Source organism: Apodemus sylvaticus, chromosome 2 (genome assembly GCF_947179515.1).
Source record: "Apodemus sylvaticus chromosome 2, mApoSyl1.1, whole genome shotgun sequence".
In the NCBI taxonomy this organism is placed as follows: Eukaryota; Metazoa; Chordata; class Mammalia; order Rodentia; family Muridae; genus Apodemus; species Apodemus sylvaticus.
Genome location: NC_067473.1, coordinates 78,276,859 through 78,847,425, shown reverse-complemented (window position 1 = coordinate 78,847,425; position 570,567 = coordinate 78,276,859). Strand labels below are relative to the sequence as shown.

At 43.3% G+C, this 570,567-nt stretch overlaps 1 protein-coding gene, 1 non-coding gene and 2 pseudogenes across 2 annotated transcripts; 1 reads left to right on the top strand and 3 right to left on the bottom strand.

Annotated features, from left to right (window-relative positions):
• Positions 1-31,563: 31,563 nt before the first annotated feature.
• Positions 31,564-32,337, bottom strand: LOC127677926 (60S ribosomal protein L7a-like; annotated as a pseudogene).
• Positions 32,338-46,552: 14,215 nt separating this feature from the next.
• Positions 46,553-46,672, top strand: LOC127679609 (small nucleolar RNA SNORA40). Its single transcript, XR_007976872.1, has one exon. It is a non-coding gene; the product is annotated as a small nucleolar RNA SNORA40 (small nucleolar RNA).
• Positions 46,673-93,805: 47,133 nt separating this feature from the next.
• On the bottom strand, positions 93,806-95,158 carry LOC127677456 (60S ribosomal protein L21-like; annotated as a pseudogene).
• Positions 95,159-116,662: 21,504 nt separating this feature from the next.
• Positions 116,663-429,392, bottom strand: Creb5 (cAMP responsive element binding protein 5). Its single transcript, XM_052173760.1, has 10 exons — positions 429,327-429,392; positions 423,057-423,150; positions 410,568-410,689; positions 357,860-358,032; positions 207,965-208,091; positions 202,458-202,568; positions 130,799-131,122; positions 126,846-127,073; positions 119,415-119,523; positions 116,663-118,502 (listed from the first exon to the last, which is right to left on the bottom strand). Exons 1-10 carry the CDS (start codon positions 429,378-429,380, stop codon positions 118,339-118,341), a joined length of 1,506 nt encoding a protein of 501 aa, XP_052029720.1. The 5' UTR covers positions 429,381-429,392; the 3' UTR covers positions 116,663-118,338.
• Between the last annotated feature and the right edge of the window lie 141,175 nt (positions 429,393-570,567).

Here is a 570,567-nt window from a genome sequence, read left to right as displayed (position 1 = left end):
TCTTATCTTAAGCCAATTGAACCAAATAAGAAATGTCTCAAGCACATTTGGGTTTGGCTGTTGTAAGCAGGCTTCCAATACCTCTGGCATTTTGCAGGCTTATTGGCTCAAGACTTTAGGTTTATTTTTCAGTATCTTATATCATTTGTAACAAAGAACAATTGTTGCTGATTGGATAGAAGAGTGTGTTTTTGAAGAGTTTGTATACATGAAGAACACAGTCTTAATTTAAATTTTGTTATAGTATGTAAAAACCCGATGATGTTATTTTATTCAAATAAATTAATGTGAGACTCATTTTGTAGTCAAATAGCTCTGTATGTGAGGTTTCTTTAAATGCTATAGAAATAGTCTAGTGAAGGAATGTAGAGACTTCTGTATTTTCTAAATCCTGTGCATGAGGCTCTGGAATCAGCTTGGGGGCATCTTGCATTGTGGTCTCCTGAACTCTCACTTGGGTATCTTCGTAAGTGTTGCATTTTCTATTAAATGAACTGTGTCTTACAACGGACAGGGCTCCCCGCCATACGTGGTTAACTTAACAAATGTGCAGCCGAAACCTAATGTTGGTGGGAGAAGAGTAAGTTGAGTGATCCCCAGCAGGATTCTGGTCTTGTGGAACAATTCCCAAATGCAAGAGTTATAAAAACGCTAATACTCCAGAATTATCATTCCACCTCAGAATTTTAGACAAAGAAAAAAAATAGCTCACAGATACAAGAGAAATAAAATCACCCACTGCTGTGCTGTCCACATGAGCATATCAGAAACTGAGGTCAGGGTGAGTGGGGCACAATAATGTTACATATTATTACATACATGTACATATTACATATACATACATATAGTGTGTGTCCAGTCACTCAGTCTTCATAAGGCCCACCTTCTGAAGTACTTCACACGTTACACACAAAGCCTAGTCTTGGAGCAGATAAGGATCTGGACCAAGGTCTCCAGCTGGGAGGGAGGGGAGATGATTCAAAGTCAGGCTGTTCAACTCTGCAGTTGTGGCTGCCAGTCCTGGTACCCTGTGTCTTCAGTCTCGCTCGTCATGATGGATAAGAACTCAGTAGTCTGTCTCACAATTCACCTTGTGGCTCTGTTTTCCCCCAGTCAAACACTGTGAACGTCACGCTTTAGTTCTGTATGGTTGACCTTGGCTTTCTAATTAGTTTTCTCAACTTATAGAATACATAAAGGCAACTTTCTGTCTTATAACATCCTTCCTGTCCATTGTATTCCATGGGCAAGTAGCTGCCTCCCAGCCACAATACGTTAGCCTGTCATGACATGGCTGGGTCATGATTTTACAGTGCAAGGTCAGTTCTTTCCAGTCTGAGCTCCCTAAGGAGAAGACGTCTGCCTTGCTTTTCTTTGTCCTGCCTCTACAGTACAAGGCTAGCCAAGAATTCTGTGTCCGCCGCCCCCCCCCCCCACTTACTGCCCAGAGCTGTGAGGCAGCTCCATCTTTCTCTAATGAGACTCTGATGCCAGGTGCTTTTGTGAGCACTAGACACATTCTTGTGTTGGGGAAAGTCATTTGCTGTTCCATTCAAGTACATAATTATCCAGTCACCATTGAAAACTGAAAGATGCTGTAAGATAGTTCATTTGACTGGAGGAGGTGTAATAGGAATCCAATGTTTCTTCTATCTGTAATATGGAAACAACAGTCCTCAAAAAAAAAAAAAAAAGGAGCATCTGGGGTTGGAGGAGAAGCTTAGTTGAAAGCACTCTTGCCTTGCAGTTGCAAAGCCCTAGTTTGAGTCCCACCACTGCATAACACAAGCTTCTTGCTGCACTCTTGCAATCCCAGCACTTGGGAGGTAGAGGCAGGAGGGTCAGACATTTAAGGTTGTCCTCGGCTAAAGATCCAGAGTTGAAGGCCAGCCAGAGAAACATCCATCAGATGCTGACAAAACAACAACTATACAAACAAAAACGTGTGGAAGTCCGTGGTGATCCATTCTGTTTGTGTCTTATTTGTAGACTTCAGGGGTCGGAGAGAATCTAAGATTGCCTCATGGCTTTCTCTCGCGACCCAGTGTGCTTCGAAGAGTTAGAACCCCGATGAATGCTAGTGCGTGTTGACGCATGCTCACTTTTGCCCTATCAGGAATGAGGTTATTTTAAAAATCTTTGGATCTACTGAAGTCAGAGTTTCTGTTTTCTAGAAGAAGGTATTTCTATACACACACGAATGACTTTAGCTCTGTGTTCTTTTCTCAACCCAATTCTCCCACAAAATCACGACAGAGACATTAGACACCATTCAAGGACTATTGATAATTTATGAATTTCTTTCTGTTGCAGAAAGACAGGTGTTTGGGTGAGATAAGAAGCACTGTAAACATGAATTGAAGGATAGGCAAGGAGCCCTGCCAGGTAAGTGGTTATCTGTGGTTGCCAGAGAGAGCAGCCTCAGTGGCTGAGGGGACCGACCGCTGACCTTAGCCTGGGCCTCATCATCACACGGGGAGGGGGGGGCCGGGGGCGGCAGAGCTAATGTCTCCATCTTGTGAGTGCACAGCAAGGAGGGAGATGCGTTCCAGTGGGGAAGAACGTCTGTGTCAGTGGACTCCTCCACTGAGGGCAGAGAAGGGGATGGGAAAACGGGGAGAAGGGGGGAAGAGAGACAGTCAGACACATAGAGAGAGAAAGGGAGGGATGGAGAGAGAGGAACAGGGATGGAGGGAGGGAGAGGTGGAGGGAGAGAGGGAAAGAGAGAGAGGTTGGTTTCTTGTGCATAGTCTTTTCTCTTCGTTGTATTTTTATGGAAGAGGGAAAATGGCTTTGGGCTCTCATCCTTATCAGAAAACTCAGATTCACAGAAGCTATTCCAGTCCACAAGACTTTCAAGGGCATAGTTTTTCCTTATAAGGGAGCAGAGCAAGGCTGCAGACCATGGACAATCTGAGCTAGCATCTCTGCGGCTGTGATTGCAGTCTGATTAGGGAGGCGGAGGTGAGTGATGTGACCTTGGAGAGATGTGTGCTTTCTTCCCCACCCTGACCTTACTCCAGCATTCACTGATTCCTTCCTCAGAGCAGCTTCATGATGCTCTGAGCTAATAGGACACAGCTGCTGGGGAGCCTCTGCGGAGATCATGCTTAGCCCATGGTTATGCTTGGTTGAGGGCCTGGAGGAAGATGGTCCCAAAAGCTATCGCAGGGCGGGTTCATGCTGAGCCTTGGGATCTCACAGCAGCCTCTCATCTAGTTTCTACTGGTCCGCTCACAGTCTTGTGTTCCTCCGCCTTTGGACTCTCAGTCTGCTCCAATCTCTGAACTGCATATCCTCCCTGTGTTCAAACGTCTCTGTCCTGCTACAACAATGGATTAGGGGACCCACCTACTCTATATGACTTCATGTTGACTAATTGTATCAACAGTAACTCTGCTTCCACCTAAGGAAGGAGGGAGTAGAATTCACATGTGGATTTGGAGGGGAAACAATGTAACTCATACTGCTATTCTATCCTTTGGGGATTGGATTGCTGGCCAGCAGGTGAGGGCAGGGAAGCAGTAGATCAGCAGAGAGGGGCTGGCAGGATGCCTAATGCTTTCAGACAAAGAATCTGGACACTGCGAAAAGAAAAAAGTGGAAGGGGGAAACTGGAGGATCCCAGCTCATTCATTAGAACAGTCATTGCTTTGAAGATGCTGACAGCGTCTGACATGAAATATGGTGTAAGGGTCAAAGACGATTTAGCCTCGAGTGGCATGCAGATTTCATTTTCTCAGACGTTTCTCAAGCCCTTGGTCTGATGCCTTCAGGAATATGCGGTGCTCCTCCGAAAGGCCTGATTCTCTCCATGTTCTGCAATATGGTGGGGATGGAACCAGAGGGACCAGCTCCTGCCACAGTCCCTTCTCACTAATTACTGAGGTTGGAGTGCTTTAAGAATACTTTTGGGGGGAATGGGGTGAGGAGGTAAGAGTACTTGCAGCAAGAGGACCCCAATTCAAATTCTCAGTACCCACAAAATAGCTGCATGTGGCCACGTGTGCCTTTAACCTCAGAATTAAGGATTAGAGGCGGGAGAATCCTGGGAGCTTTCTGTTAAGCTAGCCTAGCTGAAATGAAAAGCTCCCAGTCCATTGACTCTCTCAAAAAAGAAAGTGGAGAGCAGCGAAGGAAAGTAGCTGACGTCAGCCCTCCTCAGCAGATGCTGTGGCAGAGAGGAATTCAGCCAAGCCCCAGGCCTTGTCAGATTCTTGTGTGTGTACCTCAGGTCTCTATGAAGCCTCATGTGACCTCATGGCCCAGGGACAATGAAAGCCAGGCTCTGTGCATAAGAAGTCTGTGAAATGTAAGTGATTTTTATATCTAAGCTAATGATATATCTCCAGGATATCATGTTATTAACTCAAAGATGTTTCAAAATCCGGAAGAAAAATTGAAATCCTAAATACTTCTGGTCCTCGGAATTTTGGGTAAGAGACACAAAACCTAAGAACCCATTTTCCAAGTAAAGTAATAGAGTTTTGGGTATTCATATATTTACTTATTTTTGTTATTAAGATTATAATATAATCACATAATTTCCCCCTTTCTTTTCCTCACTCTAATTTCTCCCAGGTATCATCTTCTCAATCTCTGTATTAGTCGGGGCTCTCTAGGAAGAGAACCAGGCTGAATGAATATGTATCTATCTGTCATATTGATACATATATGAATGTATGAATACACACACACACATACACACCACAAAAACACATATGATTTAATTAGATTCTTACATGGTCCACCTAGTCCAACAATAGCTGTCTCCTGACAGAAAGTCCAAGAGTCTAGTAGTTGTTTAACATGAGGCTGGATGTCTCAGCTGGCCTTCAGTGTGTGTTGGAATCCTGAAGAAGTCGGCTCTAATGCCAGTGAAGGGTAGACGGACTTGCCGGTGGGAGTGAGGGCAAGCAGGCAAGAAGCAAAACCTGTCTTCTTCCCTGTGCTTTTATAGGCTGCCAGCAGAGGGTGTGTCCCTTAGTAAGTGCATAGCTTCCCACTTGAATTGATCCAATCAAGAAAAGTCCTTCATCAGCTTGGATTTTAGTTGATCCACTTATAGTCAAGTTGACAACCAAGATAAGCAATCACAGTCTCAAAATCATGGCCTTTTTTTCCTATTAATTTGTGTGTGTGTGTGTGTGTGTGTGTGTGTGTGTGTGTGTGTATGATCTTTAAATACATCAATACAACCTTCTCAATTTGTATAACATTACTAGGGTGTATGTTTTCAGGGTTGACCAGTTGGCATGTCTTTCCCAGAGGAAGAAGACTGTTCATCCCACTCTCACAATTCCTTAGTTGCCTGCCATTCTTTGACTAGGGTTGAAGGGTCATGTGCCTCAGCCTAGATGTGGGAGGCCTGGGAGGAAGTGCTCTAATGGGGGGGGGGCGGATCAGGCAGACTCCCCAGGCTAGACCCTAGAAAAACACTTGCAGAATCTCAAGCCTCAAGTTTAATGACTTCCCAAGGGCTCCCAGGAGGCAAGCAGTAACTAAATCCTGCACAGTCCATATTTGGGTGGCAGTCTTTGAGAAACATAGACTTGTGCACTTTTAAAAATGTTCCTATTGAGATAAGAATTCATTTGAGACCAGTTTAAAGTGAGACTAGGTTTAGATGGCATTGCTCCTCTCTTGTCACACTAAATGCATTTAAAATTCTGACTTTCATCTCCATTTCCATTTGGAGTGTGAGGAAAATGTAGGCTTCCTTCCTTCCTTCCTTCTTTTCTTCCTCCCTCCCTCCCTCCCTCCCTTCCTTCCTGTCTGTCTGTCTGTCTTTTTTCTGTCTTTCTCTATCTATTTATTTACTAGATGGTACTTTAGTATCTGTGACAGAATGTCCTGGTCCTCTACCAAGTATGTAGACGTGTCCCCCTGAGGCGTGTCTGTCAGGCAGTGACTCACAATGTAGTCATCTGGTGGGAGCCCCCCTTTTGAAACATTCTCTTTTTATTTTCACCAAGTATTTCCAGACTTTGCCAGCTGAGGGAGATGCTCAGCGATGGCCTGACTGCACAGCCTCGTGTGCACCCAGCTGACACACGGAGCCAGTCTCAGTGGTCAGAGGAGTGTGATGTCCTTCTGCTTCAAGACTAACCTCTAACCTGGACACAGATCCTTTGAGCACAACGGGCCTTGGACGGATTCTACTCAGGAAGAGGTGCTTGTTGGTGGATATGGTGATAATGACAGTGAAATTCAATTGCTGAATCCCAGAGGACTGCCTTGAGTGATAATAAATTAGGAATCATGAGCTTTGGAGACTGCATAACAAGTATAATGGGACATTGGAAAACAAGCAAACAAACCCTATGTCTTCATTTAATTATAGATGCTACAGTTTCCCCACTAAAAATTACTTCACCAACTGACCTTTTGTTCTGGTCATAAAAGAATATGCCTGAGATGTAGCCAAGACATTTTATCTTAGTTACATGATATTGTTGGGGCTCCCACAATAGCCCTGGCCTCTGGGCAGTGGTACTTAGGGAGGAAGCAGGCCTGGGCGAGCCTCCCAAGGCCATGGCACTGATCCGCTGGAGCTCACACATGCTCGCTGCCTGTGGCCTTGGGTTGCCATCCCCAGTGGAGGTTTGAATGGGGTCTAACCTCAGAAGGTCTGGCTAGCACTTAATCACTGACACCCGTCACAGCAGCCAAGGCTCACATTGGCTTTCCTACCAGCAGATCTCATCTCATGCCCGACATATCCACCAGGAACTGCGTGCTTAAGACAACACAGCTTCTGCCAGTCCAGTTGTGACTTCCGCCCATGAGGGACATGCTAGAAAGCCAGTCTGGCTGAAGAGCTGCCGACTCTTGTCTAGGTTGCAGACTTTGGTAACATTCCTCCACAGTGAAATTCCAGCATGAACAGCGGGAAAAAGACAGCAAGGCAGCGCAGAGCTAGCTAGCCATAGACCCGGTCCATCCACAAACAGCTTGAAAGTTAGGATGTTTCCAAGCGCTAAGGTCAGAGACACAGGGCTGGCTCCGGGGTCAATCTTGATGAAATGAGCAAAGGCCAAGGCCACTAAGCTGCCACAGGAGAGCTAGGGGCTCACAGAAGGGCAGCCATCACTAATCACCTTCACTGTCTTTTCCTGTTTGTCAGGATCCCAGGATCCAAGTAGATGAATTAAAACTATTGAACAAAAGAACCACAAAAGATGAGTAAGAAACTATTTTCTGAGTTTGCTGGGAGGGGAATTTTCCACCGTGTGGCTATGTGGTCTTTGGGGGGGCCCTACAGGAGCCATTGCTTGCTGAGAGAATTACCTCCTCTCTCAGCACTTCAGGAAGGACTGGGGGCCTAGATTCACCACCAGGAGGCCAACTCCCTTTCTGAGGTGGGCCTAGCAGAATGAAGCTCTTAGGAGAATGAAGCTCTTAGGAGTTGAACAGCAGCAGCTTCTGCTGTGCTGGAGCTCAGTACAAGATGAGCACAGGGAGTTTGGGGCCACTCACTCAGCCACAGCCCAGAGCATTGGAGGTGGCGGCGGGCGAGCAGAGACTGAGACTGAAGCAAGCCAGGTTCTGAGCGGCTCTACACCATGCTTCTGATCTGGACCATTGTGCTTTATTTAGAGCGATTGCCCCATCACCCCAGCAATTCCCCCTTTTTTGTTCAGCAGCTCCTTTTATGATGTGTTCTCTTCCTTACTGTTTACCAGTTGGCATGGGTCCGCCAGAGTCTGGGTCGCCTTGGTAATGCGAGCGGTTGAAGTAAAGCATGAAGGGTTAGAGCTGGCCTAGCAGTGAGTCCCTGTTGAGTGGCTAACTTCTTCCACTGTTTCTCTCTCTTTAGCCTTGACCTAGCTCCTGAGGTCGGTCCTTCCGTAAGCCCCTCGTTCTCCTGTTGCAGTGTAGTGGCCTCAGTCCTTCCCTACTTCCATTGCGATTTGCCCCTGCGCCAGTGCTTTTTCCATGACCTTATTCCCATGGGCTTGGAAATGTCCTAAGTTATTCACATTATTTCATCAGACTCAGGGTGCTGGCAAGCGGTGACTCCCTGCTTCAGCACTAGCCAAGATTAAGGGTGGATGTTCTCATTACAATGAGACGGAACTCTCAGGACCCAGAAAAGAGGATTTCACTGTCCCTCTGCTTCCTGTGAAACATAATTCTGGAAAGTATTCATATTTTGCCTGCACTACTTCCTGCAACTGACAGAAAGGGGATTTCATCTAGCATCCCAGCAGTTCCAGAGCCTGCACAGGGTGGCTGGCCAGAAAGTAGGGCACAGGGAAAGGATTCAAGCCATTCAGGAGCCTGCACTGGGTAGCTAGTTATAAGGGGGGAGGGGTAGACACTCAGAAAGGGTTTACACACACATCCCAGCAGAGCTCGGGCCCTCTCTACAGGCTGTCCCTCTGTGCAGCAGCCTGTGCAAATGCCAGCTCTAACTTTTTTAACACAGGAAGGGCAGGGATGTTGCCAACTGTTTTCAAATGGACAAGGTAGTGTAGTCTCTTAAGAAAAGGGGGACTTGAGACTTTATTTCCTCTACCCTTGGTCTTTATCTTCCAAAGAGAGCACAGGGTGTGGCTGATGTTAAGAACAATAGTCACCATTAACGTTTACAAGAAAGAGTCAGACCTCAAAGCTTTAGGAGCCCTGCACTAGGTTTTTAGTGAGTACATTTTTTTTTTTTTTTTGAGAATCTTGGAGGCTCTATGATTCCACTACTTTGTTACTCATTTTATAAATGCTACACTTCAATGATTAGACAGTTGGTTAGTGACAGAACTGTGTAGATCCAGGTTTGCTAGACCTCTAATTTGTCCCATCAGGGTGAGATGAACTTAGCACTAGGGTCTGTGCAAAGATAATGAATCCAAATCTCCTAACCAGAGACAGACATTCGACTCAGACAGCTGGGAGCAGGGTTAGTTCTTCAACGCTGTCTGCTTGTTCAAATCCCACTAGTTTTTAGGGAAGTCCATGCTAAGAAAATCTCTTTTAGTTTTGGAATCACTTTAGATTTTCATGTAAGCTTCAAAATCATACAGAGAGGTCTCATCTGCTTCTGCTCACCTGATTCCTTCTAATGCTGGCATCTTATAAACTATGTACATTTTTCCAAAATGACAAAAGTGAGTGACAAAGGGCTATGAACTAAACCCCAGACTTTTTCAGATTGCATCAGTGTGTCCTCCCAGGACCATGCACTGTTTCAGACTTCAACCCAAAGTGCCTCCAGTCATGCATTAGAGTCTTTTGGTACCATTCACGCCCTGTACTAAGGCTGTAGCTATACTAAACAATATAATACTATGCGCTGTACTATACTAATATAGCAATGGCACTCTTGTATACATGTATAGCAAATGGTATGTGCAAAAATGTTTATAGTAGTATTTTTCAGTGGAAACAAAAGAATAGGATATGTAAATACATTTTGGTATCTTTTACATTGTAAGACCCCCCAAAAAAACCGAGGGCGCTCCAGCGCCCCACGCCTTGGAAGGTGACACCCATATCACTAGCGAGAAACGGTCTTGATGCAATAAGCAAGAGGATTTTTATTCCAGACCTCTGGGTTTCACAGCCATACACCGCGCAGGGGTAGAGAACTGTGGACCCTGAGTAACTGAAGTCAGGGGTATTTAAAGGGGAAAAATCACAAGGCAAGGGGTGGAAGACAATCGTGCACAGGATGGGAAGTACAGAATGAGCAAGTCAGGCAATAGTTTATGCTTTAAGGAAGGTTAAAGATTATCTGGAGCAAATATCCTTGGGGTATTGTATAGTTAAACATTGGGCCAGCCCTCAGATGAGCTAGTTCCTGGGACAGGGGGCTATCTCTTGAGGCCAAAGGTCTCAAGCTGAGGGCAGAAAGGCAAGTTACTCAGTGACTCAGTGCTAAGCTAATTGCTGGGGTCTAAAAATATTGAGTTTGGAGGTGTCTCTCAACATATTAATATATATGTTTGAATTCTTTCTATCCCTGTTAGCTTCCAAATGAGTGAGGCTCAGGCAATGATTTATTTATTTGACTTTGGCACAATTTCTGTGGGATTTTCCCCTAATCTATTTTCTAGTGCTACACTGTTAATTCTCCAGCTGTGCTCCCCAAGTATTTGTAGTTTGAGTCTTCCCAGGTTGTTACTGTTCCATCAGCATGCCCTCGGGATCCATTTCACTTCCCGTGCATGCTTCTGGGCCATCAAGGATAAATCCTCTCCTTGTGGTCCCTACCTGTGACCCCCCAGCCCAGTAACTGAAACTCCACCTACTTCTATTCTCTCTAGTAATTGACTGTAGCCACTTTTCTTTAACCAATAGCATTTGATTGAGGAGCAAGGTTTATACCACAAAGGCTGGTGTATGTGGGAATTTGCTCATCTGGAGGCAACCAGACCTTGGGAGTCATCAGTATTTAGCATTTAAAGACATAGCAGTGTCAGACCAACCCCCAACATATACATAAATATTAATATACATATATACCCATGCAATGGAATTTTATACAGCAATGAGAAGGAACTAACACTGTGCCGTTCATTCTGTGGGACACTGCCACTGTTCTGGTTAAGAAGAAGAATTATACTCTGGGAAGCCTGCAGAAGATGGGAGAAAGGATTGTAGGAGCCAGGGGGGTCAAGGACAACACAGGAAAACCCACAGAACCAACTAACCCGGGCTCATGTGGACTCCCAGAGACTGAGCTGACAGTCGTGCCTGCGTGGGTCTCACCCAGGCCCTTTGCATGTGGGTTACAGTTCTTTAACTTGGTCTTCTTGTGGGACTCCTGGCAGTAGGAGTGGGAACTGTTTCTCACTCTTTTGCCTGTTTCCGGGACCTTTCCCCTCCCACTGAGTTGCCTCAGTGAGGGAGGTGCCTAGTTTCATTGCAACTTGACAGGCCATGTTGGGTAGATATCCCAGGGAGGCCTCAGCCTTTCTGAGGGGGAACTGAGGAGTGAATGGGGGTGGGGGAGAAACTGGAGGAGAGGAGGGAGAGGAAACTGAGGTGAGATGAAAGGAGGAGGAGGGGGAAGAGGAGGGGGAAGAGTAGAAGAAGGGGAGGAGGAAGGGGAGGGAAAAGGGAAGGAGGAGCAAAAGGGAATAAGATCCGTATGTGCCAATGATACAGAACATAGAATTCAGAGGCCTGAGCTAGCCTGAACCTGGCTGACTCCATGACTGGCTGCAAACAGGCAGTTTGGGAGACTAGGCCCATGCTTCTGTTTCCCAGAAATGAGAACACGGATCCAGGAACTCGAGGTCAGCCGATGACAGCCATGGGCAGCCAATCTGAGGACACCTTGTCATCTGGCCTGAAGTAAGACTAGGTAGAGTGAGTGGGCCACCCCTAGGGAGGTCTCCAGAGCCCAACCAATCATAGAATCAGACAGACCCTAGAGTCAGAGCTGACCAGCCAAGGTAAAAGGCACACACACCCCTCCCTGGAATTCCCTTAACTGAAAGCTGGGCCTGGGAGCCCACTAGGGAGTCTCCATTCCCGAGTGGGGAGGGCCCTGCATGCAGGGAATTCAGCTGAATAACCGCTCTTTGCTTCTGCATCTTATTTGAGTCTGGGGTATCATTCTTCAGTGATTCTTGGACCCCCCAACAGAGCTTAGTGATTCCGTATATGAATAAAAACACTCTCATATTTACCTTTAAACTATAATTGTCTAATAAAAGTGACATTAGGAAGTGCACTAATGATTTAACATCCTAATATTTTTTCACCTATCATAACATCAAATAGTAAAAACAAACACGTTGAGGCAGACCGGAGAAGGTCAAAGGTTTACAGTGTCTAACAGGGATCCCCACATCCTCATTTTGTCCTGAGTCCCACACATAATGCAGCCAGGGCTGCTGAGCCCCAGACAGACCACGGGGTGGAATGTGGCTCAGATGAGGTGTGGACAAGTAGGAGGAGCTGTTGCTTGGGAATGGCTTCTCCGTCCCCCTCCCACCAACCTCTCCGGGTGCCTAGCAGACCCTGCAGTGCTAGATGTGGCCAGGGGTAGGATTTCCGCTCCCCTTCCCAGCGGCCAGATCCACTTTGATGCGGAGTGAGTGGCAGAAGCCACATTAGGAAGCACTTAGCCACCCGACCCGCCTCCACACCTGGCCTTCCATGCTGCCTCGCCTCCGCTTAGTGATTCATCAGCTGTCACATAGGTGCTCCAGGAGGGTGGCTACCATTTGTCAGACTTTACTGTCAAATCCAAGAAAGGTCCTCTGCACCTACAAATCCTGCCAACTCATTAAACACAGAATGTGGTGTTTGGAGACAACCATGGCAAGAAGGTGGGTTTAGGATAATAGCTCTCCTTTGTATCCCAAACCGAACTAGCCTACGGAAGCTGCACAGGTACAAATGGCAACGTGGCCACGGTGGTATACCTCCCCGCTCTGAAATTTCCACAGCTGTGTAGGTCTTTTTAAAGGGACGGTCCTATTAAAAATGATTGACATCTGGTGGTGCAAGGTCCTTCCTTGTAGAGTAGGGGGCCCTGCAGCTGGCATCAGGTGTGAGAAGCAATGTTTAGTGCATGAAGGTGTGGAGGGCTGGGGAGAGACGCCGTATCTGTGGTTACATGAGGTGTGGTAGAGTAGATGGCAGCTCAGACTTTTATCTGGACATTGGAGTGGGCTATTGACCCTTCACCCTCCTCCCCAGAGTGGGCACTGCTCCTTCATCCACTCTTCCTTCACCCTCTCCTCAAGGGCAGGCATCACCTCTTTACCCCTCCCCACCCCACGCCTCTTGTTCTCCTGCCAGCCGTACCAGTCACAGCTCCCCTCAAAGCTTAGTCCTCTATGCCTGGCTCATAAAGCCCAGTGTCCACGCCCAATCAAGCCCTTACAGGGTCTTTTCTGGAATTGTACAGTCGTTCACCCCCATTCTTCTGCTTCCTCCTTTCTGCCTGCTATGTGGAGCTGGGACTTGGGGTCCCATTAAACAGAGCGAGTTGGGGGTTTGACCCTCAGGTGAATATTCATCACCATTGTAGCTGCAAAGATAAACTGTTTTCACAGTTGCTCTGCCTGAAGGTGTCCCTCCAAACTCACCGGCTGCCCGCTCTTAATCAACCTGATAGTGTTTGGGCGTGGGAATTTCCAGGGAGCTTAAATCCTCAGGCACGGCCCTCAGAATGGAATTAATGGCATAACAGTAAACTTTGCAGGTAGTGCCAAAGCCTTTCTGTCATATGAGGACAGCCTGCAAGGTGTCGATCTGTGAGGCAGAGACCCAGACATAGGACTCATTTGACACATAACCTGCCTGATGTCTATTCCTGTTGTTAGATTTCCAGTCTCCCGCATTACTAGGGATAAATTTCCATTTTTTTGTAAATCACTCAGTCATAGGTATTTTGTTATAGAGTCACAAATGGACTAATACAGTACTCAAAGTCTCAAATGCTCTCGCTTTGGGCTATCAGCTCTAGACGCTGCCTGACCCTTCATGTTCCCTGGGCTCCAGTTGCCTTGTATCCATGGAGACCTGGATAACCAGGAGCAGTCGACTGCCCACATTCATTCCTTAATTCTACACATCTGTACTCTTGTGATGCATGCCAACCTCTTCCTCATCCTTGTAGATTCCATTGACACTTAATAGCTCTGCTGCACTTTCAACAGTGAAGCATCGTATGCACTGTGCTTAACCCTAAACCTAGCCCTAGCACTAACCCTATCCCTAACCCTATCCCTATCTCTATCCCTAACTCTAACCCTAACCCTATCCCTAACCCTAACCCTATCTCTAACCCTATCCCTATCCCTAACTCTAACCCTAACCCTATCCCTAACCCTAACCCTATCCCTAACCCTAACCTTATCCCTAACCCTAACCCTAACCCTATCCCTAACCCTAACCCTATCCCTATCCCTAACTCTAACCCTAACCTTATCCCTAACCCTAACCCTATCCCTATCCCTAACCCTAACACTAACCTTATCCCTAACCCTAACCCTAACCCTAACCCTAACCCTAACCCTATCCCTATCCCTATCCCTACCCTAACCCTAACCCTAACCCTAACCCTAACCCTAACCCTAACCCTAACCCTAACCCTAACCCTACCCTAACCCTAACCCTAACCCTAACCCTAACCCTATCCCTAACCCTAACCCTAACCCTAACCCTAACCCTAACCCTAACCCTAATCCTAATCCTAACCCTACCCTAACCCTAACCCTAACCCTAACCCTAACCCTAACCCTAACCCTAACCCTAACCCTACTGGCTCCCTTTGAGTCAACTTCCAGAGACAGGAACAACCTGGGGGCCAGATGGAGCCATGTGGTCTTTCTACCCGAGTGCTTGAGTTATTTGAGGAATGCCAGAAGACATGTAACCAATTAGTGGCTGGGACCAGATTAGTGTCAGGATAATCCTGCCCTGCCTCCCTCCAGGGAGTTGTCTTGTTGTCTGCAGTTGAAAATCCCTTGCAGAGAGCCCCACCGACCTCCAGGAAGCACACAGGGGAGCTTCACTTCCACACACTCCAGCTTCCTGATGCCCAGCCTATCACTTTGAAATACAAACCTCACTTTAATTTGCCTTCCTCTGAATGTCTGACATTAAACACAATGGCATCTGATTTGCTAATTTTTCTTAAGTGGCTGATAGAGGAGAGACATTTTTACTGAGATTTTGAGACCGTTATGAGTTACTCAGGCAAAAGGAATGCATCCTGGGAAAATTACAGGGGTTTGTGTCCTACAGTTCTCCATTACAAAAACTTCAAGTATCTATAATAGTATAGAAATAGTATAGTAGCAAGAACACAGAGACCTCACACATCACTAGAATAGTACAGTAGCAGGAACAGCAGGGCTCTCTCACATGGCCGTCAGATTAACATATGGTAATTTGAAATATTTACTTTTTATTCCTCATCACATTCCTTTAAAGACATATGCTAGACATCAATTTACTTCAAAATGCCTGTGATGGCTAATCTCAGTTGTCAACTTGACCACATGTGGAATCAACTAAAGCCCAAGCAGCTGGGTATCCCAGCGAGAGCTTGAGTGGACCATTCGAGGAAGAAACACCCGAAGTCTGGGCCACACCTTCTGGTGTCAGTCTATATGAAAGGGCACAGAAGGAAGCTTCGCTTTTTGCTTCCTTGTCCCCATTGCATTCTCAGTGGTCAATCCACCCGCCTTGTTGCTCAAGCAATTCTTCAATGGTTTAGAACCTTTCTTGGAAGTCCAGTGTAGACTGAAGACCAGCAGCTCTCTAAGACTCCAGCATCAGAGTGGGACTGCTAAAACATCTAGCTTCCTGGATTGAACAATTACCAGATCCCCGGCCTTCCCCTCAGGAGACAGCCATTGCTGAACGACCCAGACCACAGCAATCTTTCCCCCTCCTGAGCTATTTAGGTTTGGTCAACTGAGGAACTACAAGGCTGTGACCGCTGGAGAAGCCCAGCCACTGTCCATGGCAAGTTTCACCTAGCAACTTCTCCAGCACTTCACTGGGGCATGGTAGGGGATGGAGGGCCCCAGAGTCACACGCTCTTGACTTGAATGGACAGGACTTCAATTCTAGCCCCACTACCTCTGAGCTCTCTCTAACCAGGTCTCTAGTTTCTGTCTGTCCAGGCTGGTCTGATTTAATGAAATGAAGAAAATAAGGATCTCAACCCCAGTGAGACTGTGGGACTGGAAATGGAAAAACTGGCCAAGAAGCACATTTTCTCTTGAAGTGTGCATCCTATCACAGACCTGTCGGGGGCCCAAGGAAGCTGCACTCTATCTCAGATGGGACTGAGCTGTGGGAGAGATGTGCTTCATCAAAGAAAAGGAAGGGGAAGGTGCCGCATAGATGATTGTAAATCACTCCATCCAGCCTCTTAGATGACTCCGATTCTTGCTGCCCTGCTTTTTAGAGCTACTCTAATGTGACTGCCTGAGGCAGAGGCTCCCTCGTGCCCTGGGGAATTGTTCTTTGTGCTGTTTGGAACCCCTGAATGAGCCTTACTCTGTCATAGTCCGGGCTCCCAGAGAGGGAAGAAAGTTTGACGTCACATGACAATTGAAGGTCATTTTGATAATGTCCTGGACTATAATTTAGTTACTATGTTCTTTAAATCCACTTGGTTTACTTAAAGTGTTTAATGCTGCTGTACTTAGCCAAGGCAGGACAGGCTTTGCTACAGTAACAAACCAACCCAGTAACAAATAAATCCAAGTCTCCAAAGGGCAGCCAACACTCAAAGGGTTGTTTGTCATTTTATAAAATGCAGGAGGGTGAGATGACTTTCAGGGTGGCTTTTCTGGAAGATAGGCTGTAGCACTCTGGTTCTTGTTCCCTCTGCCCTGTAATGTCACCATTTCCAAACGGTGGCTCAGGGTGGACTCTCCAAGAAGGTCACTAAAAGGCTTCTGACAGGCTTGTAGGCGCTCACCCAACAGGTGGCTAACAGTGTTTTCTACTCACACCTCACTGGTGCAGCTCTGTGACGAGTCCCTCCTCCTCTGACAAGGGCAGAAAGCCACGTGGAACACAGGGGGGGCTGCTCACCTCAGCTGCCCCTGCGAACATCCTGCAAAATGGAAGACTAATGTCAGTCTGTGATAAAGAGGCAGCCATCAACAAATACAAGACATTGGATTTTAGATGGATGTTTCTGCTGCCAGACATTCAAGGTCTTAGGTTTATTTAGTTAGAAAGCAAAATTGAGACAGAGAGAGAGAGAGAAGGGGGGCGGGGGAAGAACAGGGTGCACAGTAACTTGTGAACTGAGAAGGAGAGCATCAGGGACATGGTAAGATTCCTCAAGCACCGGCAGTGCGCAGGAGCCTTTATCATCCCCAACACCTTTCATTGGCAAGTTAAGGACCAGGAGATAAGTGGTAGAAACACTCTCCTACCCAAGTGCTTTGAGGCATAGTAGTGTCCCTGGTGTTGGGGTTTTGTCTAAGCTCCACCCCACACCTACCTGGCAATAGCCAGGTATGCCCCGCCCCAGAGATCTGGCCCACTATAAGAGGGGCTACTTGCTCCTCCTCTCTCTCTTTGCTCTCCCCTCTCCCATACTCTCTCACCTTTCTGCCCCTGGGGCTCTTCCCCCCCCTCCACATGGTCATGGCCGGCCTCCACTCTCTCTATTCTCTCTCTCTCTCTCTCTCTCTCTCTCTCTCTCTCTCTCCCACTAACTCCCATCCCCTATTCTGAATAAACTCTATTCTATACCATGTCTGTGTGTGTGTGGTCCCTCAGGGGCAGAGGTGCCCAGGCAAGGGCCCGCCTGGACACCTTCCCCCACGCCGCCTAGCCACACTCACCTAACCCCCTATACTCCCCCCTTTAAGCCCCTTCATCCTGCTGCCTCCAATGGTACCCAAAGTCCTTCACCTGGCCTTGGTCCCTGAGTGATCAGGCTGTGAGATTTGGTAGGCAGAATGTGGCCAGATAGGCCTCCCTCCCGACCTAACAGATGAGATGGATGCATCTGTCTGCCCGCCCCCCCTCCCCGCCCCCAGCAAGTCTTCTTGGGAATGAGCTGCAGAATGCACAGGAGCTCAGCTGATTGAAATAGAAAGTGTGCGCTACGGAGGCCCCATAGGGCCAAAGGTCCTCAGTATTTGCTGCCATTTTCCCCTTGGTGTCTTTGATGGAAGATTGGCCTTGCTAGGGACAGACACTGTTCTGCACATGGCAGCTTGCTGAGGAGCATCCTGGTTTCTGTCCCCCAGACGCTAGTGTCTACACCCCTCTCCCCTTGCCTGGCACATCTAAAAGGCTTCTGTATCCGCTGCTCATCCCTAGGGGTTGAGACCCACTTGAGACCCTGCTCGAGACCCACTACTTTTGGTTTTTACTTTGGGCTTCTGAGCAAGGAGAATTTTTAGAAATTCACCGGTTCTGATGTGGATCCGTTCTTGGACTCTGAAGTCTTCAAGCTCCTAAATCGTGAAACCTAAAAGGGAGAGAAGAAAAGGAAGGTTCGCTTCCTTGTCGCCTTATCGCTTGATTAATTTTTGATATGGTGGAGTGTGGCTGTGGAAAAGGGAACTTGGAAAGTATCTCTGAGAAGTAGCAGAGAAGCCCTGATTGCATTTAATCTGCAGCGTGCACTTTGCCAACTCTGTCCCTGCGGGAATCAGCTTCATGTTTTGCACCATGCTGCCCCGCAGCGGTCACTTGGCCTCGGTACAAGGGAGCCGGTGTAGGTACAATAGCTCTTTAAGAATGAAGGAGGCAGCAGAGCAGGTCCCCAAGCTGCGCAGAAAATCCCTGGAGCCTTGCCATTTCCTTCCTGAGCCCCACGCTCCATCTTCTCACCTCCTCTGCAAAGAGAACTCAAAGCTACCCCCTTTTAAACAGGAAGCATCCGGTGGCTAGAATGATCTGTCAATCAAACAGCATTGCTCACGCAGAGACCAGATGCAGTACCTCGGGCCTCAAGAGATGCGCTTGTGGTGCGCTGATAATTCTTTGCTAGATGGCTTCGCTATAAAGCTCTTTGGCCAATGCCTCCTTATGCCCTCTGCCACGCCACCATCTAGTGAACCCCAGTGGGACAGGGAAAACGCTCCAAATGCTTTTGTTTGTCACCCGAAGAACTTGAGCAAGCCCACTTAACGTTTGGAAGAGCCCAGAGCTGCCCCACTGTCTGGACGATGCCTTCGAGGACAGAGGCCAAGAAAATGCGAGTGGTCCTGTTAACTCTTGTTTTCTGAAATAAAATTTAAAACCATAAGCCGAGCAGTGGTGGCACACGCCTTTAATCCCAGCACTTGGGAGGCAGAGGCAGATGGAGTTCTGAGTTCGAGGCCAGCCTGGTCTACAAAGTGAGTTCCAGGACAGCCAGGGCTACACAGAGGAACCCTATCTTGAAAAAACAAAAACAAAAACAAAAACAAAGAAAATTTAAAACCATGCTTCTTAGCTTCAACGTGGGTTTAATTGTGTGTGTGTGTGTGTGTGTGTGAATAAAAGTATCAACCAACCCTTTAAGACAAACAGCGAGTTCTTAGTAGAGACCTTCCCCCTCACCCCCAAGTGTCCCCTACTTCTCAGAAGCAAAATTTCACTTAAGGCATGATGTGAACCTGAATTTATTTTTAGCAACTATTTAAAATAATTAAAAAGTTTAATTTTAGATGAGAGCAATTCAAGTAACCGAGCTATGGAAGCAGGTCTGCTGACCCGCCCTTCCGGGGTGGGTGGATGAAGGGGTGAGGGCTTCAGATGTAGCAGCAGCTGCTCAGAGCTCACTCAAGTCGCTCCTGTAGATATGCACGTGCTTGGACTAGGTTTCTCTAGACCACAGGCTTCAAGGGATAAATAGCTCTTCTGCCTCTGTTTCTTAAAACCAAACAGTCCATTAGTACGGTCCCGAATAAAAAACCTTTCTGTCTCGTGCTCCTTTTCTCTGCCGAGCAGTTTCCAGACCGCCTTTTACAGCCATCAGGTGATTCAGAAACGGGCAGGGCCAAAACTTTCAGCGAGATTCTGGCTCACAGGTCCGAGTGTTGAGATCTATTTATTTGTATTTCTTTTCACTTCTGAGTTTTACTCTGACTCTGAGGCCCAAGGCTAATGTAAGTTTGACTGTACAAATGTAATAGATTCTTTTCCAGTGTAAAGGCAATGTCTATAGACACACATGACAAGCCAGGGTGAATGGCCAGCCCTGCCTTATGGTTCAAGTCTCCCTGGGGGGGGGGGGGGCACTGGCCTGAGGCATCTCGAGGGTCTGCACCATATTAGAAACTCTGGAGGCACAAGCAGACCCAGGGCGCTGCTGCGTGCCTAGGGGAAGGCTGGGAAAGAGCTCCATAACTGATTAGTTTGCTGTCTGGCAGGCTCAGGGTCCACATCTTCAGGGCTGGGATGACCGTGTGTACCACTCTACCCAGCATCTTTATGAGACCTGGGGATCTAACTCAGGCCCCTGGACTTTCAAAGCAAGCATTTCTCTGCCTGAGCTATTGCCCCAACCCCTCTTCTGGCTATTTTAAGGTAATGTGCTTTCCTTACTGTACAGAGTACCCCCCGGGACTTGATACCCACTGACCTTTTTTTTCCTTTCCCCAGAACATCAGCATCCCTTTATTGGAGAAGCAAGAGGAGCCAGAAGTGATGATTGATCATCTGTGGTTCATAAAATCTGGTGATTGTGTTATCAGACTGTGAAACAAACACACACACAGAAACCACACCACAGAAACAATACCTAGACCTCGTCTTCAGCCTCTCAAATTCCATGGCTCTCAACACACACACACACACACACACACACACACACACACTAGAACTGCTGAGCTGTGCCCCAGCTCACAGCTTGCTCTCCTAAGAGAGGGCCTCCTGTGAGTTCCCTGTTTCCCTCCACAGAGTGGCCGAGCCTACGTGCAATCGTGTTATTCTGCCCCCCCCCCGCCCTCCCTTGCTTTCTTTGCTCCCCCTCTTCTCTTCCAGGAAGAGGTGCTCCAGGCACAGTGCCTTCCATGACAGCTCCAAGATTGATGGGGGATCTTTTACAGTCTTCTTAGCTCCGAGGGCAAAACAGTTAACAGGAGGTAAAGACACTGGTTCGGCAGACTCAATTTATGTGACTCTTGTGACTCAAAGAGCCAGTTTACAAATATACATGTACTATTCTTTCATTATAGCATCAATATATGAATATTGATTTAAAATAAAAGTGGATCACAAAAAACTCCTGGGGGCCTTGGAGGTTTGGGTCTTCTCTCTTCTCTCTTCCGGGTTAGGGTTTTACCAAAAATATTTGATTAGGATTCCTTGCTTTAAAAATATATTTTATGTGTATGAGTGTCTTGCCTGGATGCATGTTTATACACCACATGCATGTTGGGGGCCCTGAAGGTCAGATTCCCCTGGAACTAAAGTTACAGATGGCCGTGAGCCATCACGTGGGTGTTGGCAATTGAACCCAGGCGTTCTGCAAGAGCAGCCGGTGATCTTAACCATGCAGCCGTCTCTCTAGCCCCAGGAATCCTCTCAGGTGGAACTCTGGCTGCCTTTCCTGGCCAGGAGTCTGTGGCTCTTTCTCTAGCCCAGAGGCTTGTGCTGAGGGAGAGTCTAGCGGTCATAGCTTCACCTGCTGCTTGGGATTCTGTGTCTTGTCTCAGACTCAGGGTGTCACAAGCTAGGGCCTGACTGTCATCACAGGAACATTCCCTAGACGGTGAGAATGGCATTGTGTGTGTGGCCGTGACTAGATCTGGTTATAACCCAGACCATACAACTGCTGAGTATGAGCTTGAAGCTCAGGATGGACAATTGTATGACCCTGAAGTACTTCATCTCTAGAACACTGTATGCAGGGTATTTTTTTTTCATCCAAACAGCAAGGGTAATTAAAACAGATCAGGTGTATAAATGCCTCACACTAAGCCAGCATACAATGAGCCTTTGCCTCCAAGAGAAATGCTTAAAAGTTTGTAGTGCAAGTTGTGTGCATCTTTACACTTGTCCTGCCCCTTCCACCACTGACTGTAAGAGACAAGGAATATCATTGAAAAACCCATTCCCATGTAAACCCTCCACTTGCTTCATCGGGGTCACACCTAGGTATGAAATATTATTTGGGACTATTGTGAAGGGTGTCATTTCCCTAATTTCTTTCTGATCTTGTTTATCCTTTGCATATAGGAAGGCTGCTGATTTTCTTCAGTTAATTTTATATCCAGCAACTTTGCTGAAGTTGTTTATCAGCTTTAGGAGTTCTCTGGTGGAAGTCTTGGGGTCGCTTAAGTATATATACTATCTTATCATCAGCAAATAGTGATAGTTTGACTTCTTCCTTTCCGATTTGTATACCTTTGACCTCTTTTTGCTGCCTGATTGCTCTGGCTAGGATTTCAAGTACTATATTGAATAGATAGGGAGAGAGTAGGCAGCCTTGTCTGGTCCCTGATTTTAGTGGGATTGCCTCAAGTTTCTCTCCATTTAGTTTGATGTTGGCTACTGGTTTGCAGTATATTGCTTTCACTAGGTATGGGCCTTGGATTCCCGATCTCTCCAAGACTGTTATCATGAAGAGATGCTGAATTTTGTCAAAAGCCTTTTCAGCATCTAATGAAATGACCATGTGGTTTTTTTCTTTAGTTTGTTTATGTAGTGAATAACATTGACGGATTTCCGTATATTTTCGTATATTGAACCATCCCTGCATCCCTGGGATGAAGCCTACCTGATCGTGGTGAATTAGAGTTCTGATGCATTCTTGGATCCAGTTGGCCAGAATTTTGTTCAGTATTTTTGCATCAATGTTCATGAGGGAGATTGGTCTGAAGTTCTCCTTCCTTGTTTGGTCTTTGTTTGATTTAGGTATAAGCATGATTGTGGCTTCATAGAATGAGTTAGGTAGTGTTCCTTGAGTTTCTAGTTCATGGAAAAGTTTGAGGAGTATTAACTCTTCTTTGAAGATCTGATAGAATTCCCTGCTGAACCCATCTGAACTTTAAGCCTCTGAAGAAAGAAATTAAAGAAAGTCTCAGAAGACGGAAAGCTCCCCCGTGTTCATGGATTGGCAGGATAAATATAGGAAAAATAGCCATCTTGCCGAAAGCAATCTACAGATTCAATGCAATCCCTATCAAAATTTCAAATCAATTCTACATCTAGAAAGAGAAATTCTCAAATTCATCTGGAATAAAAAAAAAAAAAAAACCCAGGATAGCAAAAAGTATTCTCCACAACAAAAGATCTTCTGGGGGAATCACCATCCCTGACCTCAAGCTCTACTACCTAGTGATAGTGATAAAAACTGTTTGGTATTGGTATGCAGATAAGCAGGAAGATGAATGGAATAGAATTGAAGACGCAGAAAAGAACCCACACACATACAGTCACTTGATATTTGACAAAGGCGCTAAAAACATCCCGTGGAAAAAAGACAGCATTTTTAACAAATGGTGCTGGATCAACTGGAGGTCAGCCTGCAGAAAAATGCAAATCGACCCATTCTTATCTCCTTGTACAAAGCTCAAGTCCAAGTGAATCAAAGAACTACACATAAAATCAGGCACACTGAAGCTTATAGAGGAGAAAGTGGGGACAAACCTTGAACACATGGGCACAGGGGAAGTTTCTGAACAGAACACCAATGGCTTATGCTCTAAGAACAAGAATTGACAAATGGGACCTCATAAAACTGCAAAGCTTCTGTAAGGCAAAGGACATAGTCAATAGGACAAAATGGCAACCAACAAATTGGGAAAAGATCTTTACTAACCCTACATCCAATAAAGGGCTAATATCCAACATATACAAAGAACTCAAGAAGTTAGTCTCCAGAGAATCAAATAGCCCTACTTAAAAATGGGTACAGAGCTAAATAGGGAATTCTCAACTGAGGATTCAATAGCTCAATTCAATTCTCAAATAGCTCTAAAGCACCTAAAGAAATGTTCAGCATCCTTAGTTATCAGGAAAACACAAATCAAAACAACACTGAGATTCCACCTTACACCAGTCAGAATGGCTAAGATGAAAAACTCAGAGGATAGCAGATGCTGGAGAGGATGGGGGGAAAAGGAACACTTCTCCATTGTTGGTGGGATTGCAAGCTGGTAAAACCACTCTGGAAATCAGTTTGGTGATTCCTCAGAAAATTAGACATAGTACTACCTATGGACCCAGCTATACCACTCCAGGGCATATACCCAGAAGATGCTCCTACATGTAATAAGGATACATGCTCCACTATGTTCATAGCTGCCTTATTTATAATAGCTAGAAGCTGGAAAGAACTCAGATGTCCCTCAGCAGAGGAATGGATACAGAAACTGTGGTATATATACACAATGGAGTACTATTCAGCTATTAAAAACAATGAATTCATGAAATTCTTAGGCAAATAGATGGAACGAGAAAGTGTCATCCTGAGCGAGGTAACCCAGTCACAAAAAATAAACAATTTACAATTCACCCAGCACAGGAAGCTCAAGAAGAAGGAGGACTTAAGTGAGGGTACTGTGGTTCCTCTGAGAAAGGGAACATAATACTCACAGGAGCAATAAGGGAGGCAATGTGTGGAGCAGAGTCCGAAGTAAAGGCCACCCAGCGACTGCCCTACCTGGGGATTCATCCTATAAACAGTCACCAAACCCGACACTGCGACAAGAAGCATGTACCAAAAGAAGCATGCCATGGCTGTCTCCAGAGGGGCCCTGCCAGAGCCTTACAAATACAGAGGCAGAAACTAGCAACCAACTATTAGACTGGGTTTGGGGTCCCCAACCGAGGATCTGGAGAGTGGTCCGGAGGAGCTGAAGGGGTTTATTGTCCCATGGGAAGAACAATGACTTCAGACACCCAGACACCCTAAGACTCCCAGGGACTGAACCATTAACCGAGGGGCACACATGGTTCCAGCCAAAAATGTGGCAGAGGAATGCCTTGTTGGGCATCAGTGGGAGGAGTGGTCTTAGGTCAGGTAAAGGCTCAATAGAGGCTCCAACAAAGGGAAACAGAGGGGCGTGGGAGGGGGGAGGGGGGAGTGTGTCGGGTAGAGGGGCATATACATGGAGGCAGGGGGTGGGAGGAGGGGTAGGGAATCTTTGGGGAGGGGGGCTTTTGGGAGGGGGAAATTGGGAAAGGTTTTGCCATTAGCAATGTAATTGAAGAAGATACTCAATAAAAAAAAAAAAGAAAAAAGAAAAAGAAAAACCCATTCCCTAGTTAATGGTCTCTGGCGTGCCCTTTCTGCTGTCTGTCAGATTCAATCCATCACAATGTAATTATATTATACATTGCCTTTCCTAGGAATAACAAGTGAGTGCACCGGAGTTTGTTTTCTGCAGTTTCTGTAGAGACTAGAAGTGGTAACTTTGAGCTCCGTGGCTGAAGGGTGCGTGTAATACGCTGTCTTCCGGTCCCGTGATGGAAGATGGGTGCCTCGGGGATCACGTGGTAGTGACAGTGGAAACAGACTTCCTTGTGGTCCTCCCCTTAGACATTGTCTGCTCTGGTCAACGGAGGATGAGTGAAAACCTTATCATTCCCCTGTGTGGGAGAGCTCAAGGGCCAGACGTTCAGCATGGCTGGGGAAGGTACCTGCTGTGGTAAGCCTTTCTCACAAGCCTTGGTGCTGTGTGGTACACACGCACGGCTCCATGCAACGGAAGGCTGGCATCAAGGAGTTTCAGGGGGAGGTTTCAGATCCCTTAGCGGAAAATGGTCAAAGGAAACCCGCCTTCACCTGCTTCACTGGGACCTGGGTAGATATACAACAGAAGTAGAGACACTGCATGGTGCCCAGCTTCGTGTCAATGTTAGGGATCCTTTATGTGTGGCTTCTCAAAAGCCTGCCTCTCGGCAGTAGCTTGGGCATTTCCAGGTTTAGAAACTAATCCTAAACATTCAACTCTCTTGGCTTATCACATTCAAACTAGGTAAATACAGGGAAAACCACAGGTTGGGGTCCGCATACATTTAAAGGCAAAGGAAGCCTGAGAAGGGAAACGTTTCTGTAAGTGTGATGCAATGGCGCCACCATGTGGACTTACTGTATATTGCACCTCACTGTTGTCAAGCCTTTGAATTTTCAATTTGCTGGTCAGTGGCCAGAAGCAGGCCCTGGGACGCCAGGGAGCACTCCACATCTGAATGGTACCTTAGCCCTTTGTTTTTTTGAGACAGAGACTCACTATGTTTCCTTGGGCTCAAAATTGTCCTGCCTTTAGAATGCTAGGAATTCAGAGATCTTTTACTACCACACTTCCTTTGTTCTTTGAATTTTTACTTATTTATTCTTTTTGTCTTTATAAAAATATCTATACATATATATGTAGTCTGTGCCTTTGTTGTACATTCAAAACAAGGTATACAAAATACTAAAAAAAATTAATGTTCTGATTTCAGTGTCAAACAAAATTTTATAATCTCATAATAGGAAGCACATATTAGATGTACCAAAACATAGCATAAAACTAAAAAAAAAATCATGTTAAAATGATTTTAGATCAAAATATAAATTAAAATTTTCTTTTTTAAAAATTTTTATTGGATATTTTCTTTATTTAAATTTCAAATGGTATCCCCTTTCCTCATTTCCCTTCCAAAACCCCCATCCCATCCCCTCCCCCTGCTCACTAACCCATTCATTCTTTGAATTTTTAATGGTGAAGGATTCATAAATAATCATCAGAAAGTCAACTCTATGCTTAGATAAAAAGTGTTTTTTATATTCACCTACAAGAATATGTGGAAATGATTCTAGTTGGGTGAAATGCAGTGGACTCCCCTTAACTGGGTTTATGGACACTATTGGAAGTTCCCATTTATACCTAAAATGTGCATACTTGAACTTCTATGATTGGCCAAAAATTTAAACATTGATAGCCTGTCTCTATGTTGGCAGTAGATAAGAAGATCTAATTCTTTAAAGATGTCCTCTCTAATCCCTTAAGTAAAAATACACAGTCTGAATTAATAAATAACTTGTTGGGGAGAACCTATTTTTAATATAATACTTTTTTTTTTATAAAAATGAGATTTTTTTTTTTTTTACAAAGTCAAGTGCCTGGGTGTGGGCCATCTGCTGGGGCATGGGAGCCACCAGTGGTCATATCTTCAGAAGAGAACAGTCCTTCCAGCCCCCCTTCTCCCACAGCTGTCAGTGATGAAAGTGCCTGATGAAGGGGCGAGGCTTGGAGGTCATCTCGCCCATCCATGCAGGCCTGAATGCTTGCTGGCTTGATATGGTGCAGATAACCACAGCGGCTGTAAGTTCATGTCACACCCAGACATGTCACGCCTCTCACAGCACCGGCCCTTCCCAGAGCCCCTGTCTCTTCTGTTCGCTCTTCTGTTCTCTCTGCCTCCCTTCCCACAGCATTACCTGGAGCCTCCACAGTGCGGTTGGTGTGGTGAATGCAGATGTCCTGTTTAGGGTCCATCGGTCAGTCACACATTCTCGGCTCCTTGGCCAGTTCTGCATCACACCACTGACTGTTGTCCACAGTGTAAAGAAGCTTCATTAACCAAGCTTGAGAGAAGCCCTGGCCTATGAATGTGAAGAAACATTTAGAATTAGACAGTTTGACAGCATAGTCATATAGTAAAAATAACATATGACCATGGGTTTTTCACAAGGATCATAGTACCAGGCATGAAATTTCCTCCCACGGACCAGATTTCAAAACTAACCAAAGTGGTTTATTACCCAATAACAGCCGTGCCACTATTGAAGAAGTTGGCAGGTGTTGCCTGGCCGTTCCACACTGTAAGGATGCGAGGCCCAACATGGAGAAGACCATTATCTTTTTCTATTAGGAGCCTGCACAGCTCATCCCAGGCACGCTGTGAAAACTAGCCAGCAAGGAGGAAGTTCTCCAGTTAGTGTGAGATAGATTTCTCTATGTCCTATGGCCAAAGTGTGTGGTGACGTCATTCATAGCACCTTAAAGGGAGCTGGATGGAGTATATATGATCATTGTGTACACGTGAAATTCTCAAAAGTAAGAGGTAAGTTTAAAAACTGGACTTAGGTTGTCCGCCTGTGCTGGAAGCAGTAAATCAATTCTGAGCAGAGGCGCTTTGGTGGAATGCTGCTTTCAGAGGAAGGACCAGGAGACCATCACAGCGAACGGTGAGGCTCTGTCTTTTCATTTTCATCTTAGAAAGAAATAGGCTGTGAATAACCACAAAAGTAACAGCTGGTCATGGGGTCACAAGCCTGTAATCCTGGTTCGTGCTTGAGCGAGATGAGACATTGTGAATTCAAGGCCTTCCTGGACAACATGACAAGGCCCTGACCCTGAATCAGTCACTTGATAAATGTGCCGACTTGTCTTTCTGTCTACCTATCGCTTATCTATCACCTCACTATACTGTGAGATGATGTGTTCTCTTTGTTCGGAGAACCATTTAAAGTGTTTTCCTTCACATCTCTTTGGAAATTTATGTTGTATTTGCTTGCTTGCTTGTTTATTTATTTATTTATTTGTTTGTTTGTTTGTTTATAATACTAGTCAAGGGAGCCTGCACACATTCGTCAGGAGCCACGCAGTTGTCCACAGTGCTGGGGGCCTCTACCGGATCACTCTGAGTGGTTGTCGCCATCTAGTGGCCATTGGGGTGTTTACATATTTAACCCAAATCTAATGTGGTAAGGGAAAAAACAAATAAAAACAACAACGAAAACCAAGCCCTTTCTGTGTCTCTGAGAGTTGACAAGTGAACATAAATAGCCTTGTTGATACCTGAAACCACAAGGAAAGTTACATCATTCTTGGTCTCATTAGTCCACTGCTGTCCGGGAAGGTGTGAATAAATTTCGATCACTCACCTGGTGTGCCAGGACTCGATTTGGACCGTGGAACTCGGGCACACCAAAATAGCAGTACTGAGCAGGGAGCCCAAAGCCACAGGCTGCTTTCTGCTCTTAAGACAATAAGGACAAACACTGAAAATGTGAGCTGGGCGGCTACTGGGGCAAATAACCAGCACATACTCTGTGGTTCATTTAAAGCAGAAAGCTTCGCTTTGTGGTGTGCTTAGTAGACTCTTGTGCATGCATGCAGAAAATTCCAGAAGAGTAGATGCCAGACTGGTAATATCACAGAGATGAAGATGTCAGGAGAATTGACATCTTTTCTTTTGAATTTATCATCCATTCGTTTCTAGCATAAATTCACTTTTCCTCTTTACTTAAGAAAACAAACAGGTGTGAAAGGAAGCCAAGCAAACGCCCATCTGAAAGGACCCGGTGTGAGAAGCAAGTTAGGAGATGATACAATGTATTGTGTGGTTTGGGATTTGAGGAGGGGATAACCAGGCTAGGAGATGCTACATTGTATTCTGTGATTAATACTTGGGGAGTGTGATAAACAGGTCGGAGATGCTACAATGTATCCTGTGACTTATGACTGGGGATTGTGATAAATATTTTTGGAGACTGACCTTGCCTGAGGAGTGTGATAAATAGATTAGGAGATGCTACAATGTATTCTGTGATTTAGGACTTTAAACTACTTTCAACATTACAGCCCTCCTGGGCATCTAAAAAGCACATTTGAAAGTTTTGGTAGAGTTTACAATTCCCTGAATCAGGGAACTGGAGGTGCTTGCTTGAACACAGACCAAGTCTGCTGCCTGCTAGGAGCTGAGCAACTTCAAGAACAAGAACTTGGAAGCCTCAGGCTCCCATCTCCATATTTCTACAGTTGTTGATCTTGTTGATAGAAGTCCTTCGGTGCATGACAACGCTGATACTGGAAGGCAAGCCGTGTTTGATAGGGCACATTTATTACAAGACACTCAGATACCATTTATTAACAACAGTCCTTTGTGTCCAAGCACTTAGAGCTCCACGTAGTACAAGAAATTGCATAAAATGAAAATGGCCGAGAGCAATAAGGCCAGGTGAGAACAGGCTGAAGCACGAACCAAGCATGACAAGTTCATGCAGGGCTCTAATAAAAACTCGACTCGACGAGCGTGAATCAGGGATTTGCTTTGGAGTTCACCAACAACGAAACAGAGGAGAAACTGTGAGTTACAGGAGATGCAGAGTTCCAAAAGCCACAAGTGGATTGGTTGTTAAGGACAATGGCTACTAGGTTACTGAGATGAAGGGAAAAGGGACCGTGGTTGGCTGACATCGGTTAAACATGAGATGCTCCTTTGGCCCTCGAAGAGCAAGACAGGCAGAAAGGAACGGGCGCTGTAAAGGAAGGTCTTAGCAGCTGGCTCCTAACAGCCTTAGCCTCATCAGTGTTGCTATCCTGCTTAGAGAAGCTACCTCTGCCCCAGCCCACCCCAGCCCACCCCAGCCCACCCCAGCCCACCCCAGCCCACCTTCTCCCCTTCTCTTTTATGCTGCGCTCCAATGACTGGGTCTCCCAGCCTCTTTCCTGTCTCAGTGTGTTTAATAACAGAGCTCTGACCCTTCCCCCTATAGATGATAGGAATTCAGATTTTGTTCTCTCCGAGAGACCCCTGGGCAGACAGGCCCCATAATACACATTTGTAACAATGGTATCACTACACATGGCAACACCATATAACCCCCTCGACTGGTCCCTGTATATTCTAATCTGTCTTTGACCAGGTGAGACCCCCAAGTGTGCTCGTAGTTTTTGTCAACTTGGCATAAACTTAGAGTCATTTAGGGGAGGAGCCAAAACTGAGAAAACACCTTCATCACATTGGCCTGAAGGCAAGTTTGTGGGACATTCTCTTAATTGATGATTGATGTGGAAGGACCCAACCTAGTGTGTGTGTGTGTGTGTGTGCGCGTGCGTGCGCATGTGAGTGCATGTGTGTGCATGTGCATGTGCGTGCATGTGTGTTTGTGTGTGTGCGCGCGCGCGTGCGCGCGTGTGCATGCGTGCGTGTGTGCCCGCGTGCGTGCGTGCATGCGTGTGTGTATGTGTGTGTGTGTGTGTGTGTGTGCCATGCACGCGGTGCCACCCCTGGACAGGTGGTCCTGGGATGTATAAGAAAGCAAGAAGAGCAAGCCAGGAGTTGCAAACTGGCGAGCAGTGTTCCTGCGTGGCTTCTGCCTTGGTTCCTGCCTGAACTTCCTCAGTGAAGAACTTTAACCTGGACCCTGTGAGATGAAATAAACCTCCTTTACTGATTTTGGGTATGGACTTCATCACAACGCATTGTCTGCTTTTTCAAGGGCATCGTGGCTCTCCTTCCTTCATCGCAACGTTGTTAGTTCCTCCATCTTTGTTGTTATTTCCGCAGTCTTTGCCCGTTGAGAAGATCCAGGGCACAGTCTGCTGTGACCTTGCCACCTTTTAAGTCGGTCTTCCAACCAGGCAGCTCATTCCCTGTGGCTGTTCGTGTCATCTCCACACCCCCACCCCGCGGGGAGCACTTTCACTTAGCACCCAAGTTCACACATAAAAACACATTGCGTAATGACAGACTTCGATGTCCTAACCCAGGGCAGTAAATGGGCTATTCATCTCACCAGCTCTTGGCCTCAGAAGGAGACTTGAAAGGAAAATAAACAAAGTTGTGAATTTGTGTAGGTGGAACCTTCCAGATTTCCTTTCCCAGACAGCACAAGAAAATTAGGCTAAGAGCCTACACAAACACAGACACTGCTGTTCTCTGAGTCTCCCCAGTTTTTCTACACATGGGAAGGGAGGGGGTGATGGACCCGGGAAGAGTCTAACGCTAGGTGGTGGCGGGTGGGGGCAGTGGGAAGCTGAGGCTCAGAGACCAGAGAATTTCCGTAGGAATACGGCCCCGGCTGGGGATGTTGGGCATGAGCAGAACACCGCAGTCCAGCAAGACTTGTACGTACACACAAATACATGGACCAAGATAAGGGACAGCCTTGTCAGGAGTCAGCACTGCCACAACCCCAGAACCATCTCATCCCTCTTTGACTCACTGAGACACCTATACCTTCAATATGTCTTCTGCTATCCTCAATGTATCATATGCAGTAAGGAGAGATCTCTGAAAAGGGTCCACAAACTCCATCTTCCATTAAAGCCACTGGTGACTCTTACAAGGGGCAGCGCTGCATTAGGCTACGGGACTTCTGGCAAAGGTAGCAGTCATGCAATTTTTCTTTTTCAAGATAATTTTGTAATTCTATTTCTGTACAGAAAACTCAGTGTACATTTAACCTAGGTTAGTGGCGACTTCTTTAGCCTTTGCCTTTTCCATCTTGGCAATGCGAGCCACAGACTTAGGACCCAGGACATTGCCTCCCCAGTGGTGGCGGATCTCATCATATCTGTCATTATAATTGCTAATAGCTTCCGCCAGCTTAGCCAGAGAGCACTCTTGTCTTAACAAGGTTAACACCCTTGTTAACCGGTGTGAAGGCATCAGTGGTGCATGTCTTCCTGTGGAGCAGGCGCCCTGGCCTGGCCTTTCCCTTGATGATGCAGTAGGACACCCCCCTTGTTTCTACACAGGGCAGGCCGGAACACCACCAGCTCAATGGGGACTACATCATGGGCAATCGCCACCAGCTGAGCCTTCTTGTTCCCTACCGAGGTGGTGACTGTGTTGACTCCTGCTCCGAGAACAGGTGGTCTCTTAGTTAGGATGTCCCCTCTGCCAGCAGCTTTCTTCTCAACACAGGCCAGTAGCCTTTGCTTCTTCTCCTGCTTTGTCTCTGGCCTGTATCTGTGGACAAGCTTAAGCAGCTGGGTAGCTGTTTGCCTGTCCAGGGCCTGGGTGAACTGGTTAATGGCAGGAGGGACTTTGAGCCGCTTATAGAGGATGGCTCTGCCGCTGCAGCCTGATGTAGCTGGGCCACTTGAAGAAGTGTGTTAGATCTCCTTTGGGCTGGATGTCCTGCCCAGTGCTGAAGTTCTTGAGCCTTTTCTCAAACAAAGGATTGACCACCCTTTTGGCCTCCTGTTTCTTCACAATGGTGGGGGCCATTCTTGTCCTTTTTTCCTTTGGGCATTTGCTTAGCTGGAGGAGACAGACATTTTTTCTTAAAGAAGTGTTTATCTAAGCTTTCATGGGCTCTGCCTCCACACCAGAGGCCATTGCATCTGTGTCTATAATGGTACATTTATGTGACATGTGTTCAATATCTACCCTACATGGTAAGCATTTTGTCTTTCAAATATTTTATTCAAGGTAATTTGATGATAGCTTTCCGGAGGCATGGGTCAGCTGATGACCTTCATGGTATACTAGCCTTTTATCGATATAAAGAAGCTCTCTTTGATTTTCACAGTACTGCATGCCATGAAATTGTCCTTCCTGATACTGTGGTTGCCACCTTTACTAATTTCATGATACATTTCCTAGCAAGCATTGCTTACACTTAGTTTTTTCCCCTACGTCCCTGAGCTAAGCAGTCTCAGATTTTTGTCACCCAAGCAGTATTGGGTCTGGGTTCTAGCTTCTGGACTGGGCCTCAAGTCAAATCAGACCTTGGTTGGTTACTCCCACAAGCTTTGTACCAGGACTGCCCTAGCACATCTTGCAGGCAGGACACCACTGTAGATCAAAGCTTTTGTGGATGGGTTGGTGCTTCACTTCTCCTTTGGTAGCCTACAGAGTACCTTCCTAACTCAAAAAAACTAGAAGGTAGGGGTGAAGGCTCTGGGTATCACCAGCTCCATGTTCTCCATGTTTAATGAGTTGTGTAGCCATTGTCTTCAGTAAGAGGCTGTCCGTTTGTGGAGAGCAACCTTCTGACTCATCAACAGCCTGGCTTGTTTAGGGATTCCCGCTGAGGCCCCTTGGGATAATTCAATTCGATGTAGCCTAATCTTGGTACTGGAAACTTCATTTTGTCTTCAGAGGTGGTCAGTTGGCTCTCTTATGTGCTCTCATTATTTAGTGATTTCATTTAGATCGCCTTCATAGATGTATATATCTTAGGAAGCTTCTATTGTATTAGTTTCCATAGTGCTCCCCAGATGACCCTTAATTTTAGCTGTCTCTCCCTGTTGTTCCTTCCTTGTCCCCATCTTCTCTCCACCTCCCCACTTGGTCCTCCTATTCTAGCCCCAAACTCATCCCTAACTATCTATTCTATTTCTCTTTTCTAATGGGATCTGTCCTCCCTGGTCTGTACCAAACCTCTGTGGGTGTATGTATTGCAGCTTGGTAATCACTGACTTAAGAGCTAATACCTACATATAAGTGAATACATGCCATATTTGTCTTTCTGGGTCTGGATTACCTCACTTGGGATGATTTCTTCTAGTCCCATACATTTGCCTGCAAATGTCATGATGTCATTGTTTTTAACAGCCGAGTAATACTCCATTTTGCTAATGTACCACATTTTCTTTATCCAGTCTTCTGTTGAGGAATATCTAGGTTATTTTCAGTTTCTGTCTATTATAAATAGAGCAGCAATGAACATGGTTGAGAAAGTGGCTCTGGTAGGATGAAGCATCCTTTGGGTGTGTGCTCAAGAGTGGCATAGCTGGGTCTTAAGATAGATTGATTCCCATCTTCCTGAAAAACTGCCACTGATTTCCAACATGGCTGACAAGTTTGCACTCCCTCATCAGCGTGAGTTGTCACTTGTCTTATTGATCTTGGTCACCTCTGAGTGGCATAAGATGAAATCCCAAAGTACTCTTGATTTGTATTTCCTGATGACTAAGGATATTGAATATTTCTTTAAGTCTTTACTTCAATTTCCTCTTTTGAGAATTCAGTTCAGATCTTTAAGCCTTTTTAAAATTGGGTTATTTGTTTTCTTGATATCTAAGTTTTTGTTTTTTAATTACATATTTTGGATATTAGTCCTTTATCAGCCATGTAGCCGGTAAAAGAATCTTCTTTTCATTCTATAGGCTGAGACTCTGTCAGAATGATGGTGTCCTTTGCCGTTAAGAAGCTTCTCAGTTTCCTAAGCTTCCATTTTTAATTTTTTATCTTAGTGCCCTGCACTAATGGTGTTTTGTTCAAGAAGACTCCTGTGCCAATGCATGCAAGGCTATTCCCCACTCTTCTATCAGGTTCAGTGTGTCTCATGTTCTGCTGAGGTCATTAGTGTACCTGGAGTTGAGTCTTGTGCAGCTGATAGATGTGAATCTATTTGCAATCTTCTACATGTAATCATGCAGTTTGACTAGAACCATTTGTTAAGAATGCTGTCTTTTATTTCTAGTATGTGTTTCTGATCTTTTTTTTTTTTTTATCAAAAGTCAGGAGTCCATAGACGTGTGGATTTATGTGTGGGTCTTCATTTGGTTCCATTGACCAATATGTCTGATTTTATGCCAATACCATACTGGGTTTTTGTTTCATTTTGCTTTGCTTGATTTTGTTTGTTTTCTTTATCTCTGTAGTACATCTTGAAATCTGGAACATCGATGCCTCCAGCAGTCCCTTTAATTGTTCAGGATTGATTTAGATATACTGGGTTTTTGTGGTTCCCTATAAAGCTGAAATTTGTTCTTTTAAGATTTGTGAAATTTTATGTAATTTTGCAGAAATTCCTATTGGGGTTACATTGAATCTGTAAATTATGCTTTGTTGGATAGCCTGCTGAACCATGCCTGCATCTCCAGGATGAATCCTACTCAACCATGGTGAGCGATCTTTTTGCTGTGTTCTTGGATTCAGTTTGTAACTATTTTATTGAGAATTTTCACCTCTATGTTCATAAGGGAAATTTGTCTGTAATTCTCTTTCTTCATCAGATCTTTATGTAGTTTTTGTATTATGGTAACTGTGACCTTGTAAAAGGATTTGGGAAATGCCCCTGTTTATATTTTGTGGAATAATTAGAAGAGTATTGGCATTAATGTTTCTTTGAAGGTCTGGCAGAACCCTGTGCTAAATCCATCTGGCTCTGGACTTTGTTTGCTTGGGAGTTTTAGTTACCACTTCTATTTTATGAAGTGTTATAGGTCTGTTTAAATTGCTCATCTGATCTTGACTTTATTTTGGTAAGTGGTATGTATTGAGATATTTATCCATTTCCTGTAGATTTTTCAGTTTTGTGGAATCCAGTATTTTAAAAGTGTTTCTCTGGATGTCCTGTGTGTCTGTTATGTGTCCCCTTTCACTTCTGACTTTGTTAATTTGGGTTTTCTTTCTCCCCCTTTTAGTTAATCTGAATAGAGTTTTTCAATCTTACTGGTTTTCTCAAAGAACCGAGCATTTGTTTCGTTGATTCTGTGTATTGTTTTTTGTTTCTGTCTTATGATTTCAGGTATGAGTTTTGTTATTTCTTGCGATCGACTCCTTTTGGGTGTGATCTCTCTCTCTTTTCTCTCTCTTCCCATCTCTCTCCCCCTTCCCCTTCCTGCCCCCCACCCCGTGTGTGTGCCATTAAGTTACTAATATGAGATTTCCCCATATATATATATGTGTGTGTGTGTGTATATATATATATATGTATGTATATATATATATTAGCATTGGTACTTAGTGCTATGAACTTGCTCTTAGAACTACATTGTGACCCATCAGCTTGGGTAAGTTGCGTATGCATTCTCATTGAATTAGATAGTTCTACTTTTTTTCTTAATTTCTGTCTTAACCCATTTCTCATTCAATAGTGAGTTGTTTAACTTCCCTACATTTGTAAGCTTTCTGTCATTTCTGTTGTTATTGATATCCACCTTTGATCTGTTGTGGTCTGACAGGATGCAGATGTTATTTCAATTTTCTCTTATCTGTTGAGTCTTGCTTTGTGTTCCTGTATGTGGTCACTTTTGGAGAAAGTTACATGAGATGCTAAGAAGTTATATTCTTTTGTGTTTGGGTAGATATTTGTTAGATCTATTTAGTTTATAATGTCAATTAGCTCGAATATTAGCTTTTGTCTCGTTGACCTGTCTATTGGTGAGAGTGGAGTGTTGAAGTCTCCCGTTATCAGTGTGTGAGGGTCAATATGTGATTTTAGCTTTAGTAGTGCTTACATTATGAACTTGGATGGCCTTATGCTTGGTGCACAGATATTAAAAATTGCAATGTCCTTTTGGTGGAATTTTTCTTTGATGAGTGTGTGGTATTCTTTTCAATCTCTTCTGATTAATTTTAGGTTGACATCTATTTTGTTAGATATTAAAATGGATATACCAGTTTGCTTCTTAGGTTCATATGCTTGAAATATTTTTTTCCATCCTCTTAATCAAGGTGATATCTGTCTTTGATGGCAAGATGTATTTATTGGATGAAGCAGAAGCTTGTATACTGTTTTCTCATTCACTCTGTTGCTCTGTAATTTTATAGGGGAATTGAGACCATTGATGTTGAGGGATATTAATGAGCAGTGTTTGTTGATTCCTGTTATTTCAGTGTGTGTGTGTGTGTGTGTGTGTGTGTGTGTGTGTGTGTGTTTATTCTCTTTTGATTTGTAGATGTGGGATTATTTATCCTTTGTGCTTTCTTGCATGTGGTTAACCTCTAGTTTTACTCCCTACAGGTCTCATCCTGTGGGTCACAACCCCCAAAAGACCATTGGAAAGCACAAATATTTACATTATGATTCATAACAGTAGCAAGATTACAGTTATGAAGTAGCCAAAAAGTAAGTCTATGATTTGGGATCACCACAACATGAACTGCATTAAAGGGTCACAGCATTAAGAAAGTTGAAAGTCGCTATTCCAGTGCCTTCTATAGCACTGGGTTTGTAGATCAAAATAGCTTAATTGATTCTATCATGAAATGTCTTATTTTCTCTATCTATTGTGATTGAAAGTTTTGCTAGGTATAATAGTCTGGACTGGCATCTGTGGTTTCTTAGAGTCTGTAGAGTACCTGTCTCTGTCATTTTGGCTTTTAGAGGCTCCACTGAGAATTCCAGTGTTGCTCTAAGAGTTCTGTCTTTATATGATACCTGGTCTTCCCCCCTTTCAGACTATAGTATTTTTTCTTGTTCTGTAGATTTAGTGTTATGCTTATTGTGTGCTGAAGGGACTTTCCTTTATGGTCTAATCTCTGGTGTTCTGTATCTTTCTTGTACTTTGATAGGCATTTCCTTCTTTAGGATATGAAATTTTTCCTTATGATTTTGTTGAAAATATTTTCAGCATCTTTGACCTGGGTTTCTTCTTTTCCCTCTATTCCTGATATTCATAGGTTTGGTCTTTGCATAGTGGTCCAGATTTTATGAATGTTTTGTATCATAAAATTTTGAGGCAACATTTTCTTTGACCAGGGTATCCATTTCTTCAATCTTATCTACAATGCATGAAATTATCTATTTCATTTCTTATATTCTGGTTAGTGAGGCTTGCCTCTGAGATTCCTGTGTGAGTTCTTAAATTTTTCATTTCCAGATTTCTGTCAGTTTGGAATTTCTTTATGATTCTATTTCCATTTTCAGATCATGAACTTTTTGTTCATTTCTTTATACTGTTTGTACTTTCATAGATTTCTTTAAGAGATTTACTAATTTTCTTTTTAAAGATATCTATCATAGTCACAAAAGTTATTTTAAGGTCTTTTTCTTGTGCTTCAATTGTGTTGCAATACCCAGGGCCCACAGGTGCTAGCATCTAGGCATCTGGGATTGGGAGGATTGTAATTCTAGGTGCTGATACCTGGTCTTGTCTTTGCTGTGTAGGTGTTTTATTCCTTGGTTTCTGTTAAACTCTCAGGTTCCTAAAAGAGTGGGTGACTGAGTGTTGCCAGGTAAGAAAGTCTTTTGACATCCTGATGGGTATGACTACTGAGTGTTTCAAGTAAAATGTGTTTCTATGTTTTGGGAGCTGACACTTAGAAATGGGGGATGAGCTAGAAGGAGATTGATGGGGTCCACAGGAGGGAGAAAAGCAGATTGTTTCACCAGGATCTCCTTAGTTTCCTGGGACTAGGGGCATAGAGTGATGAGAGGCCACAGTGAGTAACCTGCTACAGAGCTGGGGATGAACTGGGGGATTAGGCTTGGAGACATGGAGGGAGAAAGGAAGATCTTTGGTTAGCCCATCTGCTTCCCAGCTAGGGGAGCCTGAAGGTTGCTAGGGAATGCCTGATAGAGTTGGGGACTGAGTGGAGGGGAAGGAAGATAGAAGGGAAAGATTTGTGTTATCCACTGGAGATGGGCTGTAAGAAAGGGAGGTCGCAGCTGGTGGTTTGCTACAGAGCTGGGGATAAGAATGGGTGATTGGTTTTGGAGACTGCTGAGGTAGAGGAAGATCTGCAGTTAGCCTACATGCTTTCCTGGTTGGAGTAGCCTGCAGGTTCCCAGGGAATAATTATTTTAAATTGAAAAGCACTGGCGAGAAGTATAATATACATATAGAAACAAAAGTGAAACTAGGTAGCTAGATCCTGGGTCCAGAAATCGAAAAATCACCAACACTGAAAAGGGTTCCCAAGCTCCTTTCTCATCAAAACTGTGCTCTAAAGAGAAACCAAGTCAACTTCTAACCTCACAGCTCAGTTATTGCATCTAATAAATGAAGTCGCTGGGCTTGCCCTGCTTTGGTTAGACTTTTTTCATAACTTGTGCCTACAATAGCTATGTATGTGCTTCTGTGTAGAAATAGCACACCATCTTCCTTCTGAATGAAAACTCATTTCATCAAATGTACCACTGTATACTGCCATGGCTTGCACAGCTTAGATCCAGAAACCTGACTGGAGCTGTAAAGGAATGGAGAAAGGATAGATGTAGACACAGATATAGACAACGCAGGGGTCAGGTGGGCTGTGCATAATCTGATAGAACCTCACCAGTTGCTGCTGTGACTGAGAACTTCAGCATGTTAGCTAGTCTCAGTAGGCTTCTGTGGGTGAGCAGTCTTAGGTTGAAACATCCGGGAGGAGGGAGCTGCAGTTGCTAGCTTTTGCACATACTGATCAGTCATTACTAAACGCTCATACTTGGACCAAAGAAAGAAAGCTTTGCCAATTCCAAGTCTGACCCATGTGGGGAAAGGCCTTGCCAAATTCCCATGGGCCCAGTTCCTTGGTTCTTGGCATAGTCAGCTCATGTCGAACAATACACAGGCTCTCCAAGTTTCACCTGCTCAAGACTTCACTTGCTCTCTACAGCACATCGATATTTATGATGAATGGACATCTGATTGTTTACAGTTTGAGCCTCATATGAGCACTCTGACCACTCCTTACCGAGTTTTCATATACATATACATATACATATACATATACATATACATATACATATACATATACATATACATATACTACATATACATGCACATACACATACATATACATTTTGGTTGGGTGTAAAACTAAATTCAATTTGCTGGATAGTTAGATGCACAGATGTTCAGACATAGTATTGCCAAATAATTTTCCAATACAGTTACTAAGTTTCTAATAGTTCAGTAAAAACCAAAGTAATTCCAATTAAGCTTATTAGGCTTAAACACTTCAATCAGTGTCTTTCTAGTCACTCTGTTGCTGTGTATTGTGGTGGCTGGACTAAGCATGTGGCATCTCTGCCTAGTGAGAACCATTCCTCGTTCTGCAATGTTCTTCTAAGATCAGCTCAAGATGAATTCTGTTGCTGCTGCTGCTGCTGCTGCTGCTGTTTTTCATATAGTCCCAACATCTTATGTGTAGAAAACTTAATCTCTAAATTCATATGTTGCTGGTATCAGGTGCAGTTGTTGTTAGGTTATTAATGTTAAGTGAAATCAGAAGAGTGGGGCTCCTGTGTTAGTATTCTTAAACGAGGAGCAAAGTAAAACGGCTTCTGTTGGCTTATGGCTTTGGAGGCCAGTTGGCCATGCTGCAACTGAACCTGTGGCAAAGCAGCATATCGCTGGACACCAGCAAAGGTGACTCTCCACGATGACAATCCTATAGTCCGCGAGGCAGGCGACCACAGGAACAAGAAAGCTCACCATTTGATCTGATTTGATGGCAGATTTGTTTTATGGTGCTGGCAAGCCCTCTGGGCTTTCACATCTCTTGTCCTGAGCTCAGCTCCATGATCTTTACAAGTTGATGGAAACCCTTCCCTAAGAACAGTAATGAAGTGACGGTGAGCCTTGGGTTTTGATGCTGTGGATTTTCATGTGTTTTGCAAGGTCCTGAAGAAGGTCTCCTCCTAACCCATCAATAGCCAGAGGTTCCACAATCCTTCCACCACCGGGAGGGAGTACCATATCTTTCTAACCAGTTTCTTTACACCATATTCTTTTTAAATTATAATTTCCTTTATTCTGAGAATTTCATACATGTACAAAATAAAGTATGATCTCTATCCCCTTTCCCACCTCCAATCACCCGGATCCCCTCAGCATGTCAACTTCAGGTCTTTTTTGTTTGTTTGTTTGTTTTAACCTACAAAGTTAAGTTAGTGCTGCCTGTATGTGCATGGGTGTAGGACAACATCCTGGAGCACGGGAATCCTACCAGTGGGGATGCCCTCAGGAAAGGATGACTCTCCCTCCCTTCCCAGGCAGCTGTCAGCTGCCTCAGCTCCTCAGTGAGGGGCGGGGCCTAGAAAGCACCTGCATCCACCTATGCTGGAGCCTTGGCTGGCTTGATCTCGTGCAGGTCTTTTTGGGATCAAAATGCCTTCTAAATATCTTACTTATACTCATAGACATAGACCTGAGCTGCTCTCAACCTTGGTCAGGGCTTTTTTTTCCAGTGCATGGGAACCGATGTAGAGACACATAAATAGAGTGCTGAGAGTTAGAGCTTGAATGCTCAGATTTATATGGAACATTTCATTACCCCCCCAGACATACATGCACACATGCACATACATGATCACACATATACATACATGTTCACACACATATATACATGTGCACACATACACACATACATATACACAAAACACAAACACACACACATATATACCCACATACACACATACATATATACACATACATACACACATATACATATGCATATACACATATATACATAAACACACACACATACACATACACACACATACACGAGTCTGTAGAAGAGGAGGCAGAAAGACTGTAAGAGGAGTGCACTGGGACGCTGCCTTCTGCCCAGGACATGCCAGTGCATTCAATGTACAGCATCTCATTCCAGCCCCAGGAGCTGTCGGTCAGGACAGGGCGCTGAGTTCATTCCTTCACTTCCTTAGTAGCCTCTGTTCCTCTGACCTCGGAAGCCATTTCCCGACTCCTGAGGTAATTCAGTTGAGCTCATCTTTGAGACTCCTTCTACTCGTGTTAAATGCCACATAGAATTTGTTTAATTTTCACCTTAAACCAGAGTGGACACAAAGTTAAGCAGTAGAAAGCAGAGCTTCCAGTGTCAACAGGTCAGCCCAACACACACATACAGACACACACACACACACAGAGACAGACACACACACAGACACACAGACACACACACACACACACAGAGAGACAGACAGACACACACAGAGAGGCAAACACACAGACAGACACACACACAGACACACACGCAGACACACACACAGACTCACCCCAGCGATTTCCTCCTTTTGAGTTGCACCCAGTGACCTCTGGTGTGGTAGTGCAGTGCCTTTATCACCAACAGGAGACACTTGGCTTCTTCTCACCAGTGCCAAGGACGTTTCTTCTGCCACCATTAACCACTGCTCAAGCTCCTGCTCCAGCTGACTAACATATTAACCATACCTTGAAGGACCCTGCAGGGAGACTTAAAGGAAGCTTAAAAAGTGCACTATTTTTATTAAGTATACATGTATACAATTATATTATGATCCTATTCACCCATCCCCCACACTCCTCAGCCCAGCTCTGGCTGGATCCCCCTCAACTCCCCAACCTCTCCCAGCTGGCCTAGTGTCTTTATTTACTGTTTTAATAGCTCACCAGTTTGTGCTGCCCATATACTCATGAATGTGGGGTCACCCACTGCACTGTGGTTGGCCAGCATGGGGGTCACAAACTGTCTTCCCAGAAGCCATCAGTTTTTAATTGCTCTTTGACTGGGGGCGGGGCCTCGTTAGCCCCTCCCCACTCTGGGTGGGAATGCTGACAGACCTGATCTTAAACCGCAGGAGCTCAGGAGCGGTCACATCCAGAAGACATTGCTTTGCTTTGGTGTTTCCAGATTTCTGGCTAGGATAATTTTTCCATCCCTCCACCATGATGGTCCCTAAACCTTAGGAAGAGTGTTTGGTATATATGGCTGTCTGTGACTGAGCACTCCACTGATACTTATTCTCTAAACCTTGACCAGTTGTGAATTTCTGTATTAACCATCTGCTGCATAAAGAAACTTCCCTAATGAGGTCTGGGAGCGGCACTAATCTGTGGTTATTGCCTATGTATGAATTTGAGAGCAGTGTGAAACTATCTCCTTTTAGCAAAATAATACTAGTACACTTGCCCCTGAGGCCTTTGAGCTCATGGCCATATTTATAGAGCTAGGCAGGCATTTCTTCCTATGGAGTAAGCCTTAAATCCAATAGGAAAGTGGTTGGTGACCCACATAGCATCTGTGCCACAACTTCACCCTTGGATTTCACTTATCCTGTTAAGACAGTCATTACTACAGTTTGCCACTCTCGGTGATGCATCCTACCACAGGATCCCACATGGCGCCTTCCAGTTCTAGCTACGAATACGAAAGCTAGCCATTAGGGAGAAAGCTTTCAAGTTAGTTTCAACTTGATTTCTCCATGTCCTGTGACCAAAATGTGTGTGGTCCCTTCAGCAATAATCTCTTACCATTAATTTTTGGTGGGCAACCAGGAGAAATGCCAATATCTTGCACTGCTCAGGGGACAAACTTTGGACACCCCTGACTAACAACTAGAAGGGAGGTATCCCACACCTGGCATTACCTCTTCATCAGGGACCTGTGGCTTCTGGGACAACCATTATTCCTATGTATGAGAGTTCCAGTTAAACTCTGTATGAGCACAATGTATATGGAGATGCAGACATTTAGGATGTTTTAGAATAGTAATTTCCACGTGGGCTTTTCAGACTTCCTTACTGTTATCTCTTGTCCATCCCTCCTCACACCCACCTTTCTCCTCACTAAACCCTTGATCCCCATTATTGCTTCCCCCTTCATATTACCTCACTTAAGATCATCTCCCTCCCCACCAAAGGGCCCTTTATAGTTTTCTGTATTCTGTAGGTACTTTATGTTAAAACATGCAAATCTAAAGAATTGGTACTAATAAATTCTACATATAAATGAGAACATGTGACATTTGTCTTTCTAGGCCTGGGTGAACTATTAAAATCTCTGAAATGCTAAGTAATAAAAAAGAGACATGGATGGAGCTATAAAATCGGGTTTAATGTTCTCCACCTTCCCCCTGCACCGTGTGTGTGTGTGTGTGTGTGTGTGTGTGTGTGTGTGTGTATGTATATATATATACTTAAATATATATACTAATATATACATATATGTACTTAAATATTTATATACTTAAATATTTTTAATATTTAATATATATATACTTAAATATTTTTCCTACATTCTGTTTAAGAATGGATAACCTTCAATGCTGCCTTTCTATTTGTTTATTTAACCCATAATAGTCTCCTTGGCAGTACTGTCTGTCATAAGAACAAGCTTACAGGTCAATGAACCATCACAGAAAGCCAAAAAGTCAGATATTTTACCTGTTCTGCTAAACGAGATTGTCTCCTTCTAGCTAACTATTTGGAACTAATGGTTGGGAGGCTGTCATGGATACAAAAGCAACAGAGTGAGCCGCAGGATAGAAGCATGCTTCTTTGACTGTATGAGTGAATCCTGTATGTACAATAAAACGGTAAAGCAAAAGTTTGTTTTAAATGTTTATTTTAAGTTACGTCCATATTATCAAACTTGGGGAGTCACAGCCCATGTCCCAACTTGAGTCCAGCCTTTCGTCCTTAGTAAAGCAATTAAATGAGCCAAGTTAAAAGTTGAGAGTATCAGTAGAAGATCTGTTTGATGTGGTCACATCACGAAGGGACAAAGCTAACCAGCAACCCTCCCGAGACTTTAGGGTCCTGGAATAAGATCAAAGTTTAAACAGAAGCCAAGGCTATGCACATCTAAGCAGTTGGAAGCATGCAGTGGTCCCACTAACCATTTATCATTATCTGGGTCTTAGTTTCATCTTGTAAGGTGATCTGACAAGCTGTGAAATCTCTTTCTGAGTGAGAGACAGTTCCCTCCCTTTCTTTCTCTGAGCATAAAATTATTTGGAGAATTTCTATTTCTGAGGTCTCAAGGGTGGGAGTCACTATTTCAACAGTCTGATAGATTGAGAGACACAAGTGTGTCTCCAGAATATTGTATCTCTCTCAGACCAATTCCACAGCTATGCATGGCTCTGTGTGTAAGTGCACATGCGTGCAAGTGCCCACAGAGGCCAGGAAAGGGTATCAGATCCCTGGGAGCTGCATTGGCAGGAAGTTGTGAGTCACCCAGCGTAGGTGTTGGAAAACAAGCTCTGCTCTTTTTATAAGAGCAGCAAGTGCTCTGAAGCTCTGGGCCATTTCTCCATCCCCTGCTTTGGAGGTTAAATGTAGTGTGGGTTAAAAACTTGAGAACATCACCTTTTGGAGTTCACAATGCTTAGGATTTTAGCCTCAAAGACATTGTTTACTGTCTAAAATTCCATGCTCTGTCCATAGGGAAGCAAGGTCTGATCCTTCAAAAAGCAAGGCAAGAGCATATGAGCCACAGTGTCTTAGCACAGAGAGGCTCCTGGAAGCGACCTGCAGCTTTATGACCTCCACACAGGAAGCAACAGGAAATGCAGCCGGGTTGGGCCACATGCGCCTTGCCTTGTGATGAAAGCCAGGTGTTCCACAGAAGCCAGGTGAGCCGTGGTCATAAAATGCACATTCGGGTCTGCGGAGACACCTACAGATCAGGCTATGCTTAAAACAAGAATGGATGAAGAGAATTGCTTCAGAACAAGCAACCTCAGTGCTGAGGTGGACTTTCTGTGTTTCATTTTTAAAAGTAAGTCAGAATTTAAGACAGAGTCGTGAATATACCCTCGAGAAGGGAAAGAGGATAAGGAGAAAGGAAAAGGACTAAACCTGCACTTAAGATCTGTCCCTGAGAGCTATTACTTGCTTTCTTTTTCTTTTCTTTTCCATTTGTGTGTGTACGCATTCATGTGTACCAGTGTGTGTGCACATGTAATGTGTGTACTCATGTGTGTGAGTATGTGTACATGTGGAGGACTGCTGCTGTTGATACTGGGATTCATCCTCTACCTTCTATCTTAGTCCCTGAACAGGGCCCCTTAATCAAACCCTGAGCTCAGAGCCTTGCTGCCAGCATTCTCTGGGGATTCCCAGTCTCTGCCCTTTCAGAATGGAATTATTTGAGGCCACCTCTCACACTCACTCACATTCTGGGGACCTCACACAGCAAGGACTGAGCCATCTTTCCAGTCCAAGAGCTGTCACGTTCTTAGCAAAACTTGCCAAGTCCTTTTTGTTAGGTAGAATTTTGGATGTCGTCTCTCCAAACCTCTTTGTTTTGTGTTTATTTTGGTCACACAGAGTTACTGATCCAACTGTGTTCAAGGCAGACTCAAAAGAATTAGGCCATTTTCCCAGTGTCACCTAGGACTCAGTAGGTACCTACACATGCCACAGTGACTCCTGACTGGCACAGCCTAAACGTTCACACACACACTCCATCAGCTTCTATGGGTCAGGAACCTAGGGCAGGTCTTCTCCTCAGGTTGTGGTCAGTATTAACGAGAATCAAGACATCCATAGAGGCTCAAATGGGGAAGGGTACGATTCTAAGCTTATTCATGTACTTGGTGTCAAAATTCACATCCTCGTAGTTAGTTAGATGGAGGCTTTGGGCTCCTTAGTGATACCAACCAGAGACTTCTCTGAAGTTTGCTTTGCATCAGGAAGCCAATAAATATTGGTCTGCTACCAAAATGAGAATCATAATCTTTTAGCTGGTCACAGCATGCCCCTATCACCGCTGCCATCACCCGCTGTCATGTGGTCCATCTCCCGTTCAGTAGACGGGGATTATATTTGGCCCTGAATATTACGAGGTCAAAAGTCACTTGTGGCCAGCTTAGAAGCCTGTTAGAGAGTATGTGGCCGCAGAAAATAGACTTTAGGTAAATAGACAAAAAATGTGTTCCTCTGTCTCAAGCCACGTAGAACAGTGTCAGAAGGCAAGCTTTTCATCATCAGTATTTTTGCTTTATAATACCCCACTTACTGCTATTTTGAGAGGTGATAAGGCTGTTTTAAGTAGCATTTGTATATGTTTGTGATAAGCTTTTGGACAAAGGCATGGAAGACAGGTGCAAAGACAAAACTTCTTTTGCAACTCTGAAAGCGTTTGAGTTTCGATACATGTAAGACAAAGAACAGGACACTCATGAAGATGCTCCCGATAATGAGGTGTTTCCAAGAGTTGCTCATTTAAATGCATGAGCTGAGAAATCTCTGATGTGTTTGATAAGTATTCCTAGCTTCATGTGCTGGATCAGTGGTTCTCAACCTGTGGGTCAGGACCCCTTTGGGGCTGAATGATCTTTTCACAGGGGTCACCTAAGACCATTGGAAATATCAGATGTTTATATTGGAATTCACAACAGTAGCTAAATTACAGTTATGAAACAGTAAGGAAAATAACTAGTTTTTTTTTTTTATGGTTGGGAATCACCACAACAGGAAAACCTAAATTAAAAGATCCCAGCATTAGGAAGGCCAAGAACTGCTGTGTCAGCTGAAGATTGACACCCTTACCCCTACCCTATTATGACTCATCTTGGCTGAGTTCTGGTAATCACTGAAGTGGGTGTTTCACTATAATATGTAGTAGATCACCAATGAAGTTTTCATGACTTTCATTTTCAGAGCCTTATGGCTTTAACTTTCAATTGTAACACTTATTTCCAAAGGAACAGTCTGTTTCAGATGCAAACATTTTATAGAGCTATGTGCTAGTTCTCACTTTACATGGGGTTTGGGCTTCAGAGGACCCCAAACCCAGGTAAAGCTAGAGGCAAGCAGGGCATACAGTAGCATTTGCAGTCATCACATGAACCGAGATAGAAGCATGGGGTAGCTCATAGATGGACGACTTGCATTGAGTTGTACAGTCTTTGAGTCTGGTTAACTTTGCTGTGTGATGTTTTTATTTATTTAAAATTTGAAGGCAAATGAAGTAAGGTTAAAAAGCATTTCAGCATGGCAGTCACTGTCCACATCATAGTGGTCACAGTCCCAGGGGCCCTGATGCCTCGTTCTTCACAGTGGTCTACCTTACATTAGGGCAGCCATGTAAGTCATCATCTGAACAAGGACACTTTTGGGCCGTGAACCTGTCCAGGCTGTGAGCCACTGCCTTATAGTTAGAATAGAGCAGCAGCAGCAGCAGCAACAGCAACAACAACAACAACAAAGAAATTTTCCTTTACCCAGGAGTCTCTCTTTAAGCAGTGAAGAAGGAAAGAGGCATGGAGTTCACACTGATTGCAGTAGGGTGCGGCTGTGGCTGGTCATGTGCTGACCTGTGCCTCTTTGTGAAATCAAGGACTGTTGAAAGTCACAGAGGTTCCCTCTGACAAGTGGTAACACAACTGTGTGTTACATGGCTGCCCTAATGTAAGGTAGACAGCTTTGAAGAGCCACTTGTTGTTCCTCTCTGTGCTTTTTCTTGGCTCTCTAATAGTCCTGCCTATCGGGATGCCTTTTCTTTTATTTTGCTTCTAATATTTCCAAATTCAGTTACATGGGGAAGACAGCTAGGTTTGCCAGTGGTTCATGTTTGCCCGAATGAGAACACTGACATGGCGTTCTCCGTGGAAATCCTTGGTCCAGTGTTTCATCAAAAGCTCGCTTCAGTATGGAAACCTGAAACCTCAAAACCTGAAACCTCAGGATCTGCTAGTCATCATTCTTTCTTTTAGCACAGGCAGGACACTCCCCAGCAGAGCACACAGCAGGCGCTCGCCCCAGAGAGCTGATCAATTAAAGGCTGCAAGCAGCTGAAGCCATGGAAATGCTAACGCCTCTCCAGGGCAAGCGGCTCCGGAACAACGTCTTGCTAAAAATGAATATTTTTCTAGAGAAACAAAAGCTGGTAAAGCATTTAAGTCAAATCGATCTTTAAACAGGATCCTGAACATGGAAACCATTTCTACACACACATGGCATCCATTAGAAAAGAGGGCTAGGAAAATTTCTCCTATGCAAGACTTTCCAGAAGGAAAGATCGAACGTAGACGATACAGCTTGTCCTCCCACGGCTCCTTAGAGAACAGCCCCTCACCCAAGTCCAGATTCTCAGTCACTCAAACACAAGCGCTGTGTGTGACAGTCTTCACGCTCGCCACCTTCTTGCACTTTACTTCAACCCTAATAACAATAACCTTGCTATGACCCAGCCATACGCTAAAATATTTAAAACTTTACAAAGCACAATCAAATACTTCTAATAGCCTGGCTCCCTAGGGGCAATCACTACTTTCCATGTAGTATGTGTGCATCTTTCCATTTCTGTGAAAACATGTATATAAACCATACAGTTGTAAATGCTTTTAATAGATTGCTTTCTCTTATGAAAAACTTTTCTGTTGTGTGCACGAGAGAGCTCAAGTTTATCAGTAGCTCTCAGGAAGGGGAATCAGAACTGTAGTGCCAAAGGATAAACTTGTTTTTATCCTGATAAATGCTGGCAGACTCTCTGTGTGTGTTGTTATTGCTCATGGTGATGGTGGTGGTGGTGGTGGTGGTGGTGGCAGTGGTGGTGGTGGTGGTGGTGGTGGTGGTGGTGGTGGTGGTGGTGGCGGTGGTGGTGGTGGTGGTGGCGGTGGTGTGTGTAGGTCCATCCCACAGTTTATCTGTAGAGAAGAAGTTCTTCTTTATTCTGCTTGTGTGTTCCACATCTTTCTCCTTGTGTTCTAAGTGATAAATTTGACCTTCTTGCAGATTTGACTTTTTTGACTTGTCCTTAGGTGTGTTTTTGCATATTTGTGTTCCTCCTTTGTGGACCACATGCCTGGTTTATTTTTTCCCTCTGAGGGTTGACTCCTCCCTCCTTCAAACTGAGCATTTCCCCTGGCTCTGGGTGGAGCCCACCATTTGCACAGATATCCTCCAAATTCTTTCTCCTTGTGACTTAGGGACAAGTCAACCTCCAAAGCATTTTTATAATTCCTTTGCTGCAATGGCTCTGGCTTTTAAATGCACGGGACGTCTGCCTCTCCCCAGATGCATGTGAGCATTGGATGCTGGTTCTGACAGCCTCTCTCCAGGCTTCCCTCAATGATGCTGGCCCATAGCTCAGTGTCTACAAGCAGCCTTCTTCTAAGGCAGACTTAAGTCACCCTCATTTCTTCTGCCTTTCTCTCGATTCTTGTGAAATCCTGTGGCGATAAAGCCATTTTGTGCTGCACTTTGAAGTACGACCGTCTCTTGCAGAGGCTGGTTTCATCTGGATATTATGGGAAGATTTGGTGCAGCTGGAACTTTGTTTCAATTTAGCCAATGGGGATGCTTTTGCATCTATAGAACAAGAAGGCATTTATTCATTCTCTGGGTTTATATATTTTCTTAAAGGTTGTGATTTGCATTTCGGTTCTCTATCTCCTTTTACATTGTTTTCTGAGAAATGCAAAACCCGTGGGGAAAGTGGGCCTGGCTTTGGGGGGAGATTTTCAAATGCAGCTCTCATTTGTGTCACTGGAGGCAGCCCCCAGTCCTTCGTGCCCAGGCCAACTGCCTGCAGGGTAATGGATTATCTTCCTCTCAGCAGACTCCACGGGAGATGTTCTCAATGGTTTATGCATTCTGGCCGGAAAACACTCCCTGCAGACGCGAGAATTCTTCCTGTGTTCCCCAGCAGAGGTCCCAGGGGACTGAATCTGGCTGGCAGTGTAAACCCCATGTGCTATAAAGAGAAGATCAAGGGCAGATTTGGCACTAAGTGGTTGTTCCAAAGTTTCCAACTGGTCTAAGCTTTCAAAGACAAAGAGTGAGGTCTTGTTGCTTTCACCTTGGGGAATACTTACAGAAGGTGTCTAAACACGCACTTACAATGCCCAGATCTTAGCCGAAGGGAAGAAATCTGTAAACAGAGAAGGTGATTGGTTCTGCTTTGGGATAAGAGACTAGGAAGGCAGGGGGAGAATCACGGAAGGAATAGGTCATTTGCTATCCAGTTGCTCAGAACTGTTTATTTGACCTGAAATTGTGCTGTGCCTGAGCTCAGGCATTGATCACACCTTCTGCAATTGAAGCAAGAGATAAGTTTGTTAAATGTGCAATATACAAGGGAAATCAGCAAGAAAAACATGCCCGTGGGGGAGGTCCAAAGAAACAGAAACAAGTTTAAACAGAGACAAAGGAGGTAGGAAGGGAAGGAGCAAGGGGGGGGGGAGACAATGAAACTGAAGGGGAAAAGAAGGAGAGAGAGAGAGAGAGAGAGAGAGAGAGAGAGAGAGAGAGAGAGAGAGAGAATGAATAAAAAGAAAGAAAATGGATGCTAAGGAAAAGAAAGGAAAGAAGGGAGGGGGGATCCTCTGAGGCAGCCACCTCACAGATGTTTCCCTGGTTGGTACCCAGGGCTTGAAGGACAGAAGGCTAGCAAACCCTCAACAGAACTGGTCACATCAAGTTTTGTTTTGTGATCCCTTGGGAGGCCTATAACTTGGGGGTTGAGGTGACAAAGGGCAGATTGAGGGAATTATTTATTTCACTCTTTGCCGTCTGGGCATCCGCATTGATTGAGCGGATTCATTTGGTGCCGGTTTTTGTTCCCTTCAGAGTTCTGGTCATGAAAATTAAGAATCATGATTCTAATATCTTGCGTGGTCTGTGAGTCATGGCAGGGTGCTTTAGTGCTCTGGCCTTCCCAGTTTGCTACGTTTTGATTTGCTGAGTTCTTTCTTCCTCTTTTGTGCTTACTTATTATGATTATTAATGAGGAAGCAGAAAAATGGCTATTCAGTTGAACTTTAGGGAGCAGGACGTAATAAATGGTCTCTGTCTAGGATCTAACATTTGCCCCTAAATACAGTAATTATTAGGTTGCTTGATGATATGCTGAGTTTTACAAGGCTCTTATTAGGGAAAGAAAAAGAACATAATAAATCCACTAATGTGGGTAATGACTGGTATGGAAATTGAAAATGGTTCAAAATTAACCCACTCCTTTTTTCCATCTTCTAAATACCCCCCCTGGGTCCTAATATTATTCATCACATAAATATACTTGCTTTTCATTTCAGCTAGTTCTGTGCTGCCAAGGCGCTCCAGAATTAATTGCAATTAAGTGCTATCTGGCCTTACCCAGGCACTGCCAACAGGCTCAGCTGAAGGAAAATGTTAAGAAACCCGCAGTGGCAGAGAGTCGTACGAGCGGTTCTGTGAGCGCCACATGGCTAGCTCGGGGCTCGCTCACGGGACCCTGGGCAACACCGGAAATGAAGGTGCTCAATAGACAGAAGCTGTCTGCTCACCCAACTGACCACCCGAGGGCCAAATAGGCCTCTCTGCCTCTCTCTCTCTCTCTCTCTCTCTCTCTCTCTCTCTCTCTCTCTCTCTGTTTCTGTCTCCCTCTGTCTCTCTCTGTCTCTATCTGTCTCCCTCTGACTCTCTCTGTCTCTGTTTGTCTCTCTCTGTCTCTGTCTGTTTCCCTCTGTCTCTCTCTGTCTCTGTCTCTCTCTCTCACACACACAAACACACACACACCCCCACACACTTCTGCATAGTCCAATTTTTTTTGTTTTGTTTTTGATTTTTGTTTTTTTTTTTTTTTTTGTTTTGTTTTTTTGGATTTGGTTTTTTCGAGACAGGGTTTCTCTGTATAGCCCTGGCTGTCCTGGAACTCACTCTGTAGACCAGGCTGGCCTTGAACTCAGAAATCCACCTGCCTCTGCCTACCAGAGTGCTGGGATAACAGGCATGCGCCACCACCGCCCAGCTGAGACAATCCAATTTTAATTCAGACCTTTCTGTGTTTCTTTACGGTGAGTCAAAAGCCAATGTGAGGTGGGGTCTGATGGAGTCTGACGCAGGAGGAGTGTACAGGAGTACTCCCACACATTAAACATGAGTGATTTTCAAGCTGTATAAAACACTGTATTTATAAAATATTTCTTTGGAGTAAATTATATAATGCCCCAACTGAAGTCATTTACTAAAGATAAATCTGAAAAACAATATGTGACTGGGAAGGGACCTTCTTGTCACCCTGATTCCTGTCACCCTGAGGCTTTCTATAAGCATTCTGTTGGGGTTTAAAGGTTTTCAATCTTACTTGAAATGTGAACAGAGTGGTGAAAACCGTTTAAACTCTACTGGAATCAAATCTGGACACCACAAAACAAAATGGAAACAACAAAGACACACAGCGAAGCCTTAGTCCTGAGTGAAGCCCACTAAGGAGGCAGCTCCCGCAGTCAGAGGGAGAGCAAGAGCAGCCCAGATTGAGTGGTGTGGGGAAGCATTGCCATTAAAACAGAGGAAGAATAAGACAGCACCACTACAGGGCAGAGCAGCGCCACTACAGGGCAGAGCAGCGCCACTACAGGGCAGAACAGCACCACTACAGTGCAGAGCAGCACCACTACAGGGCAGAACAGCACCACTATAGTGCAGTGCAGCGCCACTACAGTGCAGAGCAGCACCACTACAGTACAGTGCAGCGCCACTACAGTGCAGAGCAGCGCCACTACAGTGCAGTGCAGCACCACTACAGTGCAGAGCAGCACCACTACAGGGCAGAGCAGCACCACTACAGTGCAGAGCAGCGCCACTACAGTGCAGTGCAGCGCCACTACAGTGCAGAGCAGCACCACTACAGTGCAGAGCTAGCCAGTGCAATAAGACACGAAAAGGAAACTTAGATCTCAAAAGTAAAATGGGATGTTGCACATAAGGTAAAAACATTCAGTACACTGAGAAGAAATGAGTCCATAGAATACTTCAGACAAAGGATTGTGTCAAATTTTCCAGAGCAATCTTCAAATCAGTAAGAGATGATCAAGAAGCCATCAGCAACAAGAACAGGGGAAACAAAGAACAAATTCACATTTGAGCGATGCTTTCAAGGGTTAGTGGGTTTGACCATTCTGAATTTCATTTTAATAATAATCAAATAAAACAATGAAATCTCAAATCTTATTTGTGATTGTAAAAATGTTTTGAAAAGATTTATATGTTGAGGATTGGCAAATAAAGAAAACATAATTATAATGAAGTCTTTTTGAAAAGCAAATCTGCCACAATGCTCACTATGATTTTAACTTATATTCATGTAGTCTGGAAACACACACACACACACATATACACAAGCATACACACATATACACAAACATACACACACAGATACACACAAATGCACACACATGCATGCACAGTCAAGGCTGTTTACCACAGTTGTCTACATAAGTGTAAAAACTGTGCACTGGTTTATCCATAGCAGTTTTCCATAGCAAGGTCCCACAGACAAGGCAATTTAAACAACAGAGCTACACCCTCATACCACTCAATGCTGACATTGAACATTTGTGTGCTAGGTCCATCCTGTGACCTCTGCCCTTGTTTGCAGGAAGCCACCTCTACACTCTGTTTCTCTTGGTGTTTTCTGGAGAGCCTTTGTTTTGATCATCCTTTCTTATAAAGTTCATCAGTCTTATTAGATCAGGACATACCAATTACCTCTTTAAAGACCCTGTCTCCAAGTAGAGCCACATTACAAAGTATTAGAAAGTATCAAAACTTAGGGCTTAACATGAGTTTTGAGAGGATATGATTTAGTCTTTAACAGTCAGAAACAACATACATGCAAGAAAGGAAAGTGGTCATGGTACATCCATATACAGTCACTAATAAAAATGAAATAAATCAATGAAAAAATTAAAATACTAAAGTAAAAATAATCTAAATTTACAGATGGTATAGTAGAATTTAATTAAAGAAGAAAGAGAAAATAACATGGTACTTATCTGTTTTAAATATTTTTATTATAAATTACGTGTATACATCTGTGTTTATTTGGATATGTGCACATAAGTGCAGGTGCCCATGGAGGCCAGAAGAGGGAACCAGATCCATGGAAGCTGGAGTTACAACTGGTTGTAAGGCACCTAATATAAGAGCTTGAAGCCAAACTCCAGTCCTCTGTAAGAACAGTACATTCTTAACCACTGAGCCATCTCCTCAACCCCTCCATATACACTTTTAACAAAGAGAAAGGGATAAAAATGGAAGTAAAAGTTGTTCCTTAGCATTTTTGGTAGACATTGGCTATTAGGTTTGTGTTTGTGGCATATTTGATTATGTAATTTAAAATCACATTTCTATTGTTTAAAAAATGCTAGCAAATTGAAGTAGGCAGAATAAGACACAATGGCAGATTTCAAAACTCTGAATCTGGACAGACATTGCCTTGGATATCAAAATATGAGGGTGTTCAAGTTCCCCGTATAAAATGACATTATGTTTGTATACAATCTATACTGAATACAATGCCTATGCTTATCCATCACGCCATTCTAGTGGGGTTGGTATTGTACTCATCCCATGTCAATGTAAGAATAGGAATTTCCTGAAAAACAATGCATATAAATAATTGTGCAAGAGAGAAAGGCACACACAGAGAGAAGGCACAATCTATGTTTGATTGAATCCATAGATGTGGAAGGTTAACTGTGCAGCAAAATATTGGGCATGATTGGTTTTGAGAAAGTCAAAATGGGGCAGGGCTCAGGCAGAGGGAAGGGTGGCAGAGCTTTGAGGTTTGAGGTTGAACAACCCAAAATTTCTAACACTCTAAGGAATTTTCAAACTCTTGCTATATAAAGGTAAGAGAAGCCTGACTTTGGCTTCTCTTCCTGTTAATAGGTTTCATGGGAAAATCTGACTGATGAATGCCTTGATCCACAGTGTCAATGGGCAGAGTTAAGTGTGACGGGTGGGAGGGGAGGCACTACTTTTTCTATGGCCGGCTCACCTATCAAGGAGCAGGGATCAGTGCCAGCTTGCCCCTAGGGCCAGACATTGTCTTCTGCCTTCCCTGCCCACTACCACCCACCCACCCCTGGCTTGAGATCTCAGGCACTGCAGGTGAGAGGAGATGGTAGCAGCTTTCCTATTTCTAAACTCTCAGAAGCAGCAGGGGATTAGCTCCTACCAGTCAGGACTCACACACCCCAACCCCGATATTTCACAGCTTCAAGCTTTTCTGTTCCAAGCTTTTCTGAAGGTAGGCTGACATTTTCCAAACCTCAGTTTTAAAATCCCAGAATGTCAGTTGTGAGCCTGGCCCATTACCATCCTCAGCATGGTTTAATTGAGAACAGGCATCAGTGATTGGCTGGTTTGGTTGATGATGCTTTGAAGGTCACCATCCTTTCACGTAAGGCAGAGTTACCCATCCAAGGACATTACAACAACGACTGTCCCCAAGACAGCACGTGATTTCCTGCAGGCTCACAGGCCACCTGGGCTGCTCATCCTTGTTATGGTCCCTTCTTCTGGTTGTGACACCAGAGGTTCTTGAGCTGCAGAGGTAGCCATTAGTTTTCCTCTATGGCTTTTTCTCGTACAAACTGCACCACCCCTCCACACCAGCCACACCCTTCTACCACATATCCACCACGAAACCACATCATGGAACCTGGCTTAAACCCTGTGTCTTGTTGGAAAGCCCAATCCTTTTGGCCATTCCTGCTGACCCAGAGAAACCTCCATTCTGTAAGATGGAAGCAAGAATGCCTTTACTCTCCAGCATGCTCTCTGCTCCCTCACCCACTGTCTAAGCAGTTTCTAGGGAAGGGAGAATAGTTCTCCTCTTCTCCATCACTGACTTGTATAATTGGAAGACCCCAAACCCTCCCTTTTCTTTAGAGAAGCTTCAGGTCCTCATCCATTATCTGTTGGAAACTATTTGACAGTAACGGGATGTTGGATGTTATTCTTGTCAAACATTGTTGGGAGATTAAAAGCAGCATCAGAAAACCTAACCAATCTACCCAAGGGAAGTCGTCTCACTCAAGGGCCTGATGAATTGCCTGCTGGGTTCCTAGAAAGGCTCTGTGAAGCAGATTGGGTATTTACTCCCACAACCAACATGTCCCACCCCCAACAAACCAGTGAGGCACTAATATTGCCTTTGTCACGCAATTAAATCCAGAGAAAAGGATAAAGATACAGAAAGTAGAGGGATTTAAAGGGATGGATGGACCCCAACTTTTGGAATTGCAAAAAAAGTGCACATACTTACAAATATATGATCTTACACACTTACAAATATATGGATGATGAATTACATAGGTTCAGCTGAAGACATGCAGAGGAAGAAATTGTCCTGTCTGGTGATTGCTGCGCTTGGGGAAACAGACAAGAAAGGATATGGGAAAATAGAGCAGGGAAAAGGAATCACAACCTACTAACATTGCTTGATTAAGCCCTGAGTACAGGTCTGATGATATTTAGATAAAAGTATTCACCAAGCACCCTGCTCCAATGCGTAGTTGACCTCTTTCTTCGAGGCTTTAACAGCTGAGGAAGAATGCAGGCAGGCAGCAGAAGGCCTTTTAGAAATCCTCCAAGCCCTGGGGTAGAGTCTCTGCCAAACAGGCTTAGCTATGAATTCTCCAGGTCACATTCATAGGCTACAACCCAGGGGAAGGAAAGCTAACATGGTCCTACTGTGACTATATTTCAGCCATTCTACAACTCCCCCTTTCTATATCAAAAGCAAATAAGAATAAAAGGCAAAACCCAAGTGCAGGCACTTCTGGAGGTTGTTGAATACTGCTGGCTACAGGCAATGGGATTTGTTAAAATGACTAAGGCCCTCCATGCTTGCCAGCATCAGGGGTATAACCAGCCTTTGGGCTGGACCAAAACTGAGCAGAAGTCCTTTGAAGCCTTGAAAATGTTCCTGGTCTTAGGAGAAACTTACTGTGTCTATGCCAACCAATCAGTAGTAAGTCGGAAAAACCTTGCCATCATCAGAACAGTGTCAAAGAAAGCACAGAGATAGATCTAATAATGGGTGTCATTCTCTGTTTACTTGGTTCCTGAGGCTGACCCCTTACTGTCAGCATTAGCTGGACCATTGATGCTTATTCTGACCTGGCTGAGACCCTATATTCTCAACTGCATGGCCAGCTAAGTTACTTGTCCTTAGGATGAACTCTCCTCTCCTAGGACAGGACGACTCAGCTATTTGACTCATGCTCACAGAACCAGTGGGAACATGACAGAATAAGACAGTGCAGGGGTTCCTCCATCTTGTATTCTTGCTGTAACTAAAATTTGCTCTCTTGATAGAGAATCCCATGGAAAACTACCCAAATTGATTCTAGGAACCTGAGATCAAGATGCCTCAGTGAATGTATCTTAGCTCCTGTTAAAGTGTCTGTGTGTGCAAACCCTCCCTCCAGCTAACCACTTAGCTCCTGTTAAACTGCCTTATTGTAAAAACCTCCCCCTACAGCTGCAGATGGAGAAACCTGGATGTGTGGATTTTGTCTTTAAAAGCAGCTTGCTGTAAATGCAGCAGGGCTACAATTGGGTCCTAAATACCTCAGTATAATTCCAGCCAGCTGACTGGAATAAAGACTTTCAAATGGCTGTAAACTGAGTGATCATCTTTGATGGGATCCCTGTAACACAGTCATCACTCCTCAAGGATAATGATCTTGATCTTCTACCTGATCTTCTACCAACATGATCACATTTTCCTAGTTCAAAGCTTTCTACAAATCAAATGGTACAATAAATAAAAGTTGTTTTATCTGGTTCTTTCATTTAGCAACATATCTGTAAAGACCTGCAGGCTGGCATTTGAAGCAACAATCCTTTTGATAATTTTATAGTATTCTCTACAATAGCATAGTATTACATTGCATGACTGCAGAAGCCAGTGTTAAAATTTTCTTTCATTTTGGGAACTGAGCCTTTGTCTGTCTTTCTCTTGATCAATATACAGAGCATGCACGGGTAAGCTTCAGCAGAAGTTACCAAAAAGGTTTCCAGAGCGGCAGGACCAGTGTATCTCCCTAGCAACAGCGTATGGAAATTCCACACATTCACCATGAGAAAGGGCTATTGAGTAATCTTAATATGAGTAGCTTAGAAGATGCGCTCTAATATGCATTTCCATGGTACCCAGTGACGCTGGGATCCCTTTTTGTATGGACATAGCTGATCAGAAACCTTTTGTAATAATACTGTTTGTTCAAATTCTTGCATCTATCTTGCTGCTATCCCAATGATTAATAATATACACACTTATTACAATTCCTGTATTTGTGCTACAAACACTTTACTTTGGGACACATATTAACCCCGATGTAGTATCCAGAAAGGTTCAGGGTTTTTATTTTAATGACATTTATCTCCTCAGTTGTTTTTTATGGTTACTTTTTGTTTGTTTTGTTTTCTTTTTTTAAGACACGATCTGTCTGTGTAGCGATGGATGTCCTGAAACTCATGCTGTAGATTAGGCTGGCTTTGAACTCACAGCCTGCCTCTGCCTCCCAAGTGCTGGTATTAAAGGTGTGCCCCACTGCTGCCTGGCATGGTTGCTAACTTTTTGGACTTTTGTTAAGATTTTTCCCTCAACTTTTAAAGTCTTAAGGGTAGAGACTGATACTATCTAGATTCTAGAAGTCCTTTTTCTTTACATTTTTTATGATCAATTTGGAACTGCTATTTGGAGGGCAGCGTGTCTGTCTCTGGTCATGGCTATCTAATGTGTTCAGTGCTATTTGTTGTTGATACCATAATTTCCCATGGTGCTCCACTGATAGCAAAGCTGTAAATCAAGCAGCTGACTTTCTGTTGGACACTGTCCACGTTGCTTCCTTGTGTCATATCATTCATTTTAATTATGGTAATTTTTAAAAAGTGTTGACACATGTAGCTCTCTACTTTTGAAGAATGCATTAGATATTCTGATTTATTTGCATGTCCATATAAATTTTAAAATGAACTTATTACCTTGTATGGTTGGTTAAGACTATTTTCAGCCTGGAGGCTAACTTAGGTGGGAAGATTTTGAATTTAATACCAGTCTTGGCAACACAGTGAAACTCATTAAAAATTTCAACCCAAAGCAAATCAAATCAACCCTCCCACCCAAATTGCATGGATTCTGTGTATCCGTTTGGGAACAAGTATGGACCAAGTATCAGTAAGAAACCAAGTATTAGTGAATAAAATGCCAATATAAATGGTTTTAAAGTCAGCCTTTCTTAGAATCTCTCTCCATTTTAAACCTCATCTCTGTAAACTGTATCTAATAATTTTTAGAACAGCATGTAAAGCAGCCATGGAATGTTAGAATTTTTCTTCAGCTGATATACAACAACCACATAATTTGATTTTTAAAAGTCATTTGGATGACAGTGGATATAGTCTTCTCAGTATTCTGGAATTCTGGATGCATTTATGTGGGAAAAAGATTGTCTCATCAGGGAAATGCAAATGGAAGGATGGTCAGGTGATAATGAGAGAAACATTATTCTAGAGAAGGGATAATGGGCTCCAGAGGAAAGTTTAGATACTCGAGTGTTAGAACATGAAAACTGTCCAAGGGAAGCGATGCTTCCCTTGTATGGTCTCTTAATCCAGGCATTCCCTAGTTAGAAAGTCTAATGAGATTTAGGGCAGCAAGAGACCTAGGTTAGAAATGACAGGGTGAAAAGACAGAGCTAGAAAAAAAGAAAGTTTTAAAAAGAAGAAAGGAAGCAGAGGGGATCCATGTGTGTATATGCATGTGTGTATGCATGTGTGTATGCATGTGTGTATGCATATGTGTATGCATGTGTGTATGCATGTGTGTATGCATATGTGTATGCATGATTGTATATATACAGAAAACAGGCAATAGGCTGCATTGAGAGTTAAATTTGTGTTCCTCCCTTTGAGTTCATAAACGTTTCCTGTGGGACATTCCCCTGCAGATGTATGACACACCCAAAGGAAGTCTTTGAGGGAGCTAGTGACACAAGAATCACACCTCATCCCCAGGCCTTTCCGGCTCTTGGGAGGACTTCCTGTGGACTCTATGCTTATGAAGTCTTTGGTCTCTTAGGCAGGCACCTCCCTTGTACGTGCAGGAAAAGCAGAGGCAACAGAGGAGTGAGTCTTCTCCAATGCCTCACTTTGAGGATTTTATACCTTTAACATGTCACCACTTACGCCTGTAGAAGCAAACCTTTCAAGGATGGAGGACTCTCACAATATACTCCTTAATCCATAAAATAGGGGAGGTAGATCAGGCTATCTATAGGAAGCAAGTATCAGGGGCTGCTCTTGAATGAGAAAGGGGACCAGATGTGACTTATTGTCAGCTCCATGCATTTGCAGATTCTGTATCTATGTTACAGTATATATCTATATTCAATATGTATAATATGTACATAAATGTATGTATATTCAATATGTATCTAGATTCTGTATCTATGTTACAGTTATGTATCTAGATTCAAACAAACATGATCCAAACTATTTCTAAGAACTCATCTGTACAAAACATGTACAGACTTTAGTGGTCATTATTGCTCAAACAACACCTATTTACAGAACATTTATGTTATATTGGGGATGGTAAGTGAACTAGAGATGATGTAAAGAATATGAAAAGATGTGTGTCAATTAATACACAAACACCTGACCATTGTATTTAACAGACTTGATCCCTCCCTCCTGTTTCCCTAAGGGCAACAACACATTCTTCAATTATCTTCATACATACTTTGAGGGCTTCATATATATTCTCATTTCTTATAAGCTCCATCTTTATGTTTATGTCCCCTTCCTAGAAAAGTCATCTCTTTCACTTTTGGTCCAGGCCTACCCCAAGCATGTTTTTTTCCTATAATACTGTTAATTATATATTATGCTAATTTATACTGACTGATCAGAAATGGGAATGTAAACCATGATTGGTTCGATATTTACTGGAAGATTTTCTCTTTTCCCATTCACTCTAATGTGTGAACTCATATTTCACACTAAATGTTTTTCTGTTTTCATTTAGAGATGTTGATATGTTTGCACTTTTTGAGATATTGCTGATAAAACATTAGAGGAATACATTTAAACATTATTTAGCAAACTGACCTTAAGAGTTTCTACAGAAGACCATGAAAGCTGATAAAAAAAACAGAAGTAAGTTATAGTCTATTAGAAAAGAAAATCAGAGCATTTAAAATATCCAATTAACCCAAAAGATTAAAGTAGCATGCACAGAACAGATAATAGGTAGGTTATACAGAAAATAATGGTTATAAGTAAGATAGAGATAAAAATTTATTGACAATTACATTAAGGATAAATGAATTAAAAACTACAAATAAAATGCACATTTTGCTAATAAAATATAACCCAAGTAGACGAGAGTCACTTTAAATATAAGGGTTATAAAAATATTAAAAGTAGAAAGATGGGAAAATGCATGAGTTGTACAATGGTAAGAAAACTAATGTAACTATCTCACTGAAGAAAAGTCGGTTTTGACATAAAGGCATCACTAAACACATTAGATAGAGATAAAGAGAACATTTCCAGTCATAAAAATATATAAAATTCAATCCTTAACTTATGTACAACAAATAAAACAACCTCACATTATATAAAGATAAACTACTTGAAAGAATTAGAAATTGTCATATCTCTCTATTCACAGCTGTAAATTTTCAGCAAATATCTTTCTCCATAGAATAAAAATATAAAAATTTAGCAAATACATACGTGAACTGAAAGCAAGAGTAATAGACTTAATAAAATTGTCATACAGAGTATTCTGTGTTCAACACCTGTAGAATACACACTCCTGTGCAACATATATGGAACACTTACCAAAAGAATCACATTCTTGGCTTTACAGAAATATCCAAAAAATATTAATTGTAGAATTTATTATCTCAGAACAGTAGAACCAGACATAACATCCATAGAAACAAAGAACACTGTAGGAAAAGTCCCAATCGTCAGTAAGTTAAGCAGTGAGCATCTGAGCCACCCAGGGAAACTTGCAGCTATAAGGAAGTCTTAAATAATATGTTGGGCTACAAGATGAGACTCCAATATATCAGACTTGTGAAGCCCGAATTAAATCTGTGCTCAGCAGAATGTGCACAGGTTTAAATCAGAGTTAGGAGATAGGAGTAAAGTGCACAGTCTGAGCGGCCCGCTCCAGCAGCTTGGAGCGCAGTGAGGAGCTTCAGCGAAATCATACGTAGAAAAGCAAACGCAGGTACTGAGAAACACAGACAAGAAAACCATCAAGAGTCAAAAGTCAGTCCTTTGAAAAGATCCATTCTGATCAGTAAATCTCTATGGATATTCAAAAAAGAGTAAGAAGGGTACAGGACATGGAAAAAGTTGGCGCTTGTAGGGGAAACCTCACGAGTTCAAGGAAGAAACAGAATCAAGCTTATTCCAAGTCCTCCAGAGAATAGAGACAGAAGGGCAATCTCCGGCTAATTGTATGAAGTCTGCAAACTGATAACACAGACATGATGAGGTACTGCCAGGAAAGAAAACCATAGGCTAATCTCCTTCATAAACATAGATTTTCAAAATCTCTAGCAAAAATCTTCGAAAATGAATCCAGACATACATAAAAAGTGTTACCCTTCAGGACCGTTTTGGGTCTCTTCCACAAGTTCAAGTTTCTAGTGTTCTACTTTCATTCTGTTGCTGTGATAACACTCTGACTGAAAGCAATGTAGGGGAGAAAAGGATTCATTTGGGTTCCATTTCTGGGTTTCAGTCCATCAGTGAGGGAGGGCAGGGCAGGGACTGAAGCGGGAACTAAAGGGAGGAATGCTGCCTCCTGCGCACTCTGACATGCTCCCGCTTAGCTGGTTTCCTTACTTACACCAGCCTAGGGACGGTGCTGCCCACAGTGGACCGAGCCCTCCTACATTCAAGACAATTTCCACACAGATGTGCTCACGGGCCAATCAGATCTAGATAGTTCTTTATTGGAGCCTTCTTCTCAGATGACTCTAGGCCATGTCAAATTGTTGGTTAAAGCTAACTAGGACATCTGGTTTCATATTTGAGACATCTGTGCAATTCGTAACGCTTTCAGAGCAAAGAACACCCCAAATGATTTACACCAATAGCTGCTGGTAGAAGAGTGGACTAAACTCCTACTGATAAAGAATCTTAGCAAAACTAGGCATTGAAAGACAACTTTTAATTTTGATAAAGGGACTTTCAAAAGAATGAAGGAAAAAGAGAAAAATAAAACCATCTTCAACTTAGTATAGAAAACTTGTTTTCCTCCTTAGTGGCCAATGATATATGTGCTGCTGGTATTCAGAAGTGCACTAGAAGACTGCCCATGACATTCCATTCCAAGATAGGAGAACCCCAAAGGCCCCTTGAAGGCTGGAACCTTATGACAAGAAACACACAAATATCCCTGTGTCCGAAGCTTCAGGTTTTCAGACATGTGTTAGAACTGAGGAAACAAACCTATAATATCTATAATGATATTTAGGGCTCAGAAGGAGAACTGGGGCTATCTGAGTGGCCTGGTAGAGAACAAAAGGAAAATCACATCTTAGAGCTGAGAACACTCCTGCAGGGCCTCTATAGATGTGAGATGCTGCAAAGCATTCTTGGGCTGATGGATGGCTCAGGCAACCACTCATCTTGTAAGCAAAAGGGCTTGAGTTTGGATAACCAAAGCCCAGGACAACCTTGTAATCCAGAAATAGAAATATGGAAGGCAGAAACAGGTGATTCCTTGGACTTCATTGGCCAGCTAGCCTAGCCCACTTGGTGAGATCTCAGGCCAGTGAGATCCCATCACAGACAGAAGGTGGAAGGGCCTTGAAGAGCTACACTCAAGTCTGCTTCTGACCTCCATTCACATGAGCATAGACTTGTATGTATGCACATGTGTGCCTTCCAAATGCACTCCCACACATGCACCCACACATCTGTACACCCCCCACACATGTGAATCCACACCTGTACACTTCCAAACTTATGCACCCACTTACCTATATACCCCCCACACGTGTACCTTCACATCTGTATACTCACACAATGAACACACACACACACACACACACACACACACACACACAGAGAGAGAGAGAGAGAGAGAGAGAGAGAGAGAGATCCTGCTAGGTTTCTAGAGAATTGATAGCATCATAAAGGGCCCCATGTACATTTGCAAGAAAGAAACTGATGGGGTGGAAGAAGGAAGTGCAGGTGTGAAAGAAGACATGATGGGATGCAGAAGACAGAGGCCTGGGATGCAGAAGACAGAGACCTGGGATGCAGAAGACAGAGACCTGGGATGCAGAAGACAGAGACCTGGGATGCAGAAGACAGAGACCTGGGATGCAGAAGACAGAGACCTGGGATGCAGAAGACAGAGGCCTGGGATGCAGAAGACAGAGACCTGGGATGCAGAAGACAGAGACCTGGGATGCAGAAGACAGAGACCTGGGATGCAGAAGACAGAGACCTGGGATGCAGAAGACAGAGGCCTGGGATGCAGAAGACAGAGACCTGGGATGCAGAAGACAGAGACCTGGGATGCAGAAGACAGAGACCTGGGATGCAGAAGACAGAGACCTGGGATGCAGAAGACAGAGACCTGGGATGCAGAAGACAGAGACCTGGGATGCAGAAGACAGAGACCTGGGATGCAGAAGACAGAGACCTGGGATGCAGAAGACAGAGACCTGGGATGCAGAAGACAGAGACCTGGGATGCAGAAGACAGAGGCCTGGGATGCAGAAGACAGAGACCTGGGATGCAGAAGACAGAGACCTGGGATGCAGAAGACAGACAGAGACCTGGGATGCAGAAGACAGAGACCTGGGTACTGGTTTGTTGGTTAGGAGAAACAATCTGCAAAGTATTGTTGCTGGGAGGCAGACATATTCATGCTCCCTACAAAAGATCCTCTCACAGAAATGCCGAAGAGAATGTCTGATATCCAATTAAATGTCTGAATGTTAGAGAAATGGTAAGTATTTTTCTTATTTCTATATTCCTAATATTTCATGGAGCATACTTACTGAAGGAACTATTGTTTAACAGCAATTTTATCAAACTTATAAATTTATTATTATAAACTTATAAATAACATTGAAGATTTTTTTTTTTTGGTTTTTTGGATTTGGTTTTTTGGAGACAGGGTTTCTCTGTATAGCCGTGGCTGTCCTGGAACTCACTTTGTAGACCAGGCTGGCCTCGAACTCAGAAATCCACCTGCCTTTGCCTCCCAGAGTGCTGGAATTACAGGCGTGCGCCACCACCACCCGGCCGACATTGAAGAATTTTGATTCTACCAGCTACCTTAGCTGACATTTATTGCAATACTCATTTGCATTTTAAAAATTAATTTATATTACGTGCCTGAGTATATACATATATGTATATGTACATATTTTTATATATACTTATATGTCTTAGTATACATACACATATATATATACATATATATACATACACACAAGTATATATATATATATATATGTATATATATATGCCCATATACACACACCTAGGCACATAAAATAAATTAATGCTTATGTTTTGTGTATATGTATATATATATATGTGTGTGTGTGTGTGTGTGTGTGTGTATACACATGCATCATGGTATACACAAGTCCCTGCAGGTCAGAGGGGCATCAGAACCCTGGAACTGGAGTTACTGGTAGTTGTGAGCTGTCAGGTGGGTTCTGGGAACTGGACCTGGATCCTCTGCAAGAATAGTAAGTGCCCTTAGCCACTGAGTGCCTCTCCAGTCCCCAGCATTTTGATATGTATGATGCAGTCCAAGGTAGACACGATGGTACGGACTGATAACCCTCACCCGCACATGAAGAATTTGAACTTGGGCAGTTTGAGGTCAAACTAAGCTACAGAGTGAGACCCCTGACTTAAACAACAAACATAAACAAAGCAAAAATATCAAACACACACATAAAAGTTTTAGAAATCATTCTAATATTCTTTTCACTAAAATATCCTTCTAATTTGTTATAAGGAATTGTTGCCTAAAGGCAGATTTTACATGGTCACAAAAATAAAGAGGTTTTCCTGGGTTTCAGGGCAACAAGACAGGTGTGGCCTCAAGAAGGCTTCATGAGTGGGAAAAGACATGAGCTTACAGGAGCTGGTGAAGGGATGTGGGGGGCTGGGGTGCTGGGGAGCTGGGGAGCTGGGGAGCTGGGACACTGGGGAGCTGGGGTACTGGGGAGCTGGGACCCTGGGGAGCTGGGGAGCTGGGGAGCTGGGGAGCTGAGGAGCTGGGCTGCTGGGGAGCTGGGGAGCTGGGGAGCTGGGGAGCTGGGGAACTGGGAGCACCCAGCGCATTCTTCCAAGAATGCAGTTTCATGCTATTCCTAAATTAGGAACATAGTAAGCATCTAAATTTCTTTTTCAGCTGCTCATTGGGAAAAAAATCCATCATTTTAACACCTCTTGACTATTGTTTTCAATTCTGTCTTTTAAAAATGTCTTAAGTTCTCTTGCCTAAAGGTACACATATACACACACAGCCTGTTGACATGTGGCTGCACACATATTACTGTGGGGATCCAACTCAAAGCCTTGTGCCCGTTAAGGAAGCAGCACACCACAGAGCCCCAGCCGCAGCCCTCCAGTGTATTCCTTGTTTGTATTTCATTTTTCTCATTTATTTTCTCTTATTAAACTAGATATTCCTTCTCTGTACCCATTAGCACACTCTGTCTAGTAAATGACTGAAGTATATATTGCCAATTCTTTGTAGCTTTAGTATTTCTTTAAAACCAATTCTCAAAGCTCCTGAAAATGTGGATTTCCACAGCCCTAATGGACCTTCCAGAGTTCTAATGTCTGGGGTCACTTTCAACACTTTTGACCATGTGTAAACCAAATTGTGAATCCCACGTATTCTGCAGTCTCTTTCCTTCTGCACCTTTATAGAAAATATAAAACTCCTTTCATAAGCATGAGTTACAATGTATCCCAGGCACCACATTTAAAAACCTGCTTGCTTTGTAGAAGTCTATCTCCACTGAGGAAGTCCGAATAAACAGCCTCAGGGGCCAGGGTCACCACTGAATAGAATTTATTCAACATTCACTCCGTGGAAAATGCTCAAAAGATCTGCGCTGTTTATACAGAATAAGTTATAAAATATGTGGTCCACGGAGAGAAGACGGAGTTTATAGCAGAGACCCCAAAGCCCTCCCACCATCACAGAAAAGCTCCAGTTTACCCAGTCACCTTGTCTTAACACACAGAAAGCCCCGTGTAAATAACGCCAAGTCCTGCCTGCACTCAAACCCCTTAAGAACGGCTAAGTAGGCGAGAGAAGGCCATGATGAAACCATTTCTTTTATACAATTGATATTTGCCAAATGCGGAAGCAGGCACAAGAATAACACTTTCAAGTGTCTTCATTTGCTATTGGTGTGATTTCGTTGCAGAATATCTCAGAGAATGTCTTAAAGTGAAGACAGAAAAGGCAAATTTTCACTCTTTGCGTCACTGGGAAGATTGCAGCATCTGCCTCTCTACGATTATCTAAAGTTTATCTGTGCTTAGTACCTTCTGTAATTACCTGAAATTACACTTATCTGAAAAGAGAATCGATACAGCAGCCAGAATACTTAAAAGGGATGTCCTATAACTCTATCTTAGACAAATCCCATGGAGCAGAATCTAGAACTTATTATCCATAAATAATGGTTCAGGAACTTCCTGTCATCTCTCTTTTTTTATATATATATTTTATTCGATATTTTTTATTTACATTTCAAACGATTTCCCCTTTTCTGGTCCCCCACTCCCCGAAAGTCACATAAGCCCCCTTCCCTCCCCCTGTTCTCCCACCCACCCTTCCCAATTCCCTGTTCTGATTTTGTTCTATACTGCTACACTGAGTCTTTCCAGAACCAGGGACCACTCCTCTGTTCTTCTTGTACCTCATTTGATGTGTGGATTTTGTTTTGGGTATTCCAGTTTTCTAGGTTAATATCCACTTATTAGTGAGTGCATACCATGATTGATCTTTTGAGACTGGGTTACCTCACTTAGTATGATGTTCTCCAGCTCCATCCATTTGCCTAAGAATTTCATGAATTCATTGTTTCTAATGGCTGAATAGTACTCCATTGCGTATATATACCACATTTTTTGCATCCATTCTTCTGTTGAGGGACACCTGGGTTCTTTCTAGCATCTGGCTATTATAAATAGGGCTGCTATGAACATAGTGGAGCATATATCCTTATTACATGCTGGGGAATTCTCTGGGTATATGCCCAGGAGTGGAATAGCAGGATCTCTCTTATTCTCGTAATTAAGATGTTTGAGGAAGATTCTCTCTTAGAGTTCTAACACAGGTACAAGGGATTCCTGTCTTGTCATCAACACTTGTCATAAAGTCAGAGTAATTTGGGATGGGGTGGTTTGGGTTCTGAGAGATACATCTTAATTGGCCCAGTCCAACAGACGCCTGGCATCCTCTTTCATTTGGCAGTGTGATATCTGGGAAGCCAGGCCTTACTGCAGATTTCTAAAAACAGAGTAGGGCTTCTTTCCATAAGGATCATGGGAGATGGTGTCACGGGTGAGCTTTTATCTTGGAGGAGGTCATTTATGATTATCTAAAGCCTATCTATGCTTATTACCTTCTGTTTCACGGATCAGATATTTCATCACCATCTTTTTTATTATCAAAGAGTCTTACCAAAGGAGCTGAAAAGATGGCTTAGTGGGTCAGAGCACTTGATGTGCAGGCATGGAGATCTGAGTTCGGGTTCCCAGCACCCATGTGAAAAGCCAGGGCTGGCCAGTAGACCTACGATCCCAGAGCTGACAGAGGGAGAGGGATAAATGGAGACGAACCTAGTGGAAAGACGGGAGCCTCATGCTCAAAGATAGGCCCTGCCTCAAGGGAATAAGGCAGTGAGCACATATGTATTTGCAGATGGACTTGTATACATGTAAGTACGACACACACACAAACACAAACACACACACACACACACACAGTTGGGTGGAGAGCTAGTTTTGGAGAAGGGATCGCTTCTTCCGTCTCTGCTTGAGGTCAGAAGGGAGGAGCTGTAGGACCCCACAGAAAGTTGGTAGTCTGAATGATAGGTGACTCAGCATGCCTTTACTCCTCCCTATATCTGTGTCCTTGCACCCATTTCACCTGGGAATATCTTCAGATTCTCACTTCCAGGACACTCTCATTACTCTGTCCACTTTGCTAGTTTCCTGCTGTCTCTCCTTCTCCTTGAACATGCCCTCCTTCTCCATGACACTTTAGTCAGACCAGCCCAGAAGGCTCGGGGCTCTCATGACCTCGCACAGTGGGTATACCAGCTCTCCTAAGAGTCTAACTTCATTTCCTACCATATCCAGGCCCGCTCACCTAGGCTGGGCAGCTGAACAATAAGCAGATGTGGCAGAGAAACCCAGAGGGCACTATGAGAAAGGGGGCAGATGGACAGCTGTGCTGATTCAGAGAGCACACAGAGGGGCCTGTTGGTGTCCTGACCTATTCGTGAACCCCAAGCTAACCTAGAAGCATCCATCTTGCTGAGCCAAGACTTAGGCAGATTCTGAATGAGTAAGAAAACATCTAGAAAAATCAAAAGGACTGAACTAGAAACTGAGATGCCTGTGCTCTGTGCTTTTGGTTTGTTTGTTTGTTTTCTTGCTTGTTTTTGACAGAACAGATTTAACGTTTGTTATCTGCTCTATAATGAGTTTTCCTGGGTCCTGGTAGACAGAATGATTAAGTGATTGGTTCCATGTCTTTACTCCTCCCTATATCCATGGGTTTTACAGTATAATAGTCTTTTACCTTACTGGAAGTAGAGTAGACATCCAGGACCCAGACATGTGACTTGCTTTGAGCAGTGAGGTCAGTGGGTATGATTAGCAGGCAGGTGTGATGCAAACAGAGACCTTCTGCTCTACAGGAGTGGACTATGCCAGTGATCGACTGCTAGTCCCAGAAATGTGAGCCCTTCGCTGCCCCAGCCAAGGCTCTAGCAGCCAGCATGTAGATGCCTTATGTAGGATAGCACTGGAATTTTGGGAGTGAACATAAGGTTATTTTGACATGAACTGATCAGACTAAGAACCACTACAGCCTTTTAAGAGACATCAGCTGCTGTAGGCCCACTTGGCTGTAGTGACAGATTTTACTCTCACATCCCGCCATCATGCCTACCAGCATCGCTGGCAGACTGGCTTCCCGCAGGGCTTCTGAGTCTGGTGCAGGCTCTGCTTCCCAACAGCTCTTTGACTCCGGGCAGGTGATTCTTTCAAGCTTTAGTTTTCTTATCCAGTCACCTGTATCTGCTTCTTAGGGATGCCAGATTCTTGCTAACGTGTCACAGTCACTGAGAAGTCCTGCACAGTGAAGCCTTCAATTTCCTTAATCTGTTCCCCCCCCCCCCCAAATTCTCTGACTTTTAAATTTTTTTGTCTTACATGACCCACCAGAATGTGCTGATAAAGATCACCAATTACTAATTGTTAATTGCTGGTTTTCAGTCAGATATTTCTTTTCTAGAAATGATGTAATAATCCTGGTTTCTCTTCATTTTTTTTCTGCTTAATATAAAAATAACCAGTAGCACCTTAACTTTAGTTCTCCAGATTCAGGCAGGGAGTCGGCGACTAAGTCTCTATCCGGAACTCCATCTGTTTAAGACTGAGGCTCAGAGCAAAGCTATGCTACCCAGAGCTGCCATTTCCTAAATTTTCACCTCTTCATACACACTCTAAAACTCAAAACCTCATCTTTAGCTTTTTCCAGATTATCAGGCTTGTGTTTTTATTCTCCCAGTGAATAATTTACCAGAATCTGAAACTCACAATCCCCAAGTCAAGCCAACCATTGGCGGGATTCCTTCCCATTTCTCCCATGAAGTTAGCAAATCAGTATTCTCATTGGATCAAGGCTTGGGGATCTTGTTCCTTTGTCTTCCTAAGCTTCAGTCTTTGCTGGGTCTTGTAAACTTTCTCCCTGTCAAAGGCGGTCCAGTGAGTGGCCCAACTAGGGATCCATCTCAAGGGGAGGCTCCAAGGCCTGACACTATTACCGATGCTATGGTATGCTTACAGACAGAAGCCTAACATGGCTGTCTTCTGAGAGGCCCAACAAGCAACTGACTGAAAGAGATATGGATACTTAGACCCAACCATTGCACTGAAGTTGGGGTCCCCTGTGACTGAATTAGGGAAAGTCTGGAAGAAGCTGAGGAGGAGGGCAACCCCACGAGAAAACCAACAGTCTCAACTAACCCGGACACCTGAGATCTCTGACTCTGAATCACCAACCAGGCAGCATGCATACACCAGCTGGTCCAAGCCCCCCCCCAACTCCCAAAGCACCCCCCATATATAGCAGAGGACTGCCTGGTCTGGTCTCAGTGGAAGAAGACAAGTCTAATTCTTAACAGACTCGAGGTCCTAGGGAGAGGGGAGGCCTGGGGGTGGGGTACACCCTCTTGAAGACAGGGGAGGAGGAATGGAATGAGAAATTGCGGGGGGGGGTGGACTAGGAGGGGGATAATGACTGGATAATAATAATAATAATAATAATAACACATTTCTCCCTGCCCTGTCCTTTTACCAGTTAGCAGCTTTTGCTTCTTCCATTATGACATTCAAGATCAGGAGGGGCAGGGTTCTCCTGAAGGGCTAGATTGTAGATGCTGTAGTTTTAGAGGCTACAAGCATATGGTTTGTATAGTAACTCCGTCTCTTTGCAGCTGTATTTTAGAGGCAGTCATGGATATATCTGAAGAATAGAGGCATATGTTCTACTAAAACTTTAGTTACAGAAGCAGACTGGAGAAAGTGGAGGAAGCCTCTTTATAGTTTGCTAGCCCTGCTCTGTGCCATTCACTTAGAGAGTTTGAGGTGTGTGTGTGTGTGTGTGTGTGTGTGTGTGTGTGTGTGTGAATTCCATGAAGCATCCAGACATTCAATACTATGGAATGATGTCTTACCACAGGAAGAAGCTGAGGCTTGGAGGGATGAAGTGATCCCCAAACTCCTTAGGCAGTGATAAAGCCTGGTTTCCATCTAGTTTTCTCCAGAAAATCCTCTGCCCATTGAGCTGTGACTGTATGCTCAGTGAGCCCCCGGTATTTGCTTTCACCCTCAACAGTCCTAGCCCTACAAGTCGGTGCCTATGGATGCAAGGAAAGAGAAATTGCAACTGTTGGACAAGGGCACCCTGGACCTAGAACAGTCCTTAAGTGGTATTGAAACTAAAGCTCTATGGCTAGGTTTGACTCAGAAGTCAGTTAGATGTGAGCTTCTCAGGAAGGAACATGGCTTTGGATAAAGTAAGTATCTGAAGATGAGAAAAGTTCCTGAAGGAGCTGGCAAATAAAAGTCACATGCCACTTGGACTCCCAGCAGCCCAGATAAGAGCTTCATTGACAGATGTTTATTCCAATGGCCACTTCATCAGCTACATGTTGAAGTTCTTTATACTCTGTTATCTGAACATTTCTTCCACAATTTACTAAGATCTGCTGTGTTTTAGTCTCATGGTGACTTATATTTCTGTATTTCTACAGTTCTAGAGTGTTTTATTCTTTGAGTGTTCCATAAAGGATGTGGGTTAGTCAGGCTCAGTTATGGAAGGTTAGGCTCCCAACCAAAAATACAAGGCTGTGGGGTAGAAAGAGCTTGCGTGTCAGAGTAAGATTCACCTGGTGTGACTCTCAGTTTTACAAACTCCTGTGAACTCTGTGAGCCTGAGCAGGGCTCTCAGTCTACCTGGGCGAACACCTTAGTATGCCTGGGTGGAGTCCTTAGGTCTGCAGAGATGAGCCCCTCAACCTGCAGATACCCTTGTGTACCCTTGAGCTCTACTTCCTGTTACATTGTAATACTTTCGCATATTGTCATGGGATCGCAGGAAATGACAAATACAAAATGCTTGTCTTGTACAAGTGCTCCGGAAATATTGGTTTCTTCCTTTTCAGAAAGAAACTTACTTTTGTGTCCCCTAAAGCAACATTATAGTGCCATAAACACTTAAGAGAATCAATGTGTCTTTTCTGAATTCAATCTCTGCACATGTTAAAAGATCCATTTCCATTGCAGATATGAATTCCTTGTGTATAGACGGCCCGTCTCTTTTGTTTCTAACCTAGAGGCTTTGAAAGAAGAAACAAATAATAGGGTGAGTGGTGGGGGAGCTAAGGGAAGGGAAAGGACCTTTTAAGGTCTTTCTGTTTGCATGGCCTTGAGTGTCTGTATATTCAGGAGGCTATTGGGACCACCGGGTAAACACTTCTTGAGTGTCTTGCTGGAAATCCACTGCTTGAAACCATCTGTCTTGAGAGTCATGGGACAGAAAGAGAATCACAAAGTGGAATCAAAGCCTTTGTTCTCCTTGTTGGCAGTGGCAATGACAGCTCTGGCCCTCTTCTTGGGTTGTAATCTCTTTTGCAGCGAACAGCAGTAAATGTCAACTCTGAAAGCCACCCAGTTTGACAGCAAATGATTTAAGCACCAAGGGTGACAAGAAGACTGTATTTTATCAAGTCACTGGGCTGGCTTTGAAGACTTACTTGCTGGCCTTTTATATCTGATGGGCAAACGTGTCTACAGTAGCAGATGGGAAACTTCAGCCCGGAGATAGAGATACATATAATTTTACATTGTAATAAAGGATAGACATTGTAGTTGACTTGCTATATTTCTTTAAAAAAACACCTTTGAGGTATTCTCATATTTCAGCAAAATGTGGCTGGTTCTTCTAGAGAATGATGTTGCCCTTGTCCCAAATAGAAGTTAACCTTCCACTCTGAATACTCTCACTGCAACTTTCAAAGAAACACTTGAGTTTCAGAGAGATTTTTTTGATTTATCTAAAAATTTGAAATTTTAATTTGTTATTTTTACCTAAATTTTTTCCAAGCTATGAACTGTCCCGTCCCATGATGCCTCCTCTTCCTTTGGTGATGTTGCTTCAACACAAAGCCACAAGACAGAGAACTGTGCAGCATGCGATCTGCAGATGAAGGGGGCTGAAATCTAGCCTAAGTTCAGAAATTAGGCTCTGTCTGCACCTGCCAAAATGGAAAAGACCTTGTTCAAAAACATCAGATACTTCTACAGAAAGCGAAGGATTTTTGTAAGTCTATTTCTTTTAATTATTCATCAAAATTAAATAAAGCTTTGAGAAAAAGAAAAAGCTGCCTGAGAGGAAAGAAGACAGAGGTGAGTGTGTTACAGAAGATCGACTCAGGGAGTCTGTGGTGTTGCACGTATTCTCTGTCTTAATTGGGATGGAACAATGGGTACGTGATAACATACAACCACATTGTTCTCAGCCTACTCATGAATGGTACAAGCAAGACCCAAAAGGAACTTGGGTCCGTACTTATCAACATCCGTACTTATCAACATCCATAATGCACTTGATACATTGCCCTCAAGATTTTTGAAAAGATTAAAATTTCAAATTATGGGTGTATGTGTGTGTTTCTGGGTGGTTCTGTGCACATGCAAAAAGTCAGAAGAGGGCATGTGCTCATGTGGAGATGGAGTTACATACATACAGTCAGTTGTAAATGGCATAAGGATTTGAGACAAACTCTGGTCCTTTGGAAGGGTGGCAAATGCCCAGAAACACTGAGCCATCGCTCCAGCCTCTGTCCTAGTTTTCGCACAACTGTGCCATTGGGAACAACTAAGTCCAGGACCACAGATCTCTATTGTTCCCTTGCTGCTGCACGTGGATCAATAATTATCTGAAAAATTTAAAAGTGCCATAAAAACAGTTACCTCACAACAAGCAATACCTTTTTGTTTATTTGTTTGTGACAGGGTCTCTCTACATAGCCTTGCGTGTCCTGAAACTCCCTATGTAGACCAGGCTGGCCTTGAACTTGCAGAGGTCTACCTACGTCCCAGTAATACCTTTTACAGGGTGGTCTTTTTCCAATTTCTGGCAAAGCCTCAGATTTCACAGCTACTGGGAAAGATGAATGGATAACCCTATTTCATGAATAATAGCATGTTTTGGCAAGTTGTAAAGGGACACAATTCTTGATCACTGACTGTGTTCATTACAAAGACCTTATCATGAAGATATTTTTCCATTGACATTTAAGAGAGAATATAAATATGGGTGTGTGTGTTTTAAATAAGTCCCAGGAGGCAGGAGCCTGAGCTTAAAAATCTTCAGAAGTGTTTTAATAGTCTGTCAAATTCAGTTGACAATGTTTTATCCATTATGGAAGCTATTTCCATAATGATAAAATTAATGGTTTAGAAGGAGAAGGAGAGATTCTTCGACATCTAAGAACAAAAGTCATCCCGGGGGTTTTGTAGATAAATCAGTGCCAGCATTCTCTCTGCTAATGAGGAAAACCCATTGCAAGAACATGCATCCAATGCAGAGGCATCATGTGTGTTTGTGTGTGTGTGTGTGTGTGTGTGTGTGTGTGTGTGTGTGTGTTTGGTGGGGGAGAAATAGCAAAATCGTGGGGCAGTGTTCCAGGGTGTCAGATAAAAGGCAGTGCTGGTCAAGAACATTAAAATTAACTTCCCAGGAATCTCAGGCTCTACTAATTCTGGCTTTCAAACTCTATCTTCAGTTTTGGTGAAGGACTTCAGTAGGAGAGGGAGAGGGAGAGGGAGAGGGAGAGGGACAGGGACAGGGACAGGGACAGGGACAGGGATAGGGTGACGGAGCGGGAGCCGGACAGACAGACAGACAGACAGACACACACACAAACTCCAGATGAAGACAGTGTGTATTCTTCTGTTTCCCTTCTCTCCACTCATTCACAGTCGTACACTCAGCTCACCTTGCTTTGTTCTTGGTGAAACAAAATGTCAGATACCCACCCGTGAGTGCCATGGAGGGGCTGTGGGTCCTCCTGGGCTTCACAACCCTTTCCTTTGTCTACTGCCTCCTTCTGCCTCCTTCCCACCTTGCTTCCTCTCTCCCTCTCAGGTTTATTCAGCTGTGTTCCACCGGTGCTAGCAGAAACCTTGGATGGGTTTAAATGAGCATTAAATGGCTAAGATACTAAAATAATATTTAAAAAGAATTTTCTAACCAATTCATGGAGTGATGCCATCCCCTACATGGGAGGTGCCAAGTGCTCTTGTGTTTCTATCAGAAAAACGGTGATTTCATTTATTATGGCCAAGGCTTGGCCAGTACATCGACTAAACCACCAAACCCAGAGCTTGGTTTGTTAACACACATGTGCACATCACATATGTATGCCCGCCTGCTTCATCTGAAGCTTGGGCCGTCTGCTACCTACCTTTTTCTGGAAACTTCTTATTCTGACCTTTATGATTGACTGCCAGTCGTGCCCCCACCTCTCTTGGTTGTGATAGGGCACGGCTGGCAGTCAATCATACAGCCATGTCTCTGCCAGCCATGATGAACTGAGCCGGATTCAGGCTCCTTGTGTTCTGGATACCTATCTTGTGATCCACCTTGTACTTATTGGGATCCTGGGATGGACTTGGGCTAGGCAGTCTTTGGTGTCATCTGGTAGAAGATCTGACCCTTCAGGAACTATGGTATCTAAAACACCAAGTAGGTTTTAAGTTCCCAAACTGGAACCCATGCTTTAAATGGGTGCGGGAGAAAAGGATGTCTCCCTCCTCTTAAAGTATATTTAAGTCCCATCCTAGATAGGACATTTACACTGTTAGAGCCCTGAACCTGACTCTGTCACCAGCAATCCCAAGTCTCCTAGAGAGGCCATTCACAACCCTTGATAGCTCCTAGGGTCTTCTCTGAATGACACTTCAGTAGGAGAGAGTGTGAGAGGGCTTCCCTCCTCCTACGTCCATAGTAATCCTCACTGAGTCTTGGAATCTCCCTGGCAGTTTTTTCTCTCTCTGGAATGCAATGAATGTTTGCATTTGTCTTAAAAAGACACAGTTAATCTCAAGACACATAAAATAACAGGCGATTCCATGGTCGTTGGGTGTTTAACAAATGCAACTAATCATTTCTAAGGGGTTGGGGGTAGAAAAGATGGTAGCCATGGGGGGGGGGGAAGGGGAAAGTGATAGGCCACGGGTCTTTACTATTGTCTGATGGGCAGTTTGAATGAATTTAAATACTGCAACAAAGAGAAATGTTTGTGTCTTCTTTTAACCTTGGGAAGGACAGAGAGAAATCTTTTAAAACTCTAATAGTTGGTATAAGATCCAGTTCCTAAGCACTGGTTACTAACTTCCAGATGGGAATTCAGGATCCAGACATACCTAGAATGCAAGGGCCCAGCGAGGACCACAATACCTTCTTGTTCTGCCACGAAGGATGTTGTATGTGTGTGTCCAATGATATGTGTGTGTATATTTTTAAGTTGCTAGCAGAAAGTGTCTCTTTTAACACTGTCTTGTACAACCTAGTTGTTGATAATTTGAACCATAGTTTCAGTTATGAGACTTACCAACAGTATTAACCTCAGTTATGTCTCTATCCTGGCATTTATTCCTTTATTCCTGTATTGAATTCAATTTATTGAAAAATATAGTATTGGGGGACTAAGCCCTTTAGTGGGATTATTGTTTGCTGTTTAACTCAAGGCAGTGATGGATGGGAGTCACCAACTGTGCTGATCCTGATAATCATAGATACCAAGATATTGTTGTAACTCAAACAAAAATAATTCTGCCCTTTTACATTTAGGTTCAGACTACTTGTGCCAGTCAGTGTTCCTTTGCTGTGACAAGGCACCTAAGACAATCAATAAAAAGAGAGTGAAAGTTCGAAAGACTGACAGTTTCACTGGTCACCGTTTGGGTCTGTGGCGGCACAGTATGTCACAGTAGTGGCAGTGTGTGGCAGAGAAGGTATACTCATCTGAACACAAGAGAGAAGCAGCCTCGGGTCTCAACATCCCTGTCAAGGCCAGATCCTTGTCATTTAATTTCTTTCCCATGAGTCCCACCTCCTTAGGTCCCACCTAAAGCCCGGAAGCCTGGCCTTTAGGTACAGGAGCCCTTTGGGGACATTTGGGTTCTAAGACAGAGGGTTATTTTACTATCAAACGTTAGGAGTACAAGCACACAAGTCATAATCTGGATGGTCTGGGCTGACTGTCCTTGGCTGTCTGCACCCTACTTTCTTCTGGTGGGACCTCAGGGGAGTCACCCAAAGATCTATAGCACAGCAATCACTTTGCCTCAAATTCTCCAGGAAGTCTTTCTATCTTTTAAATTTAAAGACTTTTAATTTGTGATATAAAAAATATCATATCTGCTCAGATACAGATAATTTAGCAAACTACTGTCACTGACTATGTCTGATGGTTATATAAGGGGCTTTTTATATAGCAATATATTAGACCACAAAAGAAAATTTTGAGTACTATGTGTATATGATTATGACTATTAAAAATTATTGGCCTGGAGAGATGGTTCAGTGGTTAAGAGCACCAGATGCTCTTCCAGAGGTCCTCGGTTTAGTGCCCCACATCCACATGGCAGCTCACCATTGTCTGTAACTGTAGCTCCATTGGATCTAATATTGTCACACAGAATACCAAATGCTCATAAAATATACACAAATGAATTCTTTTTCAAAAAGCTTTTAAAAATTTGGGTTTTAAAGATGACTTCAAATTTAAACAAAAACCCTAACTGATGAGTATTTATATAGACAAAATAAAATAATTAAGTAGTCAGTGATCAGAACTTCAAATATACGTGTAGGCTGGGTGAGGCACAACTCCAATCCCAGCCCTGAGAAGGCTGGAGTTAGAAGACCACAGAGCTACAAGGCTACCTGGGAGACAAAATGAGACCAAGTCAAAAATGAAAGAAGGAGAGAAAGAAAGAAAGACAGACAAAGACAGAGAGAAAGACAAAGACAGAAAGAATGACAGACAGACAAAGACAAAGAAAGAAAGAAAGAAAAGAAAGAAAGAAAGAAAAAAGAAAGACAAAGACAGAAAGAAAGAAAGGATGACAGGCAGACAGACAAACAGACAGAAGGAAAAAGACAGAGAGAAAGAAAGAAAGAAGGAAAGAAAGACAAAGGCAGAAAGAAAGGAAGAAAGAAAGAAAATAGAAACAAATTTCAGATATACTTAATAGCTATCAATGTAAAGAAAGACTAAGCAATTCTGAACACTATTTCAGGTTAATCAGGAAGTAAAGGATCTTTTTATATAGGCAACTTCTTCATCTCTGCAATGGAGTTGTCTTCAGTTTCTTCCCTATCAGTAGCAGAAAGAAAAAGAGCGTGTATTAATATCAACAAACTTGGCAGACATAAAGGAGTTAATGTTCAATCTTTGTCTCCGAGATCCGGCAAGAAAAATGCTATTTATTGTTACTGACTGCCTACTTGGCCATGAAGAGAGGAACTCGACAATCAGCTGTGCTTTCCAAATCCCTGTGTCGTCTGAACTGAGTTACTTCCCTTTTGAAAACTGGGTGTCATGAATAAGCACTTAGCATAAAGCCAAATGCTCCACATGTTCAAAAGACAATTTCCCACTGGTTTCCCTCCACTATCAAACCCTTAAAACCCCATGTGCTGGCGAACTGACTAGCAGACTGTCTTTGGGTACCATATGCACTTCCATCTTGGGACCTAGTGTGTTGGCACAGGGTAGATCCAGCTGTGGTCGGGAACTGAGAAATGGTATTTTGGAGATCTGTCATCTGGCGTAGCCATGTCCCATGTTGATGGGCAGAAGAACACCCAAAGAGAGGTGGTGCCAGTCCGGGAGAGCAGACTGATGCTTTTATCTGTACTTTACCTGGATTCTTACACCGAAGCCGCTGAGTCCGCCATGGTACTGTCTGTGCTCAGCATTGCACCTTGTTACCATGTGTACTTAATCCTGTAGGCAGTGCTGTCCAATGGAATGCCGAAACATGATGGAAGATATCCAAATGAGCAGTTCTCACGCAACTGGTGACTGGCACCAGGCACTTTAAATGCAGCACATGTGACCGAGAAACAGATTTTTCTTTCACTTTATGCTGCTGTGCAAATTCAGAGTTCCCACCCTTCCTTTGTCTGACTCCCTCTCATGGGAACTTTTTGAAGACCATTACATTTGTCCAAATGAATCAAGGGAGCAATTAACCTTGACATGATACGGTGAGCTTACCTGCAGGCTTTATTTGGATCCCATCAGCTTCCGCCATGCCATTTTTCACATCACCTTTAGTCATGGAGTCTCTTTGGTCTTAGAACCCTGATGTTCAGTTGGGTTTACGCTTGAGTGGCTCGTGTTGAGTGACTCCTAAAGAACATAGCTGTGCAGGGCATTCCCACCTGTGCCCTAGTTAGTTTTGACGGTATCCCCAATGATGGCATTGTAACTTCCAAGTTACAGAGGAGAAAATGGGATCCAGCCTGACTGTGACTTAAGGCTCCTTACAGCACCAGTGAGTGGCAGACAGAGTGTCTGAAAGCTTCCAGGGTCCCCTGACCCCCAGCAACATGCACTTCCCATTGCCTGAAGGTCCTTGTCCACGGTGATGTGTGACTTAAGACTCACGGGACACGCGTGGGAAATCTTTATGTCCTTGGATAACATTTTAAACACAGGCAGCCTTTTGGAGTGGGAAAGGTCTCATATTCTGGAAGAATGGCTCATCCTCTTGATGACCTCCAGATCGATGTTGGATCCAAAGTCCTGGGACCTTGTCTGTATTTACACCGTCTCCCCGAGTGAGCTCATTCAGGGCCGTGGCTTTAAATAGCATCTGCAAACGGGTGAGACTCAGATTTACAACTCTGGATATAACCTTGCCCCCTTGCCCTGCAACTCCACCTGTCTCTCCTCTGCAGTCTCTCTTCGGATTTCTGCTTCTACTTTTGAGTTGTGAGTTAAAAAATAGTAAGTGCACACATACACACACACACACACACACACACACACACACACACACACACACACACGCACGCACACACACGGTAAAGTGCAATGATCGAAGATACATGTATGCTTAACGTATACCATGATTAGGTTAGGACAGTTAGATTCCTTTATGTTGATACCTTTGAAAGCTTTTAAATATTTTAAGTTTTGAGCCTTGGAACCCTCCTATTTTCATTGTTTTAATATATATGTAAATTGTCAAACTTAGATTCTGGTTTGTTTTAGTGTGCTTCCTGTTGCTGTGATAAACACCACAACCAAAAGCAAGTTGGGAAAGAAAGGGTGTATTTAGCTTACATATCCAGGGCCACAGTTCTTCAATGATGGAAAGTCAGGGCTGGGACTCAAAGCAGGAACCTGGAGGCAGGAACTGGTGGAGCGGCCACATGACAGTGCTGCTCAGAGGCTGGACCACCTTCCCTTTACCACCAAGGATCGCCTACCTGGGGGTGGTACTCCTCACCCGGTGCTGAGCCCTCCCACATCGACTATCAATCAAGAAGACATTCCACAGACACACCCATGGGTTGATTTGATGGAGACAGTTCCTTAATGGAGATTCCCTCTTCCCAGGTATGTCTAAGTTTGTGTCAAGTTGATAAAAATCCAACCAGGAATTGATATCGCCACCTTAGCAAAGCGCACAGCAGCTGCTCAGTCATTCTGACTGTAAGTTGGCCTGATTCCCCTCCCTGGTCCTCCCTTCTAACATCAGAGTGTGTGCCTGTCACTCCCTCCTTTCTCACCCAGGCTGCTGGTTACCATCATTTCCAGTTCATTCATCGTCAATCAAACCTTATGCCTTGTCTCACTGAGAACTTGGAATGGCCACCTCTGTTCTTGTAATCCAATCCACTCATCTGTGGCTTCTAGGCTCTGAAAGATTTACCTGGGGCTCTGTTTCCCTTCCCTGTGGATAGTCTGCATTCTCTCCAGCAGAAAAAGCAAACTTTCCATCTAAGAACTCAGCTGCTTCCTTGCTTTCAGCCGCTGTTCCTCCTGCCTGGCTCTGTCCCAGGTCTTGCCAAGGCTGGTTCCTGTTATTAGGGCTTGTGTATCTCTCCCTGCTGGAGACCTTCCTGATTGCCTACTCTCCCTCACATGTTGCCCTGGGGATTTTCTTAGCAGCACTTAACCACTCTCTGAACTTATCTTATTTGTTCACATGGCTCTGTGGTTATTCCAGTAGAGCATCATCTCCATATGACCAATGAGCCCTATATCTCTAGTGCCAGCAAGTCTGTGTTTTCTTTGTGCTCAAAGCTCAATAAATATTGTGAGTGAGTGAATACAAGCAGGCTGGCCAACAAAAGGCAATCCTGTTGGCTGTTTAGACAACCCCTCCGTTTCTTCTGTTTGTTTTCTGGAGACACAGTCATTATTGTACAATGTAACTCAGTCCAACTTTGAACTGCTAATCCTCATGTGGTACTGCCCAAGGAGATTCTAGGCCTGAGCCATCACTCCTGGATCCAGTGACACTCCAGGGCTGGCCCCTGAGTGGATCTATGTCTCTAGTGAAGTGAAGAGAGCGACGAGCCACAGCTTAATGAGACTCCTGGTCGGGTTGATAACTGAACGACACACTAGAAATTAAAGTGATTATGCTGGATAAGCTGGATCACAGCAACCAATACTATCAAGACCTCAGTGACTTAATGAAACAATTTTTACACATAGTCCCTCAGGTATTTCTTCTTCATGTGACACCTCACCATCTACACTGCTTTCACACTATCCAACATCTGGTTTCTACTTTCACAGCAGGGAAGAAGAGAACTGATAATTCACCCACTCCATGTCCACTTTTAAGTGCTGTGGTCTAGAAGTGGTGAATACCATTTCTGATCACACTCATCGTTTAGAGGTCATCAATAGGGCCCTGGTTGTAAATGTGGCTTTTTAATATGACAGAAGAAGTACGTATTTGAGGAATGGGCAAAGTCTTTGCCAAAGTCTACCCTTGAACATTGACAATACAATCAACATCTAACCAAGGGTTTAATGCCAAGTTCTGAAGAGGCCAGGCATGGTGGGACACGGCTATAATCACAGCAGTTGGAAGACCGTGGCAGGAGAAACTTGGGTTGAAGCTAGTTTGAGTTACATAGCAACTTCAGGCCAGCCCGAAGCTGTGGCAAGCTCTGTAGCAAGACCTTATCTGAAAACACAAACATACTATTCTAGCTTCCTGTCAGTTCCTGTGATAAAACACCCCGAGTAAGAGCAACTTATGAGAAAAGGGTTTATTTGTTTGATCATTCCAAGTCCCACTTCCATGGAAAATCATGGAAGAAGCTCAAAGCAGAAGCCATGCAGAAGGTGATTGGCTGGCTGGCTTGCCAAACCATGGATCTAGCTTTCTTATCTAGTTCATGACCCTCTGCCCAGGACACGGTGCTACCCATTGTTGGTGCAAAATACCACAGCCCTCACCTTAAAGGAAGTAAGAGGTGCTTTATTGTAGAGCCATTTTGAGCGACCATGACCTGGGAACACACATTTAGATTACCCCCAACTCCATGCTCCTGTATGATTGGTTTCATGGAGTTGTGTTTTCCTGAACAAAGAAAGGCATAAATCAAGATAAATTTATAATAAATTGGCATGTACGTCAGAAAGGATGGGATAAGCTTTTCTGTAGGCCCACCTGATGCCACCTGATGATAGTCTTAGCTTCTGGGTCAATGGAAGCTAGGAGTCTGCTACGTTAATAGATTCCAAAAGATTTCTTTTTTAATCTATTTTTCACAAGATGTTAGTTCCAACACAGGGGCGGGCAAGGGATGGCTGTTCTGGAAGCTAGAACTAGCCCAAGAGAAGGATCTGGATCTGTAACATTCCAACCTCTCCACACTGCTGCAGTTCCTATCTGTTGGTTGGGCTCTAAGGCACAGCTTCTCTCCAGAGTCAGGAGCACTGCTTTACACCTGCAGGGGTTGGGTCCTTCTCACAGTAAAATCCTTCACAGGAGTGTGATCTAGGAACTTCCCTCCTGGACTAAGAAGCTGACAATCCAATCACAGGTGACTCTAGGCTGTGTTGTGTTAGTTAGCAAAGACAGCTTGGACACAGGAGGCATACGTATAATGAAGTAGGTGACTTACACTCAGTCACTTCTTCCCTCCGAAAGCCCAGTGTCTGGGATCCTTGTGCTGGACTCATCATCTCCATCAAAATAGAACGAGGTCTGTTATGGTCCATACATTGTCTTCTAGCATGCATGCATTAGTGGCACAGATAGAGGACAGCCCCACATGCCTTTTAGAGAAGAGTCAGAGGGGTTATTTACAACTTGGTTCAGGTTTCCCCAGGATCTTTGGCTCAAAACTCTCCAAGTTTCTTTCTCTTCTGTATTCCTTGGTGAACACGGACTATGAAGTGACTGTTGTGTATCATGCCTTTCTGAGAGGTGCATGGCTGTCTTTGCCCGCCATCCACTGGCATTGCTGCTCAGGGTCATTGTATTCCCAGTAGGTTAAAACCAGTCACAGCTTTCTGGTTTGGCTGCTTTAGACAGGTCTATAGATGCCACAGTTCTTTCAGGGAAGAGAGGTCATCTTTTCTTTCCTGCTTTCTTACTCCATGACTGTTGGTGACCCAGCTTCACAGTGCTGCTTTCTGTGTGAGTTAACTGCTTCTTTCAGGGGTTTTGCCATCACTGAGAAGACTCAGCCATAGAAGTTTCTTAAGAATCAAGATATAGTCAATTGGCCACCTTGATCAGGCTTCCTGTTTCTCAGTGTAATTTTTTTCTGATGAGAAATTTTAAGTGTTTCTCTCTCTCTCTCTCTCTCTCTCTCTCTCTCTCTCTCTCTCTCTCTCTCTCTCTGTGTGTGTGTGTGTGTGTGTGTGTGTGGAGAGAGAGAGAGAGAGAGAGAGAGAGAGAGAGAGAGAGAGAGAAAGAGAGAGAGAGAGAAAGAGAGAGAAAGAACATTTTGCTAAGGAGATGGTCAATATAAGGGTTGCCGGAGAGAACCCAATATGCATACACACAGCATTGCCTTCAACGAGAGCTGGACCACCAAGGCAGGCAGTTCTTCTAGCTAGTTACCCTTCGTAAGACACACTGAAATCAATGCATCAAAGATATCCTCCATTTGGGTGGTATGTGCATTTCTTCTATTGCTTTTCTGTTTGAAATATATTATATATTTTGTTCATTTTATTGGATATTTTCTTTATTTACATTTCAAATGTTATCCCCTTTCCCATCCCCCTCCCTCTCGCAACCTCCCATCCCATTCTCCCTTGCCTGCTTCTATGAGAGTGTTCCTCCACCCACTCAGTCCCACCTCCCTGCTCTCAATTCTCTTACACTGGTGCATCTATCAAGCCTTCATAGGACCAAGGCCTTCTCCTCCCATTGATGCCTGACAAGGCCATTCTCTGCTATATATGGAGCTGGAGCCATGTGTACTCCTTGGTTGGTGGCATAGTCCTAGGGAGCTCTGGGGGTTCTGGTTGGTTGATATTGTTGTTCTTCCTATGAGGTTGCAAACCCCTTCAGCTCCTTCTGTCCTTTCTCTAACTAATCCATTGGGGACCCTGTGCTCAGTCCAGTGGTTGGCTGTGAGCATCTGCCTCTGTATTTGTAAAGCTCTGGCAGAGCCTCTCAGGAGACAACCTATCAGGCTCCTTTCACCAAGCATTTCTTGGCATCTACAACAGTGTTGGGGTTTGGTAACTGTATGTGGGATGAATCCCCAGGTAGGACAATCTCTGGATGGCCTTTCCTTCAGTCTCTGCTCTACACTTTATCTCCATATTGAAATATCTTATTAATAAAGAATGTGCTACAGTGCGGTATTGTGGTGGGGATAATTTGTGTCAGCAAACCCACAGAAGGCATGGGAAGACAGGCTGGCAATGGGTCAAGGAAAGTTCTCCAGAAGTCACTGACACATAAAAATGTTTTAACTTATCTTTAATTGACAAATTACAATTATATATACTTATGAGGTATAAAGCCATGTGCTCATACGTCTACACATCCTGGAAACATTCAATTAGGTTAATCAACATACCTATAATCTCACATAGCTATTCTCTCTGTGTGCTGAGAACATTCAAAAGCCTACCATTCAATACATTTGAACTTGTCCATATTGTTATTAACTATTATTAACTATTAACTAAGGAAGGTGCTGTGCCCTCTCTAATCCCTAGCACCTGGAGCAACCACTCAACTCCCAATTTCCATAAGTTCAACATTTTTGATGGCATGCAGTTTTTGTCTCTCGTGTCCTCTGAACATTTTGCTTCGTATGCCTTCCTGGTTCATCTGCACTGTTGGAAATGACACTGGAATACCAGCCTGACTGCCAAAGAAGGAAATTCTGCCACTGATACTTTTAAGGCAGAAGAGGAGTCCAGGAGGAGGAGTGGCCGAGTGGCGATACTCTACAGCCAACCCTTAAACCTCGGAGGCCAGCCACATTCAGAGGTGGGCAGGGCCAGCCCGAAGCCTCTGCTATTCTTGGCACAGGTTCTGTGGAGAATGGTTCCTGGAAATGGTCCCAGGGAAGACCAGTATCTGGTACCATAAGTTCAGCAATAGCATTCTGGGTAGGCAACGGGTGGCAGCGAGGGAAAGAGGATGCTGAGTTCTTTTTGGTGATTTTTCATGTTGGCACTGTTTCCTGTCTGCACAAATGTCTACTCGAGAAAATGGCTGGTTCAGGAAAGAGGTCCTCACAAGCCATGAGGGAACAGGGGTTATCAGAGACTGCTCATCTCTCAAGGAGCATTACATCTTGGGACAGGAGGATGGCCAACTGAGAAGCCGCCTTCAAAATCATGGACACTGCAATAGAGAAAGTCATTTCCAATGGTCTGAGGAGAAACCAGGAAGAGTTGTGACTGAGCCCAAAGGAAGATGCAGAGGTCAAGTAAGATATCCATGGAGAGCTCAACTGGATTCCCGTGGAAGTGAGCATTAGGAACAACAATTCGTCTGCTATCCATGGTGACAGCAAAACAGATTCAGGGACTGGCTACAGAGAGGACTTGTGGCAAGGCAGGGACTGTGCCTCGTGTGTGTCAGATTGAAATGTTCTTTTATTGCTGTCCTTGCTCTTGGTGCAGTAAGTCACGGACATGAGGAGGCTATGCTAGAGATGGGATGAGGTCTTACACTTGACTGACTCCCAGGTTGGCCTAGAACCAGTGGTCTTGCTGCTCACAAGGGAGGCTCCTTTCCCCCCATTCTGGCTTGCTTTGCTGTTGCCAACATCCTACAGCTCTGATCTATTATCCGCAAGTGTCAGCCCTTTTTCCATATATAGGAACAGTAAGTGTAAAGAAAATGCACTGTGGGGGCAGCTGACTCAGGAAGTCTGACCGTAGGATAAACAAACAGCTACCTCCAGTGATAGACAGAAGGCCCTCAGGGCAGATTGCTGTCTGCTGCCTCTCACTGGTACCTCCTCTTACTGAATCCTTGCATCGCTCCAAGGGTGCCACTAGTAAACACAGCAAACCATCAATTAAAGTGGCTTCTGGCCCAGGTTCGAAACCTACCCTGTTGCCCTCAAGAGTTCTGTGTGTTCACACGGGCGAATCTGTTCCAGCCGTCATCTGCTCAGTGCCCAATTCCTTGTCTCTACTCAGCTGGGATTACTGAAGTCCAGATAAGTGACTAATCCAGTCTTTCAGCCCTTGGTCACATCCCCAGAATACACAGTGCCTTGTACCCACCATCAACAATCAAAAAGTCCTTATTAACTCTTGGAGGAAATAAGTCAAGTCTGCTGGTACTCTGGATTCCTTTAATGCTTTTCCTCACTTCTGAGGAGTGAGTTTTGTCAGGTAACATTCAGCCATAGCTATAGGAAGAGGCATGCTAGGGGAAATGGACTTGCCCTGGGCCTAAACTGGATGAGCAGGTCGGAACTTCACTGTGAGTATCAGGAAGGAGGGGAGTGTGTAAGGGGCGTTGGAGCTAGTGCCCACACATGTGGCGATCTTGTCTCTGTCCACTCTGGAAGTCTCAAACCGGCTTTGAAAGGCTTCAGATTGATTAAGACCCACTCACACGATCCAATATAATCCCTCTTACTTAAAACCAGATGATAGTGACTTCAAAAGCATCCGCAAATGGCTCCACAAGCAACCTCTTTAGTGGGCCAAGGAGACTAGCTTGTTCCATCAATACAGCAAAAGATATGCCAGGGGTTGATACAAATAAAAGAATAGGTAGAACGTGTGGTGGGCTGTGTGTGTGTGTGTGTGTGTGTGTGTGTGTGTGTTGGAGGTGTGTGTGTGTGTGTGTTGGAGGTGTGTGTGTGGGGGGCAATGCTGGAAGACAGGAAACTGCTAGGTTCGGTTTGGAGTTGGAGGTGCAGTATCATCTGTCTAAGGAGACTGTTGGGGTAGATTGTGGCCTGAGGCTTTGCAATATTGAAACTCAGATAAGAACAGAGCCCAGTTAGTGCTTCCTTCAGGGTCAAAGCCGCGGTGCAGCGCCCCCTCTGCTCCTGCTTTCACCTTACAAGGGGTGAAGTTTCCCATGGAGTCGCCAGAGGGCGCCCGAGTTGAGGAAACGACTTTAGGAGGTGCCCAGCAGGTGACCCACTTAGGGACCCCTCAGGCAGGGAACCTGGCACGGTGATTTCCTTAACCTTGGACCCTTACACCGGCTGTCATTTTAACCTAACCGCTTCGGTGACTACGGTCAGCAAATGGCTGGTTCACACACTTTCCTCTGCCCTGGAGAGGCTGGTGGCTGAGAGATGAAGGCCCCAAGGCAGGTTGCCCGAGAGAATATCTGGACACTCCCTGAGACACTCACCAACCTTCTCAGAGCTTGGGTCACTTCTTCCACTGCCCCTGGGTTTGGAAAATTATATTGAAACCGGAATGGAAGGCAGAATTAGCTTCAACAGTCACCTGGGAAACAGTCCTGTTGGTCCAGGCTTCCCTTTCCAAATTCTGAAAAGATCTGCCGGTCTCCCCCACAAAACATAGCAGCATCTTCCATCTATAAAATTAGGACCCCAAGACAAGAAATAAATCTTTTTTATTTGTTCCCTCTGAATGTTGGGATTTAAAGGGATTCATAATATCACCTGCCTCTCACTTCTTTTTAAACATGCGATGTGTGAGGGAACACCTTTAAAGGCAGTAAAGTAAAGGACTTCTCTCAAGATTATCACATAGTGACATTATTGTAAAGCAAAGACAGGAAAAGGCTGGCAGGGCTTTTTACATCCCCCAATGTGGGCAGTGAACACGAGGAGATACAAGAGGCAGAAGTAATGAGCCTTTCTGCGTTTATTATATGCACGCTGAGAAGTCTTAATTGTGCCCAATAGGGACATTTAGACACTTAGAGAGACCGAGCAATTTGCACTTAAACACAGCAGAGGTTAGGGAAGGAAGCCCCGTCTTTCTCCTCTTCTTAGATGTGGATCCAGCTCATGTGTGGGTTTGGAAAACCATGACAGGAACGGGTGTCTGGGAGACGTCTCGCTGTCAAGAGGTCTCTTAAGTTTCCTTAAGACACCCAGCCTGGATTCATTACGCCTTGTCACAGAATAAAGAGAATTAAATATTTTTCTAAGGCTACAACTAATCCTCAAACTTAAACATGGAGCGGGGATCCCACGTATGAAAAGTTTGTGAAATTTTTATTGGAAATGTGCAGAGATGTTATGTTTAAATTCTCAGATGAAGAAAATGACATTTTTAAAGAAAAAAAGAAAATCCCAAATGATTTTCATTCGTCTATTCCCAGACCTCTCCTAGCAGACTCAATTAAATAGAACATAATATCTTTTTTGAGTCATTTAGAAAAATATTTATAAACCAGTGAAAGCAGGGAGAAGCTTTTAAAGATCTTGCTAACTGTATGGTAGGATATGGACAAATCTTGTATTTATGGTGTTTTTTTTCCACACTAAGGGTTTTCCTCCCTTTACGGCTTGGGCACAGGCTGTCATTTATTTGCAATCAGTGTGTTCCACAGTCCACAAAGAAACTTTTTTTTTTTAGAGAAAAACTTGCCCTAATGAAATTCAGTAATTCTTTATAAAAAGAAAAAAGGATCTTTTATATGCATTTTATATGCACAGAATGTATAAGTGTGGTGTGTACCTGGTAAGGCTGATTTCTGCTGACTCTGTAATACAGGTAAATCAACACAGTCCAAGGCACGTTATGGGCCACAATTTATTGGGTTTTATCTTCAGGTAAAGACTTCTATTAAGAATATACAAGTGTCTGCATACCTAGCCTGCCTTGTTTTCCACAGGGGTGTATACATAATCTCTTTTTGAATTTGCTTAATCAAAGCTTGCTATATTAAATACATTTAATTGGAATCCAGTGGTTAAAATATAAAAATTTACTGCTGTAGAAAAGTTTTGATTAGTACTTTCCATTAGTGAGTGTTGTTGATAAACCCTTTAACTGTGCATTTGCATTCAGACAACTGACTGTGCAAAGGAGTAATGCCTTCAACTCCACAAATACATTATTTCCCATAAATATTCTTAATGAAAGAGCCAGTCTGTTTCAGAGGAAGCAAAGGCAGTGAAGAATTTTACATAATTGGGGCGGGGGAGGTCCCAACCTTGATAAACACATGCATGGGGCCTGGAAGGGTGAGTTATTAGGTGTGGAAAAGTAGAGTCTAGGAAAGCTCTCCCACACGGAGGACCCAGAATGCTCCAGAGAGCATGGAGGACCCAGCATGCTTCACGAGAGCATGGAGGACCCAGCATGTTCTACGAGAGCACGGAGGACCCAGCATGCTCCACGAGAGCACGGAGGACCCAGCATGTTCTACGAGAGCACGGAGGACCCAGCATGCTCCACGAGAGCACGGAGGACCCAGCATGCACCACGAGAGCCTGACAGAAGCAAGCTTCTTCTCTTCCTTATCCTTTCTCCTGACTCAAACCAAGAATCTGATAGAAAAAAAGTTAATAGGTTTATTTGCTCTAATGAAATATTTTGGGAAGACTACAAGTAATACTATATTTTATCAAAATATAATAAATAAAAAGTGGAAGGAAACATAAGGAAGGCGAAATGGACGATTTTCCAATTCTCAGAAAATTTCACATTAATCGTCCTCCGACATTTTGCTACCAGTCTGGAAGGCATTAGTTAACAGCAAACGTGAGAGTAAGATGCAGCCTTCAGGGAATCGGTCTCTCCTTTACACCTTTATGAACTAGATACTCAGAAGGGCACCGAGGCTCAATGGTGCCATTCCATCTGGAGTGATGGTGGTAGCTGCCTCAGTGTCTACCACAAGTGACCCACAGGGCTCTGTGCCTCACTGCTGATGGAGTTCTCATTTCATAGGCCCCAGGGAGAAGCCTCATGCTTGGACACTGAGGTCCGAGTTTGGATTTTTCTAATACACGATTTTAATCTATCCCTAAGACTGATTTATGTTTGAGTGCAATCCTCTTGTTGCTTTGCTTCAGTTCAGTCCTATCGACTACTGCTTCCTGTGGATCTGTGTGCCCGGGGACAGGAATCCAAACAGCAGCAAGTGGGAGGAGGTCACAAAGTCTACTCTATACATGCACGAAAGTGTCACCATGCCGCCATTGCTCTGTGTATGTGCCTGATGCCATATTAGAAAATTGATGACACATTTGCTCTGGAATGTTGTATGCTCTCCTCTACCACCGTATTCACAGAGATCTCCAAGATGAAGATTATGTATGGGAATAGCCTCCTCATTCTGACTGATGGCAGCTGTAAGAGACTGTTTAGTTGCTTCCCTGATCTTTAGATATGGTTTGTGAAGGGCGTCAAGTGTGTAACACATGACTTACTCTTCGATACCCCTTCACCTATGGAAAACTGAAAAAGTTCAAAGAGAAACGTGTAGCCACACGTTTCTCAGTTGTTGAAACTCACCACCATTGGCTGACGAGGAACCTGTGAAGGGCATCTGACCCTCTGGAGCTCCCCAAGCCTCACTCTTTGCAACACTAACACCTCTGAAAATGGAAAGTAACTCAGTGTTGGCAAAAAATAATGCTTGCTAAGATTTTGCTCCGAGAAGAATGTTAGACTAGAGACGTCGTGCATGGGTGGATACCATTTCATGCTGGAATGACTGGAATTGATTGCCTCGAAAAGAAACCATCAATGAGTCCAGATCATAGACTCAAAAAGCGAAGCATGTAAGGAACCCCAGTCTTGCTGGGAGAGACGTCTTTGATCACAATTCACCTAACATTTCCCATGTCTGTTTAGACTTTGCTAATTAAGCTGACATTTTAGAACATGCTACTCCTGCAGACTAATCAGGGGAAAGAGAGAAAAAAAAAATGTCGCTCAAAGCCTGAGAAGAATTCAGTTACATTAGTTTTAAGAAAGAAAAGAACACTTTTTGTGTGGTGACTTCCAAGGCCAAACTATCTGGTCAGTCGATAATAATTATCAAAGAACGTGTTGACTAAGCAAGTGGGGCATGCCTGGCTGTGCATGGAGTGGGTCTCCACAAAGTAAGAACAGGGCCATGTGTCCCTGGGAGGCTCAGCCATTTGGCTCTCAGGAAATAAAACACTCACCCTGACATTCAGCTTACTTGATGCTTAATAAATCTATCATAATTACCAACACCCAGACAATCTTCACTCATCTCAGAGACTTTATAAATTCTGAATTTGTAGGGTTTTAGTTAATAAAGTATTCCTATAATATTTCCCAAATCTATTTACTCTGAAAAATTTTAGAACAACGATGCAGCCCATTGATGCTTCATGCACATCATGATCTGCATGTCAACAGGTCTTTGTCATTTACAAGGGATATTTATATGCTTCCTCTATAAAAGTCAAGGGCCAAGATCTTTTTGACTATAGCAGGGTCTTTATTGTTGGAGGAAATAATGAGTCAATACAATTCAGAAACATGCATGAAATCAGTTTCAGAGAAAATATATTCAATAAAAACATAATTCTTTACTTTTTAAGGTTTACTTATTTATTTTTTGTATGTGTACAGCTGTCTTGTCTATGTTTATATCTGCACACCAGAACAAGGCATCAGATCTCATGGGACTATAGCTATAGATGGTTGTGAGCTGCCATGTGGGTGCTGGGAATTGAACTCAGGACCTCTGTAACAGAAGCCAGTGCTGTTAACTGCTGAGTCATCTCTCTAACCCATATTTTTTTCCTTTAAAAAACATGTTTATTATTTTCATTGATGTGTGTGTTTATATGCACCAAAGGTGTGTGCCTTGGCCTGTAGAGGCTAGATGTTGTCAGACTTCTAGCATTGGAGTTACAGACAGTTGTGAGTTGCCTTGTGTGCATGCTGGGAATGAACCTGATCCTCTTCAAGAGCAGTACATGCGCTGAAGCTTGGCGCCATGTCTCCAGTCCCAACATATTTCTTTTTAATGTAAAGTAATGGGTGTTCCAAATTAAAATTCAAGTCATACCACATAGAAAATTGTAGAGTATATTAAATAACCCTGATAATTCTGCCCAGTATGCAAAAATAGCCAGTTACCTTTTTTACATATATTAGTCCAAACAGATTTTTGTAATATATATGCATATGTATATATTGTACATTCAATTACATATGTTATATATATTATTTTATAATACACATACATACATACACACACACACACACACACACATATATATATATATACCTAAGTATGTATTTATACCACAGATTCTTAAAGTATGGGGGTGTAGCCTCATGGACCATGTAAAACAATATAGGTGTTGTAAAAATTTTGGCAACACTAAGAGGTTTCTAAAGGAAAAAAAGAAGAAAATTAATACGAAATCAAACAAATAATGAGTCTAGGGTGTTTCTGGCAGTGTGTATAGGTTGCATCCCATGATTTCACTGGAGACCAGGCTGTCAACATATAAATGCACACTAATCCTGTTGTCACACAGTACGAAGCTAGGCAACGTTGATTAAAACACCATGGCTCAGAAGTAAGGCTATTTCCCATTATGACTTGCAGGGTTTTTACTGTATATATAAAGTGTTGTGCTCATATAAACGTAATAGTTTAGTTATGGAAAAGAAACTGTTAGTATTTTCTATTACCAATATTCGGGATAGAAGAACAGTAAGATGTCTATAGATTGATTGTAGTAGTTTAGAACGTTTGTTTGTTTTTTCAATCTGGGTCCTTTATTTCTGTTTTGTTCATTACGCCATGAATGTGTATGTAGTGGGCTCCAGCACCTCAGGCTCCTTCCCGTCAGTTCTCACAAGTGGGCTTCTCTGGGTGGCGCAGGCTGGCGCTTCAGCTGAACCCAAGTGCCCTTCTCTTTGACTTCCTTTTCCTTCCCCCGCTTCAGGAAGCTGTCTCTGCGCTTCCGGTGCTTGCTGTGCTCAGTCTGCACACGGATCCTCTTGGTCAGACTCTGTCCTTAACTTGCTTGTTCACAGTGATGCCCGCGGCATGTTGGGTGATTTCTGGCAGTGTGTATAGGTTGCATCCCATGATTTCAGACTGTAGACTCTTCCGGTTTTGCCGTGGTAACACTTATGGGGCATTCCTTTTTGATTGCCTATTCCCTTGATGTCTACAATATCTCCCTTTTTGTAGATTCGCGTGTATGTGGCCAAAGGAACAACCCCATGTTCCCTAAAAGGCCCCGAGAACATATACTGGGCACCTCTCCTCTTTCCCTTTGTATTCATCATTTTGGCGAGTTACTGGAAGATGGCTCAGAACGTTTGATTTTAAAAATTGCTGTTTGAGATATTGATTTGAGCTTCACTGAAACAAATTCTTTAAATAAATTCTCATTTGGTGTTAGGACAGAGCTTCTGGCAAATTCTGAAATGACCCTAAACCTGCTCCTGCCACTTTATACTACATATTTAACTGAAGAGGCATTTTTAGCATTGCTCTTTATAAAATCAAAATATTGATAAATTCTGAAGAACATTAAAGATATAGTATCAAATCTTAAGCCAAGACATAATATTTTTATTTAAAAGTACACCACATCCCTCTTATTAGAATGCAAATTTGCAACATGTTTAATAAATGGTAACATTGAATGCATATCAAATAATTTTTATAAAATTAATTTGAGACTCATTAATAAATTAGTAATTTATAATTACTTATAATTAATAAATTAGTAAATTTGTATATTTACATTACATATACATATAATTGGAGTTGTCTAAAAAAAATTTAGGGCCAAATGAGGTTTTAGTAGAAAAGTTGAAGTCCTGATTATATGATGTAGTTGGAACTATTTTTTCATTGGAACATATTTTAGTATTAATAAATCTATATCATTATAATTTTCTAGCTATTGGGAGACTTGTACAGTATATGTTTATAAAGATGATCACTTATAAAACCAACCATTGTGTTTCTGGGACACTGTGCTTTGTTTTGAACAGGTAAGAAACCACAACTTAAACCCAGTTAAAGGGGCTGGAGACTTGCAGCTCAGGGCAGAGTGCTTGCTGACCATGTACTAAGCTGCAGGGGGGGGACTTTTATGTACCACCTATACCCAGCAAGAACCAGTCAGAAAATGTCACCGCAACCACCCAGAGCCTCCTTGGCATCTCTTCTTTACACTGCTTGGCTAGCTTGTTTCTAAAGGGTCTGCACAAATTGTTCTAAAGTAAACTTGGTTTCTTTAGCTAATATTTTAAGGGTGAGGGAAAGAACTTAAACAAATATGTGGATTTTTGTGACATTCCTCATGAGTTAGGGAAGTAGAACATAGCAGCCACACATGGGATGCCAGGCAATCTGGACCACAGTTAGGGCATCTATTGGAGGCTGTTACTGTTGCAAGAAAATCCTGTTCCTAGACCAAGTTTGGGCAGCGCCACTGAAGTTTGTGAAGGGTATTCCCCCAACCATTCCTTTCTGAAATAACGGACTTTAAAGTGATTGTTGTTCTGTAGAATCAAACCACTATTGCTCAAAATCAAGAGAGCCACGGGAGGATAACAAAACCACTGGTTTGCGTTTCATCCTTTCTGATTAGGTTCTGTCCCAGGAGCCGTCGGTTTGAAGTTATAATCTCCACTGCAGTTTATTTACCGCTCTGGGAAAGAAGGACCGACTTTGTTTATAAGTTTCTAAGAAGTTAAAAGCACTAGGATCCACTCCTAGTGATGCACAGTACTAGCAGTATACAAAATGAGATGAACCCTCTGAACGAAATCTCTCAGCAAGTTCTAGAAAAAAAATAGTTCTCTGGTCCCCACGTGCAGACTGATGGACGTGGTTCTAGTGCTGCCGTGGAATTTTCTTCTTTCTTTGAAATTTCCAGTTATAGGCTGGGTTACAACCCTCTGTCCTACATGAAAATGCAGCTTCATTGTGGGGGAGGAAGAGGCCAATCGCTCTTAGCGGCTCTATCTCCGTTCACAATCCACAGGGTAAGAAGGCCACGTCGTGAGAGAGAGGACCACAGAGCTGGCTGCCCAAATAGTTCTTCCCCTGTCATGTTTTGATGGTTCCCGCCTGTTTTCCTAAGGCAGAGGAAGATGGGTGAGCCTCTTAGGGGAGGTTACTGTTTCTTTCCTGAGATGTTCAGTAAAGATGATGAACATGGGCCAGGGTGGGAAGCAGGGAGGACCCGGCTGAAATTTTGGCAAGGGCCGCAGAGCGGGCCCCACCTAAACACTGACAGAACACACGGTCCTGGTCCAAGCTGTTCCACAGATGTGAGCTGGGTGCCTCCCAGCTCCAGCTGATGTGGCTTAGTGGATGAAGTGGCATTTTCCCCTTAGGAGTCTCCAAAGCTGAAATCCTCTCAGGGGATTGGCTGCTTATGATAACGCGTGCTTGAAGATAGCCTTCCACGCCCGTCTTTGGGTGACCTCATAGACAGGAGGCAGTGGCCTCTGAAGGAAACTTGCAGAGTGGAGACTCCCGGGTGGGCGAGGTTCCCTTCCTGGTTTGGTAATCCTTATGACCCCACAGAGGATGAAGAGTGGTGTGTGGGTCTGCTCTCACAGCTGTCGGGTGGGAAAGAGGGAACTGAGGCAGGAGGCGAGACTGCTGGCGCAGATATTTATTAGTTCATTGAACGACTGCTGAGTGACAGGGGCTCCATGCTCCCAGCAGGCGGTCATTCATGGAACATATTTTTAACGTGAATCGCAAAAGAAATAACAAAAATATGAAATGGCTAATTAGACTGCCATTTCACAAAGGCCCTGCCTGATGACAAGTTTCTTGGTCAGTCTCACCGTTTGGTAGTTTCCAAGTTGAATGAAGTCAGAGGCCATGAATCCTGGTCTCAGGCGGGGCTGCGGGTGGGGGTTGCAGAGAAGGGGATAAGGGTGGATATTCAGCAGGCCTTAATGTATTCCTAATGTGCTGGTGAGGTAAGTGTCTTCTAGAAACCTCTGGGGTGGGAGTGGGGGCGCACCTCAGTTTGAGGTGGGAACCATGGTCTAGACACACAGAGTAATTCTAGAGAAGCTATTCTTTGTATGACAGTGGCAGAGTGACCCGAAGGCTTTCTGGGAGATTTAAAACTCAGGAGCGGGTAATCCAGTTCTTGAAATGAGAAGAATGATAGAGACTTGACTCCATTGGTTTTGTGGGGCTCTATCACTGAAGGGTATATAAAACATAAGTCAAACAAAGTTTTCTTCGTTGTTTGATGGCTTACACTGTAGTCTCCCCTCATCTAGAAGCAGAGCCCATGAAAGGCAGCATTGCTGGTCATACTGAAGATCCTGTAAACCAAATTTGGGAACGATTTACAGTATTTGTCTATAGCCCACCCCACCAAAAAAAGGAAAGAAGGAAGGAAGGAAGAAAAAGAGAAAAGACAAGACGAAGAAAAAAATCTGACCTGGAAATAAAGAACCAACACAGTAGAAGAGAACAGAAAGGCCCTTTCTTTCATAGTTATACAAACCACCAACCTAAGCCCAAGCAGGACTGGATTTCCCCAGCATCAGCACCGTGCATCTATTTCAGTATCTGGTAACTGTTTCTCCATACAAACTACCCAAAGTTTAGGGGCTACAATTGTATTTACTTATTCACTTGTTTAATTGTCCAGTGGCAGTAACAGGGCAGAATGGAACTGTTAACCCTTTCTGGGCACGTGCTCTCCCACTGAACTCTGCCCCAGCCTCCAAGCCCTACTGCTTTTGAGTTCTCTCCTTCCTCTCTCCTTCCTCTCTCCTTCCTTCTTTCCTTTTGTGGGATTAGAGATCAAGCCCAGGGCCTTGTAGATAAGAAACACGTGTGCTGCCAGTTACACCTCTTTCCCTTCTCCTTAAGTCTCAGTTGCATGATGCCCGTGGGCCGACTCAGTGACCACATGCCACTCAGCAGAGCTTGCGGCTGAAGCTCAGTCCTGTCAGTTCAGCCACGGGAGTAAGAACTAGAGACACAGCATTGCCGCTCAACAGATCTGCCGTTGTGCAGATCTTATTCTGTACAAGTCAATTTACAGAACTTGTATTTTCAAAGACAAAGAGATGGGGCTAAAGGAGCTATAAAACCATGGAAGCCAACGTTGTCCTTCTTTGCCACCATTTCTGTTGCTGCGGCTATGCTTTCAATGAGCAATAATCACGCCTCGGATAAACCTCATTGGCTACGATACTGCCACCATGCAGCTCCTCTACGAATGTGACTGTAGGTCTATGTGGACCTGAATGGACTTCTATTGTTCAGGCCCCTGATATGCAGACACTTATAAGGATCGATCAGTAGGTCAGCCAATCAGTCAACCAACCAACCAACCAACCAACCAACCAACCATCCAACCATCCAAACCAACCAGTCAATCAATCTTTCTATAAACAAAGATAGAGAGTGAGGAAGACACCCCCCCCACCCCAAGTGTGGCTTTATTAGAACTGTTTTCACTGGCAAGCAGCAATGGTTCTGCTGTAGAGAATGAAAGAATGATTTACTGTCCCACTTCTCAAATCCTACCGATCTGTCAGATGTGAAACACATGCAGCTTTTTCTAAATATATTTTACCAGTGAAAGAAAATCTGAAAGCTAAAGCAAGGAAGGTGTTTTCTGTGTTTCCTTCAGCATGAGTCCACAGGAAAAAAAATCAAAGCACTGTGAATAGTGTTGACTGCTTATTTGAAATAAAGGGCATAGATCACCAGTCTCTTGAACAGCTCTTGCCAATAAAAAGTTAGGACTTCTGGCTTCCACAACCTGTGTCTCATGAAGGAATCATCTGAGATAACACAGAATTTTGTTTCCTGTTTAACCACTTAAAATTCCCATTATCTACTTTCCCCCTTAAATCTCAAAGTTGGTTTTGATGAGACTTATAAAATTTTAGGGCTTTAATTGCATTTCTGAAGCTTGTCTCCTTTGAGCTTTATAAACTTTCTGGATCAAGAAATGTCTTTGCTATAACGAGGAAAATATAGACAGATGTTTGTTCTTATCTAGCCTGACAACAGACTGGAGGGTACAGACTAAATGTGAAGGTTGCCTTGTGCTTCGAGCAGAGGCATGTAACTAGGAACTATGGACTATCAACAGAGTCTAATGGAATGGTCAACGTAGAAAGCTCCTTTCAACTTCTGTAGCACGTAACATGATTGCCCAGTAAAATATTAGCCCCAAGGCCACTACTGGATGGGAAAGGTCGGAAAAACTGGCTAATTTGGGACCCACTGGATTAAATGGGTCACAGCATCATTGAGATTAATATGAGTCAGGGAGCCTTGTTTGACTGTCTCAGGGATGTGTGCATGTATCTTAGGGTGGAGAGCTCTTAGAGACTACTAGACCAATTATTTCCTTCCAGGACAAGGTCAGTGTACCCAAAGGAAAATGGCTAGGAGCTTTTCCTGAGGTTTTGTAAGTTATATGTTCATCACAGTTGGACTTTCTACTGGAGTTCTTTGGGGAAAGTTGGGGCCTTATTTGCATCGTTGGATGAACTATCTGGGCAATCGGTTTCCAATGCTCTTAAATAAGACTGTTATATTTTGTTTTGTGTTGGGGTCCTGTGTGTGTGTGTGTGTGTGTGCTTAAGGAGAGAGAGATAGAGATAGATAGATAGATAGAGAGAGAGAGAGAGAGAGAGAGAGAGAGAGAGATTAGCATTATTATAGAAGTTAATAGAATATACTCAAACACATTTGCAAACCCTGTCTCAATGCCAAGCTCTGAGTACCAGAAGGGACAACAGTAAAGAGTAAGTTACAGCACAGTTCCACAGATGTGCTAGTCTACCAGGTGAGTGAGACAGAGATGCAAATATTGACATGAAGCAGGCTGTGATACACTACGATAAAAGGATTACTAAAACCGTATGAAAGTAGATAAAAACACACATTGCAATCCTTAGGAAGGGACAGTGGGCCTGGATGTGGAAAATGTGAGGGTTTGACAGGCATTGGTGTGGTGAAGGGGCCAGTGGAGGGATTCCTGACAGGAATGTCTATAACAAACCCCTTCACAGATGAGGGGCAGGTCCACATGGCAGTAATCGTCCCTGGGACTGTGGAATGAGACAGGAAGGTGGGAAAAGATGTGGAGGATTGGAGATGTGATTGTAAGAATTTATAGAATTTTATTGTCAATATATTAAAGTCCCTGAATCTGGGATTTACTTGGAGGGTATTGAAGAGCCACAGAAGGCACTTGAGTTGAGAAATAGGTGTGTGTGTTTGTACTTGAGTGGTCTGTGTCTTTACACATATATGTGTTGTGTAAATATTTACAGTCATGTCAGGGGAAAATAAGGCATCAAAAGGGAAGCAGGGAGTGTTGTGGGCCGGGACTGTCTCGGACTTTCCCTGGTGTATGAGAAGGAACTAAGATTTGTGTGTAAAACCAGAAACATGTTTGGCAATGGCAGTAGTGGCCGGGGGTGGCCTTCAGGGTGCTGGGTTCTGGATCCTAGGAACTTGACTTTACACTCTCTTGAAGGGCTGTAGTTATCAGTTCCAAGACTGCTGGACACTGGTCTGTGGCATACTTGAGGCATCCTGTTCCCTTTGGATGCCATTACTTGATGACTTTCCTGATGACTTTGTCCCATTGGAGGACCGCTTTCTGCTGGCCATGTCCCCTGCAGACCGTAAGATGCTGTACTTAGTAAACTTGTTTAGCCTAAGTTGTAGCTTAATGCAAGATCTCCTAACCCCAAATTTCCTATCTTCTTTGTTATTTCTGATTCCCCCTGCCCCTCAGGAACCTATGACTAAAGAATGACCTGTTAGTCTTTGTCAAGAGAAGACAGAGATGTTTGTGTTTTCAGAAGGAATGAGCAGATGGTACAGCAGGTTGAGAAAGGAATGGCTGTGTGGCAGCCCGTTCTATGCTACAGTCTTCTAGCTCAGAGGTAAGAAGGTGGCGTGGAAAGGGGAGGGTAGGCAAATGGGCAGGTTCGGGTGTTATGAAGAAAACCAAACTGCCTGGTTCGCCATCAAGTAGAACTGAAAATCAGAGGGAAGGGAGATGAGGCCCCTGCCACACCCACCCTGTACACGGAAGCTAAGTTTAGTTTAAGGTAGGGAGCTGGGACAAGGAACTAATTTGCATACTCATTATTTAACCATGTGAAGGAGGGCCGGGCTATAGCTAAGGCAGAGGCATCGAATGGGGGTTATGAGAGGAACCAGGTTCTAAGTCACAGCGAGGGAGTTGTTCTTCCAGAACTGACTGGTCTAAGGGACAGAATGACTCACCAAGGAAGACGCCCATTCACAAGATGAAAAGTTTGTGAGCATCTGTGATTTTTCTATCCTCAATATTTCACTCAATAGAAGTGAAAACAGTAATTCGGGGCTCGCCCACTGAAAAGCAATAGAAAGGATACACATAGGACGCCCCCGTGTGTGTGTGTGTGTGTGTGTGTGTGTGTGTGTGTGTGTTCTTATGGCTCCTGGAGTATACTTGACCTGAGAATCACCCATCCACTGTCTTTCTTCACAATTGTGGCAAACCTTACTAAGTGACCCTAGAGGCAAATCTACTCTACGTCTAGATTTGGATAGAATCGGGGCTATTTCCCTAGTCCTTAGAGACTGGCCTCCTCGGGTTCATTTTGTGATCACTTTTTGCTACTTCTTTACTTGTCACTGTCAGGACACATCATCAATATTGTGTAAGCCTTAAAAGGTAACTTTTATCATATGACACCAAGGAACCCATGGAATAGACCAGGGAGGAGAGGGTAGGGCAGTGATCTGTGTCAAGTGACATTATTTTGATTTTGGTTCTGACAATGAAAGTTCTATTCAAGAGATACAGAGGCTTCAGGGAGGTGTCACAATGCTGGTTTTCTTTGTGCAGCAAAGCAGCTGTTAAAGAACACTGCACTTTTCTTAAGTGAGTCTCCCAAGGCTGGTTTAATGGACGCCTGAACATAAAGATTGCACAGTCCTGACCTGTGTCTGTTCGGGCCCCTTGTTCTGGAGAAGCGGGCAAGACCTAATTGCACGATTTGGCTGCTTGAATACAAAAAGGGAACGCAAATGCATCTTATAAGTGAACACTGGGAAGGGGAGTAGAAATCCATCCATTAGTTGGAAGGGCTGAACGTACTACAGGATGAATAAGAGACGCTGTGCTCATTAAGTGCTTTGTAAACTGAAACTGCAAGCTAACAAGAAAGAAGCGAAATGACCCAATGGCAGAGCTCGTTTTTAAACCTTAAAATTAAAGAAGCATCACCATGTGTGCCTCTGCAGAGGAATTGCCAGGGTCTTTGTAGATGTGTTGCGTCTGCACTGTGTGAAACCACATGTCAATAAACATCTCAGTATTTCCCACTGCTTAGATTCACCGCGGGAAACACATTTCATCTCTCTTGTCTTCTTGGATGAGTGTATTCATGCATGTGAGAGATTTTATGTCGATGTACACGCTAGTTGTGGGGAGACACATGCACGTGACAGAGTCAAATGTATCTTTATCATCTTCCATCTTAGAGACAGGCTTTCTTATCTAAACTTGAGCTCATAGTTTGCCACTACTTGCCGGCCATCAAGTCCGCGGGAGCCCCCTTGCCTCTGCCTCTTAAGCAAATACTAAAGGATTATAGGCGCATTCTACCACACTGGCTTTTCACAGGGTGCTAGGGATACCTTGGGTCCTCAGAATTGTGTGGAGGACCTTTACCAAGCCATCCTTCTAGTCCCTCTACTGGGGTCTTTATGTATTATTGCAATTAAACCCTGTCAAGATGTGTTCTACCACTGGTGTATCTCTACCTGGTGCTCTCCATCACAACCTTGTCTTTTCCTTGGATAGTTAAACAAAAAGACTTCTCATTTTTGCCTCTGACTATGAGTATGAGAACCATGATGCCAGTCAGGAACGCTTGTAGTATGTGCTAGCCTCTCTAGGGAAGTTCCTCAGCTCCATGCCCTGACCTGCCTTCCTGATGGGTCAGCCTGGCCCTTCATGGCATTGGTGCTTCTCAGATCCAGAACATGGCTCACGGGATCTCCCTCCTGGTGTGGAGCCTATGAGCCTGCATTTCTACAGCTTCCCAGGCAGGGATGGTGCTGAGGGTCCCCAGACTCCACTTCAAGAACCAATGAGCTTCTTGCTTCTTTTTGTTCACGGAACCATTCACTTTCTTGCTCAATAATACACATGAGTCTGAACGCGCTGTGTAGTCTTCTGTGAACACTATCGTGACTTAACTTTCTTATGAGACATCTCTGCTTTGCTTTCCCTTCCTTCCTTCCTTCCTCCCTTTTTCCTTCTTTCCTTCCTTCCTTTTTTCCTTCTTTCCTTCCTTCCTTTTTTCCTTCTTTCCTTCCTTCCTTTTTTCCTTCTTTCCTTCCTTCCTTTTTTCCTTCTTTCCTTCCTTCCTTTTTTCCTTCTTTCCTTCCTTCCCTTTTCCTTCTTTCCTTCCTTCCTATCTTCCTTCCTTCCTTCCTTCCTCCCTCCCTTCCTATTATTTGCTCTGGTTATAACTTATTCTTTTGTGACTATTCTGTATGATGAATTTAGTGATTTCTGAGGTGAGTTAGATACTTCAAATAATCCAATGAATATCACTGAGGGCTTTTCTTTCTTTAATGTGAAAAAGAAAAGAAAAATGAAATTTGCTTAAATATCCTGTGAATCACAAATTAATGTGTTCTTGACTAGAAAGCAGAATCTCCCAGGATCCCCAGATGTATTTGCATCAAGCAAACGACAGAACAATACAGCCTTAAATACTGAATTCTCCTTCCAAGAAAGGGGCTATTCAAAAGTGTGAGAAGTTGCAATTTTATAAAAAAGAAAAAGAAAAGCAAACAACAACAAATAACAAAAAAAACAAAAAATCCAACAAACAAAACCTTTGAAAATACATGGGCAGGAGCACTGTGTTCCTTGATGGGGACTGGAGGCTGATTTTAGGGGAGCAGCATGGCTAGATGAAAGGAAGGTCGGAGGCAAACACTAGTGAGGCAGTGGGAAGGGAGCTGAACTGGAAATCAGCAATGGATACAGTTTTGCTGAAGGGGTAAAACCTGGTTCTGCCTCAGTGAGTGTCTGTGGCCTCCTTCCACACCCTGTTTCATTTCTATTATTCCATTCACATGACTAAGGCTCTGAATCATAACCATGTGCTGGAGAAGCTTTAGCTGGGGGTGGGCATGGGCAGTGTGTGTGTGTGTGTGTGTGTGTGTGTGTGTGTGTGTGTATGTGTTTGATGACCTGGGAGTTTATTTGGTGTCATTAAGTTTAAAATTGGACTCAAGATTCAACAGTTCTAATCAGCTCCCCAGTGACACCTGTGTGGCTCATTCACAATCACTGATCACCAGGCCAAGCCCCACAGGTATGCACCCATATCGTGGCCACTCAAGGAGAGACATGCTTAGTGAAACCAACCGTGCAGGACAGCTTCCACGGGCATGCCCAGTACAGTCACCCATGCAGGACAGGAGAGGGTCCTCAAGAGTCCTACTGCCACTTTCTGGTCCTTACTGCCTTTTATCTTCCAGCATCCCATCAGTGTTTGGTTGGCCATTCACTGACTACGAAGCTGGGGGCTGTTTTCCTGCTTTTGATATAAGTAGGCCTGAAGCTGGTGTAGAGGTTACTTAGCTGATCTCTGTTAAGCTGTTTTCAGATCCCTGTTAGGCCTTTCTCTTGAGCTCAATGTGCATCTATCTTCGGTTTTCAGATGAATTTCATAACTTGGTGTGTGTGTGTGTGTGTGTGTGTGTGTGTGTGTGTGTGTTAAAGTCAAGTCAATTATTGTCTGGCTCCTCATCTTGAAGTTGGGTAGGAAGATGAACTATGGTCAGAGATCACCATAGCTGCCTTTACATTATCACTGCTGTGGTTGCTATGGTTGCTAGGTAGTCTTTCTGCCTAAGGGGTAGAAGATTCTTCCCTTGCATAATCTCAGTCCTTCTCAGTGCCTGATATGATTTCTAACTCAGTGACAGATGGCCAGAGTGGCTCAATAAATTTTTATTGAACACCTTGTATGTTCAAAGCCCTCAGGAGAACAGTAGTCTGGATTTTAAAGTTGACTATAACCCTGGAGAAAATAAAACTTGTAGAAAAGGGGAATCCATTTATATGAAACTGAAATAATGTCCCACTACCATTGACCCATAAATGATAATGTGCACTTACCCATTAGTGATGGCTCCATAGCAGGCAGGGTTGGCAGGCACTGTTTCTTTTGGTTCTTTGAGAACTTCCAAACTCAGCACTGATGTTAGACAAACACAGATCTGGCTACCACAGAATCTGCAGTTTTTCTGAGTTTCCCCTTTAGCTCGATGGACAGTCCTACTCAGTGTCGATGTTTACTGGTTGGCATGGAGGAAATTTAAATCACTTAGTTTGCATGTGTGTATTACTTTTCTCATAGCTGTGACAAAATGCCTCTCAGAGGTCACTTAGGAAAGATTTATTTGGGGCTCATGGCTTCAGGGCTACTATCAGTCACCTGGAGAAGGCACTGTCAAGTGGTGTTGTACAGCAGAAGCCTGTGTTTAGAACCATGAGGAAGCAGATATCCGATGGGCTATGATGTTCAAAGACCTTTCTTCAGTGACCCAGCCAGGTACCACAGCCTCCCCAGACAGCAACCAGCTTCTGACCATGGGTTAAAATCTAAGAGCCTATGGGAGACATTTTACATTTAAACTTTATCCACATGCTTTCCCCGCTCTGTAACTCTGACTTCGTGAGTAAGCACTGTGCAGGTGTGCATGCCACGTCATCTTGGGTGAAGAGTGTAGTTGTCCCGATTTTGCTTGTATAGTAACTGACACCTTTAGAGGATGATTGTGGGTGTGACAGTGGCAGAGCAACCATTCAGAGCCAGGAAGGCTGATTTTGTCCATCCTACTTTCTGGAAACTCCTGGGATTTGTACATTTAAAGAATGCCTGTTAAAGCATTAGCCATTTGCATTTTTTAAATTTTGTATTGTCCCTGATGAATTTGTGCAATACTTTACTCTTCAGAAGAACTCTAAAATAGCTTTAAAAAATATGCACAACTAAGTGGCTTTGGGAGCTTGGTTGTGGAAATCCTTTAATGCAATTCTAAATATTTCAATCTCTTATTAGTTAATGCCATTTTGATTTAATCAAAGGCATCCTAGGCACAATAGAGTAAGAACCATCGTTCCATCATTAATGTTTAATGCCCAAGGTTTGCACTGGGAGACTTGTAGGAATCTGATCTCCCAGAATACATTCCCCTAGACTTCTGAGAAAGCTGTTCACACAGAGGCACAAAGGAGCCCTGTGACCAGACAACAGGAACAGTTTTCTCTGAATGCACTGAAAACATCCTTGTGTGAATAGTTTAGCTTATCTTTGAGGTTTGAGAAAATGTCCTTTTTCTCTTGGTCTTATTTTGTTTTACAAGAGATTTTTTTTCTTTTTAAAAAGACTCAGTTTCGATGGTCATAGTATATTCATAGTTGGGCCAAAAGAGAATCCCAATAGAATATTTGGCTTAGTTATCTGGAGTCGGACATCCAGCTTCAGCTGGGGGCTTTGGGGGAGCCATTTAACCACCCCAGGCCTCTGATTCCTTGCTGCAGAAGGGGAAAGTGGAGCTTGCAGCTCTCTGCAGGTTGTTGCTGCTTCTGGGTTCTGCCCTCGCATGATCTCTTACTCCTGTTTGACAGAAGTATGTAAAGCAAGTCCCTTTCTTCCCTGTTCCTTCTCAATCCAGATCCATTACTGTTTTCACGAAACAAAACAAAAACAAGCAAATAAAAACAAATGAAGGGCTTCATGACATGGGAGTGACCTTGCTCCTGCAAACTCCAGTGTCTGATCAGTGGCAGCTCTCTAACAAGCAGTGACTCAGGGATCCGTGCCCTATCACCCCCTTTCCCTCTCCCTGGGCTAGAGATGGAATCCAGAACCTCAGCTATGTTAGGCAAGTGCTCAGCCACTGAGCCAGCCCCTAGCCTTTCTCAACTAGCTTTTTCTTCTTTCTTTCTTCAGAAGTAGTTGAGAGTTCTTGTCAGTGATGAGATCAGGGAGCATCTGTTGTGTGTGTCATCCTGACCAATGACTTTACACACTGTCCTTACCCCTCTGACTCTAGGTAGCCGAGCCTCCTCTAGTCATCATAAACACATGTGACAGTTTTCAAATGATAGCTTCTTCAGATTCTTGGTAGCCAACACAATTATGCTCACACAGATTGGTGACTAATATAATTAAAGTAGTTATTAAACTATCACTATTTAAAAGTCGTGATTGAAAGGAACTCTTAATCTAGCATTTCTTATGACAAATGTAATACAAACTCAGTGTGATAATGTGACCGTGTTTCAAGTCCAATCAGAATGTTCACATCTGTGTGTCTAAGTCATAGGAAAGCTTTGATTTCCAAAGTGCAGTGAGCTGGGGCAGTTCGGAAGTGACACTCACAGATGTCACAGCCATGAAAGACTTTGGTCCTGTATCCCTGACCTTCCTCACCTCACACCTCAGTCTTTGCAGTCTCCCTCTCGGACACCTGCTATGAGGATCCCTCCATCGGGGCCATCAGCCTCTTGTTCCTGTACATGGCTGTGAGCTCGTATCTAAGTCTCACATGCCCCAAGCTGCCAGAGAACAGCAGGTGTTTCTCCCATGCTCACTTCCTAAACAGGCCATAGAGCCTACTGAACACATCACTGGACACCATTCTATTTAGACAGCTCCTGATGAACTCAGATAAAGCATGTTTATAGCTATAAAATGCCTGTCAGAAGGAAGGTTCCAGACTCATGAGAAAGGCAGGACAAGTTCTACAGGACGCAGCTATACCCTGTAGACCATACCAACAGCCCATCAGTTGGGAAACTAACCCTGGTCTAAGTCAGCATTCTGAGCTTGTCCCTCATATTGCCATCCTCTGGTTAAGGTGAGATTTTTCAAATGACCCTCCTCTGGTCACTGAAGCCTAGATAAGCTTCTCAAGGACAAGAGTTGTTCTTTGTTTGCCTGATAGAAAAGGACCAAAAAGGGCATCCTTGACCCCGAGTCTCCCTCTTGCTGTCTGGACTGTGTGCATGCCCTAGAATCCCAGGAGTTCTTTGTGAAGAGCCTGGGAGGTCTCAAGCATCTGAGAGTGGCCGGGAGCATCACAGAGCTGTTGGTGCTGATGTGAACTTTCAGAGTCAATGGCCAGGACTCCAGGCTTTTATTATGAAAGAAAACCAAACCTATCTGTTTAAAGTAGTGGTGTTGGCAGAATTTGTTATGATGTTGTGTGTGTGTATACATTATGCTTTCACTGTATTTCTCCTTCACACACCAACTGATCCTCCTCCTCTCTCCTAGTCCCCTGCTCTTTTCATGTGTTCTTTCTATACTGACCCTGAGGGTCATTAAAGTTGCTCACAGGAAGGTCGGTGAATGGATGTTAACAGAAAAGACATGATACATGGCAGGTATGTGGGCACCTATTGTTAGGGTTCCACCCTACAGTTACCTTGCAACAGCCAGGTATGTCCCTCCCCACAGTTGCCTGGCAACAGCTAGGAAGGCCTGGCCAATAAAAAGGGTGTTAGGCCCCTCCTCTCTTATCTCTTATTCCTCTTGCTTCTCTTCAGCTCTCTTCTCTCTGCCCTCTTAGGCTCTCCTTCCCTCCCCCCTCTCTCCACATAGTCATGACTGGCCTCTACTTCTCTATCCTCTCCCTCTCTCTGCCTTTCTCTGCCTCCACTGCCCCATTAACTCCCATCCTCTGCCCTGAAAAAACTCTACTCTATACCATGCCTGTGTGCATCTGTCCCTTGGAGGAAGGCAGTGCCTACTTCCCCACACTGCTGTATACCATTCTTTCTAAACCTCTTTCTCTTTTTATGAACATAACAATGGTGCATTGGCCAGGAAATAACATTGGTGAGCCATCCAGGAGTCAAAACTGGGAAATAACACCTACCAGTGACTATACCAAGAACACTTGTTTGTAGATTCCTTAGCAACCATTTAATTGTATGTATATAATCCCCGGGAAATAAAGGGGCCCCATGAGCTCCTCTGAGATGCTAACTGCAATGAATATCTGCTGTGAAAGGGAACAACCCTTTCCTCCAAATGAATGTTATAGGGCTACCAACCATTCTGAGTGACAGGTTCCAAGCTCAGTAGTAGTTGGCCAACAAACTAGACTCTGGTTTTGTTTTGCTTGTCTTAATCTCTCTCTCTCTCTCTCTCTCTCTCTCTCTCTCTCTCTCTCTCTCTGTCTGTCTCTTCTCTTTTCTCTCTTCCTTTCCCCTTTCTTTCCTCTTCTTCTTCCTCCTCTTTCTCCCCCTCTTCCTCCTTCTCCTTCTTTATTTTAGTTTGTTTTGATTTTCATCTTTCATTGCTTTGTTTTGTGAGAGGGAGGAAGAATGCGGGGAAGATCTAGGAAGAGTTGGGGGAAAGGAATAGAAGGAATGTCAAAATATCTTGTATAAAAATTAATGTTTTGTTTTTAAAAGAGATTGTGTTCTGTTCTCACCTTTAATGATATTATTCCAGCATCCTCAGGAATACTTATGAGAGGGTAAGAAAAACCTTTCTTGGAAAGTATATGTGTAAAATTATTTCAAAGCAAGAGAATGGAAAATCATTATAGCACTTGAGGAAAAAAAATATGTGTAATGATAGCTAATTCTTAGGCTTTGAATATCAAGGTCCATAAGTTGAGCCATGACATAGACAAATATGTACCTGCATAAAATTATTTTAATCTTATTAAAAGATTTATTTTATGTAATGAGTGCTTCTGCTTGGCTGCATGTATATAAGCCTCTTCCTTCCCTCGTGCCCCCTGAGCTGGAGTCACAGACAGATACAAGCCACCATGCACATGCAAGGAACTGAACCCAGGTCCTCAGTGCTCTTAACTGCTGAGCCAACTCTCCAGCCTTGCCTTTAATCTTCACTAAATGCTCTGTTTTGGCCCCAAGCTTTTAATAAAACAAGAACCCATCCTTCATTCACTCATGCATGCATTCATTTGATAAACAGTTGCTAACATCTGCCTAGCACATGATGGTGTTCTAGTCTTCTCCCTGAACTTTAACCTTATCGTGCGCTTTACAGCTAGTTGTGAGACTTCATTTCTACAAGGTACTTTTGGAAATATCAGTGGCTTTCACTAAGTCACCATTTTTTTTCTCTACATTCCCTTTTGGAAAATCCTTCTTCATCTCCAGAAGTCAGAGGTTCAAGCCCCCATCACCCAGCTTCCCAAAACAGGCCTGATAAGGAGAAACACCTGTCCAGCATGTGCAACCAGGTTCTCTCTTCTGGGGAACAGGGATATTAAAAGATGGACACATCATGAGCTGCTTGGGTGGGAGGGGTGTTGCATTGAAAGACTGTGAGTGTGCTGTTGTGTGAGGCCATCAGAAATGCCAGAATCATAGAACTAACTGGCTGAGCAGACAGAGCAGTGCACATAGAAAGAGGTCCAGACACAATGCATAATGAGAACACGCGTCCACAGACACACACAGAGTCAGATAGTCCTGCCTTCCCAGAGATCTCCTGACGGGAACTAGGGAACTGATATGTAACTCGGTTGGATGCTGTGTGACACTTTTCACAGCTGTCCAATAACTCTTTTATCACTTGAGCCTTCCTGGCAGAGCTCCACCTCTTTAAGTAAACCTACTCAGTCTAAGAGGAAGATGAAGATCAAAGCTGACAATCCAGGTTTACACAACAATGCTCCACTTAAGATAATGCAATGAGGTCCTAATGGGTTATGGAAATGCAACATGAACTTTCTGGCTTTCTAGCCAGGAGACAACTGAGTGAAACTTGTAAGTGAACAAAGTTCTTCCTTCTGACTCACATGAAGAACAAGTCAGCAGTTCCTGTCCTGAGAACATGCAAGTAGGAGTGACCCATGCCAAACTCTCAGAGCCCAGAGGGTCTGCACTGTAGGAATATTGGTTTCAAAGGGTTCATGGAAGAATCCTGGCAGCCTCTTCAGTTCAGTCTCCCATACGTCTAAGGAATATAGTATAGTATGGGGAGACCAGGTAAGAGGAAAAAGAATTATTTAAAAAGTTACTAAAAGAGTAAAAGCCATGGGTAAGAAGGAAAGAAGGAAGGAGTCATCTAGAATACTTCAAGGGGCTGTTGCCACACCCAGGGAGAGGCCAAGTAAAGAACTTCCCTGTGGCCAACAGTGGCTTCTTGGTTCTTCAAGATAACCGGAGCATGAACTGTGGATGTCTGGTGTTAACATCTGCAAGCTCCACCCTTTTTTGTGAAGTACAACTGCGGTCCTACCAGTAAGAATCTGTTACATAGTGTTCTCAGGTGAGGAGAGGGATGAGAAGGGAGGCATGCAGAGACACTCTGGAAAGGAGACATCCTCACCCAGACTGTCCCTACTCAACTGTGACCTTTGGGGCGTGAGCCTTGGTTTACCAGGAAGTGCTGAGACTCAGAAGAATGAATGCCATTATATACAAGCCCAAATTTCATCAGACAAAAGTTACACACATTCTTTGCATTTGAGTGCTTTATTATATTGGAAGTGCAGTGATATTATTAACATTTGTACAAATGCACAAAATCTTGTCTCTTCTTGCTAGAAAGAGAAGTAAAAATCTGACCTAGTCGAACAGTCTTAATGAACTCATTGTCCACTGGTAACAATAAATTGTGTTCACAATGCAACAAAAAGCTAAACAGAAAATTAAACACATTAAAATGCTGCAGCAAATATTTACACATATCACATATGTACCCCCCCTCCAGGATTTTTTTCTCCCTCCAATTGGAAGGTGGTTGCTTTACAGACAGACACACAAATACAAAGGCTTTGCTGTTTACAACGACAAACAACCCCAAGTCCAGAACTTAAAGTGACACATCTTTTTTTTTTGGGGGGGGGGGAACTTTTTCAATCAACACTTAATTTACACAGTGCTAAACTTTTTATCTATTATATTTTTGGACAATGTTTCTATTCCAATTGTCCCACAACATTGTCTTTGAATAGAGTCATTGTTTAGGGGCCTTTTCAGAAGATCTCAAGTGTTGTGTACTCTCTATGGAGGACATTCCAAGCTTATTTTATTTTTCACTTAGAGACAATCCTCAAAGGCAGTTTCCTTGTGAGGCAAATGAGATTAGCAGAGATCTTGGAAGGGAAGGGGTGGGTAGGTTTTCTTGCCTTAAACTGCTTGGGAGGGGGTCCTTTCTCTTAACTCCCTGCCCTGGGGCACCACTAAGTTCTCTTGCAATTTTGATACTCTAAAGGCAATGTGGGCACTATAAAGGAGCAAACAAGAATCTAATGCACTGACTGTGTGGAAAATTTTAATGATGTATTTAAAGCTAATTTATTCAGGTCCCACATTCTCCAACGTGAGGTGAAATGATTTTTTATGTTTTAAAAAAATCTCTGTTAAGTTCTAGGATATAAACTCCAAGATAGAGCCTTAAATGGCTTAGGAAGAACTTCCTAGGTCCTGTGTTCGGATGAGCTAGATTCTTTAACTTGGTTTAAATATAGCAGTTGATTATTGATTCCTTTCTGATGATAAGCTTGGAAAGCCATCAGAGGGCCACTTAATCGTATCAATGTTTGAACAAATGCTGGCAATTTGGCTTTACCCTATCTTTAGTTTGCAGTTAAATAGGTTTTTCTTTTTCAAAAAATAGATGATTTATAAGGAAAAAAATATATAAACACTCTTTAAGCAATTTGGCTACAAGCATTACACCACTGAAAAATTCCACAAGGAATAGCAAGAGACTTTGAGCACACGGACATATTTCTATTGTCACAACATGATGAACTAGGCTGATTTCAAAAGTTCTATGTGTGTTTTGGTATCAGATGTTTACTTATAAATTTATTGCTCCTGTGTTCTCTGATCCTTCCTTAGACTGTAACTATAAAACAGAGGTGCTGTCTTTAATCATGCTACAAGGCAACATTGTATATTTGAGAACTGGGAATGGGAGGACAGGGCCACTGTTACATCAGCAGCCTTACAAAGACTACAGCTAGGACAACAGTGAAGTGTGCACCACGGCACATGAGAAGGTAAGTCTCCTGGTTTAGTCAGGACACTTTGGTTTGGAGGATGAGATAGAAAACTCGTAAGCGTAGCTTAGCTGCTGCCTCACACTCATTGCATGGTATAACCATTTTTTCAAAATAATTCTAGGAAGGAAGAGATCAAGAGGACAAACCATTTGTGTATTGGCTCTTCTTGGCATTCTTTAGCAAGCTTCACCAGGCTGTGAGGACTAGCCATGAGTGTGCACACATAACCTTGGCGTACATGTTCTGGAAGGCATCTGAAACGGTGCAGCAGAGACCTTCACACAACAGTGGTAAAGGGTGGAGCTGAGGCAAGCTGAGGGTCAAGACAGAGTTAGACAGAGGCAGAGAAACAGGCAGGGGTCAAAGAGGTAAAGTGCAACTTTAAAATATAAATTATTTTAAAAAGCAGAAAAGAGGTTCTAAATCACTGCTGTCGCATAGGCACGGTTTTTGCTGGGAAGGCGCTTCCCTTTCCTTTCTGATACAATGGGGGTGGGGTGGGGGTGGAGCTTAAAAGCTTAAAACTGCTGCACATAGTTCATCCATTGTTCGGGAGGAGTCAGGCAGCTCCAGCGAGCTGAGTGCTGCGAGTGCTGCAGGGTGATTTTGGAGATGGGCTGTGGGGAAGAGAAGCTGGGAGGAAGGCATTGTATGTGGAAAAGGAAAACCAAAGCTGCTCTGGTTCCCGTCACTGAAACCCTTTAGTTAAATTTGCTTCCTAAATGAAACAGCTTATGTGAGAAAAAAAAAAAAGAAGAAAAGAAATACGTGTTTGTTTGTTTAAAAAAACTTGCTCAGATTATAGATTAACTAAAACCTCACAGTAAACAAGCCTCAAAAGCTACACAAAGAACTAAGCACGGGCTTCCAGCAAATGATAGAGCCATCCAAGACCCTGAAAAATGGCGCCCTAGCGAGGGCAGGTTATTACGGACTAACTTTTCAAGACACATAGAGCCTACAGAAGAATACTGTTCAAATGGAATGTTTAAAATAACATTTATTAATAAATATCTTATACATTCTAAATTAATAGATTCCTGTTCAAATTTTGCTTTGGTCCTTGAATCCCACTGTACATACATACATATATATTTTCTTAGATGGTTTTGCTCAAAAGGAAGGACATTCTATTCTAACTGAAAGGCTAGTTTTATAGCAGTTACTGGTGCTTAAAAATAAGCCTGGCTAAGGGCTGATTTCTTTCTTTTTTTTTTTATTGAAGCTGGTTTATGATTTTAATGGCAAAATCTAAGCCACTCTAACTTGCATTACTAGCAGGTCACAGTCACCTGAACACTCCCCACTGACACATGTCTTGGACTACCCACTGCATTTTATTAATTGATTAGATAAGTTCCAAGGAGCATTGGCTGAGTAAGTCACCCCAATTCTTATGACACACACTTCAACAGCACACACACTATCGGTCACCTACAGGCTATTTTAATATGGCAACTTGCACACGATGATATGTGGGTGAAGAGCTGACTAGGGTCACTAACACCAGCAGACCAGAGCTAACTCGATATCTAGCTTTGAGATTAGTGTACTCACCCAGGGCTGGGACTGAGACCAGGAAGACTGTCTTCCTATCCTAGTATCACAGATTGAGACAGGTGTCTCTAAGAAGCATTAGTGTGCCGTGCCTTTCTCTTAGTGAGTGAGGATGTGTCCTAAGTTCCCAGCTCTCAGCATGTTAGGCAGGGAGGTACTGGAGAAGTGCCCAGGAGGCTGGCGGGGGACTTCAGAAGCAGATCCTGTGATAGTGGAGCCACACAGGAGTAAGAGAGGCAGTGTTACTAGAACTCTCCTTCCCTCCTTGGATGGGGGACTCTGAAGGCTTTTACCATGGAACTCCTGAAAGTCTCTATGGCTGACATTGGTAACTGGATGGGAGAATATAAATAAAATGAATTAAAGAGATGCTCTCTTAAATGGCTGGTGTATGGCAGACAGTGCAAGGGCCATTTCAGGTAGGCTCAGAGCTGGTGAAGGATAGACCTTTCTGTGGAATCTTGACTAGGGATAAACCAGGAAGTAGATTTCCCCAGAAGTTTTTCTCGGCTGACAGCAAGCTGGCCCTCTTATCGAGTCTATCCATGCTGCAAACAAACACACCTAAAGGCCTGCCCGTAACAAGAAGGCGGTTTATTCTAATTATATGTTGAGAAAGGTTTGCTGTGTGCGGTGGCTTGCCTACTTAGCATAAAAAACAGACATAATTGAGCTATAAATAATGCACATCAGTCAAGCTGTCGAGTCGCTGAATTAAGAAAACCCAGGCAAGTTCTTAACTGCAAAGGCTGTCCCTTGGACAGCTAAGTATTTCAGTTGAGAGGTGGGAGTGTCATAAACTAAAAATCATCATTTTAGTGGCTGGTCACTCTCTGGACATTGTGGTGTGGCTAGTGGATTAAAAAAAAATCATTTCTTCAAGTGCTATATATGCAGGCAGGAGGGAAGGGTCCTATTTACTCAACACAAGCTCTGTCCCACCAACTGGCCTCCTCCTCTTGACAGGAGCAGAGCACCGGCCTGATCTAAGGAAGGAATTTTGCAGAAAATGACCTTTGATTTCAAACCAGAGCTATGAATGTTAACTTCTTGCAAATCTAAGACGTACACATTTCTTAGCAAGTCAGTTAGGTTAAGCCATTTTGTTACTGCTGGAATTAAAAAAAAAACAAAACAATATTAACTCAATATTTAAAATACTTGAAAATGATGTGTTTCCCTAAAACACAATAGAAATTTCTGTTTGCTCCATCTTCTTTCTTCCCATTTCATTTTCCTTTTTTCTCTTATTATTTTTTTTCATTTGTTTTTGATTCTTAGGCCAGATACCCTTACACTTTACTGAAGTGCCAAACTTGTCTCGCAAAAGCACAGCATATATGAAAAAAATTGTTGATAAATATTGATTTTTAAAAGTAAGTTATTAGACAAAACTGAGAATAGTTATAAAAATCATGTATCAGAGCCCTCATATTTTCTTTTTTCCTCTAAAATAGATTTTTTTAAACTATAGTAAGCGAAAAAGTACATCCTTCCTTTACTGAACTCTTATAAAAGTGACGGCTTTTGTAAAATACTGTTCTTTTAAGACCTATACTGTTCATAGACACACACACACACACTCTCAGGCACACACCCCCATGTGCACACACACACATAGGTTAGGAGGTGAATTATTTGGGCAGAGATGAAACACCAGCATATGCCCAGACTGCTGGTGAGAAACATTAGCCCCTATTATTTGTGAAACACGATATTAGAACACCAGCGAAGTCGAATGGCTTGTTTCAAGGAGGCACAACTGTGGTTTGGGCTTGATCTGCTTTCCATAATGGGCAAGTCCAGGGACATTGCTGAAAATATAAATCAGAACTACTCAGATGAGCGCACCAGCCTGGCCACCTCCACGGGACCCGGTCAGCAGCCAAAGAGTCTGACTGTTCTGGCAGGCTGCGAGGACCCTGAGAAACGCTGGCCTCGCCGTCTCTCTGTTTCTCCAAGAGTGAGTTTGCTTTTGCCCACCAGAACAGCAAAGCTGGTTCCATAGGCTTAAGAAAAATAATAATAATAAATCTTAGGTTATTAGCAGCTGATGATTGAACAATGTAATCTGTGTAGTGAACAGAGCCCTTCTGAACTATTATATAGTGCATGGATTTTTCGACATTATAGACAGGCCATAGAAGTGAGCTGTAATTCGAGGGTGTGATGTTAGAGTCCACATCCTTATTTGAGTTTTCACAGTTGGGGCTTACAAAGTCCCTTTCCCTAGTGTCTCCACAGCTGGTATTCAACAGGGCTTCACCTATAACCAAACCACCTTTTATTTGCTCTGGTTATTAAAAACATTAAATCAGGCACATTAAACATCTCCTGGTTGCTATTTTGTGAAAGGCAAGAATTGAATGAACTCCAGCTGTGGGTAAAACTGTGGCTAGGTCCACAGTTTCAAGATTTGTTCTTTCTCTTCTTTAAACAGTATTTTTTTCTTAACATGCAAAGCTAAAGGGGAGAAAAGGGAACAGAAGAAAAAATAAAACCAAGAGTGAACGAGGCATCTGGAGAAAGGGAAATGGAGATGCATATTGGACGTCTAAGCAAGTGGACAATAGAGGAAGGAGAGGGCCTGAGATGCTTGGTGGCTTTCTTGGGATATCGATGGACCATAATTTCTTTTTTTTCTAGCAAGAGAAAAAAAATATTCAGGAAGGTCCATGTGTTTATCTGAGATTCTGGTGACATCACAGCACAAACTCAACATGAGTTATGACATCATGAGCTTCCCCACCCAGTTACTGTGTGGATCCATCTCGCTTGACATCTAAGTATACCTCATTTTGGCTAAAAGCTGTAGTTTAACAAGATTCATTGTTCCAGGCAAAGGGTTGGGCTGGTAAGAATGAAACCATGGCTATATACAGGAAAGGTTCTGTTTATAAACAAGAAACTGGTACCAGAAAATTGCAGAGAAGCACCAACGTGCTTCCCAAGCTGATAGATATTCATTGCATATCTCCCTTTTTTTCTTATATAACTAAGTATAAAAGACAACATTTCCATAATAACTATAAAAATGAAAGCCAGTCTTTGAAGGGCTGAGGCGTCTTCCAGGTCTGAGATAATTCTAAAAATGCCCTTTTGAGAAAGGTTGTACATCCTGCTATGGCTGTTCTCAAAGGCCAGGGTTGACCGATGCCTTTTAAAGGATAGGATTCAGGTCTGTTCTGTGAGTCGTGAGCTGACTGAGGGTGGAGCTCCCCACGACCTCGCTGACCGATGAGGATGTCGTGATGGTGTTATGCTGGATGACTTGCTGCTGAGAGCATGCTGGCACGGGGCTCGCGGGAGGGCTGCTCTCTGGACCTAGGAGAGAATACAGACACATGCACAAATATAGCTCTTTCTTGGGGGAGCTCCTCAGGAACAAATAGAAATGCTATTAGACATTAACTTAGGGTAGAGGAACTTCATACATTTTCTTCTGGAAGGTAACGCCAAAGTTGCATTTTTAAACCGAGGTCACCAAGCTAAGCCTCCCAGGTTCATAGCTATGGGAAAAGCCAGACTTTTCCATTAGTGAGATGACCCCGTAAAATGCATTTAATCAAGCCTTGGAGTGTGAATTCCCCAGTCTTGGAATTCCAGATAGCGGTTTGCATATTAAATGTGGAAAAAATACTCACATGTGGTGGGAGAATCTGTGTTGCTCAATCTAAAAAATTATTTGAAAACAAATTGACCTTCAGCCACGATTCACTGTTCCTCCTGCCTTCCCTTATTCATCTAGCGTTTAGTCTACTACCATTGCAAATGCAGAAAGTGGAGCCAGGGAGGAGGGGCCCCACATTGCTTTCTGAAAAGAACAGGGGGAGCCCAGGAGCTTTGCAGCCTGGTGGGCAATACACAGCATCTCCTGAGACACTAGAGGCAAGTGATACAGCCAGTGCTGCCTCCCAGCGTGCAGATTCCTCCGGAGGATGAGCAGGCCTCTAGTATCCGGACCCCCCACAGACTCGTTTCTTCCTGGCCACAAAGCTGGAATCTGGTAATGTAAAGCCAGGGAAAGTAAGGCCAGACAATATCAGGGACCACTGGGCATGGTTTTGGAAAGAGGTCAGGAAAGATGGCTTCCCCTGGTAGAAGCATCTGGAATCTCTCAGTAATTCTCGAGTATCTCCCTGGGTGTGCAACCTATGCTGTTTTTTTTCCCTTACAATAAAATTCAGTGCAAAATGAGAGGCAAGTTTTCTTCTAAAGAACGAAAAAGAGACTTACTTAAATACCCTTGAGATTCTTTCTGCATGGCTGTTATTGGACAGTCTTTATGTGTTAACAACAGCTGCTTCAGCTGGGCCACCTCATTCTTCAACATGGACACTTCATTCTGGGAAGACATAATAAAATTTTGTTGAGAAGACCAAAGAATTAGCAAACACAAAGTCCATCCATCTGCTTTCAATAGCAGAATTATCAAGCTTTAATGATTGTGTTCAAAAGACATTAAGAAAGTTATTTAGAGGGACTGATCTGAATTGTGTAGTTTTCATTCCATTTGACCCTCCTATTTGGTAGGGGTCTTTTGAAGAGACCAAAGTTTAACTCAAGAACTGAACCTCCACTTAAAGAATAGACCATATCCTTTAAGTGATGGGCTCTGGGACCAGGTAATATAGCTGAGGTCCCATGCTTCACTGATCATGTGACCTGAGATAGATGTGACCATGTATTATCTAACACAATTTGGTTAACCTCCACCAACCTCATTTATAGCATTTAGAAGATGGAGTCAGAAACAGTACAATGTACAATGAACTTGGTGACACCTATCATAAAAACGTATCCAAGTAGAAATCACCTAGAGAGGAAAGTTCCTAGAAGTCTAGATGTTACTTTGATGAATATCTCCCACTTGCAAATGCATTTGGAACATTGGATAAACTCACACCAAATAGCATTGCTAATAAAGTAACAAATGTCTCATCTGCAAAAGCTTTCCCCATTATCCTTCAAACCACAAAATAGTGATAATAGTGAGACATTCTCCTAAACATGAATAAATCACTTAATGGTACAGGAAAATTGCTCTTAAATCTGAGAGCATTCATGTAAGCAAATAGTACTTTCCACTTTCCAGCAAGTAGGATTGATAAGCAGCCAGCCAAGGTCCAAAGTGACTTTTCACAATTCAGGACAACTTTATTTTACAGGGAAATTCACATCAGCCTTCAACCAACTCCTCTTTGAACTTTAACTGAATTATGTTGCTTATATAACATTCTTTGTTTCCCCACACCAAGTTCTCCTATTTTTAAAATAGTATATATGAGAACTTTGCCTTTAAACCATTATATATCTTTAAATATCTGCTTAAAAATAAAATAAAACCACTCAAGCTGGAACAGAGAATTGTGGCGTGTGTATGTTTGGGCATGCAGACAGCAAGATGAAATGTCCTGACACTTGCATCCTGCAGCACTGATGCTTTTCTGAACAGGCCATTCCAGACACCCTAGCAAACCTGGCAGCTGCAGATAATGTAGACGAAACATAGAGGCCATCACAGAGAACCCACACTGTGTCTACTGTGACCCAGGAAACAACTAGCAATGTAGAAAAACCAAACTTGGGGGTTGGTGAGATGACTCAAAGGGTAAAGGTGCGTGCCACTGATGACTGGAGGTCAATCCTCCCTAGACTCTACATGGTAGAAAGAGAGAATCAGCTTCTATAAGTTATCTTCTGATTTCAACATGTAACATGACACATGCATACCCCACCACAACCAAGCAACCAAGCAACCAACCAAGCAACCAACCAACCAAGTAATGTAATTTTAAAATCAACAAACAAAACCAAACTGGGTTATTTTGCTTTCTTAACAATTCTTGAATTAAAAACCAATCATTTTAGAGGTCTGGTGGCCATTTTGGAGGTGGTGACTTTAGGTTCCATTTCTTCCTCCACTGTGTCCTGGCAGAGGCTGTGTCTAGGCAGCACTTGAAACTCTTGGCAGGATGTGCTCATTGGTTATCTTTTGAAACACTAGTACTGCTACTCACTAGCTCTCCAACATTACTGGGAGCACATCCCAAACTCTTCCACAATACACTTTTTACTTCCACAAAACAATTTTACTATAAAACAGCATAAACATTCATGCCTATCAATAAAGCACTATCAAACATGTGAGAGCATCATTTTTTCTACAAATAGCAAAATACTTTGTTAATAAACCAATAAGCTGCAAGTAGGGAAACTAAGGTCTTGAGTGGTGTGAAGTTCTGTAAGGACGTAAGAATCAGGACTAAAGAGATGGCTTGGGGGTTGAGAGCACTTGCTGTTCTTGCAGAGGACCTGATTTGGGTTTCTAGCACCCACACAGCTCACAACCATCTATAGCTCTAGTTCCAGAGGATTTAACAATGTCCTCCACAGTCTTTGCAGGAACTAAGCATGTACATAGTGCATATACACACATGTAGGGAAAACATTCATATATATATATATATATATATACATATAATCTAAAAATATGCAACACTTTAAAAACAGACCAGTGTTTAAGGATATACTTGAATATGCACATATTACTGGCATCAGTAATTAATTGTGTTATTAGGTCATGTCATGGTTGAGAAGTGAATACCAGTTAGTAACACTAACAGAGAGGAGCAAGCAGCCCCTGAATTGAATACACAGTGCTCAGATGCAGTGGGGAAGAAGCAACGGCCCAATAGCCTTGAAATTCATGCACAGGAAGTTCACAGGAAAAAGGAAAAGCAGCTTGCTCCTAGGGTTGAGAATAACCATGGGGGCTGAAGGCGTGGCCCAATGGTATAGTGCTTGCCTAGTATGGACAAAGGCCTGGGCTACATCCCCAGAATTGCAAATCAAACTCAATGACACCATTACTAATGACAGTGGTTGGGGCTGACTTTCCAGATCATTCCACTGAAGTTGAAAACAAGATGGCTAGACTAGTTCTTCCCAGGAAGACAGCTTTGCATTCTATAGAGGTTTTGTGCTGCCTTTTATAGCGCTCCAATCACCTAGCTATCTAATGAAGGAAGTGATCCTGAACTATTTTTGTACGTGAACTGCCCTGGGCATTCCCACAGATGCTGATACTCCAGGCCTTGTGTCTCCTGAGGAAGCCAACTCCAGCATCTTACCAGTGCAAATCACAGTGCACTAACCACAGTCTCATTTCAGTGAGAACAAAACCTGTACTCCACATACGCACTTGTATTGAGAAAGAGTTTCAGAAACCTTCACTGGATGTCACAAGGACCCTTAACTTGACAAAAGTCAAGAAGCAAAGTCCTAGAAAAAGGAGATAAGATGGATGCTCTACACAGACATGACATCTACGGATTCCACATTCAAAGAAGACAGAAGCAGGAAACACACAAACACTAGACTGGCTTCTAGTCAAATCTTTTTAAGGTAAGAAGATTAGAATCACCTTGAATTTGTTTTTGTAAGAGAAAAACCAGATAGCGAATATTTAAAAAAAAAAAAAAATACACGAGAGGAGTCAGATTTGGCCTGGACGTTCAGCAGGGAAATAAAAGTCCTGACCGTGGGTGGCATTTCCTCACTTTAGCAACTGAGGAAAAACCACCTTTGAGGTTATAACCTCCTTTGTTGGTTGTAACACCACTTCTAGGTGCTCAGATATAGTTAAAAATAGAAGTATAACTAATAAACACACACTCTCTGACTGAAGTCAATCCTTTCCTTTTTCAGTTGTGGAGTGACTTTGGGGTTGCTGTTCTAAAAGCAGTTAGCTATTTAGATAATGATGTTAAGAGGGGGGTCCTGTCACAGTGATGTGTTTTTAAATCCATAAATCTGCCTGGGGGATCACATGGAGGTGTTCCACACTGCAAGAGCATCCTTCAAACAGCACGTTCAGAATTCCCTGACAGGCACATTTACAGCTTGGGGCTTTGGTGATGTCGTTTTGTTATATGACAAACTCACAATACTTTTTTTTTTTTGGTATAAGCTGGAGTTTGTGCCAAAAACATAATTATCACAAAGTGCCCAGAATCCCACTGCTTTTTCAGATTAACTGAGGGCAGGTTTGGTCCCTCAGAAACAAAGGACTTTCAATTTGTCAAGCAACAGTTTCCATCTGGCCTACTCCCTTGCCAAGTCCCAGACCTGGGTTCGTGTGTCTAAAATTTCAGCATCAACTTAGACCATGTGTCTCTGCACTAAAAAGGAAAAGCAATTACTTTAGTGGGTGACCAGATGATTTCCATATCCCCGCTGAATGCAAGCAACCTAGGAGCACCACATCAACAGAGATCTGTCACTGCAGCAGGAGGAGACAGACTCCTTTGGTTCACTGGTGTCATAGAATGAAAGATGTCGAAGCAGTGGCTTAGGGCACGGGCGATTTGCCCCCGTCCCTGGTCTGATACTTACTAGTTGTACGCCATTTGGGCTGACTTCTTATCTCTCCAAACCTCAGTTTCTCCATATTGCAAAAATGTCAGATTGGGCATTTTTTGAAATTTCTCTAAATACTATACCTGTGATGACCTCTTAGGCAGAAATTTTCTGTGAAGCAAAGACTGGGGTCTGCCTTTTATTTTCTTGGGTCTTGTTTTTCCAATTAGAAACTCTGTGGAAGCCTAGCTGTAAGGTTCTGTTCTGGAAAACAACTCAGAAGTGGCGTCTGGCCACTCAGACCTTGGAGATTCCATTTGGCTGGAGTTAGTTTGCCTAGCACCTTCTATTTATGTTTACTTAAAACTTGGCTCATGGAACCAGTCTCAAGAAAGACACCTTTTCTTTTGACATTGAGAGGAAAGGGTCACTCAAAGGTAGCCGAGACTGCGACATCCTCTCCTTCATCACAGGGAATGGTCCACAGTACACAATATAACAGAGACCATGGCACTACTGTACCCCTCTGGTCCCTTTGTAGCAAGCAGTGGCTAAAAACATCAGTAAGTGGCATTTCAGAGATCCCCCCCCTCCTGCTGCCCCTGTAGATCTTTTGTAGCCAAAAGATACCAGTGTCTACTGCATAGACTTGCTAAGGCTGGTATTTTTTTATCCTAGTTTTTAAGACTTAGTACCTCTTTTTCTTGGCTGTCTTAGCTCTAAAATATTAAATGCATTAAATGCTCTCTCTCTCTCTCTCTCTCCTCTCTCTCTCTCTCTCCTCTCTCTCTCCCCCTCTCTCTCCCTTTCTCTCTCCCTCTCTCTTCCCCCCCCCCCCACCTCTCTCTCACACACACACAGAGTGAATTAGTGTCTAGTAAAGGGTAAATGTACTTTGTACGTTTCTTGAAAGCAGTCATAAATAAGTGTATGCCAAGCCACAGACACATCTGACCTTAAACTCAAGGGCATCTTTCTGCGTGGCTCTGTGCTGTGACTCTTCTCCGCAAAGATCCTGGAGTAAATCTGTAAGGACTCATTTTAATTCAGCCTGATTTAAAGTTTTGTGTCTGACCTGTGTCTGCTGGCTATCCACGGCTCCATTTTAAAGAACTTGCACTCAACCAAAGCTGATGTTTCGCACTGCCACAAGCTCTGCTCCAGTCAGGGGGCCAGTGGTAATGTCTGGAGACACTGTGGTTGTCACAACTGAGGGAAGGGTTTTAGCCTGATTCTGATATAGAAAAGCCAAAGATGCTGTGAAACAGCCTTGATTACACAGCGTGCAACAAAGATTTCCAGAGTCAGTAGAGACTAAATTGGAAACTCCAATGGGTTTCCACTATCCTCCTGTGGGTCTCAGAATTGTCAGAATTTTCTACTTCAATGTTGCTCAGCCAATGTCCTAATGTGTGCTGGGTCAGCCCAGCCCAGAGCTTTCACTTTTTTTTTTAACAAGTTTGCATAACATACGTTGTTTTGTTTTTTTTTTTAATGTATTTATATGTGTGTATGTCTGGGTAAATACAAGGTACCCATGGAGGCTAGAAGAGAGTGTCAGAGGCCCTGGAACTGCAGGCATAGGTAGACATGAACCCCTCTGTATGGATGCTGGGAACCAAAAGGTCCTCTGTAAGAGCAGCAAGTACTCTTAACTGCTAAGTCATTTCTCCATCCCCCAATAACATTTTAAACACGTGTCAAAGTGAAACTGTATCCATGAACGCTAAAATGCTTATGCGCATTCCTGTTGAAGGTTTCTCACGGACTCCTCTGCCCTGTCTGAGCACAGCAATGGCTTTCAAAGCGTTTAGCTCCAGACACTGCTTTGTGGTTTGCCTCTGCAATCAAAGCCTTACCAAGTTGGTCAGACATCCAGTCTGTAGACACTCTAGACATAGAGAATTCATTCAATGATTCAAAAGAGTGCAGGTCCTAGGCTAGAACAGGGAATAGCCAACAGGATGGGGAAGTGGTGAGACACTGTCCCAATCTATGTGCATGAACCATTATATGACCTTATTTTTATGTAAGCTGCACACTTTCTAACTTCATCTTGTCTATCACAAAAAGAGTGATAAATTTAGATGTGGGGGGAGATGATTTCCTGTAAGTTATGAAATTCAGTCCATAGATACACTAATCTTCCTTTTTATGCTTTTGATTTGTACACTGGATGCCACGAATCCTGTCCATTTGATGTAACTCACAATGCAAAGACATCCCACGTGCTCCTTTGAAAGGGTGCACAGATGGCTGGGAATGGAGCTCAGGTGGCAAAGTGGCTGCCTAGCATTAGGGAAGCCATGATCCCCAGCACCACATAAAACTGAGCAGTGATGTCACATGCCTACAATGCCTACATTCTCCAACTAGAGGCATGGGCATCAGAGGTTCAAAGTCACCCTTAGATACATAGCAAGTTCAAAACCAGTGGTGGCCATACCCTGTCTAAAATAAAGTAAAATAAAATAAAATCTGCTGTAAATATTCTGAGACCAGACTGGTGATACTATCAATTTCTAAGGTGTACAGTCTATTTCGGTCAACTTACCCCCTTCCTTATGCCCACAGCTCAACTCTGAGAGGAGCTGGTTTGATTTACCTGGCATTTTCTTGGGAGAACCTTCCTGATGTTAGGACAAATACCTTGAATGGCATCACTGGTGAGCTGAGTTCCCCCCAGAAACCCAGAAAATTAGTTTCTCTCCTCTTCGCCCAGGACAATCCCAGAAACAGCTTCTTTAAAGATGTTCCTAGCTAAGCCACCCCTGGAAAGCAAAAACCACACAAGATTCCAACCTTGCTGAGGTTGGACTTGAGATAGAAGTGGGTATTTGCTTTTAGAACAAACAAACCTAACACAATGCCAAGACATAAAATATTTTTTCCATTAAAAATAAAAATATAGACAGTTGGGTGTATGCCTGGTGCCCACACTAGATGGTTTCCAGATGCCTTCTGTGCCAGGGACCATGCTAACTGCACTGTGGACATCGGTTCACATTTTACCTCCAACTCTGTAAAGTTGTTCCCTAATTATAGATGAGGAAGCAGACAGCCAGACCGCTTACACACAGCCAGAAGCCACCAAAACAAGAAATAAAGCCCTGCTTCTGTGCTTTTGCCCATGTGTCCCTCATCTCTTGTCCGAGGACTGATGGTACCAAACTACTTAATGATGCTGGATGAGAGGGCCTGGGGTTCCTCTGAGGCCAGGTGTGTGGTAGGAAGCTTGGGTCAACAAGCCTCAGGACAGGAAATGCCAGCTGTGAGGAGGCCTGGGGAAGGGATGGGAGCCCGCACCTGAAGCTGCATGTTTGTCTGGGTGAGCTCTTCAGCTTTCTTTTCCAGTGACATCACCCAGACCTTCCTCTTCTGTCTGCAGCGGGTGGCGGCGGCCCGGTTCCTTTCCAGAAATTTCCTCCGCCTCTCATCCGGGTCCTCATCCACCACCCTTCGCCGGCGTCCCCCCGTGGGCTGGGGCGGTTGTATTGTCTGGGTTGGCTGCATCTGTTGTGTGGCTGGTGAAACCTGAGGGGAAGGAGAGGGAGGAAGTGAGTGATGGAGGACTAGGAAGGACACCTTGGGTCAGGAAGACTCCCAAGCCAGCGGTAAGAGAGCAAAGCTCAGGAAGCCAGCTGCTTTTTCATAAGCCCGTTCTCAGGGAATGAGCTTAGCAATGAAATCACACTTGTGAGAGCAAGAGACCTTGAGCTGCGGTCCGTGTGTTTGGGCGGATGATACAAGCCGGCGAATTTTCCCCTGCAGGACATTTGTAGAATCATGGAGGTGGTGCTGGGTGTTGAAGGGGGGGGGGTAGCATTTCTTTCTCCTTCAGGGATTAAAAATGTTTTATTTAAGATGCTTTAAAGAGCATTACGTTGGTAGTGGACAGCTATGGGGTTGAAACAGGTAAGGTCAAGGCTATTGCCATAATAGTTTTGATTTGTTTTGTTTTTGTTTTTCACAGAAAAACTGTATGGTTGATTGTGGGCTCTGATAACTTCCAAATGGTGGGACACTGCCACGCTGAACTCTTCTAGAAGAGGAGCTGGGGTGCTCTTTCCTGTTCCCTCTACAGACTACAGATGGTGTGGTCTGCTCCGTCCTCAGGGCACTGATTAAGGAGGAGGGAGTCTTCAGAGAGTTTTGTAGTGACTGTGAGCCAGGCCTTGGACAGCTAGCAAGTGTTGTCAGCAATCCTCTCTGTTACACACGTTATCAGTGAGACAGTGAGGACAGGTTGCCTAGCACATACCTACATTATAAGGAAATCCTAGGAGTGGTCACATACTTTATTAAAAAGTTTTACTAAGCTTGTAGACTCCTTGTAAGGCTTATGTGGGACTCCACAACACAGAAAGGTTAGAGACCCCCACACAGACAGCTTTATTTCCCTCTAAGAGGCAGACACACAGTCCCTTGTGAAATTTCTATGGCTCCCTCTTTATATGTCTGGACACCTAATGCTCTAGCTAATGCCCTTCACTCCTGCCCCCCTCTCCTGTCTCTCAGTCACCCAGGTTTACAGTTGTAATACCTATAAAGTTGCTTTACAAGAGACATTTAACCTACAGAAATAACAGGGAAAAAGTTTTCAAAAGCTAAGCTCAAACCCCTTTTCTAGCACATTCAAACACCGTGATTAAAATCAATCAGAATGACCGTAATTGCACCAATAGTGGCTTCGGGTTGACGTCAGTTGAATGATGATGATATATTTCAGTCCTAAACTCTTGTCAAACCTTCTATGACTAACTGTAAAAGAATTGGGCTCAGGAGGTCGGTCGGACTGCATCTCAGTAATTTTATCTAAAGAAAAGACATTTTCTGAAGCTCTTTATTGACAATTCCTTTCCACCCAATCACAGTGGGATAGCAAAATAAATTAATTTTCTAAGGTCTTACTCACTGGGGTGGCTGGTGATGACATAATCTTTGCCATTGGCCAAGTTGTAGCAAAGTTTCATTTCAGATGCTAACCTCTGAGCCAACTCCTGCAGAACCAGACAGTAGGGCAAGCACATTGGCTTTTGCCACGAGCTGTTTTCACTGTCTTTTTAAAATTTTTATTTTATTTTTTTTTTGTGAGATCTCTTCCTACCAGTCCTATACAAGATGAATTTAAGCCAAATTGGATTTTATTCCTTACAGGACTTCTGAATGCCATGTCTTGCTCCCCTAACTTTAATCCGCCTTACACTCAGATGACTATCCTGTACCTTCGTCCTGTGTGCTGAGTTCAGGCCCAGTGTAGGTCCAGGGCTTGGGCTGGGGCAATAGCAGCTAAGAAATATTGTTTGTGAGCTTCAAGCATCACCAGGATTCTGAACTCACACCTAAATTGTGTAGGAAAATTGCAAAAAGCTGGCAGAATTTGAAGCTACAACCTAGAACTAGAACCTGTATCCCTGGTAATTGCCATGACTTTTATGCACAAGGTGAAGCCTCTTGGCAGGATTTGTTTTGCAAATTTTGACCAAAAAATAATGAATGGCAATCTGAAGAAAACAGAATTTGTCCCAAATTAACTTAGACTCTCAGATTTAGAAGGACCTCCTGAGATCTCTGTATCTCTTGTACAGACTATCATACAATTAAAGAAACTTAACAGGATCTTGTCAGTAATCAGTCATGTGCATATAACCTAAGCATGGTAATTTAGAATACTGACTAAATGATCCACAGATATGGAGTCTTTCTTTCCTAGAATAAGGTTTAAAAGAGAAAATCTAGGTGTAGCTAATTATAATAGCAATTAGCTAATTGCATATACAATTGGGCACTTACTGACTTGAAACAGGGCAATTGGTTAATTGGCACTTAGCTAATGAATGGTTTTCATATTTATAAAACTGTTAACTCGTCTCTGAAAGAACTTGTCCAGAAAGGTGCCCAAACCTTGACACGTCAGGAATGAACTCAGGGTGGACAGACTGCCTCTGAGGTGGCTTTTCTTTCTCCTTTTTGATGCATGTCCCAGTCCAACAGATGGCTAAAATGTGCTCAGGGGAATGTTTTATTTCTCAACTACCTGCTAAACTTCTTTCAAATTGTTTGAGTTTAGAATGGATCCTGGCTGGCATGTTTTAGAAACCTTTACAGACCCTCGGTGACTTCACATTCATGAAGGCCTATTAATTAATCGGTATCACTGCTTTGCTGACTGGGAAGCTGTGGGTTAATCTCTCTCTCTGACCACAGTCACCAAAGATAGTCGAGGACAGAACTGTTTCACTGCACAGCTCAACTCTTCTTGCTTTCTAGCACCGCTAAGGATCTTTGCAAACATAAATTAACCTAAGGGACAGGCTTTGCCACCTGCGGCTGTCCCCACCTCTACTACCTTTCCTGGCTTGGGTTTCATTTTTTTTTTAGGGCAGGGAGTTCCAGAGCTCAAAGCAATGCCTGGTCTCAGAGCTTGGCTCCAGAGGCAGAAAGCAAAGGAGAGAGCTAATAAACATTCCTTGGCAGGCCTTAGTGAGCGCCCGATGCCATTCCCACTGGGCAGTGTGAAGTGGCTGGAGGGGACTGGTGAAAGTCATCCTACTCGAAGCCCCAAAGTGACCAGGGCTCACCACACTCTTGGACATGTCCTTTGAGTCCTGTACAAGGGCCTTGCTTGTCTTCTTAGCCGGTGTGACATAACGTCTGCCTGGTCCCCCAACTCTCTTTAAGTGCACTCTGCTTGTCCTCTTCCTGACTGGCCGTGGTGACTCTCTACCCCTGGGATTTGACCTTTCTCTTGGGCTGGTCATCTGCAGAGCTTGGCTGCCTCTCTGCTTCCTCCAAGATGCTGCGCACTCGAGGATGAGTCAGCTCTCAGCATCTCGCAGGCACCTTGGACCCTCCCCTTGCATTGCTTGGTTTCTTTGATCTGCAGGGACTGATACTCTTCAGCTTTTTAGTTGTCAGTTCAATTGTTTACATCTTTCGTCATGAGCTCAAGTTTCTTTCAATCCTCCTATCAGTATCATCTATTTCTTAGCACAAACTTTACACCATGCTTGCAAAAATATAAGTTTTGGAGAGCTTACAGTTTTCATTTGCTCCTAGAGCTGACATTTTCTTCTATTGTTTATAGAAACTATGACCCAATCCTGTCTTATTGTTCACAATCATGTCCTCGGAATTGCACAGAGCTCCCCAGAATGTCCCTAGGCTTATCAAACAAGGTAGCAACAGAGGACTGCAGGGTTAGTGCTTTAGCTGTTAACAAGGCCAGGAAGAAGGCAGAGACGCTGGTGGAAGTCTACCTGTGCTTGGTTGCCGGTGTGCAGGGGTGGGTGTGGCGAGGTCTGGTGGTGCGCCGGGTGCGCGTGAAGGTGGGAATGGGAGTGGTGGTGCGGGTGGTTCTGCTGGTGGTGAGGCTGTGGGTGGGGGTGGTGTGCGGGGTGCTGGTGCTGGTGTGGATAGGGGTGGTGGGGTGGCAGTGTCTGGTGCTGATGCGGGTGTGAGTGCATGTGGTGGTGCGGCGTCTGGTCTTGCCGGGAGCCCATCATCTCCATCATGTGTCCGATGGTGCTCATGTTCCCGTTTGACATGGCAGCAGGATGGTGAGTCAGCGCAGCCTTCAGTCTCTGAAACAGATTAAAAGGAGGGGGAGCTGAGGTCACTCATGCACACAGTGGGGATGGATATTGTAGCAAACTGACTCACACTTTCAGTTCTATAATATTTTGGGCACTGTTGTTACAGCAGCTATTGTTGAGTACAAAGTGTAGAACTTCACCTTTTTTTTTTAACTGTATTGAGATGGGTTGGGAGGGTCACTGTCAGTTCTGTTAACTGTTACAGCAAATTCACAGGATATCCTATCAAGATTTACTAAAAGGTATTTCCTGTGGTACCATTGTTCATCATGGCCTATTGATAGCAAAATGTAAATACAAACTAAATGAAAACATCTAATATACTAATGCCGTGATTTGGAGGTCTCCGGCCCTCACCTGTGTGCAGGGACCACAGTATAAATCATTTTGTCTGTCACAAAACTTCTTAGATGCAAGGAAGAGCTCACATTAAATCTTAGCATGCAGGAAAATAACATATTATTTTTGGAGTTCAAGTCAGCCTTGGCAAGGTAATATGAAATTCATTTGCATTACCACGACACTCCCCATGACCCTACTGATAATCATCTTTTTTTTTTCTCACACGGTCTCTTTTAATTTCATGTATGAAGTGAGGAAAGCAGAATGAGCTGTGGTATTCACCCTCTGTGATGGCCGAATCAACAGGCCAGGACTTGTCCACCAAGAACAGACTTCATTACAAAACAGGCACGCGTAGCACTGGCTTCCACCTGAACCCAGAGCAGAGGCGAGCCCGTGTTATCAGACAGAACCTTCACCATGTGAACTTCAGTGTCTCAGGTCAGCTGCCCAGTTCCCAAGCAGCTGTAGAGGATGTGTAAGTGAGCCACTCTTCTCCCGCGAAGCTTTAGCTATAGGCAGGAAATTGGCATTTCATATGATACTTACAACATAAAATATTAGTTTGCCCTTCCTTTCTTCCTTCCTTTCTTCCCTCCCTCCCTCTCTTTCCCTTGTTCTTGTTCTTCTTCTTTTTGTTCTTGTTCTTGTTCTTGTTCTTCTTCTTGTTCTTGTTCTTCTTCTTGTTCTTGTTCTTCTTGTTCTTGTTCTTCTTGTTCTTGTTCTTGTTCTTCTTCCTCTTCCTCTTCTTCTCTCTCTCTCTCTCTCTCTCTCTCTCTCTCTCTCTCTCTCTCTCTCTCTCTCTCTCTCTCTCTCTCTCTCTCTCTCCAATCACTTAAAATATCAAAGCTATTCTTAGCTTATGATATACAAAGTTAGGCCACAATGTTAGACTTGGCCTGTCAGTTAGCTACAGTATTAGCCAGTTCCTTCCACCTTGTGTTCTGTGTGGGAAATCATTCTAATTCTGAGAGTCCCTGGTGTGCTGAGAGTCCACTGTGTGGTTGCTCCTTGGAAATGCACCCTGGGAGGACATGAGAGTGTCCTTGGCAAGCTCTCACACTCATCGGCTCTGTGATGAGTAGTGGACTCAAGTTCTCTGCAGATGTGCGGCCTTATCAGATGGCAGTGATGAACATTGCTGAGATAAAGAAGAGCAACCTTCAGATGGGCACAGAGACCCTGGCACTCTAGCCAACGACAGATCAGTCTGTCTCAAGCAGCTTGTCTGTCGGACCAAATTATGTCTTAAACATAAAAAGCCTCCAAAAGCAGATAGGGTGGAACTCTGTGGATATAGATCACCCACAGCTATTTTCTGTATCTGGATCCTGTCTACTGTTCTCACAGATGAGCAGTGGCCACTGCTGGGACAGGAAGGGCTTGCTGAGGACAGTCTGGAAAAAGGTAAGCTTCCTGCATGCTGGGAAAGACTAGGGTTAGGGCACCATGTTTACTACGAAGCAGAAGCATGAATTGATATTCTTCATCTCTGTGTTTGAGAGATGATGTCATTGGTTGATTTTTCGCAAACACTCATTATAAAAAATTTAAGCCTTGCTTAAGAGTACAGTGAAGTCACCCATTTGGAGCCAGATGTGTTGTTTGTCCCGGTGGGCAAGCAGCGTTCCAGAAGCCCACATTTGCATATGCAGAATGGGAGAAACAGGTGGCATGATTGTACATGCAAACATCTTAACGAATGATTGACTTGGGATGGGTTGGTTCAGATACTGCCTCTTTCCCTTAACTGGAAAACCTCTGAATGCTGTTTTCCAATTTAAAAGAAAAAGAAAGTGTAAAGGGGATTATGTTGAAGTTGTATTTTAATTTAAGTTGACTTAAGTGGAATGTGCCAACAGGCTTTCTAAGCTATTTTTAAAAGTTTCATTATAAAAACATATAGCATGCATATAGTGCTTGCACTGAAGAAGATGAAGCAGGGTTACTTGTAGATGCACGCACATGTGCATGCTTTGGCACACACACACACACACACACACACACACACACACACTCACTCATATTTGCATGCAAATTCATAGTTAAAAAAACCCACTGGTACACAAGTACCATGTGAAAAAGTAAAAGCCACTTGCCTAGCGTTGCCCCTTTAGGCTCTGCCCCCTTCCTCCTGGCACCTTCAGGCCATGATGCAGGGTGCTTGTGCCCACCCTTTCTACTGTGGTTTTTGATATGTTGTCTTGCGTTACTTTTTACCACTTTTGTATCCATAGAAGTAGCTACTATGAACAACCAAGCACTAATTGAGCACAGGCCTGTCCTCACCCTGTGCTTTATAAGTATTAAGTCCCTAGGTTTCAGAACAATATTATAGGCATACTGCAAGGGGGAGGACACAATCTCAGGCGTGGCTGCTGATGGGGAGGGGCAGGGGCCTTTCTCAGAATGGGAAAGTGAGTGTGGGAAACCACACCATGCACCCACTCCCCAGGGCAGGGATCCATTGTGCTGTGGCACTTCCCCAGCATGAAAAGGAAAGGCAGAGAGAAAAGAAAGGGTTGCAGGACTGACTTGACAGGATAGAGGCCATGCTGCAGGCTGCAAAAGCAGATGTGTGTGTCGGGCACTCAGAAGGCAGCTAGAGATGGAAGGCAGTCTGTGTCTAGGAGGAAGGAAGGTGTTGGTGAGAATTTCCCTGTTTCCTGCAGCACAGGGCCATCCAGGGCTGGGTATCTGGATCATCCAGGGCTGGGTATCTCCTCTCTCTTTGTATTTGTTGAGGGATTCATTCGTAAATCTCCACATACCAAACAGGTGTGGTGAACCTTGGCGGGGCCTACACTAAGGCTTGCTTTATCACCAGCCCCAGCCTCTCCTCATAGAGCCATACTGGTTGACTTCTATATAATTTTCCCGGTGATCATTTCACTAATATTCAATCATAAAAATAGAACCAGTTTTGCGTTTTGTTAAGTATTAACTTCCCAACTTCAGTACAGACTAATACGTAATTACATATGAAATGAATGAATGAATGAATAAATGAACAAATGGTCATTCACTTCCCCCGAGATTTATGGAGGAAACAGAATTTTTGTCTTGGAACACCACACATGGCTTTTGTTGGGAGGATGATATATTTGTTAGCATCTGTCACAGAGGCAGCTGACCCCTAGAAGAGATGTCAAAGGATCTCCTCTCCTGTACAAAGCCTGCCCTCTAGGAAACAGCAGAGAAAAGGAAGCAGAAGGCTGAGAGGCACAGCACATGCTAAGTCCATCTTCATGTGTCCCTCAAAGCAAGGCATGGAAAATTCAAAAGCTCCGCTGCAGAAGTGGGTCGTCCTGTTGTCTCTTTAGTGCTGGAACTGACTTTCCCACCTTTAATTAGGAGCAAATGGAGCCTGACAGATATATAGTGTGTACCAGATCTTCATCTCTCAAATAATTAGCTTGTCCTGGTGAAGGGAAATTACTTGATTGCCTCAAGTCTGTTCTTGTACGTTCCAAGCCAAGGCAATAACACCAGCAACGCTAATAACATTCCATTTAACTATTTATTCACCCAGCAAATATTTATTAGGTTTTGACTCCGTGCCAGCACTGCACTGGGCACTTTGTTATTTGCCCTCTGAAGTAAATGGAAGATACATCAAACCAGGGCTTTTAAAAACCAGTGGAGAGAAAAAAATATACTATGGTATGGCAGGGAAGACTGCCGCTCCGCTTAGAAAACCTTGGGCTTAAGTTCAGCCTCCAGCCGTTGGCCTCCACCACAGTGGAAGGCAGTGGGCTCTGCAGCTGCTTCACACATGTCCTCCCCCCACCCCTGTGCCACTTTAGACCAGTTTGGGACAGTTCTTAAAGTCATGGAACCGCTGCTCCCCGGTTTCAGTGCCAAAGGGAGCACATGCATGGTGAGCCATTAAGATATCCCCAATACAGATAAACGCACCCCACTGTCTGAGATATGATGAACAACCAGCAAAGGAGTCCAGGCTGTATTTTGCAGAATGAGTTTTCTTTTTGAAGCGGAGAGGTGTGTTGTTTTAAATCACACTCTGTCAAATGCCAGGAAAAGACAAGAGCAAGAGATGGACATTAATGAAAAAATAAACAAGAGATTTTTTTTTCTCAGCTCTAAAATCTGAGAGCTGGGGATAAGCTAGGACTGAAAGAGAGAAGGGACTTCAGTTGACTTCCTATCGTTTTTCTACCATGACTTTTCTATCGCTTATTCGAGAGAGAATGGAAGATCGAACACAGACATAGATCGCCTCTGTTCCATCTGCATGTTCCAGCTGCTTGTTTGATGTTCCTGGTGGGAGTGTAGGCCTGCTGCCCTGGCATTCAGTCTCAGAAGGAAACTAGCTGTCTACCCCGTCCATCTCAATGTGGTCTCTGCTGGGCACCTGGGCGCCAGTCGCTTTCACACTTAGCTCAGTTTCGTCACAGCATCAGTCACAGCTCAGTCACAGCATCAGTCTTGCAAGCATGTGGGAATGTGTGCTTGTATGAATACACACCCACCCACATATACAACATAAGCATGGCACATACACACCCACACACCCCCTAGGCAGGCCTTCTCCCATTAGCAACTTGTCCGTGCCAATTAGAAACATTTGTGTAATTCAAAAGCTCCCTGGGTAAGGCAGATTGCCTATGCTCCATAGCCTTGGAAAACCAAGACAGATCGTTAAACTTTACTTGAAATTCAATTGGGTGGGAGGTGGGCAAGGTGGGAACATTCTTTCTAGAAAGCTTTTAATTACAAACTGCCATTTGATATGTCATCATGCCAAAATATGGTTCTAGGCAGAAGCATAAATCTAGCTAGATACGAATGTGGCCAAGTCTGTATTTCTTTTTTCTTTTTTGGTTTTTCAAGACAGGGTTTCTCTGTGTAGACCTGGCTGTCCTGAAACTCACTCTGTAGACCAGGCTGGCCTCGAACTCAGAAATCCGCCTGCCTCTGCCTCCCAAGTGCTGGGATTACAGGTGTGCACCACCATGCCCGGCTCAAGTCTGTATTTCTATTTCACATTTAACCCAGTTATCCCTACTGTTGGCTTCCTCAAAACTTTCTTCTAGGTGCTTCTTTCTTTAGCATCCTCCTCCATGTAGTTGTACCGAGGAGGAGGAGGGATTAGTACAAGGTTCACATGGCTTTCAGTGGTGTGAGACCAAAGACTTTGGTGGATGTGAGCCTTTAGTACCAGTGACTGCTAACCTGCTCTCCTTGCAAGGACTTCAGAAATTAACATAATTAATGAGTTAATGTAAATGAATAAAATTAAGTTAGTTAGTTATTCATTGATTTTAATAGCCGCAGTGAATTAGTTTAGATTCTAAGTGCATCTTAACCTAAGAATGTAAGAGGTAGAGTGGATGACATGGGGGAAGAACACGAGCTGTGAGTGTCTTCAGTATGACAGATGTGAATACCCAGGATCACATGTGGGCTTCAGAGTGTGTACTAAGAATTACTGTAGAAGCCCGATTCTTAGAACCCATATGTCTCAGAACTTTTATGAAGTTAATCAACTAGAATCATATTTGTTTTTCATCATGGACTACTACTCGTCTGACGGGATGGTAGACTGCTAGGACATCCTTTGCGACCTAGCTAATGAGAGATAGGACTGAAAGTGATGCTTATTGAATGCATGGCACATGCCATTGGAAAGGTGTGGGGTGTGAATGTTAATAAGGAGGAAGGGATAACCATTGCTTCAGAGAACTTAAAAAAAAGAAGAAAATGAAAACATATAACTTGAAGAGAAAAAGTCTGGGCGTTTGTTGCTACTGTTTTGAGATAGGCTCTCGCTATGTAGTTTAGGCCTTGAACTCACTGAGACCTGCCTTGCTCTGCCTCCCAGGTGCTGGGATGAAAGGCATGTGCCAACATTTCTGGGGACATCTTGGTTTCCAGCCTTGCTCTACTGGTCCAGGAATCAGTCCTGAGCTTCAAGTTCCTCTTCTTTGAAATGCTGATACATGATAAGATAAGAAGAAAGGTTATCCAGGAGATTGTGGGGGCAGAGTGGGGTGCTTTGTGAGTGGGCATTTGGATGGGGTGAATCTGAGCTTTTTATGAACCAGAAGAAAGCACGCCCAGTGAGACGGTTCAGAGAGTAAAAGCGCGTGCCTCGCAAGCTGGGGGATCTGAGCTCAGTCCCTGAATCCCAGGGAGGAAGGAACACCTGAAAACTGTCCTGTACCTTCTACATGCGCACCATAACACAGGCACACCTGAATTCTCAGACATACCACACACACACACACACACACACACACACAAATAAGAAATACAATTCTACAAAGAAAACAAGAAATCAAACCTCCTTTCCTCAGTATTAAAATACTTTGGTTTCACTTCAAAATTTTTACAAAATTCAATGAAAATCAACAATGAAGTGTCAATAACACCATAACACACAGTGTCACAAGCATTCCAGTGTGTTTTAAAAAGCCAGACACAGAAGGTCACATTCATATGAAGTATCTAAAGCACACAAAGCCAGAGAAAAGACTAGAAGTGGCCAGGAACTAGGGAGGGGGTACAAGGTTTCTTTCTGAGTGACAAGAACACTTTGGAAGCTGGAAAACATCACTCCTTCATGCTTTCTGCTTCACTTCCTGCCTCCACGCTCTCGCCTAGAGCTCCCTCCCTGATTTTCCCCCAGATGATGGATATCAAGCTGTAAGATGAAATACATTCTTTCCTCTCTGGGCTGCCATTGGTGAGGGTGTTTATCACAGCAATAGAGACCCAAGACAACAACCTGAGATCGACAAAAATAAAAAGCTAAAGGAGAATTGGGCTCCCTCCGACAGAGTACTGGCAGAAACTTCATTTGACAACCACTGGGATGCCATTGGAAGCACAACATCATCTATGAAAGGACACAAAAATGCCTGACTTTAGCATGACAACAGTCAACAGGAAATTTCTAACATTTGTCTCTAGGACTAAATCCCTTCGGCAAGAAATTGGACCACTCCTTTTCTCGCAACACAGTCCCCTGTCAGCTGGCTTAAAAGCAAAAGAAACTGCAGAAGACATGGTCCCGACTTCACAACAGAAAGTTAATATTAGGTTAGATATGCTGGCTTCCAGAACTCCAAGACTTCCCTCCCCCACCAAGAGAAATACAAAAGAATGAGGCAACACCTGTCTAAGGATGACGGGGCTTGACACAGGCACATGCCTAACAGGATTTGGGGATTGTGTAAAGCATGCTTAGGCAATGCAGCCATTGAATCTGAGGGCGTGGTTTTCTGGTTAAATCTGCAGGACTGAACCAGAGAAGTCTTCATGCAAGAGAGCAAGAGTCTGAGTCTTCCCTGCACTGGGTATACAATGAGTCCATCTCTCCTTCCCTGTCTTCCTCGAATGCCCACATCAGACCTTACCAGTAGAGAAGTTTTCTCCAAGGAAACTTCTAACTTTCATTTAGGCATCATGTGGATTTCAATTTTTAACCCCTGAAGGGTTGAGATGGGTATCCATTACTCACATGTTCTGGCATGATTGCCTGTTTCCAGCATTCATTGTCTTTTTTAATTGATAAGTTGATCCATCCAGTCATGTTCAATTGCTAGGCAGAGAAGGTGGTAAGGGGTAAGCGTGTGTGTGTGTGTGTGTGTGTGTGTGTGTGTGAGTGTGGGTGGGTAGGGATGAGGAAGATATCTCACAACTTTTCCTTTTTTAGAAAGCCTGTTCTTGGGCTGCCCTTTCGTGTTCTAGCTGAAGGTCGGATGTCATGCTTGGACCACGTGCTCTATGCCTCTTTGTTCCTTTAAGCACTGAGCCTAAACATTAGGGGATGATCCAGGTCGTAATTTGTCTCTAGAAGATAGTATCCGCCAGTCCCTCTGTGGATTTTAAAGGTAGTAAGGGCACAGTGGGGGTGCTGAGCACACAGTGGGCTGCCAGCTGGTCTTCCTGAGGAGGATGTTCCTGTGTCATGTCTTCTGGCTTGTAGCTTTCTCAGTAGAAAGAACCTTTTGGGTGGCAACTATAGAGAGAATAATTCCTTTGTCTTGTTGCACACACTACTCAGTCCTAAAACCCCAACACCTGCAAACCTAGATGCCTTTAGGAGAGGGCTATTTCAGAGTTTTATAGAAGAAACTTCTATTGGAAAAACCAAATCCCTTGTTATGTTATTTCAGATGAGGACTTAATCAGGATCACAGGCAATAACATATGTTAGAAAAACACAGAACTCTGCATTTGTGCTTCACCATGGAAACTCCATGTGAACACAGTACTGAGTTGAGGGTTTTAACAGTACAGAAGTCAGGAAATTTAGAGTTAAGTTCCCCAAAGACTTCATTTTATATGAGCATCACAAGACCTTCCCTGAGTTGTGATCTAATAATTTGGCAAAGGAGGCGTAATGAATAAAGAAGAGAAGGGTTTCTTCCTTATTCTAAAGTTCCCAGAATACCTAGCAAGATGGCCAGAGAACAACTTTCCATAACTTGTACCCTTTAGGTGCACTGCTTTGTCTAGGTTGGTGACAATAATACCATTGTCCTGTCTGATGCTGGGAGTGCAGGTCTTGGCAGGGGGCTACATTGCTGGAACAGCCAATTAATTACCACTACCTCTCCCAGTCCTCAGTGGATCACTTCCATACTCTTGTTAGGAGAGCTGCATTCAGTAGGTGTCTTTAGCTTTCTCCATAGATGACCAACCACTCTGGTACCCAAACTTCTAAATCTGAAGTCTGTCTCCAACTCCATGGGAACTGGAAAAGGACTTCCTGTGTCCTGGTTAGCCTCTGAGTTGTCCTGATAAGATGTTCTGAAGTATCATCTTTTGGCTTCATTCCAGTTGTATGACATCAAGCCCCTGCTAGAGTCCCTTAGTGTCAAGGGCCCTGGAATTGCTTGTAATAAGAAACTTCCAGGTGTTTCTTTTCTTTCTGGGGTAGGTGATGGTGTCCTGAAGCTATTTTCTATGACTGTGTCACTGGTCTTTATGGATATGGGAGGAGGGTGGAGAGGATGAGCAAGGATGATTGACACTAAGATACCATGTAACTTACTCTTTGACTGTAGGGGTGTTAGTGGTCCAAGGACCAGCTGTAACACTGACTTTCAGTGGCTCTATCTTCATGTTAAAGAATAAGTCCAGGTCCATTCTTTTGGTCTAGGTTATGACTCTTGACTCAGCAGACACAAGAAAGATGAAAGGGATGTTGGGCATTAGCCCCATGATTCTACACGCTTGTGAGCCTCCTAGTCTGCCTTGGCAGGGAGAGAATGCAGAAAGCTGAGGTAGGCAAGCATTGTCTAGAGGTGCTATCACAGCCAATCTTCATGTGTGTCACTGAAAATCATACCATCGAGAAGAGGATGCACGAGGAAAGAATATACAAACACATGTGCACACACACACACACACACACACACACACACACATACACACATACTCATACACAGAGAGAAAGAAACAAAAATAGACAGAGACAGAGACAGATCTTTTTACCATCCTGGATGTGTACATTTAAAACATTTCAATTGTGGGAAGGGCAGAGACCCATAATTTATGAAGAAGCCAGCAGCTTGTATGTGTATATAAGCAAGAACTGTTTATGAGAAAGCTTAAAAACTATGGCCAAGCAGACACATTCAGATCCTGTGGTTCCCTTATACAGTTTTCATTTTCCTTGATAACAGTATTAGAGAAACCGAATATTTTAGGTGTTCTCCCGCTTTTGTTGTTTCTTTTCAGGCCGAACTATGAGAGTACATTTACATGTTAGTAACAGCACAGCAGGGGCTCTTACTAAATTTCCTTCTTATTATTTCTGTGGTCTCCATGGGCTACTTCAATAAGCCAGAGATCTAAATCTATGGCTTTACTCCCTGAAACACTAGCAGTAGAGGTGATGGGGCAGGGAGTGGGAGGCATCTCCTTAAATCATCGTCCCAACTGAGTACCATTCTAAAAATGCCAACTAGAAAGCTTTCTGGTTGATTTATGAGTTGAAAACGACCCCTCGAAGAAGTTGCCTCTTAGCAAGCTGAAGACAGCGTTTTCTCTACCCTGTAGTCATCTCTATCCCAAGTCATTATGTTTCTGGCTCCACCTTGTATTTAAGCAACTGCACACTGGGTACTGGGGTGGGACAGACATTTGGGGTAGCCACTAGCTTCCTGAAGAGAGTCAAGACTCCTTAAAGGTTCCCAGCCCATGAAGCAGGTGGCACAGGTCAATCCACATGTTTGGAGATACAGAAAATTCTCATGAAGAAATAGTAAACCATCTGCTTGAAGGCCAACAAAAGGGATTTGACACTTGGTGATTTTCTCCAGGGTGCAGCCTGCTTGGCTGGGCAATTGTGTAGTTAGGGGAAAGACAGTGGATAAAAAGAACATGGTGCCCAAGGCAGGGAAGGCAAGAAGACTGGAGGTGAGGAAGCTTTTCCCAGAGGTTGGAAATACCTTCTGCTTAAGGGTCTACTATTCATTGGCAGAACTGAGATAGAGTATCATGAATACACGTGAATACAAGATTGAGTCAAAATATTCCACAGCCAAAAATAAGTTCAATGCCCCTCTTTGAGAATTGTCTACTCCACCCTACTTTCAAGAGAAATTAATCACCACAGGGTATTACCAAGGAATTTCCTCATTTCTTCTTATCTAGAAAGGGAGTCTATTTCTGATATGACAGATAAGGAAGAAATTGAATCTTACAAGGATTTTTTTAAAAATATGAATAACATATGAATAATTTTATTACAAATTTTCCTCCTTCTGTAAGGTTTCAAGGCATGTATGGTTAACCAGAAGCTAACAAAATGGTTAACCAAACAGGTCACCCACTAATCCTGTGGAAATAGCAATGGCCGTTCTAGCAATGAAAAGCTGTTCTTCCATTTCTGAGATACATTCCAGCCAGCCCAGCTGAATTCAGAATTACATGGTATTGAAGGGACTCACTCTGGCCTGCAGTGTCAACAAATATAAGAGCACTGCTGCAGCCAGGCAGTGTTTCTTGCTCTGAGTAGACAAGAGTATATCCTCCATGTGCGTATTCACTGGGCTTGCCATCTATTCTGGTCTGACTAATGTCACTGAGTAGAAACATTTTTTTTTTCAGTTTCCCATTAGTGCCTATGTACATGGCATGTACACCAGCATGCACCCCCACACACACACACACATGTGGAGTCACAGCACACATGTGGTAGTCAGGGAGTAACTTTCAGGAGTCCATTTCTCTCCTTCCGCAGTGCGCTTTCCAGGGACTCAACTGTAGTCACCAAGTTTGGTGGCAAGTGCCTTTACACACTCCTCCCTGCTGTTGGTCTTAGGAATCTTTTTCCAAAGAGAAAAATCTATTAATATTTTTTCTTGATACTATTTCATAGACTAGCATTTATTTATTTTTTTCTCTTTTCTCACTCAAAACTATCCTTGACTTCTTTCCAAAGCTTATAACTAAAGGAAGTCCACCAATCCTCAGCCTCCTTGGTGGGTAGCACACATTATATACCTTGCTAAAAAGGAAAACCTTTGGGATTCAAATACATGACTTCTTACAGTCAGCATCATTGGCTATGAGTTGAGCCGTGTTTTAAATGATACCAGTCGGTGTCTATTATTTAGTAGCTCAAAATCCTTTCTGGAAGTAGGAGGAATGGCTATGAAAATTCAATTTACAAACAAAGAAAAATTATGAAAATAACTCCATTTCCTCTAAGACACTAATAGAATTAAAATCAGATTCTGATATGAGAAAATACACCTAAGTGCTTTTGTTGGTTTAATTCAATAAGCCAGGGTACCCACCATTTCTTTCCTTGGAAGCAATTGTCATTCCTGAGTGGAGTATTAGAGAATTGTACACAGAAAAAAATGTGGTAAAAATAGAGGCATATAAGTTGCTTCTACTACCCCAGGGTTTGAATTTAACTACCAGTATACACGGCAGGAAGACCTTGGCAGACTAGAGTTTGTGCCTTATCTATGCTGACAACACAGACATGGGTTGGCTATTTAAAACAGCAGTTACACTTCTCATTTAAGCCTGGATCCGTGGGAGGAGATAAGCTCTCCAAATGTATTGCTCTTTGTTTTATTCTATTTTTGTTAGTTTGTTTTTCCGCATTGTATGGGAGATAGAACCCAGTACCCTGCACAGAGTAAGAAAACCCTCAACCTCTGAATTATAATTCCCAACCCTTTTTTTTTTTTTTTTTTTTTTTTTTTTGTGCAACAGGGTCTTCTTAAGTAGCCCAGGCTAGACTCAAATTCATGCTTTTCCTGCCTCTGCTGCTGGGACTGTAGGCATGCATCGTGATGCCTGGCTGTGCTTCTCTTTGATTTTGGTCAGAATTCTGACTCCTTTAACAGCATCTATCAGTTTAGCAGAGACGCTTTTCTGTGGATGATGGGATGACGTCCAGATACATCATAAGCTGAAGATATAATTTGAAAATGTAGTCCACAGTCTTAACCCACCAAATACCTTAGCATAACAACACAGCACACTACAAACCCAGACTTTTTAACCTCACGACTGGATGGTGGCTCACTGCTACTGTCTACCATCAAAAGATAATACGGTACTGTGAATTTCTAGTCCAGGAAAAAAATCCAAATTCAAAGCCTGAAGGTTTGCACTCAGTGCATATGGTCTTTTTACCAGACAAAAAACAATTGCAGCATCTCATGTCTGGATATTATCAAAAGCATGCTACGTAAGAAAACCTTTACTCGGGAGGTTTGTTTCCAAAGCAACGGACAGTCAAACAGCCTAGTCTAAAACTAGTGAGCTCTGGAGAAGAAGCAGAGAAGAGATTGGAACATACTGTGCATCCTTAGCTGGGCTGATTTCACTTTAAATGACTTTATGTCATTTAGTTTATGCTAGTAACTATCTAGGTAGGAGATTAATAACCTCTTGTTGACCATGGTCATCTTAAGACCTAAGGGATAGAAAATAAAGTTAGAAGAATTCCAATGCCTCGACCTAGAGACTTACAAATTAGATGGAGATTGTTCTGAATCCAAGCATGATTTAAAAAATAACACATAAAATATCAAGCACGAAGGTGAACTCAATGCAGTACTAGAGACTGTAGACAGATATAGGTGGAATCTGTTTATTCTGAGAAGAGACTGTTGTCATGGCAACAGAGAAAAACATTTAAAATGCAATTTAAAGTCACATGGGTTGCACACCTAAGATTTCCATAACCCACGGCCTCCAAAATACGTGCCAGTTTAGGAATATAGTCAGGAACTAAAGTAGCTTTACCTCCCATAGTCGCATGCTCAGTGGAGAACAGATGTACAACTTGGACCTTAAGGTACTGAGGCTCCCCATTAAATGTTCCATGATTCTCTTTGAAAACCATAAGACAGTTCATCTGGCCTCACTTCAGCTAGGCTAATGGCAGCCTACCTCCCAAAGATTCCTTTGCCTTTTCCAACTGGCAAACCCTGGCTTCATTTCCTCTGCTGCTGTAGGAATCACGGAGAATGACTGGCTTGGCATGGAAGCTTTCTTTCAGCAGTGCCCTGGCACTTGGGGAGACAGTGCTCCTTCTTTGGACACACATCCTCTGAGAACTTTCTCTGTGCACAGTAAGAAATAGCTGGATGAGACAACGTTTCCCATTCCCATCCAAGGAGCTTGTCCTTTAGTCTGTAACTCTGCTGCCTGGGGATGCAGTGGTATCATAGGGACTTCTATTGAGAAACAAGTTTAGGTTGCTGAGTACAGTGGACACACCAGAAATCTCAGAGCTAACACGCATCTTTAGAGCATGACATATCAAATATACATGGTTATTGGATTATATGCTGCTATTTTCCAAATAATTCAAGTAATGTAGAGGTCTCTGAAGTGACTCCCATCAAGCCTCAAACCTGACATTGTCTTCTTAGTGATAAGTTTGTCCATGGCCTTTGGTGGACAGGGCATGTGGCAAGGTCTAGACAGCCTGTATGTGTCTGTTGAAAGGCGGCCATTACCACCCTGAGTTAGACAGAGCACCAGTCGCTGCCTTGACTTTCAAATAATTGAACCAAGACTTGAGATTCTAGCAACACCCTCACATGGCCTTTTAGTTCAGGTTCAAAATGTAACAGTAAGGTGGCCAGCTCCCCCCATGCCTATCATTCCTTGATAAAGAATTTCCAGAGTGAGCATGGGAGTATACAAATTATACTATATAAATTCTATATAGCATCTATATAAATTCTCCTAATATCTTTTCTCAGATCTTCTATAAAATATACATTATATAAAAATAAACTTTAAGGTATAATGTTTCTTTTTCCTTTTTTTTTTTTTTGGAGATACTAAGGGCCTCTCTCATGATGGGCAGGTGTTCTATTGCTGGATTCCCAACTCTCTATTTTTGAAACTTGATTTTAATAAACTGGCCAAGCTGGCCTTGAACTCACTCTGTGTCCCAGGCAGGTCTTAAAATTGTAATCTGTCATAGTCTCTCTGGTTGTTTGGGATTGTAGGCCTGTGCTCCATGGCCTGCCCAAAGTTTTAACTTTATATTTAATGTACTCATTTCCATGAAAATGGATATGAAAGACAGATAAGATGGGCAGCCACAATGTTAACTACGAGCTGTCTGTCTTCTCGCTCGGCCTGCTGACATTACCCTTAATAGTCTATTTGATACTGTCTGCCTCCTGTCTCCTAGATGCCACTGGAACTACCTTATGGCAAAGGGATGGAATGACACCTATGCCTCCTCTGTGGTGTGTGTGTATGTGTGTGATAGAAACAATGCAGTTGGCTCTGGGATTTTCCTATAGCTTTTTAAACAGGCCTTTGTCACAATTTTTGGCTTGGGCCCCACAGACCTCAAGTGCATTCTTCAGGGCAGACAGGCCTCTGAGGTGTGAATGTCCTCAAATTCATGAGCACAATGCTTCCCTTTGTTCTTCAGAGTAACCTGGATTCCTTGCTAAGTGCCACACCTCGTGCCCATTAAGAAGCTGTTGGGTCATAGACAGACCATGGCACAGCCAAGACTGAAAATGTCACAAAGACACCCTCTCCACAACCCTCAAAACAACAACAACAACAGCAACAACAACAACAACAACAGTCTATCATAAACACTTGAGTGCAAGAATAAAGCTAGACATTAATAAGAAATGCAGTCCTTTCTTGCTTGGCAACAGCCAAGGGCTCACCCTAGAAACTTCATGGTTTGGATGTGACCCTAGCTTCCCCCCAGTGTGCAGATGTGTGAACATTTTGTCCCAGATGGTGGTGCTATTAGGGCAGGCTGTGGAATATTTAAGATTGTGGTGGAACTTGTAGAGGTGGGTCTCTAGGGGTGGGCCTAGAAAGTGCTTTTTGCCTGATACATGACCTCATGTTCCTGTTACCATGCCTTCCCAGGCATAATGAGCCAATATCCTCTGAACCAGGAGCCACAATTCATCCTTCCCTGAAGTTGTTCTGTTGGATATTTGGTTCAAGAAATGAGGAGGGCTTGTGCTCGGAAGGCCGTGAATGAAACAGATGGAAAACCAGTGGCTGATGCCAGGCCTGTGCTCTGAGTAATTCACGTATTGTCCCATAGACAAAGCCTTAAGATGCACTAAGAGACTGAGTGGTGTTGGTTGGAGGAGTCAGGGTGGGGTGGCAAGGTTGGGCATACATACAATCCAGATGCTCCCTGCAGCATTGGTTCCTGCAAGGCCTCTGAATCACAGAATGGTATCGGAGGCTTCACGTGGTATCCACACATGGACTTAACCCTGATGAGGAATGTTTATTTTTCTAATGATACTGGAGACCATCAGAAAAAAAAATGAATATTGAAAAGTCACTTTCAATTGTACAGAGCTGTTCACAGGTCTCAAGATTCTGATGATCCATCCTGAAAAACTGCTTGTAAAGGCCAATGCCTTTAGCAGCAATGACTTATGATGAAATACTGGGATACAGAGAAAGAGGTTTAAACAAAAAAACTGAAGGAAGATGCTAAGGTGAATCACAGGGTAGAAAGTGGATGGCTGAATTCTGAAGTCTTGGGACCTTTTGCAAAAGGCCTAGAACTGTCTGGCATTAGTGGTTAAATGTGAGGGAACAGACACCATAAGTCTTCACTGTGAACCACATTGCACCCCATTTCTTCACAAGAGTCTTGTGGGCTTAAACCACAGGCTCACAGCCCAGCTCTTCTTGCCAGGGCATCAGACGAGTCTTGCTTTCCCACAGCCTGGCAGGGAATGTCAGCATCCCACCACAGTGCCTCGGCTTAAAGATCCATCATCGGAGAGGCCAAATACATTTCTCTCCACACAGTAACATTGTCCTGGCCCTCGGCCAGAGTGGGAAGATGTGTGTGTGTGTGTGTGTGTGTGTGTGTGTGTGTGTGTGTGTGAATCCTATAACTAAGCAAACCAAAGAGGAGGGTGGGTTGTGGGGAGAAAGGGTTGAAGTGGCTAATTTCTCCACCTTCCCTCCTGCTGTGGTTAGAGCTGGGGCAGATAATTTATCACACATTTTGACGGCACGCCAGCTGGTGGTGAAAAAAAAGAGTTGTTTATTAATTCAATTAGTTGGCTTATTTATCAGGGCTGGGTTAGCAGGGGCAGTGTGGAGACCAGGGGATGCCCGTGTCCTCCTGTCTCTCACAAGCCCTGTAAAGAAGTAGAGGCACATATGCTTAGCCCCAAGATGTGAAGTGTCACACAAGCTGTGTTTGTCACGCCTGGAGAGTGACAAAGAGTCCCATCAATTGTAATGAAATACTAGGGCAGGAAGATGTTCAAAACAGGACAAAGTTGTCCAAGTGATGACAGCCATTGGTGTTTATCACCCTTTGGGGGTGACTCTCATATACAAGGCTATGTCCTTTAGGCATTTGGTACTCAGCTTGGTTGTCTCCTCATCATTGGTGGATAGACACGGGCTGTGGATTAGACATAGCAGCCTGAGTGAGATGAGACAGATTGGTTATTCAGTACATGATTTATTAAGGGAACGCCACAGGGTTTGCAAATGGTTACTTTATGTTAAGCTGTGCTTGCAATGGCTTTATCTTGGGTTCTGCTTGAAGTCCCTGGGCAGTGGATGAGATTTGCAGCTGTCTTGCCAGTGAGCTTCCTAAGGTGCAAGGTCTCATCAGTTTGCCCCAGGTCTTCCCTAAGGCCTGACGTCACTCATTGCCTGTCCATCTTCTGCTCTAGGCTCACCCAAGCGCTTGGTAGCCCTAGGCCACACATCTGCTTCTAACCCTGAGAGGATAAGTAGAAAAAGGTCAAAAGAGAGAGGACTGAGATTTTATTCTTATTGATTTTATTCTTATTCTTTTTACATTTTATTTCAATGTAACTTGATTACAAATGGACTGTAACTGTAAATTTGATTTTTGTTTTGAGTCGGATTATAACTATTTCCTTCACGGAACCTACAAATAAGAAGTTTTAAAGGCTTGAAGGAAAGTGGGTTCTGGGCACATGTTTCAGGGTACTAATTTCACACATGATTTACAGAAAGTGATATGATTAAAATGGTAATAGGGAACTATTAATGTAGGAATATGATAAGATTTTGGATAATTATCTTAACTGGATAATTAAGGGGCATTTGTTGCCTAAGGTATGGCACTAATGAGGCCCCATCACTGGCTTCAGTGGGAAGCACTGTGATTTTTCTCATTCTTTCCTGATTTTGTCCTCTGACAAGTATGGAATATGTGCTGATTACTCCCCGACCCATCCTCCATTATTCAACACTTAGTACCCCTATAGCTTCCTCCAACCCCTGTCAGTCCCTGACTCAGGTCCATGACTCTTCAGGCAAGGCCATCTGTGTGAGCATCAGGTTAGAACTGTCTCTTGGAGGCAGGTGGGGTCACCAATGGGTACCCAGCTGAAAACATGTCTCCCTCTCTCTGAATCCATCAGGATTATACTATCAGTGATCTTAGCTTTATTATGCTGATTTAATATACACTGAGAAACACACTCTCTTTGTTGTTCCCTATCAGTCATTAGTAATAGGTGTGTGTGTGTGTTCAGGTGTTCACACATGTGTGTGTACATGTATGTAACGGGCAAAGGCTGACTGGTGTTTTCTTCAATGATTCTCCATTTTATCCAGGGTCTCTCATTGACTCAGCCTGAAGCTCACTGATTTAGCTAGACTAGCTAGTCACCAAGGCCAAGGGACCATCTTCTCTCTGTCCTGCCCCACCTCCAGTATTGGCTGCTACATTTGCTTCTTACATGACTGCTGGGGACAGGGCTCTAAGCTCAAGTCTTTATGCTTTTTCATGAAGCACTTTACTGAAGGAGCCATTTCCACAGCCCTGAGAATGTCCTAAATCATCTCAATCACCCACTTTTCCTCTCCCCCTTCCCTCTTTTATTCCCCCTCCTTCCCCAGCTGCCTTTGTTTCTGTTTCACTGGTTCCACCCTCCACAGTTTGCTAATCTCTAAGGGTCCTGGTAAACACATCTTTAGTGTGTCTCCTTCCAACTGTACTACCAACACTTGGCTTCAGACACCTTATACTGTGTCTGCCATTCTGGGTAAAACCAATTAATGTCTTTTGCCTTTTCAGTTTCCACTGCCTGGAAGCTTCTGGATCAAGAAGGGGAAAAGAGTGCTCAGTGGTGATGGATCGATGATTGTTTCGTTCCTGTTTCTCATTTTCAGATCAACTGAACCAAAAACAATTGATTTTAAAGATGACATATTTTAGCCCAATTCTTAAGAAACAGGACCACAATCAGATAATTGAGTCCATGTAGAGACCCAGAGCCCATGTCAACATCTCCTAAGCTCTTACTTTTCCACTACAGCCAACTGACCAACCTGACTGAGAGCTTCCCCACCACTCCGGCCCAGTGGGGACTTACAGGATTCCACTGGATATTTTCCTTAGAGAGTAGGAATATCATCTGCATTTCTGAACAAGATCCTTAAAGGATACTGACCCCTTCAGATGCCTCAGAAGGTCAACTCACATCTGACCCCAGCTCCTAGACCTCTGATAGCAGGGCAGTCTGAACGACACCTCCTTTCTGATGGAGAGTGCTCGGGAAGGTCCCAGTGAGAATATTTCCACGGCCAAAATTCAGTGTTATATATCAGTTCTGTTTCTCATGTTCAGCATCCAGCATCCAGCAAGATTTTGGCAAAGATAGCTTGGATTTATTCTACTTTGGTACACTCAAGGACACAAAGGAATACAGAAAAAAGGAAAAAGACCAACACAGCTACTGAATGCAGAAATGAGAGTGTTTTTTTGCCCACCATGGATCCATGTGCCAGGACATTTCCTTCTTTTCTTTTCTTTTCTTTTCTTTTCTTTTCTCTTCTCTTCTCTTCTCTTCTCTTCTCTTCTCTTCTCTTCTTTTCTTTCTTTCTTTCTTTCTTTTCTTTTCTTTTTTTTTTTTTTTTTTTGCACCAGGACATTTCAAGGATGGTGGTTGGAAGAACCACCTTCATTGAAGTGTGGGTCAGATAAACAGCCCTAGCCAGCAGCCACTTTAATAGAGCATTGATTGTGCTTTGAACTGTATGCTTCCTCCTCTGTCCCAAGTCACCAAGGGAAAAGGCTACTTCCCTTAGGAAAGGAAGACTGTTTTTGTGATACATTATTACACCAGCTTGGATAGAAATTATAGTCTGAATAGTCCGTTAGCTTCCAGCTCCTCCTCTCCCTGTGTGTATATGAGTGTTGACGTGAGACCTTTGCCTAAGATGCTGAATCAGATGGGGCTACTTCTATATGGGAAACAGCAATGGGCAGAGGGAGGCAGGGGTGGTTCCTGCCCTGAACAGATTGACTCTCTGGTCAGAGTAATAAAACTATGCACTATAGATAAACAATGAAAGTGACAGATATGGCAGATGAATGTAAAGGACAAAGTGGCTGAAAAAGGAGACACAGTCTACAAGTGTGCAGGTGTCCAGTGAGGCTACTGCCCCTGGGTGCTTTCAGCTGGGTCTTAGAAAAGAGGGGGGCAGATTTCAAGTTTCTAGCATGGCTAGGAGACTTTGTACAGATATGGCAGTAATTTCTAGAAGAGCCTGTCTTCCTTTCCCTGGCTCATTGCCAGCACTTGGGATTTGCTTGAGGGACCCTGGGAGCTCATTGTCTATATAGTCCACCCTTCTAAAGAAAAGCATCTCGAACATTCAACAATGTCATCTGTAAAATGAAAGTCAAGTTCATCACCTCCATCCATAGGGTAGGCCGACTTGGCCCAGGGAGGCAGCATATTTCAGAACTATATTTTATTTATGCTTTTGGAATTTATATCCATTTCCTCCTTTCTCCTTGATCTAAGAGGGGGCCATGCAGAAGCAAATGCTCTAGTTAGTAAACTATGCCAAGATAACAAATCCTAGGAGCCATTTTCTTTTAATTTTCAAACCGTCCTCTGTGTGGATGGCCTTCTCCTAGGCCAGGCTGACTGACGAGGGCAGGATCTGTTCCAGAATAGTACCCTTTACTCCTCTTCCAGGAAAGAACTCCTCAAATGAGGTCCAAGTGCTCGCTCAGTGTCAGAGCGCGTACAGACACCTCCACACGGCCAGGGCGTGCCAACTCCTGACATGGGAATTTTCAGAAGCACACCAAAGTCTCTGTTGGATTTTAATTTATTTTTAATCACATAAAATCCAATTTGGAAAATTGGTGCATGGGATTTTCTGAGTCACTAGAAATGCTTTATAAATACATCAAGAAGGAAGAGGCCTAGCTCAGCAAGGCCGGCGTGCCTCAGCCATGGGGAGCGCCATCACAGTTCAAAGTGAATGAGGTGAATATGTGAATTATGAATGCATATTGGGAATATATTCATACATATATATTCATATGTATATATTACACACACACATAGCTTTCCATGCTGTGGGATTTCAACATAAACTCAAAATACATTTGCTATCTCTCGTTCATGAGGAAGAATTGAGGAGAAGCAGCCATCATTTGAAACAGCTCATTTTATTAACTTTGCTTTTCAGTCTTTTAAAACTATTTACCAAATATTGACTATTCTGGATCATAGCAATTAATTATAATGGTGATCTTTGTCTTCCTTTCCTGGTAATTGGTTGTTGTTGTTGTTCTTGGCAACATATACTAGAACATTTTCTAATTCCTGCAGGAGTTTCCAAGAAGGATAATAAAAATTATTTGAGTTCATTTCATGTGCTATTCCCTATTACTTGTATGTCCACAGAAATAGTCCTCTTGCCTATAAATGGAGTTCTTGAAGAAAAGCATAGATGTTTTGATGAAGCATAACTGGAGTTGTGTCTTCAGTATGAATGGTAATCACAGATGTCTAATCACATCCTCTGATGGTCACACTCCAAATCGCTATTGCTATGCCTGAAGCCTTTAAGGTGTGGTTTGCGCTCTCTGTGTACAAGCAGTTGTTTGCTTTACAGGGAAAAGTTACTGCTTTGTATCTGCTGTGTATAAATATCAAACATGCTTTATCAGTTCCATGTTAAGTGATAAAGTATAGCTAGAAAACTGCAAACATGAAAATGCTCTGCGAGTCTTAACAAGTTCTTGTGTAATCTCATGAATCTGTACTGTGGTCTCTACCTTCTGTGGGAAATCGGGTATCCTCTTTCCCTCGTGTGAAAACAAGTCATGTGCTTAGGATGCTGCCTGGAAATATCCACAAAGAAAAGGTCAATAAACAGTTTTCTGCCAGGGGGGATGGCCCCATTAATCACTGTGTGCCTCTGTGACACTGTATCATTCAGTCAGAGGAACTATGAGTGCAGACACCTCTGATGGATAGACAAAACACCAAATACTTGGTTGACAGTCGTCCCCGCTGAATAACTAGGTTTGCAGTCAACTGGTTCTATCTATTTATTTTTTTCTATCTCTTTTTCCATATCTTCCAAAATTTGTTTTTACAATAAATATATGATTGTTTTAAAAAGTTACAAAATTTGAGATTCACCAAGCATCAAAAGGTTTAAAAACACTGTGAAGATTTATATTTTGCAATAAAAAAAATGCCTCAAAATTGTGACAATTCACAAGTCCAGAAACTTCCCATGGCAGACATATGGTCAGCAGATTAACCTATTTTTGTGCTGATTGATTTCTGTGGTATCCGGTGGACTGATTTTTCTTTTATTCAGGTTAGAGATTACCTGCCTTCTTAAGGCAATGTAGTTACAGAAAAGTTCTCTGTATAAAAATACCAGGTGGTATTTTTCTAGTAATAATTTTAACCAGAGTCATTTAACTTCAGTAGAGAAAACAAACTTCAGATGGAAACTGTTGTAAGGATTTCCCCTACAATGAATCTATAAATCTGAAGTTTGTGTACAGACATAATGTAGTGCCAGGCTTCATCGCTCATAAAATGCAGGCGCAGTATTCAAATCGTTAGGGGAAGGGGTATGGCTCAAGGTTGGAAATAAGATCGAGGCTCAGAAATGGCTTTGAAATCCAGAACATTGAATTAGGGATCATGATAGGAACAGTTAAGAATGCTTTGGACTGCTGTGTCTGTCACAGTAATGCACATGGTAAGAATAGGGTAGTACCTTTAGACAACAGTTCAATAGGGCTTCAGACTCAGAAAATTAACACAGTTGCCACATGGCCCACCATTCTGCACTCAGGAATAGCCCCACAAGACTGGAAATCCTTGTTCACAATAACTTATACATTACAGCATTATTCAAAACAGACTGAAAAATGGAAACAAGCCAGATGGCCAATTGATGAACTAAAAAATACAAGAATCAAATGTAGACCCGCCATGATGGGATACTGTGTGACAACAAACAGGGAAGGAGCACTAACAGGTGCTCCCCAGTGGGCAAGCCTGGAGCACACTATATAACTAAGTGAGGCAGCCCCTTCATCCCTCTGATACAGTTCTGTTTATGTAACATTGTCCAAGCAGCCATAAACACAACATGCTAAGCAGCAGATGCCAGGAGCCGGAGAGCTGGCTGGGCAAGGTGGGTGGCTACTGATGAATGAGAGAATTCTCTGGGGGACATGAGTATATTTTGGAGTTAGATAAAGTTGAGAGTTGCATAGCTCTGTGACTATTTTTAAGAGAACTGTGCCCTTTGAAAGGGCAAATTTTATACCTTTGTATCTTGACTTGAAAGAATCAAGCTTTGTGAAGGGCTTTCTCCTAACAGCTGTCAGGGGTGAGAAGCAGAGGTACTAAGATTTTTAAATCACCACAAACAAGTCTCAAGTTCCAGATGAAAAAGATTCAGTTTTCTAACTACACTTAGATGGAAACATTTTAAAACAATAATCACTCTGGTCTAGTAAGTGGCATTAATTTTTGACAGAATTTCTTAACAATCTAGCTAAGAGATGCACAATATCTGATGTCTAGTGCTGTTTCAGCGATTGGTTGGCTGTGCTCAGTTTCCCTGTTTGGCAATAATACTTGTTGGCTATCTTGCAAGGAAGTAATGTTAAACATGAGATAATGTAAGGATACCTACTGGGATCCTGGGATGGCAGCAGACAGAAGAAAAAGAATTATGCACACAACTCCTTCACTCTACAGCATAACTAGTAAATGTGGTGGGGATCCATTATGAATTGTATAGTAGCAAATCTAAGAAATCACATTCTATGTTATACAACTGATATGAAGAAAGCCACCCTTTTGTATGATAGCTCTAAAAAAGTTTTAAATGTTAAAATTTAATTTTTTAAAGTTAAAAAATGAAAATAAAAAATATAGCATATATGAAAACATTTTACATACATGCAGAAGGAACGATGGATAAACTTCAATGATGGAATTCCATCCAATAGTGGCAATGAATGAAGTCCACCCATCATCAGGATGAATCCGGTTAATGTTGTGCATTGACAAGATCATCAAAAACTTTAGAAAAATATGGATATTTTAAAGCTATTTATAAAAAGTCATATATAACTAAGGATCGTACATGCATAACAGAGAAGGTAAAGATAATCGGGAGAATGGTAAATAGCTAACTTCTTGCACTGCAGAAGACATCAGAAGAGGATTACAGTGTCATTTCTTGTGCAGTCTTGCATGTCTTAAATGTTGCGTGATTACTAAGGAAAAAGAGAGGATTATAGAAAAAAAGAGGATTTTTTTTGTTGGGACTGGGCTACAGGTTGAAGGAGACTTCTAGGAGGAGATATCTGAGCCGAGCCTAAGAGACTCGAGGTGCTAGCATGCAGGGAGGCAGGGAAAGGGTTACTGGTAAAAAGGAGAGTGCAGGTAAAATGAAACAAAGCAAAACAAAAACCAGCAAGGGCTTTTTGGCTCGAGGGAATACACAGCTTCTTTAAGTCACACAGAGCGTTTTAGGTTTCAGCTTCGTGGCAGATTTTCTCCAGGCATACGCAGAAAACAAGGAGATTTTCATGAACTGCGGTGTAGAAAGCTTGATACATTGAAAACAAAACATGACCAGAATCTCCAAGTGCCATTGGAGGGGTTGCAAGCTTTTTAATAGTGAGAACAAATTGGGATCCCTAGAATATCCCACTTGAGATGCTGGGAGAACCATTTTATCCACAAAGTATTAAGCTGTTGCTGGGGACAGCTGAGCAAACAGATCGCTGGAGTCCGTCTGAGGCCTGCCAGCCAGCCACACCCATAATTTCATCTCTATTAACGAAAACAGCTCATACTGTCACACTGCCCTGCTCCCACTACCCCGTGGTTTGCAGCTTGAGTTATGGAGTGTCACTTGTGAAACTTTCTGTAGCAGTGGGGGCTGTGTTTTGATGTCCTCTCGTTACCCCACCCCCGCTCCGCTGATTTATGGCATAGCGCACAGAGACTTAAATCAAAACGAGAAAATACGTGTGAAATAATGCAAAACAGAGCCAAGGGGCTGGCAATTCCGTAATTACACCTAAAGGGAAAATAATTATGCAATACCATATGGTAAGGGCAAGCCTCTGAATAACAAACGTCCATACTGTGAGTGGAGAGCTCTCGGAAGAGCGGCCAGGGCCTTTGAGGAGAGGCTGTGGAGGAGCTTGCCTTTAAAGGGACCTAGAGACAGCTTTGTGAATGATGCGTGCCCTTTGATAATTCTGTTTATAGCCCCGGAAATGAAGGTTTGAGTGAGTGAGTGAAATGGTCCTGACAAATAGATGTGGAAGAGCGGGGCTGGGGCTTGTTATTTAGTGTTCGGTGCAGGCTGCTACCTACAGTGACCATGGGGTCTACCCACAATTCAGAAACGTGAAAATGACTTACTGATAGAAACCAGAAAACTCTCCAATCTTGACAGCAACTGTGAATTAGGAACTAAATCAACACAAGAAACAACTCACGATCGTGACCTTTCCGTTTATAAAAGGGGCGGAAGATGAAAGAACTTCTCCGTTGTCAAGAATATGAAAGTTCCCTCTGTAAGTCTATCAGTTAATGAATAACCCCTAAGTGTGAGAAATGCCCTGGGCAGGAGTCCAGCTTAAATCTTCACCACACTGTAAAGCCCCAGCATATGGAAACTGACGAGGGAAAGATGCTAGGGAAAGATCAGGGGACTGGGGCTCTGGCTGACCAACTTTCCTTATGAAAGTCCTGAATTCAGCGCCTTCTGAAGTCCCTCACATCACTCACCCAAGTGGAGTTTACTGGGGCCGAGGCTGACCCTGTGGGGGCTAGCCTTGAAGCTGAACCCAAAGAGGGAAATCAAGGAAAGAGATAGAGTTAAGGGAGAACTTGTCAAACTATGTCTCTCGTGTCAAATCTGGCCAGCTGTCTGCCTTTATAAATAGAACGTTATTGCAGTGTAGCCATACTGCTGGGAGACCTCGTAGTTGCTACAAAGAGTGATGTCCATAAAGCCTGGAGTATTGACTACATGGGCATATGACTGTATTTTTAGAAACATTCTCCCATCTCTGCTTGAATAAGTCATTTATAAAGGATAGCTTCTGCCGTCGAGAATATATGATCCCAGGATGAGCGTGGTGGGGAAAACTTCTAATGATCCCTGGCTGACATTGGGCAGAGGGGGAATCATTCAGCTTCACACCAAACTCTTTCCAGACTCCCTAACCACTTGCACTCCATTCTTCTCTGGAGTTTGGTGGGATGATGGGGAGTTCCCTCTGTGAAGTCAAGTCTGCCATAGCTGGGTACCCTGGCCGTGGCCTTAGAGCAGGGCCCCTGAGGTGGCTTCCCGCCTCTGCTGCTGCTGACCTGGGCTTCCCATTCTGCAGCTGTCCTAGGTCCCCCACTGACTGCCCCCAGTTTTACCACAGCCATTGCCCCTCATCCTGTCCCTGCCTGTCCCTCTGCTGTGACTGGTCTTCCATCACTGCCTTTTGACTATGAGTTGGAGCTTGATTTAAGCAAAAGCCACCAGGTCCCAAGTCAGTGTCTGGAGTGGAGTCTCGAGACAGTCTGCCAAATTCAGGAGACTCCACCAGTCTGCCTTCAGAGGAGGTGGTTTTTAGAAGTGAAACCACCCTGTGTCCCTTCACAGCTGGATCTGGCTGCCAAGCCAGACGGCTGCCTCGAAGTGTGGGCGAGCTTCAGGGGACAGCCAGCTGCACCCTGCTGTCCAGTTTTGACCAGGCTGAGGAGAAAAGGGTGACTTTCCCTCATGAGAAATTTATGGAGAGGAAGAAAGAAAATACTGACACATCACCCAGGTAGTGCAGGACCAGGACTCTCTTTCACTCAAAGAACACACTTACAGAATCCTTTCTTAAGGGACCAAAGAAACAAGTGACAAAATTTTTTTTAAAAAGTCTTCTCTTCTGAGATTAGCCTCAACCTTTCATCCACACACCCACACACCGGAGGGAGCTATAAATTAGATATTACAGGCACAGAAAATTGGCAGTTGAAGCTTTAAACATTATGAAGTTCCAGGTCTGGGCCTTCACACAGATACTTTTTGTTGTTGAATTAGGCAGTTACCATGTAAAAATACACAGAGAAGTTTCTGGAAGGGCTATACATAAAATGCCCACACCAATCCAGCAGGGTATGAGGAAGGGCTTCCTGGCTTCTCACATGTAACTCATCAGGCAGGTGTCATTATCTTCCAAGCTAAGCTAAGAGAGGTCCTCACAGGAGAAACTTTATTCCGAGTCACCCGTGAGCACACACTCCATCAGGAGGGGTTCAGAAGACATGCCCAAATACTCCCATGAGCCTCGGTTTCCAATCTGGTTTCCTTTGACAAGGAAACTGGCCATGAATTTTTCCCCTGGGAAGTTTGGGAGATAGTGATCATGAGCCCCAAGTTTGCATTTCTCCCCAGAAGGAAGAGCCCCCTGCTTCTCTCTGAGCCAGCAGGACCTTGGGGACCAGCTCAGTCAACCTTATCACAGGACAGAAAATAAAACTAGATGTATGTGATTGATCTGAAGGTGGACTCTCAGTGGAAGAGCTTTTCTTTTTAGTCCTGTGACTATCTATGCTCAAAAAAAATACACAGTGCTTTCCTGCATTACTGGAGTAAGAGTGGCAAACATAACTGCATGATTTGCAGTTGTACTATGTGATACTTTGACATGCACTTAGTTTATGGGGAAATTACACAATCAATTAACTTTTTATCTAGTTGCCCTGCTTTGATTTGTGGGGAACACGGACACACATTTCAAGTACACAGTTAATTCAGAGTCACATGGCACGATCCTCTGAAAGTACTCACACTGTAATTAAAAGTTTGTGCTACTCACACCACATACTCCCTTTTTCCCATCTCTTGTTTAACTGCTACATAGTTTTCTCTCCCTCTCTCCTTTTCTCCTTTTCTCATCCCCGCCTCCTTTCCCTCCTTCTCTCCCTCCTTTCTTTTCTCCCTGCCATGAACCACAACTTACCTATCACAGAAAGAAAATTTTAAAAAGTGTTGTTCATAGCGTGGCTTTGATTTCACTGTAACAGAGCAGCAGTGGACGATCAGTTTCCAGCATCGCTGTGGACGGTTGCAACCACCTTTGCTATAACTGGATTCTCTCTTCTTTCACTTGGTTATTTTTTGTGCCATGAGAACCCAAACAGTGAACAGACTGAGGGATGAAATGTGGACCATTGTGAAGGATGCACAGTTGACCCTCTCATTAGGAAAGGAAGGGTTCCTCCCCTCTCCTTCACTGTAATCGGGAAGCCTGCCCAAGGAAGAAGCTTTGGGACAGAACTCGAGGAGTCCTTACAAATCCTTTGCTCTGAGGTGTGACATGTTGCTTTCCCAGTGGTGGCTTTTGTAGTGGGGGTAAGCTTTCTAGTTCCTGGAGGCAGATGCTCCAGGGTGATGGGCTTCCACAGATGACCAGGAGAGCTTACTCCTCCAAACAGCCAGCGGCCACAGCTTTGTTCTGAAGATAGAATGGACTGACTGGAAACCAGGGCCGCAGTGTGTTAACTGGACGCTTCTCTTCTGTCCACTCAAATGTCACTGTCCCGTGTCATGGCCTTGGCCTCTTTCTGGAGCTTTGGATCAGGGATAAGAATGGAGCTTTCAGGAGATCAAGAACTTGCTGCAGGTCCCCAGCAGCCCCTGGGTGGTGACAGTTCTCCCTGGGCACACTGTTGCCTGCTGCCCTTTCAACATGGCCAACAGGCCCCTTGTGTGCAGTGGAAATTTATGGCTTTTATGCTGTAGGGGAGAGCCGATCACCCTACTTATCCTTTAAGTTCAACCCAGTTTCCATCTTCCTGAATTGTCCTATTCAGCCACATAATGGGCCTCTTTATTTTGACCAGGGTTATTCTTCAGTTGTCCCCATGGAGACGAGAAAATTGCATGTCAGTCAGGTCCCCCAGGACTCTTCCTTGGTGCTTCTTAATAAGGAATTAACTCTGGAGACTGGTTCCACCCTTGTAAATGTAGTTAGCTAAACTATTTCACTACTTCCACCCAGCATGGACTTTGCAACTCGTGAACATGGGTTCTTTGTTCATTTGGTTGTTTTTGTTTTTTATATGTGTGCAAGGCTTACAAACCAAACAAAAATGAGGGTACAGCTTCAGGCTGATTTATCCAACTTTGCTTTCAATAAAAGCAAAGAAAAAAGCAAGAAGATGAATATCATATTTTAAATCATTATCATTCAAATCAGAGACAGACATGCTTCCTGAAGTGAAGCAGAGCACTGACTTTGCATGGCGGAGGTCAATACTCTCTAGGCTCGTCTGATAGAATCTTTCGAATATTCTGGAAAAAGAAAGAGGCTTCTGGGGAGATGGGTGATACTGCAGACCATCCTCAGCGAAGGATGCCATGTTCAGATCTTACCAGCAGGTGGAAACCACTTCCTTCTGAGAAGATAGCATATGTCTAACATCTCATGAGGAGAGGGGTCTCTCCATGTAGCACTGTAAATGCTGGGTCTTGATTGGACTTACAAGCAAATTTCAGGGTTTGTAGGACTCCATGAGTACTTGTTAGGAAGTGAATGCTCCAGACTTAGAATTGTGGGACCTAGAAGAGAGCTCAGGCAGGCATCCGGACGATATCCACACAGTCCCTACAAGGTCTCCCATTTGTCCTCTGACCAGGAAGAGGTCCCTGACTAGAAAGCAACTCATTCTACCCCAAGGAAAACTTTGTGTTCCTGTAACTCAATTTCCTTTCCTGATCCAAAGTTTCCAAGACAGTAATTGTTATAACTCAGTTCAGAGATGAGGCCTCTTCTAGGAATCTTTCACCTTCTCTACAGAGTTTGTGGAGGGGAAAATTTTTTTTCAACAGTGTTATCTTAGGTGGGCAAGATGGCTAAGCGGGTTAAAGTGCTCACTGAATGAAAAGTGAAGAACATGGTGCAAAGTAAGAACCAGCTCCCCAAAGTTGTCTTCTACCTCCACACATAAGCATGCCAAGCATGTGCCTACTCTCTCTCTCTCTCTCTCTCTCTCTCTCTCTCTCTCTCTCTCTCTCTCTCTCACACACACACACACACACACACACACACACACACACACACACACAGGAGAGATCAAATAACTTTTAATAGGCTTTTAAAAAAGGAGTATCTTTTCAGGTCTTCCATTTCTCAGGCACTTCATGTTTCCTGTTTCTTGGTATGCACCTATAGAATCTTCTTCACCAACCCACCTCTCCCATGATATATCCAGCTTGGAGACTAGTCTGCATCTTAACATGTGGGCCTGGGGTAGTTTGAATGAGAATGGCTCCCCAAAGACTCATGTATTGGAAAGCTTGGTGTCCAGTTGGTGGCACAGTTTGGGGTGATTTAGGAGATGTGGCTTCTTGGAGGAAATGTGTCACTGGAGGCAGACCTTGAGAGTTTAAAGACCCATGCCATTTCAGTGTCTGCCTCTACTGTATATTTGGGATTGATCAAGATGATCTGAACTCTCAGCTTTCTGCTTTTGCTAGTCTTCCTGATACCTACTGCCAGGACTGTGGCTTTTCCACCTCGAGGACTCTTAACTCTTTGAAACCCAAATAAATTCTTTTATACATTGTCTTGGTCATGGTGTTTCACCACAGCAACAGAAAGTAACCAGTACTGGACTTCTAATGGGTTAAATTCCAAAACTATAAGCTTTATTCATAGTGTACCCAGGAGTGCACTAATCCATCAATTTTCAAACATAAGGATTTCTGAAACATTTTTCTCAAAGACTTTTCTTCCAATTTTACTATGTTCACTGGAATTTAATTGTCTTCTATTTTCAAGCTACCCAAGTGAATGCAAGATCTCCTCACCAGGGATTTAACTATTGAGGGGCCATGGGAAACTTTTGTTCTCTTAGAAACAACTCTTGGTAGAACAAGCTTTCAGCGAGTGGGCTGTGTCTGACCCAGAGCTGCTCACGTTGGCATAGAAACTGGAGAGACCCACAGGTTTCAAGACTTAATACTTTTGAAAGTAACTTTTGTTAATATGGAGGGGAACTAAATTGAGGGCAGCAGAATTGTTGTGTACCAGTTTTCAGGGAGCAAACTCAGAGAATGTGCTCTGGAGTCTGCAAACGTCCTCCTTGCTCATGGCAAATGATAGGTGAGCTTCATGGTGGAGTCTTCAGGAAGATTCAAGTGAGATGGTCCTTCTGTAATATCTCCAAACAGAAGTTCTGCCAAGTTAAAACTATACCCAACTTTGTTAAGATTTGGCCAATAGAAAAATTCTTGAAAGGACAAGATGAGACTCAGTAAAGGAAATCATGTCAGGACTTTATTGAAGGGACTGCCTCATGCACCTCAGATTTTCCAGCCTCTCTCCCCTAGGTACACTATGAAACCTGTCTGTGGTATAGTTCTTGGCAGCTAGTCTGGTATACATAATCACAGCGCAAATGAAAGAGGGCAGCAAGATTGGGAAAAGGGGTTAGCTTACATGAGCACACAGCTCAGGGATGAAGCCATTTGACTCTGTAAAAGTTGTCACAAGAGGCAGACAAAACAGAGTCCTGGATGACTTTCCTTAGACGGTTTTCCCATGCATGTGATTGGACCTGACCTTGTCTTATTAAAGATGAGACTCTCAATCTACAGATGAGAGATGGAAAAGTAGACTCCAGGCCTGAAAACATGCCCCGTGTCCATTTCTGAATCCGACGCTCTGTACTAGCTTCATACTCTACCAATGCTCCAAGAGCGGGAGGTAGTCTGTCTCCAAAGACTGCCATGAGTTCCATCCTTCCATTTTTACTGGGTCCCAGTGGGTAAGAGTCTGGCTAACATGGAGCGTGGGGAATGCTTCCTTAAGACTTCTTTAAGCTTAGGTAGACACAGAAGTCATTCCATCTTGGCTGCTGGAGTAGCCATCATCTGAGGTGAAGTTTAATCTTATCGAGGGCTCAAATGTTCATTACACACTACTAGACTTAACATCTCTTTTGCTTTCTGCATATAGTGGCAGCTTGATAGGGCTATGTGGACCTTTCACTAAGAACCAAGGGGGAATTTAACATAAATCTTGGGATATGGAAAAAAATCAATATTTTCTTTCTGTCAGACTGTTTGTTTATTCAGACCTTGATTTCTCAAATAACTTTAAGGTGCTGATGCATAAAATGCAGTCAACAGCACACTGGCTAAACAAACACCTGCAATTCTTACAGTGCAGCGGGAATGGACTAGTGCATAAATATTTATATTTATTTATATACTAAAGCATAACTATGCATCCCCCTTTTAATATACATTAAGATTTCCATTTTATACCCTGGAAAAGCTGTGACCCCATGAGGCCTAAGTAACTTTTATTGAACTTTCCTCAGTGTGATTCCTACCCAAGGAAATGCTCAGTGGTGAGGGCCACTGCACTGTGAGCCTAGCACCTCGCTCCCTGCACAGTCCAGTAGTGGCCAGCCCCGACACTGTGTTGAGAGGTGGGTTCACATAAGGTGGTGGTCCCTTCCCTTAGCTCTCCACTTTCATCCATCTGACCCCCTTCTAAGTGCCAGGGCTAATTGTCCACGATCATCAACTCATTGTCCTTTGCCTTTTCTTGTCTACCTATGTCAGGGATCCATAAGAGTGAAAAATACAAAGGACACAGACACAAAGTTATGAGTCCAGGAAATGTGATTTGATGACATTTGCTTTCATTGGAAAAGGGGCAACCAAACAAAGAATAAAGCAAGACATTGAAATCTTTACATATCCAGCCACGGTTCCCTCCACTCATTTGATCTACAGGTTCTCAGAGATGGCATATCCCAAGTCTAGCTGGTGATAAAACCTGATTTGGAGTCTTTGGCAATGTTTTATAATTCCAAATCAGACCAATGTCACTCACATGAATAAAAGTTAGGTAAGCAACTCTTTGTCATTATTTTGATGACAATATTCATGGCTGTGTAAAAATGAGATTTGACTATAGACTCCATGATATTTACACTTCTGAGGGACTGTGTGAAGGTACACTGGACAGCTAGACATGGCTGAAGTTGATTTATGAGATATCAACAACATGTCTTTTTAAAAATCTCATCATCTCTAGAAATGAGTACTTAACCACTACAGAAACTAAAATTATCACCACTGGAATTTACAATTAGACTCTAGGAACAAAGGACTAAGTTGTCAGTTACCTTTTAAAACATATAACTGGCCCACTTTTTTAAAATTTATTTTTTAATTTTTTTTTTAGGCAAAAATCCACAGTCAATCCCAGGCAGATAAATAGTATCTCTACAAAGAAATAACTTTTACAAAGTTTTTAAAATTTGAAAAGCATAATATAAAATTGAGAAAACAAATAAATTATAGCTCAGACTTTCTTCTAATGCACCAGAATCAAACAGCGGGAGGCCATCCAACAGGAATATTTCCACAAAGTAAATATTTGTGCATATAAACTCCCTCCTTTTAGTTTGATCTTTCTCTTAAATGTTATGAATTTTATAGCTTGGCAAAGTGTTGAGTTTGCTATCCAAAACCCAAAAGGCTACTTTCAAAGATTAAACGTACAAATGTTAGTGTGGGAGTGGGATGTGTGAATCAAAACAAGTAGAGCCTTCTCTGTGGGCCTTGAGAGAGGAGAGTCCAGCAGCCTCTCCCCTCCTCTCCCACTATGCATTCTAGCATGGCTTAAGTATAACAGTGTTCATTTTATTACAATGTCAACCGCACATATTTTATATCAAATTACAGATTTTTAAAATAATCAATGATAAGCAAGGATGTTATTAAACTTCAGGGGAGAATTTGAGAATAAAAAAAATGACGTCTATCCATTGGGCAGTCAGGAAAGGAGACTTTTCTAGCTTCACATATGAAATTACTATACAATCATAATAATTAATCTCTATACCCTGACTATATCACATTTTCAAATCCCATCAGAAAGAGGAAAAAAATTGAGACATTTCCAATGAACAAATACCTGCCAAAAACCAGCCAAATGTCCAACTAGAAACAAGATAATTTACAAGAATCGCTAAGAGTTGCTGACTATATTTGAAGACCCTTCTTGTGTCCAGCTTTATGATGTAAGTAACAAGGCAGACAGAAAAAGAGGTGCATAGCAAAGAGAAGCCTTGCCAAGGTGAGGTGTGAGAGGAATCTGGCAATGGTGGCACGTGCATATAATCTCAGGGTTGGGATGACTGAGGAGGGAGGATCTGGTGTTTGAAGCCAACCTGGGCTACACATTGAAAACTTCTCTGAAAAGACGCAAAGGGGATAAAGGTCAGTTGAAGATAACAGGAGAATGCATTTAACTTCCTGGGAAACTTGACTGATGCTGGATGCTAGTGGAGCAATAATCCAGAGGGCTTTACAGTCTCAAAGACAGTTTTCTCCCTACTTCAAACCCCTAAGGAAGACCTGTCTGCAAAAGCAAACTATAGAAACTACTCCTGTTGAAATAGCATACAGCAACCATACAAGGAAATACTGTGTTTGTGTAATGTGCACATCTCAGGGTCTGCATCCCTGCTGCTAGCTATGAAGACAGAGAGCCAAGGGTGAGGGACTGTCAAGATTCTGGAAGACATGGAAATACAAACAATTAACACAGCCACTAAAAGCAAACCACAGCATTATCTCGCTTTAGAGTTCACAGAACTAGTTGCATCACAATAGGATATTTGTCTTCAGTTCTGTTAGTCAATGTCATGTCCTTGTCACTATGAGCCCTAACAACAACAAAACTAGTAATGTTACATAATAACACTGGCCTGAAATCCAACCCTCCAAATAGAACAAATTGAAAATTCTTTTAAAAGTATTGCATGCAACGTGTGCAACCTGTGAATAAAGAATCTGACTCTTGAAATGTCTACATTAATATAATATTTGTCTTTGTAAAGGAATTCATTGTTTTCTCTTGATATTTGCTTTGAAATAAGAGGAGTTTATATTAACTGACCCACAGTGACAACCAAAATAATAACTTATTTCAAGGAAACTACTGACCTTGTCTTTCTTTGTTTCCTTTTGTTTCTCAGTGTGGTTGTGTCATGGCAAATGCTGCCTGGATAGCTGGGGACTCTATGCAGCTTAACCGTAAATGCCTTGGTAAGTTAATCTTCCCTACAATATTCTCAGTTGGGTATGCTTAAGTCTGAATCCGTTGTTTTATGTTATTTTATCTTCATAGTACAAATTCATTTCTAAAAATATTATCCTACTTCTAAAAACAACAACAAACAAAAAAACAACAGCAGAATCACACTATTTTCACATGATCCAAATATAGAAGGAAGCAAAAGCATGCTTTGTAGTCTTGGCTTATATTTCCATGAAATTCACACACACAGACACATACAGAGACACATACATACACACACAGACACACACACACAGACACACACATACAGACATACACAGACACACATGCAGACACACACACAGACACACACATACAGACATACACAGACACACACAGACACATACAGACATATACACAGAGACACAGATACACACAGACATACACACTGACACACACAAGACACACACACCACACACGGACACACATAAACAGACGTACACACAGACACACACACACACCCAGACACATACAAAGATACACAGACACAAATACACACACACAGACACACATACACATAGACACAGACTCACACACATACAGACACACACACACAGACATATACACAGACACACACAGAGACACATACATACATACACACATACACACAGAGAGAGAGACACACAGACACATAAACAGAAATACACACAGAGACATACACAGACACATACAGACACACATAGAGAGACATAGAGAGACATACACACACACAGAGACACACAAACACAGACATACACAGACACACATAGGGAGAGACACACAGACATACATACAGAAACACAGACACACACATGCACGCACACACATGCCTCACACCATTTAATGTGGCGGTACACAGGGAAGAATTTGGACTGACTCCAGTCATTAAAAAATGCCAGCTACATGAATCTCTCCAACTAAAAAGCCCCTACTCTGCTTGCATTTGTGATATTGGTACAGCGCCGGGAGAAAGGAATCTTTAATTAAGGTTGGAGTTTCAAACTAATTGGATGAATGTACTGTGTGCAGATAGATGCCATATCCCTCCTCAGCAGCTGAAACGTTAACTCACTCAGCAAACAATACTCAGAGACCCTTCCCAGAGAAGAACCCGGGCCTGTAGACTCATTAGTTGCCTGTATAGAAACCTGAATTTCAGAGCAAACAAGCCCCCCGGTACCTGCTATACCAATACCCACAATCCATTAGTGAGAGATCTGGGCTTCAGAACTGTTAGGGTCTCATCCAAAGGCTCAACATTTGCTTACACGAAGCTCTTCTGTGTTGCAACGACTATACCCACATTTCAATCAGCCTGTCTGTATTAAAATTTGCTTCTTTCAATCTCTATTTGCTCTTTATTTCTAGTTTGTGATCTTTGAGCCTCTGTTTATTTAGGATGATTTTTTTCCGTATTAAGGCTCCTTTCCTTGGTCCTTCTTCTAAGCCTGCCAATGTTGTACTGCCCTAAGTTATGCCATAGTGCCCCATTGTCATCATTCAGCTTGGTCTAAATGTGTGGCCAACAGCAGAAGTGGGCATAAACAAAAAGACAGAGAGCGTTCTTGGGAGGCCAGCACCCTGTGTGTGCACGCCTCTGGATACAGCAGGAAGATGCATCTCCTTCCCACTTGAATATATAATGGAAGATTAATTAGTTTGCATTTGCAAAGTGCCTCAAAAATCAAAAGTGCTATGATTACACCTAATTAAATTTCTCTCTTATATGTTCAGCAACAATTTCATTTGTATGTGCTTCTGTGCCAAGAAAATAGCTGTGTGGCTCACGGAAGCGTTCCTGGGAAAGCCTGTCACAAGCTTATCTCACCGCTGCCTTTTTGTCTCCTCTCCTTAATTACGACTTCTGCTCTCTAGATACACACTGGCCGGAATGGACAGGATCCTTGAGTTTGCGCTACATTTCGGAGAGAAGCACTTTTTAAGAAATGGGCTTTTCCGCATCACAGAATAGTCTCCCAAGAAGGCAAATGCTGATTCATGGAGACACAGCCACACATGTTCATCTCTTCCCTGTGTGCACTTGGGGGAGTGTGCCCATCAGATGAACAGGAGCAGGCAGAGGCAGCGTGGCCTGAGGCAAATCCCTGGCAGGTCTGAGTCATGCCCTCAGCTTCTCAGGGTGGTATCATCACCGGGTCCTTGTAAACACTTTTCCCCACCAGTCAGGCTACTGTCCTGACCTGCCGAGATGCCTTCAAACTACAGAATAATTTGGTTGGTCTGGTTTTGCTGCTGCATGTAGACACAGAATGAAGCCTTCTGGGAGAGGAGCAAGGTGTGTGTGGAAACCCAATCTGATTTAGAAATCATCTCTCCTGTAGGTAATGTTGTGCTCTAATAAAGACCTGGAAATACAGACGCAGAGGTCTAATTAACTGAGTTGGGAAATCAAGAAGCCAGAAAACTGTTGATAGAAAAGTATTTCTATTGTTCAAAACATATTTGGTGCATTAGGAAAACAAAAACCGAATTCTTTCTCCTGGCATCTACCCCCAGGGGGTGCATCAGCTAATGAACAGGAGTCGGGCATCGGGACTGACATCACAGCAGAAACAGCAGCCGGAGACCTATTTGTATGTGGTTAGAAGCTAGGTTCTAGTCTACTGCTGATGTCATGAGTCAAGCTAGAATTAGTGAAGTGGATTGGCAAGTTTTCCCTTTCTTCCACATAATAAACAGCCACAGCACACCGTAGACAAACTGACACCTGAGCATGTCAGATGCTGAGAGAAGTTGTGTGGTGGCAATCGCTCTGCGGCTCTCGATGTGGAGTGGTGACAAACCAGAGTGGTGACACAAGACACTGCTGCTTTGCATTCACCACACAAAGGGAAGGGACCGTCCATCCTCACCAGGGCACAAATGAATGGAAACTGTTCCCTAGAGCAACCTACTCAGCTAGAAACGCTGGCAGCCAGGGTCCTGCTTGGAAACGCAGCAGGAGCTAAAGCAAACGCAGTCCCTCATTGAAGGAACATGGTTTGACCGGCATGAATGTGTGCATTGTCGGGATCTAATTGTGCATCCACAGTTTCTGGTAGACTGCTCCGGTCTCCTGGAAAGCACGCCAAGTGGGTGTGCACCTGCTCCAGCTATTGAATCTGGAAGATGGCGTGCTTCGAATACATGTCCCTCATGAGTGGTAACAATCAAGCTTAGACAAAGGAGACTGCCAAAACTGAGTAAACGTATAGCTTATTGATTATTCCCTTTCCTTTGGAGCCATTTTCTCTTTGGCAGCCATGGCGGGTATCCCAAAGTCAGCTGAGCTCCGGTACAATCTCTGTGGCACGCACGGTAACCTGGCTGCTCATTGCTGAAGTAATCACCCAAGGCTTCCCACTGAAGTGTTTTCTAACAGAAATGATAATCACCCCAGTACAAATTAGGGGTGCTTGGGGACTGAACCGCTGGCTCTTCTACTGGCCTCCCGACAGTGTGTGCTTTTCATTAGCGTGGGTCCCTCAGTGGAATGCCTGACAGCTCACTTTAAATACACTTTTCTGCAAGTCAACTAACGAAACTAATTAGGAACTGTGAAAGGCCATATTGATAGACTGAACTATATAAGCTAGCTCTGACAATTCTCTTGGAAGACTCCATACATCATTGGCCTCTGTGCTGGGTGTGGGGCTCTCTTTTTTTTTGGCTACAGAATAAATAAACTGAAGTTAAATCTCACATTTTAAAATGACTTTAAAGAACCACATGCTTCCTGAAAGCACCATTTTCAAATTATATATAAACATGTTTAATCAGTCTCTACTGCTCTGAACCGCTGAGGGATTTCTCAGGGCCACGACTGGGTGACCTGCTGACTGGTGTCACAGACCCTAGCACAGGCAACATGAGGCTGTGGTTTGAGCTATCTTGCTGGGTCAACAAGTTGGCTTACTCACAGCCAATCTCCCTGGCTCTCCCTGGCAGACTGTCTTCTATTCCCAGACTAGTCTCCCACTTTTCAGTCTAACTCCCCCAAACTGATGGTTTAAACTGGACAGAATCAAATTTAGTGACAAGGACAGCTACAAGCCAATCTGCATGACTATTGACACTTGTTCAAATGGTAGCCAAAGCACCTGGGCATGGCCCTGTGGATGGCTTCTGTGTGTGCCTCATCTGCACAGTCATAGAGGCAGCAAGGGTGACAATGACACAGTGATGGCAGCTGTGGCTATTTCACTACTCTTAGGAAACACCAAGAAATACACCATTACCATCACCACGTCTGCTCTACAGGCACCACTGCTGGCCCCATAGCACAAGGCACTACCTAAGAATTCCTGTGCTAGTATTATAGAGTATTCAGGACCGATAGTCTCAGATTGATAATCTATAACACTGTGCTGCAAAGATCGGCCAGGCTGACTGACAGCTGCAATAATACAACATGAAGGGCAGTGCCTGTGTTCGACTTGGTACCAGCCAATAGTTGCAGAATGTCAGAACTCATTTTTTAATGGTCTATCATACATTCGCAGAAAGGTGAGTGCCTGAATTGATTATCCAGGAGTATTGGGCTACTCTACTTGGCAACTTATGCGCCAAGGGCAGCTGATTGATCTTGGTCTCTGTCTCTCTGTCTGAAAATTGTTGTCAACTCCCAACAGATATCTCTGAACACCATTTGTAACTTTGGCTGGGTTTAAAGTGTTGGTTGTGACAGATGGATGACCTGGGTGGTGCTGGAGAACAAGGCATTTGGAGAATGTCAGAGTGGTTATGGAAGATTTGGGTCCTGGATTAAAACTGAGAGAAAGGATTCCTGTGTACACACCAAGTAATTGGGTCTGTACCTCACAGACCCCCGGGAGCCAGTCCATCCAACTTACTTTTACCAAGTGTTATGTTTGGATAGAAAATGCCTCCAAAGGCTTGTTCCTCATTTGGTGGTACTATTGAGGAGAGACCACATTAGGAGAGAGTTAACTTCATTGATGAAGTAAATGATAACTTAACAGTTATGGGTTATTAGGAGGTGGGGTCTAGTTGAAGGAAGAGGATTACTTGAATGGTGTGCCTTGTCCTCTCTCTCTCTCTCTCTCTCTCTCTCTCTCTCTCTCTCTCTCTCTCTCTCTCTCTCTCTTTCTCTCTCTTCCTCTCTCTCCTCCATCCTTTCCTCCCTTTTCTCTCTCTCTATCCCTCATTTTCCTATCTCTTTCTTTTTCCTCTCTCTTCTCCTCTCTCCTTCTTTTGTCGAACAGCTTTTCTATACAACACAAGATACATTTTCCACCCTGATGTTAGGGCACTGTGGCCAGAAACCTATAAAACCATCTGCCAAGATACATCTGTTTTCTTTAAGTTGCTCTTACCAAATGTTTCTGTCACAGCAATGAAGCCGAGGAACCACTGGACGACACAGGCTGATGGTGGACCTTCCTCTGACCTGGCTTGCTCCCTACACACAGTCACTACCTACACCAAGACCAGGAAGTGAGCGGCACTCCTGAGTGAGGGTTCGAGGGTTCACATTCCTTGGGACTGTCTGTGCCAGCCATTCTGTGCATCTCCACATCCCCTTGTTCTATCGAAATCAACAGCAAATAGAGATACATTCCTGTTGAGAAGAGTTTATTTAATTTTTTTCCTTCTCCTTACACTCAGGGCCTATCATGGATGCCTGGTGGATAGTAGATCCACACAAATGTTTGATAAAAGAACTAATAAATGAATGAAGGGCAGAAGTACACTAGAGTGTCCGATGCATGTAGGTTTTAGGGGACATATGAATTATGCTAGGTCTTTAGCTGACAGCTTTCACTCTGTTTACAGTGGGAAGCCATCAAGGCGAGTGTACAGTAGACATGAGCAGGGGTCACAATCTAGTTCATGTCCCCAAAGCACAGTTTGTGGTATTTCCAGCTTAGTGAAACTTTTTCTTCATCATTCCAAGCTGATGTGTGTTTCTACACAACACTTCTAGATTCACAGTCCAGAAAAACTAATGTCATCTTGTCCCTCCCTGCTCCAAATCCTCCAATTATTCCTATTGCCCCCAAAATAATGACCATTTACCATGTCTGGTGTTCCAGAGACTTCTGGCTGTTAGAACTGAATGTGTCTCTCTACTAAGGCCTCTGGTCTTTCTCACAACAATCCATGTTCCAATGTAGCAAGTCTGCTGCTGGCAGAGTCTTGAGGAGCTGTTTGTGTGAAGCCAAACAGCCCTCCTGCACAGTCTGTTAAGGCAAACTGAGACGCAGGCCCATTACACCTCCAATAACCTGCTCAGTTTCTGCCTGCTCTCCCAAGACTTCTGTCCAAGTTCAGAGGAGTATTTTCCTGACAGAACCGTCTAGAGCCCCTTCTCTCCATTCTACGCCTATGGCACATGGATCATAAAGCATTTAGTGTTAACATCCTGATCCCCCCAATTGGCTGGGGCATGTGTTTGTCATATAAGATCATCATATGTTGCTGTCTAAGCTACACAGTCACAGTGCTTTGCTTAGCCCCAGTAGGGATGGTCAAGCTGTAATAGAGTCTAAGAAATCTGCCTTCCCATCCTCACAGGTAAGGTGGAGAGAAGGCACAGTTTTAGGATGCTTGGTCCTTGGGGAAAGAAGTTTCCTAAGAGATTATTAAAAGTTGATGTCCCTGTTGCTGTGGCACCTGCAGGAGCAGACACAAGAAAAAGCAGGGCATGGTGTCTCAACACTGTCTCTTTATCTAAGTTGAATGCCATTTGATATTGAGTGGAGAGCGAAGGACCTCACAAGCGCTGTAACGTAGGGGGTCAAATCTTAGAGATCCTGTTGAAGGGGAAAGGAGAGTAAACTTTTTTTATGTTCTTGCAGCACTAACACTGTTAGCCAGGGGCTGCTTGCCAACATGCTCTTGGCAACTGACTCATTCCTCTGTCTGGTTAGTAGGAAGTGTAGGTAAAATATGAGCCATCATTCATCCTTAATGAATCTGCGGGTGACAGCCTGTCACGGCATGGGAGGCAAGCGCATCAAGGTGCAGTCCTAACTACAGCAGCCATCCCTCACGGATCCTGTCACAGAGCCGGAGGAAGTGAAAGGCGCAGTCTTTCATCACAGAGCAGGTGGCCACCAGGGATGTTTAAAGGAGCAGAAACCATAGAATGCTGCAGGGCTGGCCAGCCGCGTGCTCCTCCTCGCAGCTCTGGCCCTCACGGAACACTTGAGTTATTCACAGCACAGGGTGACATCGCTGTACGCAGGCAAAGAGGGGCCACAGCCCGGCACAAACAAACTGAGGGCCTTTGGTGGGGAGCTGGTGCAGGGTGCAGCAGAGGGGCCTGTGGTCTCAGCTGTGATCTTACCTCACTGTCCCCTGCAGTGACCTCACCCAGCCACAATGCCACTATTCATGGAGAGGGGCTGGAGCATTGCATACAAAAGCTTCATTTAGCCACATAAACATGAATATTTAGCTTGTTTGAATAAAAATGAAACCTAGATATCTGGCTTTTGTGATTTGATGTGCTTGTGGGAGGTTTTGTTGTTGTTTAATGAGTTTAAGTTCAATAAGTAATGTTGGAAAAAATAACAAAAAAAATGTATTTTCTAACTTTTATTAAAACGAGACTGTGTTTCCTGACAGGCTAGCTTTCTCTTCTCTTTTCTCTTCTCTTCTCTTCTTCTCTTCTCTCCTCTCCTCTCCTCTCCTCTCCTCTCCTCTCCTCTCCTCTCCTCTCCTCTCCTCTCCTCCCCTCCTCTCCCTTCCCCTCCCCTTCCTCCCTCCCCTCCCCTCCCCTCCTCTCTCCTCCCCTCCTCTCTTTTCTTCTCTTCTACCAAATCCTTAGTTCTCACAGACACATTTACTTTTAAAGTCAACCCTAGGCAATTTAGCTATCATTTTTTTCTTCAAAAACAGGTAAATATTTTTAAGAGAAAATTTATGGAAGCCTTCTATTTTGATGGAGATGGGACATTAGGGTAGCATACTTTGTTGCGCTAAAACATACTTTTAATAATTTTGAAATTTAGAAAGATGATGATGACATGCAGATAGAAATCTGCCATGGGAGTTTTTTATACAAAGAAAAGAGGTGGATTCCACTTGCAAATTTCTGTCCATAAAAATGTCCCTGGGACTGAAGGAGCTGAAGGGATTTGCAACCCCATGGGAACAACAATATAAACCACCCAGAGCTCCCAGGGACTAAACCACCAACCAAGGAGTACACATGGCTCTGGCTGCATATGTAGCAGAGGATGGCCTTGTCAGGCATTAATGGGAGGAGAGGTCCTTGGTCCTATGAAGATTTGATAGATGCCCCAGAGTAGGGGAATTGAGGGTGGGGAGGTGGGAGTGTATGGGTGGGAGGAACACCCTCATAGAAGCAGGGGAAGGGGGACAGGAGAAGGGATTTCTGGGATAAAGAGAAACCGGGTAAGAGGATAACACTTGAAATGTAAATAAATTAAAGTTAAAAAAAATGTTCCTAGGATAAATATTGTAGCCATTTAATTGCCGGACTTAAATAACTATTCAGTTCATCGCACTGTGAAACTGGATGCCCACAAGTGTACAGAAGTACTCAGAATCTTTTCTTCTCTTTCTTTTTTCTTTTCTTTTCCTTTTCTTTTCTTTTCTTTCTTTCTTCCTTTCTTCCTTTCTTTTTTTTTATTTTTAAAGTTTCAATGGCTGCTATGACAGAGGAATTGGATAGAGGGTTCAACAAGCTTCCTAAAGGGCACCTGCGGGGTGGCTGCAAGTTTCATTTTCTATAATACCTGCTCCCAGTCCCCAAAAAGAGCCAGGAAAACAACAAAGAAAAGAAAATACCCACCAGGCATAATTCTCACTGTTAATGATGCTTCCTCACGTGTGTGTGTGTGTGTGTGTGTGTGTGTGTATAAAAATACTTTCAAACAGTATAGAAAATATTTTTATTTTTCCACATAATAGATTACTGTGCTGTTATCATTTATTGGTTTCGAAGGTATGACTTGAACTGCCGCATCACATTCCACCCTTCCCTTACTAAGAGGCACTTAATGATTTCCACAGCACTCAATGGCAGCGCTGCGGTGAATGACTTGATTATAACCTCCTGCCTGCGTCTGGGACTCTCCTTTTCTGGGCAGATTCTTTGGGGTAGAACTGGAGGTTACAGATAATCCTCAAGGCGAATGCCCTCAAAGTGCTTGGCACCTGTTCCCAAACTGTCTCCCAGGAAGCAGGACCAGAGTATAGAGTTTGAATGACATCTGCAGTGTCTACACTGACACTGAGCATGATATAGATCTAGTAGTAAAAAGATTCCTTTTTTTAAGGAAGGGCAATGAGCAAAGACAAGGTCAGTTTTTTCTTCTATCAGCATTCTGCCAGGTATGAGAATCCCACTTAGTTTTCTAATCACCTCAGAGGATGCCCATGTATTGTTTGAGAAGGTAGACAGTTTATCTTGGAAGAGGGCATTGTTAGAGACCCTGTCTCAAAAAGCTATATAGCTGACAACACTTGTTAAAGGAGCCACACTTTAAATGTACTACAATTAAGGTTGTTGTTTAATTGAAATCTAAATTAAATCTATTGGAAAATAAAAAATGTTGTTAATGCAGATGAGACCAGTATTCACCTGATCAGTTCAGATTTGTGTGTGGCTATTCTCCTTAGAACTGAGTGTTCTTTTGACACAAAGCTGTAGCTGACAAGATGGCTCGGTAGGTAGGCTCAGTAGGTAACGCTGAGACAAGTGCACTATACAAGTGTAAGGACCTGAGTCCAAACGCCCAGGGCATAGATCTAGTAGCGTCTGTTATCCCAATGTTCCTGTGTGAAGGAGGGTGGAGCCGGGAGACTCCCCAGGAGGAGCTCTGGGGCCAGCTGGTGCACTGCGTGCTGTAGGAAACAGCAGTCTCACTATTAGAGGCTGTCTTCTGACTTTCTACATACACTCTACGGCATGCACATGCTTGCACTCACACACATGAACTCACCCTCTCTCTCTCTCTCTCTCTCTCTCTCTCTCTCTCTCTCTCTCTCTCTCTCTCTCTCTCTCTCTCTCTCTCTGCAACGTCACTTCTGGATGGTCATCCTTTCTGCAATCTTCTAGCACTTACATACACTTGCGTAACCTTAGTCTAATCCCGAGGAAACACAGACTTAAGAACACTCTACAAAAGAACTGACCAATGTGATTTCAAAGGTCAAGATCATAAAGGAGAGAGTGAAACCTAGTCATGGGTTGAATGAGGCCGACCACTAAATGCAGCGTGGCCCTGGATGCTGGAGGAGGAGAACAGAGCTGTGGGAAGGCACAGTGAGCAAACGCGCTGGTCTGCGTTCCAGCCTAAAGCAGAGTCGGTGTGTTTTCCTGGCTTTGATAATTACATTAAGTTTATAAAAAGATTCTATTCTAGAAGCCTTGGTGAATCTGTGAGTTTTCTGTGCTACTCTGGCAACATTTACATGTCTAAAATTATTTCAAAATGAGAGTTAAAAAACAATTGCAACATTCGTAATAAGAACTGAAGGTGTAGCTATAATACAAAACTTTTTATACAATTGGGTAACTTAGTCTTATTAGGAAGTGGAAAACGCACCTTCTAGATTTTTGTGAACCACATAAATCACCCACACAAATAATAGAGCAGAAAACTAATTCTGAAATGGCTACATAAGCCCCTAGCTGCTAAAATCTAAGAGCACTGGATAGCCAAAGTCCTAATGGTCTCCATGTTCTGGGCAAGCAAATCCCAGATCTGTTAGCTCCCTTCTTTGAATGACATGACTGCAGTGGCTACCCCTTCAAGCAAAGTCATAACTGTCTTTAAAGCAGGGAGAGCACGGCAGCTGAAATAAGCGCTGGACACGCCTCTGTGCCGCCCTGTCCACAGTGCCACGCCCAGGTGGCTTGCTCTGCCTGGTCTTCCCAGCGCACGGCCAAGAAATGGTTTCTTTTCTTGAGCAGAAAGGAAAAGGCAAATTTTATTTTTGTTTGGAAGAAGCCTAGAAACCTACATAGACTACATCCTGGCATGTGTCATTTAATTTTGATGAGGTGATCAAACATATCCTTCTCAGTCCTAAACATTTTTTTTATAATCTGTATTCAGCCAGTTGAGAAATTAAGCTTCTGTGGAACTAAGAAAGCCTATGTTTAGCCCAGTCTGAAGCTGATGGAAACCTGAAATTTCATTACCTGATACATTCACCCCATTAACGTTAGATTTCGCATCTTACCTCATGACATGCAATTACACACTTAAATGGAAAAATTTAAAGTATATTTAATTTCATAATTATTATGTGATAATTAGGTTTAAAATGTATCATATAAACTATACTTTCTCCGGATTTGGTTACCGCACTGTAAAAACATAAAAGAAGATATGATGCTTATGTTGTTGTTATCTTTTTCCAATTAAAGTGGATATAGAAACTACAAAGATTTTTAATTTAAAGAAGGGTCATGTAATTTACATTGATCCTCTGTTTCTTACAAATGAAGTATCTATGATAAAGATTAGACACAATTAACACATTACTAAGATCTGATAAAAAAATGACCTCACAGCCTCATGTGTCTAACACTTGGTCCCCAACTGGTGACCTAGTGGGAGGTTGTAGAACCTTTAGGATCTGAGACTTACCTGAGGGAAGCTTCTGAGTGGTGGCTTATGACATGGCACCCTGGGCCTGCTTCCTGTCCTAGATCTCTCTCTCATGGATGTGGAAGGGCAGCTGCCTCCCCTTCTGCTCCTCAGAAGCTAACCCACCAGGCTCTGCACCTTGGAGCAGAAGCTAACCCACCAGGCTCTGCACCTTGGAGCACAGTATCCCCCCCCCCCCCCGACTGTGAGCCTAAACAAACCTCCCCTCCTTTAACTCGCTTCTAATCAGGCACAGTGACAAAAAGTAAGGAAAGTGCATGACTATTCTCCTTTTGAAAAATGGGATCCACAAGTTTCCTTTCTAGAAATAATCCGATACAGAATGAAAAAGCAACTCCAGGCTATAACCATACTGTCCACTAGGAAGCTCAAAACTAAAACTTTAGCAAGATGTCATTAAAATACGCATAGTGCAGTTCTGGCCATGGTGCTTCTCCATAGCAACACACATTTGTGATAAACACATGTTTTAACCATGGAGAGAACAGACTTCAGGACATGGGTGATCTTCATTCTGGAGCGATGTCAAAGCATCCCCCTGGTTGGCAATGACAGCTGACAGTCTTGTTCTAGGGATGCGGTTATTGGGTATGTAGCATACAAATATGCTATGTATGCTTGCATATCGAAAATGCAAAAGGCATGAGGAAAACCTGTTTAACTGCCACTGTGATTGACAGTTTTTAGGAGATGCAGCTCTGCCTTATTCAGAGTTCTCTACTCTCAAGTGAGGCTGTGTTACACACAGCCAATCCTGACCTAATATTAAATTGGAAAGTCCAGACACACGTAACTCTTAAGTCCCCATTGCTCCTCTAAGTGACATGATGGCTTCTTACAGTCTACTCAGGATGTGACTCACTCCTTTATCCAGTGTCTGCTATCTCTATACTGCTCACGTGCTAGTCACTCTATAACCCCATCTTAGGTGTAAGAGCAGTTACCTGGGCATATTGTCACCGTTAAGGTAACCTTTATTTTATTTACTAGTACAGGAGGAGTGGTGCTAGTGATTCAAATATTTCTAAGAAAAAATCTAGAAAGTCCTTCATTTAAATTTAAATGAAAAAAGCCAGGTATAGGGGCACATGCCTTTAATCTCAGCACCTGAGATGCAGAGGCAGGCAGATCTCTAAGTACTGAGCCCAGCCTGGTCTACGGAATAGTTCCAGGACAGCCAGGCCTGCGAAGAGAACTGTTGTCTTGAAACAAACAAACAAACAAAAAGTGAAAAAATTAAATGAAAGATAAAACTTAAAAATAAAGAAAAAATGTATGTTGTTATTGCTATGATCCATAGCAATAAAAAAATCTTTTGTCTTTGAGACTGTGAAAAGAGAAAAGGATTCTATGATATTATGGCCATAGTACCTGATAAAAAGTTAATATAATAGATACATTAAGTTATCTGTTCAATACCATCTGTGGTTAGACATCTTCTGTAGGTCTTGGGCTGTAATCCTCGACGAATAAAGAATAACTATTATATATTATGCCATTTACATAAACTGATTCATTATTAACAGTTATATTATCAGTCTAATGTTATATCTAGAAAGGATATAGTGTACTTTTTATATTGGGCATGTTATATTAGTTGCCAAGAATGATGTCAAGTTTCAGCTTTGAGCCAACTTCTTGGCCAATTAGATTCTATTTCTGAGACATAAAAATTATTTGCCTTGTGTAAAAATCTGTCATTAAATACTTCCCCTCACACCGATGTACTAGGTGCCCTGGCAACCTAATAAACACAACATAGCCCTCAAGATCATCTGAAAAATCCTCAAGATGGCCTTGAAAAATCTGATGACTCCATCATTATGGACACTGATGCACTAAGGCCTGTGTAAGTGAATATGATGACATTTGGTCGCACTCAGAGCAGTAAAGACTGATTTAATACCAGCATCTATAGTCTTCTGTTTCAATATAGGTATGTGGAAGTTGGTCACAATTGGACAGCATGCCTCTGCCAAACTACACACAGTGCCCAATATTTCTTATTCATGAATAATTTCACCCAGGTTAGTTGTACTCAGCCCACTTGCTTCTTCTAACTGTTGCTACAGCAGGTGGGCGGATGGGTGCTCCAACAGCTGGGAGCCACTCAATGGACCTTGCAGCAGAGGAGGCGCGAGTGACTCAAGATGAGAGGAGTACCTTGTAAATCAGCCACTGAGACACCCGTCAGGGCAGTGTGCCCTTTCTCCACTGCTGTAGTCATGAAGTCATGGGCCTGCCATGGGGCTAACATATTATTAAAATAAATCACTGGCCTGAAGACTTGCATTTAAATACCAATTAACTCATAAGTAAGTGGGAAGGAGCTGACTCGTCTCACCCAGAATGCTGTTTGGAGAAGTCGCTGAAATCACTACTCCCTGTTGAGATCTGTGCTTTCATAGGTGCTGAGATACCCACAGAACAAGAGCCAGCCATGTAAGTAGAGGCCTTGTAAGATAGAAGGCCAGGATTCTATTTACAAAGCCCACCCCCTTCTTCCACAAAACAAAAGTGAAGTGGGCACAAGGTTATTTCAGTGGGATCATGAAAATTCCATGGTTTGAGGTGGTCATTCAATTGTTAAATGAAATTATCAAATTCATAAATTTCATTCACCTACTCTTTATTACTTTCTCTGCTATACTGGCAACTTATTGTAATGGAAAATGCAGTGAGACTCCCTCCCCTTTGTCACTAAGTCCCTTCCCAGGTAGAAACTCATGGAGCACAGAATTCACCGTCTGAAGGCCAACGTCTACAAACAGCTCTACATTCTTGGTCATATGCTATGGCCTGTGCCCATACGCATGTGACAGTACCTTTTGGGACTAGTTGGGTAGAAGCATTTTGACTCCACGTTATATATCAAAGGTCAAGTTCTAGACGCATTTATCTCATGGATGCTGAATTCTCACTGCTGAAGGATGAAGGTGCCTCGGCAAAGCCTGCCTGGAGATTTTGACTGCCCCCCTTCAGCACTGGCATGTTCTTCTTGGCCCACTTTCTTGCCAGAGACACATTCTCTATACTTTCACAGAGCATTCACAATCAAAATATAACCATCATGGTAAGGAAGAAGGCTTTCTACAGAGAGACATTTGTGCCCTCCCTTGGCCATCAAACTATTGAAACAGCCATTCCCCCAAGAGACCAAAGATTCTCCAGGAATCTTACATGAGAAAAAGGAAAGGGCTAAATTCTGGTACTAGTCCGAGAAGACATTCATCTCCCAGTAGGAGATGTCATACACTTTTGCAAACTTGTTGAAGGGACTAGAACCCAGACGATGATGGCTCAGCGGTGGGCACGACCACACCTTGACTTGGTGCTTAGTAATCCAAATCTATTATTGTCTCTTCTTAAATCTAAACTTCATGTCAGAACCCCCAACATGGACTTGAGGGGTCACCAGTGTTTTGCTTGTTTGTTTTGTTTTTGTTCTCCTTCCCTGTATTACTACACTGAACAAATCTTTCTCTGGTTTTCACTATTATTTAACTTGTTTAATTAGACTACTGGGGACAGGTGGCTGTAATTAGTTAGGGCTGCTAGAGCCCAGGGCTTTGGCCCGAAAAACTCCAATGAGAAGAATGTATTCTATCCCTAAGATGAATGGCTCTGCCTTTGGGCTTAAGGCCTTTTACATCATTCTTTCTTGTGACAGAAAAGTTATGATGGATTTCAAAGGTTTCCTGCACGTTTGTTTGTATTACGCACTATAAGACTTGATCTGTCCACCTTGTGTGTCAAATGACTTACTTTTCTGTAGATTTAGATTTTTGCAGCCTACCACAAAGGTAACACTGATCTTGCTAGTGAAAAAAGGAAAGGAAACACTACCCGTCTGCCTTGTCCCTAATCCTAGTGGCCTACAGGTATGTTATTAAAACTCACATCCTATTATGTCATTACTTTTCTTATCCTGCTTATCCAAAGCTATCAGGTAATGAACCATAATCTGAAGTCAGATGCATGGCTACAGGCCCATGAAGAGTCTCTTCCTTGACATGGTATATTGTTCTGGCTCTCTTGGGGAACGAAGGCACCAGCAGGCATTGTGGCTCCAGAGAGGACTCGTGGAACATCTTCCAGATAACTTCAGCTCTGTTCCGTATCTGCCTGAGCAAGCTGTTCTCACGAGGAAGGGGTGCTATTAACAGACCAAGGGTCTGGGGTTGCTGAGAAACAAAGGTTGCTCTTCAACATCTAATATTTGCTGAAAGCTTTGCTCTTTCTGTTTTGTTCAAGTATCACAGGATAGCCAGAACTGGCCATAGGTATCCAGTTAGCGTGGCAAGATTAAACTACCCTAGGGTCTTACCTGGCATGTCCCTTCCCCCCCAGAAGAGCTCAGGGACCCCCATTGAGATTGGTATTTCTTGCCTGAGTGAGACTTCAGATGGTATTCAAGAACATATGAATCTTTGCATTCAGTTCCAGAAGAAAGCTGAGTTCCTTCCCTCTTAGAGGTCATGGTACTAGAAAACCCCAGGATGCTGCTTCCTCAGTCCCTTAAAGAGAGATAGACTCCATTCTCTTCAGAGAGTGGATACAAGTAGCTGTTTTGTTTCTCAGCCATTTCTCATGTCTAAAGTGCTTCCTTACTATACATTCCTTTTGGCTTTAGCCTTAATGAGGAGCGATTGATGCATTTATTAGCTATTAAGAGAAGTGACTAATACTGCTGAGCTATTATAACATGCAGAGTACGTTGTGTCACATAGCAAGTGGCGGGCGTGTGCATGTGTCTTTGTATCTGTGCATCTGTGTGTGTCTGGACGTGAGGATTTGTGCCTCTTTTTCCTTTTGAACCACCTTCCTGTTCACATCTGATTACAGATTGGAAGCCCTCATGTGCTTTGCTTACTACAAAGCCAGGGGTTACAAAGCTTCAGACAAAAAAAAAAAAAAAGTCTTACTTTCAATATGAAAAAATGGGATTGAAGGCCAGAGTTTAAAAAGCAAGACATAGGGTCATATTTGAACTTTTAGAGAAAACAAAGAACATGATTTGTTTTGATCTGAGAACTGTTTTTTCCACCAGAACCCAAAGCTTCCTGCTCAGCCTTCCTGCCCTGGTATCCTAAGAAATGTCTATGAAGCAATAAAGTTTTCTCAGGGGGGTTTCATTACTGAAAGGACTCATTAGGAAAGACATTAAAATACAAATTACCTCATAAACTATTTAGCTCTGCCCCGGTGGGAGCTTGCTTATTAGGGCCTGAGCTTTGTACAAATAGACCTAATCAATTAGGCTTCATTAGAAACCTAAGGTTTCTCAAACAGAATGTGTAGGTCAGGGACCAGCTGCTGAAGGTCTTGATTAGAAGGAGCCTCTTTCAAGTTCCCATTTTTCTACAGAGTATCACCTTCTCCAAAGCTGAAAACATGTGAGCATGCTTCTGAGAACACCTTGGTGTTTGGCAAAATCCGGCCAGGAGGTGTGACTGTGATATAGGACACCTTTTTTCTTCTTCTACAGAAGTTCCAGGAGGAGGCAGAAAGGTACTCAGAGCATAAACCTGACAGAGGCACTCAATCTCAGAGTCTTCCCAATGCACCCATGTGTGTCTGAGAGACAGTACTCTAAAAGCTCGTACACGGGATCTCTCTTCTGCATTCCAAACCCAGAAATGGAGGATACTACAAACTCTGTAGAGACCAAGGAAGAACTGCCCATCAGGAAGACCAGCACGGCAAAGCTGGCCTTTACAGATTCTCACAAAACTTTCTCTGGAATTCAAGACTTAACTTTACAAAGAGAAATGAGGTCTCAGAGGTTGTTGGATAGCAGTGTGTGCGTGTGTGCATCTCTCTCTCTCTCTCTCTCTGTGTGTGTGTGTGTGTGTATTGTGTCTATGTGATTATATTTATGTGTCTACATTACATGCATGTGCACACAGAGCCATATATGCTTATACACAAGCCTGAGTTATCTTCCTCTATTATACTCCATCTTACTTTTTGAAACAGGCTCTTCCATAGGGCAGATTCTTATGTCAGTGATAATGATACAGACTCAGTTGTTCCTGCTTGCATAGCAAGCACTTTTTTTTTAACCAATCTATTGAGTACCCTCCCAACCCCTAGATGTTTTAGATTTAAAGATCTTCTTTTGAAACTGTCTGTGATTTTGTGTTCCTGTTTGTTTCTTGCTCAAATATATGTGCTAAACTCCTAATTCCCAATACTCCAGAGTGAGAGTTTGTCTATAGATAGTTCCTTTAAGGCCAACATGATGTCACCAAAAGAAAAATTAAAGGAATAAGGAAGAGGAGGAGGCAGAGGAAGAAGAGGAGGAGGAGGAGGAGGAAAACAACAGGGCTAGGAAAGGGAAGACTTTGTAAAGACACAGGGGGAAGATGGTCTTCTACAAAACAAGGCCTACAATAGATCCTGTTCACCTTAGTGCTTCCAAGGAACAATCCTATAGATTCCTTGGCCTTGAACTTTCAGCCCCTAGAACCAATGATGTCTACCATTTAAAAAGCCATGCAGCTGGGGTGCTTTTCTCACAAGCCAATGAGGGGCAGCAGCTTCCTCTGTTTCCTGTAGTCCATCTCCCTAGCTTCGACTGTGGCCCTAGACCTGATCGGTCCCTCTCATTGGACATTGCCCTCCACTCCACTCCCATATGGAACAAACACCCGCAGAAAAGGTAACAGTATGTGATAGTGGCTGGAAAATTCCCAAGCATATCACGACATGGATATGGGAGTTGATGGGAAATGACTTATGTTCTCAGGGATTATAAATATGTCCTCCGGGTGTACAAAAATGTTAACTAGACCACACTGGCATTGCCAGAGTTGAGGGGAAGGTGAAGGATTACTCTTATTTGAACAAGACATAAGCACGGTGAGCTGTTTGGATGAGCTCAGTCCTCTCAGCAGGTAGACTTAATCGTTCTGCAGACTGTGGCCATCAGTCATCTCCCTGCTTTCTACACCGCAAAGAACCAATCAATTGTTCTGACATTAGAAAGTGACAGTATGTCAATTGAATGTGAGAACAGCTCACTGTGGCTATTTTTAAGGTCTATGAAAATGTCAGTTTCCTAAAGCAGTAGGAGATATGTGCTCCTGTTAGGACTGAATCCCAGGGACATTGATTTCTACTGTTTTATGATCATTAGCGCTCTAGTTTGTAAATCAAGGAATGGTGCAGAGTTGCCATAATGGGGCTCACAATGATAAAAGAAGAAATAATTCAAGTTATGCCCATTTTCAGAAGAATAGACGTACCTTAATGTTTTGGACTGAGGTGCAGCTCAGGAAAGAAGCTTGACTTGCAAGCTTGAGGTCCAGGCCCAATTCTCAGCACCCCCAAACAAAAAATGAGGAAATAATACATCTTATCTGATAAATAGAAAATAGAGCTTATCCCGGTGTGTGTCTAGGGTGGCTGTAGACAGCAGACAGTTTTTGAAAGAAAAACCCTTTCCTTTCTCCTCCCTGAAGTCCAGGTGGCAGCCACCACAGCAAATAACAAGTGTGGTCCTTGGGGATGTAGAAAGGGGACTGTGGCCCCACACCCCTCCACTATTCTATCAACATGTAGGGATCTGTCTGATGCACTGTGGAATAAAAGGGCTTTTGTGGGCAGCCCTGGGAAAGTCTCTGTCTCTGACATGTCTTGCGAGGAAAAGTGTTTTTTGAGTTCTGAATGACTGACTTTTAAACACACAGTGGGAACACCACCCACATTTATAAGAATTGGGAACTGCTTTAACTGGAACTGATTGTAGAAGAGCCACCAGGAAGATCCAAGGGCAGCTCTGAAAATTCATGTGAAAGGTGTTCCGTTCCTTAGCATTCTGAGCAAGGCAAGACCTTCTTCTAATCAAATGGGAGCCAGTGCAGTTGCCAAGCATGTTACAATCCTCACACAGCCAGGTAAGATGTTCAGATGAACTCATGATGCCGAGAAGCCGAACACAGGAGCCAGAGGGTTTATACAGAGCCATATACCACCGAGTTTCTTTTACATGAGTAAATTTACATTTAACTAAAATTTAGAGATGTGGGAAATGCATTTCAAATAACAAAAGGACATTAAAATACAATTTCCTTTTCTCTCAACATTTAAACCATCTCCCTTAGTGGCTTTTTGTTTTCCAAAGGCTCCCTATATTGAAGAATTTTCTACTGAAAGAGATTAGGAAGCAAATGCTAGTAATTCCTTTTAAAGGCGATTATCAATAACCTGCTGTACACTGGACTCCCTGTAATACCATATAGGTTGTTTATCAAAGTCTCTCTCATTCTTTTGAGTTCATCTTTCCTGGGATGACTTGGAGCATTTTTTCAGAAGGCTGTCTGAGATTGGTGGTGTTCAAACAAGGACCATCATAATCCATGGAAGGCCTTGCAGCTGCCAGGGTACCCAAGATCTCAATGGTAGACATTCCCAGCTGAACTAAAATGCCAGGGAGAAGGGAAGTGACCATTGTCAGAGTCTGCTAGTTAAAAACCTGCCTGTAACATTCCAGGGGTGAATTTTAAGAGAGCTGACTTTTGTAACCCAGAGGATAAACATCATGGGTTCATGGTTGCTTACTAACATTTTCGCTGCATCTAAGTTTTCTACCCTGTAATTCCAGAAATGTGAGCTAGATCACTGACCAGTTGGTAAGTGGATAAGGAAACCCTGCCTTTTTAGTCCCTAAAAGCTTCTAGCCTACATATCAGCTGGTGATTTGCATAATCCGCAGCACTCCCCCTACCAAAATCCTTTCTTCAGCCATCCAATGCAAACAAGATCTGGCTCTGGTTCCCTGAACTAATCCACACTAACACCATTTAGAAGGGAGGCTGTTCCTTGTAAGTTAGCAGAGCCAAATATGCTCCCTGCAGCACAAAGAGAGGTTTAGTAGAAAGCCCTTCATGAATATGCCAGTAGGAGAGGCTCAGCTTCTAGGGTGGTTGCTGAATTCCAGTGCTACACCAATTTAGTAAAACTTCAAGGTTTTTAAAAGCAAGGTAAAGAATTTAATTCTGCTTCTCCTTCTGAATTCTATTTGATCTTCAAGGCCCTGATCACGGACAACAGTTTCACCAAGTCTCACCTGGCCTCAAGTCTAAATTCTCCTTCCATACACACACACACACACACACACACACACACACACACACACACACACACACAAAACACACTTGAAGTAACAAGCTCAAGTAAAGGGAGCGCCTTCTGAGAGTAGTGCGTGGAAGCTATTTAGAGGTGGGGGTTGTAATGTCTTATGCATTGGTGAAAGTGGCAGCCTAACATACAAAAACAACAACAAATACTTCTAGAGAGAGGGGGGGTGGTGGTGGTGGGAATGGTGCAGTTGCATATATACTGTTTATTTTCCTGGGATGGAATTTAGGGTCTCCCACATGCCAGGTGGGACTGAACTACATCCCCAAGCATGTTTTTGTTTGTTTGTTTGTTTTATTTTGGTTTTGTTGTTTGCGTGTTTGTTTGTTTCAAATTTATTTTGAGACAGTCTCTAGATTTCTCAGGCTGGCCTTTGAATTCATCCTGTAGTCCAGATAGCTTTGAACTTAAGATCCTTTTGCTTCAACCTCCCAGGTAGCTAAGATTGCAAAACCTGGACTAAATTAAATTAAAAATATTTTTACCGAAGTGGTGTGTGTGTGTGTGCATTTCTATGTGCATGTTTTAAGGGACGTAAATGAAAAGTTTCTTACACATTAGGCAAGCACAGCACTCTACTACTGAGCTATACTTTCCCTGTCTGGAGACTCACTACCCCTGTGCTATAAAAACCTGGTATTTCTCACATCTAAGGACCCTGAGCTCTCAAATCCTGCCTTAGGGGGAGGCAGCCTGTGTACATGAATAAAAGAACTTGCTTTAATTAATTGCTTGCTTTAATTAATTTGGCCATGATGATTTGGGTCAGTGGTCTTTCTCCTCCCATCTTTGGGATTAACAACTGTATATTCTCCCTGGGAAATCAGCCTTTCCCACCCTTCACATTTAGTTATATTAACAAGTGCTGATGCATAGACATTTCTATGGTGATGGAATGTTTTTATCTGTGATGTACTCTATGGGAGCCACTGGCCACAGGTAGTTATCTATGCTTAAGATTTAGGAAGTAAATTTTAGCACTGTATTTTAGATTATAATTTATTTTAATGAATTTAGAATTTAAATATCCAGATGCTGCTGGTAGCTACTGTACTATAGAGCACAGGGACTGGACATAGCTGTGAATCTTCTGTAAGAGTTACTGGGCAGTCTTTCCTCCCACTCCCTGCTAAGGGAGACCCCTCAGTTCTGCATCTGACTGTATCATCACACTTCGCATCATACTTAAGTCATCCATTTGTGTACCTCATTCCCCTATGACAGTGTGAATTCCTAAAGGAACACAATGTCTTTATTGTATGTTTCTATGGACCAAGTATAAAGTGGAACTTTAAAAATGCTTAATAAAGATTTTTTGGGGTACAGAATGAATGAGTGAACTGATTGCTCTGTAGAAAGCTAGAGACATTTTCCTCACAACAAATGTGTGAAGCTGGATCTGTTGCAACAAAATGGATGGCAACATTCGTGGTGACTGTGTGACAATCCATCTTTGCCTGAGGAGGTAACACAGCCCTTTATCTTATCTTTCCCTACAAACTCAGACTGTTTTATGCTGAACTGGAATTTAGAACAACTTGGTTTTAGACAACTCTAGTCATTAAGCCACGGCTCTGTCCAGACTTGTTCCTCAAGAAAATTCCCAGGAGATAGAGTTTGCTACAGTGACTGGGTGAGGTGAGCATGCTTTCCTACATTCTTAAATAGCTCACACTGGTCTATAGGACAGCTAGACTCAGTCATCAGACTTGAAAATAGCCAAGTCTTTATACCCGATTATCATGTTTGTTCCAAAGGCTCCCTAGCCAAAGTCCTTTCTTGATAGCATCCTTGAGATGCAGTTACCAGAATTCAAGGGACTGGGGAGCAATGTCTTTGCTGCTAGCAATTTATCTAAGCCTATTTTCAGAGTCTAAGAACCAAAGAATAATCCTAATTGTTTTAGGATGAAAACACCCCAGTTGGAATGGGGGGTACTCATGTCATCTTGAGTATACCGTTGCATCTCAAAGATGGGCATATTTCCAGTATCTGTAAAACTTACAACAATTTCTGCAGCCACAGTAAATGTCTGTTTTTAAGCCATGGAATTGAACCTTTAGCAAATTCTGTGTGATTTTATTCTTTGTATTCATTTTAACATTAAGATACTTAATGACAAAGATATTTTTACACTCCAAAGATTAGGAATTATCCCTAATTTCTAGTCAAGAATATAAAAATTGCATGTTTGAAATTTGCAAATACTCTGCCTTAAGGAGTTTTCCAAAGCAAGTCTTGGACAACTTGAAAAGAATTAAGAATTGACTTTATTTTACATATTTTAACTCATCTGCAAATTCAAAGTAACAGCTGCATAAATCCATGGGTTCCTATATCCATCTCCATGAAGACCATAGTGACTAAGCACATTTAGGACCTGAATTTTTTTAATTGTTTTTTATTGGATATTTTCTTTATTTACATTTCAAATGTTATCCCCTTTCCTGGTTACCCCCTTCTGAAAACCCCCATCCCATCCTCCCTCCCCCTTTTCTATGAGGGTGTCTAGCCACCCACTCCACTCCCACCTCCCCACCCTTAATTCCCCTGTATTCTCCTACTTCATAGGACCAAGGACCTCTCCTCCCATTGCTGCCTGACTGCTATATATGCAGTCGGAGCCATGTGTACTCCTTGGTTGATGCTTAGTCCCTGAGAGCTCAGGGGTCCTGGTTGGTTGATATTGTTGTTCTTATGACCTGAATTCTATGGCCAGTGTCATAACCTCTACTGAAAGGTTAAAAGTAAGTCACATCTCTTATAGCCCGTACTTCTGCTCTCTCTCAGATTATAGAGTTTACACAAGTTTAAACACAAATTAAAATAGCAACAGAAAAGTATCCTTTGAGATGGGGAGGGGGGAAGAAAAAAACCATGTAGAAACAAAGTACTAAGAGCTAAGCATATTATCCCATTTACCCTCCAAAATGACCCCGTAAAAGGACGTCTTTCTCTTAGTTATCCCTATGTTTTAGATGCAGAAATGGGAAAAAATATTGAAAGGTGAAATCTCTAAGTCAGGGATCACTTATTTAGTGCTGCCTCTTAATTTTCAGAGGAAAAAAAATAGCCTCATCTTACTCTTAATTACAATGTAACCATTGCTTCCCATCCCAGTCTAGCATAAAGACTAGTGTGAAAATGTCTCAGAGATCTTAAACTACAAACTTGGTTACTATTAAAGACAGGAAATCTGGTGTTTTCTGATTTGGTATTCAAGATTTCAAACTTAGGCAAGTACAAGACCCTGAGTGCAGTCCTCAGCTCAGAAAGAGAGAATTTCAAATCTTAAAACTAACTAGCTAATTAACTAACTAACTAGCTAACTAACTAACTCAACCTTCTATGACCTGCAGTGATTTGAACTTCCTGGTGCAGCCGAGAGATGAACCTCCTATGCAGCCCAATGTGGGAATAGCCCAGCAGAGTCATGGTTGTGATGTGGTTCCCATCCCCACTTGCTGGCCTGGGTACAGGGAAATGATGTATATACATGGGTTAGGAGAGTTACCGCAGACCAGGACTGTCACTGTCATGTGGCCTGACTGGCTGTCACTGCATGGCTGATACGACACTGACACTACGTGTTGGCTGGATCACTGTCACTAGCACTGTGGCCGCTGCAATCCAATCCTCATGCTGTGCTTAGGTCACCAGAGCAGACATTCAGCATTAAAGGGTCACCTCTTGAGACTCACTTCTGAAGCCCAAATCAATGGACTATCACTACTTGGCTGCCTGGGCATGGTTCTCAGTGTATTAATTAATTCATATGCCTGTGCAAATGAGATGGCTGTCAGCGGATTAAATAGCACAATGCATGGAAATGTGTGGTTCCAGTGTTCCTCATGCAGTCTTTCACTGAACCCTTACCACACAAAAGACATACAGCAACAGGCCCAACCATCAGCATTCAGTGCATATTTGATATGGTTCTGTATTAGTAACCCATATGCATTCCTTACACAAATAGATATTTGGTGCCAGGTATATGCCAGGTGTTCAGATCTTTCCCTTCTGGGAGCCAGACAGGTAAGGAGGTTAGAGTCAGGTTAACAGAGGACTCTCTCAACTTTAAAATAATTGACCTCACCCATGAGGCTTAAGTTACTCATGCTTCCTGTTTAATGTTTACGATTCAGAGTGGATTCAGCAACACTTAACCCTCCAGGAATGATGGTGAAGTTTGGCCAATATAAACTCATACGAGGTCACATGGCAACACATGAAATGAACATGGCTAGAGATTGGCTTGGGGTTGGAGCAGAAGCTGTTTAATCCTACCCAGGTCATTTTGAATGGTGTGAACACTGAAGCTACTTAGGTAAATGTTTGAATGAAGAAAGGCTTGGAGAGATGAGCACAGGAGATGTGGTGGGGCCACGCTGAGGAAGCCACGAGCTTTGCAATAAATAATCAGAATAACTATAAAAATCAGAAAGCTTAAGGAGATTAGAAGACGAAAAAGAAGAAGAAAACCCAAACCACAACACATTGCTTCCAAGAAAAAGAGTGACATAAAACAAACAAAAAGTCAAGAGAAAAAAAGAGAAAACCCTACTAAAAGCACATTTTAGGTGCATGCTTGATCTTACAGAACAGAAACGTATTTAGTGAAGTAAGGCAGGGGTGAGGATCAATAAATCAGAATCTGAAAAATGCAATGACAAGACTGATTACACTGTCATCATTCCCCAGAATGCCAATGCCAAATCCAGTAAGAAACATCACTTTTTCTACTAGGGAGGCTGAGGGAGAGAATGACTTTAGTCCAAGAGTTCAAGACCAGCCTAGGTAATAGAGTAAGACCCTGTAACAGAGAGGAGAGGAGAAGGGAAGAGGGCCTCAGAGGAAAGAGAAAAGGAAGAAGAGGAGGGGAGGGGAGAAGGAAAATGTATCTTAAAGCTGGATATAGGATCTTGGGGGTACATCTCAGTGTAGAGTGCTTGCCCAGCACATCAAGATCCTGAGTTTAATCCCCAGCACACACACACACACACACAGAGAGAGGGGGGGGGGGAGGGAGAGAGAGAGAGAGAGAGAGAGAGAGAGAGAGAGAGAGAGAGAGAGAGAGAAAGAAAGAAAGAAAGAAAGAAAGAAAGAAAGAAAGAAAGAAAGAAAGAAAGAAAGAGAATGCAAAGCCCACAGTTTTAGAGAAGAAAGTTAAATGGATAAATGTAGAAAATGACGTCCAATCTTAACCAAGATATAGGAAATACAAACAAAAACTAATAAACATTTTGTTTCAAAAGTAATAATGCTTAATATTCCTTGAAGGCTCTAAGATAGGATTGTGGCATGCTCTCTTGTATTTCAGGAAGGAATAAAACTTGGTACAAATTGCAAGAACTATGACAAGCACATATAGTATTTGAACTTTCTATTTCTTTTGATCTATTAACTGCAATCCTGGGACTCTCTGCTAAGGAAATAATCAAAGGGGTAATTAAGTAGTTTCAGGGTAGCTGTTTGTTTTACTTTTGTGATCAAAGAACTATTTCTAGTGAAAAATCCAAATATTCTGAGATGAAAATAACAGAATAGTTCATTTTTATATGATTTGCATGGTATAAATCATAGAGGTATTAAAATGTTTATGAAAGACACTTCATGATAGAAGAAAACCCTCATAATATTAAAACCTTAAAGCATAGGTTACTACCTATGGAGGGAGATGCCAAGTTCACATAAAAAGGGAAAAAGAAAAAGTTAATGTTAACATGTTTCCAAAATTTTACTATCATATATTAAATATAACTCAAGCTATCCGGGAATCTACGAATCTACATGTTTTCCTTGAATTCTGTCTTAATAAGATTTCAATACTAAAGTGTCAAGGCTCTTGACTTCAGGCCATCTCACCTTCAGATGGTGTCTCAATGGACCTCTCTGGCAAGTGTTGTCCTTGGCAGGGGTTGGTAGACCCCAGCAACTCACATAGATAATTGGTGAGTTGTGGGAAAGACATGCCAAACATCACCCTGTCACAGGCTTGTCTGGGTCTTGAAAATTTACCATTTGTGGGCTGAATAGTTACATTAAAAGCTTGCCTCCTGCCTAAAACTTAAAAAATAAAATAAATGAGCAAATGAAGAGCCACCATCTTGGATGACATATTAGGTCACAGGAATACCTTGAACTTATTTGCACTTTCCCCTCCATTTTCTTAAACAATATTTACTAGGAAGGCAAAGTGTGTAACAATATAGCAAACTAGGGATATGGGACAAAGTCAAATTGTCCTATGTTCTAAGGCATGTACAGAGTGACACGGGCAGGAAAGCTGACAATGGTCAGTGAGGGCTTCTTGGCGAGAACAGGAGAAACATGCCAAGCTGAGTCCATCCTCAGAGAAACTATGACTTCTGGCCCCTGGTGAAGCTGAAAAGACTTACGGGAGATGGTACACTTGAGCAGAGTCTGATAAGAAGGAGTTTACACAACTCTAGGGGACTGTAAGCAGAAAGGACAGAAGTAAATAGGCAGCCAGATGCTGGGCAGGGCACTGGGAAAGTGGGTGAAGAAGGTGCTGGGATGACCAAGAGCCAAAGCCTTGCCTAACACAATGCAACCTGTTTCCCTGTAAGGCCACCAGGAGATGGTCTGCAAAGCAGTTCAAGAGAAACCCTTACAGGCTCTGAAATGCTGTGTGTCCCGCACTGCTCAGGCCCCGGGTGATGATACAAGCTTGTTCCCTACTTGCCTGTCTGAGGGCACGAAGTCACAGTTGTGCAATCATTTAAACACATCCTCCATTCTAGTGACTACATAGAGAATTTGGAAATGAACTCAGTTGACGTATGCCTGTGTTGGTGGAACTCAATGTTAAGAACCTTGTGATACTTTGAGTTCATGTTAAGACGAATGTCACATAGTACTTTGAGCTTGCTTTTCAAATGAATGGGATACAAAGAGAATTTTAAAAGGATGCCAGTGGAGGAAAATGTACTCCTTTACTTTAGACGTGATGATTAAATCCCTTTTGCTTCATTAAGAAAACCTTGCTTAAAATCAACACTGTAGCTCCGCTTACTCCTAAGTCTGAGTTTTCTCACACAACTCTTCTGTCTTAAGCATGCTAAAAAAAATAAAATAAAGTAAAGAATCCTAAAGTACAAAGCAAACTTTTGTTATTAGCTGTGCTGGCCAAACTTTTGGAAAGTGTAAATTATACCTACTCCCGAGAAAATAAACTGAACTCTATCTCTGCGGAGCAGAATTTGCCTATAAGCTGATCTGCTTGGCTTTCTTCTTTTCTCCTTGGTTTCTGTGACACAAGCAGAGTTTGTTTGCACAGTGTTCCAAAGCAGACAAGGAAACACGTGTGTGCACACGTACACAGATACACAGGGAAGACACGCCCGAGAGTTTTGACAGGGAATGTTCCCAACCAGACTGTGTGTTCCTTGTCCAGATGTGGCTGACTTCAGGCTCAGGAACATTAAACTAATACAAAAACAAGACTCAGCAATGCACGTGCTGGGCTCCGTGACAAGAGGCCATGAGCAATGGAGATTGTATTTCACCTATTGTCATGGTGACCAAACCAGGGTGGATTCTGGCAGAAAGAGAAAGAAATAAAACCCAGAAGACAGTGAGTTCTAGGAGTATGGGTGCAGGGAGAGCCAGACCAGAGATGGAGCTGACTGGAAGACTCTTTCTTTTTTCTTATTTTGAGTATGAGTGTTTTGCTTGCACGTGCGTCTATGTATCATGTACATGCTGGATGCCTGTGAAAACCAGAAGACAGCATCAGATTCTCTAGAATTAGTGTTACAGACCGTTGTAAGCCACCATGGATACTGGGGATTGAACTTGCATCCTCTGAAAGAGCAGCCAGTGCTCTTAACCACTGAACCATCATCTCTCCAGGCCTGAGAATTTTTTTTCTAGAGACAGGACCTCCATAGTCTGGTCTGGCCTCAAGCTTGCGGGGAGACTCCTGCCTTGGTCTCCTTAGTGCTGGAACAGTAAGTGTGTGCTACCACCCCCCAGTTGAGCTTCTTTCTTTTCAACATCCCTGCATGCTTTAGCAGCCTCAGTCCTTAGCCAACATGGTTCAGAACTTCAAAGAGCCAAGCCAGATCCACAGGAGCTCCACGAAGAAAATGATGAGACAGGGGACATAGGTTATTACGGGCAAAGATCTAGACAATTTTTACTAGATGTCGAGAGATAAAACTCTGGTATGGATTCCTAGGCTGGCTTGTAAACTGGGATGATGTGATACTCCCAGGTCTTCACAACAAAGTCTCATCAGCGGCCAGAATATGGGGCCCACACCTTTGGGCCACAAGATGCTTTATTTTATTTCCTAGTGACATGAAAGGGAAGCACAGCCTCTCCTCTCTCCGTGTGCTTTACAGCATTGCTGTCCGCAGTAAGAACTCCAAGAGCGGGGGGACATCTTGGAAAGCACCCTACCTCTAGCCAGCAACTAGCTTGCCCTAACAGCTACAGACTAGCACACAGAGAGGGAGCTTCATTCAACTTGGAAATCAGGAATCCTGGCCAAGTCTTTCTCCTGTGACAGTTTGTGACCTTAGACAAGTTATTGACTTGAACCTCAGACCATTGTTTATTAAATTTCCCTAAAATATTCCCAAGTCTCATTGTGCTTTGTAATTTGTTGATAAACTCTAATTCTTGATTTCAAGAGAAGTGCCCTCTTGGGGTTGGAGTCTGACCCACAGGGAACAAAATGCTGTCAGAACTCATTCTGTCCCTTTGGAATTATCAGTGGCCTCAGAATCTAAGCATTTACATTTTATTTGACAACTGACATGACACACACACACCCAATACACAGTAAATGGGTCCATTGAAGGAGCAGATGACAGGTCCTGCTCTCAACCAATAGATAGGAGCTCTCTACTTTCAGTCCGATGCTGTTTAGCTCGTTAACAACAGTAGACAATAAGCGCTAACCTGTCTTAGCTACACAGAACTGTGGAGAAGCCTTTTCTCTGGGATTTGGAGAGGCCTAGAGAACTGAACAGATACAATAAGCCAAGCAGTTCTGGGTTTATACGACAAAGCTTTGTTATGCAGCTTGCCTGGGGAAACAGGAGGTGGCCCGCCACAGCCATAGAGTCATAGCAGGGAGAGGGAAACATCAAAGGAGACCTGAACCCAGACCTGTGACCGTAGGTCCTGTAGTGTGCAGTTGGAAGGGTCTCTTAAGCTCTGGGTCTGTAAAACGAGGATGTTCAGGGCTCCGGAGAAGTTCTCGTGGCATCATGCATTTGAAAACACCTTGAAGTTTGTAAAGGGCTCTCCACAGACAAGACTGGAAGGGGTGGGGTAGGGGTGGGGTGGGGTGTTCACGGGTCAGCACTGTGTCCTTTCAGCTGCCTGTGCTTTCAAAACACGGCTCTCACCAGATTGTCAAAGGGTTAAACGAGAAGACATTACAGCATGCTTCCCATCTTTCCTGCCACATACAAAACAAGTGCTTAATTAACGCTGACAATTACTATTTTCTACCACGGGACTCTAAGGGGGCAAATTGCCTATAAAATGAGACACGCTGAATGTATTAGCGAAAACATTCTCATGGAATCTTACATAACTCCTATTAGTCTGCTTCTTGGGCAGTGGTTTTCAGAAGAGCAGAGCAAGAGGATTCGGGAAAAAAAATGTATGGTCACTTAGTCCAGTCCATCATCGTGTTTTGATTACTAGCTGCAGGGACACATGGCCGCTAGCATGACTCAAAAGTTAATGAGAGCTTCCTTAGAGTCAACAGCACTTCCTGCCCCGCCGGGAAGCTTTGGTGCAGCAGACAGGGAGTCAGTCACGCCCATTCACTCCTGCACTTTTAGGAAATGGAGCTGGGGAATGACTGAAGCCAACAGGCCTCCTGTTCTGAGGGGTACCAGGGAGATGCTACCAGGGGGTTGCTTTTTCATGGGTACAAACTCTCCGGGCAACTCCACAGGGAGCTGGGTTTGTCTGTGATTTATCTGTTGGACAGTGGGTGGCCAAGGGGCACCACAGGGCAAACAGTCACCCCACTTGATAATTAGGGAGGGAAAGGCAAACACAAACACACCCAGGTTGACATTCAAAACAAAGTGAGTGTTTAAGCAAGGCCTGCTCACTATACCACCCTAATTCTCCATGAGTGCGAGGCCGGGGAGGAGGAGGCCACTGGGAAATGATAGCACTGCTACTGCTGCTTTCCCAGTGGTGCCAGGCAGCAAAAGCACAAGCCAGGCCGAAAACTACAGGCCAGAAAAATGGAGCCCAGCCGTGTGCTTCATCAAAGACTTGCCTCAGTGCCCCCATCCCCTAACCGTCTTGCCTCTCCAGTCTTTTATTTCCGTGTTCATTCTCACACGCACATATTTAAGTAGTTATTCAATTAATAACCATCACGTTTATAGATGAACTATTAACTATCAATGAGTGAATTCCAGCATGACCAGTCAGTCCATCATGATGGGAGAAACATCACTGGCTATAGCTTGCTTCCAATCCCTAGGAGAGGAATGGCATCATTCCAACCTCTGTTTCTAAAGAACATACATATTACTGCTTTCCTCTCAAGAGGAAAGCAAGATGGGCATTGTTGAGATAGCTTTCCAAAAATATTAAATTTGGCTGGCTATTCCTTACAAGCGCATCACTTAGTTTAGAATGTCTGTGGTTTTTTTCTCTCCTCGGCCCTATCCTTATTCTCTGTCAGCTCCATCTCACTGTCTCCTTGGTAATGTTGGCTCCTTGCATAGTTTAAACTGCACTTTAGACAGTCTAGTTACATTCTGTTTTCATTCACGAGCCTTTTATGATTCAAGGGGCTTTCATAGTTCAGGGAGTCTTTCTGAGGAGCTTCTGGTTAATCAAGTGAGGGAGATGTGTATATAAATTATAAAAAATGGCAACAAAGTGGGTTGGGTGAGGAGCAACAGGATTGCATCAGTGAGGGAGACCACCAGGCTTTGATACATGGAGGGGACACTGAATCTATCATTGATACATGGAGGGGACACTGAATCTATCATTGATACATGGAGGGGACACTGAATCTATCATGTTGATTCAGAGGTGCAAACTAACCTTGCCTGCACCATCTATGTATAAATGAACACTAAAGGAATTTAATTTAATCTGATAGCTACTGACATCTGGTAGCTCTGTCATATTTGTATCCTAAAGTTCAGTGTTGTATCGAAAGTTTTGTCGTTGGGCTATGGCATTTGGACAGTACCCATGAAGCCTTGGGTTCAGTTCCAAGCATGGCATTAAGTCAGGCAGGAGGGTGCACATCTCTAATCCCAGCATTCAAATAGATGGAGCCAGGCAGTTTCAAAGTAAAAAGTGATCTACCTAGGCTACCTAGGAAGTCTGAGGCCAGCTAGGCTATATGAGACTCTGTGTCAAAACAAAACAAAACAAAACAAAACATATCTTTGCCTTTAGAATTCTCATGAGCAAGAACCATTTTTTTTTCTAAATAATGTGTCATTAAGCCAGTTTTTAAACCTCTTTTCCCATGCTATCAAGTAGGGGCAATATGTTCTGTCATGTTTTCTGGGGACAGAGGCAGACATAGTCATACACAACTCTATTCCTGGAAGCACTATCCTCCACCTTCATTAACCCTGTTCACACTGAAGGTAAAATGGACAGAGCAGCCAGAGCCTCTGAGAGCAGCTGGCCCTAGGCTATCCTTCCTTTTACCTAGCTTCTACACCGTGGGAGTCACCTAATCTATGGTAAGATGCAAGACAGGGACACAGACAAGTTCCCACACTGCATTCGGCCTCCAGACTTACTGCAGATTCCTTTACAACATAATCCCACCCAAAGCTAGATATAATTTGTCTAATTCCCACAAAAAGAAATCTAAACCTCACACACTTGGGAAGTTGAGTCAAGAGAATCAAAAGTTTGAAGCCAGCCTGGGCTACTTGATGAGTTGAAGACCTGGAGATGTAGTCCCCAGGACCACTCTAAAAAAGGAAAAGAAAAAGAAGCAAAAGCCTGCAGAGAAGGAGAGGAGCCATTTGTTCTGACTGAGAACATCTCTCTCACGTACTCCTACTCAGTTCTGTGCTGTAGACTGGAACTATTGCCTGTCCCATGATGCCTTGTATTTGCCTTACCTTCTCTGTCTCCTTTTCCATCTTTCCCCTTTTCTCTCTCCTCATGCTCAGTCCAATCCTCCCCACTTCTTTCCATTCCTCTTTAATGTTTCTTAAAATTAGATATTTTCTTAATTTACATTTCAAATGTTATCCCCTTTCCTGGTTTCCCCTCCAAAAACAATCTATGCCCTCCCTCGCTCCCCCTACAAGTACCTAATGACTTGCATTTTCACAGACCCCACTTCCAACTAAGACACCCAGAACCCAAGAATCCATGGAAAGATCTCATAATTTAGAATAATTAGAAAGTTGGGAGGGTTCCAGTGACTTCAGCTCAATCATGATCACCAAAAGAAAGCCTATATGTATGTATGCACGTGTAAAACTGTGACCCCCGCTCGCCACCAGCTTCAGAACCTGTACTTTTAACCAGTGTTATGATGAAGGTAGGTACAATACATCAAAGATTAGCACACGTGCCTTTTAGTCAAGCTGCCCCAAATTAGTACAGTTCTGAGTTTGGCAAGAACCTCAGTTTTGTTTTTTGTTACCAGAGAACAGGTGATGTCCAGCAAGGGAAGCAGATCCACTCTAATGGGCAGTTCCTGGTCAGTGGGCCTCTAGCAAAGCTATACATTGAAATAAGCCGTCTCGTGATTTTGTCCACCTCCGGGTTCAGGATGATGGCTTTTGTCAGGAACCAATGGGGATTCTGAAGTGCTGCCTGCGACACCACATCCTCAGGAGAGTCAGGCTGCAGTGGTGAGGTGAGGCTGGCTCCTCCTCAGTAGCTGTTTGCTAGTGTGTTCTGAGAGCACACCCTGCCGAGGACATTCATCACAAAAGCCCCTGTGTGACCTTAGGAAAAGTCCTTGAAAACAGTGAAACAAGAGTCTCCATTGAAATCTGGAATCCATTCCAGTCTCACACAGGAAGAAAATTAGGCATAGAACAACAAAGCCTGTAGTTCAGAGAAACCTGGGGAGGCTCTGGCTGACATTAAAATCATGGAAGACTTTTTTTTCCCCCTTGAATGCTTGGTATTTCATCAAATCTTTTCATCTGCGCAGCCCAAAAGCTGCTAGAGAACTCTGTACGCTTAAAGATGGCTATAAAGACGGCTATAACGGAGCAAGTAGTTGGCAAAACACAGTAAGAGTAGAAATGATGCCCGCCGTGATCAAGTCCACCTGACACTTTTCCAAGCTGCTACGGGAAAGCTATTCTTCCAAATGTTAGCAGCCAACACTGCTGTTTTCCCTCTGGGAACAGTGTCTTGGTCACTGCAGGGGCAGCAGAGGTAACAACTGGGGGCAAAGAGAAAAGCCTGCTTCTCAGGCACAGATTCCGAGATCAAGTTCATGAGTCCAGACATCACCAGCCTGGAAATATTTATTCACTTAGAACATGAATCAGCAGAGGGGTGCTTACTCCATGCATTTAACTCAGCAAACATTTGTGGGGTAACACTATTTTTATAAGGACACGGCAGTTCCCTTTTGCTCCCAGCTGACATTACTCAGAGCTAATTTGCCATATCATGTGATTCAGTTCATGCATGTAAATAATTATAAGCCTGTACCACCTGTGGAAGTATTTTCCTTCTGTGGCAGCAAGAAGAGAGGTGGCATCTTCTTTTCCTGTTATTTATTTATTTATTTATTTATTTGTTAAATTGTGCTTTTAAGACCCAGTAATAATCAATTGTCAGGGATACATGGTTTGAAATCATATTTTTACATTCCACCTCCAGTTTGTCTGCAAGGACACAGATTTCATGGCAAGGACGAAGACTGAGGGATCCTTTAGCTGAGAACAGAAGGTGTCAGACCCAGCCCCGACACATTTACTCCTACACATACAAATGGTTTCATTTTGTTTCTTCTTAAGCACCTTTATAGCTCATTTTTACTTTCCTTCAAAAAGGGGGGGGGGGGGAGTAAATGGCTTTACTCCGGTCTCCAAAACAGATGCCAACTTGAACTTTATTTTGCCAGCAAGTATTTGGTTTGGCTCTGTGGCAGTTGAGTTGAAAAATATTTGCCAATTCCAAAAAGACTTAGCAAGCTTTGCTGTGGACACTGTGCCATCTGGCACATCAGAGGGCCTGGGGCAGAGCAGAGAGAGCTCTCTCCACCATAGCTTTCATTTGCTCAGGGTTGCTGGAACTGGGGATTCAGTTGATTCCTAAGGTCAAGAAATTACAGGTCAGACAGGCGAGGTTCCCCAAAGCAGTGACAAAGCAGCATGTGTGTGTGTGTGTGTGTGTGTGTGTTATATTAGGACAGATTCCAAGCCCATGTAGCATGGGATGGCTTTCAGAATGGTCCACAGCATCCTCGCAACAATTGTCATACACAGTCCACGCTACCCACCAGCATTCCAGATGCATGCCCGCTGCTAGAAATCACTACCCTTATCTGATACAATCAAGAAAGAAAAGGAAAAGAAATGCTGTACTGAATTTCCAGTCATCTGTGTAAATTTAACTATATTAGAAATGAATGTGCTACTTCCTGTAACTCTGCTAAATATTCTCAGAAAGTCCACTTTATATTGGCAAGGCAGATGAGAACTTGCTTTATGAACACCTAGTAGAGTACAGACAACGTAGATCCATCTTGAAGTATTGGAAGACTGGTCTCACTGTCCCTAACCATCAAGGGTTAAAGGTCACTGAAGATTGGCAAGTGTTGTCATGCCTTTCAAGTACAGATGGCCAGAAACAAGACTCCCAACCTTTCAAAGAGTGTTACACCTAAAAACTATGACAAATAAAAACAACAGCAGCAGCAGCAAGAACAACAATAATAATACACTGTTCCTAAAACTGTGGACACTTGGGAATTAAATGTGTCTTAATTGGGTAGGAAGAGTAACATCAGAAGCTGTAACTAGGATATAGAGTTCCATATTTTGTTTCTTCACACAATGAGCACATAAACACGCAGTTGGGCACTTCTCCAAATTTCTCAACACCCTCATCCTTAACATCACTTGCCAATCACATACTTGGGACCTGATTAGCTGACGCAGAAAACCTGTAACAAATACCTGGAAGACAAAGCCAGTCTCTCACCCATCTTTCCAGAGAAATACCTGTTCACCAGAACCAAGGTGAGTGCTCTCCTAACTGAGGTTTGGAGTCAGAACAGAGCTCAGTGTTCCTACCACGCATGATGTAATGAAAGGATGACTGACATTCTTACCATTTTGGCTTCTGAATGCATTGGCTGGACTTGGGGAGAAGCACAGGGGTTACTGAGGTTTGGACCTTGCATGCCCATGATGCTGGAGTTCACTGACATCTGTCTCTCCATCTAAGAAAAAGGAAAGTAACACAATTAGAAGAAGGAGAAGGTCAGTGGAGGCTGCAAAGTTGTACCTTGCTTTGCTTTGCTTACGGTCTCAGGAGGTCATGAAGAATTTCATTGAACAGCCAAGAAACCGCAGGCTTAGTGCAGGGAATAATACACTTATGAATATTGAACATGAGCACATTAAAGAATGTCCCAGTTCTGTGTGCTCTGTAGAAGATTCATGATGCCAAAAAAGGATCACCTGGCCTGGCAGACACTGCCAAAGAAAACTACCAAATGTTTCTACCTCACTACACACTTTAAACCACCACTAATCATATTTATTTTTTGTTGCTATAAAGAATAATATATGCATAGATGTTAAAAGATTATATCATATACCAAATAGTTACCTTAGGATGCCTTTGGCATTAGTTTACCTGAAATTTTATATAGTAAACATGAATGATTTGGCAATAAAAAATAAATTTAATTTTAAAGCAGTTCTGTCCCCTGTAGTGCTTCTCTCTACTGGTACAGTGCATTAACACAATCAAAACAGCTCAGAGCATGTGGCTCAGCCCAGTAATCTCTGCACTTGGTAGGCAAAGGCGGGAGAATCGTAACTTGGAGGTCACTCTAGGCTACATAGGGAATTCTAGGCCAGTCCGAACTACACAGTAATATCACATCTTAAAACCAAAACCAAAGCCAGAGCCTTAACCAGCACGACTACCCCTGCTCAATAGACATGGTGTAGCTGCCCCTAGCCTATCTCCTGCTCTTAAGCTGGCCAAGATTCCACACAGCTGTAGTGTCAGGGCTCTACAACAGGCTTAGGCTTTCTGGAAAACAGAAAGAAGCTGGGGCGTGGGATTACACATCACAGGAGAACAGCCTCACTTACATGCCCTCTTGCTACCCTACCCCATTGTTTAGAATTAACAGCAGGGTCAGACCTCTGGCATCCTCAGGGTTTTGAGGTCACTATCTGAGATACTATGAAATAAATCTCTTTATCAGTTTTAGAACTTCTGGGACATTGGAACATTAACACGTGCATGAGATATCGAGGGAATGGAATCTGTCTAAACATAAAACCCATTAATATTTCTGCTACCTCTTATATATAAAACCTGTAGTTAATGTATTAAATTGTAGTGCTCCTGACCTCAAAAAGTTTCAGATTTTGAATTTATAGATTAATCAACTTGCATAGCAAAATTTCTGTGTCAGCACAGAAGGAATACATATGATGTTTTCTGTTAAGGAGAAAATTAATACTTTTCAAAGAAAATAACCAAACTTTCTGTTGGGGACCAATTGATGCTTTGATGTATTTCTACCAAAGGGTAGAAATGTGCTTAGAAATCTAGAGGTACTCCAAATCCAATGTGGTTTTGGAAAGTGGAGTTTCTTATGGATGAAAGTTCAAAATGGGAGTGTGGGAACTTCCCCAAGGGGCAAGCTTGAGAATGATCTCAGTTAAATGGCTGTGGAAAGGTCACTTAGGTCGCTAAGGTTCAGCAACTGTGATTTCCTTCCTATTGACCCCTGGCATGGGCATCTGGTTAGTAGGCTGTTCTGTGCAGTTGGGTGGTGCCAGCTAAAAGCTTTCTTCTGAGGTGGGAACCCAGCCTTTTCTCTGCCTGGATCAGCTGACCTGTTATCCAGCAGGGGTGTGGGAAAGGTGTCAAGAGAAGGTAATGAAGGCCAATTTCCTGAGGCCTTGATAATTCAGCAAAATAAAACGTCCGCTCAGTGTGTTGGCTACCTCTCCAGGAGGCAAATGGGCTCTGTTTTTAAATCATTTGAGTTGTGATAAAACACACTTAACATAAAATTTACCATTTAACCCGCTTTAAGTGCTCTTAAGTTGAGTATCATTAAGAACATTTGCAGGTTGTAATGAAGTTGTGAAGAATTCAAGAAATGTGCCTTACTTAGAACTTTCACCCTGAGACTGAGTGATAAGAGGAGTGGAACAGCATTAGGCCTTCTATTCCAATGAGGACTCTTATAGAGAGGGGAATTAAATCCCAGGTGAGCTTGCCTTCCATTGTCTAGAAGGATGGACTCTTCTAGCTACACCGGGGTGAGGGCAACCCGCTTGTGGCTGCCTACTGAGGAGTCAGCAGTCCAGTTCACTTCCCCAAGTAGTTAGGCTTGTGTCTACTCCATTACACAAAATACTGGTTCTGAACGGGCTGCTTCCTGTATCTGTTAAAAAGAAAACCGTGGATTTTCTGTCAGGTAGACAGACTATGAGCAAGCATCACTTCCAAACAAGCCTCCTGGGCTTTGCTGTGCCAGCGTCCTGTCTGCACTGTAACCCTAACTTTAAAGAGCTGACAGGAAGCTGAATGGCCTTGCTGAATGCCCGGCAGCGGTTTCCCACCAGGAGTAAATGACTCAGGCCAGGGTTAGGCTGTAGCTCAGTGGTAGAGCCTCACTAAACCTAAGGAGGCCCTGGCTCAAATCTCCAACTGAACAAAACACCCATATGGAGGGTTCCCCTCTCTTCTCACACTCGAGAGCAAGAGCTAGAGTGGTTCCAGGTTACTAATCTTTTCTAATGAGAAATAGGTGTGCAGTTTCCCAAATTATGAAGGCATTTGACTGTCAAGATAATAGGACATCATTCCTCAGGAAGTCATTGAAGGCCGCACTTGCCTTCCCTCCAGGGAAGTGTCTAGTAGTTTGTGGCACATGGACAGTGCTCAACAAGGTGCATAAATGACTGGGTAGATGCATGGATGGATGAATGGATAGATACATTATGTACTTTGGATCTAGGCAACATACATCAGGAAACAGTTAAGAATATCACCTTCACCTAAAGATAATGGAAACTTTGATGCTCAGGGCCTCAAGGTTTCCCAGGGTCCCAGTCTAAGGGAAGAAGCAGCCCTTGATTGACAACCTTTGACTGACTATCTAGAAGACCATGTCCCAGAAGCACAGGAGGTGGTAACATGACTGAGGAAGGTGAAACTAGATCTAGGGCCTGGGGATCCTAAGAATAATTTCTCTGAGATTTTACTTCAGTTTTTATGAATAGCTTTACATCCTTGAAGCTCAGTATTATTGTTAAGTCAAATAGTTCTAGGTTGAGTGGCCTGTATATTCTGAGATGTGTAACAGCATCCATAGCCCCTACCCATTAAACACCATACTTCCTATCTCATTTGTCCTATGACAACCAACAGATACTACCTAATATTCGCTGAGGGGAAAAATCACCCTCCCGCCCTCACTGAGAATCAGTGTTCTGGGATGACACAGCTGTCATGGCAGGCAAGCCGTGCTGTGGACGGATGGCTTGGGAACTTCTGCAGGGGCACATTCCTTACTTTTTGTCTATGCAGGTTCTTGCCCATTCACTTGATTCTTTTGCTTTCAGGATAGAAATCTTTTAGATAGAAATGTTCTCAGTGGGTCAAGCTGTGTGATGGGATTAAATAGAAAGTATAGTAGGTTTTCAGGGCATCTGGCTCCCACCTCATCCCTAGAAATGACAGCTTAACTATATAGGAATTTAAAAAAATCCCTGTAGTGACATTTTTCTAGTTACTGTTTAGAAATTCTGAAAAGAAAATTATTTTGGGCAAGTAGGACATAGAAGATGAGTGAAATCAGCTTGTGGCTGAAATCTCCATGCAAATAGTTGAGCTGAACAAAACCAGGGATTTATGTCTAAATAGTTCTATTCTCCTCTGTCAACCAGTCTAGGGAGAACAAGCAGCTCCTCTATCTATCCTCTAGCACAAGTTTGCAAGATGCCTCCAGCCTGGATCAGAGAGCATTTGTAGTAGGCAGGTCCATTTGTCTAAACTGAGCCCATATGCTCTTCATTCCTCAGCCTACTTCACAGAAAACTGGGCCACTAGCTCAATAGGAATAATCTGAGCTCTTTGATGTGAAGTGAAGTGTGGGCTCCACTTACAACTTTCAACCATGCTCAGTGTGTTGTTGTGCTAACTGGGTTGTCCTACTGCTTCTAGGGCTTCCAGAAGTCCCCATAATCCTGTCCTTCAAAACAGACTGCCAGCAACGATTAGGAAAGGGAGAATGCTTTATAGAAGGGGAGCAAGACTTCTGCTCCACTATAGCTCCCCATGTTGTCAAAGGAGAAGCAGCATGTACAATATGCTCATCAAGAGTGGAGACTCTTAAGGTCAGGTGTAATGGTGTATGCCTCCTAGCACTAGGAGACAGAGATAAGTTCAAAGCTATCCTGATCTATATAGTAAGAGTCTATTTTAAATAAAAATCAATAAGTTAGGAGCCTGGCTACTTAGATTTAGACCTTGACTCTCTTGTCTATCAGATATACATCCTTAGCCAGGAAAGGAGTTCTTTGAGCCCCCATTTTTCTCATCTGTGACATCAGTATACAAGTCTGTACCTCAGCGATTTGCTGTGAATGAAAACAGAATGTGCCTGTCGTTTTGTAGTTGAAAGAGCAGACTGTGGAGCCAGGATTACTGAGTTCAAAATCCAGCTGCTCTGTTTCTCAGATGAGCAGGTCACTGGCATAACTTCCTTCTCTCAAAAGATGGGGGCCATCCTAGACCTCCCTGGAGTACTGTTTCATGTGCTGAGATGTGCTTGCAAAGTGATCAGCATATAGCAACCAGGCAGTAAGTGCTACCATTTATAGAACATGACAAACAGAAAAAAAAATCACAAATCCAGATTCCCAGCTATTATATGTAATCATTGTAATTAATGCCCTGGGTTGTGTCTAGAATCATCACTGCCCATTTGATGACCTGTGTACAATTCAAGATGCGGACATGGGACTGTAGTCATCCATTAATTCCCCCCCCTCCCCGGAATTAGCACTAGAACACCAGTTTCTACTTTGAGGCTAAAATCTGTAACTGCTCAAGTCCTTTGTAGTAGATGGCACAGTATTTGCATATACTCTGCATATCCCTCCCATTTATTCTGTATCATCATATCCTAATACAATAATAATGCTCTGTAAGGAGCTGTTAAACTGCAATGCTCTAGAATAGTAACAAGGAAAAAAGTCTGCACATGTTAAGAAAATATGTGGTTTATTTTTTTGTAAACAATATTTTCAGTTTCTGGTTGGCGGAATTATAGGTGTGGAATCCCAGAGAAAGGGATGACTATAGCTATAAAACAATATCTTCCTGAACAAATTCCATTCCTTCATTGTGGCAGGCTCATTTGCCACTAACAGGTAGAATAGACCCTGCCCCACAGCAAGGCCCCAAAGGACAGGGAAACGCTTAAGGATGGGCCCCTGGATACCCTATGCAACCTGTCTCCAGCTCAAACGCACTCAGAGGCAGCTGCCCTCTTCCCAGGCAGCTCAGCTCTCAGCGCCTAATTTCCTCTCTAGGACTTCAGTACTAGCCCTCCCCTCCCCACAAAATGCTTACAGGCATCAAGACGGCAGAAGATCCTGGCATGGTGGGGTTGGGCAGGGTTCCAGGCATGGAGGCCGGCATGGGCTGCCTCTGTCTGTTGTGGAGATGGAGTAGAGATGATAGAGAGCCTGGGACAGGCCTGGGGACAAACAGAAAAAAAAATCACATTATTCCTGATGGCCTGGGTCTGTTACGCAGCTTCCAAAACCAATGGGGACACCAACATCACCGGCAAACAGATCGGATCCTCTGATGGGAGAGCCACATAATTGAGGATATTAGGGAAATAATAACAAATAAAATACATGCCTGGTTTCCTTTGCTACTTCCTAGTTAATATATCAAACTCTGCTTCATTTCCTGACCCGTTATCTAACTGATACTCCCTGGAAACATGCTGCTGTGTCTCCAATAGCCTCTGCTTCCAAGGAAGAAACTCTGCAGCACAGTGCCCTGTTTACACCAGTCTCAGCCTCCAGAGGGTCTTAGCATTGAGGATCTGAGTACACTGGTGTGTTAGCCCACACCTTTGCCCTGAAGCCTGCCTGGCTTTGCTCTGGGTCCATGGTCATTCTACAGTTACAGCGTAAACTCCATTCACATATTCCTGGCAGAAATACATTTTGACTTTTTTTTTTTTCGTAGTTCTACTATGAGTGGAAAAACACAAAGTCAGGACACAAACAAATGCAGCTGGGCCGTGGGGCTTGGCCTGAGCTCAGCATTTCTCAGGGTAAGTCCAGAGTTCAGCCCCTATTAGCAATCTCCCGTTTCACAATAATGTGAGGTGTTAGGCTGTTTGACAGAAATTGATTTGGGCCTGATCTGCAGGATTTGAGTGAGCATTTCTCAAGGGAATGCATAGTTTGAAATTTTACTTCAACTTGCCAAGAAAAAAAAAATTAAAGGCCTGAAATTGATTTAATGAGCCAAGGAATGTGGAGTTGAGGGAAAGGGGAAATTATTTGTGTTTATTAAAAATGGCAAACAAGTAACTTTGTGGCTGAATTCTCAACCTCTTTGTGCTTCTCCTCTATGGAGTTGGATAAACATTAAACCATGAAATTAATGTAAATGACAGACAAACAAACAACAAAATCCCTGGGTCTTCTATATTCAACAGTCTAATCCTGCATGTTCCACTTCCCGAATTAGTGAAATTTCTAAAGATAATAAAACATGTTACTTCTTGTGCCAAAAACTAGGTAAGACTACAGTTATCCAGGTTCTGTTTAGGCCACCGCCTTCCTTCAACACAGAATATCCTGACCTGTCCACAGCCTTGCGACAGCACAAGACTCTGGCTAGAGTTTAGTCAGAGCATCACAGCCTAGTTAGCATGTTAGCCTAGCAGCACAGCCCAGTCCAGAGCCCCATGGGCCTGTCCCGAGTCCTAGTAGAGCACTACAGTGTAGTCTAGAGCACTGCAGTGCCTCATGGTACATTAGAGCCCTAACAGAGTGCCCAGTCCAGAATCCCATTGCGGCACCAAGATACTGTTGGAGCTGTCAGAGCCAGAACAGGCCAGTTCAGAGTCGTAGCTGAGCAGTGGAGGAGCTATTCTGTCATAAAGTTCTGGTGACTCAAAGAGAATTGGGGGATGAAATGGGCCAAGAATGACAAAATACTCTTCCTTTCACAATACCGTTAAAATTCCAAAGAAGACTAAGTTTTCCCTAGTTTTTGCCCAAGAGCTTTCTTTGAAAACAGTACTTATCACAACTACAGACATCCTAGAAGGATTAGTTATCAATTAGTCAAGATTGATGTGCCCAGGAAGGTACATGTATGAAAACAGACAAGAATACAAAACATGTTGCAGAGACTGGGTGCACATAAAGGCCTGCACTCATAGTGGGTGTGTGAATAGAAAGAAGTAGGCTAGCCTAGGAAGTTTACAACAATAGGGTGACTCATTTCAAATGAGCCACTAAGATGATTTCTTGACATGCGCTCTTCTCTGTAAAGAGGACTGACCACTGGAACTGGATTAGGTGTGAAGGAACTTGAGCTTCCACAGTTTCATCAGATTTTGGGGTCCAGCTGTCCCAACACTATTGGACAGTGGTTCTCAACCTGTGGATCATAACCCTTTTTGGGGGGGGGTGTTAAACAACTCTTTCATAGAGGTCACTTAAGAACATATTTACATTGCAATTCATAATAGTAGCAAATTAGAGTTGTGAAGTAGAAGCAAAAATAATGTTATGGTTGGGGGTCACCACAACATGACGAGGTGTATTAAAGGGTCACACCCTTAGGAAGGTTGAGAACGATTGCTATAGTTTATGACTTTACTATGTCTCATGGTCTCTTTAGAGGTGGTTTACACAATCTGAGAAACATAGAACGGGATTCAGTTAACAAACACTTGTTTAGAGAGCCCATGTTGACGTGTACTTGGGAACTTTGCTGAAAAGAGTTGTCTGTAGGACAGTTATTGAGGCCTGGAGAGGTTGCTCAGTGGCTGAGAGCACTCAGTGTTCTTGGAGGGGAGCTTGACTTAATTCCCAGCATTTACATGGCAGCTCACAACCATCTGAATTCCAGGTCCAGGGCATCTGATAACTTTTATTGGCTTCCTTGGGCAGCAGATAACAAATGTGGTGCCCTTATATACATGCAGGCAAAACACTCTGACACATAAAATTAAAATGAATACACCCATGAAAGATAATTCATTAATATCTCCCTCAGGTTAAAGTTTATCATTGGAATTATAGTTCCATAAGAGGCAACATTCACTAAGAACAGCTCTCCTCAGAACTACTCAGCCAGCTCTCCCCATCCATGGAAACACGTCTGTACATGTGTGACATCATCTTTCACCAAGTATTGGTCACCAGGGGGAAACTTTAAGTGCAGTTCAGAGAGAACAAAAATTTTTGAGACAACTGAAATCCTTTCTATGTTCTACATTGGTCTGCAAGATCGTGCTCATGACTGAAGGGCAGAGTATCTATTACCATCATTTACCTTACTGTTTCTAACTTGATATTCTCAAAAATATGGCCATGGTGAGCAGATTTTATTGATGTGTTATTTTTTTTAGGAGAAGGAGCCCAATTAAACAATCCAATGGATATTGAATGGAAATGTCAAAATAATTCAATTTAAAATGAGTTTTTACTCTTTTCCAAAGACTGGGAACTCCCAAGTGTATTGAATCACTAGGGAACAAATTACTTCATTTAATCCAATAATTAGGTTAGTTATTTCCACACCCTGCATAGATCTACTAGATTTTAAAATATCAAATATTTCCTCTTCACTTAAGAAATCCTTTCAGGGGACCTGGCTCCCTTGGGATTAGAAGAGTTTCTAAGTGATGCCAACCGGGCCGATTAGCCACATACACTTGGAAGGAAATACGACTACTCCAGATCCTTGTATGCTCAAATTCTAAATTTCCCTGTTAATTGTTTTGCATAGATTCTGTAAATTAGTTCCCCAAATCTTTCTACCAAACCAAGAGAGGTTTCTGAGTTCCTTGCTTGGGCTTTTAAAACTGCAAGCAGTAAAAAGCAAGATCGGTATGTTCTCATCATGACTTACAGAAAGGACCATGGCTGGGAGAGTGGATCAGTGGACACGGTGTGCCTAGGATGTGTGAGAACCTAAGTTGTGTCTTGCACAGCAAACAGACTAGCAAACACTAAATAATCATACGAAGAATTTTCCCCATCAGTAGGTCCAAAGAAACCGTGTACATACCCAGGAGAGTCAAACCATTGAAGCCAGAGTGGCAAAGTAACAACACCGCATGCATTGTCTTATTCCTTTTGTGTGTATTGAAATTTTTCAGATTTAATCTATAGTATTCTTGAATAAAGCTTTGTTATGTTTCACTTGGTGCTGTCAAGTAATCTTTAAAATGTTTTCATATCCCGGTTTCATGTGACTTGAAGCAATGCAGTATGGTAAGTAGGTTCATAGTATTCCCACTTGTACTTGGCAGTAAATTACATTTATATTTTTCCTTTGCCCACAGTTTCACACATTACAGAAGGGATCAGAGCTTCTCTCATCTCACACCTCCATGGCTCCCATAACTAAGTTTGTATCGATTTTTATGATAAAATAAATTCGTGATCTGTTTCTCTTGATGTTCATTCCACTCCCTGAATGTAGCACTAAGTCATGAGATTCCAGAATACTGCTAATACGAGAAATCATTCATCATGTGAAATTCTGTTTTCTCCTTTAAAAAAGAATAAAAGTAAATAAACGAAAAACCTTTCCAACAACACATCAATTAGATTCTGAAAATCAGATGGCAAAATAGCAGGAACATTGTGAAAACACATCCCAACAGCCTTCCCTCTAGTGCAGGCTTGCTGCCATGAGCTAGTAATTCCAGACTTTGAGCGAGCTGAGCCTCCTTTTTAATAACCATATGCCTCTAGGTAAAGTATTTCTACTAAAAATTATTGAGGCATGGAACAAGGTAAATGTGTGAGCTCATGTTGGATTGTTCAATTACTGAACTGAGGCCGCATTAAGAGTTTTCCAACTTGACAGATTACCCTTCTCTATACACTTGTATAAACACACCGCTTACGGCTGAAATCTATGTAAGCTTTTCTTTCAATTAAAATGTCAAGTATGACAGACTGTGTTTTTACTGTCCTTAGCAGAATGATAGGTGACACAGCAAGAGGTTTCATGTCCTCATTCCCTCCCCAAAGGATGTTTTCCAGTCTTAGGGTGTCTGAACAGCCCAGCCTGTGACTGCTAGTCTTCCTTGCCCCATGTTGTCTTGTTTTATCTATCTAGCTGTGGGCCAGGACGTGTGTCTGGGAGAGCTAAAGAAGAACTGTAGACTAAATTCCTTTGCAGGTCTTCCAGTAATCCATGGCACCCTGAAATTGCTTATAGACTATCAGGACAGATAGATCTGCTATGGAGCCAAAGGAAAGAGGGCAAGTCTTTGAAACAGACAAAGAGACAGACACAAAATTAACTGAGATAATCAGAAGATCAATTCTAGCACAGAAAGCAGACCACAGAGATGGACACTGTCGGAGGAATATGAAAAATAATCATGCAAGCACTTGGTAGGAGGCAGGAAATTTTTTAAGCTTCAGAGGAAGAAAATGGGGAAAAAAAAGTGTTGGGCAGGAAACAGGTTCAGGCACCAAGCTGGAAAAAAAGTTCCTGAGCTTCTGACAGTTCCATTCCATCTGCCGTATGTGTGAAGATACAGCTTAGGCTATGTCCAAAACCCTCGGACGCTAAGACCCAGAGTGTGGGACATGACAAGCGCGAGGCTTCACTGTTATGAGAGTGCTGTTCCCGATCACTGTGTTGTGTACAGTGCTTCATTGTGTACCTGGTATAAAGTAGATGGCTAATGTCTATGTTCAAAGACACTGAGACATCCAGAATTTGGTTCTTACTACCAATATTAAACGAGAACCATGACAAACATCCTTTCTAGCCTCAGAAGATGTTCCTACAAAAGTCTTTTTTAGAGCCATACTTCTTTCTCACTTCCATTTAACACTATCACACACACACACAGGCACACACACATAAACATACACATGCATACACACACATATACACACATACACACACATACACACATAAACACACAAGCCATGGTTGCCCAGTGGGCTTGTTATTTGCTTCTGATGTTAAAGGTTACATCTGAAATGAAGTATTGTGAACTAAATTGGCAAACTTTTTTATATGAAGAAGGGAGAGTAAAATTCTGAAGACAATGTAGATCTTCAGACTTATAAATCAGAAGAAGGGCTTTCTAATGTGAAGTATTTATCTGCCCATTCTCCAGGGAAATAGAAAATTTAAATTTCCAGTGTTGCAAAGAAGGCTAATTGTCCAGATCTCATGCAGAAGATAATATGAATTCCTTCCATGGGTAGTAATTTCACTGTATAGAGAGTGGTAAGGAATATAGGCTCAGGAGCTAGTCTGGCCAGACAGAAAACCTGTCTCTGGTGGGTATTAGTTGTGTGATCCAGAGAAAATGACTTTGTCCCTCAGTGGCAAAATGATATTCTAATTTATTTTTCTGTTACTGTGATAAAATGTCATGATTAAAACTTGAAAAGAAAAGGGTTTGTTTCTGCTTGTAACTCCCAGGCCAAAATCCATTATGGAGGAAAGTCAGGGCAGGAATATAAGCAGAAGCAGAGGCAAGTATGTAGGAGAGCTATTTATTGTCTTGCTCATAGTTCCTTCTCATCTAGCTTTCTTTACAGACTGGGGCCCCTGTCTAGGGAAGGTATTTCCCATAGGGAGCTGGGGTTCTCACATCAATTAGAAATCAAGAAAATGCCTCATAGACATGCCCACTGGTCAGTCTAATCAAGACAATCTGAAGTTGAAACTCTCCCAGATAATTTTGAACTGCAGTTGACAGTCCTGTTCTAGTTCGTTCTGGAACAGAAATTGGCACTACTAGGAGTGAGGTGTAAATGTGATGGAGCTAATCTTTGTGGTTTGGGGAATATTTACGAAAGCATTTAGAACTCAGAACTTGAGAAGATACTGGATACTCAGAGCTTGAAGAGCTCTTCTTTAAAACTTAGAAGCCAAGAATGTTGAGAGAAATGGGGCCGGTGGAGATCCAGCTTGTAAAGTTTCAGATGAAGGGCAGACTCTATGGGGCTATTTGTGGGGTAGTGAATTAAGAATCTGTGGTTGCTGGTCAGCTGAAGCAGAAGAATTGGCTGTAATTAATAAAGGACCAGTATTACTGAAATGAAATGTTTGCTTTCCAGGGACAATGGAGACTGATTAGCTGGGGCTAAAAATCTAACTGTGACTGAGGTGAAATCTTTTGGGAAGTATTTCCTCAGGGTCAGCAAGAGGATAAATTAATTCATCAGTGAAAAGTAAGGCCAAGCCAATAAAAGACAAATCATTTTCCTTCTGCTCTGCCTTTTAAAATCTATGCTGTGACTAGAAGTTTCATCCTATATGTGGGTTGGTTCCCCCAACATTAATTTAACAATCTTTAATTCTCTAGTTCTGGTTGCCTGATAAGGTAATAATAATTTAAAACAAGTTGACATTAAAATCAACCATCACACGTGGGTTGATAATAAAATTTACTCATGGTATTAAATGATTTCCCACATATATTAAATATACTGAAAAATAAAAATAGCTGATATTATTTCTTATTATTCTGAAACACTGATCAAACAACAGATTAAATTTAACTGTCTTAATTCAGGTTTCTGTTGCTGTGTTAAAATATCATGACCAAAGCAACTAGGTGAGGAGAAGGTTTATTTTTGCTAATCGGTTACAATTGATTATCAAGAGCCAAGGCAGGAAACTGGTGGCAGGAACTGAAGTAGAACCATAGAGGAATGTTGCTTACTGGGTTGTTCCTCGTGGCTTTCTCAGTCTGCTTCCCTATATAACCCTGGTCTACCTGCACAGGGGCTGCCACTCTCCCCAGTGGGCTGGACCTCCCATGTTAATCAGGCTTACCTACTTTAATCTATTGATTTATTGATTTAATGTATGTGAGTACATTGTTGCTGTCTTCAGACACACAAGGAAAGGGCACCATATTCCATTTCAAATGGTTGTGAGCCACCATGTGATTACTGGGAGTTGAACTCTGGAACTCTGGAAGAGCAGTGAGTGCTCTTAACCACTGAGCCATCTTTCCAGCCTCCATAGGCCAATCTTATAGAGACATTTTCTTGACTGAAGTTCCCTTTTTTTCACATGACTTTAACTTGTGTCAGTCTTTGACAAGACTACCCAGGACAATCATTATTTCTGTCAATAAATCATGATTTGAAGTTGAGAACTTAAAGACTATCAGTCTTTAGCTTTAATTAATGAACTATAGCAACATACAATGTTCAACACTTCCTGCATATTTATTTCTTTAGTGATCCACCAGCTTCAGGTTTTCCAAGCCCTTCTACAGAAGAGAATGGACCCTCCTCACTCATAACTTTGGAGAATTGCAGAGTGACATCATATTATTTCTTAGAAAAGACTCTTGCAAATATTTCCTCAAATGGAACCAAACTAGTTCCCCAGAGATCAATTCTTGGTGTCTTGCTTTTTCTGATAAAAGCCAACAGAAGCAATCATTGGGAAAACAAGAAAGCTGTCTAACCTGTATTTTAAAAATATACATGTAGTGTTCCAATTAAAAAGGATGAGAGAGGATGAATTAACTTGTTGCCTATAGCTTTTTTTGAGTGAGCTCACACTTATGTCTCACCACTAAGATACTAAAGGAAGATGTGGAATACAACAATATTTCCCCTCTTTTAAAAATGGGACAAAGAAGTCCATATTTAAAAGCAGCTTCAAGGAAAGCATGTGGCCTCCTTTTCCAAGATGGCTTAGTTTCAAGCAAGAGTCTCTACTAAAGAACTGCCCCTGCCGGTGACTTTCAGGTGTTTAACTAGGGAATTCTGCCTTTGGATATATATCACATTTTCTACCTCAACCAAAACCTCCATCTTTTCATTTAAAAAAAAAGAAGAAGAAAAGAAAAAAGAGTCAAATAGCAATGTCAACAGCACATCCATGTAGCTTACTAGGGGTTCCTATGACAAAATACAACCACTTTCTAAGGCTTTCACCTCCCCTGACCCCATTGGCTTTGACCTCTGTTACCTGTAATCCTGAGCCTCTGCTCCATTCCAGGTAGCAGGTAGCACATCTATATATTCCTTTTCATCACAGACCTCTAACCTGAGCCATTCTCATTGCCTTTCCTGGTCAATGCCATCAGGTTGGGTATGTTTTCAATATACCTTATATTTTTCACGATAGTATTTATTGAAACTTAATCAAAAAATTAATTAATAATCAATCTATCAATTACCCATCAATGATGAATCAAGAAATGAATGTATTTCAAGATAGTGTATGTTCCCATTTAGTATATTACCATATACAAATGGTTTGGCTTCTTAGGTCATTGATATAAAAATCTTTTACTAGTTTCTTTTTGGGAACTATTGCATGTTCTGTCATCTCTTAGGGTTTACTATCTTAGCTTCCCCACCACAATTCAACAATGATTAAAAAAGTGATTTTAGAAAGCAAAGCTGAGTCTGTTGCTCAGGTTTATAACATTTTCCTAAAAAGGTGAGGCCCTCACAAGGTTCTACTGAAGTAGAGGTAAAGAAAGAAGAAGGATCTTTCTTTGTCATTATACATAAATATAAATAACAATAAGCTTCTTCATTCAGATATTTTGTTTATCTTAGCTATTAAAGCAGATGCTTCTGAACTTTAAGGTGGTGCAGGACACACAGTAAGTAGGTCTTTCACAAATACTTCTGGAATCAATGAAAGCATAGAGACACACGATCTTATCTACTGGCAATGGATATTGAAGCACAGTATTCAAACAATTACCTTTTCTGAATTTGGAGGAGAATGTAACTGAATCTAAGTCATAAGCCAAACTCCAGCTTTCATCAACAGACTCACAACCCATCTCTGCTCCTTTGTTTTGGTACTAGGGATTGAGCACAGAATCTTGTGCAGGCTGGGCCACTTCAAGTCTTGAAAAAGCCTGAGGTTGTATTACCCATGCCCCTTATGTTAACCTCAAGCTGTCAGATGAGTCCTAGATCCATAGCCAGTTCCCCTTTCAAGTGCTACTTCAGGCACTTTATAACAGAAGGCCAAGAATGGTCCCACATTCATGCCCCCAGTTTATGTAATGTCCTCTAATTGGATGCATGACTAACCTTAGGGTTATCCAACATAGTGACCCAAGCTCTGTTCTCCAGACTATCAGTCACTCCACACTGCGATCAACATGCATCAGCACTGCCAGGAGTGTCTGACACTCAGTTCTCCACACAGGCTCAATCTGGGTCTCTGTATTTATCAATCAGATACTACTGATGCCTTTATTTTATAGACGTAGTATCTGATGTCTTGGAAACTATAACTTCTTTCTCTTTAAGTGAAGGCCCGGCTGTGAGAAGCCAATGGTAGTTAAAAAAAAAATACAACCAGCAATCTGCATCCTGCTGGGGCCTTGGAGGCTTTTACAGCAGATGCCCTGCTTCTCTGCAGAGGAGGGTTTACTATAGCTTTCATGCACTTTAAGCAGAAGGAGGAGTAATAGGAGGAGAAACCCAAGTTTATGGCCATTCTGTTAAGACTATTAAATCATTTTTTTCCCTCCTGGCTTCTTTAATGACTGATTTCTGCACCATTAATCTGAATCAGTCCTGCCGTCAGGCAGATCCATTTGAGTTAACCCCAAACACGGCTGGATTCATTTCTGATGCACTATTTGGAGGGGCGTGGGGAGAAATCCATTTCCAAATGCGATTTTTTTCCTTGTAAAGAGCTAACAGTTCTTTGTAACAGTTCTTCGTTTTTATAAAAGATCCTAAATTCCTATGCACTTTAGCTTTATCCACAGGTCAGCTGCTCACACAGGAACATAAGGGCTCCTCAATAGTTTCACACTGCATCCATCATTCACAAAGTCACACTTAAAAAAGGCAAGCAAATGCAGAACAACAGACTCAAGGAACAGAGCACAAAGAAGGATGAACGTCTCACTGGTGGGGAGAAAACCTCTCTTTCTAGAGGCATGTCTCTAAGTACAACTTCTTCCTGTTAATAAGCCTCCTGGATTACTAAGAGCGAATAAGCAAGCCTGAGATGAGGAGTCCTGCCACTGATGTGAGATCGCTGCTTTTCACATCCTCCAGAAATGAATAATTCATGGCGGCAGTCACCACCACTCCTGCCTGCAGATTCCATGGAGGCCCAGAGAGCTCCCAGGGTTCCTAGACAGCAGGCAGGGCCCCACCCCCACCCAAGCCCTCTGCCTGCCAGCAGCTCTGCTTAGGTTTCTCCTGGCTTTGCAGCTTCTCAGTCAGTGTCTTTTAATTGAGTCATTTCTGGTGGAATCTGCAGTTGGCACAAGACCCTGCACCTAGATTCCAAATTTACAACTGAAGTTTGCCCCCAACTGGCATCAGCCCCAAGAAGCTCCAGTGGAAAAAAAGGGCAGAAAAGGCCTAAGGAGTCTCTGGCTGGCCTTCCTGGGCCTATGGGATTCATGGGATCTCTTACTGTGAGGCTCTCTCTAATGCCTTTACTTAATTTCTTCTGGAATCTTGAGGCAGAGCCCCTCCTGTACACCTTCAGGATTGAGATTCTCTCCACCCCTGCTCCATTGGGAGTAGGTGTTGGAATTCATGGGTCTGTGAGTACCCCTGCCGGAGAGGGAGATGTTCCTGCTCCAGAGGGAGTAGCTTTGACATTTGGGAGGCCATACATGGCCAGGCAACCAGCTGCTGAAAGCTTGATTCTCCCAAGAGCAAGTATTCCATGCAATTCTTCCATTCCATTCCATTCCATTCCATTCCATTCCATTCCATTCCATTCCATTCCATTCCATTCCATTCCATTCCATTCCATTCCATTCTATTCTATTCTATTCTATTCTATTCTATTGTTTTATTTTATATTCCATTCTACTTGATGTTACTGAGGAGGGAATCTATGATCTTAGACATGACAACCAAATGATCAGGCACTGGACAATAACTCCCAAGTCTACCTACTTTTTTTTTTGGAGACAAGGTCTCACACACAGTGTAGTCCTGACTATTCTCGAACTCGATGTAAACCAAGTCTGGACTAGGACTCAAAGAGATCCTCCTGCCTCTGCTTTCCGAGTGAGTACTAGGATTTAAGTGCCACCACACCTAGTCTAACTTCTATTCTTAATGATGAAATAACAACTCTAGAAGAAGCCCTTGTTCTCCAAGGGAAAAGGTCTTGCCCTTCTACCCAGCCACAGCTTACTAAACACCCTGTGAGTTTATACCCTGACAGAGGGTACAAAGAGGGTACAGGTTCCCCGATCCCATTGGAGGAGTCCAGGTGTTGAGGAAACCCTGGCTACATCAAGGCTGAGCACAGTGCAGGGATGCAGGAAGGGTGAGGAGAAGAGATGGATAACTCAGAGAAGGCTCCAGCAACATATAGAAAAATGCACATGACCTAAAGGGGGAAGCACAGGATTACAACTGTTTCAGTCAACAAAAGATGCATTAGGGAAGTGTGGAACAAGACAGAACCGTCTTCAATTTCCATATGACTCAGTGGTCAGAGTGACTCTCAAGGACAATCAAAGCAGAACAGCAACAGCTTAACCAGAAATGAAGGTCACAGGAAGTAAAAAAAAGCAGATGTCCCAAGAGCACACAGAGAAAGACAGAAGTATTAGCTTTGCCTCTTGTTGGGCTCTTAAAATCATAGCTGTCCTTCCTGGGCTCAGGGAAGGAGGAGCAGGAAAGATGGCAAACCTCTTGATTCTAAATGAGATCTATCTTCAGTTATTTTAGCCAGGGTGTTCCACAGCAAATGCAGAGTTGTGCAGGCTGCCATATCTGGTCTCTAACATGAGTACAGTGCCTGGATTGGCTGACAAGCCCAGCTGTCTCTTGGTTTTGCAACAGTCTAAGAACATTGGCAACCTACAATCCGCTCAATCTTGCTTCTTTTCCTTCATCAGGACCATGCAGCTATGATGTCAAAGTCCCAGGGATAGCTAGAAGGACATTTGAGAGAGTGTTCCGACTATCTTTGGTCCTTGGGGGATGCAAACCTATATTTTCTGCTTAAGATGATATGCCTGATTTAGAAAATAAGACCATTACTAGTATCATTTCATAAAACAGGTCAATATGATATTTTTTATAGGATTGGAGGTAAGGGATATGGAAGAAAGATCCAGAAACAAACCAAAGGAGGTGTGATACTTGCGTTATTGTGATGCCTGGAGTACCTGTCATCTTCTGGGAGATCTTGCCAGGACAGATTGCCCTGTTTTGGCTCTTACATCGTGTCAGTCATTTAGACTGAATTTGGAATTCAGTAGGAGCTATAGTTGTTGAATAACTTAATGAGATTGCGGTAGTCTATCCTGTCTCTCAGTTCCTCACAGCTGTACCCCTAGGACTTATACATGACAAGGATACTTTTATTTTAAAATTCTTTCTCTAGGTCCTCACACATGCTAGGCAGTTGTTCTAGCACTGAGCTATGCCTGCAACTACTCGTCATGATTTGGCTTTTGGTTTTTCTTTCTTTCTTTTTTTTTAAAGATGGTAATGGGAAGTAGCGTTCTAATTTCTAGGGAAGGTATAATCAGGTCGGATTAGCCTTTGTCTTAAGCAAGGGACATTGGAACAGGGCAGAGATTCTAGGAAATCATGACCATTCTTTTGCACAACCTCCCAGCGCTACCTTCCAAGTTCACTGGATTTGCAGGAGCTGAACTGATACTAATCTGAAGCGCTCAGTCAAATCTTAGCAATAAAGTTGGTAATTACAATACTTGGCATTTACTTTGCACTGTGGAAGGGTCTCAGAGACCTTCTCAGCCTGGGATGGACTGGATACACAGGCAACTGGCCATGGCTGCCACTTCCCTGGGGACAAGGCTGCTTCTGTTATGAAATAGCAAGATAGAGACAGTGGCCATGTTCTGTGTGTGAACACACCACATATATACACAGCAGGCTGATACACACTAAAAGGCAAAAACCCAAAGACAAACAAAGCAAACAAACAAACAAAAACCAACCTCCAAAACAACAATAACGAAACCTACAAAGTCTTGTATTCTGATAAATTGGGTGTGCTAGCTGGGTCAAACATTGGAAGCTAGGCTTCACTCTATTCTTATTTATCATTAGCGAGCTTGTATGTCTGTTCATGTATGGATGAGTGTGACTGTTGGAATCCATCTTTCCTTCCACGATGGGGTCTGGAGAGCAAACATGGTTTGTGGCGCTTGTGTGGCCATTTTGCTCATCCACTGAGCAGTCTTATCAGCCCCAGGGTTGAATGTTTTTAGACATGTTTTTCTTTGCTGTTTCTCCCAAGCCTCTCCTCAACATATTTGTGACTACATTTGAAGGGGAGCTGCACGTGAAACATGTCTGCCACCCCAGCACCTGGGAGGCCGAGACAAGAGGGTCACAGTTGAGGTCAGCCTGGGTTCCACAGTGAGATTCTGCCCCCAAAAACAGTAAGGTCAACAAACTACAGAATAAATGTGGATAGATAAAATTTAAACATTTCAATGTCTACATCTGTTAAGGAATCAAGTCTTAAAAAGCTTGTTTTCCCTTTAAGTTCATTCAGAAAAGCAGACAAACAAACAAACAAAAATCTTTGAGGTGAAAATGCTTTGGAAAAAGTCATGTAGAGGCACCTTTCTCTCCCCTGGTGGCCTTGTGTTGTGCCAAAGAGGGGCGACTTGTTCTGTACCCAAATTACTCTCCAGACAGTGTTACTCCTGCCCTTAAATGAATGTGGCATTTGGGGTTTCACGTTTAAAATGTAATTTGGATTCATTTTAGATGTCTTCCTACAGCTTAATAAACATCTTCCCCAGACAGACTCAGGGTCTGATTTTAATTTGTGGTAGGGTTACAGGCAGCGTAAATGTCAGTTTCGGCTACAGAGAGTAAATCTGTGCTAGAAATGGAAACTGAAAGTGACTGGCAGTACACTTGAGCACATACCACATGATGTTTGCCCACGGGATGCAATGGCTCCCTAAGAAGCCCCTCCACTGGCCTGTGATGAGAGCTAAGTCTCTCCTCAGAACCCTAAACTGTGACCCCGAACAGAAGACTCAATGCTGCCTTCTCTGGATGTGTCAATTTGAAGTAAAGCGTTAAAATGAACTAAGTTGTTCGTGGCATGGTTTTGAGTATGAACAACCCGCAAGGCCACTACTGCCTCAGCCAGCCACTCACTCACCCAGAGGCCTTGGGCTAAGTCCTAAACACAGCAGAATGCTACACACTAAAAGGCAGAAACACAAAGACAAATAAACAAACAAACAAAAACCAACCTCCAAAACAATAATGAAAGGTTCAGTCTCTGAGAGCCCCAAGCGTCCATATTTTATACATATATCTGTGTATAAAATAAAAACAGCTGACCAATCATCTCAAAGAGCTTTATGACACTAAACTTAGCATCAGTTACTATGGCTCCCATAGCCAGGTAAGCCGATCTAGAAAGATCTACAAGTGTGTGTTTCAGAGAAATAATTCATTAGGTAATATGCCTGTCTAAAAGTCAAGAGAAATAGGTGAATAATTTCTCACTGGATGCTCTAGAACATCACCTTCCTTGAACGACAGATAATGAAATGGCTCCCTTGTTCCTGATTGTCCCTAACAATAAGCCTAACAGGGAAGGGAAGCAATGTCCTGAAGAGCAGGAGAGCTGACAACATCTTCTCACATACAAACAGAGCAGGAGAGGGGACAACTTCTTCTCACATACAAACAGAGCAGGAGAGGGGACAACTTCTTCTCACATACAAACAGTAACAAGTACATAATAAAGGTTTAACTTCATGTTACTTATTTGTATCTACCATTTATTATTAGGCAGAATGACATTTTGAGGAATCTTGGAAGACAGGCTTCCAGATGGATAGTTCAAACTTTTCAATACAATGTCCATTGGGACTGGTTGGAAATCTGGCATTTTGAGAACAATTAAAATCCTTCAAACCTGAGAAAGGAAGCACTGTAGCTATCATGTAGTAGATGATACTTTAACCTGCCTGCTAAACAGCCAGGATGACATTCCTTAAGGGACTATGCTGAGCTATGGATGGTCACCTGGTGCCTGTGAAAGTTTTGAGCATTAATGTAGTGTGCTATAGACTGCCTAGAGATCTGGTTAAACACTATTCCTGCGTGTGTCTGTGAGGGTGCAGCTGCAAGAGTCTCATCTGAGTAAGGCAATGTGCCTTCTCCATTTGAGTTCCATCAAGCAAAAAACTGAGGGTCTGAAGGGAAACAAAATTCTCAAGCAAAGGAAGGGGGTGCTGTCTCTGTATGATTACTTGTCTTCTCTTGATCTTTGTAGGGACAAAATTCCATGGATGCTTCTCATTCTGAAGCGTTCAGATTTCTACCAGAATTTAGACTGCCTGTTCTTCTGGGTCTCCAGCTGGTGGACAGCAGATTCTGGAGCCTCTTGACTTTCATAATCGAAGTCATTAGGTAATTCCTTAAGTTGGGCAGGTAGATAGGAGGTGGATAGATAGTTGGACAGTCTTCTACTTATGATGGGGTTCTATCTGGATAAACTTATGGTAACTTTGCAAATGTACTTTGTAAGTCATAGCTATATTTCATATACTATTGGAAGTCATACCTTAGCTGGGTTTACATTAAAAATTATTAAAACACTTATATTAGCCAATTTACCTATGATTGAACAAAACTATTTATTCCAGTTGTTATGTTATGCTAAAGTATCTCATTTGATTTACTGAGTCCTGAGTTGAAACTGAAGCCAGAAGACTACAAAGGTATACATTCCCATCACCACAAACCACTGTAAGACAGAGATCACCAGCATCTCTCCATTCACATATCCATCTATCCATCCACCCACCCATCCACCCACCCACCCATCCATCCATCCATCCATCCATCCATCCATCCATTCATCTTCTTTTTATTAGTGTTTCTCTGTCAAACTTTAATATAGTGCTCAATGCTTAGAGTCTGTTCAAAAGAGAGTGTCCCATATTATTTTACATATATTCAGTATTGTGAATTAACAGAGTCTAAGTAGTAGCATGATATTTTAACATAGATATAATAAGACAGATATAAATAACAATGTATTTCTAATCATTTACCAAGTTCCTTCACCTCCACTTCTGAAGTTGACCTGGACTCCATCCATTTTGGCTCCATCCTCACTGCCAACACTATCTCCTCTTACTTGGTCTTTTGAAACAGTTTATGCCTCTCAATTGTTTCTCTGTAGTCTAACTGCATTGTTGCCAGATGATCTTTGTGAACTAAAGATTAGTCATGACATTTCCCAGTACTTCAACGTTCTTCTATGGCTTTCCTTTGCATTTAGGACTTTTTTCCTCTAAGAGAAAGCATCCTTTAAATGCTACAAGGCTACATCTCTTGGAGGCAATATTACTTTTCAACTGGTTTGATATATCCAGCCCTTCCATTAATTTCCATGAATATACCAAGTTCTCTCCTATTCCAGGGCCTTGATTCATCCTGTGGCCTATGCCTAGACTGCCTATCCGTCTTCACTTTAGTTATTTTGTTATTCATCTTTTAGATCTTTGCTTAAACATTACTTTCTTAAAATTTTCTCTGAGTCCCAAATTAGAGGTATACCTAGTCTGTGGAGTGATATGCCCTGTGCTTTACTGTTCGATATCATGATGTACCTGTAGACACATGTAATTGCTCAATAGCTGTCTTGTAGCTTTTATCCCATGATAACTGGGGACGTATATGTCAGAGATAATTATTCTGAATGATTTGACCATTGGGAAAACTCATGGCTGCTGTCAGTTCATACTGTTCTTCATGCTGAAGAAGGATACAAAAGAATACCTACAGAGCTGCAAGGCTTAGAGACCTATAGGGCCTCCGCCAGAGCAACACCGGGATGCTTGTCTGCTGTTGAGAATGGATCTTCCTGAAGTCTGGGACTCTTTCTCTTAGAGCACAAAAGGGAAAATACCAAATGGTTTGTTCCAGGACTTCTGACTTTCCCTTTAGGTGAATGCCAAACCACTCAACTGTTCTTATGAGAATTAAGTGCTTTCCACTTTTTTTTGCCAGTGGTTTCAGTTGCTGAAACGCTCCAGAAAGGCCAAAAAATTAACTTTTATTTTCAGTTCCCAAGCATCAAACCCATAAGCCGAGTAATCTTTTTATAAATAAGGCATTCATTGCTCATAACTGGTTCTCCGAGCCACTGCCTGCTTCATAAGGAAGATAACATAACTTCTGCCATGGGCGGTGGTGGTGGTGGTGGTGTGTGTGTGTGTGTTTGTGTGTGTGTGTGTGTTTGTGTAAAATAAAATAAATAAGAGCAATTATCTTAAAGTCCAGTATGGATGAGAGAATTTGTTTTCCTAACATGGAGTCAGCTTAGGAGTGACAGAGAGCTGCTGACATTCTAGAATGGCTGCCTGGTGCAAACTTCTGGCAACTCCCTCTGGTTCACTGGTCCAAAGCCAGTGAATTCCATATCTTTATTAAGTGAAGTAATTTGTTGTTCACTATTTGAAACATACTTTAAATACTTTGTTTCATGATGCTCTAATACAATTCCCTGAAGATCAAGGAAGATGGAAAAAGTCAATCATATACAATTTTTTTTCAAATTTAGAGTGATTATAAAAAGAATTTTACTTCAATTTATTCATTATGATAAATATCACTTGACAGCATCTTGAATAACTCAGGTGGTCATGATTAAAGTGTCCTTCTGATAGACACCTTTCCATAGGAAATCCTAACATGTTTATTAAATAAACCCCTCCTTTTTGTCCATGTGTAGGAGACCATGGAGTAAGAATGATGTATTTCGGCGGCGGCGGCGGCGGCGGCAGCAGCGGCAGCAGTGGCTGCTCCAGCTGAAGGGCCATCAGCAGTGGAACCAAGGCGTCACAGGGTCCAGTTAGGCCCTGCGCCCACGACCACTGACCTTCGCTGACCAGCCGGACAGCAAGCAGCTGCAGTTGTGCGGCGCCTTTCCTGCACGGAGGCCACTTCAGAACTCGGCCTCCCACCAGTCAGGAGAGGAGGATCCATCTTGGTTCCGTACTCCAGGAATCGGACAGACTGAGGTACACAAACATAATCCGAGGCCAACACCGCGGTGGTCTGAGCCCGACGGGCGTTGGCCTGCACCCAGGCCCTGGGCGGGTCGGGGGGCCATCGGGGTGCCAACCCAACCAGGAGGTTTTTTGCCCAGGCCTGCGAGCGCGCCGCCGCCATTTTGCCTGCAGGACGACAGGGAGCTCAGGCGGGCAGACCTGTAACAGGCATAGCCTAAGGCTAACAAAGCGGGGGTCCAGGCCCCAAAAGGCACAGGACTGACCCCAAGAACTGGGCGGCTTGGTGGGCCATCTGTGAGTCAACCCGCCCAGGTGATTGTTAGCAAAGCAGACTCTCCCGGCGCTTTCAGGGAGCGCGGGCGCACACGCCCGCCATCCTAGTCACCTGGCAAACCCAATTAACAGTCAAAGCCTTAGGGGAACTTTGCTCGGACCTTGGCCTCCCAGGCTTTTGCCTGGACTCAGGGACTGGGCGGCCAGGCTAACCTTGTGTGCGATAGCCCGGTTGGCAGATCGGCTGCCCAGCGGAGTGAGCGGAACTCAGGGGAGGTCACAGTAGCATACACCGTCGGCACTCCCTGGGAGTGCACACGGGCTCCATCTGCTCCACAGACACAATCTGGGGCAAGGCCTCAGACAGAAGGCCTTAGCTCTACTCTCTCCTCTTCCGGATCCAGATCAGTCTGGGCGGCAGCATTACATCTCCAAGTCCTGCAAGTGGCTAGCTGGGCTTCCGGGCGGCCAGCTGGGAGAAGTCAGTGTGCTCCAGTGAATCCAGCGGGCCCCAGCGGGAGCCTTCGGGTGCCTGCTTTGGGATCTGAACAGCCTGGGCAGCAGCACACTGTCTACAAGCAGTGCAGGAGGTAAGCTGTGCACCAGAGGCCAACTGGGAAGGGGCAGCTTGCACTGGTGAGTCCAGCACTGACAAGATAAGCTAACACCAGTGAGATCTAGATGGCAAAAGGCAAACGCAGGAACGTCACTAACAGAAATCAAGGCAATATGGCAACATCTGAACCCAATTCTCCTCTACCAACATGTCCTGGATACCCCATCACACCAGTAAAACAAGATCTGGATTTAAAATCACTGGTCATGATGCTGGTACAGGAACACATGAAGGTCATACGTAAAGAAATTCAGGAGACAATGGATCAAAAGGTAGAAGCCCTTGCAAGGGAAACACAAAAATCATTGAAAGAAATCCAGGAGAATACAAAAGCCAACAAGGAGGAAATGCAAAAAACACTTAAAGAAATACAGGAGAACTTTGCTCAACAGGCTGAGGTCATGAAAGACGAAACACAAAAATCTCTTAAAGAAATACAGGAGAACTTTGGTCAACAGGCTGAGCTCATGAATGAGAAAACACAAAAATCTCTTAAAGAATTACAGGAAAACACAAACATGCAAGTGAAGGAGCTAAGCAAAACCATCCAGGATCTAAAATCAGAAGTAGAAACAACTAAGAAAACTCAAAGGGAGACAACTTTGGAGATAGAAAGCCTTGGGAAGAAATCAGGGGACAGAGATACAAATATCAACAACAGAATACAAGAGATAGAAGAAAGAATCTCAGATGCTGAAGATTCCATAGAAACCATGGACTCAACAGTTAAAGAAAATGCAAAATGCAAAAAGCTTGTAACCCAAAATATCCAGGAAATCCAGGACACAATGAGAAGACCAAACCTAAGGATTATAGGCATAGAGGAGAGTGAAGATTTACAACTTAAAGGGCCAGCAAATATCTTCAATAAAATTATGGAAGAAAACTTCCCTAACCTAAAGAGAGAGATGCCCATGAATATACAAGAAGCCTACAGAACTCCAAACAGACTGGACCAGAACAGAAATACTTCCCGTCACATAATAATCAAAACACCAAATGTTCTAAACAAAGAAAGAATACTAAAGGCAGTAAGAGAAAAAGGCCAAGTAACATATAAAGGAAGACCTATCAGAATCACAGCAGACTTTTCACCTGAGACTATGAAGGCTAGAAGGTCCTGGGCAGATCTCATGCAGACTCTAAGAGAACACAAATGCCAACCAAAACTACTATATCCAGCAAAACTCTCAATCACCATAGATGGAGAAACTAAGATATTTCATGACAAAACCAAGTTTACCCAATATCTATCCACAAACCCGGCCCTAAAAAGGATAATAGGAGGACAACACCAATACAAGGAGGGAAACTTCACCCTGGAAAAAGCAAGATAGTAACCTTTCATCAAACCCAAAAGAAGTTAAGCATTCAAATTTAAAAAATAACGTCAAAAATGATAGGAAGTAGCAATCACTATTCCTTAATATCTCTTAACATCAATGGACTTAATGCCCCAATAAAAAGACACAGACTAACTGAATGGATACGTAAACAGGACCCTACATTTTGCTGCTTACAGGAAACACACCTCAGGGTCAAAGACAAACACTACCTTAGAGTAAAAGGCTGGAAGACAATTTTACAAGCAAATGGTCTCAGGAAACAAGCTGGAGTAGCCATTTTAATATCAGATAAAATTGACTTTCAACCCAAAGTCATCAAAAGAGACCCTGAGGGACACTTCTTGCTGGTCAAAGGAAAAATACAAAAAGAAGAACTGACAATCCTGAACATCTATGCCCCAAATGTAAGGGCACCCTCTTTTGTAAAAGAAACTTTATTAAAACTAAAAGCACACATTGCACCTAACACAATAATTGTGGGTGACTTCAACACTGCACTTTCCTCAATGGACCGATCAGGAAAACAGAAACTAAACAGGGACACAATGAAACTAATTGAAGCTTTGGACCAATTAGATTTAACAGATATATATAGAACATTCTATCCTAAAACAAAAGAATATACCTTTTTCTCAGCACCTCATGGTACCTTCTCCAAAATCGACCATATAATTGGCCACAAGACAGACCTCAACAAATATAAGAAGATCGAACTAATCCCATGCCTCCTATCCGATCACTATGGAGTAAAAGTGGTCTTCAATAGCAACAGAAACAACAGAAAGCCCACATACACGTGGAAACTGAACAATACTCTACTCAATGATACCTTGGTCAAGGAAGAAATAAAGAAAGAAATTAAAGACTTTTTAGAACACAATGAAAATGAAAACACAACATACCCAAATCTATGGGACACAATGAAAGCAGTGCTAAGAGGAAAACTCATAGCCCTGAGTGCCTCCAAAAAGAAAATGGAGAGAGCATACATTACCAGCTTAATGACACACCTGAAAGCCCTGGAACAAAAAGAAGCTATTTCGCCCAGGAGGAGTAGAAGGCAGGAAATCATCAAACTCAGGGCCGAAATCAATCAAGTAGAAACAAAGAGAACCATACAAAAAATCAACAATACCAGGAGCTGGTTCTTTGAGAAAATCAACAAGATAGATAAACCCTTAGCCAGAATGACCAAAGGGCACAGAGAAAGTATCCAAATTAACAAACTTAGAAATGAAAAGGGAGATATAACAACGGAAACTGAGGAAATCCAAAAAATCATCAGATCCTACTACAAGAGCCTATACTCAACACAACTGGAGAATCTGGAGGAAATGGACAATTTCCTTGACAGATACCAAATACCAAAATTAAATCAGGACCAACTAGACCATCTAAACAGTCCCATAATGCCTAAAGAAATAGAAGGAGTCATAGAAAGTCTTCCAACCAAAAAAAGCACAGGACCAGATGGCTTCAGTGCAGAATTCTATCAGACCTTCAAAGAAGAGTTAACACCAATACTCTTCAAACTATTCCACAAAATAGAAACAGAAGGAACACTACCCAATTCCTTCTACGAAGCCACAATTACGCTGATACCAAAGCCACACAAAGATCCAACAAAGAAAGAGAACTTCAGACCAATTTCCCTTATGAACATCGATGCAAAAATACTCAATAAAATTCTTGCCAACCGAATCCAAGAACACATCAAAACGATCATCCACCATGATCAAGTAGGCTTTATCCCAGGAATGCAGGGTTGGTTCAATATACGGAAATCCATCAATACAATCCACTACATAAACAAACTCAAAGAACAAAACCACATGGTCATTTCATTGGATGCTGAAAAAGCATTTGACAAAATTCAGCATCCCTTCATGCTTAAAGTCTTGGAGAGAACAGGAATTCAAGGCCCATACCTAAACATAGTAAAAGCAATATACAGCAAACCGGTAGCCAGCATCAAACTAAATGGAGAGAAACTTGAAGCAATCCCACTGAAATCAGGGACCAGACAAGGCTGCCCCCTTTCTCCTTATCTTTTCAATATTGTACTTGAGGTACTAGCTCGGGCAATTCGACAACATAAGGAGGTCAAAGGGATACAAATTGGAAAGGAAGAAGTCAAACTATCATTATTTGCAGACGACATGATCGTCTACCTAAGTGACCCAAAGAACTCCACTAGAGAGCTCCTACAGCTGATAAACAACTTCAGCAAAGTGGCAGGTTATAAAGTCAACTCAAGCAAATCAGTGGCCTTCCTATACTCAAAGGATAAGCAGGCTGAGAAAGAAATTAGGGAAATGACCCCCTTCACAATAGCCACAAACAGTATAAAGTATCTTGGGGTGACTCTTACCAAACATGTGAAAGATCTGTATGACAAGAACTTCAAGACTCTGAAGAAGGAAATGGAAGAAGACCTCAAAAAATGGGAAAACCTCCCATGCTCATGGATCGGCAGAATCAATATAGTTAAAATGGCCATTTTGCCTAAAGCACTATACAGATTCAATGCAATACCCATCAAAATCCCAACTCAATTCTTCACAGAGCTAGAAAGAGCAATTATCAAATTCATCTGGAACAACAAAAAACCCAGGATAGCTAAAACTATTCTCAGCAACAAAAGGAAATCTGGGGGAATCAGTATCCCTGACCTCAAGCAATACTACAGAGCAATAGTGTTAAAAACTGCATGGTATTGGTACAGTGACAGACAGGAGGATCAATGGAACAGGATTGAAGATCCAGAAATGAACCCACACACCTATGGCCACTTGATCCTCGACAAAGAGGCTGAAAACATCCAATGGAAAAAAGATAGCCTTTTCAACAAATGGTGCTGGTTCAACTGGAGGTCAGCATGCAGAAGAATGCGAATTGATCCATCCTTGTCTCCTTGTACTAAGCTCAAATCCAAATGGATCAAGGACCTCCACATAAAGCCAGACACTCTGAAGCTAATAGAAAAAAAACTGGGGAAGACCCTTGAGGACATCGGTACAGGGAGAAAGTTTCTGAACAGAACACCAATAGCGTATGCTCTAAGAGCAAGAATTGACAAATGGGACCTCATAAAATTACAAAGTTTCTGTAAGGCAAAGGACACCATCAAGAGGACAAATCGGCAACCAACAAATTGGGAAAAGATCTTCACCAATCCTACATCAGATAGAGGGCTAATATCCAATATATATAAAGAACTCAAGAAGCTAGACTCCAGAAAACCAAACAACCCTATTAAAAAATGGGGTACAGAGTTAAACAAAGAATTCTCACCTGAAGAACTTCGGATGGCGGAGAAGCATCTTAAAAAATGCTCAACTTCATTAGTCATTAGGGAAATGCAAATCAAAACAACCCTAAGATTTCATCTTACACCAGTCAGAATGGCTAAGATTAAAAATTCAGGAGACAGCAGGTGTTGGAGAGGGTGTGGAGAAAGAGGAACACTCCTCCACTGCTGGTGGGGTTGCAAATTGGTACAACCACTCTGGAAATCAGTCTGGCGGTTCCTCCGAAAACTGGGCACCTTACTTCCAGAAGATCCTGCTATACCACTCCTGGGCATATACCCAGAAGACTCCCCACCATGTAATAAGGATACATGTTCTACTATGTTCATAGCAGCCCTATTTGTAATTGCCAGATGCTGGAAAGAACCCAGGTATCCCTCAACAGAAGAGTGGATGCAAAAAATGTGGTATATCTACACAATGGAGTACTATTCAGCCATTAGAAACAATGAATTCATGAAATTCTTAGGCAAATGGATGGAGCTAGAGAATATCATACTAAGTGAGGTAACCCAGACTCAAAAGGTGAATCATGGTATGCACTCACTAATAAGTGGATATTAACCTAGAAAACTGGAATACCCAAAACATAATCCACACATCAAATGAGGTAGAAGAAGAAAGGAGGAGTGGCCCCTGGTTCTGGAAAGACTCAGTGAAACAGTATTCAGCAAAACCAGAACGGGGAAGTGGGAAGGGGTGGGTGGGAGGACAGGGGAAGAGAAGGGGGCTTGCGGGACTTTCGGGGAGTGGGGGGGCTAGAAAAGGGGAAATCATTTGAAATGTAAATAAATTATATCGAATAATAAAAAAAAAAAAAAAAAAAAAAAAAAAAGAATGATGTATTTCATACTAACATCAAACTTCTCCTAACCACAATGAATACCTGGACAGCCCCAGACACTCCACGTGGGATGCCTGTTTCTAGCTGGTTTGTAATCCAGAGAATGGATCTCACCATCCCGAGTCATATTTGACATAGATAAAACTTCATAGTTGGCCCTTCGACAGATGAGCTCATTGGCTTTACCCAAAATGGGCAGAATTCTGGGGAAGGGGAATTTAACATTAGAACTGTTGGGCCAGAGGCAGAGAAGGGCCTGGCAAAGGTGCTGGGCCGTAGCAGAAACTAGACTTGGCTTCCCCTGTTCTCAAACCCTTCTAATGAGTTTCAGTGTTTTCTTTCCAGTGCTTATCATCATCAAGGAACTATGAATTTGCATCCCTAATGCACCCTTCTCAAAGGTGTGTTGGCATCCCTGTAGGCTTAGAGTGGCTCTTAATGCTGCTCCCCTCTGGGCAGGTGCCCACACACTCCTTATTTGGGCCTCAACCTATAGCGTGTCTGCTTTACTCACGGACTTATTTTTATTTAAAAAAAAAAAATCCCTGGGAACCTATCTTAATTACACTCATTTTAAACAGTGAAAGATCAGAAGAAGTCAGATGAGTCAGAAAATTGAACATTTAACTGAATCCCCTCATATTGGGCCACAGAGTCAAATGCACCATCTCTCTGTGTGTGGTAAATCTGCTTTTTAGAGCTATTTTTCTCAAAAGGAAATAGATATAAATAAGACCATTTGGATAAACACAGGTTAGAGGAGTAAGCTAAGGCCTAGTGGGAACTCATTCCCACTAGCTGTCCCGTACCACACTTCTTTCTCGCATTTTTCTACAAACACTAAGCATACAGGCTGCCTGCAGCATCCCACACACCATTTGGTGGTAGTTCCAACAGATACAAAACAAAATATTTTATAACTGTGGCTCAAACATTTATTTAGCTTCAGCTGTGTTTTAAGAATGATGCCCAGTCTAACATGAATAAAAGATTATTCTACCCTAAAGAAATTCATCCTGTATTAAGGGAAAGAGAGGAGGCAGGGAAGCCAGTCTGTAATGGGAGCTATCCCCCCAGAGTGTTACCCAACACCCTGGGGGATTCCAGGGCCCAGGAGAGCAGACACAGGAAATGCTCATGGGAGGAAAGATTAACCTCACACACACCACGGGCACATGCGGGGGCTGTGTGCAAACCTAGATGTATGTGTGTGTGTGGGGGGGGAGGTTGGTAACAGAGGCCTTATGCTTAGTTAACTGTCCTTGCTAGGTGGGTTGTTACAGTATGTTGGTGAAGATCCAGGAGATTTTAAATAGCTCCCACCACCCATAGCTTGATGCAGGAAGAAAACATTCTCTTTGGATGACAACACCCCACCTGCTAATAGAAACCATCTAACCGGCATGCCCAAGTTAGATTCAGGTCCGATGCCCCTCCCCTCTCCCGATGAGGCATGATTGGTAACAATGGGCATTTCGAATTTTTTTTCAACTCCTTTACCAGTTTTTCAGGGAGGTAGCTGAGTCACAAATGAAGAGCAACATTTGATAGTGAGATGAAGCAGCCATGGCCTGAGGCAGGGAGGGGTGCTAGGAGTAAGAGGGAAGGAACTCTTGGACAGGAGACGGGAAGCTTCCAGAGTCAAAATACACCCCACCCCCACTGTTCTATATCGAGCTGCTTATGGAAAGGTAAAACTGAGCTAGGACTCAGCCCTAGTGTTTGCTGAATCTGGAGCCTTTTCCAAGACAGAAAATTGGTATATATATTTTCCCTCCAGTATTTTTAGTCCTCACCTATTTTTATTTTAAGTTCAAAACACATAGATAGGCATAAGATATGCAGGAAGTGGATTTTAACAATCAGTGTTGGGTAAGATTTTCACTGGGAACACATGGACGTTTTCTCCTTGTAGGGGACTTCTGCAGCACATTAATTTTGATTCCTGGAGGGAAGTGCGAGGTGCTACATGAGATTCTCTTAACAAAATAATAGTTTTCTCATGGCTTGAAGAATAAAGTCAAAAACAGAAATACTCATAGTGGGGGAGGGGGGTCTGCATGTGCTTGAAAACTTTAGATAAAACTCACTGTTGTACTGGGGTTTCTAAGCCAATATTGGCAGTCACTGAATACACTCTTTCAAAGGAAAGGAATGAAAGAGAGAAGGAAGGAAGGAAGCAAGCAAACCTTGGTCGTCCTGGCTCACACGCGACCATGAAACAAGATGGCTTCACAGAGCAAATGGCCCGGCCCTTGTCACCCAACTGCTCTCTGCTTACTCACTTGGCTCTGTACACCCACTCCTGTGTCTTTGCATATGAAAAAAAAAAACAAAAAAACGAGGCAGTAAAAGTGTCAGCCTGCTTTTGTCAGGATTAGCCAGTAAAAAATAATTGGAGGGGACTTAATACAGCCCAGGCACAACAGTCGTGAGATAATTGATCCTTAATACGTTGCTCCCGAGTCTCCACATGCCAGGAAGAATTCTGACGTGCGGAGAAGTTACGATATGGCTTCTTCAATAGAGACGCTAAGCAGAACTCAAGCCTCTTCTTCCCAGCAACCTGCAGACGGCATCCCACACTGTCTCCAGAACACGTGGCATCCTGTACAGCAGCTGCCATTGCGAGCCAGTGGGGTTTTCTTTTCAGTCTTCTTTCATACGATTTCCCTTCCTTCCTCCAAGGAGCTGGCACCGTCATGCCAGACATGCAACGAGAACTCGCTCTAGACACCGGCGAAGAAAGTTTACTCAATTCCACCGCTCCCTAGAGTTTGTTATCCCAGTTAGAAAGGGCTCTGATTGACAGGGGGCAGCGGGTATTTTTAAGTTCGAGGGTTATTTTCTAGTAATTGCCAGCCTTAAAATTGTAGTTTGTCAATCAGACAGTTCTCTTAAACCCACGACTGCATTCTTGTCCAGAGGTAGGGCAATTAAGGAGAAGTCTGTAAGCGGCAATGCTCACAGGCCTTTTTTCTTGTCATATAATTGTTGTTAAAAGATTCACTGCCGTGTCTGGGGAGGAGGCGATGCCGTGGCATTCAGTAAAAATGTCTGAAACCATTTTTTTTTCAAACATTTTGAGGTTTGGCACAGCCCTGAAGTCCATCTTGCCAAGCGCTTTCCCCCTTAATTTTTAAACCCATGTGTCTTTCAAGGGGAATTTAATCCGTATGTTTCTAATTCATTTACACTTAACTCATCAGAATGGTGCTTTGTAAGAACTATTTGATGTACAGGGAGTCCTATGGTTCTCTCTCTCTCTCTCTCTCTCTCTCTCTCTCTCAAGTCTGATCTGAAAGGCCTTTCTTTCTGAGAACCAGAAGATGGTATTAGCCAAATGACTGGGGTGGTACTCAGGATCAACACTGAACTTAGAGGCACGGAGCTAGCCGGCACGATAACATGTATAAGCCCCGTACACCTGCTTGCCCCACCATCTAAGAAGGCCTCCCAGACTCCTTCTTCCCTGAGCAGGCCTCATTCACAAGAACAAAACATGACTCTAAAGCGTAGTTCAGTGGCAAGATCCTTTCTGATTCTAGGGATATTTGGGGCAATTGTGATTCCCACCTCCAAATTGGTAGAAGTCAGGCCTGCTACATCTTGTTCAATGAAAGCCTTGCTGGGGAAGGAAATTAACAACCAAACGGCAGAACGAGGAAGGACTGAACAGAAGTTCTGGGCAGGCATTGTTTGTGCCGATTGCATTCCTCGGAACTGAATGGTAGTAGTAGGATAAGCTGCAAGGCCTGTGGACCAAATGGGGCACCGCTTCCCAGGCTGCACTCTCTCATAGGTGGACTTAAAGATCTTCAAGGCTAAACTTAGTGTGAAGACAAACACCATCATTTTCTTTAAGGCTACAGATCCAGGCAAGGAATCTTGGTCCTGGGGCACAGGTAGGGATTCAGTCTAGGACTCCTGAGCGCATCACCAGTGATAGTTCTACTGCATCAGTGCTTTCCAAAGCCCGAGTGCAATGACACAATGAGCAAATGGTGAGAAATTGATAAAACCAGTACAACCTGGTGTCAGCCTTTTGGGGGTAGAAGTAGATAGCCATGAAACCTTGTGTCCAGTCAGGAGTACTATTCCATAAAGAGCAGACAGAGCATATATATGCATGTATGCACGTGTGCATGTATGTATGTATGTAGTACCTATGTATTCATGCATGAATGCATTTCTGTATGTGTGAGCACAGACATGTCATCTGCAGTCACAGAATTGGTCTCAGGAGACACTGCTCAAGCTCCTTAATGAAACACTGGTAGTTACATGCAACCATTCACATGGGCCCAGTTTGCTCTAAATCATCTCTAGCTGACTCACGCTGCCTAATTTGGTCTAAATGTTATGTAAATAGTCATAGTGTTGCATTGTTTAGGGAATAGTGGCAAGAAGAAAATGTCTGTACATGTTCAGTACACACTAATTTTCCCCAAATGTATTCAGCCTGAAGCCATGGCTATAATAGCCATTAGTACAGAGTGCCAATTGTATGCATGTGCACCAACACACACACACACACACACACACACACACACACACACACACACACACACAGTATACTGGGTTGGGTAGAGAGTAATTTCTCATTGCTGTTGCTATAGTGTTTTTTAAAAAGGTTCAAAACCACTAACCATACTTTTCTTGGTAACAGCTTTACCAATGGCACTATCAATTGGCTTCACAATTCCTTAAACTTAAGCATATGATCCTATGGCACGTTAGTCTGGTATACCATAGGAGGCGTCATCCAGGGTTTGGGAGGAATAGGCAGGGTATAAATGGGTTGGAGGCACTGGGACACTGCTAGTTAAGAAAAAAAATAGTCTGATTAGGATTTACAAACACAAGCAAGTGTGTCTTGCCATGTGCTTTTTCCAAGCACTTAACAATCATTAATTAGTTAGAAACACCCTTCTGAGGTCAGGAGGTTCAGTAGTTCATCTCCCACCAAGGAGCCGAAAGGATTCTTGGAAAGATGAATCCTAGCTGCTGGGGTAATGGCTATGGGAAGGCGAATTGGGTTAACTGGCTGTGCTACATCTTACCATAAAGCATCATGACAAAGGCACTGTCAGACATCGCAGACAGCCAGTGTATCCTGAACCTAACAAATTAAAAGTTGCCTCTATAGTCAAGGATGGGAAGTCATTAAAACAACTGAGCATTACCTTCCTGTCTGTTGCTGTTGCTGTTTTCAGAACTGGTCCTGAAGTGACGTGCTCTCTGTGGTCAAGAGACACAAGAGTCCCTATGGGATTGCAGCGCAAAGCTCAGCTGTTTGGGGATTGTGGTCTAAGCCCTTCCCTACGTGGTGAGGCAGAGGGAGGAAGCAGTGTGACTGGCAGGCCCGAGGTCATATCCTGCAGGTGGGTGGGTGATAGTGCTGCGGAGGCTTCCAACTCTAAACCATTGGACATCTGCTCTATGTGGGTCAGGCTCACACAGTGGGAGGCAGGCAGGAGTGGAGACCGGTGGGCGGAAGTCTGTCAGCTTATATCTTACGTATGGCCTGTGAGACTTATGTATGGACTTCTGGACTGAAGGACACCATACTCCACCCATTAACTAGACTCCACAGACCCGATGGTTAAGGGCAAAATAAGCAAGATATTTTGTCTAGCTCCCCTAGGCTCTTTCCACATTTAGGTAGTGGGGTCTTTAATAGCTTGGACACCTGAATGGGGCTCAGCTTCTAGAAGCACAGCTTGCTGATGCCTTGCACATGTTTCTCCCCGACCCCTCCCTCCATCCTCAGAAGCCAGGGGGCATGAAAAGGACTGAGAAGCATTAGCAAAGAGAGGAGAGCAAGGCAGATGGCGCGCCCGCCGTTCTGCCTTAGATCCGGGTCCCAGCTCTGCTTCACTTTACGACCTCTGACCATTCTCGTCACATTTGAAAAAAGATTCACTTATTTTTATTCATCATTTTTACTCGTGTGTATGTGTGTGTCTGACAAGGGTGTGCAGCTTTCCCTAAGGGCCAGAAGAAAGTGTCAGATCTCCAGTGGAAAGTACATAGTAATGTGAGCCACCCACTCCATCTCGTCACAATCTGGAGAACTCTCAGTTTCCGACTCCGTGAAATGGGCTGGTTGGACTGAAAGACTTCTACAAGTGCTTTAGAATAATAGGATTTTTTTTTCTACTGCTAAGGGATTCCAGATGGTGAGGATAAAATCTAAATCAAATGTTGCTGCTTTTGACCTGTCCCCTGGAGCTGCCCTTTTCCAGAGGTAGGAAATGGCAAATAGCAGCACTGTATAAATAACAAATCTGAAACTCAGGATTCAGAAAAGCTATGGATGTGCAGGGAGGCCTTGGCGCATCTGTAAGGTGGATAAGCAGCCCGAGAGCAGAAACGTAAGGCGAAAGCAATTTAAGTCCACATTCATACTAGAGGAGTTTGGTTTAATTGCTGCTATTATGATTAATTCCATAGGAATTAAATGGGATCAGCTTTTTCTTACGAAGCGTTTGTTGAGCTGACCGGAGCGTTATGATAAATAAGAAGGCCAAGCAGACATAGGGTGCAACAGAAAACTTGGTCCTGAAGAAAAGAATATGAAAGACTTCTACTTCTTGACTAAGAAGGGCAAGGGATACAAAAAGCTCTGGTTCTTTCTAGAGATGAAACAAACTACTTTAAAGTCCAATCTTAAATCTCATCTTTGGATCTATAAAGAAATGGTCACCTAGCCTACAGCTCATGATATGGGGAAGGTATCACTTCACCTCCTACCTGCTCATATTATATTCTGGAACTAAATTTACCTTCTTGAAAAGGAACACTGAATGACAATATTTCTCTCTGCCTGATGATAATGATGGTGATGATGATGATGGTGGTGGTGATGATGATGGTGGTGGTGGTGTGTGATACATAGCTGTGTATGTGCATATTACATGCGATTATGAGCACAGAGCACATTTGGTGGTCAGACAACATCTGGTGTCAGGTCTTCCACCTTATCGAGACAAGGTCTCTTTGTTGTCACTACCTGTCCTAGAACTTATAGACATTCTCCTGCCTCCACGTCTCCTCTTGTCACCAAAGCACTAGAATTGCAGACTTGTGCTATTATACGTGGCTTTATATGGCTTCTGGGGATTCAAGTCCAGGTCCTCATGCTTGCATGGAAAGTGTTCTGCACGCCGAACCATCTTCCCACACGTCTACCTTATTGATGCCCCAAATATGTTACCATATAAACTTTCAACAGAGACAAATAATTTCCTTATTGAATAACTTGACATTTAGCAGTCACTTTCTAGGCTGACTGCCTTTATGCTCATTTCAGAGAATCCATCATAAAGTGAAGCAGCCGAAGCTAGCAGAGCATCAGTGGCTTGTCAAAAATTATAGTGCCAGCCAATGGCAGAGCCAGATTCAAGCCCCGATTTGCCCACCAGCGCTCCCTGGGCAGAATTATACTGGGCCATATTAATGAGCAACGAAGCCCTGCCTTTGCCAATAAGCTTGCTCCTTACCCCTCCTCTAACAGTGATGCAGGCCCTGTGGCAGGCACAGCTCACAGTCAAGTGGGTGCACTAGCGCACAGGCAACAAAAGGGCCAGCTGGCCATCTCAGTCCATGGGTCCAGCCCAATATGCATTCAGTTCTTTAGAGATTTACAGACTCCTAGTAACTCACATGAGTATACAAGATATCACAGCGCAGCCTCTTGGGAGTGTTTTTCCATTCCTATGAATACATAACTAACAGATTGCTTGACAGTTTTTATAGACTGTGCTTTTGGGGACAGGGGAACACATTCAGCCATTCAGATAGAAAAGTAAAGAATGATAAGGGGTTTGAGGTACCTTACAGAGAGAGAGAGAGAGAGAGAGAGAGAGAGAGAGAGAGAGAGAGAGAGAGAGAGAGAGAGAGAGAAAGAAGTGTCCAGATGGGTCTTGGCTAGTATCTAACTACCACTGGTTGCTGGGATGATGGCAGACTATTGATTACTTTTTCTCGGGTGCTGTGTTGCTGCATTGATCATTAAAAAGCTCTCCTGCCAGTGTAGGTTCAGGAATGTTATGTTGTGTCTGTGTACTATGCGGTGGACTCTAAGCCAAGTCAATTTCAGTTTTCCAGAGTGTAATTCAAGGAATAGACTCCGATGTTACCAACCCCCATAAAAACACAGCCCTCTGAAACACCAACATCACAGCAGGCACTTCAAATAGGGCAATGGTATGTGTTAAAAAAAAATAATCACAAACTGAAATTTGGGCCAGGATTTGTATTTCCAGTGCTACCTGACTTCACCCTCCTGGTGACTGTACCCCTGCTCTGTGTCTCCCCAGCCAGGAAACTAAATGGGCAGCTTTTGTAAGCCAATGCAGGTCCCCTTTGGAGACTCTTAGGATCCTGAGACCCAACAAGGAGGGAGCAGAAGAAAACCCACTTTCATCTCCAGCTGCTGTAGATGTTAAGTACAGGTTCAGATTTTGCCCACTTTGGTTACTTACTTCTAAGCACATGACAAGATTCCCTGTCAACACTAATTTCTGCTTCTTAGCCCTAACCTGACTTCTATGTAAAGTCTATTTATATTGATTGTTTGATTGGTGATTTATTGATTACAGTGCTGAGGATCAAATCCAGTGCCTCATGCATGCTAAGCATGCAATGCATAGCTGAGTGGCGCCTGCACTGGCAGGTAGAAAAGGCAGCCTCAGCCAGCTGCAAGTGTGTGCCACTTGCTGGTGCGATTGGACATGTGAACTTTCAGTCCCACTGGGAACTGACTCTGAACATTCTCATGGCTGAACTCGCTTCAGTTTCTTATTCACACACCGTCAGTTTTCCGTGGGTGAGAAGGCCTGGGTCCCTTTTCCACACCACATGGCTCATGGCTCTGCCTCCCTCCTTCTACCCAGGCCGGGAAAAGCCAGCAGGTTTTATGGGTCGAGTCCTAGCTTCCTTTTCACCATGTCGTGTCTCTAGTGTTCTCTTTCTGGTGCCTGGCACTGGCTCTGCGTGATGGCTTTGTGCCTCTGTAAGTTTGTGGTCTCAGCTTCACCATGAACTAAGAAGAACCATGGCTGCCCACATGAGGGAGAACTGGGGGGATGTCCCCGAACTTAGCTGTTTGGTTACTGGAATATAAAGAAGGAAGGTGTCACAAAAGGAAGCCTGGGGGGGTGGGTCTGAGAGCTATTGGATCAAGACTCATTCTGAGACTAGCAGTCAAAGCAGTGACCAACGCCCTCAGGAGAAGTGTCTACTGTTGGGGGCCCTCATCACAGGTCCACAAAGGGGTCTGGTTCTCTACATTTGCAGAGATGAGAGGCCAGATGGCACAGAGAGGGTCAGCAGCTTCCTGCTGTCACACAGACAGGAAGTAGAAAAGTGATCTGAGCCCAGGCCTTTAGAATCCCAAAGGCCACACTCTGTGCGAGAGATTCCATAGTCACAGGCTGTGCCACCCCTAACATCATCCCCCTCCTCGTTCTCATAGAGGAGAGCAACAGTGCTTAGCTATCGACTTCCGGTTGCTCTTTTCTCACACATCCCCAGGACCTTGTCTTCACCTTTTGTTCCAGCATAAAAACATGGTGTAGGGTCCCTTGTGGAAGCCAGAGTGTCCACTGTTCGGAGCTCCGAAAGGATGCTAGAGAAGGACAACTCCATCGGCATCCCTCCAATGGCCACCCAACAGTGTGCAGAAACAGGCACAGCCCTGGGACCTCTTCTCTCACTAAGTTACTCTTCATGACAGCGATGGTGGTAGACGTTTGTCACGTCTGGTGTCTGAGCCCTGGACAAGCAAATCTGACCCTCTATTTTTACAATGAAAACCATGAACACAAACCAATGCAAGCCAGACTGGGAAGAGCTGCTTTGCATACCTGGACTATACTGGGGGCCATGGCCTGGCTGGGGCACTAGACCATCATCTCCCAAAATGTTGCTGTTTGGAGAATTGAGGCAACGCTATAATGGTATCATGCATTCATCATGAAATCACAAGAACTCTTCAACTCATGTGAATCAGCAGTTATCTAAGCAAACTTAAAAAAAAAGACAGCAATCAAATAAGCCCCTCCCCCACCCCAAAGAAAACTAAAACAGCCATCGAATGATGTCAGAAGTGTCACCTAGTATCCCAGAAGGCACGGCAGGCTAGGGCCTCTTCTCTAGTTCTTTGTGGGTCACAAACAGGGCATTTCTGATTACTGGTAAGGAGCCCACAGATAGGTCAACATGAACTCTAACTCTTAAAAAAAAAATCAAGTGTGCCCTCTCTGTTCCCGGCACGGCCCTGATGTCCACTGAGTCATGTATGTGAACCTTCAGCCTAGGTTAATTCCTCACACATGGGCAGTTATGGTTGTTCCCAGTGTACAGCAATGCTGACTTCAGAAATTCACAGCCCTTGCTTTACCATCAGCCTCAACCTTGGATACCAAAATAAAAGAAATAACAACAACAACAATAATAATAATAATAATTTAAAAAATAAAAATAAAAGAAGACAGCTATGTTCTGTGAAAAGCCTGTTACTTGGAACTTAACTGGAGAATAGAAATCTTGTCTTGGAAACCTATGGAACTAGTACATGCAGTTTGAAGTTTTTCATGACCTTTAAATGTGTCAGCTTTAAATCTCATTTAAAAACTTGATGTCTAGTGCTCAGCCACCAAACCTTTGCCAAGCACCCACACAACCTTAGCACTGAAACAAACAACAGATCCAACACAGAGTATCTCTTGAACTTGTGTGAACTTGAACTTGTATGAAAAACGACGTCATGCTTTTAGCCGAGATGCAGACTTCGGGAGAATCTGCTTCTTATGAGCACCATTCTTGCCCATGCAAGCGACGGTGGCACCATAGCTCCAGTTTATGTATATCAAGGATGTGTGTGGCCTATTTGGGACATCTGTGGGGCAAGGAACTTCTTCCTCGTCTCTTGTGCCACTTTTTGGACAGAGAAACCTAATCAATTACGTCACACAGAAGACTCTTCCTAGGTAGAGCTAGAAAACTACACATAGTGCCACACAAGGAAACTTCATTCCAAAAGCAAAGCAGAAAATAAAGCAGCTCTCTAAGCACGAAGAGCCAAGCCCTCTCCCCCTTCCCTGTTCATTTCTTCAGGAACTCTAATGGAAGCTGAGTTAAATGTGTTTTTCTCTGTAGAGCTATGGCCACCTTTCAGGCATATGTGTGTGTGTGTGTGTGTGTGTGTGTGTATGTGTGTCTGTGTATATGTATATGTGTGTGTATGTGTGTGTATGTGTGTGTGTGTATATGTGTGTGTGTGTGTGTGTGTGTGTGTGCATACACCTTCTCTATTGCTGGAAAACCCCGAGAGGAGGGACTTCAATGATGGAAAAGGTAGGCTTGACATGTGCAAAAGTCATTTAGCTCCTTCACTCCCATTTTAAAATGCAGGCTTGCTGCACCAACAAGGCAAACACAGCAAATCTAAACAAGGTTTAGATTCTGACTTGCCCCCCCCCCCCCCCCACTTCTCTAGAAATCAATTCCCCAGTCTCTGCTCCCCTTTCACCTCTGGCCAGAAAGGCGGGAAAGGGAAAGACCTATAGCATGTCATGATTAACTTCACAGCAAACTTGCAAACACCTCATAGTGATGGGTTCCTGCCTAGCTTCGTACTGAGCTGTCTGGCGAGCCAGGTTAAATAAGCCAGGAGAGGAGCAGGCGTCCCCACAGGGTGAGCCTGGCCTGCCCTCTCCTCTGCTGCATATACAATACTAAACTCATGTACTATACAGAAATGTAGTGATAATTTTCAACACAAAAGTCTCGGTCTGTCTCTCCAGGAAGCATTAGGAATCATTCATTACTCCTCACCAGGTATTAATGTCAATCCATTACTCTAACATTAACTTGTTTCTAAAACAAATCAATCAATTTTTTTTAATCACCGCTCCCACTACTCCAGGTATATAAAACTAACGGATTATGTCCAGTGCGATGTGGAAAACCCTGAAGTTAAGATTCTAAAGCAAATGCACATTTGCTGCTAACTGTGCTTGGGATAGCAGTGGGAGACAGCCTTCAAGCATCCTCAGATGTTACTCCGAAAACATCTCCCGTAAGTGCCTAAGGAACAGCCATGAACTCGCCCGCTTCAGCACCACACAGAATAGCATCCGGATCATTTACAATTCACCAGCTACCCTCAGAAAGCCCTCCCAAGAACCATCACCCCACCACTGAGACCTTTATGAAAAGACAACTGTTTTAAAGGGGGTGGCGGGTAGAAGGAAGGAGGGTGGGAGAGAAAGAGAGAGAATATGAATTCTGGTGGAGGAAAATAATATACAGCTGTAATAATACCGTGTTTTTAAAGTACCACACTATAGTTTTACTTTTAATAATAAAAGATAAAACAGGGCTGTCTGTGAATAATTAGAGGCTGCAGTCTGAAGCCAGTTAAAGTCACTGCAATTGATAATAAACTGAAAACCCCTTGAGAGCAGGTAAATGCTTTGCAACACTGACCCCCCTCTCACATTACTTAACTACCCTGTGGTTCTTGCATTACATCACCATTCCAGCGATTGGTCCCTCGTTTTAACTCTCTCCCTGTCTCCTCCGATTAGGAGCGACACCGCAGCAAAGAAACTTCTCCGGAGTTTGCTCCTTCTCCGTTTGCGCTCTCATTTGTGGCTTTTTTTTCTCCTGCAGCTACGGCTGGCGCAGCTGATTTCCCCCCTGCTAGCCTGGCTTCTAAACTCATTCAGATCTCTGTGCTAGGATTTAAAAAAAAACTCTGATCAAAGTGAAAAGAAATGCCTCTTAGAGGTAAGAAGAGGAGCGGTGGGGCTGGGGAAACTGGAGGAGAAGGGAACAAAGGCGCAGAAAGGCGAGAAAGGGGAGAGGAAGGAAGAAGACTCCAGATCAGACCGCAGTAGGGGCCCAAAGATCCCTAAAATCAAGAAACAGAAAATAAAATTACAAACCAACCTCATGGACATCACTGAGGCTGAATTCCCTCCTGAGGTGCAGAACATGAGAGCTGTGGAATGAGTGTGTGTAGAATTTGAGCCAAAGCCTTAACTAGCTTGAGTGAGTCATATCCTTCCCATTTGATTCCAGGCCAAGGATGATGTAATGCGCTGGCCCTTCTTTAGCGCCCTGCTCTGGCTCTCTCCCTCTGGCTCTGCTGCTCCCTCTCTTTCTCCTGGGCTCGCCCTCCTCCCCCTTCTCCTTTTTAGCTCAGTGCTGGTGAAGTCACTATTTAAATCTGGCAGAACTGAAGCAAAAACTTCAATGTAACCAAAACAGCCCCAGGCCCAGTTCCAGGCTCAGGGCCTTCGCGGTGCAATCGCCCTTAGAAACCAGTAAACAGACTAGGAAACAGTGTAGCCTAGGGATGGCCTACAGCTGCCATCGGAGCTCAGAGTGGGAGTGGGACCGGGACCCCGGGAGACTGTGACCAGGGATGGTGTTGAGCTAGAAATAAATAAATAAATAAATAAGTAAATGATAGATAGATAGATAGATAGATAGATAGATTTAGAAAGAGCCCTGCATTTGGAGCTAGGGCAATAACAAGACAAGAAGAAGACACCAGGGAGGGAACAGACTGGAGGACCAGGAACCAAAAGCCAACTCCGGTTACCAAGAGAAGGGTTTCAGCTGGGAAGCAGGTGACAGGGTTTCCACTGCCCAAGGACATTTTTTCCTGGAGCTGCATGGGATTTTCTGCTGCAGAATGCCAACTACCTTTCCTCCAGAGAGTTCTCATATCTGACCTCCCTGTCAGCAAGGGCAAAACCACTTCTGGTCCAAACACGCTCTCGTGTCTGGGTCCATCAAGAACTGCGAAATTGAAGTCATCGTTGCCTCCGCAGGCCGCTTTGGTGGCTCTTTAATGTGCTAAGAAAAAGGACCTCTCCAGCCAAGTACAACCTTGTCCTTCTGAGGTTAGCTCTCCCTCTCAGGGAACTAGTCAAAGAGAGGATAGGAAAATAATGTGTCTGCATCAGAACAAAAAAGAAAAGCTTCCAGTTCGTCACCTTGCTGCGGGATTGAATGAGCAGTGTCTGTCGTGTGTGTGTGTGTGTGTGTGTGTGTGTGTGTGTGTGTGTGTCCTTTTCTTAATTACAGAGGGAAGAAAACAGCCTGGGAGTGGTGGAGAAACCAAACGTCATCTCCACAAATGATAACAAACCTCTTTTAATTGCTGAATTCTGTTCCCAGCTCAATTACCCCGCACAGGATACCTAGAACAGTCCTGGCTGGGCAGCAGTTAGCCTGGCTTTCTTATTCCATCTTTTCTAGTTCCCATCACAACTTTGTGCCTCTTCAAAAAATGGGAAGTTCACTAGGATTTTTTTTTTTAAACCACAAAAGCAGAAGAAAGGCTTGAGGCTGCATTTTACCCTCAGACATGATCACAACTTTGGCTATATTCTAGTGTCCTTGTCACTGTGCAGCCGTGAATCCAGTAAGTTATAAAAACATTTCTCTTCCCTGGAGGGAGGCGGTGTCACTTGCATTTGAGAGGCAGAGGCAGGCACATCTCTGTGAGTTCAAGATTTGCCTGGTCTATAGAGAGTGTTCCACGACAGCCAGGGCTACACAGATAAACCCTTTCTCAAAACACATACACAGAGACACACACAGACACACAGACACACACACACACACACACACCTACTACTAGCATCACTACCATGACAACAAAAAACCGTGTGTCTTTACACGGCACAAAGCAGAGAGGAGTTAGACTTCCAACTTTATTCCTGGGGAAATCACTTAGCTTATTAAAGATACCTTCTGTTGAGGGTCCAGACCTGTTCCTCTGGATCCCCTGGAATTTAGCTCAGTTCCAGGCCCTATCGCTACACTGACGAGCAAAATAGTCAAGATTTGCCTCCCGCTCCTGTGAGCCCAGGGCTGGGGCCTGAAGGAGCTTTCCCTAACAGGCCGCTCTCAGTCATGACATCCTTGATGTGGAGGCCACAGTGGCTCTCAGTGACACCTTTATCAAAGCAGGCAGCTCTGAATTAGAGGTGATCAGCCATAATTACAGCTGGCGCCACTGAAGCCCATGGCTTGACAGCGGCAAATGTGGTTGTTCGAGTTTGCTCCTCTATGTCAGTGGCCTGCATAACTCACTTATGTCCCAGTGGCCAAGAAGCCATTGATTTTTCTTCTATTGCAGGGAATAAATAAAACAAAAATTTCAACAGCTCTTACAAGCTATAATTCCAAGTCAGCTCAGCAAAATTTTGTATAAATGATTTTCACCTTTTTAGAAGACTTGCATTTTCTCCATTTTACCCTCTAGCCCCCAATATTCTTCCTTGTCTTAGTTTCCAGACTTCAATTTTTTTGGTGTTACCATTTTAAGCTTATCAAAATGGCTATGGAGTGGGGGTTTCCAAATTGACTTCTTCCTGTAAACTCAATATGCTTTGTCTAGGATTCTTTTGTCCCACATCATAAGGACTAGATTAAACTTCTGGGCAACAGGCCTTTCCTGTGCTTGAATAAAGTAGGCAAAGGGATCCTGGGCTGTGCACCCAGGTTTCACACAGATCGTCTCATGGAGATTTCTCTGGAGACTTTCAAAGATGGATTTGGCCAAAGTCTGACCAAGGCCTCTGCTGAGGCTTGCAGGCATCACTGCTCTTGCCAGGAGGAGAAGGCTGTCCCCAGGGGGTCCAGAATGGGAAAGTGAACCTCAGATCACAGAGCCACCTAGACAGGGGTCTCAGTATTTCCAGAACTCATAATAATCCAAGGACCCAGAAGTGTCAACTGTACCTGAACAAGGATAACGTGTCAGGACTCCGCTCTGCTGGGACCTGAATGTCCCAGTAAAGCTTCTTCAAGGAAATGAAACAAACAAATAAAAGAACAAGGCTTCTTGGAGTGCTGGATGGTGTTGAGACCAAGTGAAAAGTTCTAAGAGGTCTGACCGTTCATTCTTATTTGTAAGTGATGGTTGAAGCATTGTCTCCCCGTTGGCTGCTTTTAAACCAAGCAATGACTGCTCTGTGTTTCCCCCTGGAAAAGAAACACTCCTGTATTAAGCTATCAGGAGAAACTATCCTAAGCTCCCCAGTGAATTCCCCTTCAGACCTCCTTTTCCACCCACATTGCCCCCTGCCCTGCCCTAGTTCCTCCGTATTCAGGCTGCTCCTGTGGAGAAAATGCTTTTAAGTGGGAACTGGTACTGCACTGTATTCCTGGTGGAAGCCTTCACTGAAGTAGCCCTGGCCAGGCTAGGCCCGCACATCGGCCAGCTCACCCACGGCTACTGTCAACATCTTCCTCTGCAGAGCTGTCATCCTTGGGGAAAGGGTGATGGGTACCACGCAGCTGTTCCCTGTAACTCACTCAGAGTCCCAGCTCCCGATGATATGTTCAGCTCCAAAGGAGTGGAAACCTCTGAGATTTGAGCCCCTTTGGATTCTTTCCAAAACACCCTGCTTTTAAAAAAGGCACAACAGCAAAGAAGAGGAGACTTCTTTGGTGAATTTCTGAGCTCCATCACATTATGAAAGACATAGACAATGTAAGAAATAGGGCTCCTTCCTAGAAAGAGCTGGGTTTTTTTTTTCCTCTTAAGCTTCATCTATTCTCCTCAAGGAAAAGCATATCATCTTCTCCCAGACATTGTTTTTAAAATTTAACCCATGATTCCTCCGGTCTCTGGGGAGTTTGAGAGGCCAGATAATTTCAGAGTTAAATAAGCTGTAATGACTATCACATGTAATCAGCCATAAACCTAGTATTAAAAATTATTCCCCCAAATGTGGCATCTCTTCCTTTTTTCATTTACAATAGCCATCCAGGTGGTTTTCCAAGGACCCCTTTGCAAATTGCTTCCAGCGAACCTTCCGGTCACAGACCGCTGCACGCCCACATGGTGTCCCTCAGGATTCCTTTCAACTTGGGTGTCCTGTGTTTTCACAGTGGACAGAGGCTTAGGGGTGTCTGCGGCACGTATCCTAAACCACGTGCAAGCAGGACCAGCAGGCTTAGATCATTGGGCCTGTTAGTGCCAGGCCTCAGGCTCACCCAGGGAAAGCAAGGCTTTGAATGATTTGTTCTTGATTATTCCTATCTGGTACCCATTGCAGCTTCTATTGCTTGGCACCAAGTACCCTCGAGCAACTCACTGGCTGGACATTCTTGTGTCAAACACTATGTATAATGTCCTGAAGAAGCAGTGTTGAATGAAGGGTCATGGACGTCCAATGACAGGGAACTTTACAGGTAGGTAGATCCTGGGGAGTTATGAGAGCCCTTTGATTAGTCACGGAATTGCACCCTGAATTTGACAACATATTTCCCTAAATTTTTACTTCAGTCTTCAGATATAGACACTACCATATCACTTGAAACTGATACAGTCTGAAAGGCATATGGCCATCTTTTCCTTCTTAAAAGCCATTTGCCTCTTCTGCTTTCTCACACTTCTCTCTCTTTGCAACCCAGACCGGAACAGGAATCTGGTCCATGAGGAGTAAGTCCTGGAGAAACCTGACTGAATCCCAGCTAGTCACTGTGCAGGCCGGCCAGCTGTCCTGGGGCCTTCTCCTCCCTGGAAAGTCCTGATCCCCCTTGCTCTCTCATGACACCTTTTCTGTAAATTCTTCAGGAACTGGAAGGCCTGGGATGGAGCTTAGAGACTGGCCTTCCTCCTTCTTGCTTTGTTCTTTCTCCTCAGAGACCTTCAGCTTCCTCTTGGTCTCTTTCCCGAATCAACAGGTAGATATGGCAAGATAAGCAACAGGTAAAAACCTGAAACTAGACGGTATCTGCCACTTGGTTGCCACATAACACCTTCAGGGAACTGAAAGATGGAGGTGAGAAGAGGAGGAGGGGCTTCTGATGTTCCTCCTATGGCTTCTGAGGCATCAGGACCCATTCATGCCAAAATTAATGGTAGCATCACTTCTAACCAAAGTCTCTACTACCCAGGGGAGGGGTACTCAGGGGAGGAGCCGGGAACATGGCCCAGTAGTGGACCAGAGTTGACTCAGAGCAATTAATTCCAGGGCAGGTGATAAAATGAGAAAAAGAAGCCTTTGGGGCTTGGTTGGCTATGTCAATGATAAGGTCTACCAGCTGTCCACTTCCCCCTCAGATCCAGTGCAATGACTGGTAAGGCCAAAACATATGAGCTAATTATTACAGTAGGTAAGCCCACCTGAGAGGAGCAGGATAAATCCCAAGCCATAGGTTCCTGCTAGTTCCTATGAATCCAGGCCGTTGCTGATGAAGGCAACTGTCCAGGTGTACCTGATCACTGATATTCTCAACAAAGTGAACAGGTCATGATGATGCTCAGCTGAGGGGAGGGAGCAATGGCTGCCACAGACTGTGTGGTTTTCCTCAGGCAAGTTATTTTCTATCAGCAGCTCCCCTTTTGCAATACCACATTTTTAGACTCCCATTCATTTTCCCCACTGCATTATTTGTGTGGGACATAATCATGGTCTTCTCTATTCTCTCTGTAAAAAATTGTAGAAACAGTAAAATTTCTTTGTTTTGTGCCATTAGACACATCTAAAATATAATCGTTAATCACCATGAGCTGAAATCTGAATGGAGGGACACGGCCACAACCCTTTTCCCCTACCATTTTATACCCAGGCTCTAGTCCCCTTAAAAACACAGGCATAATTCATAACATGGATTTCTGAGTGCAGAAGCAGCCACTGCTCTTGACCTGACAAGGATGGCAGAGAGTGTATGAAGATAGGAATCTTCCAAATGTCCTGGTTGGGATCAGAGAACTTTTCAGAGAGATGGGGCTTAGCATAGAGGGAGAGAGGAAGAGGATTTGGTTATTAAAATGAGAAAGATGGTTTCCCTGGTCTTGAGAAGCTCACACTACTCACATGGGCTTGGCTGCCTCGCTCTCACCTCTCTGGGTCTCATCAGAGCCACACTGATCCAGCACTGCAGACTCCATACCTCAGCTCTCCTGCTCCCACTCCACTGTCTCCAAGGCAAACATGTGGCTGCCAGAACTTTACCATCTTTTGTGGAGGACTTTTGTGAGGCAAATCAGCCAGTTAGGGACTTCCAAAAATCAGTTAAAAAATTAGTATTCCTTTGCACGTTGTGAATTCTAAAGACTCAGTTATCTTCTTAGGGATTGTCTTGTCCCACTGCCTCCAAATTCCTTGCCACTGCACATTATTGTCATCCATTGATACCAGTAGGGAATTGGCTCCGGGATGCCTGTGAATGCCTGAACCCAAATACGTTCAAATCCTGTGTACAAACTAGCACAGCACTGGAATGCAACCTATGTACATCTACCCATATGCAGTAATGACATGTCTGAACAAAAACCCTGCCTGTTTTTATTGTTAAAACTGTACACACACACACACACACACACAGCTACAAAGGTAGCAATGATTTTGAAGCGCTTTTGAGAATATTAGAAATGCTGAGGAAGGCTACACTACGGAAGTGTGTTTGTGGTTCCACTTCACTAGGATTCCAGCTGTAGGGCTCTGTGTTTGATGATAACTGACCTCCCTTTACTATGAACACCACAGTGTCCTGGCAGGCACAGATTTACTAAGAAGGCTCTGCAGGAAGGCTTCTCCCTCTATCACTTCTGCCTGCAGGAATGGGAAGATTCCTTTCCCCTTTTTAAAACCTCAACCCTTAGGCCTTCCAAATGGAATTATCTGTGTTTTGATTAACCGGGCCCCAGAGTTAAAATGTTGGTTTTGATAAGGGACAATAAAATGAAAGAGAAACTGCTGACATAATATTTTGGTTTCCAAACCCACTTCCACATTCTGCTGTCCTTCTCAGGCCCATGCATGACTGTGGTTTCTGTATTTACACCAGAATCCTAGAAGGAAAGGTGCAGTTAATCCCGCCTTACAGTGAAGTTTGCCTCTGAGCTCTGAGCAAATCATTGCAGTGACTCTTTCCGGTGCATTGGTGTATTTCAGATCTTTCCAAATGCATAGTACAGTGTGATGAATAAATGATTTAGCTTCATCCTGTGAGAGGAAGACATAGTAATGTTGATATCCAAGAGGGTTCCAAATAAAAGTTCCCAGCGTGGAGGATGCTCAAATTCATTCCTCACGACTTTGAGCATTCTTCTCACAACCACAGAAATAGGCAGGAAACTGGAACCTGAGTAGCAACTGCATCTCTCCCAGTACCTGCTCTCTGACGTTTGCTTTAAAAAAATAGATATTTTTATTCTTTGAAAGTTCCATGTATTTGTACAAAGTATATTGACCACAGCCATCCCTGACTATCTGCTTCTAGCCCAGTCCCCCTCCCAACTTCATGTCCTCTTAAAAAAATAATCTCAGTGATTCTTACAGTCTGAGGAAGACTAAATTCTAGATGGCTATCTCAGTATGATCATCCCATGAGCAAAGAAAGCCTACCTAGGTGCCGGAGCCAGGTATGGCGCCCTATGGCTGTAGTCTTGGACACACAGGAGACCGAGGCAGGATTGCTCAAGCTACAGGGTCCATGACTAGCCTGAGCAGCCAACACAGAAAGACCTTGTGTCAAAATGTTGTTTTTGTTACAACAACAAAAACAACAGACCCAAAACTTGTTTCAAAATAAAACAAATACTGGCTAAAGGTATAGGTCAGTTGTAGAGTACTTTCCCAGCATTCTCAAGTCTTGGGCTCCATTCCCAATACCAAGGGCGGGGGGAGTAAGTAAATAAATAAAATGATCAAAAGAAAATAAGCATTATATGTGCATTTTCTCTGAGGTTTTGCTCTAAAGAAGCTAGAGTTGCTCTCTATTTTCTATGTTTTAAGGTAAAAGAGAATATAGTGAGCGATCTGTCTGTAGATAACCAAACCTCTAAGGACTGAGTATCATGTTGCTCCCAAAACAGGATGCCTACTGTGAGAGGAAAGAAAACATGCATGTTCACAGCCACATGACAGCCATCTACATGGTTTGTGGAGTTGCGGTCTCCAGGACCCCTGATAAGATTAGCATTTCCTGACCTATGGTTAGTTTTGCAAGCCATTCCCAGTCTGTTTACTCTCAATGCCTCCCCATGTTTATTTTGAAATGTTTCTCGTCTCCTAATGTGACAGTCACAGTGAGGCGGGGGCACAGAGTGGGGTGGGGTGGAGTGGGGTGAGGATTCTTTCATGATACCTGGGACTTAAGATGGTTATTTTCTTGAACTTTAGTTGAGCCCCAAGGATAGCTGTGGGTCTGGGTCCTAACGAATGCTACGCTGTCCTACAGAGAGTCCTCATCTTTGTTTTTTTTATCCACTACTTTCCCTAAAGGCTATTACAAGCATGATTTAGAAGCCTTTCATGTCTAGCCTTGTCAGGTGTCACAGCACTTAAGAGGAGAAAATGTCTGTCTATCCAAAAGTCAAGAGTGACGATGAAGGGGAATGGGACCACAACCTGTGAGTCATCAAGGGCTCCATCTCCTGAGAAGCGAGGCAGAAGTGTCTGCATTACAATGATCCACCTTGGAAAGTTTCTGTTTTGATCAACTCTTCGTCATCCTGATCTTGTTATAGGACCACGGAAACAGCTATTAAAATGGATATCACTATACACGCCTGGGGAGCAGTCACATCGAAAACTTTAGTCATTACTGCATGCCTAGGAAACTGAGCGACTGGATATCAGACTGGCTTATGCATGGGTATGGTCGGAATGAGGAAAGTATGCGGAGACACCCGTGGTTGGCCATAGTGTTCTGGGGACATAAAGGACAGAACACATGAAAGATAACCATTCTGACAAGAGCAGAGACCTCTGACACATTTCTTGCTTTCACTTAAATGTATTTGCCTGTGAGATGTGGCCTTACTATGTCTTCAGGATGGCCTCCAATTCAAGATCCTCCTGCCTCGGTCTCCCAAGTGTTGGAGTGACTGGCATATGTCATCATACACATCAGTCACTTACACTTTTTGTTTGTTACTTGTGACATCTATGGCAGGGGCTACTGAGCCCCTTTCACCTCTGACCGGTGCTGAAACCATTGACATCCCTTTACTCAGACAAACATTCTGACAGAGGGCCAGGGCCAGAGCTTTGGAGAGCAAAGAGATGAGGGCCATCCTTAAGGACTGAGTTTAAGGGGCACGTTAAAGATCTGTGTACTCTCATAAATAAATACTGATTTCCTGCAAGCCGTTCTTGCCATTTGGTGGAGGTTGGGGAGGGTATCCTTGGGCTTAACTTCCAATGGCAAACCAGAGCCCTTTTCAAATGCCAGTTGTCACGGTGTACACAGCATACGGGAACCTATCCCAAGCTGCACAATGTCCCTGAGTCACAGCTGCTCTGGAGTGACAAGAGCTGCAGGTCAGTTAGCTTTGAGGCTAACAGGCCCCTGAATTCACTCTGGGCTGCTACATGTTAATTCTCCAGTTTCTGTTACATTAACAGAGGCATGTGGTGTTACCCGATAGCTCTCGGCTTGGCAAACCTCAGCAAAATCCAGATTCTTCTGTTTCTGTCTCAGTCTCCCATTTCATTACACTCACCTGACACCTTCCTGTTCTTAGCTGATTTCAAGTCACCTCAGAAAAGGTTTGAGTTGGTAAAGGTGATTTTGCCCCACTGTACATGTTATGAACTCACCAAAACCCAAGCTGAAGTCCACACGACGGGATTTGAGGCAGCAGGGCAGGAAGGCTGGTGTGAGCATGCCTGTGGTTTTTTTTCTGATTGCCTGCTTTGTTTTGTGTTTGTGTATGTGTGTATATGTTTGTGTATGTGTGTATATGAGTGTGTATATGTGTGCGCACATGTGCGATGTGCATATGTGTGTGTGTGTGTGTGTGTGTGTTGTGAAGGTGTGTTGATGGAAGGTAGATGTAGATGGTGACAGAGGCCAGAGGTATTGGATCTCCTGGAGCTGAAGTTAAAGATGGTTGTTAGCTGCCATATGGGTGATGGGCACCAAACCCAGGTCCTCCAGAAGGCCAGCATGCGCTCTTAATTGCAAGCCCCTCTTTCTCTCCACCCTCCTGATTTTGTTGTTTTAAGGAAATTTCATAAACTATTGTGTCACAGAGAAAAAGTTTAAGGGTGGGGAGCTGTTGAGAGGTTTTTGTAATGGTCTGAATGAGAAACAATAGGAGCTAATACTGGGTGGGTAGGTGAGGGCGGAGCCAGATTGAGCAGGGACAAGAGAGCGTGCGAGGAAAGAGAGAAATCAAGGGTGACTCTGTGCTGTGACTTCATCTAGTGTGTAAATAATGACTCTGATGAAAAAGGTGTCATCACAGATGACTCTGGAGGGTCAGGAGTTCTGCTGCGGACATATTAAATTTGAGATGCCTATTCAACATGCAAATGGAGAAATCAGGAAGGCAGACGGCAGAAACATCTAAGCTCAGCCAGCAGCCAGGCCTGAAGCTCTCCACTGGGAATCAGTTCTGATGGACAGTCTAAAACACGTAGACGGGCAGGGCTCAGGACTGAGTCAGGCTGAAGACTCTTCCAGTAAGAGGAGGGCAGAGGGTAGGGAGGAAGGGGGGCAGCAAGAGAGCCAGAAGAGAGTCTTGGGAGCCCTGACTGAGACTGGTCCCCTCAGGAAGTGTGATGGTGGTCACTGTAATAGGCCAAGGATGCCCTGTCTGCATCACCAAATTAGAAAGATGGAGGAATGGATAACTGTGAGGTCTCGTGCCTGTGGTCTCCTGAGGAGAAAGCTAGGAAGGGGCCCATTCTCCCTTTCCATTTACCACTGTACCCCTTCCCCCATGTCTGAAAGCACCAAGAAGGAAACTCCTCTTATGTAGAAAATGTGAAGTTTTTTTGATTGACAAGCAATAAAAATACAATGTTTTAAACCAAATTCCACCCAAGAGAGGTCCCAAGACTTTGACCCCCTTTCTGCCTTCCAGTTGTCATTCAGAGGGAGTTAAAACACAGCCCCGGCACCTCCACAGAGATACATGGTTTTTATTAGCAAGAGATAAACTTCATGTCAACAGGGTTCTGCTTTATTCATTCCCACCCCTCCTGAGACCAGGCAAATGTGATAAAATTAGAATTACCCATGGGCACGAGACAGAGACCACTCAGTTTCTACCGTTTAGGGAGTGGGATTGAAAAGAAAGCTGTAAACCTCTCTAATGTACACGATGTGGTTATACCTATGACATTTCTCATTGTGAGAGTTCCCAGGGTGCCTGGGGGAACGTAGTCTACACACTGGTCCCACGAGCTGTTTTCTAAGAAAGAGACTGGGAGAAGACCCTGTCTAGGTTGTTCTCTGTTCTGAGACCTTTTAATTTTTATTGTATGTATGTATGTATGTATGTATGTATGTATGTATGCATGTGTGTGGTATATGTATATATGGAGGACAGAGAAGGATGTTAAATTCTGCTCTGTTGTTACCCATCATATTCTCTTGACACAGGGTCTCCCACTGACCCTGGGCTTAATCTAGTGGCCAGCCAGCCCCAGGTATCCTCCTATTTCTGTCCCCACTGTGCTGGGGTTACAGATGAACTTTTTATGTAGGTGTTGGAGATTTGAACTAGGTCCTGGTGCTTTTATAGCAAGAGCTCTTACTTCTCCGGGGCCACTTCTCCAGCCCCAGAGACATAGTTTTAAGTGTGGAAACCATTTCAGAGTCTGCGACAACAGCGATCATATCCAGGGCCCATGAGTCAAAGAAAGGAGAGATGAGAAGCTTTCCACTCCAGATAGTAAATGAAAAATTCTAAGAGCAAAACTACAGACGTGTATGAAAGTCCCTTTATTATTCCAAGTAAATCCAAATTTTGCAGAATAGGGGTAGCATTGGGCCAGAACCAAGCTGCCCCTCAAGAGAGACAGCTTGTGCTTACTTAGGAAGAGAAAGAATGGTGGGTGACTGCTGGGGCTCAGGGAGTCACAGACACCCGTGAGGCCAGACACTGTCACGGTTATTTCAAAGTCAGAGGGAAGAAACAAAACCATCCTCCAATTTTCAATGCATTTTGCAAAGATGATCTCAGAGCATTGGAGCAGAGAAGATTCTGAAGTATGACTTTTGTTACTTCCTAAGTGAAGACTAAGACAGAAGAGGTGGCCTCGATCATGCAAATCCCCCAGGGCATGTGTGCCTTTCCCAGATTCTCAGTTACACTCCTGACTGGCCTGGTAGCTCAGGATTGAGCAGCTGTCAGTCACTTCAGTGGTTTCCATTGCTTTGACTTCTTAAGAATGGAGGTGGTGCCCTGAGCAGCCACAGGGTTAGGGCCCAGGGCATTTCCCATGAACGAGGCCAACAGAGCCAGTCTCTGCCAATCAGAAATAGTCAGAGCTTTCTTCATAGCAGTTACTAAATGGTCTGGTGTTTCTGTAACCAAATAAATGCATTAAGAACAGGACCCTTTTCCTGCAATTCTCTCCAACATCCTGGATCTGTTCTTAGAAGCAGATAAAAGGCAATAGAAACTCTGGCCCAGTAATGCCAATTTATATGCACTGCAAAGTAATCCATTATGTCTGTCAACCCTGCTCCAGCTGGTCCCAATATCAAGCTGGGATGAGATGGGTAGCAGGCTTCGTCAATACTGTTTTTAGCCAGATCCAGTCTCTTCACTTCTTGTCCAGTGAATTTTTTTTCCATAATAGAATCATTCTCCCTGTAAGCTTTGTTTGAGGACTTGCTTTATTTTGTTTTTAATTTGGTAGTTGGGTCAATTGGAACTTTTCCCCATTAATTATTATAAAATATACTATTTTTGACAATGTTAGGGATCAAGCCTGAGCGTACTGGGTGAGGTGCTCTACCCCTGCAGCTCACCACTCCCGGCCCTTGTAGAGTGTTCATGACATACAGTTATCCCTGGGCCTTTCTAACCATAGGTTTCAGTGACATTATGTAAAGGGTGAAACTTTTGAAGTAGGAAAGATTGTTTTCAAGTTTAAATGATAGTTATAATAAAAACAAAAGCTAAATAACCAGCTCTTAGTAAATTCTACTCATGTGCCGAGGTAGCCTGTACCATCTTCCTGAATTCTAAAATCAAACCTGGTACAGTTCTTATCCTTCTTTTACAAATGAGGAGATGGTTTTCAAACGGTGGAGGCACTTGCCCAAGCACGCAGTGTCTTTGTGTCAGTTCACACAAAAGGTGAAGGCGCTCACCCAGGCACACAGTGTGTTCATGTCCGTTCACACCATCCACTGCGCCCTCCATACTATTTCTCTGAGGACACTAATCAAAGCCAATTCCTTCTTGGTTTATCTGCATTATTCTCCATTTTTAAAAGATTTATTTTATGTTCGACTACATGTGTGTTGTGGTGGATGATGGATGGTGCATATGAACCCAGGGACCCAAGGATTCAGGAGAGGTTGTCAGGTTTCTTGCGCATGAAACTATAGTCAGTTGAGAGCTGCTCATAACTAAATCTAGATTCTCTGTAAGATGACTTGAGGAATTAAAAACTCGATCTTCTCACCTAAAGTAGCAGATTGGTCCTATCATATAATGGAATCTATCACAAACATATTTGCCTGTTCATATTTATTGCTGCTTTATTTACAATAGCCAGAGAATGCAAATAACCAAGATGTCTACCCAAGAATGAGTGGATAATTAAAATGTTGCCTATTTACATAATGATATACTATTCAGCTATTAAGAAAAATGAAATTATGAAATTTTCATGTAAACAGGGGTACCTGAAAACTACCATTCTGAGCTAGAAGACTCAGACACAGAAAGAGAAATGTCACATACTTCCCTCATTTATGGATGCTAGCTTTGAGTCTTTAGATATGTGTGTTTCATTTAGAAAACCCACAGAAGTCAGGAAAGGAGTAAGGAACTGTTGGGATAGCTCTTAGGGGAGGGGAGAGAGAATGGAGTGGTCTAGAGAGGAAAGGACATATGGAACAGGAAGAGTGAGGAGGCAGGGAAGAAGAGGAAGGATAGGGAGGAATAACTGACTTTAAAAGCTTTCTGAAAGGAGCTGGAGAGATGGCTCAGAGGTTAAGAGCACTGACTGCTCTTCCAGTAAGTCCTGAGTTCAAGTCCCAGCAACCACATGGTGGCTCACAACCACCTGTAATGGGATCCAGTGTCCTCTTCTGGTGTGTCTGAAGACAGCTACAGTGTACTCATATATTTTAAATAAATAATGCGTTTAAACTTTTTGAAAAAGTAATATGAAAATTTAATACTGTAGAAGCTTCCTAAATATATGAATATATGTATATATATGCACATACATATATGTATACATATACATCATATGCATCTTATGCATCATATACATATGCATATACATATACATATACACATATCCATATATAAAAAGAACTTAAATGGAATTACCCTATAACAGGGACAACACCCCTACTCTTCACTCCTGACTAGCAAGTAGAAAGTCTACTAGGTTTTGAAGTTGCTAGCGAGTAGACCCCCAAAACCAAAACATACTCCTCATTGCTATTCTATTAGTTGCCCTCCAGAACCTGCTGAAAATTGTACACACTTGAGTTATTGAAAATGGAGAAATCAAGATGGTACTAACCTTGAAGTTTTATCTATATTGGCTAACTTCCTTCATAGTGCTGTAAGATGCTATGAACACTTCCAAAGAAGAAAACTAATCATCAGTCTTAACTAGCTCTAGACCCTGGGAGCTACAGTAATGACTGCCCTGGCAAGGCATTTCTATTGGTACAATAATGGTATGAATATTACTGGAGTAACCAACCACTTTTCGATTCTATTTAAATATCTACCAGAGATAATTGGTCAATGTAAATTAGATTTGATAAACTTTATAAATAAAAAGACACAAAGTTGGGTGGGTGGAATGGTGGGGATAGATCTTGGAAGAATTTAGAGCTAAATATCAATTTCACACATTGTATAAAATTCTGAAAGAATTAATAGAAAAACTACTTTTTACAAAAGACTGGCCCATAGTCCTGTAGCTCTAAAGGTGCAGGATCTCCATGACACAGGGCAACGGTCGGACATCCAAGAGAAGTCCTGGTGAGTATTGATATTGTCGATTCCAATATTGATAGTGTAATGGAAGCCAGAGGCTGCAAACTAAACCAACGGCTCATTGCAATGAACATTTGCAAGCAGAGAGATGTGGACAAAGGTCTATTTATGGGAAACACTGTGACACATTACAGCTTCCACAATGAGTTTTTTTTTTCTTTTATGGGGGAGGTTGCAAGGGTAGAAAGTGGGAATGAGGGGATGGGGAGATGAGGAAAATTGAGGTACAGGATATGAAAATGGTAAAGAATTAATAAAAAGTTAAGTAAAAAAGTACTGGTCCAATGTGTCTCAATGAGTATATGAAAGTGTGTTATAAGAAACTGTTTTCTAAGAAAAGAACACATTAGGCAAGGGACACATGTCTGAGTGGGAAACAGTTCATCTCACACTAAATGTCCCTACATGGCTCAACTGATGCCTTGCCCCTGCTTTTTAATAGTAGACTGTTAGGAATTGGTAGAGTGCACACATACTGCACAAACAGGCACATACTTATATGTTTTTATATTAGTGAGCTTTTGTGGCTTTGAGTTGTTATTCATTTATAGTCTCTGCCTTATATGGTACATGGGAGATATATGGAATCAGAAATGAGGTTGACTAATTATTCCATATAATCTAAATATTCCCCCATGCGCTTGCTCTTACATATACAGCATCTGCATATAAAATATGTTGTATTTTTTATTAAACTATCAGCTTCTCTTATTACTCACTAATGAAAATAGAAAATATTTCTGAGGTAGAAATTCAGCAACCCAAATTCAGGCCTGTGATTTATTTAAAAGATACAGTTAAAATCAGCCACTAAGAGACAGTGAACTCAAATAAGCACGTTACAGGTTTTGGGCTTGCTGTTCACATTGCTGCTGTTTTGTTGTGTTTGAGACAGGGCCTCCTCACTCTGTCCCAGAATGATCTGAAACAGTGCGGCTCATTCTGGCACTGAACTCATGATGTTTCCCCTTTCCTCGGTCTCCCAAGTGATGAGCCAAAGTGCCTGGCTTGGTTGTTGATTTTTAAAGTATTTTGCTTTCCCTCGCCTAGGTCAGAGAAAACTCTGAGAATGTTCAAGAAGGATAATACTGGGGAAACAACTGGTTAAGAAGAAGGAAACGAAGCCTGAGCTAGCCAGGCTCCCTGACTGGTCCATCTAAATCCAGACACACCCTTGGCCTAAGCTGGCAGCGTTTCCGTGCAGGACCCAGAGCAGAAGGGGCCACAGCAGCAGGTGACATTCCAGGAATAAGGATCTTGACACAGAAAACAACAACAAACATTTCAATTGGGTGATCTTGGCTTGCAGCCACAAACTTTAACCCAAGCAAACTGTCCACCACTGTCCTGGACAGAGGCCCACAGTTGTATATTGTTCTTGTGGTTTCCTTTGAATTAATTTTTTATATTCAGAAGAGTTGCAAAGATAGAGCATAGCACCTCTGTGTACCTACCCTTCTGAGTTTCCCCAAGTCTAGTACTTCATAGGACATTGCCTATTTACCAAAACAGAAATTAAAATGGCGATAAAGCAGAATGTTATGAATTAAAATACAGGCTTGATTTGTGTTTTATCTTTTTTTTTCTCTCACTAATTTTTCTTTTCTTTTCCAGGAACAAATCCAGAATACAAACCTAATGGAGTTTTAATCATTTTATTTCCTTGCTCAAAACAGGCTCTCATTGCTAACCAAAGCAAATGCTATTCAGTAATTGGTCATATCTTATGTCTTTAGTGTTGTCTACGAACATTCACCAACACATCCCCTAAAATGCTGGCTAAGCCAAATTGGACATGCATCATTCTCTCAAACAAGCCTGACCTTTCCCACATCCACTCTTTTGCTTATGTGACTGCTAAAAGCTGAGTCACCTCCCACAGCTCTGCAGAGCCCCAGCCCATTTGTAGGACTTGTATGTGATGTTTCCAATTCAAGGAAACAGTCTTAGCTCCTCAGAGGTTAAGAGTTCTTTCTCACTAAGAGTCTCTGCTTACCCCACACAGAAGTGTGCACCATCATGGGTCACTAAAGTAGAGCAAAACAGGTTGGGGCTAGGCCACGGTGGGCAAGAACAAGGGAGCATACATTCCTAATGATGGGCGTTGCAGGGAATTGAAAAGGAAACTTCATAGTCTCAGCCCCTGGTAGAACTCAAAGGCATAGGCCACAGTGAGGTCATTGATTATGAGATACATTGAAGTTCTATCAGAAGATAATAAGTGTTGAGTATCCCTTACCCAGAATTTCTGGGACCAGACATATCTCAGGTTTTAAGACTTGTTACAGATTTTGAAATAATTATGTATATGCACACACACACACACACACACATCCAGTAGATGGGTCCAACTCTAAATGTGAAACAAACACCACACACACACACACACATACACATGGTGGAAGATAATTTTATATAATATTTTCAACAATCTTATGCATGAACTGAAGTTTAAAGTTGGAATGGACTTTTCTACCTGTGATGTCTTATCAACACTATAAAAACTCCGTATTTGTGAGATAGCTCAGTGGTTAAACAAGCTCAGCTTGTTTGCCACCAAGGCTGCTGACTGAAGTTTAGTTTCTAAGAATCCACATGATGGAATGAGAGGACTGACTCCCACAGGTTGTCCTATGATCTCCCCAAACATGCATCATGATACAAGTCCCCACCCTTAAATTAAAAAAAAAATAGTGTTTCATATTTTATCAGGTGTTTGGCACATGCCTATAGTCTTCACATTCAGAAGGCTCAGGCAAGAGAATCATAGGTTGGAGGCCCACCAGAGCTATATAGTAGAACCTCACCACCAAAACTAAAAAATCGAATTTATTCACATTTAAAATGTTCAGTATAGGGATGCTTAAGCTGTATAAAAATAGCCAGTTACATCGTTTAAACGGGAGGAGATCCTACATCCACCAAACCTCCTATTGATAGAAGAACTTAACTATCTATAAATGTATTTGTGTTTTACACATTTTCTCACCTCTTTATCATAATTAAGATTTGGTTACTTTGGTAATAAAAATTTAGAGAAAAAAACAGGTATCACTGATTGTGCAACTCCTTTGTAATTCCACAAATCTACGTTTCTATTCATATAAGTATAATCAATTCATTATAAAAACACAATAAATGTGACCACCAAAACTGAAAAACTAATATCAGTGTATGAAGCAATGTTTACAAACCCAGGCAGTAAAAGAATAAAAGGAAACAAACTGTAAATCTCACTGCAACAGCACTGATGCTTTGTAATTCTTCAGTTGAAAAGATGCTGTAGGAGCGGCAGTCATTCATTTAACTGAAGCATTAAGTTAGCAAATCTATTGAACAAAACCTGGACGGTAGAAAGGAGAACTGCACATTTTCCCTAGGGTAGGAAGTTTCCTGAGGCTTCTTCACCATCACAGTGAGCAAGTTCCAAAACTCAGGACCAAATGTGACACACTTGATTGTGTTTAACATTTCATATAAGATGGCTGGGGTTTTAAGGCTAGGGGAATTATGCAAAGATATGCACAGTTAAGAAGGCAGGGCCACTAAAAGAGAGCCTTGTTTGTCAAACCTTTAGCATTTTGCACAAAGTGACTATTCCTTCTTACAAAGACAAAGCAAAAGCTTGTCTAAAATCTGTTACTAGGAACCTGATCCTTGTTGCCTGCACTTTATTTCACATCCAATACATCTCTCAAATAAATATGAACTAACTTCAAAACCATTGACCTGATATTTCTTGCCTTCTGTGATACAGAAGATATATGACATCAAAAGGAACTATACAGAAAAACTTCATTTCATTTGCACACTTAGAAATGTCTCCTGATTGGATAAGCTGAACGAATACCTCTCTCTAACAGCAAGGCTGTTCTTTCTCACCATCGCATTTTCTCCCTTCCCACTCCTCCCTTGAACACCATCATTTAAGGGGACTGTGTAGAGAATGAGTCATTCTCAGAACAAAGCATTCACATACCTCGTACATTTATTCAGATTCTTAAGTCAGAGGCAAGTAAACTAAGTGCATTTAGTTTACCGAAGGACCTATAGACACAGGTCCTCTGCCGTAGCGTCAGGTAATTTTTTTTTTATTGCAAACTTCAAATATTCTACATCTTTAAGATGAGTACTCCCAAACAGTAGTCAACTCTAGTGCTCACCCACAGCCTTGGCTACTGGCTAGAACACACTCCGAGGAAGATATCACTGACCACTCTGACTGGTTTTTGCACAGTGAGGCTGAACAGCCTCCACCCAGGGAAAGTTAGAACCTTCTGCAGACTTCAACATTCATTTAGAGCAGGTCACGTGGGGCAAGCCAGAGCTTCCTCTGCAATTCCAAGAGCATGGAGCACTAGCTTTGTTTCCTACAAAGAAAGCAGGCTCCCAAATCTTATCTAAGACCTTATTTGATCCCAATAAAACTCGTGACAAGTCAGCTCTGATACATCCACTAGAGGGATTTGGCCTGCAAAGGGTTACTTTCCTCTGGTGTCTGTAGTTCTCCTGCCTTTCCTCCTCTCTCCCTTAAGCTAACCCCACCCTGACTTCTCTTTTACATTAAAAAAATTTTTAAACAAACAGGCCTTGGCTTGATTCTAAAAAACCTGCATCTGTGAGTGTGAAAGGCCCATTCATTAGCAAGGAGGGTGACTTGGGACTGACTCAGGACACTTGAAGGACTTCTTCGGAGGTCTTCATGAGGAGAAGACCTAGCCCAACCCAATGCAGCTTCTGAGAGCTGAGCGCAGGGTGGTATGGCCACCAGCCACATTACTCATTGGGGATATTGAGTCATGCGCATTTATAAGGGGTGGGCACAGAACCCGGAACCTTCCTAATGATGCTGCCGAGCCTGAGAATAGTGCCTCCCTTGCCGATTCTAGGTTTGGCATTCAAGATTCATCTTCAGGACACCTGGTCCTTATTTATTACCTAAACTTTCTGCCATCACCTCTTGGAGCGCAACACTCACAAATTTCCAAACAAGAAGCTTTGCAGCTTCATTATAAGCTTAAGGTGAGAGGGCAGCAAATAGGAGACCTGCTCCCTGAGTCCTGCTTACGCTTAGAAGGTTAGGCCTCCAGAATAATTGTCAGTAGGACGACCTGTGTGTGGGATTCTTGTGCCCTTATGTGTACGAAGGGCTCTTTGTTTAATCTGTCTCTAAATTCCAGTCTGTAAATTAACCCCAAACGTCAAATCATTCTTACATCCCAGACTTTCTACCAGATACCTCAGCATCACTTTTCAGGCAGACTTTGCAAGAAGAAAGAAAATAATTATCTACACTCTCAACCGCTATTTGCCCTGACTTACCAGTTCAAGCCAATCCTCCCCACACCAAATCTTTGGCAAATTTCTTTCTTTCTTAACAAAAGAAGAAGAAAAAAATAGATCTTACTTCTCTGCTCCCCTCCTCATCTTTATAAAGTCCCTAAATATATTTTTTAAAGTTTCGTTTAAACTGGGGCATTTGGTAAGTTGATAGTTATAGCATTGCTCACAGCTGTGGGAAAACTGACATAAAAAATAACCAGCTCAGAAAAAATGGCCCATGCACAACATCTTTTGCGTTTTTATGTTTTATTAGCAATTTGGACTCATTACTCTTTGGGGGAGGAAAGGAGGGAGGGAGATGTTTCTGCAAGTTGTTTCTTTAATGCGTTAAGCAGAGTTTTCCAACCCAGTTTAATCCAGCTCTGCCCAGCCTCTGTAACGGGACTGAAAGGATCTGGGCGGTGGCGAACGAATGCAGGCCTGGCTCTTCCTCCCCACAAGCGCGTCGCCACCCATGTCCCTTCCCCAAACCCCACTACCTGTTCTCTAGGTATCAGGTGCTTCTTGAAGCTTCCACAGGAGAATGAGATAACCTTCTCGCCACAACCCTGCATGCTTTGTGATCTTTCTTAGGTTCTTTCCTTTTCTTAGTCCTTTGGGCAGAAATCACTTCCTCCATTTGGCCCCCAACTCCTGCCTTGTCCCCCAGACATCTCCCAAGCAGTACTTAACCAGGCCTTTCTTTCTTCAGAACCTTCATTATTTGTACCTGTCTGTGGCTTGGTTGGCGGGACAGTATACTGTCTCCAAAATTCTTTTTTATTTTCCTGGTACATTCTGTCATAATAAACTCCCACTGGCAAGTAGTGTGCACCTAGTTAAGGAAAGGCATCAGTGAATGATGGCCAGGTATTCTCTTGTTCTCCTGTGCTGTATCTTCGGGACCTAAACACCATCTTTGTGGGCAGAAAGAGCCCCCTATGGCATACCTCAAGAAAATAATCAACACGTTTGAGAAAATGCTAACTACATAGAAATACTTCCTCCACTGCTGCCCTTCCCTAGGAACACATGAACCACAGTGTAAAACTAGCAGACATGAGACTCAAGATGTGAATGACAGAATGCAAATACAAACAGTCCATCCACCTATCACCAACCAGTGCTAGAAACACTGAAGAAAAACAAACACAAAACTATTGGGGGCGGGGGGGGGGGGGGGGGGAGAAATCTCATGGCCACAGGAAAGGAGGCTTTTCTGTCTCTGAGACTTCGGAGAATTTCCCTGGCAACTGTGATAACAGATTCTTCTCCTAGAGTTCATGTTGCCCTCCCCTTACCTTAGAGAATCCTCTAGCCTGTGCTCACACAGGAGACCTGTCCCTCTAGTTAGCATCATGTTGACTCTGTTGATACACACAGGAAGGAGGTGTTTGTGGGAGGTGAAATCTCTCGTGGGGAGGTGAAATCTCTCGTCTTTCCACTCTACCAATAATCCTTCCCTGCATCTTCTCCAACTGTTAGTATGAGTATTCGGCAACATGTGCAATACGGAACTTATAAAACAAAGGCGGTCTTGCTCCTCCATGATCCTCCCTGAGAGGTTCAGAGACAGACGCTGTCCAGGCAAGAGTTTTGGAGGTCTTCCTCATACCACTCTGCCATCTAAGCCATCCCACCACCCCAGGACATCTCTGAGTGTAGGTGTAGGGTCGGCGGTAAGGTGGTAGCCGTAGAGTGGTGGAGGGCTCAGCCCTACTGATGTGTGCTTAAATCAACCTTTAGAGAGAGAGGTGACAAGTCAGCTTTATGGTCTGGCCCCCAAAGACTTACTGTGGAGAGCAAAAATCAACAGCCTTGCACTGAACAGGTTTAAGCTGGCCAAGTTTAACCACTGTCATTTCCTGCCTGGGCGAGCAGGAGTGCTCTTAACCCACACCATGTTTGGAACTCCAGGAGGCGACATAAAATCCAGAGCTGTGGTGAAGCCACCTGGTGTGGGCACTTACCCTGAGGGCTTTAGGTCCTCTGAAGTCCCTGTCTCTAGAAGTCCAGGTGTCTTCAATATCTTGTCTAAACCACTTTCCTGTTTGTTTTGTCTTTTTCCCCTTACCTTTTAAATCAAGATTAGTGGCCAACCATGAATGGTGAAGTGCCATGCCAGCGCCTCTAATAGGAAAGCAGTGGCCTGGCTTTCTTTTTCCCCACGTTCCCTTTGTCCGTTACTGGAACATTGCAGTGTTCTCTGGACATGTGAGTGAGGCAGTTGGAAGTTCATCATATTGTCCTGCTGTTCATTTGGGGACAACTACCTCGTCTCTGGGGGCTGGTATGCATTGCACAGACTTGGTATGAAAGACTCTCATAGGAAATGGGTCCAAACAAAAGAGCTGTGCTTCCCCTTCACATGCTTTTGCTGCCCTAGAACAGCATGTCCGTTTCCTTCACAGCTGGCCTGCTTGCCTGTGTCAGGAAAAACACTTGTCATTTATGATGTTTATAATTTGTGTGCAACGTTCATAGTAAACCTCTGTTATAGCTCCCTTCAAAATAATGCCTGTCAAACTTCCTAAGGACAGGGCAAACACCGTCCCATACAGGCGGTGAACGAATGGAAAACTCTCTAGAAAGCCAGACCCTAAAAAAAATCCAACCAACTGTCCCTGACTTAAAAGTAAAATTCAGAAAATACCAGAGCATTCCTGAATCCCATAATTGTGTTTCAATAAAGACAGGGAGTTTTATTTATAAGGTTTAATATCTAAGCCTGAAAAATAACACAGGTCAGGAGGTAAGCAAATACACCAGAAAAAAGCATGATGCATTGAGAATATGTTGCTTTTGTGCAGTATGTAGGAGGAGGGGACATGGTTTCTCTTTTGACATCTTGACATTTGAGACAGAGCTCCATCGAAGTCAGAGGGTAGGAAGCTAGGTAGGAGGGAGAAAGAGAATATTTGTGGGGAAATCTTTATTCCCACTTATTATGATAGTTCAACAAACCTGAGCAGCTAACAGCAGTGAAGACAGAAGCCCTAGAGAGTCCTGGCATGCTCAGTGGGATGGGAGCACGCTGGGCTGAGATGGAGGGGGGGCTGAGGGAGTGGGATGGGGAGGCTGCACTGAGCATGTGTCATCTGAGCTCTGCTTTGGAGGCTGGGAAAAACCACTTCTCATGTAGGATATAGGGGGATCCTGTCTCCTGTCAGCCCACTCCAGGGGAAGAAGCTTAGAGAATGGGGGCTAGGAAGGATTCGGGATAGTACAATTGAGGCCAGCCTGGGCTACATAAGGAATGAGGAAGGAGAAGGAAGAGGAAAAACAAAAGAGAAGGGAAGAAAAACAGAATGGTGCAGAAAGGGGAAGGAAGGAAAGGAAGAAAGTAAGGGAGGAAGGAAGGAAGGAAGGAAGGAAGGAAGGGAGGAAGGAAGGAGGAAGGAAGGAAGGAAGGAAGGGAGGGAGGGAGGAAGGGAGGAGGAAGATAGCAAGTACACAGGAAAAGGCAAAGCCAGTCAGGGAGCTGTCAGGGCTGGAATGTCCAGGCCCTGAAAGTATTGGAAGATGGTGGAAGGAATGTTTTATGGAGAGAGAAAAATGGGCACGGTAAACTGAGGCTGGACTGTAAAAGCCTGGAAGAAAATGCCAGCTCTTCCCAGAGTAGGGAAGAGTGATTGAAGATTTCCATAGAATAGTAAAATAAGAATGCCAAGAAGAGGGCAGGTAAGAGAGAGAAAGGAGAAGAAGTAATTCTTTATGTAAGTAAGGTAAGGAAACTATATTCAACACAGTTATCTATGTTGGTCTTCTTCCTTCCTTCCTACCTTCCTTCTTTCCTTCCTTCCTTCCTTCCTCCCCCTTTCTCTCTTTTAAATAACATAACCATGTATCTCTACATCAGTGTGGACAGTGCTGGATGGCAGAGTGTTGGCAATTTTCCCTTCCCTTGGATGATGGTTTCTATCTACTTTCCTAGTTAGAGTGGGCTCCAAAAGGGCTCGGGCTCATGGTTTTGCGTACACATCTTTGCTTAGCAGAATATCTAACATGTAGTAAGTTCTCAGGAAAACTGTTTTATGAATAAATGACAGTGTGACTGGGAAAAGAATTAAAGGTTCAAAATAACTACCTTAGTGTTTTCAAGGACAATTGTTCTTTGTTTTCTAGAAAATAATGCTGCTGCTGGTGGAGAAGTTCAGGGTCATTCTGAATCCTATATTTTTCATTTTTCATTGGTAACTTGTAATTTTTGTTTTCCCTTTTCTAGATGCTTCTAGAATGTCGTCTTTGTTTCTATAGACAGGCTATAAGCCATAATAGCTAAACCATTTTGTGCATAGCATCTTCTTGTTATTATTGTTGGGATAAAAATGTAATATGCACTGGAAAATAATCTCAACTATTTTGAGTTCACACAGTTTTCTAGTGGATTTTTGTCTCAAGGCAACTCCTTCTTTCACAATGCTAAGGATTCGAGTATGCCCGAGAGTGATGGGTAAGCTTCTATTTGTGCCTTGAGTAACAATTTCCTTTATGATTTCTCTTCTGCTCTGATTAATCTTCTAGAATGATCTTGGAATTTCAGATCTAGTAATGATACCTAGTGCCATTTCCCAATGCTACTACACACACACACACACACACACACACACACACACACACCTGCCTTTACTTCCAGCGGAAGCAGAGAAGGGAGCTTGGTGTGTGGACTGGTTTGCCATCTCGAACCATAGCATTGGCACTTCATTCTCGTGTTTTAAACTTGTCATAGACTAGAAGTATAAAATGCATGCTGAAATTTAATTAAGCTTAATTTAATTCAGATCAAAACAGATTTCTTGTGTGTTTAAATTAGGAGGTAGTTTAAAAACGAAAAATAATTGCAAAATATGTGGCCATAAAATCTCGTTTGTTTATAAAACTCAGTCCCTAGCGCCTTCTGCCAAAAGGTACTGTGAGGATTAACAATGGAGTGCCGCTCCAGGGTTTGCGTTCCCTGCGTGCAATGGCTGGCTGGCTGCTGCCCTGCATTCCGCTGTCCTGAGAGGACACGAGGACACGGAAGTCCCTGAGCCTGGTGGAGGAAGAGCGCCCTGCACCTAACACCTGCCACTCATTCATTCCTGGAGAGCCGGGTGCTCTGCGGCCTTGTTGGAAGTTTGGTTTGTTCCCCTTTGTTCAAAACTATCCAATTGGGCGCGTGGCTCCAACACCGCCCCTGTCTTCTCAAGTGCCACAGGAGCCAGTTCCAGCTGCAGAGGGGGAGTTTCCAGATCGCAATAATTGCCTGCAAAGGCTTTACTCAGGCATGCCTAATAAACAGGAAAATCCCATCCGCCCAGCACTCTTTTTGAGTCGGTTGTTTAAAACATCGACTCCCATCCACGTCTGTGAAAGGAGTGAGTCAGTAGGTCAGGGCTCTGCGGCCAAGAACCAAACAAACCATTTGTTCTCATTTTGCAGATCTCCTCAATGTGAAGACCTGTGATAAATTTTGACACATGTATCATCTTTAGGGCACAGACTCAAAGGTGGGGGGAGGCCTAGCCAATAAAAGGGCTGATGAAAAATTAAAAAAAAAAATTCAACCAGGAACTAGAAGCTAGCTTAGCTCCATGCTGTTTTCCCCTCAACAGGAGGCAGCTGCACTTCTCACAGTCCTGGGCAGTTGGGTTGCAGCTGTCAGCCCTTTGTTGATCCCCCTCCCCAAAATGGAGACTCAACATGGCCTTCCGGTCACCCCTGGCTTTAATCAGCTCTGAGTCTGAGAACACCAGGCTGCATCCTCCTGGGACAGCCACTCAGCCAGCCCTGGGCAAGCTGTCTATTGGATAGTGTCTCTCGTGTTTCTGGAACCTGAGTGCAGATATGCGTTGTTCCCAGATGCCCGGGCTCCCAGAGCAGCTGCAAGCAGGGGCTTCTCTCTTGCAAGCATGATAAGTGCTGAACGTACAGCCCTCCAGAGCATACGCAGCTCCTGCCTGTCTGCAACTCCAAACAGAGTCAACCTAACAGAGCCTTTGAAATAAAGCAAACACTCTAATCAGTTCGCATGCACGCCATAATTGTGTTTCTTTCTGGTTCCAGGCAGTTGGTCATAAAATCAATTTTACTACTTTGACTTTGAAAATTTTTACCCCTGTGTTTGAAAAAGAAAAGCCTGGGTCATATATAGGAGAAATAGCCATAAGACAAACAGAAACAATTAGATGCTTGTGGTGGTTTGAATAGGTATGGCCCCCCCACCCCCACCCCACAGATTCATGTGTTTGAATGCTTGGCCACTGGGAGCAGCACTGTTAGGAGGTGTGGCCTCCTCCACACACTTAGAGAAGTGTGTCACCATGGAGGTGGGGCTTTGAGGTCTTAAATGTTTAGGATACTCCCGGTGTGAAACCCATCAAGCCTTCTCATTGCTGCCTTTGGAGCCTGAGGCAGGTAGGACTCTCGGCTCCTCTGGCGCCATGTCTGCCTGGACTCTGCCATGCTTCCCACCGTGATGATACGGACTGACTCTCTGAAAGTGTAAGCCACCTTCAGTTAAATGTTGTCCTTTCTAACACGTCAATTTCCTTGGTCATGGCGTCTCTTCACAGCGATGAAACCCAACTAAGACAATACTTAACCCTATCATTTGTCTGAAATTAGAAGTTTTTGAAGTGAGCCATTTCCCCCCGGTGATTGTATGTATTTATAGCACATGCTAGACACTAAGGACAGCAGTGGGCTGGGGAGAGAACTCAGTGAGTCAAACGCTCATCGTGTAAGAATGATGGACCAAGTTCAGGCCCTAGCACCCATGTGACATCTGGCACTGTGGAGCGTGTTTCAAACCTTAGAGTTACAGGGACAGAGATAGGCAGCCTCGGGGACTTAGTGGCCAGTCAGTCCAGGCCAAAGAACGGTTCTGGGTTCAGTGAGAGGAAGTCATGTCTCAAAAGTTAAGGTAGAGCGATATGGTGGAGCAACTTCGACTTCTAGCATCCACATCCACATGAGTCTATGCATGCACCTTCAACCAAACACAATCAAAAAGAAAGAAAAAGAAAAGAAAAAAGGTGCAGAATAAATGATTACATATCACAAAGGAGGAAGTGGGCCCAGCAGTGACTACATAAGCAGCTGAGAAATGAGTAGTCTGTCTCTTCATTTGCTCAGTCAGGGCCCTCTGTATGGAAAGGGATTTGAACCTGCACAGCACAGTCAGGACAACACTTTAGACTGTTTCCATGGATGGATTTGTAGCCAGATGCTAATGAGCAGGGCTGGTGTGCATCTGAGCAGCTGGTTTTACAAAGGAGATTCAATGATGCAGAGCTTTGGAACAATTTCATTTTTTGAAGCCACATGAAGGGGTGTGGTAGTGGTGGGGTGGCGGTAGTGAGGAGGAAGAGTGGAGACACAGGGGGACAATAAGGAGCAATGCAGGTTTAACACCACTGCCAGGGCTTGTCACAGTGAGCCCTGGCTTGGTCCATGAATCCCTCTTGACATGATAGGTTATATTTTGAAACCGACTGTCCAGAGACATCCTTTTGAAAGTCTGAACTTGTGACCTGCTTCTCCACTCTATACCCTGAGAACCGTTTGCCATCATAACTAGTATACAATTAGTCCCTTCACACAAATGGCAGGTGTGAGTATGGCTTTGGGGTCGTACGGATGGATTAATGTGTTCTCAGAAGGGAGTATGGGGGTGTGGCTGGGATCTGGTCTGAAAATTATTCCACCATTTGAAGTGCTCACCCTTGAACAGTCCCTCCCCCTTGCTTTCTTCCCTTCACAATGGTCTCGTGTGCATCCTTGAGTTCATTACTACTGTCAAATATTTAAAACAAAACCAAACAAAAGCCAGGCAGAGTACAAGGTCAACCAATTGCTTTGGCCTAGCTGCGGAGATGTGCATCGTAAACAATTGCCCTGGAATAAATGCTGTGGATCCCATGGTAAGGGAAAGCTTGGCTGGGCAGACGCTCATTCCCTGGAGGGTCCTCCTGGTCACCCACCCCTTGGCTCCTTCTTGCAACCAGAGAACATGATCAGAAGAAGCTCCTTTGAGGACTGAGGTGAAAATTCAACACTGTGTCCAACTAGCCTTGGTGGGATAGTCCTTCCCATTTTACACTGTGGATCCAGGCCTTGGCTGTTTATCCACCAAGCTGCCATGAAAATCATCTCAGGGGAAATACCTCAAGGAAAAGGATGAGGTGTAGAGGAATGGGAATGATGGACTTTGGGTATTAGGAAAACATACACACACACACTCTCTCTCTCACAGCTATGGTGCACATGGTGATGGTGCAGGAGGCTAACTGGCCAGTGTGATACCTTTGACTTTGAAAATGATGAATTCCAAGCTCATGACACTCTGTTTTAATTTTAAAATAGGTACGGTGATAAATGATGGACTTAAGACTCAATAGGAAGCAAATCATTCTGGTACTTAAGTTTAGCCATGGGCCCTAGAGAAGAGCCTATTGCTACCATTCTTCAAAAGCTGGGCAATCTCTAACTGCATTCTGAATACTTACACTCATCCCCACAGGAGAATACACTTCTCATTGCTCATCGAAGCTTCACTTTACACCATAAAGACCAACCACCTTCAACCTTTATATCTACAATACAGTTCCTAACCCAAGACTCAGGGAACATTGCAGAAGAGGGAGTAGAGAGATTCTAAGAGCCAGAGGATGAAGACATCTTCTGGGAGATAGTGTTTTCTTATAACAGGGAAGCTGCACACGTGAAATCTCAGTAGCACAGCTGCCTAAACAAGACCTGAGCAATGACAACAGTAGATATGCCAAAGTGGACAAGGAAATCTCACAAGGCTCCACCCCTAAATGAAGAACTATAGGCAATGAGTGACTGCTAAGAGAGGAGGATCAGTCTTCCCCAGTGAGGAACCTTCTAACTGGCTTTCCAGTATCAAATGATCTGCCCTAAATACATATACATATGCAACACTATGGGTCCTGCAGGTTTCACTTTGTGTGTGTGTGTGTGTGTGTGTGTGTGTGTGTGCATGTGTGTATGTGTGTATCTGTGTGTGTATGTGTGTGTGATTAGTAACTAAAGAAAAAGAGGTAGCAAGACATAAATTAAAAGGGGCACAATGATTATCTCATCAAACTTTCTCTTGCCTTCTCCTTTTTAACATTTTTTGTTTCTATTTTTAGCAAAAAAAAAAAAAAAACCCTTAAATATAACTTGTGCTTAATTCGAGGCTTGCTTTTATTAATAATGCATTTTTGGTATTAAAATGAGTAAATGTTAAATTTCTATGTGACCACCTGCAGAGGGACACAGTGGACTGTTTTAGATAAATACTTGAACCTATTTCTATAGCTTCCTTTATTCAATGGAAATATTAATTAACTTAGTTTCCGATATTAAAAACATTTTTAGAATGTGTTAATACACTGTTGGTTTGCTCGGGTTCACTTAAAGCCAAGCACAGACTCCTTCTATGGTCTTTGCACAAAACTGGGAGGCTGAGGACATCTAGAGCTCTCAAGCTACACTGAGTCCAGGACAAAGATCCAAAGCAAGAAGAGCCATGGTTATTCCAAATATGGTTATTTCAAATATGATTATCACAAAAAAGAAAACCACACACATCACTGAAGCATGGGCTCTTCTTTTTTTTTTATTAAGATTGTTATTTATGATGATGATGATGATGGTGTGTGTGTGAGAGACAAACAGACAGACAGACAGACAGACAGACTTGTGAGACCATACCTGTCCTGTAGATGACAGAAAAGGACATCAAATATCAAATTCCCTGGAGCTAGAGTTATAGGAAACTGTGCGTGCCTCAGACTGACACTGGGATTTGTACTTGGGTTTTCTGGGATAGCAGGAAGTGCTCCTAATTTCTGAGTCATCTCTCTATGCCCAACATACACTTTTTTGTATGATGAAAATGTCAATTGTTCCGGGGAGATGGTTTATCAGGTGTAATGCTTGCACATATACATGTCTAGTAGGTTTGACAGCCTATCTGTAATTCCAAAGGAGAAGGCGGAGACAATGGCTTCCTGGCACAAATGGGCTAGCTAGACTGGTCTTATTGGCAAGCTCTGGATTCAACAGAGACCTTGCCTCAATGAATAAGTTGGGGAGCCATCATGGAAGACTCCTGAGATCAGCCATGTGGCTCTATATGTATACTTACAAATGCATACACACACACACACACACACACACACACACACACACACAAGAACAAAAATAACAAAATTTATCCTCTTAATTATTTCAAATGTTCATGTTAACAAAAACCTTTCGACTTTTGATTGAAAGCCCTTTTGTTATAACCTCTCATACAGGCCAAATATTTAAAGAGTAATATAATAAAAACTTGTGTAGCTACCAGTCAACTCATCAACAAAGCGTAACAAACAAGAACCCCTCCTGCGTCTCCTTTTGCTGCCTCATCCATCCGCTGTGCTGCTTGCTTCTACTGGAGACGTAAAACCCAGTGATTCTTTAGTTCACGGCAGTATTGCTTCTGAACTATCTCATATCTTCAGATCATTCCTGGTCCCAGTTCTACAAGCTACAAGATGAAGTACAGCAGAGGAAAAGGAACTGTCTGGGTCAGCAGATGTCTCATTTGCAGGGTTCACAATGTGGAGGTCTCTGGCCTGCGACAACTTCCAACCTATGATGCTGTTGTGTTCTGGCAATTCATAATATATTTATAAGCACTCCATGATATGTAATAAATCACTGTGTATTGATTTAAACAATGCCATTTGCAAGCCTCAAAGTGCTGTACTGTATTACACACATAGAGGAGTTGAATCACTTTGCCAGCCACTGACAGGGAGAAGCATCTCCGTGAGAGGCCCTGGCTAGTCAGGTAGTGTCAGCAAAATGCAATGTGCTGAGACCTGCCATGGGGGGTGGGGTGAGTTTGCATGGATGCATTAGAGCCTTGGATAATTGTTTGGGGGATTATGTAAGATAGGAGGTCTTGGGTTTTTAACAGACAGAAAGAAAGAAAATCTTTGATTTGTGTAAATCTGTCCTCTCATCAGAAGGCTTCTGTGTCTCTAATTTCACAATACTCATGTGGTTGGAAATAAAAAATAGGTTTCAATGCAGTAAAATCAAGCAAAGGAAAAAACTCACAAGCCTCTACCACAGACTCTGGTAGAAGAATCCTGTCCATTTCATTCAAATGTCTTTGGGTTCAACAGAAATTCAGATGGTCAGGGATGGGACTTTTAAAACTCAGCCTAAAGGCCAGTTACACCAAATGTGCAATATCTGATTGCCCTCTCCCATATCCTTCCCCCACCATGTGTGTGTGTGTGTGTGTGTGTGTGTGTATGTGTGTGCTGAGCACATGCCCCACCCCTGTGCCACTTATCCATCCTACAAGCAGATCACTGAACTGTTCATGACTTGAAATGACTAGGGTTGGAGCACTCACACAGGACACCGAGCAAACACTGAAGATCAAGCTTCACTTCCTGCTCTCTCCCAGAAGTTGACTTTATAGCAGACATGCCCTTAGGAGGATGTCTCTGCAGGTGACTCTGACCTTTCTTTAAATCATTTTCCTCACACACAGTGCCGATCACATCAGGAAATTTTCATGCAAGTTGATGGAATACATTGAGTCTGCTTCTTCATTGGACTCAGAATTGTCTTTTGAACAGATGACTGTGTGGGGAAATGTCACTGTAGCATCAGGTAAACGAGGTGAGACTATCTAGCATGCTCTCCTGAAGAGTGGAAATACATATTTCTCCAAAGTGTCAGATGGGAAATGGCTAGCATAGACATAGTTATTTCTAAAGAAGTAATTTCAATGTATAATGAATGTTTTCCAGCATGCTCAGTCAGGCTCAGTAAGGCAGCACTTATCTTCATGAAGCAACTCTGAAAGGGCATGGGGTCAAGCACTGACACCCCTCGGAGCTGCTTCTCTTCCCAAGAAATGCAGGAACCTCAAAAGTCCACCACCCAAAGATGTTTCAGGGGGCAAAAGAACACACACCTATAAAGTGTGTTCACAAATACAGCTGGTCTACCTTTAGACTGGCAACCATGGTTTAACTAATTACGAGAAGCCATTTCGATGAGAGTCCTTACTGAAGAAGCACCCTCATTTTCTGATTGACAGGGATGTTTTCTGTCCAGTGTTGACATTTTATATGGAAATGTTCCAAGGTAATCAATCACTTCAACTCCTGGCCAAACCAAACACAACTTCTGATTCCTCTTCCTAATCTCACTTCTTCTGAATTTTAGTTTCACTCAGGTCTGGGGATACACAGCCCTAAGGAACAAGATTGAACTTGGAAGAGCCATCAGTGAAATTTTTTTGGTAACCTCTGAACGTGTATGCAAAGACATCTGGATATCAACCTTGTTCCCTTGAAGTAGATTTTTCTTGTGTTAAAAAGACAGTATGAGATGCAACAGCAGATCTGTGTCACATTCTTGTGATCCATTGTAACCAACCCACTAGAAACTATCACATAACTCCGAACCCACTAGAAACTGTCATATAACCCCAAAAGAGTTCATTCTCAGGTGGATGTGTGTAGTTGAAGAGTTATGTAATAACAGCTTAGTCACCGTCTAACCTGTACTGAGATACCCTGAATGTACTCTTGTGCCAACAACATTATTGCAAGATATTGTGTAAACTCATTTCACAGATGGAGAAACTAAGGTTCAAAGATGATAGGGGGACCACACAGAAAGTGTAGGAGACTGAGTTCAGACTGGGTGTTTGTTCCCACTGTAGTGCCTGACACAAGCACAAGCCTTTCTGAGTTAGATCATACAACATTCTACCATTTATACCTGCCCTCCATACACAATCAGAATTCTGGGATTTTGTTCACTTGAGGCACTAAAAATTTAGGTAACTATTTCTTTGAGACCATATATGAATCATTGTTTCCACCATGGTTTTCATGAGAGTGTTTGTCTTACGAGTGACATTATGAATTAAAGTGCTGATACTTTTCTACCTGCAGCTACTAATACTAGTATTTCTTTTTTCCCTTTATTTTTGCTTTTTTCCAAGACAGGGTTTTTCTGTGTAGCCCTGGCTGTCCTGAAACTCACTCTGTAGACCAGGTTAGCCTCGAATTCAGAAATCCACCTGTCTCTGCCTACCCAGTGCTGGAATTAAAGGTGTGTGCCACCACCACCTGGCTAATACTAGTATTTTTGAGGTGAAGTTTTACTACATGTAATTATCTAGTCTGGAACTTAAGAACTTCCTGCCTCAGCCTCCCCAAGTGCCCAGCCCCTGAGTTCTTCCCTTAGGGATTACCATCTACGTTCTACACCTATGTTGGCCACTTGGAAATGTATTTGTTGGAACTCCCCATTTCCCTCTCCTAATCTGGCTCTGTGCTATTTCTTTTTCTTTTCTTTTTTTTTTATAACATGTATAGTGACATTTTTTCTTTTTCTTTTTCTTTTTCTTTTCTATCTTTGTTTACATTCCAAATGGTTTTCCCTTTCCCGATTCCCCCCCCCCCATAAGTCCCATAAGCCCTCTTCACTCCGCCCGTTCTCCAATCACCCCCTCCTTCTTCTCTGTCCTGGTACTCCCCTACAATGCTGGATCAACCCTTTCCAGGACGAGGTACCTCTCCTTCCTTCTTCTTGGGAATCATTTGATATGTTTTGTGCTATTTCTGACCTTGTCCACTACCACTGCTGCTTCTAAATGTGCTCTAGGTACTATTACTTTCAATAATCAAAGTAATACTTTTGATTATTTGGAACTGGCTAAGGCATGCTGTTAAAAGGTGCATGTACAATATAGGTTAATTTTCTAAGAGGTAAACCAACTTTTCCAACTAATTGGAAAAATATTAATAAACAAACGCTAACACCCACTTTCCATGCGCACATTGTCTGTAGAGCCCTGTCTTCCCTTCTCTGCCACAGCCAGCTTTGGAAGGTTGCCACAGCCAAAAATAACCAGCAAAGGGGGTTTTGTGACCACTAATCAGGGCACCTTGCTTTTCTAGGGCACAGATTCTTGTCATCTTTATGCACATGCAGGGAACACACCAGAACATTTCTGCATATACTGTGCCAACATCCCATTGTCAAAGACAATTAAAATCACCATTGGATTTCTCTGTTTAGAACAAGATAATTGCCATCTGCTCCTCAATGTGTTTTTTGGTATAGGTGAGTTTATTGGTAGAGCTTGGCATTGTATTCTTTTGTTATTAAGAAAGAAATATTGATTCTTGAATCTTCTGAATTGCATTACACCATTGAGCAGAACAGCTTTCTGATGATTTGCTTTTACGAAACTTCACGTTCACCTTCAACAGTGGAAGCATGTAATAGGTCGATTCTGAGAGGCCTGGTGTACCATACCAGCTTCAGTATACCAGATGTGGAATCTTAGACTCTCTGGACTGTGTCACTGACTATAACCTGACCAAAGAAACCAGTTCAGACCAAAAAATGATGTGTGAAGCGAACTGGTTGCAGGACTGATTTGACCGAGGCAAACAATACTTCTCAAGAAGATAACAAACTAACAAACAAATGAAAAACTGAACAGATCATCTGGGCTCCAGTCTCACAGGCAGAAACCATACATTGAAAAAATTAATCAAAATTGTTGAATAAATAAAGGGAAAACCTTCTTGCAAAGAAGCCAAGTCTCTAGACACAGGAGAACTGTTTGAATCAATATGGTCACACAGGTGTCTAACAGACATCCCTACCCCAATCATGGAGTCGTCAAGTGTTTCAGTGGATCACGCATCTTCATCATCCCTCAAGGCCCCCTTACTCAGAGGTGGGTCTACCAAGGCGTACACAGCTAAGAGTGGGAACCCACGGGGACAGCATCCAGAGACAATGGCTTTGCACATTCTGAGTGACATGACCATCAGCCATGCTATTTAAACAGTGTCTAGGCGGCTTTTGATAAAGGAGCTTCCTCTGCAACTTAGAAAATGTCAGGTTTTCTGGTGCTTACTAGTGAGTTAGTTCATGCCTTCATCACCATCCTACTAATTCACGGGGAGCAATAATGAAAGGGTTTTGAATTTGTCTCAGGACATAATGTTTCCAATTCATCAAGTAATTTTCAATGAGCTACAGAAGATATGAGTTATGACTTATTGCTCAGAGATGAAAATGCAATGGAGGAATGGTAGCATCGCATGAGAACAATGTCCCCTTTCTGACACTGAGCCAGACACATGCCAGGAGGGCTGAGAACCTGCTGGCTTCCGGGTGACTTACACTATGTGTGCACTGCCTCCAAGGTCAGGAATCAGCAGCCATGAGCAGTGCTTACGATGTGAGGTGTTTATCTTTGCAGGCCATGTGTCCTCGGCTGCACTACCTCATGCTACACCTTAGAAAACAGCTCAGTCATAGGCATAGCTGTGCTCCAACAACATGTTACTTGTAGACACTTAAGTTTGAATTATTCCACTTTTCCATGCCATACAATAGTAGTATTCTAGCTCAGGTGTACTAGTTAATCCCAGTATGGTAAAAAGGTCCCAGATTCAAGGTCACCCGGGATATATTGTGGGTAAGTTCTTCCAAATAATACAAACACAGTAAATTATTATTATTCTGATTTGTTTTCAATTTTAAAAAATATAAAAACTATAACTAGATGATGGCCAGTCAAAAACCCCTGTCATACCAGTGACAGGGAAGCAAAGGCAGAAAAGTCTTATATTTAGGAACATCATTGCCCCATTCAGAAGATTATATCTGAAAAATACACTACCACCACTAACACCAACAATGAATCAAAATAAAACAAAAAAGGCAGCTGGATCAGTTTCCCAGAGCAGTCTGAAGTTGAATGCATTTTGGTAACATTTTTTTGGAAATGTTACTAATAACCAAGGAATAATAATGGAATTTAACTGCCTGCTTTGTAATAGCTCTCCTTCAGCAACAGATATGAAGACTGTACACTGTACCCTCTGAAAGCGCAGCCCTAGCTTCCTCTCCCAACAGCGGGAAGCCAGCTCCTTGCTCTGCTGGTTGAACAGCACAGTGTTGCTGATGCTGCTTGCCGGCCGACAACATTCTCTTTACACCCTGAAAGCAGGACCTCTGTACTGGAGCATCAGAGGCATTAAAAGCCGAGCAGTGACTAGCAAGACAGCCAGGAAGGGGGACTCCAGCAAGCTGCTGGCTTCCTTTTGTTTTGATTAAGGGAAAAATAAACCACCCAAGCATATTATGAAAGCTCACAGTGATATTTTAGGTTGTTTTGTTTTGTTTTGTTTGCTTTCTCTTTAAAACAAAGTCTCAATACTTCTACCTCCTGAGTCCTGTGCGCTAAATAAGAGCCATCAAATCTGGCTAATAATTCTTTTAAAAAATGTTTTAGATTATTTACTTACTATGTATTTATTTACTATGCACAAGTGTTTGCCTGTGTGCATATGTGCATCACCTGTGTGTGATGCCTATGGAGGTCAGAAGAGGGCATCAGACCCCCTACAATAGTTATGGATAGTAGCGAGCAACTATGTAGGTGCTGGGAAGTGAACCCAGATCCCCCTGCAAGAGTAACAAGTGCTCTTAGCCTCTGAGCCCTCTCCATGCCTCTTGACTAGTAATTTTTGATAATCAAATATCCAGTCGTATTTTTCAAGACCTTCATCATATTATTCCTCTCATCCCTCCCCAAGGCCATCGCCGAGGGCAATGTGGTATTTTTCACCACGCCAGAGCTCTGCTCTGTAGGCCAAGTCAGATGTTTTCCTCAAGATTGCATACTGTGGATTTTTCTTCAAATGAAATAATATCAAGAAAAATTAGAAATGTTGATGCTCAACCTGTGGTCTATCTTCATCATTAAACTTTGTAATACAATTAACATGACTTCTGATAAGGACAACATCTGTGCCTGCCTAGCTATCTCACAGGACACAGGTATAATTACCCCCTAACCAATGCATTTTCTATTAAAAATAACAAATCCTGATAACATATGACTTCCAGGATGAATATTATCTTTCTTCGTAAGGTAACTTTTGATCATTTAAAAAAAACACAACAAAACAATATCTTTTTAGGTTATAAGAATACCCAACGCCAGGAGGTGTGGACCTTCCTTCATGTAACTGGGGAAGGAGGCTTGCTTGTTGCATTATTACCAGTGCACAGTAGGTGTGTTCCTTTCACCAGTGAATAGTAGGGAGCATCATCCAATCCATTCATTGTACTACTGACCTCGACTAAAAACCAGGAAGAAGGCCTTGGTGTTTATGTAAACAGAGAGTTTTGTCAGCCAACTTTGTTCTTTGTGTGGATCCAAGGATAAAGTCTCTGTCATGTTACATGGCCCCCCAACATGCTCAAAGAGACTGCAGCCCTGGAGCGGCATGGAAGAGGTGGCAGAAGGTCGACTCCCCCTTGATTTTCTTAGCATGGGTAGACTTCTCATTGTAAAACAAGGCTGAGAAGATGTCTCTTGAAAGAAGGCTTTCCTAACTCCCATCCCGAGAGAAAGAGGATCTAGAGAAATTTAATACTAGGAACTGGTCCACATAAGGACAAAGGAAGAAGGAGCAAGAGGGTCCAAGAAACAGGATAGTGTCCTTCTGTTCCAGCCTGAAGGCTTGAAGTCCAGAAGGTCACCGCATAATAACCAGGCTGAGCCCCAGCTGGAGAAGTAGAACCATGGTGCTCTAAGGCTGGAATGATGGATGCTCCAACCCACACGGGCAAATTTACACTTTCTCTGTCTTTATGTACTACCTGGGCCTTTGAGGGACTGGGTGCTGCTGCTGGTCATTGGTGGAGGAATCTCCCTGATTCAGCCTGCTAATGTAAGTCCTAGCTTCCTCTAGAAATAGGCATACACCTAGAAGCAATGCTTTATTAGCATTAGGTCTGTCTTAACCCAAGCAACTAAACATATACAATAAACCTTTACTCTGGGAAAGATTTTTCTTGAAATAAATGAAGCTTCCTTGATGTCTGTTTACTTCCTGATATAGCCACCACCAAATTCTGTTCTTCCTCTTCTCAATAATAACGGGGGTTGGGTTGTCCAAGCAGTCATGGATATGGGTAACTATTCTGTTTTTCCTCTGTACTTCCAGATTTTATAATCTATATAACTCAGTTGTTCAGAATACTCCGGTGCAAGCATTCTAGAGATCACAAAGTCACTAAAATCACACACAGTATCACAGCCCACTGACAGTCACAGAACCCATAAACAAACCACACACGTTATATGGTTTTCAGAAAGGGAGCAAACCCTACCAGCAACAGGATTCTCATCTCATACCATTACCCAGAAGATTGAGATTCCAGGCACAGGCTACAATCTTCTCTTTTGTAAAGATCAAAGGGTAATTAGGATCTCATCCTGGTAGCAATTATAATAGAAAGGGACCCCACAATTTGTAAGATAAGATGAGGAGATTATTCTTAAAGCCACCTCCCTTCCAACAGTGCTCTCTCACTCCAGGGCAGGCAGTCATGAGACTAGAAGCATAATTGGAACAGGAAGGCCTTATCTATAAGGTACTTGGGAACCTCCTTCTGAAGGCAGCGTGGACCACAAGCAGCCGGTAGTGGGCTCTTCTAGTCTCACAATCTCCTCGCTAACTAGCGTAAGCACTCCCTGGATTGTGCTAAGTATCACTGCTATGCTAAGTGATTACTGCACTTGAGGAAGAGAAATCTAGAAAGACTGCCAGGAAGTGGCCTGGGTGGGACCAAAGCAGGTCTCTAGAAAACAAAACTATTATCAAGGGTCAGTGGGTACTCCTCATTTTAATTACTAATCTTAATTAGTAATTTAGATACATTCACATCCTTCTGGCTTGTATCTATCTTTTGTTTTAACCATCCCTAAGATCTGCCAATAAAGTTACAAGTTGAAACATACCTTCTATTCGTTGAATCCCACCCATTCCCTGAGGTTCATTCATCGATGAGATCCATTGTTTCCTGGTCAGCATTGAGGTGGATATTAGAAATCTGAGAAACAGTTATGTTTTCAATTCATGTTTGTATTTTTTGCCATCATGGAAGGCAGATTTGTTAATAAACCCTACCCTTCCTCCCCAATGGGCTCACTCCAAAGCAATCTGATACCCCGCCCCCCCCATGGGAACACCTACAACTCTTCCTTCCTCTGGTCTTACTCTGGAGAGCCTGCGGAAGCCTTAATGGAAGGGCATCTTAAAAAAAGATATTGGGCTGTTGTTCAACCCAAATACCAGTGAGGCGTATCCCCTGCCTCATGTGCAGGCACCAATACAGTGACGGGTAGAGCTGCCATCTTGCACAGGCTTGTCTCCAGCTGAATTAGTGACCCTGGTAGTGATAAAGCCAGGATTCTTGCAGTTCTCCTACATTTTGGATACATCTAGCTGAATCACAAAGGCCCTCAATAGTCTGTGTAGTACACACTTATCTGTCATGGTAGACACACAGGGTGTAAGGACCCACTTTCCAAGGTCACACCATTTTGTTTAGTTGAGAGAGAATGTGTGCTGTGTGTAAGGCAGAGACTCTGGGAGGGAGCATGGCCACAGGTCATTTGGGGATTGGTGGACACTAAAAGTCAATGGAAAATAAGACATTCTTCTCTCACCAGTGTGGAATGGAAGAGGCGTGCCAGACACACAGACACCTAGAAATTCAACCCATATGCTCCAGACATTTGGTGACCTTGGATGAGTATGCCTAATCTTAGCCGACAGGTTCCCTTGGGAATTTGCAAGCATTTAAAAAATTTTCCAGGAAGGCTAGTTCCAGGGCCCAAATCTATGAGTCTGCCGATTGGATTCTTAAAAGCATTCACAACACTAAGTGGAAAGAAAAAAGTTCTAAAGTCTCTGAGTTCAATGCAGGCATCGTGGTAAACCCTTTAGATGCTTAGCATTAGGAACTCAATCTTGAGAAAACAACCTTTTCAGCCTCCAGAATTCCGGTGCCAGCCAAGTGCTAGAGTGTATTTGTAGCACTGGTGGCATAAGAGGGGATAAGCCCACTTCTAGACAGTGCTGTGTCAACATCAACGAATAACGTTAAAATCATGCTTTCTCCCTCCCAAGCTCTGTTAGGACTGGAACAAATCTACATACTCCGGAACTACAGGGGCTTGCTTGTTACTAGGCCCTCAACCCTGCTAGCTGTTACACGGCCACATTCACACCTGCCCAGTCTTTCTTCGGATTGCCTCCAAACTCCACAAAGAGCGTGTGAGCCAGCTCAGACACTTTCTTACCAGGATTGACTTGTGGCTAATCTATGAGGCCTCCAGTAGAACATTTTCCACAGATGGAATGAAGTTCACATCTGTGTATGTAATAGCAGCACAGTGGGTCTTGCCCCATGCGGCCCGGCAAGTTCCCTGCTGAACACTAACAAGCCGGTTGGCAGACCATATTAAAACCCTCCCACGCAGAAAAGGCCTTTGTGTGTGAAACAGAAAGCAATGTTCAGCTTGAGCTATTTTTAAAAAATGGAATAAAATGAAGTTGGTAAATGCATGATTCTGTTAAACTAAATGGTTGGGTTGGTAACAGCTTCTCGCTTTCTGAGTTTTAATTATGTCACCTGGGACCAGGATGAAGGGTTGGGGCGGGGCAGAAAGATTTTTAAGGGCTTGTTTGCTTTCTGTCCCTACCTTTACTGCTGTTGAACTTAAAAAAAAAAATCTCCACAGGCAAAAATTCTTTGCATTGCCAATAAAATAGTTTCCCCTGGTTTTTATCAGCATAGGTCCCACAAGGAACTGACAGCAGTTTATGTCAATGAACAAGACTTATTGTTTTCAGATTTATTTTTCATAGCAAAAAAAAAAAAAAACTATTTCACGTTGAACTTTAAACATGGAAACAAAGAACAATGAAGACTCTAATTTGTGGTTCCGGCCCAATGTCTGGGTTGTAGAGAGGCCACCTTGCACCCAGCTATTGGTGGGAGAATTGGCTAATTCTGGCGCTCCTGTAGCTTACTTCATGTGACATGGACACACAGATACACACAGGACAACAGAGCATAGATGCTTCCCCCCTCCCCATTGGGTGGGTGTGTTTCCATGTGTGTTTTTCTGGTTTCTAACCATAAAAAACTAATTCAGAGAAACAGAATGGAAGAATAAAGGAGAAATCATACAGGGAAGTGGTAGGCTAGCCCACGGGGATAGGGAAGACAGGCAACGGCACTGAGCTGGGGTTTTATTTTGGCTTTGACTTATCATTTCATTTCTTGTAGAGGAATGCTATGGCTGGAAATGAAGAACCACACTCAGATCATATTTGAAAATCTGGGATCTTGTTTTGTTTCTCTCCACCCAAAAAGAGTGCCTGCCCTTCTTCCACCCAAAAAGAGTGCCTGCCCTTCTCTACCCTTCCAATTGACATCTGAGGTAATTCTCTCAGCAGAATAGATAGGATCCAAGCTGGAAACCAGGACACCTTTGTTCTGAGCATGGCTGATGACAAAGGCGCTGGAGTGTTGGTCAGTCATTAGACCTCTTTAGGTCCCTGCTTTGCTTTTCTCAACAATGGCCTTTCCAAGAAGGTCCACCTGGAGCGGGGAGTTCTCCCAGCCCGCACACCTCTTTCCCCTTCACCCTTTCTTTTCTCTTTCCAGGACGCATACTCTTGACAGTCAACAGGATCAGACTAGAATCTCTAGGGAAGGAGGGGAAGTGCCCCTGGGCACGTGTGTAAGGGAGCATCTAGATGAACAGAATTGTGGTCTTAAGACTCACCCTAAAGGAAACAACACCATTCCAGGGCCTGGGATAGAACTGAGCAAAAGTGAGGGGATAAGTTGAGTAGGAGCAGTCCGCACTCTGCTCCCCACTGCAGGCCCATCGCTCCAACCACCATGTGTCTCCGATCATGACGGAGGTGTCCTAGGACTATAAATAAATAAAAAAAAAAAAACTTGTTCTTCCTTAAGTTGCATTTGTCAGCTATTTTGGCACACAAATGAAGTAATAATATACTTCTCTTTTCTTTCTCCCCATCTTTTTTGTTTCTTTCCTTTCCCCTCCTCTCTCCATTGCTTTCTTCCTTTAGAGATTTAACCCATCCCCTGTGTATGCTAAACCCAAACTCTTCCACTGAGTCATACCCATTGCCTGGGCCCAACATTCCTTGATTTTTTTCCCCTTGAAATCACAGCCCTATCTTTTACAACCCAACCATGTTCCCCACAGAGGTCACCTATGGAGGCTTTCTTATAACAATTCAACTCTTTTCTGGATTCCCACCCTACACTGTTTAGCCACCTTGTTCTAAGTTTTGTGAGAACTTTCAGGGACAGATAATCTAATCTTTTCCAATGTTCTAACTGTTGTTGACTGGTTTGGGGGAAGCTGTAAAATGTAAAAGGACTTGTGAGTCTTTGGGGAAAAATAAATTCTACATAGGACTCTACTGCAACAGTTGATAAGCTGAAGGTAAAGACAACCTTCTCCTGATGCTCCAGGCATGCGTGGCTCTCTCTCTAGGAAGCCAGGTAGGAGCGGCCATTGTAAAGAAAGGAAGGCATGAGTGCCATACACTTGCAGAGGGTGTGGAAGTTTGAAAACCATGTTCAGTTACACCCCCTGTTTTAAGGCTCATTTTGTAATGAATTGTATTTATGGAACTTAGCATATGAAAGCTGCTTCCATAGCTTTTCCCCATGGTGACCATAAAAGAAACGCTGGTCTCAGTCTATTTTTCCCTTTATCTGTCTTGTCACAAGTCCCCATTTGATGGCAATCATAGAAAAGAACATTTTATCCAAGGGATAAAATGAACAGCCAAGCATCTGCAGTTTTGGTTAGTGGCTGTTGGCACTCTTACTTTGACATTGCTTTTCTCTGAAAGACATTTCGTCAGCTTTTAACCATTATCACCATATTCATGGTGTCCTCTGAGACCATGAATGAAGCTGAACTATGATGTAAGGAAGTGTTATCAATGAACTCAAGCATAAAAATGTGGAACCTGCATATAATGTCACTGTAAGAAAGGATTCTAATCACATCCTTATGTGTGTGTGTGTGTGTGTGTGTGTGTGTGTGAACCATTGTGTTTCTACAAACATAGGTAAATAGACCAGGGGTACAACCAGGAGGGCAGGACTTAGAGGCAGATAGTTTGTAACTCCACAGTAGTAGCGCTGGCTTCAGCCTGAAAGACTTTTAAGTGCTTAAGAAACCTTGTTTACAACACTTCTGTGCATTAAAACTAAAAACTGCTTCTTCCTTCATAGCTGATGAGATGCCTGACCAGAAATACCTTGTAGTCAGTCCTTGATCACCACAAAATAAGTTTTGGTGAGGTCTTTGAGCTCATGTCTGATGCCCATTATTTAAGCTTCATTATTCAAGTTCTGGTGAGAAGTCACGTCTTAAGGAATGGTGGACATCTTTATTCCTAACCACTCAAGTGCTTTGAAAAACTGAAATATGTTCTCTTTACTGAATTTAAATATGTTGTTCAATGCTATTTTGAGAAATAAAAATTAATGTGACTAAAATGCTTAATTCCTGCCACAGAGCAAAGGCAAGCCTGCTGACCTCAAGTATAGAACATTTGCTTTAAGAAGTTTTGTGTTGTTGCATTCTGATTAGTTCTAAGGTAAAGCCATACTTACACCAGGGCACCAGATTTCTTCTAGATAATGCTAAGAGGCAAGCAGAGAAAAGATCTATGCCAATAAGCATATCAACCACAGTTGGTTATCAAGAAATATTCCAACCATTATGCTTGATCACAATTATTTAATCACGATTATTTAATTAACGCCAGGAAGTCTCTGGGAGCACAGTATGAGGGTGTGGCGCCAGATGTGTGCACTAACACACCTGCTCACTGGACTTCCTACAGAACTGACAAAGACATCGTGGCTAAAACGGTCTACAGACAAGTTGACCTGCTGACTTTCCTCTCATATAATTAATAACTGAAGGGAATGAATATTTTTTACTTCTCTGAAATTTGGGAAGAAACCTGCAAAGTATTTTCTATTCATGTTCTAACCAACTTTTCAGTCATACCCAGAAGATGCTCCAACATATAATAAAGACACATGCTCCACTATGTTCATAGCAGCCTTATTTATAATAGCCAGAAGCTGGAAAGAGCCCAGATGTCCTTCCACAGAGGAATGGATACTGAAAATGTGGTATATTTACACAACAGAGTACTACTCAGATATTAAAAACAATGAATTCATGAAATTCTTAAGCAAATCAATGGAACTAGAAAATATCATCCTAAATGAGGTAACCCAGTCACAAAAGAATACACATGGAATGCACTCGCTAGATTAGTGGATATTAGCCCAAAAGCTCAGAATACTCAAGATACAATTCATAGACCACATGAAGCTCAAGAAGACGGAAGACCAAAGTGTGGATACTTTGATCCTTCTTAGAAGGGGGAACAAAATACCCATGACTCACAGCCAACCAATGGACTGAGCATAGGGTTCCCAATGGAGGAGGGAGAGAAAGGAGCTGAAGAGGTTTGTAGCCCCAAAGGAGGAACAATAATGAGTATCAACCAGTATTCCCCTGACCTCCCAGGGACTAAACCACCAACCAAAGAGTACACATGGAGGGACCCATGGCTCCAGTTGCATATGTAGCAGAGGATGGCCTTTTCAGACCTCAGTGAGAGGAGAGGCCATTGGTCCTGTGGAGGTTCAATGCCCCAGTGTAGGGGAATGCCAGGTCAGGAAAGTGGGAGGGAGGGTTGGTAAGCAGGGAAGGGGGTGGGATATGGGGTTTTTGGAGGGTGTAAGGAGGAAAGGGGATACCACTTGAAATGTAAATAAAGTATATCTAATAAAAAAGTTTTTTTAAAAAAAGAAAAAGAAAAAAATGAATGCAGGTTCAGAGTCTAGGTCTGTGTTTTCCAAACTAAACTCGATTTTATGTACTATAGTATAAACAATAAATTTTTATTTTAAATTAACATAATTTTATTTTAAAGCTTTTCCTATTTATTTCTACTTATATAAATAACAACCATAACTTGTGATATAATTACAATGAAAACTTACCAAAGCATTATTGTAGATTTTCAGGATTGTTTTCTGATTTATAGTGGGAACTGGGGAAAGAACACTTCAAGAGATGGCTAAGCAGTTGCTGCTCTTTCAGAGAACTGGGTTCAGTTCCCAGCATCCACATGATGGCTCACAATCATCTAAGGCTGCAGTTACAGGGGATCTGTTGCCCTCTTCTGGCCTCTGTGAACATTGCCTATACATGGTGCACAAATGCACATGCAGTCAAAACACTCACACATGTAAATGTTTTGGGTTTTGTTTTCTATACAAAAACACCAGTAAATTTTCTCATTGAGTACTTTCATATGTTACATTGGCCAATTTCTAATTGGAAGATAGACTACATTATCACTTGATACAGAAGATAGAATGTCAATTGTATTTTCTCATGTTTAACATTAAGCAACTGACTCTCTCTCTCTCTCTCTCTCTCTCTCTCTCTCTCTCTCTCTCTCTCTCTGTGTGTGTGTGTGTGTGAGAGAGAGAGAGAGAGAGAGAGAGAGAGAGAGAGAGAGAGAGAGAGAGAGAGAGAGTGCACTGTGTCTTCTTTTTTACAATACAAGGTGGGAACAATGACATCACAAAGAAGGTTATAGTGGCTGTAATACATTATAGGTTGTCAAGCCATATCTTTGCTAGTATGTCTCTCAAGAACCCCTTTACTGAGTCTACACAAGCCAAAAAAATATTTAAAAAATTACTGGAAAAATCTAAGAAATACCATTAATTAAACATTATAAATCAATAGTTTCACCCAAAGATGAAATTCTCACAGCGGCAGAGGCAAATAATGAACTGCTTTAAAGGTGTGTATTAATTCACAAAAGATTTGATACAATTAGATAATTGAATGATCATTCAGTGCTGAGCTCTCAATTGTCTCAAGCCTCTCATTTCCAGATCTGGAGTCTGTGACTCTTCCACAAGTAAGACATGCATTAAGAGTTGGTGGGAAAAAACACAATGACACTTAAAAATTCAAACTCACCACATGGAGTGCCTTCCATTAGACACGAGTTATCAACTCTGACCTTTCCAGCAAGAAGGCTCCTGAGAACAAGCTTGATTCATAGACTAGGGTTCCTAGGCATGACCAGTCTCTCACCTGCTCCCCTTGTGTTGGAATGTAGCCGCACTTTGTCAAAGTTAGTTATGGACGCAGCCTTATTTAAAGTTGTAAACACACTTTCATGGCACTTTTTAAAAAACTGGGGATAACTCCACGGCACAGTTCTGGATGTGAGCCTGGTAGATTGCATCATGGAATGCGGCATCCAAAGGTTGGACACAGTCGGTTCCCCAGGAGCCTTCCTGCCATTGGATCATTTGCTCAAGCCCCTCCCTCTTTGTCTTTGTGTGACTTTACAACCTCTTCAGCAGTGTCATTTGAGGTTGAGCTGTAATGCCTAATCCATGTCACTCATCTGCCACCCACCAGCTCGCTCTGTGACATTAGTCCCCATTACAACACCCTTCTTGCTGTCTTCAAGATGAGGGTGGTCACAAGTTATAAGTTCATATCGAAGTAGCTTTTCAGCAACTTTGGCAGGCGGGGGTCAAACCCAGAGTCGTAGGCAGGTTATACAAGCTTTGGACCTCTGGACCTATTTGAAGCCTAACAAGTGTTGGATGTTGTTATTGGTCTTTCTCGCTAGTGTGTAGTCATCTCAAGAACAAGTTGTTATACCGAGCTGTGCACTGGAAGTCAAGCAAACGGTAGCCTTCCATTATTTGTTTGTTTTGCTTCGCTTGCCTTCTTCCCCAAAGTGCTGGAGATTGATCCAAGGCCCGTGCACACAAGAGGCGAGTGTTCCATCCCTGAGAATATTTCTAAACACCTTTTCACCTTTTATTTTGAAACAGGATCTCACTAAGCTACCTTGGCTAGTCTTGGGGCTTACAATGCAGGCCAGACAGAGCCTACAAAAAATCTTCTTGCTCACTTTGAAAATAAAATCCTCTAAAAATGCATTAATGGATGAGCACATAAAAGTTATAGGATGCTATTGAACTAAAGGAAGCACCATGGGATCCATGCCCATTTGGAGAACACAGCATTAAGTGCCGAGGAAGGTGAGGACCAGAGAAAGGGTGATGAGTACTTGAACAAGGACAGGTATGGTGTGGAGGAAGAGGAAAAGAAAACTATAGGCCTTCCAAGGTGATAAACAATATACTATACAGAACACAGATGGTCAGGTTGTAGGCCATAATTGGAAGTGCAAAACTAAAGATGACTGTGGCCATTTACCCAGAACCAACAGGACACAACGGGCAGACATAATGTCTGTTATTATGGAATTTATAGTCTAGGAGAAGGGACCATAAACAAATAACTATATAAACAAGTAGTAGACCTAAGAGCTGCCTGGGAAGAAAGGGCTTCTACTGTGTGGTAACTCCTCTGCCGAGTCGCAAGTACTGAGGGAAGGCAAGATTGAGGAAGTCACTGGAGTACAGAATGCTCAGCAGTCCTTTCCTAGGTGACAAAGGTCACATGGGGAGATCCTCTGAACCCAGTCCAGCTGGGAGGGCTGGTGTGCCTCCTCTGTAAGCCTAAATCTTCCCAGCCCCCAGCAGACAGGCTCTGACACGGCCTCTGGGATGGTGCCGTATGCAAACAACATAATCATGGTGTTTGACCTCAGCTTGGATGTCACCGCACTTCATTTGCTTTTCTCAAGTAAAGAGCCTTGCATGAATATATCAACAGTGGAAAATATTGAAATACAAAAATAAAAGGGGAGCGTGTTAAACCAAGGAAACAGCGAAGAGGAAGATGGAGCAGATACATCTCCCAGCCAGCTCTGCAATCCTGTGATATTATTGCTCAATGGTGATTTGTTGGTTTTGTGTGTCTCCTTTGGCACACTCAGTTGACAGGTTGCTGGACAAGCTTTGTTTATCTCGTTGGCTCACAGGTCCAAGCTGCGTGAATGTGGCATGGCTTGGGAACAATTTGGAATTGTCAGGTGGACTGCCAAGAATTTGGGAAGAGCCTAGTCGACTGGCCTAGATGGGTCTGGAATGAGATTGTGCATGAATGAATGGATTGCCAACTGAAAGCAGTGTGAATGAATGAATGCATTTCTATAAAGCAGAGAACCTATGGAGTAAGAAGCTGAAGTGGGTAGGTTTAAAGACACAAAACCCTTAAGGCAGAATAAATACAGATAGACGGCAGACAGACTTCTCAAGTGGCACACTAATGATCTGAAGAAAGAACATGGCTGATTAAAGTAGAGAGTCCAGTTTACTATCTGGGTAGTCACAGTCAGAAGTGTCTTAAGTCAGGGTTTCTGTTGCTGTGATGAAATACCATGAGCAAACCTAGAGAGGGAAGTAACAGGACAGGAACTCAAACAGGGCAGGATCCCAGGGGCAAGAGCTGATACGGAGGCCATGGAAGAGTGCTGCTTACGGTTTGCCCCTCATGGCTTGCTCATTCTGCTTTACTTTTTATAGAACCCAGGACCATCAGGCCAGGGATGGCCCCACCCACAATAGGCTAGGCCACCCCCCATCAAACAACAATTGAGAAAATGCCAAGCAGCCTTTTCTTATGATGGCATTTTCTCAGTTGAGGTTCCCACCTTTCAGATAACTCTAGCTTGTGTCAAGCTGACATAAAGCTAGAAAACACAGCTAGGTGACCCATTTGGGGGATGACCAAATGACAGAAATATCAAGACTTGTCTACTGACTTAGGTACATAGCAAGTGCTTCCTAGTGTCTGGTGACCAGTTAGTGACCAACAAATATCAGGTATTTCTCATACCATCCTCCCTCCTGCCTCCTTCAAAACCATGGATCCCTCTTCAACACAGAGGAGAAAGTATGAAATGGATCTGTGAGTGTAAGGTAGAGTACATAGAAAATATACGGGACAAAACAAAAACTTACTGACCCATGAAATCATTATTATTGTTTGTTTGATTGATTGATTGCTTGTAGGCAAATGCATTCCTAACTGATATAAAGCTCAGAAGTATCTTTGTCTTCTGGGAAAGGATATAGTAATAGTTACAAGGATTACACAATAAGTGAAATTCAGAATTAAAGAACTATATTAGGCATCTAGACAAACACTCAGAAAGGAAAGTGGTCCAAAGTAAGAGAGTCAGGTGAGAAAACAATGGAGTAGACAGGTCATTGGGCCTGTCTACTCCACTGGAGAAATAGAACCAGTTCATAGAAACTCTACATGTAAGTTGGGAGAATCAGTTTTGCAACTGAGGCAGAAAGATAAGATATACAAGGTAAGACTCCCCAGGACAGGCAGCAGACACGCAGTGGGGAGTAGGGGCCATCTGAGATATTCAAGAAAACATAATGAAACTGGATTTTACTGATTATGACCCAGCATCATTTTAAAAATAAAAGTATCAAAATGATATAAAATATATAAATTTAGTATTTTTGCTTCATAAAGAGCAAAGTATACAGTAACCACTGTATTTAAAATAAAAGTATCCAAAAATATGGATGTATTCTGAGCTTTCCATTAAAAAACAGATACTTATTTGGTTCCTGGACCTGCATGTATCTGATCAAGTGGTCTGAGAGGAATAAAAAAAGGCTTCCTAAAAAGGAAACTTCTATAGACTCAAAGGCTGCTGACCCTTGTCCAGGAATGGGCCAGATGGGAGATCTACATTTAAATAACATTTATGTGAAAACTTTGTACAAGGCTAGAATAAGAAACACCAAGATCACACATATAATAACAGGATCAACCTCTGAGAAAAACATGTCTCTGAAATGTTCTCAGCCATCCTTCCCCACTCTTGGTCTGGGCATCTTACTGATCAAAGTGTCAGGAAGACAGGCTCATTGCTTTTTCTTTTCACATTTTCTTTAGGAGACAGAGTCCTGGTGAGCGGACTTGTATCTCTGGCCTTGTTTTATAGGCTCATGAACAGAAGGAGGCAGCAAGATGGTTATCACATGGCCAAAGTGTGAGCTCAGAGAGGCTCAGAGTGATTTCTCTCTAGGTGATGACTTTGGAGAAGCCCACAAGGCCCTGATATGCCTCTGCTCTTACCGTCTTATCCTCTGGTCCCCTCCCAACACTGGCAGTTTCACGGCTGACTGTGCTCAAAGTGGCCGTACATCGAAAGGGCAACCAGGAAGTTCATGACCACTGTTATCAACCTGCCTTGCTTGCTCTGCATAGAGTGGCAGGACATTTATTGATAGAAGAGATGTGCTCTCTGCTTTCTTCTAAATGGGGCAACCCCTAATGATTGAGATCCCTGAACTAGATAATTTTTACAGTGCCAGATTTTTCTCCACTTCCATACACATAAGCATAGGCACATATACAGGTGTGTGACCGAATCCTTGAGTCAAGCTCCCCACGTTTCATTGTGAAAGAGTTTTGTTTGTTTATTAGGTTGGTTTTGATTGGTTGCTAACATTTCTTTTGGGATAGAGATATAGCACAAAGAATGTCAATATAGAGAGTAAAGATGCAGTTTCTAGAGTTAGCAAGTCAGAGATTGAATCCTAATACTGAAACTTGTTTGTTGTTGGCCTGAGACAAATGATTTTACTTTTTCAGTGCCTTGATCAGTTGATCTACCTGCTTATCTATTTTTATGTATTTTTAATTAAAAAATTGGGTCAGCATACAATGTATTTTGCTTTATCATTGCAATTTATTGTGAGCGCTGCATAACACCTTACCTTGGATTATTAATCAGAAAATCTATGCCTATGTCATGTACTTATCACAAGGATTAAGCAAGGTAGTGGGTCTAAAGTACTTAGAGTACCTGGACCATGATGAAAGGGATAGAAAAGTTAACTTTCATTATGTATGGAAACATTCCTCATTTGATCGATGAACACTCATTATACAACGTTATACAATCAACTGAAGATGCAGAACAGGACAAGAGAACACTTTAGACTTATGGTACCTATTTAATAATAGAGAAGGTTGACCAGATGGTAAACATACACATGGAAACTGTACCCCATCATTACATAAATGATGAATACTGTGAAAAAAGGCAGCAACAAATGATGTCATAGAGGGTGAGATAAATGACTACCAACCTAATTGGGAAAGGAAGAGTCTGGGGAGCTGGGATGCCAAATGTAGAAATGAGGAAAAGCCTACTTCCTGGCAGAGGAAGAACATAGGTGTTATGTGCCACTGAAACCAACTACCTCTCCTTTCCATATCTCCCATGGCCAGAGTTGTCATTAGGTGAGCAGTTAGGAACCATAGAAAGGCCGTGCTAATGTGGGGGATCATTACCCAGCCTTTTTATCCCACCATGGTTATTTTTTAAGGATAGTCAGCAAACTGTCTAAAGACCAAAATATTTGAAACATAGGTGCTCACAGGCAGTCACCCTAGATGAAGACAGGACAACAACCAACAGCCTCCCTCGTCCAATAGTCCTCTTGGCCCCAAGCAGGCAGGTCAGACTCCAGACACACATGTCCTGTCATCAGTTGACTTCAGGAAGTTTTTTGAAATTGTTGCCCAATCTGCAAGGACAGGAGGTAGAGGAAATGGAAAGGGGAAAGAGGGAGGAAGTTCTGTGCTTTGGTAGTTGTCAGAAATCATGGAAAATACTACTGATATGTTTGTTCAGTCCAGACACCCAAACTTCTGCTATATGGGAGGGGGATAAAGGCTCTTATCTTGTGGAAATGGAGCATATCACTGCATTGGGATGTATGTCTTGACTTGATGGGAAGAATGTTAATTGGGAAAGGAATAGTCTGGGGAGCTGGGTGTGCTATGCTTTGCAAGTATCCATTATTGCTTTTCAATGTGCACTAGACAGTCTCATGTGGGCTTGACTCTTTTTGTTTATACTGTGACTTCTACACATACATGATAAATTGCTATTTGATGTTGTTTTCCAGCTGGAAAGGCATCCCTAGCCTGAAATTCTCCCTGGTCTTCATCTGACAGATGTCTCCTCACCTTTCTAACACAATCTCCTTGGAGAGGCCATCCCTGGTTACACTTGGCTAGATACTCTACAATAGGCAACTACTCAAATCTTTATCACTAACATTCAGCTAGTAACTTGCCAATAGTAACCTGGCACACTTAAGATGCTCAGAATTTAGTGAATGTGTGAGAATCCACAAACCAAGTCTCGGAGGTCAACATCTATCTAAGCAAAGAGACTGAGTCTCATGAGGTTGAGTCTTGCTCAGAGGATTAAAACAGCAGGTGTCAGGAGGGATTCTAAGTAAGCGTTTTTTTGATGCTTGGCTTTTAAAGATTTTTACTAACACTATGCAGAAGTCCCCTCACTCCCTGTTAAGAGAGACCTGGAGCTTCTATGTATCCCAGCAGTGGGGTTTGGGGGGCACATGAAAGCACACACCACTTAAAGGCTAAGATCTCTGAAGCACTGCCACAAGGAAGAACCCATTGTCCAAGATACATTCAGGGTGATCAGGGTTGAAAAGTTCCTACATGAAGAACCCATTGTCCAAGATACATTCAGGGTGATCAATGTTGAAAAGTTCCTACATGTCTCTAGATACTACTCATTGTAACCACCTCCATCATTATATTCATTATTAGTTATTATTATTTTGAGGTAGGAGTTTGCTACAGAGCCTGGGCTAATCTGAAACTCATAATACTCCTCCCTCAGAAATGTTGGAATTACAGACAAACTGTGCCTGGACCTCACTAGTGATAATTGTAATAGCTGAAATCATGTATTTTAGGGACAGAGCTCTGGGCTCTAACCCCACTCCAAACACTTCCTCATTATATAATTTACTACTCTGAATAATTTACTAATGTATGCACCTACTTTTCTCATCCTTGCCATGCATGCACCACAGTGCTAATTCCCTATAACCAATGCTCTTGGAACACAAGATAAATTCTCAATAAATAAATGTTGGGTAGACAGTGAAAGAACCTATTAGCATCTCTTTGGGGAAAGTATCTGCTACTGGTATGGTGATCAAGGCAAGGAAAGTTTGAGACTATATGCAGGAGTTTTTTGGGACTCTTAACTACACCACTACTCTTTATATGAAAACATCTTCAATGGCATTGATTATAATTTGCTAGCTACAACCTAGAGTCCCACCCATTGCCAGATTCACTCCACCATTTGTCCTTGTATAGCGATGGTTTTAAGTAGTGGCACTTTTTTCACAAACCTTTTCAGCATCAGCTTCACCAGTGTGATACCTGAAGATGCTCTGTGTCAAGTGGGAATGAGAAATGGATGCTTTCTTTCAGCACTTAGTTTAAATATCCACAAGCTTTCCAAAAAATATACAGACTTAAAAATTAAATAAATCGCATTGTGTTATAGATTTCTCATTGACCCCAAATTGCCATAGAAATACATACTTCGTCAGCTGTTATCTGAGGTGAAAACAGTTTGCTAAGTTTATGGCACCTGTGTGGCAATGATGATGATGATGATGATGATGATGATGATAACAACAACAACAACTGGGATGTTGAGTTGGAAAAGGAGAATTTTCAAGGGAAATAAAAAGAAATATCTTTTTGGAGAAGGGATACGTGGGTTTAGTGTGAGTCAAGTGAATAAATAAGCATTATGGTTTAGAAAAACTGGAAGACAGCAAAGGCTATAGAAAGTGAGCTTCCTGAAATTTTAAAACACATCAGAGCCCTCACATAAACAGGTGGTGGTGGATCTGGCGAGTGCACAGCATCACGGGAGGTGCTCAGCCCCTCTCAGGCTCTTTGGGAAGTTGTCCACTGCGTAGCAAAGTTGACTTGTGAGAGCTCATGGTTTTGTTCTACCTTGAAAGCCCATATTTTGTGGCTTGCCGTAGAATCCATCCTTCTAAATCTGTGCCTTTCAACCTCTCATTGGTCAAGGGCTCTGTGCTTAGAGGAGTATACTCAGTGTTGGTGTTTCTATGACAGTGGAAAGCCAGTATGGTCCAGAGCCTCTACATGCTTATGATGTCTCTAACAAAGATTAACTGCTGCACATTATTAACACTTTCCTTATCGAAAACAAGACAGCTGTCCAGGATATCAGAATTAAAGAAAATCAGACCTTTGGGAACAAGAACACAACTTTCAAGTAGCAAAGGTTACCCCGGAAGGAGAATCTACTGGCCTCATGCTGAAGGCTGATCAGTTTACTGAAAGAAACACAATCTCTCCGACCCCTGACTGTTCTTACTATCTTTTGGAGCAGGAAAATTCTTTTTCTTGCCAGCCTGCCTGCTCACCCAGAGCTCCTGGCTGCCCCAGATCCTCTCTGCTCTGTCAATATAGGCCAGAAAGAAGAATTTAGGAACTGACAGCAGCTAAACAGCTTGGCTGGCCTGCATACAGGATGTGCAACTCCAGAACAACTCTCCAAGGGAAGGGAGGAGGCAGAGAACAGGGAGATAAATCAGTCAACTGATGCTTCTGCAGGACCCGCCTCTGCACATTATCCTCAGCCTCTCTTTCTTATCATGTGCAGCGCCATCAATCCTAGCATTCTAATCTGTGTTGGGTGCTTACTGTGCACTAAGGATGCCTCTAAGGAATTGACAAGCATTATCTCCTTTCCTCACTACAACAATCTGTAATTTTAATTCCTGGATTTTTTTCAGACAAATAGAGGTACCATTTGGCCAGTATCATAATCTGTACACAGTAAACTATTTAAACAGACAAACTGATTTCTAATTTAAGGCCATTGCTGCTGTCCTGGGTGAAGCAGGAAGAGGGAACATGAGGAGATATATTGGGAGTCTAGCACAATTTTAAAAATTCATTTGTTTTTAATGTCGTTAAGCTATCAACATCCAATGTCTATCTGATGCTCTCTCTCTATCCCAGACTGTATTCTCCACAAGGCACAAGTCCTTCCTGCTTCTTAGCTCCAAATTCCTGGCTAGTGATAGATACCTAGCCAATGGCTGCTGAATAAAGGAACAGAGCAGAGGACATGTCAACTGATTTTGTCATAAACTGGGCAAAACATGTATTAAAAGAGCAGGCAGCTCAGCTCCTCGAGTTCCTCAGATGCTGCTGTTGAGTCTACAGCATCCCCCACCCCCACCCCTCCACAATGGCAGTTGCTTTCTCAACACTACAGCTCTTTGGTAGGTCCTGGTGCCCTGTGCCTCTAAGTTTCTACTTTCCTCTACCCCAGCCCCACTACCATTGCAGCCATTGCAGATTTTCTCTCTAGCTGACTCCTCTATTTCTTCCCCGCTTGAAGCACAAATTTCCTGTGCTACACTCTGGTCTCTGGCCCTGAAGGGGTCTGTTTGTTGTTCTTTGGTGAAGAAACATCTTTAGCAAGGTTTATAAGGCCAGGGAGGTGACAGATGCTCATTCTCTGGGGAGAATCTGGTGCTCCGTGGCCTTGACTGCAACAGGCTTTCAGTAAATAAATAGGTAAGGTCAAGAGTGCTGTGCATGGGCTGTATCTGAATTGTGCACTCTAAGCACAGATGACAGAAGCCTGGGATCTCTGGTTTCCTTTACTGTCTTAGAGGCATGAGAGTCATTTCCATATATCTCTGAAATATTACAGTCACCTTTTTGACCAACATCACAGGCACAGGAAGTCCTGCCCATGAGAATGTGAGAGGGACTCTTTATTCTCCTGGGCTTTTTAGATCACTGGGAAGGACAGGATCACTATGCCCTGTGACAGGCGGGCAAGTCTGGGGCCTTCACATCCATTCTGCCATCTGAACTGTGACTAGTCCTGCAAGGCAGGTGCCACTGATTCATCATTTACAGATAAAAGTCTGAACCTGTCCCCAAACTAGCACAGTGACCACAGCCCTGCTTTGTCCTATGCCAAATACAAAGTTTGATGTCCAGAATACTGAAGATGTGGCCATCAGTGTTCCCAGAATGTTCTCTCCTCTTTGCTCTCATTTGCCTTGGGCTGTAGATGGACTGAGACTTCTTAACCATGAAAGACTTTGGCACAGGACGGACATGAACTTCACCTTCTTTTTAGTCAGTGAATAACTATGGCCATCTACCAAAAACTACTTTTCCACATTTTAAGAGACAACTCATGGGAACCAGAATTGGCCATTTCAATGAATTTTACATATTTCTGAGCTAAGTCTTTCTGGGTTTTGGCATTCAATTTTGAGCCAAAGGATGAATTTAGCCCAGTGTTCTCAGTAATGACCTCATGTACAAAAACTACTGATGTCCGAGCTCCACCCCAAAAGAATGATTCAGACATTCTGGAGATGGGTTTATATTCTCAAAGTGACAGCAGCAGGGGCCACGGCTGAAATGCTTTTCTAGCCGATGGTATGACTTTGTCAAATGACAAACTACAAGTTCAAGTTTCTTGAATGCTCAAGGCAATCTTATATTTTTTAGTCTCCAAACATTGGCTCTCAAAAACTCTGAGCTGATAGTATTAAGGCAACGGTGACATACATTTCAGAACAAAGGCCAGCAGCCAGCATTAAAGACAGAGGATAATTATGGAAAAACCAGATGCCCTGGCAGAAGGCCCGGGTGTGGCAGAGTGGACAAGAGTAGGGGGCAGAATATTAGGAAAGTAGAAATTTTAATAACTTTGACCACTGAGACTCATGACCAGTCTCTGAATTGTGTCTAACTTATTGCAAATCCTGAGAGCAAAAACAGATGAGGAGAGGAACCCCTGTCCTGGCCCCCAGCTGCTTCTCATTTCTCAGGGTCAGGAGCAGAAAGGAATTGAAGCCTCAGCCCCGCCCCTCCGTCTGACTGAAGATCCCCAATAGGTTCCCTCTGAACACCAGGGGGAGCACGACTCGGCTTCATTGTTTATCGGGCCTATCTACAGAGCATGGAGAAGAATAAATTCTTGCTTATTGCGTAGGGCTCTTCAGTATGCTCAGAGGCTCCTCATTATCTCCATGGTAAAAGTCAGTAGACTGTCTCATTTAAGAGTAATAAAATGCTCTTTAAAAGTAACAGGTAGATGATGTTCTATCACTCTATAGTTTGAAATGGAAACATATACAAAAGTTCAAAATAACAACAACAAAAAATGAACAAACAAAAAAGTGTTTTTTCTCTCTCTGTATCTGTCTGTGTCTGTGTCTCTCTCTGTGTCTCTGTGTCTCTGTGTCTCTCTCTCTCTCTCTCTCTCTCTCTCTCTCTCTCTCTCTCTCTCTCTCTCTCTCGTGCATTAGTAGGGATCAAACCCAGGGCCCATCACAAGCTAGACAATTTCTGTATCACAGAACTCCACCTCCACCCAATTTCCTAGATTTGGATGAAAGAACTTGCACTTAGTAGCTACATCATACCTTGGCGTTCCCGTCTGTATATTGAGGACACTCATAACAACAACACACCTTGTAGTATCCGGGGGAGGACTGAAGAGCTAACATGAAAAGCTTGGAGAAAATCTGGATACACGGCAGTAGCCAGTGAGTTTAGCCTCCTGAGAGGCTCCTCCTCCAGAGCCTAACAGAAAAACATATTTGAAAGTTGTACTCTTCTATACTCCAGTCACTCCAAATATTTACTATTACAATGCACCATATGCCTCAAATTGTAAAAAATGATAAAGCCATTGAAGTATGTGCCAAGAAGAGACTACAAGGCAAAGTTGCTGGACTTAACTGTAGCGGTCTGCCATTAGAATACACAGAGAATGGTGAACCACACAGCTCTCTAAGATGAAATGATGTGCCCCACAGTGTTTGAGCTCCTAGTATACTTGTACTCTGAAGAAAAAAAGCTGGGATTAAAAACAAAGACATTGTGCAATTTTCAGGCAAATAGATGGCACTAGAAAATATCATTTTGGTTGAGGTAACGGAGACCCAGAAAGACATTCATGGTATGTGCTCACTCATAAGTGGCTATCAGCCGTAAGTACAGAATAACTGTGCTACAATACACAGTCCCGAAGAAGCTAACCAACAAGGAGGACCTAAGGGAGCATGCTTGAATCTCACTCAGAAGGGGAAATAAAGTAGACATCAGAGGTAGATGAAGGGAGAGAGCTGGGTGGGAGAGGGGATTCTGAAAGGAATGGATCAGGTGTGGGGAGAGAGTTGAGAGGGCTTGGAAAGAGAGTGGAAATCAGTGGAGGACATTTCTAGGATGTGATCTGTGATGAGGAAGCTCCCGAGAGTTTTGGAGATGACCCTAGCTGAGAACCCTAGCAGCAGAGGATATAGAGGCTGGTGTGGCCACCCCATATAGCTCGAGGGGACTTCCAGTGGAAGAAGAGGGAAATCAACCCACCCACAAAACCTTCCACCCAAAATTTGTCCTGACTACAAGATGTGCAGAGATAAAGGTGGACCAGACATCGAGGGAATGGCCAACAAATGACTGAACCAACTTGAGACCCATCCCATGGGAGAGAGCCAACCCCTGACACACTTAACAATACCCTACTATGCCTGCAGACAAGAACCTAGCATAGCTGTCTCCTGAGAGGCTTCATCCAGCAGCAGATGGAAACAGATGCAGAGACCCACAGCTAAACAGTAGGTGGAGCTCAGAGAGTCTTGTGGAAAAGTGGGGAAAAGATTGAGGAGGGGGGAGGGGAGATACCACAGAAGACCTACAGCATAGACTAACCTGGACCCAAGGAGGCTCACAGAGACTGAAACACCAGCCAAAGAACATGCATGGGCTGTACATATGTAGCAATGTACTGCATGATCTCCACATGGGTCCCCTAACAAGTAGAGAACCCTGTTGCCTGGCATTACATCCCCTTCCCCTAACTGGGCTGCCTTGTCTGGCCTCAGTGGGAGAGGATACACCCAGTCCTGCTTTGACTTGATTCCCAAGGTGAGGTGGTACCCAAGGGGCTCTTCTTCTCAAAGGAGAAGGCAAAATGAAGGGAGGGGGAGTGTGAGGGTGAGACTAGGAGGAAAGGGGGAGCTGCGATCAGAATGTAAAATGAATTAATAAATTAAGGGGGAAAAGAAAGAAGGAGGAAGAGGATGGGGAGGAGGAGGAAGAAGAAAAGGAGAAGGAGGAAAAAGGTTGGAATCTATTGTCTTCCTCACAACCTGTTCCCAGACGGCTTAGGAAAGTAGGTGAAAGGACCCAAGGTGCTTTATGACTTGCATTCTGCTAGAGATTTACAATAACCCTATAGACCAATAATAGTTATTGGCTAAAATAAATGTGCTTTCATGATTTCACTATTTTTACCTGAGGTAGATTAACCACTAAAATAGCCTGTCATTTTAATAAAACCAACAGGAAATGAGGGAGACGTGAGCTGGTCCTCTCCACCAGAAGACCTATGGCATGGTTTCATGGAGGGACACCCGTGGAGTAAACATTGCTGAACCAGGCATTCCTGAAGTTGAGGGAGGACCCCGAGCACACATTTTTTTTCATCCTAGTACACATAACTTTTTTCCCCTGTGGATCTTCAGCGAGGCCAGGCAGTTGCCTTGGCTGTGTGGAATTCAGCAAAGAGAAATGCATGAGCAGTGGCCACACACTCACATCTGGCTGAGGTTTCGGCTGCTTGCACTTTGGGATTTTTTAACTCCAGCCACTAACAAGGATCTCCTTCGTTTTTTGACTATATAAGTCAACTGTGAGAGCCTCGGGTAGGGTGACTTTTTTCCTAGTCCCCTTTGAGCTTACTAAGCACTGAGAGTGCAGATAGGAGGCTAACTTTCTTGCCCTTTGTACTTCAAGCTTCTAGCAAGAAATGGAGATGATGAGGAGCCACTCAGCTTATAAACCAGAGTTTATGTTGTTTACGTTTTCTGCATGTGTGGGATCTTGGACCAATGCATCTAGTAGGGTTGCACGGTCAAAGCAAAGCCTCAACCTGGCGTCATTCCAGCTTTATACATGTTTGCCATGTAACTCTGGCTTCCCTCTTAAGCCTCATTTCCTCCTCTGTAAAATGGGATAATGATAGCCTGGACCTTCAGATGTAGTCATGGGAATTCAATGAAAAAGTGCTTATAAAATCCATTGTCCCACACTGTGCTACTTTCTTGAGTCTTCACAACGATCTGATGAGGTGGATGCTATTGTGCCACATCAGTAGATATAGAGGCAAAGCTAAGACTGTGTAATTGTCCCTTCGGTCTCACTGGCCTGTGTGACATTATCTCCAGAAGCTAGGGATGCAGCGCATCTGAGTTGATTCTTTTGTTTATAGGATAGTGCCTTGGTTAGGTTTCTATTGCTGTGATAAGACACAATGACCAAAAGCTACTTGGAGAGGAAAGTGTTTATTTCAGTTTCTAGTTCCAAATCATAGTTCATCATTGAAGAAACGTAAGGAAAGGCAGAAACCTGGATGGAGACAGAAACTGAAATAGAGAGCATGGATGGGTACTGTTTACTAGCTTGCTCATCCTGGCTGGAACAGCATCCTTCCCTAAACACCGCAGGACCAACTGCCCAAGGAAGCAGCACTAGCAATGGGCAGAGCCCTTCTACATCAATCACTAATTAAGAAAATGTCCTCCAGCATGCCCACAGGCCAGTGTTCTCAAGCCTTTCTTTTTCAGCTGTGTCTCCCTCTTCTCAGACAGCTCTAGCTTGACAAAAACAAACAAATAAAAAATCAGCCAGGGAAGAGAGAAACACAATAGTGATTCAGAAACTAGACCAGAATGACTTCAAGTAAACTTGGGGGCTGGCAGAGGTATGAATTAAAAAATTCCAACACAGCACAACAGAACAATTCTTTACACTTTACCCAATACTTTTTCCAGTCTTGCCTCTTAATTCTAGCCAGGAAGCACAAAATGCATATTAAGAAAATGCCGTGTTTCAACCCTAAAATAACTGGATTGCCAGCTGGGACAAAGCAGAAGAGGGTGGGTCAAAGGACACACAGAGACCCTCATTTTGCACAAAGCCTGTTGGTTTCCTATGCAAAAATGTTGATTTCAAAAAGATATTGAATCCAACTCTTTCAAGCTATGAAACTCATCATTTATTGATCATTCACTAAATATCTGCTATCAAATCCCAATAGATTGTAGCCCAGCCAAGTAAATACTAGCTTTCCAGAGCTTAAACAGAAAGCTAGTTCACAGATTTTCAATTTTTCTTGCTTGCTTCTGATTTCCATCCCAAATAGACACTTCAAAACTTGGAAATGTTAGGTCTCGAAGCAGGAACAAATGGCTAATTGAAGTGCCTATTTAACATAGAAAAGTGGACTTTGACTGCCAGGTTCTCCTATCATTCCTCAGTCCCTACCTATAACAGGGCAGGGGTATGGCTGGGATGACCTGTCCCTTATCTAAACTTCTCCAGCCCAGGGACTAGACAGCCCTTCCCCCAACTGCCCTTCCCTATATTATTCTGGCACATTTTTGGTCTACCCTTTACCCTCCTGGTTTCTTGGTCAGTGGCTCCTCTCCCCTCCCCCTATTCTGACATGGCTTGGCTCAGGGTCACATTCGCCCTAGACTCTCCCAGAGGTCCCTGCCTCTTATGCTCTCCCTTTTATCTATAATAAACCTTCTCCTTCACTTAACCTAGGGGCAGTCAGGTTCTTCCTTTTTTCTTTTTCTTTTTTTTTTTCTTTTTTCTTTTTTCTTTTTTTTTTCTTTCAGGAAAATAAAATTAAAATGAGTGACTAAATGCAGTTCTCCTTGGACTTAAGAATTCACAGACTAAAATGTAGAATATATTCCTTTGCTTCTTTAACTGGCCTAAGTATTTATTTGCATTTGCATTCACATTTTTCTTTGTGCGAATGTAAACCTGTATGGTCTGGATTAAATGCCTGCAGAGGGCAGCATGTCATATCCAGGATCACTCCTAATTGTTACCATCATTGTCACCATCATTTCTGATGACTGGCCTTGCTGTCACCATGATCTCTCTCATTCTTATGGTACTGGTATTCCCACATTCTCATCTTGGAGATATATTTTTTAAACATAGGTGTGATTGTTGGGGTGGGAGTGGGCACAATTATGTGTATGTGTGTGAGTGTGCATTCATGCCAGAATGTCCTTGTGGAGGTGAGGGGACAATTTTAAGGAGTTGGTCCAAGGCTAGTTGGCCTGCATGGTTCTGGGTGATTCACTTGTCTCTACCTCCTCTCTTGCCTTAGGCACTCTGGGACCACAGAGGCATGCCATCACACCTTGGACTTGACATGGGCTCTGGGAATCAGGTTTGGGTCATCAGACTTGCACGGTGAACCTTCTTACTTGCTAAGCTGTACCCTCGGTCCCAATCTTGCAAAGGTGTAAGGTAGACACCAGTAACATAATCTTTCATCTCATTATGAATATTGACTCTGCATACATTTCTGATACATTATTTAATTCAAATTGAAAAGTCCTCTTATAAGCCCCTAACAACTAAAGTGCTGACATAGAGTTTTGACGTCCTGCTATTAGGTAATTTATGACACTATAACATGCAGAGACTTCTCTGTAGCAGAGCCAGTGGCAAGGGGAGTGAATGGAAGCAAAGTTCCTTCTCTAGATGTGTTCTCACTTGCATTGGTCTGTGCTCAGAAACAAACACTCCATAGAATGTTTCTTTAAGATTCCAAAAATAAGTTGATCTGTAAGTGACTTTGCTGTAATACATACAGTGAGTCAGACAGAGGAGTAATAGCCATTTATAGAATGTGAACTGCACACTGGACTGGGGCAACCACTTAACCCTCACAAAGGGAAGAGTGGCCTTTCAGATGGTGCAGGATTTGGTCTGTGAGTCTTATTTTCTGAAAGGAATCTTATTATAACTCTGGCTAAAAATATTGGAGAATGTCCAGAGTTGATCACATGATCAAATCCTTTGATAAAAAGAAGATTGTCATGAGAGTATATTTGTCTATGTGTGCATTATCATATTCATATTCTGTACTGGGTGGTTCGTTTTATTTTTGGTTGGTTAGTTTGGCTTTTGTCAATTTGACACAACCTAGAGTCATCTGAGAGGAGGGAATCTCAACTAAGAAAATGCCTCCATAAGATATGGCTGTAGGCTAGTCTGTTAGGCATTTGAATTAGTGATTGATGTGGGAGGGCCCAGCCCATGGTGTGTGGTGCCACCCCCAGACTGATGGATTTATAAGAGAGTAAAATGAGCGAGCCAGGAAGTCAGCAGCAGTCATGGCCTCAGCATCAGTCCTGCCTCCTAGTTCTTTCCCTCTTCAGCCTTGAGTTCAATGATGCACTACAGTGTGAACGTGTAAGTCAAGTAAACCCTTTCTTCCCCAATTTGCTTTTGGTTATGGTGTTTCATCACAGTAATGATCACCCTAACTAAGAATATATATATTCTGTGAAGTCAACCTCTAGATTTGAGTGTTCTGTGTGACCCTGGAGCCACACCTGCGTGGCAGAGGGTATCATCATTACCACAGGTGCATTTCCATGGCAAGTTTGTGTATTAGGCATATGTATATGCATGTGTAGGTGAATATGTATATGATGTATATGTATATTCATATATATCTTAAACATATATATTTTTTGTAGTGCTGTGCATTGACCCTAGAGCCCCATCTCATTCCTTACATGTTCTGACAAGGAAGTAAAGGATATTTTTTAATAGGTATTAGACAGTGACTTAGGATGGCTTTGTGTGAACACAAATACAACATTTAACATTACTCGCTCTTAGTTTCTTCTCTTATAAAATGGAAGTCAATACAGACCCTGTTTCAAGAGTCTGAGGAGAGGATGAAGCAATGTTGCACATGAGAAGTACCCAGGACTCACAATAAAACTGTTAGGAATGTCACTACTATTATTTTCTCCCTGGCAGTTATAGCATGGTGCAATTTCCTCTTTACTCTTTTGTAGGATTTGGATTTCATTGTGTTTCTAGTGAGTGCCTTCATAGTCTTGTAAATAGTTGCTTTAGAGGTCAAGTCTGGTGGCTACATGTTGACCAAGTTTCCTTGCATGACTGATGGAATGAATATTTTTGAAGGACATAAATGTCTGGAGATGGAGAGGTGGGAAGAGGAGGAGGAGGAAGAAGAAGAGAAATAAGAAAGTATTTTGTAAAAAAAGAATTTGTTCCCTTGTTTCATGTGATCTTCATTTAAAAACATGTCTGCTGTAGCCTACACAAGGATCTCAAACCTGGTACACTGGGAAGCAATGCACTACCAGAAGTATGACTTCATTTCAGCGTTACTTGCTGACCATCTCTACTACGGTAATAAGATCCTTTTGGTCTTAGTACAATTCAAACCCACTTGAGATTTCCTCACCATCTATTGGCTAACAAAGTGGTTGTAAGTATTAGGAAATTCCACCCTGGGACTTGAGGACATATTTTATTTGGATTATAGGATCTTCTTGAATTAAATCAATAAATCACTCAGTTGTATTTCTTTTCATCTCAGGAAACATCTTGGCCTTAATACACAAACTTGCCATTGGAATGCACATGTGGTATGATGACACAACTCTGTTGCCCAGGTGTGGTTCCAGGGTCACACAGAACACTCAAATCTAGAGGTTGACTTCACAGTCCAGCGTAGACACATTGTGTTACTCAAGGGGGTGAGATCATGTGCTGGCATGAATTTATCAGTCTTTTAAATGAATGAAGTTGAATTCAATCTACTGACCTTGGTCCAGAGGCTAAAGATACAGGCAGCATGAAACAAAACAAGTCATATTAGACACGGGAAAACCACAGTGTGTGCGATTGCTTTGTTCAGAAGGTGACACAACTGAATTTAGTCTGTGAGGATCTTGTCACATGAGAATCTACAAATAACTATGATCTAAACATGTGGACAAGAGACAACCCATCTAGGAACAAATGGACACATTCCATTGTGGTTGTATAGTGTTTAAATTCTATTTTTGGACAAAGAAATACTGTAAATGCTTTCCCTTCTTCATAGCTATCGTAACTCCAACTTTCTGGCTCTCAAGAGTTTCCAACAAGTCTACATGCCAATTATATTTTTTGCAAACAACCTTAACTGGTAAACATTATTCTACCAGAGACATGTTATTCTCTGTGACCCTCTGAGTCCCCAAGACCAACCAAAATTCACTTGGCCCTTGTGACTGATTCTAAGCTGGGTATCATTAAAGGGTGCCCTGGATTCACTGCCCAGTTTAAAATCCACTCAGTTTTGAGGGCCATTGGGAAATGCTACCCATATTAGGCATGTGGAAATGTCTACATCACACCGAATGATTTTGGATGTAGAAATTTAACACAACTTTTTGGATTAGAATACATCTCTATATTTGGGCCTAGGCCTTAAGGTGAAAATCTTTTGGGGACTTCTCGTGGGCTTGTGAAATATCAGTGCCAGCAAACATTGCTGCATTCTTCAGGGCCAGCTAGACCACAGACCCTCCTGACAACAGCACTTGTATGGTGGAAGTCATGGAATCAGGGTAAACAACATTACTCCAAAGCTGGATTGGCTTCTCACTGAATTCAAGAATTTGCCATAGTCGTCCCCTTAACCAATGAGAATGACATATGCTAATTAAACGTCAAATGGGAGGAGCTTTGGGCAGGTGTGGAAGGGAAAAGGTATAGATTTTTCCTGAATATATGACAAAGCTAGATTGGCATTTATTTCAAGTGTCTCCTTCTAAGCTCCTCCATAACCCGAGAATCCACTCTGGAGAGAAAGGTGGTTTCTCATTAGACACCAACTCTGTGTGAGGAACTGTAGGTGCTGAGGCACGGCTTTCAGCAGGTGTGGCCTCCTGGAGAACGTGGACTCTATAAGCGATTTCTTTAATGATAGAATTCCCTTGAAACACTGTTAGACACTTCAATGAAGTGGAGTACCATCAGGCAGAATTCATTCTTTAAGAAATAAAAGGAATTCCTTATAAGCCAGTTTCCTCATGAGATGGCATGGCAACAACCTCAACATAAAAGATGGTGGCATACTCACTTTCTGGCATTTCTAAACAGAGACTTCATCTAATCCCACAGCTATACCAGAAACTAAATCAGAGATGTGGCCCTGGCTGGCCCACTGGAGAATTACCTTCTTTTTGTCTTACTGGGGCTGAATTTATGGTTGGGCTGTGTTAGACATGCACCACTAAGCTAGATCCCCAGTGCTGTTAATTTTTAATTATTTCACTGATTGGTGCTCAACTATACATTTGGCAGAAATAACCTACATTTACTGTTTAAAATAAATAATAATATAAATAATCTCAACAGTCCAAAATCTTATACCAGGATCTACTTCTACTGAGCAGAATTTAGTTTAGGATGGAGGGTCCCTGGAGCTCTTAGTCTAGAGTTCACTGACACCATCCTAAACCTCATATTAGAAACCAGCTGTTGAGGAATTCATCTTGTGACATACAGGGTGCTGTTAGTAACAAATGTAAATAAGTATCTTTTTGATACATACAACAAACTCCAAAATAATTTTATAAAAATTTTAACATGAAATCTGTACTATTTTATATAGCTGAAGCTCAAAAAGATACAGCTTTTTCTGTATGCCAAACCAGTATTCCACTGGCAGCACTGAGCTGCATTCCCAGGCTGGAAATGTGCAGTTTTTTCTTAGGATGCTTCTGATCCTTCCAGAGTAAATGCAGGAGGGCTAGATGTATGGGTGTTTTGACTGAAGGGGGAGGTATCTTGTTTTGGAATGCAATGAAGGGAGTTGGGAAACAGGAAGGTAATAATTTTCTTTTGTGTCTCTCAACATTTTTTCATTACAGCAGACAGTGAGACAAAAGGCATGTGCCTAGAAGAGGTATTCACTATAAGGGTATTCCTTGGGTTTTCCACACACCCTCTCTACTAAGTGATGGGTGGGTTTGGATAACTCTTCTTTTCTAGACCCAACTATGGGCCCTTTAGGATAATCTTGAAGCTAGAGTGGCTGAGTTCAAATTCCACATCTATTATTTACTACCTGTGAAAGGCACAGTGGGGTTTAAAGAGTTGAAGGAGGAGTTGGAGGAAGAGGAGTTGGAGGAGGAGGAGTTGGAGGAAGAGGAGTTGGAGGAGGAGGAGTTGGAGGAGGAAAATTTGGAGGAGGAGGAGTTGGAGGAGGAAGATTTGGAGGAGGAGGAGTTGGAGGAGGAGGAATTGGAGGAGGAGGAGTTGGAGAAGGAGGAGTTGGAGGAGGAGGAGTTGGAGGAGGAAGATTTGGAGGAGGAGGAGTTGGAGGAGGAGGAAGAGGAAGAGAGAGACAGAGAGATAGAGACATAAAAAGACTGAGGGAGAATATGAATTAATTGTGGAGAGGATAATGATGTTATACATCTCACAAGGATTTAGAGCCTTGACCAAGTTAAATGTAAAAGGCTTAGAACAGGCCTTGGCAGCACGCCCAATGAGAGTAGCTATTTTTCATTATTTTAATGAACAAGCCCCTCTATTCCTTTATCTATAAAGTTAAAACAATAAACCTTCTAACAAGAATCAAATTAGATCCCATCTTTGAGTTCTACATAAGTCATAAAATCCTCTGCATGTAGCAAATGCCTGCTGAGGTCTTGGGAGGGGGTTGTACCGTCTGGATTATACTTTCCTTCCTGAGAGCAGGGCAAAGAATTTCCTGTTTCTCATTAAGTCAGGACAGTCATTTATATGCAGCTATCTTGCCTAAGCCTACTGATAGCTTGTTACCCAAGAATCAAAGGGGTTGGCAGTATCTAGCAAGGAGTGGTGCTTACCCAAGGTCTTCTAGACCTCCAGGGGAGGCCTGTAGAAACTCTCCTTACTGGATAAGAGTCATGTCCCAGGCACCTGTGTCAGTATCTGTGTATAGATCTAGAACTGGAGCCCTACCTGTCTTTTGGATTACCTGGGCAGAGCCCACAGGTAGCCTGGAGCTCTAGAAATGGGACAACTGTTTACTCCGTGGGTGGCTGTTGGGGGAAGCCTAGGGCAGCACCAATCCTAACAGCAGAGTTGGATCTGATAGAGATGTAGATATGTTGACTCGGGGCAAAAAATGAAAATGAAATGGATTTTTCCAGTTTGAATATCATCACTGCTGATCAGGTCAGTAACACCACAGTTGGTAGAAGTGGAGGAAACTTTAAAAATATCTCCTCTTCCTTGGTTATGACCCAACCTCCTCCTCCTCTTCTTCCTCCTCTTCCTCCTCCTCCTTCTCCTCCTCCTCCTCTTCTTCCTCCTCATCATAACTAATGACATATGAACAGCCAGTTTTCGTTCAGTGTTTTTAGGAAGAAGACGCGGTGCTACTTCAGCCCGTGCTCCCAGCCCCGTTCAGCTCACTCCGTGCAGCCAGCATTTTTTGCCCCTTTATTGTTCTACACAAGTTTTTTCACAGTCAACCTCATTGCTAATTTGGTCCCTGAACTTCCCTTCTGCATCCACCCTCTCTTAATCTCTTCTACCTTATGCTCAGAAGCCAGCCCCTCACCCCACCCCACCCCTCCTTTTTATCCCAGTGCAGGGCTAGTGAAGTTGGGCAAACTATCCCTGACCTCCCAGCTCATAAGCAACTGCTTCTTGTCATCCTTCCTGTCGCTGTGTCGCCTCGGGTTACATGTTATCCAAAGGAGTCATTCGATAAATATTCATCAAGTGAATACGTAAATATTTGTTGGTGATAATTAACTTGAACAGAGGACTTGGCGGGCCCCCACAGCAGGCTGGAGTCAGAAATGGAGCACAGCTCTCTTCTCTTTGCCACTGCTCCCCAAGGAACTGCTGCTCCCAACTCCCACTATTAAATCATTAAGCCATAGAGGAGCGGCAGCACCTTTTGGGGCCTAGAACAGGGAGAAACTGTGAGGAAGGGAAGCCCTCATTTGCTCTAAGGCTCAGAGGTGAGAATTGTAGGCTTTATTTTTGTGCTGTTTCTGTCACAAGCCAGTGTGACTTAAACAGCAGACTTCAGAACTGTGCTTTCCCTTTCGTCCTTGCCTCAACCCCCAGGGCCTGAGTGTATTTTAATTCACATCCGCAAACCGGTATATAAGGCACAGAAAGAACCAGGATCTACCTTTCTGTATGTGTCTTTGTGCCTGTGCACACCTGTAGTGGTGTGCGCCTGTGCATGTGAAGGGTAAGGAGTAGCCTTGGCTATCATTTGTCACGATATGCCAACCACCTTGTTTATTGAAATAGGCCTCTCATTAGGATCTGGGGTTTAGCATTTGGGCTGGCAGGACATCAAGTCCCAGGGATCTGCCCATCTCTGCCTTCGTGGCACGGAGATGACAAAGGACATGGTGCCACACTTGTCTTGCGTTGATGCTGGGAGGTTCTGACTCAGAGCTTCACGCTTGCCTGGCTACTTCCCCAGCCCCAGGGCGTACTTTTCTCCTGTAAAACCTTAACTGTCCTGAGACCAGATTCCAACACCCAGACACGCATTTACTGCACATTTGGCGCATGACCAGGGATGGATGGCTTGTTCATCGGCTACAATTTTTCTTTTAAATTTTATTATCAATTTTATTGTATTAACAATTAGTTTTCTCTAGGTGTTTCTCTTGATGTATCTCCTCGTAGAAATGCTATTAAACATTCTCTGCGCTGGCTCCATGTAGCAAAAAGACTTTTCATGGGGCATTTCCAAACTTTGCCCAGGTATTGGAATCACGATGGTGAACTTCCACACAGAATTCCAGGACCCTCAACACCCCTTCTCCAACTTCGAATGTGAGGTTTATTGTAAACTAATTACTGTGCAAGTGGAATGATGGGTCCTGAGGAAGATGAGGTCACTATGCCACCCTTTCCACTTAGAGAATGTTTTGAAATAAAGAAAATTTGTTCTCAAATTTAACCAAAGATTCTTCTCTTTTTAATTATTAAAAATGAAATCAATAAGAGGGCCAAAAATATACCTAGAGATAAGAAAGTTTAGAAAAAGCAGAGCTCTTGCTATGTTGAGGACTGAGTTTAACAGGAAGCCCACTGTGTGACTGAAGTCAGACTAGCCCGGGAGCACGGCACTGCTGGTGGTGGCACTGCTATCTCATGGGAAAGAATATGAACACACATAATTTTGGCCTCATTTTCTAGTCACTGGAGACAATAAAAGCTATGTCTTTGCGTATTTTAACCAATCAACCACAGGACACTCTGAAAACATACATTTTTCTGGGTAATTAAAAAACCATTTCCCCACCACCTGACCAAATCCCAAATGGATGGCACAAACGTCTCTGCTCTGAGTGAGTTTTAAAATACTGCTGGACCAATTCCTGAGGCGCATGATGCGCCTGAAGCAGATTTTAACCTCCCACTGGCAAAAGGCCAATGTGGATTACAGGCTGGCCTGAAAGATACTCTGGCTTACACTTTCCAAAGATCATCTACAAGCCAACACCACTCAGCCACACTACAAATGACTGCAAAGGGGTACTTTACTAACACTGAGATTGGACAGGCACACTTCCCAAGATACCTAATACACCTGTGCAGACACATACTGTGAATAGGCACAAATGGCATGACATATCATATACAGGAGTCCCCAAATCAGATTCAGGTTGGTAATGGCCAGTGTTCGGGGAGAAAAACCACAGTAAATCGAATGCTATTGAAACTCACCGAAGCTCATCATTCAAAAACCTATACTCCAAGACAGCAATCCTTCATCACTCAGAGAACAAAGAGCTGAGATGATATTCCTCTATAGATGCAGTGACTCAATGATCTGACGCGTATGAGTCACCACAAGCCCTTTGTCAAGAAGACAGGATTCAGCCCTAAACAACGGGCAGGCTAATTTAAGTCATGTTTCACATTGACCCCATTTGGTTTCCTACCCTACTGCATCCATCTGGAGCCTGGTTACAGAACCCAGATCACTAGATCACTTTCAGTTTCACATCAGACATGTTACAGTGAACCTGAAAAATTATTAGTCACACACTTGCAAAAAATCTTTTTTTAAGTAGAAAATGTATATAAAATATATATGTAATATATACATATAAAACATACATATGTATACACACACACACATTGTGTTATTTGGTTAAAATAAGAAACAGCACAAGTTGAAAGAGCATGGTGCCTACTATGTATTAGTGCCATGCTGAGGTACAGAAATCTATTTTCTTAGTTACCCCAATGGGCAGGCCTACATTTCCCCAATAGGACAGTCTCCCATGGACATCTAAACTGAGCTCAGGTCTACTGCGTAACTCCTGCAGAGAAAGTGTATATGAAAAGAGTGTTTCTTTTCCAATAATGACTGCACTGGGGAATGACCTAAAATGGCCAAAGTTTCCAATCTGTCTTTAAGAAGAAGGGTTAAGTACAAAAATCCCTTTAAACAATAATGGGATTTATGTGTGAAACATTACCCTCTTTGAACATGTTTAGAAAGTGGCTCTCCTTTTTCCCCTCCGACTAATAACAATTCAACATTATTTAACATAATCCTACCGACAGGTAATTTCTGACACAAAATTTATTACTGGCTTGCCCTCTGAGGGCAAGCTTCTCTATTAATGTTTCCTTTAAAAGGCTACAGCATACATTAGATTCTCAAACAGTTTCCCCATGTTTTCCTTGGAAACTTCTACTTTCTGTGGTATTTTACATTGCCCAAATCTCTGTTTTAACTGTATCCTTACACACACACACACACACACACACACACACACACACACAGAGGGAGGGAGGGAGGGAGGGATGGAGGAAGGGAGGGAGAGAGAGCTTAAACCACATTTCCACCAATGCCCAGGAACACAGTCAGTGTATATAGCATTTTTCTCAACCATTATTGGGCTTAACCATAAGTGGATAAACAGTCACACTAACATTGCATATACTACAATGATTATTTTTATGGTATTTTTTGTGTGTGTGTGTGAGTACTCTAAGTGAGTACATGGCTGACTGAGAAGAAAGGCTTGGCTTTAATACAGGCATGCTGGGAAATAAGAATCCATCTGGAGGTTGCCTTTGTCGTCGTCCAAACAGGGCTGGTGAGACGTGCCACTGGTGCCCTGATTGGTGCCCTCGGTCTTTCACCACGCCAGACATGAGTCTGCTCAGAACACGTTTGTGATGCTGACTCATTCTGAGAGCTGATCTTGCTCCTGGTGAGTCAGAGTGAGGCGAGGTGTTTCCCTACCTGTGCTTAACCATACAAGGCCATTGCTACCTGGAGACTTACGTCATCTGACCCCAAGAGAAACACACACTATCTCTACCTTTTCTGGAACAGCTCTCCTGGCATCTTGAGCTTGTGGTTTGGGGTGGGCATGTGGCATCTCTCCTTTGAGAGGGTATGGTCTAGATGGATAGTAAGGTGGCAAAACGGTATCAAGATAAAAGGAAGTAAAACGAGGTGCCCTTGTTAGCTAATATATCCAGTCATATCCATCATCCAAGGTACAGATCCATTCTATCACTGAGAAATCCCACACTCCCCTCTGGGTATCCCCCCTCTGCATCCATATTATAAATAATTCCGATATGGCTTAATCGAAATCCATCTGTAAGTTACTCCATGAACACAGTACAATGTATCCCTGAACACAGTAATGAGGTGTATTCCTGAGGAAAACTTAGGGTTCCCCAATATCATCAGAAGGGCAAGGGTGTTTCGGGGAGAGCTTTGTCTTACTTTGCCCCAATGGGTAACCTGCTTCTGTGAAAAAACACAGGTAAATTCTTAACTTCAAACTCTTCCTCCAAGGTTAAGAAAAAGATGTGCTTACCATCAAGGCCCAGGGGGAAAGCCCTGTTCCACATCTTCAGTGAACTACGATGTGTTTATAAAAAGATAAAGTATAAGATATGTTCCATGGGGGTGTGGTGAGGTGTGGGGGAAGGGGATGTCTCAGGGCCCTGAGACATCCCCTTCCCCATGAGGGACCAACCACTCGATACAGTAGAGAGTCTAGTTTATTCAGGGGATAGGGAAGGGGATTAAGAGGGTAATAGAGGCAGAGAGAGGAAGAGTAGAGAAGTAGAGGCTGCCCATGGCCATGAGCAGAGGGGGAAGGGAAGAGCTCAAGAGGGCAAGAGGAAGCAGGAGTAAAAGAGCAGGAGGCGGCAAGCAGCCCCTTTTAAAGTGAGCCAGGCCTACCTGACTGTTGCCAGGTAACTATGGGGTGGAGCTTCAACAGACCGCTAACTACAAAAAGAGGCTGGGGAAGCATGCAGGCCCTCCCTGATTATCTCCCCAACAACACAACACAAAGCAATCTCTCTCTCTCTCTCTCTTACACACACACACACACACACACACACACACACGAAACAAACCAGAAAATGCCAAGATGGCCCAGGCTTCATAGTGGGCACTAAATTCCCAAGACCCTGTGGAAGCCTAAGGTACAATCTCTCCCTGAGAGGCTGACCTTTATCTGAGGTCCCTCGCACATCAGGGAAGAGTTAAATTCCTGGGTTCCTGGGCTATTAGCAACTCAGCCACCCATTTTTCATTTGAAAGAATTTCTAAAGGCTGTATTCTTATCTTCAGGAGGCCCTGTAAATGCAGTTCTTGTGTTTTCATTGGGTTTATTTAGCCTGGGGGATTCAAGGCCCTCTGTTTAGGCAGTAAATTTCCCCCTTTGTGTGAATGTATGTGGTTAATATACTTAAAAATCCATCAGGCAGGGCTAACAAAAATGCAGCCGCCTTTACACAGCAGTTTTTGGCAAGAATATAGTCACTCTGGATGGCTGAGTAGTGCTTCTAATTGAATTGTGGTCACTAAGCCCAATACTACCAACTTCTGCAAAAGCCCAAGCCCGATACCTGGTGGACACATACTTTTCCTTCTCTCACCCCTGGCCCATGACACAGGCACAGAAGAACCCCAAGGCGAGCAGGAGGCAGGGTTAGAGCATAAATGTGTCCTATGAAGGGTTGGCCCTGGGGCCTGGAAGGGCAATGTAGAAGACCTGGCAGCAGGGGTCATAGTGACTGGAAGGCCATGGACTTGCAGTAAAAGGTCACCATAAGTCCTAAGCCTCTGGGAGGCTTCCAAGCCTTGGCTGACCGCCATGTTGATATTTTGCCATTTGAATCACACTGTCTGGAACTCTAGCCCTGGGAGTCCCCTCGCCTCCTGCTGTGCAAACTCAGTTTGTGGTCCATTTGCCGACCTTGTATGTTTCCTGCCATGAAGCCTAGGCTGGCCTCCCTCTCATCCACTTCTCTGCCATTTAGGCCAATGTATGGGATAGCTGAGGGCTTCTGGCAGTGAGCACCACACAGACGCACACAAACACACACAGACACACATAGACACACACACACCTCTATAGCTGGGCAACACTGTTCTAAGAGACAAAAATAAACTAAAATAATGGATGCCATGCCTAAGGTATGTATATTTTATTCAAATTAGTTGAACTCATACTTGACCCTTGATGACCTGCCATGATACCTCTGATTGCTACTATTTAGGATATGTTTCTCGGTGCTGCACTGTGGGGAAAAAGCTACTTAAAGTTGTTCTCTTATTATAGCTAGATATATCATGATCTGCAAGAAGGACATAGATTAAGGCTAATCATCAATAACTAATTACTACTGATTAATATTTGTGCCAATAACTATATTATTAGCCCATTAAATTTAAGCTAGTTAGGAAGAAATATTGAGATCTTGTTCTTGTCATATTTGAGTCAGACAATACTTATGCTTACAAGGAGCTGAGGTCCCCGTGTTAATAGTCACTGACCTAGTATTGCTCACACATCATCATGTCAAACTGTCAAGCTGCGCTGGACCCTGAGGCACCTCTGTACCCAGGCTTGAAAAAAAGCAATGTTCTAGAAGGAGTAAACAGTGAAATGTGATTTCCTACCATTGTTTTAAGGTCATTGATCCTTGACTTTATGTCTGGGACCACAGCTTGTTTAATGTGCTGTGGGGAGAGGGAAGAGGGGGAAGCAGAGTGGCCAAGACCTGGATGACAGAATACTGACCTCCAGGTCAGCCCTCAGAGCAGCTAAACTTGCCTAGACCGAGTCATAGGCTAGTGAGCAACTTCTATATGCATTAACTCTCTTCTGCAGCTCTTTCTCTCCTTTCATATTAAAAAAAAAAACCACTAAATACAAAGCAATTCCTGAAAGAGTCTTTCTAGCTTTTCCACTTGAAGTCTTCTCTTCACTACTTCCACTCTTGCCAAACAACCACAACTTGAAGGACATCAGAGAGAAACCCAGGAACATATGTGGCAAGGAACAATGTACTTAGCCACCTTCTAAAAGGAAATAAAAGTCAAAACACAATGAAGAAGTGTACAAGTGTGTGGGCATGTGACTGTGTGTGTGTGTGTATATGTGTATTTGAGTATGGGTGAATGTGTGTGTGTGTGTGTGTGTGTGTGTGTGTGTGTGTGTGTGTGTGAGGTGGGGAGGGAGGTCTATATGGCACAAGAGAAAGCCATGTAAGGTCCCTCGGAGTCCCTTGTGTCATGATTAATAAGCAGAGCTCACAGCCTGCAACACTACCCAGGAAACGCTTTGTCCTGCGCTGCACAGTGTTTGTTTCAAAGGGCAAGGGCTAGAGAAAAACAAAGGAAGCCAGGGGGAGAAAAAGTAGTTTGGTTTTCAACTATGTTGTTGAAAGTTCCAGAGAATGGCGACTGCAATCTGACCTTTCATTCTGTTGGGGAAATGTTTTCCCAAGTGTGTGCATGCTAAAGCAAAGCCTGCAGGTACCCACCTTTGGGTAAAGATCTTTACATTTATAGTTTTCACAAAGAAAAGGGGCTTTATCAAAGCCCCTGCCTTTCCATGCAGCCTTTAAATGTTTGGTCCCCTCATGGGCTCCAAGGAGTCCACTGCCTAAAACTTTGAGATTCTTCCCAGCTGACAGAGTTCTAGATCTAAACAGAAGCCAACTCCATCTTCTCCTGGGGCAGCCTGGGTGGGTCCTATTGACAAGAAGCCCAGCAGAGACCACACTGGCAGTGCTCTGCAAGCCCTTAGCCTCACCTCTACATGGACAATTCCCTGAAGATTCCTAGCCTCACCCCTACACTGACAGTGTCCTAAAGGCCCCTGGCCACACCTCTATACATTGCTGGATTAGTTTCATCCACAGGTTTGATTTCTTCTATATTAAAGGCCTGCCTTTAGCTGTCATTTCTCTGCAATGAGTTCAACAAGGTGGTCAGAAAATAATCAGAGCTTCTGAGTTTGTCTTTAACCCTAGCTACAGAAAGCACGATCTAGATTCTCAAAGGATCACAAAATGTGTCATGGGAGAAATCTGCACGTATTTATAGTATCTTGTTGAAATATGATGGCTGGGGGTGAGGAGAGATGGAGGGGGGAGAGAGAGAGAGAGAGAGAGAGAGAGGAGAGGGAGGGAGGGAGGAAGGGATGGAGGGAGGGAGAGAGAAACAGAGACAGAGAGACAGGCAGAGAGAGAGAGAGAGAGAGAGAGAGAGAGAGAGAGAGAGAGAGAATCTGTATTGTAACTTGTACAATCTGCATCTGCAGAGGCTTAGTAGACTCTGGCTCTGTTAGGAATGGTTCATAGCCAAGAGATGGAGGGAAAGTGGGCAGGTGGACAGGGCCCATACTTGAGTGATGTCAGCTGCTCTCACGCAGAGGCTAAACAGGTACACCACTTGCTTATGATTTGAATCAAGAGGGTATGGTAGAAACCAACACACCAAGCCTAGATGCATACCATTCCAGGGGGACAACACTGAATTGGTAAGTTTTTAAAAGTTAAAAATATTTCTATCTATAGTCATGAGAGATATTGAAGACTAGGATGCAAAGATCTCTCATTAAGAAAACTGTCCCTTGACGAGAGAAGTTGTCTTTTGGTGGCATTCCATGGACACTCAAATCTTATCAAACGTAAAAGTGGTAATTGCTACTTAAGGATCATTCCAACCACTCCCTCCAGGCTGGGAACAAAGTTAAAGGGCAAAGGAGGAGTTGGTAGCAATGCTTTTCAAATCTTATTTGAATTGAAATTTGAAGTTCAATGTTATTGGCATGTAACAAAATGTATTCATCTCAAGTGCATCTCAAAGTCCAATTTTTCAAAAGGTAGACACCTTTACCCACTAATACAATCAAAATAGTAAATATGGTCAGTAAATCTTGGGTTTCCTTTTCTGGCCAGGCCCCTCTGACTGCTGCAGATCTTTATGCTAATGAAGAACCCTCTGCCTGTTCTCCACTCTCACTCTCACATATGAGAACTCATACCAAACACCCGCCTTGGTCATATCAGCTTTGGCAACTAGACATTTTTGTTTTGTTTAAGGATTTTGAATTGTCTTTTTTGAGGCAGGGCCTTGTTACCTGATTAAAGTGGACTATATAGCGACTTCTGGGTAAGCCTGGGCTACCGAGCTCAACTGTGTTTTTCTTGCCTCAACCTCCCAAGTGTAAGGATCACAAGCACATGCTGCCATGTCCCACTAAAGCCTGCATTTTGTTTAAAGCATTGCACCGTCACTCCTATGTCTCACGGTGAAGAAAGAAGCCTAGAGTTTGATAACAAAACTTAGGTGGCACTGCTTAGACAGTTGCTAAATTGGGAGGGAACATGGGACAAGAAGCGGTGGAGAGCAGTGTCACTCCCTTCCTTCTAAGGGGGAATTTTAGTAGTTTGTTTGGGATTCCCCTTAAAAGATGGGGATTCAAGCAGGAAAGCCAGAAACAGAAGGAATTGCTGACTTCACGCTCAAGAGAACTCCTGGGGCTCCTCACAGAATCTGAAGAATACAGCGAGCAAAAGCTGTACAGCTATTGAGGACTGTTTCTGAACCTACCAATATTGCCATGATATAAAGTAAAAATCTCCTGGGTATATAAATTACTAGTTTTTATCTGACACCACTTTAACAACCAAAATGAAAACGTTTGTCATCTTCTTAGGACCAGGCAGAGAGAGTCTGTTCTTTTTTGGACTTGGTCTTCTCTTTGTAAGCCAGCTTTGTATTAGAAGAACTCAAACTGAATTGGGAGAGACACTCAGTGGTTAGAGCATGCTCTGTTCCTGGAGTTGTGTTACCAGCACCCACCTGGGTGGCCCCAGCTGGCCAGTTCCTGGGGATCCAGCTACCTCTTTGGCCTCTGAGGATTCCTGCACACATGTGGCACAGATGTACTCACACACACGCACAGTTTTTGTAAGTCTTAGAAGAACTCAAACTATCCAAATAACTGAGCTTTTTATTTCCTGGTGTCCTTCACTATCTCTCATGCAATTTTAATTTCTAAGATTTATAATGAGAAAAGGCTCAAATTATCCTGTGACTTGAGAAATTCTTTGGGGGTAGATTGTCTTACCAATAAAAACAAACAAACAAACAAACAAACAAACAAACAAACCAGGGACAAAGTAAGTCAATGTAACCAAAACAGGAGTGAATATTTAAGAGAGAAAAGGTTTGCCTCTTCTGAGTGAAGGCAGCACCAGGCACTGTTTGGTAAGCTGTCTTGCCTCATATTATCTTGTCCTGTAATAAAGGCAACTACAAGTCCTTTTAGTCACCATTCAGAGGACCAGCAGCTACCTCCATGGACATTTGTCAAAGTTTGTCCCTCACCCATGTAAGCAACAGATGGCAAAGCATAGCTGGAAAGCTGGCTCGCCATAGGCACAGGCCCTTTCAAACGTCTCTTGCCAATACGATAGGAACAGAATTTATACCATATCTTTGGTACTAACGGTGTGTTCAGAAGTAGTAAGGTCTAATAAAAATACCAAGAAGAAAATCTTGATTAGCTCTAGATTATTCATTTCCTGGGAAGTGGCCATGGAAATGAATCAACCATCATCCTTCTAGAATTTGTTTCCCCTGTATTTTTTAAATGAAGACGAATAGGGAATTTTGGGAAAACAGAACCCACAACAGGAAACAGTATGAATAAAGTATGAATGTGTGTGAGTAACATACTTTCATGTAGGCCCCTTGCTAATACTACAAAGCTAAGCTTATTTCTCCTTAACTATCGCCCTTAAACTTATGAAACAAGTCTTCTGAAAACACATTTCTGGTCAGTCTATGAAATTTATATCATTGTGAAAATATTTGTTACTGAACTATTCTATATCTACAGAAAAATCTTTCTCAAGCTTTCCTGGTAGGTATCCTAGCTTGGCCTCAATTCTCACTGATCCTCCTGTCTCAGACTCCCAGGTGCTGGGATCACAGGATGAGCCAAGAACCCTGATGTGAACAGTTTTCTAGATAAAAAGTGTAACTGGCTATATTACTATACCATAATGGCTGACTGGATAAAGTAGGAAGGCAGGAAACCTACCAAGAATTGGAACATAAAATACAAAAATGCCCAGATCCAAAATACCAGAGAAGGGTCCTAGACAGATCAGTTAGTATACCTTGGCAGCTACACATTTCCTCCTAGGAATGTAAGCCAAATGAAAACCCATGTACCTGGATGTCACACACATGCAGTCTCCTCTCGGCCCATCAACGACCTCAGTCAAACCAGACAGTTTCTGAGATAACTTCTACCTGTTTGAGATGCACAAGTTCTGAACACCCAGTTGCATGCTGTAAACATCCTCTCCCTAGTTTTGCTGTCTGTCTAAGGCAAGATGTTTACAAAATAGGGAGCTGGTCTCCTGTGGAACAAGGATTCAGAAGATTGACTATTCAGTTCTTCAAAGATAATACCTCAGCAGATGACCACTACAGAACAAAAACACACTGAGGCTATTGGTGAATGGAGGATTGTGAGCTACATGGGTTTTAGAGTCCATCAAACCATACTCAAAGGCTCTGCCGTCGAATGGCAGCTGTGTGCACAGCACATTTATAAATCTGAGAGTAATTTACAATAACGTGTCAATTTAGATAACTATTGTATCAATAAAATATTGATACCACCCCATCACCTTAAAGCTCCCCATGATGTACATTCATCAGCACCCCCAAAACCAAGTCAAACCTCATACCTATTATTCTAACATTCTCCTCCTCTATAATTGTTAATTTCAAGAATGTCAGGTACATGGGATCCTACAGTATATAATCATTTGAAATTGGCCTTTTCTGTGAACTTAGTTTTTCCCCAAGACATATCCAGGTCACTGCGTTTATCAATACTTCATTACTTTGATTGTTGGATAATATTTCATGGTGTGGTTTACCACATATGGTTAATTAATCATCTACTGAAGGATACCTGGAAACATAAGCTTCTTTTTAAATAGTCTGAATTTGTGAATTTCACAGGTTAAATTATTTGTATGAAATAAAATTTACATTGACATAGGGAAATGTATCAGGCCACAGTCAACTTTAAATTTCTGGGTTTAGTATTGTACACTAACCGTGTGGTTTTTATATTTTGGTAACAGTATAAATTTCTACGAGGTAAGTAGAAATTTATACTGGCTTCTACTTGTGAAAAGATCAAACAGAGTTGTTTTTCTGCCTGGGTATATTTTCGTTTACATTTATTATTTGGTGATATATCAGCAGTAATGTTTTGAAGAGCATTTATTGAGTCTGTTATTTTCTAGATGGCAAAACTGAATCTACAAACTCCAAGGTTGCTAAATAATTTCTTAGCCTTTTGGCTTTTCTTAAAATTCTAACATTGAAATTATAATATATCATTTATAATATATCATTTCTCCCTTTCTCTCCCTCCAAAACTTCCTATATACCCCTCTTTGCTCTCTTTCATGGCTTCTTTTTAAAATATTGTATAAATATATGCATATATATATATACATATATATATATATATACACACACATATATATATTCCTAAATATAACCTACTCTCTCTATGGTGGTACTCATATGAGTATTTTCAGGGCTGACCATTTATTTGGTACTGGATAACCAACTAGAGTGTTCTTCTTAAGGGAGGATTATCTCTCCCTCTCTGAGCTTTTCTTGCTTGCCCATAACCCTTCCTGTAGTGTCAAGGCTTTGTAGGCATTCCCCAGTGCGTTTTTGCCTGTCCAGTGCTGCTGTCCTTCCTTGTTCAGCTCCTGCTTAACAGTCATGTTGATAAGGCTTTATGGGTGTAGCTTCTGACATTACTAGGAGAAACAATCTCACTCCCCCTGATCCTCTGGCTCTTACAATCTTTCTGCCTCTTCTAAGATGTTCCCTGAGCCTTAGGCACAAGAGTTGTTTTGTTGTTGTATCCATTGGAACTGAGCTCCACAACTCTGCATTGTGATTAGTTATGTTTTTTTTTTTTTGTAATGGTCTCTGTCTAGTACAAAGAGAAGGTTCCTTGAAGAGTTGAGAGGACTACATTTATTTATGAGTATAAAGAAAAATGCCTCTTGTTTTATGAGACAGCACTTCATGTTGTCCAGTCCAGCCTGGAATTTCCTATGTAAGTAGCCAAGGATATTCTTCAGAGCCTCTTGTCTCCTCTTCCCAAGTGCTTGGATTAACAATGTGTACCACCAAACCCAGTTTTGTCAAATAGTTTTGATTTACTTTGCTAAATTCTGCAAGATTTCTACTGTCACCAGAAGGTTCATGTATAAAATTTCATCTTCCCTTTTCTGTCACCTCATGCCCTTGACATAGCATAGACAATAGCACACATTTCAGCAGACCTTGCCAGGAACCAAGTGCTTATCATTTACTCTAGCCTACATTACCAGTGCCTTTGCCAAGTGGTCTCCATCACTGTTGCCAAGGCAGAGATGAAGAAACTGAGACCTAGGGAGGGTGTGACGCCTGTCCTCTGGCCATATAACTTCCGAGTGTTATGTTCAAGGTTCACATATATGGGGCTCATACTGGAGACTGGGCCCTTGGCTCTTTGCTGCCATCATTACTTTGTACCTCCATGCTGTATGCCCAGCTGCCAAAATGCCTTTTTGCTTACCATCGTCCCACTGCTTCTGCATCTCATATTGCTCCTGGATGCATGACTTTCTCTCCTCATGTGTCTGTAGATAATGGCCCTTTCTCAGTTACTCGCATGGGAATATGGGAACACTACATAGAGCCTTGGTCTCATTTCCCTCCACCACTGTCATCTAGGAAATGGAGACATGAAGAGAGGTCTGAGGGAAGCTGTCTCCCCAGAAGAGAGTGACATGGCAACTATCTAGAGTAGTCACTTCTCAGATGACTGTCTTTAGGACTTCACCTAAAGAAAACGTGAAACTTATTGGCATCATTTCCAGAGCCCAGGGGCAGAAAACCAGCCACTGGCATCTTGCTGTTAACTAGGTGTGTCTCACAGCTCCTTCAAGACTAGCACACGTATAGAGGACCCTCGTCTGTCTGTGTGTGCACTTAGAGCGTCCTTCGCAGCTCCCATCCTCATGGCTTTGGCTGGGATACCACTTGGATGGCGCTGTGATATGTTCTCATTTGCATCTTTCATTTGTCACGGAGGGAATAAAGCCTTTCTAGCACATTAGATTTTGGTTTAATAAAAGGAAGTTCTGAAAGCCTGACTGATGCAAGCTTCCTAGTACCTGTTTTCCAGCCACTTGGGATGCAGAAGCAAGAGGATTGTATGTTCAAGGCCTGTCTGAACTATAATGAATTCAAAGACTTAGTTGTGATTACATCTCAAAGAATAAAGTCAATCATGGGCTTAGGCTAGAGCTCAGTGGTAGATCACTTGCCTGGCATCGTGAAGCCTTAGGTTGGATTCCCAGTGCCCTGACCCCCATCCAGGCTGCTGACAAAACTTTGATCTCATCCATAAATTGTGCATTAGCCAGCTGTTCTTCCTCTTCCCTCCAGACCCTCCCATCCCTGAGTTCTCAAATAATTAAATTAAATGTGCTAGGGCTTTGCCTGCTACATTGTTTTCTCATAAAAGAGATCCAGGAAAGCCATGCTGAAAAGCTCTGCACACAGTTGCTCAACGACCCCTGTGCATCATGTATCCATCTGCTGGCATTCCCACTGCAAACTTCCAAGACAAATCAGGACGCTCAGGGATAGAGTGAGTGTTAAGGATCGTCCCTAAAGGTACAATGAAGAAAGGATGATCTTAAGATACAGGGATGTGAAGGTTTAGAACTGGAGGAGGGAAGGAAGGGGAGAGGTAGCTCTCTTCACCCATTCCTACTCTGTACCATAAAACCTAATGTATCTACCCTCTCAAGTGTAGCCACAGCTCTCTGTCTGTCTTTGTCTGTCTGTCTCTGTCTCTGTCTCTCTGTGTGTGTGTGTGTTACATTATGAGTTGCATGTACATATGTGTGGGTGAGGGCATGACCCATATGTGCGTGGGGAAGCCTACAGATGACACTATCTGTCCTGTTCTATCACTCTTTCATTTTTGCCATTGACACAGAATCTCACTGAATCTGGAGCTAGGCTGGGACCAGAATGCTCAGGATCCTCCCGTCTCCATTTCCCATTGTTCCTGGTTTCCAGGCATTTGTCTGTCCATCTGAATTTTTTACATGGGTGCTGGGATTTGAACTTAGGCCCTCATGCTTGACCAGCGAGCGTCTTTAGGCACAGAGCCATTTCTCAGATGCCTGTAATTCTTTTTAGTCACTTGCTTATTGGTCTCCTCTGAACTTTACAAGAAGTAGAAATGAAGTCATAGGTGACCCTGCTGATAGAATCAGGTCACCTGAGCAATGAAGACAGTACTGCCTTAAGGATGGCTATGTAGGCAAGCTGGCTGGCACAGAGCTGTAGTCACAACTACTTAGAATGCTGAGGCAGGAGAATGGCATGCTCAAGGCTAGCTTAGGCCAAGGAGGGAGTTGAAAACCAGACTGGACTTCTTGATAAGATTGTGTTTCTCAATAAAAATATACAGTGGATGCTGTGAGCATTGCTCGGTGCCTAAATGTTTGGTTGCTGTACTTAAAGCCCTGGGTTCAACCTCTAGCACAACAAAATACCAAATCAAAAGAACATGGTGCAATCTGTCCAAGCACTGAGGTATTCCGGATTGTGAACTTGCTTCCCACTGCAATTCTCAAAGGAAGCCCCTGTTAAAACAAAGCAAGTGAACAACCAGGTTGCTCGGAAACCTTAAGCATCAGAGTTGTTCATTTATTGACTAGAAAGAGACAGGCCCCTGATGATGGAGAGGACCCCAGAGATATATACCCATCCATAAGTCACCCCAGGGCTGTCATCCCTGGCAGCTGTCCTTCAAGGGAAGGCTTCTGTCTCAGAGAGATGGGCTGTGAAAGCCTTCCCAATGTGCCTTTCCAACCCTATACATGTCATGTCATTACAGATGATGCTGGCAAATATCATCTTCTAAAATTATCTAACATTTTCAGACTCTGTTTCAGAAAGAATTCTAATCATTGGAATAAAATACAAGTGCAGCATATATTGTTTTCTAGCTGTACTTTTATAATTAGCATTATTTGACCAAGAAAATCCCCAACAAAATCAGAGCTAATCCTGTCTACATCTAATAGATATCATATGACATCATATATCATCTATCATATAGTATGTAACGCATAGCATATATATATATCATCTGTATCTATATAATCTATGTGACTATCCAGTATACCCTGGCTTTCATCAATGGTTCCTGCCTCAGAACTCTGGCATACCCTGTGCCATAGTAGGTTCTAAGGCCCCAGACCCTGAAGAAAGGAGAGCGACCCAAGAGAAGTCAGCAAGCCTCAGAGCACAGTGTTTGCTGAGTCTCCCCATACAGCTTATTAGCAGTCAGGCATACTATGCAATGAAGTATCCACAGAAACCCAGAAGGACAGCATTGGGACAGGTATGAGACAGTTCTCTCATACCTCCCCTGTTCAGCTGTATTTTTGTAATATTTTTCATAAAATGTAGCAAGAGTTTTCTTGAGTTTTGTGAGCTGTTTGAGTAAATTCACCAAACGAAAGGACTGAGCTGTGGGATTGACAGCTTGTGGGTGGGAAACCCAGGAAAACCACCATGGGGTAGTGACGGGCAGCAGAGGAGGAAACAGTCTTGAACACTGTCTGCAGAACCTGATGCTGTGGGAGGATGTGTTTGAGGACTGTGAATTACCCTGGAGGAGAGGACTCCCAGCAGGTGTCTGCACAGAATGACTGTCCACTGCTGTCTGTAGCTGGGTGTGTGGGCAGAGCATATTCCAATCTACCAGGTGTGAGAGGTGATCTGTGTTGTGAGCATACAATAAGAGAAACCAAGCTGAGCTGCGTTTTTCTCTCTGCAGCTTCAGTAGCTATTGTCTGTCTGTCTCTTCCTCTCTGTCAGCTACCTTGTATATACTTCAAATGCGCTTAAGTAAACCTCGGAGGGAGAAACTTAAGCTGAAGGAATTTAGTCCAAAGCTGGACCTTTGATCATACTCTTCAGATCAAACTGCCATGCGGTTTAAAGAAGAGGGACTGTCTCTAATCTTACGAATGTACTACACAGAAACAAGCATCTTTGTCTCACAGAAAATCTGTCAGTCAGCAAAGCCATGAGCTGAACCTCACTATCTGAATGTGCAATCTAAACAGCTGTCTTGTTCTGCCTCTTCTATGTCACATACATACATACGCGAAATAAAATAAAACAAAATATTATTTGTTCCTTTACTGAAAGTGATAAAAACTCTAATATAGAGTATAAGACTATGATCCACTTAAGACTAAGATCCCCTGTAAACGCCGTAAGGAAAAACCACTAGTCTCATCTTATACGCTTCTTCTCTTAAGAGTCCTGAATCATGCCATGGAATGTGTATCAAGCAAGGTCTACTTAACAGAGGAACACAGGATGATGGACAGAGAAGGGTAACAGAGGAGTTTGACTCAGGATGTTCAGTCACTCTTTCTGGTTGAAGGTGAGTGACATTATGCTTGGTTAATGGGCCCAACAGTGATAATTGCACAGGACACAAAGGATGAGCAAATGCACCACAAAGCCACTGTAATTCCTGAGAAAAGTCTAACGAAATCAAGTGTCAAAGGAAGCTGTAGACAACAGTTTGGAAAATGATCATCATCCAACACAAAAGAGCCTGCTAGCCTTCAACACGACTCTGAGCCTCTACACATCTCACACCTGAAAAACCTGTTACAGTTTTGTGGTCATCAATGAATCAGTCTTAGTTCTGGCTCCTTAGCTGCCAAGATGGGAAATCAGTGTCCCATAGAAGTAGCACTGTATGCTATTCTTCTGTCTTCACAGAACCCAAACACAGGGACCATACGTGTCTGTGTCCAAGTCTGATTTGAGGAGTCTTTTTGTCCCTTTACTCCCAGTCAGAATCAGTGTGGTATCAATTGTCAAATCTTTACAACCACAGAGAAAAGTTAAATTAATCAATCAAGCCTGGAAGGTCTATCACAAAGACTCTGCCAGAATTACAACCTTGCACACCAAGGTTACATAAAGAATACTCTGGCAAGGATATCTGTCTAACAACAGCCTATCTGACCCTGGACTGACGTTACTCTCCACACTGACTCCTATAGCCATAAATGAAAGAAACCACAAAACTCTACACCGTTTGCCCTTTGAAACTTTCCTTGATAACTCCTTGAGGATGTCTTTAGGTTAACTATGGTGCACACATTCCCATTGAAATGCTTTGTCATTCCCAAATAAATTTGCCATCTTTGGAGAAGGTCTGTTATTTATATTGATATTCTAGAGACCATGCTAGCTCCCACTGAGTTTGGAAGCCCTCTGCTAGCAGCACAGGACATAATCATCCCTGCTGTGGTTCTCTGGGCCAATACTTGGAGAGGACAGAGGCTCTGGTGTTTAAAGAGAGACTAGTGTGCTTCTAAGACAGGCCTGAGAGTTCCAGTTACTCATCCTCCTCAGTGTGGTCCAATATCAAACTGGAAAAAATAAAAGCCTCTAAATTGTCATGGGAATCTTCCCACGATGGTGTGCATGAAATAAGATTTGTCTGGAAGCCAGATCCTTCAGATCTACTGAATTGCTCTGGATATTTGTCCTGTTCTGAAATCAAATCTCTCCAAACATCTCCCAATGGCACTGTTACCATTTTTTTATTTGTAGAGATCACTCTGGAAGTGAAATATCTGTTGGTATCACCAAGGGTCAGCAGAAAATTATTGTGGAAGAAGACCCAGGTGATGGACTGCCCACCTCTTGGATTGTCCCAGAGACAGTGTCTGCTCTTAGTGCTCAAGTGTCTAGGCTCTCTCAGGAACCAGTAACAGGGTCATAGAAGACCACAAGCAACTTGTAGCTATGTGGTCTTTCAGTTCCAAGATTGTCTTGTCAACATAGATTTTCTTGCTGGGAAGGAAAATTAAAAACACAGCTAAATCTGCCAAAGAGAGCAGAGTCAGTCATTTCTGAGTTTGCCTCCACAAGGCTCAAATGGCCATTAACTATAGTCTCTTGCAGTTAGACTAAAACACCACACATTTTAGCTCTCACTCCAAATCAAAGGCCGGTTCCTAGTGCAGATTCTGCAGTGTATTAGAATCAGTGCCATACTGTCCTTTCTTAGCCCTAAGTCATTAAACAACCTGAAATCATTTTTACCATCCAAAATTGCTATCATCTGCTAATAACAGTGCTACCAGTACTAAAAATGAATATGTTCTTATCCTCGAAATGGACACAACACTAAATTTTTACATATATAATATCTCATCTATTTCTGAGGACAACTGTGGGAATTGTTTATCCTCACATTAGGGATGACGTAACCCAGGCAAGGGGAAGGTAGGCATGTCGAAGGTTACATGGGAATTGCTTGGTAGGACCAGAGCTTGGACCTAAGTCTCTCTGGCCACAAGGTCACTAATTCAGGAGACTTCATTTGTGGAAAACAAGCAAACAAAATAACAACAGAAAAAAAAAAACCACCCAAACTTTGTTTTGTTTGGACAGGAAAAGAGGAAGAGACAATTCTAGTATATTCTTCTTTCAATAATTTAATGTTCAAAGCAAGGCACCCTAGTGCCTCTCAGCATCTGTGACTCATGTTTCTGGATCTCGGAGTGCTGTTATGGAAATAAGCTACAGTTTAGGTCATGCAGTATCATTAGATCATTCTAATGTATGCAGCACAATGCAAGAAATCTAGTCACTTGCCCTTTGGAGGAGGAAAGTGCGAGTCTGTCTGAGTTAGGACCTCTCTGACTTTGAAATTACACCCCTGTCTCAGATCTCACTGGTTTGGCTGACCAAATATTTAGCAAAAGTGATTTTGAGATGCTCTCCTTCCTTGTGTTTAGTTTGAAAGAGTAGCCATTCTTCTGGGCATCTGTTTTACATCCCAAAGTCTCATTTAAAAAGTGTACCATATACTTCCAAGGGACAATATCTGGTCAGAAAGGCAGTCCCTTCAGGAGAGGACATGGAAATCCTGCTATTTATGTCCCCCGGGCAGAGGGGCTTGCGATGTCATGATTTAGGAGGTCTTGGCTTAAGGCGCTGTGGTAGGCACGATAAAAGTGAGGTTAGGGATCATATGTCCCAAGGAACCAGGAGCACCATGCCAGAGGTGGGCGGGTGACATCCGTCTGCTGAGCTTGTGACGCCAGGCAACTTCAACAGGGGTGTCATGAAAACCAGGCTGGCCCCTCCAATTTCAAAAGCTCCAGCTCCTATCCACTTTGCTTTGATGGTGTGCAAAATGGGTCTGAAATGTGATCTCTAAATTATTCCCAAGGTTGCCACTGCCAAAAGAAAGAGCCATAAGCCAGACCCTTCTATGTTCAATCTTCATCGCCAGCTTTGAAATTAAGACCATGCTGGTGGGACGGGTGGGGAAGTAGAATGGGGGAGGCCTCTGTGCCCTCCAATTTGGACTAATATAACTTATCCCTAAAAGACAAGTATAAACACATGAGTAGGTTCTTGCTGAACAATGGTTGATCTATATAAACAGAACTGCCTAAAGACTGGGGTACACCATAGGAGGTGCGGTAGCCTTTCTCTCTGTCTGTGTCTCTGTCTCTGTGTCTCTGTCTCTGTCTCTCTCTCTCTCTCTCTCTCTCTCTCTCTCTCTCTCTCTCTCTCACACACACACACACACACACAGGATCTACTCTGTGTGGACAATAGTTTGAGCTCTGTGAAAACAATAAATGAGAAACAAAAGCCCAGATATGATTCCGGAGTTCAGAGCATGTTGCTGACCAAGTGGTGGCTGCTGAGTGATTGATTATTCATTTGGATACTCATAAAAATCTCACAGAAGTATGAGAGTTTTCTAGGGGAAAGTCAGTAAGGCTTTTCTGAGGTTATTTTACAGTCACAGGTATCATCTAACTCCATGACCTCACTGTAACTTTACAGGTGATTCTACATAGATAGTAGGCCTAGAGGAGCACATAGACATTGGGTTCTGAGGTGGGAAAGTCTACAAATAGCTATTCAAATTTAGAAATGCTTGAAGGCTATTGAGAGGCTGTGGAATGTAAGGACATCAATGGCAACTTAGGTTCTTGAACTGGATGATACTCAGGTTCATAGACCTTTCTGCCCTGAGCAGCTGGACACACTTGATAGTCTACCAACAGAAATTCACACTGGTAGCAGGGAAAACAGAATTTGGAAAAAGAAAAAAAAAAGAGTGGGGAGGGTGAAAGGTCTAGGAATTTGGTCCTGTTCTTCAAAGAATAAAGAACCTTGTCCTCATAGGGTTTTCTCTTCCTTCCTTCCTTCCTCTCTCCCTCCCTCTGTCCCTCCCTCCCTGTCCCTCCCGCCCTCTTGTTCTTTTATGAAACATGGTCTCACTTCAGGCTCAGTGTTAAACCCTATCTCTAAAGATAAGGCAGAAGATTGATTGAGGACACCTGACCTGATGCCTATGTATAATGCACCTCCCATGTTCACACACACACACACACACACACACACACACACACGCACGCACGCACGCACGCACGCACGCACAGCCTTATCCTTATTGCCTTGCTCCATTTCACACTGACCGTTCAGCCATTCTTTACTGGATGCCTACCGAGATCCATGCACTCCTTCTGCATGCCCATAGTATCGTTGGGTAACTGAAATTCTCAAAGGCAGCCAGGCATGTTGCAGAAGGAATCCACAGTGAGCCTGGGGGAATCAGGAGGGCTTGAAAAACTTTTCTGGAGAGCTGGCAGAAAGTAGACTAATAACTCAAGGAATGTTTAGGAGACAGGCAGCTTGTATTTTTCCAGGCCTTAAAGAGAGTTAAGTGGGCTGTAATCCTTGAAACCAGAGTTGAGAAGGGGGTAACTAAACTTCCCTGCCCTTCAAGTCAAACAGACATTATATTCATCAAGTGCTTAAATCCACAGCCCCCTTCTCCCAGTAACGGGGCCGAGCTGTGAAAACAGTCACCTGGCTGAGAGACGTTCGCTTGTCCCCGAGGTCAAGGAACCCAAACCAGCAACACATTTCGCCTTTTCATTTCTAGTTGCTAATTTTAAGTTTTGCTTGTGGGCTCTAGCAAGTAACACCAGCACCTTCTCATTCTGTAAAGGAAGAGGAAGATTTCCCATCCTTGGAGGGAAGACGAGGTGGGTTCAAGGAGTGTCCGCCCAAGTCAGGCAGATGAACTTGGCTTTGTGTCCCAGAGTGACTGACAGGTGGCTTCCCACTGCTGGGCAGGAACTGGCATTCAGGGACCCACTCAGCACTGCCACTTGCCATCCTGGCTCCTCAGCTCCCTGCTGCAAATAACATTTCTTCCTGTAGTTTTCTTCCTTCCCACTTGGCAGGCTTCATGTCACTAATGGATCTGAAATTAATGGATCCTCTCTCCCTTTCCCTCTTGGAGCTCTGACAATGTCAGCACATTCTGGGAAATTCAGCAGGCAGTTACTTATCACCTGTGGCTCGGCTCCCAGGCCAGTACTGCTTTCTCCACACCCACCGCTCCTCTAAACACCTAGAACCACGGCTTGGGGTATAAATAAAAAGCATATTCGTGATCTCCTTCTCTGAAATGACTCAGAACTTTCTCCCCGTATGGTTGGGACACACCCAGCATTTCCCCAAAGACATCGTCTGTGGACTTATAAAATTCTGTTTAACCAGCAGAGAGTAACTACGGAGGCTAAGTGATAAAGTCTAGGTGTGAACAGTATCGTGGTCCATTCTTTCTCGATAAAAATGCTAACGAGTGGGTTAATGGTGTTTGCTTTCATTATCAGTAACTGGATTTGCCTTTCAGTTGATCTGCTTGCTAGAAAGCCACATTGCGGCTAGTTATGCTGAAGTTATTCATACCAAATACTTGGGTTTGACTGCTGGATTCTGAGGCAACAAAGATCGTGACTTGTTACATGCTACCAATGTGATTTTGGCTAAGCAGCAACCTTTCATCTGTAAGGTAAAGATCATAGTAATATCCCTGCTCTACAGATAGGAAAACTGAGACCCAGAGAAAACTGGTGATTGGACTTTGTTCGTCACGCTGAATATACACAGGACAACATGCTAACATAGAACACCTTACTCAGTCACTACCATCATCTGAGCCCCCTTTCACACATCGGAAAAGCCCAGGATACTGCAGCATAGGAGCCTCCAGTGGAATGAAGCTACCCCACCTCCTCAGCATTGAACTCTTGACCCCTGCGGTCTCAGTGCTGCACCACTGCCCACTGAGCTCGCCAGCCAAGCAGCCTTGGGGGTTGCGGGGTCACTAACTACCCAGCTTTCGCTTCTAAAGGACTTCAAACCCTTCTGCTCTCCCTTCCAAAATCCATTCAAGATTTAAGTACACCTTCTAAGTTAATCTGTTTCAAACATTTGCTTAAGAAATCAAAGAAGCAAAAGCGCCTGCTCCTTCACTCAAAGCTGAAGTTGGAGATAGAGGTCTCTTCCCGAGCTAGTTCTGCCTTCTACTCCCCATGAGTTTCTTTGCAAGAAAAAAAATATGTTGGCCACAGTTGCAATCAGCTTTAATTCATTCTTTATTGCTGCTCTGGTTTTGTGTTATTTGAGCTGGTTTAACTGTTAAAAGCGTTTCAAATGTTCACATGGTCTGCATTAGGTTACTGAATTAAAACAGGCACAGCCCACCAAATGTAGCTCTCTGAAATGCAAACCACATGAATTTGATTTCTTTGTGGTATAACTTTAATTGGGTTCAGAGGTCTCCGGGACTTACCTGTCTATCTGCTCTGTGATGACCTGATCTGATAAGGAAAAACTTAAAGGGACTGAGGAACCAGAATGGCTTCAGTTCTAATTTCTGAACCAGTGCTCACCATTGGTTTAGGGATTATTGCTCTCCATCCAGCTACAGCTCCACAAACTCAACTCAGTTGGAAATTGTAGGATCCTCCCTTGGGGCTTTTGCACTTGCTGTCCTACTAAGTGCAGGGTCCTCTCTTGGGGCTTCTTTACTTGATGTCCTACTAAGTATAGGATTCTCACTTGGGGCTTCTTCACTTGTCACCCCCTCCCCTGAAATCCCCCTCTACCATCCCCCACACCCCCACCAGCAAGTGTGTGGAAGGCACAGAGCATCCAGGTTACAATCACAAACTACTGGGAGATTGTGAAGATAGTCTTAGAGACACCGCATCAACATAAAAGAGGGTTATGTTGCCCTTAACTCCAGGGTCCCCACCCCTAGTCTTCTCAGCCAGATACCCTCATATTTTGAGTCTCAACAGTAAATAAAGTTTTGAGCTCTTGGCTTTAAGGAGACTTCCAGCCCATGTCTTCTGGGTGCTGTGATCCTTCTTTCAGAAGCTTCCCTTTGGTCCTCAAATGAAGGTGGGCAGAAGCATGTTATTATGGGTGAGTTCCTGGGAAGAGCTAAACTTCCCCTTGAAGGTTTCAAAGAAATAGTCACACCGCATAAGCACATCAACAAATATCTTCTGAGTATTACCAACAGGTATCACCTAAAGTTACCGCAGAACACGAGCCTGGAAGGGAAGAGGCAGGAAAGCAACTGAACTACAATGATCATGTACTGAAGAAGTGACAGAGAGGAGGCCTAGACGGTTGCTGAGTCTTCAGCCTGGCTTCCTGACAGATGGTGTTATGCCTCAGTGACAAACACCCTTGTGATTTCAAGTCCCAAAGGGAGACCGGAAGTGCATGGAAGAAGCGTGACATCCTCTGAAATTGCTCTGGCTTTGCTAGGAACATGGGTGGGATGTATGGTAGGGGTCTGTTGGCTATCATGACACAAGTAGAAGTAGACATTTGGCTTGCAAGCAAATGGTGCTCATTTTCATTAAAACAATGGAGGAAAAGAAATTTTCTATTCAAAAGTTCATTCACTGCACAAAAGGTTCACTTGGATGTTCTACAAAAATGTTGCAATCTTTCTGAACTAGCAATGCCACAGAAACAAACTCACTTCTAACCCTTCCATGAGCTGGGACCTAACAATGATCATGGCTAATGGCACCAGGTACTTACTGTGTGCCGGTTTATTCTGCCCATTGTCTCATCAGCATCCCAACCTTGGAAGGAAATGCTGTCCTTGTTTTAGCAAAGCATGGGACACCTAGCGACTAAGGAAAGCTTCCAAAATGTCATGTTACTGGGTGTGAATTTAAGCCGTGGAAGGCCAATGCTGGTGTTGTGTGTCAGTGGATAACCTTCTCTTACCATGGTCTCAGCAAAAGTAGATTAGGCAAGACACAGGAGATACAGATGGAGAAGAGATGACAGAATCTGTCTTCAAGGGAGAGACTTAGCAGCTCCCAGGGCCCACTATCTTCTTGTTCTACTCTACCTGGAACTGATATCATCCATCGTGAAGGAAGGAAGCCATTTGAATATTCAGTACCTAAAGATGTTATCTTGAAATTTTGCTGAATCTTTTTTGTCTTTACAATTAGCTGCTGGATAATGAGGGAATAGAAAGAAAATGGCATTCTATATTTAAAAGAGGCATAGGATTGGTATATTTCATTCTTGGTCAAATTCACCATCACCAATGAAAGCAATATGATACCTTGAATGCGAATGGTTTAATATGTTAAGGTAGTTGAAGTAAACTGTTGATACCTGCAGCTAAAATGTTTGTTTCAATATTAATTTTTTGTAGTACCTGAGACAACCCAGGGTGTTATATTTTACCAGTAAACTATATTCTTGCTCCTATGCACCTTATATCAAAATATATCAAAGAGCTCTCTATGGTAGCTTGAGGGCGGATGGACAGATAGATGATAATACAAATGAAATGTTCATTACAGAACATATGTGGCAAATGTGTAATTCTTCAAGCTTTCCTATATATTTTAAAGGTATCATAGTTGAATTGCAAAGCAAAAGTGACTATAAGGCAAATACTTTTATTTCTTGGCTTCTTGCTTCCTGACACATTTGAATTATTTAGAAAACTAGACAGGCAGAAAGAAATTTCATTGCTGGGAAGAAAGCCAGCATCTGCTAATAACTGCATTGCCCCTTTCACGGAAGACAGTGGCTTTGGGAACAACTCACTGACCACTCATAATCTAGATTCACAATCTCAGGAAAGAGTTTCATTCTGAGAGAAAACAAAATGAAACACTATGATTTGGAAAGACATGTCTTGTTCAGTGAACTCACAGAAGGGGTGGCAATGTTCCTTTTCAAGACAACATGCCGTCACAGAAGGGAGAGGGGATCATAAGAACCCATCCTTCCATAATGGACTTCTCATAGTTCTTGTTTGCAAGGGCAATGAGAATCATATTCTTCGACAGTGTAGCCACTGGTAAATTAATTTTGCCCTAGTAAATAACCCCTAGCCTGTGCTCATGTAGACACCCCTAAGTAAGTGCAGTGAGCCCCAAACAGAAAAAGACATGAAAGTAAGAAGGGAATGTTGAGAAGAAAAAGAGTGGGAGGGAGAGGATAGGATAATGGCGAAGAATCTAATCAAAGTACAATGTGTGTGTGTGGTGTGGTGTGTGTGTGTGTGTGTGTGTGTGTGTGTGTGTGAGAGAGAGAGAGAGAGAGAGAGAGAGAGAGAGAGAGAGAGAGAAAGAGAGAGAGAAAGAATGGTAAGAAAGTACAATGATGACAAGCAGAAGACAGCAGACTTTAACATTACACATGATGTCACAATAAGAGGTGAATTTTAGCACTTGAACTGTTTACAGTCCTTTTAGGTTTGAGAACATAGACTTGGAAGACTACAAGGAATAAGTAGTCTTAGGAAAAAAATAAGTCACTGGTAAATGTTTGCTGAATATTTTCTAAAAGATATTTTAAAAGATCATAGTACTGAAAATAAGCAACTAGGTATCACCGCTATTGGCCTTAGTGTTTAAGGACATCTCTCTTTTAATTCTTTTATGTCTATCTGTGCTACTTCTGCACCAATATAATCCTCCCATGTCAAAGCTGGTGCAGAGACAGAATATTTTCAAGTGACAGAAAACCTCAGCACCACATGGTGGGATCAGCTCCATCCTAAGCACAGAGTCACTCAGGGTATCCAAGTCCAAATCAGGGTTTCCGAGGGAGCCTTCATTTCAACCCGAGGCAGGGAGGCTTCCAAGACCTTGGCCTAATACCTTGCTCTAGAGTCTGCGGCTCCTTGGGACATCCTTGGGAACACAAACAAAGCCAGACCAGTGCTGGCAGAACAAGGTGACAGGAAAATAGAAGCCAAGGCTAGGGAAGATCTGTGCCCATGAAGGCACTTCAGGCATGGAGAAGGCAGAGGTATTCTCCACGAAGGGACAACCAGTGGAAGCCTGGGCTAAGCTGGCTCTGGTTTTCTAACCTCTCCACACATGTGTGCAGTCAGGGCTAAATTTAAAACCTATACCGTGAACCTTAGGAAAATAAACCACATTAAACATGCACAAATTGAAAATATTACACAAGAGATTTCACAGGAAATTGGTCCAAATTTAGCCTCGCTCTTTATGTATTTAAGCCTCTTATGCGTTGCTCAGAACTTTCTATCAGAATTTTAATATGAGTCCACCCTCCCTGCCCCCACCTCTGCCCCCCTCCAGCTCTGCAATGGCCTGCTTAGTTTTACAAAACTTACTATTATTATTTTTTTAACTTCCAAAGAATCCTGCTATACTTTTGTGAAACAGTGTGGGGCTGGTGAGTCATAGCATCTACGGGAGGAGTGGGTATCTCCATGAGAGGGCTACACTAGTGCCCTGGGTAGGGTCCTTCTCCCTCAATGTGTGTGTATTCCCATTTAAGGCATCCAGAACAGACAGATGTGACAGTTTCAGAAATCTCACTTCTCTTATAATATGGCCATTGTGATCAATACCATCATGATGGTTTTTAGCATCACATTTCTTTCCTTTCCCCTATATGTTTCTCTCTCTCTCTCTCTCTTTTTTTGTTCTTAATCTTGTATTGTCTTTCTCTGAACCTCCCCAAGTGGCCCTTCTTGAGTGACGTCAAGCACAAATAAATAAATAAACTACCCGGATCCTAAGGATCTAACAACCCAAAGCTTACAATGACATACATCTAATCATGGCTGGTCACAGAGCCAGAGCTGGACCATTCTCTCTCCCTCAACTCTGGTTTCCTGCCATCCGTGGTGACTGTGGGGTGCTGCCAGGACATGCCAGTCTGCAGCCCCAGGAGCTCAGCCGTTGCCAGGTGAGAAAGTGTGCCAAACCGAAGAGTGGTTTTTCTTTGGGGGGGACAGACACACATGACCCGAGGACATGCTGGGAGGTGCCACTCTTTCCCAATTGTTGCGGCCAGCCAGGACTTGATTATTACTGGCGCTTTCTTACAAACCACTTTTCAGAGCCTTATTAAATTAGAGCTTGTTTTCTATTTAGATTGGAATTTTTTAAATGATTTTTGAAACCTGAAATTCATGGTGCCTGCTTCTCTTTACTATGCCAAAAGAGCACGGTCGATGGTAAATGTGATTATGTTCATCCTGGTCCCTTTCCTTCCCTCCTGTAATTCTCTACTTCTTATGAGAATTGCAAGGCTCAGGAAGAGGGAATAAGCCAGGCAAATGGGCAGCGCTAGACTGTAGACTGCACAGCGGGTACGGGGTATCTGGGAGTCTGGAGAGCTGGCAGGGAAAATCACCCTATTGTAAAGAAACTTACACAAAGTTTCTTTATTCCTATGACTATATTCCTCTAGTTTTTAGTTTAGGAAAATTAAAAAGAATATCCTGGATTCCTGCCAGTGCTGTTGGCTAACCTGGGGAACAATCTGCCCCTCCTTTATCCCCTGATAAGTGCAGGCACCACGCTTGCCCAGGGGTCTTGCACCAGGACTCCAAGAGGAACATGTGTTTGGAAGACACCCAGGCAGAGTTCTGTCCAGAAAGGGTGAGGACCACAAACTGAGTCAATGGTTTGGCAAGGAGAATTACTTCAATTTTCTGGCTCATTAAAAATATTATGGAAATCAAGGTGACATCATGATCTGATGAGCCTATGAAGGGAAGGATCATGTGGATCATGAAACTGCAAAGTCCTAAAGAGAGGAACACTCAAATGAGCCTCCGAACAAGGATGCTGAGACAAGAAAAGCAATTTGTTTACATACCATGGAAAAGTAAAGTAACTTCCCTGATGGCAAACATTCGTTTCCAAGTGTCGGGAACACTATTAACTTTAAATCCCCACTCTGTGATCCGCAGCCTTGCAGACTCTGTGCCTCTTTGTTCCTAACTCTGAGTCCCACTCAGGGTCTCACTTTGGGGAGTATCCACTGCTCCATTCACCGACCACACAATTCTGCACCACACAATTCTATGCTGGTGTTTTGTTGCTCTCTCAGCCTATTAGGCTGCTTCGAGCATACAGATGGGATGATTTTTTTCCCCTTTAAATCACCTAGTCCTAGAAGGAGATAGAAAGATACTTTTAAAAGAACCAGGAAGAAACTACAGATCAAAAAAAGCAGTGTCACCATGTAAGCTGCTCCCTTTTTCAAGATGACATGAATTGGGTACAGCAGCTCAAACTGGGCGCTTGGTTAGAATGGGGGGAAGGCCCAGTCTAACCAACCTCTTGATGATTCCATTCAGTGCTTGTAAAAAAAAATAACACGATTACACACATATGCACATATGAACGCAGGCTTTCCTGGCCAAACATAAGTGCACACAGATTGAAATCGAAGCTCACCCTGGGCTGTCCTTCATAGCCATTTCCCATGGCCTCCTTTGTGACCAAGCAGAGAAGTATTCAAAACTATGACAAGGCTACTGCAAGCTTCCAGAAGGCTCCATTCAGAAACACCATACCTGTTTGTGATACTGACCTTCCCTTCTTTGCAAATTATGGGGCAGACAGCTCAATACACAAGAAGCATGTACTTCAGCATGCAACAGTTAACACTCGTGGCCTAAGAACATGCGTGGCTGAAGAACCTCCCTTGTTCACCTTACAGTGGGCTGTCTTCCACAGTGTGGACGTGCAGTCCTGAGAAGCTGGGAGTTTACTAAGTTCTTCTCTGAGAAGATGTCAACAGTGGCCCCTCCTGGTTTGAACAGGCTTCCTCATTTCCTCCCGTAGCCATGGAAATTCCTAGTGTTTCACCAAAGAGGTCCTGGTCCTGGCTACAGGACAGTCATTCTGTAGAATGTATCCTTGTTCTGGTTCTTAGTTTGCCTTTTTTTTCCCCTCTTAATACTTTTATCCCCACATCTGTTATAGCTCAGTAAAAGGGGAATGGGGTGGTAGATCTTTTACCACAGTTCTCTTGCCAAGGTAGACAGGTCCCTAATCCATGGAGGCATGCGTATTAGTTCCTGAAGCTACGCTAACATAACAAATTACCAGACTGGATGGCTTAGAAACAACAGCAGTGTGTTTTGTTTGGGAGGCTAGAAGTCTGACATGGCGGTGCTGCCCAGTTTTTTTCTTCTGGAGTTCTGAGGCAGAACATGTGTGTGCCTTACCCCAAGCCTTGAATATTCCCCATAGTCCTCTGCATTCCATGGTCTGCAGCTATACAGCTCAAGTTCTGTCTATGTAGTCACATGACACTCTCCCCCTGTGATTCGGTTCCTCTGTCTTCATATAAGGAGACCAGTTGTTGAATTTTGGGCCCATACAAGTCCATGTCTAAACCCAAATTACATCTTAAGTCAGGTGCCACGTATAGGTGCCAGGCATTGGGACTAGAGTGTGCCTAGAGTGTGTCTTCTGGAAGAATACATCTCAGTCCGTAACAACACACATTCAATAGTCAAGAATCACAAACAACCCAGCCTTGCCTCTGAGATGACAACTCACTGAGACTATGAACAAGTTGAGGGCTGTCCTGGGGTATGGGATGGTGTAGGATGATTCTGTGGAAGTGACCTTATTATAGCCCTCAAGCTTAGAGGAAGGCCATACTGGTGGGGGAAGCAAAACTCTAGAGAAAGAGGAAATGGTAGTAAAATGCTGGAGGATTAAATCAAACCTGAGACCATAGAGGACTGCAGAGGAGGCAGGAAACACCGCTCTCAGTCTGTGCCTTCTGCATCCTCTGCCCAGCCATGCCCCCCCCCTCCTGAGTATCATTGTTTCCTGACTCACAGGGCAAGGTGCAATGAGGCTCTCACTTTTATGGTAACACTAAGATGCATGGGCTCTGACGGAATGACTGTCTTCCTCTGCTGGTTAGCGCTTTCTGCATGTGAAGAGCCCTTGCTTACATAGGTCACTTTGGAAACCTTAGGCTTCTCCTCCAGGCTTTTCCTATTTCTACAGGTGAGGGTCTCATCACAGCTCCAGGAACATGGTCCTGAGGATGGTGCCTGAGTCACGTGAACTGCAAACTCACACTTACTATTACACACTTATTGTAATAGAAAGAGCGGGAGGGGAAAAACGCTCCAAATTCTGAACTTTTGAAACTGTTTTCTTTCTAGAGAACCCATTATTCCGTGGAATGCTTCTGGGGGAAAAATAAGGACAAAATGATCAACTGTGGAGCTGCTGTGGTTGAAATAGGGGTGTGGAGCACAGGTGTCCTGCCTGTCTAGGCATCCTCCTGCCCCTTACCCTGGAGATCCTGAGCAGGTTAGATCAGGTCCAGTTGAGCAGACTTAAAGTGCCCATAGTCCAATCACCAAACTTTATTTTGTGGCATGTAAATATCACATATTCTGGAGTATAGTTGGTGTTTTAAAAAATATTTATTCATTTATTTATTACCAGTGAGTTTTCATTTAAATGAGAAATTGTTCTGTGTGACTGAGAAAACAAGAGTTTTCCTTTCGTCAGGTTGTACTTGTGCCTGCCCTCTTCTGCCTCTGGCTCTGCCAGTTAGGTGGCCTTGAGACCCTGACAGTATCCCGTGGTTGGCTCTATCTGCTAAAATCCATTCGTCCACCTAATTTCAAAGACACGAACAACACCTTGAGCCTCTTTTGACTGAACAAATGAAGGACAGGGCCTAAAATTAAGTCAATTAATAGAACGAAATTTAATAAAGGGAAAAATCAGACCCATCACCATAAAAAAGCAATGTGAGAACTAGACTTTGGAGCGCTCTCAGCTTTCTAGAGAAACTCAAGAACAGGAAGGAGAGGACACTTTGTATGCAAAGTCTTTAAAGACAAGAACTTCTCACTGCCAGGCCAGAGTGGATTCGGTTCCACAAGACATTTGGGTTAAGTCGGAACTGACAAAATGACTGCACTAAACAATACACACTCCCTGTGATTATGCACAAAGGTGGCTCCCTCAGAAGGATGCCGCTGAAAAACAGCATATTCAGATTATGTTTTATTAAACCCCGTGTCAATAGGGCCTCGTCCCTTGCCTATTCCTCATTCCAAATTCCTAGGACAAATGAAAAATGAAAAGGCAGCAACCCTATACTCCCATGAAACCTCACCTACGCACGGCTTTAATACCGCCGAGAGACCGCCGGCTTTCTGTGGCTCTGCTGGGTGGCTTGTCATCTTTTATGAAAACCCAGCTGGGAATGCCCCTTTGTAACAGTTTCCCACTTAAGCAGTTTTTCTATAAATAATATCCAGGGCCACAAATCCCTGGAAAGTGCTACAGGTTTTCATTTACTTCTTCCTTGCTCACCAAGGGGAGCTGGCTAGCAAAGAGAGACAAGGCGAAAGACTTCCCAAAGCACACATCAGGATCGGCTGTTCACTGGCCGGCGCATCTGTGATACCCTGCGAACCGAACCAAGTCACCTCCCAGACTGCCTGGGAAGCATTTATCACACTGACGGGACACCTCCCCTGGCTCCCGGCAAGGTGACCCCGGTCTTCTCTGACCACAGGAGCAGCCAGTGGCAGCTTTAAAGAGGAGAATGGATGGACTGTTTGGGTGTCTGTGGCGACAGAGCTGACAATCAGTCAGGTTGGGGCTGAGATGCCAGCTACAGATATTCTGCAGTTTTTCCTGGAGCTCTTGAGGGGGTTCTGTCTGGCTTAGCCACCAGACAACCACCCACCTTGGGGGGAAAGAGGCAAAGGAGAGAGACACTGCACTGCACGCGGGGGCACGTGTCGTTCCTTTAGGCGCCCATGACTGTAGAACAGGCCTTGGCAAGGGACCGAGGAAGTGACTTGGAGAAACTTCATCCACAAGAATGGCTTGTCCTGATCCTTTTCCTCCTGTGTCTGGCATCCGCTGTATCAGGCACAGTGTCTGCTGGAAGCACTACACTGGTTAAGGAACACCAGACTAAGCTGACCTTCATGATTCCCTGAGGAGGGCATGGGGGACGTCTGTGGTTCAGGCACTTCATAGAAGACAGCACAGGGAATCCGAAACAGTAAAAAATGTGTAGGCCATGGCGTCTGTGGGCAAGTAGGCTAGCTAAGAAAAATTGCAGGTGAGGGCCAAGTTTGTGTCTCAAAATTTTAAATCCACTATTAAACAGATAAGCAAGCAAGCAGACAGGTGACGCTGTACATAAAGCACCTCCTATCAGGCTCGCTGCTTTCTCTGTGTCGGCTCCCTTCATTTTTCCCTGCATTTAGACTAAGCCACTTCAGCCTACCCTACACCACAGAGCCATCTTCTTATTTGTTCTTGAATTTTTTTTAAATAAAGAAACTTGAAGGCTCCAAAAGAACTAAGTTTTCACCTTAAAACTTCAGAAAAGCCAAGAATGTAGTCATGCTCGAAGAGCTTCTATATGTCGCTGGGCCGTCTGCGGACCAGCTTTGCATCCAGTGGCCACTGGGTAGGAAACCCAATGAAGCTGAACCAGGAGAAGGGTGTGGCGCAAACGTGTTCTAGCACTTGTGGGTGATTGTTCTGTCCTTTGTGTTCCGTGGCTCCTGTGAGAAGCCTCAGACTCGGACAGGCTCCAAACTGCCAACTCAACAGGGCAAATAATAATTATTCCTAATGGCAATAATAATTACGGAACGCAGCGCACCTGATATCAGACGGGCTGTCTGTGGCATGAGGTGGGGCACTCAAAGCTTCACACATTTGCTTTATAAATTTCTCTATCTCTCTCTCTCTCTCTCTCTCTCTCTCTCTTTCTGTCTCTCTTTCTCATACACACACACACACACACAGAGGCATACATATGGACAAGTACACACATGCAGAGAAAGATACAGAGAAAGAGAGGAAGAAGAGGAAGAGGAAGAAGAGGAGGAGGAAGAAGAGGAGGAGGAAGAAGAAATCTCGGACAGACACACTCTTGTGGTTCTCTGCAAAGTAACTACAGAACCAAGCTAAATAAATAACATCTATACACACAATAAAAGGAGACTGGGGTACATGTAATCTTTGATACCTATATATACTTATTTTCCTTTTGGGTGAAAAGTCTCCAACTTCTCCAAGTCCAGCTTCTTTCTTTCTCAGAGAGATGAGAAAACAGAAGGCAGGGAGGAGAAGTCCGGTGGCCCTGGATGCATACCCCCTCCCTCCCTCCCCCCACTCACTCCACATCTGCCTGGATCTCCCCACAGACATCACAGCCTTCCACCGACAGCACAGCCTGCCCATTCTGCAGTCTACTTTCCTCCTTATTGAACTCGGGGATCTTCACCTCCACTGATATCCCCTCTCCAGTTTAAGATGGGCAGTCATCACCTCTAGGATGCCAACTTTAGCACTTCATCTACCCCGGGTCCAGCCATGTCAGGGTGTGGGAGAAATGAAAAATGAGCCCTTCTGAAAACAACCTTTCTAGACAACAGGGAACTATTTGTTTTTTCCAAACTATAAGCAAAGAAATCCTGGATCCACAGAGGTTATTTTTCTCTTTAACTTCATTGTCCTTGTTTCCCTTGTGAGAATGAGCACGTGCCATGGCCCAGGATACACAGAGCACACAGGACAACCTCCCCATCGGCCGGCCTCGGGGACTGAGTGAAGTTGTCGGCTTGGTGTGGCAAGTGCTGTACCTCTGGTGCTCTGTTTTCCTCTTACAATCTTATGCTTGCTTGTCATCTTGTGCCATATAAGAAGAAAACTATATAAGAGCATTCATGACATGGGGAAACCCTAGCTATTCAGAATACACTGAATACAGCTGGAAAAATGCTTCAAGTGTTTTGAATAAGGCTCCACACCAGTCAAAGAGCCTAAATTATGTTCCAGTTAAGCAAAATATTAGAAAATGTGTATATATACACACCCTTTTCATTTGGGTGCACCTGGACTATAAAAGCCCACAGTCACCTTTAAGAGTGTTGGGTAGTTCAATTTGGATTATTTTAAAGTCATTTTTTCAGTGTTTTAGAGAGGCATGGTTTGGAATATGCACCTATAATGTTGTGGTTTTGTTTAATTTTGTCACTAAAAATATACTGTGGCTTAACTCGAGGCAGCAGGATGACTTTAAAAGTAGAGTCTGGCTCCATTGACCTTACCAGCTCATCCAAATGGCCCCACCCTCTGTGCTCCAAGTACCTTGGAGACAGGATGAGTCACTATGTCCACCTTCTCTCTTACCCCTCCCCTCATGACTCTGCCATCCAGGTTCTCTGAGTTGAACACTGATGAGGAAAGGAAGAGGAAGTATCATGCAAATCACAGACTCTCCAAGAAGCTGAGTTCGGTGAGAGCCGTAGACTATCTGAACTCACCGGTGTGTCCTTATGTTGCAGAGAGCATGCCCAGAATAGAACCTGGGAACAAGTGGGAAAGGGAGATCCACGCAGTTAACAGGCCTTGTTTGGAAACTAGTCAGACCTGCCTTTATACTCCAACTGCTGGCTGGATAGCCGCAGCCTTTTCTCCATCACCATAGCTACTCATTAATTCCACAAGGACTTCTATTACATGGGAATTATTGCACCCACTTTCCAGTTGAGTAAAGTGAAGCTCAGAAACTCACTCACCCACCTTGGTTCATCCTAATAATGAGCTGAAGAATTGGCAAAGTGGGCCACCTCTTCTAGCCCTCTCCATTCCTCACCTGGGAAATGGCAGTGGACTCACCAGAAAAATCCAAATATGCTGTTATCTAGATCCCTGGAGTTGCCAGGCAGATTCTGATTGGAAGGGGAAGGGTTCACAAGTCCCCAGCCCTACCTAGGGGAAGAAGGACTCGCAGCGACTGACTTTTGAGGGAGAAAGGTGAGTCTGTGTGGCCCTGGTAGGCCGAGCATGCTCCAGTATATAGATCTATCCTCAGGAGTACATGGGCAGCAGAGAGCGAATTGTGAGTTAGCAAACAGAGCACCGAGGACATGGATCTGGGAGAGGATGGGCTGGGAGCAGCTTTGGGAGCACTTAGGAAACACATCGGGAGAATGTGCTCAAAATACATTGTGTGCATGTATGACGTTCTCAAGGAATTAATAAGACTAAATGTTTTAATTTTTTTCTTGACCAGGTCAGTATGGCAAACAATGTTGATTGCCAACTTAGCAGGATTTAGAATCACCTAGGAGAAAAACCTCTGGTTTGGATTGATTGAGGAAGGCCCATCTTGTGGGCTGAGGTACCAGGAGAGAGAGAGAGAGAGAGAGAGAGAGAGAGAGAGAGAGAGAGAGAGAGAGAGAGAGAGATCACTGATCATCAGCATTTGCTTTTCTCTCCCTGCTTCCTCATTGGGTAGATGCAATGCTTGACAAGCTGCCTCAGGTTCCTGCCACCATGACCACCCCACCCACCCAATGGACACCAAGATTTTTATTAAACACCCTTCCATAAGTTGCCCTTGTCAAAAACAAGAGAAAAGCAGCTAATGGGGTCAGAGAGGAAAGCCCATGAATTGACGCACACTGCACTGAGCGCCCAGTCACCTCACCCTTACCATTCGGTTAGTCACGAACACTGTTACCCTTAGTTCAAGGAAAGAAACTTAGATTTTTCTGGCCAATCCCGCCATCCCCCAGGTGGGGAATGGGAAAGGTTTATCTCCGCTTCAGTTCCTTTGTAGGTTAACCCAAGGTAAGTGAGCCTCACTTTACTCAACCGTAAAGTGGGTGCAGAGATTCCCACATAAGAGTTGCATATGGAATTCATTAATGAGTGGCTATGGGGAAGGAGAAGAGGCTGGAGCTATCCAGCCAGCAGCGGAGTCAGAGTCAGGTCTCCCTGGCTTTCCAAACAAGGCCTGTTGACCGTGTGGACCTACGCTTCCCACTTGTTCCTGGATTCTATTACAGTCATGCTCTCTGTGACATGTGGTGTTCAAATAGTCTACAGCTCTCACCAAACTCAGCTTCTGGAAAGCAAATTAAAATCATATTAATCATAATAAATTTGGGACAGGAAAGAGAGACATTGTGTAAGTAATTTGGAGCAGGGAATGACTTTCTCAACTAGGTGTTTGACTCCCTTCTTGTGTAGATGGAGGGACATGTCCCGGGGAAATGGAGATCTGGGACAAACCTGTACGTGGCAGACAGTGACTTATCTGGACCTCACACCCTCAGAACGCATAGCTCTAAACTTTCCCACGAGCCCCCTCCTACCTAGCATCACTGGGATGAACAAACTGCTTTCCCTGCAAATCTTCCCAGCAGGCCATACCCACAGGAGCAGCCTGTCAAAGTTTCCATAGGCACAAAATGGTGCCCCCTGGCTGCATCCTCTGCAGCTAAGCCTCCCCTGTGTCTGCTTCAGACTACACAGGCGAGCGAATGTGAAGACGCTTTACTGGAAGCTTCAGAGACAGGCCTCTGCTTTCCAGGTGCAGAAATCAGACTCTACGCAGCAGGCTTCAATTCACTGTAGGGATCGGTGGCTCCCCTGCAAGCCAGGAAGGCCAAGGCAGAGCAACCAAGTGTCAGAACCTTCAATGCGGTGACTTCAGTCTTCCTGAATCTGAGGTGTTTGACTCAGCGAGTCTTTAAGACTCTGAATCCACTCTGCTTCCAAATCCTTAAAACATCCTCGGGTCTCTGTCCCTTAGAGTCTCCCAAAGGAAGGAGACAGCTGCTGTCAGCTCCAAACGCTCATCTCTGTCTGGTGCCCTGGGCCACCCAGTAGGTAGAGGAACACGTACTCTTACACAGTTACCAGGCTCAGCCTCAGCCAGATCTTGCATGCAGATGATTCTCTGATTTCAGACATAGCCACATGTCTTCTGTGGCACGAGGCAATGCATATTTTGGGATTCAAAAAGACAACTCTGTACATCACCGGCTGGTGACTTAGGACATGTACTTTTCTTCCTGTGCAATAAAACAGAGACGGAGTGGAGCATATGCCTACCTCTCAAGCCACTGGAGAGTGACAGGAAGCAGCATACAGAGCTACCTCAGAGCCCTCACATTGAAAGCATCAGATACGCGTCAGCATTCCTATCCTCACTGTTAGCCTCCTGACCAAGGAATTTTCTAACAGTGAGTTGAAGCCCCTGAAGGACCTACAGTTTTCTCTGCCAAGCAGACCGGCCCTGCTGTGTTACAGATGAGGAGCTGAGGCACAAACGCATGACAATCGCTGAGGTAACAGAGGCCATAGCCTGACTGGGAGACAAGAGCAGGCCTGCTTTCCTGGACTTTGGGACACTGAGCCACATGCTCGTATCTTTTGGCTCCACCCCTTCATCTGGCTATGATACTCTGTGGTGTTACAACCTTTAACTGTTCAGAAACATTCTATTTCCTCAAGTATCAGTACTTAATGTTTTGTTCCACACATAAAACCCTGTGAGTGGAAGGCTGCTGGACTCCTTGTCAGAGGTAATTTCTCAAGGCTCTGCCTGGGATTTAACGGAAGCCATATGGTTAAGTCTGTCAACCCTCTCAGAAAGCAATCCCCCTGAAGGGCCCTCGTAAATGTTCTTGGGGCTGTGAAAGATCTAGCAATTTTTAAACAATAAAGCTATGCTCATAGCCGTGATATTCAGCAAAACACAAAGCAGGAAATAATGGATTCTGGTCTGAATTACTCAAAGGGAGCTTCGAGTTTGTCCTGGCCAAGGGCTGGGGTTGCAAGACAGCCTGAAATCTACCCCACTGCCTCTGACAGGAAGGAACTGGCCAGGATATCCCCGACTTTAGTCTACAGTGGACAGTGACAGCCACAGCTAGACTCAGTGTGGTTTAGGCATTTAAGAAAACTCTTAATAATGATATCAATCACTGGATTTGTAAGCATGTTTTTAACTGTAAAGTGTCATACTGTTATTTCATATTATCTTGATTCTTAACCTCTCTGTCTGTGAATGCAACATTTCTCAACCTCTCCTTATTCCTTTTCCCCCAAAGGAATAGTTTTGGAGCCCTTTGCCTCTGAACGTCTCCATCTAATGGCACTCCAAGCGACAACGACAATCCACAGAGCAGAGCATCCTTGTTCTCCTCCTCGGAGAAAGCAGCAATGTTTTGTCACCTAAGCTTTACTTTATATTTTTACTTTTAATGGTTTGTTTTTGTTGGTTTTCCTCAGTAGGCCCGAGGGGCCATCAGTGGATGTCGTCCATGACACAGCATTAGGGATTGCAAGGACGAACCGGGAAGCAGCACAGGCTGGGTGTGAAGATGTAGACTCCATGCTAACAGTACCTTCTTACGGGAAGCAGCACAGGCTGGGTGTGAAGATGTAGACTCCATGTTAACAGTGCCTTCTTACAGAAAACAAGTTTGTCTCCCTGTACTTCGTACTGTTTATTATGGGGAGCTAGAACTGCCTAGCCTCAGCTCCGTGCAAGTAAAGTTTATGACCCAATATCCCCCTTGTAATACACGATGTAGACATTTGTACCCCACGGGCTAGAATCTGAGTGAAATCAGGGAGGGATTTACCATCTGAGCAGAGTCATATACACACTCTATTGAAACTTATTGCCAGATTCCCTGGGACAGCTGGCTAATGAATGCAACCAAAATGTTTCACATTTGTATATTCTAATGTTAAATGCGTAAAAATCTCATTATAAGCAATTATTGTGAAGCCTCCCTCAAATGTGAGCATGCATTTACCCAATATACAGAGAAGTAAAACGCAAGAAGAAAATCCATAGAGTAGGTCAGTAGGTCAACAGTGCCACCAGCAACCTGTCAGAACCCTCTACAGTAGATCATTGTCGAAGAACTCCATGTTCCCATTATCTGCATCTGCATCGTCCTCCGAGGAAGAACCGCACCTGTGTCACCTAGGACCTCGGTGAGGGAAACAGACTTCTCTAAGAACATTTGGCTCTATTGGGATCACCATCCAGCTTCTCCATCAACCCCGGGCTCCTGGAGAAATGCCTCGTGTTAAGAGAGACCCTGAGAGGCGTGTGGGACTTACATTACCACTACCTGCTCCCGGACCATCTTTCCCAGGCTTTGCTGACTTGATCCTGAATTAATGAGCGTGTTATATGATATCTAATAAAAATGACTGGGGTACAGATACTGTTTGGAATGTGCCACATAGTTGGTTCAAGGCTAAATCAATTTCATCTCTAGTTAACACATGCTTGTTTTCTGTCTCTCTTGTCTCTCCACAACCCATAGCTCATTTTTTTTAACCCCATCTGGGAAACTTATCTCCTAAAACACCCCCATCAATCAGCCAAAGACACTCTTCCTGACAGGGCATCTGCCAGTTTTATTGAGCACAAGCAGTCACTGGTTTGGAGATGCCTCCCACATTCGCCAGAGTCGAGTGTTTTTCTAGCCTGCCTAACCACCCAAGTGCAATTTGGGATATTTATACTTCCCTCCAGTTTCTATTGAGATAATAGCACTACTTTTACAGAATCGAGCAAAGGGCATAGCAGGGTCGCCATGGAATAGAATAGAAGCTGAATCTGCTGTGTGTCCACATACTTAATATTTCTCCACATTTTTATATTTGCACTCAGTTTAGTCTTCTTTGTCTCAGTGTCTGCCCACCTCACCCCAAGTATGAAAATCAGATGCCCATAAGGACATGTACCCTTTGTCCTGGAAGCCTTCACTGATGACTGGCACCACTTCCATTTTGCAGACATTTATGCCAAGCCTCTAAGCTTAAGCTTTATGGCATAAAAAGGAAGTGGGGGAAGGGAGTGAGGGAGGGAGGGAGGGAGAAAGAGAGAGAGAGAGAGAGAGAGAGAGAGAGAGAGAGAGAGAGAGATGGCAGATGGCATTAGAATTTAAAGCCCCAGTGAAAGGGAAGAGGAGACAGGGAGAGGAGGCAGGCGACCCTGTCTCCTACAAAGTTCCAGTTGTGAACACACCGGCTGGCTACAGCACAGGAGTATTGTGCGTGGGCACAGGTGGGTCCCAGTCTCTCTGGCTGGATGCGGCTTCGGCACTGAACCTGAATGAAGACTTTCATTGCTGTGTGCTGTTTTTGTTGGCCAATAGCCATGACAAACATTTGCAGGTGGCTTGGCCAGATTTTGACACTTAAATATTTGAGGTTGTGATAAAAATCAGAATATTACTACAATATGGTTCTCTATGCTCATGCATGTGCATGCGCGTGTGCATGTGCACACGCATTGCACACACACACACACACACACACACACACACACACAAATAGAAATTTTAAAAAGCTATCTGCAATTTCAAATGCTCATTTGCAGACATCTCCCGGGGGAACTCGTATTTTAAAATGAGCACTCATTTCCTCTTTGCTGAGGGAAATAAAAGAGCCAAGCATCCCCAAATGTTACCACCTAGGGTTCCATACTCAGTCCACTGGTGAGAAGGGCAGGGCTGGGTCTTGCTGAGCCCCACGATCATCTGGGCAAGGCTTTGAATGGAGAGTAAGCACAACAGGGAAGGATCTGGAGAAAAGAAACAGCCTCCCTCGAGCTGGGCAACGAGACAGAGTCCTAAAAGTAACAATTATCTCCTAGAACACATCAGGAGATAGACACGACGCCCCCAAGAAGCAGAAAGAATGGCAGAGTGGCACGGCCTACAAATGTCACCCAAAATGTAGAGTCTGGGGCCCGCTGGGTAAATTATTGACAGAGTCAACACCCATCTTAAAATTTAGGGCTAGCCTTAAAAGGATTGCTTCATAAAACCCAGTGCTGCGTTAACAATGGGGACCACTAAGGGCCTCAGAGAGGGCTGTGGGCAAGGGTGCAGGGGCAGGCAAGGCTGCAGGGGAAGGAATGCCATAAAACTGCTAGTAAACTCCAGCACATTTTATGCTTTTCCCCCCTTGAAAGAAAAATAAAATAATTATAATTAGCTGGTCCAGCTGTAAATTGTCTGCCCGCAGCCAGGGCCCAAGAGAAAAGGAGTCCCCTGAGATGCAGACACCATCTTTAATGAAGCCACATTACCCTCCAAGGACATTGTGGTTTAGAGATAGTGGCAATACTTGCTTTCCAAGTTGCTTGAGAAGAAACCATTAACAGAGATACTTGGCTAAACGATAGCCGCTTTTTAAAGCCAAAGCAAGCACCTGGACATCTACTCTCACCGTCTGTGCTTTGAGTGAGCCACCAATCAGGCCCCTGACAAACAGAAGACAAACACAACCTGCGGGTCTTGTGTCACTAGGTGTCCCTCTGAGACACCTAATTGAGAAGTCTGGGACACAGTTCCCTATTCTAGAGCACTCAAGGAGTGAGCCAAGACCTTGTTCTGTGCCCACTGTTGTTCTCAGGGAAAAGATACAAGGAAAAATTCTAAGGAAGCATCTACATTTGAAGTCAGCACAGCCAGTAGCTGCCTGGCTGCATTTGGCTGCGTGTACAGATCACAGCAAGTTCCCCTTTGGGTTTCAGGAGCAGCCAATCGTCAGTGCCCAACAGTGTAGGCTTAAGAAATCACCTCCTCTCTTTTGAGGTTGTAAAGAATAAACTCCATCCTCATTCTGGAGATACGGAAGTGGGGAGGTTAGGAATTCTGCATTTCTAAGAATCTGTTGGGCAATGCCCACATTGCTGATGGTCAGCCCACACTCTGCAACAAAGGGCTGGACCAGTCAGATGACGTAAAGCATCAAGAAAAATTTCTAGTTCATGATACGGATATCAAGATTCTTCTACCAGTTTCCCTCAAGGTCTCAATCAATATTGCCTTGTTCCATAAATGAGAGGGAAGGGCCCTGTTTACACATTTTTGTCTATCCCAGAAATAAGTATGGACCAATAGAGAGACCGGGAAGGGATTTTGAGAAAGAAATAACAAGAGAGGTAGGGATGAAAGACCAGAAATAATCGCAGTTGTAGAATATACAGGTGGCCCAGCCAAGCAGCTGCAAAACTCCTAGGAAGGGGTTTGTGGAGGGGGCACACTACAAGGAGGAGCCTGGGCTGCTGTCACCAAACATTTGTTCTGAGCAGTCTTGCCTGGTCTGCATAACACCACTATTTTTGTCTGCCATTCACAAATCTTATTTGAAGAAACAAGGTCACATAATGAATAGCTTTCCCTTCCACATCTAGGATCAAAATAGCTCCAAGCGGATGGAGACTCCTCTCATCGAAAGCATCACTCCGGCCTCTTGGAAGCATCGTATCAGATCAGACAAACAACCAATCCAAGTACCAGAACCAGGGAGGATATACAACAGGTCGCCTGAGCTCTCCCAGAGACAGGGAGGAAGTCTTCTTACCCGATCTGGCGGTTGGTGGAGGGAGCCTGTGTGATGACCGAGCTGGACTGAGGCGAAGGCATGGCTTGCTGAATCACAACACTGGTGTCGTGGTTGGGCATGCGTGTGCTGCCCAGCTGGTGAGCTCCAGGTCCCGTCATGGTCCCACCAACTGCATTATGCATGGAGATATTCTGCCCAGAGAAGACAGAGAAGAAAGATCAGAAGGAACCAATGTTTCATCTACTGCCCAGCCCTCCAAGGCCAAAGCTAGAAAGCTGATCATGTTGCTGAAACAGAGTTAGAGCTTTTATCAAGGCATGGATTTGTTGGTCTTGTTATACCTGAACAGTTAAGAGGGGATAAAAAATGATTACTTACCCAAAGAGTAAAATATACCAGAAAATGCCTTGACATTTGCTGAGCACATGGCCACCGACCATCCTGAGGGAAGGCTCATGTGGTAGAAGGCGAAAAGGGGTAGTGTATACCTCATCTTACCGAGTGATGCACACTGTGCCAGAAAATGGTAGTACAGGAGGCTGTGATCTTGTGGATTTCATTCATCTTGTTATATGTTTGCATCCTAGTAGGTCAATATCCTTGCTGTCAGTACTACAACACGACAAACACCTATCCTCTTTTCCAGGAATCTCATACTTTTCTAGATTATAGTCATGGTGCTGAACAACCTATAAAATGTATAAGTTCTAATGTAGATTCTAAAATGTGATGGTTCTAATAGATCGAATCGGAGGGCCTGGGGGTCCAGTGTCAAGAATAATGCAACATATGTCTGTGTCTTCACAAAATCACCCTCTGACACCCACATGGAATAATGGAAATATAGAACAGTGATCTTGTCTTCTAGCCTGTGGAATGCTGGTACATGGGGCAGAGTAGCCCTTCAATAAACACTATTTCCCAGATGAACTAAAGAAGCAATATTTGAGTCACACAACGGGCTACTGCCCTGCATGGATTTCCGATGATTCTGATGGAAGCTATGGTGTTTGAAATAAACTAAAGTAAAACGGCGTTAAATGATTACACTAGGTAGACAAGCAAGCCAGTGGGGCAACAAGATGGAATACACACCAAGGCTGACGAGGACTCACCCAGGCACGAGGGCTGAAATGTGACCAAGTCAGAACCTGGCAAAGGAAGAGAAGGTGCACGGTCATACAGGTAGCAGGCAAGCATCTGCAGCACACTGCTGTGCAGGCAGGTGCCGTGTCAGCCAGCTCGAGGGGCAGGGGACTTCCAGCGGTCGGCTGGACAATAGGGTGAAGATGCAGGGAAAGAAATGGAGTGCCGTTTGCAATTCACTTGAGGAAAAATAGTATATATCTGTCCACACTTTAGTGTTACCAAGGGGAAAAGAAATCAAAGGAGATCATGGAGTGGCCCTTTGAATTTCTTCTGCAAAGGGCAGGATTTCCTGCACCATGTGTTAAATGATGGTGACAACATGTGAGGTACTCAGGGTGGCTGCACCCATCACGTGGCACCTTTCCCAGGGCTCTGATTTCTGAACCCTGACCACACAATTTGTGAGGAGTCCAAATGGAAAATGGGCACCTGGCTTAGACTGAGACTTGACTTTGTCATCACGGGGTCCCAAAGGCTCAAATATATGTACACGTGACCCGGAAGCCCCTCTTGCACACTGGAAGGATTTTCTGGCATGTGGAAATTCTGTGACTAGGCAAATGGAGAAGGAAGGAAACGGTGTGTAGAGACAGGTGGCCACATGGACAGGGGTTTGCTGCATTCTGTTTTATAGGATCTAAAGCTTCAAAAGTCATAATGACGAAAATAAGCACCATGTGTTATTCCTCTTAAACGTGAACTTTAGCATTCTTACACACCCAGACCTAGACCATGAGTTATCTTCTGTATTGCTCATCTCCTCAAAGACAAACATTTGCTGCATTATAACCATCCATATTTCAACACTATGCCCAAAGTCCAGCAGAATTCTGACTCTTCTTTGAAATTCTTGCTGTTGTGCCGTTTCCATTGTGTGTCATTAAAAGTGTACAATTTGATATTTAGAATCACATCTTTATAAGCACAGAGGAGAATATAAAATGCATGACATCTCCTTAAGTTTCCCAGGACACTTCTTTTCTGTTGTCCCCAGATGCAGTTTCAAATCCAACCAGCTTAGCCCAAGCATCCCTCCTCTTTCTTTATCTCCATGCCTCATCCCACCAGTCCGTGCCTAACCACTGTTATCTCCTTTTCTGTCATGCAGAGGTAGGTTCTCAATCTGTTGGTTGTGACCTCTTTGGGGTTACCTATCAGACATCTTGCATATCAGATATTCACAGCACAGTTCATAACAGTAGCACAATTACAGCCATGATGTAGCAAATATAATTTTATGGTTGACGTTCATTACAACATGAGGAACTGCATTAAAAGGTCACAGAATTAGGAAGGTAAGAACCCCTGCTGTAGTAGGAAACCGTCTTCATTCTTTCTTGGCTCTTGTCTCCCCTCCTTCCCACACACCGCACTGAATGTATATAACCCATCACACTACACACAGTGTCCAGTATGCATCCCCATTCTCAGTCACTGCACACTTTGCTTTGAAAGATTCTGACAGCACCATTTATAGCATCTCTGACTGCTGTGGGAGCCTCCCTACCCAATAGTTCATCTACCCCCTTTGTCACTCTGGCACCTTGTCCCACCTTTCTGGAATTCTCCTGCCTGCACTCTGATCCTACTTCATGTTGGACCCTGCAATATTGTTTTGTTTTGTTTTGTTTTGTTTTGGTTTGGTTTGGTTTGGTTTGGTTTGGTTTGGTTTGGATGCTGACATTCTTAGGTTCTGACTTCGCCCTTCACCTCTCAAACTATCCATTCTATGGGAAATTTCCACACCTCTCTAGTGATGGGAACCATTTCCTCTATAGGAGTTTTCATGAGATTATAGCTGTATGAACATTATCTATTCCTTCCCTCACTGTAATCACACTGAGTAGAAAACTAAATCTGGTTGTGCTTTCTTCTGGGACTCCATCACCAGATCCCAGGTGGGTGTGTGGTGAATGCAGAGGGGTCAGAATTCCTAGGCTATTCAGACTGTGGAGCCTTCTGCCTTTATTCTCTGGCCTTTGAGAGTGTGAACATCTCACCTGCTCACCTTGGAATCTGAGAGCATGTTAACAGCAATAGAGCTTTAGGTGTTAAGGAACATGTTCTCAAGCACAGGCTGAAGAACCAAAGAAGGTCAACACTAAGACAGAAGAATGGGAAGAAAAGCCTTTGAAAGGACCCAAAGAAACCCAAGGGTGCACAGTGGTTGGCTTCTGGTCTTTGTTACAAAGGGCTAACAATCTTCTTTATGTCTGCTGTGTAAAGCAGGGAAAACCAGGCTCAGGCGGGACCACAAGAAATGTGGTTCACGTCTTTTTTTATTTGAAAGTATAGCATGTTAAATTAGAGAATGAAGTTTCAGCCCAAGATGCCAAAGTTTAAGAACCTTTTCTGAGAATCATTAAAGAGAAAGTAATTATTATCTAGGAATAAGGCCCTCTTATTACATCTTCCCCAATAATTTTGAAAGAATTCTGTTTCTCTATGAGGTCCTACAAAATGACTTCTGAATTATATTTTCATGTTTTCATAATCCCCCCTCTCTCTCACTCACACACACACACACACACACACACACACACACACACACACACACGCTGCATGCATGCTGACTTCCCTTGAACCCAGAGAGTGATTTTAAAACACTTTAGAAAGATAAGTAATCTGGTAACAGCAACCTCATTTCATATGTGCAGGTGAGTGTTTTCTTTCAGCATTATGTAGGAATTCAAACATGAAATTATTTTCTAAGTTCACATTGTCCCAATTATATATTCAAAATCTGCTGGATTGATAAAAGAATAGCATTTTTGCATTCAGATAAATTCAGCCTCCAATTTCAAAAACACAAGAAGTGAGTTATCTTGCTGATTTATTTTTGGTAGGGCTGGTGGGTAGATGTGAAGCTAGTGAAACAATGTTACCAAGCAGACTGCACCGGATGGATGTCAGTTCATTGACAAAGATCAGAAGTGCGTGCCTTGAATGAAGTTCAGCCTTTGGCCTTTCTTGTTCGACAACTTTATCAACAGTTTGGATGAAGATAGAAAAATCATGCTTGTCAAATCTGCAGTTGACACAAAGTTGGGAGACAGAGCTAATGTTCTGGAAAGCAGAATCACGTTTGCCTTGGGCCAACTGTGTGATCTGGCTTCCAAAAATGCTAACATAAATCTAAGTTGTTTTAGAAGTGAAACGTCCTGATCAGGGGAAGTAATTATTCCACTGTAAGGTACGTTGGGCTGACCACATTTGGCCACCACATTTTAAGGGAGAAATTGACAAATAGGAGGGAAAGGGAGAAATGAATGCATTCAAAATGCACTGCATGGAGAATGACCCAAGAAGCAGGGAATATTTAGTCTGAAGAGGGGAAGACCTGAAGGGTCATGCTAAATGCTTTCAGATATTTGCAGGATTAGACAGAGTCTGCATCACCCCAGAGGACATAAGTGCGGGACAAGCAATAATGACACTAAGAAGTCAGTAACTACAACTCGTGTGTCTATATTAAAACAGACACTATAGTGGATACTTTCTAAAGCACATCTGTAGTCATTATGGCGATCCTGCAAGGTGAGCATCATTGCCTGTATTTTAAGAAAGAAAACAAAAGTTACCATCACCTATGATGCCACTGACCTCTGGCTACCATCGGTCTTATGGGTCAATACTTAAAAACATAGAAATTCGACCTTATGTCAGAATTTTTATTTATTCAACCTTATGTCAGAAGTTTTATTAGTATGTAGAAATATCCAAAGATAAAATAACATCTTTCATAAATACCTAGCTCCCCAGGTCTAGAGTAAGCCAGGACAAATGACAATCATCTGTAATCAGGGGTGTCCATGAGGATTCTTAAATCAGGAAGGAAATAATGCAAGATGTCTTCCAGATTTTTTCCATGGCAAAGGCATGGGTTATACGTGGGCTCACATGTTTTAGATGATCAGGTACATATACTACTTTTGAAATTGTACTGGTTTGAGAGTTAAGTTTCTCCCATGCTATTCTCCCCAGGCCCACCCCCATTGATATCATGAAACCTAGATAAATCACTCCGTAACCCCTTTCTCAATAGCCTCAGCATTATACAGGAGTAGGGGAGCCCAGAGTCACATAGTCTATCAATTCTCCAGCTCTGGCACTCCATGAGTCTCTTCTGCTACATCTTATGAGTCATTAAATATTCAAAATAAACATTTGGGACTGTGATTCATTGGCTTACAAACTGATTTTTTTTTTAATCTACATCCGTAAGCTTTCATGGAAGTGAACCTTTCAAATGTTATAAGCATCTGCCAGATAGAAATGATCTAGAAAGGTGCTGTCTCTTAGCCATCAAAAATGGAAGCTCTATAGACTTTAAACAGCATTTACTGAGCTTCCTGCTCTGGGACAAACATCTCTCAGCCTTCTCTGGACACCGTCCTCCATTCTCGCCCTGAAATGCATTGCTTTCAGTTATTGCTGTTCTGAGGCGTGCTGGGTGTGAATGGGATGAGAACCAGGGAAGTAATGAGTCTTGATTGCAAGCTCAGGGAGCCTGAGGTAGAGTGGTAATTGTCTTTCTGCATGCATGGGCTTGGAGCACAATACGCAAAAAAACAACTTAGTGTACAAGAATGTACATCTGTGTTCTTAAAAAAAATAACTATAATTTCAGGGTGTGGTAATGAAGGGTGAAGGGACATGGACCACAAATGAAAGTAAAGGTTAGCATACACAGCCTAGCCGAGGAAGATTCCCACAAGATTCCAGAATGCTATCTTCAAATCTACATTCTATCCAACTGCCCAGGTGTGGAGACTTTACAAGTTTCTTCATAAAGATCCAGGGTCATCCCGCTGCGCATTTACAAGCCAAGTTGTGCAATCATGGAGTTGTCTGCATTTTAATGATGCCCAGGGAAGTTATGAAGACTTCCAGAACTTCCCAGAGCTAAATATCCAATGAAGTGCATCCAAAAGATGGCTATGATGTTCACAGAATAACAACTGCTCTATGCCTATAGATGGTATTGGGCTTTGGAAGGTGTAGGGGATCATGAGTTTTTCTTTGGTGCCATCAGTGGCTATGCCAGTATTTGATGGCAGTCTTGCTAAGAGGGTAGGTATAGAAGACTTGTGCAGATGAGGGTGTAATATAGAAGAACTGGAAGAATCACAAAGTGGGAAAGACACCATGGTCCATCCACTTAGGCTCATCCTCTCTCTCTCCCTCTCTCCCTCCCTCCCCTCCCCTCCCCCCTTAGTGGAGTCAGATGGAGAAGGATGCACAGTGCAGGGTGAGAAAGCTCACTGGGTAACTTCTGCAGGATAGCGAGGAAGAGGAAAGTATGGGGTTCTGTGAAAATCCCCAGCCTTGATATACAAGTTTAAGCTTTACTTTCTAAGGGTTTGCTACTGAAGAATTTGAAAAGGGATGAGGTACAGGGGTTGGGGACATGAGCATGGGATCATCTAGACGTCAGGTCTTGTCCACACCAGCTCTGTATTATCTGGGCCATTTTAGTTCCCAGAAACCAACCATCCTCAATCTATAACAGAGAGAGCCATCTAATGACAAGCCTGCCACCATGTGTGAGACACAGCGATCCCAGCACCGTGTGTGACAGCAAATTGTGTCACTTTCCTTGTAGTAAAGTTACGTGAAGCTCAGTGAGGGAAGCAGCTTCTCATGGCTTTTCCCGTGCCTAATAAGAATAGTAATCATTTTAACAATGACCTGACTCTTATGCAGCAATACCATATGTCAGAAAATCCAGCTAAGTGGTGAATAACATAAGCCGCATTTCATAGATGAGGAAAGCGAGGCACATAGATGAGGAAAGAGAGACCGAATAGAATGGCCTAGATTCGGGTGTTCAGAGCTATACTCAAGTCGCTTCGCAAGCAGGAAGCCGCGCTGTTGCAATTGTTGTGTAGCGAGAATATTTCCTTTTGGGGACATGGCAAAACATCAGGCCTTTCTGGGCTCCTTGAGTGAACGGCACAGAGAGTGGCCAAGTAATGCTGGCTTGTGTCCTGAGACTCACAGCCTGGGAATCACTCCATTCCTACAGATTCGTGACTTCACCGACTTCATACCAGCAAATGCTTGGGGTGACACCATTAATTCATCTCAAAGACCAGTGTACTTGTCTGAGGAACATGCTTGCAAAAGTGGTTCCTCTCTGACTTGGGGGAAGATGGTACAGAAAAATCAGCTTGATCATGGCCGAAATCACCCTCAGTGGCCTTGGCTCCTTGCAAAAAACCAAAAGCAGACAGTCCCCTCAGGGGCCTTTCCGGTCTGGAGTCTGTCTGATTCACAACAGCACCCCACCTAAATGGTCACACTCTCCTCCAGTACCCAGACTTCTGTCATTTGCCCTAATACTGGGGTGGAGCACCCGAGCCCTTCCTGGGTGAAGTTTATAGCTACTCATTTAATACCATAGTAAAATACCCCAGACAATAAACATCTTCTCGGGTGCCACCCTTAACTGTGAGAAAGTTTCCAATTGTCTCTCAAAGGTCCCACCCCTTCCGTTACAGATTCACCCACCTAGAACTGTCCACGTATCTGCTCTCACCTCCTCTTCATTACCCCCACTCTTTCCACTTAATATGTTCATACAGTGTTGTGGCTTGGATATAGCTTATGTGCCTCCAAGGGTGCATGTGCTAGAATTTCTTTTTTTTTTCTTTTTTTTTCTTTTTTTGGTGAGGGAAGAGAAAGCAAAATTTAATCCTATTTAAAGGTGAGCCTTTCACAAGGTGACTCACAAGGTGATTCCATAAGATGTACATGATGGGACCTCATGGTTGAATCCTAGCCATTTAATAAGAAGGGCAGAGATCAGAGGCTCTAGTGCATGTGTGTCTCTCTGGCCCTGGGATCCTTCTCAGCATCCTGCCAGCAAGATACAACCTTGAACACAGACACCCAGGACCTTTCCCCTTAAGATACCACTTACCCCATCCTGCAGTGTCGTGTTATGTTATTAGCAAGGAAAACTGAGAAACGTCTCTACTGTACTCACACTCTAGAATTAGAACTGAGCCAATGCCAGTGGATGCTGCTTCTGGAGCCGTGAGGGCATTAGCAAAACCAGACTCAGGCCATCAAAATGATCAGATTCACCAATCACTGGTAGACTCTCTCAGTGATCCAAACCTTCCAGACAGCTGTTCATTCTGAGGCATGGAGGGACTCCTGTAGGCTGTCTGCTACCTTCTATATATGCCTCCAAGCTATTCACAAGATGGCCTCCTCCAACCTTTGCAGTATTATCCAGAAAACCTCCCCTACCCCATCCCTCCCCCTGTACCATCCACGTACACAGGGTTCCTAAGAGCTGGGCCCCAGCTTCACCTTTGCATGTATGCACTGGAGTCCACTCATTCCTCCAGATCCAGACTGTGTCACCTTCTCGGCGGAGCCTTAGATCCCTTTCTTATTTTCTGTCTCAGTTCTTCTCCCTCTGTCCTCCTGCTTTTCCCCTTGCCACTTCAAGACGGAGCTGCATTCTTCTAAGATGAGCCAGTGTCTGTTAGTAGAGTGTGTTCAGTAGGCATGCCCTCTACACAGTTACTCAGTATGCGAGTGCTCTATGTTCTTGGGCACAGAGGTAGTATTGGTGTGCTTCAAATCTCTCACTTGGGAAACAGGAGCAGCCTTACCCTATACAGGTTTTTGTAAGGATTCAATTAGGTGATATAAGCCCTGTGCTTAATGCCATGCTGGCTACGTTTGGCATCCATATGCCCCTCATTGTAATTAGCACTGTGCTTGTCACCACAACTAGCAGCAACAGTGGCTCTGCAGCACCTGTACCTCCTCCTCTGCGCCCCACTCAGCCCATGTTCCTTCTATCAAGGCTCTTGGAACACATTGGCAGGTATTTATTTTAAGGCCACCTTGTCATCTGCTTTTTGAATACCTTGATGACAAGGGCAAGATCTGACCTAGAATGATTGCTGAGTAAATTTACACAGTTTGCACTTTGGCAATGAAAAGGATAAAAACAGGCCCTCTCACTGCTGCCGGTGGCTCCCAGGGTTGGGGGAGTGCTGAAAAGGAGGAGGTGACACACACTTGGCCTGAGGAATACTTAACATAGGCTCACACACAACAGAAACAGGCATGCATCACCAGTGGCTGACTGTCTGTCTTTTGATGGACAGTGGGCTAGTCCACAGGCCTGGTCACCAGCCATCCCGAAGTACATGATCTCGCTTAACACTTTGAGTTTTGTTTTTATGATTCTAACACCCATCTTGCTTTTTCTTTTGTTGAGGTTGTTTGTTTGTTTGTTTTATCACTGGTTCTGGAGGGCTTTGTCTCTTAGTCTGATCCTCCAACTTCATGATGCCATCGCAGTTTTCAGTTCTTCAGGTCCCTCCCAGACCTCTGGAGATCCCACTATTGATGAGCTGACACAACCTCATCCATTCTCAATGCCTCTCCCAGGTCCAAAGCCTACAGCTCAGCATGACATCTATTAAAAGTTCATGGTTAGCCTCATCCTCAAGGCTATTTCTAAGCTCACATCTTCTGACTCAAACTCTCCGTCTAGCTCAGTAATTTAACTATCACATATTGCATATGAAGACCATCTTCTCCACACCCCAGCCTGCACAAGCTCAGCGCTCCTCTCTGCCTAACTCCATCCTGTTTGAAAACTGATCAACAGCATTTTCTCATGTACACAAGAAGGACAGTCATACTTGATACCTTGGAACATAAAGGGAGAGTTAGGGCTGTTTGGGAGACTGTTACTTCATCTGTTCCCCTACCACACAGAGAATCTAGACTCAACCTTTCTGCCCTCTCTCTCCTGATGATGATTATTCTCAGAATGACTCCCCTCCTCTCTCTTTTTCAGGTTTACCTTGGATGCCACTTTCCCAATGTCTTTCCTTGTCTAAAGGCACTGCTGTCCTCTCCTTTGAAGCACAATTTACATGATGCATCTGGTTCTGTAACTCCCAGGAAGACCAGGGAAGTGTTCCTCTGACCTGCTTCTCTTGTGGCCCCCTATTTCCAAACTGGCATAGAATAAGTTATCTGTTGTCTGAATTGACAAAATAATCATGATTTCTGAGACAATGCCACAGAAGCACAAAATCACAACTTCTCATTGCTCGTGTCCAACACAGTCACCTCAAGGATGAGACTTTAGCAGAAAGAGATGGCAAGTCCTGGCTTCCCTGGCCTTCTCACGTATGAGGCCAGCATGGTGTTCAGCAGTCTCCTCCAAGGGTCTTACATCGTCAGCTTCAACCAGAGCCACCAGCTGAACACAGAGAAAGCCAAAGGCAAGGACCAGAAACAAGTGAGGACTTGGAGTCCTGGAGAACGAATGGGGAAGACAAACAGGTGGCAGCACCAACTTGGGCAGGTTCTCACATGGCCATGGATAGGGAAAGCAATAGGGTCGCATCCCGCATCATGTATTAAGCAAACAGGACAATGTAGAACAGTTGCTAAGAGGCTGGTGGTGCTATAAGAAGCAAATGGTTAGTTCTGGAATGACTAAGTAATTCTCCCTTCCTTCCTGACCAGAACTTTGTCAGTTTACTGAAGAAAAAAGAAGAGTTTATATCAAATTACCACAGGCATTCCAAGGGACATGTCTCTCTAGTTTGTCAAAGGGCAGAAACATAACCGTCACACTCTCTTGGAAGTCACACAGGACATATGACCTGAGAGGACAGGGGCCTTTGCTTCTCTTTGCCCCTACCCCTGTTCTTTCTTGGCTTTTGATATTTCCAGGGCTAAAGAGTTGGAAGAGAGGGCTGTCTAGTACAAGAACCTGCTAGAAAACTACCTTGCCTGGAGCTTTGGTTGAGCATTTAGCTTCTTGAGCATTTGACAACAGGATAATCTTACCATAAACGAGACACATTTGCTTGCCTTAGTGGCAAGGAAATGTGCCACAAGGCTTCCTCCTCTGAGACAATAGAGAACGAGTTGCTGGCACTTCGTCTTGGGCTGGTAGAACCCGTCAAGTGGCTCTCTGTGAATAGCCTTGCTTTGTAAATTGTTCAGTGCTGGGGAACATAGCTGCTAAGCCGATGCTCTAAAATCCCATTTGGACTCAGCAGCCTCTGGATGTTTTGGAAATCACCAGCTTTCCTGGAGCACAGGTACCTCCCAGTTGCCATGCTAGCTGGCTTGTTCCATCTTGGAAGGCAAACAAACCCAAACCGAGCAACGCAAGAGAGAAGTCAGTGAGCTGTTGGGTTTGCCATGTTTGGTGATGGGCTAGCTAATGATAAAATGAGGTAACATCTTTTCTCTTGAGCATAGCAAGAGAAGCAATGTTTGCCATATAGCATTGGAGAAACTGGTCCCACTGGGCACAACAGTCCTAGGGCTGCTTCTGGACATCATGCCTGAATATTAAGGTTTTAAACATTTCTGCCAGCATCATCTTGAATTTTCTAGATCTTCAGGGATCCAGAAAAGTGGGAGACAGCCAGTGAGGTAGCTTCCATTTGCACAGAATGGCTAAGATGTCCCAAAGTGTGCATTATGTCACCTATGACTACTGCAATTCTATTTTGTCCTGACACCCTTGAGACCAGACGCTGTCTGTCTGGGTGGAATGGCGGCCTCCTAGACACCTGCACTTCTCCCCAGTCCTCTTCCAGGCACTTGCTGCAGCATCTTTAGATGCTCCTGAGCATCTCAGAAAATTACTGTTGTTTCTTTGGTCCATGCTCCCCAGTCCGTCCTTTCCCATTCATAACACCCCCATGCACATCATCCGAGCTACACACCACACTCTTTCTGATTCTTGTCCTGAAAACAAGGAATCACAAAGATAAAACTGCATAAAAATACCAGCTGGCTCTATTTTTCCCCACCGAGTAGGCCTATGAGTTTTCTCCCTCAAATCTCACGTTTTGAAACACCTTTTAAACGCATGGATTCATTTCTGTATGGAATATTCCGTCTGCCATCCCTATCGCTCTCCTTCATCCTAAAATCTAATTTTCCTCCATCATACCACCGTTCCAGTGTGCTGTGAGCCTCTCGGGGTGCACAGCAGAGTGGAAGCAGGCTTGAGTATATAGTCAACAAACACCCAATGCATTTACATGCTTAGCAGATGCACATTATTTTACAAGCAAGGTATTTGTAATATACTGTTTCATCAGTGAAAATCAATACAAGAAACAATGGATAACACATGCGCATGCGCGCGCGCACACACACACACACACAGCACAATGAGACATGCATTGTGATAAATATTTGTACCTTATGGATTAAAGGTATCCAAATGATCGGGAAACCTTCTTTGAGAGAAGGACATACATAATTTTCTGTTCCATCCCACCTGTCTTAACTGGGAAACTTAAGATATCTAACTTTATTGCCTAGCTTCTAAGGTCACATAGTAACAAAGTAAACTCACTTCATCTACTCATGATTCAGAACTCACAATAGGACAGAGGGGAACAATAGAAGGCAGAGTTAAGATGTGCCCTGGTCCTGTGGTGTGCTCCAGTTAACCCAGCCCCACCCCACAGAGATGAGTCCAGACAAGCATCACTCCTCTGAACCTGGGAACACACCCGCCAAACAAAGTCTTGCTCTAAGGCCACAGCTTCCTATTTCTCGACATTTCTGCTGGCAAGACAATTGGGCTTGGCATAAGAAGGGCTTTATATGTGAGAATCACAGAAGGAAGAATTTGGCACCTGGTGTTTATGTACCATAAAGCCATCACCAGACTGCACACAAGTCTCTTTTCAGCCAAAATTCCTGGGCAGGAGGAGGCGGTTCGGAACTGCATTTATCTACCTAGACAACCAGGACATATGGGTTGACTTGCTAAGCAACATGCTAATGCCATGAGGGAGCTTGACTTAGGTGTCATCCCCCGAGGCCTCCTGTTCTTGTGGTGTGACGCCTGGTCTGTAGACCTTCAGTAGCTGGAAGACTAGAGCCTCTCCTGGGTTCCTTTTCATTTCAGTGTGCCCTGCTGACAGCTTCAGGATGTGCAGACTTACTGTCAATTGGGTAAACATTAAAAAAAGATATGTTTCCAAACCTAAAATAGACATGCTAAGAAAGTTGGAGACCCCAGTAACAGCCATGACTACATTGCTGGAACTCTTAGTGAATTGTCAGAGCAAACAACTCATAGCTGTTCTAGTAAAGTGAGGTTTCAGTTGTCTGGTGTGTGTGTGTGTGTGTGTTTGTCTTCTTGCTTGCTTTGCAGGTGAATATGAGTGTGTTTGCTTGTTTATATGTGTGTATGTGTATGTGTGTGGCCCATGCTTAGTATTTGTCATCTGGTTACTGTACATGAGACAAATTGTAGGCCTTTCTGCAAAGAAATAGGTTTCTCAGATGTATCTGGAGACCTCTAGTTTACTAGTCACCTTATGAAATAGTTTTCAATCCCTTACAGATGAATTTGAAATTTTGAATTGGTTTAAAGAAAATCCAAAAGAATTTGAGTACTGGAACACATTTTCAAGACTATAGCTGCTGGGATAACACATGCTGCAGATGAGGAAGAGATGGCCCCAAAGCACTTGAAGTTCCTCAATGATCTTTCCTCTGCTGAAGGTGCTTTGCCTAGGAAGCTGCTCTGAAGCTGTCCCTGGGGCTGATGTTTCTGGATAGCTACCTTTCTATCAACTCCATCTTTGCTTCCACAGAACAATAATATTTAGAGATAAAACCTAATCTCACCCTCCCAGCCTAGGAGAGGTCACTTCCAGGAGCCTAGGTTCTTATTAATGTCTTATCTTGCACACTGATCTATTGATTCCAAAATTTTTTTTACACCTCCCCAGTTGATAAAGGATTAGGAAAGAAGAGCAGAGAAAGCCCCCCCTTCCCTCTCTGCAAGCATATAGTACATGGAAAGAAAGCTGGTGTATGAAGTCTGCAAACCAATCATGAAACTCCAGAGGAGACTAAGAAATGTGGAGTGATCGATCAGGGAGGATGGGGAGGATGGGGGCTTATGGTGTTTGTCTTAATTTTTGTGACATGATCCAATTACAACTATTTAAGAGTGTCCTGAAGCACTAGCACAGACAAATATCCAAAGATCCCTCTTAATTTCAGACCTCATACAAGTCTGCTTGCCCCTTCAACTGACTCTGGCGAACATTCTACATTCACACACAGATTATACCCAGAGCTCTTGGTGTATTCACTTAAATAAAGGGTCCCTGGAAAACTTGGATAATCCTGCTACCTTCAAAGAAAGACTATGGCTAATGGCTGACTCGTGAATTGCAGGGTGGATAGAGAGGGGATGCTCACCTGCCTCCAGGCACAGTCCTATGACCCAAAGGGCTACAGAGTCACAACCCTTTACTATGCAAGGTTTAATGGCCCAGTTTCGGCCAAAACATAGGAAAATGAAAAGGAACAGGAAAATCCCCCAAACAAAGGAAGCATATCTCTAACACCAAGGAAGACCTAGCAGGGAAAGAAGTTATCCACAGGAATGGAGACAGGACCTCAGATGGGCAAATCTCACACTGGGCTCATATGCATACAGGGAAGGCAGAGAAGAATGACAAGAGCTAAAGATTCCCTTATGGACATTCTGAAGGAAAGGCCCCAGAGAGAACCTTGGATCCCGTCCTTGCCTTGTCAGAGAAGAAAATGGAGCCCAGAGGCCAATACCCACTGAAGGGCAGAACTGGAGTGACTCTCCTGACTCTCGCTGCAGACTTGTTGAGCTAAAGCAAGATTATATTTTACACTTCTATTTCCTATTCATATTTGGACCTTGATATGCTTGACCCCTGAAGGAGTTACTTCATCTCGGGAGAAAGAAAAGCTAAGAATCTTCGGAGAGGGAAGTTAGTCAAGTTGATGACTATAAACCTGCCATTACTGCCTGGCACGCTGAAAGAAAGGAAAAAGGACTCTCTTTGATGGATACTGAGCTTCAGTTCTGGTCATCTGGAGCCCCTCGGTGGCATAGGGTCCCCATAGGCCTGAGGACATTTGCAATTATACTGTACAGGTTCCTCAAGTCTCCTCAAAAACAAAATGAAACAACAATAAGAAAGAGCAACGAGTTCTCTGCTTTTCTGTTGATATTTCTTCTTTCCACTTCAATGCCCACTGCCATTTGAGCTATTCACTGGGTTCACACTGGATAATGTTCTGATTAAAAAAAAAAAAAAAACTTAACCAAGTGTGGCTGCGGGGACAGGAAAACTCAATTGCCACTATGGTTGCGTATACAGATTGTGTCACACTCAAGGCTGAAACCCTAAACTATGTATTTTTACCCCCTGGACGCTGCCTATTGTGTGCTTATAAACAGGAACCTGGCAGCGTGTCAGGGGTGCAAATTGATTTCCTTTCCCAAATAAAATTGTAAAAAGCAAATAAACAAGGTTACATGGGCTAATGAAACATTACATGCCAGGCTGGGGAGAATTCCTTTCAAATGTATTTTCTAGTGCAAAAGCAACACAAAGCATCCATGAAAGGCTCTTTCATAAACAACATGTTTACACAAGAATGCATTACTTGAAAGAAAAGAAAAACTATAGTGTATCGCCCATGTTATATTTGGATTATGTTTTATGAAATAAATTCGGGGGACACAAAGTGGGGTGGTTCCTACAGTGTTAGAGAATATGAAAATTAAGCTGCTTAAAAATAAGATGGAACTGTTCTTATTTGACTAATTATTTTGTCTGAGTGTTTTCATAACATATCAACAGACTCAAGAAGCCCACTTTCAGGGTTATCTTAATGGAATGAATCTCATTTGGAGAAGAAAGTGAATGGGGTGGCCCACCCCACTCCAAGATCCTGGGAGAGCTCACTTGGCTGACTGCATCCATGGAAACATCTCCTGGAGAGTGGCCTATTTCCTAATGGAGATGCCGTGGCCAGCTGGAAGCAGTTTCAGTAATCGAATGTGTAAGAAACTTCGCTGTAAATTGCCTACCTCATACTTTATAACAAAGAATGGTGAATTTGGCCCTAAAGCCAAAGCCATCCCTGGTGGACTGTGAGCCTCAGACCAAATCACCCCACATCATCTCCTAGTTTTCTCCCATCTTCAAAAGAGTTTCTGCCTGAAAAACTGGGTAGCATGGAGCCTGGTATCACTTACATATGCAAAGTCCCAAGACCTCTGACATGCACTCGGAAGGAAAGATGGAAGGAAGAATTCAGTAATCTGGGCAAGGGAAGGCAGGAAAGGGGTTAAAGATGTAGCTTACTTGGTCAGTTGCCTGTGGCTCAAGCAAGAAGACCTGCATTTGAACTCTAGCACCTAAATCACAAACAAAACCACCAGGTTTGTTTGTAATTACACCAGGGAGGAGGCAGAAACAGGAGGATCCCTGGGGCTTTCTGAACAACCAGTCTAATCTAATCTAAAAGCCTCAGGTCCCAGTAAGAGACCCTGCAGCTGTGTGTGTGTGTGTGTGTGTGTGTGTGTGTATGTGTGTGTGTGTGTGTGTATGGCTCCTAAGCAAAGATACCTAATATTAGTCTCTGTTATATACATGTACACATATATGTACACATACCTATCTTCCCCAAACACACACACACACACACACACACACACACACACACTCAGAGACAGAGACACACAGACAAAGATACAGAGACAGAAATTGCTGGAGAACAGAGGCACTGTCTGCCAATGCTCACATAGGGACAAGGGCCACTTTGGTTGCTGCTTAATGCTCACATAGGGACAAGGGCCACTTTGGTTGCTGTTCTTATACCCTAGCCTTCTCTAATGCTTCCTTCTGTCCTTAGGACACAAGTGTCATATACTTAGTGACCAAGAGCAATACAAGTTAAGTTTCCATGACTCCAGGATGACCTTTAATCAAAACAAGAAATGAAACTTTTACCCTACTCAGAGCTCCTGGTTAGCCTCTAAATGTAATTCAGCTAGATAGTTAGAAATAAAGAACAAATTACCCAGAAAGAACAAGAGATCACCCGCTACCTTGACCTGTTCATTGTGGTGCCCGGGGTCACGTTCCAAGCTGAAGTGCTCCCTCTCTCTGCAGCACCTTGCTTACCAGACAGTCTTGCCCCATGCCTCCTGACCACTAGGAAATTTCTTTTCTCCATCACTTTGAAATCCACGGCCGGCAGCGGGGGCTGATGGTCATGGTGATTAATGAGGTAATATTTGTAAAATGCTAAGCGCTTCCCTGTCTAATGTTCAAATGCAAAAGCTTTAGACCAAACGCTCTGGAGAGCCGTAAAGCACAGAAAGGGTTAGTCACCAGTTGGCTGCAACTCTGTGCTAGGGAAGAAATTGACGAGTCGGGGGAGGGGAGATGTTTTGTCAAAGGATTTGGCTTAGGGGTTGGGGCTCTGAGAGCAGGATGTGAATGGGAAGAATCATTGGAGGCTAGCAAATCTGAAACGTGAAATACTTTGTTTCTAAATTATATCATAACATTGAAAACTGCATCCTTTTCAGCAACACCAAAGATAACTTAATTACAAGAAACTGTTTCCTCTGCACACAAGCCCCTAGGATGCATGCCAGTGTGTGAAAGTGGAGTATGTGGAGATATTTGCCCTTATCCTAAGACAAGGATGAGACAGGGAAAGAGATTGGCAAGGGACACCATATACAAAGTGTAACTGGCAACTTCATCTCACCCTGTTTTCTGGGGAAACGGAGGAATCAAATTAATCATGGGCAAATTTGATAACAGATGTGTTTCTTGGCGAATCTACATTAATCATTTGAGAAGTAATTATCCCCTAAAGCGTGTGGTGTTCCCGTGTGCGCTTGGCACTGTGCGAAGACTTCAGCCCCTTTGTTTTTATCTGACTTGAAGTTGGAGCCTCTTGAAGTTGGGTGATACTTCAACTGCTGCTTTAGATTATAAACTCTTAACAGCACCTTGCTCGAGGGCACTGTGTTTATTGACGCTATGTAAGCAATTTACAGTCCCTTAATAGCGCATTCACCACAATGTTACAGTGTTTAACTTGTTAAATTATATTTAGAGCTTCAGGGAAAATTACCTCATTGGCTTCACTAGCGAAGTTATTGATATCATGAAGTTATGGCGACATCCACCTGACTGGTGACAGCCACAGGGACATTTTACAGGCTGGGGTCAAAGGCAGAGGGCAGAGTTTAAGCCAAGCTGAGGAAGCAAGGAGCTAAGTAGAGAGACAGAGGAGGGGACTACAAAAGAAAGCTGACAGAGACTGAAAGGACCTCCGCTCTGATGGCCACATGGGGCTCAGTCTTGCTCTCCACTGCCTCTAAGTCATTTTTCAACCCCAATGTGCCCTCCTGTTAGAAAAGCGCTAGGGATCCTGAGTCTGGTGAGGCCACTGACTGGCAGCTCCGGGACATCCTATTTGATGGGCTTAGCGAGCCCTAACTGTAGCTCTTCAAGATAAAGGATTCCAAAGGAAACGATGTATTGTAGTTTGCCTCCTATTGCTGTCACAGAACACTGACCAAATGCATCTGGGGGTTGGGGGAGGAAAGGTTTATTTCTTCTTTAGCTTCATACCTCTCTGAGGGAAGCCAGGTCAGAAACTCGAGACAAGGACCTGGAGACAGGAACGGAGGCATGCTGCTCTCTGGCTTGCTGTCCACAGCACGCTCAGCCTGCTTTCTTCTATACCCTGCAGCACCCACAGTGGGCTGAGTCTCCCCACAGCAATCATTAATCAGGAAAAAGGCTTAGACTTCCCCACAGCCCAGTCTGAGGGAGACAATTTCTCAACTGACTCTCAAGTGACTCTAGCTCATGTCAAGGTGACAAATATCCAGTCCATGGTGTCTACATGATCACAAAGAACAGAGCAAGCAGGAGAAGGAATTAGGAGATAGGCAAGAAAGGAAGCCTTAACATCCAGAGGACAAGAGAACCACATGGCGGGAGGATGTGATGATGATGATGATGATGATGATGATGATGAGGAGGAGGAGGAGGAGGAGGAGGAGCTGCTGGAGTAAGAACTCCATTGTTATCAGAATAAAGAGATTAAAACACGGCTAAAATATCTTTGGGCCTGAAGCTTGGTGATGTCATGAGGCATCTTTAGCAAAGCAGTCAAAGGCCAAGGTATTAACCAACCACAGTAGCAACAGGGGACAGGCAGTGAAAGCAGCGAGTGGCTGATGTGTTCTGGGGTCTTAGTTCATGTGATGTGCCTACTCAGTAGTTCGCAGACAGCTAAGGGATAATAAAGCAAGCTACTGAGATGAGGGGGTGGGCAAGCCACCTCTGGGCTTAGGGCCTTTTCCTGTACCTCCACTCTGTAGCAGGTCTCTCTCCTCAGGGTACTACCTCGTGTAGCTGCCAAACAAATGAAACAGAAGCCTGAAAGGCCAGCAGGTGAAGGGCACGGCTCACCAGCCTTCTGAGCTCACTCGATCATTAACAAGGAGTCCTGGAGCAGAGGCAGATTGGGTGTATTTCAAAGATAGGGATCAACACTGAACCTAAACACCAGAATTCCTAAGACTGGAAAGGAAGTGTCATGAGTGTAGATGCTGAATATCAAAATGGACTCTACTCAAAAAAGCTCCAATGTTAAATTGAAATCAGAAGTTCCCATTTCGCCAAAATTTGATAGATTTTAATGATGGATCTAATAATTCTAATATGACGTTGGGGTTACAGTTTCCAAACTGTACATCTAGGTGTCCCAGAGACTATACTGATCCCACGGGGATGGCATGGATTGAAGTTTGAGGAATGTACAGCAGGGTAGGACATCTGTTGGACACTGTGCAAACATGGGTTGTTGAGGTTTCAACATTACCTCATGCAACATGCCTGTAGGCGATATTGCATGTGCAGGAGGCCAGATTGTTGGTGGTTGTTCTGATTCAAAACAACAGCATATGAGAATAATTGTGGAACAGAAGAGGAGGGTATAGATGTCAACTCTGAATCTAAGGCTTTCTGAGACACTGCTCATAGCAAAAGAGACCAACTGCGGTAGAGAATGGAATCATGCCATTTCTCTGGTCCTTCTGTTATTTTTCAATTAATTATTTCAAATCAGTACAAACAAGCATGCGCTTACTAAAGGGCTTGGACCCAAGTGGGCATTTACTAAACAAAATGCTATGGGATTTCTTTTGGCTTAGGCATGTCCCCTCCCCACACAGTACTGAAATACTAAAAGTGTGTGAAGCTGAGAAAGACCTTCAGCCCAGTGAGGACTGATAAGAGAAGAGATTCATGGAGATATTTAACAAAGACAACACTGGGGCCAGTTAGCCCTTAGGATAGATGGTCGTGTGGGTGCAGGAATAACTTGCGGTGCTTTCCAAAGCATCAGATGGTCGGAAGGTTATTGAGCTAGCATCATGGGGATGCTTATGCCCTGCATTCTAGAAAGTGCCTGAGAACAAGAGCCAGATAGTTCTGCATGTTTAACTTTCTCCACATCTACTGGGCTCTACCAACACACTCACATTTAATTAATTTTCTGTGACTGTGCTTTAAATTTATGGTGACGCCAAGAATAGCACCTGTCATTGTCATCTGACACTAACTGTTTATTGGATAGGAACGGACGGTTTAGAACATCTGCAGAGACATCTCACCAGCTCTTAATAGAACCACAGAACCAAAGTCTTTTGGAGTTGAACAAAGTCGGGACCCAGTATCGCAATGTATCATCATGCCTTCTACTGTAAAGTGTATGAAAAGGGTCAAAAGAAGATGGAGTTGCTCTTAGCAGAAAGTATCTTCAAACTTTCTCAGTGTCCCATTTTGTTAACTTGACACAGTGTAAAGACACCTGAGAAGGGAATCTCGATGACCAGATTGGATTGGCTAGAGGGCGTGCCTGTGAAGAATGGTCTTAACTGCTAATTTAGGTAGAAATACGCAGCCTAGTGAAGGCGGCACCCTTCCCTACTTGGGAAGCCGTGGGTTGTATAAGAGCGCTGGCTAGGCATGAACCGGTGACAGAGCCACCAAGCAGAATTCTTCCACAGCTTCCCCTTCAAGATCCTGCTTGGGTGCCTGCCCTGACTTCCCTCAGTGATGGACTGTGACCTATGAGCTGAAATAAAAACTCTTCTCCCCTAAGTTGCCTTTGGTCATGGTACTTGTCATAGCAACAGAATGAAACTAGCAAATTCACCAAAGGCCAAACGTTTTCACTGTGAAACAGACCAGGAGAATAGCCCCAAACTCAAGGGCTGGTTTCATGGACTTTAAACTCTAGCCAGTACCACAGATGGGAACTGAGATGTTTGGCTGGCTACAAAATTAATTCAATTAAATTTTGAATCAAGAACTGTCCAGAGAATTTGTTGAAATTTTTTGTTATAATTGAGGAGTAAAAGGAATGATGGACAAATTACCAAAGTTGTGTGTGTGTGTGTGTGTGTGTGTGTGTGTGTGTGTGTATGTATGTATGTATTTTAAAGTGCATGGGTGTTTTACATCCACATACATATATGCACCACATGCATAACACACACACACACACACACACACCACACATACCACACACACAGACACACACACAAACGCGCGTGCCACACGCACAACACACACACCACACACCACATGCACACCACATATGATCATATACACCATACACACACACACACCACACATATATACCACACACACACACAACATGCATACAATACACACACATATACCACACCCCCCCACACACACACAATCAATCATAAACACTCCATACACATACACATACACATGTGTGGTTTAATACTTATAGAATCAAACTATATAACTTGACCAGAACAGGTCAAAGGAGGAAAGTCAATTTTTATCAGTCGGACTGAGGTTAGATGAGGGTGAGAAATGATACCTAGTGGGTATGAGATTTCTCTTTGGAGTGATGGAAGTGATCTCAGTGTGTCTGGAATCGACAATACATACACTGAGTGGATTCCTTGCGTGCACTGATCTAGCTGTCAGAAACAGCGAAGAAGTGGATGGCAACAGAAAGTGTTGGGGAAAGTCAGCCCTGTTTGCCTGAGACCAGCACGGGGGCTGATTGGCCACACATGTCAAAATCTGTTGGGAGCCATTTTACCTAGCTCCATCACAACTTAAAGGTTGCTGTCCATTTAAATAGTTGGCTTTTCTGGGTGCTAGCATAATCTATTCAGTTCCACCCACCCAACTACAAGTTCTACGTTCTACGGGGAACACGTAGATTTCGAACCTTCTCATCTTAGTGCCCGGGGAAGGGAAGGGAGCCAGTAGTGGGAACTGAAGGTGGGAGAGGAAAGAAGCAAAGCAGGAAAGGAGGGTCTCAGACCAGCGAGGACAACATGACAATGTGCTCCAACCTAGGAAGTCTTGATTTACAGCGTTAATTCATCTCTGTATACTCAAGAGCTGAGAGGAAAGCATAAAAATAAAGCAAAAGAAATTTCTCAAAGTAAATGGTTACTGAAATAACCTTCAGAGACGGCCGTATACTTTCCTGGAAACAGGCTGAGCAATAAAACCTGCAACCCCTGTAAGAGCAGGGAGGGTTCACAGGGCAGAGCAAAGCTGGGGTCCACGGGGAACCTCTTGGAGACGATAGCATGCTCCCGGAGCAGTGCATAGGAGGTGAGGGAAAGGCTTTGCAGAAGTCAATCAACCAAAGATTCTCTATTAAGAGGTCACTTTCATCCTCGAAGCATCAAGGAGAGCATCCAAGTAGACTAGGCAGATGGAGGGGGCAAAGAACAGCCGTCTATTCTCTTCCCTTTGTCATGTGATGCTTGGCTGGGTCAGACCCTTAGCACCAGCAGTAGAGAGAAGAGGACTTATTACCACTTTTAGGGAGGAAAACTTCAAAGATAAGCATACCACTAACTTAAAGCCTGACATCCCGGGCCTGTAATATCAGTCTATACAGAGTTGAAGTACAAGTAAAGGCCAGATCACAGTGACAAATACGTGTCACCATTCTTTATCTTCCTCTTCCTACCATCCCCATGGCTACAGCTCCTGGAAAGGGGCCTGACTCTGCCAGCCAACCGCCTTACACAGATCTGCTCGTTTCTCATAGTTTCTGCAGGGAAATTCTCAGCTGATTACCTGATTCCCAGTGTCCCTCTGGCCTTCACACACCAGTTAGGTTAATGGAACATTCAGCCCCATCCCTATACTCTTGTCTTGGCCTCCAACTCTTCACAGCACCATACTTTCTAAATGACAGTGGCTCCCACCCAGAGCTGTGCAGGGAAGAGCCTGGGCCTTGTCCGCTATGTGCATCTCAGTAGCCTTCCCCTCTGGAGATACTCATTCTCTTGGGAAAATACATTGCTGCCTTCCGTCTCTTTGTTTCTAACACCCTAAAAAATGCAAGGCAAGTATGGCAGGCTGCTGCCAGGATGCCCAGGCCTTGGTGTTTAACTGCCATGTACATGTAAATGTCATGTCGCAGGAAGTCTGTTAGAGCAACATGGAAGTTTAAAGATCACATGTAGTGTCTGTGCCCGGCTGTCCTGTTGAAATTGTCCTTGCAGGCTTGACTTGAAGGTGTATTGGTCAAATGTAGTCCTCTGAAGAGGTATTTGGAGAGGTTCAGAAAGTGTAAGAACAGACCTTACTTCCAAAATCAAAAATTCATTAACCCAACATCCAAAGTTCATGCATCTCTCCAGAAACTAGGATTACAGAGCATGGGCCATGGGCTAGGTTGTGAGAAGGAAAGTGATGGGCAGCATCCAACTACAAAACAATGAGAACAGCTCCCACAAATCAACTTCAAAGTCAGCCCCTTGCTAGGGGAGAGAGAGAGCGCCAGGGGTCAACAGTTAATGCTAAATACTAAGCTACAAGAAGACAAGAGCTATACCCAAGACAGCTCTTGCAAAGAAAGGTTCTTTATGAGTGTCCGACATCATAGCTCTTGTAAAACCAAGCATTTATCCAGCAAAGTGCGGAGCCAGGCATTTAGAGATCACAGCACTTATATGCAGTAGATAAGATCAACTCCATTTCTCAGCAATGGTGGGCACCTGGTCTGCATGCAGCTGAGTCAGGATGCTGCCTCCCCCCCAACCCATTGTCCTGGGTGGGGTCCCTGTGCTGACATTTTCAGAAGTGCCCCTAGTTTTCTATTAACCACAGACTATAGGGCGCTGTGTCAAGAAGGAAGAGGGGGAGGAGGAGGAGGAGGAGGAGGAGGAAGAGGTGGAGGAGGAGGAGGAGGAGAATTTCCCTTTTTTCTTTGCTAGATCCAACTAAGATCTGTACCTTTAAAATCCAGCCAGTTGTACCCTATTTCTTCCCCAGAGGTATGTTTGGCTTCATAAGGTTGACATCATTCAGTGGTGGCTTCAAAGAGTGACAGAAAGCTCCTTGCAATGTAAGGATGCCATCTCAGATGTGCTTAAGTGCTTTAAAAAGGCAGGACCAGTGATCTCAATTCAGATGGAGAAAAGGCTGATAGGTGAATAGACAAATGGGTAAGCAGGAAAGACAATGTGTGATACATGCCTCAGAATGCTCTAAATTATGGCACAGGCATTACAGCTTTGAACTAGTATAAAAGAGACAGAAGATTGGCCCTGAATGAGGGAAGCAGGGTAAGAGGACAGGAAGGGAGAGGCCACTGCTGTGGACTGCTGTGGGGCATGAAAGGCCAAGGCACACATTGTGTTCTTTTTTTTGTTTTGTTTTGTTTTGTTTTTTAATTTATTGATATATTTATTTACATTTCAAATGATTTCCCCTTTTCTGGACCCCCACTCCCCGAAAGTCCCATCAGTCCCCTTCCCTCCCCCTGTTTTCCCACCCAACCCTTCCCACTTCCCTGTTCTGATTTTGTTCTATACTGCTTCACTGAATCTTTCCAGGTCAAGGGGCCACTCCTCCCTTCTTCTTGTACCTCATTTGATGTGTGGATTATGTTTTGGGTATTCCAGTTTTCTAGGTTAATATCCACTTATTAGTGAGTGCATACCATGATTCATTGCTTTCGTTCTTAAGAGACAGCCTGCAGACATTGACTCTGTAGAATACAAATAACCAAACTTGAGATGGGCAAGCGGGGCACGCTGACATCCTCACGAGGCTAACAGGAGCATGCGCAAAAGGCCTCCATGAACTTAAAATTAAGCTACATGGCTATAAGATGCTGATAATGATGGTGATCATGATTAGGGTGGTTGTGATGAGAAAGAAAACTGGTGTCAGAAGAAGCGAGGAGGGGGTGAAGAAGAGCCAGGACCCAGAGTACCGTGGCTGCTCAGAGACCACCATGAGATAGGAACAGCCAGATGGCATCAGCTGATTTGTTTTTAACAGGATTTAACATTCAGTAATGTACCCCCAAAATGTACACCCAGTAAATTAAGACTGTAATTCCATCTTGGTGTTATGGTGACATGAAAATCCACTCAAGCTAGGCTGTCAGGGTTTATGAAGTTATCAAAGCCCCTTGATGGAATTATAGCACTATTATGCACAGCTGGGGGGACATTACTTCTTATCTTAACAGCAGTTAAAAGCACAGTGGCTCAAAAGGGCACTAAAATACCAGTTCCCTATTAGTGATCAGCAGAGACAGCCGAAGGCAGCTTGCATATACGCACGCCTGTCTTTCTCTGTCTCTGTCTCTCTCCATCTCTGTCTGTCTCCATCTCTCTCCCTCCATCTCTCTTTCTCTTTCTCTGTCTCCGTCTCTCTGCCTCTGTGTCTACCCCCCCACTCCCACTCCACTTCATGACCAGTGTCTCTGAGTCACTCATCATCCATCCTGGATGCTGTATTTTCTGTGTTGTCTCCTTCACTGATTTCACAGACTTGCTCACAGATAGCACCATGTCTGAAACAGATAATGTTTTGCTGCCTTCTGGACATAAAGAAACATTGGCAGATAATCAATCTCTTCCCCTCTTCTCTAGAAAGGGGGCTATAAACATACAAAAAGCAAAGAATGAGTGGTGGTATTTAAAAATAAATAGCATGCTGGTTAGGAACAACAGGTCTGGGTTCCATCTGGATCGGATCCACTCCACTATCTGCAAATCGTGTTATTTGGTCAACCTGCTGCCCCTTTCAAACATGGCCATGAAAATGGAGTCTCAGGGTTGAGGGCAAGACCATCAAAGCTGTGCTCAGTCTAATCTAGAGCTGCAACCACTCTCGTCACAGGGTAGCTATTATCATAGTACCCACAGCAGTGTTTGCTTTTCTTTAAATGTTTTATTGAATTTAATTTGTATATACATGGGGGTCAGACCATAACTTGTGAGAGTTGGCTCTTTCTTCCCACCATACAGGTCCCAAGGATCAAACCCAGGCCATAGAACTTGGTGGCAAGCTCCATCACCTTTGGAACCATCTTGCAAGCCCTACTTGGTTTTCCTTTTCTTTTTCATAGACAAGGTCCTACTACTCATCCCAGACAGGCCTTGGACCTATAGCTTGAGTTCCTTCAGCTAAGAGCTAAGATTACAGAAGGTCACCACCATGGCCAGTTATATAATGAAGTAAGTATATCTGATGAAGAAGCTGTGTTAGTCAGGGTTTCTATTCCTGTACAAACATCATAAGCCAAGAAGCAAGTCGGGGAGGAAAGGGTTTATTCTGCTTACACTTCCACACAGCTGTTCATCACCAAAGGAAGTCAGGGCTAGAACTCAAGCAGGTCAGGAAGCAGGAGCTGATGCAGAGGCCATGGAAGGGTGTTTCTTACTGGCTTGCTTAGCCTGCTCTCTTATAGAACCCAAGAATACCAGCCCAGAGATGGTACCACTCACAAGGGACCCTCCCCGCTTGATCACTAATGAGAAAATGTCCTGCAGCTGGATCTCATGGAGGCACTTCCCCAACTGAAGCTTCTTTCTCTGTTTTCCAGCCCGTGTCAAGTTGATACACAAAACCAGCCAGTACAGAAGCCATGAATCAAATTAGAACCATGGGCCCTGTAAATCCTGTAGTAGGAATAACGGAATAAACATTCAGGAGAACCCTTTGACCTCAACACAAAGGCGAATGGTGGTAACCTTGGTAACTACCATAGAAGCGATGCGATTATTAGCTGATTGACAAAGGACTGTAATCATGAGTTAACTTTCTATTGACTCTTGTTGATCTTCTGACACAGGACTATTACACAGAATTGAATAGAACTCCTATGACTTATTCTATGTGTTTGCTTTTGCATAAGCCCCTCCAATGTAGAACTGGTGACTTCTAACTTTAGATATTTATCAGTAATTCAAGAACTCAAGGGCTTTTGTAATTGTATATGGGATGGATTCCTAGGTGGGGTAGTATCTGGATGGTCTTTTCTTCAGACTCTGCTCCATACTTTGTCTCTGTATCTCCTTCTGTAGGTATTTTGTTCCTCCTTCTAAGAAGGACTAGAGTACCCATACTTTGTTCTTCCTCTTTCTTGGGCATCATTTGATATGTGAATTGTGTCTTGGGTATCCCAAGCTTCTAGGCAAATATCCACTTATCAGTGAATGTATACCATGAGTGTTCTTTTGTGATTGGGTTACCTCACTCAGGATGATATTCTCTAGTTCCATTGATTTGTCTAAGAATTTCATGAATTCATTGTTTTTAATGCCTGAATAGTACTTCATTGTGTGTATATACCACATTTTCTGTATCCATTCCTCGACTGAAGGACATCTGGGTTCTTTCCAGCTTCTGGCTATTATAGATAGGGCTGCTATGGACATGGGGGAGAGGCTCTGGGTCCTGGAAAGACTTGATACTGTAGTGTAGAGGAATACCAGGATAGGGAAGCAGGGGGTTGGGTTGATTGGGGAAGGAGAGATGGCTTACAGGATTTTTGGGGGAGGGGGTAGCCAGGAAAGAGGACAACATTTGAAGTGTAAATAAAGAATATACCTAATTAAAAAAAAAAACTCAAGGGCTGTAGAGAAGGAACCTAGTGCAGAATCTGTGGGTTTCCAGAATAAGACCTCACAGTTCTCACCCACAGCTAATTCAGTCGAATTTGTAAGAGATTTTCTGGTCTTTGCAAGCATTCAAAAGAGATCTTTCCTTTCTGCCTTACAATTTATTCCCTTCTGTGTCATCTCAGTGAGGTGTGGAACTTTAACAAAAGTTACAACTAGGACGGAGCACGTGAAAATACAAAGGATTTTTGATAAGTATGGTCTAGGTCAAGTGAGCATCCAACGTGTCAACGCACGCACAGGTAATTTATTTTATTTATATGTATGGTGTTTTGTCTACACGTGTGTCTGTGCACCACATGCCTGCCCAGTGCCCTTGGAAACCAGAAATCGGCAGTGGATCCTCATCCTCTGGAACTGAAGTTATACACAGTTGTGCCTCAAGTCCTCTGGGAGAGCAGCCAATGTTCTTAACCACCAAGCCATCTCTCCGGCCCCACCAGGCGTGTTTTAAGAGAGACTGAGGAGGATCTCTTGGTCCAGCAGATAAGCTGAGTGTGAGAGGATGAGCAGAGTTCCAGGTGCTGCTGAGTATCACAGCAGGTGGAGAGAGCTGGGATAAAGGGACCCTTAGCATCTGTCATGGTCAGAGCTGATGTCCTGGGAACTGGGCCTTACGTTTGTGTTTTTAATTCTTCTTTGCTCTTAAGACTAGAACCAAGTATAAAAGCTACAATGAAAACAACAAATAACAGCTATGTGGTATTGAAGAACCACACAGAAGGGTGTTTTTATTTTTAATAAGTTCAGCTGCTGCTCTCATGCAGTGATGATGCTACCACTAGTCTGCACCAGCAATTATCTCATAAATGCTATGGATAATTCATTGCGATACATGGTTAGAAGATGTGGGCAGATGCAGCCTCAGGCAAAACAGGAAGCCTCCTCCAGCCTCACACTCCCAGCCTCAGACGGCAGGCCTCTCTTCCCCAGCACTTCCAAGGCCCCGTGCCAGTCATAGCTGCCCCTCCTCTCTTCATATAAACCAAAACATGTTTTCAGGATCGAGTCTCATAAACTCAGCCACCCACTGGAGGACAGATGATGAGACTTAATGATATTTTCCTGAGGTATTATATATTAGAACTGCTAAGAAAAGTAACAGTAGGAGACACTAGAAGATTGAAATTCAGACTGTAGTGTTATAGGGTATCTAAGAGGTCAATATTCAGAAAAATTACTGGTCCATTTGAATCACACTAAGCAGGAGACCAGGTACCCTGTAGAGCAAGCAAGGTTGGAAGGTAGCATCCTTAACATTTGGGAAATGCCTTTTCTAAATCTTTCCAAGTCTTCAATGTTTCTTGAAAATAGCCATTAGTCTCTCAAGACTCTGGGTTGACGGCAGCACTCCCTGAAAGACCCCCTCACTACACATATAGCATGCATCCTTGGATGTAGCCATAACAATTTATGCTTAATGAATGAGAAAGAATGTCCATTTCACTTGTTTTATGGCTTGGGCGATGGTGGGCTGAGAACCAAAAATGTCTGTGCTTATTTTCAGAACTGACACCATGACAGTCAATCCATCAACCACCATTTACAGAGTTCTCACAGGATGACGATGGTGGATTTTGTCTTTAAAGGACCTGAAGTGCTGAGAGCCTTAACATCTGTTCCCTTCAAGGGGACTCCGCCTTCATTTTGACTGTGCCTGGGTTAGCCTACTGACAGCAGAGTGGATCTTCCCCTGACTTGAGAAGCACACCTGACAAAACCATCGCCCACAAAAACATTTAACTAGCCAGTCACATGCTTTATCACATGCTTTATTGGCAGGGAACTGACTTGGGGGCAGGGAATAGTCTGTTGAGACTGTCTTGAGAAACAGTTGGGCATGTCTGTCTTTCTAACCCACTTAGTTCATTAATTCACACATAGGAGTGCATTAATTCCCACACAGGAAACAACAGCACTGACTTCTTGGGAGCAAAGGAGTCTGGGATGCTAAAAGGTCTAGATGATTTTGGTCTAGTTATTTAAGATGCATGCTTCCCAGGCCAGTAGCAGGCAGTGAGTAGGACAGACAGGCAAGGTAAGCTAGTCACAGGCTATGGGTATGTGCATTAAGCCCCAGAGGATTGCCAATGATAGTATTGATTAACTAGAAGTTGTAACAGCTAATATTTACCCAATACCTACACTATGCCAGGTACAGTTCTAAGACCTCCCAATGTTCCACCAGCATTTGTGATGTACCACCAGCATTTGTGCATATAATCCATATTCTTTATTTTTCCTCAAAGGGAAACTGAGTCACATACCAATGTGAAGGTGACATATATAATAACAGCTGCAGAGGAAACACCAAAAAAATTTGCAGAGCTAAACTGTCAAAAGTCAGCTTTAATGGACAGGCATTGGTTTTTAGTGATAAGGTAAATTTCAGCAAAGTTCAAAGAGTTGGCCATGCCAACAGTCTCTGCTACTGAAAGAGTTGAGCTAGAGTCAATCACAGAAAAGACTCAGAAAACTCCAAAATGTTTGGAATAGAAACAATATGCTTCTAAGTAATTCACATGTTAAAGCTGTGATGGGGGTGTATTAGAAAATGTAGCTGCAGGGGGAGGGCGGTGACTCAGTGGTTGGAGCACATAGTGTGCTTCCAGAAGACTAGAGAATCTACACCTGGCATCTCATAATGGCTGTCACCTCCAGTTCTAGGGGATCTATCACCTCTGGACTCCAGGGCTGCCTGTACTCACCTGCAGAGACCCACATAGAGACATGTACACATAATTTAAAATTAAATAAAAAAATCTTAATGTGTCTGATGCCACTAAACCTGTGTTGAAAAGAAAATGCACAGCTGTAGAGGCGTGTATTAGAAAGGGAAGTGGCCCAAATCTGTGATTTAACACAGAAAGGCAAATCATACCCAGAGACAGAAGAGATCGTGGAAAATAAAACAGAAATTTAAAGAGAGAAAGAAAGGCACATACAATAAAGGAAACTCACACCATCAAAGTTTGATTATCTAGAAATATGGATCCTATTGATCAATCTATAGCAAGACTAGTGAGGGAGAAGGACTTCAGTGGTCACTGGCAGCAGGAATAAGGAATGGGGGGAGGGGGCAGAATCACATGACCAGAGAAAACTCTAAAACTCCCTTCCAACCAATTTGAAAAACTTACTGCAAAAGACACATTCCTGATAGTCTCTCAGTTCACAAATGGAAACATAAGATATGTTCTACCTCTAAGGTTCTTTGATACTGTTTTGCAAAGGAAAGGTACAAAAAATTTCATATCACTAAAATTTAATATCGTCATATCAGCACTACCACCTCCATCATCACTATCCTCTTCCTCCTCCTCCTCACTACCACCACCACCACCACCGCCACCACCACCACCACAATCATCATCATCATCATCATCATCATCATCATCATCATCTAGCTCTCTGCACATTCCAGGGGCCAAATGGTAGCTGGGTAACTCTATAACAGCTTTTCCCCAATGCACAAAATCTGGAGAATTGAAGAAGGCAGAGAAATAGTGTAAGCATAATCTTGGATAAGCTATCATTGTAAGTTTCATGAATAGCAAACTTCTTCGGTGTGGACTGTCTGGGAGTGCATTCAGGGAGGCCTCACCTCCCACCCAGTGTCTGAGGACAATGTCTAGTCTGGAGTTCAACGCCCAGCTCGCCACTGACTGTCTGAACAGCTCTGAGCAAGCACCTAGTCCCTCTCCTCCCCTTTCTTCACCTGTAGCACCAGGATTACAATAGCATCCTCCTTACAGGTTTTCTTTCCTGTTTTGATACAGTAAGCCCAAGAAGCACACATCAGTATCTAGCAAATCGCTAAAAAATGACATGTGCCAGCCTGGCAGGCACCTTCCATAGTCCTTCACCACCTCCAGCTTCACTTAGGCTTTGAATTTTACAATCCAAAGTCTTCTTTAAAGCAAAACACTAGCATTAGGACCAAATCACCTCTGTGAATACTCACAGGGGTGCCCAGAGTGGAGGATTTACCGCGGAGCAAATGATGGCGGCTCCATTACAAATACATCGAGGCACGTGAGGAATTTCAACACAGGATGGGGGCCCCCCCCCCCCGTGCCTGCTTAAAATAAGTGAAACCAGGGAGGACCAAGCATAGGTTCTCCCCTCAAGACACCCCCATGTTTGCATAAGCTGCATTTTAAATATTTGACTTGAACTTGGCAGCGTCCATTGACAGAGATTTATTAGGGGAAGAGCGAAACGGCCCCGCCCTTTCCATCAAGGTGGGGTATGGCCAGGACTGTTCACTGTGAACCAAGGGGAGACCACGGGAGGTATGCAAGCTTTGAGGGTGACACCTGGGTCTCGCAATGGAAACCGGGGCTCCTTTCTCAGGGGCTTTTTTCTCAGGACAGCGCCCCCCTTATGACCTCCTCCTTATGACTTGTAAAGGCAATGCTGTCTCTTTCGTTGGCCTCTCTCTGCCTTTGCACAGATGGGAACAGGTTCAGCCTCAGTTGTTCTTTTTCTCAGCTGAACAGACCACACTTTGACTGTGTCAGAGCACCCCAGCTATCTGCAGCATCTCCTGCCCTTGTCCATTCCTGGGGCCAATTCTTTTCTAGGTTTTGTGTCATTTTACATTGTTTTTGAGACGGAGGCTTATGCAGTCCAGACTGGTTTCACACTTGCTATGTAGCAAGGGTTGGCTTTGAGCTCCTGACTTTGTATTTCGAGTGTAGAATTATAGGCACATGCAGACACGTCAAAGCTCCACCATGTCCATCTCCAGAGCATCTACAACAGTGACCTGCCTCTGAGGAGGAATTTAAATGATATTATATCCAAATGCAAATAACACACTATTTGGGGGTAAAAATTTCCAAATGCATACTACACAAAATTATTTTGTTTTGGCGGTGTTGCCCAGGGCTGTTCCAAACAGTTATTATAGAATAGATGATGATTTAAAAACTTGCCTCACCACACCATTTTATTCTCTTTAGGTAAAATCATATGATATAGCTCAAGGATATACAATAGTTTGTTGGTTTTTTTTTTTAATTTATTGTTTGTCAGTGAACATTCCAGAATGCCACAGTTTCTCTCTCTAAACCTCAGGCCTCTTACCAGAGAAATGGAACCAGTCCTTACACCCAGCAAACTGTGAGGGTGGAATCTCCCTGCACTTTAAGCTCCCATATAGTCATAGTGCTTAGTCCATGATTAATGCTCACTAGCAACTACTGTTGGAGTCAGAGGGAGTCAGAGGAGGCTTAGCAGGAGTCAGGCTTAAAAACTGATGCTTCTTTGAAGAAAACACAAGCCAGAGTTTTTCACATTCCAATCGCCTCTCCATACTGGAAGAAAGACTTTGGACAAGGTATTTAACCACCCTGGACTGCGGTCTGCTCATCTGTAAAAGACACACATAACAGCAATATTTAGGGTTGAAGAGAGATTGAGGGAAACCAAATAAGATAGTCTGGAAGACGCAGGTTCCTTGGATGCAGCCACCACGTGGCTCTTGTAATCCTCCTCCTCTTCTTCCATATGTTGTTTTCTTTGGGGGAGTGGAGTGATTTTGTTTGCCCTTTTTAAAAATTATTACTGCGGTTTTGATTCTTTGCATTTTTTTTTTTGCCTTTTGTTTTGTTTTTGTAGAGAGAGATGGAATCAGAGAGATGAAAGAAAGAGTGGGTGGAAAGGAAGGTGGCGAAGATCTGGGAGGAGTTGGGGAAGGGGACACAAGATCAGCATGTACTGTATAAAACATTTAAATAACAAAAGCAACGACATCGGGCCATTATAGATGTTCTTAGGTTTGTCATCATCCTGGAAGAAGGTAGGTCCCTGATCTAGAATGAGTAGGATCCTTGTGGAAAAGGGACGTCTGGAAAGAGACGCACAGGCAAAATGCTGTATAAACACAAAGCCCAGTGTCAGGATGGTGTGGCTGTGAGACAAGGCGTAACAAAGTCGCCGATAAGAAACCAGTCTTCTTTTGCCACCCAGGATTTTGCTTTCCCTCTTTTTACCTTCAGATTATCCCCAGATGAAACAGACAAGAACTCAGCATGTGTAGTCAGTGCTTCCTAACACCAAGGAAAGTAGACATTTCACTTTGTGTTGTCCGCTCATTCGTCACATTTTCCTGAAGAAGACCATGTCTTACCAAGGCCTCTGTTCTCCCTCTTCTCAGGCCTCTGTGTCAGGCAGGATAAAGGACAGAGTGCAGATGGAGAGGAGAGAGACCCCTGGAGAGTTTTGGCCTTGCTTGTTTATTCTGAGACACACTTGTGCCATCTCAACTATAGTCAAAGGACTCCGAATCAGGAACACAAACAAAGCTGACTGTGGCCAAGGGCCAGCGTGAAGTTCTCTAGCGCAGCTTTCTTGGAGAGCCATTTTGCATAGCCTTTTATATGATAATCACAACTCCTTCCTATGTATTGAACTTTGCAGCCAGAAGGAAAAATAAATAAATAAGACTAACTAATGGCTTGTTTCCCCAGAGGCGGCTTTTTATGGGATCATATGTTTTTTCAGCTTCTCCATCCCAGTTTCCTGCTTGGACACTAGGCGCCCTTGACAGTGGCTCCAACTTCATGCATTAGGGATAGAAGCCCAAACTGCCCCAGAGCAGGGTCCAGCAGGACGGCAGTACCAACCCAGGTCACAGCCATAGCGAACCCTGTACCCTCTGAGAGCAGCAGGTCTTACAACAACTTCCAGGTCAGGCATGACTCTTCTCTGGCATGGTGAAGAAAAATCAGGGTCAGACAGATGAAGTGCCCATTGCAAATATATCTCTATCTCTATCTCTATCTCTATCTCTATCTCTATCTCTATCTCTATCTCTATCTCTATCTCTATCTCTATCTCTATCTCTATCTCTATCTATCTATCTCTATCTCTATATCTCTATTTGTCTATATATCTCTATCTCTATATCTCTATTTGTCTATCTATCTTTATGTAAATAGTTGACTATATAAATAGTACATATATATATATATACCTGCCTCAAGGAACTATAATGAGCATGTATCCTTATTACATGGTGGGGAATCCTCTGGGTATATGCCCAGGAGTGGTATAGCAGGATCTTCTGGAAGTGAGGTGCCCAGTTTTAGGAGGAACCGCCAGACTGATTTCCAGAGTGGATGTACCAATTTGCAACCCCACCAGTAGTGGAGGAGTGTTCCTCTTTCTCCACACTCTCTCCAACACCTGCTGTCTCCTGAATTTTTAATCTTAGCCATTCTGACTGGTGTAAGATGAAATCTTAGGGTTGTTTTGATTTGCATTTCCCTAATGACTAATGAAGTTGAGCATTTTTTAAGATGCTTCTCCGCCATCCGAAGTTCTTCTGGTGAGAATTCTTTGTTTAACTCTGTACCCCATTTTTTAATAGGGTTGTTTGGTTTTCTGGAGTCTAACTTCTTGAGTTCTTTATATATATTGGATATTAGCCCTCTATCTGATGTAGGATTGGTGAAGATCTTTTCCCAATTTGTTGGTTGCCGATCTGTCCTCTTGATGGTGTCCTTTGCCTTACAGAAACTCTGTAACCTTATGAGGTCCCATTTGTCAATTCTTGCTCTTAGAGCATACGCTATTGGTGTTCTGTTCAGAAACTTTCTCCCTGTACCGATGTCCTCAAGGGTCTTCCCCAGTTTCTTTTCTATTAGCTTCAGAGTGTCTGGCTTTATGTGGAGGTCCTTGATCCATTTGGATTTGAGCTTAGTACAAGGAGACAAGGATGGATCAATTCCCATTCTTCTGCATGCTGACCTCCAGTTGAACCAGCACCATTTGTTAAAAAGGCTATCTTTTTTCCATTGGATGTTTTCAGCCTCTTTGTCGAGGATCAAGTGGCCATAGGTGTGTGGGTTCATTTCTGGATCTTCAATCCTGTTCCATTGATCCTCCTGCCTGTCACTGTACCAATACCATGCAGTTTTTAACACTATTGCTCTGTAGTATTGCTTGAGGTCAGGGATACTGATTCCCCCAGATTTTCTTTTGTTGCTGAGAATAGTTTTAGCTATCCTGGGTTTTTTGTTGTTCCATATGAATTTGATAATTGCTCTTTCTAACTCTGTGAAGAATTGAGTTGGGATTTTGATGGGTATTGCATTCAGCCCTATTTATAATTGCCAGATGCTAGAAAGAACCCAGGTATCCCTCAACAGAAGAGTGGATGCAAAAAATGTGGTATATCTATACAATGGAGTACTATTCAGCCATTAGAAACAACGAATTCATGAAATTCTTAGGCAAATGGATGGAGCTAGAGAACATCATACTAAGTGAGGTAACCCAGACTCAAAAGGTGAATCATGGTATGCACTCACTAATAAGTGGTTATTAACCTAGAAAACTGGAATACCCAAAACATAATCCACACATCAAATGAGATACAAGAAGAAAAGAAGAGCGGTCCCTGGTTCTGGAAAGACTCAGTCAAACAGTATTCGGCAAAACCAGAACGGGGAACTGGGAAGGGGTGGGAGGGAGGACAGGGGAAGAGAAGGGGGCTTACGGGACTTTCGGGGAGTGGGGGGGGGCTAGAAAAGGGGAAATCATTTGAAATGTAAATAAATTATATCGAATAAAAAAAAAGGAACTATAATGAGGATAAGAAATAAGGGTTTATGGATGATACCTGGTAGGTGATCAGTGAATGATAGTAAAGTTATCAGGCATTCCAAATACTCTACCATAAAGTAACTTTCCTAGCAGATCAGCCCACAGCAATGGCTGTGGGGTGTATTGAAGCTCATCAGACATTCTGCCAGTATTGAGTAAACAAGTAAACAATAACTAGGGAGGACACGTGTATGCACATACACACACACACACACACACACACACACACACACACACACAGACACACACACACACACACATACCCCTGCTTCCAGCCTTCCTTGTGTAGCTTTCCCTTTGGTTTTTTAGTATCCCTCCACCCCAGCCCTCGAAAATTAGGGGAATGGGGCAAAACCTGAAGGCTACCAATGCTCCTTTCTGTTCCCATCGTGGATCCTGTGGTTGAATGTCAGTGGGATTGGATTAAATGCAACAGCGGTTACTCTTGGGTAATTTGTAGTTTAATTATTCTTAGGCTGGTAAATCCATCACGTTAAATCTGGGGAGAAGTCACTAGATGAGTTGTGGAAACAGTTTTGATAAAAATTGTGGAAACTTGGGACAGCTGGTCCCTTTACCTCACCTCTTCCCTGTCTTCAGGGATCCACCCTTCTTGGCTGTCAGCAGGGCCTCTGCAGTGAGCCACTCCCAAGAGTTGCCCTGGTCCTTCCTACCCCATCCTCTTCTGCTGCCCAGAAGAGTATTTGAGTACTCTTTTCAATTTTTTTGAGTAATGTTTTATTATTTGAGTAAGCTACCAGCTGAACTCCGAGCAAGTCAACCTCTTCCCTGCAAACTACCATCCCACTCATTTCTTTTGATCATGAAATACTGCTCTTTGATGAATATGAAACCGTTAACAGGGACTCAGAGTCCCATCAGAACAGCCTGCTCACCTGTAGACAGTAGAGATTAGCACCCAAAGTTTCAGAATCTTTAAACATATTCAAAGTATTACGAGGAGAAAGTATTGTCCAAGAGAGAACAAGAAGTAGAGAGAGTGTCTGTCGACATAGCTGTGACTTGAGCTAAATAAACACAGCACACTGGTTCCACAGGATTCCAACTCCTTGGGATGTTCATAGCTATTGCACATAAAGAAAAGGCTTCTGTTGTTAGACAGGAACTTTTAAAAATGCTGTGCTAGATGTTTCTTTTAATATCAGAGAGTATTCATATGAACTACCACAGAAATAATAAGTTATGAATGAATTCAATGTCAAAGGACAAATGAAGAGGCTGTCTGGGTCTGCAGCACTTGTGATAAATGAAAAGAAATGGGTGACTGAATCATTTGGTCAGAGCCTGAAGTTCTCAGCTGCCAGGCATCCCAGACCTCAGTTCCAGAAGGACTGCAACATGTCCATTGTGCACAGCTGGTCTTGGCCAGTCTACATAGCCTGTCCACAAGGACGAATAGACTGCTTTCCCCCTGCCAGGTCACAGTGGCCTAAACCATGGATTCTGACTTTGATAGTGAATTTTTAGAACCAGAGATTTAATTTTCCCCCCCTATAATGTTCTACAGCCATCAAAATTCTGGTAATTGGAAACACTTAGATCCTATTAGGAAGCATGTCTTTCTAGGAAGTCACTGAAAGGTCAAAGAAGGCAGAGCGAGCCAGCATCCGCAGGATAAAGGGTTTCCTGAGTAATAACGGCATAGGCAACCCAATGTCTTCGAAAGATGTCAAGATCTGGTTTCAGTTGGTCTCACGGGCACTTTTATGATTTTGTTCTAAACAAACCATCCTTGAACATTCTTTTCCCTGATCTGAAAGTCAGTCCACTGCCATCTGCCAAAGCTCTCTCAAAAAATAAATATGGAGCTTCCTGTATTACCTGAGTTGGGGAGGGAAACTTTGGGGAAGTCCCCAGACTTTCACTTAACGATCGATCACCTGTAACAACAGAAGGATCACCTCCTGTTCTATGAGGGTCACAGAGGCTGAACCCTTTTTTGGTTTTAACAAAAGCTTTGCAAGGCTTTAGTCTTTGGGCATACTGCATGATGAAAGGGATTTCTGTGTCATGACCACCACCTAACATCCAGGAAAAGATATAAGCATACAGTGTTTGCTTAATTTTCTCATGCCAAATTTGGCACAGAAATCGTAGAAGACTGGCTTATTTTTGATATTTACAGGGAGCAGAATGAGAGCAAGAATAGCCAAAAACCTCACATGTACTTGGCATGTGAACTTCATTCACCACCAACTGCGTCCTGTAAGATACGTGCTTGTTACTGTCATTCTGAAAATGAGAAGACTGAAGTTCATGATGTCAGGCTGCATGCCAGGACCTGCCACTAATACCTAGTGTTCTCTTTCTCCCTCTCCCTCTCCCCTCCCCTCTCTCCCTCTCCCCTCCCCTCCTCTCTCTCTCTCCCTCTCCCTTCCCCCTCCTCTCTCTCCCTTTCCCCTCCCCTCCTCTCTCTCCCTCTCTCTTTGTCTCTCTCTCTGTCTCTCCCTCTCTCCCTCTCTCCCTCTCTCCCTTTCTCCCTCTCTCTCCCTCCCTCTCTCTCTTTCTCTCTCTCTCTCTCTCTCTCTCTCTCTCTCTCTCTCACACACACACACACACACACACTATCCTAAGGTGGACAATCCTTAGCTTAGCCTTTTACATGGCACAACACATTTGTCACACGTTTGTGAGTGACTACGTTCTGAATGATATTGCATGGTAATGATTAACATGTATACACTTTGATGAATGAATAGAGAAATTACTTATCCAAAGTCTGCTGCTTTCAGGTCGAGGTTTATCAGGCGGTATGGCAATTAACCAATAGTTATACTGAATAGGTTACAACGGGGAAAGTTCTTTCTCCTTTGTGAATTATTGGGGGAGGGGAGTTGCTTGTTTGTTTCTTTGTTTACAGGAAGCAGCTTCTAGATCCACTGAGGCAGCCTTCTCGTCGGAGGACAAGGGCATTCTTTTACTGGCTCACGTGCTTTAGTGATTCTTCAGGGAACTTCTCCCATGGGAGCTTCATGATGCTGGGAATGGGAAGACAGGACAGCCATGACCACATCAGACACAGCAAAATCAGAACTCAAGCAAGGAAAGTGAGAGGGGCATGCGAAGGCTGAGAAACCAGCGTCCCGCTCAGGGGAAACCAGGAAGGCCCCGGTGAGGGAACATCAGAGAGGTCCTCAGAGAGGTGGCATGGACTCCCATGGCGAGGTTAGAGGAATTTGGTCGAGGATGATGGGAAAATGAAGGGCCTTGCAGGAAAAGATTGCCACATGGGCAATGAGGTGACGCCATGGGCAGGATTAGGGGAGCATGGTTTATTCTATTTGAACAGCAAACACACAAAGGACAAATGAGAAAGAAAGCTGGAAATGAAGCCATGGTCAGATCAAGAAGAATTTTCAGCCCCACCCACCACTCTTTGTACAGGATCCCAGAAGAGCTTAAGGTCTATCAAGAAAGCCAAATTCCCCCTCTACAACTCACAGCTCCCCCACTAGAATGTAGCCCTGGCACCTGGCCCACCGTGCGCAGCACCTGGGACACATTAAAGCCTCCATAAACATTTGTTGGACTGAGCTGGGAGGACACCGTGGAAAGAATCCCAGTGGTAGACATTTGGGGTGGAGGGACAGTGAGTGGCAGAGTTTGGGTTTAGTGTCTAAGACTGTTATGGTCGAACATTTAACCAGCACTGCAGCTTGTCAGTAACCTGCCCAAACTTCTGTGGCACCCCGAAACAGGAGCGTATGAGGCTCCTGTGGTAGCTGGGTAGTGGGCTGCTCTTACACACAGATGATGGCATAGCAATTCCAGAATCTCATGTCGTTCCCTAGGAGTCCAACACCAGCAGTTCGCTGTGTGTGTTATCTTCAAGGACATTTATGTTATTGAGTCAGATGTAAGCTCTGAAGGCATCTCTACACCACCAAAGTACATATTCCTCCAGAAAAGTCAGGCCCTAGGACTCGGCATGGAAGTCACTGTGTCATAACAATTTGACATCACCCTTGGGATACTAGAGGTTGTCCTAAGCCTGGCTTAGAACTCAAGTGATTAGAGAAACCTACCTTTCCTGACTTTGAAAAACAAATGCACACAAACCACAGGTAAGCTGTCTTTCATTCTGAGCTTCCAGGGTCAGCTGGATTTCTGCTGCCACATCTGTGGAACACGGAAGACCATGGAGCTCAGACTGGAGGTGATGTAAAAGTCTTGTTGGTGGGGGGCAGAGTGGGTGCTATCAAGAATTTTTTTTCATGCATTTGTGGAAGCCAGGAGCGCCTTGATGTTCTGCAATGCTTTTACTGGACATTTGTGGGGAAAGTAAATCATACTGAAATATGTATGCAGCAAAAGGAAACAAAGGAAGGCAGTATCGGAAGCAGGGGTGGGGTGGGGGTAGGGGGAGCACGTGCATCTTCCAACCGAGGCTCCTACATGCACCAGTGGATCTAAAGTTTCCAGGTTCTGTGGATTCCAGCAAATAGTCCAAACCTGTCAGTTTTAGCTTCTGGTACAAAATACGTATCTTGCAAGGTGGTTGCGATTGTGGGGGAAAGATGCCCTTGAATCTTCAAACATAGGGTCTGGCAAGTCAGAGCCTGGTGATGACAGTAACTTTTGTCCTTACTAGTTTATGATCATGGCATCTTGCAGTGTCAGGTAAGTTTCCTAACCATGTCTAAATGAATATAAAATAGGCTTTTCACCTTTTCTGCCTTTGAAACTAAAAGAAACTATGCTGCTATGTAACCTAAACTGGATATAATCCTGGGGATAAATTCATCCTCCTAGCATGTGAGCTCTTTATACAAACAGCCCTTATATACATAGTTCAGGATAGCATGCCAGAGAAGGAAGGACACGGAAGGGATTAGAAGACTTCCAAGTGAGACTCACACATGCAGACATCCCTGGGGAAGGCCAAAGAAATTAGGCATTTAGAAAAAGCAATTGCCGTTTTTGAAATCTACTACATAAAGGGATTGAACCAGTAGAAGGGTTATAAATAAACAATAAATCATGCAATTATTACTGTTTGAATTTTGGCAAGATAACAAAAAAGAGCAGAGATATAATCAGGAAATAATAGCAAAGTTCTGCAAGGAACCCCTGCAATTAGTGATAAACAGAGTTTGGCTCCAATCTGAGCCCCAATATGGCTCTCATTAAAAAGACTTGGGACCTGTTCCTGGGGCCAAGCTCCACTAGCTTGAGGAGAAGTGAGGTAACCAAAATGTCAGTACACCACCCCCAACTCAGATAATCTTTTACCACAGTATTCTGGCCACCTGGTCTGAAATGACTACCTTATGCCTAGTAAGGAATGGGCCACAGCCTTCCGAAACTAATTGAGATGTTCCTGTTTTCAGCTTTTGGATTTTTTTATTTGTGATACTATAAACACACATATCTATGTACTCACACAAACATACACATACATACATATGCATGAACATGCACACACCACACGTGCATTGCAAGTGCCCTCATACACACACTCATACATACTACCATTCACATTCATACACACATACTAACACACATACACACACACACACACTAGGCAGTAGGCGCCTCCATTCCTTCTTCCATCCCAATTCCTTTCACCTTCTTTTATTAATGGTGCCTCTTAAAGAGATAAATGCTCCCACCCAAGTGATATCACTTAAACAGATAAATAGTCCACACCGTAAAGACACAGAGCTCACAAGGAAAAACCCTGTCTTATTAGACTAGAAACAGACACACTATATTAATGCAAAAAAATCAGCATATGGTTCTAATAGGCTTTCTTAAAATGATTTATCAGCTGTGATTAAGCCCTCAACCGGCATGTCTATCTTCATAAATAAAGCAAAAGTGCACCTTACTCTCAGACGTTTCTGCAGGATCTTATTACCCAGCCCAGCATACTGCACTCCATTTACAACGCGGCTCTGGGGAGCCAAGAATTTGTGTGTAATCACAAAGTGTGTGCTCCAGAAAGACTGCCAAGATTTAGTACTCTTATCTCCGAGATAGTCTTACTGAAAGTCCATTACAGTGAAGGCTCAGCCCCTCCCTGTGCCACGGAGCCCTGCACTTCAGAAATACAAACAGGTAATTAAAGGGCTATGGAGGATTTTGCAGTCAGCCCAGTGACACAGAATCACCAAGCAGCTGTTGGGGAAGGGATCCTGCACCAGGCGAGAGGTGCCTCTGCCAGGCTTGTAGGAAGTGGGGATCATTTTTTAGGAATCAATCTCTTTCTTCTTGTCTGTCCGTGAAAGAAAAGAGGAATGCAAATATTAGCAATCCTTGTTTGGACTTCTTTCTCCTGAGGGCTGATATGTCAGTCTCTGGGGAAACCTTGATACGAAGGGGCCTCAGGGCAGCAGCAGCAGCAGCAGCAGCAGCCTTGGAGAGGAAGGAGGAACCAGGTGATTGTGTGTGGGTTCAATAAGTTACAAGCTGATATCTGAGAACAGTCCAGGCCAACTATTTCACTGAGGGGACACAGTACTCACGCCAGGATAAGAGCCCCACGTCCACAGAGCAGCTGAACACGGTTGTGCACTTCCTTGAGTAAGGCTCTTTTGAACCCATTTCTCCTTCAGTCACCCTCATCTAAGCCATCCCCTGCCCTCGGGATCAGCCACCCACCACTTCCTCTCTACAGCAGCTTCCAGCTCTTCGGATGGGTTTAAAGCATAAATGCGAATCTCGACGCTTTTTTTTCTTCATTTTTTGACAATAAACCTGTTATACAATCTGTGTCTGTGGTGCTATTGTGAGATTTTGCCAAAAGGCAGAACTTGAGGCTATAAAATGAATTGGAATAACCCATCACTGTTACTAATACACATTTTTTTTTTTTGATTTTTGTTTTCTTCCCTGCAAAATACACCAGTGTGCTGACTCAGGAGCACAGTCCCTGTGGCTGCAGCCTGTGACTATTGCATTCAATTAGTGGAACTGCACTTATGAGGTCAAAGTAGCGCCTGCCTCCTGGGATCACAGGCTGTACCTCTGGCCCTGGCCAGCTGTCTTACAATATGTGCCTCTTGTCACAGGGGGGGTCCGAGGAAGGACATGTGTGTTTGGATCTGTGCAGAAGACACATTACTACTCACAGTAAATCTATACCAGTACATTCAGACAATGGGTAAATCAGTGGTCCTGTCTTCCCAGGGAGCCGCGGGTACATGTATTGTTGTCATACAAAAAGGGAAGAAAGTTCTCTAGCAGAGATGGGGATTAAGGTATCATTCACCTACTCTGGATGGACAGGAGAGAAATACCTTCCCAAACACCAATAGTATAACACGTTACTACCCCTGTTGATGGGGAGCCTCCTTTGAAACACTATCTGACAGGTATGCAAGCCTAGCATAAATGATTTCTGTCCTCAGAGCTTAGTAAACTCAATCTATATATGCTGATAGCAGGTTGCTCAAAAGTCTATTTTGAGCATGAGAAATGAAGTCACGTGTGACTTTTTGGAGAATGATGAAAGAACATGTTTTTTCTTTTTACCTTCATAAGGAATCCAGACAGTGGACCACACCACATGTCCACAGTTCATGCCCAGGCTCATGCAGGCAATAGAGGCCACATCAGGAGGAAGCCATTTCATGTGAACTAGTTACATCACACTGGAAGAAGCCATTGCCAGAATTCTGGACCATCTTCTTCCCCTCCAGCATCAGAAGACCAACTAGTAGGCTACCAGGGTAGAGTTCATGGGTACCCTACAACCCAGAGCACAGAGGCGTCCAGGCTTCCCTCCCCTGAGCTCTAGCTGTTCTCACAGGGAAGTGTGGATGGTAATGCCCGGCCCAACAGCACCAACAGCTCTGCACTTCCTCACATTTGTAAATCTTCCAAGATGTTTCTAAGCTCTGGCAATTACAAATCATCCTGGGGGAGGCAAGGAGGAGATGGCTTCCTGAGAACTTGGGGTCCAGTAACACACCATCTGGAGACATTGTGCCCACAGTCATACAAGTAACTGCTTCTCTTCTTTAGGAAGAAGACCATGCATGACCTCTCGCCTCAGCGCAAATCCACAGAACAAGGCTGAGCCTGGCACCAGCCTAGACAGGATTGGGTCAGTTTTCTGACTGGCTTTCAAAGTTTTCATACAGCAGATGGTGTTTTCCACATGTAACTCAGTTCTAGGGGATGCATGTGGTTGAAGCCATGCCAAACCCAAAATGTAAAGTCTTCCATTCAAAGACAGGACTGGGGTTGAGGTTTGTTCATAAGTGGGTCGCCTATCTTATTGCTCCAAAATGATTGTGTGACCTTACGTGCTGGTCTCACCTTGATGTGCATGATGGGGCTTATCAGAAATGGTGTGCTCAGGTGATGCTGAGAGCCGGGTCCTTTGGGAATGCCATTTGAGCGCCACAGGAGAGAGCTATGTGCTCCATGGGTAACAACACCACAGTTCAGTGGTAAGGTTTCAGAAAGCAAAGAACAAAGGGAACCACTAGGGAGTCCAGAAGGCTGCCAGGTGTCCCACCTGTCAGAGCAAGTGACAATGGGTGGCTGTTCAAGAGGGTCACTCTGACCTTACCCCCAGGCTGGGTGGCTTGTGAGTCCCTTTAATTTGTTAAAAGAGCTAGCTCTACAAAATGAGGAATATTAAGTGCAGACAAAATTCATGAATGTCCCCAAGTCTGTAGACTGTGGGGATCATTGTGACAGAAGGAAGGACAATCACCGTGCTTGAGTCTGAGGCTCTAGTCAGCACTGCCCCGCAGGTGTGATTTGATATCCAGCATGACAGAAAAACGAAGAGGAGTAATGCTGGGAATCCAGGTTCCTGCCCTCCAACTTATCAATATGGAAATAACAACACGCCAACCCTGAACTATCCCTCTGGTAAATCACTCCCATACCTGCCCCTGCCCATACTTAACACTCAGCTGGATTTACGCATGACAGAGGCAAAGGCAGGTTCTTGCAATGATTACTTGATTCTCCTTTCCTCCTTTATACTGTCAGTTTCTTCTCACATCTCTGTGAGGGGGCCAGGTAAGTGACTTCAGTACAGAGGCTCGAGGAGTCTCACATTTGGTCCAATTTTCCAAATGCCAATGCTGTTCTCTGCCTGGACCGGAAGCTTCACTTCTTTAGTCATTTTGTTAGAATCTGGCCCAGAATGCAAGCCTATTTTCCTGCCTGCCTGCCTTTGAGGGCATCAGTGCAAGGCAGTCTGAGAACGGCATAAGCAAAGACTTACAGCCCTGCGGCGCGCCACTTCTGTGCTCTGCCTGCCCGGTGCCCTGGAAACCCTGAATTACTCACAGCTGCAAGCCTTCAGAGGAGAGTGCCCACTGGGTGCTGTGATTCCTACTGCGGTAAAACACTAAAATCCTCCTGTGGCCAGTCTACCCCAGGACAGCTGAGGTGGGGTTTAAACAAGCTGAGGATATCGTCCAGCCCAGAATAAAGTCATCACCCTGAGGAGAAAGTGTCCTGCTAAGAGTTGCTGTTTTCTCGGGTTTGCTTCGGTGAGGATCGCCCCGCCCACTTCGCTCAGTTCCATTCACTTCTCACAGGAAGGTCACACCATGGAAAGGCAGGGCAGATCGAACTTTCCCCAGGACTTGAAAGTTGATGATTGTTTTTTTCATTTAAAAAAAAATGAATGGTCCTTACCTTTCTTATTGGCCCTTTTTCATGTATTTCAAGCATAGAACATTATATAGTACCAGGACCTGGCTGACCATGTATTGATTTGGCATGTAGGAAAACACTGCACAATGCTGTGGTTAATATCTCCCAAATCAATTCTTATTTGTGCTCTTGAGATCTCAAACTACGTTTGGACACAGGCTGTATACACAGAGGGTTTTGTTTTTTCCTTCCTTTTTGCTATAAGCAGGAAGAAACTTTAAGAACAATTGAATTTCAGTGTTTCAGTTGAAAAAAATTCTTTTTGATACACATGATTCTACAATATTTAAAGCTGTATAAGTCCTTACCCTTCTATTAAAGACCAAATAGCCTTTTAGAGACGTACTCTAGCCTGAAGTGGCAGAAACAGAACATAACAGAAGACCCAAAGGCTCTTTTCCTTGATTTCTGAGGGAACGCTTTTCCTCAGAGGGCTCCAGGTTAAACCAATGAAGTAGATCAAAGCTGTGGCTTCAGTGGTGGTCCAACCTGCCTGACAGAACCAGGGGAGTCACATGTGGCTGTGGGTCTGTACCCTGGGAAGAGCCATGAGGAAGCTTGGGTAGGTCACAGGGGCATCCCCAAAGAGCAACATCAGTAGCTGATGCTACTGGGTGCAGAGACTAAGATTATGTTTGTGGTACACAGATGAGAGTTTGGGTGAAGTTGACTATCAGCTATTAGGCTTATGGTTTTCTGAAGAGACAGAGTAGTTAGAACAGCCTGAGAGTAGACACTTCTCAAGAAAGGGCACAGTGATGGGACTGAGGCAGAAAGAAAGCCCAGAAGCAGTCACACAGACTGACACCTACCTTGTTTGTTTGTTTGTTTGTTTCTCTGCTCAGTCTATCTCTCTGCATTTCAATGGGAAAAAAAGAGTGAGAACTAATTAAGAGCATGTCCTGAAAATCTGAATACTTTGATGATTTCCACATTCACTCACCAGTGAACAGGAAATACTGATAAAAAAAAATCTGTTTTCCCAGATTTTCAACTACATACAGGTTTCAAAGTTACTGTCTAGAGTCCTCTCGATAGCGAGCAGCACAGTTGCTCTCTAGATTGCTCTCACGGTGGTCTGTTCTCCCGTTCTCCTTAGCAGCTGCATATGAGGATGCCCTTCACAGGCACGGCCTGTCTAACGGGACTAGAGACTCTGCAAACTTAGGATCAAAGAGATGTCAGAGAGAGACCTTCCTCTCCTTCACCATGACAAATATCAGGTGATAGAGAAAGTAAATAAAATCTATAGCAAGTACTTTAAATAATTCATACTGAACTGCCCAAGCCAGGAAACATTGATCCCCAATTGTTGCTACTCAGGACCCTTCTGTTCTAATGTATAACACTGGCTGAACATAGCGTTTGTGACTGCCTACTAATTTAAGTTTAAAGTTAACTTTACAGTCTCAACCTTTTTTTTTCTTTTCTGATAGGGTTTTAAGGTCTAACCCATCAAGATCTAAATTGGCGAAATATAGACACTCTCCGAGGGTGATGATGCAAAAATACCAAATACCACATACCTTAAGCCATGGGCTTCCCTAGCCATCACCATCAAAGATATTTGGCTTCATATTCACTTGTCCTCCATTAACAGTGCTCTGGGCATTCTGCTGCTCTCGGAACAGTCAGACTCTCCACAAAAATCAAACACTGCCACTGCAAAACTGAGGCAAGACCTTGGACCACACCCTACCTAATTCATTCACACATCCAGCAGTTGACACCAGCTCTCACTAATCCCTGTTAGGACAGGAACTATCATTCTTAAATTCCAGTGACCTAAAACACAGGAAATAGCTCCCAGTTCATCCTCTGGTTTAGTTATTGCCCTGAGTGGGATTCAAGAATCAACCCTAATTCTCTTTCATGCACCAAATTCCAGCTACAAAGAAGACTGTAACCTGTATGGAGGAAGTGGAACATGATTCCCATCTGTCCTGTGCTAAAATAGAAGAACAAAGGGAATTTTTTGAAGCCTTTCTTGGGTTTCCCAGTCGCCTTGGAGGGGGAAGGAATAGGTTGTTGTGTCCATTATCAAAGGGTGTTTCCTCCCAGTCAGGCTGATGAAAAAGGGAAAAGCTGAAAAAGAGTCTCATCTGCAAGGATTAGGCAAACAAGGAGACTGTTTAAAAGCTGGGTAAAACCAAGTTTAGGTTTCAAAACATTCTTTTTCCTCTGGACTTTTGGGGGAGGGTAGGATTGCTTTACACAAATATCTTAGCAGCAACATATTATCCTAACCGGAAACATGCAGCTGTTGCGAGTTTGCTCAGCCCTCAGCGTGCTGTCTTATTTTCTGTCCAGCACCACTTTGTTCTGCGGTGACCCTCCCCAGAGAGCAGCTATGCCTGCAAGTGACTGGCAAGAGCAAGACAGTAGAAAATAGCCAGTGGCCTTCTCTCTGCCTCTTCTTCTCTCTCCAAGCAGCTGGTGCCATCTGGGAATGTAGCTAGGTGCAGAATCTAATGAAGTTAAACACTGTAGCCTCTCTGGGCTGGGGCTGACCTAGCCATGCCCTGTTCTACTATCCCCACTGAGCTGAGATGCAAGATCTCAAGACTGTAACTTGTCCTTTTCCCTCATGTGTGAAAGAGTCAATGCCCTCTAGGGATAGACTGCACTTTCCATCATTTGAGAAGGAATTCTAGAGCATGGAAGTGTCCTAATTTGTTATTTGTACATCAGCATAATGAGCCACATTGAGGTCCTATGGGAAAATCCCAAAGCACAGCACGTGCACACTGTGTTTCTTATCTGCAAGTCTTTAACCATATTAGGCTGTAATGTTATATTTCTCTCAGTAGGACAAAGGATTTCATTTCTAGTCCCTTTGATTGTCCTTCCTTCTTTACATACACACACATGCACACGCACACACGCACACACTCACAGCCCACATGCAAACATGTGCAGAAACCATGTGTTCATATACATGCACGTTACATGAAAAACTGCTGTTATGTCAATAGAGTAGATGCCTGCTTCTGTGTTACTCAGATTCTTTTCTAGAAAAGAATTAAATGTAAAGGGCTTCTTTATCTAAAAACAAAACAAAACAAAAAACCTTTTTATTTTTCCTTTTTTCTGACCTTGGTCACAAAACCAGCACACCACCTTTCTCCTCAGAGTGTTTGAGGGAGCAGTACCTCAGTTTGACTCTTCCTGACTCAGTTTCTCCAGAGTTGAATAAGGCAGAAATTGGAGAGCTCCGGAAGACTGCTCAGGTCCATGTTGAGAGGTCTGCTTCGTACCCAGCTCTGTCAGAAGTGATTCCCTTCTATCTCATGAAACACCAGCTTCTCCTCACCTGTTCTGAAAAGCCTGCACTCTCTGCAAGCCTCCTCTTCCTGTAACTTTCAGTATATTCTACCCGAAAAACCATTGCCTCAGTCCTTAACTATGCACTTAGATCCTAGCATGTCTTCCAACTCTATTTTGGATAAATGTGCTTCCAACATTCACCTAGATTTTTTCCCAATTCTTCCTTAAATACTTTCTCTTTCAGCCTCCAACCATTGGCTTTCTGCTCAACAGTCCAAATGACTTTTCTAAAGCATTACGTCAGGTTCTGCCACTTCTCTACTTAGAATCACCCTATGGCTTCCCATCTCATTTAGAGTCAGTGTCAAAACTGAACACTCCAAATGGCCTGCATCACCCTTGCCCTCTTGGGCCTGCCTTCCCATACTCAGCTCTCTAGAGCATCCTTCCCTGACTGCACCTCTCTCTTCACAACTTCTCCAACACATACTCCATCTCCATCACTCAGCCTTAGGCCTTCACACATCGTCTGTTTTCACAAGTCATCCTCTCTGGCTAAGAACGTCTACTTGGGTCTCTAGGTCCCATGGGTTGAGATTCCCTCTCTGACCACACCCAGTGCTTCCTGAGTTCCTTGGCAGCCACACTGAACTCCATAGTACATTGTGGGGCATTTTCCACTGGGGCATTGTCTGGTCCATAGGAAGTAAGCCACCTAGAAGCAGAGACATTTTGTGTGCTTGTTTGTTTTCATCACTTGTGTTTATTTCGTCTTCATCAGTGCCTTTGCTAGTACTTGGTATATTGTGGTCGCCCTAAAACATCTCCTGAATGGAACCCGATGCACAGGCTTCAGGGTACAGACTGGAGCATGCTAAGCCAGGGGCACACTGAGCTTTGCAATGCCTGCTAGAGGGTTGTAACATGCTTTCGGGGTTGGAGATTTCTTACAGAAGACTTATGAGGCATGAGCTTATATTAGTATCAAAAATAGAGGTCATCTTGGAGACTGGAATTTGCTATATGATATTGGTACAGACACTGGGGTCTTCTGCCCCTGGCTATGACCTACTCTAACCTTTCATTCCATATACACACAGAGTAGTTTGGAAAAGAACATCAGAACTAAAGACAGAATCAATAAAATGCAATTGTTCCGATGGGGCACCCAGACTAAAAAGCATCCACTCTCTGTCTGTCTGTTATCTAGAGCTTCTAACCCTACAGCTGGAAATGCAAAGAAGCACAGGAGCATCGAGAGCCAATTCTCCAAACGAGTCAAATCATCCCTTTTTATAGAACTTTACTGATGAGCCAATTCAAGTACTTTATTAAAAAACAAACAAAACAAAAATCCCAAAAAGACAAAAAACAAAACTTGGACAAAGAGTTGGTCAGGGGAGATGCCACACAAGCCTGAGGACCTGAATTGAGATGCCTTGTACTTTTATAAAAACCAGGCATGGCATGTTCACCCACATGAACAAATACATACAACACACACACACACACAGAGAGAGAGAGAGAGAGAGAGAGAGAGAGAGAGAGAGAGAGAGAGAGAGAGGTAAAGAAATCAGAAAAAGAGCCTGGCGGTGGTGGTGCAAGCCTTTAATCCCAGCACTTGGGAGGCAGAGGCAGGTGGATTTCTGAGTTCTAGGCCAGCCTGGTTTACAGAGTGAGTTCCAGGACAGCCAGGAAACCCTGTCTTGAAAACCAAAATAAATAAATAAATAAATAAATAAATAAATAAATAAATAAATAAATAAATCAGAAAAAGGTTTCTGTGTAGAACAAAGGTGAAACATTGGAGCAGGGATTTATCTATCTCAGGGCAAAATGCTTGCCTGTGACCTCCAGCACTAGAGATGTATCTCAGCGACAGAATGCTTGCCTGTGGCCTTCAGCACTTTGCAGAAGCTAGCTGAAAATGAAACCAGCACCTGAATTTACAGCGAAGGAAATAAGAGGAGAACTGGAAAATGATAAGGAATGCAGTGAGCGTGGCCTTGCCTTTATGGGCTCTGCTTTTTGCTTTTTGTTTTGTTTTGTTTTTGTTTTTGTTCTTTGTTTTTTGTTTTTTGGGGTTTTTTTTGCATAAGAATGGATGAAGTAGGCTGCTTTCAGCTGCAGGCCTTCAGGGATGCTAACAGCTCCAGAACAGCAGTCCTGGAGGGAGGTGAAAGCACACTATCAGATAGGGAAGGATGCTTCCCAGTGGTTCTAAAGCCATGCCAGGGGATAAGCCGCCAGCACAGCTGTTTTGTTGCTTCAGGAGTCAGGGCGCATTAGTCACTGCGGAGAGGTCTCCTCAGTAGTGATGAGCACGAGGCTGGATTTGGTCCTCCTGGCTCAAACCAAACAGAGGGAGGAGAGCCTCAACCAGCTGAATGCGGCCTGGCTCCCAGGGCTTGCTATGGTGTCCTGAGGGGGCTTCTCCAGACTCCTCTCCACCCGCACACACCCAGCGCATCGCCCATTTAGTGCATCCCACGCAATGACCAACATTTGACCACAAGAAAACACCATCCTGGCCTCACCACCGTCTTTTGCTCACTGTCATTTGTTTCACTATTTAATTTGTAAATTTTAAGGAGTTCGCGTCGTTTTTTTAATTTACAATAAGTTTAAAGCAAGTCACCAAAACATGTATAGCATAAAAATATTGTTTGTATAATCAGAAGTCAGAGCCAGAGGAAATATAAACTGGAACTGAAAGTCTAGTGGCTGGGGGAAGTAAAATATTACTCATTACAGCGGTCAAAAGAGCTCTCCAAGTTAGGCAGTACGCCAGGCTTTGCGATAACCCAGCAGTCAGAGAGAAAAGAGAAACACAACCAGTACACACTTCTCATGGCCACAAGCAGAAAATGCTCGAGTTCCTCAGGGGAAGCAAACCATTTCCTGGAATTCAGATCTATAAGAACTGCTTGCAGAAGGCGTCACTTTGGGAGTCATGAATAACTAACTCCCCACCTCGAGTTTGCCTCAAGCCACACCCTCAACCAAGGCTGTTCCTGGTAAAGACCTTTAAGGAAATCAGGGGCATGCACCTACAACCAGTCTATCAGAAAGAGTATCAAGACAGTATTGACCATATGTATCTTTATCATAATCTAAGAAGCTCACTTTAACTGTCTGGAAAATGAATGACGCTGGGGGACACGCCTCCGGTATCTATTCGGGCCCACCTACCCTCTTGCTGTTCTCTTCTTCTTGAGCCTTCCTGAACTCATGCTCAAAGGAGCAGTCCAGCTCACTGAAGAGACCCACCTCCTCACAGTTCTTCAGGAATCTTGTGGGCGTTGGAGTCTGATCTGAAAGTAGAGGCCAGAGATCAATAACGGAAATTTTCCTCCAATGCATTGCAAATGGAACCAAATTCCTTCATACACTCCTATCACCTTAACAGGATGCCCAACAGCTGTCAACAATCCCCCAGTCCTTTAACCACAATGGCCATGTGGGAGAAAAAAGAGGCACTGGAAAGAAGATAGCCATATATAAGGACTTCCCAGTCCTCCTGACCACACCCTCACTCTCACCCCTGGACGACAGTAAACATTCTTATTCTCTATATCTGGAGGCAATATCATCTGAATACATATCATCATGTGAATTTTAAGTGGTAAAAAACAATTTAGCTAAAAATCAACCCCGAAGATCATCTGTCTACACCACTCTCAAACTTGACTTCGGGAGTCTGGTAAGGGAACAAAAGTACGTTTTTTTGTTTGTTTGTTTGTTTGTTTGTTTTTATAGAAAACAAAAAGAAACAAACAGGCCCGCTGATTCCTCCTTCTTAACACAAAAAGTAGCTCAGCAATTTTATCTCCTGAGAACCAGAGGCCGATGATAAAGGGTTCCAAGTCAAACACGTTCAGCTTCCATCTTTTATAAAATATATCATTATTGATTTTATTTTCCTTTACTGTAGCCAAAAGAATGTTCTGCAAATACTCTCTAAAGGGAAAGGAATTTCTTTCATGCTCTGGACTTTCTACAGAGCTTACTCTTTAGGAAATTGGAGGAGATGAAGCCATGATCTGCAGATGTAAGATTTGCAGTCTATGTAATATTTCACATCCATATACTCACAAGACCCTAGAGAGTAAGTAAGGTAGAATTACAGGTCCTTAGTCCCCAAATGGGCCATCTTCCTTCAGATTGGGTACACCTGACATGAATAGCACTGGGTAGAATTCTTTTTCCCAAGGTAGAAGATGAAAGAAACAGAAGGATCCCCCTCCCTGCCCCCCCCCCCTCTCTCTCTCTCTCACACACACACACACACACACACACAGATGCAAAGGAGAAAAGTTGAGAGTCAATCAAACAGTTTCAGGCTCTTGTTCAGGTCTCCCTGGTCTCTTCCACCGTGTGCTTGTATTGCCCCCACCTAAGCCCCTGACAGACATGGGATTGGGTGTGGCTTTCATCCACTTGATCTGCATACCACCTTCAGGTCACTTTTTGCACAGTTCTCCGAAGAACTGTCACCAGTCATCCAAAGAGTTCCCTTGTACTGAAACTCAGTGCCAGGCCCACACTCTACAAACTACCATGTCCCCAAAAATCAGGACTCTGTTTACTTTTCTACAGCACACAGAGTATTAATCCCAGCAATATAGTAAATATCAATTGAGAGTCATTGACTCTACTCCTATCCACAAGTCAGGTGGCTGGTTACCTGCCCTCCTCCATAGAATCAACCCTTCAAAGGCAGCATGTCTCCATTCCCTATAAGAAAGGGGCATTCAGTACCTGAGGACTTGGCATGGACTCCCAAGCAACAAAGTCCCATTGGGGTTCTTTGCCCTCTTATCCTCAAGATTCAAGATCTGAGTTCTCTACTACAGATGACTGTCAATCAAGCCTTAGCTTTGTGCATATGACATTCTTAGCACATTAAGTTGCTGTGATGCACACATAGACACTGGATGAACTTCACATATTTGTATAACATTTCTGTGATATTATAAAGCAATATATTTATTCAGGACTCTGTGGTTCACAGGCAGTTTCACCCACATTGCCTCACAGGTGTCTATAAGTAGAGTAGACACTATTCTAGAAATAGAGAGCTAATCTTCCTGAATAAGACCTCATAACCTAGAACCATCTCACTAAAAATCTTCTCTCACCTTCAGACAGGGTCTCCTTTCAATCCAAATCCAGTGTTTTTCTTTTCTAGGAACAAAGGGCTTATGGGTCTCTCTCTCTCTCTCTCTCTCTCTCTCTCTCTCTCTCTCTCTCACTCTGTGTGTGTGTGTGTGTATAAAACAACTTGGACAACCTTACATTCTAGGGGTCCATATTTGGAAAATAGCATGATTTAGAGAACATTAAATATTTTTTCCTAGATTTCATCTTCCTTATCTTTTAAATCCTAAGGGTTAAGGATTCTATGTCTTCTAAACTCAGCTTAGCTTCAAAAGCCACACCCACAGACCCAAGCAATATATGACTATTGAAAGGAGAGTCTGAGGCAACCACCAGGAACTAGTAATTGGGGCAGAAATAAGACCCAGAGCTACACATAGGACATCTGAATAGGGGTTGTAGATAGGGAAATCCAGTGTCAGGAGAGGGAGATGTGTGCCTTGTCTGCTAGGCACTGACTCCTCCCTGGGCATCTCTTGCTGGGCATGAAGATGAGGATTTCCCTCCCATCTCAGTGATATTCCCAGAAACCATGATGCACAAAAATTATTTTTCCTGTCCTCTTTCTGAAGAAATAAACTTTTGTCCCAGGCCTGATGTGTAAATTGAGTTCATAATTGTATTGGTAATTAATCATTTAATTAATTCCTGGCTTTCTCGATGTGCAGCCATCCATGGGATCCTGTGTACCCTTCACACAGTGCCCTGCATCCAAAGTACCTCCCTTCATTGTCAGGTCCTAAGAGTGTTTGAGCCACTTATCGTTACAGGAGTTCATTTTACCAGGTCTTGCCTTCCCTCTTACTCCTCCACACTGCCTTTAGGAGGTGAAGGATTGAGGTTGAGGACCAGAGTCAAGTGTATGTATCAGCCAGCTATGGCGTCCGCAACAGAAATACCTCGAATAAGAGCAGACGGGGCCTCTTTGGTAAGTAACAGCTTAGATGAGACCACACCTTGAAGACTTATAAGAACTAGTTTCGATAGAAAAACAAACTGAGTATCTCAAGGATATTCAGCAGTATCCTTGAGACTTGAGGTATTGAGAGATGGCTGGTCTGTGATATAAGAGAGGGCAGGATCCAAACAAAGTTAAGACATTTTTATTTTTCCTTTCCTCTGAAGCAAAGGATCTTCAGATACTACTGCCCACCTACACACAAAGGATGCGGCAGTGGGAGTGGCACTGCCCATCTTCTGGGCCTCTTTACTAATAAATTCAAAACTCATGGAACAACTAGACCTATGCATAGCAAAGGCAGTGGCTTCCCTCCTCTCTGAATCAGATGGTCCAGAGGGAGATGCCTGAGTTCTTACCAAGTATGACTCTCTTTGCTGAATTATATCCAAATGCCTACATTCTTGTTTGAGATATGCAAGTCATGCTGTTCCTAGGTTTTGATTCATCTTGTGGAATGAGGTACTCATCCCAGTTACAGCAGAAACCAGTAAATGCAACCTCACTTTCATTTAACATTTATTGGACTGAGTACAGGATCTCTTGTCATCTTTGCTCTCTTATCCTACCAGGTCCACGTAAGCCAGGCAATGTGCAAATGCTCAAAGGGGGAATAGCCCAACCTTTCAGTGGCTTAAGCCAGGGAAGAGGAAACGTTTCGCTGCCATGTTCACTTTTGTCAAATAATTATTTCCCCCCAAATCCATTAAACTTAGTCAGTAAAACCCATAGTTGTAAATTAAATGCTTGTAATCCTCTCCTTGTTTAGATCCAAGAACATTAGTCAGCCATAGCTGCAGTGACTTCTGTATCCTGGATGCAAAGGGCTGTGCCCTTCTGGTGAATATTTGTGCATTCAGTCCGTGAAGACAAGCAACCCTGAGGATGTACTGGGACTGGTTTTCTTAGGAACTCTGCTGAGCACTTAATACCTTAAGCCTTTCATTGGGCACTTCAGCAAAGAACACCCAATTAAGAGACGGAATAACCGCTGACCTTTTGAACTTGCACTTCACCTGTGCTAAAAGTTTTCCAAGATAACCACTCTCATCACCTGACTGGATGCTGAATAAACACCTGTGGCTTAAAGAGCACCCAGGGTGTCAGGGAGCCTCAAAGCATCTGAAGCAAAACAAGAAGAAAATGTTGATGGCTTCGTTTGCTGTCCTACCTGCCTCCAGGGAGAACAAATCCTGCTGTTTGCTGCAACATGGACAGATCTGGAAAGAGCAGAGCTAACCCAGCCAGGCACCCAACAATAAAAACACACTTGCATGCATTTGTGAGAGCTTAAAAAGTTAATTTTATATAAGTAGAGAATATAATGCTCACTGCCACAGGCTGAGGAGGGTGGGGCGGAGGGGGGGGGAAGGGATGGCTGCTGGGTACAGTGCTTATGATAGCATCTGATTTACTGCACAATAGGATAACTATGGCTGCCAATAATTGAATGCTATGTAACAGTCTTAGAATATTCTCTACACAAAGAAACCATAAATGTTCAATGTAATTGGTTGATCAACTGCCCTAATCTGATCAATACATATCAGGTACATGTATTGAAATATCATACAGTACCACATGAATATATGTAATTTGCATGTATCGATGAAATGTTTTCAATTAAGTTTGTAAATGTTAACACCAGAGGAGATTAACATTTTTTTCTCTTTGCAGTTTATCATGTTCAGGTCTCTAGATCCTTTGTTGAATGTTTCTTGAGAAAGGGGCATCTCCTCACTGAACCTCCATCCCTGCAAAAGTGAGCCAAAGGAGCCTTGAAATATTAAGACCACGATGTTTACCTTACAAGGAAAGACTTGAAAGAGTTGGCCTTGAGATCTAGAAATTAACCCACCAGTTACATGAGGAAATTCTGTAAACTTTATCAGCAGGACAGATGATAAGTAAGTACACACCTAACACTGTTTTTAAAAGCAGTTCTCAAGTTCTCATAAGGAGCTGGAGAGAGAGATCTGTCAGTAAAGTACTTACGTTGTAAGCACAAGGACATAAATTCAATCTATTGCACCCTGTAAAAAGCCAGGCATGGTGGTGCAGGCTTGGAAACCAAGTAGATGCTGGAGGCTTGCTGACCAGCTAGCCTAGCTTTCTTGGTAATTTCCTAGCAAATGAGATACTATTTCTCAAGGGGAAAAAAAGAAAGAGAAACAGAAAAGGAAAAGGAAAAAGAAAAAGAAAAAGAAAAGGAAAAAGAAAGAGAAAAATGTAGTCACTTTTTTCTATTGCTTGAGAAGTGATACCTGAGGTTGTCCTCTGTCCTCCTACATGTACCTACACACACTACACAATTTTTCATTCTCTATCTTTCTGTCTCTTTGTCTCTCTCTCTCTACTTGTCTCTGTTTCTATCTCTGTCTTTCTGTCTCTCTGTGTGCCTCTGTCTCTGTCTCTCATTCTCTCTCAGTTCCCATCAGTTTATAACCATGCCATGCATCATCCCCAGCACGATTCATTGCTCCAATGTGGTCCTAGAGAGCACATACAAAGCTAAATTCGCAAGCCTGATAAAAGATGTATTTAAGTCACGTACCTGTCTGCTTCATTTCCTCAACCATTAAAAACAAGATAAATGATCAACTGAAAGAAGGATGTGCAGAGGACAGGAGAGATAGCATATGTGAAAGAAGGATGTTGACCCTGAGAGACCTTTCTCCGTGACTTGGCTGCTCACACAGTCTTATGTTAAAGGACTAGGTGATGCCAAGCACTTTTACATCATTTGATAACAAACTGTTAGTGATCACCAATATATAAAGATATCAGCACCCACATGTGATATTCATACATATATACATACATGGCTAGGGTCTCTATAGTTAGTTTGAATTTATGACCATTATAGTCAGGGATTTTTTTTAATTAATATGTCATAATTATGTTTACAATAAAATGCAGCAGCTTGGTAAAATTCCTTAAGAAAGTAGCTTAGGGAGATCAATAGATGGCTCAGAGATTGAAAGTACAGGTTGCTCTTCTAGAGGACCCAGGTTCAATTCCTAGGACATACATGGTGTCTCACAATCATCCATGAATCCAATTTCAGGGAATCCAAGGCCCTCTACTGGCCTCCATGCACACCAGGCCTATATAGACTGTATAGACGCACATGCAAACTAAACCTCTATGAACATAAAAATAAACAAAAATTTAAAAATAAGGTAGCTCAAATCAGTAGCAAAAACATTACAATTATTATATCTCTTTTAGTAAGAACTAAAGTTGAAAGCTAAGGCAATTTTATGTATGTTTTCATATTTTTATAATAACATTTCTCTCTTAAAATTTTTATTAAAAAATTAACTTAGCTCCCATTTGCCTTTTAATAAAGATGCACATAGAAGAGTTTACATTAAATGAACTTTCAGATTTATAGTCTTTATAGAACAATGACCAGGAACAGCTTGCAGAATTGTATGGAGTTCAATGAGGCTTCTTCCTGGAAATTGGTGTGCCTCTGAGTGTAACTACACACAAGCAGGGTGCCCTATTGTCAACACAGACATTGCTGTCTTGTCTTCTTCCACAGGGACAGTGCCATCACAAAGCAAGACAGGGTGTGCCTGGTTTTAGACAATATTTGTGGCATACATTAAAAATTCTGGCTGAGGTGATTCTCTGCAGAGATGAAACCTCATCATGCTCTTGATTCATTTACTGGCAACATGAAGAAATGGTAGACCAGATGGCCTTGCTAGTGCCTATGAGTCAATGGGAAACTCTGTTGATGAGGACTTCTCCTGCAGTCTGTGCTCATTATTAGTTCTACATGGCTTCGAAGTTGACTTAACCAAAACAAGTATCTTCCAGACAGATTCACCAACAGCCATGGACCCCAAGTGCTCAAAAGCAACCGGGCCGTAAGTTCACTTTGCTTTGAGGTCCTGATCTGGCACAAGGTTTACTTACATCATTATATCACGAATGATGCCAGCTGAAAGAACAAAAGATATGAGGTGATTTCATTACCATAATGTGGCCTGAATTGTGGAAGCTAAAGCCCTATATCTACACTTGTCCTTAATTATATGAATTCTCCTATATGTTTTGTTCAAAGGGGCCAACTTCCAGGTTAAACAGAACATGGGTGAGTTTTTCTTATAAAAAATAAAATTCTGCAGAACAAGACCTCAATTCATTCCTGTGAATGATTCAAACGTCTGTATGTCTTGGCCAGCTAGAAACATGGATGAGAAACTGACCGCCCCCACAAATGCCCAAAGCCACCAGTCTCCTCCTGACCACAGTGAATGAGACAGTATGACTTCCAAACACGTCTCTTTGCCCCTTGAATCATTCGTATGTTAGAATCTCCTCCTACGCTTGTGCTACTCATGCCGTTGGCAAGCTCAGGGCTAGGCTGCACATAGAAGAGAAAGCAGTCCCTAGACTGAAAAAAAAATTAGCTTAGAGTAGAAACAGAACTTAGCACACAGAACTTACACAGTCTAGATGTGTAGCAAGAAAACAACAAAGAATTTTAATAATTGCTTATTTTGGCCATTTCGTCATATGGAAGAAGGGGCATGAGGATTAAATGACACAACGTGTATACACATAAGGCAGAGTGGCAGCAGAGCTAGCGATCACTAATATTGTGCTGTCTTTGGGCACAGGTCACCCTTGACAGCTTGTGTGGCATAAAGCTTCATTTCACTCACGTAGCGAGAAATTACTAATACTTTTGCCTTTATGTGCATTTGCAGGTGTTTGATTTGCTACTCTGCCGTGTGTGTGTGTGTGTGTGTGTGTGTGTGTGTTTGGTTGATTTACACACTTACTTCCTCTGTAACTTTTTATAAATCTCAGCTCATTTTAAAGGTGATGTGAAGTAATATTGCATCTTCCCTTCCGGCAAATTCCTGAGAATGCCCATGAATTATTGAATAGAGTTTTCCTCAAAGAGCCATGAACAATGATTTGTGGCTTTTTGGATAATCATGATCAACTCTTTGCAGACAAATCTTCCATTTCATTAAATCACATTCTTTCTTTACAGTGAGAATTGGGTTGAAAGTCTAAATTTAAGTGATAGGCCCTGAATCTAGACTCTCTCCGGAGATGCAGTTGAGTCTCCAATACTTTATCAGCATTTACACCAGGAGTGCAGAGAGTCTGTAAAGGAAGATGAGAGAAGGAAGCCAGTTTTGACTTCTCTTTTATGTCTCCACTCCAGGTACAGCTGGCTGTGCCACATCTTTCTTGTGGCTTTGCATCCCCAGCACTGGGATTATAAACATGAACCTTGCCTCACACATTGCAACCATATTTTGAAGGCATGAAAAGGGACTTCTAAGCATATACCATTAGTCATCAGGTCTTGGCACAATGACTAAAGCTTGTCCTGGTCACCCACCCTCAGGTGGCCTGCTGGACATTTGCTGCCACATTGCCAAACTTGATGGAACTTGTCACTAAGCAATCTTTCCTTCCTTGCTTATGTAGGTTGTTTAGTAGTTGAGTATCATCTCTTTTCCTCCATAGCCCACTTGAGTATGGTAAGCGCCATGTATGTCTACCCATGGCCACTGAAGGTCTTGATAAACAATAGATGTTGAGTGAATGAGGAGGTGGTGGAGGTGGGCCATTTGTAGTCTTTCTCCTCATACCTGGGCTGTGTCTGTCTTAACTTCATTAAATGAGTTACAGTGTCTAGTCATAGGGTTGCTAGGCATTTGAAAGTCTGTTCTCATCTCTCTCTCTCTCTCTCTCTCTCTCTCTCTCTCTCTCTCTCTCTCTCTCTCTGGCTTCCCACTCAAGGGGTAACCTTTTGGGTAAGATCCATGACAGTCACCAACTTCATCTTCCACACATATATGTAAATCTATCATCTTACACACATGTATGCTTATGAAGGCCTACCTAGGAGGGCAGCCCTGATCCACTGTCCCCACAGGAAACATGGAACTTACCAACCCCGAGATTTATGACAGAAAGATATGAAGTGGGAATATGCACTCTAGAAGGTCTTTTTATTCTTCCCCCAATCCCCAAATAACCTCCCTCTCCCTCCCCCTCCCCCCTTGGCTATAAATAATGTACCTTCCACTTCAACCCCCATTCTAGTTTTTGTTGGATTTTTCCATATATAGAACCTTGGAACCCTGTAAAAATAATATCATGCTGGAGATGCTTGACAGATAAGAATTCTCTAATGCCTGATGGCAGCCCAATTAAAATGGCCCCACATGCTGTCCTCTTCATCTGTGTTAGAATTTGACTGGGATTTTCAAGTGGAATGGATCTGCATACATAACAACCTATAATTTTGTTATTTTTATGCGAAAGGAAATTGCATTCTACAGATTCTCTCCTCAAAGGGCACGTAACACCTTTTGTATCTTGGGGCTGGAGAGGTGGCTTAGCAGTTAGGAGCACTTGATGTTGTTGCAGGAGACCAGGGTTCCATTCTAGGCACTCACACAGCAGCTTACAACCATCTGTAACGTTAGTTCTGTAGAATACAGTGCCCTCTTCTGACTTCCATGGGCACTAGGCACACACACACACACACACACACACACACACAAGCAAAACACTCCTTCTATATTAAAACTTTTCTTGTTGTGAAGTTATATTTCATTTGAACAAGGACAACTGAAAGTGACCACCATCACCATTAGATTCTAAAACTGTACCTATAGAACAGATAAGAATGAGAGACCCACAGCTGGAGAGGCTATTATGGGTCTTTTTGCAGACCCAGCACCCTCCCTGACTCGTGTCCCTATCTACCCAATTAAAGTAAAGAATCTATGTTTATACTCTTTCCAGAAGAGTAGACTCATTTAAATACCTGTCCCTGCACCCACTCTCTGTGCATGGCAAGGATCAGTGATAGTCAGTGTACTCAAACCTAGCTGGCTAGAGATGCCAGGGAGGCATTCTGGCACTGAGCTATGAACTCAGCTCTGGAAACTATTCTGAAGTGTGTATCCATGACATTCCACCACCTTCTTTAACTGTGAAATTTGCAAACAGTGAAGAATGTAATGATGCTATAGAGACTAACAAGATGTCCTGACTCTAGCCACACAAAAGCACAGCTAACACCATGATTCATCTTCATACAATATGTCAAGTCTCACTTCATCTGAAATGCAAAATTTTTGCAATTAAATATTGTTTGAAAAGTGGATCAAGAAGAATTTAGAGAGTTTTGCTTGATGTTCATTTAACTATTTGATTTATATCATCATGATGGGACACTAAATAGACTTAATACTGACCTGAACAAATTTTTGTGGCAAATGAAGTTTTAATGAATTGAAGCAAATCAAGATACAGATGTGAAAAATCTCCATTCAAATTTATAAACATAAATATATTTAAGCCTTAATCATAAAAAATTATATTTTTGATAAATAGACAATTTAGTCACTTCTTGGAACAAAAAACAGTCAAGTCCAAATATCCAAACAGAAAGGCTAATTCAATTCAGTGTGGACAGCTCTGGAATGCAACACGCAGCCAACATTAACTCTCTAGATATGAAAACATTGTATCTGGACTGGACAGTGCTCTATTCCAGAAAGCCTTGCAGAACTCTGAGTATGCAAAGTGAGAAATAGGCTCTGAAATTGAGCCCTTCCCTGGAATATGAAATCATTTCATATTAACTTCAACACAAACAGGAGGAAGCAGAGAAGATGCGCCAGCCTTCACCATGCTGTCTTCTCTGAGTTTCTCGCTCTCTTCATTTTTTATAATAAATTTCACATAAGAAAATTAGGCTATACAGTCTCCATTGCTTTTCACCTGGCCCTGCTCAGGATTTGCAATAAGGGCCATAAACTAACAAAGTTCCAGGAGAAACGATGTTTTAGGGCCTCACCCCATTGTTCATGTGGTCACAGGTTTCTGGCTCCTGTTGTACAGATGTTCAGATGAGACTCTTTGTAGAGCCAGGCTAGCCTGCCTGGAAGACACTGCTTACACTGCTGCTTGCTACTGGAGCCCCGATCCTACACACTCACTTCTCTGGAATACCCTCCTCCATTAGGCAACCTATTCTAGGTAACCAGTTAAGGAACTCAAGGAATGGCCCAGAGGTTTAAATAATGAGAAGTGGGTCTAAATATTGGTTGCTTCTGCACTCATGGCCGCGTCTGCACTCATGGTCACTTCTGAAACACAAAAGTTGGACAGTCTGTACCTTGACAAGCTAGGAAGTGACATAAGACAGGGCATCCAATGTAACCTTCTATGTTCTCGTAGGACTTTCTGCACCTCTTTAAACTCACAAAAAGCTGAACCAGTCTCTGAGTAGCAGTTTATTTATTCAAAAGAAGAGAAAAGTGGAGGGTGGAGGTGGGCAGTGACAGAGAAAAGGGCAGAGGTCCCTCTGAACTAGTCTCCTGAGCTCAGAGCATTGGCCCTAGGATCAGACCTCTCTAGTAGCTTGTGAAGCTGTGATGGCTCAAATTCTTCTGCTCACGTGTCTAACCTGGCCCAGCCTGACTCAGAGGGCAGCAATGATCAAGGGCCTTCAGCACCACAGTTTGGTGATTCCAGGATAGCTGCTCTAATTGCTTGCATGCTTCGTGGTAAGACATATTGGCAATTTACATAAGATTTCATAATAATGGCAAAAAATAAATCCCTAGAAATTTTTAATGCAATAAAAGCACTAGATCATATGACACTGTGGGTGTCTCTTTTGATGTCTATTACCATTCAGACACAGGGGTGTCTTCTCCTGAATATCAGGGAGACAGGGGGAACTGGTCAAATAGTTCATATGGGAAGGCAATGACCTGGTCATCTTGCCTGGGTCTTTGAAACACTCAGACCACCTTCCATTGGCTCCTCATATTTAGTGAAATATGCTGAAGAGATACAATCATTCCCATTTGACGGAGGAAGAAACTGAGACCTTGAAAGGTTCAATTATTTGTTCAAGGTCATATGGCCAAGACAGAGCGCAGATTAGCTTACAAGTTCCTCATCCCTCTACCTTATTTATTTTTGATTCCTCTTTAAGACAGGAAGATGTGGGGATTAGTTGATGGACTGAGTATTATTCATTTTGCTCCCAATCACTGAGCATGTTTCTAAACATAATCTCATTTAGTCACCCACTTAAGAGACAAGTGCTATTTCTTAAGGAAACATTCCTCGAGCATCCTCTGTGTTTCACTTCACTGCATGACACTTGTTTGTTCCCTACAAGGTTAATTTGATTTAATTAATCATTAATTTGATTTAAATATTAATTTGTAATTAATTACTATATCACAAATGAGCCTTGATTTTAGCCATATGTTTACATGAAAGACTACCCTGATATCCGTGAAGGTAGGAAATCGATTAGCCCATGTAACTGCAGAGCAGTGCATTGCAAGAGGTTCAGGGCACATTGTTACCTGTGTGGCTAAGATATAACTTTGAAAATAACACGGAGCCAAGTTTAATGCAACATATAAAGATGACAAGTTACACCAGGTGTGGCAAGCCATGCCTATAATCTCAGCACCGAGGCAGTAGAGGCAGAAAGATTGAGAGTTGTGGTCCTCCAAACCTTCCTTGCCTGCTGCTCTTACCTGATAGCATATTGTCTGTTTTTATTGAAGGAAACTTCAAAGTCATCTCATGCTTGTGCCTATGAATCATCAGATGGTCCTCTGTTGGGAAACGCTGTCGGGTGAATAGAGAGAAGAACAGGAGACATTCATTTGCAGCGCATACTTGACATCAAAGAGAAAATCACATTCAGAATAAAAAACAAGAGAGATTTAAAAAAAAAGAAAAGAATCGATTCTGAAAAAAAATATTATCATAAGAGTAAAGTCCCATGCTGATTTACACCCATGTGCTGGGTGTGGGAGGGGATTCCTCCCAACTATACACAACCATGTACATTATCACGTCCATCTGTTTGCCAAAAGCTTGCCTATGTGGCAAAGGACTACTGGGAAACGCTCTCGCCTCTAGTCACCCCACAGTTCCTCACCTCTTTCCCCAGAACTTTTCCAAAGTCCTGTGCTTCTTGTGTAAGTCCGGCTGCACGGACTGACCAGGCAATCACAGAATCTACGTGTTTCTTGAGAACTAGAGGTTTCCATCTGGGGGTTGGGTGGGGGAAGGAGAACTTTTCAAGTTCAAAGACTTTGAACTCTGTCTTATCTTTTGCTAAATAATGAAACAGAAAATGCAAAAAGCCCTGTTGAAAGTACTGAAACAACAACACACACACACACATACACACACACTCTCCAAAGACACACTGCGCCCTGATGCCTGCCTGACAGGAGGCCTCTTAAGAAAAGGTAGCAGAATGGAAAGGGACACTTCTCGTGGTCCCAACACGTGACTAACGGTGGCAGAGCACATAAAGTCCAACACGAGGAAATGGATGGAGAGCTGGGCAGCACTGGGAGCATACAAAACCATGTGGAACATTCTGTAATAGTAACTGCTTTACATAATAGTATAAAATTAAGTCAGAGGCACGGTAAGTATGCTAGACATTATCTACAGATTAACCAAAAATAAGAGAAACGCATGACATCGAAAGAATTTTGATTTATGTCAGACTTTGGGAAAGAATTCCATGCCATGCTTAATTTTTTAAATATATCTACTAATGTACGGCATGATGTCTTTACAGTATGTTTCTGTTTATGAAAGCCTAGTCCCTGTATTATCTGCTTTATTTTAATTATACATATGATTTCACAGTACCATGACAAATTATTTGGGGTGCTCTATACTGTGCATACTGTAGTCAGTCTGTATCTGAGATTTTCATGGAATGATGTTAGGGTTGTCAAAATGTTACTTCCAATTATTTTTGGCCATTTCTGGCTCTCTTGTGGTGAGTAAAGCCATGTGGTGACTCTGTCTTTTGCATCATAAAAATGACCCTGTCACCCAGAGGCAAGTGTCTGCTTGCTGCTGTAAAACCTCTGCCACTTCCCTTGTTGAATTCATGGTACAGCTAGGTGACTCATACCAGAAATAGTAGCCCTGCAATCACCCAAAATCTCTCAAGGGTTATGCTGAATTCTAAAGGAGAAAAAAAAAAGGAGTTTCCTAAAATTCTACCATCAGAAATGTAGCCATCAGTAACAGCGATGAGCTTTGTGGTTTGGCTGCGATTTGTTACTGAGCAGACTTTCGCCTGACCTGTCTGAGACTGGTATGCTTGTAATGATTGAACTGAACACAGTCTCATTACGTAGTCACTGAACACAGTGAACTGAACATTGATTATTAAAGTCACATATAAACATAGGAAAGCAATACATTCTGATTTACATTTCTGAGTCTTTGATAACTTGAAAAGAAACTTCCAGAACTCAGGATGGTCAGTATGAGTCTCTTTGTATACCATAGTTGAAGGTTTTTGTTATTTCTTTTTACATAGAGAATGGATTTGTGTCAACAGGACTTCAAAGGCTCTGAAGGCAGCTATTTACTTGGTGCTTTCAGCCTCTCCTGAAGAGTTTGCAAGCAGTGGCACTTACACCAACTTGTGGTTACCCAGAGCTTTGCTTCATATGACTTCAGGTTTTCCTGTTTCAGTATTATTTATTCTCTTACTTTTTCTTAACACAAAATATTTAACAGTAGTACAAATGAATTAGATAGAAACAGTATGGTATTATATTTCATTTTGTACTAATAAACCACTTTAAAAACTTACTTTATGTATGTAAATGTTTTGCCTGCATGTATGTCTGTGTGACATGCATGTGCCTAGAATTCACAGAGGCCAGAAGAAGGCATCTGATCTCCCAGAACTGGAGCTATCGATGGGTGTTAGCTGTCATATGGGTGCTAGGAACTGACCCAGGCTTCTTGGTCAATGTTCCTAACTCCTGACATACCTCTCCAGCTTTAATAAGCTACTTGTAAATAATGTTTGCTAAAGATTTCTTGAGTGTGTATCTGTGTGTGTGTGTGTGTGTGTGTGTGTCTCAGGAGTCTGTGCAGCATGTGAGTACAGGTGCCCACAGATGCCAGAAGTGGACTTCAGATACCCTTTTAATTACAAGTGGTTGTGTGTCAACTAAAACAGGTGTTAGGACTCCAGCTTGGGTCCTTTGTGACATCATTATCTGCTCCTGACCACTGAGCATGCTCTCTATCCTGTGACAAACCACAATAACCAGGTTGAAATAGTTAATCAGGTGTTTCTGCTTTTTGTTTGCTTCTTGTTGTTGTTGTTGTTGTTGTTGTTACACAAAGGGTCACCACCTAGCCTCCTAGCCTGGGCTAGCCAGGAACTCAGAATGCCCTTTCTTAGCCTCCTGAGTTCCAGAATTATAGGGACATGGCTATAACACCACATAGAAACTAAAGTTGCCTTCTGAATGAGACAAGTGATCACAAATTGTAAATAAATGAGCTGCATGGTATAAAACAGACAGGAGAGCTGAAAATAACAAGCCACCCAGAGGATAACAGAAGAGTGGGACACTGGGCTCTAAGAGAGCTGGAGAGCACAGCCAGGGTGGTCCTTGTTTCTTCAGAGACACAGTTCATGTTTACAGATTAAGTCCGAAAAGAAGAGAAAGTGGAGCAGAGTGATTTCCATCACCTCCTCCAAGTACTAATAATCCTGTTTATTTATTTATCTTCAAGGTACCCTTATCTTTTCCTTGCATGTCTCCAGATTATAGGATGACACTAGGGCAAATGCTGTGATACAGTCACATACATTGCACATATAGTCACACATATAATCACACCAGCTGCTTTGACTATGAGTTACTAATATCCCGCCCGTGATGACACTCAGGACTACCAGCTAATGTCTGCATCTTCCTTCAACTAAGAGATGAGCATAGCGCTTTGCAACAGTTTGTCAAGAAAAGGAAACACTTCCACATTAAAGGACACACTAACTTCTAGATACATCATCACAGTCAAAGCTGGGGATGGGTGGGTGTGTCTTGGAATTGTCCTTTAAAACAGAGACATTATTTGAATATTAAGTTCTCACTTGTATCCAACATTTTCCACAGTCCACTTAGCCTCATTAAAGAAACACCTTGGCTTGTTGCTTCAACAAAATATTCAAGGTCATTCAAAATGGGGTCTAGTCAAGAACTGGATGGTAAGAGCACAGTCAGTGAGACAGTACTTGCCTAGGATATGGGAGTTCCTGGGTACAAATCCCCACTGCCCACGTAACATACTTAAACCCAAAAGTCAACTGCACTCAATCTCCTCAGACTTCTCCTGTGACTTGGCAGTCTCCCTCTGTCCCTCCTGGCTCAGCTAAGCTGAGGTGCCCACTGCTCCTCGGGATGCTCTACGCCCTCCATCTTCTCGGCACTGACCGATCCTTCAAGCTCTGCTGCTCTCCCCTGGCCTTCTCACTGGTGTCTCGATCTTGACTAACTTCATCCTGGCTATCCTTCAGCTGCCTCCCTCCCAGGCTGCCCCTGGATCACTCTGTTTCCCGGCCCTGCCGGGAAGGCTCCTGAAAGGCTCCTCTGTGCCACCACTCCAGCTCCCTTGCCATCTGCCACCCACTCACTCATTAATCCCTTTCAGTCAGACCTCCACCCTCTGCTTTCTCCCATGTCTCCTGCGAGTACCTAGCTGCCAAATCCAACAGCCATTGCTCCACCCTCCAACTATCCCAGCTCCAACGGCACAGGACACCAGTGACTGCATGACTATGGCATTGGCCTGTTTGTATCTTGCCTGACTCCAGCGTAGAGCAATGCAGGATAGTATCAGTTAGATCACTGATCAAGAACAAAGGAGAACAAAACAAAACAAAGCAAAACAAACAAAAAAAAAACCCAAAAAATAAAAACAAAAAAACAAGGCTCTAACCGAAGTGAAACCACAGACATTGTAACCAGGAACAATTTTGATCCTAGAGGACATCTGCCAACCTCTGAGGATGTTTTGGTTGTCACAGCTGTGGTGTGCTATTGGTGTGTGATAGGTTAATAGGTTACACAGGAATGATGCCAAGCATTCTATAATACACACAATAGTGCCCATGTCAAAGAGCGACTTGGCTTTAGATGTTAATGATGCTACTTGGGGTAGGGTATGCCATACAGTTCAATATTTATGCATAGATATCTCTCTTCTATCTGACTGATGAAAATCTTACACACTGCTAGATGCTCTTCTCTGCTGGTACGTCGACTCTGGTCATAGCCTGGAATCCCCACCTAGACTGACCCCCTCATTTTATTTTGCTGGACCTCTGGAGGTCCTTTTCCATAGAGAAACCTTTCATTCCCCCAACCCTGCCCCCAAGTCAGCTCTCCAGTGTGGTCTGCTGTTTCTTTATGAAAAAAAAATGCAACTAACTAGCTAATTTGTGATTTCATCGTATGATTATAGATCTAATGCCCAGACCAGATATGTGTGTCTAGGGCAGTGTGGTTTTCATGGAGCAGCTAGAATGCCTGCACACACACAGGTAAGTGCTGAGAAAGGATATAGGTGGCTTGTAATAAATAGAAGGTAATGTCTATTTCAACAGCCAAGCAAAGCAAATCCCTCCAATCATCTGGGTTGCTTTGGACAAGGAGGCTTCCCTTTGAAGAAACTGAGCGGGTGTTTTGCTTTAGTTGGGAGCCGGTTTTAACTTAGGAGATATTCTTCATTTACCAAGGAAAGTCCTTATCTACCAGTATTTTCCCAGTTACTTATCAACCTGTCCAGATTTCCCTAGTATTTCCTACTTCACAGTGCCTTTCAAAACCCGTTTGCTCCAACATATTTTTTTTTCTCTACTAGTTTTCTTGTTTACAAGTTAGAAAGAAACACTGGCACAAAATCCTCTGATGAAAATTCCAGGCTCTGGCTGTTCAGCGCTAACACCAACAACAATGTTCTGTGTTTCTGGGACTGTGTTTCTCCAAAACCCCCTCTTCAGATTCTCCTAGAAACCCCCATGGTTTCTGGGAAACTAAAATGAGGAGGATATTCATCTGAATTGCCCTGACCCCTAGGAACCACCCCACACAGACTGCCAACACTATCACACTAACTAATGGGGGTGGGCCTTGGTTTCCTTGAAGGTATATGAAAATTATGAAACAAGCGTAATCTTCCACATTAGCAAAAATGCTTGTGCTCAGACTCAGAAATATGTCCTATCTGCCATAAAAAAAAAAGATTTTAGTATGAAAATCATTTCTACATATCTAAACCCTTAGGACACGGCATTACCCAAAGATAGACTCTTGAGTCCAGAAAAAAAAATGTCACCTTCAAGTTTAAAAATAAAACACAAGACTATAATTTCCATATAATAGATGTATATTCTAATATAATGAATTTAGCAGCAGTGGTGGTAACAAGGTTGGGCATTAGCTGAACACTAAGAAGAGACCCTGAGATTCTATCCTGCAAGCCAAGATAGACACTTAACACTTTTGTGTCTAAGAACTATAGTTCAAGAATTGTCATAGGAGTATACTTCTCTGAAAGAAGCAAGAATCCATCCCATGACTATGAAACATCTAGAAAGCACCCAGCACGCATGCAAGCAACTGACAGTTATGAAGTACACACCACCTTCCCCTTTCTGAATGATAGTCCAGCGGAAATGGTGGGCAGGATGTGTCTGGCTTGCTTCCGGAGCAAGTTACTCATAGGGATGTCAACACCACTGCGTTTGGGGGTGAAAGGGAAGTATTTCAAACTCTAAAGTGTGATCTAACAGTAGTGAAGATGAAAATCTTGATGCCACTGGTTTGGGAGAGGCTGAAAGCATTTTGGTGAGGAAAGAAATCCCAGGGGATATGATGGTCCAGTGGGAAATTCCTTTCCAGGGAAAGCGTAAAGCATTTCCTATAGGCTGAAGCACAGAGGGTCCGCACACTCACCTGGGAGCAGCCCGGGGCACTGCAGACAAACGGCCTCTCCTGCTCCAAGTTCATCTTGGATTCCTCATAAATCTGAAGGGTTAAAGGAAAACAGAAACCCATGAACATCTCTTTCTTCTGCTTTAAATGCATGAGGAAGACAATCATGGGGAGACTTCTATTGCCATTCCCTAAACTGAACAAGTTACACACAGACACAGTGATCACGGGCCCTGTATTCCAGTTTATTGATTCTCCTGATTGAGTTCCTAAAGTGCTCTCCTTAACGCATATCAAAGAAGTCATGATGATGTTGAAACCTAAAGCCTGCCTATGCAATGGTAGCTGGTGGGTGCTATTGCCGGTTAAGAAGACCTCAGCAAGAGCAAGATTCCAAGGCAAAGCAGACCACTTCAATCCTACTGAGAACTCTGAAACTGTTAGAAAAACTGGCTCAAAATCCTCTGATGAAAATTCCAAGCTCTGGCTGCTCAGCTCAGCTGAGAGGGACACTTTCAATTCTGTGTTCACCCAGAAAAGATTATGGTCAAAACTGCCTTTGCCAATGATCCCAGTGCCAAGAAAGTGTGGCCTCCATGGCTCTGTGGTTAACACCCCTGTTGCTGTTGGCTTTGTTTCTTTAAAAATGACAGGAAGAACAACGCAAACTTAAGAGACATTACTTAGACGATCTTCGAAATATTCTAAAAGCAGTATTAGAATTGTGTTTGTGTATTGCATATGCTTTTCAGGGTAGGTGGGTCAATTGCGAAGCTTCAGAACATATTGCCTTAACCTGGGTATAGGAAGCAATGTTTCTTTAAAATGCTGCCCGTGGGTGATTCCAAAAGGAAGACAGGGGAAGCTTGGCATCATGGACGAGTCCCACTGTGCAAGCATGTCTTGTTTGTACATTTTACACCTCCTTCTCCAAACACTAGTCTCTCATCCTCTCACTTTTCCAAAACATAAAGTGAGGATGATTGCCTTAAATAACATTGCCAGTGAGAGATGAAAATGCAAAACTAAAAACAGGGGTGAGGGGGAAAGTAAACCCCCTCCCAGCTATGATCCTCTCTGCAGGTTGTTTCTCAACCTGTGGGTCTCCACCCATTTGGGGGTCAAATGGCCTTTTTACACGGAAATGTATCACATGCCCCACATATTAGATAGTACATTACAACCCATAACAACAGCAAACTTACAGATATGAAGTAGCAATTAAATAATTTTATGGTTGGGGGTCAGCACAGCAAGAGGATTTTAAAGGATCCCAGTGCTTAAGAAGGTTGAGAACCACTGCTCTGAAAGGACTTCAAGCTGGTTGCCCCGAAATACAGCGATTAACATTAACACTTTCCTATATTAAGCATTATTATGTAAAATTCTTTTTCTGAGTTAACTTATCTTTTTCTTATGAGTTAAGGTTTTATTTTTTCTCTTTTAGTTGACATATATTTATGGAGTATAAGGTAGAAACTCAACGACTCATATGTGGCTTGTAATGTTCAAACTGCAGTAATTGGCATGGCTCCTTTAAACACAGTGCCTTAGTACTTAGTCCCTGCAAACTTTTCTCTGCCACTTCTTCCAAACATGTGCAAAAGGTTCTATGTTTATATATTATCTTTACAAGAAGAAATAAAACCATATTTAAAATCTCTACTTCCTCTCATCTGAAGAAAGTTATAAGCAACAAAAATAACTTCTATTCTTTTTGTTTGTTTATTTAACTTTGCCATTATTGATCTCAGGACATCACTCCTTCCAATGATGAAAAGTAAAGAACAATAATTTTGATGGGGGAGGCAGAATAACCACAACAAACTAGCTTAGGAAATAGAATAAAGTAACTTATTCCTTAATTAAATTTGCCATGTTTTTCTAAAAAATCAAAACCATGTTTTCAGTAATTTCCTGGAAATATCTCTGTGTCTGTGAGTCTGTCTGCTGTGAGTCTGTCTGCTGTGAGTCTGTCTGCTGTGAGTCTGTCTGCTTGGCAATGGCCTCATGTCTCCATGTCCCCACCTTGACAACAGGTGTAGCAATGTTGATCTTTAGCTCCTTTGTTCCAGTATCTGATTCCTTGGTTTAAAACCTGATAGAAGCCAGGCAGTGGTGGCACACATCTTTAATCCCAGCACTTGGAAGGCAGAGGCAGGAGGATTTCTGAGTTAGAGGCCAGCCTGGTCTACAGAGTGAGTTCCAGGACAGCCAGGACTACACAGAGAAACCCTGTTTTGAAAAACCAAAAAAAAAAAAAAAAAAAAGAAAGAAAGAAAGAAAGAAAGAAAGAAAGAAAGAAAGAAAGAAAGAAAGAAAGAAAGAAAGAAAGAAAGAAAGAAAAAAAGCCTGTGAGACATTTTGAAATCAAGGAGAGAGTGGGGCACCTCTGAGGTGAGAGAAGTTTGTAGGTAAGTGTATGGGGGGCTCATGGGTAGGAATCAGTCCCTATGTGTAAATTACAATTTAACTCCTTGTTTGCCTGTGTGGCTCTTGATTGGGTACCACTTGAGAGCTTCGTTTGCTAATGCCATGAAGGAACAGCATGTTTACAATCAAAATGAAGATTATAAGATAGTCAAATGGGACCGCTCTATGTATGCATATTTATGGCGGACATCAGAAGGTAATAATTAATGATAATTAAACCAATGTCCTAGCAACAGCTACTGTTGAGTCTCTAAAGAGTTTAACGAGCCAACGTAAGGAACGAGTTGGCCATACTCAGGGACTGCGTCTAAGGAGACATTGCCTTTGCACTATAATTGCTGCTCAGTCGTAGTCCTTGACCCACCAAAGTGCTGGCTTTCCCCATAAACTCAGGCTCAGTGCACAGAGAGTCTACGGCCCTGCTCAACCTCCTTAATCACCAGTTAAACATCTTGGAACCAGACTCTGATACTCAAGCTTGCACATATTTCAGAGCCCAGTTCCACAGACTTACTCTGAGGTCCTGAGCTTGTATTGTGTGGCTGCCATTTTTGGAGGAATGTGACTAATTTAAATTGATAAATACTGACATCTATTAGCAAAAGATTGATACTTCAAGAGACGCAATATGAGACACAGGAAGTCTCTTCTCAGACAATTTAAAGCACACGCAGCGGTGCATTCCACTGTCACTACTGTCCTTTCCGTTTATTTTCCAGACAGAGACAATCTGTAGCAACTTATTAAATGATATGCAATAAATATGGAGCAAATCTGTTTGGCAACATAACATTGGAGTAAAAGTCTTGAGGCACACAGCCGTTGCTAATATAAAGTAGGGTTTAAGGGATCAGTAAGGTCTAATACGAGTGGGTGTGTATATACCGTGTAAACCTCAACTACTTAATTTTGATGATCTACAGTTCCCACATGTAGCTCCTGCAAACAACACTCACTTGCTAATTCCTCTCCATGTAGGTGCTTGCAATAGACTTTCTAAATGGAACCACGCTGCCGTGTAGGCCTCATTACTTTTATCAACTGGTATGATCTGGTCTGATGTATTAGTCAAAAGGCATGGTGGATTTTTTACGGTCTATTATTATGGTTCTTTTCTAGTGCATAGTACAATAATTACACTCTCAGACCCTTACTGAAGCTCCACATGGGTTCCTTTATCACCCACCAAGTGGGCCAAATTATTCAGATGGGCTCTAGCCAGGTTGTTCCACACTTGGTCTTCAGAAGCAAGGCCTCATCCTCTCATTTCCCATTCAGATATTTTACTGGCTGGGACTTTTTTAATAAACCAAGTTTGGTTTGGCAATCACCACAGCCTAGGCTCCACTGCCTAGAGCTCCCATAGTAGGCGTTCAATAAATATTTGTGGAATGGATAATGAATCTTGAATCATCACAATAAATTGTCCCAAACAGCTTTCTGTTCTCAACTCTGGAGGTAATTTTGCTCAGTATTAAATTTTGAGAGGTGATAGATTGTGTGGGCCACAGACTCTTTTCTTTTCTCTGAGTATAGGCTTAAAACATCTGCCCACACTTCATGGGAGTGGGAGCCAAAGGTGCTTTTTTGGGGGGGGGACAAAAATGTTAGGAAGCTAGTTTCTATCTGTTCATTCCATCAGATATCACAAGCAAGACAACCTGGGTTACTGGGCTGTTCATGACCCTAGAGACCGCCCTTTGAGAAATCCTGACTTCGGCTGCAGCGATGAGAAATAGCCCCACTGTGGCAGATATTTCTACCACTTAATAGTTTTTAAATAGCACCATATTAATTGTTCTACTGTCAGACTCACTGTTCAGCTAAAAGGAATGTTTCATGAGTCTAATTCTTCTCAACCTTCTGGAAAACAATTAAAGATCCTAATAACACAGTTTAGTTTCACACAAAGGGAGCAGAGGTTTCCCCAGTAGACCGGGAGATGACTGGCTGATTTACAACTCAAACCCTCTACTGACGCTGCATCCCACTGGCTGCTGAGTGGGCTAGAACCTCTTTCTTTGTTCCGGGTTTGACCCCATAAATTCCTGCTCTAAAATGGGAAGTTGGTCCATAGTGGCTGAGGCCACCAATTCAAAGGTTTTTTTTTGGCCATTATGACAGACTTGGAATTAACTGTTTCTCAAAAGGCAAACACTGAAGAAAAAAAAAACTCAACATTAAAAATCTAGAGAGTCTTCAAAAAAATACACTAAATACATGCTTTCAATGTAAAGCTAACATCTGAGCCAGAGTGAGAAAAACTGGCTCCCTCTGGTTTGCAGTGATCATCCCAAGGAGATGTTTCACCACTCAACTCAGACAAAGCCATTGTCAACCCTTTGTAAACACTGAGTTCTAATCTCTGTGGGATGGCACAAACTTGTCTGGTAGAGGCAGACAGTGATATGAAATTTGGAATAGAAAAACACTAAAAACATTATTTGTATCTGAAAGCCTAGGACCAAAACCAGTAAGAATGTCGAAGATGCAAACTGAGCATCAGTGAACACTGTCTCTGGTGTCATTTCCCTGGTTGTGGGTACAGCACAGACCTCGAATTTTAAACTCTGGAGAGCGTCTATTGCCTCACCACAAGACTAGATGGAATCTTCTTGGGAGAGCTCACCTGAAACAAAGCCCCTGTCTTATTGAACCTCTGGACCTTTGAATGAGCTCTAGAGAAGCAAAGGGTCCCCCCCAAAGAGGGTGAGCGCTTGAAGAAGTCCTACTGAGTGAGACTCCAACTCTGTACTGTTTACTCTGAGAACACATATATTTAACTAAATTTATTACAGGCAAAGCCAATTTGGCATATATATGTATATATATATATGGCATATGGCATTTATACATTTATATAAATTTATATAAATAATATAAATAAAGTCACTCTAACTCACCTTATTTCCCCATTTGTAAAATGGGAGCATAGTAGCCAAACATTTGAACCCAGAACCCTCCACATAAAAGCTGTCAGGAAGGATAACTGGCCTTAACTTTGGGGACTTCCAATCTATCTTGATATTTCAAACCCAGAATACTATAACTTGAAATATAAAAAATAAGTGCCCTTGAATTTCAGTCCAAGAAAATCACTGGCTTTGTGAATAGATCTTTGTAGCTCTCCGAGTGGCTCTGTCCTTATCTTACAGTGTGTCTGTCTTCTCTACGTAAAACTGACTCTTTGTATGTATGTCTACTTCTCTGTGGATCTTTGTCTTGCCCCTCCCCCCACTGTGTGTGTGTGTGTGTGTGTGTGTGTGTGTGTCTGTGTGTGTGTCTGTGTGTGTGTGTGTCTGTGTGTGTGTGTGTCTGTGTGTGTCTGTGTGTGTGTGTCTCCCCAACCCTCCTGGATTGGCTTTGCCAGTAGAGGAATCGGGTCAGCTCGTTTCCTGTCCCTGTGTTATTCTTGAAGTGCACTGCAGTTGGAATCTGAATTTCATTGGGCCCGTATTATTTGCAGCTGTGTGACCTCTTTAACCCTGCCTTTAAAAGTGACATTTCAGCCCTCCAGCTTGAAATGCCTGCATGCTGCTGAGTTTTCCGACCAGAAAAGGGCTAGGCCCTGGAGTGGGACTGTCGCTCACACGTGTAAACTGTGGCAGAAGGTGGTGTGAGCAGGGTGTGGCCATGCGCAGCTTATAGTTGGCACTCCTTCCTAGAGGTGTATCCTGTGTGTGTGTTTGCCTAGAGATGAACAAATGTGACTCCAGTCATCCAGCGGAATAAAATTCCCTGCTTTTAGAAATGTTCACCATCCCTCATATCCTCCAAAACTCAGGCTGCTACAGGCTGAAGCAGAGATCTCTCCAGGACTTTGTCACATACTCCATCATTATAGAGACTGTCAAAAGTTCCCTTCCCATAAGCCCTCCCCCAGCCCCTTGTTCCCAGAAGGAAGGATTTCCAACAGCTTTCATCTCTGGAAACTGACCCTGATCTTACTCTCAGAAGGAGGCCCAAGGAGGAGTGAGTGCTGCGGGCTCCCGCCTCTCCCCGCTTCTGCGGGGGCCTGTGGTTTTATATATATGTGGCGTTTATAACCATATATTGGAAAACATTCCGGTGGGATTGGTTTTTCATATGTTACAGTCCCCCATCTCTCTTTTTTTAAATGTTCCATATGTTTCTTTAGGCATGAGGGTTTTTTTTTTTTTTTTTTTTTTTTTTTTTTTTTTTTAAGTCATGGGCTAATCGGAGCTTTTGTTCTCCCAAACCTGTCTTCTAACTTTCCTATCTATGGGTTCAATCGTTCAGTGTATTTGCTGAGCCCAAGTGCAAGGCATTAGGTTTGCAGCACAGAGAAGCCCTAAACACGTGCCCTCCTGAGTGTGTGCACTCAGATCTTTGCTCTCCCTGCTTCTGTCCAGTACAGTATATTTTTGCAGAACATCTCCCATCACCAAGAAAACTGTGTTTGACGTGTGTGGTTAACAAAACACTAGGGTGGTGTTTGTCTGGGTTTTAAGGAAGTATTGAGTGTAACTAAATCACTTGGCTTGTTTCTAACGAGACTGGGTACAACTTCAGAAGGAAACACAGCCTGCTTTCTTATAACACTCAGGACAAACAGCCTGGGGGAGTACCCCTACCCACAATTGCCCCCCCCCATCATTCCCTAATTTAAGAAAAGCCTCATAGGCTTCCCTTTGGCATGATGGTTCAGAGAAGGTGTTTCCTCTTTTGAAGCTGCCTCCTCTCAGATGATTCTACCTTGGTGTCAAGTTGACATAAAACCAGATGTCACAAGGGTGATTGGAGGTTTAGGGAGGCATCTTTAGTTTTCCAGTAAGTTTGCTGTCGCCATTTAAAAAAAATTGCCCCTTGGAATCTTCAGATGAAAAAATTAAAACAGCAAAGAAATGAAATTTAATGTTGGGTGTGTCCCTCACAAGGTCAAAGGTGGCTGCCGTGAAGCCAGTTTCCCCTCTCCTGATGGACACTATAGTGCAGTGCTCCTTTGCACATCTAGGATGGCACATTCTCAAATGGAACTGCCCTGTTTCCAGACAGTCACCGTTTGGGAGACAGTGGTCTTTCATGCTTTTTTAGAAGATTTACTTATTGTTTTTGTGCACGGTTGTCTTTGCTATACATATGTGTACTCACCATATCCATGCCTAGTGCCCACAGAGGTCAGAAGGAGGTCTGGATCCCCTGGAATTGGAGTTATAGGCAGGTGTGAGGTGCTGTATGGGTGTTGCACATTGGACCCTAATCCTCTGCAAGAGCACCCAGTGCGCTTCATTGCCAAGTCACCTTTCTAATTCTACTAAGCTATTTTTAAAAGAAAGCGATTATCTTAAGATATTTTGAAATGTCACAACTTTTTAATCTTGGTTTTCTGTGCACTTGTGCAAATGCTAGATAGTTTTGCTAAAAAGTTGTTCTATCCCCAGAAACAATGTATGCTTGATTCATGCAAAATTGGCTAAAACATCTCCTGAAGCTGAGTGGTGGCATCTAAGAAGACATCAGACACAATGGCAGCTATTCCAAGGCAGCGCTAGGAGGAGGTTGTTTCACCCTAAGATGAACTCATTGGTACTGATTTACTATGAGGATGAACCTATCCGAATGGAGGCCTTTTGCTCTTGGGTCTAGCAGAAATCTAGGCATTCCTGGGCTGTGTTCTAAAGAAACCTATAGTTATGTTCAGAGGCTAGTATGCCCACAACCAGCCGAATATCAGGTAAGACATATCCAAAGACTTGATTCAGATTCCCAGTGTACAATGTTTTGAATATCAAGCATGCAGACACTTAAAATACTGGGAGAAGATTTAAAGGCCATGCTAAGAAGAGTCAAATGTGAGAAAGGGTTGGCCTGGGGTTAATATTTTAGCTAAGATGGACTTATATACCTCGCCATGTATACCATCCCTATAAACGAAAAAAAAATCACTAGATCAGTAATACACCAGCAGATATTATTTGAAGTAACTTATCACCAGTAGCTGCAGTATCCAGATAAGTTTCCATACTATTGTGCAGTGTAGACAAAGCAGGACAAACCCAGAACCTGGGAGAACCAAAGTTTCCCTGTTAGCCCCTCACCTGCTGAAGGACAACATAACTCCCTGGAATGCTGGGAGTTCCAGTTCTTAGGAAACAACAAATCACAAATCACATGTTTTTAACACCCCTAAACAAGTTTGTTACAGAGATCACATATGGGCAGGAAGTATGTCAGGATGTTTGCTTGCCCTTGATTGGACCTGATGGGAAACACAATGAATTGTGGGGTTTGCCTTTTCAGCCCCAGCAAGACACAACTCGTGGCCACACACTGGGAATCCAGGGGTAGACCTGGCCAGAGCCCATTTTTTTCTGGCCAGTATTTAATTAATACTTGCTGCAAATTTGGCTCAAAATTGTGGAGTTGGTTTTTCTCTTGCAAATGTCAGAATTAAGAAACCCTGGCCACAGGTGTAATGGTGCTAACTCTGTGCCTTTTCATGTGTGATAAACACCTCCTCTGCTCATCACTGGCTGTTCTTGTTTGCTCTCTGTTGCAGTGTGAAAAAGCTGACTGAAAGCAGCTTAGGAAAGAAAAGTATATTTGACTTAAATTTCTTGATTACAAATAGTCTTTGAGGGAAGTCAGAGCAAGAACTCAAGAAGGGGCAGAGGCAAGAGTCCTGGAAGAAAACCTGCATGGGGTCCCCATGCTTGCTCAGCCTGCTTCTCAAACAACCCAGAGCAGCCTAGGGGTGGTACCATGCATGCTGGGCTGGGCTCTTCCACATCAATCATGAATCAAAATCGTGGCCCAGAGTTCTCCTCACACTCCAACTTAATAGAAGCATCTCTGCAGCTGAAGTTCCCTCCTCCCAGGCGACTCTAGTTTGTGACAATTTAACACAAACTAATTTGCAGATGGAGAACATAGTTTATTATACCCAGTACACTTTCCTCACTATTTTGTTTGTGGGGTTTTCAGTGCTATGAACTGAACCCCAGTCCTTAGTTCTGTATACTAACTAAGGGCTGTGTTTTTGAGCACAGGCTCAAAGCATCCCATTTTTGTCTGTTTGTTTCTGTTTTGCTTTTGATATTGTTGTTTTTTTTTCTCAAAATGAAACAAAGCACAAACCAGCTCTGAATTTTGCTTTATGTTGCTGTCATGGTCAAGCATCGGTTCAGAAAAGGCCTATAGAGAAAAAGCGTCTCCAAACCAACTTCTCAGAAAGAAAGGAAGAATACACAGTCACATATCCATATATTTTTGCTCTGGTCTGTTTGGTTTTATTGAGAAGTGAATTTTATATACAGAATATAAATCACACACATTTGATATGCAAAATACATATTCAGACCCCTGAAAAGAGAGATCATTTTATTCCCCAAAGATTCACTCAGCACTCAAAACTCAAGTTTAATTCCTAATGGAACTTAAGGGGTGAACTGAGTCCCAGGAACAGAAGGAACTCAAGCCCACTTTCCACAGGGGTCACATCCACTTTAAACGTTCAGGAATAATGTGTGTGTGTGTGTGTGTGTGTGTGTGTGTATTGTTGTTGTTGTTGTTGTCATTGTTATTCTCCAAAATGTAGGGAGTCCTACCAGGGATGTGGGACCCTATTGGTGGGGGAATGTGGTCTCTTTGCTAAGGGTTAAGGGTCAAGCTCTCAGGAATACCCAAACCTGGACTCTTCCAGGACAGAGTAGACATGCTGCAGCTGTGGGCTGGGTATAGCAGAAGAGGTGGGTGAGAAGTGTCAGGATAGGCAGGGACAGGGTCAGACTTTCCTCCAGCTCCAAACCCAGAGATAAATCTTAACTTCCCTCTGCAGGGATTGGAAGACTTCTTTGGGGCATTGTTCACAGCCCCCTTCAGGGTTCACCAGCCAAAATAGCTCTGTGCTACCTGAGCCTTGGTGTCCAGCACAGAGGGGAGATGTGCCTCGTGTCTGCGATGGGGGATTGACTACTGAAGGTTGCTTGTAGATCTAGCAAAGTTTGTGAGAATTCACAGGTTATAGGAAAACAAGGCTACGTCACTAACTGCATCAAATGCCAGTCTTGTATGTTAAATACTTCTAATAGGATGTCAACACAGCACAGATAAATGCAGTCACACATGCACACAACACTGCCACACACTCATACACTCACGGGCTTTCTCTCATACACCAGCACATGCACATAAGCTCTTCTCATTGTTTTGGAAGTAAGGGCTTTTGTATTTCTTGGTTTCATTTCAACGTAGGCTTGATTGTTATTTTAGTTACAATAAAATAAGACTATTATTTGTGGGTGGTTTAATATGGTGGCCAAAGAGTCAAATTTCCTATTAGAAAATTAACAATTAAATCCAAATTTCTTCATTTGAGAGCTGTGTCATCTTGGGTAAATTGCTTAATTCAGCTGAACATTAATATCTTCTTACTATAAAAAGAGACTCTAGGGATTAGAACGACGGTTCAGCAATTAAGAGTACTGGCTGCTCTTGTGCTCTCAATCTCTTTACTTATTCACTTATATCCTGCTCAGCGCCCCCTCATGGTTACCCCTCCCACAATCCTTCCCCCATCAACCCTCCCCTTCTCCTGAGTGGATGTGGGCCCCTGGCTATCCCCCCCCCACACACACACTCTGGCACATGAAATGTCTGTGAGGCTAGGTGCATCCTCTTCCACTGAGTCCAGACAAGGCAACCCACCTAAAAGAACATCTCCCACACACAGGCAACAGCTTTTTGGACAGCCTCCTCTCCAGTTGTTTGGGGCCCACATGAAGACCAAGATGCGCATCTGCTACATATGTGAGGGGAGGCCTGAAAATTGGGAATAGTTCCACGTCAAGACCCAGCTTTACCACTCCTGTGCACATACCCAAAGGATGCTCCAGCATCCCATGAAGTCACTAGCTCAATTCTGTTCATAGCAGCTTTATTCATAATAGCCAGAAACTGGAAACAACCTCAATATTCTTCAGATGAAGAATGGATAAGGAAAATGTGGTCCATCCACACAATGGAATCCTGTTCAGCCATTAAAAGCAAAGACATCACATGGATTTTGCAGGCGAATGGATGGATCTTGAGAAGACCATCCTAAGTAAGGTAACCCAGTACCAAAAGGATATGTATACTGATAAGTAGTTATAAGTCACAAAGTACAGGATACTCATGCTACACTCTACAGAAGCAAAGAAGCTAAACAAGAAGGAAGGCACAAGCAAGGATGCTTGAATCTCACTTGGAAAAGGAATAAAATAGTCATAAGAGATCAAGGGAGGGAGACCTGGATGGGAGAGGGGCTGGGAAGGGGAATCGGTGGTTCTGGTGTGGGGAGGGATGGGGGATGGCCAGATGGCCATGGAAATGAATAGAGATCTGCAACTGACAGGGGTGGGGAGGTAGGGGCAACTCTGGGAAGAGACAGAGATCTGGGATAAGGGAAAAATCAATGGGGGTGACTTTAGCTGTGACTCAGCATTGGGGATATGGAACCTGAAGACACCATCTCCTATAACCAGACAGGAACCCCAATGGAGCAGTAGGTACACCAACCCACTCACAAAACCTTCAATCCAAAATTTTTCATGGCTACAAGAAATGCAGGGACAGGGATGGAGTAGAGACTGAGGGAATGGCCAAACAATAACCAGCCCAATTTTAGATCCATCCCATGGACAAGCACCAATCCCTGACACTTTTAATGATGCTCTGTTATTCTTGGAACAGGAGTCCAGCATGACTATCCTCTGAGAGGCTCCACCCCGCAGCTGACTCAGACAGATACAGACACCCACAGCCAAACAGTGGATGGAGCTCCGTGACTCTCATAAAAGAATAGGAGGAAGGATTGTGGGTGCAAAGGGGATAGGAACTCCATAGGAACACCAACACAGTCCACTAATAGGAACCCCTGGAGCTCTCAGAGACTGAACTACTACCCAAAGAGCATACATGGGCTGTATCTAGGCCCCTCCAAACATTTGTAGCATTCTTTTAATTGAGAAGAATGTCATGCAGGAAGCGGAATGGCTCAGAAACCCATATTAGAACCAAACAAGACTAACAACAACAAAAACGTCAATGAAATGATTCCTATTGATATTCTGCAATACTCATGGCCAGTCATCATCAGAGAGGCTTCCTCAGCAGCTGAGAGCTGATGCAGAGACCCACCACACTCAAAATTAGGCATTGCTGGGGAGAACCTAGCAGAAGAGAAGAAGGAAGGATTGTAGGAGCCAGAGGGGTTCAGGACAACTGGAGTACACAGCCCACAGAATCAACGAAGCAGGGCTCATAGGGGCTCACAGGAACTCTACACATGTGCTGTGGTTGGTTAGCTTGGGTTTTTTGTGGGATTCCTAACAGTGGGAGTAGGGATGTCTCTGACTATTCTGCCTATACATCGGACCCTTTTCTTCCTGCTGGGTTGTCTTATTAGAGCTTGATATGAGGGTTTGTGTCTAGTCTTATTGGACCTTTTAATGCCATGTTTGGTTCATATTACTGGGAGGTCTGCTCTTTTCAGAAGGGAAATGAAGAAACAGTAGATCTGGGAGGAGAAAGGAGGCAGGGGCGTCTGTGAGGAGTGGAGGGCAGAAAGGCTGTGATCAGGATGAGAGAAAAATACCTCAGGGTTTCCATGTTGCTTCTTCATCTCTTCAAGTTGACAAAAGTAACTATCAGACTGTCTGACTGAGACATAACAACTAGAAATGCTTCAAGGTCAGATCTGTGTCACAGCCTGACTCTCAGACAGATACACTGTGTCATAGCCTCACCCTGGGACAGGCAGAAACATTGTATCACAGTCTCAGACAGACAGACATTGTATCACAGCCTGACTCAGACAGACAGACAGACAGACAGACAGACAGACAGACAGACACATTGTGTTACAGCCTGACTCTAGGACAGAGACTCTGTCACAGCCTGACTCTGGGACAGATACACTGTATCACAACCTGACTCAGGATACACACACTGTGTCACAGCCTGACTCTGGAACATACACATTGTGTCATAGTCTGACTTTTGGAAAGACACACTGCTAAGCTCTAAGCTTGGCTGGGTGCTTGTTTTGTCTCTGTTTTAGTCCACTGCACTTGGCCCTTCTTTACGACTTACTCTTGATATGAATATGAAATGATTGACAGTCTACACATTGGTTTGACAAGTTACTTGAACCAAGGATACAACTTGGCTCCTTCTAGCTGAGCAAGCTGAGGACTCTGGGACTCATCACCACATTTATGTGTAGAACAAAGCTGTAACAAACAACAGCCTCACAGAGAAAGAGAAATGAAATCCACACCCTCATCTCTACCTGACTGTTGTGTTCATGCAGTCCTGGTCCAAGGTTCATGCAGTCCTGGTCCAAGTCATCACGGAAACTGGTAGGGTCTGCCAACGTTGGGTAAATGAAGAGTCGCACCCTTTTTATTGGCAGGGGCTTCAGGCTTCCCTGCAGTCACTAGAAACAGGACTAATCCAGACCAAGCCTCTTTCCACCCCCTCACCTTGGCTACCATAACAGACAGGAAGGTTTTGTTTCTTCCTTACATTTTCTCTAGCAAGCAACATCATCTTTGGCCGTGCCCAGTTCATATCCTCGCTGTTCCTTATTATTTTTCCTCTCTGGTTTCCATTCTCCAAATATCCCAGGCAATAGTTGTAAGCATGAAGAGTATATTAACTGAGCAAGACAAGAGTCACACCATAACCAATGATCTGTTTACTTCAGCCTCTTAAGTGTATAGGAAGAGATGGATCAACAAAAGCAAGATGTCCTAACCCAAGATGCTGGGACACTAAAGATGAATAATCACAGACCTAAGGACTGGTCACCTCTTAATACAGACAATTCCTGTGAGGAAAGTTTGCTGGTGCTATTTTCTTTAATGATCAGAGGTGGTCAAATTTTATCTAATGAAAGCACATATCGTGCCAGCACATCTTATGTGTAGGGCATTTCTAATTTTAGAAAAGCATTTCCCATCAAAGAGTAACAAAAGCCTTTGGCTGCAGCAGCTTTGGTTTATCTCTTCCACTAAACACCTCAGTAAGGAGTACAGTAGAGGAACCCAGTTCCAATAGGGATGAAGAGGGCAATATTGCCCATGGTTTCCAAAGCCCTCTGCCATCCTGTTTACCTTTGTGATGAAGACATCAGAGGCTTTCTGGTACTCTCAAAACACTAGATTGTTTAAGTGTAGTTTAAGTAATGTTTCAAGTTCATGTTAGAAAGATGCTTCAAGGACCTTGAACATGAGCTCTGACCATGATCACCATCATCTTTGCCTTTGACTGTTTCCAGAGAGACAAAAACAAGCTCTCACACAAACACACCAAAAAATTCTCTGGACACCCAAGTTAACCAATGTCTCCATTCTTCCCAAACCACCAACCAATCAGCCAGTCCACCAGGCAAACAGCTCAAGCACCAGGCAAGGAAAACATGTTATTTTTCTGGGCAAGCCTTAACTTCCCTGCCTACAAAACACAGCCCCATGGGGCACATCCCACACATGGTGCGATTAAGGCTCCCGTGTCTCATTTGAAACCAATAGTTACCAGCCACCGCCCAAGGAAACTGAGGTCAGGTCCAGCAGCATGCATCCAAGGTCCAAGAGGGCTTATTCATCAGCATTGACACACAAACAAGCTTTTCCTGTGAGTCCCCTCATATTGACAATATCCAAAGAAGGCTCTAGAGGGAGGAGGGTCAGAGAGCAGCCACTCTCTGCAGAACCTCATCCCCAAGACACTCAGCACTTGGCCAACTGCTCAGAATAAGAGGCTCTGCTCAGTCTTTGTTCCAGGTGCCAGGCTGTCTGTCTGTCTGTCTGTCCTCTGAACCTGGGGAGCCATGGGGCTAAGACAGAGAAGAGAAAGCAAACCAAACATGCCATTTGGGATTCTGACTGTCCCTTGCAAAGGTAACTGGTAGGAAGGGGACAAAGTCCACAGTGATCAAGGGTCACTTCAAGACACATGCAAAGCACTTTTTAGAAATTCTCAAAGGACCAGAAGTCAGGGTCATGGCCCCAAAAGTGACAATGAGAAACTCCCAGAATAACCAGCCAAATAAGATGGGAGTCCGCCCTTTGCAGATTTCAGACAGCAGCCTTCCCTGCAGCCTGGCAGCTTGGTGGTGTTTCTGGGTCATATGCTGCCCTTAACACAGTACAGTGCTCCCCCCTCACACAGAACTAAGGACCAAAACCAGGATATTGCAGTTATGAGAAGGCAAGCTCTCTACCACGGAATTAAATTCCCAAAGCCAGGTTTTTATTTTAAAGAGTGAGGGGAAAGCCACTGTCTTCTCTCCTCTCCCTCCAGGGGACTTAGCAGCTAGAGTCTCCAGAGGACCAGAGGGCCAGCACATGTTAGACAGAGACAAATAGGAAGGGGTGTCTCTACTCTGACAGGACACATGGGGAAAAAAAATAGAGCACAAACATATGCAAAAAAAAAAAAAGCCTACAATCAGAGAAAAGAAAGGCACAGAAAAATATACCCAGGGCTCACGGGGGAAAAAAAGCCACAAGAGAGATTCAAGGATGATGAGGTAAGAAGAAAGGTGGAATTTGGAGTTTGTTTCTGAAGCATTTCCCCACAGTGTCATGTTCTGAGCACTTATGTCTACCTGGTAGTGCTATTTTGAGAAGTATGGAATCTTTAGGAGGTGGAACCTGGTAGGTCTCTAGAGGTGGGCCTACAAAAGAAATGGGTCAGTCAAACCCTGGTCCCAGCCCACTCTCTGCTTCCTGGTCCATCACTAGGGGAACAGTCGCTGCCTCACATCCCCATCTAGGGACAAAGCCACTCCCTGCAGTGCTAACTGAAGACTCCTAAAAGCAAATCTGTCCCTGCTTCTGTCAGGTGTTTCAGTCACAGAGGTGCATATGTAAGGAACACAGGTGACAGGCTGAGGAACACTGAGGCAGGTCAGGCTTGCCTCTCTGAGGGCTGTGTCTGAGTGAGACTTGTGGGATGCAACTAAACATTAGAAGACGGAGCTTGTCCCGGGTAGAAGCAGAGAGTTTGATGTGGCTGGGAACTGACGGAACTCTGAGGTCAGGTGTGGCAGTCCTGACAGCCAGGCTCTAGGGCAAGGGTAGAAAACAGGAAGTCTGTCAGTCTCCGGGAGAACTGATTCTGAGAGCAGAGGCCTGGAGATTCTGAACAGATGGGGGATATCTGATCTGTGTCCTCGGGGGCACTCTGAGGATCACAGTCTCTCTTTGGGGCTGTGGCCTGGATCACAGTCACCATGGGAAAGGTGACTTGCCCTCTTCATGAACCAGCCCTGCAGGCTACCCTGACTTCCTGAAAAGGTGAGGATGCTGTCTGTCCTGGGGTGAGGAGAGAGAAAATGGGAAGGAATGCACAGGCTAGTAACCCAGGGGTTTGTGAACGCCACAGAGGCAATGGCTTTCAGCTACCACTGTAGATGGAGCACTGAATCACATGGAGTATGAACTCCCGCTAACTGCGGGAGGCAACAGTACTTTGCTATGCTCTGATGGCCAGGGGGCTGTTAGAGGCCAGAGGGCCTATTCTACTGTTTGCAGCCAGTCACTGAAGAAATGTAGTAATATCTTTAAATTGTAGCTTTCTCCTCTGTGAAAAGCACAAACCCATTCTTGTTTATACAGGCTATGGTAAAGACGGAATAAGATCTATTGTTAATATTCGCCAAACTACAGCACTGCAGCTCTGCAGTATTTAAGCCTACAGATCTTGAATCTCTCAAAGACCAGCTGTGTGGCTTTGGAGAACTCACCCAACCTCTCTGTGCCTATTTCCTCACATCCTACAAGAATAGGACCCACCTCGTGAGGATTATCAGAATGTAGAGATTAAAGGAGTTAACATCTGTAAACAATTTCAAACAGTGTTTGACACGTGGTAAGCGCTGTGTAACTGCCAGTTCTTATTGCTGTTATGAAATTGGAATCTAAACCTTCTGAAAAGCATATGGCACCATAATCACGGAAATGTGGTTTATTTTCTGGTGACAAAAATAACCAGCAGGAATAACAGCACGCTAGTGTCGTTCACGGGCAGACATTAGCTTCCACTCGTGTATGAACTTGCTATGTTTCTGTGAACAGAAACGCAGAGGTTCTAATTTTTGTTTTTGTTTGCATATAGTTCAACACAAGCTGTAATTTCCAGGCTGTGTAGCAAACTCTCAATTTCCTGAGCTAATTTCTCCAATGAGCGTTTCCTTTGCCATCTTCTTACCTCTATATTGTTCCTCCAGTGCACGGAAGGATTCTATGACGGCAGAAGTGTCTGTGGACTTGTGCAATCACACCCTATAGCAGGCACACACAGCGAGCCAGGCTGCTCTATTTATGACACACAACATTAAAGGGCCACCTTTCTGGTACCGGAATGTAGTGGTACTGGACATATCTAGTGGAATAAAGGACACCACTTTCAAGAAGTGAATGGTAGCCAAGAAGATGGCCTTCAGAGTAGCTTGGATTTGACCTCCACTCCAGCTCTCCAATCCTTGCTGCTAGAACCTGAACGTCCTTGGACACACCACTTAATTTCTCTGACATTCAGCTCTCTAATCTGAAATAAGAGCAAGAAGGTAACAACTACTGCATAGATTTCCTGGGAGAACCGAGTAGAAACTGCCTGTCAAGCAGTTGGCTCAGTCAACGTTAGTTAACATTGCTCTGTTCATGCAGAAGGGGGCGGATCCGAGCTGGTAGCTACCATTTATGTGGGAAATGAGACTCTGAGAACACAGAGGAGACAGTGCTCAAGACGCACAGAGAGGAATAATAATCTGCTGTTCTTTTCTAGTGTCTGTCCTACCCATGATCCAGGATCCTTGGTCTGGTAGATCTGCCTTACCTCAGGTGTGCAAAACCCTGTGCTTACCAGCCTGAGTCCCAGATCTGATCACAGCTTACTGTCATCTTGATCAAATGAGAAGGCCAAGGTTATCTCCCTCAATCCCACTACTAATTCTCTCATTCACTCAACAACCTCCCCAAAAATCATACTCTGGGGGTAACCAAGAGATCTGCAGTGTCAGGTGGGGGAGTTGCCCACATAAGGGTCTCTATACCTCTCAGCAGCACTAGCAAGTGGTCCTTGTTTGAACCTTGGAGTCATCCTGAGATGGGTAGACTCCAGCCCATGTGAGAGCACAGCATCTGTGCTCATAGCTCAGCTGCAGTGGCTCTTGGCCCTCATTTTTATTCTGTTGGTGAGCTCTGCCATTCGGTAGCTCCTATGAAGAGGGCCCTGCTTCATGATGTATCCCTTTACACACACACACACACACACACACACACTCCAGCATCCTTGCATAAAGCTTTTGTAAAGACAGCTTGCCAGTCATCACCTGCTCTCATAGTTTTGGGTTGGTTTGGGCTGGATTTTTGAGATAAGAGTTTGCTCCGCAGCCCGGGGTATACTGTAGGCAGGGTTTGCTCTGACTCATGGTTTGATGACACAGTCCATCTTGGGGGAAATGCTATGATAATGGGAGTATGGGGTGGATGGTCACACCACGGCCACAGTGGAGAAGCAGATAGAGGTGAACAGTGGTGCTCAGCTCACTGTCTCCTTTATCTTTTTCAGCCTGATCACAGTTCACATTCAGGCTGGGTCTTTCCTCTTCCAGTAAACCTCATCCTCAAAGACAGACCTGGAGACATGTTATCTTTATATTGTTATGAAGATAGCAATAACAATTAACCATCACACTCAGGCCGAGCTGGGACTCACTATGCAACCCAGATCCACAATCCTCCTGCCTCTACCTTGCTGCCACTGAGATGACGGGAATACACCATCCCTTTTGTCATTAGAGTTTCTTACTTTATGCACACAGGGACTTAAATGTTTTTGCCTTTACCCATTCAATACAATGTTATCTGTTGAAATATTATATATCTTATTTTTATGTTATTACTTGTCCAAAGCTTATATTGTAAGTGGATATTGAATTTATCAAATGTTTTTTTAACGGTACTTTAGCAGCTCAACACCCTCTGATTATCAATCAATGGGCTCATTCCTTCCCGAAGTACAGTCTTCAATATGACCAAGATTAGATACATGCAACAGGCCCCAACTGCCTGACACCCCATCTTCTCTTTGGCAGACCAAACTTCTTAAGGTCCCTTCTGGTATTTCTCTTAGGATAGTGTCTTTTTCAAAGCTACCCTTGTCAGGGAGAACATTGAGACGATGGTGGCTTCTCTGTGGTTTTGGTCCCAGAGAATATTTACATTTAGCCTCAAGAAGTGAGCCATACTGGGAGACTCTAACAAATGAGGTAGGCAGATGTGACATCACGCCGCAGGAGCACCTCCTCTTTCTGCCTAGAGGAGAATTAAGACTTGCAACCACTACTGGGAAAAAGGCTCATTTTCTTAAGTCTTCAGGAAGGTATGCAAACGGTATGTGATTGTGTCTTCTCCACTGTACATGCGCAAAAAGGTTGGTGGAGGAAACAAAAGGCTGGAGGAAAGGGCAGAGTCTTTACGAATGTGATGTGTGAATGTGCAGCTTACGATGCAGCTCCAGGGGCTAAAACAAGTATTCATAATACCACAGCTCTGGGTGGTATACCAAGGCCTAGCCATCAAGAAAATAGTTCTTCTGGATAACCTCAGACCATTCCAAATTTGTTCTCTACTCCTTTACCTACCACTATCCCTATATCTAAAGGACTAAAGGCTCTGCACTGCCTGCTGGGTCTGGGGCCGCAGTGACTATGTCTCCACACATAGCAAACAGCCCCTTGCTCACAATTCCCACCTTCCCTGGTGAGGCTTCCCATAACCTCCTGCCTTCACAGCCTCAAGGATTGGAATGACTCTATCAGGGGTCATCCATGATCCATCTCTCCACAACTCTGGACCAAGTTCATTCAGGACATTTTCTCTTGTGATCCCATCCAAGGTGAAGAGACCGACTGACAAATACGGGAGTCTCTAGCTCAGAAATATTTCACCATACTCATGCTTGGAATCTCCATGGTTCTGAACCTTCCAGACGGTGGTCCAGATTTTCATGGCCCAGTACTGCAAGCTATAGGGTATCCAGATCCTATAGAGGAACCAAAAGACAGCAAGATGTCCTTGACCACCATTATAGTGCTCTCAGATAGAGAGGGCAGCCATGTTTGCATGTGGAAAGCAAGTGTGCTGGGAAGAACTCCCTGTGGTGACGCTGGCCCTGCAGTATGAAAAGCTGAAGCAGAAGGCAGGAGGGAGGCCACCTTAGACTTGGTACTATTTAGCAATTGTCACAAACCTTTGGAAAGGTATTTCATTGTCCCCAGCATAGAGAGGAGAAAGTAAGAGGGGAGCAGCTTTCCAAAGCCCCTGGCTCTTCTGCACCCCAAAAAATTTTCTATCCATTCTTATTGGACTTCTTCACCAAGGGACTAATGGGGGGGGGATTCTTTTGCAGCTGCAGACATGGTCTTGGGCCACATGGACACTATGAAACTTAAGAGCTACTATACCTTCATGTGTGCAAGCTAGGAGTGACGAGTAGATGGACTTTTCTAGAAAGACCACAAACAAAACATAAGGCCCTACTTATGTTAATAACACCTTTTTCTCTAAGAAGGTGCTATTTTGCCCTTTAGGGCTGTTTTTGTTCATTTCTCCAGGGTGCCTCATTTGGCTTCTTGGCTGTCCTTGGGCTGTTTCTGTCCCAGCCAGGGGCCACAGGTCCTATGAAGTCACCACCTTGCACCTGTGCTTGCTCCAGTGCCAAGGCCAAAGAAAGTCAGCCTTTCTGCTTCCTTTCGAAAGCCTGCCAGTCACACCTTCTGTACTTCAAAGGCACATGGTATGACCTCAGCAGGCTGACATAAATGGACACTCACAAGAAAGATTATTCATCTTGTGACTTTTCCATACGGGACAGAAACAGCCATTAGTGAACCTCTGCAGAGCTTAACAGTTTACAAAGCCATTTTCCATACATTAATTTAATTTCGTTCTTAGAATGATTTATGGGATGGTAGTATTTTTCTTATTATTTTCTAGATGACAAATCTGACATTTAGAGAGGAAAAGTAATATGGCTGAAGTCACACTACCGGTAAAAGGCAGAGCTACAACTTAAATTCAGGCCCTCTGCTCCAAGCCACTTGAATCTTCTTAACACAGCAAAGCGCACCATTTCAAACTGGTTGCAGTGTTTCTAGACCTGACAGAATTAATCTAAATATTGTGTGTACTGAATAAAAAAAAAATACTGTCCTAGAAGGCTCTAATCCTCCAGGATGTTTTCAAAGATGGATGAAGGCCATTCTCTTGCCTCAGAGCCTGGAGAATTTGCGAGTCCCTGGGTATCATCTCCTGCACAACTCAAACAGCAAGATGTTTGGTTCAGTGCTGCAGCTGCAGGCTTCACTCCTTAGCATCTTATCTTCAGGAACTCCTGCCCTTTAGGAAATGCAGAGGCAGCTTTGAAATCCCTCCTTTCCCAAGATAAGGTCTAGAGGAGATGGCATTGAGTGTCCCCTACCGATGAAGTGCCCAGGCTATCCCATCCCCCTAGTGCCATCACACTCCAACTGCAGTATCGCTATATGCCTGAAGCAGCACAGAAACCTAACTCAGCAGAAGGTTGCCATACAAACTATAAACACCAAGTATTCAGCAAAATCCCCAGCACACGGTTAGCACTACACCACAAAATTAATGTCTTCATGAGGCTTCCAGTTAGAAGTGCAAGGCTTGATCTTGCAGAAGTCACACAGTATTTCAAAATGTGCAACAATCTTTTCTTTATGAAAACTAAAACAAAGCTGTACATCCAATGAACGTACCTGTGTGTACGTTAGATAAGGAGCATGAACAGAGGAAGTCCTGAAAAGACATAAACTGTCCCCAAATGATGAGACTACACAATATCTGAATAATTTATAGTAAGTAGATGTTGTGTTAATAACACATATGCAATGCACACTCATATGCACAAACACATACCAGTCACAGTTGCAATACCTCCATATAAATATATGCACAAACATGTATTTATACTTAGACTCATGCATCCACACATACATGTACAATCATGCACACACAAGCATGTACACATATATACAAATATGTATCACATGTACACATATATACAAATACACACACATATATGAATATTCATACAGCACCACGTGCCCCACAGAGATATGCTTATATACATACACAGACACACACATATGCACACACTCATACACACAAACTACTTCCCATAAAGAAAAGGTCAGGCTTCACTAATTAATTCTACCAAAAAATATTCAAGAACAACTGACATCAATAAACAAGAAACTCTTTCCATGCCCCCCATAACAACCAGGGAGAACACATTTGAACTTATTCTATGAAACCAATATCCCTCTGATAGCAAAACCAAAGGCCTCCCAAGAAAACAGCACATAAATATTTCTTATGAATATAAATACAAATTCCTTCAACAAAACACTGGCAAGCTAAATCCAACCACACATAAAAAGGAATATACACCAGACTAAGTGGCCACTACCTCAGGAACACAAAGTTGGGTTAACAACCAGTAAAATAGTGTGGATTTATATAAAAGTCATATCATAATCTCCACAGACACATACAAATCATTGACAAAATTGTGACAGCTTTTCATAAAAAGGTATTTAAAGACCAAGGAAAGCAATTTCCGTGGCAAAAGCTATGTGAAACAAAACCCAAAACCCCACAGTTAACAGCACGTTTAAATAGTAAAAGGCTAAACGATTTAGCCTGGGGTCAGGAAAAAACAAGATAAATATGTCTGTTCTGACTACTACTCTCTGGAAGGTCTAACCATGGCAACCTGGTGGGGAAGATAGAACAAGGCTAGCCACACTGTAGAGTGACAGGCACAATTGTAAGCACAACTGTCTCTGATCATAAATGACATAGTTTTGTACACAGAAAGAACTGAGAAGTCAGCCAATGAACTAAATTATTAGGAGTGAAGAACGTACTCAACCGTTCATAAGACAGAAGTCAACATGCAAAACTGAAGTGTGTTTCTGTGTACTAGTGATGAACTTGGTGGAATGAAATTCACAATAGAAATCACATCATATATGCTTGGAGATAAATTTAATAACAAAAAGTATATTTATTTATTTATTTATTTATTTAGTACTTGGGTTTGAATCCAGAAACCTGTTTATGCTAGGCAAGTGCCCTTCCACTGTCACTGAAAAAAAAAAAAACATCAACATAAGAAAAAATAACTAAATGTGTGGATAAACACTTTTGACCTAGAAGGATTAGCATTGCTCAATCTGTGAGTTAATTCAATCCCAACTGAAATCCCAGCTGCCTTTGCCCCCTGAAGTCAGCAAGATCAATCGTAAAATTTATGTGGCTAAGCAAGGGTACAATAGACAAAACAAGCTTTAAAAAGAAGAGAGTTGAGGAATTCACCGGTTCTTATTTCAAAATATGTTCCTTATTTAAAAAAAAGAAAAAAGAAAAAAAAACACCCACTCACCAGGATAAAGGAATGTGGACAAACCTGTTGGAATAGCGTTGAGAGTTCAGAAGTAAACCTTTTCGGTTATCATCAATTGATGTTCAGGAAGGACACCAAGGTCATTTAAAGGAGAAAAGTATTTTCAACACATAGTATTTGAATAATTATATAGCCATATGTAAAATAATACAGTGGACCTCTACTTCACACCTATGCACATACAAAAAATTAATTTAGATCAGTCGTGGGACCAAATGGAAGAAGTGAGGCTGTAAAAGTCACAGATGAAATTGTGACATAAATCTCTGTGACCTCGAATTGGGCAATAAATTTTCATGACACCCAAAGTCCCAGCTATGAAAGTAACATGGCAGGGAGATCCTGGGGCCAGAGGGCCCACCTACTGGTGGTGTTTCAACAAATGGATACATAGTCAAAATGCTGTTTTAATGTTTCTGATTGTACCCATAGATTTGTGCTACTTCCAAAGATGGAAGCCTCTTTTTGCAGTGGATAGTGCTTAAATCAGAGACTCATGACAGGTCAAAGTATTGAGAATAAATGACTATACGTGCTTATTGTTAATGGGTCATCTAGACCAACGTCCCTCTACCCAGGGCTCAGGGAACATTACAGAGGAGTGGGTGGAAAGGATGTAAGAACAGATGAGGAGGGAAACTGGAAAACTGCTTTCGCCAAGAACGTAGCTGAGGTTCTCTCATCTTCTTACCACAGCTGTGGTTACTGATAAAAACTTGAACAAAATCAAGGCAGTAAAACGTCTAGCATGGATGGGGAGGACTCCGGAGGGCCACCCTTACTGGGGACTGTGGGCCGGGGATGGCTGCTGAAGGAAAAATCACTTTTCTTTACAGATATAAACACTGGTAGGCTGCCCACATTCCAGTGATTGGCACCATATATTTGCATATGGCAACACGAATTGAACTCATTGGTAGGCTATTTAATTATAATGATAATGATAATAATAATAAATAATAATAATTATAATAAAAGGACATGAAACCAGGAGGAAAATAAGTTGATGAGTCCTGTGAGGAGTATGAGGGAGGTACTTGAAAATCAAAGTAAATTGTAGACAATTATAATATTTTCAAAGAATAAATAAGATGTATATTAAAAAATTAGGAACATTTTAAAGCTTTTGTGCTTTGAAGAACACCACCAAGAAATTAAAAATCAACCCACAAAATAAGAAAAAATTCAAAGTATATATGATAAGGCTTATTATCCAGAATGTGTATAACAATTAACCCATATAAAAGGAAGAATAATTGTTTGAGTAAACATTTCTGTAAAGAAGACAAGAAGCATATGATAGGATGTCCAACATCATTAATCATTATGGATATTCAAATTGAAAACCACTTCATATCCAGTACAAGGTTCAAAATCAAGGTATATAATACGAGTTGGTGAAGATGCAGATGATTGTAGTCATCAGACAGATTGTTGGATTGTTGGTGAGATTATAAAGTGGAGCAGTTACTGTAGACAACAGTCAGGTACTTCTTATAACCATGTTACTATGTGACTACACATCTGACTTTCAGAATGATGTCATCTAATACTATATATATATACATACAAATTTGTATGTATATATATATATACATACAAATGCACAGACATACACTGTACATAAATAAAACCACTATTATATAAAATATATAATGTATATTAATATACATACACACACACACATATTTTCAGCAAATAGTAAGAACTCTTTAAAAGTGCTCCTAACTTTAGACCCAAAGAAACCAAACCCTATGCCCATCCCAGAAACTGCTAGCTTGTACAAAGATATTCATGCCATCCTTGTTCCTAATGACAAAGGTGGAAACGACCTGAATGTCTACCACCTAACCAGTACATAGGCACAATGTATTCATAAATGAAATCTTAGGGCGATGTTGATGTGCGCTACAACATAGAGAAGTCGTGGAAAGTGTGACGAGTAACTGGATGAAGGCATAAAAGGCCACATGTGTGTGACCTTATGAAAGGTCCAGAACTGGAAAACCCACAGGACAAAAAAAAAAAAAAAAAAAATGGATGTTTTCCAGGTATGGGGGAGGGGAAATACACAGTGGTTACTGATGACACAAAAGGAATTTTTTTTTCCTCTGCTGTAACCAAAAGCTACGACAAAAGCAATTTCAGGAAGTGTCTTAGTCAGGGTTTCCATTTCGGTGATGAAACACCATGACCAAAGCAAGTTGGTGAGGAAAGGGTTTCTTCGGCATATACTTCCACATCACTGTTCACTTCAGAAGGAAGTCAGGATGGGAACTCAAAACAAGGCAAGAACCCTGCAATAGGAGCTGATGTAGAAGCCATGGAGGGGTGGCATTTACTGTCTTGGCCAGCCTGCTTTCTTATGGAACTGCCAAGCCAGTGGTGGATGCCAGGGGTGGCCCTGACCGCAATCAACTGGGCCCTCCCCTCTCAGTCATGAATTAAGAAAATGTCTTACAGGTTTGCCTGCAGCATTTTCTCAAGTGAGGCTGTCTCCTTCCAGAGGACCACCACTTATGTCAAGCTGACATAAAACTAGCCAGCGCAGGAATGAAGGGCCCACAGTGTTGAGTTTTGGTTGGTGCACAGTTTTAAGAGATAAAGTCTCTCATGGCAGCAGAGGCATAGCAGCAGGCCTGTGTGGTGTATGGTCACAGGGTGGTCATGGTCAGGAAGTAGACATGAATGCCGGAGCTCAGTGCACATTTTCCTTTTCCGTCAAGGACTCTACCCCAGGAGATACTACCACCTACATTCAGGTTGAGTCTCTCCTCTACAGGTAAACTGTTCTAGAAACAGGTTAATAGATGCATATAGAGCTGTGTTTCTTTGGTGATTCTAAATCTAGTCAAGTTATTAGTGAAGAGTAACTGTTGTGATACAACCTTGACAACTCAATATCCAAACACATCATGACATTCTATCCCTGACCCCTAAATGTTATTTTAATACTACTAGATGCATTTAGTATGTCTCTACATCTAAAATCCCCATAGCCTTTAACGGTCCCCATACTGTCTGTCTTCTGAGAGTCAAGGCAATCTTTTAACTGTGAAATTTCTATAATATAAAAACAAAGTTGTATGCTTTCATAATTCCAAAAGGGAAGGATAGAAGATATCAAGAAAAGACAGGCCCAAACTCCAACCATAGCAAACCCCACACCCTGTACCTCCTCCTAGAGCTCTCAATAGAATCATCAAAAGCTCTAGCAACCTTGGATATCACCACCTCTCCAGCTCTGCCACTTATAGCACTTGCAGCCTCTCTCTTGAGTGGACAATACCCCTCAGTGGTGGTCCTGTGGTCCTAGCGTCTCTCAAATCCTGAAGTCTCTATTACAGTCTCAGCTTCTGTTTTACTTCAGGCGATAGCCTCTTGGGCTCTTCTTATGGATAAAGTTATCATGTTAAGCATTGTTTGCTTTCAAGAACTCACTGGTGCTTTAACATTCTACCTCCACAACACCCTCACTGGTATATCTCTAATGCAAAACCAGTACCACATGGGCAACACTGCCAAGATCTCCAACTACCTGGAGACATATCCTGGCTCTCCTGGATCACATTTCAGCAGTCTCTATGTGTGTTCAGGGATAAACTGAAAAACACTCTCCTAGGTGGTTGATTTAAAGCAGGAACCCCTTCAGCAAATGGTATTCTGTGTTCAGGTCCTCTCATTTTAAATGGGTCTGTCGTGTCATGGGTGGGAACTTTTCATGGGTGGGTCTTGCCCCCCCCAGACACCTTTCTATTGTGTCAGTGAAGAACACTGGGTCTCTCCTTAATAATTCTAATTTCTCAAACAACCACGACCACTCTCTCCATGGCTTTGTCTGAACTTTAAACCTATGAGTCTTCCTTTCCTCCCCCAACTGCACACTTCATAATTTCTGCTCCATGAATTACCCACTTTCTTCTTTCTCGGTGTAGACCTCGCTAGTAACTGTGAGAAGTAATTGTACCACTGCCAGACTGCTGCTTATCTTGAAATTTCCTCCATCAAACAAACTAATCTATCATTCTTAAATATATCATCCATACTTAGCTTCTCAGGACAAGGGCAGAATACAGCCAGATTCTTTGCTAGAGTGTGACACCAATAGCTTCTAGCCAAGCTCCCAATAGACAACTTGTTCTCTCTAAAACTTTCTGTGCTGGGTTTCCATTGTCTGCATCTCCCTTAGAATTCTGGTCTTCCAGATCCCCACCAGAATGCTCATGAAGCTCCGCTTACAGCATCCTAGGGCTTCTCTATCCCATAATTCCAAACACCTCTATGCTCCTGCAAAACAAAGGTGTAAGAACCATGTGGTCAGGATTATCACACCAAACACCACTCTACGGTGCTAACTTACTGCACGATTAATTTTTCTCATTGCTATGACAAAATACTCGAAAGAAAGGATCATCTTGGCTTCTAGTTCAAGGATACAGTCTATCATGGCAGGGAAGGTGTGGCCATCAGAACAAGAGGCAGCTTTTCACATTGTGTCTATACTTTCTCCTTTTATTCTGTCTGTGACCTTGCCTGGGGGATGATACTGACCACATTCAGAGTGAGTTTTCTGTTCTCAATAGAAACTTTCCGGAAAAATATCTCAGTCCTATAGAGTTGTATTTTGATGATAACCTAAATGCAGTCAAGTTGACAAAAAAGATTAATCATCATAGTATTGATAGCTGTATAGTGATATAACACTGGGCTACATATTTCATAGGGAGGAATTTATAGTGTGTCGATTATATCTCACAAAAACTTATATCAGTGTCTACATAGAACAGAAAATCACGTAAGTGTGTTCATTGCATTATACCCAGTCACTCTGTCTCACAGATGACAACAGATTTACAAGTCGATGTTTTTTCTATAAATTCTACACTGTTCTTTCTAGGCAGTTTCTACAGGAATAACCTCCTCCAATACAAAACTCAGGACACATTTTAACATGAGTTTCCTGGATTTTTATTAACCTACATTAAAAGTCCACATACCTAGCCATATCAAGTAAGCTGTTCACCAACCATCTGCTTAGAAAATGTTACAATGATATAAAATTGAAGTTGTCACAAAACAAAACTCCTCCAGGCATAGCCTCACATATATCAGGCATTGATTCATATCATATAAACATATTTCATTACGCAAAAGACACACCCAAGTTTCTAGACATCAGCCATGAGGAGCTGATGGAAAATTATGGCTACCCACACACTTTTATGCAGGAAAAGAATTCTCATCTGCTTTCTATTTTACATTTGAAGTCAACAGTTGAACAAAAACAAAGCACCCTCAAAACCATTCAGGGTGGAAGACTTACTCCATCAGTGGGTGACTCAGTTACCTGGTGCAGTACAAACATTTATTGAGTGCACAGGTACATCTTTCTCTGACAAGCTCTTTTCTCGTGCCTTTGAAAATGTCTTCCTAGGATCAGAGCTGCACAGAAGCCTCTTACAGAGCCTACTTCTGTGTGGTCTACTTTCCCGCTTCAGTCTCCGCATCCTTCTTCTTTTCTTCTCCTCACATCCCTCTTTCTCCTCACTCCCCAGTCTGAAGAACCCTCTCAACACCATTCCTGAGCAGTCTGCCCCTCTGCCTCTCTCTCCTCATATCTACCACTCATGTGTAATTAAGCTTCTAGGCCCAGATCATGCTAGGGATAACCAACATTTTTGCATCACTTCCTGTGTGAACTGGATTTCCTCACATCTCAGCGGATCCCTACTAGTTTATTATTTTTACTATTTAGTTTGTTATTGCTTATGTTATTATCACTTATTGTTCTTAGTTTATAAGAATTTAAGAGCCAGGCAGAATAAGGCCCTGCAGGAAGTCCATTAAGCCTCTTGCCACTACTGCCTGCCTTAAGGTGTCACTCTCCAACTAACCTTCGTTACAACTGTCCCATCATAACCCAGTGACATTTGCACGTAAGAAATTCTGGAAATAGATATTTTATAAACGCATACAATCAAGTTTATAAGAAGAAAGCAAAGACTGGGGTCTTCAGTCTCACTGTCCCTCCACTCTGCCTCCACTCTAGAGCCCCACAGTGGCCAGAGCACGCTCCTAAACGTGCTGAGAGCTGGCTGTGTGACACCCTTCTGCATGCCAAGGCTCTGCTGCTGCTGTTCCCTGAACCCTCCAATCCTATCTATTGCCTATCCTTGTGTCTCTTAGAAATAATCTTGATAGTGGATGCCCTACCTAAAATTGACTTAGGAGCCCCTGTGGCCTCCTGTAGGTCTTGGGTCTCCCCACCCCCATGGAATCCTTGGAAGGCACAGCCTGATCTCATTAGAATTAAATCTCCACAGGGCTCTAGAGTAGGAATGCTGGGCTACCTTGTTATACGATGTACGCGTACTTCACCTCTTTGTATGTCAGATCCTTCCTTGGTGAATTAGAGGAAATCCTAGCATAATATGCAACTTACCAAGTTTCTAGGATGTTTAAAATAATATAAGTAATAAAATGAGATGTGGCATGCACATATACATCTCTAGATAAATAATTCCCAATTTACCCTCCTTCCTTCTTCACCTATACCTCTGGTATTCCTATAAATCTTTGCTTTCTTCTCATAATCTTAATTATATGCATTTACAAAATATCCAATTCTAGAATGATGGGACAGCAGTGACAGAAAGTGGAGCTTTACGAAGGGCATTAGCTCCAAGTCTTAATGGTACACTTAATGAGTCTACCCCAGCCACATTGTTCACATCTGTGAAATGGAGCAATGGTATAGACCTTGTGAGACTGCACAGAAAGTCGACAGAGATAGTCTGTCTGAAGCAAGTGTTCAGTGCCTGGAGCTCACTAGGCAGGCTGGACCACAAACCCGTTCACTGCTTATATCTGACACACAGTCAGATCATGTTCTCAGCAGCAAGTGGCATCCACTAAAGAAAAGGAAGGCACTGGGGAGAGTGTAGAAAGAGAATTTAAAATAATCCTTTAAGATAAGATTCCAGAACCTAAAACCACCCCCCATGGCCCCTGAGACCTGAGGGGGGCTCAGTATTCTATGGCTCTGATCAACAGCAGCTTCCTTTTGTCAGGGGAATCTCTGCAATAGGGAAAAGCCCCGGACAGTCAGCACACACATGTGAGTTCTGACTGATACAAGGGAATGCTAGTTAACTGGACAAAAGGAAGGAGGGGTGGGGTGTGCAGAGGCCCACTGCCAGCTCCGAAGCTGTACTCCCTCACTGAGAACGTGACCGCCACGAGGCGCTCGTGTTGATTTTTCCCAGAGGACGAGGAGGAAGGCCAGTTCCATGGGGGCGTTAATGTGGAGGGGTGTGGGCAGTGCAATGGAGACTCCTGTGGCTACATTCTTTCTTGGCAGGCAGAGTGATAGGGTGTGGGTGTCCTGTCATCAGATCTGCACGACATTAGCCCAACCCATTACATCAGCAGGAATCACATCCCTCAGGGAGGAGTGAAGGCCAGGGCAGCAGGGCCAGCTCATCCCACAGTAAGGCATTACAAGCTGTTGCCTCTCCCCTGCCCTGTTCTTCTGAACTCCATGGGAATTGCCACTCCCAAGGCCCACCACATCTCAGGCACCACCTGGGTGTTTAATTTATGTTCAAATATTTAATTCCCCCAATATCCCTTCCAAGATGCAATCACATCCATATTTTATTAGTGACTTCAGTTGGTCTCAGGGAGGTGAAGTCATTGGCCATGATCATCACATAGTCAGTGTTTGGCAGCGCTGGGATCCAAGCCCAGATCCATCTTAAGCTATAGCCCCTGTTTTGTTTGATGGGACTCCATATTCTCTCAAAGGCCTCTTTTGACACAGCCTTTTCCAGCATGCCTATTTTGGAATGCTATGAAGCTGGTGATAAGTCTCTTTTATTATTCTGTGAAGTTAAATCCACCATGACATAGGTTATGTTGTTTAGTTCCATTTCCAAAGCACTACCTGTCCATGTCACATACACACTGCAGTCCAGGAAGGAAAATCTCTTAGCATGCTCGGCAAACATACCAAGCCACCCTGGGAATCGCAAAGAAGTTATCAGACCCAACCAAGCCTACTGACATTTTTAATCAACATTCACACATGCCTGCATGCAACATTTATCATTAATTTAGTCAGAAAATGTTGAATTAGGAAGCATGACACTACCAAGCATCTAACTAGACGTGGGAGATATAAAATAGACACTGTCTCAGAATTTCCCAACCACAGACCAAATTCTGGGGAGGGTTGTAGAGTCCGGCCTTTGGTCCTTCTTGGTTCTTGATTCCAGATGTAATCACTTGCTTGCTCCCATGTCACTATCACCAATCTTAGCTGCCATGATAGGATACTGGGCCAATACTAGTGCTGTGCCTTTGACCTTCCTAAGTTGTGACAAATAAACCTCATCTTCCTAAGTAGCCAAGTCAGTGATTTCAGTACAGTAATGAGAGACTAACCAATGTACCTAGGCATAAGCCTGTGAGGAGAGACAGTAACACTAGGTATGGGCTGTCCGTATGCAAAATGTTGCACGCACACGCGCGCACGCGCATACACACACACACACACACAGAGAGAGAGAGAGAGAGAGAGAGAGTCAGAGAGAGAGAGAGTGAGTGAGAGAGAGAGAGAGAGAGAGAGAGATTTAAAGGTAATTTGTTTATCTACCCCCATGCTGACAGCATATAATAATACTCACAGGGGGATTTCTTCCTCTTCCACTTCCTCTTCTTCCTCCTCCCTCCTCTTCTTCTTCCTCCTCTTCCTCCTCCTCCCTCCTCTCTCCCCCTCCATCCTCTTCTTCCTCCTCCTCATCCTTCTACTTCAACTTAACTAAGACCTCTACAAAGGCTACATCATGGAGAGACTTATTACATTTCAAAAAGCTCTTAAAAGCTGACCTTTGGCTGGGGACTAGTGTTTCCTTTACTAAGCAGTCTATCACAGTGAAGGTCCCTGACCAGACCATTGTCCTGTGGCTGGCAGTAACCAATCTGTAACAGCAGAGGCCCATGGCCAACCTCACAAGGAGATTTTTTTTTTTCAGGAACAAAAGAAACCAACTGGAAGGCGAGTCTCCATAGATGGAGCATTCACAACCAGCAAATGCCTGCTGGATATTTATGTGCCCTCAGTGTAGAGGCGGTGAAATTGGATAAGCTCAAAGCCATAGATTTGTAACTTGCACTTATGTAAATATCTATGGATTCATTGAGGGATCGATTCTCTCTGCCTTTCTCTTTAGTATGTGCTTCAGAGAGAACATTTTTTTTTCCTTCTCGAAATGAGGATATGGACTTCAGCTGTTGCTTAGGAAAGTTAAGTTAGAAGCCTGCAAAAGAATAGTCTAAAGTCCATTTGTGACTTCACTCTAACAGATAACACTGAATCTTCTTTCCCAATGCCCCCATCAACTCTGGGTTACTAAGTTGGCCAGATCAGTAACACTTTTTACATGGGGTGGGGTAGGGTTGGAGGCAGAGAGACAGAGAGACAGAGAGACAGAGACAGGGAGAGAGGAAGAAAAGGAAAGAGGGAGCGAGGGAGATAGAAAAGGCGAAGGATAGAGGAAGGGACCTCTGCTAACTGACAAGCACATGCCAGCTTTTTTCCCAGAGCTTCTTAGCCAGAGTTGCCAATCTCTTTCCTGCTTCTGATTTCTAACCTAGCCACATATCCCCACCCCAGGCCATCTCCTAAAGCCCTGGTAAACTCTTTCTCCTCCCTCTCAGTGTCCTCTTAAGCCCTCAGACCCCAAAGTCTGGTCTTCAAGACTCCTGATCTGGGCTCTGATCTGTCTCTGACTTGCTCCATTGCAGGTGTGTGGATGCAGAAGCCTCCACCAGCCACTGTCCAATGCTACCCTTTCAGCATTTAACTTACAAATGGCATTTCTCTAACCCTTGTCATCAGTGCTTTCTTCCTCCTGGGTTTATTGGAACCTTGTTATATTACTGCGTGCGAGGGGAGCAGTAAAGAAACTGCTGACAGGACTGCTACATGGTCTGATTAGGGAGAAGGTTTTATTGTGAATAAGAGAGAGAAAACAACCAGAGGCATCTGGAAGAGTCTAGAGATGAGAGGAAAGACAGCATCTTCCAGATGCCTCACATGGCCAGGGCTAGCTGTGAGAGAAGGAAAACTAGCACGAGATAGAAAAGATGATCAAAGGGGCAAGGGGAGAAGAGGATATGGAGAGAGGAGAGGGGTAAGGAGAAGAACAGGGGCAGCGGGGAGAGGGGCAGGGAGAGGGAGAGAAATAGAGAGAGAGAAAACACTAGAGAACATCAGGTTATAAGGAGGAGGGTGGGTAGCTGTGGGGAGGGAAGGGCCAGATGAAGCGTGAAATGTATAACAGGTACTATGCATAGGTATTCTAAGACCCCGGGGGCCAGCATGCGCTTTGATATACAAACACAGGTACCTGTCAGTAAAGAGCCTATATATAGGTCACTTCTGGCAGAGGTGAGGCATCTGTTCACACTGAGTCCACAATCCAGAAGTCTATAGCAATGAATGCTGCGTTTAACTGCCTTTCTTCTTTCTGTTCAGTCTGGACCCCCAGACCATGGAATGGTGGTACCCACATTTAGGGTAGGCCTTCCTATGTCATAAACCTAAACTAGAAAGCACCCACAGACAGCTTCATAGGTGTATTTTCATAATGATTTTAAACCCCAGCAAGCTGACAGCCACAAAGGTATAGCATCCCCAAGAAGAATCTTCACTCCAGTGGAGCCTGGTGCCTCACGTCAAGACCTGCCTTGCTGATAGACTAGTGTCATAGAAAGGTGGAGCCACAAGTACACTAACCATGACATAGAAGTAGTTCATTTGTCCCAGGAAGAAGTACAGTTTGCACAGATACTGTGAGGTACCACTAAGGGACAATTTAGCCCCCATGGGGGACTAGGAACCCTTGGAAAGAAAATCTCTGGGAGACGAGACATGCTTCAGCAGTCAGACACTGCTAGAGCCCCTGGAGATTACAATAAGTCCAAGATGATACATATTAATCATCCTGCAATCATTTTAACGACAGTTACCACAAGGGCTAAAGGAGTATCTATGAGAGAAGAGAAGCTCATAGGACAGGAGCTGTAGCACAGTCTCTCACACAGTGACCCACTTGGCCCTGACCCTTTTCCAACAAATCACTTATAAAAACCCTCTTCTGATGCAGAAAAAAATAGCACCTTCAACAAATGGTACTGGTCAAACTAGGTAGCTGCATGGAGAAGAATACAAAAGGATCCATACTTATCATACTCAGTACAAATGGATTAAAGAACTCAACACAAAACCAGATATATTGAACCTAATAGACATGAGGTGGGGATGGCTTTGAACTCATTGGTGCAGGAAGACTTTCTGAAGAGGACATCAATTGCAGAAGGCATTTTGTGATCAACAAACAAAAAATGGGACCTCATGAATCGATGAAGCTTCAGCAGAGCAAAGGGCACTGTTGTTAGGACAAAGCAGGAGCTCGCAGAATGGGAAAAGATTTTCACCACCTACCTACTCAAAAGAGGATTAAGATCCAAAATATATAATATATATAGAACTAAATATATAACTAAAAAATAAAAAAAAAAATAAACACCAGATAGCAAAATTACCACAGTTAAAATCTGGAGACCTGGGATAGTGAAATTCCAAAAAGAGCAAACTCAAATTTCTGAAAAATATTTAAAGAAATGTTCAACATCTTCAGCTATCAGGAAAATGCAAATCAAAACATTTTTGCAATTCCATCCTAAATTTCTCAGAATGGCTAAGATCTACACAAGTGGCAGCTCATGTTGGGAGGATGCGATGTAAGAACATTCATCCATTGCTAGTGGGAGTGCAAACTCACATAAACACTATGGAAATCAGCTGTACAGTTTCTCAGGAAGATGGCAATTGATCTACCTCAAGACCCAGCCATATCACTCTTGTGCATATACCCAAAGGATACTTAGTCCTACCACAGAGACACTTGCTCAACCATGTTCATCGCTTCTCTATTCATAACAGCCTGATATTAGAAACAACTTGGATACCCCTCAACAAAAGAATAGATAAAGAAATGTAGGGCATTTACACAATGGAGTATTACTCAGTCATTTAAAAAAAATCATGAAATTTGCAGGTAACTATAAGGAATTAGATAAAATCGTACCTAGTAAGGTAACCCAAACCCAGAAAGACAAATGTGGTCATGTATTCACTAATATATGTATATTAGCTGTAAAGTCAGTGACAGCCAAGCTACAGTCTGTAAAGCCACAGAGGTTAGGTATAGAATAAGGGACTAGGGGGTAAAGATAGGTCTTGTGTGGAAAGGGAAATAGAAGAAACAGTTATGGATGGGTAAGGGAGCTGTAACAGAAGTACCAAGTTGGGAGTAGGAGTGAAGAGGAAGATTATGGAGGGATATGGAGAGACAGATAAAATTGAGGGCCATTTGAGGGATAGCATGGAGACCTAGGATAGTAGACGCCTCGTTAAATAAAAAGACAACCTAAATGGAATAACCAAATTAGGGAGGAGACATAATCCCAGCTGGCCATCTCTTGTCACCAAATGAAGCTTCCAGTACCAGGATTGGGTTACATCTAATTGAGTTGTTGGCCAAAGGGATCCCATAGGAATACCCAAACAACTGAGGCTGTTGCCAAGACTACAGGTTGCTTTCCACAAACTGACAGCAAGGCCCCATTGCTGAAGACTACATCTGCACAACTCATTAAACACGGAGAGGTTGAGCTGGTGGCTACGTAGAGCTTTTACCCATTTTCTTTTAGCATCTTTAATACAGAAAGGTACTTTTCACACTTCCAAAAGAGAGATGTAAAAACCAAGCCATCCACAAACATTTTGATCTACAATGGTACCCTGCCTATAAGGTATGATAATGCAATGGTGGGAGTAACCACAAGGTTTGACTTCAGTCCCATTCTATGAGACAGAACCTATTCCCAACACTGTGTGGGTGACCAATACCAGAGACAAAATAGTAGATATCCCAAGGACCTAGGGTAAAGCCAAAAAACCCAAGAAAACAAGAAATAGTTGTGATAAAATAACTCTCAATGAATTCTGCTACACCCCTAGATCAGCGTCTTGCTCAGCCATCATCATTGAAGCTTCCTCCTGCAGCAGATGGGAGCAGACACAGAGACCCACAGCCAGAGAGTGTGCAGAGGGACCATGGAACACTCAGCCCTAAGTGTCTGTATCAAGTCCCTTCCCTCAGGGATCTAGGATCCTAATGGAAGAGGAGACACAAAACATGTAAGAGCCAATGGAGGACACCAAGGTCCACTAACTCAATGTGATCCAAGCTCATATGAACTCATAGAGACTGAAGAAGCATGCACCAGGTCTACATGAGTCTGCACCAGGTCCTATAGCTTTAAGCTTAGTGTTTTTATGGGACTCCTGAGTATGTGGATAAGAAGGCCTCTGATTCTGGTGCCATCTCTTAGACCCTTTCTTCTCTGTTTGCTTTGTCTAAATCTGATGTGTTAGTTTTTGTCTTATGTTATCCCTCAGAAGCCTGTTTGTTTTCTAATGAGAGACAGAAAGGGAGTGGATCTGGATGGAAGGGGATATGGGGAGGAACTGAGAGGAAAGAGGAGGAGTAGAACTATAATCAGGAAATATTATGTAAGAAAAACTCTACTTTCAATAGAAGGAAAATCTAAATCTTCCCTGCTATACAAAGCAAAGATGGTAGCATTTTAATACCTAGAATGTATCAAGGTTAGTACTAACTTTATTTTCAGATGTTTGCTGGCAATCTGGAGGTATATAAACTCCAACCAAGGGACCACCACACTGTGCTGATTTCTTCACTTGCCCTTGCCCACTGTATCTATTCTCTGCCCTCTCTGTCCAGGTCTCTGTTTCAGGCTGAGCACTGTAGACTGTATCCTCCAGGCCCCTTTGTCCTCTCCTGTTCAGCCAATGAGAGGCAGTGGCAAGAGGTGAAAGGCTGTGAGGGAAAAGAGTCTGGTAACCACTTCCTCTCCCTCTCCATACCCTCTTCCATCCTAAGGGCCCATGGAAATGTGGGCCCGTCCACCTTGCTCCTGCAGGAATCAGGAATAAGAGCTTCCTGCTTCTGGAATTCTCTGTCCTTGGCTGGTTCCACAACCCTGCCTCCACTTTCCTTCAAGCCTTTGGGTTAAACTCTTGTATTGTGTTGTCTCCCTTTAGGATATTGACTGATTTAAACATAGTTTAAACATAGTCTCTTGGTATCAGCAGAGGGCTGGTTGAGCCCAGAATGCACCATGGATGCCAGTCTGTGGACATTTGAGAGTCATATAATATATGGCAGAGTGTTTTCATGTAACCTACACACACCCTCATATACTTTAAATGGCATTTAAGTTGTTGTTATATACCACCATTTGGGGCAGAATAACAAGAAGAAAGTTGCGCAGCTGCGGTTATTTTCTCAAGTACTTTCAATCTATGGTCGGTTGAGTCCGTAAGTATGAGTTCTGTGGCTTTACAGGGCCAACTAAACATATAATTCCATCTGAACTGTATCATGTGTCTTATAATGGTGTGTCTGGAGAGACATAACTTTAGATTGGCAAAGGGCTGGGGATCTATAGAGTCTAACACCCACAATGGGATCACTGCTCTAAGATGAGCTGAAGGGGTTTGCTCTGGATACCATGTGGGCAGGCTGAGTACCAGGCTGGGACTGAATTTTCTTGCCACGAGGAACTGACAAATCTAATAGCAGAGTCATACAGCAGAAACACATTCATGCCATTTTGTATGACTGTAATAGACATATGTCATATATGCATGCACTTTAAAATACATTATCCTTTGGGAAAACTCAGTGGAACTTATTCAGCAATGTTCACATTGCCCAAGATCTCTGAGCTGTCCATCAGCAATCACACAGAAAACAAACACATATCACCTTCAAGTGTCCCAGACTCCAAAGTGTAAAAAGACATGTTAGTAACACGCTCTAGAGGTTCTCAGCCTTCTTAATGGTATTACAGTTGATCATGTTGTGATGACTCGCAACCATAAAATTATTTTGTTTCTACTTCATAGCTTTAAATTCGCTATTGTTATGAATCATAACGTAAATATCTGTGTTTTCTGGTGATCTTAGCTGACCCCTGTGAAAGGGTTATTCATTGTCCACGTTGAGAACTACTGCTATAGGGTATAGTGCTCACCTAATAATCACCCTGTGGAACTGCCGCATTTCCCTATGCATAAAACTCTAAGCAAACTGGTCTTACTGACACTGGGCACACACAGTAGCATCTGCACATGCATGTGTACACAGAACTTACACCACAAAACTTCTAGCTGCTGTCAGATCTAACTATTTTTAAGTTATACTTCCCCAAATCACATCCATTCAGGACTGATTTTTCCAGTATAAAAAGAAGCACGCGCGCGCGCGCACACACACACACACACACACACACAGTTTGGCAAAAAAGACAGAATAGTATCCAGAATAATGGCCAGAGTCCAGATCAACTGTGAAATACTGGATCGGCCTTCCCTAAACCACAGAGAGACTTGGAGGAAGCCATATGCTTGTGTAAGTCTGGGACTGTAAATGTCAGATGCCACAACACAGAACGGCTACTTCCACCGAAGCCTTTATTTATAATGATCACACAAGGGAAAGGAGGTGAGGGCTTCAGCCCTCCAGGTTAGCTTTCTGGTGCCCTGAGAAAACCCTGGCCAAAAACATCTTTGTTTTTGATGTCTTTCGTTTACTCAGAAAAAAAGAGTTTATTCATCTTATACTTCCACATCACAGTCCATCATGGAGAAAAACCCCGGCAGGAGCTCAAGCAGGAGCAGAAACTGAAGCAAAGTCCATGGAAGAACGATGTTTGCTGGCTCGCTGATGACTTGTGTTCTGCCACCTTTCTTATTCAAGACAATGTGCCCAGGGGTGGCACCACCCACAGCATGCTAGGACCTTCGGTGATCATGAAAATGCCCCACAGACGTGCCCATGGGCCAATCTGGTTCCTCTTTCCCAGGAATCTCTAGTTTGTATACTGATGACAAAACTAAGCAGCATACTCCTATCCTAAGCTTACCTTTGTTTTCCTTTATTCATTCACTTCACACACACACACACACACACACACACACACACACACACACTCCAGACCCCTAAAAGCTTTCATTAATTTTTTGTTGTTTTTCTAGTTTATATATATGGATGTTTTTCCTGCATGTGTGAACCACTTGCATGCAGGGCCCACAGACGTCACAAGAGGGTATCAGATCCCGAGACTAGAGACAAATTGTGAGGGGCTCTGTGGGTGCTGGGAATTGAACCTGGGTTCTTCGAAAAAGCAGCCAGGGCTTTTACCTGCTAAGTCAACTCTCCATCCCTGTGAAGTTTTCTTGGCCACTTCCAGTGCTTGGCTATCCTTGGTACATTTGAGAAACAACAGTAACACTTTTGTCCTAAGCAACTTTACAGGAAGAGCTTGGTTCCTCCTGGTTGACCTGGGTTCCTTACAGATCAACAGGTAAGCTGCCCCTGCCTTATATGCTTCTGCCTCATTATGAGGTGAATCCAAACCTCCCACCAAACACACACACACACACACACACACACACACACACACTTAAAAAGCAGGCAGTTGCAGTCATAACTCACTTTCTACTTTGTGCCAAGAGTTAGACAGCCAAAGTTCCTCTTCTGTACTTTGTGTTTCTCTTTATTATTCTAGAGCCACACACTGACAATACAGAGTGTGCAAAGCTAGAAGCCTGGGGTCTCTATGTAAGCAGACCAACTCCTGCGGTGACCTATTATCTGGGTGAAATTATGGTTTGACATCAGCCAATTCTAAATCTATGTGGGGTATTTCCTAATTGCATATTTTCTCCAGCATGAGAAATTGCAAGCTAGGTAAATAATCTACTTTAGTACTTTTGCTTGATATACAACCCAAGCATCAGGACAGCAGATTAGAACAGTGGGTACCATACTTTGGGACTGAGATAATTTTAGGATTTTCTATGTCTTCAGTGCTTGTTTCTAGCCAGGCATTATGTAAAGCTTGCAGATTCTGGTCCAAGCCAGCATGCCCATGGTCATTTTATTATCTTTGTCCAAAAGAAAGCATCAGAATTATGATCATCAGTCTCAAGCTTCAAACAAACAGTATCTATTATACTGTCATTTTCCATGGTGAAGAGGAGACCCAAAGTGAACAAGATAAACAGATACAGATGGAAAAATTAAAACTCATCGGTTATGTCAACTAATTCTTCAAAGTAATTTCTCTTGCTGTTAGAGGGAATATATATTTTCATCCTCACATTCCAAAGCAAACCCAATGATTAGATCTATTATTGAGTCAGCCTACTTCACAAACTATACTTTTCAAGTCTCAGCATTCCTAAATCTATGTAAACAACAGAATTTGACACTGTACGACATGAAGGCTGGGAGCAAGATAAGAGAAAGGGAAAGGAAAGCCTACCAGAAATTGTAACAGGAATCAAAGTTCCCAGCGTCAGTCAGATGACTCTAAGCAAGCAACAATGCTTCATAAAAGTCAATCAGCTTTATTTTGCTGTTAGAGAAACTCTTTTAAGATGTCTCCCTCCTAATACAATATTGGGCAAAGGACCAAAGAAAATGTACCTCTTCTTAACATATAAATTGATTTCAAGCTGCCAAATTTAACAAAAGCCCAGAAGACATAGTTGCGGTTACAAACGAGAATGTCGGAGTGAATGTGCTAAGCAGTGAGGCGTTCTGGGAGCTCACGGAAGGGACAGTGAGGGAGAGGTGGGCAGTTAAGTAAAGAACTGAGTGAGGGATAGGAATGCCATCTTAAGCAACATGCATTAAACTGATCGAGGCATGAGTCTACTCTGTGTTGCTACAGCGAAAACTCTCCAAGACTGAGTACTTTATAAAGAAAAGCTTACTTAATCCGAGACTATCACAGTGAAGCTGGCATCTAGCGAAGCTCTCCTGGCAGATAGCTTGACACGGTGAAGGCGCATGCAAGAGGGAGCTCCCGTGCCATGGGAGGCAAAGAGAGCCAGCTCACCTTGTAACTACGCCCTCTTCAGGCCACCCAGCCAATCCTGTGAGACCTAACCAACATACGTCCACAAGATTAGCATTTATCCCTTCAAAAGACCAGGCAGCCTAAAAATGATCCCCTATCTTTCCCATGCCATTACACTGGAGAGAAGATCAATGCAAATTTCTGGTGGGGAAAAGCACATTACACATCATAGGATGGGACGTAGAAAGGGAAAGTTGGAGAGTGTAATCAATGGGGACAAAAGTAATGGAGGCGCATTGAAGGGGTGAGGGGTAGCGTGAGCCGAGTGGCGTGGCTGAGTCCCTGTCTTCCAGTGCAGCCTTGATAGCTTGGAGCTTAGATGCACACACACTACTTAGAGTTGAGCATGAGTGTCCAGGAGAACATCAGTTTAGAGAAGATCGTCCCCTCAGAGCTGGAGGAGACATAATGTCACCTGAAGTTTCTAGGTGTCTGGCTTATGTTTCTCTCCTTCCACACCTAGAACAAAGTAGAGGGAAGGGACAAGGAGAAGAAGCTTGTCCTCCGTGAAACAGGAAAAAGCCATTTTTAAAAGGAAATGAGGTTGATAAGGATTAGGAACTGGCTAAGAAGTCAGGGCCTCAATTCTTCCTCAGTCAAGGTAGGTCAGCAGTCACAGAATAACAAAAGGCTGAAGAAGGAGTCACAAGGCTGACCTTCCAGCCACAGCCCCGGTCCTCCTGGTGTGGCATCTCATCAGGCAGCCACAGGACCCCTCCGGCCTCAGGACCCCTCCCATGTGAGTAGAATGAAAAGGCCAACTGAGATACCACCACGGCTCCTCTTGGGTTGCCTTATCAGTTGTCCACCCCGTGGCTCAGCCAGGCCCCTTCCCAGCCAGCTCAGCGCCTTTGTTCTTTGAGGCACAGGTGATAATCAGAAAAGCCACCTGAAGAACTCAGCAGGTAAAAGACTCACTTCCGAGTCTAGGGATGTTCCCCATAAGAACAAAGCAAGACTGAAACCCCAGCAGGGAAAACCTGGACCCTGCAGCTGCCTGTGCAGCATCTGTGGCTCTTGGCGGCATCATCTGGGCTCCAGAAGCCTTAGATCGTCCCATCCCTCCGCTTTGCCGCCAGCAGCACTGTAGCCTCTCTTGGCCCTGTCTCACCCAATGCCTGCAGCTTTCCTCAATGCAGCGCCCTGCACTCTGGGCATCGAGGTTTCACCTTTACAACTTTAGACAAAAGAGCTTTTGGGGCCTCTTAGCAAGGCTAGCCTCGGCCTTCCTTGCCTAACCTCAGCCGTCCTTGCCTAGCCGCCGCGGCCGTCCTTGCCTAGCCTCGGCCGTCCTTGCCTAGCCTCGGCCGTCCTTGCCTAACCTCAGCCGTCCTTGCCTAGCCGTGGCCATCCTTGCCTAGCCGCAGCAGCTGTGGGGCTTCTTGGCTAAAGTTCCCTTTTAACAATAGCATTCTGCATGGCTGCCACACCAGCACCATGTGGAGGATACTCCTGAGTTCTACTGGCAGCTTAGGATACAGTCTGCCTCTCTCCTGTCACAGCTCCTGGACTACGTGGACACTGGCAGCCACACTGTAGAAACCCCTTCCCCTTTGGCTGGTTTTTGAGAAGGGAACTGTTGGGTGGCCATCTTTGCTCTGCTTTCCCTGTGAAATGAATCTGCCTCTTCCAGTTCTTCAGCAGGTGAGGGCTTGCGCTGCAGGTACCTTACCTAGCGTCACAGTGCAGAGCGTGATATCCTCTGAATGAAACAAATGTCCTATTACAGATGCTTTGTCTATGCCCCCTTCTAAGTCTGCAACTTAAAGCTCACTCTGCTTCCCTTACCAAACTGCCCCCTTGCTGTTCTGTCTTACTTTAGAGTCCTACGCAATCACAGCCTGGATGCTAGCCTACCTTGAAATCGCTTCCCTCAGACATCTCACTCTAACACTTGTAAATTCAGCTACTCTCAAGCTTCCCTCCTCATTACACTACTCTCTTTAACAAACACACATGCTTCATCTGCAACTTTAGATACTCACACACCCTTTCCCCCCCCCGCCCCGCCCCCCCCCCCCGTGCCATTCTGCACAGTTTTCTTCTCAGCTTGCTTTAAGCTCTCATTATAAACCTCAGAAAATGCAGCCAGCATCACCCATGCCACAACCTAGATGTTACACTGTGTTGAAACTGCCTCTGCCGTACAGCCTAATCCGTTACTGTCGTGTTCAGTCTCACCCAATGTCTCTCAGGACATGGCAGACTACAGCCAGACTCTTTGTCAGAAGGTAACCCAAGTGGCCTCTACCCAGTTCCTAGTAGAGTCCCTTTTCACTTCTGAAACCTTGTGAGCACAGTCTTTACTTACTGCCTTTCTATCAACATCCTGGTCGGCCACACCCACCCATGAGAATAGCCTGGTGAGCTCTAATCACACCATTCTTGGCCTCTGTATCCCGCAGTTATAAACTGGTCTCTGTTCATCTGGCAAAGCAGCTACAAAAGCCGACATTGATCACATTCCATCATGGTAAGACCCCTGCTCCTACTGCCAGAATCCGCATTAGCTACCTTTCTTTCTCAGGTAATCCTCTCTAGAAATGCTTTCATAGCCAAGGGCATGCATGCCGCACCTGTGTTTCTTAACCCAGTCCAGTGGACAACTGAAATCACTGATCACAAAAGGGCTTCTTTAAGAACTAATGCCAGGATCACTAAAAGAGTTGATTCAAATGTCTCCCCTTCCAGATTTATAGCAACCAAGACAATAGGCATAAATGAAGGGAACCATCAAAGTTAAATTCCTTCTACAAAATACTGTCTTCATTTCCTAGATCAAGCTAATACTGGTTAGCTGTCTGTCTGTCTGTTTTGTTGTTTGTTTCAATTTGGCACAAACCAGGATCATCAGGGAAGAGGTAACCTGAACTGAGAAAAATGCTTCCATCAGATTGGCCCAGAGGCATGTCTGTTGGGACATTTTCCTTATTAATGATGGATGTGAGAGGGCCCCACCCACTTGGGTGGTACCAACTCTGGCCAGGGTATTCATAATTGTTTAAGAGAGCAGGTTGAAGCCAGCTAGAAGGGCCAGCCAGTAAGCTGTGTTCCTTCACATGGTTCCTGCCTCTGCTCCCACTTGAGTCCTACCTAATTTTACTCAATGATGGACCCAAACCAGGAAATATATAACAAATAACCTCTTTGCTTCCCAAGATGCTTTGGACATGGTGTTTATCACAGCAACAAAACACAAACTGTGACAAGCCCTAACAAAAAAGTACCACTGTGACCTATCAGAAATGAGTTAGCATATCCAAAGAAGGGCTGAAGAAGACAGGGTTATCACAGCATCTGGATGGCTACTGCTTATCATATTAAAATAATTCCAAACCCTTCAGTAGAAACTCAGTTCCTTGGATGCTCAAATCCTTGACACAATAAAATGGTGGTGTTTGTATGGATGTCTACATATCTGTCTGTCATCCCAGGACTGCTTATGATGCATGCATGCACACTGTAAGTGCTTCACACATTGCTATTGTTTAGAGAATAACGACAAGAAAACTGTTGCTCATGTTCTATATGCACATGTGCATATGTTCTTTTCCCAAAACGTCTGACTGTGTTTACCAGCACTGCAATGAGTGCAGGATTTCTAACATCCATGCAGCGCCTTCTGGGCCCTTGGGCTGCAGGAAGGACACTCTTAGTTTCTCCAGGGACTCTGAGAGGCCCATGTTATCCCAAGCTTCACTTTCAGGTAGGAGTTTAGTAACCATTTCAAGGCCAGCAAGGGATAGAGCTAAGGACTGAGCCCAGAAGGAAACATCTGCATGTCCTGTGGCCCTGCCTGTCAGGTGCTCAAGGCTCAGGGGAAAAAAAAACAAAAACAAAAAACAACAAACAAACAACATGCTACGTCAATATCTGGCATACAAAAGGGCATTGAGCAGTTCACTCTAGCTGCACAGTGTGAAGTGGGAAGATGATTACTATTGTATAAAGAATCTTCAAAGATGTCACCCAACTGATAAAGAGCAAAGCCAAGACCGAAACTCCAAATGGCTGGGTGCTCTCGTGCGTCTGCTCTCAGAGACGAAGCCAGGGAAGCCTTCACACCCTCGTGTAGGAAGAACATTTGGTTCGTATTTTCACTGGTGTCATATTTTGGAAGCTGACGGCAGCCACAGCATCCTGCCAAGTTAGCCCCAAATGCTCCAGTTTTTGTGCAGCGTAGTGGAGTTGGGGGGGGGAGGGCAGGGGAAACTCCTGAAATAAACAGACCAACTGAATACAAGGAGAATTTCAGACCACTCTGCACCCTGCGAAAGAACCAGACCGTGAGGGGAAGATGCCTGCCCCACGGGTTCTTTTGGAGTGTCTGTCTGTGGCGATCTTATTCAGCACAGCCCAGGAAAGGCACCCAGTCTGTCCCAAGGAGTCCTACTAGAGACCAGGAACAAAACTAAGGGGTGGCAGGAGCAAAGCTTCACAGGTTGCCCCCATCCCCCTGCGGATTTCTGTTTTCCTTTGTTCGCTAGTACTGCTTCAGCACTGCCACCAACAGGCTTGGGGCCTGCAGGCAAGCAGCAACCCTCCCATTCCTTTCTCAAGTACATTGTGCAAGGATTTCAGGTCCTGGGTCCCACTTTCGCTCTTAAGCAAAGCCGTATTCTTATTTTTATTATTATCTTTCTCTGGGAGACTTGACTGTGAAGGGGCAAAAAGAAATGTCCTCATTCTCCAGTCTAGTTGGTGAGCAGCTAGGATGAACCTGACCGAAGCTAAATGCTCCAGGATGATCCAGAACCGTCTGCTCTACCAGAGGCCATTGTAGAAGGAATACCTGCAAGTTCCTTGTGTGGCATGGAAGACCAGGAAGACACGTCCTTTGACCCCCACTGCAGGAGAAGACACTGGCCACTTTGGTAATTTAGGGCAGGAGAGTTCTCTCTCTCAAAGTCCTTCCTTTAAATTCTTTGGTAATTAGATTTTCTCTGGCACCAAGAGCAGTTGAAATGAGCTCAGGAAACACAGCTGATAGCTTCAAGTTCTTTGCTGTTAGAGGTGAAGGCTGACAAGAATTTCTTTTCTTACTGTGTTATGCTACCCCAGGCACAAAGTGGCAGAGTGAACGTCGTCAGGCCGTGCATCTTGCCTCCTTTGTTTTGTTTTGTTTTTTGTTTTTTGTTTCTAAAGACAGATTCCCCTCTGATGGAGAAGGGCCAGCCGATGTCCCTTTCCAGACAGTGAGAGGGCCAGTGGTTGACCAGTCATATATCATTCTGTTTCCACCCTGCATTTGAGAAACTGATCTATCTATCTACCAACCATTTTCCTGAGCTTTCCTCCACTGTCCTTTCCCAGGAAAACTAGCCAAGTAGCTTCTTCAGATTGGCACCTGTTGAAAGAAGGAGAGAGACCATAGGCAGCAGACCACTGCCATCTTGGGAAAGAGGATTCGGGTCCTGCCCATGCTAGTAGACTGGTTCCCCCTCCAAATTCTAACTTCATAATCACTGAATATGTCATAACAAGTTGAATGCATCCCAGGGCAAGGGGAGTGTCCAAGGCTAGTGTCACACTACCAAAATCTTTATCCAATCACTTATTGGTACTATTGCGGAATCATAAAAAGTGTAAGTTAGAAGTGAGAAGACAACAGAGGGAAAAAAACCATCTGGATTCTATACAGACCTCAAGTGACACCCAAGCTACAGAACTGATCTCTGTGATGCTTACTTAGTCACTTATTCTTAGTGAGTATGGTCTCGTATACCATCCAGTATGGTCTGGATCCAGCCTCAAACTCTCTATTGGAGCTGAACGTCTTCTGATCCTACTGCCTCTGCCAACCAAGAGCTGGGATTACAGGCATGCACTGCCATGCCAGAGCAAAGCAAAATTCCCCATATCAAAATCATTCACATTCAACCCAATTTTTAGACCACTTAGCTCAATCAACTTCCATGCAGTAGAAACACATTCTGACATCTGATAGTCAACACTATCCCTACAGCATGTTGGCACTGAAGACTGGGTCAAGCTCCCGCAGGAGGACTTGGTGGTAGTAGAAGCATTTTCCTTAAAGGGCATGATCATCTACGGTGTATTAGTGTTTTAGGTGTCAGCTGGTAGGTGGGAAGGCAAGATGAGATAATGCTTGAGGAGATAAAGAAGTGACTGAAAACTTCCAATCTTATCTCTTTGAACTTTGCATGCACACAAGCTCAGCACCTATTTCTGAAACAAATGAACAACTTCAACTGTTTAAAGCCAGACTCCTTTGTAAACTAGAGAGAACAGTTGCTGGTCCCATCTGCATCTTCACACCTAGCTTAGAAGCTGACACAATAGAAGCCTTGATTCTGCAATCTTCTCAAACATTTCTCTCCAGGCAAAAATCTTAGAAGACAGGCTCAGTTTGTCCCCCGGGAACATGGACAGTTTCAATGACTGTTTCCTTTCCGCAACAGTAGCAAGGGTTTTCCAAGCTTCGGACTCTTTGGCGATGATACAAATCCTCTACAAGTTCAACACACACCTGGACCCTGCGTGTCACCCTCAAGAAATAGGAAATGAGGAAGTGACAAGGAGAAGCTGGTCCTGCTTCCTGGAGTGCATATCAGAGAGTTTCATCACTCCCCTTGGCTCTTACCATCTGCCTCCATGAAACTGGGAAGAAGTTAACTAGCATGCCAAGGTAAACTTCAGCCTTTCCCAGTTCCTGATGCAGCCCACCCTTCAGGATTGTTCTGAGGATTGAGATGAAGCAGCTAAAGAATTCTGGACTGGCTGGCCCAAAGTATGTTTCCAATTAAAGTTGGCTTCTGTTATGGTCCTATATGATATTGGAATTTGCATATACTCAAAGAGCATACATTTATATGTGTGTCCACTATGATTCCTCCGTAAAAAATGAAATAGGAAATGTGGTTAAGCCTAACACATTTTCTATTGTATCACAACAAAGCCATGAGTGATACTGACTTACACTCTGAGATTGAGACACACCACATCATTCAACCCCAGCTGAGGACAGATTCATATTCTACTTTCCCATCCACAAACAATATAACTTTGGGAAATTTATATAGGATTTTATCTTCCAAGATATGGGTTAACGATCTAGCAACTGGCAGACGGTGTTTCCCATGGCTTCATGCCATGTAACCAGTCACCAGAGACTTTTGAGCAGAAGACCTCTCTTGCCGTTTGTGTAAGAGCTCAGCAATGACCAGGAGCCCGAGAATGCCCTTGGTTCCCTTCCCCTGCCTCCTGTGCGTGAAGCTTCCAACCAAGTGTGAAGTTCTGGTGTGTGCATGCTCAGGTTTTGCCAAAAGTAAAAAAAATGAAGTAGGGAGAAACACGTTGGAAGGGATTAAAATCAAGCTCTATTGTCTTCTTGGACAACAAATAACTCTTCAAAAACCAACATGTGATGAGTCAATTATGAATGGGAAAAAAACATATAGACTAAATTTTCCTTGAAATACACAAGGGTCTAAAAATATAAGGAGAAATGCACTGATAAAATACATTTGAGGTTTTATTGAAATCAAAACATTTACAAAGCCAAGCATATCTTCTTGTACCAAAACTCCTCATGTTCTCTTCTGCCAACCATGGGCTGTCTCCTTGGGCATCCCCAGCAATAGACTACAAGATACTCCAATTCTTGCCAATAGACAGACAGACAGACAGACAGGCAGGCAGGCAAACAGATAGATATTGCTGGCCTCCAAGCTACCCTATAGTTCCTGAATCATATCTTGTGTACAGTTGATGAAACACCTTCAGCCCAAGCTATGTATACACCAGTGGACCAAAATTTCAAAGAAGCAGCCCTTGCTCCAGAAACTCAGTAGCCCCCCCATAATAAAAAAAATTTGTAGATGGCTACTAAATTTATTAAATTTAGCTTCCACCCAGCAATTCTAAAGCTAGTAAACTAACTACCAAGCTACTTGCCAGGCTTGCAAAATTAGCAAAACCTGAGGAAAAGGCCAGGGGTGGCAACAGAGAAAACCAGGCTGCAATCTCTCATGCAACTGTGCACACCCCTGCAGCGGATCCCAGCAAGCTGGCAGTGAGCATGTGATATTAACCGAAGCCCTTAATTTAAGGAAACGGAATCGACCAACTAGTAATTAACAAATTATTCTTAAACAGGCCTCGCTTAAAAATTAAGTTGAACTACCATTTTTCTATAACCCATCAGGAAAATGCTGACTGCTACTTCAAGTAAACACAACTTAGGCAGATGGCGAGCACTCGCAGAGCACCAAACCTATACTTAAATAAATCAATGTTGTCGGGCGGCTGCAGCACTCCACGGCCACTCAGCAGAATTCACGGACACCTTTGCAAGACTTGGCAATGATTTACTGTCACGTGGAGATGACAGCTGAGAGCACCAGGTTTCCTGGTTAGAATGTGCTGTGCCCCTGAGACAGGTAAAGAGAACAGGAAGAGAGGAGTTTCCAACTGCTTCCCAAGAGTGCATGGGAGAAAGATGATTCCAAGCCCCGCCTCCCCAATACACCCAGTGCCTGTGGGCCTGTTCACTAACTCACTCCTTGGAGAAATTTCTACTCCGGATAAGTTAGGTCCTAGACAATCCAAGTTGAACACCACCTCATCCTCAACCCTCCCCACAAATCTACCCAAAGATCACTAAGACGTGAATGAGAGAATTGGGGAAACTTGCTAAAATTCTATAAACAGGATGCTTTAGAATATAAAAAAAATTCTTAAAAACTGGACAGCTACTGTCACTGCTGTTTGAGGACCTGGGGACCCTGTTGCTTGTGGAGGTGCCATCTTAAGAGATTATGTAGTGTAGCATTGTGTCTTAGTCAGAGTGTCTATTCCTGCACAAACATCATGACCAAGAAGTAAGTTAGGGAGGAAAGGATTTATTCAGCTTAAACTTCCACATTGCTGTTCATCACCAAAGGAGGTCAAGACTGGAACTCAAGCAGGTCAGGAAGCAGCAGCTGATGCAGAAGCCATGGAGGGATGTTACTTACTGGGTTGCTTCCCCCTGGCTTGCTAAGCTTGCTTTCTTATAGAACCCAGGACTACCAGCCCAGAGATGGTACCGCCCACAATGGGCCCTTCTTCCTTGATCACCAGCTGAGAAAATGCCCCACAGCTGGGTCTCATGGAGGCACTTCCCCAACTAAAGCTCCTTTCTCTGTGATAACTCCAGCCTGTGTCAAGTAGACACACGAAACCAGCCAGTACACATAGAGTCTGGAACTTAAAGTAGTAGGTTCAAATCTTGGCTTCATCTTTCATGGGTGAAGTGACCTCAGAAAATCTGCATACCCTTTATGAGTCAGTTTCCTCCTTTTTACAATAGGACTTCAATGGACAGATTGCTTAAATGTCTGGATGTGATAAACACTAGAATCTTAATCAGGCATGATGGAATTTGTTTAACTCAGATGAACCTATAGACTATTCTAGCTAGTAGAACAGTGTGTACAAAGTCTGGATGATGATCATGAACAATACATCATGGTATTTTCCTGAAGCAGACACAGAATGGCATTGGGTGAAGTTTATCCCTTGGGCAGGTGAAATCCAACAGTTGTCTGAGATTTTAGGCTTTAGCTCACTCTGCCTTCCATGTAGAGCTTGGGTTCATGTGGTGTAAAGTGCATGTGAATGAAAAAAACATCAAAAAAGAGATCTGCACTTATATTTGAGCTTTCTCCCCCTAACAACACAATAACAACAAAAACAAGAAACCTTACAAATGATTAAGGCTGTCTGTGGTCAAAGCTAAGAAGTAAATATCCCTGTGTTTGGTTGCTTACCAAGGAAATTGTGGGGCTTTGCAAAGGTTAGCCAGTCCTAGTCCTTCCTCAACCCACCTAGCTTTGGAAGCAGTTCCTTTGGCCTCTGTTCCTACCCCACACAACTTTGAAGCTGGATTCCATAGCTCACTGCTGGGAGTCCATTTTTAAGTGCTCAGTTTTATTGGTTTAATGGTGTTCACGTATCACAGAATGCTAGAAGTCAGAGGGAATTTATAGCAATCAGTAAATCCTGTTCCTCCCCACTTGGGGGTCTCTGGATTCCAAGGAGGTCTGTGAAAGCAATAACCCAGATCAGCTCTATTTTGAGTATGTCCAATCTTAATATGTATTTAAATAGTTTCTCATTGGCACTACAAAGCTTCGGTTGCCAATAAAGTGCCAAGTTTCTAAACTGTTGTCTGTCTTTATTTTGATTCGGTATGGTGACACTATACCATCTCATGTTTCTCACAACTTATTATTGATGATTACAAGTGTCAATAATTTGAAAAGAAAATGTTAAAATGTATCAGGTATGGAAAAAAACAAATTAAACAAAAAGCAAGGAAAAAACAAGTTCTTTGATGATGTGAAGTTGGGATGGGTGACCTCCTTTGTGTCCCCTAGACACACACTTAGTCATTTTCTGGCTGACAGAGTAGATACCTTTATTCACATGCTGTCCCTGGGTCATCTTTAGGGTAGACAGTATGCATGTCTAGCTGAGATGGCAGTGTGGATCGATAGTTTGAGGTGTTCTATATGTTAAAGAAAATTCTGAAGTTCATTTCTTGTGAGCTGAAAGAGTTTAACAGTATCTCTTCCTGGATGAAACGCTGTTAGAAAGCGCAGTATGTCTGTAGGCAGTGGGGCTTTGGTGGGTTCCACGTGCTTGCTCTCTCTCTCTCTCTCTCTCTCTCTCTCTCTCTCTCTCTCTCTCTCTCATGACTCCCATAAGCACTCTAGCTGTAACATAACTGAGGCATCATGATGCATCCTGACCACAGATGGCTCTTGGGTAACTAAAAACTACTCTCACAGGGGGTGGACTACTGCTGCTTTGTAAATTTACTCTGACCTTAAATGTTATCAGATTTTAATTGCATCCATACCCCATCCTCTTTTCGGTTCTAGAATAGATTTGGGGATATAATTTTTTTTTAAAAAAAGTCATCCAATGCCATAGAAAGCTACACTCCTGAACACATCCATAAAACTCCATTCAACAGCACATCTAAGGAAGTAAATGTCACCCAGTCCCCAGAACAGAGGTCCTGAAACCTCACAGGCAAATGCTATAGAAGGCATTGGAGACGATGACTGGTCCACGTGGAATTTTCAAGAAATATATGCCTTGACACACTTTGGAGCCTAATCTTAAAAGTCAACATTGTATTATCCTTATAAAAATCTATTCCACGGGAATTCTACCTGGCTAGTGGACGGCACCTGAATCTAAAGATGGGCAAATCATTTCAAAAATGAGCAGACTTGTTTGAAATTTTGCTACCCCTGCAGAAACTTATCTTTTGGTGTTCTTGTCACTCCGTGGAAGGAATAATACAATATACTCACAAATAATAAACCGAGCCCTTTCCCTGCCCGCTCCACAGAGCAGGGTTGGGAAAGAAGCACGCTGTCCTTGTTTTCTAGCAAATGCACAGAGAGGCTAAACATAGGCACCACAAACACAGACTGTTTGTGGCTGGCGCCAACAACGCAAATATGTTTAAGAAACATCAGAAAACAGAGGCAACAAAAGGCCATACGCACAAATGTATGCAGCAGACCAGGCTGCACCAGACTTCAGCAGCTCGAGCTCTGAGGGCAAGAACCATCGATTTTTACTGGAGAGGGCATATCAGGTTACAGGAATGCACACATTTAATTTTTATGAGACTGAAAGCTCACAGAAACAACAACAGAAAATCCCACTTTGTGACACATTAATGAAACCCAGTGAAGGGCCACTTTAAAATAAAACAAAGGGAAAGAACTTAACAGTGATATCAAAAGGTCTTTGAAAATAAACCACAATGCCACGGGCCACTCTCACATGTTGTGTGATACTTTTAGTCTCCGGTCCAGTGAAATGCTAGATCCAGGCTCCCTCTGCTATCTCCTTCCTCATATAAACATACATATAAGATATTACTCACCCCTTTCTGGTTTCTATCAAGAATACTTTTCATTTTTTAGGTAAATCCCAGAGTCACCAATCTTCCAGCTCTCAGCCCCAACCCAAGAACAAGCAGCAACAGAAACATGGCTTCATCCCACAGCATCCTCTCCAGCCAAATGTGATTTACAGCCCAGTGTTTGGTTCATCTGTCACAGGAGAATTATAGGACCCCACCACTTACCCTGAAAATAAATATCTGCTCCCCATTCAGGTAAATGAGATCGGTTCAGACATAAATTGACTCCAGTACTGAAACTGGCCCTCTGCACAAGAAATAAATATTTGAATTAATTCTCTGGATGAGGATGATACTATGAACACTTAAATTTAAGAGAGGGGTTGTACATTCCTTTTCCATATGAAGGCCAGCCCAGGGGAAACTGGAGTCCACTGAAGCCGGAAACATCCCATAATAACTCTGTTAAGTCAAACTCTTGCTTATTATCAGTATGCAAAATCTCCCTGGCAAAAATAAATGGGGGAAAGGTCAAAGCACACAGCTCCACTGAAGATCATTCATCTGCCATAAGACATCCCTGCAGGATGACATTGGATTGCTCATGGCCCATGCAGGGCTTTCAACTGCCCCACCCTGCCCTGCTGAGTCCCTGTCATGTGAGCCTCCAGATAGACGTTGGCTCCCTCCTATTTGCACACTGGAAGCCTGAGGTAGCCTGCAGCGATCTCGGTCACTAAAGAGACAACTTCCAGTTATAGGTGGAGGTAGGGGGGACGGACAAAAGAAAAGAGGTGAAGAGGGAGAGAAAAAAGTAGAGAGGGAGAAGGAAGGGGAGGGGGAGGAAGGGAGGGGGAAGGAAGAAAAAGAGGGAATGGAAGAGAGGGGGAGGAAGGGAAAGGGAAAGAGGGAGAGGAGAGGGGAGGGGAGGAGAGGAGAGGAGAAGAGAGGGGAGGAGAGGGGAGGGGAGGGGAGGGGAGGGGAGGGGAGGAGAGGAGAGGGGAGGGGAGGGGAGGGGAGGGATTGGGAGGAGAGGGGAGGGGAGGAGAGGGGAAGGGAGGGGAGGAGAGGAGAGAGGAGGGGAGGAGGGAGGAGGGAGGAGGGGAGGGGAGGAGGGAGGAGAAGAGAAGGGAGAGGAAGGGAGGGGAGGAGGAGAGGAGGAGAGGAGAAGGGAAGAGAGGGGAGGAGAGGAGGAGAGGAGAAGGGAGGAAAGGGGAGGAGAGGGGAGAGGAGGGGAGGAGACGGGAGGGGAAGGGAGGGGAGAGGAAGGGAGGAGAGGGCAGGGGAGGGGAAGAGAAGAGAGGGGAGAAGAAGGGAGGGGAGAGGAAGGGAAGAGAGGGGAGGGGAAGAGAGGGGAGGAGAGGGGAGGAGAGGGGAGGGGAGGGGAGGAGAGGAGAGGGGAGAGGAGGAGAGGAGAGGGGAGGAGAGGAGGGGAGGAGAGGGGAGGAGAGGAGGGGAGGAGAGGGGAGGAGAGGGGAGGAGAGGAGAAGGGAAGAGAGGGGAGGAGAGGAGGAGAGGAGAAGGGAGGAGAAGGGAGGAGAGGGGAGAGGAGGGGAGGAGACGGGAGGGGAGGGGAGGGGAGAGGAAGGGAGGATAGGGCAGGGGAGGAGAAGAGAAGAGAGAGGAGAGGAAGGGAGGGGAGAGGAAGGGAAGAGAGGGAAGGGGAGGAGAAGGGAGGAGAGGGGAGGGGAGGGGAGGAGAGGAGAGGGGAGAGGAGGAGAGGAGAGGGGAGGAGAGGAGGGGAGGAGAGGGGAGGAGAGGGGAGGAGAGGAGAGGGGAGGGGAGGAGAGGGAAGGGAGGGGAGGAGAGGGGAGGGGAGGAGAGGAGAGGAGAGGAGAGGAGAGAAGAGGAGAGGAGGAGAGAGAGAAAACTTGGGTGACCTAGGTAGGAATTTCAACATTTTTCAAATGCTCAGTCCTCTGGGTTGTAGAGGAACTAATTTGGAGGAGTCCCTCAGTACTCCTCCCCTACCCTTGTAATGTTTGTTTACCCAAGGAAGACACACAAACATGACATTAAACATTAGGTAGTAGTATTCAGGGAGCATCACAGAGACTAAAAGTATTTTTTTTTAACTATTGTCGCCTCAGCGCCACATTGACTATATTATTTTGTGGGGTTACAGGAAGATTACTAACAAACTAACAAAGAACCCCAAACGTAAACTTGTGCAGTAGCAGACAGGTCCCCATCAGACTAGCCACTTGTTAAGCTTTCTACCTGGTCAATAGCTAAGTAAATAGTCAGTACAGTTATTTACCAGTAAAATAACCACGCCTGATTACATGGTTCACACTGAAGAAGAACTTAATGTGGTTTAAAAATCAATAGTGTAGGAGGATATTAGCTATTTCATTATTGAATGACAGAGAAAATATTTAGCCATTTTATAAGTATTACAGTGACTTACTATGAACCTAAAATGTACTTATTTTGCCAGCCCCTCATCTTGGAATTTTAAGACATTTCCAAATACAACACATTTTCAAATTGCTGTATTTTAAGGAATTCCCTTAACACCGGGTAAAATAAATACTGCCAAGAAGCTGCAGAGATAATAAAAAAACAAGTTTCCCCAAGAAATTGATCTGGGTGCTAAATGTTGGCATTTGATTAAAGTCCTATAAAAGGAATAAATTAATGGCCTCAATATTATAAGTAGTAATTATATTTTCTGTTTCTGATAATGACTGATTAGTGCATACCTTTGAGGCATGAGTCTATTCATTGTAAAACAAGGCAGTAGAGAAGAGGCTGAGACGGGCCCCAGGGGCAGACTGGGGGACACCGGGATGCCTGCCCCAGCACCTCCCACTCCCACTCACAGCTGGCAGGGGAAGGTCATGCCTTACTGGCATAAGCCTGAAGCTGACCTTTCTGCCTATCAACTGTTCCTCCCGACTGGCGCTATTGACCCCCTTCCGTTTTCCTCATAGGCAATTCTTTTCAGCCTCTCTGGCAGGCTGCCACAAGAAAAGTGGAGTTGAGTGAAGTGAGAGAAGCCGAGGTCTGGATCTTCCTAACTTTATTGCAGTTGAACAACAGAAAAAATAGAAGGGACGGTAATGGTGCTGCAGATGTAGCAAGCAAGCAGAAGTGGGGTTAACTTTGAAACCCCATAAAGATGCGCATGTAAAGATTCGAAAATAAAACAGGAGGCCAGGAATTAAGAACCACAAACAGGCTCTGCAACACCTCTCTATTGCAAAAGCATAGGGCTGGGGTTGGAGGGGGAGTCTGGATGGGAGGCACTTGCCTTGCAAGCATGAGGACCCGAGTTCAAGCCCCAGAGCTCACATTTTAAAGGCAAGGTATAGTAGGGAGCATTTGTAGTGCTAGGAAGGTAGAAAAAGACACATCCCTGGGGCTTGGAGGCCAGTCACCTCAGCCTGTGCCGTGAGCTCCAGGCCAGTGAGGAAAGTCAGGCATGCTGCACCTGAGGAACATTGTGAAGGCTGACCTCTGGCCTACACACACACACACACACACACACACACCTGTCCAGGAACACACATATGAACATACACAGAAACATGCACACACAAACAAGATGCATAGGACTGTATTTTTGTTTTTAAACTTCGAAGATTAGCTGAGTATAATGTTCCAATATTTCAAAAAATAAATTTCCATGAATATTAATACTCTTAAAGGAAAAACACCCAAATTTATATGGACAGACATGGACAATTTGTACAGGAAACAGTGTTCGGTTCCCCTTTTAATCAAATAAAAGCTAAATTAAAACAATGTTTGACTTAGCAAATTGGCAGGTTTTTTTTTCCTTTGAATAACAATACCCAAGTCTGGGCTAGAGGTCAGGGACTAAGATGCATTATCAAGGCAAAGCCTTGACTTCACAAGGTTAGGAGCACAGATGCTTTGGGGACCGCAGCACACAGTATGATCTGCTTGCTGAAGCAGTTCCTTTGGAGAAAGTAAGAGGCTGAAGAGGGGTGGTCTGCAGGGTTCCCCCCAACATTCCTCATCACCAAAGCAAACTAAACCCAGATGATTCATTCAACAGTGAGCAAAATGTTCTACCTATGGTGAACGGAGGGCGACACGGTCATTGAAACCACGTTCAAAGAGAAACCATGAAATATGTTCATCTAAGCCATGTTAAATTAGAAAAAAAAGCCAAAGAAAGTCATATAATTTGTGGATGGTAAGGAGGTCTTATAAGAAGAAAACACAGCAAAATCACCAATAGTGATTGCTTCTGTATAGACCTTTCCTTTTGTTTTTTGTATTTCTAATGTTCTTGAACCAGAAAATGATGATTTCCTCTAAAATGTGATAGAAAAAAGTAAGGGAATCCCTGAGCTTGAGTTACCTTGTCATTTCTGTCGCTGATTAGGTTCAAGATGGCTAGAGATCAATTGGATCTCTAGCCCAGATCCTCCTGCCTCAGCTCCTCCCTCAAGCATGTGCTGGTAGGAGAGGCACATATCCCACAGGCAGTTCCTAAAAACTGCATCTTGACTCAGAGGAGAGCATTCAGCACATAGGTTTGGGGAAGGACCAGCTCTTTCCAGGGTTAAGAACCCTAGAGCATTCCTTTTCCCTTTCCTCTTTCAGAAAAAAAAAAAATGGAAGCGCTGATGCTTCTTTCCAGGGTTCTTTTGAGGGGCAGGATCTGAAGGAAAAAGAAGTGCCCATCAACATTTTACATGCTCTCTTCTCATTTAAAATCCCAGGTGACCACAGCCAAATCACCTAAATGCATACCGGCTTTCCAAAGAGCTGCAGGATGGCAGGAGCAGCAGTCATTAATGACATAAGCAAGAAGGTATTGCTTGTTTAAGGAAATATGCACAGAATCTGCCAAGAGACTCCTACACTCAGTGTTTTTCTGAATGAACTTCTTTTAAGTTCTGTCATGCGCACTAATGTCATAGTGGGAATCTTGTAAGATGGGAGCCTCATTTCAAATGCATCTACCACATGGACTTGGCCATTGGCTGGTTGCAGTGCACAGCACTTCAGCAGCATAAAACACGTGGTGTAATCACAGCAACCAATGTTAAACAAAGCAGTTCTCTACATGAAGTATAGTTAATGCAATCAGAATTACAATAAAATTAAAATAAATACAATGCAGAGCTATGTGCAACTACCCAAAATCCCGCAGTGGTTGGCTCTTGCACTTAGATTGAAATCTATAACCCTTACCAAGCTCGCCAGCCCTGACATGACTATATGTTTGCCTAGGTCTCTGGGCATTTGTTCCTGTATAACTGGTCAGTTCTTTCCTTTCTTTTTTAATTCTTTCAAATGCTGTATGTGTGTACATTCCTACGTGAGTTTGTGTGCACCGCTTCTACAAGGATCTACAGAAGCAGAAAAGGCCATTGGATCCCCTGGAACTGGAGTTACAGGCAGTAGAGAGAGCCTAATGCAGGTGCTGGGAACGGAAGCTGGATCCTCTACAGGAGAGCTAAGTGCTCTTGGCTGCTGAGCCATCTCTAAGGCCCCATTTTTCTTTTTCAAAACCACCGCAAAATTCCTCATTTGCATAGTGTTAGGATTCCTTGTACCTTAACTATTCCTCCTCATTATATTGAAATTGATATCAGCTTTGCTTTCATGTATGGGTGGAAGGTAATGAGGTGCTTAAATATCAATTCCTGCTTAGGAAAAACTGGCCAGAGTTTACTTCAACATTTGAAAAGTATTTTTCAAATATTGTCTTCAATAGAAAAAAAAAAGATGTGGGTATCCAAACATGAGTCTGGGACAGAAGTAGCAGAATGAATCTGGATTCCTCTCTGGTGACAACTGAAATTCAAAGTGACTCTATCCTCCCCCCTCACACATACACACACACACACACACACACACACACACACACACACACACTGCTTCCCTTGCTTCCCCAAACACCTCTCTTAGGTACACTTTGGTGAAGACTTCCTCTGGTCTGTTCATTTCCACTAGTGCAATGTTAGTAATGCCTCAGACACAGCATCAGCTGAAGATGCCTACAGCAAACATGTTGTAGCAGCCTGAGTGTCTCCTCACTATCCCTACCTTCTGGTCACCACTTGTTGTACTCCCCTTGAGTACAGGCTACACCCATTGCCCTGCCTCTAAAGAACAAGATTATAGATTGTGAAAAGATTTTGCTTCTGAGAGTTGATGACCAAAAGGAGACTGAGACTTCTACCTTCCCTGCTCTCTTTCTTGGAGCCATTGCTTAGTCTGAGGGAAGCTAGATTCCAAGTATGACCTTGACAATGGAAAACCCCAGAAGTAAGGGAGTAATGCCACATAGCCACTGCCCAGGAGGTGTGAAGCCTGACAACAGAGAAGTAAGCTTGCATGTGACCATGAACAGTCTGCAGCAGACAGAGGAGCTGGCCTGTAGACCATCCCCAATTCTGGCTAGAGGAGATCCACACTCCTGGTAGACATCTGGCTTGTAGCTCTCTAAGACCCTGATCACCCAAAGAAGCCACAGTAAGATTCATGACCCAGAGAAACTCTGGGGTAATCACATGCTGTCTACAGTGCAGGAAGTAGTAATTTGTTATGCAGCAACAGCTAACTAAAGCAATTGCTTTACTATACGCCCAACATCTTTTTTCTTTCTCTTTGGGATCATAGCAAAGAAAATTTGCCTGCCTAAAATGTAAAAAATGACACTTTTGATTGGATGGGAATAGAAGACAGTCACGATTAGTAATAATTATGCAGAATGTATTTCTGAATGGAATGGTAGTACTGTGGATACATTAATCATAGTAGCAATTCATCATTTAGACAAAATTGTAAAGCCTACCTGGTACTCCACATTCATAACCACCTCATCCAAAAAAGACATGGAATATGTAAACAGACCCACAGATAAGGAGATAGATTAAGTTTCATGAATGCAAGGACCTTTTCTCTCTTATTCAGTCCTCCTGCCTCAGTACCTCCCTCCCTGTGGGGCTCACAGGTGCTCCAAGGCATACTTGCTGAGTGGATGTCTCCTACAGGTTACCTAAAAGGACTGAACCTTTGTCGTGAAAGTCACCGAAGTGATACACACTTAAAAGTGAGTCAATCAGCAACCTCTTCATACACAAGAGCAAACATGTACATGGACCAGTGTGTGTGATTCCCCCTACCCCACTCCCGCCAAAAAAAATCATAGGTACCCCTGAGAGCTCACACTAGCTTTTGAGTGACAGTAAGAAATTCATTTTCAAATTTAACCCTGTCTTTTATTATAGCTTTATTTTGGCAAAGACAAAGGACCTGGATTCTTTCCTAATTTAACAACCCACTCTTTGAAAATCAATTCTTTTTCCTGGGGAATTATTTTCAATAATCTTCTGGGATACAGGGTCATCACAATGCAGCCCATCAGCTAGCATGCTCAGATCCCCTTAGCCCTCACAGGTCCCCCAGCCCCCACTAGGCTCCCTGCCAGGCCTGGCCTCATTTGCCCCAATTCAGGGTCAAGCAGTAAGTGGTAGATGTGTCAAAGGTCACTCTAAAGTATCCAGGGAGGCTGGAGAGAGGTGTCCAGAGAAATGCAATTAAGATACGCACAAGGAAACAGGAGGGGTGGGTATTGAAAGGAAGTTGGCACAACCCTTAAATTCTTTTCTTTGCAAAGTTTCACAGTCAAGTGATCACTCAGCCTTTGAGGGTGATTTGGCTCTTCCTCCGCAACCCCTAGTAAAGAAGTGTTTGTTCACAAAGGCACTGAATCCCCCATGTGCATTTCAGGAAGATGAGAAATGATTAGGTGCAAGAACAGCCAACCACTCCTTTGTCAAATACTGAACAGGGCTGGCAGAATAGGGCTGAATAAAGTATGTCTGACCCCTAACATACAGATTTCAGATCTAGGAGAAACACAGGCTTTAATTAAAAAAAAAAAGAAGAAAATACTTAGAAACCACACAAAACTGACAACTGATAAACGCCATAAGGCAAAAAGGCGGAGGTGGCAGCAGTCCAAGTTGAGCTAAAAACTGGGGAAGCTGAGGAGTTATCTGGGCAGAAGTATACCTAGAAGGGAGAGCATGTGCAAGGGCCCTGTGCTGAGGAAGGTTTGGCTTTCCAGAACCTGGCACGCTGGCATCCCAGAGCCTGGAGGGTGGAGGTCTGTATGTGTGTTGCCAGGTGAGGCTGGGCTCTCTGGTACCCAAGGGTGTGATCCCCATTCAAAGTTTATCTGCAGCATAACTTGTTTCCCTAAGCCCCACACGTAGCATCTCACTGCCTTCTTCCTCATACATGACACCCCCAGACTGAGATTCGGATCTCCCCACCTCTCAGCTTGTCTCTCCCCTACATCCCCCTCATCTTAGCCAAAGACAACTTCCTTTTTCTAGTCTTGGGACGGAAACCTTGCCATCTCCCCTGACTCACACTCACACCAATTCATCAGCAAATCCTCTCCACTCCACCATCAGCTAGAATCTAACAATCCAACTCCTAGTGTCTCTCCCACAAATTCTCAGTCCATACCACCACCCTTGTTCCTATATAGTCTGCTCTTCAGTCCCACAAAAGAGGTCTTTAAAAAAAAGTGGGTATGGCCAGGAGGCAACTCAACTAACTACATCATTGAAGGTGGTACTTGTTCCCTTGCAAGAGCTCTTCAGGTTCTGGAGAGACTGGGCTTGATTCTCTGCTCACAGCTATGTAAGGTTTCCCATACTGCTGAGATGAATGCTTAGTGTCAACTACATGGGATAAATGTCCCAGGACTTGGCATGTTTTCTCACAATCTCCAGACACCTTCCTTACAGTTCCTCAAACGTAGCAAACACACAGGAAAGGGGCTTTGGTGACAGTAGCCTAGTATATCTCATACCCACTCCTCCCTCAGGAATCATAACTCTGGTCAGTAGATCTCTGTGTTCCAGACTTCTCCATAAGAGAGGCCATGGAGTGCACGTTATCCTCGTGTCTAGCTTTGTCTTTCTTTTCAGCCCTTACCCTCTGTGATACGAGATCCATTTAAATACTTGCTGAAAGATTGTGTCTGCTTGGCTGACTGCCACAGGTTTAGAACCTGGAAGTGTTCTAGGAAAAGAAAGAAAAGGGTTATCTTGTGCTGGGCGTTATTGTTGGGCCTCCATATACTCAGTCCTCAGAAGCCTTTCTCAAAAAGAGTATGATCCTTCTGCATCAGCCCCATCACACACACACACACACACACACACACACAGGAAAGACATTGAGCACTATGTTGCCAAGATTTGTTAAAGCATTGGGGAGACATGAGCTAGAGTCACAAGCCCAGCAAGGATGCAGGAGAGGGTGGGCTTTGCAGTGGGCACACCTATCTCTGGGAGAGGCAGCCGGGCCCCCAGTCACTCTGGGAGAAGAGAGCATCTGAGAGTAAAGAGAAAGACAGGAATAAGACATGTGGAAGAACGCCCAACACAAACTTGTTTCAACTGTTTCTGTTTCTCTGTCTCAACATTCCTCAAACTCAAATCTTAAAGTAGAGGTTTGTTGTTGTTGTTGTTGTTGTTTTTATAACCAGCTTAAGGGAAAGAGAAGATTTGTAGAGCACACATTTCCCTTGGCAAAAGACTGATCATATATTTTTAAAGAATTGTTTAAAAAAATCCACAGCTTAACAGTCAAACAATAGGGGGTGGTTAAGAAATTATGGGAGAGTGACTGCCTGGATCTTGTGATAATCACAGTTTTTAAAACTGTGTAACAACATGAAAAATGTCTGCGGTACAGTTTTAAGTGAAGAAAGCAGTATTTTAAAATGTCTCAGTATTGTGATTAAAAGTACTCAAATATTGGGTTCTCTTCTGAGTAAGGCATGGGAAGAAATATAAAACAGAGATCCATGGTTACAGATTACAGAGGGTGGTGGGAGTTGATATGCCCAATACTGCCCCTACATTTAGAGCTGTCTCTACCCACCCCACCGTCTGATGGCGGTGTGCCTTTGTCAATAGGCCTAAAGTGTGTGTGTGTGTGTGTGTGTGTGTGTGTGTGTGCGCGCGCGCACGCGCGCGCGCGAGCGCTCTGGAGGGTACTGAAAGAGAATACCAGATGTTATAGGGAAGGGATTGGTTTGAATATGGCAAGTGTCACCCAAGGCAAACCATAGCTCACTATAATCTGCCATGAAGACAGGAAGAAGCTCCAGGGATATCGCTAGAGCTTTCCTAAGGGCCTTAAGTGGATGCCTTTGATCAGGGAACTAAGATAGTAAGCCACTCAGTGCAAAGATTAATCTGGTAACCAGAATGGAAAAAGTATACACTTAGGAACCAGACACAACTTGTCCCAGGCCCCAACCTGCCCATTTACTGGTTTTCTTACTTAGGGGAAGTTCCTCAACTGATGGACCCCACTTTCCCCATCAGCCTGGCTGGTCGGAAGGCTTGTGAAGGTTGACATGGTAAACAGAAAAGGAAAGTTTGTTCAAGAAAGGCTTGGCAAGCAACCCATTTCTCCTTAATTCTCAGTTTATAAGAGGAACTGTTTTTGAGAGAGAGAGAGAGAGAGAGGGAGAGAGAGAGAGAGAGCAGAAGGAGAAGGACATTGCTGGGGTAAAGTCTAGACGTCTTGGAGATGACATAGTCATGTCTGCCAAGGGAAGAGGCCAACGTCATTGATGTTCAAGAATCTCAGAGATTGTCCTCTGCGCCCCCAGCCATCTCTGGGAGGGATGCAGCACCATGTGAAGTGACAAGAGGCTGACTGTGTAAAGAACGGAGAATCACCCTCAGGCTACTAAGCAGGAAATGTCAGGGTACTGAGTGTGGACTGGGCCCATATGCCACAACCAGTAAGAATGTTGGGAGTCTGCTCTCTCCTGAGGTCTGTGATGGCTTTACAAACCTTTCTCCTTTCCTCATCTTGGTATGTTCATGCCAAATACATTAGGGGTGCTAAGACAGAAGTACCTCATTTGGGACACAGGCCAACTAAATTTAACATTCTGTATTTTCCTCCATGATATATTGTCTGTCTTTAACAAGCTTATTGAGATGTCACTCATAAATCATGAAATTTGCCAATTTAAAGTGCATTTTCCAATGACCTTAAAATTTACAAATGTTTGTAACCATCACAATTACTCAGGAACACTCTCAGTAAGCCCTTAAGAAAGCACATAATACTGCATAACTGTCGCGACACTCTTCGGCTTTTACCCCCTTAGCCTCAGGCAGCCGGTAGCCTACCTCCTGGAACAGCAGAGCTGTGCATTTGGAGTATTTCACCTTTTTATATTTTTAGTTCTGGGAATCAAACTTCGGGCCTCGAATATACTAATCAAGTACTCTCCCAGTGAAACCCAGGCCAGCTTTACATTTTGTTTAACTGCTGCTTATCCTTTGTTGTGATGTGATTTCGAAATGCAGACTTTCATCTTCCTCCCACTATGGGAAACAGAGGTAGTGTATACACACTGTGAATTGTCCACCAACAACTAGAAAATCTGAATTTTTCCTTCTCCTCCTGGGTTATCTATGTCCAGTCTGGTAGATATGAATGTGTATTTATGAAAACTGGTGGCTTTTGTCTTTGTCAGTGGCTGTTAGCATAGAAAAATAATAAATATTAAGTTTGTTGGTATGACAAACTATCGTGGGATTCAACTCCTTCACAAGGTAAAAGCTTGGTATTGCCTTTTGTCACAGAAATTCTGAAGACAAACTCAAGGACAAAATAAAGACAGTAGCAAGTTTCACAAGCTTTATCTTTAACTTGTAAAAATGTGGACTCTGATCTCTTGACAACTTGTTCCAGGATTTTCTGGGGGACAGCAGAAGTTTATTTTTAGCCTATGCAAAGAACTGTTTACAATCAGCATCATTCCCACCTCCTCCGGTGTGGGTTCAGGTTCTTTTTCAGGGGCGCACCGGCTGTGATTTCAACTATGTGTGGAGCACACAGGCTAAGAGGAAGGACAGCAGCAGGGGAAACGCCAGGAGGAGGAAAGGAATTATAGTAGTATGTGTATGAGGGCTATCTAGAGCCCCATGTCCCATATAAGCACTGTGCATTTGGGTTTCTTAATACATGAGATGAAGGGAAATACCATTCTGCAGGTTTCATGCACTGGTATGTCACCCTAATTAATATATTTTACATTAAATCACATTAAAAGTCTTAAACATGGGACAACAAGATGGACCTGCTGGTAAAAAAACCGTCTCCAAGTCTCAAAGACCTAAGTTAGATCCCTTTGACCCAGAAGGTAGAAGAAGAGAGCTGACCTCTGCAAATTGCCTTGTGACCTACACCTTTGCCCCGTGGCACCTTACTACTGTACCTATGTGCAAGTGCACACACACACACACACACACACACACACACACCACATCACACACACAAATCAGTAAATAAATAAGTAATTTCTGAAATTTTATTAGTAGCTTCCTGGGTATAGGTTCTGAGGTAAGCAGACAGTTGATCTTACAGAGAAGCTCATAGATACTTATACTAGTAACTACTGTTAAATAGTCAGTCTTGATTATACATGTCAGCGTTTGTTCATTATGCTTTTTGCTTTAACTTAACAACCACCCTTAATATACATGAGAAACTGGCCTCTATCAGACTCCCTAAAAACACCCTGCTCATGTCCTTTATAGAAAATGGCATAACATGTGCATTCAGCCTATGAATGTCTTCATATTCTTTGATATGTCTCTAGACTACCTATAATTCTTAATGCAAAGTAAATGCTAGGCAAGAAGTTGTATTTTTCTATGACAAGACACCCAAAGTAGACAAAAGTTCAGGGTTTGGCTCAGGGTTCTGGAGACCTTAGTCCTAAATTAGTTGGTTCCTGGCTTTGGGGCTTGAGGTAGGGCACTATAACACAGTCTGAGACATGAGATAGGGCAAAGCCATTTATATGACAGTGACCCCAATAACCCCCAGTGATCCCCAGTGACCTCACTTCCCTCTACTAGGCCTCGTTTCTTGAAGGTTCCATTACCCCCTAATACTTCCATAGGCTGGGACCTTACTTTTAATCCATGGTCTTCAGGTCACATTTAAGATCCAAATCATTATAAAGGTATTTATTTTAAAGATTAGAGGCAAGGAAAAATGTCCACGTTCAGTAATGATGCATATTTTTTCAAATATGTCTGATGCTCCCAAGATTGAATAAATGTGAAGATAAAGAACCCACGGTACACGTGGCTATGCAAACACACATGGATAAACCACAGGAAGCCACTCACATTTATTTGATCAAGGCTCAAGGCAATTTTGACTTGATGTACTCCTGTGCCCACCATGTTAGAAGATTCTGAAGTGTCACTGAGCCAGAGATTTGAATTCCAGAGCCTGTGCTTCTGGATTCACAAAGTTCTCCTGAGTGGGCACCAGTGAGTCATGTTTCTGAAACTGGCTGCAAGCTCTGGTTAGTATTTAAAGGTCAATAACTGCCTGTGTCCCTTCTGTAGCTCCCGCTGACTTCTGAAGTCGGAAGCGGGACTCATCACACGTGCGCAGTGTTCATCAGTCTCCAGATGTTTGCCCTCTCCTTATCCTGGCACACAGCTCCAGTCTCCTGCACCATTCCTTCCAGCTCTGCTTTCAGAGCCTCCAGCTTCTAGACTGTCCCTGAAGAATCTTCTTACAGGCCAATGTCCCTGTGAGGAATGGGGCTCTGGTCCTTTTCATAACCCTCAAAGCCACATCTTCTGACTTTGCTCATTAATTCTCTTGCTAAGAAGAACAATCAAGTAAAACCAAACAGAAATGACCAAATAAGGCAAAGGTTGTTTTCTAAATTATGTAGCTGAACTCTCAATATACAGGCCATGCCCTGATCCAAGCCAGTCTCCAAAATGGAGACAGTTGGTGTTGGGACTTTGCAGCTGAGATTTTTCTACATTTCCAAATTTCATCACAATTTCATCACACACACACACACACAGGCACGCACACATGCGTGAGCACGTGTCACCTCTCTGCATTAGTCTGAAGTGGCAAAAGTCTTCTTTAGATCTTTTACCTTTCTATTAAAACAACAAATCCACCACACCTAGCAAGGACCAAATATTCTATGCATTATTTCCTATCTGGAGGACAGGTACAAACAAATTTTGGACATTATTTTATATAACTGAAGTAAAATATATATCACAAAAACCTTAACTATTTTTTTTTTGGTTTTTTGGATTTGTTTTTTTCAAAACAGGGTTTCTATGTATAGCCCTGGCTGTCCTGGAACTCACTCTGTAGACCAGGCTGGCCTCAAACTCAGAAATCCACCTGCCTCTGCCTCCCTGAGGGCTGGGATTACAGGCGTGTGCCACCACCGCTCGGCAAACCTTAACTATGTTTAATAGTGTGCATGGTTCCACAGTGTTAAGGATACCCTCTTGCTTGTGTGACTAATATCAAAAATCTCATATTTTTAAAGTATATATTAAATAATTAAAACTTAAAAAATTATGACTTCCCAAATTCAATCTTACAGCGATCCTATTAAAGATACAAGAACTTTTGTGACTTTTAAAAAAGTGTTTATTTCCTGGAAAGAATAAAAATGAAGCCAGTGTTTAAGGGTTAAGCTGTCTGCCTTAAAAATGTCCCTTACAAGGGGCATGTTGGGTTATAGGTTTTGTTTATTTGTTTGTTGTGTTTTCTCTCTGGTTTTTGTGTCTAAAACATATGAAAAAACTAACAGTGTGCTTATCTTCCAGCACAGTCTCCACCCCGGCAGCAGACATTGCTGTTTGGGCTTTTAATGTTTTGAATGGCTTGGGGATTAGCATGGGTATTTAGCAAAAAGTACAACTTCAAATTATACGCTGCTTCATGGTGCCAAAATTTGCTCTATGACGTCCACGGAGCAAAGTGCTAAGAACAGCGCTTCCTATTCATCTGGCTTTGTGAATGAGAAGATGAAGCTGTAAACAGTGTGTGCCTAGGCAGGCTGTGTAGACAGTATGCCTAGGCAGGCTGTGTAGACAGTGTGCCTTTGAGAAGGAGGATGCTTTCAATATGTTCTTGATTCCATTAATTTAGCACTATCTTTTAATTTAGCAGCATGTTCCTAAACCAACACTACAAATAGAATTGCCCTAAAATGTGGCAGTTCTAGACATCCTAACAAAAGATGATACCTGTTGTGATGGTGTAGGCTTCCCCAGTCCTCAGGGAAGGGGGATGTTGAAGCAGGAGAATCTTGAGTTAAAGGAAATTTAAGGCCAGTTTGGGCTACATAGTGAGACCTTGTCCCAAACAAACCAGAAACAACAATGATAAGTGTATTCACAAGCAAGCGTGTGCCCTAATAAGGATTTTATTTACATGTGTTTTTATATAATTATAAGCACATACATACACAGAGACACACATGAAAAGGGCAGAAGGGAGAAAGGGGTCAAAGTTGTTTTAATCTTTAACATAATGCTTAGCAAAAGATGCAGAATAAGTGCTCCCTGGCATTGATCACAAATCCCACTGTTAATTACGTTGTATGTCGCACTGATGATACAGACATTGAAACTGCAACGGCCACACCCTACCCACTGCCATCATTAAGAGAAAACAAAAACCAAAGCTAAAAGACAGGTGGCTCCAGACTGAGAGTGAAGGCAGTGCATGGGCACAGCAAGCGCTGAGGTGGTTTACTAAGCGTCATTAGGGACCCAGGCTAGCGTCTACCGCACTGAGTGAGCGAACAGCTACAGTCCTTTATCTTCACCCCTCAAGAGTGATGCAGCTGGGATCAGTCATCTCAACCTCTATCCACACACACTTCTAACAGTCAATCACAGAGTAGCCTGAGAGGAGGTTGCCCCCCAAATCACAGGTCAACACGGATCCATGCAACTTTTAGAAGCAATCCCATGTTTGGAAGTTAATATACATGTATGCATTGTTAATCCAGGTACATGTAGTCTGAAGCTGGGTATTACATAAGCACAGAAACCATTAAAGTGCATAGAAAGTGTGGGAAACATCCCAGCGTTATTATAAGGACAAAACCAGGGCAATGGCCAAAAACAACAGGAAGATCCGTACTGCAGAGCACCCAGGGTAAGGCTTCTACTTAGGTGTTAGGACACTCACAATTTTAAGGTCTTTTCTTATCGTGTTCATGCTTTTAAACAATGAGCCAAAACTGCTCGCCTTGTCAATTTCTCAATGGCTCCACCAATAAAATGGGGTTGAAGCTATGTGTTCATTAGAGGCTGAATCCTTCCAACGGCGTCAAGACATGTTACCAAAGCAGCTGGTTCAATAGGCATGAATTTGGAAATAGATAGCTCTCTAGGAGATGAGGAGAGAGGGTCATGGTGAAATGACTCCAGAAGTTGGAAATGCAGAGGTTGTTAGCAGCATAAAGTCAAAAGGGATGGGTGACTAGGGCTCTCCTCTTCCCCACAAGCAATGCTGCTTGTGGACTCTACAAGACAGGTGTGTGAAGAGGTAGGGGATTCTAACTTTTAGTCTTTGCATCCTACAGTGGATGTATGTACTGCAATAGTATAAAAATGCACACACACACACACACACACACACACACACACATGAATGCTCTAGTATTCATTGAAAAATACCAAGTCTTAAAATATTTTCAAGGGTGACAAATAGGGCGAATGCTTTCAGTCCAGAGGATGATAATTAATGTCATGTCCTGAGTGACTTTGGTCTAGGCAATGACACAAAACTTGCTTAAGATTTGGAGGGGAGAAGCTCTAAGGGAGCCAGATGTCTCTAGTGAAGTAAGATTTTCCCTTCCAAAACAGCGACAGGCAATAGTACTGGGGGCAGGAAAGTGCGCCCGCCGGTAAAACAGGCAAACTGCGGGGATCTTGACCTTTTCCCAGGTGGAGGTTTTCCACGAGGCTACATGTAAATCAAATCTTAAACCTAAGGCATCCAGGAAATATATTTTTCTAGACAGTCATGTTAGGAGCTCGTGTCTGCCCCTTAGAATGATCTCTAGGTATTCATTCTGTGAAGTTTCCTTTTCATTCACAGTGTTTCCATTTTAATGCCTTGCATCTGTTTACTTCTTTATTTTGTGTGTTCATGGGCATGCACATGGATAAAGCAACCTGCAAATTTGGTTCTTCCCTCCTTCGAGAGTCCTCTGGGGATCAAGCTCAGGTTGTCAGGACTGGCAGCAAACACCCCAACTGACTGAGCCATCACCACGTCCCCTAATTACCTTTACTTAAAGGTCTTTTGTAAAGTTTAGTGTATCTGAATCTACTGCTTGCTGCTCCCAAACTCAGAAAGAAGACTTTATTACAATCTCTTTCCTTAAGTAGAATCATGTAATCTTAAAGAGGAGTCCTTAAAAATAAGTCAGAATTGAGTCTCTAAAGCTTGACTGCACATTATTTAAGTCTTGAGCACCTTTGTAAGCACACCAAGGCCCAACCCCACTCCAAATCAATCAAGTCAGAATATTCTAGAGGAAGCCTGTGGATACGTTTTCTAAGTGTCACAGGTGGTTCCTTTTGGTTGCCATGATTAAGAGATATGTATAAACTTTGCGTTGTCTAGCATGGCTATTTAGTACTTGACATGAGGTTATTCAAAATCAAGATGGCAAAATACATCCTAGATTTCAAAACCCTAATCCCCAAAGAGTAAAACAATGTAAACCACCACACTGATGTTTTATATTGGTTATATGTTGAAATTTGAAATGATAATATTTGGGATAATATTGGCCCAAACAGTTATTAAAATGAACTCCTGCTTCTTTTTTATACGGCTTCCCCACACTTCAAATTACACTAGTTGCCTCCTCTCTTAGAATGTGCTGGTTTAGCCAATTGTCTTTTAGCATAGTAAATAGGAAACCAACCAGATATGATACCACAAACCTGAGTCTCAGCACTTGGGAAACTGAGGCAGAAAGTTCTGGACTTGGAGGCTAACCTGAGCTTCTCAGTGAGTCCCTGTCTCAAAACAGAGGGATGTTCTGGGTGTCAATTCAATAAGTTAGGTGCAATATGGGGGGCTTTACAGCCACAGGCTTTTCCTGTTACCATAGAGCCCACGTCACTGTGGAACAACAGATAGAAGCCTTGACTGCCAATTGGTTTTCTCTAATTTGTCTCACTAATTGTCTCTTCCAAGTTCTGATACAGAGGTAGAGTTATCTATGGGAAAAAGGGCCCTCTCTGTTGTGCATGCTTCTGTGACATGGTATCGTGCAAAGTGGTCTGCAGGGATGGATATGAAAAAAGAGATCTAGAGAAACATTAACATGAAGTAAATGCAGAGAATGGAGGAAGAGAACTTTCGCCACATTTCAGCAGAGAAATGACCCTGGACCTGGGGGTTTAGCTCAGTGGTAAAATGTGCACACCTGCCATTCATGGGGTGCTGCAAGTAAGAAAAGACCAGACCAGGCTAGAACAAACTACACCAACATACTAACACAGAAGGTTGTCTGCATCCTGAGAGCTGAATTTGCCTCAACACTGTTGTTTTCCACTCTGAGGAGTCACAACATTGTCCCTGCAGTGCACATGAGGCGAGTCCGCGTTCCTCCTAGCTTTCATCAAGTCACACCTCAGTACTCTGGTAGCAATGGACTTTATTCCTTGTGCCTTCTACCCTCTGGGATGCAAAAGTTGACTTCAGAAGCCAGGTTTGTTCCAAGAGAAAAATTTAGTTTTGATAAAGTGACCATAGTCCTACCAAACAAGCCAAATGGAAATTAAATGTCCTTTCTTTTAATAGTCACCTAATTTAAATAGAAACAAAGATTTTTGTTGTTATTATTGTCCCTGCCCCCTGGGTTCCCCCTTGGGAAGCCAGCCGAGAGAGTTGCATAAAATTAGCCAAAACGTGTTACATTTGAGAAATCATGCCTGCAACATAGGGGCTCTTTGGTGTAATAAAAGAACGAAAGAGGTCTGGGTTCTGATGTAAAATGCAAAGGGCTGGAAAGGAAAGCCGTGGGTCAAGCCAAATGATACACACAGTACAAGCATTCAAGGCTTCTGTTTAGATACCCTTGTTCCCCCATCCAGTGGCAGCGGAGTCTAAATCAGAAAGAAAATGCCCAGTGCTCTGGAGCTCTCGGTGCTACTAAATTATTCCTGCTAGTTACAAGAAGCCAAGCTTTGCCAGTAAACCCAACGAGCATGCTCCCAGACAACTCACTTTGCACAGAATAGTATTTCCTCCAAACTCACTCCCACACTGATTCGGAAAACATAACAAATTGCAGATGGGTGCTAAGCAGAAGTAAAGGAGTAAGACAGGGCAGAGCACTTGCTCTGCTCGACAGGGCCATCATGAATACAGACTTTAAGCCTTCTCTCTCTTCTCAGACCCTCTACTTAAAGATGATGCAGACAAGGAAAGAACACTGGTGCTTTCTGCTGAGACAGCCTTGTCAACCATTTTAATTCTGCCCAGTTTGTGTTCTCAAATGAAACTTCAGTAGTATAGATTTTGTAAGGTTTAATATAAGCACGAAGAAAACTTTAAGGTTTAAAAAAAAAGTCAATTTAAAACAATATTAGGAAAATCAGCATTTCATATATATGTTTTGTATATTTCATATAGTTCATATATACGTAAATATAGACTAGAAATTACAGATTGTGTGCTCAGTGCAGTCAAGTTAATTTTTTAAAACTTGTCTTTGAAAGGCTGTCTGTGACAAGGCTTGAAAACAGAAAAGTTTCTAAAGCCTGGGCCTCTGCTATAGGGATCCACAACAAGCGCGTTCAGGCAGCCTGCCTGACAGAAAGAGACTCTGAGCTGAAGGCAGAGGGCAGGCGTCCAGGTCTGGCTCCCACTCTGAGGCATAGGCCTTGGATATGCTATGGGATGTAACCAGGCCTTGGGATCTGCTCCACTTTCTGGAGAGGCTGACCAAAAGGCTCTCCCTAGCTTCAGCATCTATATACAGCTATCAGTTTCTATACACCCTCAAAGTCTCTAGGCTGAGTCAAAAGAACCCCTTTACTCCCTGAGGGGATCAGGTCAAGTCAAATGCAAACATGGTAATTTCCCATTCTTGTTCATTTGGGGCCAGGGATTAGAAATATGAACCTTCAGGAAATAGAAAAAAATCAATTGAAATATTCAATTCCATATCGATGTTTTTATTCCTGTCTTCTTTTTTTTTTTTTCAGATAAAAAGGGGGAAAGACCATGGCATGTGAGACCTGTAGGAAAAGTCACTTGGCATCTCATGCCACTTCTCAGGCATTCAGAAATCTTCCCTGAACTCAGAATTCTTTGAAACTCCCAGAGTCTTCTTTTCAAAAACTTTCCCAGTGTCTTCAGAAAAGTGTTATCACTACCTGGAAACACCTAGGAAACCTTCCTTCTTTCTAAAAATGTTCTTAAGTTGAATTCATCATTTGTGATTCCCAACTATGGAAATAATGAATGTTAAAAATACATTAATTGCTCATTTTTCTTAACTCCTAAATCTAATAATTCTTTAGTAAAAGTATCACATGAAGTCATTTTTAAAGTGCCAGACTTCCTTCATAAAACACTGTGACAAAATAGCACTTAGTTCACAAACAACAGTCAGAAGAGGTTCTTTGTGAAAGTTATCTTCAAGACTTATTCAAGGCTAGCGCTCTCTCTGCGTCTCCTTATCTCATTTTCTTAAACAGAATTTGGAGAAATAGTCCTCAACTTAAATGTTTAAGCACTAATTTATAAAACCATTGGTTGATTCCCATAACACAGCGGCAGTCAAACTGGACAAGATAATGAATTGACTGAGGTCATTGTCCGGCTTCCTCCAAGAAAGCTGCCCCTAAAAAATCTTAAATTGCCTTAGAAATCCAATTTGCAAGCCGCAAAAGCAGCATATAGATGGGACGCACCGGGCACCATCACATTAATTTTGTGACTAACAGCATCGCTTTGAAGAGAAAAAGAAAGGAAGACTAAGATAATAACACCACTCAAATCCCATTTCCAATCTAACAGTACAACCAGAAGAAAACCAAGTGCACAGTTGGTTCACATGCGGAGGGGCAGGGACCCATCAGACTCCTACAAAATAATTCCCAGCTAAAGACAAACACTCCAGTGATCTACAATTTCTAAAAAGAAAGCCACAGGAGGAAATCAGGAGACTGGAAATATGACATTACTACAAATTGCAGTGGGAAAACTCTGACTTGTTTTTGAGCATGCAGGCATTGAGAAACTGACACATAGTCCCAATAAGAGTATTCTGCAAATGAAAAGCTATACAGGAAAAGTGTCTAACAGACTATCATTTATTTCACTACCAATTCAAAACCTGAAACATCAAAGCAAAATAGGAATAAAGGCGCAGATTCCCATATTTTGTAGGAACAGTCTAAAATGCTGACCTCTTCTGCTTAAGGTATCATTTATTTACATTTTAAAAAATCTGACTTGCAGATATTAGGAGTTGAATAAATGTATTTACTCTGAGTAGAGTTGAAAATAAAAAATGTATACAAAAATAAGGAGTTGAAATATCAAATTCATATAAAAATGATGCAAACAACAGAAAATGTGAAAATGGGTGAGAAGGCATCCAATTGTTAGAGTTTTAAAACTCAAGTAAAACTGCTATTTAATCAATAACATCCTTCTTTAGATGAGCCTATATCTAAGTTTGGGTGTAGACATGGTTTTTGTTTTGTTTTTGCCTTTAAACTCAAGTCTGCCTTAAAGCGACTCAAGAAAGCTTTCTGAAAAGATTTTTACCTGACACCTTGCTTGCTTTCCATTCTTCATGGCTTCCCCACAGCAGCCCACAGCTTTATGAACATAGTTTATTTCAGAAATAAAGCTCTCACACGCACTCTCTCTCTCTCTCTCTCTCTCTCTCTCTCTCTCTCTCTCTCTCTTTCTCTCTCTCTCAAACACACACACACACACACACACACACACACACACACACCACTACACAAAATCGTACTGATCCCAGCAAACTAACAAAAAAAATTACATACAAATAAACCTAAGATAAAAAGCCCATTTCCAAGTCCTGTCCGTGGCAGTATGAGACCCATCTGGACTGATGTGAGGGCTTCCTCTCTCCACAAACATGAGCATGCTCTTACCATAGCTGGGAAAGTAAGGACGCACGGTGTTGCCTCCTGCAGTCTCCAGATCAAAAAGTTCCCTTCTCTCTTGTAATTTCTTTTAACCAGCAAGATCAGAAAGGAAACCAGTCCTTGAATACTTGTCTCAGTCTTTCAGACCAGAAGACTGTGGACAAGCTCTCAGCTAGAGAGAGAGCAGGCCTGCCACTTAGCAGTCAGTCTGCAACTGGGACCTATCTCGTGGACTCTGGTACCTTCTCCTCTCCCTCCTTCTTTAAGTTCCTTTTAGTAATGAGACTAATTTTTCCAATAGCCTTCAACTCCCTAGATTTAACTGACATGGAAAATGTGACTAAAATCTTGTAGAACTGTCTAGCCTCCAATCCTACACAGAATGAACTTTGTTGTGTTGAAGAACACCTCGCAAGCAGCTACACGCTCAGTCTCCACTCATGAGCTCTGCAGCACAGGACACTAAATAACAGTGCGCCATCTAGTTAGCAAAGTGCAGTCTCCAAGCGTGAAGGGGGGACACCTTCCAGCCCTGGGAGCGAAGCTTGTCAGGGTTCAGCCACTCTAAAGCTCCAATTGTTTATTTAAATAAAAAAAATATCGCGACTGGGATAATCCACATCTCGTGGATATGGGAAAATTTAGGTTATAATGGCACTACAAACTTTTACATCTAACTTTGATTTACAAGATAAAAGCAAGTTTTAAATTAAAAGGGCTTTCTGTTAACAGAGCTTATTATTCTGAAGACGGGAATGATTTTCTTCGAAAGTTGTCCCTGGGTGCATGCCTATTATCTTTGCTTTCCCCTTCCACTAATGAGCATTTATCTAAAGAGCCTGTTAATCCTCTGATGTGTGCTTCTGGTCAGAGGTAACAGTTTGAATAAAACCACTAATCACTGATCACTAAATCACTGATCATTAATCACACTCTCCAGGGCCCGTGACCTGGCCATTTTCCCCTTAGGTCTCTGCATCCCAAACAAGAATTTTAACATTTTCAATGCCCATGCTTCGCATAGGGGGACTATGCCATTTCATCGCTAGATGCCAATAAATAATACTGCCACAAAACTTGAGGAATGGGTGTCAAGCAATCTCCCGTCACTAGCTCCACAAAGCCTGGTCTACGGCCAGAGTATGTTGGAGAAAGTAGATCTAATTATAACCAAACATGTGCTCTCCTAGAATGCCACCTATTTAGAATATAAAATTTACTTAGCTTCCTCCGTCTCCCAAATCAAAGCCTTCAAACACCTTGTCCCCCAGCCAACAGCTTCTGCCTGGGTTTGTTTTTACTTTATGGCTGCTATCCTTACTGATTCACCCCAAAAGTTTTCACTCTTTGCCCCCTAAACAAGTCGCACATGCTGGTGGTTTTGCTCCTGGTGCGCTTTTAAAGAGCAAGTGGGAAAGAACTTGATTCTGTAACTTGGGCAAACACAGAAACTCAAGGCTAAGAATAAGAACGTGCCTCACACTGCAGCGAGGTGCTGTATGGTACTTTCATCTCTCAGACACACCCCTGACTTTGGAAATAAAATTTCTAATCTAGATACTTCCCTCTAAACCTGATTTAGTCAGGTCCTTCCTCCTTCTCCTAGGACTACGAGGTTCATGGCGCTCTGGGCTCTTATCTGTGGTATATATTGCTTTCAGACACGCTATTAGCATATAAGGCTTCTTCTAAACCTTTCCATGGGTTTTCTATCCAGGCAGAGCATTCTAGCGTGGGAAAAGAGGGCCTGGATAGTGTTTTTCTTAAATAATAGAAAAGGGCAGATTGAGCGCTCATCAGGTACTGAGCTCCCTCAGACACCAGAAGCTCTTCCGCTCACTCCTGGGACAGCATTGCCCCTGGGGGAAACTGTAAAAGGCCGGGGCAGGCCGAGTGATAACGAGGTGGGCGGGAGAGGAATGGAGGAGGAGGGGTCGAGGAAGAGAGGGCAGTGGCAGTGTCCAGGGAACCTGCAATTGCTCTGGGGGAGGGGGAAGCAGAGTTGCTTTGTCAGCATTCTGAGCCGCGCCCCCCCCGTCCCCGCCCCCCCCTCGGCCCCGAACCCTTGAATATCTGAAGCCCTTAATCAAACACTTACTGGCCTGCAGAATGACGTAATGGACCTGTAACCAGCCTTTATTCTTTGACACATGTCAGGAAGAGGGAAAAATAAAAAAACCAAACAAGCTTTGCATATACTGACAACGATATACAAGCAGCCCACTCCAGTTCCCAGCTTTGAACCAGCATCAAGTGGAGGCGGCACTCGTTCAGGGAACGATGGAGCTTTTTCTACTAGACACCCCACCTGGAAATAAATCTATGACTAAAAAATAAATGAAAACTTAAAGCGAGCTATAGTCCCTCTAAAGTGGCTTAGTGGGGGCGGTGTCTACTTCTCTCGACCCTTTAAGAACTTTGTGAAAAGTTTAAGCTGTTCGATGGAAAATCTGGCTCAAAGGCAGGCTCTGTCGCCCGGTACTGAGAACCGCCCGGGCGCAGTGCGGCTCGGGCCCCAGCTGTCATTTGGGGCAGCAGCCCGGAAGAAGTGAGAGTGCCAGCGCAAAGGGGACAGAGGCGGGAGGCGGCTGCAGGAGTGAGGGCGAGGGCTCCAGAGCACTCTCAAGCTGGAGCGCCTGGAGCAAAAGTCAAGTCCCCTCCAAGGGCAACCGCCCCTCCCGGGGGCGCGCCCACCAGCTGCAGCCCGCAGCGGATCTCCAGAGATGGCAGCGGCCGCTGGGCACCCGGGGGAGAGAAAGCCCCCTGCAAACTCCCCCGGCCGCCCCTAGGTGACCAGGAGTCTTTGCCGCAACGATTGGAAGTTTGCAAACTTTCTCCCGGGGTTCCGCTGCATCACTGAGAAACCTGAGGAGGCTCCTGGTTCCTGGGTCTCTGTTGCTGCTGCTGCTACCACCGCCGCCGCCTCTGCCGCCTCCACCACCGCCGCTTGACCACACTTCAGGAGGGTTCCGCACCTTGCCAGGGCTCTGGAGGCAAACATACACCCCCGATTCATAACTGTTCCCCGTGTCAGGGAAACTCACGCGCGCTCCCATACACGCACGCACACTGGGTCGGACACGGCGCTGGCTCCACTCAGCATCCCTCCAGTCGCACGGCGGAGCAACCACCGAGACGCGCTCCGGGACAGACACGGCGTGGGGTCTCTGGGTGACTACAGGACACAGCACAACTCCACAATCTACCAGCAATTGGGCCGGACTTTCCTCTGATCCGCCAAAGTGTTTACAAACACAAATCAAGAAAAAAAATGCATCGCATCCTTTCTACTCCTTGCCCTGTGACCTGCCCATTGGACCAAGTAACCTCGAGGCTGCAGCGATGAACCAACCCCTGCAAACAAGGACGCTCCCGAGTCGGCTCGCGCGGCAAGTGCAGCGAAAGTGGCTAAATGCAAAGGCCCCAGAAGTGGCCGCGCCGTATTTTTAGGAACTTACCAAACAAGTGTGGAGAAGGCAAGAGCCGAGCCCGGGTGAAGGGACCACGTTGGACTGAGCAAAGATTACAATACATTCTATTTAGAGTGCATTACATCACCCCCCCGGTGACGTCACGTGGGATTCCTGAACTTCTAAATCATTGCGGTCCGTTGGGGAAGGAGGGAGAGAGGGGCGGGGCCCGCACGCCGAAGAGGCGGGCCCCGTCTCCGCCCCGCCCAGACCCCTCCCTCGAACGGACCCGGGTGCTTGCGGCGGTGGCGCCGGCGATCGCACAAGCAACAGCTTGCACAGCCCAGCGCCGAGTAACACGGCTCCCCAACATTAGTGGTGTGAGTCAGCTTGGAAACAATCCTGAAGGTTTCAAACAGAACCACTCAGGAGTCACGGGCACGAGCTCTCCTGCAAGGAGTTCCTGTAGGGTCAAAAAGAAGTAAGGTTTAGGGGGTGAGCAAGAGAGATGGCAAAGATGCTGACAGAGGTGGAGAAAGACTTTTGCACTTACAAATACAGGATGCTTCCTACTTCCCTACCCCAGCCCCCGAAGATACCCAGGTCCTTTGCCTGCGACAGCCATGACCTCATTGCAGTGTTCTCTGCAGGCTGGCTTCTCAGCATTATATCTACATTTCGCCGCCCCTCTCCTCATTGCTCTCAAGGGCATAACTTCTTGTGCACACTCAGGAGGACTACACGCAGCCCCCAGCCTTCCCTAGTCCCGCACCTTGCATGTGCTGTGCGGACCTGTGAGACAATCTCTCTAAAGGCGAAAGGTGAATCACAGCCAAGAGCCAAATGATGAGCCCGATTTAGACTCCGCGTCAGCGCCGGAAGGGCCCTGGCCATTGCTTCCAGAGCCTCTGCTACTGGCCCAAGCTCACCGGCTGGGAAGCAGCCGAGCCAGGGCTAGAATACAGGATCTAGGGCCAGGTCTGCAGCGGGGAAAGGAGGACTGACCCTTTTCAGCATGGGCCAGTATGAGAGCGCCATCGCTCTCACCTTCCACGTCCCTGCCAAGGAATAGGTTTCCTTTTGGAAGCTCTCCCTTTGGGGAGCATTGGAAGCCTGTTCAAAATGACCACTGTCGTCCAACAACAGCTCAAGCTTTGCCAAACACTTGAAGCCACGCCGTTTTCTTCTTCCTCATAAGACCTTGACACAATAAGGAAAAGTAGGGACTGTGTTGTAATTATCTCCGTTTCACAGCTGAGCTGAGGCAGAGTCCAGAAGGCTAGGAGCTCTCCTGATCAGCAGGGACCACTCTAGCGCACTTCTAACCCCAGATCCCACCTGGGTTCCTTGATAGCATCAGGGATGTTAATTCTCTTCTGATGGGTGACTGCTTAGAACTTCAACTAAGAGCTTGCTGGCTGGGAGTTGGATCTTTGCTTAGGAACAGTTTAGCCCCCATTAACAAACAATAATGGTTCCTGACATTTATGTAACATCTGACATTTATATAGTGCCTCTCATCCCAATGCATCGCAGTCGTGACTGTGCAGTCTGCCAGAGGATCATGACCAGCCAGGCTGACGAGGAATCGCAGTGCTTTGCCTGAATTGTCACATTTCTGAGCTGGTTTTGACATACTAAGTAAAAGAGCTTTCTATTTCCTTTCTGGTTTGAAGTGTTTAAATGCCCCCCTCCTCCATCCGCTGCCCTTTCAAGATTCCTTGAAATCACAGGAACTGACAACTAACTTCTTTTTCTTTGTAGCCTTCCTAAAAGCTCCTCTGTCCATTTTCTTCTTTTTCTTTTCTCCATGGGACACTGAAGGAACGGTGAAAGATTTTGGTCGTAACCTGAATCTGAACCAATACAACCTTGACTGTGATGACTCAATTGTCTGGGCCTAGGGAAGGAAGCCATAGTCCATCAACAGCAGCATCTGGATCCATCTCCCTTCTAATATAGTTTTGCTCCCCCAGAACAGGGAGCAACCTCTTTCCTCAAAGGCAAAGAAGGCACCCAAAGGAAAAGAGCCAGTGTATCAGAGTTGAAGCTAAGAGCTGGTGTTTCCCCCACCCCTGGTAGGTGAGTATAAACCAGAGAAATGAAGCAAAGAATGAAGTGAGAAAAACCAGAGTGAGGGCCCAAAGATTCACACTCCTGCAAGGAGTTAAACGATCCAATTCACAGAGTTATCTAAACAGAAGCATGAATAAATAAGTTATAATGAAAGCACTACCCAGCTTTCTTAAGCAACGCTGGGAATATTTACAGTAACTCAAGAATTGTATCACTTGCATTAACAAATGTTCTCTGCCCTGGGAGAGTACTCTGTAAGCCCTACTCTCTCCCTATTAATGTAAGTACTGGGGCTAAGGCATTCAGTGATGTTAGTAAACTTAAGCCAGTAATTGGAGAATGTCCCCATCATTCTTCCATGTGTAACATGGGCACATGGGCAGCAAGCAGCCTCTTACCCATCAGACCCTGCTAACAGCGCCCGTACCTCGCATGGCTGCCTGGTTCACCCAGTCCCATCCAGGATTTCTCAGTACCACGGAGGCAACAGTGCAAGGGTGCGTGGAGGAGGAATAACTCAGCAGGTGGCATAGTCTATGGCATTTACACACCAGGATGCCGGCGCCCAACCAGGCATGTCCTCTCACTTCCAGGACTCCAGTGGGACATGTGGAGCCAGGGCCATCTACAGCAAAATCCAGCCAAACTGGCTGGGTACAACCCACCCAAGCTAGCCCCTTATACAAGCCAGCCTGGTGCTAAGAACGTTGGACCTGTGAGGAGGCAACCAGCAAGCACCCTAACAAATGAAAATACATAACTCAGTGCCAGACTAGAGGTGATTCCTTAGTTGTTGGACCAGGAAGGGAAGAATCTTGAGATCAATGTCATGGATTTACCAAGACCTAAAAAATTTTCCAAATCTAACAAATTGACAGCCTTGCTCAGGGACACACTGAATGCTAGGCATAAACAATTCCAAACAAGGGGAAGAAAATACCCACATACATGCCCACACATATGCACATACATGCACGCTTGAAGGCTGGAGTCAATATCTTTCGCTGACCCTGGAGCCCACTGATTCATCTAGACTAGCTTCGCATTCCAAACACACCCTGAGGACCACCCTGTCTATGCATCCCTACTGCTGTCATTGCGGGTGCAAACTGTGCACCCGGATTATTGTTCAGATTCTCAAGCTTACACAGTAGTACAGCCATCTCCTGAGTCCCTTGGAAGAGATTCTTTGGTCCTGTACTCTGTGTCCAAATTACCATGAATGTTGGCAAATCTTCCTGGTGCTAAGATTTAATAACAGCAAAGGTCGGGTCTGCAGAGATAGCTCAGCAGTTAGAAGCACTGACTGTTCTCCTGAAGAACCGTAGTTTGATTTCCAGCACCGTATAGTGGCTCACAACTGTCTGTAACTCTAAGGGTGCTCTACTTTGGTCTCCATGGACATCAGGCACACAAGTGGTGCGCATGGACAGAAACACCAGAAAAATACTAATACACATAATTTAAAGTGTAAAAACTAATAACAAGGGTCTCCTCCCTTAGATCTAGGTTCCTCAAACTTTGATAACTAAACAGAAAGCAGTGGGATAACATGGTAAAGGTAGCTTCTTGGTTCCAACCCTATCAAGGGTTTCAGCTCAAAGGAGTCTATGTTTGTGGCTCTTCATGCAAGTGACCAGGGACCTCCACAATGAATGATGCTGCTTTAGTGGGATTCTTACATGGCGACCAATGGGGAGAAAGTTGATGTGGTACCAGGAAAAGGGCCTGCTTGCAACATAACTTTCCTCTTTATCACAGCCTTTCTGAAGTTTTGGTTCTTGGTTTCTTTTATTTTTGCAACACTAAAATCAAGATCCAGGGCTCATATGGTCCACACCAATATCCTGGCACCTACTATAGAGAGTGTAGCTCGCTTCATCTCGCTGCATACACTTTTCAAGGAGGGCTTTGAGGCTTCATCAGAGATGCTTTAGTTGGCAGTGCTAGTTCTGGAGATGGAAGCCTTGGCGGTGCACATGCTTTTCTTAGCTCAACTCGCAATGGCTGGAGAAAGGATGCTGCTGGAATCAACTCGGAAGTCACCCTCCAGCTATGGTTCCACTTGGCAAGTCTCTGTCCCTCCTAAAATGGATTGTCATTGGTGCCTTTACTATCTCTCCTGGGAACAAAGATTCTCATCTGACAAATTGAAAAATGCATGCAAAGACAAATGTTATACTTTGAGTCTGAAAATAGCTCCCGAAGGCTCAAGTGTTAAGTATTTTGGTTGCAGTTGAACAGCTTTAGGGAGTGACTGGATTATAAGGTTGACTTCATCAGTGGCTTAATCAACACAAGGATTCATAATTTTTATAATAGGGTTTTTCCTAGCTTCCTGAGAATTGTATAAACCCACAATATATTTTGATCATTTTCATACCCATTCCTTCTAACTCCTCCCAGATACACTCTGCACCTCCTACCCCCCAAACCTTGTGTGTATCCCCTTTTGTAATCCACTGAGTCCAATTAGCACTGCTCAGATACTCATGGGTGTGGACCATCCACTGGATCTTGGTTGACCTACCAGAGGGGTTCCTTTCCCCTAGCAGTCATCAGCTACCAATAATTCCTCAACTAAGTGTGGGGGATCATGAACCCCTTTCTCCTTCGTGAAAGAATGTTAAATGCCTTGATTTTTGTCATCTTGGCCAGGCAACTAGAGCTGCCATAAGCTCCTATAATCTCTCTGTCTCTGTCTCTGTCTGTCTCTGTCTCTCTCTCTCTCTTTGTCTCTCTCTCTCTCCTTCTCTTTGGTGCTTTCTGAACCTTGGGAAGAAGTGTGTAACACAGATACCCCATTTATTTATGAGCACCCCAAAGACATTGTCCTCTGAGCTTTAACCAGTTGTGAGTTCCATGTATTATCCACCACCCACTGCACAAAGAAACTTCTCTAATGAGATCTGAGAGTTGCACTGATCTGTAAGTACAGAAATACGGATTTAGAGGAAAATTTGAGTCTATGTCCATTAGTAAAATTTTAGCAACAAGTTCATCCATGTGAGGCTGTGAGCTTCACGCTGTGAGTCCTTGGCTAGATTTAAAGTATCAGGCCTCTGGGTAGAGCCACAATGTAACACATCAGAATGTAACTGGTTACCCCATATGTGATAACTGAGATAGAATACATCACTTGCCACATATTTTTTCTCCATTCAGCCCTTCCCCAGTGTCTTTCTTCCAATCCTTCCACTCTCAAGTTAATGACATCTTTTTCTTTGATATACATACATACATACATACATACATACGTACTTATGCTAATTACTGCTGGAAGAAGAGTCCTAGGGATGTGCGCCCTATTGGTTCTCCAAGGCAGAGAAATCATCTGTAAGAAACAAAAGGGACTCACAAAGATGTATATATTCTTCTGTAGATCACAGGCTTCACAGCCAGGCAACACTGTGGATGGCTTCTCCCTCCAGCAGCCTGTATATTCCCGGGACTCCGAGAGCTGGCTAGAGGGGAAGAAGCTTCCTCCCAGTACCTTGAGTTCTCCACATCCTGCTAGCAGAGCATGCAGTGCCATCAACAATAGGGTTTTATAGTCACACACTGGTGGGCAAGAGCAATGAGAACAGCTGGAACTGGGAATCTCCACAACTAACAACTTGAGAGACAGTTATCCCACACATAGTACTGGGCTTTTTACTTGGCAATCTAAGGCTTTGTGGATGAATGCAAACTCCTGTATAGGATAAGTCCTATTCAACACTTTTAGGTAAACACACAAACACACACAGAGGCACAGAAACACACACATGTACACACATACATACACAGGCACATAAATACACACATACACCTATACAAGCATACACACACAGGCACACGCACACATACACAGCACACACATATACAAGCACACATACATATATACATACATACACATATACAAGCACACACACAAGCACACACACTTACATAGGCACATGCATGCATACATACACATAACACACACATGCATACATATACATACACAGGCATACACACAGGCACACATATGAACACACATGCATGCACAGGTACAAACATACACACATACACATATATAAGCACACACATGCATGGACATACATACACAGGCACACACATGCACATATACACAGGCACACATACACACACAAACACATACACAGGCACATGCATGTACACACATACACAGGCACACTCATACATGCACACACACACAGCACACACAGCCACACAGACACACACAATTTAATGGGTGTCACTTGAAACTAATTGGTTGGGTCTAGTTGTAGGAAATAGGTCACTAGGAGCAGTCCCTGAAAGGAAACAATTTGCTCTCTCTCTCTCTCTCTCTCTCTCTCTCTCTCTCTCTCTCTCTCTCTCTCCCCTCCTATTTCATCTCTCCCTCTCTCTTCACCCCTCTTTCCTTAAAGGCTGCCACAGATGGGCATCTTTTCCTCTGCTGTGTTGTTTCTCACTGGCAGAGGCATGCCCTGGAAGACCTGAATTCTGTATCAGTCTCTCTGACTCCTGTCTGCCACAGATGAACAGCCTCTCTGCCTCATGCTCCCACCCCTGTGATGTCCTGCTTACCTGAGACTCAAAGCAGTAAAGTCATCTGACCTTGAGTGGAAGCCTCTGAAACTGTAAGCCAAAATAAAGGTTTCGTCCTCTGTTGTCTGTGTCAAGTATCCTGCCATAGTCTCAGATGGGAAAATGCTATTAGCGTTGACAATAAGACTGTTTGCTGAGTCCTGAGCCAATGACTATGTATGTATTTAGATGGCTAATCCTCCCAGTAAACTATTCTCATTTTGCAGTGGGGAAACTGAGGCTTAGGGGGTAGGTAGCTTGTTTAGGACTGTGGATCTGAGGTACGGGTGAGTGGAGAGAGGCACCTTGTCTCTGGTACCTGCCTTGGAGCCTGACTGAAGACTCAGGAAACCAAGTCAGGTTGAGGAGTCCAGAAGCAGGAGAGCAGAGAACTCACCAGAAACATGGAGTGAGTGGGGAACATGTATCAGCCTCCCTAAATTCTGCTTGGCTAACCAAGAGCCATTCCACATAGGGCTAGCTTCATGGCCTGCCGATGTCTGAGTCTCACAGGGCCTTGTGTTCATTCATACACTCGAGTTAAGGCTCTGTGGTGGCCATCTCGAAATCTCAACACTCTGATCTTTATTGTAAGCTTGAGCTTTGTTCCCTGAGCCTGGTGGGGCATGGAATATATGCGAGACTAGAGAGGCCCATTCCTATTAGTGTTTGCCATCTGTGTGTGTGCGTGCGTGTGTGTGTGTGTGTGTGTGTGTGTGTGTGTGTGTGTGTGTGTGTGTGCCATGCTCATTATGCTCCATGGACACGAAATGACAGGGACACTAGATGCTCAGGAGTTCCACCAGGATCTTATCAAGTGCCTGAACCTCTGACCTGCAGAACTGAATGGGACAGACATGAGGTGGGGTCCCGATGACACTAAGAGTCAAGACAAAGGCTGAAGGTCATCTCACTTGTACTGGGACTCTGTGTTAGTTAGGTAACTGGGTGCACTGCACCATGACACAGAAAGAGAAAATTGGGGCCGCTCATAATTCATTTCCCTTGTGGTCTTTTCTTACCCACGAGTGGACAAAGCAGGGAGTGAGGCAGAATCTGAGCCAGAAAAAAAAAATGGTTGCCTTCCTTTTGTAGAACATTTCCACTCTCTAAAATCAGAATATGCACGTCACAGCCATGCAATACAAAGTGCTAGATTTAAGTGACTTTGCATACAAATCAGATAATCTCATACCCACTAATAATATTAAAACTGCCAGTGCACAGTACAGTATAGAGGTAAATAGCACAATTAGGGCTAGTGATTTAACATTCTTACATTTTGTTACCTTGAATGACATTGCAGCAAGTAAACATGCTATGGAAATGGCTCTGGAAAAGAGAAATTTTCTGTGTCATTCATAGTTTTGGTGGATTGTTAAAGGGGATCCTGCACCTTCAGTTAATGTGGGGTCCACAAAATATGTGACACGGTGACTGAGTCAGCATTCTATTGCTGTGAAGAGACACCATGACCACAGTGAGTCTCATAAGGAAGACATTTAGTTGGCACTTGCTTACAGTTCCAGAGATTTAGTTCATTATCAGCATGGTAGAACTACGGCGGCATCTGGGCAGACACGGCGCTAGAGAAATAGCTGAAAGTTTTACTTCTGGATCCACAGGAAGCAGAAAGAGAATGTGACTCACTGGACCTGGCTTGGACTTTTGAAACCTCAAAGCCCCCACGCCCCCCCCAGTCCATGACATACTTTCTCCAACATGGCCACATATCCTAATAGTGTCACTTTTTGGTGACCAAGAATTCAAATCTATGAACCTATGAGAGCCATTCGTATTCAAATCACTACCCAAGACCTGACTGTAACCTATGTTGCACTGACTGTGATCTGTTTGGCCCTGTTCTTTACATGTCCCTGAACTCCAGAGTCCTTTATCTACAATGTTTGTAAGCTATTGTAAGGCCCAATATATTCATCAATATATTTAAAACAATGTGTGTCACATGGTAATCAATGGAAAAAGTATTCAGTACTGTAGAGTGACTAGTTTTATGTCAACCTTACACAAGCTGGAGTCATCTGTGAGGTGGAAACTTCCATTGAGAAAATTTCTCAATGAAATCAGGCTGTAGGCAAGCCTGTAGATCATTTTCTTAAGTAGCAATTGATCAGAGAGGGCCCAGATTATTGTGGGTGGTACCGCCCCAGGCTGGTAGTCCTGGGTTCTATAATAAAGCAGGCTGAGCAACAATCCTCTAGGGCCTCTGCATCAGCTCCTGCCTCCAGGTTCTTGCATTGATTTCCTGCCCTGATTTCCCTCTGCAATCTGGAAGCACACATGGAATAAAACCTTTCTTTCTTCCCCATGCTACTTTGGGTCATGCATTTCATCACAGCAATAGTAACCATAACTAAGACTATTATGCCTTCCAAGGTGTTGTTAGTTTAATAAATGAATTCGTGCTTATCACTTAGCATGCTACCTACCTGACTTTTAGACTGTGCTCAGTGAGTCTTGGCTATGTGGCGCTTTAAGTAGAATGTGCTACTAAAGCTCCAGAGGTACAAATGATAGAATCAATCCATGTAGACCTCACATTCAGAGTCTTAGTATGACCCACTTGTATTGGAAGGAGCTGCTGCCTTCAGAAAACTAATCCCCACTTAGTCTGTGGACACCAGAGCAGCTTCCTCCAGGCTGATGATCCAGCTAATGTCATCAATTGTAACCTTCTAGTCTTGATAGAGAAATGCATTCTACACATTTGTAAATGTGTAACTATTAATTCTTGTGTCATTTTGAATTCCAAGAGGCACTTCTGGAATCTTAAGAAGAACTTGAAGACTACACCCTCTTTCATTAGTGCCCAGGGTGCATGCCAACTCCAAAATATTGATTTGCAAGGGAGTAGGCCACGTGGTTCAACCTTCTGGGTCCCAGACAGAAGGCCATCTAATGATGATGGCCTGAACTATTCATTTAGAATTGTTACATCTGTCATCTTATAAAATGTAATGTTTGCCCCTGAGCCTGGCGGGAAACCAAATGTTTCACGCTCCCAAAGAGAATTAGAGAGTTAACATCCCTGTAAACGTACCTGATCTTAATGGGCTCCTCCTTCTTTTTCTAAGAGAGAGCTGATTAAAGGGAAAACTACTCAATCTTCCACCAGCTCTGCTTTGAGATTAAGTGAAAGAGATTGACACCTGCTCTGAATGATGACCCCGGTGCACAGTGCTGTGTCAGCACACTCCAAAACTCCTAGTCATTTCCTCAAGATCAATGGTAAGTGGAAAGTAACGGTTTAACAATAATTAAGAATGTTTTATATATAGGGAGGTTCATTTAGACTAAAGCATTATTGATGTCCCATAAATTAATATGGAGCACCATCTCCCATGAACTGATCTTTCATGTGCCACCTCTCTTTATGTAGTTAACCACATGTTTAACTCATGTACTGCTGATGTGGAAGGTTATCTCATCTCTTTAGGGTCGTTTATAAGTACCTTATTTCAACGATCCTTGAGAATTTCAATAGCTTTTAAACCTAATGGATGCACCGTGTGTCTCTTCATCCTTACAAGACACAGAATATTTAAAAGCTGGCACATTACCCTAAACCTTCTTTGGATCCTGGCTATTAGTCATGGGGGAGACAGGGAATACGGAGTCCCCCTCCCAATGTCCTCCTCGACCCTGCTCTTAGAATCTATCCCCAGCCTTCACAACAGTGGCCTCACTTGTCACAGAGACAGCAGTGTAAAAGGCACACAAGGTTCTGTGCAGCCTAGCAAACCATCTATTTTCTGAACTTCTGTGGCTATTTAATGCTATGACGAAGCCTGGGCAGGAGGAAATCACAGTGGTATTTATGACAACAGCTCTGGGCCATACCTATTGACTATATTTTATCTCCTTTAATCCCAACAACTCTGGGTGAAAGGTATCATCTTCCTCATTTTATTGATATCAGAACTTAGAGAAGCTAAGCCACTTGATAGAAGTGTCACAGAGCTGCGAAGTAAGGCAGCTGAGATGCCAAACTTTGGTTCTGACTCCAGAATCCCCGTGGTCCATCTGCCTGCTGCGAGTCTCATTCAAGGCACTCCACCCTGCTGCTGTCCCTCCTACACAGTACCATTTCTTTTATAGGCATGAGTATACTCAATGGTGGGAAGACTGGAATTTCTTATCAATTTTCCTGCATCTGTTTCCCTTTGTAGGCTGATTCCTGTATTCATTAGGGGAGGAGCAGACCCATTAGATGAAGCACAGAGGATCCTACAGAGCAAGATCTGGGCCATCCTAGCAGACTTACGCACATCACTACCCACTGGCATTAGGGACTGTGATCTACTTACGGAAGTACGATGGCCAAGTCTCTGACTTCTTCAGGGCCTACAGAAAGGACAAAAGGCGGAGGAGGTGAAGTGCCTGTGGTGGAGGCTGGACGGACAGGCACACAGAACTGTACTCATCTTCAGAAAGCTGGAACCTGAGGGCCCCATTTATCTCCCTTATGGTAACAGGCACCCATCAGAGCTACACAAGTAAGGTTATTTACATAAGGGCTGAGGAAATGCAAGGCCCCCTCTTCCTCTCTGTGCTGGCTACTTAATCTCAGCTTGATACATCTACACACATTTGGGAAGAGTAAGCCTCCACTGGGGAACTGTCTGCAACAAACTGACCTGGGGGGCGTGTCTTAGGGCATTTTCTTAATTGCTATTTGATGTAAGAGACTAGGCCCTCTGTGGCAGTGCCATCCCTAAGCAGTTGGGTTAGGACAGCATGAGAAAGGTAGCTGGGCAAACCAGAGCTAGCCGGTAAGCAGCACTCCTGCACAGTCTCTTCCTCCTGAGTTCTCACCATGACTTCCCTCATGGTGGTCTATAAAGTGTAAGAACTCAGGAGGAAGTGTATTTATCACAACAACAGGAAGCAAGCTAGAATATACTCATTAGTCAGAAGGCCCTTTATGGTCCCTTTTATTCTTTGATGGCACGTTCTATTGTTTCTACAGATTATTAAGGAAATGTGTGCTTATGAGACCTCAATCAACAAATAAATGTATAGAGCAGAAAGTTAGTTTCTCCCTACAACCCCATATAGAACTACTATTAGCAGTTTGAGGAATATTCTTCCTGCAGGAACACTGTCCACATAACCACACACTGCACATGTGTGATTAGGTGGCATATTCTCCTCTCAAAGTGTCTTTTCCACTCTACATTTTATTGTGGACATCTGCACACAGAATACAATAATATGACATCATACTTTCTCATGATTATATAAGTTTTCATTGTTTGGGTTTAACTAGTTCATTATTATGAATATTCATGTGATTTCCATTTTTGCTACTGTAATTAGTGTCACAATGGACAACTGTTCAGGGGCTTGCACATAAGAAGTGTGACTACTCTTCACAGCGACAGTGTTATGGCTTGACCACAGGCACACAGTGGACCACAGGCACACAGACTGCTTTCAGCTTCAGAGGGCTGGGCATCATTTTCCTGGGCTAGTGGTGACGAAGAAGCAAGATGCACTCAGTAAAAACCAAAACTGCTATTCTGATATTTTCTGGGATCGTAAATCATCTCTTCCAGGAGGCATCACCCCTCCTCTGCAGTGCTGGCACTAAACTGGCATGGTCCACAGGCCAATTACTTAAATGCGTGTCTACTTAATAATATTGTTTAGCTTACAGTGGCCTGCTGGGACAGAATCTCATCCTGAATCAAGGAATGCCTGAATCTGAGATACTGCTGCGTGCTGCTTAACTTCCTTCCTGAGTGACAGCCCACATGGGCTCCTACTCTACAGAGAGGAATCCTGCTACCCACACCCTCTTTCCAACCAGGGGCCCAACCAGTCATGCTGCTAAAATAATGTTTACTTGGTGTGACCCTCTTACCACTTGCTAGCTGCCAAGAGCATCTCTCGATGCGCATCTCTGGTCCACCTTCTTCTCTGTTTCCTTCTTTTATGGGTTTGCTTTGTAAGTGTCCTTTCTACATGTGTGAAGCTTTTGTTTTCTATCACTTTTTATTACTTTCCCCAGTGTACCTTTTAACTTGTCTGCCCCCTCCCCCCATTCTTCTGCTCTGATCCTTGCACCTACAAACTAGTAACAGAGAAGGTGGGTATAAAAGAAAGACAAAAGACATTAACTGGGTGATCTTACCAAAATGGACAGTCACATGACTTTAATTTCAAGAGAAAATATTCCAATATTAGGTAATAATAATAATAATAATAATAAAGTTTGTACATGTAGAGGGTTTAGGTAATATAAAGTAATATATTTTTTCCATGTTGACTATGAAAAGAACAGTGAATGCTTTTAAACTGGAAGTTCATGATGATTCTATGGGTTGGGATAAAAAAGTTTCATTGTTAGGAACTGAAGAGATGGCTCAGTAGTTAAGAGCACTTGTTGCTCTTGCGGAGGACCCGGGTTCAGCTCCCAGCACCCACACCTCAGTTCATAACCTTCTGTCCAGTTCCAGGCCACCTAATGTCTTCTTGCCTTTATGGGCACCAGGCACATAGACAGTGTACTTATATACTCATGCAGGCAAATACTCATACAATACAAAATAAATCTCCAGAACAACAACAAAAAAGTTTAATGTTTCAGGAAGTGATTCATTGCCCCAATACAAGAACGTTGACCACTGGGCTTCACTGTTGGATCCGCCATAGGCACCTGATAGACCGGCAACCAGCTTTCACCCGGACGTCTTCCTCAGGCAACAAGGCTCCTGTTGTTCTGAAAATATTCCATGGGCGCTCTTCCCTCCCCACTAAGAGATCTGTACCCAGATCCAGGTATAGAAGAAAGCAATAAGACCTAGATTTGATTTAAATGTGCAGCGAAGGAGAAAATGGCAGCCCTGTTGGAGGCATCGGGCTTGGAGTCTAACCTGGGACTCTTCCCTCAGGCTCCAGGAGTTCATGCCTCAATCCAAAGGGGGAAAGACAAGAGGTTTTTTTGTTTGTTTGTTTGTTTTTTTTTTGTTTTTTTTTTCCATGGGTACAGATTTCCTGTTTGGGATGATGGAAATGAACAACCTGAGAACCTAATAGTGGCGATGGCTAGATAAAATAGTGAACGGACTTAACATAACTGAACTGTACACTAAAAATAGTTAAGTTAGTAAACTATATTATGTATATTTTGCTACTGTAGGGGAGAGAAAGAGAGAGGAGGAGAGAGGGAGAGGGAGAGAGAATGAATGAATCCCGGTTCTACCTTTCCCTGGCTCTGGGAATGGGTACTACACAACCACACACACACACACACACACACACACACACACGCACACAAACACATCAGCTCACTCATCAGTGATGTGATCTAATGCCACAGTGATTGTGGCAGCCTGGTGGGCCAGTATCCGTGAATGTGAATTCTGTGATTTAGGATTTGGGTGAAAACTAGGCTTTAGGTTGTAGAATTCAACCTATGAGCCATTAATATAGGCTACACTTATGAGATGATTTTTAAAAAATTCTGTTTGAAATCTCTGTAAACTATCAGTCTTAAAAGACATCAGTGATTTGGTGCCCCAAATAAAGTAGCAAAGAGAGAGCTGTAACTTGTGAGTTCTCCTGGAGACAAACCCTCCGTGCCCTACTCTGGAAGGAGAAGAACAAGGAGGCGCTCCGGGGTTGCTCCAGCCAGAAGGCGCTGGGTGAATGGAAGGAACCCTCATCTCTCTTTCTCTTCTTATATAGCCCCACCCAATCCCTATCTTAGTTTCTCCAAACAGATCCTTCTAAAACGTAGCTGCTGTCAAGGGGTGAACCAAATTGCCTTCTTGGAGAGAAACTCCACTCTATAAATCATCCCTGTTTGCACCACTGAGGGGCATTACACATGGGGTCCAAACCAAAGCACTGGCCTGCTCTACACTTGTCCACATCGCATTTCATGTCTATCTTTCCAACGTGTTACACTGCTGTGTTAGAGTTTCTTGAGAAGTTAGTCTTCATGTATCACTTGACCCTCCCAATCCATTGCCACAATAAGAAAACTTTAGAAAATATTTGCTCTGTAGATTTTTGTGGCATTTAAAATCTTTAAAAAAATATTTTGTATCCAACAAGGCCATAAGCTTTTTTTCCCCTCTGCCTTACTATTAAAAGCTTGGTTAAATGAATAAAAACTAAATACCCCAGAATATAAAAGCAAAGTAGAGAGAGGGAGACAGAGAGAGAGACAGAGAGACAGAGACAGAGAGACTGAAACAAAGAGAGAGACAGAAACAGAGAGAGAGACAGAGAGACAGACAGAGAGAAAGAGACAGAGAGATTAAGACAGAGACAAAGAATACAGAATTGATGATTTCATTCCTACAAATTTACCTGTGATTTCTTAGCTTGCCAAGATAAAATAATTAATAGCGTCTAAGAGTTACAGTCCTGTTTTTAAAATAAAAAATTGCAATTAAAATGATTAAACTAAGTAAAACAGACATAGGAAACATACAGAAAAAAATATATTTCCTGTGCGCTAAGCCTCTGATCCCATTAAGCACTTAAATAATATCTTCCTGACATCATGACTATATAAATAACATGTTACCTTCACATTTATGACACCAAGAGATTGTATTACTAGTTTATGAAACAATATGTTTAATTTGCAATTTTAAATGACACTGATAGAGATTAGCGTATATTATAGAATTAAATATGTATGTCATGCCAGGCAGTCTTATATTTCATTATAAACATCCCAACCAGGTACAATAACACACCCAAAACATAAAATATGATAATGCATATTATAACAATAAAATCATATGTGCTCTGTACCCAAAAGGAAAGGAAAATGTAAAGAAATTACTACCCACATTCTTTTATGTGACCTTTATCTCTTGGGCACAGTGCCATATAACTATAAGCTTTTATATTTTTTATTAAAAGAAGATAAGTGTAGTATCGTGTTTGCTGCCATCAGATGCCAAAACCCCATATCACAGTCCATCATGAAACTGTGACAGTGTGTGGATACTAAGGAAGAAAAACCCAGTTGTCATGCTCCTTTGGGAAGTTTTGAGGTCTGGAGGGTGTTCGACAATCCTGCTGTTTCTAGGTTATTTGTGGAATAGCCAGTCTAATTGAGCTGACATCGCCTGTGTCTGCACTGCACTTCTGACTTAGATTGTTATTTCTGCAGTTGGCACCAATTTGTGCTATGTGGCAAGGGAATGGCATGTATTCAGCAAGCCTAAATTCCAGGGTCCAGCCCACCCTATCTTTTCCTTTGCCAATCTGATTTCTGAGGAATTTGCCTAGAGTTGTTGCAAGGGGAAAAGAAAAAAAAGGGAAAGGAATTCTCCCCCACCCCCACTTTGCAAATCATTTCACAGAATACCTTCCTTAGGTTGAGGTTCTCAGCCCTACTAAGGTAAACAGGTTTTGTACCTTTATTAAAGAGAAGGCCTCTTTAGGTGGTTCTCTGTAATTGGAGCATATCCCACTGCATGTAAAACACAATGTAAGCCAACCTGTTGCAACGTGGAGAAGAGTGCAAGTCAGATATTTGCTACCCAACCTAGCTTGTCAGAAAAAGAAAGGGGGGAGGGGAACTTGGGTTAACACCAGCCTTGTCCTGACATGCACCAAGATTGTAGCTTGAAGGGAAATTGAAAACAGAAACATCAGGAAGGCAGAGAGGAGGCAGGGCCTCTCTCTCTTCCTTAGCTTTGTTCCTAACAAATGTTCATCATCACCCACTCTAAATCATGTCAGTGGGGAGAAGACTGTATAAAGGGTAAGTTCATATTGCATAGCCAGGACAGAAGGAAACCGCCCTTGACCAACAATGGAAGCAGCTCTCTCTAGCACAGACATGGACCCACTGCTTCTTAGGTGAACACTCTAGTCTAGCCCATGGTCAAACTCTGAGAGAGCTTCATGTTTAATTGAAGACCATAGTCTAGACCCTTTCCCAAGAAAACCATAAATGTGAGTCTTCATTGATTCATCTGCAAACTTCCAGATATTTTCCTTCCTTCCTTAAGGATGTGCCAGAGGTTCTTTCTGACTTCAAGAGGAACAGGAATGTCCCTTCCCTTCAAACCAGAAGGGAAGATAACGTTTAGGAACACTTACAAATCCATGAAAGTCACTCCAATACAAAGAAGGCATACCGCCAGCACTGTGGTAAAATAAAACGGAAAAACTGTATTAATGTGATGATTCCTCTACAAACATAGGTCAGTAAAACACAAGGGCTTAGGGAATGACTTTCTAAATGGGCTTTTGTGTGACATCACTTCAGGTGAAATAAACCAGACCTGGAGAGTCAAGAGACACGCATATTACCAAATTAAAATAAGAGCGAGTGGTGTCAAGTGTGAGTGACGGATGACTTAGACAAAAGATGGAAGGTGGCGGGATCTCTCTTAATGAAAATTCTAAAAAGACAAGGACTCCTTCAGGATCTGTGGCCCTCCACAGGATGACCTTGTCTGAAGCCTGGTCCTGGTGTAGCTACTTAGATTCACTCACTTCTGATCCTTAACTTTTTATCTACGTGAGTCATTAGATTGAAGTGGATTTTGCTTCTTTTAGCCAGTTGTCAGCCCCTGTAATTTAATCAGTATACTCAGACAACAATTTAACATATTTAAGTGGAGGATGTTTTAATTGTATTAGTATCACCTCTGTAACTGTTTTAAAGTCATACTTCTTGTTCTTTGCTTTTTGCTTTCTTTGAGTCGATTATCTTCTGCCTTTCTTACTTCTAATGGAACATTAAATATGGTGGAATTTTTTGCTTTTAACAAATACATCATAGTTCTTATGAAAAACTCTTTAGTGGTTGCCTTAGAGCCTATATTATAGATATTTGAGGACTCTACCTTAACACTAGACCGTTTCAAAAGGAGCCCAGATCCTTATAACAGAATGTCCCCTCCTTCCTCTTGCCTCTTCTGATGCTGCCGTCTTCCCTCCACTTTTCTGAAAGCTCCAAGCACCTGAGGCATTGGTGCCACCATGATTTTGAACAAACAATTGTCTATTGGCTAGCTCTTAAGTTTCAGCTGCAATGAAGGTGAGGCCATGTCAGACTGAAAGCAAATTTCAGCCGTCATTTCCACCACAGTGAGACTAAGGGTCGATTCAGAACATGTCAATAAAATCTACCAGATCAATTACTGAATAACCAAGGTGACCCAAAGAGTTGGAAGGAATGAGGAACTGGGTAGAAATGTAGCAGAGAAGAGGAGGAGAGAGAAGGTGATTGACAATTGGAAGCTTTAGCGTGCTGCATTATGAAATGAAGGATCTAAGAAAATGGTGGTTTTGAGGGAACAGTCAGACATAACAGGAATGTTGTAAGTTCCTTGGCTAACACCATTTCTAGTTTGTGGAATGAGATGGCTTTAACTGAGAAGAACATTCTCCTCAGCAAGGAAGCCCAGAAGTGGCCTTAATTTAAACCTGACCTTTCTAGGGCTGATTTGCAACATGTAATAGACAAGGTCTAAGTTATGGGCTGAGGTGTCATGTGCGTGCAGCAGATTTCGTCACCCAGAGCACAATCCACTTCCTGAAAAAAAAATGATGAAGGTTTGACTGGACGAACTACAAGATCATCTTATACCACAACTCTAAAATTCTATAAAATATCTTGGCCCTCATCTACCCTTTGTGATGAGTCTTAGATCATCATGGAAATATCGATCTGCCATCAGTCGAGGCCAAAAGTGAATTAGAAAGAGCCGGTAGTAAAATGCCCACAGGATCCTGGGCATTTTATCTCCTGTGAGAAGCAAGGCCATTGCCTGCCAAAGGAACTTCCATTCAAGGAGACTGAAGACCTAAAGAAGCCTGGCATTGAGTCCCAGACATTGAGATATGTTGGCTGCTCTGACCAAGAAGAGCAAGAGAGGGGCTCACTGACAGGCCCAGAAGAACCTCATGAGAAAGGAGGAGGGCCTCCATGCAGGCCCATCCAGCAAAGCAAAAGCTGCTCAGAAGGAAGCCCAAGGTCCAAGAAAATAAGCAGGTTCCATAGTACATGGAAGGCAAACGGCAAGGAACATGGTGGTAAGAAATGGAGAGAGGGGGTTCACTGTTACAAATGACCCTCTGTTACAGGCTGATGGAGGACGGCTGCCCATCAGAACCCAGCAGACCCGGCTCCACAGCAGCAGACCGGGCTCCACAGCAAAGTCCCTAGAAACAAAGTAATTCTTCGGTAATGACTTGACCTAGTCTCATTTACCTCAAGACATAATGATATGGAAAAGCACACATGTATTTTGAATAGTGATTTTATTGGTTCACATGAATACTTTCCAATAGATCCATTCTACAGCACAAGATGGGTGAGTTCATTGCCACAAGTCAAATCCAATGAAATAACCAGAAAGAGAGAGAGAGAGAAATACAACATTCGATGAATTCTTCCGTGCCAGACATTGTGCTAGGCTCCTTAGATGAAAATTCACCTCTAAAGAGTGGCTGCTTTCTCTTTATAAATGATGGAAATGCTTAACTTCTGGGAGATCACATGTGCTATACCTAATACAAACTACAAGAGGTGTGAAGCCCACACTATAACATATATGAAAATATAACACTAAATCTGGAATAGGTTAGGAAGCAGGTTGGTCCTACAAAGGTGGTTATTTTAAACTCCAAATAATGTTTCACTGTAAAGAAAAACTCGCAACAACTGTCTGTATAAAATCAATAAGACCCTGAGGGAATTCTTTTTACCTACTTTTTAAAAGATTATACCTGCAAATCAATGTTATCAGTGAAGACTTTTAAAACTCAGTCAGCATAAAGCAAACAACGCAGGAAGGCCTTGGCAAGTTGTCTCCAACCCATCCTTCAAAGAGTTAAAAATGCACCAGGAAAGCCTGAGTCCAAATCGCAAACTTGACCTGAACTCTGTTGTCAATTGCAGGGAAAGCATTCCAGACTCTAAGAAACTGTTTGATTTTTTTTTTTCCTTCCGAGCATCAAGAAAGGGCTGGAGGGCTTCGAGGGCTCCTGGCATGTAAATTGTAGCCATCAGGAGAAAGCTCCACTGTACTATGAAGTGACGCTTTTATTTTCCCACATGGGCAGAGTCCGGTAGGATGGAGAACTCTGGCTTGAAATCAGCCAAGTGACAGAGAGAATAAAGAGCCCTTTGCCAAACCCGAGATTAAAGGTAATCAAGGGAGAAGTGTCTGCCAGTTATCTGAGGGAATTTGTAAGCAATAGATGCAGGATGGTAGAGACGCCCAAAGGACAGATTTCTTTTCTCTGCTGTTTTGGGGAAGCAATCAGCAGCCTTATTTTATTTCTAGCTTGGGAAGTTTACTAACCATGTCTGTTTAAGAAGGTGGAAATGTTTCTGTGAGGGTTTGCCGGTAAGCATTCAAATTGGTATAGAATTATGTGCTGCTTTATGAACGTGCTTCACAGTAGAATAAAGCGCCATCTCCTCAATCTTTCACACAACAGAGCAATTAATTAACTTATCTCCACGAACTCTGTTCTCACTGAAACTTATTAAAAGCCTGATTCATCAGCAAAGCCCCAGGCAACCGTCAATTGCCTCATAATAATACAAAAGAATATTAAGCCACGGTTATGTTCTCATGTAATACCCTAGGAAGTCCTCTTTGCCCTTTGTCTTTGTTTGAAAATATCTCTATTAAGAGTAAAAAAAAAAAAAAGGCCCTCCTTGACATGAAATATGTTATGGCAAGGAACTATGGGAGTAAATTACTGAGCCTCCAGGATAGCAGATTAAGACGAGTTGCTGGACTTTCTCAAAGACACACAAATCATTCAACATGTAGCACAACGGGGCGTACAGTGTGTTATCGATGCCACGTTCCAAGCACCATTGTTAATACAGACCAGAAGAGGAATTGTTCATTAAATAATAAAAGGGAAAGGGACAGAGAGCCAGAAGATTTCTGTGTTAAATAAGTCAGCAGAGAGATGCTGGTTTTAAAAGTATTAAATAGCTTAATAGATATTAGTCTGCTTAGAGTTTAAGTTTAAATTCAACTCCCAAATATCCACCTAATGACTTCTAAGCAGAACCCATGTTTATGAACTCCTCTTCAGGACATTAAGAATGGTTGACCATGTCAATAGCGCCCTCTTCAGGAAGTTGGAAACCTAAGACTTCCTTAAATTAAAGGGGGGGGGGAGCTCCTTCTGAAAACTAGGTTAAATTGAAGAAATATCTGGAATGCTCATGATGTCTGAATTTCACAAGGAGTTTAGGATTCTTCTCCAGTTATTCAATAGAAACTGCATTCTGTAGCCCTAGGTTATTGAATATTTTGTGTGTATGCTTTTTTGTCTGGGGGAGTGGGGGAGGGGAGCAGTATTTGGTTCATTAATATTGGGTAGTTTGAAAGGGGCTATTGAACTTCCTAGGTTGTGTTTAAGTACATTATCTAAAAAAATCAAGTTGCTTCACCTGTTCTAAGATTTTTCTAGTTGCAACATTATCCAATTCCTCTCAGATTCCTTTTAAAATGCAAACAGGTTCACTTTTTTGAGGATTCCTAACTAATGCACGTGTATTCGTTTCCAGCTGTTTTCCTGGTGTGCTGTACATGAGGCTTTTGCTGGTGAGAACATCCTGGAACCTTTCATGTTGTACCCATCCCAATCCTGAAGTCTCCTGGTTAATTACAATAGGTAATCTGCATGCTCAGAGCTTACAAATTCAGATGCAGAAGCCAGAAGGAACTTGAAGAAACAGTCCCTGCTAAGTGTTTGAGCCATGTCACCACAGCCTTGAAAATCAAAGACACAGGCTTCTTGTCTTGTGGCGGTGACACTCCCAATGACCTTGTGGCAGGGATTTAATCTCACCTTATTTTATCGAGTTATCAGGATTTAGAGGAAATTTACTTCCAATTTCAGAAACACTTCAAGAGTTATTAGGGGCGAAGCAACACACGTCAGCTCCCAGAAGCAAGACGTTATCATCCCAGGTGATGGATGAGTGGACGGGGGAGGCAAAGGCAGTCTGAGCCGGGCTTAAGGCTCCCTTTGCCCTACGACCCTTTTACAAGGCACTTTTCTGGGTCTTGGTTTCCTTATTAGCACAATTAATGATAAACTTCTGTTTGAACAAAGATTTAGACTAGGTGCCTGTAGGACTAGATGAAATATAATAAACATCTCTTTAATAGCTAAGCTGGTGATAAGGTAAACAAATGGTTGAGCTGCAAAGAGCTAGGAATCAGGTGTTGAGATGCACCTATGCCTTCTCTGTGGGCATTTGCCAATCTTGAGAACCAAGAGGCTTGGATTTTAATGGCCACATTGGGGCCTAAGCAATACAGGGAATTGAAACTGAGACCTCACAGAAATCCAGAATAATGAAGGGGCACATCTTCCTCAGAAACCACAGAGAAATAAAGCGGGCATATTGCAGTCTGGGTTCTGTGTCAGAATATTACGACTTCTCCAAAAATCCTGGTTAGGAAAAATCTATGCTCCAATTGATACTATCTTAAAACTCAAGCAAGATATTAATCTAGAGGAGCCTCCGGGGAAAGGGGATGCACGAGGGGCCTTGGCACAAACAAACTCTGTCAGAAGGACTCCCCTTCAATTCAGGTCTTGGAGGATTTCTCCACAAGACGTGGAAGAAAAGCTTGAAATCCCAAAGCACAAAATACAGGACGGTCAAGTCACGTGAACAAGTCTGCAGGATCGACGACAGCTGCATATGGCCATCGGGAATTTTAAATATTGGGATGGGAGATACAGATAAAGTCACCAGGTGTAAAATGTTAGTGGAATTATAATGAGCTTTTTCTCAAAATGAGAATGTTACCTGATACCTTAAAAACAAGCATTAAGATATTTCCAAAACCACCAGAAATTAAAAGTAACAATAACAGCAAAACTAAAAACTAAAAACGAATGTTTCAAAACCAGACTACTTCAATAGATTATAAAAACTAAAGAAGGAACTGGTAAAATTTGAGAGATGGCATTGAAGTTATAAACCAAACCAGTGGGAAAGAAGCAGAACCAAGAAAACGCTGACTAGAAACACTTAATAAAAAGAACACTTTAAAAACACTATTAAAAAGTGCTTAATAGAAAGACAAGGGAGGTAATACATTAATAAAGGCCCAGATGGAGTTTAAAAAGGATTTTAGATAATATCCCAGCGGTAGGATACATATTTTGAGAGCAGTTGGAAGATAGGAATTTTCAGAGTCAAGAACCACAAGTTTTGAGGAAAATAGAACATGAGAAATGGAGACCTAGGCCGAGCACACTGAGCTGGGATATAGCTAGCAAAGCTGTGGGGGTCTGGGTACTTAGTGTCACACCTAGGGCCTCCCTTACGCTAAGCAAGAACTTTGCACTATTAGCAGACTTGTAGTCCCAACCCACCTGAAGTCTGTAGGAGAACTCTGCCCGGATCACAGTATGTCCAAGAAAGGCCAGTCTCAGTGAGTTAGTAAGAGACTGCTCCAAAACAAAAAGCAAAACCAACTACTCTGGCATTCAAAACTAGAGCACCTGCCTAGCACATGCTGGTCCCTAGGTTCAAATCCTGAACCACAAACATAAAATAATAAAAAAGTAAAAATATGAAGGTAGGGAGACAGCTTAGCCGTCAAAGATGGCTGATTCCAGCAGCAAACATCTCAGCAATGGCTGCAGAGGCCTGAGCAGTGGGAAACATACAGAAAGCCTGCAGAGATCGTCAACCAAGCATGCTGCATACAGTCAAAGAGCAGGAGTGAAGTCAAGACATCCTGCACAACGTGAGGAGGCTTTAAAGAAGCCTCCATGAAGGGGGTCGGAGGATGTGCTCCAGAAGGGATGGACCAAAGAGCAGCTAAGGAGGCAGCGATGCCAGAGATGCTATAAGAAAGCAGTGCTTCCGTGGATCGCATGTGTTCATATTTATCAAGGAAGGTGGTGCCATTGTGTATGGTGAGGGAGAGCTCAGATCTACTCGTGCTAAAGTGTAAGAAAGACAAAATGAGTGACTCTGCTAACTCCAGGGATCTTCCTATCTCTGCCTCCCCAGACGGCAGAGTACAAGCGTTTGGCCAAAACAAACAAACTTGGACTCTGGGAATCAAACTCTCAAACTCAGGTTCTCATGTTTGCCTAGCAGTCACTTACCCTGAGCCATTTCTCAAGCCACCCCCACCCCACTCCACCCCTCCCCAGCCCCACCCCTACACCCATACCTATCCCCACCCCCACCCACCCTACCCCTACACCCATCCTCACCCCCACGGATGATTTAAAAACCTGCCTTAAAAAAATGCTGCCACCATGTAAGGCTTCCTTTCAGATGCTTTTTAGCTTTCAGATTTTTGATAGAGATGATTTAAGAATTACACAACTAAGCAGAGTGCTTGTGTGTTGTCAAGGTTTGGTTTTTGTGTGTGTGTGTGTGTGTGTTTGTTTGTTTGCTTTTGTTTTTTTTAACCTGTGGATAAAACCCAGAGCTGTATACCACAATCTACTATTATTTATACCCAGATCCTACCCTATTTCTTCTAAATTCTGTCATAGATCATTACTTATACATTAAAAGGCTCACAGACATATAAATATAACTGGTGTTAATACTTTCGGAGCTTTTCTTTAAAACAACAACAAAACAGCAACTTTTTTTGGTTGGTTGGTTTTGCTTTAAGATCGGGTCTTGGCTGCCTGGTTGGTTGCCAAGGCCTATTAGCCCAGGCTGGTCTTGACTGTCCTCCCTCAGCCCAGTCACAGGCCTGCACCACCTCACTCAGTCACATAAACAGTGACAGACATTTTTCCAGGACGTTAGAATACTAAAGATCTCAGAATTAGTATAAAGAAAACTGGAAATTGACTCTTTTAGATACATTATTTGAGTTTTAACAACCAGGACATGTTTGCGAAGGTAGATTTAAGTTCGTTACACCTTTCAATAAATAACAAAAAGTTTCCCAAGAACACAGATTAACACTTGTCTTAGTTCGTTGAGAAAAATAAAAACTGGGAAATTCTTCCTTTCTAGACATTTTTTTAACGCCTCGATTTTCCATGGTTGCCACAAAGGCTTTCAGCTCTGATTCCTTCTACACTGTGGCGAACGTGCTTCTCCGTACTTGTTCTTCCGTTCCCAAGAAACTAAGAAGCCAATCACATATTTTTTGTTGTTGTTGTTTTTAAGTTCTTTGACAGCTGCGTTGGCAGCCAAGGTTTTTTGTTTTTTTGTTTTTTTTAACTGAAGTGATCTGTTTTCACAAGTGAGGTTCTAGCTTTCTCGGGCATTGACAGAGCCTCACTTAGCTAGCTCGCTCAAAAGAATTTTAGGGCCTCAGTTTCTGATAGTCTATTGCAACGCTGGCATCAGGGGACTACTGCAGTTACAGTGGGTTGACAACTGTAAAGCTGTCACTCTAGGAGCACTGAGAGAAAATGTGCTGCCTCTCTCGCAGAGATGTTATGACGTCATAGGCCGTTTCCCCTCCAGCGGCGGTGCCCACGGGGGTTACCATTGTTAATTTTACACTATACTTTTCCAGTTCAAGACGCTTGGCCCTTGGCCTCTTCCTCCTTCCCAGCATGACCAGTGGGTGGCCTGCGCTGTCTGGATGCTAACCTTAGGCGATACTTCATCCGGTCTAATAAGCACTCAGCTCAGATGGCCGCCTGTGCAAATGCCACAAGGAACGGCTCCCATGGGACCTGGAAGAGTATTCATTTTCCAAAGAGAATTCAAAGCCCACATCGATAGCATATAAAATACGAGCTCTTTAAAATGTAGAGTGACCAGATTATTTCACAAACCCCCACAATAGATTTAAATACTTAAAGAGACCGAGATGCCTACGTGATACTTTAAAGATAGAAACTCATCCACACAATGTATTGCAATTCCCCTCACCTGCTTCCGCACCCACCCAATTGGCAGCTCTTTAAAAATGTATATTTATTTATTTTTATTTGTGTGTTTATGTGTCTGTCTGTATGTATGTATGTGCATGACATGCATGCCTGGTACTCCCCATGGTCAGAAGAGGGCCTCAAATCCTCTGTGTACTGGCTGGTTTTGTGCGCCAACTTGACACAGGCTGGAGTTATCACAATGAAAAGAGCCTCCCTTGGGGAAATGCCTCCATGAGATCCTGCTGTGGGGCACTTTCTCAATTAGTGATCAAGGGGGGAGGGCCCCTTGTGGGTGTTGCCATCCCTGGGCTGGTAGTCCTGGGTTCTATAAGAGAGCAAGCTGAGCAAGCCAGGGGAAGCAAGCCAATAAGTAACATCCCCTCCATGGCCTCTGCATCAGCTCCTGCTTCCTGACCTGCTTGAGTTCCAGTCTTGACTTCCTTTGGTGATGAACAGCAATGTGGAAGTGTAAGCTGAATAAACCCTTTCCTCCCCAACTTGCTTCTTGGTTTGTGCAGGAGTAGAAACCCTAACTTAGATATTCTGAAACTGGACTTACAGATGGTCGCGAGTCACTGGATAGGTGAACCGAATGCAGATCTTCTGCAAGAGCAACAAAGACTCCTCCTAATCACTGGGCCATCTCTCCAGCCCCATTGGCAGCTCCTTTACAGCTAACTTTTCCATTGTTCTTCTAACTTTCTAGTCTCTTAGGTTTTAAAGCCTGTTGTGCCTCCCTCTGATCTAGGCCTCAGAAGAGGCTCTTGCTGTGTTCCAAGTCCCTCCAAGGCCTTTCTTAGCACTAAGAGGCATTAACCTGACCTCACTGATTGCCCAGAGTTGGGATCTGCTTGCATGCACAATGTATGCTGGCTCCCTCCTCCAGAGGCTTCAGTCAGGGTGCTTCTATTTCCCCTGTCTTCACCTCACTTAGTGCTTACAGTGGTTCCCGGTGCTTCGGTCTCAAGCATATATCATGCCAGGTTCCAAAGCTTCCTTCTATTGAGGAAGCCTTTTCCTCACCTCTCTTCAACATCTCTCCCCTCTTTCAGCCATGTAGTCAATCTTCATTAAGCTGCATTTATTATTTTCTTCTGATAATTTAGGAGAAAGAGATAAAGCTCAATGCTAGAACAATTCCCTTCCTAGACTAGCATGGTGAGAAGGTGGGGTTGGGTAGAGGCAAGCCAGCTAATCAATATTTCACAGTAGGGGACTGGTTCTCCAGGTGAAGCCATGGGAGAAAAGACTCAGGAAGAGGAACTGATGGAAAGCTAAGTTGCCACTGTGAAAAGTTAATATTTTTCTAGAACATTCTACAATGAAACATAATCTCAAGATTATTAAATGGTGGGTTTTTTTGTTAATTTGTCAAGATTAAGAGATACCCAAGTGACAAAGCATAACTATGCATAGTCACTGAACAAACTACTTCCAATGCTGCTGTGTGCTTCCTGGTCAGCTATGTCCTAGTGGGTAGATTCCTGAGCAACAAGCCACTGTGTCTCAAAGGAGGTAAATGACATTTCTGAGGATGACATCCAAGTCTGTCCTCTGTCCTCCACATACTCAGGTACATACATAAAAGCATGTACACCACACACACACACACACACACACACACACACACACACATGCACAGAGAGAGAGATTTAAGTTCTATCATATTGCCTCTAACTGAGCAATAGTACACCAGGCAGTTCAAAGTCATATACTCTAATCTTCCCTGGCCCCTTAGCTGTTCTCTGACTGACTGATCATGGAAAGGTGTTTCAGAAGAGTAGAGAGGTGAAGGTCCCATATTAAGGTGGGAAGATGCTATGAGGGAATGGGGAAGTTTCTAGAACGAAGGCTAAGTTTTACTGAGCCCTCATTCTGAGAAGCGAGTTAGTGACAATTCACAGTGTTGATGGCACACTGAGTGTTGGATGCCTTCACACACACAGACATGCCTGAAGATGGTGTTTCAACTTGAGAACCCATTGTAAACGGAATATTAACTCTGAAATGCATGTAATGCTTCTAACCCAAACAACTTAGCTTAGTACCACCTATAGCATAAAGTCTAATGTATCAGCTGCTTCCTGTTGTGACTCATGGGTACAGAAAAGTCTAGGACAAGATTCAAAGTTCATATTTTGATATCTACTAAATATAATTTTGGTATCCCAGCGCTCACAGCCACCAGATGAATTAGGTATTGTTCGCCTTAGGTTTTACACATGAGCTAACCAGGGAAAAACCTGTTTGAGCCACTCAAGGACATGGTATCAGAGGAGAGACAAATATGCCTCTGTATTCCTCCAGTGCCAGCCAAAATGCCAGGCCTGCAGCATGGCTGTGGTCCTGCAGCCCCAGGTGGATACAGGTCTTGGCCAGCATTTCCTCCAAGGACAGTAGGTCGTCACCCCAGGCATGAGGCCAACAACACTCAATTCTACTTCCTTGTTGATGTTCACTTTGCTTCTCAAAGTGTCTCAAATAGTTGTTGAACTTGTGTTTTTACTGCTGTGATTGTGATTGCAATAATCTGGCATGGCCACAGAAGACATTCTACCAGGCATCATAGATCCAAACCACCTGTCAGAAAGAGGAATGCGTGTCAGGCACTGGAAGGAAGAAACAAGCTCACAGATCTCCTCACCTAGACACAGGAGAGAACTGCGGAAAGACTAGGTGACAATCATTGCAGCACACTCTCTGGGGCCAGTGGCTTCCTAGCTGGGAGGAAAATGGCCACTAGAAGCTTTCTTCATAACTACAGGGTTTCAAAGACTCTCAAACCATACATCTTCTCAGTCAGGAACAGATGATGGAGCAGCTATTTCCAAGGAGAAAGCCTACAGCATAGCTTTCAAACCTTAGTTTGCAAGGTTACTGACTTCTGGAGCTCCCTGATGGGGGAATCCACATTTCTATCATGTTCCCCGAGATGCTGGTGCTGGTAGAAAGGTCTACTTTGAGAGCCACTGACCTTGATTAGAGTAACTAGGACTGCACATTAGAATCTTTAAAATTTCTGAGGCCAGCCAGAACTAGGCCAATTCAATCTGAACCTCCAGATATAACCCAGGTTTCAGATGCTTAAAGGTTCTAAGCGATGTTACTATGCAGCCAAGATTGGAACCACTAGCTGTGGATGCTTTGGAATGGAGCCTGGACTTTCTCCATAATTCCTGGAATTGAACAGAACAAGCTTCCTAATATCTACTTTTTATATATCAATACCATGTTTGATTCTCAGTTAATATACATTACACATTACACATTGCATATTGCACATTGCACATTGCATATTACATATTATAATATGTTATATATTGCAAATTACATATCTCATACATATCATACATATCAGATATCATATATACCATATATATCATATGTGACATATGTCACATATGTCATATATGTTGTATATATCATATTATAAATTATCCTATAATATATATAATATGTGTAACACATATATGAATATATATAATGTGAATATAATATATATGCTGATCAATAGTATATTATAATATATATTATATTTTTAGAAAGATAAATCTCATAATCTTAGAAAAATTAAAAATGTCATGGTTTGGATATGCAGCGTCTCCCATGGCTCATGGTGCCAGTGCTTGGTTTTCTGAAAGTGATGATAATTTCCTTTTATTGTTGAAGTGATAAGACAGAACAAATTATGATGAGCTTATTGGTTCAGAGGGCAAGGGGCTTAACGTTGGTGAACTGACAAATGAGGTCAGTATAAATAACTAAATATATATAAATATATACACACATGTGTATGTACATATGTGTATATATATATATGTGTGTGTGTGTGTGTGTGTATGTATGTGTATGTTGTGTCTAGGCTCCTGATACAATATAGTTTTATCCTTTGACTAATGTATTAACTATCATCATTGTCCTCATCATCATTTTATTACACTGGCTGAACTTACTTAAAAGTCTATCTTAATCATTTCTCATTGTCAAGTAAGTATGCATTTAATTTTCCAACTAGGCCTTTACCAAGACAATTGCTTCTTTTCCCAAGAAACATAAAAATATGGGATAAGTAAATTCCAGAAACTGCCACATGGCAAATTTGATGTCAAACCTCCAGAAACACCTTCCACCCAATTATCTAGATCGCACTGAGCAGATTGCTGGGAGCCAGCACTGATTCCCCCAAATTGCTCTTTTGCAAAACAAGTTGAATTTCCTCCTTTGACAGGCTCTCAGGTCAGGAATTGTGGAAACAGGACAGGCTGAAATATATCTTAATTTCAGCAAAGAATCTGACATCCCGTGGACAGGCTGAAGACGTGACTGGCAGGAGAGATGAGCCGATTGGTAGCTGGTTGGACAGCTCTGCCCTAGGAATGCTGACGGCTTGATGAATCACTGCCGATCAGAGGAGCGGGGACTATGGCGGCCTCCCAGGTGTTATCAGTGGCTTATTCAGTCCAAAACATCAACTAATGATGGATGAAGACATACAAGATGGTTTTATCCAAATTTCAGGTGTGATGTACAAAGCTGGGACAGGATCCTAACTCCTTAGCTGTCAGACAAATTAAGAGGCACGGAGTATCTAACAGGCTGCCGTGAAAGTGGGCAAACTCGTGGGAGTGAACCAAGTCATGTCTTCAAAACTAAATATAAATAATAGGATAGAAGATGGAGGCTAAAAACAGTTTTGTTTAAAAAAGAAGTTTAGAAAAAGAAGGAAAGGAGAGAGAGAGAGAGAGAGAGAGAGAGAGAGAAGGAAGGAAGGAAAGAAAGAAAGAAAGAAAGAAAGAAAGAAAGAAAGAAAGAAAGAAAGAAAGAAAGAAAGAAAGAAAGAAAAGAATGAAACCCCAGAAACTTTACATGATTAGAGCCTCAATATAAAGGAAGAAGCCTTCCTGATACACACACGGGTCTCTTGACAGCCATTTCAGTCCTGCCCACAGTGAGAAGATGTTGACAGTTTCAGGTGGGTCGTGGACCCCCCAGGATCCACCGCACTCAGGGCTCACACATATCTCAGTAAGGATCTGTGAACTCCAGCATAATTGCCAACATGCAAAGTACAGGAAATTAGCAGTTTTAACAAAATGTCATGAGGAGACAAGAGAGAATAGCCTCCAGGGGTACATCTTAATTATGATCTGAAGCCCACGATGTTCAGGTTAACTAAAAATGGCAGCACTTCGTGGTAACAGAGATTAATTTAAATAAAGAATATTTAACGGAAACTAAGTCATTTGCCTTTTAAAAACAGATGAGAAGCTTACTGTCCTCTAAGATCTAAAGCCTGCCTCTTGAGGGCACAGATGCAATATCACCCCATAGCAATATCGCCAAGAGGCTACTTAACATTAAATATTTTCTAATTGTCACAAAGTTAAAAAATGTATACTAACTGTACATGTATTTTCACACATGTATATGTGAAATTAACCTTAACACATTGTAATTGGCCCAAACTACCAAGCATGTAAACTGGCCATGTTCCAAGTGTCCCGCAACTATGTGTGACTAGTGACTACTCTTCTGGACAATTTAGCTCTCTAGCTATGCACGGTAAAAGAGGCAGGATTGATAAATGTGAGAGAAGGAATCCAAAGCAGGAGGTCCTCTTGCAGAGGGATGTTCTCTGTCACTGAGTATGTCCTCACTGAGGCTGGGCAAACATGCGTCAAAGGCTGATTTAAGAGTTTCCACCTACGTGGAAGCTGAGCTAGATAACCGTATCCATTCTTATCTTGAGGCCATAATTCTATGACCAGTGGGGACTGGCACGCTTTGAATAACCAACTTTATTGGTTTGCTTTTCTATCACTGTGGTAAACACCAACACCAAAAGCAAATGGGTGAAGAAAGTGTCCATTACTGAGGGAAGTCATGGTAGGAACTCAGGGCAGGAACCTGCATCAGAAACCATGGAGGACAGCTGTTTGCTGACAGCTCCCTCTGGCTCATGCTCAGGCAGCTTTCTTATACCACAGGGACTACCTGGCCAAGAGCAGTGCCACCCACTGTGAACAGGGCCTTCCCACATCAATCAACAAACAAGACAGTTCCCCATGGACATGGCCCTAAGCCAATCCCATCTTGGCAATAATTCGGTTGAGACTCCATCTTCTCAGGTTGGCAATAAAACCTAACCAGGTCACCATCTGGGGACAAATGCCAAGCCAGCTTTCCCTAAGATGTTATTACTGTTGTTGTAAAAGCACAGAGCAAGGCTTAACATGGGAGCCAAATTTCCCTACCATCTCTTAGTTATCTGTGAAGGCAGGCTGCAGTGCGCCTGGATCAACCTCTGAAATGCAACTATTCCCACCACACGGAGCGAGCCAGGCTCATTTCTGAGTGTGTGTGTAGCACACACGGCTGCTGCCCTCCTCAGCATCTCACCATTACTGCTACTAGACTTGATGGCCAGGAAGGATGATCGCACAAATGTCTTCTCTCTGAGGCCATCATGCTACAACTAAAGCTGAGAGTATTTTAACACAGTCCAAGGCTCACCCCTACCTAGACAACCAAACACTAACTGTGTAGATATGCCTTTTCAAACTCCGTACAGATACAGTCCTTTTAGCTGTGAGGATTTTCTTTCTAAGCACAGGTTTTTGAAGTTCTTCCGTGTTGTACATGCTGATAGCTTGATACTTTATATGGATTTAATTCACTCATTTTTTCTTTTTTGTCATTTGTTGGCAAACCAGTTAACTTCCAACTCGGAGCTATTGTTAAGTATTCTAAGAACATTTACACAGAGGTTTTTATGAAGAGATGTTTGGGTCATGCTATAAGTACGTTTTAACTTTAAAAGAATAAAGAGACACATTTTCTCAAAACCACAGCTCACTTTGTGTTCCCACCAGAATTCTGGAGTACCTGTTTCTGTGCATCCTTCCTGGACCAAGGTGCTGCCGGTGACCGTGCCAGTAGGTGTTTCCAATGGGAGTGTCTGAATGCTGCCAGTATCTCACTGTGGTTTTCATTTGCATTTCTTTAAGGACTCATGACATTGAACACCTATTATTTGCCACCATGTAGCCTCTTTAATAAAGCATCCATTCAGATGGACTGTGGTAATGGACATTAAAATCAAAGCCTGAGCCGGAGCCAGGCGTGAGGGGCACAGGCTGCAATCGCAGCTATTTGGGAAGCTGATGTAGGAATATAGAAAAGTCAACACCTGCCTAGGCTACAGAGTGGGTTCAAGGCCAGTCCTAGTAACTTATGAGTAATTTTTAAAGGATTTGAGATACACCTCAGCAGAAAACACTTGCCTATCCTAGGTCAGGGCCCAGCATCCTGACCAGAAGTGACCTAAAAAACTTAGAAAACAGATTTGCTCAGTTCTTGAAGGACTGACCTGTTCCATGACTTTTATGTTCCATAGCATTTATGAAAGCATAAAGTCACAAAGCTAGGAAGAAGCAAGCACTGGAGTACTGTGGGGTCTAGGTTTCTCAGGGCTCCACACGGACACCCCAATGCTCCCTTCTAAAAGTGTCCCTTGACTGGGCGGTGGTGGTGCATGCCTGTAATCCCAGCACTCTGGGAGGCAGAGGCAGGCAGATTTCTGAGTTCGAGGCCAGCCTGGTCTACAGAGTGAGTTCCAGGACAACCAGGGCTATGCAGAGAAACCCTGTCTCAAAAAAACCAAATCTAAAACAAAACAAAACAAAACACAAAAACAAAAAACCCCAAAACCCTAAAGGTGTCCCTTGACCTAAATAGATACACTACATATGGATAGGAATCTATGACTGCTATTAGAGAAAACATTGGCAGTATACATTAGAGAAAACATGGGCAGTATACAAAGCATAAAAGACTGAAATGCCTTATCATTCAGTACTTTAAAAAAAAAAACACTTTGTCACTTCAGGACCTTTTGAGTTTAATGTGTGTCAATTACAAAAACATAATTTCTAAAACTGGGTTCCAGAGCGAAGAGAAATGATGTCTTTGAAATGTCTGAAGCTAAGCCTCTCCCACTGGCACAGTTATGACAGGAGTTCCACGCCACATCTGTCCTGGTGCTCCATCGGGAAGGGTATAAGTCTATTATTCCATGCGGCGTCTAGCATCCAAGTCTTCAGCCAGGATGTGATAAAAGAGAGAAGACCATCGGAGCAGATTCCAATGCTTCCCTTAACAGGAGAGACACTGAGCCACAGAGAACCACAATGGCTTTTCTATGACAACTGTGCAGAGCTGAGCTAAATCACAGGAGAACTAGAGACGGGACCTGACTCACATGGATGTAGCTTACTTCAGCTTGTGTGAGTCATGTGCCTGCTTCATTCAGAGCCCACTTGCACCTGGGTGAATGCTTTTACAGTAACTGCTTCCACATAATGCCTTCAGTAGCTGGAAGATTCTTAGTCTGATAACAGGGCTGCCATTCCCTCTGCAAATGGCACCTATAAAGTTGTCTTTTCAAAGAAAAGAACCTTACTCTCGGCCATGTGCAAAGTATCTACTTCATTAACATGAACGCTCGTCTTAACAGGCAATTAAGATGATTTATTCGAAGAGCTTTATAGTTGTGCCTTACTACCAATCTACAATAAACTGGAAAAAAATAAGAGCAAAATGCCACGGTCTGTCTCAAACAGAAGCCACATAAATAATGCTTCAACCTCTAAGCAATCCATATATCCTTCTCAATCCATATATCCTTCTCAATCCATATATCCTTCTCAATCCATATATCCTTCTCAATCCATATATCCTTCTCAAAGAGCAAGGCTAATGTGAGATTTGGGTTTCTTCAAACAGATAGCTATGCCTTATTTTCTTTCTGCAGGGCTGCCATTCAATAATTTTTATTCTGCTCTACTTTGGAATGTTTTCTCCTTGATAAATCACTTCAAAGGGTATCCCGCCCCTGGTTCCATGTTCTCTCATTACTGGCTGCATGGTGGTATAGCTCATTTGCTATTTGTTAGAAATGGAGTCATCTGCCTCTCTTATTCAGTTATTGGCCTGCCTTCTCCAAGATCACATTCCTGCAAATAGTACATGATGGTGCACGTAAGGTCCAGAGCAATACTCTGCTTCTAGGAAGGGTCTCTACATCCCTTCCTGCCTCTTGAGCCCTTTCTGCTGTCTCAGGTGACCCTGAGTTACCCATCTGGGTTACTGTCCTCATCAGTTTCATTATTGTCTTTGCTCTGGGCATGCAACTGCCCAGAGCACAGTCTCACACTCAAACAAGATGCTGTCATGGACCATGTCCCTCATGTGTAGCACACACACACACACACACACACACACACATACACACATACACACACACACACACACACATACACACACACACACACACACACACACACACACACACACACACACACACGGCCCCCTGTAGGACAGGAGGAAGGCTCACAAGACCCCATGCCTCTTGGAGGATATGCAATGTCTGACAATTGCTAGGGGAAGGGAAGCTTTCTTTGCAGTGTAGCTATCTACAAATTACACACACTCCTGTAAGGGATTGCAGTTGAACTCATTCAACTGTGAATTGGTTCACTGTGCTAGACAAATGAGAGGAATAGAAACAGATTCCCCAGGAAAAGGCACCCGGCCGGTGTAAATGGTAACCTTTGCAGCTCTGGTATTTTACACACCTGAGTACTGAGTCCTTTAAATGAAGCAGTTCTAAATGAAAGTTTTTCCTGCCTTCTTCACGGCGTTCTACTTAACCATTTTAGGAAGGATAGTATGTGCCAGACCAAGTCTGAGTGCTAAAGTTGGGTAGCAGCCAGCCTATGTCCCAGACCTTCTTACTCAAGTCTTGGAGGAACTCATAGGACCAGCAAACACCAAATACCAGGAAAGAAGGCCCAAGAAAGCAGGAGCCTGACAACCTGAAGTAATAGCTTTGGTCCTGGGTGTTAGACACAGGGCAATAGGAAAGGAAAGTATAACAGGGCTCTAGTCCCATGCTTTGATGCACATACGAGGCATTGGTGAGTGTGTGACTCTTGGTTAGATGGCATGAGCCTCAGGGCTATGCCCGAATAATGCTCTGCTTCTAGGAAGGGTCTGCATCCCTTCCGCCTCTTGAGCCCTTCCTGCTGTCTCTCTTCTCTACCAAACATTCCTACATTCTCTCTCTCTCTCTCTCTCTCTCTCTCTCTCTCTCTCTCTCTTGCTTTGCCCGCTCTTTCTTGCTCTCACTGTCTCACTCTCCCCTTCCTTCCTTCCTTCCTTCCTTCCTTCCTTCCTTCCTTCCTTCCTTCCTTCCTAATTTTGTCCCTGTCTTTTGAAAGTACTGTCATCTCAAGTGAAGGAGCAGTTTTCCAAGTGCTGTGTCACAATGGGGTGGCCGGTCCCACGGCGTCTGGGAGGCTCCTCTCATTGCTGCTTCCGGCACATAACGCTTATGCTGCTGTACATGTATGCGCTTTCCTTATTTCTGAATCTGGTCATCTTTGGGGAGCCGAAGCGCATTCTTTGAATAACTAAAGCCTTGTATAGGTAGCCCTGGGCCTTCTACCTGTAAAAAAAGCCAGTGAGACACTATTTCTTCAACTCTCCTGGATTCTCAGAAGTCTCCAGAGCTGTAACGTGTATGTCCTTTTAACACTGTATGTGTGTGTGTGTGTGTGTGTGTGTGTCCATCCATGTGTGTTTAATGTTTACACAGTACTTCAAGATTACTCTGTTGTTACTTAAACATGAAATGGTTTCAACAAAGGTGATTTCCTACAGTCAGATGGAAGCGATCCTGGCATGCTGGTGCACTTAGTATGACTACAGACAGCAATAATGCACCATGGTTTTTTAAAGACCCAGAAGAAAATAATTTGAACATCTCTCCATAAATAAATTATGCATGATTGAAGAGATGGATATAGTTACCCAGAATTGAGCATTACACAGTATATACATATGTCATAGTATCACATGGTGCCTCATAAATATGTGCAGTTTTTTACCCATTAAAATTGAATTTAAATTTAAATAAACACAGTACATGACAATCTTAACACAGTTGTCCCTATGTCAACACACTTAAAGTGGCTTATAATTTTGTACATGATCCTAATGCCTTTACTTTTGATTCCTGAGCTAACCAGAATGTCACATTTATGCTCCGAACACCTCACCTTTATGAGCTGTTTTATGATTACCACGTTCTTCCACGTATACGATTTCATTGACTTTACTTGACAGCTTTGTGTAATTTTTCTCATTTTACAAAACGACAAAAATGAGATGGAGACACTGAGTGTTTCTGCCCAGCTGGGAATGACAGTAGCCACCTGAGCGGAAGTGCACCCTGCTGCCACCACATGTGCCAACAGAGAAAGAGGCCCCTTGGAGCCCCTCATAAAACCTGGCCCATTTTCCTCTAACCATAGCTGTGGCCACTTCTTCCATTTTTTTTTGGGAGGAGGGGCATTGGGATTGTTTGGTTTTGGTGTGTGTGTATGTGTGTGTGTGTGTGTGTGTGTGTGTATACATGTGTAAAAAATAAGAAATTATCACTCCTTCCTGTGCTTCTTAATATGAGCAAATGACTCTAACTTAATGGTCTTAATAGGACCAAAAGGGAAAAATAATTTCAGTTCTCAAGGTCATAAGCCTTGTGAGTAGAAGGTAAAGCCAGGCGCCATGGTGGACACACCTATTTTCCTAGCACTCCAAAGGCAGAGGCAGAAAGACCACCACACATCAGGGTATTTAGACAGACTCTGTCCTCTACCATTCAGTACCCCAAGGAAATCCCAGGAAGAAGGAAGCTGAGATAAGAATATGGGGTAGTATAAGTGGAGACTAGCTTTAGCCCGACCATATAGACAGATTTACAAGTAGACCCCTGTCCCACTGTGGCAGGACTCCCTGAAGTTAATCTTGAGGTAAAGGAAAGGTTTTGTAACCCAGTGGCCATGGGACACCAGTAAACTGAGTGAACAGTCACAGAGTCTGCCCCAACAACCACTGGTAGAATGTTAATTATGTGCCAGCCAATTACTGATAATATTCCAACTTTTTTCTTTTCCTTTCTCTCTCTGTCTCTGTCTCTCTCTCTCTGCCTATTTATGTGTCTCTCTCTGACTCTCTGTCATCTCCTAAGTGATGGGATTAAAATTGCAATACACATCCAGCCTTTATCCCCATCTCTTAACACAATCCTACAGTGGCATCGCTTTTTAGAGAGACACAAACAAACATCTACTCACATTTGGTATCCCCAAAGGTACCAAAAGAAACCAAAGAAACAGTGGCCCTCCATCCAGCCTGGTGAACCAATGAATGCATGATGTCAGTTGTAGGAGCAGGATGAAGGGTTCCTTACAGGGACCTAAATGTTTGAAAGGCGGCTGTAGCACCGGAAAGCCCACCCCAGCTGCATGACAACTCATGACAGTGGCATTGAGAGCTCTTCTACAACTTGGGATTGGTTGTGCTAGTTGTCATTCCTTCTCCCTATCTGTATTATTTTGGGTTCTCTAGAGTCACAGAACGTATGGGCAGTCTCTATATAGTTAGGGAATTTGTCGATGACTTACAGTCTATAGTCTAACTCTCCAAAAATGGTCAGCAGCAGCTGTGGATGGAAGTCCGAGGATCTAGCAGTTGCTCAGTCCCACGAGGCAAGCAGGCAAGGAAGAGTGAGTAAATCTTCCTTCTTCCAATATCCTTATATAGATCTCCAGCAGAGGGTGTAGCTCAGATTAAAGGCTGTAGGTCTCCAGCAGAGGCTGTGGCCCAGATTAAAGGTATGTGCCTCCATGCCTTTAATCCCAGATCATCTTGAACTCGGAGATCTCCTTGTCTTAATCTTCTGGCATTCGTAGCCACTATGCTTCAAGATCTCCATGCCAAGATCCAGGTCAGAAACTTATATCTGTGAGACTCCAGATTAGGATCATAGTCGAGCCTTCCAATTCTAGACTGTAGTTCATTCCAGATATAGTCAAGTTGACAACCAGGAATAGCCACTACACTATAACCTCAGAGAGGAGTCTTGTGCATCCTGTAACTTTCTGAGCTTCCTAACTCTTGTGTCTTTATCCTCTTAAGTCTTAAGAGCCTCCCACTCATCTCAGGAGGGAATGTTTCCATTTGGATGGAATAGCTAGTAACACCTACAAATACCTTCATTTTATGCCACACCACATAAATATGATGGTTAGTGTTGATTTTCAACTTAGCAAACTCTAAAATCAGCAAGGAGGCAGGCCTCAGGGCATGCATGTGGGGAATGATCCTGATGGCATTTAACAGAGGAGAGAAGAGCCTCTCATTGTGGTAGTGCCACTCCCTTGGCAGGAGATCCTGGACTGTATAAAATGGATAAAGGGAACTAAGCATGCATTCCTTTCTCCAGCTACTTCCTGATCGTGAATGTGATACTACTGGCTCCTGTGGCCTTGACTGCCAATTATGATGGGCACCATCCTGACACTGTGTGCCAAGATAACCCTTTATTTCATAAGTTGCTTTTGCTAGAGTATTTTTTAACAGTAACAAGAAAATACACTAATGCAATGAGAACAAAATGAGATAAAAGAATTCTAACTTACTCTCATGGACCTCTAGAGCTGGACATGGGCAACATAGGGTTAAATTTTATTAACTGACTCCAAAATCTAAGGCTTTCCCTGTTCAATGGCTTTAGCCTCAGTTCTATGCTGATGCTCTCAGTGAGATGAAGAGGAAGGTTCATTGCCAGGCATTGGCATAGAACAGAGGTTGAAGCCACTGGACAGTGAAAGCCCCACAATGGAAAAATGCACCAGGCACAAAAGAAGAAAAACTACTAGACACAGAAGTCCATTTGATAAAAATGACAGGGTAAAAACTAGGCAGCACATCCTGTGTGCATCTGAAGAGGCCTAGGACTGCTTTCTAAAACGTCTGAGGAGACCTGGACTGAGATGCATGTTCATGGCTGAGCTAGATCTTAGGAAAAGACTTGTGTGTATGTGATCAACTAGTGTGTGGTTTGAGACACATCATTTAGAAGCCATTCAAAGAATGGACAGCACTTTATGACTCTATGGTTCTGTATCCTCAGTTACAAAAATGTGGGCCCTGGGAAGTTACTTTTCTTTCCTTCCTTCCTGTAGTGAGAATCTCTGATAAACATCACCTGTCAATAAAAAAGGCGATGGCCAATGAACTGAGGCAGGAAGTAGGAGGTGGGACACTGGCAGGAAGAGAGAGGAGTCTGGGAAATAGTAAGAGATAAAAGAGAGATTCTGGAGAGACAAGATGAGGGTCAGACTGGGGAGACAGATATAAACCAGCAGGTAGGTGAACTCAGGAAGATGCTGAGAGAAATGGTAGATATCAAAGAGTTCAAATGGTTAAATAAGTTAAGAGCTAGACAGGGAATGAGTCAAAGCTTTGGCCTAGTTAGGCACTTAATAATAACTAATTCTTCTCAAAGTTTTCATTCCAGGAGCAGGACTGGGAAGAAAAAACAGATGTAAGTTATTATAACACCTTTCTCCTCTCCTCGTTTTCCGCCTTTCCTTTCTTTCCTTTGGAGACTGCATCTTACTGTCTAAAGTATCTCCCAAGTACTGGGGTTACAGGTGTGTAGCAACACACCTGGATTCAGGGCCTAAAGTTTTAAACATACACACACACACACACACACACACACACTGTCTGGAACCTTGGCAGCTGCAGCAGACTTGCTTTAGCTATGTGGCCTTCACTGGAGAGTAGTCAGCCCATCAGGAGCTGTATTCTTAAAGAAATCTGACTTTCTCCCAGCAGCTATCAATTGCTAACAGCTCCTCAGCTAGGGATAAGAATCTATGTCCACCTCTGCTTTCTATGCTAAAATTTTGTCTGACTTGAGCCTAAGCATGTCTTATGCACTATAAACTGCTATGAATTCATATTTGCAACTGCTCCGCTGTGTCCAAAAGAGCACTGTTTGTTTGTAGTCATTTTATGATCACATAGTCACTTCTGGCTCTTAATATCTTTCTGTTCCCTCTTTTACAATGACCCCTGAGCCTTGAGAGAAGAAGTTGTAATATAGATGTCTCTTTTAATTATGATCTCCACTCTCTTATTCTCTGCACCATGAGCAGTGTGGATCTCTATATTAACCATCATCTACTGTAAAAGGAAGCTTCTGTGATGAGGGTTGAGATATACTAATCTACGGCTATTACAATGACTCATTATGATCTGGTCTAATATTATGTCTATTTAGCCAAGTAGTAGTAGTAGTAAGTTATTCCCTGAGGTCTACGGTTCTTGGCCTCAGCAAAAAATGTTGAGGTATGGGCTTATGGAAGAGGCCTTAAATCCTGTTTAGAAAGTAGTTGGTTAGTTTCTTGATAGTCATGTCACTATTGCAATCTTATGCACTGTAATAGTAGGCCTGTCTTTCTAGGTCACCCATTATTATAGTTCCAAGGGTTTAGATCTAAGTAAGATTAATGCTTCCTTTTCTCCTCTAATAGCATAAATATCACCATTCAACACTCTAAAAGCTATCAAGTAGGGAAGAAGTTTCCAGGTGTATACCATCTCAATTTCTCCATGTTCTATCACTCAAGTGTGTGGTACTTTCAAGAATAGGATCTTACTGTCTAATTCTGAAGGATAATCAAGAGCATTGTATATAGCCTGTAATGTTTGGATGTCTTTGTGGATGTTAACTTTGAATCTTCATATATGTGTAATCTATTTAGAATACCATAGAGGCCTGGGAATTTGTAAGGGGCCATGGGAGTGGGGGTTCAAGAGAAGAGAGAGAGAAACAAAGGTATACATGCTTAAAAAGGAATAATGAAATATACTTAGTTAGGGTTTCCATTACTATGAAGAGACACCATGACCAAGGGAACTCTTAAAAAGGTCAACATTTAATTGAGCCTGGCTTATAGTTTCAGAGATTCAGTTCATTATTATCAAGGCAGGGGTATGGCAGCATCCACCCAAACATAGGGCTGGAGAAGCCAAACATTCTACATCTTGATCAAAAGGTAAGCAGGAGAATACTGACTTCTGGGAACTAGGAGGATGGTCCCAAAGCCTATCCCACAATGACTCATTCCCTCCAACAAGGCCATACCTCCTAATAGTGCCACCCCCCCCCAAGCCAAGCATATTCAAACTACCACATTCCACTCTCTGGCCGTCATAAGCTTGTTTAAATGTGTGAGTTTATGGGTCCATACATAGCCACAGAATAATGCAAAATACATTTAGTCCAACTTCAAAAGTCCCCATAGTCTATCACAGTCTCAACAATGTTCAAAGTCTCTTCTGAGATTCATCTGATCACTTAACTGTAATCCCATATAAAATCCAAATCAAAAGCAGATCACAGACCTCCAACATCATAACACAGACATTATCATCCCAAAATGACATAGTGAGGAAATCCTGGACAAAGGCAAGACCAAAAACCAGCTGGGGAAACTCCAAACTTTGCATCTCCTTGAATGATGTCACAGCACTCATCAGCTCTCCAACTCATTTCTGCTTTGATGACTACAACAACCTTCTTTCTCTTGGGCTGGTTCCATTCCCTGTTAGCAGCTTTCATCAACAGGTTTCCCACAGCTCTGACATCTCTGACATCTTGGAGTATCCAAGGCAACTTTAGCTTTACAGCTGCTTGTTGCAACATCTGGGATCCAAACACAATCTGGAGTCCTCCAAAGGGCTTGGGTTTCATCTCCAACTCTGCCCTCTGTAGCACTCCAGTGTCTGATTGACTCCACTCCACTGCTGCTGCTATTCCTGGTGGACATCCCATGGTACTGTCATTTCTAACATGCTGGTATTTCTCATTGCAACTAGTCTTGCACCAATAGCCTCTCATAGGCTTCCTTTATGGTACCAAACCTCAACTTCTTTGCATGACCCCTTCAGTCCTGGGTTGTCAACTGCAACTAAGGCTATACTTTGACCAATGGCCTTCCCTGGCCTCTCATGGTGCCAAACCACAGCTGCTCTTCATGGCTCCTTCATACCTTCAAATCCAGTACCATCTGGGTGATTCTTACACATTACCAAGTCAAGCTGTGCTATCTCTGGGACACAGGTTCTTTGTGCTCTCAGAAAACACTTCCAAGAAAATTTCACCTCAGTGATGCTGGCCTCTTCCTAATCACCACTAATTTCTTAGCTCCAGCTAACCAGGATCATCAGTTGTCCTAGTAGTCTCCATCTATTCTTGATTCTATACCCAGAGCTATATGGCTAAGGCTATCAAGGTCTGCTACTTACTGAAGCTGGAAGATGCCTCTTTGTTCTATTACATTATCATCAGTTTTCTGTTTTCTAACTCCTTCACTGCCTAAACTTGGTTGTCCTGTTACTTCCTTTGTGGATTGACCTTGAACTCAGAGATTTGCATGGCTGTGTCTCCTGAATGCTGGTATTAAAGGAGCATACTACTAGGATTGGACTTAAGCTTTTCCCTACTTGGAACTTGCTGTATACCAGGCTGGCCCTGAACTCAGAGATTTGCCTGTCTCTGTCTCCTGAGATTAAAGGTGTGTACCAACATGCCTGGACCTAAGCTTTTCTCTACTTGGAACTTGCTCTGTACCAGGCTGGCATTGAACTCAGAGATCTGCTCTCCTCTGTCTCCTGAGATGCAAGGTGTATACCTCTATGCCTGGGCCTAGGATTTTCAGGGTCACTATTCCTCAAGATGTGGATTAAAAGCCTGTGTCTTCCAGCCTCAAGACCTGGATCACAGTTGTGCTCTCCATTTCTGGATTCCAGTTCATTTCAGAATAAAAGTCCAAATGAGAACAATAGCCAAGTCCCTTGTTCAACTACAAAAGCATAAACAGTAAGCTTACCAAGGTAGGATCCTTGCTTCAAGGTCATTACTCCCTTATTCCCCCTGACTGTAGAATTCAGCTTTATTCTACCTCTTAGGGCCCATTTATTCTTTGTAACCATACATTTTGTATTTTTCCTTTCTCAGCTTGCTTCTTTTCATTAAAATACTTTTCATAAGAGTAAACTTCACTAACCTTACAATAAAATTATACCAGGCTGTTTCTAGCCTCCTTTGTCAGCAATTAGTCTAAATTTCTTCCTTAGCCTCAGGCAGACAATTGAAAAAACAGTCATATTCTTTACCAAAATACCACAAAACAGTCTTTAAGCCACATACTAACATTCTTCTCCTCTGAAACCAGGTCTACACAGTTCAAATCATCCATAGCACCAATGTCTTCCATATTTCTTCTAGGATAGTCCATTAAGCCCCACTTAAAACATTCCACTGCTTCCAAAATACAAAGTCCCCAAATCCACATTCCTCCAAACAAAAACATGATCAGGCCTATCATAGCAATGCCCCAGTCCCTGGTACCAACTTCTTATTTAGGGTTTCCATTGCTGTGAAGAGACACTATGACCAAGGCATCTCTTGTAAAGGAAAACATTTAATGGGAGTTGGTTTACAGGTTCAGATGTTCAGAGTCCATTATCATCAAGGCAAGAGCATGGCAACATCCAACAAGACGTGGGATACAGAGGCCAAAAGTTCTACATTTTGATCCAAAGGCAGACAAAAGAAGAGTGACTTCTAAGAAGCTACAGGGAAGGTCTCAAAGCCCACCCCAACAGTAACACACTTCCTCTAACAAGGCCACACCTACTCCAACAAAGCCAAAGCTCCTAATCTTGTCACTTCTTGGATCAAGGATTTTCAAACCATCACAGAATAGAAATTGTTAAATGAGGAAAAGGTTAAGCATGAGGATAAATGAGGAAGCAGGGTAGAGAGGGAATATAGAGAAGGATAATTAACAGTAAAGACATTTTGAAAACTCATATATAAACTAGTATAGAAACTTCCTAAAATGTATACATACACAAAAGAGTGTAAGTGAATTATCCTCTAGTGGGGCAACAATGTCTCTACTGCTCACAACAGAATTACAATCCCTGTTCTAAGAGTGGATCATTCTTTTAGAAGTTGTTGGCCAATGAGATTCCAAAGACCTCCAGATACTGCAGACTATTGACAATGATTTTTTAAAAGATGATTTTCAAAGTTTTTAATCTCCCAGGAGGAGGAGGAATGCTTCCTCCTTTTAATCTTTCTGTTCCTCACAAATCCTTCAGAATACATTTTCTGTAAAACTTTCTCCTCAAGTCTTAAGCTATTTGGCTCATCCTCCAGCCCACCTTCTTCTTCTTCTTCTTTTGCTTTTATCTTTTTTGTTTTGTATGTAGAAATGGAAACTTTATAAACACAAACACTGTGATTTGTTTTAATACTAACCAGGAGAGAATAGATAGAGAACTCAGTCTCTAACAGTATCAGTACCCACAGATGAAGGAGCTCATTGGAGCCCTAGCCAATTCATAAGCTTTTACTGATAATAAATTTTCTTTTCAGATGAATAATTTTCAACAAAATTAGTTGTTTGCAATGTGTTGTTTTGATCACTGTTTTAACTTATAAAACCTTATATACATTCTTAAAATTGTAATTATGATTTAGAAACATAATTTAGTTTTAGAGAAGTTGGTAGACCAGTAAAATATAGTGGAGAAAAATGTCTGTGAGCAATGCGGAATGGAAATACAATTTCAAGAAGAAAGGAAACGATGTAAATATTCTGTTAAAGAAGTTTATATTTTCTACATGGATTACAGTAAGTATCACATTTCAGTGGTACTTAAACTCCACTGGGCACATTAGAAAGAGTATTGTAACAGCTTTCTTTTAATATGTCAATATTTATAAAAATGCTAGGAATTCTATCCCTAGCAACTACTTAAATTTATAATGAAAACTTTAGATGTTAACTCTAAAAATGTATAAAAGGTCTACAAAAATTTATAAATTCTTTTAGGGGCAATAAGAGCAAACATGTTTTAAAAATGTGTAAGTCAAGACCAAGCTGGTTTGTAAGAGAATGTAGTGGGCCATGATCAAAACTGCTGAGAGGTAAGACTACAACAGGACTGGCAAAAGGCCAGCACTCATGACCACCAATTCCTTGATCCTCCAACATGTTTTATCATCAACAATATTCTTCATTTACAAACATGAACATCCACTGTGGTAGTTTGAATGAAAATAGTCCCATAGGTTCATAGGTCCTCTGGGAGGTGTGGCCTTGTTGGAGTAAGTAGAGCTTTGTTTAGAGGAAGTATGTCACTGGGGCTGGGCTTTGAGGTTGCGAATAGGCAACATTCTTCTAAGAGTTACTTGAAGAAATGATAGGTGAGACACAAAGGGTTAAATAAAGATGCCTGTGATGCATCTCACTATGAGGAAGCACATGAAAAGAAGGTAGTAGAGCATCAGATGTCAACAAGGAAAAGAAAGAGTACATCAATTGCTCAAGGCAAGACCCAGAAGGTGAAGCTGACTATGCATGAGAGATAGGGGGTATTATCCCTGGAGGAAGGATGAGGAGTTAAGGTCTAAAGCACAAATGACATTTGGACATATCTCCCACTGTAATAAGAAGGCAGGGGTGTGAGGTGGGTGTCTTAGGGTTTCCATTGCTGTGAAGAGACACTACGACCACAGCAACTCTTACAAAGGACAACATTTAATTGGGGCTGGCTTACAGTTCAGATTTAGTCTAATACCATCATTAGAGAAGCAAGGGGACATGCAGGAAGACATGGTACTGAAGAGGTAGCTGAATGTTCTATATCTGGATCTGCAGGCAGCTGGAGAAGAGATACACTTGGCCTAGCTTGAATATCTGAAAGCTCAATGCCTACCTCCTGTGACCAACTTCCTCCAACCAAAGGCACAGCTACTCCAACAAGGCCATACCTCCTAATGCTGCCACTCCCTATGAACCTATGAAGGCTATTTTTATTCAAACTGCCACAGTAGATGCTCATTTTATAAATGAAGAGGTTTGTTGATGATAAAACATGTTGGAGGGTCAAGGGAATGGTGGTTTTGGTGTGGTCAGAGCTTATTGTGTTGATGAAAATACAAGAAATGAGATAGAAGAGTCTGGAGTACCAAGAACAAGAATTGTTGAAACTAATGCTGGTGAGATGGCTCAGTGGGAAAAATCATTTGCAGGGCAAGCCCAACCATCTGGATTCGACCCTAGGCTCTCTCTGTAAAAGGAAACAATAAACTCTGGAGAATGGTTCTCTAGCCTATACAGGCGTAACACAACACAAATACTCACATACACACACAGAAAGACAGAGAGGGAGACAAAGTCAGAGAAAGATAGACAGAGAGACAGAGAGACAGACAGAGACAAAGTCACTGGAATTGACAGGAAGTGCGGAGCCAAAGATTTGGGATGGATTGTCCATGAGTCTAGAAATCCAAGAATCATTCAGGAATAAAATAGAAGACAGTGAACCAATTACTGTTTATAAACTGAGGGTTGTAACTGAGAGGCTTGGAGAAAAAGGAGTATAATACAAGATTAGGTAGGTAGGACACCCTTCAAAATAGCCACAAACAATATAAAGTATCTTGGTGTGACTCTAACCAAACAAGTAAAAGATCTATATGACAGGAACTTCAGGTCTCTGAAGAAGGAAATCGACCTCAGAAAATGGAAAATTCTGCCATGCTCGTGGATTGGTAGGATTAATATAGTTAAAATGGCCATCTTGCCAAAAGCAATCTACAGATTCAATGCAATCCCCATCAAAATCCCAACTCAGTTCTTCACAGAGTTAGAAAAAGCAATTCTCAGATTTATCTGGAATAACAAGAAACCCAGGATAGCTAAAACTATTCTCAACAACAAAAGAAATTCTGGGGGAATCAGTATCCCTGACTTGAAGCAATACTACAGAGCAATAGTGTTAAAAACTGCATGGTATTGGCACAGTGACAGATAAGTGGACCAATGGAATAGAATTGAAGATCCAGAAATGAAACCACACACCTATGGTCACTTGATCTTCGACAAAGGAGCCAAAAACATCCAGTGGAAAAAAGATAGCCTTTTTAACAAATGGTGCTGGATCAATTGGAGGTCAGCATGCAGAAGAATGTGCATTGATCCATTCTTATCTCCATGTACTAAACTTCACTCCAAGTGGATCAAGGACCTCCATGTAAAACCAGACACACTGAAACTAATAGAAAAGAATCTGGGGAAGACCCTTGAGGACATGGGCACAGGGGAAAAGTTCCTGAACAGATCAACAATAGTTTATGCTTTAAGATCAAGAATTGACAAATGGGACCTCATAAAATTACAAAGTTTCTGTAAGGCAAAGGACACGTTAAAAGGACAAAACGGCAACCATCAAATTGGGAAAGGATATTCACCAACCCCACATCTGATAGAGGGCTAATATCCAATATATACAAAGAACTCAAGAAGCTAGACCCCAGGGAACCAAATAACCCTATTAAAAAATGGGGTACAGATCTTAACAAAGAATTTTCACCGGAAGAAATTTAGATGGCCGAGAGGCACCTTAAGAAGTGCTCAACATCATTAGTCATTAGGGAAATGCAGATCAAAACAACCCTGAGATTTCACCTTACACCAGTCAGAATGGCTAAGGTCAAAAACTCAGGAGACAGCAGGTGTTGGCGAGGATGTGGAGAAAGAGGAACACTCCTCCACTGCTGGTGGGGCTGTAAGATGGTACAACCACTGTGGAAATCAGTCTGGAGGTTCCTCAGAAAACTGGACATGAGACTTCCAGAGGACCCTGCTATACCTCTCCTGGGCATATACCCAAAGGATTCCCTGGCATGCAATAAAGACACATGCTCCGTTATGTTCATAGCCAGAACATATTTATAATATTTATAATATTATATTATATATAATATTATTATAATATTTATATATTTATAATAGCCAGAAGCTGGATGCCAGATGCCCCTCAAAGGAGGAATGGATACAGAAAATGTGGTATATTTACACAATGGAATACTACTCAGCAATTAGAAACAATGAATTCACAAAATTTTTAGGCAAATGGTTTGATCTGGAAAATATTATCCTAAGTGAGGTAACCCAATCACAAAAGAATACACATGGAATGAAATCTCTGATTAGTGGATATTAATTAGCCCAGAAGCCCTGAATACCCAAGGCACAAATTGCATAACAAATGACTCCCATGAAGAAGTATGGAGAGGGTCCTGATCCTGGAAAGGATTGATCTAGCATGGGAAGGGAATATAAGGACAGAGAAAAAGGAGGGAGGTGATTGGAGAAGGGATGGAGAGAAGAAGGTTTATGGGACATATGGAGAGGGGGCATCCGGAAAAGGGGAAATAATTTGGAATGTAAACAAAGAATATAGAAAATAAAAATATTAAAAAAAAAAAAAGATTAGGTAGAATAACAGGAAGCTGTAAGCTTCCAAGGGGTTGGAATTTCCAGAAGGTGAAGGAATACAAGTTGTTTCTGACAGTGATGGAAGTCTGGTGTGACCTCTACCTCTACTCTATGCTCTGAGATTTAGGGAGCAAGGAGAAGATAATGTGACTTAAAATAAAGGTCAGGATGGCAGTTTGAGGTTGAGCAAAGGGGTCAAAAATAGATCAGAAGCAAGGATGAAGCTAGATGCTAATAACAGATGGAGCAGGAGGAGTGGCAGGCAGAATGAGACGCCCCCCACCCCGCCCAACCCCCTACCCCACCCCCCCACCCCCCCACCCCTGGTGGGAGGATCCTGGATGACAATGACCCCAGAGGCTTGTGCTTCTGGTGGTGAGGTCACAGATCTGATAAATGGATTTTCTGTTAGGCTCAGTACAGCACCATGGACTCTAGAAAGAATATGTGAGTAAATTCTCATGACTCTTGGCTCCTTCATTTTTCACTGATAGAAAAATCAATAAAACCAAGAAACCATTGCATACACTTGTAGTTCTATCTGCTCAGAAGGCTGAGGCAGGAGGCTTGCTTAAGTATAGGAGTTCTAGGTCACTGAGATTCTCTACTAGGAAGAAAAAGGCAGTAGATGTGGGGGAGTCTATGGAGAGAAATTGTGCTTTTGAATTATGTCCTCGTAACCCATCTTCAAAGGCCTGTGGAATTGTGTTTAGTTGGTTTGGGTTGTTTGATTAGTTGGTTGGTTGGTTGGTTGGTTGGTTGGTTGGTTGGTTGGTTTCGGGGGGGGGGGGGTGAGTTAATTGGGGTTTTTGTTTGGGTTTTTGTTTGTTTTAGTTGTGTTTTGTTTGTTTTGTTTTTGGTTAATGTCTTTTAGTTTGGGTATGCTACCACCGGGAGCAGTGACGTCACAATCTTGACCTAATTTTTCTAAATTAACCATGACCTGGCATTTTTCTTTTACTGCAGAGATCTTTGCCATTGCTTCTATGTGTTTCCAATAGACAGGTTTTTTTATTTATGTATATATATATGTGAATGTACATGTGAGTGCCCACAGTGAGAAGAAATGGACATTGAATCTCCTGGAGCTGAAGTTACCGATGGTTGTGGAGGGCTTGATGTGGGTGTTGGGAACTGAACTCTGGTCATCCAAAAGCAGAAAGTACACTTCACCGCTAACTAAGCAATCTCTCCAGCCCACAAAAGAAAAATTGAACAGACAGTTGAAGGAACATGAATTTATTAGGGAACCATTCATAGATAGGACTTAAGATCAAACTTTAGAGGAAAAGGCTATTAGATTCTTGTTTATCCATTTGAACTAACTAAGCTGTCTGTCTACACTAATCATACTCACAAGCTTTGATTAGATAATATTACCACAAATACTGCTCTTCTGGAAATGGAGGTGAAATCCTTCATGTATGTGAATCCAGTTAACACAATGCATACCAAAAAAAATAAGAAGAAACATTTAACAATGGTGTAATTTTTGTCATCAGTTATTACATCAGGATTATTTACTGAGTCATTCAGTAGGGGAGTCCTTGCCTAGAGTTTATAGGGCCTGGTGTTCAATCTCAAATTCTAGAAAAAGAAAATCAGTTGAAGTGACAATTATGATCTCCATTGAGTCTTGAAGACATTGAGATTCCCTAGAAGACTTAACAGTTTCATTTCTAGACTCTTTTCCAAACTTATTTCTCTATTTTTAGTGCTTCTCAGAGTTTATGTGAACAGTAACTGCTACCTCCCTTAAATGCATAATTTAACTTTACAAATACATATTTATTATGGCCAGAGCTATCATATTCAAACTTGGAGTGACTGCAAGTGTTATCAGCTGAGAATAATTCACGAAATCAAGAACTCCAGTTCTATATTCCTATTTTAACCATTGTCTTTTCCACTGTTTGAAAGTAAAAGCTACTTAAACCTCTTCCGCACTTGAATTTTATAAGTTATATCTATAAGGGGAAAGGTCATATCTGTAGTATTCCCTGCAAGGTTTAAATTGATTGGCCACTCTCAAGCCACTAAACAAATCCAATTTGTTATTAAGTTATTACTTCAAAACAGAAACTAAAGCTTGTTGTATTTCCCCGTAAACTGTCACTCCTGTGGTTCAGAGAAATCTGCTAAATTAAAGGTAACTGCTAATGAACTTGGAGTTTATCAGAAGGTGGTGTCATTGTTTGGCTAGACTACTCCCAAATGGGGACAAAATGTGTTTCTATTCCATAGAGATATTAAAATGGGGTCTGGCAAGCAGGGAAGATAAAATGGGGGTAGAAAAAGATAGCTTCATATTTTACAATAAATATGCCATGTACTTCTGAGAATTTGCTTAAATCAATATTTTAAGTCTGATTGTTGCCCAATGCTATTAGGCAAATGCAGAGAGTTCACTGCGGGATAGAGTTAAAGCACTCTGCTAATTTACATTTATTGATAAGGACTTGGCTGGAGCAGGAACATTCAGCTTTTGCTTCAATAAAGAATCTGGCTTTAGAGCCTGGGATTTAATGCTGCTGCAACACTAGTGGGAAAATACAACCAGAAGCCCTTCCCTGTTCTTCTATCATCTGGACTAGATGCTCTGACTCTCAGTTCTAATGAAGATGCCATCCACAAGGCAGTGGCTCTGCTCACCAGGTCAGTGGTAAGTCCTTCGCTAAGAGTCTTGACTGCAGTCAGAAGAGTCAGTTCTGGAAATGCATGAGATTGCTGCACATATTGTACATAATCTACTAAATTCACATGTCTTGGGTGGTGTTTGAAACACATACCTGAGGGGATAGGAATCAACCAAGGACTATGTGGCATTGGGAAGAGGCTCTTAAGCCTCACACTCAATAGGTTGACCCCAGTCAACATATTGCTATTTTTTTTCACATCTTCACCTGCACAAGAGTCAACATATTAGAAGAGATTTTTCTATCGGCCAAGATCAGAACACAGGCTACTCCCTGGCTGAGATGGGGTAAGGAAAGGAAGGTTGTAGGTTTTGGCTTCCTTAGGTATGTGTCTAGATTTATATTGCCAAGACCTTATTTAATTGGGGGAAGATTTTTCAGGCTGCTGAAGTAGGGAAGAAATGCCAAGCAACCAAGGCAACACAAGTTTCTTACATAAACTTAGGAAGGGCTGGTGATCAGTGATTGTGAACAAGTTGGTAGCATTCCGGAGAGGCCCATTACAAGGACCCTGAGCATAAAACAGACTTAGAACATGATATTACACAGCCAGGCACTGGGCCCAGATTTACCTGAATTCCTTTTTTCTGATAGTCCAGCAAACATAGGAAATAAGCCCTGTTATTATTCTTTCTGTCTTCAAGGCAATTGGAAAACCAAATCCAAAGGTTTGCCAAGATTAAGCATGGTTTTGAACTCTGGCAGTGTTGACATTTGGGACCACAAACTCTTGGCTGTGGACTGTCTTGTGCACTGGAAGCTCTTCCCCCACATCTTTTGCCTCTACCCTGTGGATGCTGACAGTACCCTGATCCATCACAGAAAAGAGCAAGATTGTTTTCTGACATTGCCAAATATCATCAGGGCAGAATGGAACTGCCCCCAGTTGAGAGCTACTGAGATAAAATAGTTAAGTTTGCTCTCAGACCTATCTATATCCAGAACCTACACATCCAGCATTGTTTATCACTACATATTGACAAATAATTTGTATGTTTTTATTATATACAAAGTGATGTCATATTACACAACAGGGAGAAGCTGGTTGAATCAACTAATGGAATTATCTGTCTTCTCAAACACCTGCTTAATCTTCCTACCTCTGAAATGTTGTTCCCTTTAGCCAATTCCTTCTCCTCCAGCCTACCTCTGAGATCTTGCTAGTCACCATTCTGCCCTGAGCCTTCTGGGTTCAATGTCTTTCTGTGCCTGGCTTATTTCACTTAATGTGTCCTCCAGGTCCATCCATGTAGCCACAAGTAGCAGAACTTCTCTCATTTTAAGGACTGAATAACAGTCCATGGTGTGTACATAATGCCCCATTTTCTTTATTCAGATATTGGTGGGTGTAAGAAACAGCTTAGCTCATGTGAATAAACCTTCTCTCTGACATACTGATTTCAGGGTCTTTGGCTACCTACCTGTGGTGGAGTGGTAGATCATATTGTTAATTCCACTTTCAGGTTCTGTTGTTGTTGTTGTTGTTTTTGAGAAATTTCTATACCATTATATATAATGGCTGCACTGCTCAACAATGTTCAAGAGCTCCCTTACCCTTAACCCACACCTACTTCATTTCATCTGGTTGACAATAGACAATGTAGCCTTAATTTCTGATTTTCTGATCATTGATGAAAGTGTGTGTTTTTCATGTGTTTGTAGTCCTTTGCATGCTGTCTTTAGAGGGACAATTCTTCTAGATTTTTGCTCTTTTTAAAAAATAAGGTTGTTTTCTTGCTGTTGAGTTCCTTCTATATTTTGGACATTAATTATCAGACCCTTGGTTTGCAAACATTTCTCCTTGTCCATGGATTGTCTTTACCCTCCTGTTTTCTTTATTGTGAAAATCCTTTTTCAAAAGCTAGATACAATCTAGTCATTGTTATGGGAACTTTTTAGTCAAATCCACAGTCATTGCCTGAAGCATTGTTGTACTGCTCAGTTTTCCTGTTTTCTTCTAGTATTTTTACAGTCTCAGGGCTCACGTTCCAGACTTCTGTTCTGAGTTGGTCCTCACATGACATGGGTCCAATCTCCTTCCTCTGCATGTGTCTATCCTGTTTTCCCAGCATCCTTCAGCAAATAAGCTGTTTTTCTTCCCACGGTGAGTTTTGGCACAGTGGTCACAAGTCAATTCACCATGCAAGTGTGGGTGTGCATGGTACAGATTATGTCACTGTGTCTGAGAACACTTCTGTGGGCGATGTATTAGAAGTTGGTCTAACTTCATATTTCTTGGAGGAAATGGAGTTTCACCAAATATTAGACTTGCCTGACATCACTTCATTCTCAGTTTTTAAAGAATGCACTCAAAACTTTTGTTTGGTTTTGGCCTAGTTTGGTTTTGGTTTTTATTTATTTTGTTTTGTTTGGCTCCTGGTGCTTTTCCAGTTTTACTAATTGGTAGAATTAAATTTGGGAATAGCTTTCTTGATCAGAATGTTAATAAGAAATATAAATTGCCCCTGAATGTTTAGGACATATTATTTTGAAATAAGTTTTTAAAAAATCTGAGGAAATGAGGGAGGGAGACAAGGACTGGAAAGAAGGAAACAAAGGCATCAGGATACTCTGAGCCAGTCTTGCTAGCTTCACTAATGGACCCCCCCCTACACATAAGTCCATTTGCATCCCAAAAGAACTGAAGAGGAAATGTCCTTTGGGTTTCATCCCAGCATGGCTTCTAATATGCTGAAGTATAGTTTTATTTCTGACTCATTGGGAAAATTGAGTCACAAATACCACTAACCACTTAGCCTTTCACTGAAGGTCTCATAGCCAAGACCAGGTCAAATCCAAAGCAGCTTGGAGTGAGGGATCAGATGAGCTCATGGTGCACAGCAGAATGGCTGCAGATGCTCTAGAGAGAAAGACTTAGACAGCTGGGCCCTTCGTGACTTACAAGACAAACAAAATTCCTGGCTAATCGGGAACCAAGGAGATGCCTAAATAGACAACAACATGCTTTAGCTAGTCACTAGACTTCCCAATCTGGTCTCATCTGTAAGTGGAAACCAGCACTGATGGTCAAGGATCACTAATTTATCTGATGCTGACAGTCTACCACCATCACTGGCCCGTTCAGACACTAGAGGCCATGCCAACACCTGGTGATTCAGCAGCTGTCCCAGCTTTGATGAATACACAACTTTTGGGGGACAGGCATGTTAGAGTAAATCTAAGGATGATATGACCAGGGGAGCAAGTTAAACCAGGTTACCTATTGTGAGGTAGGCAGAGCTTATAAATTACATCAGCAGACTAGAGTCAACACTCAACTCTTTCAGTGGGTACAACTTTGGTCATAGCCCTTTGTTTCTTTTTGCCTAAAGTTTCATCTCTAAAATGGGAATAATCATCTCTTCCCTAGGGTTATTGTGAAGACTAAGCAGCTGTGTATTTGTATGATACTGGGGTGATTGCTGACATACACAAAAGGCTATAAAGCAGAGCTTCTCAACCTCTGTGGGTCATGGCTTCTTGGGAGTCAACCTTTTCACAAGTGTTATAATGTCAGATATCCTGCATATTAGATATTTACATTATAAATCGTAACAGTTGCAAAATTATGAAGTGGCAACAAAAATAATTTTATGGTTGGGGTCATCACAACATGAGGAATTGTAACTTTAAAAAGGTCTCAATATTAGGAAGGTTGAGAACCACTTCTTTAAAGTCCTTCACTGCAGAATGAAAAAAAAAAACATAAAAAATCAAAATAGTCCCTTAGCCTCTTTTCTCTACCATGACTGCCTTCTCTGCTATCAATAAGCAAGTATCAAATATAGTGATGTGAATTTAATCTCCCTCCCTATTTTACTCAGCTCATAATCCTCCTTAATACCCTTTCTTTTAACTTTAGGGAATCTCTCCTTCCTTTCATGAACCACGTTCACTTCCGAGAAGGCTTTAATGAAAGCACTGGACAGAGTGGTACTAAATGCTCTTCCAAGCAATTGCTTCCACGGCAGACTCCTGGCACAGTGCTGTATTTACTTAGCTCCAGTTGCACAGAATAATTCTAAGTACACACCCCTTGCTCTCTGAGAGCACGTGCTTACTAAAATTCATTCATGCATATGAAATCATACATCTTTAGAGAGATAAAAGCTTAACTGGAAAAGATTCCTCTTCTTTATTTTCTTAATAGAAAGAGGAGACCATGAAAAAGATGCCCCCTTAAAAACTCCAGATTAAGAAAATTCTAAACCAATAACTACAGGTAGCAAAAATATTCCCTAAATCATACACATACCCAAATGCCTAATTTATTATGCCTCCCTTTACTCCAACCAATTATAAGATAGGCTCATGTTTGTTTTCTACCCATAAGAACATTTCTGAAGAAAGAATAGGAAGTTGAGGTTTAAGAAGATAGGAAGTTTGGGTCCACAGATGGCTCCGAAGGTAAAGACTTGTGATGCAGCCTAATCGCCTGAGCCTGTCCCTGGAAGCCACCTGGAGGGGGAAGGAGAGAGCCACCTCCACAGTGTTCTTCTCTGATCTCAGCATGTGTGCAGTAGCACAGACCTCACATGCTGTCACACACACAACTCAAAAAGTCATTAAAGAAAGATAGGAAGCTCAGACATCTCAACTTGAAGAATAAAAAGCTTCTGGGCACTTCTAGAGAGTTTTTCTAGAGGAAACTGCTTTTCCCAGAAGGCAGCAAGGAAGCTTGTCCAGCCCCTTGGCCCACAGGCCACATGAAGCCAAGACAGCATTGAATGAGACCCAACACAAAACTGAAAACTTCTTTTAAACATTATTAGAAATTATAAGGGGGAGAATTTTTTCCTTTTTGTAACTCGACTGGGCAGTTCTAGAATGTGAGCTTTGTAAGTGATGATGTTATATCAAAGGGCTGGGAATGCCTGATTCTATAACAATATTAAAGAAAGCTGAGCTATGAAATGGGACCACTAATGAGGTGAGTCTTAGAGTAGAAGTAAACCAGCAGGCTAGCCCTCCTGATACGCAAAGGGAGAACAGACTTCAACTTAGGCTTTGCTCTTGACTGGTAACAAATGCCTTTCTATGGCTTTTGTAAGAGATTAAGTGGAAACTCTCATGTGTTACAAACAACCTACATCCTCTCTCTGGACAAGTGGCAGGGTGGCTAGATGTCCTGGTACTATGTTCCCTTTCTAATGGTGATAGCGTTCTTTACCACCAATAGTGATCCATCATAAGCCTTTGTATTAGTTACTCCTCTGATCACAGTTACCAAACCTTTGATGAAAAGCTACTTTAGGGGAAAGGTTTTATTCCGACTTTAGGTTTGTGAGAATACTGTCTATGGTGGTGAGGAAGGCATGACAGAGTTCACATCATCAAACTGGAATTCAGAGAAGGGGGAAGACCAACCTGAGTTTGGCTTTCTCTCTTTTCCCTTTGAAATGGGAATTTTTGGTTTCATTGCAGACTCAGTTGTATCATGTGATGTTTTCCTGGAAACTGTCTTATAAGGGGATTATTTTGCCAAAGCAGACATGTGGGATGATGTGTGGCATTTTTCTGGAGGCAGTCTAGAAAAAGAGCATGCCATGTTTGGAAAGGATATAAATATAACCCAACGGATGCTGGATGGTATTGGTGTGCCTTGCCATTCTTTGTTGCTCATCTTTTGTCATGACTTCATAGAGAGAACACACCAAAACATTTCTGGTGGTGTTCTGGCAGCTTTGGGCACTGGCAGCTTCTTGCCGCTTCTGATTGGCAGAGCCTTGTGGTTTCTTCTGGCTCAACCTGCTGTTGCCAATTCTTGAATGCTTTGTGCGTGGATCAAATTGCCACTGCTGATTCATGTGACCTGAACTGCTGATATCCTGACAAAACACATTGGATTTGCTCCAAATAATTATTTCTAAACAGCTCCACATCCTCCTTTGCTCTGTTAACCTTTCCTTTCCACTACCTCTGGTGAGTGATGGGCTAGAAGGGAGGTTAAAGCATTCAAGAGCCCTTATTAAAAACAGGTTTTGAAAAAACTAAGCCTGTATCCCTTTCTGTCCAGTCTGAGATCCAAGTCCATGTATGGCTTTATCCACATTCAAGGTGGGTCTTCACTCAACACTTTCAGTCTCCCTTGACCTCTAAAAGATGCACTCAAAAACTTGTCTCATAAATGATCCCAACCCCAGTCAAGTTGACAGTGGAGAATGGCTAATAGAGTACTCTTCAGTAGATGTAGTCATACTCATCCTGCTCAACAAGTGTTTATGGGACCATTTTGGAAAAAAAAAAAAGTGTGCATGTGCCTTTTAACAGCTCTTCTCTACCCCAATTCCAAATGAAGTGACCATTGCTCACCCAGGAATCAAAGTAAAGTACCTTTGATGTAATGGTACCTGGGATGCAGCACACTCATACCATAGAAGAAACACAGGAGAGGTAGTCTGGCTTCATGACCCATGGGAATCAGCAGCCTTGTCCCTTTGCAGGACATGTAAGTGAACTTCCACCCTATCCAAGCTGTTTCCTTTGAGTTTTTTGACAGCCGGGTGCAATCCTAGCAAAACAGAGGGGTATAGGTAAGATATCAAGGGATTAATTTCCCCAAAGCCCATTGATTTCCCAGGGGTTTCTATTGGCTTTTGTTCGGCTCTTGTTTATACATTTTGCTTTGAATGAAGAGCTAATGTGTACATTACTTCTAGAGTGGCCAACCGTTGCTGAAAATGAAGTTGTAAAATAAACCCTATTTTTAAATTGAGAGGGTCCTGTACACACACACATGATATATAATCACTTTGCTTTGAGGTAGCAGCTGGATATGTAGAAAGCAGTCATCCCAGCATGCCACATATGGGCAAACTCCAAGAGCTGATCCCTCTTTCATTTTGTCAACGGAGTAGAAAATGACTCGTCGCCAGCATGGGCTTAAGTGTCTCCTGATTTATTTACTTACCTGCATTCAATTAGAAAAGTGCTCTTGTTTGCTATTTATTTATAGATGTCATTTGGGCTGGGCCCGCTCTTTACTGTATGTTGTTCATTTCCCCTGAGCAGAGAGGTGTGTTTACAAAGCTCTTCCCCGTAATTAGTGTCACTCAGAGGAACAAGGAGCCTCTGTTTCATACCCACCACAGCTGTCATCCTTCCTCCAGAAGAAATCGCACCAATGGACCACTTTTAGTCATCCATTTCTTCAGAAAGTGGTATAAAAAGTGTTATTGCGGTGGCTATTGGGGAATCCATACCAGGGTCCCATTATGTGACAGCCCACACAGATCAAGAGAACACCCTCTATCATGTCTCCATTAATTATGTCTTTCTTTTCAATAGTACTATGGCATAGAAATGAGGCAAATTTGGATTAACTTGATCCTGTCAAGAGGCGAGAGACCTCACAGGACACATTAATCAGTGTCTGTTGGCTCCCAAACACGTAAATGCCAGTAAGCATGTTCAAGTTGTGAGAACTGAAAGACTGGGAGTGTTTTCAAGAGTATATATTTCATTAAAATTCTAAAAAAGAATTGGGACTATGTTGGATAAACAAGATGTTTTGTAGTGTTGTGGGTCCTGTGTCCACTCCACCACAGGGCACAGCTGCTTACAGAGGCGGGACTCAGGGAGTTTGCACTAACTCCACACTGCTGTGGGGTTGGATGTGGGCTATAGAGAAGAACCTGGACACTCCTCGGCGGTGGGAAAGCACAGTCTGAGACATGGCCAGGGCCTTGTGGTTCTCAGCCTCTTCGACACCCAGGCACTGCTGGGAGTCGCAGAAGAGTAGAGAACTGAGTGGGGGCCCTGTGGGCTAGGTCTAGCCCAGGACCAGGTTGAAAGGGGGAACTCCAGCTGGGTCTGTGGTGATTGTCCTTAGCTTGAGGGGCACCAGGCTTGGTGGCAGTTGTGGCTGTGGTGTAGAGGCCTTCTACCTGAGATTAGGCAGTGGCTCTGTAGGCAAAGGCCTTCATGGCTCCCCATGGTGAATCTCAATGCAATGAGACAGTCTGTGGTTCTAAACCATTGATTGTCATGGCAGGAAGCAGATGTGTAAAACCATTCCCCACTTCTCAGTGTGGGCCTGAGATAAAATACCTTTTGCAGGGAGGAATGTCTGGGAAGGGAATCTTATTGGCTAGTTACCTCATTAGCATGGTACTCTCTCTCTTGAGCCTATGTAACCACAGGTCAAGTCTCTTTTCTATTGTCTTGGTCTGAGATGTTAGGGATGCCTCATCTACACGTGGAAGGGCTTGGGGACATTATGTAACTGTTGGTCACAAATCTATGGTATGTGTGTGTTGGGGGGGGGGGCTGCAGCTTGACAAGGGCCTGGTGACCAGAAGCAGGTGAAACTCCTACCGTCCGTCCATTCAGGGTCTCAGGGACTTCAAAGCCTTTAGCTCAACAGAGGACCAGGCTACCTCTCATGGTCCACTGGCCCACAATGTTTCACTGATGTTTAGTTTTTCACTAGGACACTATTCTATTACCATGGGTTGCATGAAGAAAAGCAGATGGAAACTTCTAGGATGAATTCCTGTTGTCCTAAACATGCCTCTCATATAACAGAGGACATCACTAAGTCAGGTTTAAACCACCAGGATTTTTATTGTTGGTTTTTCTCATAGATACATACTAGCATCCCCTGGCAAGAGGAAACTTCAATTGAAGAATTATCTTCCTTAGATTGGCCTGTAGACATATAGGCATATCTGTGGAACATTTTCTTGATTATTGAATGCTGTGGGATGGCCCAGACCAAGAGGGTGGTGCCATATCCCAGTAAGTGGTCCTCAATTTCATAGAAAGCAATATAAGCCAGCCGTGAGAGCAAATCAGAGGTGAGCGTTCCTCCTCCACGGTTCCTGCTTTGAATTCCCTCAATGGTGGATGGTGACTTAAGAGTGTAAGATGACATAAAACAGAAAAGCAAACACTTGCTTAACAAGTTATTCAGTATTAGCAATGTCCTGATGGTCTGTGGAACTCATGCTGTTATCTTAGACCCAGGGTCCTTCCACCATTTGCTCCAACAAGCATGCATCCTTAAGCACTTCCTTTCAATTTCAAAAACGGTTCCAGCTGTCAGGTTCTGGCATGGTATACTGATGCATCTCTCCTGTTTCAAGGATAAATTCCTCCTCCAAACTTCACAGCCACCCTGACACATGCTCATCCCAAACAAATGACTGGGAAAGAGGCATTTCAACTTATCAGTGCCTTAAGTGGGACATGGACAAAGGAAAAACGAATTGGAAATAACCAGTGAGCTAAGCAAAAATTGCTACAGGACATCCCCTGTAAGGCAGTGAGGATGAAGGCGTTAACTGGGCCTATAATTAGAGATCTCTATGATCTTATTCTGACCAAATCCTTCATCTACTGAAAATTCGAATGACCTCACATAACCTCAGGTTATGGTCCCAACCTCTTGCACTTATTACCTCTAGAATTTTCTTATCTATGCTCCTCCTTGTGATGGACATTTGACTACATTCAGTTTTTCAAATATATTACATTTCCCTATGTTTGCACAGTAGTCCCTCACTGGAACACTAGGCCACGTGTGTCCAACACATTCATTCATCAGGCTAATTATCATTGATTTTGGGTTCTCGCTGGAGACAATGGAACTCACTTTCTCTGGGAAGCTATATTAGCTGCTTTTCCTGTTCTTGTGATAAATACCCAGACAAAATCAACCTAAGGAAAGAAGGGTTTATTTGGTTCATGGTCTGATAATTCACCTCGTTGAAGAGAGGGCGTGTCATCAGCAGCTTAAAGCAGCTGGTCATATTGCATCTGCAGCCAGGAAAGCACAGAACAGTGAATGTTAGTGCTCCTGCACCCTTCTCTTGCACAGGATGGAAGTGGAAATTTCTGGTTTCTTTGGAAACTTACTTGTATTGTGTGATGTTTTCTGCAAGCTTTCTTGTGAGAGGATGTTTTGCTGAAGCAGACATGTGAGAAGGCATGTAATGTTTTGCTGGAGCAGAAGCTTGAGAGAGGGTGTGGTATTTGTGAAGAATATAAATATAACTCAGACAATGAGAGGAGGCTCTTACATTGCTATGCCTTGCAATGCTTTGCTGGTCTTCACTGGTCTTCACTGGTCTTTGCTGCTCTTCACTTCATAGAGAGAAACATTGCAAAGAACTTCTTGTGGTATTCCAGCTAATTCTGGCTGCTTCTGTAGACTTAAACCTATTTGGAAGAGCATTATCATTTACCAGATCGAGCTGCTGCTACTGATTCATTTTTGCTATTGGACTGAATTACTGTTATCCTAACAACAAGATTGCAATCGCTCCAATGAACTACTTCTAAACAGGTCCAAGGCCCCCTTGTACTATTAAACATCTTTCCCCTGCCTTTGGTCAGTGGGCTATAAGGGAGGGTGAAGCATTTAAGAACCCTAAATAAAATAAGTTCTCAAAACTCCAAGCCTACACAGGATCCTAGCTCCGGAAAAGGT

Excerpts from the sequence above, each read along its gene's own strand:
- Creb5 (XM_052173760.1), bottom strand. The coding sequence starts at position 429,380 with ATGAACTTGGAGCAGGAGAGGCCGTTTGTCTGCAGTGCCCCGGGCTGC. Across the intron at positions 202,569-207,964 it reads CTTCTGCCGTCTTGATGCCT|ATGGAGAGACAGATGTCAGT; the intron begins GTAAGCATTTTG and ends CCTTTTTCTTAG. Across the intron at positions 127,074-130,798 it reads ACACCGGCAACCAAGCACAG|GTTTCACCAGCCACACAACA; the intron begins GTAGACTTCCAC and ends CCTTCCCCTCAG.